The 540,686-nt window shown below is 38.2% G+C and overlaps 20 protein-coding genes across 39 annotated transcripts; 12 read left to right on the top strand and 8 right to left on the bottom strand.

The window, feature by feature from the left end:
- Positions 1-2,959: 2,959 nt before the first annotated feature.
- atf3 (activating transcription factor 3) lies at positions 2,960-5,604 on the top strand. Its single transcript, XM_053483714.1, has 4 exons — positions 2,960-3,089; positions 3,631-3,893; positions 3,978-4,085; positions 4,306-5,604. Exons 2-4 carry the CDS (start codon positions 3,639-3,641, stop codon positions 4,561-4,563), a joined length of 621 nt encoding a protein of 206 aa, XP_053339689.1. The 5' UTR covers positions 2,960-3,089; positions 3,631-3,638; the 3' UTR covers positions 4,564-5,604.
- An 11,361-nt stretch (positions 5,605-16,965) lies between these two features.
- On the bottom strand, positions 16,966-18,683 carry batf3 (basic leucine zipper transcription factor, ATF-like 3). Its single transcript, XM_053487439.1, has 3 exons — positions 18,425-18,683; positions 17,878-17,982; positions 16,966-17,721 (listed from the first exon to the last, which is right to left on the bottom strand). The coding sequence occupies exons 1-3, from the start codon at positions 18,470-18,472 to the stop codon at positions 17,545-17,547; spliced, it is 330 nt and encodes a 109-aa protein (XP_053343414.1). The 5' UTR covers positions 18,473-18,683; the 3' UTR covers positions 16,966-17,544.
- Positions 18,684-20,480: 1,797 nt separating this feature from the next.
- Positions 20,481-23,329, bottom strand: nsl1 (NSL1 component of MIS12 kinetochore complex). The gene is made up of 6 exons (XM_053487090.1): positions 23,113-23,329; positions 22,957-23,032; positions 22,501-22,631; positions 22,344-22,398; positions 22,159-22,226; positions 20,481-21,074 (listed from the first exon to the last, which is right to left on the bottom strand). The coding sequence occupies exons 1-6, from the start codon at positions 23,299-23,301 to the stop codon at positions 20,844-20,846; spliced, it is 750 nt and encodes a 249-aa protein (XP_053343065.1). The 5' UTR covers positions 23,302-23,329; the 3' UTR covers positions 20,481-20,843.
- An 18,350-nt stretch (positions 23,330-41,679) lies between these two features.
- Positions 41,680-50,687, top strand: flvcr1 (FLVCR heme transporter 1). The gene is made up of 10 exons (XM_053491210.1): positions 41,680-42,605; positions 42,819-42,963; positions 43,056-43,196; positions 43,425-43,492; positions 44,267-44,370; positions 45,618-45,728; positions 47,471-47,576; positions 47,752-47,863; positions 47,947-48,008; positions 48,775-50,687. Exons 1-10 carry the CDS (start codon positions 41,982-41,984, stop codon positions 48,847-48,849), a joined length of 1,548 nt encoding a protein of 515 aa, XP_053347185.1. The 5' UTR covers positions 41,680-41,981; the 3' UTR covers positions 48,850-50,687.
- Positions 50,688-52,754: 2,067 nt separating this feature from the next.
- Positions 52,755-74,114, top strand: galnt14 (UDP-N-acetyl-alpha-D-galactosamine:polypeptide N-acetylgalactosaminyltransferase 14 (GalNAc-T14)). Of its 2 annotated transcripts, XR_008365804.1 has the most exons (16): positions 52,755-52,910; positions 55,798-55,967; positions 59,992-60,090; positions 64,079-64,146; positions 64,241-64,306; positions 64,522-64,643; positions 65,879-65,966; positions 66,094-66,178; positions 67,900-68,003; positions 68,308-68,434; positions 68,677-68,769; positions 69,006-69,089; positions 69,179-69,314; positions 72,075-72,194; positions 72,301-72,570; positions 73,391-74,114. XR_008365804.1 is itself a non-coding variant. In XM_053514796.1 (15 exons), exons 1-15 carry the CDS (start codon positions 52,776-52,778, stop codon positions 72,457-72,459), a joined length of 1,656 nt encoding a protein of 551 aa, XP_053370771.1. In that variant the 3' UTR covers positions 72,460-73,035. The 2 variants fall into 2 exon arrangements, 1 of the variants encoding a protein (XP_053370771.1); XM_053514796.1 differs by lacking the exon at positions 73,391-74,114 and having other exon boundaries at positions 52,776-52,910; positions 72,301-73,035.
- Positions 74,115-76,772: 2,658 nt separating this feature from the next.
- angel2 (angel homolog 2 (Drosophila)) lies at positions 76,773-91,336 on the top strand. Of its 5 annotated transcripts, none has more exons than XM_053514840.1 (9): positions 76,776-76,971; positions 77,279-77,679; positions 77,770-77,978; positions 78,206-78,275; positions 78,700-79,121; positions 79,437-79,545; positions 79,818-79,848; positions 79,943-80,109; positions 91,081-91,336. In XM_053514840.1, the coding sequence occupies exons 2-9, from the start codon at positions 77,286-77,288 to the stop codon at positions 91,230-91,232; spliced, it is 1,554 nt and encodes a 517-aa protein (XP_053370815.1). In that variant the 5' UTR covers positions 76,776-76,971; positions 77,279-77,285; the 3' UTR covers positions 91,233-91,336. The 5 variants fall into 5 exon arrangements, with proteins under 5 accessions (XP_053370832.1, XP_053370815.1, XP_053370807.1 ...); XM_053514832.1 differs by having other exon boundaries at positions 77,276-77,679; XM_053514848.1 differs by having other exon boundaries at positions 76,776-77,679; positions 79,821-79,848.
- Positions 91,337-97,219: 5,883 nt separating this feature from the next.
- Positions 97,220-114,669, top strand: ehd3 (EH-domain containing 3). Its single transcript, XM_053514812.1, has 7 exons — positions 97,220-97,345; positions 97,544-97,816; positions 100,408-100,584; positions 103,441-103,538; positions 107,058-107,470; positions 109,282-109,446; positions 112,280-114,669. Exons 2-7 carry the CDS (start codon positions 97,590-97,592, stop codon positions 112,805-112,807), a joined length of 1,608 nt encoding a protein of 535 aa, XP_053370787.1. The 5' UTR covers positions 97,220-97,345; positions 97,544-97,589; the 3' UTR covers positions 112,808-114,669.
- Positions 114,670-124,501: 9,832 nt separating this feature from the next.
- On the bottom strand, positions 124,502-130,975 carry LOC128544646 (zinc finger protein 239-like). Of its 7 annotated transcripts, XM_053514895.1 has the most exons (7): positions 130,638-130,975; positions 130,207-130,451; positions 128,417-128,600; positions 127,860-128,151; positions 127,684-127,723; positions 126,751-126,788; positions 124,502-126,635 (listed from the first exon to the last, which is right to left on the bottom strand). In XM_053514895.1, the coding sequence occupies exon 7, from the start codon at positions 126,522-126,524 to the stop codon at positions 125,781-125,783; it is 744 nt and encodes a 247-aa protein (XP_053370870.1). In that variant the 5' UTR covers positions 126,525-126,635; positions 126,751-126,788; positions 127,684-127,723; positions 127,860-128,151; positions 128,417-128,600; positions 130,207-130,451; positions 130,638-130,975; the 3' UTR covers positions 124,502-125,780. The 7 variants fall into 7 exon arrangements, with proteins under 7 accessions (XP_053370870.1, XP_053370879.1, XP_053370888.1 ...); XM_053514904.1 differs by lacking the exon at positions 128,417-128,600 and having other exon boundaries at positions 127,860-128,148; XM_053514913.1 differs by lacking the exons at positions 127,684-127,723; positions 127,860-128,151; positions 128,417-128,600.
- An 825-nt stretch (positions 130,976-131,800) lies between these two features.
- On the top strand, positions 131,801-140,546 carry LOC128544629 (zinc finger protein 271-like). The gene is made up of 2 exons (XM_053514869.1): positions 131,801-131,903; positions 137,774-140,546. The coding sequence occupies exon 2, from the start codon at positions 137,875-137,877 to the stop codon at positions 139,411-139,413; it is 1,539 nt and encodes a 512-aa protein (XP_053370844.1). The 5' UTR covers positions 131,801-131,903; positions 137,774-137,874; the 3' UTR covers positions 139,414-140,546.
- Positions 140,547-147,051: 6,505 nt separating this feature from the next.
- On the bottom strand, positions 147,052-167,409 carry tshr (thyroid stimulating hormone receptor). The gene is made up of 10 exons (XM_053514783.1): positions 167,039-167,409; positions 164,190-164,261; positions 159,500-159,574; positions 158,662-158,736; positions 157,034-157,108; positions 156,836-156,913; positions 153,418-153,486; positions 152,968-153,045; positions 149,910-150,098; positions 147,052-148,866 (listed from the first exon to the last, which is right to left on the bottom strand). Exons 1-10 carry the CDS (start codon positions 167,203-167,205, stop codon positions 147,411-147,413), a joined length of 2,334 nt encoding a protein of 777 aa, XP_053370758.1. The 5' UTR covers positions 167,206-167,409; the 3' UTR covers positions 147,052-147,410.
- Positions 167,410-180,584: 13,175 nt separating this feature from the next.
- Positions 180,585-249,966, top strand: enpp1 (ectonucleotide pyrophosphatase/phosphodiesterase 1). Its single transcript, XM_053514770.1, has 24 exons — positions 180,585-180,853; positions 193,779-193,851; positions 203,428-203,553; positions 208,080-208,140; positions 211,578-211,675; positions 211,815-211,894; positions 211,993-212,112; positions 216,906-217,015; positions 218,872-218,937; positions 219,530-219,602; positions 231,732-231,840; positions 233,078-233,209; positions 233,354-233,385; positions 233,503-233,630; positions 234,647-234,716; positions 235,781-235,868; positions 236,720-236,904; positions 237,034-237,067; positions 237,152-237,306; positions 245,997-246,132; positions 246,245-246,319; positions 248,172-248,304; positions 248,870-249,014; positions 249,176-249,966. Exons 1-24 carry the CDS (start codon positions 180,704-180,706, stop codon positions 249,326-249,328), a joined length of 2,532 nt encoding a protein of 843 aa, XP_053370745.1. The 5' UTR covers positions 180,585-180,703; the 3' UTR covers positions 249,329-249,966.
- Positions 249,967-251,225: 1,259 nt separating this feature from the next.
- On the bottom strand, positions 251,226-255,939 carry rpl7l1 (ribosomal protein L7-like 1). The gene is made up of 6 exons (XM_053514882.1): positions 255,852-255,939; positions 255,498-255,606; positions 255,238-255,401; positions 254,985-255,122; positions 254,793-254,902; positions 251,226-251,678 (listed from the first exon to the last, which is right to left on the bottom strand). Exons 1-6 carry the CDS (start codon positions 255,863-255,865, stop codon positions 251,470-251,472), a joined length of 744 nt encoding a protein of 247 aa, XP_053370857.1. The 5' UTR covers positions 255,866-255,939; the 3' UTR covers positions 251,226-251,469.
- Positions 255,940-260,795: 4,856 nt separating this feature from the next.
- Positions 260,796-330,410, top strand: ncoa1 (nuclear receptor coactivator 1). 3 transcript variants are annotated; one of them, XM_053514749.1, is made up of 21 exons: positions 260,797-261,631; positions 268,253-268,421; positions 275,427-275,532; positions 281,862-282,028; positions 299,965-300,065; positions 300,285-300,462; positions 300,551-300,730; positions 300,847-300,945; positions 304,504-304,644; positions 308,626-308,773; positions 309,993-310,944; positions 311,453-311,579; positions 316,370-316,564; positions 316,677-316,797; positions 318,286-318,454; positions 318,531-318,818; positions 318,939-319,037; positions 319,160-319,541; positions 319,653-319,824; positions 324,241-324,418; positions 324,534-330,410. In XM_053514749.1, exons 3-21 carry the CDS (start codon positions 275,444-275,446, stop codon positions 324,699-324,701), a joined length of 3,954 nt encoding a protein of 1,317 aa, XP_053370724.1. In that variant the 5' UTR covers positions 260,797-261,631; positions 268,253-268,421; positions 275,427-275,443; the 3' UTR covers positions 324,702-330,410. The 3 variants fall into 3 exon arrangements, with proteins under 3 accessions (XP_053370733.1, XP_053370724.1, XP_053370716.1); XM_053514741.1 differs by having other exon boundaries at positions 260,798-261,631; positions 311,417-311,579; XM_053514758.1 differs by lacking the exons at positions 324,241-324,418; positions 324,534-330,410 and adding an exon at positions 321,093-321,211 and having other exon boundaries at positions 260,796-261,631; positions 311,417-311,579.
- A 2,888-nt stretch (positions 330,411-333,298) lies between these two features.
- Positions 333,299-337,694, bottom strand: ptrhd1 (peptidyl-tRNA hydrolase domain containing 1). The gene is made up of 2 exons (XM_053515333.1): positions 337,465-337,694; positions 333,299-334,295 (listed from the first exon to the last, which is right to left on the bottom strand). Exons 1-2 carry the CDS (start codon positions 337,675-337,677, stop codon positions 334,125-334,127), a joined length of 384 nt encoding a protein of 127 aa, XP_053371308.1. The 5' UTR covers positions 337,678-337,694; the 3' UTR covers positions 333,299-334,124.
- A 5,746-nt stretch (positions 337,695-343,440) lies between these two features.
- abracl (ABRA C-terminal like) lies at positions 343,441-346,944 on the top strand. Its single transcript, XM_053514135.1, has 3 exons — positions 343,441-343,549; positions 344,258-344,326; positions 346,331-346,944. The coding sequence occupies exons 1-3, from the start codon at positions 343,486-343,488 to the stop codon at positions 346,513-346,515; spliced, it is 318 nt and encodes a 105-aa protein (XP_053370110.1). The 5' UTR covers positions 343,441-343,485; the 3' UTR covers positions 346,516-346,944.
- Positions 346,945-350,405: 3,461 nt separating this feature from the next.
- heca (hdc homolog, cell cycle regulator) lies at positions 350,406-365,618 on the top strand. 2 transcript variants are annotated; one of them, XM_053477405.1, is made up of 4 exons: positions 350,406-350,972; positions 352,040-353,125; positions 353,751-353,905; positions 364,737-365,615. In XM_053477405.1, exons 1-4 carry the CDS (start codon positions 350,774-350,776, stop codon positions 364,899-364,901), a joined length of 1,605 nt encoding a protein of 534 aa, XP_053333380.1. In that variant the 5' UTR covers positions 350,406-350,773; the 3' UTR covers positions 364,902-365,615. The 2 variants fall into 2 exon arrangements, with proteins under 2 accessions (XP_053333380.1, XP_053333387.1); XM_053477412.1 differs by having other exon boundaries at positions 350,905-351,000; positions 364,737-365,618.
- A 63-nt stretch (positions 365,619-365,681) lies between these two features.
- On the bottom strand, positions 365,682-388,340 carry txlnba (taxilin beta a). 2 transcript variants are annotated; one of them, XM_053477394.1, is made up of 10 exons: positions 388,223-388,340; positions 385,936-386,215; positions 385,678-385,769; positions 384,774-384,944; positions 384,471-384,665; positions 369,231-369,350; positions 368,897-368,971; positions 368,167-368,259; positions 367,975-368,070; positions 365,682-367,887 (listed from the first exon to the last, which is right to left on the bottom strand). In XM_053477394.1, the coding sequence occupies exons 2-10, from the start codon at positions 386,210-386,212 to the stop codon at positions 366,553-366,555; spliced, it is 2,454 nt and encodes an 817-aa protein (XP_053333369.1). In that variant the 5' UTR covers positions 386,213-386,215; positions 388,223-388,340; the 3' UTR covers positions 365,682-366,552. The 2 variants fall into 2 exon arrangements, with proteins under 2 accessions (XP_053333369.1, XP_053333364.1); XM_053477389.1 differs by lacking the exon at positions 368,897-368,971 and adding an exon at positions 369,039-369,113 and having other exon boundaries at positions 365,683-367,887.
- Positions 388,341-390,909: 2,569 nt separating this feature from the next.
- On the bottom strand, positions 390,910-393,956 carry LOC128540954 (protein FAM76B-like). The gene is made up of 4 exons (XM_053510979.1): positions 393,847-393,956; positions 391,364-391,446; positions 391,133-391,244; positions 390,910-391,005 (listed from the first exon to the last, which is right to left on the bottom strand). The coding sequence occupies exons 1-4, from the start codon at positions 393,862-393,864 to the stop codon at positions 390,910-390,912; spliced, it is 309 nt and encodes a 102-aa protein (XP_053366954.1). The 5' UTR covers positions 393,865-393,956.
- A 2,007-nt stretch (positions 393,957-395,963) lies between these two features.
- vta1 (vesicle (multivesicular body) trafficking 1) lies at positions 395,964-425,293 on the top strand. The gene is made up of 8 exons (XM_053477679.1): positions 395,964-396,136; positions 399,590-399,684; positions 410,751-410,878; positions 411,454-411,529; positions 417,968-418,079; positions 419,003-419,197; positions 419,372-419,449; positions 424,825-425,293. The coding sequence occupies exons 1-8, from the start codon at positions 396,046-396,048 to the stop codon at positions 424,968-424,970; spliced, it is 921 nt and encodes a 306-aa protein (XP_053333654.1). The 5' UTR covers positions 395,964-396,045; the 3' UTR covers positions 424,971-425,293.
- A 2,592-nt stretch (positions 425,294-427,885) lies between these two features.
- Positions 427,886-506,647, top strand: adgrg6 (adhesion G protein-coupled receptor G6). Of its 5 annotated transcripts, XM_053481660.1 has the most exons (28): positions 427,886-428,157; positions 430,778-430,866; positions 437,120-437,467; positions 439,354-439,962; positions 441,153-441,218; positions 443,216-443,281; positions 444,373-444,432; positions 444,535-444,591; positions 448,330-448,368; positions 456,025-456,098; positions 456,234-456,286; positions 456,404-456,445; positions 456,547-456,680; positions 457,022-457,136; positions 457,823-457,911; positions 457,984-458,185; positions 465,181-465,346; positions 465,720-465,860; positions 472,751-472,870; positions 474,624-474,669; positions 475,040-475,146; positions 479,398-479,525; positions 479,852-480,120; positions 497,376-497,478; positions 497,611-497,894; positions 499,703-499,804; positions 503,081-503,236; positions 506,110-506,647. In XM_053481660.1, coding segments are annotated over exons 1-28 (3,852 nt in total). In that variant the 5' UTR covers positions 427,886-428,155; the 3' UTR covers positions 506,295-506,647. The 5 variants fall into 5 exon arrangements, with proteins under 5 accessions (XP_053337635.1, XP_053337605.1, XP_053337619.1 ...); XM_053481630.1 differs by lacking the exons at positions 444,535-444,591; positions 448,330-448,368; XM_053481644.1 differs by lacking the exons at positions 443,216-443,281; positions 444,535-444,591; positions 448,330-448,368.
- Positions 506,648-540,686: the final 34,039 nt, after the last annotated feature.

The raw sequence follows: 540,686 nt of genomic DNA, 5'->3' as shown, positions 1-540,686 counted from the left end.
CAAAGTGAAAGGTTTTATCAGCTGATTAATACACAATTATTTCAACATTTTATAAAATTATATGGTAATTTATTACTAGTGGTTTATTTTATTCTGCAATTTTTATTACATGTTTTTCATGTAACTTAAGGTAGTATCATAACTAGGCATGTCTGTCATGTGATATCATTGTGTAATATGCAGTACAAAGTGGCAGTGCAATCTTATTAAAACATCAAAGACAGACCTAAAACCTTTATATAGCATAAATGATACACATTCACTCACAAACATTTTTTGTTCATTATATTAAAATAAAAAGCTGTTAACAAATATGACAAGTTGATTTTAACTGGATTCATTTAGGTAGAACTTGTAGACTGATTGTAAAATCTGTCTAAATATGATCTAATAATCAATATTCTAGCACTCCAACATATAGGAAATATATAATTATATTTTTATGATGATATATTAGTTTAGATGTTTATTATATCAAAGTATATTACACCATATTATTTCATATTTCATTATATTAACATATTAAAACCTATTGCAATACAATGTAATGTAGTGAGATTATATTATAATATATATCCTATATCATATTATATTATATTATATTATATTATATTATATTATATTATATTATATTATATTATATTATATTATATTATATTACGTGTATTACACCAACTACACTGTAATTTTGAGCCCAGAACATATTTTCTGTGTATGCCCCCTTTGCATGTCTACATTTGTAAAGGTTTTCCAGACCTGAACTGAAAAGAAGTGGAAGAGCCTGAGGCAAGATCACCCTTCTCCAGATGAGTCATGTTCAGAAGCTTACTGGAATGCAGCATGTCATACAGAAAGTGCAAATGAAGGATTGGTCTCAGTATTAGTACCGGCAGCACTACTGCTTTTCTCTTAGTCGCGTGATCTGGAGGAAATCAGGATGATCTCTTCTCACACACACACACAAAGGGCTGAGTAGCCATTTCCCGGAAAGGATGATGTCATCTCTTTCCTGCGAGATCCGCCTGTGTTTCTTTTAAAGAAACAATACTGTGATAATGCAAAGTGTTCAGGTTACCTTGGAAACTCTCATATTATACTTATGTGTATATCAATATTTCAGTATATATATATATATATATATATATATATATATATATATATATATACAGTATAGTCAAATACATCTGCTTTAAAATTAAAAGTGGTCAAGTTCATAGTTGGAATAAGGAAACAATTTTATGCTTTTCTTAAGAACTGAAAACCATTTTAGACCTTACACTACCCTTTCATATTCATCCACAAAGGAGAACATGTGGAATATTTGAGGCTGGAATTACTGTATATCAAGCTAATTTAATCACTATGGATGTCTAATTAGTTGAAGTGGGCCAACATATCGAAGGATGATGTGCCTTTACCCTGGAACCTAAAAATCAGTTAGTGTTTTACCTGACGATCAGTAAAAATATCTCTTGGAAGAACGGTGTTCATGACTCTGGGAATAAGGTTATAGTTTCACAGCAGTAGGGGAAAACCACTAAGCACAATATTAAGCTTTATAGCTTTAGGCACAATAAAGCTGAGTGAGATAAGGTTTCTAATCCTGGCAGCCAACGAGATACGCAACACAACAATGTCATGTTTTGACTCCTACAGTACTGTTTCCTGGTAACACTCTCTCTCTCCCTCCCTTTCTCTCTCTCTCTGGAAGTTTCCAGAACCCAGAAGTAAAAGATTCACACTCAGTGAAGGAATGTATACTGTGTTGTACTTTGCTCCCCTGTTGTGCTTCTTTAATCACTTCATCCTTCACACATGAACTGAAACACAAACAGCCCTACCCTGGATCTCTTACCCTTGCCCTTTAAGAGAGACCTTTGGAGCAGGCGTGGAGGATTGGCACACACACACACACACACACACGCACATGCACTCATACATATACTATAGCTGAAGCCAGTCGAAGAAGAAGGACTACTTACTTTAGAGGCAGCTTCGATATATATATATATATATATATATATATATATATATATATATATATATATATAATTTTTTATGTAACATACACAACAGCTAAAAAGTATGCGCACCCCAACAATTATTGCATCCATATGTGATTTCTTCTCAAACTTGGATACAGAAAGACAAGGGGTGATAAGGTTGGACTCAAAGATAGGTTGAGCCCTGAACTCAATCCTACTGAACACTGCAACCTCCTCATCAATCTCCTTAATGCTCTTGTAGCTAAAATGAATAATTACAAATGTCCACATCTACACACCAATATCTAGTGGAAAGCCTCCCCTGAAGATAAGCATGGATCTTATTTCAATAGGGAAAGGGAGTCTAACTTTGTATTATTGCCCACGGTTTTGTAAAGTATGATGTCACCATCAGTTGTCCACAAACTTTTAGCCCGGTGGTTCTCAACTCTGGTCCTGGATGACCCCCTTACCTAAAATGTATTTATCCAGGGCTGGGACTGATGCTGAGAGGACAATTGGAGTGAGGATTTGAACCTGGACCACTACCTCTTTCTTTAATCTGAGGACTGGGGAGTTTTCCTAGTTTTTATGAACTGCAAACTGTTAAGTAAAACGAGCAACCTATCATCTTCTTGACTATTTGCGAACAAGAGCCAGCCAGTGTCATTATGTTGGTATGCCTTGATTTTGTCATTAGTGTGAAATGTTATGACCCTGACTTCCTGCGCAGGGGGGTCTGAGGTAGATACAGGAGCCTGGCCACTTATGGTATGTGTGTGTGTGTGTGTGAGAGAGAGAGAGAGAGAGAGAGCGAGTGTGTGTGTGTGCGTGTGTGCGCACGCGCACGGAGAGGGTTGCCTGATTGCATCATCGCGAACCACAGCCTCTGTCCGCCCGAGGCTATAAATAGGATTACGTCACTCAGGCTCCACCCATTTACTAGTAGAATACCACGCCGGTTCTACTATAAAACCGGACCGGGGTGATGCAACGCACCGGCCACAGCTGTAACCTCCCTCAGAGAGAAAGAGAGAAAGAGAGTAGAAAAACGATAAGGAGAAGAAGCAGCCTGGTTAGAGTTTCAGCTCATTCACACACAGGGTAAGTTAGTATTTAATGTTTTGCTGTCGGCTGGTTCGCCTCTGTTGAATCGCCATTGTTTACGTTGGTTAAACCGAAAATAAAAACCCAGAAATACGTCTTTTAAAGCCTTCCACGATGTCTCGGCAAGATGTAAAGACTTTATATTTTGTGTTTAGTCGGTTAATGGAACTCGGACACACTTAAGTTACTGCTGTTAGATTTATAACTGGGCAATGTCAAAGTGTAACGTAAGCGGTCGCGCGCACGGCTTTAACGAAACATCAGCATAAGTTAGTTTCGTTGTGTGTGTGTGTGTGGTTCTGTAAATATGTTAAAGTAAAAGTAAAAGTTAAAGTAAAGTTTTTGAAAAAAAAAAAAAAAGAGTTTTAGCTTGTAATGGCATGGTAATTACACTGATAGTAACCGCCCACTTTCCTGTCTTAATCTATGTTAGCTTTATCCATTAGTTGTTGTGTTTTTGTCCATTCAATGAAACTGATATTCGTGATTATAAATGAATGTTAAATAAGTGTCTTTAATGCTTCCTCAATGCTTTCAGGTTTCAGAATGATGCTTCAGCATCCTGGTCTGGGTCTGGGTCTGGGTCCTTCAGAGATCAGTGCCACGACCCTGATGCCTTGTCTGTCCCCACCCGGCTCTCTCACACTTGACGATTTCACTCATTTCAGCCCTCTCGTCAAGGAGGAGTTGCGCTATGCCATCCAGAACCGACGCCTGTCTGGAGGAATGAGTACGGCTGGGACGAGCTGCTCCGGGTCCGGCTCGGAGAGATACCCTGAGCCGCTGGGTGCGAAGAGTGAGGTACAGAAGGCCAATGTTTTCCTTTTGAGAACAGAAATCTCTTATAAAAGAGGCTCATGTGTTAATGATGTTTTCTCTTTACAGTTCACAGCGGAGGAGCTAAATCGCAGGAAAAGACGACGGGAAAGAAACAAAATTGCTGCTGCGAAGTGTAGGAACAAGAAGAAGGAGAAAACGGACGGTTTACAAAAGGTAGTGTCTTGGGCCTGTGTGCCCTTTATAGATAGATCCTTTAAGGTTTCACCCTGACATATAATCTGCTGTACATAAAAGGTCCTAAGATTATTCAATGTAAGCGATTAAGATAACCTGGCTCTTGGTTTGCTTTTTTTTATAGACATATTGTTTTACATTGTTTACGTTTCTTGTGAAAAAAGTTTAACTTTAATCTTCTCAACTCCTTTTCTGGCAGGAGTCAGAGAAGCTGGAGTCCTTAAATGCTGAGCTGAAGGCGCAGATTGAGGAGCTAAAAAACCAGAAGCAGCAGCTAGTCTACATGCTGAACCTGCACCGGCCAACCTGCATCGTCCGCGCACACAATGGACAAACTCCTGAAGATGAGAGGAATCTGTTCATCCAACAGATCAAAGAGACCACGCTGCAGTGTATGAACTTTACCACGACCACATCGACAAACCCATCCGTACTTACCACATGTGAACAGATTTAAAGCACAAAGACTTTTTTTTTTTAGAAGATGTTGCCAAGGAGTACTGAACGGACTCGCTCGATAAAGTAGTACACTGTAACGGACTGAGGACATGAGCAAGCAATATGTATGAGCACTAACCTCAGAGGTCATTTTGTTTTTGTTGTATTTAAATGTTGTTTGAAATGCTGTAACAATGTTGTTTTTGTACTGTATGTGCACCAAAGCTACGTGTGACTCAAGTCACTAATGGTATCTAGCACTAAAAATGAAAAAAGGTGGATCACTGTGGCATAAAAAATATGTATGAAGCTCGATGTATGTCCATAGCTTCTGCTTAGCGTCTCTATAATCTTCAAGCTGCTGCTACGCTCCTATCTCAGGTCACGAAGGACATAGTGTGGAAATGCAGATGGAGAAAAAGAACAAGGAAATGGAATGAAAGATTGTGGACATTACTGTTATCTATCAGTAGCTGCTTGAGGATTCAAACAAACAGAAATCGTGTCCTGTTAAACCCTCCATGATAAAGTTTGTTCCTTGTTCATCTCAGAATTGTGTTTTGATACAACATCTGTGTGTTAAAGTGTTCTACTGTGGGTATTTTTGTACAACCTTCATTTAATCTACATGCACAATCTGGTCACTTTAAAATAGCTTTTGTATAGTTGTGGTGCATTATAGCCGAGTGCTCCTGCGTCATGGTGAAACACTGAACTACCTTTGTTTATTTTACTTTCCCTTATAACTAGTGTTTTTTTTTTGTTGTTGTTGTTTTTAAGTTGGACAAAAGATGCAGGCGTCAAAAGATTGTCCTATTTTATTATTGTTGTCATTGTTATTATTAATATTAATATATTTTTTTAGATTTCCAAGTTTTGAAATTAAGCTATGTATGTTTCTCTGCCACGTAGGCCATGTCTGATCCCTTTCAAGCTGTTCACGTGCACTTCTCACATTAAACCTGGTTGTTGAATGGTATTTAAACGTCAACATCCCGTATTAATTAATGTGGGCTGTATTTATGTTTTGTCACATCATTAAAATACCTCTGTACACATATACTTATCATTTCATGTGTATCTTTGTGTTTGTTTGTTTGTTTTGTTTTCCTCATGTACATGGTACCTGTGCCAAGGTCTTGAGCCAGCCCTCATTTCTTTGTAATGGATAAAATTCAATGATTTCAATAAAATTAAAGAGATGGGGGGAGCTTTGCTGCGAAAGTCTGCAAACAGCCTAAAGATACAATTCAAAAGCTGGTTGCTCATGTAATAACCTCAGCAGCAACCTAATTTCCCCTTTCGTCAGTATCTAGCCACTCTGCTTTCCCATTCTCATCACCAGTAAATACTAATCACCAACCTGATCATCTTTCATCATCTACACCTGTTTCTTACTGATTCTTGTCTTTGAATGTTAGATGTTTTTATGCTTAAATGATTCATAGATCACTGTGTGGCTTAACAAATACAAAACATTCCTCTGAAACTACTCAGGTACAGGGACTGGTGTGAAAATAAGAGACAAAAACTTACCAAAAATAGGAGCCAAAAAAAGTCTTGGAAGCCTCGGGAACTATACATGTGTGTGCGCGTGTGTGTGCCCGCTCGCAGCATTCCGGCTTGAGTCCAAGTTCTGCTAATGTAATAATTCAATAAATGAAAAAGATATCACCAGGAATATTATTAGAACAGTGAGTCTTCTGAGGAATAAAAATAGTAAAAACTAGTAGCTCTTTCCATCATTGACAATAATACCTGTCATACTTCCATGTAAAAGCAAAACAAAACACCCAGTAACACCCAGGCTCCCAGTAACTTGCTAGAATTCCACAGAAAGCTCATAGGGAAACATTACAGTAGAACTACAGCACACATCAGCTCATTTCCAGACACATGTTTTAACACAAAATTACCTTCAATCTGGGTTTGAGGGTGTTACCAGTGTCTATCCCCCAAGTTATCAAAACTTAATTTGTGTATTATTTTACATTAAAGACTCACTCTAATTGTCTGATTCTAGATCAGCAGGTTTCTTCAGATGTCTTCTAATTAAATGCATGGAAAGTCTACCGATGAAATATCATTAGTCATCAGTGAATCAGGTAGTTATCATTAAAACTCTTTTTTATTTTCAAGTCCAACGCCAAAGTAAATTCATCATGACTAACCATATCATACATCAGTGATTATCAGCATAAAAAGACAGAACAGTTTTAGATTAGGGTTAAAGAACAAGGTTTAAGAGAGTCCTTGTGCAATACAGCGAAGTCATTGTGTCAGCAGTGCATCACGTTTCACCATTACAGAATCACAGAAGAAATGTATTTTGTAAGGTCAGTTTGTATGCGCAAAATGTTCCTGTTCCTGTTTTGGGCAATTATAAATGTGTGGTGTAAAGAACCCTCAGTAAACCAACAGAACAAATGTTCAATATAAAACAAATCTATAAGTAATAAACTGCTCTTGAAACAATTTGTTACAAGTTATAATTTGTTTTATTTGTTTGTGAATTATAGCACCCCATGGAATTCATTTCAGAAAACTGTCCAGAGGATCCTTTTGATTTACACCTATAATTAAGTACAGAGTTTGAATAGTCGTGGGGAACTTTATCAAGCTTCCTGTTTACTTCCTGTTGTCAGTAGGCACCCTAATCTGCATGAGGAACTCAAGAGAAAAGAAGTGTTTATGTGTAAAAGAAATAGTCTCACTTTCTGCTTGGTGACTTAATATTCAAGTTTGTGAATACCAAACCTTAACTAAACCTTGTTTTAACAGACACAAGTGCAAGGTGTAGTTTGTAAATGAGTAAAATGTGTTTTTAGCATTGGGAAAAAAGATGATAATTTTTTTTTTCAAAGTTCACTTGCATGCAATCTCCACAATCCTCCATTCCCTCCCCAGGCTTTAACAGAAATGCTGTATTTTGCATATACATTCCTCAAAACTGAGAAAACTGATTAGATTTAATGCTGATTATTTGTCTTGAAAAATCTGTGGACTATTTTCACTCTAACAAAATAAGGACACACTGAAATATAATATGGAACTGGAACTTATATTGAACTTCTAGCCACCTAACACGCAGTATGACTGCACTACAGCCCCAGTCCTTATCCTTATAACCCAAATGAGGATGGGTGCCCCGTTAAGTCCGGCTCTGAACATGTCCAAACCACCTCAATCTGGCCTCTCCAAAACTTCTAACATGGAGTGTCCCTCTGATGAACCTATTCTCGATCCTATCCATCCTTGTCACTCCCAAAGAGAACCTCAACATCTTCAGCTCTGCTACCTCTAGCTCTGCCTCCTGTCTTTTCTTTGGTGCCACTGTCTCCAAGCATCCCTGGTCTTACCACTGTCCTGTACACCTTTCCTTTCATTCTCGCTGATACTCTTTTATCGCACAACACACCTGACACTTTTCTCCACCCATTGCAAACTGCCTGTACCCGCCTCTTCACCTCCTTTTCACAATTTCCGTTGCTCTGGACAGTTGACCCTAAGTACTTAAAATCCTGCACCTTCTTTATCTCTGCTCCCTGTAGCCTCGCCGTCCCTCTTGAGTACCTCTTATTCACACACATGTATTCAGTCTTGCTGCGGCTAACCTTCATTCCTTTGCTTTCCAGAGCATACACCTCTCCAAATTTTCCTCCACCTGTTCCCTGCTCTCGCTACAAAGCACAATGTCATCTGCAAACATCATAGTCCATGGGGACTCCTGTCTTACCTCATCTGTCATCCTGTCCATCACCAGTGCAAACAAAAAGGGGCTTAGAGCCGATCCTTGATGCAGACCCACCTCCACCTTGAACCTTCTGTCACCCCTACAGCACATCTCACGGTCTTACAGCTCTCATACATGTCCTGCACCACTCTAGCATACTTCTCTGCCACTCCAGTCTTCCTCATACAACACCACAGCTCCTCTCTAGGCACCCTGTCGTACGCTTTCTCTAAATCTACAAAGACACAAACTCTTTATTACTTTCTCTGTACTTCTCCACCAGCACCCTCAAAGCAAATACTGCATCTAATGTACTCTTTCTAGGCATAAAACCATATTGCTGCTCACAAATGCTCACCTCTGACCTTCACCTAGCTTCCACTACTCTTTCCCACAGCTTCATTGTCTGGCTCATCAGCTTTATACCTCTATAATTGCCACAGCTCTGCACATCTTCCTTGTTCTTAAAAATCAGCACCAATACACTTCTCCTCCATTCCTTTGGAATACTTTTACTCTCCAAGATCTTGTTAAACAAACTAGTCAGAAACTCTACTGCCACCTCTCCTAAGCACTTCCATACCTCCACAGGTATGTCATCAGGACCAACAGCCTTTCCACTCTTCATCCTCTTCAACGCCCTTCTCACCTCACTTCTACTAATATTTGCTACTTCCTGTTTCACAACAGTCATCTCTTCTACTCTTCATTCTATTTTGATTTCCTCATTCATCAACTCCTTAAAGTACTCCTTCCATCTTTCCATCACCCTCCTGGCATCTGTCAGTACATTTCCATCTCTATCTTTAATCACTCTAACCTGCTGCACATCCTTCCCATCTGTATCTCTCTGCCTCGCCAACCCGTATAAATCCACCTCACCCTTATTACTGTCCAGCCCAGCATACAAGTCCTCATATGCTCTTTGTTTGGCCTTTGCCACCTCTACCTTCACCTTAGTCTGCATCTCCCTGTACTCCTGTCTACTCTCTTCAGTCCTCTCAGTGTCCCACTTCTTCTTAGCTAGCCTCTTTCCCAGTATACGCTCCTGGACTTCCTCATTCCACCACCAAGTCTCCTTGTCCACTTTCCCCTTACCTGATGATACACCAAGTACCCCTCTACCTTTCTCCCTGATCAAATTGGCTGTAGTTGTTCAGTCAACTGAAAGCCCCTCCTGACCACCCATAACCTGTCTCAACTCCTCCCTGAAGACTAAACAACATTCTTCCTTTCTCAGCTTCCACCACTTTGTCCTCTGCTCTGCCTTTGTCTTCATCACCTTCCTCACCACCAGGGTCATTTTACACACCACCATTCTGTGTTGTCTGGCTACACTCTCCCCTACCAACACTTTGCAGTCACTGATCTCTTTTAGATCACAACGTCGACACAAGATGTAGTCCACCTGAGTGCTTCTTCCTTAACTTTTATATGTCACCCTATGTTCCTGCCTTTTCTGAAAAAAAGTATGTACTACTGCCATTTCCATCCTATTTGCAAAGTCCACCACCATCTGTCCTTCTACATTCCTGTCCTGAAGACCAAACCTGCCCATCACATTTTCATCACCTCTGTTCCCTTCCCCAACATGTCCATTGAAGTCTACACCAATCACCACTCTCCCATCTCTGGGGATGCTCTGCATCACTTCATCTAACTCACTCCAGAATTTCTCCTTCTCTTCTAACTCACATCCTACCTGTGGGGCATACCAACTAACAACATCGAACATTATTCCTTCAATTTCCTGCTTCAGACTCATCACCCTATCTGATACTCTCTTCACCTCTAGAACACTAATTACAAACTCCTCTTTCAGAATAACTCCTACTCCATTTCTTTTCCTATACACACCATGGTAAAACAATTTGAACCCTGATCCTAAGCTTCTTGCCTTGCTACCTTTCCACTAGGGATGGGCGATATGGCCTAAAATCCATATTGCAATATACATTGCAGCCTCTTGCGATAACGATATATATTGCGATATATAAATTATAATAGAACCATTTTAGAACAGGTTACATAGACCCTTAGGAAAGCCAAACTGCTTTTTTTTTTCTTTTTTTAAGAAATAAAGAAACGTTGCATGTCGTTTTGAGAACATTTATTGTGCAAAAGCAAAACTGTAATTAAACAACACAATGTTGCAGATAAATAAACTAAATGTAGTGCCTTTTAGAAAGACTTTTGGATTTTGCGGTTGGCTGCATTGCCTGGCAATGCTGGTATTCGACGACATGTTTAGTTTTGAGGTGGTAGAACAGATTAGTCGTGTTACCTCTCTTAGCTGGAACTTTTGCCCCACACACTCTACAGAGTATATTTTGCTGCTGCTCGTCAGACAGCTTAAAGCCAAACCACGTCCAAATAACAGATGTTGCACCAGTCTTTTTCACAGGCTCCTCTGTTTCGCTGACGCTTTCAGCCATGTTTATTCAAGATGATGCGTTGCAGCCGGCTGCAGCTCATTGCTCTAAATTTTGCGGGTAGATTGCGTCATCAAACATGCATTATCGCGATAGTGCAATAAAATTAGGATCTCTATCGTAGGCCAATTTTTTATCGTTTATATTGCATGTCGTTTATATCGCCCATTACTACTTTCCACGTGGTCTCTTGGATGCACAGTATATCCACCTTCCTTCTCTGCATCATATCAACCAACTCTCTTGCCTTCCCTGTCATAGTCCCAACATTCAAAGTCCCTACTGTAACTCCTAAACTCTTGCCTTTCCTTTACACTCACTCATTTTCTATACCGCTTTATCCTGTATTCAGGGTCGTAGGGACCTGGAGCCTATCCCAGAGGCTTAGGCCACGAGGCAGGGTACACCCTGGACAGGGTGCCAATCCATTGCAGGGCACACACACATAGACACACTCATTTACACACTATGGGCAATTTGGGAACGCCAATTAGCCTAACCTGCATATCTATGGACTGTGGGAGGAGTATGCGGAGGTACCCACCAAGCATGGGGAGAACATGCAAACTCCATGCACACAGCGATGGGAGTTGAGCCTGACGGGAAATCAAACCCGGAGCCCATTTACCTACCATTTAGAGTTGCTAACCTACATTACTGTAGGTTGAGAAAAAAAAATATATTCTTCACAAAGGTAAAAACAGAACAGTGTAGTCATTCTTGACTATTATGTGCTTATAACTTGGAAGCTAAATAATAAAATGTAAACAAATGTAAGAGACATTAGAGACCTGGGACACTAATGCTCAGTTCTTTTTTTAGTCATATCCAAACCAAGACTTGACAGTCATTCCATAATTCCATTCTATAATTATTATTTTTAACTTGTTTATTATTATTATTATTATTATTATTATTATTATTTTACATGACTTTAGCAAGCATATCATGCTTCTAATAAAGTCCTAACAATGGAAAACCTGTCTAGACAAAGTTCTTCTCAGTTCAGTAGAACTGAAGAACTGAATGACTCCAGGAAGTGTTTCAGCTCAATTTAATAAAGGTAAAATGTTGTCCATTTAAAAGCCCCAAAACTGCTTCCAGGCATGTGAGGGTGAATATCAGGAAATATCACCAAGAACTTACCAAACAGGAAGTGGGAAACACTAAGATTCCCTCCTTTAAAAGAAAACATGCATTTGCATAATACACCTTTCAGGATGTGTATGATTGACTTTATGACAGGTAGCGGTTGGGAAATTCTCCAGTGGTGTTTATAGTGTTCGTTCTTCCTTATATTCAGTAAAAGTTTCTGGGAATGCAATCATGAATCGTTACCATGAGTGGTTAGGAGGCTGTTTCAACCTTGGAGTGACATCGCCATCTGGTGATTGATGCAGTGATTGTTGTAAATGTTCTTTATGGTGTAAAATGGTATGGAAGGAAAAGAGAGCAAACACGGACCCAGGATGGTAGAGAGAAAAAAAAAAATATATGAAAGTGCTGTTCAGTAGCGGTTTTAGGCATGGCCGAGTACAGTTCATCTCTCCCAAATGAAGCGGACAAGCAGGGGGGCTAAACTAGGGCAGTGACACCTGACTTTCTCATAAATAACTCACATTTCATTCAAAATATTATAAACACAGACCAATAATTAGCACTTTTTTTCATTTATTTAATTGTGTGAAATGGCTAATAAAAATAGGTAATTAAAAACGATTATATTGTGGAGGTGAATTGGTTTAGTCTTGACTTCTGGTCGTGAGTAAAAGTGTTGGGGGAAATCTGTTGATTGTCGAATCGTCAAATACAAAGTAAACACAGCGATGGAGAGGAAAAGGCCAAAGCTGTCAGGTGCCCAATTTAGGAAAAAAAAAGAAAAAAAGATGAGGAGAAACGGGCAAAAGATAAAGGTATGCAACTATGTTCTCTCTGTATGATTAAGGTATTCATGTCATTATCTTAAATAGTGATAGTGCGTTGCCTTCTTGCTTATGATGCTTGCTATGCTTACCATGCTAAAAAAAATAACACAATAAAAGCCTAATACACAAACCATTACAGAAATTCTAATGGTTTCTATTTAATTATGAACCTTTAACTTTTTCCAGTGAAACTATTACAAATTTTCTTATTCCACCCACCAATAGAATCCATCATATACCAGCAGACATTGTTATACTTACCATTAAAACCAATACAATTCCCATTATAACCATTAAATCCATTACATCTTCTATAATTTTTGCGCAGGGTTCTATTGTTTTTTCAGCAGTGTATACAACATGAGATCTAATTAAATTTAACCACAAAATTATGCTTTGCAACAAAACTGTTGCAAGTAGTTATTTATTTCCATTGTTTATGTTAATGTTAGCTATAGCCAATATATTTACAATATATTTACAGTATACTGTACATCGCCAGTGTAATTTACATATGTGTAGATTGTTTAAAAGACATTTTCCATTTGCTATAACTCTGTTACGTGACAAAGTATATAATTTGAGGCAGTAAATTAACCAAGGAGCTAATTGTTCCTCCCTTAGATTAGATTATATTAGATTAATAAAGTGTCGAATGACAGACATTTAGCATGGTAGGACATGTTTATTTAAATTTGCCATTTTTAAGAGTATTATTGTAGCCAACAGTCTTTTGATGTCAATTTCAACTGCGTCCTGTTTTACTACAGTGTAGTAGAAGTACAGTATTACTACAATGAAATGTGTGGTGTGTACAAAATGTGAAGTTTTGTCATGTTTTTTTTTAAGGTGGTGGCTTGGGGCGCCAGAAGGGAGTCTCGCCCGGGAAGCAATTCAGTGTAGAACCGCCACTGGTGCCATTAATGTAAATTCATATAATTTAATGAAAGGTGTATGTATGATGTGGAGCTTACCATTTGGAGATGTGGAGTTTACCATCTGGAACCATCTGCAAGAACATCAATCAATCAATCAATCAATCAATCAATCAATCAGAGTTAATAAATCATTCATCAACTCAATCAATCTCCCAACCAATTTAATCAATCAAACAACCAATCCCAGTTGCCCTAGAGCCTTCATCATACATCATACAGTACACAGCAAGATTTCCAGTAAACTCCTGGTTAAACTAGCCCTTTTACGACCACACCCACTTCCTCTCCTACAAGTGTATTTCTGTTCAGTGCAACACCCAAAATTAACTGAGAGTTCATTATGAGATTTGGTGCTGTCCCTTAATTCACTCATCACATTAACTGTAAATGCAAATGAAAAGTAAGTATTTATATAAATAGCCATGCTGAACTCTTGAGACATCTACTTACTCAAAGTTAGGTTGTACTGGAGCACCTTCATGAACTGTTTCAATTCAGGATGTAAGCATAAGACCTACGGTTAGGAATTTCAGCTCCTGGTCATGTGGTTTGCGACACCACACCACACCACCAGGAAAACCAAAGAGGTCTTTGTGGACCACGAACAAACCAAGATAAGCCGCACACACTCCACATTTCCAAGAACCTCATCTATGCCTTCAGTACCTCCACCCTCTGTTATAAAGCCACATCTTATATATTACTCTGATTCTATTTATTTACCAACCTATTTTCTTGATCCGAAAACCTTTAAACACAACACTTGTGCCCATTTATCAAGGACATCCAGACAAACATAAGAGATGCAGCCCTGCTTGCATCTAACATACAGAACAGAAATTATTTATATTCTCATAATCACGCATATGAGGATGGGTTCCCTTTTGAGTCTGGTTCCTCTTGTTTCTTCCTCATGTTGTCTAACAGAGCTTTTCCTCATCACTGTCAACTCTGACTTGCTCATTAGGTATAAATTTATACGTACATACATACATACATACATACATATATACTGCACATACATACATACATACATACATACATGTAAAATAAAAACTATATACACACAGTGCCATGAAAAAGTATTTACTCCTTACTGATTTTTTGTATATTTGCCACACTTCATTGATTCAGGTCATCAAACTAAGATAATCTAAACAAATCCTTAATGCAGTTTTTACATTATAATTAAATTTATTAACGGAAAGTGGGCCAGAACTCCTAGAACTTTTAATTAAAAACACTTTAAAAAGCAAAAAACTAAAGAAAAAGCAAAAACTTTTTAAAAATTGCCAGTTTTTGCTAACATTTAATTGCAGGTGTTGCAAAAAAGCAACTACGTTTTCACATGGAGCCAGGCAGGTTTGGACAGCTTTACCCCATATCATCATTTACTCAACTCAACTCAGCTTTATTTATATAGCAACATTAAAAACAACAATTGTTGACCAAGGCGCTGTACAGGCAGTCAAATAAAAACAACATATAAATATCAAAACATCATAAAATACAGCACAGACCAGTACTGTCAAATTCCAGTTAGCTACAGTTGTAAGCAGGTAAAAAGAGATGTTTTCTCTGTAAGCAAGAGAAAAGAGATTTAAACACTGCATTTTGTATGTACCTTAGTTATGTGTAATATTATACAGGAAGGGTGCAAATACTTTTTCAATGCAATATGTATATCATTGCATCATTACATAACATCAGTAATCAGATCAATAATTGTTTTGGGGAGAAATTTATTTTCTTCATGGTAAATATTTTACAGTCACCTGATTCTGTGTAATTTAATCATTAATTGAAATGGGGCGTGTTCAAAATAATAGCAGTGTGGAGTTCAATTAGAGAGGTAATTTATTCTGTGAAAAAACAAGTTCCCCTTATTTAAGGATAAATGCAGAAAAGGTTGTCCTGTGCGTTTCCCTCTGAAAATCAGGGTAAAACGGGTCGCTTCAGATATTGTTTAGAACAACAGTGTACTTTGATTCAAAAGTTGATTAGAGATGGAAAAAACATACAAAGAAGTGCAAAAAATGATAGGCTGCTCTGCTAAGATGATATCAAGTGCTTTAAAATAGAGACTAAAAACAGAAAGATGTGGAAGAAAATGGAAAACTACCATTCGAATGGATCGAAGAATAACAAAATTGTCAAAGAGCCAATAATCAGTTCCAGCATGATAAAAAAAGATCTAAAGTTACCTGTGACTACTGTTACTATTAGAAGACGGCTATCAGCGAGAAGTCCCATTGTTAATAAAAAGACATGTGCTGAAGAGGTTACAGTTTGCCAAAGACCACAGTGACTGGCCTAAAGAGAAATGGCGCAATATTTTGTGGACTGGTGAAAGCAAGATTGTCGTTTTTGGGTTTAGGGACCGCAGACAGTTTGTCAGGCGACCCATAAACACTGAATTCAAACCACAGTACACTGTGAAGACAGTAAAGCATGGAGGCACAAGAATCATGATATGGGGATGCTTCTCGTACTAAGGTGTTGGGCCTATTTATTACATTTCAGGGATCATGGATGAATTTGAGTACATCCGAATACTTAAAGACCTTATGCCTTATGCCGAAGAGGAAATGCCCTTGAAATTAGTGTTTTAACAATACAATGACCCCGAGAACACCAGTAAGCGAGCAGCATCTTGGTTCCAGACCATCAAGATAATGTTATGGAGTGGCCAGCCCAATCCCCAGACGTTAATCCAATAGAAAACGTGTGGCCTGACATTAAAAATGCTGTTTCTGAGGCTAAACCAAGAAATGCAGAGGAATTGTGGCGTGTAGTACAATTGTCACAGATGTGAAGCAGTTCTCAGAAACCTTGGTTATACAACTAAATATTAGTTCAGAGATGCACGAGAAAGATTAAACTTCAAGCATTTTTGTTTAAACTGTAAATTCATCACTTTGTAAAGATGAATGATGACGCTATTTTTTTTTAACTGACTATTTTGCACTGGTCTCTTGTTTTTTTTTCCCAGAGTTATATATATATATTAATCCTTCTTGCATTTCGCACCATTTGTACATATTCCTCTTTGGTGCATTTTTCCCTCATTATCTTTTTTATTTCTATGTAGATGTATTAATACCATTTAGCAAAGTAGAATTAGATGTCTATAGATGTTTGCGCATAATTACCTGACATTCTACATTGAGTGTGAAATGAGTTAGTTTACACTTTGTGATTTGTTGTTCTTGTAAACGAAAGTGCCCGAAGCGGGGTCCAGTTTATGAGCTTTTTTCAGATGAGAAGAGAAAACTGGAAGAGAAAGAAAGAAGTGTCTGCATTTCACACTCCTCGAATGTGTATGGCTGTTTGTGTTTAGAGAAGTGATACGGCATGAATGGGACTCCTCCCAAGTTTTACTGCTGATTTTTGTAAGAACATAGTTTTATTAGTAACTTAAAAAGTGACAAAATACTGTATATATATCTTATATAACACAACAGTCAGTTGATCACATCACATTAAAATACATTCATATACTGTACATTCTTTAGACTGCGTAAACCATAAACAACCTCCAAACACACACACACACACACACACATGCACACACATTAACACCTGTAGACATTCCTGTTCAAGAACTGATGCACATAAAAACTCAGCGTTGATAATCATTGCATCAACACCAGATCCTGAAACTGAGTGGGGTATTTTTGGTGAATTGGGGTGGCGTCTAAAAGCAGAAGTGTTCACTCTGGTGGCACTCCTCCAAACTGCAGAGTGGTGGACCAGACACATGCTTAGTGGTTAAAGTGGTCTACTAGAAGTTCATTTTTGTATGTTTAAATAAAAATAATTAATAATGCTGACACAACTTCCTGAAGCATCAGGAACGGCTGGAAAATGAGGTTTGACCGTCATACTAAATAAGTTTTTATACAAGGATTGAAAAAGAAAAAAATAATCCAAGCCCGAGAAGCTACCAATGGTCTTGGTTTGCTTATAAGTTCAGGGAGGAATTCCGTCTGTACTCCTTGGGGTCGACGTGAGGTTTACGTTGGCGTTTAGAACAGGACATAAGGGCTCGTGAAGATTAAGAGCTTCGGCCAGTCGCCTCTGTTCCTCGAGGAGCAGCTGAACCTCCTTCTTTAGTAAGCTGTTTTGCTGCTCCAGGTACTCATATGCCTTGATCAGAAAAAAAAAAACATTTTCAAAACATCCCTAAGAATCTTATTCCTGAGAATGAAATAATGTATCCATTAACCACGTGTCCATGATCACTATGGTGTACGTTAAAGCTAAACATCAAACACAACACATGATCATGCTCCCTAAACGCACCTCGTGCAGCTCGTCGGCTCTCTGCGTCTGGCGTTTGCGGCTCCTCTGTGCAGCCACACGGTTCTTCTCTCTCCTCTTCATCCTCCTCTCGTCCTCATGCCCGCCCTGTAGCACGTTTATTCAGAAGCATCATCATTATTGAATGATCTGTGTGTATATGCAAAGGATCATACTACAGTGTGTCCAAGATCTCAAATGAGTTTTTATTAGTGTATAGCGCAGATCCTGAGATCTTTCACATGCAGTTGTTTTTAAGGAGAAAGTTAAAGAAAATATAACAAGGTAATAATAATAATAATAATAATAATAATAATAATAATAATAAAGGACAAATCACAGGTCATACAACTTGTACAGATGATATTAACATTGCGTAAACTAGCGGAAAGTGTTGTTCTGAAAGTCTACAGGCTATATATGACATTTGTAATAAACCAAATGTGTGTGCCTGTATAAATCGTTACAGTACGAGGTATGGGGTGGATGAGTAAAGTTTGTATAGTTTCCGTCAATCCCCTGCAGGACTGAGTGTGTGAGCAGGTCTTACCAGAGATGTCTGATGGAGCTGCAGTCCAGGTGCCGTGTGCAGAGCCATCCCGGGACAGATAGTTCTCTCCCCCTCTCTCTCTCTCACACACACACACACACTCACACACGTGTACACGAGATTGACAGGTTAAAGCGCGATGCTTTCATCACTCAAACATAATGAGCGCTGTGTCAGTGTGAGCCGTGTCATTACCGTAAACCCCATCACTCAACTTCTGATAAGTCACGTGACACGATCTAGCGCCGCTCTAGCGTTCTGGACTTCCGCCTCCCTCTCTCACACACGCGTGTCTATGTGTGTGTGTGTGTGTGTGTGTATATATATATAGTGTGTATATATATCCAAAAACTAAATTTAAAAACACTAAGACATTGAAATGTCGACAAAAAAAGCCTTGCTAGATAAGACATTTAATTCAATACAAGATTCAAAGAACTTTATTAAACCCAGAGGGAAATTGCTTTGTCTTGGTCATACAGTTGCACTGATTATTTTTTCTGGAAAGAAAGGAGAAAAAAAAGCCTAAACAAGGAAAAAAAAAATTCACGAAACAAAAGTAAAAGAAAAACACAATAAATAACAGTAAGAATAGAATTAAATATAGCACACAGTTACATATTGCACTGAAAATAATTAGTATACTGATATTGCACTTGAAATGTAATATAAGTGAATAGAAAGAATATTGCATTCCTGGTAATCATCACTTCAATTTTGGGGAAAAGAGTTCTTTGCAAAACCTTCAAATTTAGCGCTAAAGCAAATGGTGGTTGTTTTCCAAAATGTAATCTTTAAAGTGGTCTTAGATCTTGCAAGGTGTTAAAACATCTTCATATAATTTCATTGTCAGGAAAATTTTGCGTATATCTGCTTCTTCCTTCCAAAAGGTGAGTGATCAGTCATTTTAAGTGTGAATTAGAACTTAAAAAAGGCCAAAAAAACTGCTTTTCTTATCATTGGTCTATACTTTTCTTGAGAAAAAAAAGTTATTTTCTATGAAATATAGCCAAGTAATTAAAGATTTCATTAGAAAGCGTACACTTTTGATGACTGGAACCACGGCTTGTGGAGGGATAAGTCTAAGTTTGAGATGTTTGGATTCAAACAAAGGACATAGGTTAGACGCAGAGCTCATGAAAAGATGTTAGATTCCTGCCTTAAACCGTAATTGAATCATGGAGGTGAAAACATGATGATCTGGCGATGCTGTGGCAATGAGAGAGTGGGCTGAAGTGTGTACAAGGCATCCTCGATCTGCATGGATACTGATTGGGGATAACTATATTTTGCAGCAAGACAATGACCCCAAGCATTCTTTTGTGGTTGTGTTAGAATTATACTGGAGAAGAAAGTAGCTGCTGGAATACTTTTGGTGATGGCTTGGCCAGCTCAATCACCAGATCTGAACCCCACTGAGCTTGTAACTCTCATTTTATAATTATTCTGACCGTTACATAGTGGTGCCCTCACGCGGGCACTGCTCGTTACAAGCTGTTTTGGAAGAAGCTGGATTAAAGAGCAGGAAACACTCTGCAGAAGGCTTGGGAGGAAATCACACCTGAATATCTGCAAAAACTGATCAATAGAATACCACAGATTTGTCAGGCAGTTATTTCTGCAAAAAGTGATTTTTTGATTAAGGTAAATTTAATATAAATTTATATATATATATAGATAGTCCATGGTCATTCCTGATTTTTATTTCTTTCTAAAATTTGCAATAATCTCCTTCAAACAGTTAATATTGAGATATACTGTATCTGCTACTTATGATCTGTGAAGCCTTCATAACAGCCCTAAAAAGAAGCTGACCTTGATAACAACTGACTGTTGCTGTTGTTACATAAATACCTAATTCCATATGTATTATTTTATAGTTTTAAAATCCCTAGTATTGTTGTGGAATGTAGAAAATTAATCATTAAATAAAAACAAAGTGATCACAAACCTTTGCACACTATTGTGTATATAAATAAATTAAATAGCACACATTTATTCAGCTACTCCTTTATCTAATAAATAAACTATTATAGCTTGACAAAACATGTTACAGTTGCAAAAAAGATTTTATTGGAATCTTTTTTTATTATCAACATCATATTTTTTATATGCAATAGATCAAGAAATTTAAACACGTTAAAAAAGGGAACGATCTTCTATACAAATAAAATGATTTTAGCACTATGATGATCTAGATTACACTAAACCCCCCACATAAACACTGACAACTACAAAGAATTAGCATTAGCAAGTAAAATTATGCTTCCTCTAGCTGTTATACAGCAATTTCATGGACAGGGGTGAACATACTTTGTGTTATATAATGTCTATCTGCAGTAAGTGTTAGGAAAGATGGCTAAAATAGGCATATGTTCTAAATGGGGAGTGGAAGAAAACTACCCTAACACACACACACTTATGGGTGCTCAGCTGGAGGGCTTTTAGGAGTATAGAATTCTTGCTCGGATACGGCTCTTCTGATGAAGTGTGTAGACGCCGGCTGGTTGCTTCTGTGCCGGATCTCAGACCGTATTTCCTCATGGCTGCTGCTGAAGACATCTCTGTAGGCCTCCAGGCTCTCGGCTGAAGGGTGCGTGTCCAGCACCTGCTCCAGACCTTCTGCCATCTGCTTCACTTCCCTTAGCGACTGAACAACAGAACAGAGACACACACACACATGAATATAGCTTTCAAATAACTAACTTTTAATATACATTTAAGATGTATGGTATATTCTCACAGGCTACATTATTAAGAACACTTTTTCAGTAATGTAGATCTCTTTATTGCATGAATGAACAAGCGTTTCTAATAAAGTGAACAAAACAAAGCTTAAAGGATCATGGACATGACAAGTTTAAATTTTCATAACAAATGTGAAATTTTCTTAACATATCCAACACTGTTATCTACTAACAGCGCCTCACATTTAAATACCTTTTCATGCTAAATAAAAAAGTGAATAAATAAATGCATAAATAAATAAACTTTTATTGAGAATATAAAGACTAAAATCAGTTAAAAGTTGTATATACATTTATAATAAATACTTTATAATACCTAAACAGAAAAAGTGATTTAAGTGAAATAACGGTTTTAAGTTCGCTATTCAGTTTTCTCTCAAAAGGAGGATATTCATTTTTATAAATGTACAACAGTATTTTTTTCTTGTTTTGTTTTGAGTTTGATTTTGTTCTTCGTCATGCAGCAGTCTCTGCACTTCTCGTTTCGGTGTTCACCTTGTCAGACACCCTCACGCGCTCCGTCTCGTCTGGACCTAACAGCAGGCTCGTGCACAGGGAGCGGTTGACCATATATGGTGATCCAGGGGTGGGGGCTATATTTCAATTAGCGATGCTATGCACTAGCAGCAGTTTATGTATACCCTCTGCGATTCAATCTACGTGTGTCAGCTGTGTGATCGGGTTTGTGATTGGTTTCTGTGCAGTGGATTAAAAACTCTGCTCGCTTTGATCAATCAGCTTTCTAAGTTACAGATAGTGTACAGTACAGATGCAAGCGTATCGAGCAAAGCGTCCGGACTGCTTAAGGTGTTCGAAGTGCACCTCCTACTGTCAGGACTGTGGAACTACAGAAGCTGACTGGACAGTGTTTACCTGGGTACTACAAAGCATCATCAAAGCCAGAACAAGGGAATGATATTTTTTTTATAAAGACCACAGAAGTGTTTAATTTAAAATTATGATATTCTACAAGTGTCTAAAGTCTACCTTCATCACTGTGGAAGCTTGTCTGAACATCCCAGGAGCCGCAGCAGAAACACTGCTCATTGTGGTATCTGCAGAGAGACATATTCTGTCTTCAGTTTTTATTATTTGTAAGGGAACATCAAAAAAAAAAAAAAACATCAACATGCCAGATCAATCTAAAGAAATGAAATAAAGCAAAGACTTACCCTGAACAGGATCTCGCTTCACTTCTTGTGGTTTCACTGCGGTTTCAAACAAACCCTAAAGCAAACATGAAACAACAATAATAAATGCATCACAACCACAGATGTTTAAGATCTCCAGCATTATTCCAGCTTTTTTTCTTTACAAAACGAAACCAACCATGAGTCTGCGCTCGGCTTTTAGGGATCGAATGAAATAAGGCAGGATTTTCTTCGGGTAAATACTGCGTTTCCAGCTGGTCTGTACTATCTTCTCATCCAGCAGGTCGTCCATCGTGCTGCACTCGCAATCTAGAGAAACATCAGAGCTCAACAAACACAACCCAGCTGCACAGTACAATTTATCCTCCATGATGATGGAGTAGGGTTTTTAACTTTGTACCTAAATAAATAAATAAGGAATTAAGGAAGGAAGGTGTTAAGGAAGGAAGAAAGTAAGGAAATTCATTAATTAAAAGTATTTTAATAATAGAAAAAATAAATAAAATTACCCAATGTGTTATTTGTTGTGTGCAGAGCAGCTGCTGTGTTTTAAGCAACTGAATGTGAAACCTTCATTAAAATTATATATAATAATCAAAACAATTAGGACACCCTCATTACAAATTAGTCTCACCTTCACTTTCCTCTGCTGCCTCGTCCCAGGATAAACCACCAACAATGACATTCTCTTGTACTGTAATCTCAAAATTCTTCAACAAATGAAAAAAAGCTGTTAGTTGAAAAGTGTATCCTTACAATTCAAACACTTATTATTATTATTCGTTCGCACCAACAACATTTCCTGTAACATCTTTTCCACATCGCTTTCGTTTAGTTCCGGTTGACGTTCGAGCAGCTTAACAAGCAAACTTTTATACTTTGCTAGCTGATAAGAGACGATTTTCTTAGATCTGACATTTACTCGGAAATCTTGGTGTTTCTCTGTTTCTAACGTAGATACCCCGTCTGCATCCGCCATCTTTTAGCGCCAACTTTTCAAAACAAACCCAACACGGAAGCGGAAATGGGGCGCGGATATGACCCGGTAATGTAATCCATGTTCGCTCTCCCTATTGGTTCCGCGCATGTATAAACGGCTTTAAAGGTTTTAATTGAATGTTTTTTAATGTTTGGAGCTAATAACATAAAAAAGAAAGAAAAAAGAAATGCCATTTATTTAACTTGTATGAAAACTTGTGGTGAACTGATTTCTTCTTCACAGTTTGCAACACAAAAATAACTGCTGTTTTTTTAAGTGCAGAATAACTGCAGGTAATCACCTTGAAATAGGTCTATTTTATCAATGAACTGTACAATAACTACAAGGTTCCAAAATCATATTCCAATGCCACCTGCACTGTATTGTAGTGTACTTCACAAAAACTGCAGAATAACTAATAACCAATTAAAAATGAGTACCAATCCCTTATTTCAAAACAAATGATAGTTATTTACTGCTGTAAATAAACAACAACCCAGTTTTATCTAAAACAGTCATACACACACATACAGTGGTGTGAAAAACTATTTGCCCCCTTCCTGATTTCTTATTCTTTTGCATGTTTGTCACACTTAAATGTTTCTGCTCATCAAACACATTTAACTATTAGTCAAAGATAACATAATTGAACACAAAATGCAGTTTTTAAATGAAGGTTTACATTATTAAGGGAGAAAAAAAACTCCAAACCTACATGGCCCTGTGTGAAAAAGTGATTGCCCCCCTTGTTAAAAAATAACTTAACTGTGGTTTATCACACCTGAGTTCAATTTCTGTAGTCACCCCCAGGCCTGATTACTGCCACACCTGTTTCAATCAAGAAATCACTTAAACAGGAGCTACCTGACACAGAGAAGTAGACCAAAAGCACCTCAAAAACTAGACATCATGACAAGATCCAAAGAAATTTAGGAACAAATGAGAACAAAAGATCTATCAGTCTGGTAAAGGTTATAAAGCCATTTCTAAAGCTTTGGGACTCCAGCGAACCACAGTGAGAGCCATTATCCACAAATGGCAAAAACATGGAACAGTAATGAACCTTCCCAGGAGTGGCCGGCCGACCAAAATTACCCCAAAAACGCAGAGACAACTCATCCGAGAGGCCACAAAAGACCCCAGGACAACATCTAAAGAACTGCAGGCCTCACTTGCCTCAATTAAGGTTAGTGTTCACGACTCCACCATAAGAAAGAGACTGGGCAAAAACAGCCTGCATGGCAGATTTCCAAGGCGCAAACCACTTTTAAGCAAAAGGAACATTAAGGCTTGTCTCAATTTTGCTAAAAAACATCTCAATGATTGCCAAGACTTTGGGGAAAATATCTTGTGGACCGACGAGACAAAAGTTGAACTTTTTGGAAGGTGCGTGTCCCGTTACATCTGGCGTAAAAGTAACACAACATTTCAGAAAAAGAACATCATACCAACAGTAAAATATGGTGGTGGTAGTGTGATAGTCTGGGGTTGTTTTGCTGCTTCAGGACCTGGAAGACTTGCTGTGATAGATGGAACCATGATTTCTACTGTCTACCAAAAAATCCTGAAGGAGAATGTCCGGCCATCTGTTTATCAACTCAAGCTGAAGCGATCTTGGGTGCTGCAGCAGGACAATGACCCAAAACACACCAGCAAATCCACCTCTGAATGGCTGAAGAAAAACAAAATGAAGACTTTGGAGTGGCCTAGTCAAAGTCCTGACCTGAATCCTATTGAGATGTTGTGGCATGACCTTAAAAAGGCGGTTCATGCTAGAAAACCCTCAAATAAAGCTGAATTACAACAATTCTGCAAAGATGAGTGGGCCAAAATTCCTCCAGAGCGATGTAAAAGACTCGTTGCAAGTTATCGCAAACACTTGATTGCAGTTATTGCTGCTAAGGGTGGCCCAACCAGTTATTAGGTTCAGGGGGCAATTACTTTTTCACACAGGGCCATGTAGGTTTGGATTTTTTTTCTCCCTAAATAATAAAAACCATCATTTAAAAACTACATTTTGTGTTTACTTGTGTTATCTTTGACTAATAGTTAAATGTGTTTGATGATCAGAAACATTTTGTGTGACAAACATGCAAAAGAATAAGAAATCAGGAAGGGGGCAAATAGTTTTTCACACCACTGTAACTCATACATAACTGAAAAATCGTGTAGTAATTATGGCAAAAGAAAAACTGTAAGATTACTTAAAAATAATCCTTTATACTGTTTATTTCTACTTGCTGCTATTGTAAGACAACATAGAGTGAAGCTGAAATAAACTCTTAAGACATCTTTGTATTCCATCTCCGCCATTTGTATTTGTACGTGCATGTTATTCACGAGCTCTGACGCATGTCCCTTTTGTTACACAGTGTCACTCACGACTCCAGACCTTTTGTTGATTCCTCTGTCTCTTGTTTTTATTTTCAACATCAAAGTACAACGGTAGTTACAGTTTCTTGCATAAATCCACTGTAGTCACGACAAGTCGTTTGCTGTGTTCTGTAGCTTCGATGGATTACAGTTACAACAACTCATTTTACTGTATCTTTTAGCTCACAGTCTCTCGGTCAAAAGCTTGTTCTCCACACCTTTCTGTATCCTTCCGTGTCTTAACAACAACTGAACAACTAACGTGCGTGATAGACATGCAGCTACATAACTGTGAGATGATGTCACAGAACAACTCATAAAATGATGTCACAATACAAATTATGAATATGATACTTAATGCTTAATGCTTAACTAATAGACTTAATACTTAATGCTTAACTAATGAAATAGAAATAAACACAACAACAAATTTATAAAAATAAAATATATTTTTTAATAACGATAGAGCCATGTAGTTTTACCATTCACATTAATCATCACTTTAAACCTTCTAAATGTATACCATGGAGAGAATGCCATTGTCTCCAGCCCCAGTACAGGCACTTGTTTCATGACTCACTGTAGCAGGAAAGGTATTAACTGTTTCAGTCTCATCAACTTTTACTATCTCCTGAGCTGTATCTTGTGCGGCAATGTGTAGCATGCGAGGTTGTTTCTTTGAGCACGACTGACATGACATTCTTCTTGTGCAGTCTTTCTCAAAAAGCATTCTTTCTCAAAAAGTCCAATTTGTCTTTATATTTCCTAGTGTTGAACTGGTAGCATTCATCTAAGGTATGACTTTTCTCACAGAATGCACAGGGTTTAGTGAAAGCACTGTTAACCAATGCACCATTATTTTTTGCTGTAGTCGAGTCTTTATGATTTTTACCAACCTGTTTTACGCCGGTTGCAATGCTGCTACCTCTTTTTCCTTCCATTTTTTGCTTGAGCCCTGGAGGAGATTTGTTGCAGTGTTTTTCATCACTAGTTAAAACGTTCAGGTTGCCGAAAAGTGGGTTGGACATTACCGTTGCTTTTTGCTCTACAAATTCCATCAGCTGCACAAACTTGGCTCTTTTCTGGGTGCGCCTTTCGTGCATGTATGCATGGTTCCTCCATCTTTCACGCAATTTGTAGGGCAGTTTTAAAACTATAATCCTCAGGTTGGTAGCATTGTCTAGCTCATCCATGTAATCGATGCTTGACATGGTATTGTAACAGTTTACCAGGAACAGGGAGAAAGTTGTCAGCGACTTTCCGTCCTCTGACTTTATTTTCGGCCAGTTGAGTGCCTTTTGCATCAGCGTTGTAGCGATTATTTGTTTATTTCCAAACTTATCATGTAACAATCTTATGGCTTCTGCATAACCGCGATGTTCTGGCATGAGCTGGCAGCTTATCACGAGGTAATTAGGCTGTCCTATGGTATACTGCTCAAGATAGTACAGCCTATCCGCATTGCTATCAGTTCTGGTTTTAATGACATGTTTAAAGGCTCTTATAAAGGACGTGAACTTAAGAGGGTCACCATCGAAAGAAGAAACGTTGCGCGGAGGTAAGGAAAATTGCCTTCGACTCTTCGCAAACATTTCTGTAATATCTGCCTGAAGTGGCATCATACCCTGAGACTCTATTGTATCAGTATTGTAAAGTGAGTGTTCGTTACCTTGGGTAGGCCGTTCCATTAAGGTGCTTGACATTATGGGTTTGGCACTCACGGGCATGCTTAAGGGGGTTGCTTGGAGGTGTGATGGCAGTTCGAGGTATTCCGTTGCCGAACTGTGTTCGTAGTGGTCATTGTGTTTTGGTTCGGGGGGCATGCACCACTCGTTTCGATGACCACGCTCCGTCTCGCAGGATGTTGTTTTTTACGGTCCTGGTACGAATTTAGTTCAGCATCGACCATTGCAAGCGCCGTTTCCACTTCCAGCCTTTACTTTTGTGCCTGTAATTGTGCTTTTTTAGCCTTAAGTTGTGCTTTTAATTGCTCTTCCTCAGCCTTTAATCGTGCATTCAATTGCTCTTCCTCAACCTTTAATCATGCTTTCAATTGCTCTTCCTCAGCCTTTAATTGTGCTTCCTCCAGTTCCAGCGCCTGCCGATCTCTCAAGGTTGCTGCTTAAGCCACAGAGCTGCTCTGTTGGCTTCTGCCTTTCTTAGTCAAGCTGAGGATACTGTAGATATTAAGGACCTCTTGGAATGCAGCTGACGTTACGCTTCCGTGCCTTTTAGGGGCGGGCGTCTTGAGCTCCAACATTGACACACTGTCGTTTGGGGAAACTCCATCGTCAACTGTTTGGGACAACTTAAAGCGATTACTAGTTTCCGCAATCCACGACTTCACTCTTACCATGAATTCTGTGCAGCGCGTCGATCTAGGGTGATATCAGTGGGGCTGATCGGTTTCACGCTCATCCTTTGAGCACGCTCGCACTTTTACATTGCTTTCAATAAAGTCATTTAGCAGCCCTTCGTATTCGCGGCGCTTGGCTTTAACGTCATGCAAATTACAAGCATTGTCCATAAGCGCCTCTAATTCGTTGTATACTGTAATACAGTCAACTGACTCCACTTGCCTTCTCTGGCGTTCTTCAGTTTGTGAAGCTTATCTGGAGAATCGTTTTCGTCAAGCACCATCACCCGCTCAGATACGACAATAGCGACGTTGTCCTCATCGTGTGACATGGTGAAATTTAAAGCAGGCAAGTCCTCTTGTCGCTTTCGGTTGCTCGCTGGCAGCGTTTTTGAAATCGCACGCGCGCTCTTCACTTCACGTTCACACTCTTAAATCACTTATCTTCATTTTGCAGTGGAAAAAGCTTTTGACTTTACATGTACGCGCATGTTATTCACAAGTTCTGAGGCGTGTCCCTTTTGTTACACAGTGTCACAGTACTGTACAGTAGTCACGTTCCAAGTTACGAACGTTCGAATGTCAGACTGGCACAAATATACAATGTAAAGCATAAAAAACTAGTTCGCAAATTTGATTTATTGAATTCGCATTATACTCTGGTGAGACTGCGCCTCCAAATCGCAAGGGGAATCTCAGTGACACAGTGGGGTCAGCTGACCTTATTTAAAGCTAACCCAGGAAGACATCAGTGGGAGGATAACGCTACATGGTGTTTACTGCGTGCTTGAACAGATGTCATATTGTCTCAGAGCTGTAGTGGACTGTAAACTCTGTTTTATTGAGGATTTCCAAAATTAGAATTATTCACCATCAGGACAGCTTTACAGGACAGCCATTTTTTATCATCGTGCTCCTGGACTGATTCATTAAAACTGGCGAGGCCGACTCATTTCTCCCACATCCACACACAATATACTAGACTATTTTTTGGGGGGGACATTTTCTACATTTACTTACACACTGTAAATATTGTATATAATTGTAAATATTGGTATCTAGTGTACTGCAGTATCTTTTTTTATACGATACACATGAGCCACTTCTGCGATTTTTTTGCATCTGTGGGGACTTACTATAATTTGGTAACTGGCTACATATCAATTAGCATGGGCACACACACACACACACACACATACACAAATAAAATTGTGCATGAAAACAAAAACATACTGACATGAAAAAACATACTGACTTAGCATGCAATTACTTCATTAGATAAATACTAGAAATTAAATAACCAATAAAATACATTACATTCTCATGAGAAGATAAAGTTCTAAGGGCAAACTAATAGCATCTGAATTCCAACTGGCTACGTTTTCTTCCATCAACTTAAGATACTATAAATTATTGCTTAAAACAGACAACCAAAACTCTAAGAATGTCATACTTACTTAATGACAAGAGTAGTAGATAACTTGCCTGTCATACTTAATGACTGCGTGCTCAGTGCTAAGCATTATTTATTATTTTAAAGTCACACTAAACACTACCAGATCAATGCACAATATTTTTTGGATTTACAATGAAGTCCTTTAGTGCCTTTAAACAGACTGCTATCCTGAGTGTGTTGTTCTGGTTAGTGAGTTATCGATAATCATGGTAAATCAAGTGCTGCCTCAGAAGATATGATGTATCCCTTTATTGTGGGAACTCACTCTAAGGGCTTTGCTCCAGCTTCCAGTAACATGATAAATCACCAGGCTTTCAAATACTATAAAACACAATAGACCATTAACAACGATGTGCAAGGATGTATATACAAAAAATGTATATTATTCACAAATAATGAATGCAATCATCTGACTCCCAACTCGATCAGTGTAAAAACCAAAATAGACTAGTTTCAAAGACACAACAGAGACTTTGTGGGAGCTTTTTGTCTTTCCCTGTTAATGCCAATTACACTTTAGGACTAAAACATAAGCTTTAACTTCAATTATAATAGTATTAAAAAAAGATCTAGGAGGAAGTTGATCAGGATAATGCAACCTCAGGGGGCACAATCCAGTGTCTTCTTGTGCCAGGCCCAAGTCTGAATAAATGCAGAGGGTTGTGGCAGGAAGGGCATTTGGTGTAAAACATTTGCCAAATCAGTCATGCAAATTATTAACATGACTTCTATACCGGACTGCTATGGAGTTAATTATGTTGTTTATAAGGTCTCTGGAGAATAGAGTAAATTGACCGATAGCGCCATCTGCTGTTTTGGAAGAGGAAGTTGCTCTATTGAATTTGTGAGAAAATAGGTTGGCGCATTTGTGGGAAAGTCTCTGCAAAGCAGATTGTGTTTGTTTGTTAAATTTTGGCACATAATTAACTCCACAGGTTGACATGAAGCGGAGAAGGACGAGACCAGGTGGAAAGGTACAGTGGGGCAAAAAAAGTATTTAGTCAGCCACCAATTGTGCAAGTTCTCCCACTTAAAAAGATGAGATAGGCCTGTAATTGTCATTATAGGTATTTAATATACTGTAGGTATCACTCCTCGCTCACTCCGTAGGCTCCCTAGGTAGGCAGCACCCTCTTCTGCAGGTATGCAAAGGGACGGGGCCACCTATTCAGGCCGGCTGGCGATAATTAAAGTTCATAGGATCTCGGGCTTGCTCTGCATTATAAAAGCAAGGCGCAGGGTTTAGTACAGGATATGCGGCGAAGTATAAAAAAGTGGCAAGCAAGTAGGGCGATAGATGCGCCTCAGGGACTTTAAAAAGGCCACTGGAATTCCGCTCTTTGCCGGAAAAGAACTGCGCAAGCTCCCGCGGCACCTTCACTCACGCGCCGAGCCCGCCTTAGCGTGCCCACCCCCGAAGAGGAAAAGGCCGCGAGGAGGATTGCGTTAAGGCCCCTGACCCCAGCCGGGAAAGCCGCTGGGGTCAGCGAGGACTCTCGCCTGAGGCTCCAGAGGGAGCTGGGAGGGGCCAGGCCGGCCATCGTAAGGAAGCGCGCAGGAGCGCTGCCCCCCGCATGCCCTGTTCTGCCACTTTGCCCACCGCCACCTTTCGCCAGCCATGTGCCCGCATGCCAGCTAGGCACTGCCCCCAGACCCGCACGTGCACAAGCCTTTCTTTCCGTCCTCCCTCTCTTTACCCCTTTCCTTCCCTATTTTGTCCTAAATAAATTACCTTTTTTCCCGTAAGACCTCGCCTCGTGTTCGTGCTTTATGATGCCGCCCGGGCAAAAAGGCCTGTGCACTTAACTATGAAAGACAAAATAATAATAAGAAAAAAAATCCAGAAAATCACATTGTAGGACATTCGACAAATACGTAATGAGGGTGAAGTATAAAGATGATAGTTGTTATAGCTGTGTTATTTTTGGTGAAGTCCAATGTGAAACATTCACATTGTAAAATAAATGTGTTTTTTTTTTGGTGAAGTTCATTAACATGTCAACGTGCCAGCAAAGTCTCAAAAATACACACACAAATCCAGGGATATTCACACACGTAATTCGATTTTTACAAGCACAGTCAATGATGCACTCATAAATTTTAAACAATCAAAATTTTTTTCACAGTTGTACATACAGTATGTGAATTATGTTTTGCATTTGTGAAATGTATATTATGAATATAAATATATTTTATTATGAATATATATATATATATATATATATATATATATATATATATATATATATATATATATACATTGTTCACGTGTACTTAATTTCCATCATAATTTGCAAATAAATTCTTTTAAAATCCTACAATGTGATTTTTTAGGGTTTTTTTTTCTTATTTTGTCTCTTTATAGTTGAGTTATACCTATGATAAAAATTACAGGCCTCTCTTATCTTTTTAGGTGGGAAAACTTGCACAATTTGTGGATGACTAAATACTTTTTTGCCCCACTGTATCTAGTAACCATACAAAAAATAAATCAACATAGTTTATTAATGTTTCCTTTTTAACAAATAAAAAAACATTAAGCACCAACTACAATTCATGCATGCAGCACAAACTGTTGTTTACTGTGTAATTCACAATCAGAAAAATGTAACATAATCATAACTGGAAAGACATAACACTTCACACTAGAAAAATGACTTTAAAAGCGTTGTTTTAATTCTTAAAGCCCTCACACCTTTGAGCATTTCAAATGACACATACTGTATATCCCGAAGATGGTAGGTTTTAGATCTGCATAATAGTCTGCATATTTAATTTATTCATCATGTTATTTGTTTTGCCTTTTAAAAAAATAAAAAAAATAAAATAATATATATATATATATATATATATATATATATATATATATATATAATGCACAATATATATATATTGTGCAGTGTAGAGTGACATATGATTTTTTCAGCAGAACATAGGCAATATGATGAATTGATTTTATTTCAACTATACAAACATGACTGAGCAAAAAAATAAATAAATGGGTCACATCGGCAAAGAAATAGCTCAGAAACACATAATCACGTGATTTTATAATTGTTTTTGGCTGTTTCTGTGACCAAAAAAACAAATAATAATACACTTATTTTTACATTTTTGCTACATCATTTCCTTATTCCGGTAATGGTACACATTATAAAAGTTATGCTAACTTTTGTTCTACCTGACATATTAAAAAAAAAAAAAATGTTTTTTTGGACAAAAAAAACCCCAAACACACCGACAAGGCTTCCATATACAGTAAGCGCATATATATTTAATGGCCGCCTCATGTCTGTGTGCATGGAGTTTGCATGTTCTCCACATGCTTTGTGGGTTTCCTTAGGGTTCTTGGGTTTCCTTCCACCATCCAAAGACATGCAGATTAGGTTTATTACCATTCTCAAATTGCCTGTACTGTGTGAATGTTGACTGGAGGTCCTATCACGGTCGTGAAAAATGGTCACCATTAGTTTCCACAGTCCGCGATTGTACTACAGAGGTTTCTAGATGAATGGAAATATATATTTGACAGTTTATTTTAAGGTGTGTTGAATTAAACAAATAACCTATGCAAAATAATCATATGTTTTTTTTTTTTTTATCTGTATTTTTGAAGACTATTAGGAAAATCGGTGTCCTCCTACTTTTGACTGTGAAAGTATTAGGAATGCCTGTAAAAATGCTATGTATATTATAATACGTGCTGTGCCCTTGACCTAAGATAATTATGTTTGTGCGCTTTATCATAGTTATATATATGTTATATATATATATATATATATATATATATATATATATCATGTATTCAGGAAAACATGCTCCCCCATCATACTTGGGTGTTAAGATGTTTGTGAGATGGATGAAAGTAATTCAAATATGTAACTACACATAAATAACTATGAGTGTGGTGTTCTGGAATTGTTATACCTGTATGTTTGATATGTACACCCAGATAGTTTAATATAACTGGATAATGTTTGAGTGAGTAACAGTATTTGAGTGGTTAGAAGTTATGAGCTATCACGAGTAGGCAGTCTATCCTTGAGTTACATGCTATAATCAATTACAATATATAATTTTTAATATAATTGGAATAAATCAATATCACATTATTCATCACACAGCTAATCCACGTGAAGTCTTACAAAATTAGTCACGTGTGTATTTGCATAGCATTTACTTGGCAGGTATTCCCCCGCCCCCCCAATATACAGGATAAAGTTGTATAGACAATGAGTGAGAGCGAGCGAGTGAGTTCTGAGCTGTAAAAAAGATGGAAATAAACCATTATTATTACAGCATAAATCTTTAAATTAGACAGTTCTGAGCTGTAAAAAACATGGTTATGATCCGTATTTGTTACAATGTAAACCCTGGAATTTGCGGGTATAGACTGTTTTTAAAACAACATAAACATGCTATTTAGACAGTTAGCGTAAAAAAAACTATTAAAAAATCAGTAAAATATACAGTATAATGAATGCAATCCCGTACAACCAAAACCATTGTTACAGTATTTTTTACGGTAAACGTCTGGCAACCACAGCTGCCTTTTTTTTTTACCGTAAATTATACAATTTATTTTTTACAGTGTAGGTAGTTGGTGACGTCATGATTGGAATCAGCTGTAGGCTAAGTACAACATATTTTATAAAAAGAATTTAATACATACTCAATAAATACTCACCAAAATAATAAAGTGTCCACGAAAACGGCCATCTTCACCCATTAAGTGCAGTTTGATAGCGTCAGTCCGACAGGGGTAGCGGGACAGGGGTGGTACAGTATAAATCACGTGATTGCATCTCAATGAAGGTAAAATGCAACGAGGGCCAACAGGGATGGCAGTTACATATGTGCAAGACATCAAGCAGGACATGAGCTTTTCGTCCCAGATTCAATCCAGAAAAATTTTCTGGATTAAGAAAAGAATTTAGAAGAAAGGCATGTTTTTTGGATCACAGACTTTTTTTGCCCACTTTGGGGTTCTTATTCTTGCTGGTTTTCAGGTCTGGGGGGAGATACAGTAGGAATCCCAGTAGGATGCAGAAACTGGCAGAGAACATTTCCATGCAGCACTGTCCACATAAAAGAAAACTTCTACATAATTTCCAGGATAATCCATTTTGATAAACGAGATGATAGACCAGCTTGACATCAGAGAGGCAATCTAGCTGCCATCAGGATGGTATGGGACAAGTGGGTGCACCGCCTCCCCCCATTTTACAACGCTCGGCCTATTATTCTAGGTTGCGACCAGCAACAAAAAAAAGTGCTGTGAAGTGTGTGGATGCAAGGTGAACAGAGAAAGACTATGTACATGCATCAAGAAGTACATACGCACCACATAAACAGTAAAACTCGTGTTGTATAGGCTGGTATAAAAAGGCAATGTGTTCAGTAGGGGTTGCTGTGTTGGCTAGACTGACATGGTTCAGCTTGTGTTACAGTATGTAAAATTACCTGAAAGGGTAATGCTAATTAATTTGTAAATCTGTTGATCAATGATTTTATTAAAAAAAGAAAAAAATAAGTAGCACTTTAATTTGTAAACGTCATCTAACAAAGGTAAAGGGCAAATATTAACCATATATCCTGTGTATATTGCTTGTAATCAGGATGAAGTAAACATCTGTTGAGTATTTTAACATTAAATTGATTGATTGGGTTGAATTAAAAACTACAAAATGCACTGGGTCCACCAGACCAGGAGGACCAGATGGAGGGTGGTTTAGCAATTGGGATGGTACACAAACTGCAGAGGGTCTAGTGGGAGTGGGAGCAGGGTTTATGTGCCCCATGATGAACACTTCATAATGGTGGGTGTGAGCGCAATGAGACAGTAGTTACTGAGGCAGGATCTTGACACTGGTGGCTTTGAAGCAAGTTAAAACATGTTTACTAGAATTTGTGCCAACATCATCACTTATAATTCATAACAATAATAACAAGGGCAGCATGGTGGGGTTAATTGACCCAAAGCAGACACGTGTTTCATATGTGTTTACTCTGAACACATATTGATTGAACACTAGGTGTGGCATCCTCACACACCCACACAGGCTCATTTACACCCACAGGCTGTTTAGAGTATGACGTATAGTGTTAGACAAGTTTGAGGAAACCAGATACCATGTACATATTATATGACATAGAAATAAATAAATTATACAGAAAAAAATAATAATTTTAAATAGTTTTCATTTAATAATTTACCTGTCCAAAAGTGCTGGTCAGACCCTCTAACCGGCTGAGTTCTCCCACTCCAAACATAACACACCATGTCTTTTTTAAACCGCACATACACTGCCCACAGGCCTTGGTCTCATCAAACCACATAATACATCTTTCACATTCTGGGGTGATGTAGATGTTTTTTTGGTGAAAACATCAGTTTGGCCTGCCTACCTCATCGCCCAGACACGTGAAGAATATTTGTGAGATTATTTTTGACAGACAGCTCCTTCAACATTGCTGTAGGCCTCCTCCATCTTGTTCAAATAAATGTCAAAGACATGTCCTATAAGAACATTTACCATGATAGTCTAGTGGTACCTGTACAATAGTATACAGTACCATGGTATTTTTGGCAGTACCATAAAATGTTTTTGCTGATATAGTGCATGTACTGTACCACACTATGGATATGTCACTGTGGCTTGCACTTGCCAGGTTGTGCAGATTATAAAGGTTCAATTCTCTTTTACAGAACAAGGTTTTGACTTTGGTCCCTAAACTGCTTCTTATAACTTTCAAAGTCTAATATATCTCCAGGTTATACCAAATGTTGCAGTTTTGGATGGAGTTAGTATTTATTCTGACACCACCACATGCAATTATTTAAACAAATGCATGTTCAGCAGACTATCTGATGCTTCTTTAGTAGATAAATGTGGAAATATGACAAAAGTGTAGTCTTGAAAAAACAACAACTGTTGGTTACAGTAAGGATAAGTTCCTCATTGTGCGTTACTATGATGAGATCTTCACCAGGTGGATAACCTTCTTCATGATCTTCATTCCTGAAGCCAAGCCAAGAAATGTCCCCTTTTGGACAGCTGCATACCAGGCTCTTTTAATAAAACATTCTGTGTGCTGTAGAGAAATAAAATTCCTGCTCTACTGTTAAGGACACCATAGCCACAAAGTATTCAGTCCCAACAAGGAGATGCCATGGCGTCTGGTTAGAACAAAAGCCTAAATCAGTGTTCAGGCTTTTATGTAGCTGAAAATGTGAAAGAATGGTGACAGTATGCGCTGGTACAAACATTTATGTGACCAGCTCATACTGTCTCTATTCTTTCATGTATAAATGTATTAAAATGAATAATGCCATTTATACTTGACTAAAATATATTACATGTGCATAGTGATATACTGTTCTTGTAAAAATATATTTTATTATCTATATTGTGAGCTTAAAATAATCATGCAATTATTTATTTATTAATTATTTTGCTGACCATATTGTATTTAACCATAATCCATTTTTTTTAATTAATAAATAATTTAAATGAAAACAATCATCATAATCCATATGCACTGGAGTCGAACACACATTTATTGACGTGTTGTGACATAGGAGCTTGACTGGTGTTCTCATGTTCAGATGAAATGAGAATTATCTGTAAGAAAGAAAAAACGAATAATATTTTGTTAGGTACAGCAGTCATCCTTTACGTACCTTAATGATCTGTTTTTGTGTGTAAATAAAGTCTAAATTAAATTAACACAATTTGTGTTCATGTGCCAGCTTACAGCTCTCATCAAAATGCCTTTTCTCGCGATAACTCGTCTGGCTTGTCATCCAGGAACCTCTGTCTTCTGGTTTTAGCTTCAGCATGCCACTGTAGTTGCAGGTGTTTCTGAGGTGACAGGCAAAATGTCTCCTCTCAGGACGGTCCCAGATTCTGCTGTTTACTTCCACACAACACCATGTTTCCCTGCGGAGGTTCAGTTCATGTAGCTGCTCCATCAGCGCCATCACACACTTAATCATGAACCAGGCCAGTAACTCACAGGGTTTCTTGCTGCCTTGACAACAGTAACCTGAGATTCGGCGTCCCTAGCAATGCTCTAACAAAACAAGTTCATTTGAATTGCAAAATTAACGGGTGCAGTAGCGCAGGTGAGCAGAGAACTGAGGAGTGGAAAGTTAAGGAGTGAAACTTATTTAGTTTAAGAACTTCTTAATTAAATCAAAAACTAAAACATGACATAATCCACTTTTTTAACATAATGCACTTTTTGTACGTCTGTCAAATACCTAAATGTAAATAATTAATGTTAAAAATCTTTGATGACATTTGTCAATAGGTTATAATTTTACCCTATCAAAAAGTCAAAGCAGGACTTTTGTTTGTGCAGAATGACAAATACAGTTATAAAAAAGGCTACCATTCTTTCTCTATTTAATGCCAGGCTACACTAATGCATTTTTTTCCAGTGCTTCATTAGTGCTAGGTAGAAAGATTTCTCAGTATGGCTGTATGCTTCATGTTTGAAATGCTGGCCTCCAGGAACACCTTTAATGACTTAAACATGCTTGGAGTGACGTCAGGACTGTACAACAGATGTGGCAATTACTTCCTGAGGTCCTAAAATGTGCAATTGGTGTTTGTGAATGATTGTGTATACAGTTCCCACAGGCAGATGTATCTCTTCTGCAAGTTGGAGAAAAGTTATTTTTCTGTTTTTAATGATCAGGTGTTACTCTCACCGAATGTTCACAGGAACGACTGCAGCAGATTCTAAACCACCTCAGCCAGGATCGTCATTCATAAAAATGATTTTTTTAGTAAATTATAATGTATCAGCATGTTTAAATTATAGCATAATTTTCACTTAAATAAAATCTGCAAGTTGAACAAAAGTAAACGACATTAACAATTGGTAAATTGACTTTTTTCAACACACTGCTATTATTTTGAACACTACTGTAAATTAAACTTAATAAATAGAATAAAGTACATTATAAACTTCAGTACTTCGACTCATACTAATTTATTACTATTACTATTAACTAAAAAAATTATTTTAGCATAAATATGTAAAATATGTAGAAGCTACACAAAACTTTTTGAATGTATATTATTTTCGTGTGTTTTTTCATATTTCAAAAATAATCTATTATAGTTGTCCATACTACTACTGGCTTTAATAGGCCTAACCTAATCACTAAAAAAATAATTTGTTACAGAAAAAACGGCCTGGCTTTTAGACTTGTGTCAAACTTAATAGGTGTGCTGTCAGAGATAACAAGTCTGATGTGTTGCTTGGGGCAAACTGAATGGCAACAGTGACCATGCTAGTTGTCAGCTGCAGTTGCTTTATATTTTCTAATTTTTATTATCTATAAACTGCTCAAGTTAAAAAGTATTTGGAAACCAAATTGTCAAAGATGTACAAATAAGATTTAGAATATTGTTTAATTAGAATTAGATGTGTAAAAGGTTAAATAGTGTATCTAGGTTTTATTGCATTATGTAATGAGAGGTCAAAAGGTTGCAGTGTTGGCACATCCAATAAAACATGTCACGTTCCCCCTGTTCATCACTTATAGTTAGTTAGGCAGAAAGGAAAAGTCATGACATTATGTTTAGAATAAAGGCATTACTTTAATTACGTACTGGATGACTTATATGTCCTATATTTTTTTTAGGTCTTATGAAATTACACCACTGTGAGACGAATAAAGGTATACTGTATTTTTTATCTTATATGTTGTGGCTCACTGGAATGATGTATTATAAAGTTAATAGTAAGTAAAATTGTACTTTGCCCTCTATTATTTGATTTTTTTAAATTATAATTACATTAAAAATATATTTTTTTACGTTTTTTTTAGAGTCATCTTCAGAAAATGTGTTTCACTTAATTTTGATTTGCCCTATTCATGTTGAACAAGATGTTCAAACCCTCACCCAGAAGTCGTCGTGCAAGTAACGAGTCCAAAAGTCAAGATAACTCACTAATAAAGTCACTGATAACATATACGCTTACAAGGTCCTTTTTAAGTCTTTAACTTTTATGATATTGGGCCCTAAACAAATTGTAATGTGCTCTTTAACAAATGTAAGTCTAGAGTGATTAATCTAGTACATTTAAACAAATCATGAAGATTTTTATTTTTAAATACACAACTTGGACTTCCTTTGTATGTCAATGAGTATTTGAGACAAATAATTATGATGCTATAACTGAATACTTAGCAGTATTATACTGAATTTGTATACTAAATTTGAAGTGTAAATGTGTATGAATCAAAATAATTAGAAAGTCCCTGATGAGCAACCTGAGGGTGCTAGTGACAAGAATAAACTCCCTGAGATTGCAATAGGACGAAACTTTAAGAAAAACCAGACTCAACAGGGAACCCCTTCCTCATCTGGGTGAAACGGTTAGCAGGGATTGATCTGCAGTCATTCTGTGTGTTAGGCACTTGGAAGTTCAATATACCAATTGATGTCTTTAAGTTAACATGGAGTCCAGTTCGTTATTGGAGGCTCCTACGCAGACTGTAGGAAATTCCAGTCCTGAAGTATCGAGTGACTGTAGTCACAAGTCTTTAGAGAACAGCTGTCAGCATCAGCAGATGCCAGGACCGTCTTTGTGGTACAGTGGAAACATCCCCAGTCACCACACGCATCCCAAACAGACCACATGGGGCATCCATGTGATGAGATCTCCAAACAGAAGCAGAGCACCAGGACGAGTCAGACAGGTCCAAGGAGGGTCTATATCACTGGCAGCTCAATATGTAGCTTGACTGGCAGACAGGAAGAGAGAAGAGAGCGAAAGAGAAGGAGAGATAACATAACCTACTTCATGTGCTTTCCAGCAGCTCCAGGGCATTAGGGAAGTAGCACAGACTCTGAGCCCTATACATAAGCAGAATTATAAGGACTTACCCCAGTCTGACACTTATGGCAGTAAAAGTATTAACCCACAGGACAGAGTAAACTACAATATTTGCATTGAGTTTAATCATGCACAAAACAACATGTCACTATAATAGGAGCTATCAAACGTGACTAAAAGGGAATACAAAAAAATGCATGCAGTATTATGTGAAATGCAAAAGTTATGCAGGAACCATGAAACAAGGAGAATGTGAGAATGTGTGTGCATAATTGTAAATCTTTTTGTTTGTTTTTCTCTTAGATTCTCTCTTAATCATGTAGTTTAGCCTCTACATGTTCTTATGAACATAAAAATTCTACATCATTAAACTCAATGCAAATATTTTATTTAAAAAAAAAATTGACAGGTATTTCCCTCTTTAGATGACAACAAACCACCAACCTCACGCACTTCTTTAATGTGCATAACTTTGCTGCAGTCTGTAAACACACTGGAATGTTGATCAGTTTTTGTTAAATTGTATAGCTGTTAAGCTGTATCTGTTCAGCACTATTATGACTGTTATCATGATTGCAGTGATCATGACCAATTATTATCATTTCTTTTGCCTATTATTGATGCCTTCATGTAGCAGTAAATTAATGTTAATTTACCGCGGATATGAGGATATAATTTCTATTTACTTGGAGAGAAAAAAAGTGGCGTTCTGTGCAAAAATCTTAGGCACTTGCAAAAAATGCCATAGAGCAAGGATAAAAAATAATTGGTATAACAATCTTAAAAATCAATCATGTTGATGGCTTTCACGTGACTAGAGGTCATTATAATCGTAATATCATATTTGATAATAATAAACCTATGAATGTATGTTCTAATATTATATTTGATAGCGATTATGTGTGTGTGCAATCCGTGGCAGGTGGGCATTTTAATGCATAACAGGAGCATGGTGTCTTAGTGGTTAACACTGTGGCCTTGCCCCTCCACGGTTTGATTCCTGCCTTAGGTCTGTATACATGGAGTTTTCATGTTTTCCTAGTGCTTGGAGGGTTTCCCCTGAGTACTTTGGTTTCCTCCTACAGTTCAAGACATGCAGATGTAGATGCAGCCTTGCTGCTATTGTAGATGTTTAATGTATTGCATCTACATTATGCATTATACTGTTTCCACAAAGAGTTTGATTTGACTGCTAATACTAGCCAGATTTTTAACGTTGTTGCTGTAATACATTTTATTACGTATTTATTACACAAATTATTATAATATAAAAAAAAAGAAGAAGTCTAAAAACGTTAAAGCGTACGATAACGGCCATTTGCCCGCCATTTTCCCAGTGCAGTTTCTAAATGACACAGAGACGTGTGTATGAGCCCGCCCCCTCAGTGACGACGCACTGGCGAGACCAGTGAAAGGCAATAAGCCGCGGCCTTGTGGGCGTGGTGCACGATAGGATGATGATGGGGAAGCGGAGCATGCATCCTCCAGTCATCACATGCACAGGAACCGGGGGTGTGAACGCCGGTTCCGGTTTTAGTCAGGGAAAGTATACAGCACTCATGGCTTTGTTAATGCTCAATTTGTACTCGGTAGCAGGCAGCGCTTTAAACTAGACTAGTGTAAAATAGAGAAAAGATGGTGGCCGGAGAGATGATTGAGGAGCCAGTGAGGAGGCATGGAGGTGTCACGCCTGTCCCGGATCAGTACACTGGTGTTGTAGAGTGTGATGTAAGGGAGGAGGAGAGAGAAAAAGAGCTCCCGCATGCTGAGAGCCTCGCCATGCTACCCGGACAGGACGAGCAGGAACACAAGCCTCTGCAGACCCGCGTGTACAGCAGGCGCTTCGCAGTACTCGCCATCTTCAGCCTGTACTCTCTGGTCAACGCTTTCCAGTGGATCCAGTACAGCATAATCACTAACGTCTTCACGGAGTTCTACAGCGTGGAGAACGCGATGATCGACTGGCTCTCGGTGGTCTACATGGTGGCGTACATCCCGCTCATCTTCCCCGCCACCTGGCTGCTGGACCGAAAGGGGCTTCGCGTTACCGCGCTGCTCGGCGCCGGCCTCAATTGCGCAGGCGCGTGGCTGAAGTGCGCGAGCGCGCAACCTGACCTGTTCTGGGTCACCATGACGGCGCAGGTGGTCTGCTCCGTGGCGCAGGTGTTCATACTCGGCCTGCCGTCCCGAATCGCTTCGGTGTGGTTCGGCCCGAGAGAGGTGTCCACTGCCTGCGCTACAGCCGTGCTGGGCAACCAGGTGAGCTCGCGGTCACGTGATATCTCCTGCTCACAGTAGTGAAACACATCTATTATGTTTTGTAGATTCCAATTAAGGTTGTGTTGGATAATGTTTAATTTACATTAATCAAGTATAGATTAAAGCTTTTTTTAGTTAGTATTGTGTAGAGATAATGTGTGCTGGAAAACTCATAATGGTGCAGTATTGATAAAGTTCAAATCTCTCCCTTAGCTAGGTGTTGCCATCGGGTTCCTTATCCCACCTGTCCTCGTCCCCAACACCCCAGAAGATAAAGAGCTGATGGGCCGCAACATTAGCATGATGTTCTATGGCACGGCAGCAATCTCGACCCTGCTGTTTATTTTAACAATCTTTGGTAAGAGGTTCATTCTTATCAGTCCAGTAATCTTTAAGGAATCTGATATGCTTGGCAAAAAAATATTCTGTTTCTCATATTTTCTCTCTCAGTCATTAAGGACAGACCTGCTTTACCACCGAGCCAGGCTCAGGCGATGTTGCCCACAGGCCCTGCGGAAGATTATTCCTATAAGCAGTCTATCATTAATCTGTTCAAGAGCAAGCCATTCATCCTGCTACTGCTGAGTTATGGTGAGATTCACTCACTTGCTGGTGTCAAGTGTTCTAAAGAATACACAGTTTATGTTTATGATGCCTTTCTGAGAGCAGGGTTCATTAGTGTCATTTAATATAACATCATAAAAATGTCCTTTATAACACTATAACACTTTAGTATAATGTTAAATGCTCGACTATGTTGTCTTTTTCCAAAATGTATTATTATTACCCTTATTTACATCATTAGTGAATGTTTTTCAGGCATCATGACTGGATCGTTCTATTCGGTGTCCACTCTGCTTAACCAGATGATCATCCATTATTATAAGGTGAGTATTTTCTTCTTCTTCTTCTTCTTCATCTTCTTCTTCTTCTTTTTCTATATGACTACATAATAGAGAAGTTGTGTTTTCCAGTCTTTGTATGACTCCAAGCATCTCTTCATCTCTTCTTAATAATATGGCAACAGGATTGTAACTGTAGCCAGTAGATGAACTGATTTAGAGTTCAGAGCCTATCATAAAGGCAAAATCATTTTAAGTCAGAGGAACCAGGTTGTAGAAATATAGGAAACTTATTACATTCATTAATTAGTCATTATCCAAGTCTTGATGATTATATCAACTACATAAAAAGAACATAATGAAATAATCAAGGCTACAAAAATAAAGACAGTAGACCTCCTACAGCGGGGACGCCCCTTTCCAACCCCCAATCCCATCCATGCCATCTTGTCTAATGTCATTTGTTGAGAGCCAAATTTCTCAGATTTACTTAAAAAAAAAAAAAAAATTATCAGTATTATTTAAATGTATATCCTAAGTTTTTGTATTTCGTTTTAATTGTGTAGGAATCTCGAGTTAAGGAGAGAGGAAATAATGTGACTTTGTGAAATTTGTTTCATGTGAAATAATTAAGATTTATGGAATAAGAATTATTCCAATGATTATTCCAAAATAGACCAATGATTATTTAATTAGGCCTTAAAAAATTCTTATTTGTAGATGTTTTACTTAGATTTTAGTAATTTTACTGTTATTATTATTATTATTATTATTGTAATGAAAACAGTGTGAAATAGGTGTTATGTGTGTGTGTTGCAGGGAGAGGAGCTGAATGCCGGCAGAATCGGCCTTACCCTGGTCGTGGCTGGAATGGTAGGCTCCATCCTATGTGGCCTGTGGCTGGACCATACCAAAACCTACAAGTAGGTAAACTCTTGGATAAAGGAGGGTCAGATTTCTTGCATGGCTTTACAGCTGGTGAAGAGGATTAGCCCTCTTTAGCTTAAATACCCTAGCTATAATCACTGTTTAATGGTTCACTAAGCATCATATTACAACTGAACTTGCCAAAATGTTAGAAAGGAGTCTTAACAATTTTTAGAGTTGTGATCAGGTGCGGAATGGTTACACTTTAATTTTGAATAGAAATATATAAATCCAAGAGTTGTTCCGGAGTACAATGATTCATTTAGTTATGATTTTCTGAGCGTCTGTTTGCCAGCACTCAGTGGATTGACCAAAAGACAATGTAAGTGGAGATCTGAGGATGGTAGAGTTAAACAAAAAGATACTAGGAGGTGGAGCCACTTTGCCAAGGTTTGGAAGCAAACAGGTTCAATTTTAGCCCAGGAACCATCAAGGTACAGGCCTGCCATGAACTGGACGCTGCTGTCACTGCCACCAGTCAAACAAGGTTTACATCACCATGTACTGAAAGAAAGAAGCTTCTGTTCCAAACTCCCCACCTTCAAGCCCAAGTACAGTTTGGAGCTGAGTCTAGCCTTCTTTTTCCTCCTAGAAAGAAAAGTTCTGACCAGAGGCATGTATGGCGGAGTAAAGGTGAAATGGAGCATTAACCCTATTGAAGATTTGTGCACCATGCTTAAAAGTGCGGTCTGTGTCTAGAAACACTACCATTTCTGCTGAAGAGAGCAGTCAGATATATATTCAGAATTCTGCCAGAGGCTTGTTGATGGCAGCCAAAGTTTCAACGCAATGTTATTTGTGCTATGTGTATAAATTTAACTTTGTGTTAATTTCATAAAAACTCAAATAAATTAAACCTTGTGCTCCAAACTCTCATTTTTCTTCTATTAAAGGAAGTGTGTGTACAATTACACTAGTTCACAGAAATCACTAAAAAAACCTGAAATAGCCATCATATTTATTTTCATGATGACTGTGTGTGTGTTTATGGGCGTATAAACAACTCAGGGTTACTGCGTGTAGCTTAGTTTCTGTTCTTATCTCACAATCAATGTAATCAGCATCCTAGATTGCACATGCACTTTTACCTAATGTTAGTGCAGTGTTAGCACAGCGTGGCCAGACTAAACCTTTACCACCTTTTACATTGTTTGCTCATCGTGAAGATGTCAGTACACCACCAGTTTATTATTTCAGCATGATGGTTGATAAATCAGTGACTGGTGTTTCTTCTCCCACACAGATTGACCACACTGATCGTGTACGTCCTGTCCTTCCTCGGCATGCTGGTGTTCACCTTCACACTGAACCAGGGCCACCTCCTTGTGGTCTTCTTCACAGCAGGAGTACTTGGGTATGTATCATCATTTCACTAGATCTGACTTTTTTCTTTGTCTTTCGATTGTTCCCTTTCAGGGGTCACCACAGTGAATCATCTGCATTCTCTTCTCTCACCCCTACTAACATCATGCCCCATCTTACTGCATCCATAAATCTCCTCTTTGGTCTTCATTTAGACCTCCTGCCTGACAGGTCCAGCCTCAGCATCCTTCTTCCAATATATTCACAATCTCTCCTCTGAACATGTCCAAACCATCTCAATCTGGCCTCTTTGACTTAATCTCCAAAACATCTAACATGGGTTGTCCCTCTGATGAATTCATTCTTGATCCTCTCTATCCTTGTCACTCCCAAAGAGAACTTCAACATCTTCATCTCTGCTACCTCCAACTCTGCCTTCTGTCTTTTCTTTAGTGCAACTGTCTCTAAGCCATAGAGCATTGCTGGTCCCACCACTGTCTTGAACACATTTCCTTTCATTCTCGCTGATACTCTTTTGTCACACAACACACCTGACACTTTTCTCCACCCATTTCAACCTGCCTGTACACGCCTCTTCACCTCCTTTCCACACTAACCGTTGCTCTGGACCGTTGACCCTAAGTACTTAAAGTCCTGCACCTTCTTTAGCTCCTTGTAGCCTTACCGTTTCACTTAGGTTCCTCTCCTTCACACACACATATTCCGTCTTGCTACGGCTAACCTTCATTCCTCTGCTTTCCAGAGCGTACCTCCACCTCTCTAGATTTTCTTACACCTGTTCCATGCTCTCGCTACAAAGCACAATGTCATCTGCAAACATCATTGTCCATGGAGACTCCTGTCCAACCTCATCTGTCATCTTGTTCATCAACATAGCAAATAGGGAGGGGCTCAGAGCCGAGCCTTGATGCAGACCCACCCACACCTTAAAATCTTCTGTCACACCTACAACACATCTCAGCACTGTCTTACAGCTCTCATACATGTCCTGCACCACTCTAGCATACTTCTCTGCCACTCCAGACTTCCTCATACAATACCACAGCTCCTTACTCGGCACCCTGTCATATGCTTTCTCTAAATCTACAAAGACACAAAGCAACTATTACCTATTACCTTCACTAAACTTCTCCATCAGCATTCTCAAAGCAAATACTGCATCTGTTGTACTCTTTTACTAGATCTAACCAACTGCAGAATGTTTTCGCCACCTTTTTAAAAGGTTACTGTTGCCATAGCAACAGCTAAACCCAATTACCAAAAGATAAACAGAACTGTTTACAATGCTAAGATGCTGTTTATTTAGCATGTATGAAAAGTCTCCAGTGTCAGAGATTTTTTACAATTATGTTTTCTTCTATGATGAATTTGTATTTTTAAACTAATCTCTTTATTGACCGCCTTTATGCTAATTTTATTGTTTTTTGTATGCGATTGAAATGCTCGTGCTTCTGACCTATGTGTCTGATGACTGTGATTGGATTGTTGCAAAAAACCTTTGGAATTTTTTTATTTAATTTTATTCATTAAAATTTTTTTTTGCCGATTTTCTCCCATTTAGTCATGTCCAATTCCTTCCCATCACTAGGGGGCTCCGACATTAAGGCTATTACTACCACTCAGTCGGGAGGGCCGAAGACTATCACATATTTCCTCCGAACCACGTCACGCCAGCCGAGCACTTTACCACTGCGCCACTCGGAGGCCTAGTTTTTATTTAATTTTAATTGGTGGAGGTTTGTTAAGCCAGATATTTTTCATTGTGTTTGAAAGGTTCTTCATGACTGGATACCTGCCCATCGGATTCGAGTTTGCTGTTGAGATCACCTACCCTGAGTCAGAAGGCACTTCATCCGGTCTCCTGAATGCCTTCGCTCAGGTAAAGTTATCTCTTACTGACTTTGCTGTAGCAGATCTACACACATAGATCAGTAGTGTCTGTGACTCAGCTGGAATTTGACTTCATTTGGTTAAAGCGCTAGTGAAGGGAACATGCTGGGCTCCTGTTCCTGCTCTCCCGGTTAATGGTTTGTGTGCGTGTGTGTGTGTGACAGTTGTTTGGAATCGTTTTCACACTGATACAAGGAAAGGTGACGACAGTCTACGGTCCGCTGTCCGGAAACATCTTCCTGTGTGCCTGGATATTCTTCGGCATCATTTTAACAGGTTTTTATTCAGTTTACTGGAGACAACTGATATATATGTGACTAGATATTGTTGAACTTAATTTGTCATTTTTTTTCTTTCAGCCTTGATAAAATCAGAGCTAAAAAGACACAATGTCAACATGGGTGCTAGCAAATGTAAGGCGGTACGTATCAGCTTATACTGGCTTAAAGTTTCTCCTTTTTTCTCCTTTCTTTCGTCCTTCCCTTCTTACTACTTACATTCCTTCATTTACCCATTCTACTTCCTTTCTTCCTTATTTCTTTTCTCTTTTTTTTCTTTCATATGTTCATACAGTGTTCTGTTATGAATTATTAGTGATAAGCATACAAAGTGCAGTCACATTAAACATACAGATGTAGCAGTGGCCATAACGGACCTGCAGCAGTGTGTTTTCTTAAATCCGAGGGATTTAGCTTTTAGCTTAGATGAGTATGCTATATTGGGTTTATATGAGAGGAGCGCATTTTATTCAGTTATGTTTTTTTACAATAAGCCCTCACATCTATCCAGATTTCTTGAGGAGTTGTGGTTGCTGTCCATCCTCTTATCAGCAGTGGTCCTGTTTGCCCAGGCAATTTACTGTGTATCTGTACCTCTTATCTGACTTGTGTAATGAGTGGAATGTTTCCTTATAAACTCTTTGTTTATTATGAGAGAAAGAGCAACAGATTAATTTAATACATGCTCCATGCATGGAGACAGTGGAGGAAAAGGGGGTGAGGCTTAAAGACCTTTCATTAGAGAGCTAAACTGTGGAGATGTTGACTTTCCTCTGCTGTTTTAATGAGCAGATACGGATTGGCATGTCAGATCATTAGAGCTTTAAATATTTATTTTGCATTCTTTTACATTTCCTTCGTGTAATTCCTTTTACAATTTTATTAGAAACCCTTTCTGCTCTTTTTAAGGTTCCAACAGAATGTCCTGTAGAGAAGGTGTCCAATGGTGTGACGGTGGATTTGTCCCGTGAGACCACGCTGTAAACCCACTGAGACTGAACCAGGTGTTCTGCTGCGTCTCTGCTTGACTTTGCTGTGCTGTAACACCTCTAATGGGGATGGTTTAAAATTGTACCTGTGTCTGTGTAGTAATCAGTCTATTCATTCTTTTCAGTGTTTGAACTGAAACCAGAAGAAGAAAGTTTAGACTACGTAGAGGAAAAAATATTAGTATCTTTTTTTAGCAAGCTCATATGATTGAACATCTCTAAGAGTGGATTGTAAACCAATTCTGGAGCAAGTAAATGCCTTATTCTTTACTAAAGTTATGTAAAGTTTAATATGGCTGTTGTTTGTCCTAGCGACATATAAACAGCCAGTAAGAATGAGGTTGGCATAAGATCTTGCCAAAAAACTAAAAAAAAATTTCCTCTACGTTTATTTTTTTCCCCTCCCATGTCTGTTTTGTAGAAAACATAGAAAAAGAAAAAAAAAGCTGCTGGGGGGAAAATATGCCATTTTTTATTTGTAAATTCTAATAACGTTTATTTATTTATTTATTTATTTTTATCTATGATTTTAGACCTGTGGAAACTTTCTGGAACATTTTTTAGTCTAAATAAGAAACTGGTAACGATGTTCTTTCTCTTTCGAAATGCAGTCTAATAATCCTTGATCAGGTTAAGTCACCAGTGTTGTCTGATACTGTATGCATACACAATCTGAAAAAACTAAACAAAATGATTTTAATAATTCATTAATTAATGAGTGATTAACATTATTGCCACTGGATCATGTAGTTATAGTAAGGGTTCTTCTTCACTATTACCAATAAGGAAGAGACAAAAATATGCCCTCCCCCCTCCAAGTCTTGCAGGACAAATTAAATAAGAGAAATATAAATGAACATGAATTAATTAGTTCCTTAATCAAGATCAAGAACATAAATGAAGACTTAATTAACCTAACTTTCCATCATCTCCCTGCTTTTTTTAACATGTTTTGTTTGGTCTCATCAGCAGTGGAAATGCCTTTGATGACAGATGAATTACAAAAAGCACAAGTCAGTGCAGCACACAGCGCTTTTCTCTAAACCAGAGCACATGACTGGCTGTCTCCTGTGTAAAAGTGTTAAGCTTAATGTTTGGTCACTATGAAGGGCTGTATTTACAGTTTAGGATGATTCCGGTGTAGTTGTGGTAGCTGGGGGAACACGACAGCACCTGTTCTTGCACATCGAGCCTTAAAGTCTAAATAATGTAATCAAGGGAAGAGCAGAAGGCTGGAGTGTGTTAATTAGTATAATAGGTTTGAGACTTATAGATTTATAGACATTAATGCCATGACACTTAGTTCCTCTTTTTAACACCGTGCCTTCTTTGCACAGGTCACTGACATGACTTTCAAGCTCATTTTGATGAATGAATTTCAAACAGCACAACTACTGTATATTGTTTGTTGTTTTCAGGTACACTTTTCTAAACCGTGTGTTTAATATTCTATTTTTCCCCAGCTCCAAATCTCCATCAACACACATATGTATATACATATATGCAGATGTCTTCTGCATTATTCTTACAGTCTGGTGTGTTTAGCTTGCTGTAATGCTAATAAAACTGTGACAAATGCTTCCATACCCATCAGTGTGCTGTTCAGATTGCAATTCCTTCTGGGTAAATTTGATAAATTAATTCTGTGTCAATCCCTGGCCTCCAAGAGGTCCTCTAACCAACCATACTTTGGGAAATAAAATAAACGTATGGTATATCTGATAAAAGACTTGTTCTTTAGGGTGTGTGTGTTTTCAAAAAAACACCACCAATGGGTCTCAATAATTTATAGGAATTATTATTTTAAACATAATGCTTTTTCAGTGGGACATGTCCAAGCATGGTTATTTGTTTTACACTTTGTAAATAAAAAAAACGTTCATTAATCTGCTTTTTGTCCTTTGTTTTAAAATTATAGCTTTTTATAATCTGTTGACTTGCTGATACGTTTATTTTCATCAGACTTTTAAAAATAAAAATACAGGTGTTTTTGCAAAAATTTATAAGTATTTATCACAAGTTTTAGTTTATATTAATCATGGTAATGCAGTAAAATAAAATGATTGGGAGAAAAAAATTCTAATAAATTTCATCATGTTTGGTTTTGTAATAAACTCTCAGGTCATGTGATATGGCTCAATTTAATTACATTTTATTTATTTACTATAGCACTTTTAACAATGGTAATTGTCACAAAGCAGCTTAACAGAATAATTATTTTTAAAACATGAAAATGAGTTTGAGAAGTGAGAGGAAATATTAATAAATCATAATTATCAGATAGTCCCCGATGAGCAAGCCGAGTGTTACAGGGGCAAGGAAAAACTGCCTGAGATGTAATAGGAAGAAATCTTGAGAGGAACCAGACTCAAGAGTGATATCGGATAACAGGAATAAATTTTGCAGTCATAATTCACACGATGTCATTTGACCCGAGTGATCAAACATGAATGTTTTACATTTACGTCCACACTGCGTAGGACGTTGGTTATTTAATATGTGCCTGCGACTGTTGTGTGTTTTAAAAAATTCAACAGTGGCATCTGTTGAATTTTTAGATAAATTAATGATTTTTCCAAGATTGATTTTTAATATATATGGCTGTTTTCCATTTAAATTTCAAAGTAGCATATCTTCTCTTCCCGTGGAGCGATTGCAATGAAACCAAGCCTATATCAGGTACCAACTTACCAAATTTCTATTCAGTCCAAGGCCCGGAAAAAATGACAGTCCAATTTCAAATAGAGAACTACAAAAAAAGTAAAACCCAAAATTTTCGAACAATACCCAAAAATGACATGGTAGTCCTTTTAGTGTGAAAGGTGGCATCTTCTTTGTGCCACCAGTTGTTTGAACTTGTGGCACAAAGAAGATGCTTCAGTGAATAAAGCAAATTCAACAACAAAGCTTCTTTAACGACCTTGGCGACCTGTTCGCTTTGGTCTCTCCTGGTGTGAACGTACAGTGAGATCCATGTTGGGGCACGGTTAGTGATCACACTACATGTGTACCGTGTCCAGCTGAACCATGACAGAATCCACCTGCGTACCATATCCCCGTACAGAACGGAGTGATCAGGGGTGTAGTGGTAAAATAAGAGGTGTTGAATTACGAATTCTGTGATCACATTTTGTGCATAAACTATACTATGATGTTCATTTAGATCAATTGAGAAGTGGGTAAATTGTAATTCTGAAATTTCAGAGGTGGGTAAACCGTGTTTACTTGTGTTTAGCCTCCACTACAGCCCTGGGAGTGATTACACAGGTCAAACTCTTACACTGCTACACTGGTCTGGCGGCCACTCACCAGGCAGGTTAACCGCCTCCATCCCACCATGCTACCGCTCACTAGTCAGAGGGCCTTCTGTAAGGCTGTTAACACGCCCCCCTCCCCTCCCCCCAGAAGCCAGGGGCCCCATGGTAGGGGCCCTTGTAGTCAGATGGCCCTCTAAAGGTACACTACACCCTCCACCCTAGGGCCTCCTAGTAGGGCCCTCATAATCAGAGGGCCCCCCAAAGCAACCATCCTCCCAGCAGTAGCCAGAAGCCAGGACCATAATAGGAGGGCCTAAGAGGGCCTTCTGAAAGTAGGCTCCCATGCACCCATTCCCCTTTAAAGTTCCTATAGCAAGGCCGGGGGGGCCCCTTGAAAGCAAATTTTTTACAAATATCTTTAATGTAGAGACACGCTACAGTATGTACAGTATATGTACTGTGTATGCAAGTGTCAATATGTACTTACTGTAACGACTTACTTACTGGGACAACAGCTATTTCTCTTCCACCATACAGAGTGGTTGTGTTGTGAACCCTTTGGTGTTCCACACATCAGAGAGGTGCGCGCGCGGAGCGTGCAGCCTCCTATAAGACAAGGAGGAGGAGGAGGAGGAGAGGATGCAGTTCGTGCAAAGCAGAAAAGATGAAGAAGCTCTCCCGAAAGCTCGCACTGGCTGCAGCTGCGCTATTTTGGTTAGCGGCTTTACTCTACTTCATCCTCCTGAACAGCAGGAAGATCCCCGAGCAGCATGCCGAGAGCCAGAGAGAGGAGGAGGAGGTGAGTAGAGCAGAACAGTCAGGGGATAATGAACACACACACACACACACACACACACACGCGCGCTGCAGGACAATCACTGTATCAGGAAGATGGAGCTGATAATGAGGATGATTATTATGTACAGTGAAAAATTGCAACAGTATTCATTCTGTTCCTGTTTAGTAGTCTGCATATATTTTATTTCATGTTTATTGTTTTATGTTGTATACATTATGTATAATCTTGCCAGTCTTGTTTAGATAGGCATGCCATGACACCTGATCCCAACTCGATTTTGCTCATGAGGATATTAAAGTCATGTTTACAGAGGTTGTTTTTTAGGACATATTTTTAGGAGAAATTGTCTGAGAGAAAGGAGCACTAAGCTGTCACTGCAGCGCTGCTGATGTGTCATTATGCATTCTTTACCAAATAAAGGGGGCTCAACACAAGCTCTTCTTGAACAACAATTCAGTTAGAATACGTTATTGCATTATAAAATTAAATAGAAAGATTTGTTATGTAGAAGTACCATCGTCCTGACTTTAAGCTTTGAGAACTCAGGAATAAGGCTGATGTTATCATCCTCCTGATGATCCTCCTCAACTATGGCTCTCATTTGTAATGTGTTCCGAGGGAGATGTTACGCTCTCAGGAGTTGTGTCCTTAAAGCCATGTCCACACACCACAGCATGAGCCTTACTACTCAGAAACATTAATGTTATCTGACTTGTCACAGTAGATTTAAGTTATATAATAAATGAGCTTCTTTAATATAAGTGTACTGTATTTTCAACCAGACCAAACGTATGAGTCAGTTACTGCACTTGTGTAGACAAAGAAAAGAACTTGACGTGCTTATGGTCATAAATTATCATTTTAGTGCACAGTTGCATATCAGGTGCAGTAAATAAACACATGAAGTCTTAACTCTTAACATTCTTGATATGCTGGGTTTCTTTCCTGGTGTGGTCATTCCCAGGTCTGCTTGTTCTTGTAGTGTTTTATCTTTAGTTGTATTTATAACGGTGAACAATTTTGCCTTAATTACGACCTGCTTTGCTTTGGACACACACATGACAATTAAACAATCGACAAGACAGGTTACGCAGCATTTATATTATATTAAAATGTATATTATACTTTAAGTTATTATTATACTACAAGGTATATTATACTTTTAGTAGTCTCTAATACAGTATTTTAAAACCTGTAAGAAATATGGCTGATTGAGACAAATCACACAATAAACATTAGTGCTATTGAGTGGAATTTAATCGAAAATTACAGTGCAGAAAAACTGGATTGAATCGAATTAACAGTCTAGCACTGATTCATAGCTCTACTAATGACCAACTTGCCTTAATGGCAGCCACAGCTCTTTGAAATACATATTGAGAGCTAACAGCAACAAGTTTCTAATGCAAATCCCGAAGCCACTACAGACCTTTAATCTGCTTACTTGTAGGTGAAATAATTTGGGGAATAACAGCACACTCACTTGGAATCATGGAACAGCTGAGCAGGCACAATTTTCCAATTACTTTCGGCTTTTTCATAAGGAAGGTGTATATATAGTATAAATTACTGAAACTTCTAAACCTGATTTGGATGCAAAAATCCTAAAAAAACATGTCTATAACATTATTTAACATGTTAACCAGTTATTATTACAACAGGCATTCAGCTGAATAACAGAAAACAGTTATGAGAGTAAAAATGCTCTTAAATATTTTATATAATCCCCTGCTATACTAATGCACTTATTCCAGCGTTTCACTAGCCATTATTGGACTGCCTGCTTCATGTCTGAAATGTTGGAGCCCAAACATGTAGAAATGGCTTGGAGCGAGGTCAGGACTGTACATGGGAACCTTCATTCACGAGTACCAGTTTGACTTGAATGCCCTATATATTGAACACTAAAGAACTACCTGATGCCTTTTAAAATTTAAACAAATAATTATTAATAATTGGAATTTACTGCCTCTTTTGAATTATTTGATGTCATCCAGATAATTGTATTCTCCTAAAATCTTAACCATATGATAATAATCACAGCATTAACAATTCATACCTTTTCACTTCAAGTCCCAACATTTTAATACTTTAAAATGCTTACTCTATATGGTATTTAGTTATCTGAATTGCATGAGTCTGTAATGGCATATTGTAATGAAGATGTCAGGTCTGTAGGCTGCACAGAGTTTTAGCAGATTTCTTACTGGATGAACAGAAAGCATCCTTTGTGGTCTATCTCGAGTAACGGACACCTATAATTACCCACCTTTCTTACCAGGTGTTAAGATGATGATGTTGCATTTTTTTTAAGTAGCGGGTTATGACATCCTTACCGGCCCTGAAAAAGTGCAAGCATTTGCAGAATTCACACTGCAGAACATCTACCGGGCATTAGGTCTCTCTCTATTTTTTTGTCTGGCATTATTCCATGCTACATACAGTATAATATGTGTAATTTTTTGCCTAATGTCCACAGATTGCCTAATTGCCTAAATTCCTTTGTCTTCTGAAAAGTACTTATATATACTTAATATTTATGGACTTGAATGTATATTAAACAGTAATACAACAATACAACAACAATAGAGTAAAAACACAAACTATGTATGATAAGTGGTCCTGGTGAGTATAAATAAATAAAGATCTGTGGAGTTGGGGTTCTGTTGTCATACCCTCAACCAGCCCTGTAGTTGCTCTCATCCAGCACATGTTTTGTGAGTATGTCAATATCAGAGTAAAAACTAACACAACTACTGTACTGTACATAGCAGTAATATACTGTGGGCTCGTTAAGTTTTGCTGTATACATACATGTCTTAAAGTATCCTGATTACCAGTAGTACCCGTAAAAGCAGACTAATCTACATTGGTGCACATGTTCCAGATATGGAATACAGAATGGGATGATCTCTTAGATGAGTTCGAAGAGAAGAACTACCTCAACACTCACAGGTGGAAGCCAGGCCAAGATCCGTACACTCAATATGCCTTCAATCAAAGAGAAAGCGAGAGGATCCCCAGCAACAGAGGGCTTAAGGACACCCGGCATTACAGGTTTGTGTGCAAAAGGTTCCACCAGGGGAGGGTTTTTTTTAACACCAAATATACTGTTTGTTCTATTTTGGACCTTTTTGGCATGTTTTAGATACATTGTAGAACTACAGGTCATATCCTAAACCAGTATTATGTTTCCAGGGTACATTCTTAGGTAGGTACATTCTTAAACTGCTTCAGTGACTTCTAGCACTTTATAAACAAGCTACAAATAATTCTTGACTTCTCTCTATTATTCAGTAATTAAACCTCAGTGTTCTTTCTACTCAAGAGACCCTGATTCCCCCTGCTGCTCTCATCAATGGCTTGGATGCTACTGTGGCACTTTTGTACATAGGTTTGATGACTTCTCATGGTTTGACTAATGAATATAGCACATGAGTCTGGGAAAGGGCCTGCTACACTGTAAGCCCATTTTGCAAGAGTTGATTGCTCATTTTAGCATAGCAAAATTTCTGGGAGGAGCTAGACCCCTCCAGTTGCCATGCTTTTGCAGGAATCAGGCATGTAACTTTCCCTTTGTATTGGAATTCCTTAACATGTTACATTTGACAGTTAGCTGGAGATCCTCTCAGCAAATAGTGGGAGAACTGCATGTCACCATATGGTTCAGGACTGACCGATCCAGTCTTCTATGAATATTAATTTGCAGAACATACACATATTGTGTTCAGTACAGACCATAAAGCAGCTATTCGTCCATCTGGCCAATTATTCAATTATTCTTCTGTCTCAGTGCAAAGACTCTGTGCAGTCTAAGCAGAGATTATCCCACTGGATGACAGGTTATTACCATGGTCTACTGACTGGCTTCAAGCCCAGTACAGTTGTGATATGCTTGGTAGGGTGATAATGAGAGGCATGGCACACTAGGAGGTCTGTGCTTCAGTAGTCTATGCCTTAATTACATTGAAATTAGCAAATGTATTGAAAATGGAAACCTAAGGCACAAATTCAGCCAATGCTATAGGTGAAGTTATGTTCCTGGGACTCCAATTATCTGGCAACCTACTGGCTCACAGCCGCACACAATTATATATTGGCAATTGGAAATGCAAATCGGCCAACAGCACGTTTTTAGACAATGCAGGAAAACTGGGGAGAACCCGGAGGAAACCCACCAAACACCGAGAGAAACATGCAAACTCCACACATACAAACTGGAAGTGAGATTTGAATCCCCAGTCCTGGTGGTCCAAGGTAAGCCATTAAGCCATCCTGCCACCAGACAATGCTTATATTCACAGAAGTGTTAACACTGCATCATGTTGTATTCACTGGGTCACCTGTCATTCAGAACCACTGAAACTTAGTAGTTCCTCAGTCATATTACAAACTAAAGATGTCCAGGTGTTAAAAAAATACTATTGAAAAGTATACTATAGCTTTCTGTTACACTCTGTTGGCTTAAAATGAGCTCCGTAATGATTGATCAGCATAAATGCAAATCAAACAAACAAAGATAAAGTTCATTGGATAATCAGTGATACTTCTATACTCGAGTTTTCTTCCAGCTTGGCTCTACATGGAAAGACAGTAAGGACACAGTACATTTATGTCTTATGAAAATATATAGTAGTGTTATCTTTATCTAAACCTTATGCTTTTGAGCTACATCCCAAGTGCAGTGGGTAAGACTGTGGCTGCAATGCAGTTGGTTGTCCTTCTAAAAAAAGACACAGAGAAAATAATGCTAAGGGAGACTGAATGAACCACACATAGAAAAGATAGAAATGCCTCATGAAAATGGGAGAAAAAGAATCAGACCAGGAGAAATACATACAAAATACAACTAAATCTCACCTGTGATGCGGAAGACCCAGGTTCAATTTCCACCCTATGCCCAAACCCTGGATGCCACTGGATGCAGTGCCGGTCCCAAGCCTGGATAAAATGGAAGGATTGCATCAGAAAGGGCATCCAGTGTAAAACCTAGGCCAAGTTTGTGTGCAGATTGGATGGACCCTTGCTGGCAGCAGCCAACAAAACAACAACATAGTATATATTATAGTATATATAAGGGGATCTAATTAATATGGACGGCTGCTTTTATTTCATAGTTTGATGTTTATTTCATACCAATGTCACTCAGGGCCCGTGCAGGGCAGGCTTGGAGGCCCCAAAAGCAGACACAACAAACTATGGCCATAGACAGAGGTAAGGAGATCAGTGATGTTGAGCCCGTGAAGTGTGGGGAGATCAAAGCTGGAGCGCGCATGCTGAATCCGGCCTGCAGGTTGAGGAAGAGAGCAGCAGTGTGAGGAGACCGGGGTTGTGAGTTGAAACGCTGGTGATTCAGAAACATGCATCTGTAATCAGAGATGCAGGAATCCTGGGGGTCAAGGCATAGTTGAAGTCAGAAATGGAAGCAAAAGCAGGGTCAAAGCCGGGTAATCAGTCAACGTGGGGGGGGGGGGGGGGGGGGGTCAAGAGCAAAAAGGGCAACAAAGTATTCTAGGCAAGAACTAAACACGAAGAAACACAGAGCTTAAAGCATGCAATAATTTGGCAATGAGTGGTTGTTTGTGCGAGACTTCGGAATCGGTGTGCTGGAGCCTGTGAATGAGGCAGCAAAACGGAAGCCGCGGAATGGAGTGTTGAAAGGAGTCGCAGTAATCATGGCTTGGCTCGAGCCGTGGGTCGTGACCTGGCGTACCAGTACAAACAAGTCTTGTACAAACAGGGCTGAAACTTTGCAAATCCTTGAGCTAGTGATTATTTTACCTGGTTTCTAGCACAGGAGTTCCTGAAAGCCCTAAAAAGTCATGATTTAGGAAGATCCTACAGGTATAATAGATTTATTTATTTATTGATTTGGATAGATAGATAGATAGATAGATAGATAGATAGGTAGATAGATAGATTACTTTATTAATCCCAAAGGAAAATTGTATTGTTACAGCAGCCAGTTCCCATCTTACAGTGAAACCTCGGATTGCGAGTAACACAGTTTGCGAGTGGTCCACAAGACAAGTACTCACCTGGTACTGTACACCTGGAGCCTATCCCAGGAGGCTTAGGGCACAAACCTGTACATCATTGGACTGTGGGAGGAAACCCAACAAGCACAGGGAGAACATGCAAAGTCCATGCACACAGATTCTCGGGAATCGAGCCTGACCAAGAATCGAACCCGGACTTTGGAGGTGCAAGGCGACACCACCATCCCCGCCACAAGACAAAGATTTTTAATAAATTTTGACTTGGAATACGAACAAGTCTTGGTTTACGAGTACCGAGTATCATATATCACGCATACGCTTCTTGCTTTGACACTGAGGGTCACGTAATCAAAACTGAGCCAACGGTTTTTCTCTCTCTTGTGCTGTGGAATTGTGGGTACTCCCCTGCTGGGTCTTAGTGAGAGTGTGAGTGCTCGTCTTGTGGACACTCGCAAACTCTTCACTTTTTTTTAAAGGTAAAGTGCAGGTTAATTTGTTTTATTTTTAGTTAATATTTTTAGTTAATTATTTTTATGTAATTATTTTTTTGGTTGTGGAATGAATAATTTGAGTATCCATTATTTCTTATGGGAAAAATTAATTTGGTTTACAAGTGTTTTGGAATACGAGCCTGCTCTCGAAACAAATTTTGCTCGTAATCTAAAAGGTTTTACTGTATACAACAAGTAAGCAACAAGCAAGATTGCAGTGAGGAAAATGTAAAGAAAACAAAGGTGGTAAAAATGATGTCACATTTAAGGTTCATTAATAAGGTAAACATGATTTGAATTTGAAATAATCACATTTCATATTGGTGGCACAATAAAGGTTTATCTTATCTTATACACTGGCAGTAAAATGTTTGGACACTCCCGTCCAAAGTAATCATAGACAGTTGTTTTGCTTTACTTAATTACATATTGTTGTACAAACATGTGCTGTACAAATTAGAAAAAAAATTATGGAAACAGAATTTAATTAGAAGAAGGTTCTTTCAAACCTTCTGATTGGTATTCATGCTATGGCTTTTTAATTTTTTAACGTATTACCTGGTAAAGCTGTGTGCTGATTTCTGTTTTCAGGTGTACAACACTGCACTATGACCCTGAGCTTCCATCCACGAGTATCGTGATCACACTGCACAATGAGGCACGCTCCACACTTCTGCGCACACTGAGGAGGTCAGGCGACTCTTAAAAACCTTTCTTAGATAAAGAAATCAGCACATGGCATGAGCACTGATGTTCTTTAGTATATTTGATGGAGATGGATTCTTCGCCAAAAACTCCATAAATGGTGCTTGGTCCTTAGGGCTCATGTACTTTATGGTCATATAAAATACACTTACCTAAAGGATTATTAGAAACACCTGTTCAATTTCTCATTGATGCAATTATCTAATCAACCAATCACATGGCAGTTGCTTCAATGCATTTAGGGGTGTGGTCCTGGTCAAGACAATCTCCTGAACTCCAAACTGAATGTCAGAATGGGAAAGAAAGGTGATTTAAGCAATTTTGAGCGTGGCATGGTTGTTGGTGCCAGACGGGCCGGTCTGAGTATTTCACAATCTGCTCAGTTACTGGGATTTTCACGCACAACCATTTCTAGGGTTTACAAAGAATGGTGTGAAAAGGGAAAAACTTCCAGAATGCGGCAGTCCTGTGGGCGAAAATGCCTTGTTGATGGTCAGAGTCTCGATTTCTGTTGAGACATTCAAATGGTAGACTCAGAATTTGGCGTAAACAGAATGAGAACATGGCTTCATCATGCCTTGTTACCACTGTGCAGGCTGGTGGTGGTGGTGTAATGGTGTGGGGGATGTTTTCTTGGCACACTTTAGGCCCCTTAGTGCTAATTGGGCACCGTTTTAATGCCACGGGCTACAGTACCTGAGCATTGTTTCTGACCATGTCCATCCCTTTATGACCACCATGTACCATCCTCTGATGGCTACTTCCAGCAGGACAATGCACCATGTCACAAAGCTCGAATCATTTCAAATTGATTTCTTGAACATGACAATGAGTTTACTGTACTAAAATGGCCCCCACAGTCACCAGATCTCAACCCAATAGAGCATCTTTGGGATGTGGTGGAACGGGAGCTTCGTGCCCTGGGTGTGCATCCCACAAATCTCCAGCAACTGCATGATGCTATCCTATCAATATGAGCTGCTTTCAGCACCTTGTTGAATCCATGCCACGTAGAATTAAGGCAGTTCTAAAAGGCGAAAGGGGGTCAAACACCGTATTAGTACAGGTATTTATGAGCACCACAACTATAAATTGTATATTAAAAGATTTCTTTAATTTGAAAACAACACCAATCAACACTAACAACAAACAGCTACAACAAATCACTGAAGCTTTACATATCCTGTGACCAGGATTTGAAATTCGGTCTTCTGCCTCCTCTTGGAGTTTGACTGATACACCTCCCTTCTTCCCAAGATTTACAGCTGCTCCATCAGCTCCCATAGCCACTGTCTTCTGCATCCAGTTGTGGCATGACTCCCCAAGACCAGCAAATGCTGACTTAGTGGCTGCATAGATTCCTAAAATGTTTCCCACTAGTTTAATACATGTTTAAATGGGTCTAACATCATTAACACTTTAACAAACAAATCCATTTATAATATAAAAACCCACAAACACATTCAGCAAGACACTCAATACAATTTTTAAAAGTTAAATTAATATAGTAGACTAATATAGGACCATATATATATATATATATATATATATATATATATATATATATATATATATATAAATGGTCAGACAGGTCGGTGTCTCCATCGATCATGAATGAGATGTACTGGGCTGATGATACTTTAACTGCAGTGTTCTTACGGAGGGTATCTGCAATACGCCGATTTCTTGTGTTTGGCACTCTCACCGTGTTTGACCAAGCTCTCGCGCTTAAAGTGCGTAGATTCAGTGGCGAACGCTGTGTTACCTGCAAACTCCGTCCCACAGGTTTTACAGTGAATGCAGTGCATAGAGCCATTTTCATAGCGGAGCCACTCGAAGTCTTTCAGCCATTCCCTCCGAAAACTGTACGCCTTCTTTTCGACTGGTGAATCAACATTTACTACATCACTATCACCATCGCCATTATTTGTAACATTATGTGGTTTGCAAAATAAATCAGTCAGTGTTCTTTTCATTTTTCCTCTTCTTCACCGCTGCTGTAGTTAGCGCCGTTACCTGACTGAGTGATTGACAGCTACTGTATTATTAACCAATCTAAAATCTCAACGGCAGAACGTCATCGTATCAGCATTCAGCGCACAGAACACATAAATGCTGTTAACGTATTAATCTGTTTAATTTGTAGAGAAATTAAAACAGGTCGCACGGCAACAATTACATGCACTCGCACCAATGCTCCCAAATATATTTTGAGGTCGCATAGATGAAATTTCGGGAGCATATGCGACCAAAATGGTCGCTATTTCAAGCCCTGTAGTATGGTGGTTCTAATAATCCTTTAGGTGAGTGCATATATGAGTGGGTGTACATTTGTATAAGACAAAAAAATGGCTCATATCTAATTAAATACAGTGGTGTGAAAAACTATTTGCCCCCTTCCTGATTTCTTATTCTTTTGCATGTTTGTCACACAAAATGTTTCTGATCATCAAACACATTTAACTATTAGTCAAAGATAACACAAGTAAACACAAAATGCAGTTTTTAAATGATGGTTTTTATTATTTAGGGAGAAAAAAAATCCAAACCTACATGGCCCTGTGTGAAAAAGTAATTGCCCCCTGAACCTAATAACTGGTTGGGCCACCCTCAGCAGCAATAACTGCAATCAAGCGTTTGCGATAGCTTGCAACGAGTCTTTTACAGCGCTCTGGAGGAATTTTGGCCCATTCATCTTTGCAGAATTGTTGTAATTCAGCTTTATTTGAGGGTTTTCTAGCATAAACCGCCTTTTTAAGGTCATGCCACAACATATCAATAGGATTCAGGTCAGGACTTTGACTAGGCCACTCCAAAGTCTTCATTTTGTTTTTCTTCATCCATTCAGAGGTGGATTTGCTGGTGTGTTTTGGGTCATTGTCCTGCTGCAGCACCCAAGATCGCTTCAGCTTGAGTTAACGAACAGATGGCCGGACATTCTCCTTCAGGATTTTTTGGTAGACAGTAGAATTCAAGGTTCCATCTATCACAGCAAGCCTTCCAGGTCCTGAAGCAGCAAAACAACCCCAGACCATCACACTACCACCACCATATTTTACTGTTGGTATGATGTTCTTTTTCTGAAATGCTGTGTTACTTTTACGCCAGATGTAACGGGACACGCACCTTCCAAAAAGTTCAACTTTTGTCTCGTCGGTCCACAAGGTATTTTCCCAAAAGTCTTGGCGATTATTGAGATGTTTTTTAGCAAAATTGAGACGAGCCTTGAGATGTTCTTTTTGCTTAAAAGTGGTTTGCGCCTTGGAAATCTGCCATGCAGGCCGTTTTTGCCCAGTCTCTTTCTTATGGTGGAGTAGTGAACACTGACCTTAATTGAGGCAAGTGAGGCCTGCAGTTCTTTAGATGTTGTCCTGGGGTCTTTTGTGGCCTCTCGGATGAGTTGTCTCTGCGCTCTTGGTCGGCCGGCCACTCCTGGAAAGATTCACTACTGTTCCATGTTTTTGCCATTTGTGGATAATGGCTCTCACTGTGGTTCGCTGGAGTCCCAAAGCTTTAGAAATGGCTTTATAACCTTTACCAGACTGATAGATCTCAATTACTTTTGTGCTCATTTGTTCCTGAATTTCTTTGGATCCTGGCAAGATGTCTAGCTTTTGAGGTGCTTTTGGTCTACTTCTCTGTGTCAGGTAGCTCCTATTTAAGTGATTTCTTGATTGAAACAGGTGTGGCAGTAATCAGGCCTGGGGGTGACTACAGAAATTGAACTCAGGTGTGATAAACCACAGTTAAGTTATTTTTTACCAAGGGGGGCAATCACTTTTTCACACAGGGCCATATAGATTTGGAGTTTTTTTTATTTATTATTTATAATAGTTAACGGTTTTTGATGAGCAGAAACATTTAAGTGTGACAAACATGCAAAAGAATTAGAAATCAGGAAGGGAGCAAATAGTTTTTTACACCACTGTACATCAGACTCATAATCAGTTGTCTTTTCTCAACTTTCTGGCAGCCTGTTGAATCGGACTCCTGTGCACCTGATTCATGAGATCATTCTGGTGGACGACTTTAGTGTGGATCGTAAGTTGTGAAACTGAATTTTCTGCTTTCACAAGGAAAAATCTATGAATGATGGGATTGTACTTATCAGTGCAGTACATCTTTTATCTTTCAGCAAACGACTGCCTTCTTCTGACCAAGTTACCTAAAGTCAAGTGTCTCCGTAACAAACAAAGAGAAGGTAGGGTTGCTTAAATATCTTCCTATGCATATTTTCTGTAATTCTGCTCATGGTGGATGCTGGTTATGATGCTATCGACCAGCGTGCGATCACTGTACATCTGGTTCTGCCTTGGCTGGCTGCCTATTTACTCATGTTTCACAAAGGGATTTAGCCAATTAATTCTGTTATTACAAAGTAATTTTCTGAACATGTAGAACCTCTTTGTTTCTCAGGGTTGATTCGGTCCAGGGTTCGAGGAGCAGATGCTGCAAAAGCAGAGGTCCTGACCTTTCTCGACAGCCACTGTGAGGTCAACAAGGACTGGCTGCCTCCACTGCTTCAAAGGGTCAAAGAGGTACCAAGTTTTCAGATGTTCTGTCCAGCAGAAACACACTAGGAAGCACTAAGGGACGGATTTTATCCATACATGCAATATGCAACCTTCTTCTTCTTTCTTCTTTGTCGCCTGGCTGTTCTCTTTCAGGGGTCTCCACAGCGAATCATCTGCCTCCATCTAACCCTATCCTCTGCATCCTCTTCTCTCACACCAACTGTCTTTATGTCCTCTCTCACTGCATCCATAAACCGCCTCTTTGGTTGTCCTCTAGACCTCCTGCCTGGCAGTTCCAACCTCAGCATCCTTCTACCGATATATTCATTCAGATATATCTCTCCTCTGAACATGTCCAAACCACCCCAATTTGGCCTCTCTGACTTTATCTCCAAAACATGTACCATGAGTTGTCCCTCTGATGAACTCATTCTTGATCCTATCCATCCTTGTCACTCCCAAGGAGAACCTCAACATCTTTAGCTCTGCTACCTCCAACTCTGCCTCCTGTCTTTTCTTCAGTGGCACTGTCTCTAAGCCGTAGAGCATCACTGGTCTCACCACTGTCCTGTACACCTTTCCTTTCATTCTCGATACTCTTTTATCGCACAACACACCTGACACTTTTCTCCACCCATTGCAAACTGCCTGTACCCTCCTCTTCACCTCCTTTCCACACTAACCGTTGCTCTGGACCGTTGACCCTAAGTACTTAAAGTCCTGCACCTTCTTTACCTCTGCTCACTGAAGCCTCACCATTCCTCTTGGGTTCCTCTCATTCACACACATGTATTCCGTCTTGCTGCTGCTAACCTTCATTCCTCTGCTTTCCAGAGCATACCTCTACCTCTCTAAATTTTCCTCCACCTGTTCCCTGCTCTCACTACAAAGCACAATGTCATCTGCAAACATCTGCAATATGCAACTGATATTACAAATTATTTTGCATAATTTGCCACAACAACATATTCACAACATGAATACATGAACAAATAGTAATATTTTAAATTAAATACCATGTGAGGTGTGTTTCAGCTTCATGCCCAGTGTTTCTAGATCCTGATCAGAATAAACATATGGAAATTACCATAGTTGTCTAAGAGCTAAGTTGTCCATCAGGTCATTGGTAAGTGTTAACACCAGGAACTGGTGAGCTAGCATAAAATTAAGGAAACACTTATTACAAGTTTTGTGTATGGAAGCTGTGTAAATGCATTTTGTTTATTAAAAGCAAGTAGAATAAACATGCTTTGTTTTAGGACCAGAGCTGTATTGCCAGCCCAGTGATTGACATCATTGACATGGACTCATTTGCCTACATTGCTGCTTCTTCAAACCTGCAGGGTGGTAAGAATCACCTTGGTCTTGCATGTTCTGAGTGCATTCTAAACATAAGAACTACTTCTTGGCATACCTACAGTATATTCTCATTTTGATGTTCTTCATGTATTCTATCACCCTCCTCAACACCCAGGCTTTGACTGGAGTCTACATTTCAAGTGGGAGCAGCTCTCTGCTGAGAAGAGAGCCAGGCGAGGGAACCCTACAGAACCCATTAAGTAGGTAGAAATTCAGAGGCAGCAACACCAGTTTCAGAAAGTCAAAGTTCTGTCACATATTTGTTCCAACCATCATTTAATTCAGCTGATTCTAATTATTACAAATCTTATACCAGGATAAAACTAATTAGTGACATAACCTGTTTTGTGCTGGTTTAGTAAATGAATGGCAGGACTTTTACTTTCTTTAGCTGGGGTTGCCACCCCTTGCGGTAATAAGCATGAAAAGGGGATGTTATCTGCGGGAACAACAGCCTGAGGGAGATGCCGCAACAGCTGAAGATAACTGTTAACAGCAATACTTGCAATCCGAGGTTTACTGTTAACAGTCACTAGGTTTGAGTTTACAAGCTGGTATGTTTTTAAGGGGAATTTAGATATTTACCATGGGTTTAGGTATGTTATCAATACTGTATACTGGGATCACATACATGAGGGAGATTACATGGTAGTAAAAGAACACGGACATATTGATATGAGATACTAAGATAAGACACCACAGAATATTATACAAGCTTTAGATAAGATTAAATTTAATTCTGTTTTATTGTTACTGTTCAAAGTATGTGTACAAAGCCAAAGAGTTAGCATCTAACTAAAAATGCATAATTGGCATATTTTCAGTTAAGAAGGTTACAGTGAAACCTCGGATTGCGAGAAACGCGGTTTGCAAATGTTCCGCAAGACAAGAAAAGATTTTTTTTAATACATTTTGACTTGAAAATGAAACACGAAAATGAGCAAGTCTTGTATCACGCATCCGCTTCTTGTTTTGATGCCGAGTGTCATGTGATCACAACTGAGCCAATGTTTTTTCTCTATCTTGTGCTGCAGAATTGGGGTAATCGTCCCCCCTGCTCTGTCTTAGTGCCCATCTCTTGCTGGTATAATCAACATCCGCGCATGCATGTACTGTTTACTATAACACTGTGACCATGTGTGTGCGCATACAACATATTTTATGTTGTGTTTGTATGCATGTGTACAGCGTGCATGTACTGTTTATTATAAAAGCAAAAGAAAGTCAAAAAAAGAGGTTAAAGATCCATTTTCTCTTTCTTTCATTGGACATCGTGCCTCTTCACACACACAAACACACCCACACAGCAGGGGTGTGTTACACGTGTGTTATAATAAACAACACATGCGTGCTGTACACACATGCATAGAAACACCAAAAGAATATGTTTCAAGCACACAAACGTGGTCACAGTGTTATAGTAAATGGTACAAGCATGCATGATGTTGATTATTACCAGTAAGACTGAGCAGGGGAGACAATTACCCACAATTCCCCAGCGCAAGAGAGAGAAAAAACATTGTCTCAGTTGTGATCACGTGGCGTTCGGCGTCAAAACATGTAGTGGATGCGTGATACATGATACTCGGTAATCGTAAACAAAGTATTGCTCGTTATAAGTCAAAATTTATTAATAATCTTTGCTCGTCTTGCAGAATGCACGCAAACTGCATTAGTTGCAATCCGAGGTTTCACTGTAGTCCTTTCAGTTAATTCCCTTAAAGATTTCCCATGGAAAAAAATAATTAGGGCAAGCCTATTGTTATATTCATATTATTGTATATTGTATATCAGACTAAAAATAACATAAACTGACCGCTAGCGTTTTAGTGAAAACACTTAGACACACTTAGAAAACACTTTTTCCAAATTTCATGAATGAAGTGCCATAACACATTGTGCAATTTCCTGAACTCCCCAGGACGCCCATTCTTCCCGGAGGGCTCCTTGTAGTCAATAAATCCTGGTTTAACCAGATGGGGAAATATGACACAGCCATGGATATCTGGGGCGGAGAGAACTTTGGTGAGTTAGTCTGTGGTCACATGTTGTCCTCTTCAAATATTTTTTTGGGGTCTTTTTCCAATTCTCAGGGTCCCACATTGCAACAATCAATTTACAAATTATCAACATTATGCTGGATGTCCTTCCTGCCTGAACCCCTGACCTCCAATCAAGTAGGCCAGAGTGTAAACTGCTTGAGCCACCACTGGGCCACTCCCTCTCCCTCTTCTGATATATGCCATTCATTTTCTCTCTGTTTTTGTGTTGGGGTGGGTTCTGTTTAATGCTGTAAGAAGGGAGCTCTCATTGAGAGGTCTAATTGCAGAGATCTCATTTCGAGTCTGGATGTGTGGAGGAAGTCTGGAGATCGTTCCTTGCAGCAGAGTTGGCCATGTTTTCCGCAAAAAACATCCATATAACTTTCCCGATGGAAATGCCAATACGTATATAAAGTAAGAGCCCCTAAGCAGCATTTACACTTTACACGATCATCATACACAATGTCATGTATCATTAGTTTGTTCTTGTGTTGCTCTTGACTTGGTTGTCAAATACATCTACTGTATTTCCACTTATCCACTTTTATGCAAGGTTTACAGCACATAAGCACAAGGAGAATCAATAGGTTCACCCAGACTAATACTGAACATACTTATGCTAAAATACCTTACGGCAGTATTGTTGTTCATCTCAGGAACACAAGACGTACCGCTGAGGTGTGGATGGATGAGTTTAAAATCTTCTATTACTTTGCGCGCCCTGCAGCCAGGGGAAAGTCGTATGGAGAGTGAGTTAAGTGCACCATATACATCTTTAAAAAAAAAAGAAAGAAAAGAAAAAGTCTAATTGTACACTACTCTGAGGCCCCCTAGAAAACAGTTGGTGTCTGTTGTGTGACTTTATTGCTGTTACAACTTTATAACAGACTTTGACAGACTTTTTGGATCTGAGGAGGGGATCTCTGTGACTTATGACAGGGGACAGTATGTACTTTAAAAGATTTCCCGTCTTTTTTCCTGACAGCGTTCGTGGTAGACAAGAGCTAAGAAAGAGTCTGAAATGCAAATCCTTCCAGTGGTATTTGGACAATGTCTATCCAGAGCTCAAGTGAGTGTGTGTTATTTTATTGGAGCTATTAAGTACCATACATGTTCTGATAATCAATTGAGAAAGTACATTACTATGTTCTGTTTCAGAGTTCCAGATAATTCACATTCCAAATCTGGGTTGATCCAGCAAAGGCAAAACTGTCTCGAAGCTCAGCAAACTGAGGGACAAGATGCTCTGGTGCTCATGCTTTCCTTATGTAGCAGCACCAGAACTGCCAATCAGGTATAACAGAGTCACCTGGGTTTAAAGGTACCACAGTACAGGCTATCCAGTACTACAACTAAAGTCTGGTACTACAGTTTAAATCTAGCTCAAAGGCCTCCGAGTGGCGCCGTGGTAAAGTGCTCGCCCTATCATCAGGAGATCGCTGGTTCGGTTCCCGGGTGATGCTGTTACCTCTCACAGCCGGAGGTCTAGAGAGAGCTGATTGGCCGAGCTCTCTCAGAGAGGAGGGATGAGAGGTACTTAGTGCTCCTACATTAATCAAGGCTCTACAGCCAATTAGGGGCGTATGTGAGCTCGCGCACGCGGAAGGAGCGGCTAGCGCTTTCCTCCGAGTGTTACTCCGCCCCCAACTGTGCGTGAGCAAGCAGTTCGAAAAGATGCGGTTGGCTGGCGTCACACGGTTTCGGAGGAAACGCATGATAGTCTTCAGCCTTCACGGCTGAATGGTAGTAGTAGCCTATGTAGTAGTAGCCCCCTAGTGACTGGGAGGAATTGGACACGACTACATTAGGGAGAAAATCGAGGAAAAAAAATGAAATAAAAATAAATAAATAAATAAATTTAGCTTAAATCTGTGGTGGGTTTTCCTATTATATTCTGCTTAAAACTTTGGAACACACTGGGACACTACATCCCAGCCAAAGTAATAGACCTTATTGTGGACGACTGCAGTGTCCCGAAAGAAACAGAAACAATGCCGGTAGAAATGATCACAGGCTGTACCATCTCAGATGAAAATTCTGGTGAATCCATCTGAACCAGAGCCACCGAAGGCCAACATTCACATCAGGGATTTGCCAACCACAAATCTGTACCTTATAGTTATATTACTGAGTTAAGTCAGTTAGGGGCCAGGGGCCAGGGGTAGCTCAGGGTAGCTCAGTGGTTAAGACATTGGACTACGGTTCGGAAGATCCCAGGTTCAAACCCCACGACCACCAAGTTGCCACTGTTGGGCCCTTGAGCAAGGCCCTTAACCCTCATCTGCTCAGATGTGTAATAAGATAAAAATGTAAGTCGCTCTGGATAAGAGGGTCTGCCAAAATGCCTAAATGTAAATGTAAATGTAAGTCCTGTGGTCATGGGGGCTTTAAGGTGCTGAAGAGACTGATCGGATGGGCCAGGATGTCTCAAAAGTCATTAGTGTTGGTGGCTTGGACAAGTTCTGTTTCTTAGTTTTAGCTATTAAAGAGACTGTGGAAAATCTTCAACACTGACTATAGAGATGTGCTGGAAGTCAAGAACACACGAAGACAACTGGGGTTATCATATAAATGTATCAGCATATGCTACTTCCAAGGATCCTCTAACTACTGCTCCTTGATGTGTTCACCAGCAGGGACCTAAATAGGTGGAAATGAGAAGATGACTTTGTGTGCCAACTAGCCTGAGCAGCATTGTCCTCGATGCTAACATCTACAATCTCATGCTCCCCTTTAAGTATAAAGAGAGGCAGTTCAATGTAAATGAAGAGCGCACAGGTACAGTAGCAGTATCAGAGGCTGCCCAGTTAGAGTTCTGATTAAATGTTGGACTGGGATCCTGTGCAGCTCTATGGTTTGACAAAGCCCTGGGAGCCATGATGAAACCTGCTTCACGTCATCGACATGGCTGACACACTAGCCTCCCAGGAACTCCTTTTAATTGTCCTATCCTTTAATGAAAAATATATAAATATACACACACACACCAATCAGCCATAACATTAAAACCACCAAGGGGTTTACAGTAGGTGCTCCTTGTGTCACCAGGGGTTCTCTGGCCCCTTGGGGCTTGGCTCTTCACGGTTTCTGAAACTGTGTTGTGGTATTATCAGTGGGTCGAAAGGTGGGTCCTGTGTGGATTGGATTTGTTCGGCACATCCCATGGGTGCTCGATCGTATTAAAATCTAGGGAATTTAAAGGAGGGGTTGACAACCTTAAACCCCGCTAAGCCCTGTGCAGGGCAAGCTGTGAAGCACTTGGTGATTTCTTCCTGTTATGGCCAGTGTTGATTTCTTTTTGCCAGTTTGTGCTGCATTTTCATTACTTTGAGATTAGGACAGGCCTTTTATATAAGGATGAACTTGAACTGGGTTGAGTAAGAGAGCCTAAATCTTGTTTTTAGTGTCACCGAAGATTTGGAAGGGATCTACTGTATGTGCTTTTAAACCATATAGCAGAGTATTTCATGAAATGTTATACTGTAAATGTTATTTCTTGAATTTCCATCTGACTCCACTAACCTGTCCTTGCTCTCACCTACAGCATGTTATCCTTAATAACATTAATGTTTACATTCTTCATTTAAACACTTTATATAAAAGTTGTGTTATAATCAGGAATAACAGACTCTATGTAAGAGCAAGTTATTTATTACTGTATGGTGTAACGCGTTAATTACCTTTATAGTTCTTAAAACTAGAATAATAGATTTGTTTTAGCATCTCATTAACACTAAATGAACCACATCTCATTGTAAGGCTTAATTCCTAAAAGGACTATATATTCTGTAGATTACAGGCGTTCTGATTTATCATGTGCATGAGCAGAATGAGGTTTAATTCAGGCACTAAATTCTGCTTATGGACATGAGAGTAGATAAACACAAGAGAGCAAGACGGTTCCGTCAAACAAACTAGTGTGTGTAAACTAGTGTGTGTAAACTAACTATAAAAAAGAGGTAAAAGAACCTACAATGTACAATATTTTAAGGCTACAACAGTCTGGTCCTATCTTTGTCTGGAGGTGTTAAATAAATAAATGTAATAATTTCAGGAGTGGATCTACACACATGGACAGCAGATTCGCCAGCAGGATGTCTGCATGTCCGTCTCTACCACGCTGCCTGCCTCACAGATCCTACTTGTGCCATGCAACATCAGCGACAGCAAACAGGTAACTTCAGGAAAAGCTGGTTAGGTTCAATTAGGTTTCTAAGTCTAGCATAGTGTTAATTAACTAAGACCGAACAATAACTTTATGTTTTTGTCCTGTCTCTAAGCGCTGGCAGAGAACTGGCACCCATTTGGAGCACCAGGTATCGCATTTCTGTCTGGACAGCGAGATGGCTCTAGATGGCGTGGACAACAGTGGAATTTTGGTCATCAGCCCATGTGAACTTTCAATGCAAACTCAGAGATGGGAAATGCCCTTTTCTTGACCCTGAGCACTTCTAGGCCAAAGAGTGAGAGAGGCTCCTGTGTGGAACTACAGGGAGGACATCGCTGATCTATTGCCATCGCAGGCACTTTCATTGTCTGTTGCTCAAGAGGTAATGTCTGCTCTAACACAGCAATGATGCATGTGATGATTCTTTAGTTAGAAGCAGACCCAGACCTAATCTTCTTGGGGATTTAAACAGAATTCTGTTTAAGGGTCCTCCTGCCGGTACTGTAAGTCCTCACTACAATCCTCACTGTTATAAATCAGCTTGCTCCATCTGTCAGTGAATAATTAGACCAATACAGAGCAGGATAACATACAAATAAACATTATTTGTTAAACTAGCAAAATGTATTAAGCAAACAATATTTTAACTAAAAATTTATATTAACTATATTCACTGACAATTTTATATTCTTATATATACCGCCTGGCTGAAATAAGACGTCCTGTAGCTCTAGCTTCTTGTAGCTGCCTGCATCAAATTACAAACATCGATGCTTGCTGGGCTCAGCTGGTCCCACATCTCTCAGAGATTGAGGAAGACATGCATCTAGACAGTTTTCTGTTCTGGCACCTAGGTGGTGGAATGAACTTCCTCAGGATGTCTGTACAGCTAAGTCTTAAAACTATGACTAAAGATCTACTGTATTTGTTTCTTTAATATTTGGGAAACCCTCCACCTAAAAAAAACCCACTTCCCAACAATGTTTGACTGATGGTACTTAGTAACCTAATAACCCAGTGTAGCAATATATATAAAATGACAGAAACCTTTGTAAGCACTTTTGTATTTTTTAAGTTGCTCTGGATAGGAGCATCTGCCAAATACCTAAATGTAAATGTACAAGTTGTTCCGTTAATATAGTTATTAATTTGGATATGTAAAGTAGGTTCTATTTGGTAATTATTTGATATTTTGTTTTTAGGATCCCTGGAGTATCTCAAAGAACAGAAATGAGGCTGAGTGCATGTGCAAACCCAACCAGACTGTCAAAATAGGGGAGAGCCAAGATGTGCAGAAAACATGCTCTCTCTCTCTCTCTCTCTCTCGCTCTCTCTCTCTCACACACACATAAACACACACACAAACACACACAACAGGGCTGAAAATTTTTTTTTCCCTCTTCCAAATTACTTTTTTATGCACGGTTGTGCCATGTTTTTGCCCCCTTTGTCACTTAATCATCCAACTAATAAATTTACTAAAGCAAACACAAAGCACAAGCAACACAAAGCAAATCACAAACCACTACTTATTAAAAGGAACATAAAAATATCCCAAATGTCTTAAATATCCCAAAACACATGTTATTGCCCCAAAATGTCTTTAGGGTTTAAGTTCTGTGGAGTCAAACCAACAGTTCATAATAAGAGCATGTGAAACATGGTGGTAGTTGTGTAACAGTGTGGGGATGCTTTGCTGCTTTAAGGTGATATGCTGTATTTTTTGGATAAGACCTAAAACTAAAGTATATTAAGGCTATACGACAAGAAAACAATTTGAAGCACAAAAGTCAAGTGCACCTCTCAGTGCCTAACATGCAATAAATGAGGGGTTTGGTTTGGCCTAGTCAAAGTGTTTGTGCTGTAAATAATATTTGCCTTGGCCATCCCAAAGCATTGTGCAATAACTCTGCTTGTACTGTACATCGTGGTTTAATAAAGAATCTATGTTTTGTAATGGCTGGTGTCTACTGGTGGAATATACACTACACGTATTTTTAGATTTAATACTGTTTTTGGTGATGGTGTTGACATTGGTAATAAAATGTAGCTTTTACAAGGATGTATGAAGTACAGCAGCATATTAGAGCCAATATGGGTTTTAAAAAAAAGTAAAAAAATAAAAAAAAGTTTAAAGAGGAGGGGCATGGAATTTCCATGTTTAAAACTTAGAAATTTTAAGTTTTGAGTTGCAATTTTATGGGAATTTTCAATTTTAAACTTTCCAAGAAAAAAAAGTCGAGATTTTTTTTTTTCATAAATTAGCCTTTTTTTTTTTTTTTTACAGTATTCTGTTTTAAACACTTTCTTGAAAATTTTAACTTGTGACTTGAAAATTCTGTTAATGAGTAAAAAAAAAAATTACTCGCCCCTCCTCTGCCAACTATTTTTTTTTACCTATATTGGCACTATTACTCTTTCATAATGAAGTGATGAAAATGCAGTGAGGTGTAGTTGTGACAACGGCAAGCCGACTCCAAACACCAGTAACAGGAAGAGCAGTATGTATACACACACTGCTAGTAGGTCGCTGGCATACAGAAGGCATTTGATAGATTTAGACATTAGATAGCATTAGATTTTTTGTGCCAAACTGCATATGTTTTAAAACCAGTGATTACAGTAGACCTGCACTGTTCCTGTCTTTTACACGTAACATACACACCTACTTTTTTTTAGGCCAGTATCCTTTAGATCCTTCCTTACTGGAGGAAACCTGGCATCGTTTTAGAGCAGTAAATGAAGCATGAAACAGGTTATAAAACAAGGGACACTTTAATGATGCTTGATCTGAGTGTGAGAGTGTGCTTAAACACCAACATACACCAAACATCAAAGAGGAGCATAAAGACAAAGAGCATGGAGAAGAGAAGCATGAAGAGGAGATTTCTGAATCAGAATCCTCATCTTAAAGTTTAATAAAGTAAGTAATGTATATCTTTCATCTCTCCTTCTCTCACATTCATTTCTACCCTTTCCCCCCTCTCCTTTCTTTTCTCTGTCTCATTCTCTGTCTCTTTTGGTGTCTCCTGCCTACTCCTTCTATTACTCTTCATATCTTCCTCCTGCCCAGCCTGCAGCAGTTTTTGTCTCTCTGATTGAACACAAAGTTAGCAGTATACACTGCTACTAGACAGATATTGTGTGTAGCATAGTCTGTATATTGTATTGTGGTTGTTTTCTTTCTAAAGATTTTATTCAGATTTTATTTAGATTTATTCTATTTTATTTAATATTGTTTTTGTGTGTCTGTGTCTGTGTTATGGCAGTCATCACATAAGCAATTTCCTGCGGGATCAATAAAGTTTTCTGATTCTGATTACTAACAATAAGTTAGGGATATTGTGAGATATTGAGACTTAGTGGATGTCATACACACAGTGTTTGTTTTATCTCAGAAATTTTGGGGATAGGGAGGCAATTGTTTTGGGGTGATAGACACACCTAATTTTGTGTTTTCCATGTAACATTCTAATTGTGTACAGGTGTGCCTTATATTGGGGCCAATCCCAAAAGACAACCTTTTTCAATGTGGCATCAATTTCAACATTTTGTGGGTATAAAAAGCTGGTATTGTTAGTAAGTCATTCCAAGTTCATTATTCAAACAGCCATGTACACACAACGTCACTTAACGGACGAGCAGCACCACCTGGCCATGGCGCGCCTTCGGGGTGCCTTGGCAGGCAGTCAGATCTTGCTCGTGAACTTGGTGTGTCTCAAAGTGTCATCAGCAGACTTGCATTAAGACACAGAACTACTGGCAGAGTTTATGACAGACCCAGGAGTGGAGCTCCACGAGTGACCGCAACGATGACCAGTACAAGACCATGTGACCTAGACAATGCAACAGTGGTCTACTGTCCTGTTCACTGATGAGTGTCGAGTCACCTTGCACAGAAATGACTGTCGCCAGCATTGCTGGAGAAGGCGAGGTGAGCGATACGCTGAGGTCAACATGGTCCCCAGGCTTTGCTTTGGTGGAGGAGGTGCAACAGTCTGGGCAGGCATCACCAGTCAGCGCAAAACAGATTTGGTTATTGTACATGTCTGTCACTGCACGTTCTTACCTCAGAGACATCATAGAACCCATCATCATCCGCCAATTCCGCCAGCACACCCCCAACTTTGCCTCATATAGTGGGGCCATTAATGTCCCCTGACCTGAACCCATAGAGCATGCCTGGGACCAGTTGAAGCAGAGACTGGATGATCGTACCCCACCCCCACGTGGCCTGGCAGAACTGCGTGTTGCACTTGTGAAAGAGTGGAACGCACTGCCTCAAAACAACATCATGCGTGAGGAGCATAAGACGTCGCTGTCAAGCTGTCATTGCAGCAAATGGTGAAAACACCTGCTACTGATATTGTCAATTTTTGTTATTTGGGGCTATCCCTGTTATTGTCTAAATTTTTGGTGTAATAAATATTAAACTAATGAAAATGGTGTTTCTTCTCATACCTTATTAGTAATGTCAAAGGGAACCTTTACACAGTGAATTACTCTGGGTAACTCAGAAATGAAGCTTTTACAGTATTTTCTAAATACACTAAGCCGATACGCACTGTTATGCTTTGTCTACTCGGGCCTCCGTCGTGACGTCATATTCAAGCGACGCGCTAATGTTTGGATTTTCGTGGCCGGTTACCGAATGTCTCAGTTATACATGACGCCTGGGTTAATTAAGTCCCAGTAGGAGATATCAGTAGCTTACACTGAGGAGGGTTTTTTGTATCTGCCGACGCCCGAGTGTTAAATATGCCTGTTCACCAACAACCGCAAAGTAAATAAAAAAGAAGTCACCTGCTAATGCTGGCTAGCTAAAAGCGCTTGTTGCTGGCTTCTCCGAGCTGCACATGCCTCTGTGTTACTCTGTGGTCACTTCTGCCTTCTTTTACCTTGTTTGCTACATCATGTTCTTGTAAAGCTTGTCGTTGTGCCTTAAGCTAAAATTGGGATTTCTCTAGCAAGCCAAGCGTTGCCAAGCGACATTTATGTGCTTAATTGTGGCGTGATGCACCTAAACGTTCCTTTAAAAAAGTAATTTCAGTAAATCGACAAGCTGAAGTCTATCTCTTATGTCTTAGCAGTAAGCCCATGTTTGTCCGACCCCTGAGTGCAGTGGCCTCTGCTCCAGCTGGTGCTGCTGCTGCTGTTTGGAGACACTGCTGTTGGTACTGGAGAAAGACATCTCCACTCATAATCACCAGAAACCCCATCAACTCTCCCAGACCTCCCTGTTCCTTCACCTGGAGTGCAGTGTCCAGCAGCGATCACCCGAGACACCTGCGCTCCTCACCTGGCCTGATGAAGAACCCTGATACAGAGCCTCCTCCTGTTAAGAGGAGAAAGAGCTCAGAGTGTGAGTATGCAAGTGATGGTGTGCAGCCCGGCCCTAAAAACTCAGTTTCAAAAGAGAGACGCGAACGCAGTCCTGTTCCACCTGGGACACTTTATCCACACCTGACTAGGACGAAAGAGATCAGGACAGGTGATGATGAATTAGAACATTTGTTGCTGTGGTGTACTGATTGTATTCATTATGATGTACAGTAATAACAATAATCGGCTTCTAATACAGAGTTAAAGAGGCAGTGGGAGGAGCTGACTGAGAGCTGCGAAACCACAAGCGTGGGAGCTTTCGACTTCTCAGTGATGTCCTACAACATCCTCTCTCAGGAACTACTTCTCAGCAACACCTACCTTTACAGGCACTGTAACCCTTACGTGCTGCAGTGGCATCATCGGTTCAGCAACCTCATCGCCGAACTGGAGCACCACTCCGCAGATGTGAGAGAGCTTTCTCATAAGCACAAGCTGTACAGATTTGAGTTGATGTTTTGCTAAGTGTTTACAGAATAATTAACTGCACTATGCCATTTACACTTGCATGAAAAAGTGGCAGTTTTGAAAGAGAATGTTAGACATGACAGGCTGTTTTATCATGACTTTAGACCTTCATTATACATTTTGTGTGGTTCAGTGTTTAACAATAAAATCATTTTCTCTCTCTGTAGATAATGTGTCTCCAGGAGGTGCAGGAGGATCATTATCAGAGGCAGATCAAACCCAGACTAGAACATCTAGGTACATCATGTTTAATAATGACTGGATTAAGTCTGTTTAGGTGTTTCATGGTGGTAGGTAAGATTTGTAAATATTTGTGGTGTAAAAGTTACAGAGCTCTGGCTCCCGTCTGTATGTTGGTCCATAGAAATTCTAGTAAATTAATAGAATATGAATAGCCAATCAAAACAAGCATTCCACACTGGAATTTACTTTACATTGTTGTTAGTTCTAAATTGGCCCTGTCCAAACTAATTTGGAGTTGCAGCCACCAGATTTAAAATATGTGCATATTTTCAACAGACAACAAATTTCACACAATAATTTATCAAATATTGTGGTGTTGTAGAGTTTGTAAAGACTTTACAGATGACTCCATTTTTTTGTATTGCCATTTTCCATTTCCATTTTACCATATTCTTTGCATTCTGTCCCTGCTTCTCAGGCTACCAGTGTGAGTACAAACGTCGGACTGGCCGCAAGCTCGATGGCTGCATGATAGCCTTTAAGAAGTCTCACTTCACACTCTCGTCCTTGCATCCTGTGGAGTTTTTTCGACAAGGCATCCAGATCCTAGATAGAGATAATGTGGGGCTGATTGTGGTGCTGAAGCCTGCACTGGAGTCAGGATTAGACCGCAGCATCTGCGTGGTCACTACTCACCTGTTGTACAACCCCCGACGTGGTGATATCAAGCTTGCACAGCTGGCACTCCTGCTGGCTGAGATCAGTCGTGTGGCACTGCAGGATGATGGTACGACCTGCCCTGTACTGCTTTGTGGAGACTTTAACTCGGTGCCTACAAGTCCCCTCTACACCTTCATTACAGACAGCAAGCTGGAGTATGCAGGCATACCTATCGGGAAGGTGAGAGAGCTTTCTCATGTGAGAACTTTCATAGCAGTAATGTTAAAGCAGGAGTTATGAACTTGATGATAACTATAACAAATCGATGTATGTGATACAGTTAGACTGGAGAACTCAGCGATAAGCATGTGAGAGCTGCATTGAGCTTAACTTAGTTTTCTCCTTATTTTCCTTCCTTCTTCATGGAGAAGCTGCACTTAATATGACAAGTTCTAATTGTTTAGAAAAACTGTCCTCACTTAGGAGCATGTCGAGGACACCTAGCTGAACTCTTCTCTCTTTCTTTCTCCCTCTTTCTCGCACTTTCTTCTGCAGGTATCAGGACAGGAAGAAAGCCCTCGAGGACAAAGAGTCCTCACTCCACCTCTGTGGCCCCCAAGCCTTGGGATCTCTCAACTGTGCCAGTATGAATGCAAGACTAATGGTATGCCTCATTACTTTACATTACTGTGGGGTAAAACTTTAAAAAGATGTGTGTTTGTGTGTGTGCAACATGATTATTACTGTCCACTGGTATTGAAATTGAAATTGGTATTGAAGTATTGAAGCTACAGTTAATTGTGATATGGTGTTTATGTTGAGATATACTGGTTAAGATGTGTTTCAGTGTGTTATTTATTAAGTATGCATGAGTGTAGTTGATTAACTCCGATACACATATGTTCTAAACCAGACTCATTGGTTTGGTCTCCTCAGCAGATCCCGATGTACAGAAATCCAGCAACGGGTACGTCGTGTGTAATTAAACCTTAACCTTCTGTGTTTAATAAAGAGTCTGGCACATTACACAGTGCTGATTTCCTCTCTTGCCCTTTGATCAGCTTGAACATGCGTCATATTGAGCACGGTCTGAAGCTGACTTCAGTGTACTCTCACTTCCTGAAAGGGAATGGTCATCGTGAGATTACCACCTGTCACTCGCGTACCGCCATCACTGTCGATTACATCTTCTACTCAGCAGCACAAAGCCACGAATCCAGCTATACAGGTCAGAAAGCTTTCTGTGTGTGTTTAATATGTTTATCTCTACCCCAAAAAAAGACAATTTATTTTATTTATATTTATTCCATAAATAGTTTTCTCTTAAATATTTTACTGCTCTATGCAATGATCAACACAAACACACCACATGATTTCTCCATCATGCATGTCATTCAACACCAAAGCATATGGTCATGTATTATAAGGTCTTATTGTAGATGTAATGCGGAAAAGGTTGTGGTGGCTCGAACAGCTGAGGCTCTAGGTTGTTGATATGGATATCTTTAATTTCATTCATTCAACTTTTATTTGTATAGCGCTTTTAACAATTGTCATTGTCGCAAAGCAGCTTTACACAATCTAAAGAATTATTTAGGTCTGTATGAAGTGTAAGTGTGCATGAATCAAAATGAGCAGATTGTCCCAGGTGAGCAAGCCGCGGGCGACAGTGGCAAAAAAAAAAAAAAAACTCCCTGAGATGGTAATAGGAAGAAACCTTGAGAGGAACCAGACTCATTTGGGTGAAACAGAAAGCAGGAATTGATCTGCATTTATACTGTGTGTTAGGTGGCAGCCAGTTCAGCTATAACAGTTGAAGTTAATTGATGTTAATATCTGAGGGTCCGGGTTATGCACAAACATAATGATGATGGAGTCTATCCAGACTAAGTAGATAATTTAAGTACCCCCATATTATGGTATTAAAAGCAATGTTTAAATTGCTATTCAGATGTTTTATTTCAGCATTTATTAAATTATTTATTTCATGATTTATTTCTTACATGATTAATTTTGATTAAATGTTTTATTTTTAAAATGAATTAAATAATTTCCATGCTGTTTATATAAATGTTTTTATATGCATCTTTTTTTTCTGAATTATTTAATTGTTTATTAAATTATTTATTTAATTATATACAGTGGTGTGAAAAACTATTTGCCCCCTTCCTGATTTCTTATTCTTTTGCATGTTTGTCACACTTAAATGTTTCTGATCATCAAACACATTTAACTATTAGTCAAAGATAACAGAAGTAAACACAAAATGCAGTCTTTAAATGATGGTTTTTATTATTTAGGGAGAAAAAAAATTAAAACCTACATGGCCCTGTGTGAAAAAGTGATTGCCCCCTGAACCTGATAACTGGTTGGGCCACCCTTAGCAGCAATAACTGCAATCAAGCGTTTGCGATAACTTTTACAGCGCTCTGGAGGAATTTTGGCCCACTCATCTTTGCAGAATTGTTGTAATTCAGCTTTATTTGAGGGTTTCCTAGCATGAACCGCCTTTTTAAGGTCATGCCACAACATCTCAATAGGATTCAGGTCAGGACTTTGACTAGGCCACTCCAAAGTCTTCATTTTGTTTTTCTTAAGCCATTCAGAGGTGGATTTGCTGGTGTGTTTTGGGTCATTGTCCTGCTGCAGCACCCAAGATCGCTTCAGCTTGAGTTGACAAACAGGACATTCTCCTTCAGGATTTTTTGGTAGACAGTAGAATTTATGGTTCCATCTATCACAGCAAGCCTTCCAGGTCCTGAAGCAGCAAAACAACCCCAGACAATCACACTACCACCACCATATTTTACTGTTGGTATGATGTTCTTTTTCTGAAATGCTGTGTTACTTTTACGCCAGATGTAACTGTTATATACTTCTGTTAAGATTTGTAGCATATAATTATGAATTATAGAGGAGTTGTGAGTAGTGGACAATCCAACCTTTTTTATTTTCCTTAACATTATAACAATTCATCCGGGTTTTTCTTTTTAACCCACAATGCCCCAAAGATCATTTAAAGGAACACAGAGAGGAATTAATTCTCGTTTCACGAATACATAACAAATCCCCCCTCCTCATATCTTTTTTTCTATTTTTTAGACAAAATATAATTTTTTTTTTTTTCAACAACTTTTATTACTTCAACAGTAACCTTTGCTTACCAATTTGTAACACATAACTTAACAAGGGGTAGAGGGTGGACTACCTCTGTTCCCGAACATAACCCTGGGAATTATTCTGTCCCTGTGTTGAGGGTTAGTCACTAGACTAAAATGTCAGTCTGTTCGGAGGTCGACGCTCTCTCTTAGGATATGACCGTCCCACAGGCACTTTTATGGGGGTCTGAGGTTGCAAAAGCACAGGTTGATCGGTGCTAGAGATCACCTCTTCCTCCTGACTTGTCGCAGTTTCCGTTACTTGAGTTTCAAGCAAAAAAGGTGTCAATGAAGACTCAGGCACAGGATCAATGTCCGGCACCTGGTAGTTCGGTGCAACCTCTGGGTGCAGATCTCTCAAAGGTTGTTTCTTTAAGTCGTCACAGCAATCTGCAGCTAACAACTGATCTACATGTCTTCTCCAACAGAGATGTTCATCAGCAAGCTTAACTGTGTAAGACACTGGACCAGTCTGGGCGATCACTGTGGCAGGTAACCACTTGTAGCCCTTCCCATAGTTACGTGCCAGAACTCTCTCTCCGGGCCTAAAACTACCGTGTTTTGCCTTTACCCGCCGTTCCACTTGCCTATGTTGTTGGGCTTGAACAGTCTGTTTAGTTTTCAAAGGTTTCAACAAATCCAGACGGGTGCGCAGCTGTCTCTTAAACATAGCCATGGCTGGAGACACTTTAGTGGTGGCATGAGGAGTGTTTCGGTAGGTGAGCAAAAAAGTGTTGAGACGTTGATTTAGAGATCCTCTATCCTGCATTGACTTTAAAGCTTGCTTCATTGTCTGTACAAATCGCTCAGCAAGACCATTGGTGGATGGATGGTATGGTGCTGATCGAATGTGTTGTATTCCGTTAGCCTTCATAAAAACCTCAAACTCCTCAGAGACTAGTTGAGGTCCATTGTCACTGACAAGTTGCTGGGGCAGACCAAAACGATCGGAAATTGACCGAAGAGCTTCTATTGTTTTCCCTGACGTGATGCTTTTCATTACAGTGGAACCTCGGATTACGAGTAACGTGGTTTACGAATGTTTTGCAAGATGAGCAACAATTTTTAATAATTTTTTACTTGAAAAACGAGCATTGTCTTAGTTAACGAGCACCGAGTATCATGTTTCACGCATGCGCTTCTTGTTTTAACAACGAGCGTTACGTCATCACAAGTGAGCCAACGGTTTTTCTCTCTCTTGCAGCAGAATTGTAGGTAATCGTCTCTCCTGCTGGGTGAATACACACACGCGCTGTGTGTGTGTGTGTGTGTGTGTGTGTGTGTGTGTGAGATGTGCACACACATTAACGGAGAGACCGTTTTTAAAACCGTTTAAAAATTAGCAAGGAACATCGCTAGTGACACTCGCGTGAGTGCATACTAACGGGATTACTACTGTAAAGTAAAACAACAACAACAACAACAAAAATTAAACAGCTCCTCACCTTTGAAAACAGTCGCGACAGAGAAGAGTTTGTGTGTTTATTTGGCAACCTGAGAGGAGGCGAGCTGTAAAGCCGAGACCTATCGTCTCCCCTGCTGGGTCTTAGTGCCTGCAGTGTTTTTAAGTGTGCGTGTTTGTGTCTGTGTAAGGCAGAGAGTTTGTGTGTTTGTTTGGCAACCTGAGAGAAGGGGGCCGTAAACGCGAGCGAGCCCCCCTTCATCCCCCCTCCTCTCAGGTTGCCAAATAAACACACAAACTTCTCTCTGTCGCGATTGTTTTCAAAGGTGAGGAGCTGTTTAATTTGTTTTTTTTGTTGTTGTTGTTTTACTTACAGCAGTGATCCTGTTAGTATGCGCTCACGTGAGTGTGACTAGGAATGTTCCTTGCTAATTTTTAAATGGTTTTAAAAACGGTCTATCCGTTAATGTGTGTGTGTGTGTGTGTGTGTGTGTGTGTGTGCGCGCGCGCACATTTTACACACATACACTCTGGATGCACAAACGAAAACCCTTATCTGTCGGGGTTTAATTTTACATTTTTTTAAGGTAAAGTACAGGTTAATTTGTTTTATTTTTACTTTATATTTTGTATTAATTATATTTATGTATTTATTTTTTTGGGCTGTAGAACGAATAATTTAAGTTTCCATTATTTCCTATGGGAAAATTAAATTTGGTTTACGAGTGTTTTGGAATACGAGCCCACTACTGGAACGAATTAAGCTTGTAATCCGAGGTTCCACTGTATTTCAACTTCAGGCCATTTGCTGTGAGCATCGAGAAGAACCAAAAACATGTGGTCTTCCAACGGTCCAGCGAAATCGATGTGCACTCTTACCCAAGGTTCCTCAGGCCATTGCCATGGGTGTAGGGGAGCTGGTTGAGGAGTGTTTCTCAATTTTTGACATGAGCAACATGATTTGGCTTTTTCCTCAATTTCAGAATCTACACCTGGCCACCAAAGGTAGCTACGAGCAATTTCCTTCATCCAAACCACACCACAATGTCCAGAATGAAGTTCCTCTAAGACTCGCTGTCTCAGTTGTGCTGGAATGATGACCCTTGTACCCCAAAGTAAACATCCAGATTCTACTGTTAGCTCATTTCTCCTGGTCATGTAAGGCTTTAGGGACGGTGACATTTCTCCTATTTGCACTTTGCACTATGTCTAAAACTTTTAACATCACAGGGTCAGTGCCATTTCAGGGACGGTGACATTTCTCCTATTTGCACTTTGCACTATGTCTAAAACTTTTGACATCACAGGGTCAGTGCGCGTGTGCAATTTCACTTGAGATGTTGTGATAGGAGGATTATCTACCTCCTTGAAGTAAAAAATTTCCACTGTGGCTGGCTCTGAATGGGTGATGGCCAACGGAAGTCGAGAGAGCCCATCAGCATTAGCATGGTGCTCTGACCTTCTGTACTTAATGTCATATTGATGTGCAGACAGAAGTAGGGCCCAACGCTGCATTCTCATAGCTGCCAGTGAAGGAATACCGGAGTGCGGGCCAAGAATGGAGGTGAGAGGTCTGTGGTCAGTTAACAGAGTGAACCGCCTTCCAAACAAGAATTGGTTAAATTTCTTTACCCCGAACACAATAGCCAGTGCCTCCCGCTCTATTTAAACATAATTACATTCTGCCTTGTTCAAAGTCCGCGATGCGAAAGCGATGGGTTTTTCTTCACCCGATGGCATGATATGTGACACCACTGCCCCCACCCCATACGGTGATGCATCACAGGCCAGCTGTATTGGGAGAGCTGGGTTGAAATGAGTGAGAGCTTCCGATTGGGCCAAGGCTATCTTTACCCCATTGAATGCCTCTTCACATTGCCTAGTCTACTTCCATGGGGTGGATTTATTTAGTAGTTCATGCAATGGTTTTAATCTATTGGCAAGGTTCGGCACAAATTTTGCATAATAAGTCAATAATCCCAGAAATGACCGAAGCTGACTCACATTTTGTGGAGACGGTGCTTCAACTATCGCCCTTACTTTAGAAGGAGCTTTGTGAAGTCCAGCACTATCAATCACATGACCTAAGTACTCTACCGAGGGCCGGAAAAACTCACACTTGTCCCTCCTGACCTTCAGTCCAAAACTCTTTAGCCTTTGCAAAGCAGCTTCCAGGTTTCTCAAATGACTTTGTTCGTCTTCCCCGGTAATTAATAAATCATCAAGATAACACTGTACCCCACTTAGTCCACTGAGAATTTGATCCATTGCTCTTTGGAACAATGCTGGGGCTGATGTAATCCCAAAGGGCAGTCTCTGATACTGGTACATTCCCTTATGGGTTACAATGGTCAAGAGTTTCTGAGAGCTCGGGTCTACATGCATCTGTAAATATGCCTGACAAAGGTCTATTTTACTGAACCTTTTTCCTCCAGCTAGACCTGAAAAAAGATCCTCAATGAGAGGTAACGGGTATTGTTCGGTAGTCAGGACTGGATTTATGGTTACCTTAAAATCTCCACAAATTCTGAGGGCCCCGTCCTTTTTTAAGACAGGCACTATTGGTGTGGCCCACTCACTTACACGTACTGGTCGCAGTACTCCAGACTTTACCAATCGCGCTAACTCAGCTTCGACCTTGGGTTTTATGGCGTATGCTACCGGTCTTGCTTTCAAACACTTGGGTGTACTTCCTGGTTTAACCGTCAGTTTAACCGTAATGTCCTTCATGCTTCCCAGTTCATCCCCAAACAGATCTGAGTACTTGTTTAAAATGCCTTGGAGTTCCAAGTTTTCACTGACCTGACGGATCTCTTGCCAATTGAGCTTTATCTTTTCTAGCCATGTCCTCCCTAACAAAGCTGGATGGTTTCCTTCAATGATGTATAGTGGAAGTCTCTTTTTCTGTCTATTTAATTCAACTGCTACCTCAATTACACCCTTAACAGGAACCGTCTCACCTGTATAAGTCTTCAGTAATATGTTAGATGGCTGAGGTATGAGATGCGGTAGTGTTTCTTTGTAGGTTGCCTCTGACACCAGTGATACTGCGGCTCCAGTGTCCACCTGCATTCGCAACAAACACATAGGGCACTGTCTTCCTCAGACTCAGAATCTTCCTGTGGGTGCTGAGTATTTTCCATTTGGTTCACATGTTTTTGATTAAATTTCTGGTAATTCTTCTTTTTAAATTCAATCTGTTTGTTTGTTTGTGTCTTTTTGTTTTTGCAAGCACGTTCAATGTGACCTTTCTTGCCACAATTTCTACAATCCATGTCCCTACAGTCCACTGGCTGATGACCCACTTTTCCACAGCGATAACATGGTTTATTTGAATTTGATTTAGTCTTTGCATCTGAATATACCTTATGTACTTGGGTTGAAGCACTTAGTTGTTGTGCTTCCTTCGCGGCCATCTCCATTGACGTACTGATTTCTATGGCCTTCCGTAATGTTAAGTTGCCTTCCGTTAGCAGCCGCTTTTGTATAGCTTCACTACGGAGGCCACAAACGAGTCTGTCACGTATGGTGTCGCTCAGTGACTGACCAAACTCACAATGTTCGGACAGCCGTTTCAACACAGCCACGAATTGAGAGATTGATTCACCATCTTGCTGATTTCTTTTATGGAACCGAAATCTCTCAGCGATTATCAGTGGTTTTGGGGAATAATGTTCCTTAAGTAAACACACTATTTCCTCATATGATTTATTGCCTGGTTTGTCTGGTTGTGTTAAACTCCGCAACAAATTAAATGTTTTTACTCCCATTACACTCAGGAATGTTGGCACAATTGCTTCAGCTTTAATCTCGTTTGCCAGTACAAAATAGTCAAAACGTTCAGTGTAAGCACTCCATTGCTCCACTGATTCATCATATGCTCCAATGCAGCCTACCAAAGCAGCCATTTCTTTTCACTCACTCCCTCTTTCGTTTCCGTTCGTCTGCTCATACGCGCTTCTTTCCGCGTCCTGACGTCGGCACGTTTTCACCCGTCACTCTCTTCCCAGGTAGAGGGGGGGGGTAAAAAAGACCGCTGTTTTCTGACCGTTTACAGAGCCACCGCGCATCCGCGTGAGGTCTCTTTCTCGGAGACAGCGTGGCAAAAAAAACAACAACAACAACGGAGGATTTGTGTAGCGAACTAAAGTTTAATACTGACTATTAAAACAAAACCTTAACGTGAGAACGAAGAATCCTCGTCGCCAATTTTGTTATATACTTCCGTTAAGATTTGTAGCATATAATTATGAATTATAGAGGAGTCGTGAGTAGTGGACAATCCAACCTTTTTTATTTTCCTTAACAGTATAACAATACATCCGGGTTTTTCTTTTTAACCCACAATGCCCCAAAGATCATTTAAAGGAACACAGAGAGGAATTAATTCTCGTTTCACGAATACATAACAGTAACGGGACACGCACCTTCCAAAAAGTTCAACTTTTGTCTCGTTTGTACACCACAAGGTATTTTCCCAAAAATCTTGCCAATCATTGAGATGTTTTTTAGCAAAATTGAGACGAGCCTTAATGTTTTTTTTTTGCTTAAAAGTGGTTTGTGCCTTGGAAATCTGCCATGCAGGCCGTTTTTTCCCAGTCTCTTTCTTATGGTGGAGTCGTGAACACTGACCTTAATTGAGGCAAGTGAGGCCTGCAGTTCTTTAGATGTTGTCCTGGGGTCTTTTGTGGCCTCTCGGATGAGTTGTCTCTGCGCTCTTGGGGTAATTTTGGTCAGCCGGCCACTCCTGGGAAGGTTCATCACTGTTCCATGTTTTTGCTATTTGTGGATAATGGCTCTCACTGTGGTTCGCTGGAGTCCCAAAGCTTTAGAAATGGCTTTATAACCTTTACCAGACTGATAGATCTCAATTACTTTTGTTCTCATTTGTTCCTGAATTTCTTTGGGTCTTGGCATGATGTCTAGCTTTTGAGATGCTTTTGGTCTACTTCTCTGTGTCAGGTAGCTCCTATTTAAGTGATTTCTTGATTGAAACAGGTGTGGCAGTAATCAGGCCTGGGGGTGACTACAGAAATTGAACTCAGGTGTGATAAACCACAGTTAGGTTATTTTTTAACAAGGGGGGGCAATTACTTTTTCACACAGGGCCATGTAGATTTGGAGTTTTTTTTCTCCCTTAATAACGTAAACCTTCATTTAAAAACTGCATTTTGTGTTCAATTATGTTATCTTTGATTAATAGTTAACGGTTTTTGATGAGCAGAAACATTTAAGCATGACAAAAATGCAAAAGAATAAGAAATCAGGAAGGGGGCAAATAGTTTTTCACACCACTGTACATCATGAATTATAAATATGCCCAAAAAAAAGTCGCACACACTCATTGGCCCTCCTTTTCATTATTATGACCATGGCATAGTTTTGATTAGCTTATGCAATATCAGCATTTATTTCCATCCAGAGTTGCATTAATTTCTCTCCAGAATCTTGTACTGATGGTAGGAGAATTAGACCTCTGTGTAAAGCCTTTTCCAGCTCATCCCAAAAATTCATAATGTGGTTTATGATTAGATTAGACCATAAGTCAATTCATGTATGAAAATTATGTCACATGCCCCCTGAACCACTGTTTTACCCCCAATAAATCATCACATCGTGATCGTGGAATGTGCCATCAGGTGGTAAAATCTATTAATGGAAAAACCTGGACATTCAGTATATTCGGGTATTCGGTTGACCTTATTTTTTTACATAACATTAATAAATCTATACCTGACCAACAGAAGCAACATAACAGAAGATCATAACACTACCGGCACAGGCACAGTGGACACAGTAACTAGGCCTGATTGATGCATTCTTCCATCTGTCTCCCTTCTTACCCCGATGTATCACTCTGGAACAGAGTAAATCTGGACACATGAGACTATTCTTTCTGCTCAATTTTATGCTTTTGCTTTCTTAAGTGTACACAGCTGTTTAGTCCCAATCCCTTAAGTTCTCTTCGCTTGAGTGTGTGGAAATGGTCTTACATTCTCTGTTAAGCATACCTGAGTTCTACTGGTTATTTTAATTTTTTTTAGAGAGGTTTGGCAATATTACAAGGTTGTTTTAGAAATAGGAAGCTACTCACTGCATCAGTTAAAGTTAAATAACTTGTTACCACCTGAACCATATTAATCAATTCAGTAATTATCCAATGGAAGGTTCTTACCTATTAGCATAGTTAAATCCAGGTGGTGTTTTTTTTTTTTTGGCTTGGTAAGTAAGAGTGTGTGTGATTGTGTGTGTGTGTGGTCTGGTCTTTTGTTCAAAAGTTAGCACACTCATCATCTTTCTTGCGTAAAAACATCATACTGTATAAGTTATCTGATCATATCAGGTCTTGGTATCTTAGTAAAATACAACCTCAGATGAACAACGTCCATTGTTTATTACAGAAATTAAGGGAAAAAAAACATGTGGGCAATACTAAATACCCCCATGGTTCAACAGCTTGTAGATCCACCTTTAGCAGCAATACATAACTTGAAATAATTATTTCCTGTATGACGTTTATCAGTCTCTCACATTGTTGCGGAGAAATTTCTTTACAACATTCCTTCAGTTCATTGCGGAGTTTGCATATGCACAGATCTCTTAAGGTGCTGCCACAGCATTTCTATTGATTTGCACATTCTAATGTGTTTTTTTTTTATCATTGTCTTGTTGCATGACCCAATTTCAACCACGCTCTGCTCATTCAGGTCATCAGCTGAGTTTATATTATTGTCACATAAGATTGCTGAGCCTAGACATGACTAATTGAAGCAACCCAAGATTATAACAATGCCTCCAGAGGCTTCTACAGTGGGCACTATGTATAATGGGTGCATTACTCTTCTTAACCTGATGCACCCATGACACTCATATGGTCAATCTGGACTAATCAGACCACATATCCTGACCTTTTTCCCATTGCTTCAAAGTCTTTTCTAAAAATCCTTATACAACTTCATGAGTTTTTTTTTCCGACCACAGGTTCAGCACAATCCTTGCAGGTTATAATAATGTGTCGGACAGCTTTAAAAAATGTTAAAAATCTCCCTTTTTTATTTTGGTACTTGATGCAGGCCAATAATTTAACCCTTTTAAAGTGGTGACTTTTATTGATCGTGTGTGCCAGGGGTAGCTCAGTGGTTAAGGCATTGGACTACGGTTCAGAAGATCCCAGGTTCAAACCCCACAACCACCAAGTTGCCACTGTTGGGCCCTTGAGCAAGGCCCTTAACCCTCAACTGCTCAGATGTGTAATGAGATAAAAATGTAAATCGCTCTGGATAAGAGCGTCTGCCAAATGACTAAATGTAAATTTAGAAAAAGAATGTGTGCGTGTGTGTGTTTGTCTACTTTGCTTCCTTCAGACTTTTATATGGAAGTCATTTGGATTATTCTGTACAAGAGTCACATGTTGTGTGACTGTGGTCACATGAGCTTTGGATGCATTTTTAAATTGTTATGCACTGCTGACCAAAGTATTTGCAATAGCTCTTAGACAATTCTCTAAACTAACACATTACACCAAAGCTGTTTTATTTAAAAAAATGTGTATAATTTGGTGCAAATGTGAGGAAATAAAAGATTATGCCCTATATGTCCATGAATGTTATTTTACCGCACAGCTGTGTTTGGTTCCCAGAATGTCGTGCTGCACAAGATCAAGGTCTGGAGCTGCTGTCCCGGCTGGCCCTGGTCAGTGAATCCCAGCTGAGACAAGTGAACCTCCTGCCCAATCATCGGCACTCATCTGACCACCTCCCACTCATCGCACGCTTTCGCCTGCACACCTGAAATTTTATTTTAACACAATAACCTAAAAGTGAAAGTTCATTTGTTTTATACTTGTTGTAATTATGCCATACATTTGATTTTAATTAAAGTTAATTTTAAATTTACTAAGGTGGTATCCTATATGCATGTGTACTGTAACACACTATTATAGACATTCGACTGTGTAAATACTCAAGACTTTAAACACAATGAATTTCTACTAGGAAAAGTACTTAAATAAGTGTAGACAGAAAAGTTGCACACAATGTATAGAATGTGTTGATCTATTTGGCAGAAAAAAAACAAGGATAAGATTCCAAATATTCTAATTGGGAAAGGAAAGAGGAAGTCTTGCTCTGCTCTATTTTTGTAAATATTATATACAGTTGAAACCAGATATTTATATACTGTACACTTCAGAAAAATACAAAAACTTTTTTTCTTTACTGTCAGATATTAAATCAGAGTAAACTTTCTGTTTTAGATCAATAAATATTTACATATTTTTTTGCATTTGTTAAATGTCAGAATCGAGTGAGGTAGAATTTTATGGAAATTTTTTTATTACTTTCATCAGTCAAAAATGTACATACACTTCCTTAGTATTTGGTAGAATTGCCCTGAAACTGTTTCACTTGGGCCAAACGTTTCATGTATCCTCCCACATGCTTTCTACAATAGTTGGCTGCAATTTTGGCCCACTCCTCTTTAAAGAACTGGTGTAACTGAGTCAGGTTTGTAGGCCTTCTTGCTCGCACTTGCCTTTTCAGTGCCACCCACAAATTTTATATGGGATTGAGATCGGGGCTTTGTGATGACCACTCCAATACCTTGATTTTTTTTTGTTCTTAAGCAACTTTGTAACTAATTTGGAGTTATGCTTAAGGTCATTGTCCATTTGGAAGACACATTTGCACCCAAGCTTTAACTTCCTGGCTGTTGTCTTTAGATGTTGCTTCAATATAGCCAAATAATTTTCTTTTTTCATGATGCCATCTATTTTGTGAAGTCCCTTCTTCAATTTTTGTTCCGTCAGACATCAGGACATGTCTCCGGAACTTTGTTCCCATGTGCAGTTGCTGTAGTCTGGCTTTTTTAATGTTTAATTTTAATTTTTTTTTTTTTGCCTTTCTCCTCCCAGAGTAATCTTTTAGCCCATGGTGGTATAGGACTCCTTTTACTGTGAATAATGACACTGTCTTACCAGTTTCAGCCAGCATATTCACAAGGTTTTATGCTGTTGTCCTGGGTTTTTTTTTTTTTTACAAAAAAACTTTCCTCTCTGGGACTCAGAATCTGTCTCCTTCCTTGTTGGTATGATACATTTTCATGTTTTTTATATTTGTGTATTGTCTAAACGGTTGAACGTGGGACCTTCAGGCATCTGGAAATCGCACTTAGGATGAGCTGCACTTGTGGAGGTCCACAGTTCTTTTTCTGATGTCTTGGTTGATTTTTCTTGATTTTCCTATGATGTCAAAGAAAGAGGCTCTGTGTTTGAGGTGTGCCAGCAGTTAACTCGGAAGGAATCAATTATAGCCTATCAGAAGCTTCCTAAGCTCAGAATGGAATAATCTGGGTCCGTATTCACAAAGCTTCTCAGATTTTATCAATTTACATGATTGCAGGACAGTTTATTTAAGTTGCATTTTGGATGGTATGTAGTCAACAATCCAAGAGAAATTAAAGTAAGTAAAACAACAACAAAAAACAAATTGGACAGAAGACCAGTGTTTACTTTTAGCTTTACGGTCACCGTGAAGAATATTTCTTCTTTTCCGCCATTTTATCCTCTGCTATAAAGTCCTCCTCTCTACTCTTAACAATTTTTATCTTAGGAGCTGTTTTGGGGGTCAAGATGTTTTGTGAATCATTTATCTAATCATTATCTTTACTAAGATTTAGTCTGAAATTTAAGGGGAAATTCTAAGAAAATGTCATAACTCTAAGAATTTTCTTAGAGTTTTGTCACTAGGAGCAACTTTTAGGCTTAAGAAGCTTTGTAAATATAGGGCCTGGAATTTTCTTTTTGTTTAAAGACACAATAAACTTAGTGTATGTATGCTTCTGACTTTGATGAAAGTGATAAAAGAAATACATAAAAATTCTTTCTCGATTCTGACATTTAAAAAATGAAAAAAAATTGGATAATATTTATTGATCCAAAACAGAAAAAGTTTACTCTGATTTAATGTTTGGCAGTAAAGAAAAACCTTTTTTCCCCCTGTAGTGTATGTAAAATTTGGTTTCAATTGTCCAATTGAGAACCTAGATTTGTTAGTGTAATCCTGATTATCAATAAAGATGGAAATAAATTGACAATATGGTGACAAATTCCAAATACAAATTTTATGAAAGATCTCAAAGAAAAAGGTACCATATAGTTGAATATTGTCACAAATTTACTTTAAGAATTAAATATACTGAGATTGTGCCCGTATGATCTTTATATATATGTTCATGATGGATATATGAAGTAACTTTATTCTGATTAACTCTTTCTCATCTTTTTCTACACACAACTGTAAAAATGTAAAACATACAGTATATTTCAAAAGGGAAACATGATTTCTATTAATTACGTTGATGTGCAATTACGTGCTATATTTAATTTGACCACAAGATGGCGGCACGTGGTTAAACATTTCTTACTTCAGAGGCATTCAGCTGATTAAGACCTATTTCACCTCGTTTAAATCACTGCGGTTATTTATCGTGTGGTTTAGAGTGCTGTATAAATATATGTTTACTTATGTGTGTGAATTTCTTTTATCTAACATCTGGATATTTTACATATATTGCACAGTATCTGTGTATTATTAATATATAGATGGCAGGTTGTATCACTGTGCTGTTGTATATACAATGAAACTGTAAACAGTTACAGAAACAATAACTGAAACATTATTTAATGTGCATTTTATATATGAGAAAGCTGAATTAAGTTTTAATTTGCTTTACCCAGGCCTGATTACTACCAGACCTGTTGAATCAAGAAAGTTTGGACCTCAAGCGGACTTGGCTTATGCAGCACGACAATGATCCAAAACACACCAGCAAGTCCACTTCTAAATGTCTGAACTAAATTTGATCTTAAACAGGCAGATTATGCTTGAAACCCCACCAATCTGGTTGTATTAAAACAATTTTGAAAGGAAGAATGGGCTAAAATTCCTTCACAGTGATGTAAAAGACTTATTGACAATTATTGCAATGATTGCGGTTGTAGGTTTAAGGGCAAATACTTTTTTTTTTTTTTTCGCACAGGGCCAGATAGGTTTGGACAGCCCTTTTCTCTTAATAAAGATCATCATTTAAGAACTGTATATTGTATTTTCTTGGGTTATCTTTGTGAAATATTACAATATGTTAAATAATCTAAATCATTTAAATGTGACAAATATGCAAAAATGTCTCTCTCTCTCTCTATCTACAGTACCTTGCAAAAGTGTTCATACCTCTTTAACTTTTCCACATTTTGTCCATGTTACAACCACAAACGTAATATATTTTATAGGGAATTTTATTTTAACAAAAAAGTAGCAAATAATTGTCGAGTGAAAGGTAAATGATAAATGATTTTCATAATCTTTTACAAATAAAAATCTGAAAAGTGTAGCATGAACAGTATTTTGTATTCAGCTCAATATCCTCTGATATCCCTAACTAAAATCCAGTGGAACCAACTGCCTTCATAAGTCACCTAATTAGAAAATAGAGACTACTTGTGTGTAATTTTATCTTAGTATAAATACAGCTGTTCTGTGAAGTACTCAGAGATTTGTTAGAGAACATTAGTGAAAAAACAGCATCATAAAATGACACACCAGACAGGTCAGGGTTAAGATTGTGGAGAGGTTTACAGCAGGTAATAGGTTATAAAAAACATCAAAAGCTTTGAACATCTCAGGAAGCACTGTTTAATCCATCAGCCGAACATGGAAAGAGTATGGCACAGCTGCAAACCAAGACATGGTCGTCCACCTAAAATGACCTGCCAGGCAAGTATTTAGCCAAGCCAAAAGCCCCATATGGTAACTCCGGTGAAGCTGCAGAGATCCACAGCTCAGGTAGAATATTCTGTCCACAGGACAACTGTTAGTTGTGCACTCCACAAATCTGGCTTTTGTAGAAGAGTGGCAAGAAGAAATCCATTATTCAAAGAAAGCCATAAGAGAGGTCCTGACGATCCATGTGGGAGGCACAGCAAACGTGGAAGAATGTTGCTGTGTCGGTTTAGTCTGGTCAGATGAAACTTTTTGCCTAAATGCACAATGCTATGTGTGGCACAAAAAAACTAACACTGTGATTGGTAGTGACAGCATCATGTTTGGGGATACTTTTCTTCAGCAGGGATATGAAAGCTGTTCAGACTTGATGGAAGGATGGATGCAGTCAAATACTGGGCAATTTTAAAGGAAAAACTGGGGCAGAGGTTTTACCTTCCAGCAGGACAACTATCCTAACCATACAGCCAGAGCTACAATGGAATGGTAGAATAGATCATTAGAATAGATCAAAGCATATTCATGCATCAACGACCCAGTCAAAGTCCAGACCTAAAGCCCACTGAGAATCTGTGGCAAGACAACTTGCTATTGACAGACACTCTCGATCCAATCTGACTGAGCTTCAAGGAAGAAACACTCCATAGATTCAGTACACTCATCAGCAAAATGAAAATCAAATGAAGCAACTTTAGATCATAACACTACCTCCAAAGGCTTGTATAGTGAGCAGGCATGATGCATGATGGGTACATCACTCTGTGCCCTTCCATCCTTACCCTGAGGCACCCATTACTCTGGCTAGTGTAAATCTGGCCCCATCAGACCTCATGATGTTTTTCCATTGATCCAAAGTGCACCATTTAAGCTCCACAGCAAGTTTTTTTTCTGCTTAGTATCACTAGAAATTAATTTTTTAATGGCCACACAGCTGTTTAGTTCCAATCCTGTGAGTCCACATCACATTGTGTATTGAAATCCCCTTACTTTTACTATTAAACATAGCTATAGTTTTGTTACTGTTGTAAGTTGGTTGTTGGTGAATGTAGACTACTTCACCCAGTTCCTCTTATTTAAAACTTTCTTAATTGTTTTCTTTGCAATAATTTGATCCTTCTGAAATCTTAACTGTTTGGGAGGCAGTGTATTGACGATACTTATCTTTCTGTTCAGTCCAGTAGTTAGCATTTATGTCTGTCTGCCTGCCTGTCCATCTATCTATTTGCCTCTCAGGGGTCAGTGAAAGCCCAGTGGTTAAGGCATTGGACTACTGAGCAGAAGGTTCCAGGTCAAACCCCAGCACCACCAAGCTGCCACTGGTGGGCCCTTGAGCTTGCTTAAGAGCCCACCAAATGCACTACCACTCAAAAGTTTGCAATCACTTGCAAATTTGTTTAGTGATTTATTTTCTACATTCTATGATCTCACGTCCGATTAGAGCCATTATGAAGGCTTTACAGATCATGAGTAGCAGATACATCTTAACATTAACTGTTCAAAACAGATTATTGCCTATTTTGGATGCCTTCAGCATCGTTTTACAGTGTAGAAAGAAATAAAAATAAAGGGAATTAATCATGGAGTTAGAAAGTGATCCCAAACTTTCGAGCGGTTGTGTATATAATAAGATAAAATGTAAGTCGCTCTGGATATGTATGTCTGCCAAATTCCATAAATGTGAATGTCTTTCTGTCCAATAGTCAATACATTTATTTATCTATGTATCTATCTATTGATCATCTATCTGTCTGTCCTCTCCAGCAGTCTCCAGTATGTCTATCTGTCCTTTCATCAAATCATCTATCTGTCTCTGTTTTTCTGTCCAGTAGTCAGTCTACCTATCTACAGTATTGTTGCACAGAGCTTCACTCCCCACAGAATATCTTAGTCCCGCCCCTGTGCTCTGGTTGGCTGTCGGTCAGGCTGTGAGCTGCACTCTGATTGGACAGTTCTCCCGCTGACGGCATGTCTGGGTTGTGCCTGCGCCGTTAGGCGTTTTCTCTCATGGTGATATTTTGCAACCCGGAGCTTTAATTCTGCAGCCCAGGGAGACCGAGGAACCGCTCGTTGTCCCCGCTCTGTCTCTTCATGGGTTTCTAAGCTCCTGGGTGTTCATCTTAAAGCGAGGTAAGCGGAGTCGCGAACAGTAGCAGAGCATGTCGGGAGTGTAATGTCACGATGGAGCCGTGTCACCTTATTTACATTTCAGCAATACATTCAGGAATCTGTGTGTCTCTGCATGGGTTTTGGGGTAACAGCGTGTGTGTGTGTGTGTGTGTGTGTGTTGTCATGCTTGAGCTAATATTGGCTTTGACTCTCAAATAGGTTTAATCAGCAGACAGAGAGAGAGAGAGAGAGAGAGAGAGCAGTCATGTTCAGCTGGCTGGGAACAGATGACAGAAGAAAAAGGGATCCTGAGGTCTTTCACACCGTCAGTGAGGGACTCAAGAAGCTGTACAAAACCAAACTGCTTCCTTTAGAGGAACACTACAAATTCCACGAGTTCCACTCCCCTGCCCTGGAGGATGCAGACTTCGACAACAAGCCCATGGTGCTGCTGGTGGGACAGTACTCCACCGGCAAGACCAGCTTCATACGGTACTGCAGCGCGCGCACACACACACACACACACACACACACCCCGGAGACTCAGGCCTCAGAATAGGGTGCAGGATGCATGGGGTTGGAAATGAGGAATTCATTATTATTATTATTATTATTATTATTATTGTGGAACAGATCAGAATCAGCTGAGATTTATGTTTCATTTATATGTGACAGATAAAATATGTAGCATTTCTTTAATTCTTTAATAATACCACCCCTATGATTTAATTTAAATGTGTGAAAAAAAATTGCAATAATTAAAATTTTTTTAAAAAAATGTAATACACCTTAACTGAGAATATAAATGTAATTTACTGTACTACTCCTACTGGTTACATTTGTCATGAACAACTGCCATATTTTTTATGGATTTAAGTCCCGTTATTTCTTCGAATGCACTTTCCCATTCCCAAATGAGAAACAGCGTCATAATTTGGAAGACGTAGCAAGGTTAGTGTTCTGTTGTATATACAGATGATATAAGAATAATGCAGCACTAGCAGAATTGTACTGTGTGTGAAGATGCTCATGAGTGTGATGTCATCATAAGCAAGTAACGAACATCACCTGTCCCAGGCATTTAACCAAAATCTCTTGTTTGTAATGGATGGACAATCCACCAAGGGGCAACATGACTTTAACTGAAATTATACAGCCTTTTTCCTGGCAAATCAACTAAACGATGACATTTTATGTATACCTGTGTGTGTGTGTGTGTGTGTGTGTGTGTGTCCACACACATTACCAGTCAAAAGAGAGTTTTATGGTGCTTGAGAGGTTTTGCATATGCACTTGACAATGCTATTTTTAAAAGAACTAGGTTGTTGTTGTTACTGTTACTTAATTACCTAATCCCATACGTGTTATTGCATAGTTTTAAAAAAAAATCCAATATTGTTCTAGAATCTAGAAAATAAATTCACCAAACTTTTGACTGGTATAAACACCCATTGCTACATTAATGTTGTTGTGCCTGCTTGTTGGTTCTCAACGTTCAGCTCAAAGAGCTGGCTGACAGAATGAGATATGTAGTGCGTGAGGAATGCGTACAGGAGAATAAGGGTGAATTCCTCATGTTACAGTGAAATGGATCGTCTCCTGACATGCCACAGATCATCCACAGACTTGTAGCTTAAAGGAAAAGCCAAATGTGAAATGTTAAATTGCTAGGCTACAAGAGAAGCTCCCCATGACTCTCACATTTCTATGGTTACACTAACCCAATAGCCTCTAGAATGTGTAGTAGTGAAACTAGCAACTAGTGACAGTTCACAAAGCCAACAGAGAACAGTTTCAGATCATATTCTCTCATCTGATTAAAACACCTGTATTAAGTAAGTAAGCCTTTTACCAAACATATTATCTTTTGTAGCTAAGTGCTACATTAAAAAAAAAAATCTAGGTTTTAATCCCGGTAATAAGACAGCTTTAAAAAATTGCATATTTTTTACTTGCATTAGCATTAGCATTACCAGGTAAATGGCATTCTGCTAAAATATACCCCGTTAGAGAGTCTAAAGAGTTCACCAGAACCAGGGATTTTGACTGTGACAAAATTGCTGGTCATTGCTAATTAAAAACTGTAAATTTATCACTGCTTAGTATATTGACTTGCAAAAGGATAATACTTGCACAAAATGTGAGCTTATCAATTACAGGCTAAAAAATTGGAAGCCTAAATAAATGTCTCAGATTTTTCCTGCAGACTGGAGAATAAATGTGGATCAATACTGCTTTACATTTTTAGGATCTAACCTTTTAACTTGTTCAACCTTGCAATGACACAATACAGGCTACTACATGTTATTACAAATCACTACATCCATTATTAACCTAAGTCTATAATAAAATCCAGGAAAAAAAGGTTCTGACATTTCAAACATTTTTTAGGTATGCATCTGTAAACACCCTCCCTGCCTCAGTGCTTGGCTGAATGCTGGTTGACACACAGCATTGTATTTACATATATACATATATTTTCTACAGCAATACTGGGGATTTCAAAACTATTAAATAATAAAATATAAGGAATCAGGTATCTATGTAACAACAACAACAACAGTCAGTTGTTATTTTAAGACACGGCGGTCAGCCTTTCTGGAATAGTTCTTGCAAGAACAGTATTGTCAAGTGCATTTGCAAAACCAGATGTCACCAATTAGCACCTCAGATTAAAGCTTTTATGGAGGCTTTACAGATTATGAATCTCAACATTAACTTTCAAAGGAGATTGCAAGGAATATGCAAAATATTGCATGTTTTGGCAATATATAGAAAGAAAGAAAGAAAGAAAGAAAGAGAAAGAAAGAAATAAAAATCAGAAATGGCCATGGAGTTAGAAAGTGAACTATTCAGCAGTAGTGTACAGTACATGACACACTATTAGCATATTGTAGGATGGTAGCCGAGTCTGTCAGAGGAACCAACAATATTGGCTAATGAATAGCACACGCAAAAGGTTGTGCTTTGAGTTATCCTTCGTACAATCCTTTTTGTACTTGTGCATTGTTCTTTTATTGATGTAGCACTCTGCTGACTAATAGGTTATACAGAAATCATATAAACATTATGTCTTATCATAGATACCTGCTGGAACAAGACTTCCCAGGCATGCGGATCGGTCCAGAACCCACCACTGACTCGTTTATTGCCGTGATGCATGGGGACATTGAAGGCCTGATACCAGGAAATGCTCTGGTTGTAGATCCAAAGAAGCCTTTTCGTAAGCTCAATGCTTTTGGCAATGCGTTTCTTAACAGGTGAGTATGAATCATAGAAACCAGGAATAATAAATCTGCATAATATCTTCTGGTTTTACACTATTTATATTTCATTTGCTAAATGTATACAGTACCAGTCAAAAGTCTGGGCTTTCTCCTTCTTTAGGTTTTGTCTATTTTTGTTATTTTTACATTGTACATTAATACCAAAGACATTCAAACAATAAAAGAACATGGGTTTATGCTAAGTATGAAGTTATGTAGTAAACATCCCAGAGTATGTTTTATATATTTTAGATTGTCCAAAGTAGCAACATTTTAGCTTTTATAACAACACACACTCATGTGTTCCTCTCATCGGTTGAGGTAGTCTGGAATGGTTTTCAATTCACATGTGTGCCTTGTCAAGAGTTTGTTTGTGCTATTTGTTGCCTTCTTAATGTGATTTAGAATCAACAATTGTCTTGTGCAAAGAAAGGGTAGGTACAGAGTCAATAGCCCTACTAGCGCTACTACAACTACTGTCCAAATCCATATTATGTCAAGAAACATTCAGTTAAGTAAAAAGAAAAGACATTCCATTATCACTTTAATCAAAAGTCAAGCAAACCTGACCATCCCAGGAAAGGAAGCCCAAGAGCTACCTCTACTGAAGAGGATAAGTTTATCAGAAAGACTAGCCTGAAAAAACGCTGATTTACTGTACAGCACCTTAGATTTCAAGTGGCAGACATATTTCACCATTGGTTGAAAGAAGGAGAATGATGTAGTGCTGCATCAGAAGACCTGGCCATGAGTGGGACAGAAACTAAGGGAGATGCAGCCAATAAGTACTCAACACCTCTGGAAACTCCTTCAAGATTGTTGGAAAACCATTCCAGCTGACTACATTATGAGGCTGACTGAGAGATTAGTTGACGATATTACTGCTTTGCAAACTGTGAACACTCTGACATGTGGGTGTTAGACTTACTGGAGTGAAGTGAGTAATAGCGTGATGGCAAACATCTTCACAAACAAAAATCTCCCAAGTGAGAAAACATTTCACTCTTAACTCAAGCAAAAATGTGGCTAGACTCAGAGGGAAAGACTTTGTGTTGGCGGGTCATGGCTAAGTGCGCTGTGAAGGAGCGTCAGGTCCAGTAAGTGAGAAATATCCACACCTGAAGAGAATATGGATAATTAATGACTGTTTGTTGCTGTGAGTCTGGTCTCTAGTTTTAGTTCTTCTAAATGAACCTTTTTAAGTGAAATACACAGATCATGCGTGCACACACAGACCTTGTTCTTGACTTTTGAGCTCTGTTTGCATGTTCTCTCTCTCTCTCTCTTTCTCTCTCTCTTTCTTACACACACACATGCAAACACACCTTGTTGTTGGCATTTGAGCTCTGCTTGCATGTTCTCTCTCTCTCTCTCTCTCTCTCTCTCACACGCGCGCACACACAGACACACACACACACACACACTGTTGTGCTCTCCCCTTTTTTCAGCACACAGCAACAGCAGCACACACATACACACTAATGTGCCATATTCTCCGCAGGTGTGTGTCCTTTTGACACTTGCCTCACACTCATACTGTTCACAATTCAGTTCCTTTGACCCCGTCCTTGCCACTTGACCACATCCCCTCACCATACACTTGATCTCAGTTTATTCTCACGTAAGTTAATCCTACCCAAACTACCATTGCCAGCCACCATCTTCAAGCTTTAATTACTAGTTATATTTTATTGCCGCTCCTAGGTTTTAAATTTTGATTCAATAAAAAAGTTCATTAAAAGACATTTTTTTTAATGAAGAGGTCATCTTTATGATCTTGACTGGTAGTTATCACATACACAAATACATCTCAAGCTAAATGTAAAAGCTGATAATTAAATAAGAGATACTGAGTAATTGTGCCATTTGTAATCCGATGAATCATTACAATAATCGCAAGATTAATTGAATATTAAAACAATCGTTAGTTGCAGCTCTAAGAAACAAGTTATTACCAGGTGAGCTAGACTTACAATTTAGGCACTATCTATAAAATCTGACATAAAATGCTATGCTTTATCAATTAAAAAAGATCTCATTCATACACGACACAAGAGACCTAAGAATGTGTACAGCATTTCACAGCAGTAATAATGGTGTTACATTTTTACATGACACAATAATGCTCTCTGTTTTTGAAGGCTCACAGTTCATCAAGCATCCCTGTCTGACTGCTGACTGTTTTTGCAGCTGCTATTACTCAGCAAGTTACCTCTTCTCTTTCACAGGGTTGTATATCTGGCATGGTATTATGTACACTCCGCAGTAAAAAAGACAAAACACATTCACAGCATGAAGGTGGCTCATAATGTGTTGTCAAAAACACGATGAAAGAAAAATTTGTATTCAAAGAACATGTAAAATTGGTTCACTGGAAAAAATAGGATTGCAAATTGTTTAATTGAACTAAGTAGAAATTCATATTGAGCTGCTGTTTATAATATGGAATGTTTGAGTAATTTATCCAGTCATGTTGGGTATAAAAAAATCTAAAGACACAGATGTTCCTGATACACTACTCTTAGTTTGTTGTCAAATATTATGTAGTCGTGGAGAAGTCTAGGGGAGGTTGTGGGGGTCATGGGGTGGTTAGGAAAGTAAGGTGGAGTCTTCAGGGAGCCATAAAGGAGGTATGGTGGAGTCATGGGGTTACAGACGGGAATGCGTTGAAGTCACGGAGAAGAACACTAGCTGTTCACCTCGCATCTTAAAGTTCCGTCACTCATCTACCACAAGTCAGGAGAAAGTGAAATATGGTTAAAACTTAGTTATTACTTCATGCATTATTGTGATGTGTGATTCTCTCTCTTCTCTCTTTCTCTTTATCTCTTCATGTTTTTGTGTGTGTAGGTTTGTGTGTGCCCAGCTCCCCAACCCTGTTCTGGAGAGCATCAGTGTGATCGACACCCCAGGAATCCTGTCTGGAGAGAAGCAAAGGATTAGCAGAGGTAAAACAGGCGCACGTTTTAAACATGAACTTTTGCATCTTTATTATCTTTTATTAACATGGTTACATAGTTCCAGTGGCTCAGCATGATTGTGTTGTAATGTTAGAAGTTGGGGCATCTTAAATTCCTAAGTGTTTGCAAGTTTGAAATCTGATGATTCTACAGCCAAACGCTTAGGCAGCAAACCCGGAATTGCAAACTTTCTTTGCACACTAGGAACACATCAATGAGATGAGTTGGGAATTGAAGGGTAAATCGGGGAAAAATGTAGTCATTGCCTCATTCCACAACCTTCCACAGCGATACAATGTGCAAAAATCCATATTAATACAGTATACATACTATATAAATAATACTGTATGGAATGTTTTTCTGTCCCTGAGCATGTGATTGTATCCTGTCAATAATGATATTTTGCTTCACACACACAGAGCAGCTCAAATCTTTCTAGACTTTTTTTTTCTATTCTTCCTCATTAGTCTTCCCCATGCATTGGGTCAAGGCCTACTCATTCACAGTTCACTGTAAGGGCTGTATTTAGCAGCACCTAATCAAACTCAGCTCTCTCGTTCATGCCACTACTCACTGTGAAATGCCTCCACATGCGAAGGAAAGGGAAAGTAATTCCCTTCAGTATGTGTCTCTACTGTAGTATAGTATAGTATAGTATAGTATAGTATAGTATAGTATAGTATAGTATAGTAGTCTGTGCCAAAAACATTATGGTTTCACATGGGATTTATTGCAATTGATTCTTCACATAGTTTCTTATAATAACTTTGTTAATCTATGTAATCTTATCAACACATGACAAAGACACAAACCATGTCCCTCTTTTTTCCTGCTTCGTTGCTTTATGTTTATGTTCGCACATGCTTGTTGAGCTCAATTCATCCTTCCTTTATTTTATTCTGCTTTGATTCATGAGTGGTTTCTTTGTTTCTCCCTCTGTCAACAGAGGCAAAAGAAGATGTGTATGGTTATAGCTGCCTGCGTAAATGCCTGTACGGAGGTATTGTAGATAGTGGCAAATTTTCATATGCGAGTGTTAACAGCCTCAGCTTGTTACTTCAAAAAAAACAAAAAAAAAAACAGTGTACTGCCTTGTCATTTCTGACAGGCAACACAATTACAAAGCCTGAAATTAACCCATAAATCTCTGTCTACCTCAATGCCCAGCTTCTTTTCCAGTTTCACTTGGTATTTTCTTGCCTTATCACCTGAATTTGTTTAGTTTTAGTAATAGGCTTGTAAAAAGAGAGAAAGAGCAAGAGGGAGAGAGAGAACTTGTCAGCAGCTATTGTAGAATAGAGACAGATGAGTAAATAAGTATTGACTAGATATAGTATCAGTATAATTAACTAGTTTAGACGTGAAATGCTTAAAATAAAGCAAATAATCCTGCAAATAAAGTGTGAACATCTATGAGAAAAGTTTACAGAAGTACATGACATGGCTTTGCTATAATAATAGTAATGCAGACAGTTATGAACTTCTTTCCTTGTGAAACTGCTAAATCAGAAGCTTTTCTTTTGATTCCAGCCAGCATGGGATTTTCCTGTGGAAAAAAAAAGTCTGTGCTTTCCAAACCTCATGCCCCTGAGTTAAAATATTAACACACTAATTATTCTACCATTAGGAAATACTGACTCTGTTTTCTTTCTTTTTTGCTCTTTTCTGGTGGAGAGAAAGAGAGAGAGAAAGTGTGTGTGTGTGTGTGTGTGTGTGTGTGTGTGTGTGTGTGTGTGTGTGTGTTTGAGAGAGAGGGAGAGAGAGAGAGAGAGAGAGAACAATATCCATCAATCTGTGACCAGGATTTACAGCAGACATTCTGATGCTGTGGCATGCAGTTAGACTTCAGCTTAATACATATAAAATATTAGCAGAATGGACGCTCAGATATTTAGGATTGTGCAAAAGTCTTACGCACCCCATGTTTAAAGTACAAACTTTGTTATAGATTTCTTAAAACTTTTATTAAGTCATTACAAAAAAAAAAAACAACAACTGATTTTTAAACATCAGTATTCCACCACAAAATTAAACACTACGGAAAATATTTGTATACCTGAAAAAAAGCAGCATATTATTTTAGCGACAAAAATCTAAATGGAAATGGTGCAACGGCCTCAGAGAACTGTGGATTTGCAGGATGCTTAGTAAAATTTTTCCTTATAAAATTGCACAAATTGTACCTGAGACTAAAAGTTCCTTAAATCGCTGTCACACCAAATCTTCTTTGTCTTTCGGCTGTTCCCTTTCAGGGGTCGCCACAGCGAATCATCTGCCTCCATCTAACCCTATCCTCTGCATCCTCTTCTCTCACACCAACTAACTTCATGTCCTCTCTCACTGCATCCATAAATCTCCTCTTTGGTCTTCCTCTAGACCTCCTGTCTGGCAGTTCCAACCTCAGCATCCTTCTACCGATATATTCACAATCTCTCCTCTGAACATGCCCAAACCACCTCAATCTCGACCCTCTGACTTTATCTCCAAAACATGTAACATGGGTTGTCCCTCTGATGAACTCATTCTTGATCCTATCCATCCTTGTCACTCCCAAGGAGAACCTCAACATCTTCAGCTCTGCTATCTCCAACTCTGCCTCCTGTCTTTTCTTCAGCGCCACTGTCTCTAAGCCATAGAGCATCGCTGGTCTCACCACTGTCCTGTACACCTTTCCTTTCATTCTTGCTGATACTCTTTTATCGCACAACACACCTGACACTTTTCTTCACCCATTCCAACCTGCCTGTACCCGCCTTTTCACCTCCTTTCCACACTAACCGTTGCTCTGGACCGTTGCCCTAAGTACATAAAGTCCTGCACCTTCTTTACCTCTGCTCTCTGAAGCGTCACCGTTCCTTTTGGGTTCCTCTGATTTACACACATGTATTCCGTCTTGCTGCTGCTAACCTTCATTCCTCTGCTTTCCAGAGCATACCTCCACCTCTCTAAATTTTCCTCAACCTGTTCCCTGCTCTTGCTACAAAGCACAATGTCATCTGCAAACATCATAGTCCATGGAGACTCCTGTCTAACCTCATCTGTCAACCTGTCCATCACCAAAGCAAACAAAAAAGGGGTCATAGCCGATTCTTGAAGCAGACCCATCTCCACCTTGAACTCTTTTGTCACACCTACAGCACATCTCACCACGGTCTTACAGCTCTCATACATGTCCTTGTCATGTCCTTGTCAAATCGTTGTCGCACCAAATATTGGCTTTGAATTACTGTTCACTGTTCGCCTAAGACTTTTGCACAGTATTGTACAGACTTTTACACAGACCATTTCATGCTTAAAGACTTTAGGACACTGTACTAGGTGCTTTATTCATGGTTGAAAAAAAAAGTTTTGTTATTATATAGCAGTATGGAGTGGGACTAACACTACGGCTGGAGGCCCAGAAGCTAGTGCACCCTGAAAGATACTATATAATATAATCCCACAGCCTGAATGCCTTTTAACTTAACTTAAGACCTTTGAATAACACTCTGCTTCTGCCTTTTCCAGGCTATGACTTTGCTGCTGTACTCGAGTGGTTTGCTGAGCGTGTGGACCGCATCATCCTTCTATTCGATGCCCATAAGCTTGACATCTCAGACGAGTTCTCTGAGGTGATAAAGGCCCTGAAGAACCATGAGGATAAGATCCGTGTAGTACTTAACAAGGCAGACCAGATAGAGACTCAACAGTTAATGCGCGTCTACGGTGCCCTCATGTGGTCACTGGGAAAGATTGTCAACACACCCGAGGTGATCCGTGTCTACATCGGCTCATTCTGGTCACACCCACTGCTCATCCCTGACAACCGGAAACTGTTTGAGGCTGAGGAGCAGGACCTGTTCAAGGACATTCAGTCACTACCACGCAATGCTGCTCTACGCAAACTCAATGATCTCATCAAGAGGGCTAGACTTGCTAAGGTAACACTCAGTAAAGGTACTAGAGCTTTGTTAGACAAGTTTGACTATTGTGAGCAATTCTGTTTCATGTAATATCCCCATGGTACACAGTGAAACTCCTCCGCTAGATGAGACTCTGAGCTATTTCTTTTGTGACCTAACATTATTTGTTTTAAGTCTTAGGTGACCATCACATCAGATTAATACTATATCAGTGGCATGGCATACAAAGGTGTCCGTCAGTCCATGTTAAGTAGTTCTCACAGGTCAATCAAGAAAGGTATCCTTTAAGGATCACCCCTGGTGACTTGCAGGCTGCAGACTTGTGCTTCAAACTTATCTCACAGACCCAGATACTTTGCTCCACAAATCACAGGCAGAACTTCCGGAAACTTCATCTACCCTCTACTTTCGCCTTGGTCTTAAACAATAGTGGGACTGTAGCTGAGCACTGGAACAACCAGGCTGCTTTAAAGAAAGACGATTTTTATCTCAGCCTTAGTTTCCATTATACTTTTTATTTTCTGTAACTAACTGAGATCTGGATATTTCAACAGAACTCATGGTGCAGGTCTACTGTTCTTGGACTCTTTCATTCTTCTTTTCCATCTTCCACACTGTTTGTGTAACCTTTTCAATCAACATTCTCATCATTATCTACCCTCCACCTGGTCCCAGAAATCAATACCCCCAAGTCTTATTGTCAGTACTTTTTCCTATTTATCACTCCTCTCACTGTTCTTGGAGACTTCTCGCCTCGCCTCGCCTCAGACAAGGTCCAGTCCTTTTACCTTCTCCCTCTGCTTAATTTCTTCTCAATAACAGCTGCCCTCCCACACACAAAAGAGGAAATTCACTCAACTTGGTCTTCGCTGCTCCACATCTCTGATATTCTGGTATTTTTTATCATCACCTCCTGATCCTGCCTAAATGAGAGATACTTCTCTCTCTTATGTGCAGAAACCCCACCCCTCTCTTTCCTCTGTCCTCCTGAACCCCATCATCCATCTTAACCCCTGACATGTTTTCCTTCCTACTATTAGAGATTGCCACTGACATTTTCCTTTCCTCACTTTCCTTTCATACCATCTATTTTGGAACAAAGTGGAAAAAATCACATCTTGACACAAATCTTATTTTGTATTCTGCTTCCCTGTATACATTCTCAAGTAACTTCTGCTAAGAAAGCTGGAAATAAGATCCTCACCATCTTTTCTTCACTACTTAACTGGCCTGTTCCTCCTTTTTGTATGTCCTGAAGACCTTCCTACCTTTTACTATAGGAGGATTACAGAAGTCCTTTATACCTACCTCACTTCCTACACTACACACCCAGAATTCCCTTCCTCTTTCACTGGGATAAATGAATTTCATAAATGATTGCTGTGCATGACTACCCTCGCTAGCTGAAGGCTTCTTGTCATCTGATCCCTCCTATACACACTGCATTATTAATGCGATGAAAGATGAACAAAGAACCACTGATTTGTCCTCCATAATACTGTGCAGCTGTACAATATCTCTATTATGTCTGTTGATGTTTTGCCATCATATGGATCTTGTGCTAAGGCAGGGCTTTTTAATTCTCTATTGCATTATTGTTATTTCTTTCTTTTCTGTCATCAAAATATGATGTCGTATGTCTTTTGGTCTCTGACTTGTAATCTGTGTAGGCTTTATTCAGCTTTCAGCCACAAGCTAGTTGGTGGCTTTCCTTGTAACCACATGTTGAATCTGTGGTAGTTAAACTATAATATTTAATGAAAAACCAATGATCAAGGAATACTGCTTATAATTCTAATTGCATGTTGATGGCTTCATGATTTGCACAGGTCCATGCATACATCATTAGTTCCCTGAAGAAAGAAATGCCCTCGGTCTTTGGGAAAGATAACAAAAAGAAGGAACTGATCAACAGTCTGGGAGAGATCTACAGTCGGATCGAGAGGGAGCATCAGATTTCTCCTGGAGACTTCCCCAATCTAAAAAAAATGCAGGTAAACTTTTAGGCAAGAAAAACATAACATAACATGTAGTTAATACGGAGCAAATAAACATTTATAAATAAACAAACAAAAATTAACAATTAAACCATAAAGTTTTTGTACTAAATGTAGCAGTAATCGAAGTTACAACATGTACAATAAATACAGGTCAATCAAGAAAGGTATCCTTTAAGGTGTGAAAAGTAAGTATATTGAGTATATTGACGTTTCTCTTTGAAGTGTCAATATACTCAATATATAGAATATATAGAAGGGTTACTGTGAGTTTATTAAGAGTGAGCTAAGTGTAGATGCTTTAACACCTGCTTAAAATTAGCACATGGGTGTTTGCAAAAAGAAAAACCTGACACTAAATGAAAATCAATAAACATCTCATTATTGTTCATTAAAAAAAATATTTGTGTCAGTGTCTGTCCCCACATACAGGGTTTTCCCAGGCCACCACACATGACTAGTGCAAAATGGTCCATGACCATGTTCTGTGCGTACCCAGAGGACACTTAAGAGTGCACTGAGTCCAAACACATGGTCATTTTGGCCTGCTGGGATTAATTAAGTACAGAAAAAAAGACAGAAAAAAGCTTTATTTGTCCACTGCTGCTCAAAAAACTAAATGTTCCCAAACAGGAGACCTGACCTGGCATTAGGCAATATAGGCGAAGCATGAACAAAACTAGGTTGTTTTTTAAATGATTTCATTAACTGTTTTGTTCTGAGCAAATGAAAAAATAAAAACATTCTGAGAAGTTATTGTGGTTATGAAAACCTAGTCTAAGGGCCATATTTCATTCTTGTGACTTGTTGTGTTTATTTCTATTTTATTAGTTAAGCATTAAGTTTATTAGCTAGGCATTTAGTGTGGTAATCATAAGTTGTATTGTGACGTCATTTAATACATTGTTCTGTGACATCATTTTATAGTTGCATAGTTGCATGTCTATCACGCACGTTAGTTGTTGTTAAGATACGGAGAACACAAGCTTTTGAGCATAATCTGCTATAGTACCGCAAGCTAAGAGTGTAATCTACAGGATACAGCAAATAGATGTTTGTTGTAAACTTAAGAAAACCGTAATAAGATGCAGAGAATAGGTAGTTGTAACCACAGTGGATTTACTCAAGACAATGTATGAAGTGTTGGATCTTTGATGCTTAAAAAGAGGAGATCATGGACTTCCGTGCCGTGAGTAACAATGCAACAAGAAAGATGCGCGTCAGAACTTGTAAATAACATGCCCGTACACCTAGTGACAGCTTTGATTTGACTGTAGAAACTTGAAAGGAATGTTTTTTTTTTCTGCCTTTTTTATTTTTATCAGTTAACCTTAGCTAGCAATGCAGCTAATACAGTCACTGTTGAAAGTTTCATGTGAATGTTTTCTTACATGTTACTTAATCAGAGGAGTTGGTGGTGTTAATCGCTCAACACAACTTACTTACAAAACTGATCATTAAGGTACACATATGTGTTCTGTTACACTTTTAACATATACAGTGAGGTCAATAAGTATTTGATCGCCCTGTGATTTTGCAAGTTCTCCTACTTAGAAATCATGGAGGTGTCTACAATTTTCAGCATCGGTGCATTTCCACTGTGAGAGACAGAATCTAAAAAGAAAAATCCAGAAATCACATTGTATTTTTTTTTCAACAATTTATTTGTGAATTACTGTGTCAAATAAGTATTTGATCACTTGCTTATCAGCCAGATTTCTGACCCTCAAAGACCTGTTATTTTGCTTTTAAATAGTCCATATGCTTCTTATGGAGCCACTCCTTGATTTTCCTGGCTGTGAGCTTTGGGTCATTGTCATGTTGGAAGACCCAGCCACGACCCATCTTTAATGCTCTGACTGAGGGAAGGAGGTTTTTCTCAATATGTCACAATACATGGCCCTGTTCATCCCCTCCTTAATACAGTGCAGGCGTCCTGTCCCCTGTGCAGAAAAACAACCCCCACAGCATGATGCTTCCAGCCCCATGCTTCACTGTAGGTATGGTATTATTGGAATGATACTCATCATTCTTCTTCCAACAAAAATAGCGAATGGAGTTAAGACCAAAAAGTTCTACTTTGCTCTCATCTGACCACAGGACTTTCTCCCATGACTCATTTCGATCATCCAGATGGTTCTTGGCAAACTGCAGACGGGCCTGGACATGGGCTGACTTAAGCAGGGGAACTTCCGTGCAATGCAAGATTTTAAACCATGACATCTTAGTGTATTACTGATAGTAGCCTTGGAAACAATGGTCCCAACTCTCTTTACAGCATTAACCAGCTCCTCCCGTGTGGCCTGATTCTTCAACATTCTTAGCATCATTGATACCCCATGTATCTACTTAGACTTTGGCTGATTGTGGGGTACACAGGTGTCTTTATGACAGCTAACAACCTCAAACAGGTGCTACTATTTAGAATCATGAGCAGAGTGTAAAAGTAGAGTTTTACAGAGTAGAGTTTAAAAGCAAAATAACAGGTCTTTGAGGGTCAGAAATCTGGCGGATAAGCAAGTGATCAAATACTTATTTGGCACAGTAATTCCTAAATAAATTGTTAAAATCATACAATGTGATTTCCGGATTTTTCTTTTTAGATTCTGTTTCTCACAGTGGAAATGCACCTATGCTGAAAATTGTAGACCCCTCCATGATTTCTAAGTAAGAGAACCTGCAAAATCACGGGATGATCAAATACTTATTGATCCCACTGTACATTGGTAAACAATATTGCTCCTCCATCTCTGTTACAGGTACAGTATTAATCTGTAAAACAATTCCAAGACAAAAGCTGTGTACAAACCTAAAGTTTCTCTGTGAACAGGAGCAGCTGCAAGCTCATGACCTGAATAAGTTTCAGCCACTAAAGCCAAAGCTGCTGGATACAGTGGATGACATGCTGGCACACGACATCGCCCAACTGATGGTGCTGGTGCGACAAGAGGAAACGCAGCATCCTGGCCAGGTGGTAAAGGGAGGTGCCTTCGACGGCACCATGAACGGGCCCTTTGGCCATGGGTATGGCGAAGGTGCCGGCGAGGGTATTGATGAGCTTGAGTGGGTAGTTGCACGTGACAAGCCTACATACGACGAGATATTTTACACACTCTCACCCGTCAATGGTAAGGTGACTGGGGCCAATGCCAAGAGAGAGATGGTCAAGTCAAAGCTGCCTAACACCGTCCTGGGCAAGATATGGAAGCTGGCCGACATTGACAAGGACGGCATGCTGGACGATGAAGAGTTTGCCCTGGCCAACCACCTCATCAAGGTCAAACTGGAAGGGCATGAGCTCCCCAGTGAGCTCCCATCCCATCTGGTACCTCCTTCCAAGAGAAAAGCACCCGAGTAACACACAGCAGGGTTTAGTTCATATTTAGGGAAAGTGGCTATTAGAACTTGGACACTGCATGAACAATTAACAATGAACACAATCACATAAATGAAATGCTAGTAACTGACTGCTCAGAATTTACTGAGTTTGTTAGAAAGCTCTTTTCAACTGTGTATTTTTATTTAAAAAAAATAAGACTTACACTCAGTCTCAGTGTAGCTATAGATATTTGCGTCAATCCATTAATTAAATAGAAATGTCTGTCTCAGAGCAATCCTGTCTTAACAAACAAGAGTAACATCATCCTTAATCTTAATTACCCTTGTCACTCTAGTTATTCCAAATCTAACAACTATTTAAAAAATCTCTATTTATAAGTATATGTATGTTTTGTGAAGGTGGCATCATAATAAATGCAAGCCCTTTCTAGCCTGACCAAGAGACTGTTAATGATATATCCGTGTTGTGTTTAAACATTGACTGTTTGACTCTAGTGTAGAATATGGATGGACCTGTAGTGATAGCAGCCTGGTCGTTAGTGTACTGTACATGTTAATCCCTGTTCATGTTTGTATTTAAAATACTGATTCCTATTTTACAAATGTGTGCAGCACTAACATTTTCATTTGACTTCATTTGTAACACTTCTAAGTGCTGGCACGTTGTGCATTAATATCAGTATTTATGTTTTTTTTTTATTACTCACTCCTTGAATGATCAACCAACATAGTGCAGCAGTTCACAAAAAACTTCTATGTATTCTTGAAAGTTATCAGTGTGTCATAGTTTATTGTGATCAGCACCAATTAGCCATAACATCAACTCCACTTTCCGATGAACTGAAAAACATTGATTACAAACTAAAATTTGTCTCACTCAAACTCAAACAGAGCTTAAACAGAATGTTAACAATAACAAAAGTAACTAAGAAATAGCACCTGTGCTTTTTGCATACTGAGCCAACTAAAGTACATCATTGTTGCATGGATTAGTTTATTCTGTATCATTATTATTTTATCTTAAACTACTTCTAGTATCTTCAAGCTGTTTTAAGAGTCTCTGTGTAACAGCTAGAATCAACACGTCAGGTTTAATTAACTAATTGTTGCCAGTATATCCCAATTAGAATTGATACCTGTCTAAGTAGTGTGTATACACAAATCGTCAAAGCCGGACACCACACCACAGCACACTCCCCGAACCCGTGTGGTGTGTTTTAATGTTTTTGGTTTTATTGTTATGGCTGATTGGCATGTAACTGTTGTACAGTAAGTGGATCACATGTTAATCACTGAGCTTCTTATGCTTAGACAAGTCAAACAAGTTTTTACATTAAGGTGAACATGATGCTTTATAGTGATCACTACCACAGACCTATAATTATAAGTATCATTATAATAATTATAGTAATAATTATAATTAATTAATTAAAAAATAACAAGGGTCTTAATGCTGAACATAAAATTCCCTATTTCAATCCTCTTGTTTGATATACTGGGTGTGTTAATAAACTGCTGTGTACATAAACATTTGTCGTGATCAAATTATGAAAGGAAAGCTAATAGAAACACAGACATGAAGGACTACTGGGCGGGTTTCTCATCTTTACTAGAAATATCCTCATGCTGCTTAGAGATAACCCCTTCTTTTGTAAAACATTAATTAATTGTTAAAGAGGTCTGTAGTCTTTGTTTAAGGGCATTCCAACAGCTTGGTGCTAAAACAGAGAAACGTGTCTTCCATATTTAGTTATGATGAGTCCAGTCGTGCTGGACTAGAGTCTTAAAGACAAAATGGTGCAGTACCAGTGTTTACCATCTTTAGTGTTTCAAATCTGCAATTACAAGAAGAGGGAAAGCAGCAATGGGTAATGGTAAATAGGAAGAATCTGGGGAGGCTAAAACAGATTTTGCTTCTGCATTTTATGTCAGTTGAAGGGGGTCGATAGTGCACAAAAGCACTAAAGTCCCAAACACATGAAGTCCATGGTGCAGAGCGCCCTCCAAAGGCTAACCCTGAAAAGGTTATTTTATTTTAAAGATAGCAGAAAGCATAAACAAGCATAAAAAGCATATTTAAGCATAAACAAGCATAACTTGTTTATACTTAAATTATCCTGGATACTTCTATATAAAGATATATAGAAAATAAAATAAGGGACACTGAATTTTTTTATGCAATACTGTGTTTTTAGTAGTATTTAGTTTCAGAGAAACTGATTATAACGGTTAAATCTATATATACTGTACAGTATAACTTGCAGCATTTAGAAATTCAGTTTCAGATACACATGACACTTTATACTCTGAAAATCTTAGAGAAGGTGATTTAAAGAACATAATAGACATATATCTAACACAATAAGAAACATATCTAGCATAATAGAAAATTATAAATATAGTTCTAATGCTATGGCACTCTTAAAATACCAAGGACCTCACATACTTCTATCAAAGTCAATGTTCAGGGCTCCAGTGTAAACTGACAAGAGACCAAAATGACATGAATGTACAAGATTTTTTTTCTTTTACATTTTAGATGACATAGATCATTTATTCATTATCCTTTTCAGAATCAGATGATGTCTATTGTTCATTGTGCACCCAGTTCAATTGCTCACTCACTTTGCGTAAAAATAAACATTTAAATGTATTATTGTAGTAATTAATATGATCTTAATGAAATAGTCTGTTATCTAATATTGTGAATCCATCTGAATTTTGTGCTACTTGCATTTTGTAAATAAATGACTCATATTTGTCATTATTATATAGTACACAGTGGGGCAAAAAAGTATTTAGTCAGTCACCAATTGTGCAAGTTCTCCCACTTAAAAAGATGAGAGAGGCCTTCATCATAGGTATACCTCAACTATGAGAGACAAAATAAAATAAAAAATCCATAGAATCACATTGTAGAATTTATTTGCAAACTATGGTGGAAAATAGGTATTTGGTCACCTACAAACAAGCAAGATTTCTGGCTCTCTCAGACCTGTAACTTCTTCTTTAAGAGACTCCTCTGTCCTCCACTCATTACCTGTATTAATGTCATCTGTTAACAGTATAAAAGGCAACTGTCCAGAACCGCAAACAGTCACACTCCAAACTCCATTATGGCCAAGACCAAAGCTGTCAAAGGACACCAGAAACAAAACTGTAGACCTGCACCAAGCTGGGAAGACTAAATCTGCAATAGGCAAGCAGCTTGGTGTGAAGAAATTAACTGTGGGGGCAATTATTAGAAAATGGAAGACATACAAGATCACTGAAAATTTCCCCCGATCTGGGGCTCCACGCAAGATTTCATCCCGTAGGGTAAAATTATCACAAGAACTGTGAGCAAAAATTCCAAAACCACACGGCGGGGCCTAGTGAATGACCTGCAGAGAGCTGGGAACAAAGTAACAAAGGCTACCATCAGTAACACACTGCACCGCCAGGGACTCAAATCCTGCAGTGCCAGACGTGTCCCTCTGCTTAAGCCAGTACATGTCCAGGCCTGTCTGAAGTTTGCTAAAAAGCATTTGGATGATCCAGAAAAGGATTGGGAGAACATCATGTGGTCAGATGAAACCAAAATAGAACTTTCTGTTAGGAGGAGAAAGAATGCTGAGTTGCATCCAAAGAACACCATGCCTACTATGAAGCATGGGGGTGGAAACATCATGCTTTGGTGATCATTTTGACCCCAAGGCGTCAACATGCTCTGGGACTGTTTTTCTGCAAAAGGACCAGGACGACTGATCTGTGTAATGGAAAGAATGAATGGGGCCATGTATCGTGAGATTTTGAGTGAAAACCTCCTTCCATCAGCAAGGGCATTGAAGATGAAACATGGCTGGGTCTTTCAGCATGACAATGATCCCAAACACACCGCCCGGGCAACAAAGGAGTGGCTTCGTAAGAAGCATCTTAAGGTCCTGGAGTGGCCTAGTCAGTCTCCAGATCTCAACCCCATAAAAAATCTTTGGAAGGAGTTGAAAATCCGAGTTGCCCAGCGACAGCTCCAAAACATCAACAGGAATGGGCCAAAATACCAGCAACAGTGTGTGAAAACCTTGTAAAGACTTACAGAAAATGTTTGACCTCTGTCATTGCCAACATTTAAATATTCTAAAATGTGATTTTCAGGATTTTTTTCTTCTTATTTTATCTCTCATAGTTAAAGGCCTCTCTCATCTTTTTAAGTGGGAGGACTTGCACAATTGGTGGCTGACCAAATACTTTTTTACCGCACTGTATAGAGTAAATAGTGTTTGACATTTGCCAAAAAGCACTTAAATACATATGTAATGTGTTGGATGAAGTGTTAAAGGATGCTTAAAATATATAGGTTGTCATCTTCATTTACTCATGGACTGTCTTTAGGACAAGTTACAGTATATGAGTCAAATCGGAGTCAAAACAAGTCTTTTTGCAGAGGATGGTTCAGAAAATGGAGATGCAAAGCAAGAGGCTTTTTGGATAAGAAAGTAATTGAGCGTTTAAAAAAAAACAATTAGCAATGTTCAATTAGCAAACATGTAATTAAAAATAATTGTTAATTAAACATTTACTGTTAATACAATATTAACTAATTATCTACCGAAAACATTATATACGGTTACTGGTAAAATAAACATTTATAAATATAGAAACAACTATATTAATAACTAAAACAACTAAAACTGCCAAATATAAGTTTTAAAGAAAATATATGTTAATGTCAAAGGCAAAAAAAGTAATTTGCAATATCTACTGACCTAGAGTCAGCGCCTCATGTGACAGCTCTGCACTCTACACAGTAAAGAGAGTCAGCACATTCAGCACCTCGGACAGCTCCTCTGCATCACAAGAAGGGCACAAGGGGCAGAGTGCCTTAACTCATCACTCATCTGCCTGGTGTGATCTGTGCTCTTTATATATTCTGTTTATACAGAATCTGAGAGTAATTTTGAATCCAAAAACTCACCAAAGTTTTGCATTGCCGATTTCAAGCCCAGATAAAATGGCAGGGTTGCGTCAGAAATGGTTTTCAGCCTAAAACCTGTTCAAGCTACTGTATGAGAGGATTGGATGCTCCACTGTGGCAACCCCTCGATGGGAGCACCCGAAAGACTAACAACATATAAAAGAAAGGGTAAAAAGACAGGGAATACAAATAATGGGATAAACGCACCAGAACTAGGGCTTTTGAAGTTATGACCAAAAAACCTGAATTGGAAGCTGAAACCACTATTGTTGAATACTGAACTGTGTAAAATCCTACATTTTTATTTACTAATTTATTGTATTAGATTTCTGTCCCTCTTTTGATTAGAAATAATTTAATAAAAAAAAGAATTGGTACAATATGAAAATGTACTGTAGTAAAAACAATAGAAAATGTATGGTAAGTGCAGGGAGGGAGGGATATGTATATAGTGATGCGCATGACCTTTCTGTGCCTCTTTTGTTTAAAATTATTATGCAGTTATTGCGTTAAAAAATAAATAAACATTATTAACAAACATTAACATTAAAACAACAACAATAACAAAAATGACTACTAAAAAACAAATGGTGTAGTAAGTGCAGGTGGAGGAAATGTATAGGGTGGGATGACTGACACTTCTTTGTCTCTTTTAGATAAGATGTAAGATAAGATTTTTTTAAAAATTAAATAAATGATTAAAAAATAGTAAAGGATATGGCAAAGGCAGCAGCAGGAACTGTGCATGGTTATATGAGTGCCATTTCTCTGACTTATGATTAAGAATCTATTGATTTTGTTTCTAAATAAAAAAATCAGAACAAATGTGAAAAAAAAATGTCTACTGAAAATAAAGGGGCATGTAAGTGCAGCAGGGAGCCTGTGTGTGGTGTTATGAATAGTAAAAAAGTGCTTTCACTGGATTACCAGTATTAAGTGAAATCTTTTCTTCCTCCCAAGAATCATCCTTATGCTCCACCAGTCTAACTTGAGCAAGCTCTGACACTAACACCATTGACTGCTGGCTCAGGACACGTGTCTATGTCTCTCCTTCTTCAGGTTTGTATTTTATGACTTGAATTTTAACTTGGGAGGTGGTTTCACCAGCTCTCTTTAGCTAATGCTGGTCTTTGTTGGCTGTTGGCTGAATGAGGAGCATACTAATGTGGCTGTGTGTGACTTAGCTAGCTGGCCGTTCAATATGAATCTCTATCACTCTGTCAAGGACTACTGCACATTTTTCACCCTTTGGAAAACTATGGGCTGTTCAAATCTTTAGTGTGTTTTTAACTACAGAAATGACTATGGGTTAATGTGTCAACTTGCCAGCCTTGTCATATACACAAAGATTCATGTCATAGATTTTAAACACTGATGAAAACCAGGCGAGCACACACCTACCTCAAAGCATTTATAACTTCCTTTAGATGTCTAAACATCTGAATCACCGGCAGTCTGGAAGTACTTGAGTAAACAGACTACAAAAAAAAGCCTTTTTTTAACCGTTTTTTAAAATACAGATTTTACTTTCAGTTAGTGAAACAGTGAATCAGTATTAAGATTTATTTATTGATAAAAACTTCAAAACATTTTTGTACATTTGTCTTGATAAGGGTGTCTGCCAAATGCCTTAAATGATTGTTCTGCATGACTAACCTTGCTCTCACAGCTAACTAAAGGCATTTTGTCATCTGATCCCTCCCTGCATTATTGATGCAGTACTCTACAGCTGCATCCTTGTCCTGTCTGTTAAGTTTAGCCATCATATGGACCTTGTTCTAAAGCAGAGTTATTTAATTCTTTATTTCTTTATTTCCATTGTAGAAGCGACCAAAAACCTGTTCATATAGTGTATATTTACATTAGGTCTAAAGCTTCATTTAATCCGTAGAATCATAATTTTTTTGTGCATCCAGGCAGCATAACTGGTGCAGATAAAGTGGTGCAGCAGCCAGAGGTGGATGTTGGATGTTAAGTGTTTACAGTATATGTCTATAACAAGATTCTCAGTGAACAATGTAAGCTAATACAAGAGAGTCTGACTAATATGTCATTTCAAAAAGAAGTTATGTGCTTTTTCCTTTAAGTGTAAATCCTTCGGTTAGCTCATTGGTGCGTAAAAATAGAAGGGTACTGGCATTATGCCTTTCACTGACAGATGTAAGTTCTGTTGAAAGGAAACCCGGAAGTTAACTTTCAGTTTTACATGCAACATAGAGCAAGCATCCTTCCTTGCTATCATCAAAATATGAGGCCTTATGTCTTTTGGTTCTGGCCAGTGTCTCTTCGGTGTAACCTGTTGAGGCTATACTCAGTATCCATCTCCAACTACAAACTGGTTGTAGTGGACACATTTGATTTTTCATATACAACACTGGAAAACCAATTATCAAGCAATAATGTAAAGCAAAAGAAAATCTATCTTAACTAAACTGATCCAATATGACTTTTCAGACTGCTTCATGATTTTCTCAGGTCCTACCATTATCAGTTCCTCAAAGTAAGAAATGCTCTCAAGGATCAACAGCATGAGTGAGATCTACAGTCAGATTAAGAGAGTCTTTTGTACACATTGATATAGCCCTTATTACAGAGAAAAATAAACTGTTTAATTAGAAGGTGCAGGCTATTAAATAGAAAGACATTTGTTACAACATGAAATGTATAAAAGGCTTGTTGTTTAGCACCTGTCATATATTCTAGCAAACAAGTCAATATACCTCTAAACACATGTCACAATAGGTGTTTATTTTAAGCAATGTGTCTGTGTTATAATTGCAACAATTTAGTGCAGCTTTCTTTAAATCCTTATTTGCTTTTCACTCAGAAAAAAAAACATAAATTTGAAAGCATGATGTATATCATAAAGTTAAATTTTCACCACATTCAGGGTTTTTCCAGGCCTCCACATGACTGGGGTAATACGGTCTCCTGTTCTCTGCACACCATAAGCACACTTGAGTACACTCATTCTAAGCACATGGTCATTTTGGGCCTGCTGGGGTTAGCTGAATAAAGATTGTGTCTGTTTTTCAGTTTAATTAAAAACTGTGGTGTTCTGAAAACTCCCTGTATTATTTTGGAACTGTATGCTTTGACGTTGTTGTAGAGTCCTCAAAATTGCAAACTATTTAACCAAAAAGAGCAGACTCATAAATAAGGAATAAAGGAAGGGGCCTGAAGCCTATCCAAGGAGACTTAGGGCATGAGGCGGGGTACACCATGGACAGGGTGCCAATCCATCACAGGGCACACATGTATGCATGCTCATTCACACACTATGGGCAATTTGGGAACACTAATTAGCCTAATCGAAGGAAACCAGTGGACCCGAAGGAAACCATTGAGCAAGAGGAAAACCTGCAAGCTCCACGCACACAAAGGCAGAGATCGAACCTGGCCAGGAATCAAACCCAGACCCTGGAGGTACTAGCTGGCAGTGCGAACCACTAAGCCACTTTGCTGACCTATGTACATCAATAATGACTTTTCCTGCCTGTCAAATAGGGAACAACATGAAAGAAAATTGAAAAACTGTTGTGAAGGACTAACAGGCCGGTTTTCTTATAATTATCAGAAACATTCACATGCTATTTAGAGACAAGCCTTATTGGAGGAGATAAAAATGTGATGGAAGTGTTAATTAATTGGGCAAGAGGTATATCTTTAGTCTTTGAAAACTGCCAATGGCCTTATTCCAACAACTTGGTGCTGGAACAGTGTAGAGTTTTGATGCATGTCCTCCATATTGTGGTGCAGTGGGTCTAGTTGAGCTGCACTAGAGTCTCAAAGACGAAGTCGTGCAGTCAGTGGTGTGTGTCTTAAGTACCAGTGTACAGCAACAGTGTTTTAAATTCACACTAACTGGAAGTCATTAGAGGGAAAAACAGCATGGCAGAGTGGAAGAACTTGGGGAGGTTGAACACAGGTATTGCTTCTGCATTTGCAGGGGTGCACACTGTTCGACAGTGCACAAAATCAGATGGAAAATCAGTTCAGTTTTGTAATCTTAAGAATGGAGGAAGCCAGAGCACCTCTGTGGACATTACTGTAATATCATGAAGCTCATGAACCTGAATGAGTTAGGCTAAAAGTTAGAATAGTATCAGAGGTTTTGTCCTGGAGATCAGGAGGTCTTGATGTATATTTAAGGATACGTAGCTCAGTCTTGTTAAGCTTGTGAGCTCTAAAATAGCTGATATTGTTGGTCTTTCGGCTGCTCCCAGCAAGGGGTCACAGCGGAATATCCAGTCCGCACAACAACTTGGCACAGGTTTTACGCCGAATGCCCTTCCTAACGCAACCCTCCCATTGGGACCCGCTTGGGACCGGCACTGCATCCCGTGGCTGGGGGGTTTGAGCACTGGCTGGAAATCAAACCCAGGCCTTCCGCATGGCAGACGAAACACCTACCACTGAGCCACTAGGCGATCTCATGCCTACTTTAATAAAAAGTTCAAAAGTATTTGTTAGTGCCTCCTACAAAGAAAAATACTGCAGGGTCAAAGTTTCTCTTACAAAGCCTCACAGTAATTGGATACCCTTCCAATTAGGGTTTGAGACTCAGAGACACAGTCTCAGATTTTTTAGGTCTAGGCTGCAAACTAGGTCACAATACCTGCTGTATTGTATAATATAGTCCAGTGTGTACCCTACAGTACCTTGTGCCCCAAGTCTCTCAATAATCATGGTTTTGGAATGGCCTAGTAAAAGTCTAGACCTCAAATCAATTAAAGAAGCTTTTGTAAAGAAGAGAGGACCAAAGTGATATAAGAGACTGGTACAATCATACAAGAAACAATTACTAAATCTATTTAAAATTTAAGCTATTAAATCATGTTTTTTTTTGTATTTTTAAGCCCAAAAAGCCTGCATTTTTGGGCTTAATTGTAGTTAAATAAATAAGTGAAAAAAGTTATATGTTGCTTTTAGGTTGTATTTGCCTAATACTAAAACCCACTATGATCACATGATTTATGTTATTTTTACAAATAACACAGAATTAAAAGAAGGGCATAGAATGTACATTTATGGTATTTGGAAGATGCCCTTATCCAGAATAAATGTAAAATCATTCTGTGTGTCGAGGAAGACAGGTGAGAATTTTTCTTGCTGTTGATGATACACACACTACAAGCATGTCTCCATTTACAGTCTCCAAAGCAACAACGGATCTGCTGAATGAATGACTTTTTCCTCTTCTATGGATTTGTTCTTAAAGTTAAGGCACTTAATAAAGCTATATGTTTGCCATTGCAGACAGGGCAGAAAGATCTGGTCTTTCACATCATGTTTTCCTTGTGGCTCTGGATTTCTTTGGTTGTCCCTTCTCTCTTTGAGATTTAATTGAGGCAACTGGATTGCAAAATATTCTGTCAAGAAGGCAATAAAAACTTCTGAAGTCACAATGTACATCTAACTATTCCACCACCATTCTTCTCCACCATCTCAACATATAGTCACCAGTTTGGGATTTTCTGTACAGTCATTAATTATAAGTGTAACAATAAGTGTTTTATGAGGGGAATGATTTCAATACAGGAAATCTGACAGCTCTCTTACTGCCAGAGAATCACGGTCATTTAATTGTACTACATTTTCTAGATTTAATTATTTATCTCTCCTTTAGAACTTTCCTGGCATCCTTGTAGGCCTCCCCTGAACTCCTGTCAAAGAACTTGTTTACCCGCACACGCGTGGTTATTTCTCTTGTGGGAAGAACTTCAAAAGGGTTTGGAAGGCTTGTGCATCTAGATTTATTTGGTGTTTAGTTTTGGGTTAGATATTGTAAGTCTTGGGATTGCTTTCGCTGATAAGACTAGGATCATGCTCAAAACTAAATATAATATAAAATCATGTTTGCTGCTGCTATCTTAGTTTCCTTATCAATTATTCCAAGCTCTGCCCCTGCACCTGCACGTTTACATGAATACGGTGTGTACTAGTATGATTGTGTCATATCGACTTATTTAACATAACATCATATAAGATGTTATCATATAACAAGTCATATTTAGCTTATATAACTAACTGTAGCTCAACTAGGAGTTCATCTTGGGTACGAAAAGATTTTATCTTATTACTTTAGTTTTTACCTTTTTTCCTTTACAACTTGCATCCAGGAATCATACACTCTAAAAGTTCCTTCCACAAAGTTTACTTTTCTATTCCTGCATCTGCAAGCCCTCTGAGTTAGTGTTCTCTCACAACAGTAACATTGGCTGCATGTGGTTATAACAGATTAAACATTTTAAATAGCAATTTATAAAGTAACCTCATTAATCAAATTACTACCTTACAATATAGTTACGTTTTAATGTAACCTCCAGAATGATATAAATAGAAAGATTCTGACCCTTTAATTCTTTAAAGCTGTAAAATATAAATTCGGTAATGAGTAATTATGATGTCTATCTTAAAACAATGTAGAAATTGGCTTAAGACACATTACAGCTATAGGATTATAAACAGCTACGGTAAGCTAACAGCCGTTAATAGGATACACATTTTGCTTCTTATCTCTCAGTTTTACTCCACAGCAGTTGTGTTGATAATCTCTGGTTTACCTGTGTCATGTGACTGCTGCATAGAGATAGACAGGTTTGGATTGATACCACAAGGACACCAAATGGCAGGACCCGCAATGCTTGAACGAAGCAAAATCTTTACTATACTCAGTTGGCTCTATGCCCTTTTAGTTGAGTTTCACAGTAGCAGCCCTTGGTAGTTAAGAAATCAGAGAGTCTCTATGGGTTATTTAGGCTTGCGTTCTTTATTAACTTACCCTGTAAGACCCCATGCCACTAAAAACTAACAAAGAAAAATTACAGGGCAAGAAGTAAGTTTCTTTTACGCAATGCATCAGGTACCAACACAAATTAATCAGACATACACACACATTTCAGTCATATCCAATGACACAACATCCTCAATAAGAATACTAACCTCATAACCAAATAAAACAGCACACAGCAGAGTTGATTTTTACATCTGAGAAACTCTCTAAATTGCTGAATTATTTTAGGCAAACCAAACATCACTCCCTGTACCAATCCTGTGAGACATTGCTGTAGCTCTTCTCCATAGCCAACGCCAATAACTATAATAAAAGAGGTTTGTTTGGCAATAAAACTAAGAGCATGAATCATGAAGAATGTAAATTCATCTAATGGACTTTTTTGGAACTTTTTGGATAATCCTAAGAGCACACAATGTGACTTACAGCAGCCATCAATCTGTGGTGATTAACTTACTGTAGCATAAATTCATAAATACACTCGGCCAAATCACAGTATCACTAATGTTATTTTTTTTATCTTATACATATAATACAGAAAATGAGTGTGCCAAAAAAGCTTCTTCTAAAGTTTATGCCACACGGAAATGACCAATCTTGTTTCCCTAAAATTATAAGTTGCTTAACTTTAGAGATTAATTTATATTTTGCTTTATACTGTCTCGCTTTAAACAATAATAATATTAAATAATAAATTATTTATACTTCTTTATGAGTATTGATACTAAAATTGGTGTAAGCCTCTAAAAGCATATAAACCTGTAAAATTGTTGCCCACATTGGTTTTTGGCAAAAGCTTAAAAAGCAAAAAATCAGTAGTGGAACAAATTCATGTTGTGTGAGAAGCATTACCTAATTAAGTATTAGGTATGGTGTTATATGATCCTATCTGAAAATTCACCTTTTCACCTGGGTGAGACACTTTTTAGCACCAATACCATGTTTTGGCCGACTTTGTGTATGTTAATTGAAATATATCTTTTTTCAGCAAACTGTGCTACAGTTAGCCCTTGCTAAAGTCTCTCAGATCTGCACATATGCCTATTTTTCCTGTTTCACTGCGGAGACACATCAACTTTGAGAACAGTTTACTGCCTAATATACCTCTTTCACAGGTGTCAATATAAGGAGATAATCAAAGTTATTTACCTCATGTTACTGTCTGTGCTTTTAATGTCATGGCTGATTGGTGTATACTACAGTAGATTGAACAACATAATTTTATGTGGTCAGCTACAGACACTAATATGGTTTATCTCCTGTGTGAATAGACTGATGTAGTTTAAGTTGATCTTCCCGGCTAAAACTTGTGGAACACTGTGAGCAGGAGTACGGTTTGTCCCCTGAGTGAATCCACTGGTGTCTTCGGAGGCTACCAGCAGTAGTAAAACTCCGCCCACATTGTGAGCAGAGGTATGGCTTTTGTCCTGTATGAATGTGCTGATGTATTTTACATTGATCTTCTCGAGTAAAAGTCTTCCCACACTGTAAACAATGGTATGGTTTTTCTCCTGTGTGAAAACGCTGATGTATTTTAAGGTGATCTCCTCGACTAAAACTCTTCCCACACTGTGAGCAGGTATATGGCTTCTCTCCTGTGTGGATGCGCCGGTGTATTCGGAGATCGCCAGCAGTAGTACAACCCTTCCCACACTGTGAGCAGGAGTACGGCTTTTCTCCTGTGTGGATGCGCTGGTGTCTTTGAAGATCACCAGCACTAGTAAAACTCTTCCCACACTGTGAGCAGGGGTACGGCTTCTCTCCTGTGTGAATGCGCTGGTGTCTGCGAAGACTATTGGCAGTAGTAAAACTCTTCCCACACTGTAAACAGTGATACGGCTTCTCTCCTGTGTGAACACGCTGGTGAATTTGCAGGTGACTTAGTTGACTAAATCTCTTCCCACAATCTGCGCATTGGTAATTTTGGTTCTTCATTTTTTTGTCACATGTCTTAGCACCAGATAATGATTGCTTAGTGCTGGTCATATTAACCTTAGGTCATTAAAGGACAATGTCTTGATGTGTTTGTGGGAAAAGTCTGAAGACAGTGGATGCAAAAAAGGAAGGAGAAGGCTTGCAAGATTGTGTTGTTTTTGCCTGGAGAAAAGGGGAAAAAAATGTTTCGACATCATTACTAAAGTTTGTCCCAATTAAAATAACAATAATTATATGTTTATTAAGCTTGGGCCAATATGCCATCATCCTATCATACCCCAATATTTCACCAATTGATGAGCATCGCCAGTGGCTCTGAGGGGGCAAAGGAACATATCAAGTACATGTTACATCATAATGGAGAAGAGAAATTTTAGTGGCTGTTTACAAGCAACAGCTTTCAATGCAATTCAATTTTATTTGTATAGCGCTTTTAACAATCGTCACCGTCAAAAGCAAAGCAGCTTTACACAATCAGAAGAATTATTTAAGTCTGTATGGAATGTAAGTGTGCATGAATCAAGATGAATAGCTGTAACTATCATCATCAGAGTTTAGTTAGTGTGTTTCTTTTAGACACATGGTTAAGGTCCTCACAATGGACTTCTAAGCTGTTTCAGGTGCTCCTTGTATGGTGTTTCACAGTTTCTGTTTTTTTAGTTTGTTTTTTCAGTTTTCTTTAGATTAGTATAGTTACTATAAGCTCTGTATGGAAAAATCTATGGATTTTTACATATCTATACTAGAGTCGTGAACTTGCTGTGTGGGAGCTTGGGAATGCTTGCTGTCCGTTGTCAGGGCTGTAACCCTAAGGCTTTACAATACTAGATTTTTAAACCTAATACTAACCAGAAGTATTAAGTTTAATATCCAGAAAAATACTCAATACCACTTTCAATTCCATGGGGTATTTAAATAGAAATGGACATGCATTCATATACACTTATGGCTAAAATTGTTGGCGTCGCTGAAATTTTTCCAGAAAATCAAGCATTTCTCGCAGAAAAGTATTGCATTAACAAACGTTTTGCTAAACATCTGTTTATTCCCTTTGTGTTTATTGGAACAAAACAAAAAGGGTAGGAAAAAAGCTAATTTGACATAATGTCACAAAAAACTCCAAAAATGGGCTGGACAAAATTATTGGCACTCTTTCAAAAGTGTGGATAAATAAGATAGTTTCAAGCATGTGATGCTCCTTTAAACTCACCTGGGGCAAGTAACAGGTGTGGGCTATATAAAAATTACACCTAGATAAAAAGGAGAGAAATTTACTTAGTCTTTGCATTGTGTGTCTGTGTGTGCGCCACACTTAGCATGGACAACAGAAAGAGGAAAAGAGAACTGTGTGAGGACTTGAGAACCAAAATTGTAAAAAAATATTACCAATATCTGGAGTCCATCTCCAGAGATCTAGACATGTCTTTGTCCACAGTGCACAACATTATCAAGAAGTTTGCCATCCATGGCACTGTAGCTAATCTTCCTGGGCGTGAGAAACATTGATGAAAGGTTGCAACGCAGGATAGTCCAGATGGTGGATAAGCAGCCCCAAACAAGTTCCAATAAAATTCAAGCTGTCCTGCAGGCTCAGGGAGCATCAGTGTCAACATGAACTATCCGTCGACATTTAAATGGAATAAAATGCTATGACAGGAGACTCAGGAGGACCCCACTGCTGACACAGAGACATAAAAAAACAAGACTACAGTTTGCCAAAATGTATTAAGTAAGCTGGTGAGGGGAAAATGTCTTGTGGACAGATGAGACCAAGATAGAGCTTTTAGGTAAAGCACATCATTCTAAGGTTTACCGAAAATGGAATGAGGCCTACAAAGAAAAGAACACAGTACTTACAGTCAAATAAGGTGAAGGTTCAAAGATGTTTTGGGGTTGTTTTGTGTGGTGCCTTTACTGTGTAAATCATGAAATCTGAGGATTACCAAAGAATTTTGTGTCGCACTGTAGGGCCCAGTGTCAGCTGGGTCTGCGTCCGAGATCTTGGGTCTTCCAGCAGGACAATGACCCCAAACATACTTTAAAAGCACCCAGAAATGGATGGCAACAAACTGCTGGAGAGTTCTAAAGTGGCCAGCAATGAGCCCAGATCTAAATCCCATTGAACACCTGTGGAGAGATCTTAAAATTGCTGTTGGGAAAAGACGCCCTTCCAATATGACACACCTGGAGCAGTTTGCCAAGGAAGAGTGCTCCAAACTTCCGGGTGTGAGGTGTAAGTATCTTATTGGTGGTCAGTTATTTTTTTCCAAATGGTGTACAACAAATATTAGTTTTGTGTGACATTATGTCAAATTTACTTTTTCCTTTTTCATTTTTTTGTTTGTTAATGCAATACTTTTTTCTTCGAGAAATACTTTTTCCTGGAAAAATTTCAGGGCTGCCAACAGTATTGGCCACGTGTTATATATATACATATATATATATAATATACACACACACACACACACACACACACACACAGCCGCTCAAAAGTTTGGGATCACTTTCTCCATCACAACTCCATGGTCATTCCTGATTTTTATTTCTTTGTTAAAAAAAAAAAAAAAGCAATGTGGAAGGCATCCAAAATATGCAATAATCTCCTTTGAACAGTTTATGTTGAGATGTATCTGCTACTTATGATCTGTAAAGCCTTCCAAATGTCTCTGCTCTGAAGTGCTGTTTGTTAATTGGTGATTTTTGAGCCTAGTAACTTTAAAGGAACATCTCCACTGCAGCAGAGGTAAGTTTTGGTCTTGCTTTTTTGGGATGATCTTCATGAGAGCCAGTTTCATCTTGGTGCTTAATGGGTTTTGCAAATAATCTTGACAATACTGTTCTTGCAAGAACTATTCCAGAAAGGCTGACCACTATGTCTTACAACGTAGTAATGCAGTGGTGGCTTAGAGGGATAAGGCACTGAGTTACTGATGGAAAGATTGGCAGTTCGATCCACAGCTCCACCAGGTTGCCACTGATGGGCCCTTGAACAAGGCCTTTAACCCGATCTGCTCCAGGGGCGCTGTATCATGGCTTAGCCTGAATTCTGACCCCAGTTACGCTGGGATATGCGAAGAATATATGACGAAGTATATGTGATGAAGTATATGTGACGAAGTACATATGACAAAGTATATGTGACAAATAAAGGCTTAACTTAACATTGTTGTTACATAATTACCTAATTCCATGTGTTATTTTATAAAAAATTACAAATATTGTTGTAGAATGTAGAAAATAAATTACTAAAAAAAAAAAAAAAAAATTTGCAAGTGATCCCAAACATTTGAGCGGTAGTGTATACACAGTGTGTGTGTGTATATATATATATCAAATGAAAGAATTCATGAGGTTCAAAGGCATGATAAGATCAGATTGAAGCTGTAAAGAGGCTGCCAAATGGAATACAGGCAACAGTTACATGTATACTGTAACAGTGAGTTATATTATAAAGGACACGGTCATCTGGAAAGAGAAGAAGTTGACACTAAAGTGCACCAAACAGCTAAACAAGAGTCATTGCTTCAGATGCCAGAGAAAATCTATTCCCATATATTTCTAATGAAGCAAACTGGTGTGTAGCCTTACTTAGAAGATACTGTGGTTATAATGTAATAATAGCTTCAATTCTTATATTTTATTCCTGTGAACATTCAGTGAAAGATAAAGATGTCTGACCTGTTCATATATGGTACCTTAAAGCAAATGCTTAGTTTCTCTTCATGTAATGTACCTAACAGAGGAGAAGTGATCATTTAATTGGCTTAGTGGTTGCCGTCAGGGTCTGTGTGTGTGGAGTTTGCATGTTCTTCCCATGTTTGGTGGGTTTCCTCCCACAGTCCAAAGACACGCAGATTAGGCTAACTGGCGTTTCCATATTGCATGTAGTGTGTGAAGGCGAGGTTTGGATTTTCTGTTGTTTCAGTGCTGCATCAGTAACTCTGCCCCAGTAGGTCACACCATCTTCAGGGAGAGAACCTGACAATAAAACGTGTTTTCTGCCTTTAACACGCATTCAAAATAACGTGATTGCATCAAATAATATCACAACTGATTGAACCCACTGCCCGAGACTCACTAAAGTACTGAGATTGTTGAATGTTTCTGAATGTGTTGTATTTACTGTGGTTTAATAACTGGGATAAGAACAGAGCGCCACCCTACCTGTGTGTGATTGAGCTCTCGGAGTTCTCCGGTTTGTGAATGAACAGATCTTACACACAGACACTGCTAATCTCTTCATCAGCTTCTAGAGACTGATTTTAACTTTTGAACTTACGCAAAGTGACTGCACTCAGTCCAAACCCGAGATCATGTACACAGTCCGTGTGTGCAATCCTGCTTCCTCATAATATGGAGCTGCCTTATTCATCTTTATTAGTTTTTCTGCATTGCAACTCAATTACTCCAGGTAGACTCCCTTTCATTCTCATTCTACTTCTCGGTCTCTTCTTCCCCGTCACACCTGAACGATTTAAACCACCGTAGACGGCACAGGTAAACAAAGCGCCCTGTCCCAACATGCAACACGATGTGACGTAACTTCACAACCGAGTTGGTCGCTTGCGCCCGTTGCTATGATACGTCAACGCGTCCGCCATATTGGTGCAGGCAAGACTGTCCTGTAAACAAACACGAGGAAGCGGCGGAGCTACGGGTTTTTTTGGATAAAAGAAGGCACTATAACGTTTACACTTTTAAATAAATAAAAATGGTTTTGTTTACAGACTCTTAAGAGAGTATGTGTGTATTAGCGTTAGTCTTACACAAACTGAATTAATGCCGTCGTGGAAAAAATATTCACTTTCATGAGGAATTGTAAACACTCATGTTTGTCTAGCATGGATGTTTTCTCGGGTTAATGCTCGTCCGTTTATAACCTCATGTAATTATAATACACTTGGAATGTGCAGAAAAGTCCTTAATGATGTGGAAATTTCTCTTTCTGTCCAGGAAAGTAATGTTGGCAGTAAATCGATTTTGTTATGGTACCTAATTCAACAATAGGGGTCGCTAATGAACCGTGTACTAAACGAGGCTTCGCGCAAATAAACTATTTAACAATAATTAGCGCCCCCTATTGGTGAATAATATACCACAAAAATACACTTGTACCATGCACTTTATGACTATATTTACATATATTTAACATTTAAAAAATATATATATATTCAAAAAAAAATTATGTTAATCATAAATCCTTGAAAATTATAATGTCTCAGCGAAATCAGTTGAGAAAATGTAAATGTTATAGGTTTTTTTATTCAGAAAAACCTCCACGGTTTACTTGTGTTTGTGTACAGGACGGTCGAGTCTAACCCAATATGGCGAACGCGTCGAAGTATCATAGCAACGGGCCAAAGCGACCAACGCGGTTGTGAAGTTGCGTCATTCTGCGTTGCATGTTGGGAAAGGACGTTATCTTAAGCGGTAAGCGTGCTGTTTATCTGTGCCTTCTGTTGAGGTGTAATGGTGAAGGGAAGATACGAGAAGGAGAAAGAAAGAGGGAGAACAAAAAGGGAGTCTATCTGGAGAAATGAGATTGTAAATCCAAGCAACTAATAAGGAGACATGATTCAGCTCCATACTGTGAGGCCGAGGCTGGATCACACACACACACACACACACACACACACAGTGTAAATAATTTCAGTCATCAGTGCAGTCACTTTGCGTAAGTTAAAAAGTAAAAAAAAAAACAGTCTCTAGAAGCTGATGAAGAGATTAGCAGTGTCTGTGTGTAAGATCTGTTCATTCACAAACCGGAGAACTCCGAGAGCTCAATCACACACAGGTAAAGTGGCGCTCTGGGCTCCGTCCTTTACACGTCGCTTGACACATCCGAGATGAACTGACTGCGTTCTGCGTCTAAGATGAGATCATCGTGTCAATTAAGATCTGGCTAAATTGGTTCTTCGATCACACCTGTTGTTGATGATCAGTATAGCTGGATTGAGTTGTCTAGGATTATTGCGCGTTCGTGCGTTGGTTTAAAAGGCGATATATATATAGGGGAGACCGGGGATGGTTGTAACACTTTTTGCTTTACCACCTATAACTCACAAAATTTTTGAGCTAGAGTTTTTAAACTTTTATACAAAATACCTACATTTGTTTGCTACAAACGGCACTAAATCAAATCTCTGCAAGAATATCACAGACCTTGTGAGTTCATGACAAATACAGGGTGTTCCTTTGTTACAACCTACCCCACCACCGGGGTAGGTTGTAACACATGCTGGGGTGAGTTGTAACAGTTAGACAAAAGAAGCAAAAACATTGACCACACCATGCTGTATGCTTCAAAAAGAGGTTTTATTGAAATAAAAGAACAAGACCACAGAACAATGTCTTTCTCTCTGTGACTGACCATAACTCAAATCCACTTTAAGTTTGACTCAGGTGCTGTGTACCTTGGTATGATTATTGATTCCAGCCTTTCATTTGAAGCTCATGTAGATAATATTACCAGGATAGCATTCTTTCACCTCAGAAATATTGCCAGGATGAGAAATTTATTGTCGCTAAATGATGCAGAAAAACTAGTTCATGCTTTTATCACCTCTAGGTTGGACTATTGTAATGCCTTACTGTCTGGTTGTTCAACTAGATGCATAAATAAGCTTCAGCTAGTCCAGAATGCAGCAGCGAGAGTCCTCACTAAAACCAGAAGATATGACTGAAGTGAAGATCCTCCCTGCCATCTGATTCTTATCCCATGATTGAGGATGTTTTATGTTATATACTACTGCCAGTTGATCTGCAAACTTTTTGACCTAACAGAATTTGGAATAGAAAACCTGAGTACATAGACACAAAAAATGTTTCCAATTGTCTGACACTTACGCTAGTATTCAGTTCTACTCTGGCCTCCAATGGCTAACCTGTCATATGCTTACCTCACGTGGAGTCAGTCCATAATACAGGTCTGCTGCCTGAGTCAAATAGCCAGCCAGCACCTTCTCCTGCACCTCAGAGAAAACTTTGTTGCTACTGGGGTAACCTACACTTGGAAGATCACTGGACCCCTGGTCTCTCAGCTTCTAAAGTGATTTGCAGTATCTGCTCAATGTTACATGGCAGATCCCATGTGCCTTCGCAACTGACCTGACTGACTTGCCCTTCTTTGTGACTTCATCAGATGCAGTTTTTAAAACACTGGCAGGCACACCTCTTTCAGTCGTTCTTTTCCATTGTCTAGGCATTCTTTAAAATTATTAAAATCTGGAAACTGTCCTTAGTTGTATGTAAGGGGATGGTTGTAACACTTTTTAAAGACATGTTACAACCCACCCCACTCCTCTTAGCCATTGTTTAGCTGGCTGTAGTAGGAGAGTGGTTTGAAATTAGCAAGGGATAAATGAATCACATTTTACCTAAGAAACTACAATTTAATCAAATATAAGTTATATGATTTTATCTGCAATAGTATAAATACTAAACAAAATATAGTCTTGGTCAAAAAAAGTACTTTCTTACCTCAAAATCTGTTTTTTAATAATAGAATCTGCATGTATTTGTTCCCAGCCTTGATATCCACCATGTGGGTTTAGGGAGGAAGTGGGTAAACACTGAAATGATGATATGACTCTTATCCTATCCCTAATTGGTGGAATTGGGGGTGTTAAAACTCTCCCCATGTTACAACCATACCCGGTCTCCCCTATATATTGCTCTTTTTGTCATCTTTAATGTCAGAGCCAGCAGTGGGCCTATGCGAACATGGGAACAAGTAAAAGTGAAGCACAAGAACATCTTACAAAATGGTAATCTTTAGCGTAGTTATCTTCATTTCCGTTTAGGGCACTGGCAAATGTTATGCGCTAAAATGCCCCCTGCCATGGATTGCTCCCCCAACATAATCGCTATCAAATATTGTATTAGAACATAAATTTATAGGTAATGGATTACAAATTACATGAGACATATGTTACAATAAAATAAGCAATATGAAAATAAATGTTGTATATGAAAAAATATAAATATAAATATTTTTTTACATACAACATGTACACTTTTATATTGTTTATTTTATAATAAAATTGGTTTCGTCTATTTTTTTATCATAAACAATATTTATTTTTATTATATATAAATGTTTATTTGCATATTCATGACAAAGCCCTAAAAAAATAAATGTGCCATAAAATAAACATACAAGAATTTGTATTAATGGTCTTGACCGCTGTCACGTGCCTAGGGTTTATTATAATAGTAATATCATATTTGATAATAATAAACTTATGTTCTTCTGCTTCCTAGCGGGTTTAATCTTACGGACATTTAGCTCTGACAGCAAGTGCGAGATGCGCATCGAAGAACGAAACAATCCAAGATCGGGACAAATCCACAACAATTAAATCCAGCTAACTAAGTTAGCGACGTACGAAGGATGGACCCCTGTTCTTATCCCAGTTATTAAACCACAGTAAATACAACACATTCAGAAACATTCAGTAATCTCAGTATTTTAGTGAGTCTCAGGCAGACAGTTTAATAAGTAGCAGTATTGTTGTTGTTGTTATTAATGATAATAATACTAATGCATTAAAGTGCTAAATTGTCCACTTTTCTCTCTGACTGATCATGTGACCTACTGGGCCAGTTACTGTAGTCCTAGCGAACTGGACTATACAATGTTGTTGTTGTTGGTCTTTCGGCTGCTCCTGACAAGGGGTCGCCCCAGCGGAATACCCAGTCCGCACTACTTGGCACAGGTTTTACGCCGGATGCCCTTCCTGACGCAACCCTCCCATTTTATTCGGGCTTGGGACCGGCACTGCATCCAGTGGCTGGGGTTTTTGCGCACTGGCTGGGAATCAAACCCCTGGCCTTTCGCATGGAAAGCGAAACACCCACCACTGAGCCACCAGTGCCCTTCGAACTGGACTACACAATGTGTTCAGCCATATTAAGTGCGACTCCAAACCTTTCATCCCCTCAATATTAGTTTATTGGATTAATATATACACACAAATGCCTACCAAAACAATATTAGTGAAATGTATATGAAAACGCACAATCTTAGATGGCATATAAACAGGATGACACAAAAATATCAACTCTATAAATCAAACTTATTCAAAACATACTACATAAGACATACTTCAGTAACCATGAAACTGAACTCATTTGTTTAAGACATTTTTGAGGCACTTTTTTAAATAATTATGCCTTTAAATAGTGTAAAAATCTTCACACTAGCTTTGATAAATGAAAAGACATGGTTGTCTCGCACTGTTATGTATGTGGGTTAGATTGTCAAAAGCCGAAAGCCAGATATCTGCAAGAACACAACTTTGTGTTAAACTTGATACATTTTTGCATGTCTTGCAAAACACTTGCAGACCAATTTTATTTAAAATTGCTCCATGAGGCCTGTAGGGTCTGAGATGTAGCTGTGAGATGTAGGCTTTTTTGTGTTTCTCTAAACATTACATGGTCTGTACTTGGGTTGAATGTGCTGGGAAGTCCACTCCAAGAATTTTGGCAACTGTCTTGAATGCTTTTCACTTGTAAATAATTTTTCTCACTCTAGTTAAACTCCAAATTGTTTGCAAATGGTTTTTATAACATTTTCCAGTTTGATGGATGGTGACAATTGCTTCTCTTAGGCCATTAAACAAATAATGGCACAGTTACTAAGACTATGTTGTTACACCAAAAACTGTGTGTGTGTGTGTGTGTGTGTGTAAATATACAGCTGAAACCAGGTATTCACATACATTTCAGAAAAATCAATTTGAGATGAATAATTATTAAGTATTTTTTGTTGCATTCATTAAAAGTCGAGAAAAAGAATCGAGCAAGGGAGAATTTTATGGATTTTTTTTTATTACCTTCATCAGTAAAAAATTTACATACACTTCCTTAGTATTTGGTAGAATTGCCTCGAAACTGTTTCACTTGGGCCAAACGTTTCAGTTATCCTTCCACAAGCTTTCTACAATAGTTGGCTGGAATTTTGGCCCACTCCTCTTGACATAACTGGTGTAACTGAGTCAGGTTTGTAGGCCTTCTTGACTGAGATCGGGGCTTTGTGATGGCCACTCCAATACCTTGACTTTGTTGTCCTTTTTAACTAATTTGGAGATGTGCTTGGAGCTTTAACTTCCTAGCTGATGTCTTCAGATGTTGCTTTAATATATCCACATAATTTTCTTTTCTCATGATGCCATCTATTTTGTGAAGTGCACCAGTCCCTTCTGCAGCAAGGCAGCCCCACAACATTACACTACACTACCCATTATACTAACACTCATACTTTACAGTTGGGATGGTGTCCTGAGGCTTCAAAGCTTCTCCTTTTTTCCTCCAAATATACATTTATCATTATGGCTGAACAGTTAAATTTTTGTTTTGCCAGATCACAGGCCATTAAGATTTTTGTGCTCATGTGCAATTGCTGTGCTGTGATGTGCAAAAAAAACTGTAGTCTGGATTTTTTGAGTGGCTTTAAAGTAATAGCTTTCTCCTTCCCTTTCAGCTTAGGTGGTACAGGACTCGTTTTACTGTGAATAATGACACTGTCATACCAGTTTCAGCCAGCATCTTCACAAGTCTTTTTGCTGTTGTCCTGGGGTTGATTTTGCACCAAAAAACGTTTCTCTCTGGGAGTCAGAATTCGTCTCCTTCCTGAACGGTATAATGGTTGTACATTCCGATGTTTTTGTACTTGCGTTTTACAACAGATGGATGTGGGAACTTTGTGGAAATTGCACCTAACGATGAGCCACACTTGTGGAGGTCCACTGTTCTTTTTCTGGTGTCTTGGTTGATTTCTCTTGATGTTCCCATGATGTCAAAGAAAGAGGCTCTATGTTTGAGGTGTGCCTTTATATGCATCTACAGGTGTGCCACGCAAATGGAATCAATTAACCTATCAGAAGCTTCCTAAGCTCAAAATGAAATCATCTGGAGTTTTCTTTTTGGTTAAATACACAATAAACTTAGTGTATGTATACTTCTGACTTTGATAAAAGTGATAAAAAATACATAAATTCTTTTTCGATTCTGACATTTAACAAATGCAAATAATATGTAAATATTTATTGATCTTAAACAGAAAAAGTTTGGTCTAATTTAATGTTTGACAGTAAAGGAGTTTTTTTTTTCCTGAAGTGTATATAAACATCTGGTTTTAACTCTGTGTGTATATGTGTGCATATATATATGGTTATATGCTATGGTTATATATATTATATGTTGTAATAGTGATTAGACTTTTAAAATAAAAACTTTAAACAAATGATTCTGATTTGAATGTTTTCATTATTTCTTTCTCTCTTTTTTTGCTTCAGGAATTCCCACCCCCCTCTTGCACGTCTTTTCCTGCCCGTTGGGCATCTAATTTACCTCCATATATGCACATTAAAAGATTACATTGTGAAGATCCTGCAGTATGACAAGTAAAAAGAAAACATCAACTGGGACTAAAACATCAGACAAAGAAATGAAGAATCAAAATGACTTATGCCCAGATGGTAGAGAGAGATTTAGTCACCAAAATCACCTGAAAAAATCTACCCACAAAGGAGAAAAGCTGTACTCCTGTTCACAGTGTGGGAAGAGCTTTACTACTACTTTTAACCTCCGAAGACACCAGAGCATTCACATAGTACAGAAGCAATACCTGTGCTCACAGTGTGGGAAGAGTTTTACAGTTACTGATGAACTCCAAAAACATCAGCGCATTCACACAGAAGAAAAGCCATATCCCTGCTCACAGTGTGGAAAGCGTTTCAGTCACCAGCCAAGTCTTAAAATCCACCAGCGCATTCACGCAGGAGAGAAGCTCTTCGCCTGCTCACAGTGTGGAAAGAGTTTTACTACTACTTTTAACCTCCAAAGACACCAGCGTGTTCACACAGGTGAGAAGCCGTACCCCTGCTTGCAGTGTGGGAGGAGGTTTACGACTGCTCGTAATGTCCTAAGACACCAGCTTATACACACAGGAGAAAAGCCGTACTCCTGCCCGCAGTGTGGGAAGAGTTTTGGCCAACAGTCGAATCTTAAAATTCACCAGCGCATTCACACAGGGGAGAAGCCATATCAGTGTTCACAGTGTGGGAAGAGTTTTACTGTTGCTGGTGATCTCCGAAAACACCAGCGCATCCACACAGGAGAGAAGCCGTACCTCTGCTCACAGTGTGGGAAGAGTTTTACTGTTGCTGGTGAACTCAGAAAACACCAGCGCATTCACACAGGAGAGAAGCCGTACACCTGCTCACAGTGTGGCAAGAGTTTTACTTTTGCTGGTGACCTCCGTAAACACCAGCGGATTCACACTGGACAAAAACCATATCCCTGCTTACAGTGTGAGAAGATTTTTAGTCAAGAACAGCTCCTTAAAATGCATCAACGCACCCACACAGGAGAAAAACCATATCACTGTTTACAGTGTGGAAAAAGTTTTAGTCGAAAAGGTCACCTTAAAATACATCAGCGCATTCACACAGGAGAAAAGCCGTACTCCTGCTCAGAGTGTGGAAAGAGTTTTACTGTTGCTGGTGATCTCCGAAAACACCAGCGCATTCACACAGGAGAGAAGCCGTACTCCTGCTCAGAGTGTGGAAAGAGTTTTACTGTTGCTGGTTCTCTCAGAAAACACCAGCGCATTCACACAGGAGAGAAGCCACATCACTGTTTGCTGTGTGGGAAGAGTTTTAGTCGCATTGGTTACCTTACAACACATCAGCGCATTCACACAGGAGAAAAACCGTATCACTGCTTACAATGTGGGAAGAGTTTTAGTCGCAAAGATCACCTTGATATACATCAGCACATTCACACAGGAGAAAAACCGTACCACTGTTTACAGTGTGGAAAGAGTTTTAGTCGAAATCATAAACTTAAGAGGCACCAGCGCATTCACACAGGACAGAAGCAGTCCTCCTGCTCACCATGTGGAATGAGTTTCAGTACTGCTGGTTATCCCTGAAAACACACCGTCACTCCCACCATAGTGTGACCCCACATTAGAGGGACAGAAACAAAAGCAATTCCACCCATCCTAGTTTACAGAAGTGACTGGCAAATCGTTATGAAAGTGCAAATTAATTAGAACACCATGGTGACTGAAATTACTTGGGCAACTGATCCTGTCCAATTGACCTCTGGGCTGCAGATTCTTTTAGGTCAATCGTCAAGCCTCTTGTCAGGGGCAGATTAGTGATTGAGGTAAGATTAGTGATCTAGCTGACTTACAAAACATGAGCAAAAGATATCATTGTCAGGTGCTCTCTTCTTTATCCATAAATTTTACCAATGCTGAAAGCTAGCTGTCATGTCCTTTGTCTAAACAGTTACGCAGTGTGTACGCTTCTCTGTCTAGCCATGTCTAAACCAGAAAGTCAAATAATTAATATAACTTTTAATTTATTTTTATAATTTTAAATGACTTGGCTTATAACATTTTATTTAAACACAGCAAATAATTTGAACATTTTCTTTATTATTAAGGTATATTCTGATAAAAAAAGAAAAACAGATTCCAATAAGAGGAGGTGCTGTTGTACTAAGTGTAATGCTCTGTATCCCTAATAGAGGAAAGCCTCTTGTCCAATCAGATTACAAGGACAGTGTTTGTAGGATGCAGTATCTCCATCCTACCTGACTTCAGATACTGTAGGCCAGTGGTCCCCAACCCCCGACCAAATGGCACCGGGCCATACAATAAATAATTAAATATTTTTATGTATTATCCAAGTATGAACGATATTTTATTTTGAAAACCTTGTATTTAAAAAAATGACTGGATTATTCTCTCTGTTACGTCTTGTGCGCCATTAGGAGTAGAGCTCGGGGACCAGTGCTGTAGGCCACCACAGGTCAACTGAAAATTCTTAGGAAAATTAAGCAAAGAACGGTCTAAACTATTCGTATTACTGTTTGCAGTTGAACTTTTACACTACTTTTATGCGCATGTGTTTTAACTACATACTTACCAGCCCTGGTAAGTTAAAGAAATGTGATGATGAATGAATGTAATGTCATGTGTGCACTCATTTAAAGTTGTTTTAAAATGTTTATATACAAAATATATTAGTCAAATAATAAACAAAGGATCCAGAATCTCTCTCTCCCTCTCTCCCTCTCTCAGACTCGTGCTAAAAACTAATTTCCTCACTGGTCAAAGGATTTCAAACAAGTCTCAGTTCAGATTGGGAGTTTCAGTATTGTCAGTCACAGATTGTGTCTCTGACTATCTGAGCTTTATGCCTCACTCACTCAATGTCTGGTCACTTAAAATGTAGCAAAAAACTTTATTTTGTGCCACTTTCGGGGCGAATTAAAAGTTTTCTAACTTTTCCCAACTTTTTATCCATCTGCATACCTCGACAAAAGCCACACCGGTGGAACGATAGAAATTACCAGCAGGAGCCAAAAAAATCAATCATGAGTCTCTAACCTACTTGCAAGAAACTACTTTGAATTTATAAAATTACCAATGTCTGTTATTGGCTACTATCAGTAGTCCCCAAATTCACAACGTCTGCCAAGTACTTCAAATTTTAATGTTTATACCTCATTTACAAACTTCTCTGTTCCAAAAGTCCCGAAATATTATTCAGATGAACAAGTTTGATTTGCCTTACTTCATTCCATAAGCTCCATTGTGTGTGTGTGTGTGTGTGTGTGTGATTGTGTGAGAAAGAATGTCTTTAATTATCTATAGTGTAAATACTTATTTACATTTGTCTTACTGTAGTTTCTAAATAAAAATGAATTTAAAATACAATAGTTAGTTTTCTTTTAAATATGAATAACTTTGAAGTAGTGATTTCTCTCTCTTATTAAAGTCAAAAGAGTTTGACCCAACCAAAGTCTTTACCAGTTTTCAATATTGATCAAGTCATCAGTTTCTACCATTTTACTTGGATTAAAAACACTTTAAAACTTGTCCAAAAACATTGTTTATGGATTTGTATTTTAAACATAAAATGATCTACCTCAAACCACAGAAATGTTTAAAACTTATGTTCACTAATGTGCAGTTAGTAGGCACCATATCTTTATTTTATCATCTATGTTAACTATGTTAGCTCGTTGGCGTAGTTGCATTTCTACAGTTGAGGATTTGAGTTTATGCTCGCTTCTGTTTGTCCAGTTTCCATGTTCTCCGTGTGCATTGTGGGTTTCAACCGCACTGTTGGAGGGGTGTGACTGGGATTTGGTAACAACTCCGTTATATGAATAAAAAGGATAGAAGCAGTAAAACAACACCTGGGTGGCTTTCACCCCAAGATCCAACCTATTATATTTCTTAAAAAGAGTCAAAGGGCTCACAGGTATTTATTGAATAAGGACAAAAATTATGCATTTCAGTTCACAATTGATACTTTCATTTTAATAAAAAAATATACTAATAAAAAGTATTATTTTAAATAAATTATAATTATTACAAATAAACAATTATCCTTCCTCTTGTGTTAGGGTCAGCACTGACCCGTTTTACTTTTTAAATGCATAAAACTACTACCTAATTTTATTTTATGCATCAAGGCTTTTTGACTTTGTCAGGAATCTGTATTTAATTAAAATAAAACAAAAAACAATTGTACTAAATTATAAAATGCTCTGGTGAAAATTATTACCTTTGTTTTGATAGGGTCAGTTTTGATCCAGTTATAAAAGAGCTTTGCTCTTTGCCTGTGTGTCTTCTTACCAGAGCAAACAAAACAAACAAACAAAGACAGACATGTTCAGACATGTAAAGTTTGCATAAGACAAATTTAGTTTAGCGTTGGTGACTTTCAGAGTCACATCTCCTGTTTGCAGCAGTCAAAAATGAGAAGAAGATTTACAGTAAGCCAAGCTCTGGATCATATCTTTTCTGCAAATGAGGCAGAGGACACAGAACAGCAGAGTGATCCAGATGAGCAGGTTTCCGAGGAGGAAGACATTGTAGAGTATCTACCAGAAGGCACAGGCACATTTGATGAGTCTGATGAGGAGCTCACCGATGCTGAAGCTGCACTCACTCCTGCAGAAACATTTGAATCCAAAAGTGGTAACATCTGTTGGAGCTCAGTACCTCCTGACATACATGGCAGGGCAGCTGCTGCAAATGTCATCAAAATGACCCCTGGAATCACAAAGGTTTGCTGTGATGAGAGTAAGTGACACCAAGACATGTTTTGATCTGTTTATGCCATTGTCACTAAAAAAAGTCATGTTTGCTATGACAGACCTTAAAGGATAAAAGGTTTATGGCGACATGTGGAATGACATTGATGAGGAATACCTGGATGCTGATATTGGTGTTCTTCTTCTTGCTGGTGTTTACGAATCCAGCAATGAGGCCACTGATAGTCTGGGATGCCTCGACAGGCAGAAATATTTTCCGGGCAACAATGTCACTTCAGTCATTTTGAATGATATCAAAAGTCCTTAGATTTGACAACAAAGAAACTAAAGAAAAATCTGACAAGCTTTCTCCCATCAGGAGAAAAATGAGGCTCCTTCCAATGAGGGAGTTTTTCCTTGCCACTGTCGCCCTCGGCTTGCTCACCAGGGACAAACTGACTATTCTGAATCATACACATTCACATTTCATACAAACTTAAATAATTCTTTTGATTGTGTAAAGCTGCTTTGCGGCAATGACAATTGCTAAAAGCGCTATACAAATAAAAATTTAATTGAATTGAATGTTCAACCCAGAGCCAGAGGTAACAGTAGATTAATGTTTTGTCCCTTTCCATGGAAAATGCCCTTTCCGGCAGTACATGCCTAGTAAGCCAGGGAAATACAGCCTAAAAATTTGGGCAGCCGGTGATGCAAAAAACAGCTATGCATGGAATCTGCAGATTTACACAAGCAAAATGCAAGTGGCTTTCCTGAGAAAAAAAAGGAAAATGTGTAGTCCTCGATATGACTACTGGACTGCGGGGTCACAATATCACATGTGACAATTACTTTACCAGCTATGACCTTGGACAAGAACTTCTCAGGTGAAAACTTACCATGGTGGGCACAGAAAAAAAAAAAGAAAACCCGAGCTGCCTGCCGAAATTTTGCAGGTGAAGGACAGAGCTCCACTTTCTTTAAAGTTTGCTCTTACAGACACCACTACGGTTGTTTCATATTGTCCAAAAAACACTGGAGTGTGATACCTATGTCAACTTTTCACAAAGATGCAGCTGTATCATCAGCAGGTGACAAAAAGCCCATAATTATCTTAGACTAAAATGAAAACAAAGATGGAGTGGACAACCTAAACAAGCTGACTGCCACCTACACTTGCCAGAGAATGACCAGGAGATGGCCAATGGTTGTGTTTTATAACATTCTACTGTAGATGTGTCTGCATACAATGCATTTGTGTTGTGGACCCACATTCACCTAGCAAAACCCCACCGAGGCCACCTGATACTAAAAGAAAGAGGTGTCAGGTCTGTCCTAGCAATAAAGACAGAAAGACAAACGTACTCTGCTTCTACTGCAAAAAATATATTGGCAAAGAACACATTAAATTGTCACTTTTTGCTACACATGCATCTAAATGCACATGCAAGTACTTGCACACAAAGGCGTTTTTTGGAACTGCCTCATTTCTGTTGATTTGATGTGCTTGATTGTTCGTTCTTTGTTTGACCTTGCTAATCCACATTTTAAAATTTACTTGTTTAGCTTTCCATTTATATTAAAGTTACTTTTAAAAAATACTTTTTGGAAAGAAATATATATGGGTCAAATTTGACCCATAACACCATAGATGTTATTATAGTAATTAATATTATAATAAAAAATATATATAATGTACTCTGCCTTAACTATTTTCCTGTGTTATTCATGTTTTATTATCTGTTAATTGTTTTTAGTCTCTTGGCTAGGTTTTCTGTTTTTTGTATTACTTTTATGTTCTTTTGTTTAACATTTTTGCCTTGAACAGTTTATTCTTGATGCAGTTGATTGGTACCCTGTCCAGGGTGGACCCATTTTGACCCTGATTACAGGATAAAGCGGTATAGACAGTGACTGAGTGAGTGTTTATTTTTGTTTTTACGTTGATTTTTCATTGCTTTGTGTTTTTTTATGTATGGAAAAATGTTTTCATGCTTTCAAAGTGATATTCCAATAAAGTTATTTGTAGCACCAATTACACTCATCATTTTATCTTTAGGATCTTTAAAAAAAATTTTTTTTAAATTATTAGACCATATACACACTGTGCGGAGTCTAGCTCCACCCCAAGGCTGGACTGTTGGTCAATTTGACGGTGGACTGTCCCACCCACAAATAGGTAGAAATCTTAAAATCTCTTATTCTGTAGTTTACATAATTAATATACCTGATTGACCTTGGCCTTTAGGAAAATGTCTTTTGCTGTTCAAAAACCTGTTAAGCATTTGATTAACACTTGATGGACAGCTTTATAAGGGGCAGAAAAATTTATATCAGGCCAGAAATATGTCTGTTTAATATTTAAAAGTGTCTATTCAATTCTTCAAAACTTCAATCATTTAAAAGGTTAAAAAGGAAACACAAAGGAGGTGAACATGACCTGCATGAGCATGTTATGATGAGGTCTGTGACTCCATCCTATATACTTTTTATTTTTTTTATTTTTTTACCAAAACTATTTAGTAAGTAACACACACTTGAAGGTTATTTCTGGTATCCATAACCTGTGTTCATGCAGAGATATAAACCAGACATCCCCAACACAGGCACTGTCAACTAATCCCATTTCTTTTACTTATTTCTTTGCCATGTTTCTCAGACCATTCCTTAACGATGTTTTAACAATGTTTTTATCACTGCCATCAGGGAATAACGTTTCCATGAAGGGCTGTACTTGGTCAACAGCATTGTTTACAGCAGGTAGGCTGTATGTGCCAAAGTAACATCAAAAAGAATGGTATGTACCAAAGTTTCCCAGCAGAAAATGCCCAAAGTGTCACTACTGAACATTGCCCACTGTAGGCATTTTGTGGTGGACATGGGTCAGAATGGGTACCTGACCATGAGAACATATCAGAACTAAAAGTAATGTTTTGTGCATATTTACACTGCTACATCTATGATCAAATGGGTTGTGTGACATAGAGCATTTATTCCTGAATACTGTAAGAAATATTTCCCCAGCTAATCATATTTAACTCCATTGTATTCCTTACTGCAAACAAAGAAAAAGGTGTATTATGAAAATAGCATATTTCTGCCTTACCTTAATGTATGTTTAGTTCTCCAAAAAATATCCTAAAACTATGTAGAATGCATTTATCCCAAAAATATACAGATTTCTGGATTATACAAAGAATTGTTAACCCTTGGTCTTTATGCCATTCAACTGCCAGATCATAGGACCTGGTGTGGGTACAAAACTTTAGCAGGGCATGTGCACGGGGCTTGAACTGAGCACAAGCATGAAGCTGGGTATGACGCTGGAATTGAGCATGAGCATAGAGCTCGAACTGGTCGTAAGTTGGGTAAAAAGTTCGAAGTTGGGTAAAAGGATGGAACTTTTGACAGAAACATTGTTTTAAGATACATCGAAACTCAGATTGTGATTCGACTGCAAGATCCCTAAAACCAGGCGGTTGCAGCAGCAATGTGTCCCTTAAGCTGGGCAGTGGTGGAAGCACACCGTTCTCAAAGCTAGCCAGTGGGACCAGCAGACTATCCTCTGTGGCAGAGGCTATTGCCAGGCTTGGCTGGGATGGTGCATGGTCTAGCTCTGATACTGCAGAGTACTGTATACCTCAGGCAGGACTGCACATGCTTCAGCCAGAGCGATATGATTCAGACATCGTATTGCATGGAGCAGGCAAAATGGCTTTCCTGAAGTCATGTGGTGGCATCAATTCTCCATCAGTAAAACTGTTCAGTGTGGGGGAAAAGATCTTCAAATCCAGGTGGAGCATCAAGCACAACTTCCTGGTTGCCAGCTGATACCAGAAGTAAAACATAAAGGCAGGACAGATCTCTTAGAAAACTGAACGGCATTTTCAGAGGTATCAGAGCTATCAGGAAACAGGGTACAGCTCTCTGGACACAGGGCAAGACTAACATACAGCTATCAGAGCTATCCGCCAATGGAGTCTTGAGTGACCTCCCTCTTGGGATGGAACAGCTTGGTGGAGCGTTACTTTAGAATTCATCAAAATCCATAATTGCTGCCCATGTGCTGTGTCATCTGCCCTTTTCTGACTTGATCTCTGGAGATTCTCTTTATTTTAGTAACCTCTTGGTTGCGTTTTTAAGGGTTGAGGTCTGATGGCTAACTGCAGCTCCTGTCCAGCTCCACTGCACTGCTTACTCATACTGCCTGAGCAAAACACCATGCAGCATCTTGTCTCACCTTCTCCTGCACACATTTCATTGCCAACAGCTCTGGGCCAAGTCCCAATGTGACTGCCCTCAAAAGCAAATCCCCTCACTCTTTTCATTTTTGACCCTTGACCCTTGACCCTTCTGCTATGTCCCAATGTCAGGCACAATTTTGTCATAACTAATGGACTAAAGGGACAGAAGTTTAGACTTTTAATTTGACCATAAAACACTCATGGCTTGATCATCAGGGACAATCTAATAATTATGATTTATAAATATTTTCTCACACTTTTCAAACTAATTTTTATTTCTTTTTTATTCTGTAAAGCTGCTTTGCAACTATGACCATTGTTAAAAGTGCTCTATAAATTAAACTGAATTGAATTGAATTTCATTCAGTTTTACACATATTCAGACTAGTTTACACAATCAGACAATTAAACAAACATACAATCAGATAATTCAATAAACAATGCAAGCCAGCGCCTGACTGGGATCATGAGCTTAACAAACCAGGGCAATAAAATTGGAAAACCTGTTCATCAACACAGGAAACACAAGAAAGTGTTTAAACTTTTTCACCCTAATGCAACTTTCACTACATTTGTAAACTACCTTTAACATTTTAACAGATTTATTGTATCTAACATCTAGTGCTTAACAAAATACACCACATGAGTTCATCGCTTTGATTTGCTTGAATTTATGGCCAGTAGGTTTACATTTCCTGCCTCTTGATGTGTTAGTGTCTTTTTTGATACCGGATTGGTTACAGGTAGCAGTGGCCTGAACATTCCATCGTTTTAGGATTTCTGTGTTTATTCCATGACTGTTAGTGTCTCTGCTGCTTGCTTTTGTGGAGATGGTTTGGCCTCGGTACAGTTGGGCCTTCTTCTCACACAGGCCAATCTTGCTAAGCAAGATAAATACATCACCCTGAAATGCCTTGGTAAATACAGCATAAAGAAAAGGGTTAGCGCATGAGTTCAGAGGGTAGAAGAGCACCAGCAGGATCTTGGAGTTTGAAATTGATATGAGTGGATGATCTAGTGCTGCTGATATGGCATAGAAGGAGATTGGTGCAATACAGAGAAAGTCAGTGAAAATTAGCACAGCCATTCGCTTAGCAATACTGCTGTCTTTGCTGGCTGAGGTGTAAGTGGGATTGTGTACTGCATAATAGATCTTAACATAGCATGCACAGATGACAACAAAGGCTACAATGTTGATGACTAACATAAATAAAATGTACACCTGGTCCAACAAATTCTCAGTGCTCATGGGCAAACATATGCTGACCTTTTGGTAACTGCTCACCCCCAACACAGGCATAAGGGCAAGCAAGAGGCTTAAGATCCAACCCACTAGCATGACAGCAGATGCATGGGACAGATGCAGCTTACGATCTAATTGCATTGCAAAATTGATGGCATGCCAGCGCTCCAGAGTGATAGTGGTCAAAGTGTAAACTGACAACTCACTTGCAAAGATTGAGATAACTCCAGCAACAGTACACCATGGTCCTGTCTGCCAGTCTATCGCATGATTATAGTATTCTGACTGTGTGTAAAGATCTACCGAGGCAATGAAAAGCAGATAGATGCCCAAGCACAAGTCAGCAAAGGCGAGGTGACACATAAGGAAGCGGGAAACTGAGAGTTTGTAATGACTGGTCAGCAGCACAAAGAGTACCACTGAATTTCCAAATACAGCCAACAAACTGACAAACCAAACAGATACCCTGAGGAAGCTGAAACCCATGATGTCCTCGCAAGGGTTGAAGTCATCAGGAGCTGGGGTGCATGTCACGGTTTCTCCATCCTCACATATAACATAATCATAATGACTATCAATGTCCTGGCTGGTGGATACCTGAGGATTCTTTAGTGCGTCCCCAAATCCCATATCATGGTAAGAATGCTCACCAAGAAGGTCAGGATAATGTAGGTTACTTAGGAAGTCATGGTGGTCATAGGTTTTTCTCAGTAGGGAGTCACTCATGTCAATGCCTTTGTCTATTCCATCCATGAGAGCTGGAACTGTAACAGTGGCTAATCTTTTAATGTCTCGGCCATGCTTCGCAGTCAAGTTACAAATGATGTAATCCAAGTACCTATTATAGATTTTAAAAAAGAAGAAGAAAGCTTGTGTTAGCAATAATTGATGAAAAGATTCTTTAAATTTTAATACTCATGAATAACACCTTATTAAAGTTATTTGGGATAGTTTTTCTTTGTTCCTCAAGTTGATGAAATTGAATTAAACTTTACCACCTCGTGCAAATAATGGCCCTTGTTCCTTAAACTTCCATACAACATTAAAATGATCTGTGATTTGATCTTAAATCATGCAGCAGCACTGGCTGATTGTCATCCTATCTGTGCCTTTTATCAATCAAAGCAGCTCTAAAAGTTTAGTCAGTTCATTAAATGGGCTCCTGGTGTGCAAACTTCTTACTCCAATTAGCTTTTGTTCAAGTAATTGATCTATGGGTTCACTCACTCATTGTCTATACCGCCTTATCCTGTATTTAGAGTCACAGGGAGGCTGGATCCCTTTAAAAATCCCTTTTTAGTACAATAAAAGTGTAATTGTTCTCTGGGGGTATGGCTCATAAGTAGTTCATTTATGTAAACGTTGAAATGGCCTGTTTCAGGGAGACTGTTTCGAAGTATTTTAGTATATTTCCATGACAGACTTTTAGGAGATTGTAAAGGCCAATATGACTTCATAGATCTCAGTGATTACTCACTCACTCATCTTCTATTCTGCTTTATCCTGTATTCAGGGTCGCGGGGACCTGGAGCCTATCCCAGGAGATTTAGGGCACGAGGCAGGGTACACCCTGGACAGGGTGCCAATTCATCGCAGGGCACACACACACACATACACACACTCACACACCAGAGGCAATTTGGTACACCAATTAGCCTAACCAACATATCTTTGGACGGTACTTTGGAGGGAACTGGAATATCTGGAGGAAACCCACCAAGTACGGGGAGAACATGCAAACTCCATGCACACAGAGGCGGGAATCGAGCCTGGCAGGGAAGTTGCAAGGCGACCGTGCTAACCACTACACCTCTCAGTGATTAGTTTAATTCAAAACCATGACCTGTTTCATTCAAAGTTTGTAATCTTTTTTCTACCAACCGTTTCTTTTTCTTAAGGTTCTTGAAGGCACAGCAGTGACTAGGATAAGTCATATCAGCACTAATCAGATGTCTGAAAGTTTCAACTGGTGGGAGCTTTTTAAGAGACCAAACATTTCGAGCACTGAGTTCCCGGAGTGTCTCCAGTCCCCTCGATGGAAGCGATGTAACTCTGGAGTCTGAAAGATCACTGCCGAAACAGAAGCGAGAGGGAGAGAGAAATATTTCACACAAAAATTTTGAACACATCAGCCAAAAGTTTGGACACAGGTTTGGATTTATTTTCTACTTTCTAGAACAATACTGGATTTTTTGAAACTGTGAAATAACACTTATGATATTAGGTAAATAGGTGACAACAACAGTCGGTTGTTATTTAAGTAGCGAAAGGCAGCTGATTTTGAACAGCTCTTGCATGAACAGTATTGTCAAGTGCATTTGCAAAACAAATCAAGCACCACGATGAGACAGACACTAATGAAGATCATCCCAAGAAAAGGAAAAAAAAACTTAGCTCTGCTTTAGAGGAGTTCATGTAGATTTACTAGCCTCAAAAAAATAACAGCACCTCAGATTAGAGCCTATATAAAGGCTTTACAGAGCATTATAGCAGACACATCTCAATATTAATAAACTGTTGAAAGGAGATTGTTGCATATTTAGCATAGAAAAAAATAAAACTAGGTAAAGACCATGAAATTAGTGTCCAAAAGTGTGTCCAAACTTTTGACTGTATTGTGAATATATACAGTAGTTGAGTAGACACAGGGTGAGTCAAAAATTATCATTATTATTATATTATAAAGATTCAATTTTATTATTTAAATATTATTGTGCTTTTAACAATCATCATTGTCGCAAAGCAGCTTTACACAATCAAAAGAAATTATGGAAGTTTGTATGAAATATGAATGTGTAATGAATCAAAATAATCAGATTCACTTCATCATTAGGAGTCATTATCTAAGGGAAAAGGAGATAAGTGGAAAGATTTGAGTCCCTGGGGTAGCACATTGTACGAGCATGAGAGATTGGAAATGCACTTCAGACCCAACTGCAAAGTACAGCCCAAGAAACAAATGCTTATGAAAAGCTGTTAAATTATATGGTACTGGGTGAAGAAATTGTGCATTACATCATTATAAGACAAAAAATTTGGTTATTTGTATGTAAAGCATTTTGATGGTGATCAAAGTTAATTCACTGTAAAAAAAAAAAAAATGATCAAGCAAGCATGAAGTAGGTTTAATTAAGGGAATCACAAATATTCACCCCAAAGTCAGATTTTACACCGTACACTGTAAAAAAAAATAATAACAGGCCACCTCAACGTAAAAATGTTTAATAACAATTTGCACAGCTTTTTTTAAAAGTTTTTTTAAGTTTTTAAGTTAAGAAATTTGCTGGCCAAACAAATTATTTCACATTGCTGTTAAGTTGACACATTGTGTACCCAGTTCAAAATCTTAAGTTGATTAGACTTGTATTTTAACATTTTTAAGTCAGCTCAAGTACAGTAGTATTGGTTGTGGGCTCAATTAATTATATTTCTTTAGGGTTGACTTAGGCCAATGATTCATCCACTCAAAAAGCTAAATTGTCTCGCAGTTTGTTAAAGTGATTTTTTTTTCTAGTCCTGTGAGACATTAGGCCAACAATACAATATTATTTTTTTAACATTTATCTAGTTAGATTTATTAACAGTGTAAACCTAAATAAACCTGGTAAACCTGAGGCCATTTGTTAAATAACTCCAACATTTAATTCTTTATTGTAAGCTGGTATTGTAATAGACAATAGCACATCTTTGTCAGTTAGTGCAACAAGACTTGCTTATAATAAAGCAGGCTTGCACTAACTGACAAAAATGTGATCAAAGCTGTATATATTCACAATACAGTCAAAGCTGATCAAAGCTCTACTTTATATGGTACAAAGATGAGTTAAACTTTACATCCAGGTAGAGTCGAAGCAAACTAAATGTTCCTATTTCAGGACATTTAACCATAACTATGCAATTCTCAAGACTCTAATTCTGTAATGCCTTTATAAACCTGGAGCTTACTTCTTAGCTAAACTAAATCCTGCAGCACCTAGATTATTTGTTTACATGCAGTAGCAGCAGTGGAGAAGGCAGTTGCAGCTTCAAGAGATGTGCAAAAGACAGCTGCACTAACTAAAAGAAAGAAAAGTGAAAGCATAACTTGTGCCTATAACTTTTATTTTGCACCATTCTCAGGAGGAGAGTGGTTTGCATGATTTCTTATTATTTTTATTAGTATTCAAAGTTGACACATGGTCTAGAACCAAAATAAGAACAAAATTAGAACAAAATGAAACTTTCCATTTGAAAATCCTGTTGGACAGACACCTAAATACAGGGATAGTGCCAAAACCCTAACAAATGGTAACCACAAGCATCTGTGAGGAAGAAATGTTCTGTTATATTGCAAAGCTGTCCTCTGCTTATTTCCAGATGTGTAACTAAGTAAAGGAGGCTTTTCAACAGCAGCGCAAACTCAACAACACGATCTGCAGCCAAAGTGACTGATCACCTTGAAGGACTCCAGGGGAAAGATTTTGAAGTGAGGAGGTGGCAAAACCCACTCCAGGTTCTTCTAGCAACACAATAACAACAGTTAAAATGACAGAGTGGCTAAGTGGAGTCACGCCAGTCACTGCTAGAGGGAACCAGACCCTAAGGATCAAGCATCTGTGTTGAAAGAGTGGACATTAGGAGAAATTTTCTTTCTTGCTTGTCATTGATTCCTGAGTTGTTTATTGAGCAACAGAATGATTTATAACAGAGATTTACAAAAACTTCAGCTTTCTCTGACAAATTTATGTGTTAACTTCTTTTTGGTCCCCTTAAGGGATGATGTTGTTGTTGTTATTATTATTATTATTGTTGTTGTTGTTAATTAATTAATTAATTTTTAATAATATAATACAAAATAAATGAACACCTCAAAGAAAAAGAGTGCACATAAATATCTGTGCACAAAATATTTTATACTGTAGCTACAGAATAAACAGTATACAAAAATAGACAAACCTACAGCAGCACAGGACCACTAATGGTTTCTGTAAACATGTCTTCACTCAGATAGGTAAGTCGTCCGTTTCGGTGAAGATATCTACAGGGAATAAGATTATAATTATTAAAATAAGGTTTAAAGACTTTTTTTTAACATCTGATGAAATCAGAATTAATACTCAATATTGAATTGACACACTCAATATGTAAGATATTTGAATGTAATATAAAGGTGAACATTCATTTGTGATCAATTATGCATAATAGGCATGTGCAACTTGAATTGTACCCACAAATCGTACCTTTAATTAGTGATAAGACAATTCTTTTAGTTATTGAAATAAATTATGTATAATAGCAATTTAATAATAGATTTAAATTTAACTTCAACTTGTACATGCAACTTGAAAAAGCTAAAACTTTAGTAAGTTATTTTCATATTTGCTCTCAAGATTTAAACAAGAAGCCTTACACAGCATCTAGGCTTGTCCCATTGAAGGCGTGGTGTTGGATTTTAGCAAAGCCATTACTGTATAGCATTCTGTTGAACAAAAAGCAACATGAGGCATAAAAGATTTATTTGTAATTGCAGTGGATATACTTGTAGCATAAGTAATTTAGTATAGATGTTTTATTATAGATGTTTAGTATAGATTATTTAGTAGAGAAATGTAGTACATTATTTAATATAGACAGTTCAGGAAATATTATTTTACATAAACAATTTAGTATAGATATATAGTATAGATGATTTGGTATACATACTATAAATGGATTGTGGTATAACTGTAAATATGCAGTATAAATGATATACTGTAGTATAGCTATAGTTGTATAGTAAAAAATACACAGTGTATATACAGTATATTTTATGTAGATGTGGGATGCACCCTCAAATTCCTGCTGAAGCCATAACGGCTCTTATCTGAGGCACTGTTTGTTAATTAATGATTTTTGAGGCTAGTAACTTGCTGAATGCAAGTTTTTGGTCTTTCTTTCTTGTGATGGTCTTAATGAGAGCCAGTTTTATCATGGTACTTGATGGGTTTTGCAAATGCACTTTGTGTCATAAAATAACAATTGACCGTTTGTCTTTGTTATTACTTAATCACCTAATTCATTATGTTATTTCATAATTTAGAAAAAAATCCTATTGTTCTTAAAATGGAGAAAATTCTGTCCAAAATTTTGACTGGTACTATACATAGTGTACAATGCCTACACTAAATCATCTTTTCTATATATCTTTACTAAATTGCTTATATTAAATAATATTGTTTGTGTGTGTGTGTGTGTGTGTGTGTGTGTGTGTGTGTGTGTGTGTGTGTGTGTGTGTGTGTGTGTGTGTGTGGTGAATTTAATCTAAGGCAAACAACAACATAATACTTTTTTCACAGTGCCAATATTTATTGAGATGACAGAGTGGCTAAGTGGAGTCACGCCAGTCACTGCTAGAGGGCACCAGACCCTAAGGATCTACAGTAGCATCAGTGTTGAAAGAGAGGACTGTCATTAGGAGAAAATTTCTTTCTTGCTTGTCATTGATTCCTGGTCTGTTTATTGATCAACAGAATGATTTACAATTTCACCCCATGTTCAGTCTGTGCTATTCTCAGAGAAACACAACAAGACCCAATAGCTACCTCTCAGACCTTACAAGTCATGTTAAAATCCATGACAGCACATTTACAGTAAAAGACAGAAAAAGTACAGTTTATTTGAAAAGGTTGCCAAGACAAAGTCTTTTCTGTCTAAAAAGAACATGTAGAAGCATGACTAAGGTTCATATTTGGTGAAACTCATACTGTCAAGTCAAGCATGGTGGTGGAGGTGATTTGGGCATGTTTTGCAGTCACAGAACCTGAGTCCCTTGCAGTAATTGACTAAACAATGAATACCATGTATACTAGAGTATTCTAGAGGCAAATGTGAGGCCATCTGTCAGACAGCTTGAAACTGGGTCATGCAACAGAACAGTTATCCAAATCACAAATCAGCACCATACACCAAAATGACAATAAAATAAAAGTATCAAGGTTTTGGAATGGCCTAATAAAAGTGCAGACCTCAACCCAATTAAAATGGTGTGGCAGGATCTAAAGAAAGCTATGCATAAGAGAGGCTCTAAAAACCTGACTAATATGGAGAGGTGAAAAGAGTAATACAATTTTGTACTTAAATACAAGTAATGTTACTTCAGTGAAATTTTACTGAAGTACAAGTAAAGTTACCATTATTATTGTTATAATAGTCTTTTACTTTTACTTTATGTTTTGTATTATAATTTCGTGACGCTGAAAGAGGCCGATAAAGGGGTAAAAGGATAGAGCGTTTCGGGGGTAAGCAGCACACCTGAGCTCCTACTCCATTCTCTTCTTCTCATGCACACACCTCTGCAGCGCACTGGGGGCAACTTTTAAAGTGGCAACATACATACATAATGTGCGATACAACATAGTAGTGGCAGTTACAGTGACCAGGGGTTGCTTCATAAGAATTTAATGGCATTTCGCTTTCAGCTTAGTCTGCATCACTAGCATCTGTTTTGTCCATCCCTATCGTTCTTGTGAATTTAGCGTGTTTGTTCTCCCCGCCCATCAATCAATCAGTGCAGTGGTTTCCAGGGTGCAATTTTTTTTCTTCCTGGATTATTATTATTTTTTTTTTTACTCAGTAGCGAATATGATTTCAAATGTAGCGAAGTACAATACTTTAAACAAAACATACTTAAGTAAAAGTAAAATTACAGAATGTTTTTTTCCCGATTTTCTCCCTAATTAAGTCATGTCCAATTCCTTCCCGTCACTAGGGGGCTCCCACATTATGGCTATTACTACCACTCAGTCGGGAGGGCCGAAGACTACCATGTGTTTCCCTCGAACCACGTGACGCCAGCCGACTGCATCTTTTTGAACTGCTCGCTTACAGCGAGCAAGTTGGGGGCGGCGCAACACACTCGGAGGACAGCGCTATTCGTATGGAATAAACTCACTGTCAAAAAGATTTGTGCGTAATTCTGTCTTTTGTCTGAGTTGGATTCCAAAATCTATGGCCACGACAGCTTACAGATACAAGATTTTGTGTGTTTGCTACAATTTTTTACAACGTTTTGTTGTATTGTAACAACAATTATGTGTGTAACGCACAAAATCTCGTATCTGTAAGCTGTCGTGGCTGTAGATTTTGGAATCCAACTCAGACAAAAGACAGAATTACGCACAAATCTTTTTTTGTTACGCACGAATATTTTTGAAGGTGATTTTATTCAATACTTTCGCTCCTTCCGCTCGTGTGAGCTCACAGATGCCCCTGATTGGCTGTAGAGCCGTGATTAATGTGGGAGCATGAAGTACCTCTCATCCCTCCCCTCTGAGAGAGATCAGCCAATCAGCTCTCTCTAGACCTGAGAGGTTACAGCATCAACCGGGAACTGAACAAGCAATCTCCGGATGATAGGGCGAAAAAGTAGAAGTACACAAAAAACCTACTCAACTACAGTAGTACATTACACAAGTAAAAGTACAGTAATGTGTTACTTTCCACATCTGCTAATATGCAGCAATGTATTAAAGAAAAAAGGGTCAAAATTCTTTAAGAACAATGTGAAAGACTAAAAAAAGTTATTGCTGCTACAGGTGGATCTACAAGCTATTGCATCATGCAGGGTATTTAGTATTGCCTCTAGTATTTTTTTTCTTTATTTATTTTACTTTGGCTTCATATTTGGTAATTAAATAATGGCACAGTGAAAAATCTACATTGTTGTTCATTTGAGATTGTATTTGGCTAATACTAAGACCCACTACAATAAGATGATTTTTATTTTTAATACAATAAAGTATATGACTAGATGCATAACTAGAAATGGCAAATGTATGTGTTTTACTTACACTGTTAGCATATCTTTAGTAATACCTTGGAACGCATTTGCAGGAATTTCAGAGATGTAAATGTTATCAGTAATTTCTCTTTATAACAGAAAAAAGACATTACAATTAAATATAATTATCTACAGAAGGACTGTTGTTATAATTAAACATTAAAAGCTTTTGTAAACATTCCTTTACTATTTGTGGAAGCTTGCTCACAGCATAAAAGATAACTCCTCAGAGTGGATCCTTGTCAGTGCAGGAAAAATGGTGAGACCTGTATTGAACAAACCTCTGCAACAAAGCCAAAACAAATGATCTAAATTAGAATCAGGTGGGTTACTAATTTATCCTTCTCTGAATCATTTAAGAACTGTTTCTTTAAGTGTAATTCAAACATTAGAACAGAGCAATATTGTACATAATTAACCCTGTTATTATACAGTGCATCCGGAAACTACAGTATTCACAGCGCTTCACTTTTTCCACATCTTGCTATGTTACAGCCTTATTTAAACATAGATTAAATTCATAATTTTTCTCTAAATTCTACAAACAATACCCAATAATGACAATTTGAAAAAAGGTTGTTTGAAATGTTTGCAAGTGTATTTGTAAAAACAAAATAATAATAATAAAAATCACACGTACATAGCGTGTGAATACTTTTTAGATGCACTGTAAACAAACTTCCAGATCATCTTAATATTTCAAGATGTCAAGATCTGTAACAGACTAACAAGTGTAACAATCACCAATATGCATAAGAAAATGTACGACCGTGGTAGGACTTTCGGTCAACATTAACACACTACAGGCAATTTGGGAACATCAATTAACCTAATCTACATCTTTGAGACAAAGCCGGATAACCCTCACCAAGGCAAGGGAACATGCAAACTCCATGCACACAGACCTGACGTGGGAATGGACCCCAGGGCCTTGCAGGTGCAAGGCGACAGTGCTGACTACTAAGCCACTGAGCCGCCACACATACAGCTATACCCTAAGAATATAGATAATTTCCATGCTTGCAAATAGAAAGCACACAAATCACAGTATACAGTACAGTTAAAAACAGTCCTTTAAATATACTAATCCACTGTTTATGAATTCACACATCTGGATACCTTATTGTGTGCATGTGCAGTGCAGTGCTTTATTTGATAGGAAATGCCATTGCCAAAGGCCTTCTCTGAAACATTTCCAGGATCCTTTTCTCAGAGGCCTGAAGGCTATGCTTCTTACACACAAAGAAAATGTACTAAAAAATATTTAGCTTTTAATTTAATATTTGGAATTTCTGTGAAGGATTGGAAAAACACATCACACCTGTCTAAAACTCAATGTTTTAAACCATGCCAAATCCAAAATTAAATTACTCACTCTTACTCACTTACTTATTTTCTATACCACTTTATCCTGTATTGAGGGTCAAGGAGCCAAAATGAAATCAATGATTCAAAATCATTAATTTGTGGATAACTTTTAACAAAAATAATATCTCAATTGAAATCCCCTAAAAATTGCATAGATTTTCAAGCATCATAAAGCAGGCTCTAATTGTAAAAATTGTGATTCATAAACACTAGTGTAAAGCTTTGTTAACTTTGTTGTTCTACTGTAGCATTCTTTAAGAAGTGACCAAGGTCTTAGATTTCAGCCAAATAGCACTTTGCAGAAAACTTTTACCTCTGGCTTGTTAACATTAGGATTTGTGTGAAGCTGCTTTGTGACAATACGCGTTCTTAAAAGTACTATACAAATAAAACTCAAATGACATGGAATACTCTAACCATGGGGTGATTGTACATTTAGTAATAACTATGAAATGATACTTATCTCACAAGTATTTTAACTTTGGTAGATCCTTAAAGGCTTCAGGATCAATGGTTGTTAGACTTCTGGTGTTTCTTATTTCACTGTGAGGGAACAAGCGAAAACAATGTATAATTTTCATTGGGATGTTAAAAATTTTAACTTATGCAAAAGCAAGAAACATATTTACATTTTTATAGCATTAGAAAAGCATTGATTACAAGAGTTCTGTGACATAACAAGAGAGTTCAGCCAATCAGCTCTCTCTAGACCTCCGGCTAAGAGAGGTTACAGTATCACCCGGAATCGAACCAGCAGTCTCTGAATGATAGGGCGAGCACTTTACCACTGCGCCAATGCATTTTTTTTTCAGTTTTTTTCATATACTACACCATACATTATACATTCATATATATGACAATTTTATGATAATAATATGATATTATTATTAATATTATGGTAATATAATATACATCATAGTATTTTTCTTTTTTCTGAAGTGTGTATGCTTTTTTTTGGCTGACTCTATATTGTAATTCTTAGATTTTGTAATAACATTAGTTCACCAGGTGGCTTAATATAATACCACATTTATTAAGTAATCAACATTTGGAAAAACATAATTGTTAGGGACAAGAAAAAAGACCAGGTCTAAGTAATGAAATATTTAAGAAATTCCTTATAAAAAGAAATTTTGATATTTTATACAATGTTTAAATCATGAATTAGGGAATTCTTGGGGAACTTTCTTGGGCTTCTGTCAGATCAGACAAGCTGGCAAGGTTTCTGTGCCCATGATCCTGTCACCAGTCTACTTTCACCTTTTACTACATCAGAAACTTTTTTTAAAAGCCATCTTAAACTTACATATGTGTAATCTTCTTTAGGGCGTAAAATGAATGCTTCTCTAAACGTCTTAATGTGACATCAACTGAGAGATAACTGAAACAACAAAAAGAGTCAATGGTCAAACTTTTAATTCAAGAAATTCTCATGAAATTCTCCTTTTAATAATATTCACACTTCTATTATTATCTTTGTTGTGACCTAGATGGTATGGTCAAATGTATATGGACAGGCATCTAACTATTATTATACAGGACTATTAACATTACAATTAGTGTAATTCATCCCAAAGAGAAATTTGAGAGATTGCACCCACACATCATCTGTATGTGCTATTATTATAAAAAAGGAAAAGTAAATTATTAACACAGAGAAGAAAAGGGTTATACTCTCTTAAGTTGCATACAACATCAAAATGTTCTCAGTCATTATAATCCATACAGTAGCATTATAGTATAGCATATAGTTCGCATTATACTAGCACGAAGGTAGCAGTTCAGATTTTATAGAATCTACTGTAAGTGATTACAAGGGAAACATTATTTCTGTAGGGGAAAGTCTGGGTGCCTTAGATGGCAATGCCCCATGTCTGGCTTTAAAGCCCCCACAGTGGGGTAAGTGGGTAAAAACTCAGCACACCTTCTCTGAAAGGATGTGCTTTTGTTATCTCTAGGTTAGTCTACTATAATGCCCTATTGTCTGGATGCTCTACAGTACTACAGTATGTGCATAAACAGCAGGTAGAGTACTTAATAGAGCCACATCATACCACTCTTATCTTATCCACACTGCACTGGCTCCCAGTAAATATTTGCATTGATTTTAAAATACCACACCATATTGACATAAATTATCTCATGCTAGTGTTTTTTGATCCTCCATGCCTACTTCGACTTGTTGGTACTCTGTATGTACGTATATTTCCACAAAGCTATAAAATAGACTTCAAATTAATGTTCAGGATTAGAATACAGCCTCAGTGTTTAACTTTAGGTAGAAAATGTATTTATTTATTATCAAGCCTTTTGTAAATAGATTTGCCTTAGGGAAAGGCAGATTTGGTCTCATGAATGTAGAGTATTAGATGAACAAGTATGTTTACAGTAAATGCAGTCTTCCCTCACTCTAATTGATTACTCAGGTTTGTTGATGGAGAAGTGATAGGTTGCTGCACTTTTCAGGGGGCCCTCATGTTCTGAATCTCCCTTTTATTTATGCTGTCATAGTTAATCCTTCTGGAGTCTCTGCTTGCATTAGGTACAAAATATACATTTACCTTATACATTATGCAACAGTTAGCATACAGTGGGAGAAATAAGTATTTTAGGTTTGCCCATTTACAAAGAAATGAAGGGTCTGTAATTTTTATCATAAGTTTATGGAAAACCTTTGAGACAGAATATCAACCAAAAAAAAAAAGCATGATACAAATGCTATGAATTACATTGCATTTCAATGAGGGAAATAAGTATTTGATCCCCAAGCAAAACATGACTTAATACTTGGTGGAGAAACCCTTGCTGAAAAGCACAGTGGGAAGACGTTTCTTGTAGTTGTTTACTAGATTTGCACACATCTTGGGATGCATTTTGATAAACTATTCTTTTCAGATTTTCTCTAAATGTTTACGGTTTCTTGCCTGTTGCTTGGCAACTCGAAGTTACAGCTCTCTCTGTGAATTGTCTATCGGATTAAGGTCTGAAGACTGGCTAGACCACTCCATGACCTTAATGTGCTCATTCTTGAGCCACTTCTTAGTTGCCTTGGCAGCTTGGGGTCATTGCTGGAAGACCCATCCACAACCCATCTTCAGGAGGTTCTCATAGAAAATTTTACAACACATGGCCTCATCCATTGACCCCTCAGTGCAGCAAAAAGCAAATGTTATCACCTCCATGCTTGACTGTAGGGACTGTGGTGTTCTTAGTGTCATAGTTAGCATTTTTCTTTCTCCGAAAAACAGCAAGTCGAGTTGATGACAAAAGCTTAATTTTGGTTTCATCTGACCACAGCAGCTTATCCCAATCTTTCTCTGTTCATTGGAAAACCTCAGACGGGTCTGTACATGTGTCTTCTTGAGAAGGGGAAGCCTTGCTGCACTGAAGGATGTCAATCCATGCAGGCATATTGTGTTACCAATGGTTTGTTTGGTGACTGTGCTCCCAACTGCCTTGAGATCATTCACAAGCTCCTGGGCTGGTCCCTCATTTTTCTCATGATTATTCTTACTCCATGAGGTGAAATCTTAGATATAGGCCCATTAATGGTTACTTTGTATCTCTTCCATTTGTAAATAATCGCTCCAGCAGTTGTCTCCTTCTCACCAAGCTTCTAGCTGATGGTCTTGTAGCCCATTCCAGCCTTGTGCAGGTCTAAAATCTTGTTTCTGACTTGCTTTGACAGCTCTTTGGTCATGCTGATGGTGGTGAGGTTTAAATGGAAGATAGAGATCTTGTGAACAGCTTTTATACACCTACCACATTGTTGTTAGGAGCATCTTCTTAAATTAATATGTGTACCATAAGAGCCCATAACCAGTCTGTGAGAGGCAGAAACCTATGATAAAAATTATATACCCTTTATTTCTTTGTAAGTGAACATCTTAGAAAATCTGTAGGGGATCAAATACTTATTTCCCCCACTGTACCTTGTTTCCACTCTCTCTCTTTCTCTCTCTCTCCAACTACAAGTGGCACTACTGGGTTACCAGTGATCATCAGTCACAAACCTGTAATTATAGTTGATACTTTTTCCTTACATTGTTCTAATTTATGAAATAAATTAAATTATGTAACACTGCTTTTGTGACAATGACCATTGTTTTACACAAATGAAACTAAATAATAACACAAGACAAACTTTCTTTTTTCTTATTTAAATTTCTAACTTTTTTTCTTAAAAATCCAAACTTTGGGTTCGCTACCACAGTTAATGGGGGGAAAAAAGGTGATTTGTTAGAGATCCTCTGCTATACTATATAACAGTCAGCAGATTAGCACCTCAAATGCTACACACCACTGTGGTTATATAATGCAACACAATGCAAAAATATAGTGAAGTACAAAGCACAAAGTACATACAGTGCATCCGGAAAGTATTCACAGCGCATCACTTTTTTCACATTTTGTTATGTCACAGCCTTATTCTAAAATAAATAAAATTCATTTTCTCACATCCTGTTTCCCCTGATCATTCTTGAGATGTTTCTGCAGCTTAATTGGAGCCTACTTGTGGTGAATTCAGTTGATTGGACATGATTTGGAAAGGCACACACCTGTCTATATAAGGTCCCACCGTTAGTTCATGTCAGAGCACAAACCAAGCATGAAGTCAAAGGAATTGTCTTTAGACAGGATTGTCTCGAGGCACAAATCTGGGGAAGGTTACAGAAAAATTTCTGCTGCTTTAAAGGTTCCAATGAGCACAATAGCCTCCATCATCTGTAAGTGGAAGAAATTCGAAACCACCAGGACTCTTCCTAGAGCTGGCCGGCCATCTAATCTGAGTGATCAGGGAAGAAGAGCCTTAGTCAGGGAGGTGACCAAGAACCCGATGGTCACTCTGTCAGAGCTCCAGAGGTTCTTTGTGGAAAGAAGAGAACGTTCCAGAAGGACAACCATCTCAGCAGCAATTCAACAATCAGGCCTATATGGTAGAGTGGCCAGAGAGTCTCATCAGACCTGAGAATTTTGTTTCTCATGGTCTGAGAGTCCTTCACCTGCCTTTTGGCAAACTCCAGACGGGCTGCCATGTGCCTTTTACTAAGGAGTGGCTTCTGTCTGGCCACTCTACCATATAGGCCTGAGAATACTTTTCAGGTGCACTGTATATGCTCTCCCATCTCCTGTTCTCTCTCCCCCTCTCTTCTTCCCTCTCTCTGTCAAGCTACACATGTCGTTCCTAAGCTGCCAGTGACCCAAACTCCCTCTGCCCTCCGAACCTGTCAGACCCATCCTGGTGCCCCACTTCTGGTTGGAGATCTCATCACATGGATCTCTTTGGGATGGTGTCTGGGTAACGGTTTCACTCTACCTAGAGGACGGTTTCGACTGATGTTAACAGCTGTTTCTCTGAGGACTTGACAGTTCGATAGTTCAGGACTGGAATTTCCTACAAAGTCTACCTGAGTCTCCAATAACTACCTGGACTCCATATTAACATCAATTAACATCAACTGTTATAGCTGGACTGCATGCTGAAATTCCTGCTTTCTGTTTCACCCAAATGAGGATGGGTTCTCGTTGAGTCCGGTCCCTCTCAAGGTTTCTTCCTATTACCATCTTTTTCCTTGCCACTGTCACCCTCGGCTTGCTCACCATGGACTATCTGACCATTTTGATATACATTCACATTCCATACAAACTTAAATAATTATCATCTTAAAATTATCATCTCATAAAAATATGTAAAGTACAGATCCATGTAATATGTACAGTATTTGCATACAGTAATAGTAAAAAAAAAAGTAAACATACTTACAGTAGTTACCTTCCACCTCTGGTTAAGTTTATCATATAAGCTAAATTGAACTTTGGCAAAGCTTTTAACAGCTCTCAAGTTTACTTACAAATCATTGTGATCTAAAAAAGAAAATCTAAAATTTGGCCTGACATGCATGATAAATCATGTAACAAATCATGCAGATTAATGTAGATGTGATTATACTGTATATGGCATTGTATTAGTCATATGACCGGATTACTTCACCCACATTAATGAGATGTTCACCATGTTGACAAATGCATCTTGAGGAACAGAGCTCAGCCTTGTTTCATAAAGATGTCTGTAAGGAAAAAATAAATGAATGATAATCAATTAGAAATAGAGTATAATTTTTTTTTAAAGCAACAAGTTTAATTTAACCTTGTTTAAGAATTGTGATTAAATTCTCAGATCCATCAGATATGAGAAAACAGTTCAAATAATTTTATAAATTCAATAATAATAATCTTGTATATTTAACCACATCCACCAATGTCCACCCATACCAGAGGGTTTAGGGCATTTCAAATTGGAATATTTTAGGAATCGGGAATTGATCAGTACTGTAACTGTTGTGGTAATGTAGCTGGTTGTTAGAGTTTTTCAGGGTTTTATAGAATTATGGCTTATGAAAAACAGTTATTGGAACTTATCCTTTACTGACATGTGCAAATCAATCTTACACATTATGTGTTACAGCTGATTAAGTAGATTAAGTTCTGTCATCTTGTTTATACCTGATTATCAGCTGGCGGCCATCTTCTTCATAAACATTAATAATCATTTACCGGACATCACACTTTTAAAGATGTGAAATACAAACAATAGTTTACATTATGAGAAAATTTCATAACAACAATATTAGAATCTTTATTAAACATGAGATATTGCTTGCTTATAGGTGGAGAAAACGTTAGCCAATCTGAGCTACAATATACAAATTTTACTGGGTCCCTTTTCCTAGCTGGTTTTCAATCCTTGGTTGAGGATTTTATTTTGCACTTGGCATTCTGGACATTACATCAAATGACTTTCAGGTTTAATTAAAGTGGTTTGACAAAAACGTGGCCAAAAGGAATTATTCATACACACAACCCCATTTTGGGGGAAGGACTAATAAATAGTGAAAATCCTTCTCAGTCAAGTGTGCCTGAAGTCTAGAACCCAGAAATGCTGAGTTTCCTCCCCTGAGGTGTTTTCCCAGGCATTTACCTCACCTGTCTTTAGCTGCTGTCTGTCTGTGGGTTCTTTTTCTTTTCAGTCTTGCCTTGAGTTAGAGCGGGTGTCTGACTTGGCCAGTGAAGAATCTTTCATTTCTTTGCCTTGAGTAGGTTTCACTGAATGTTTTGGGTGATTGTCCATCTGCAGTATGATGATTAAACTAATTCCAAGCAGATTATAGCCCTTTACATTTCAAAATACATCCTGCTTCTTTAGACAAGTCATCAATAAAAACGTGACCCACACATGGGTAAATGTGGCACACATTTGGCAAACCCCTTGAGTTTAAACTGAAGGTCGTGACTTTGCTCCTATTTTGACCATGTCATTTCAAATTAAATTTATCCAAATGCCAAAAAAAAAATTCCTTGTTCCAAAATTTATGGATTCGGCACTGTAACAATATCATAATGATATCAAACAAATGCAGTATATTTAAAAATATATAGTGTAGACAATTAAATCAATCAATTTAATGTAAAATGCAAATTTATCATATATTGTACAGATTCATTACAAATAATGTGAAATATTTCAAGCATTTTTTATTTATTTTTGGTAATTATGACTTCCATACAATGAAAATCCTAATTCCAGTATCACAAAACATTATAATATCAATTTCAAGTTTGAGTAAAATACACTTCCAATACCATGTATCTCTCAATCTTAAAATGGCTGGCTGTTTGTAGAGTAGAGTATTAAAGTACTGTATATGCATGCAAAATTATCTGGAAGGGAAAATTGTGGTAGGAAAAGGTGAAAAAGAAACAGGAATAACAGCAGCTGTAATAAATGTTAAACACAGTCAATGCATTTTACATGGAGTGGAGTGAGGTTGCACCAAGAGCCACCAAGCACTGATGTCGATTTCCTAGAACTTAACACCTGACCACAGTGACAAAAACTGGTTTGCTGACCATGATACTATTGACTTTTATTCAATTAAATATTATTCGTATAGCGCTTTTAACAATGATCGTTGTCACAAAAACTCAGCTTTACAAAATCCAAAGAAAATTATGGAAATCTGTATGAAATATAAAAAATGTGTATGAATCCAAATGATTAGATACAGTTGTCCTTGATATTGGCTATATTGGCCAACCAACACCTGAACACCAAAAAAAAATTACTCACAGCTAAAGTTCAACCAACTATTTAGTGCATAAATTAGCAGACATTCCAGAAGTTGAAAATTTATATATTACAAATCCTTTTTGGATTGATAGAAACGTTCAAATATTTTGAGATAATTTTTTTGTGATTCCTTTTACATGTAAGCCTTAATAATTTTTTTAAAAAGGCTTGAAATATTTTACTTTATGTGCAATAAATCTATAATTTATAAGTTTTACTTTTTTTAAAAACATATATGATAATGTATTTATTAACTTTTCCTGTTAGAAATAAAATATTATTGTTCGACTGAAGCCATATTGGACATTTTGGAGAAGATGAAAAAACAAAAGCCACTACACTAATAAATAGGCGGTTGCCCAGTGTACATTGTACATAAACATATAGTTTATGTTTTACTCTTTTCGCCACTTTCAATTTATCTCTGAATGTAGTTTTTATTGCTGCAGTAATAAAATAGTATTAAATCAGTATCTACCATATTTTGTATAAAAATATGGAAAATTATCAATATAAACATTTATTATAAGAATAGACATATAACTGACTATAATTTAAAAGTCAGCTTTTTTATTTTAAAGCAAAAACCAAATTTTTTTGTAGGAATTACAAATGTATATTGTATGATATATAAATACATGATTAAACAATTGTGTGATGTCCAGCATGTCCCTAGGTGAAATAAAAGAGTTCAATTTTGTTAAGCAGTGTACTCACAGTGTCTCTGTGTTTCCAGGAAACCTAGGCATGGTACCAATATCTGTACACGAAACATAATACCCCTTCCATTCTGTGCATTCACATCCTTTAGGGCAGCTATTAAAATCCTCAGAGCAGGTTTGATGTGAGAAGACGGTTATTAACACAAGTGCAAACAGCCGCATTTTAGTCTGTTGGCTTTCACAGTCAGTAAGTATGATCCTTGCCAGACTCCTATAAGAATTTCTTCGCTATCAGAGCTCACACAAGGAGCTGGAACCATGAAATGGTGCATTAAATGAAGAAAAAAAGTTGTTTAAGTCAGCTCCAGCAGTCTTGCTCACCCAGCTGTGCTTTCCCTCAGAGGTGGGAAGAGGGGTTGGAGGTTCGAGGATGGGGGGTAAGTCAAACAATGTCACAAGAAATAAACACTAGTCAGAACAGCAGGGGAATTAACAAAGCTGTGAAATTAAGGAAAAGGTCGGATGACGAGCTAATAGGAATTTGACTCCAAGGGAAGGGTGTAATCACTCTAACTGGGGAAAAAAACAGAAGATATTATTCAGTATTGGTCAGTATTGAGTCCTTCTAAAAATTTTCTATCCAATTTTTTTTTTTAATGTTTAATAAATTACTGCTGGAGGAAGACTGGGTCTGAAAGAATAACTTTAAGAACATTTCTTTTGCGTAGTGATGGGACTTTTAATTCAATTTTCTGAGTAGATTCTTTTGAGCTGAATCGAGTTAAAAACCAGAGCTGGAAAATTTGTCCCAGTGTCCCCTGCTCCTGGGCCTGTTACTTTTTGAATCTATTTAAAAGTCTCTAACGTTTACTTTCTCCTCTTTTTTTTTTTCTTTTTTTAAAGTTTCTCATATGTTTGTTTTTTCCCACACATTAATATCTGCAAGATTAAAGGTGTGTGAGGTTTTTGCATAAAAACTTCAGGGGGAATTTGCATTTACATACAGTATTTTGTTGATTTTCAGAGTGTGTTTGAAGCTTGAACGTCTTTGAGCTGTGTGTTCACAATTTTTTTGTACAAGATAAATAATTTCTTCCAGCAAGATAAATTAATAAATTCTTCCAAAAAATAAATATATAATCTGTTTGTACACAATAAATAACTTGTTATTATCTGCATTCTGTGAGCCTCCTGGCTGGTTCTCTGCACAGCATAAATCCAAAGATGATTTTGGCCACATGTACTTGATTGTATCCAATAAGTTTAAAATAAAGATACTATTAATAATATTTTTCTTCAACTTTTGTTTAAATTTTACTTTTGTGGAAATTCGACCCTTTCTTTTAAATATTTAGGCACTTTGCAGCCTGTCACAGTATAAGTGAAATGTTTATTTTTTCTTTAATTTAATCTGAATAATTAACTTTAATTTAATATGAAAAATAAGAGGTGGCTCAAGACTATTGTATAGTACTGTATACAAAAAAACTCCTAACATAAGATAACACTGTATATGAATGCTACAACGTTGCATATTAGTATAGAAAAAGTATTTTCGTGTGACAACACTGAAATCATTTTGAATTTTGTATTGTATTGTCATTATGACTAATGTTAAAGGCAAACCTAGGAAAACCACTCCTCTTAGACTGAAGAGCAGAGCAGGGTCATCCCACTCAGCCAAGCTTTCTCTCTTGAAGTTAAGTTGAAGCTCTTGTTATTGGAGCATGTGTTCTATGACCCATGAAATTCAATAAGATGCTTAAGCTTTTGCTTCATCATATGTTAACCACTTGACATAAAAAAAGTATTGAGAATAAATAAATAAATAAATAAATAATAGAAATGTTTTAAGAAACAGGAGAAACTTCATAAGGGGTCTGACTTTTCTGGATGTCTGAATTACAGTAGATTTCTCCTGATTTTAGATGTGTTGTTTTTTTAGGCTTGTATACCAAACACTAATTGAGTATTTTTTTTTTTTATAAACCTAAACCTTACAGTATTCACAGTGCTGTTGTGTTTAATTACTTAGTTCCTGCTTTGAATTTTGTACCACCTACAAGCCATTATCTCTGTGACTTTCACCCTGATGGCTTCATGATGGTATGTTTAGTTGTGGGAATTTTCAGTCACTATCTTTATCTTTAACAATTATTATATCCATCTTTCCTCTAAATGTGTTCTTTTAACTTCTGCCATATTTCTCAGTTTGATGGGTCATCCCAGGTGCATACAGTTTGTTTCAATACCTAGTGTTTGCTCACGCATATATTTACATTTGGGCGTTTGGCAGACGCTCTTATCCAGAGCAACTTACATTTTTATCCCATTACACATCTGAGCAGTTGAGGATTAAGGGCCTTGCTCAACAGTGGCAACTTGGTGGTTGTGGGGTTTGAACCTGGGATCTTCCGAACCGTAGTCCAATGCCTTAACCACTGAGCTACCCCTGGCCCAGTCTCTCTCTCTATATATATATCAGCACACTCTATATACTGTATTATACTGGTTATTGGCATTTGGCAATAGACAGAAGTTTTTGTCTGCTTCACATATTTCTAATGTGAAATTAAGTTGATCAGAATAGTTTCGCACTATGGCCATATACAGTGCAATAGGTGAAATGCATCAATTTTCAATTTTGGCAAAAATCTGTTGATAAATATCTTATCTCCCTTCAACAGAATTGATAAAGTTGTAATCCTAAACACTGGGCTTTAATGAACACTATTCAAACTGGTTACTCCAGTTGTGATAGATAAACATGGTACTATAATTCCACACTGCTCGTGAAGCCATTCTTAGTGGCAGCAGGGAAATCCTTTTGTCAAAATGCGGCTGAGGTTTCCCTCTTTCTTACTATGTCATAGAATCCTCATTTAAACATTTTATAAAATGGATTTTAATAGAGTTTTCTGAGGTAGTCCTCATGATACAGTAATAAACTTAGTAACTCAATGGAGCTTATTGAACTAGGAGAATATGTATAACTTAAAAACATAACTAAATGCCTGATTTTATGTAATGGGTCTTAGTCTGTCCCATGCTTGTATCACCTTGTTTAGTTGATTTCAGGGTTTCACTTATCCCCTGAGATTGATACCCCACATGACATTCAGATCCTAGTGATCCTTCTGCACATATTGATTATTCATTTCTCCTGAAAGTGTGGCATACAGTATCTACTGTACAGTATTCTGTTAGGGACTATACTCGTTTCTTCTCTGGCAACCACAGGTTTTATGCTATGGCTATGCTATGGGTGCATTATAGCTATGCTATAAAATGCAATAAAAAAAAGCTATAAAATGCTATAAAAAGCTGCTAGTTTCTGTTTTGGGTGAATGGGCACACTGAGGACACACCCCAGTTCCTGCTGGTCTGACTTCTGATGTTCTGCTGAATTATGTACTATAATGTACTACAACATTATACATTTACGTATAACAAGTACATTATACATGTACATGTATAACATTAAGTATGGCATTCCTTTATAATATATAATAATATTTATTTAAACATTTATGGGTAGCATATTCTGATAGACAAATATTCTTATAAAAAATGTTCCATTCAACAAAATGAATTTAACAGTTCCTGATGTTGTCTGTCTTTGCATGTGCAGAATCTTTCATAGGGGTTTTCTACATTCTACAGGGGTTTTCTTGGAGGATATTTTAAACCCTACTTTGATCTCTAATAAGAGTGTTTCGGTCTTTACTAACTGCTATATGGCTGTTTTTGTGGTTTTTAGCCTCTGTGGGTGTGCCTAAGCTTTGCTCTGCCCTATGAGCTGCTTAAGGCTGTTTTGTTCAATGTGGCTTTCTACAATCACTTAATTTACATGGACATTCACTTCCATCTTTTTTCTGCTTTTGTAAATTGTCAGAGCTGTTTTTTCTTTATTTTGCATTTAATTAAATAACAGTGCACTGGGTTCTTAAAATTCTTAAAATAACAGTGCACTGGGTTCTTAAAATTTTCTCCCTATGTTTAATTTATCATTTGTTTAATAACTTGTGATTCAGCAGTGGAGTGTGTTAATTGTGTAAATAATATTTTTTCTCATTTGTTTCAAAGTCAAGTATCTACAGTAGAGTGGCTGACTCTTTGTGTGGTGGTTTCCTTTATTCTGCACGTCAGTTGGGGGAACTGGGTGTTTGTCCTCTGGGGTATAGTATGTAGATGTGTACGCACATGTGATTCCTGTGTCTTTCGCCTTATCAGTCAGCCTGCCCCTCTGCTGTCATACCTACTGTCATAATTTTTTTTTCCTGTACAGGGAGGTAGAATACACCCTGGATAGGTGCCAATTAATCACAGAGCATATACATACACACCACAGACAATTCTGGAACACTATTTAACCCACCAAGCAATGGGAGAACATGCAAACTCTTTGCACACAGACCAAAGGCAGGAATAGAACCCTCGAGGACACATTGCTAAGCACCACACCGTCATGTGTTTCATGATTTCACCTATGATTTAAAATTGTATTAAATATTTTTTTTATTAAAAGAACTGTGTTTGGATGAAACATTGTCTCAAGTCTCATTGTATAATAAACCCAATTGTCCTTGGTGTGCTGGTTCAAAGTAATTATTCTTTAGGTAAAATTCCCAAAGGGGCATAGTCAAACAAAATAGACAGACTAAATTTCTATTGGTATACCTACATGCAGTTGCTATCTCCCTTGCTTAATCTTGAAGACATATAATTGCCACACTAGGTCCAAGCTGCACAAAAGTTGATTCCACAACTGTTATTAACAAAAGAAGAAAAGAGCCCATTGTTCCATCCAAGACTGGTTTCATTCCAGTGGAGTCTCAAGTCCACTTGATAACCCATTCATCCCTGGTGTCTTCAAGATGACAAAGAGCCTGTCAGGTTGTAGTGGAAAAAACCAGAGGTTTTTTTTTCTTTTTTGTTCATTTTTATGTTTTTGTTAAACCTTGAATGAATAAAAATTGCACTGCATGTTAACAGAGGAAAATATCTGTCAGATGCACTTCAAGGGGACACCGTTTTTCCTGCCTCACTCTTAAAGCTTTTTGTCATCAAGCCCATGAATGAGAGTAATTTATTTACGATTATGAAAGAGGATCATGTACCCACACTGGGATCTTAACTCCTCTTGGTGTCTTTTCTAAGCCACAGAGCTGGGTGATCTGGATATCTGTTGTCTTGGAATTTTTGACATTTTTAGATGACCATATCATAGTTGAATCTTTGGCCGACAGTGGCTGGATAAAATAAACTCTTAAATAAAAGCATATTTGATTTAATTTTTAAATTAACACATTATCAATAAAGTTGATCTAAAGGTAAACATGATTATATGCTGTATGGTATTTTTGTCTATTATTATGCAGTTGTTGTTGTAGTTGTTGTTTTGTCACCTAGCAAAGACTTTTTTGATTTATATTTAGCAATCATTTTCTTTGCCAATACTACACATACAGTAGTACACTGGCCGGCCGAAAAAGTCACCACTTGGATTTAACTAAGCAAATATTAAAGAGGCTTACATTGGCTAATTACTGCAGTGATTAATATGTTTTAGCTGACAAGTTATGGAGAGAAATTATTGGAAATCTGAATGGAAATAAATGTTGTGACATTGCATAAGATAATCGAAATGTTGCCATGGCCATAATAAAAAGCAAAATGGAGTCCAATAAAATATTTGAATGTATGACCAGGTAGTATTCTTGTGACATAAACATTCACACTCCAATTAAAGTTTGAGGACAATAACATATAAAATGTGATGGGAAAATATGGAATGAATAAGGTACACTGCCAAAAAATGTTTTTTTACTAAATGAATTGTAAAATTAATATACAGTGTCAGAGATATTTCACGGACTCGCTAAAAGCCAATATATTAAACCATCTCCCAACAAACTGTGCAAAGGGAAGCTGACTTTTTACCAAATAGGGTAATAACAAACTGCCTATTTAGCAGTCAGATAAATGTAGCTGGATTTATTTGTAGTGTGCGCTATGAGGCTGAAAGTTCAGTATAATAGGAAAGGTGTTAGAGTTAATATAAAGTCCACTTTTATTGTTGGAGGCTCAGGTACAAAACCTGTTTGTGGGAATTTTAGTCCTAAATGGAAGAATTGTGAAACCATTCAGCCTCTTTGACACTCAAGACAAGGTTTTCTTTTACCTGTCATCATCATCATCACCATCATCATCATATAATGATGGCCTTTAAAACTACATTTAATTACAACGTTAATACTTTCTCTCCAATGTCTATTTTAAATTCTTCTTTATGTTGGAAAAACTCTCTTTTATTTATTTTAGTCTTGGGCGAAAAAAAAAAACCCTCCCAAGTGATTTTTATTTTTCCCATTTTTGCCATCAAGTATAAATGATTCTGTGGCCTTGTAAATTTCACAGTAATAAAAAGGTTATGTAACCTTAATAAAATCTCTAAAATCACATACAAGATTGTTTGAGTTAGACAAATCAAAATAAATGGCTAAAAAGACATCTATTTATTTTGTCTTAAATTTACACTATAATTTATGTTTATTTCACAAATAGAAATTAGCATTTGACTAACTGAATTATATTTTAACATGCACTTAACAATTTTTAACAAGCTAAATATTTGGCAATGGAGTAATTATACTGATTAGTTTGAAGAATTATCACTCATTCCAACTCAATATTCTTTATGTTTAACAACAAAAACTTAAATAATTGAGTAAATTGCCCTGTGCAAGTGCGCATGGGAAGTCTGGTGTAACACCAGAGACAAGAAGGCGAGGAGAATGTGAGAATGAACATGAAGCACCCAGAACACTCCTTACAAATCCTGGTAAGTAAGCAGCTAACAAAAGTTACTGAAATGGTGACTCTAGACAGATTCACATTTCTGTGCCTTCCGCATACTCTGTCTCTACACAGTATTTTTGGCTGCATATTGCGTTGATTAGCTTAGAATAAGATTCTGTTGAGTGATTGGTATAGCCATGGGCACATCAGGGGAAAAAGTGCTAAATTTGAAAAAAAAAAAAAAAAAAAGTGCTAGATGATATGACAAAATTTGCCACATAACTCCTCATAACTTCAGTTCTAATCAATTTAAAGCCAGACAAATAGCAAAGTACTGCAAAAGTTTCATTAAGTTCTGTCCTGGACAGACATACAACAGACAGATAGACAGAAATTTTCTGTTCAAAGAGAAATCTTCTTTTTATCTTCTATTTTTTCGGCGATAGTCTTTTAAGCACAGTTTATCATAATATTTCACAATGTATTAAATTTAAGGAAAGAATTATGTATAATTAATCGTTAATATTAATTAATCATTTTAAAAAAATATTTACTAGTTTAACTGGTTACATTAGATACACAGTATTTCAAATGATTTTCCGATAAACGCGGTTTTCTGCTTATGATTAGGTGTGAGAAATTAGTCTCATCTACGAGTAATTAGACCTTTAATGCGAGTAAAATGTGAGCCAAACCTAGAACAAGACCAAAGAACTTAAGTCATTGTGCTTTTAAAGCAGTTTAGCATGGATAAGTTAACGTCCTACATTTTTTTTTTAAAAAAAGAAAAACTAAACTTTCAGGTTTTCCCATACCTGGGCAGCCTACTCCAGGGAACACACAGCTGGTGGTTTGGGAAGTGGTAGCCAGCACGGCGGTACCTTGAGATAGAATGAAACAGTAAATCTATTAAACATTTTAAAATAACATACATAGTGAAAGTGATACTGAAAAACTTGTTTATGAAAGAATATAGAAATATCAGGAGTGTTATTCATCAAGACCTATTTGCATCTTCTCTTGCCCCTTTTCTTGTTTACCGATAACATAATTTTTTTTTCACCGAAAATTATCACTTACATGTGTAAGTCCTAAGCTGCTTTCTTGTGCTTGCTTTTTAATTTTTATTTCAGCCCAGAAACGTCTTTGAAGCTAACACCACAGTAGTCTATCAGATCCAACCCAGAACACCGCAACAAATAGACAAAAAGAAAATAAAAATAAACTCTGTGTAGGACATTATCAGCTCTGATAGATTATGAAAAATTTCACTGTTCTTGTGCTCAGCATAAACACAAGTACTGCTGAGTCAGGGACCACTAAGCATCACTCTCATTTATTGTTGTTCCAGACTTTGGGCTGCCCTGTATATACACAGTACACACAGGGTTATATTTAAGTAGCAGTGAGATGTTGGATTGTACAATAATGATAAAAAACTGGATGGACTCTGTGCTTTTGAAAACACCAGATTAGCAGTCTGACAAAGATTACAGCATGTAATACTCGCACACTCACCACTGGATGAAAGCATTGCTGTTAAATATACACAGTTTGGGTAACAATCTGTAAAGAGTGTTAGTAGTACAGGTTAGTAGTGTTGCTGATCCACTGCAAGGGGGAATATTTTGTGCATAACACCTGTTTTTCTGCCGCTTAACTGGTAATCTAGCCAGTTAGTTACAAGCAGTGCTTTAAGGTTGACAAGTAGTTCCTTCCTCCTCCTGACCGAATGGTGGTAGTAGCCTTACAAAAACAGACCCCATTCAGACCCACTGTAAATAAGAACCTTCAGGATAATATACATGCTCAGTTCTCGACAACAGAGAAACTTTTTTGGTTTGAATATGAATCAGCAAAGCCCTCAAGCAACAGCAATAATGTCCCTATTGTTCATCCTATTACCACAGATAGAGAAATGCACCCAACTCCCTCGGCTGCTTATGGCCAGTCCTTTGTCTGCACAAATGGCACGCTTTTTCTGGTCTCCCTTCCTAAAGGAGCCATTGCAGACTTGCAATTTGATGCCACCCATGGAACCACTACAGTCTCCCATGAATTTATCTCATGTCCGTGTAAAACGTTATTTTTTACAGTTCTTGTGGACTTTTAACTGGGAACAGTATGTTTTCTAATAATGTCCTAGATCTTAGAGATAGATATCAATAATAATTATATTGTTTCTGCTGATCATAGAATGATGGCTTAATGGAAAGAAATAATCACCTTTTCGTCTTGTACAGATTTTAGAAGAATCTTGAGTGTCTTTAGTGGTGGTAGAAAGATATTATTAATATATATATATATATATATATATATATATATATATATATATATATATATATATATATATATATATTTTTTTTTTACAATCAACCTTTAGTATGTTTTTCATATTTTTGATTTTTATTTTCTTAGGAGATATAGTGTTTGTGTGTTTAAATTGAAGAACGATTTTGACAAACATGTAAAAATGCCATCTGACAAGGTATGGTGATAAGCATAGTGCTTTGGAGTGAATTTCTTTGCGTTGTCTCCTAAGAAGGATGTGACCATGTATAGAGTAGAGATGCACTGACCTAATCTTGTGATGGTTGTGGGGCATGGCAGCAGGCTCCTGAAAATAGTACACTCTCTGATGTGTTTGAGAATTTGGTTCTACAAAATGCATGTGTTTCTATGGAAATTTAAAGGGCTCATATTGTAAACTTTTTCCACTTTTATAATTTATTAATACATAGCTAGTTTTTAATGTGCATTTGGTATTGTTTGTTTAACATTTTTTTGCTAGTATAATTACCCAGTGGAGAATGAATAATTGTTTTCTCAGTTCATCCGTAGAAGGTCTTAAAAACTCAAAACTCACTAAGAGGTCTTTTACGTCCTCTTTATTGTTTAAATTCTTGCTGGTACAGTACTATGTAGCAAAAAGCCAAAACGAATTAACCCAGACATGATTCTAGGATAAGACCTTTTTGATAAACACTACTATTTGAATTATTAGTATATAACATGATTTCTGTAATACTTTTATTTTTAATTACGTATAATGCCCTGCATGTTTTTTCTAAAAAAAAAAATTTGTATATCCATCTATAGAAAAAAGACATCTAAAAGAGGCAGGGATTATTGCTATTGTTCTGTTCACTATCCATAAAACTGTAAAAATAGTTTTAGGATGCATTATTATTTTCATTGTCTTTAGAGATGCTAGAATTTAATTTATATAAAAAGAGGCTAAAATCACCTATGGAATAACAAAGCAGGTGTGTACAGTACATGTAGATTCTTGCTGAAAGTGCTTCGGTGACTTGTTTTAATGTGGGTTTTGGCAGGCAGCTGCTCTCTCATCATTCCAATACAGTAAGTCCGCTACGTACATACGAACAAGATCCATTCTGAGAGCTCGTTTTGAGTCCAATTTGCAAAGTCCAACAAACATTATCTAGGATACTAAACCAATTGACTATACACACAAATTACAGTGTCCTACAATTTTGCTGATGGTTAAAGAATTCATGTTAAAAGAACAAGCAATGTCTACCATCTGCCACTGCTTTTACACTTGCAAAGTTTGCAGGCTACACACACATGACAATTTACGCCGGACATGTGATCTACTGTAACTCCCGCGATTTCGCATTCGCAAAAGTTCTTAGCAGTTCTTTGCGAACAGTTCATAATTTGAATGTTTGTATGTAGAAAACTTACTGTACTGCGGAACAACACTAAATTTTTTTAGTGGTTTACAATGTCGGATGGACCGACTTACTTTCATCCATTGTCGTCTTCACTAAAATACAATACAATGCTATTTATTTAGTAAGCTGTCCTACATTAGTATGAGAACTTGACGACTGATTAGTTTTGGCGACATCTGGTGTACTAAGTTTTAGGACTTTAATGTGCCCAAATGGCACCTCCAACATATCTAATCCTAAAGATATCCTGCAGACCTGTGCACATTTAAAAAAAAATAAAAATAAATGATACTCTGGTTTTATATCCTCATGTATTTTACCGGATACCTTAAAGGCAATAAACAGGGATGGTGTCATGGAAACAGTGTACTATGCAGAAATTGAGGCAAACCCATCTAACATTATCTCATCTGTGTCTCAGGATATAAATGAGTCTTCTGGTCAATTCAAAACTGGACCTTTGATTGTGCAGAATAACAGAACACTCTTATTAGAGTAAAAGCTCCCTTTATTTCTCTCTCAAATTTTTTCTTTATATATGAGATTGTGCATTGTTTGGCAAGAGCAAAATGCCTTTGGTGATCAAAGCATTCCTTTTTTTGTAAAATGGGCTCTGTAAAATTAAATCAGTTTTACTGCTTAGTTTCAGAGAATACTATCACAAGTCACGCTTTGACTTAAACACCACTCGTAGATCAGTGTGATGATGTATATTAGTCTAAAAAAGTATGTATTTGATTAGAAGTACTATTTTACCAGTCTGGTAGACCTTACAGTAACAGTCACACTTGTACTTACTTGTATACTATAATTCCTTTTTTAGGTGCCGGCTTATGGGGTGGCAGTGTAAGCTCTGCACATTTGTCGCATCATCAAAAGGAATTTCGATCATTATTGAGTGAAGCATGGTACTGTTGGTCAATGATATTCAGTGTCCTGTCTTCATTTAGACTGTCATTGCTTCTTTAAGACCTGAGAAGGTCTGCACACACATTTGTATAGATCCCACAGTTTGCAGGAAACCGAAGTGTGAAGGTGTGCAAGCTTTTAGATGTAAAATGTGACTCATTATATTCTAATACAAAAGTCTACTTTCCACATATTAACTGTATAATACTTGTAGCAGAAGTATTGTTTGTAAGACTGTTTACTAATAAGATCAGTTCCGCTCATTGTTTATGATCTTGTTACATGTTATTTGCAAAGTAAACCAGGTTGAGTTTAGACTATATTTCTTGTCAGATTTGTCGATTAAATGTTTAATTAAAATGGTAATGTGTGTATTGTTTCTTTGTTTATAATTTGATTAGGTACATTGACCTAAATTAAAATACCCCTTGAGTAAAGGGTAAATATAGCTAAAGTGTAACATATTAATTCTGTCATAAAGCAGTATGATTAAAATTCAGTTAAAGTATTTAGTAAATGTAGCACATTTGTTTGTTAAATAATATTTCACTTGGGGTAACCATTGCATTACCTTCTGATTTTCATTACATTTACTCAATTTTGTACATCATTGTACTAAATATAGTTATTAATTTTTTTACTGACTTGTACTAAATTCATGAAGTATATTTTACCAGATTTTGCAACTTTTTTTGCAATTCAGTATTTTTAAAAGTGTAAAAATGATTCACCAAAAAAATGAATACAGCACAGTTTTTCTTTTTTATAGTGTAAATATACTAAAATAATATTTAGTTGTCACCTTTAGGTACAGTTACAGTAATTCAAGTATTTTCCAGTAGTTTCGGATAGATGCTGATTCCGGTTGGTGCCACATGGTGAGGCTAGCTACCTTACAGAGCTGGGTTGGCATAAAGCTGTAGGTATAAAGTCTGGAACCATGATCTGACTGCCTGCTCCACGTCTGAAGCTGTGTGAGTGTGTAGGAGTTTGCATGATCTTCCCAGGCTTGATTGTTTTCCTCTGGATACTCAGGCTTCCTCCTACACTGTGTGTGTGTGTGTGTGTGTGTGTGTCCGCCTTGTACCCTAAGTCTCCTGGGATAGGCTTCAGGCCCCCACAACCCTGTATATAGGATAAAACAGTAAACACAATTATTTAATTTATTTTTCTCTTCCTTTTTGTAGTCACCCATGGTCGCCAGAAAGAATGTCTTTGAAAAAAGGAGAAAAAAAGAGAAAAAAATTGGATAAAAATCCGAATAGCCAACCAAAATGTTTATGTACTATCACAAGTCCAATACAAACGCACAATGGTTCCAAGAGCAGAATTATAAAAAAAGCAGCTTTGTAAATATCTAAGAAATCAATGAGTTAACAAAATAATATTTATGCAACAATTTAAATGAGATTTGTCTTAGTTGGAATAAATTTATTTGACTTGGACACCCTACTTCTCATGAAACTACTGGCCTATCAGAACACGGGTGGCTCTCACTGAGTCGTAAGTACTGTCACCTTACACCTCCAGGATTGAGGGTTCGATTCCCGCCTCAGGTCTGTATGCATGGGGTTTGAATGTTGTCCCTGTGCTTGGTGGGTTTCCTTCGGGTATTCCGGTTTCCTCCCACAGTCTAAGGAAATGTAGGTTAGACTAATTAGTGTTGTAGTCTGTGAATGAGTGTGTGTGGCCTGTGATTGATTGGCACCCAGTCTAGGGTGTACCCCACCTAATGCTTTAAGTCTCCTGTGACAGACTCAGGAGTTTACAGGATAAAGCATTGACTGACTGACTGACTGACTGACTCTCCAAGTCGTAATTCCTGCTCGGAAACGTTTTGCTGAGTTGCCCTGTCGTGATGTCATTTCAAAATGGAGGCACTCGGATTGGAAAAGGGAAGAATTAAAAATACAGTATGATTTTTTTTTATTTTATAAATAGACATTTGAAAATGTTATATTGTGAATATAAATGATAAAAATACGGTGACACTTGTAATTCGAATTTATTTAGAAATTACTCAAACAACCAGGTTTATATACAATACGTACTGTATCTGACAGTCATTCATTTTGTTTACAACTACTGTCGGAAGGAAAATAGAGAGAAGTCCAAATTCCCAGTAGATGTCAGGCGTCATTATGTCTCTCACATGTAACGGGGACAGACATGACGTCACACCACAAACATGAATATAGCGACACATGCAGGAAGGCTCAGAGTGCAGCAGCAGCAGCGCGGCGCAGAGAGCAGAGCGGGAAAGTTTTAGTCCTGGAGAAGTGAGACAGCGCCTGTTTGAGGCTGAGTGAATGAGAATGGAGATAGCGGAGAAAGAAGAGTGGACGGCCAGGCAGGGACAGGCAGCCACACTGCTGGGGACAGGACGCGTCCCGGAGCATCCAGACCAGCAGCAGTCCACCACCAAGTGCAGAGCCGCTCGCAGGAAAATCATCACTGCGGTAAGTCTGATTACAGTCACTACTGCATACAAACACCTCCTGTTGGAAAGGAAACCTATACCGAAAAAAAAAACGTTATAGAAAATTCATTTCAAGTTAGTTTCAGATAACGCATTCTAGATTAAAAGAAAAGGTAACGTTAACATCTCCTTGCCAGATGTTTGCTGGTCGAGCTAAAAGAGATTCCTTGTGTGGGTGAGTTTGGTGTCTGTGTTTATCGCATATATATATATAAGTCTAGTAAAAGTGTGTTTTTCTGTCTCGCTGTGCTGTGAGGAATAACCTAACGACTGCGTGGCACACATGGTTGCCAGCTCCAGTATTTTTATTTATTTTGTTTTCCAGGAATAACACGAAACCTCAACAGCTGCCACTTTATTATATAAACGGGTGTTTGGGTGGAGGCTCCTGTGTAGTTAAACATACAGGGTGTTTCTTTCCATGCATAAACATAGACATTCAGAAAAAACGTTACCCACATGATTGTAAACTCGTACACACATTTTCTCTACTCATAATGCACTTATTAAGCATTCAATTGTGTCAATCAAATATTAATTATGTTAATTCTCATATGTATAGAGACTTTTGGGATGCATTCAATCCGAGTTTTTCTGGCCTTGTGCACTGTCTTTATGTTTTGCCCTGGAACTAATTTTAGTTTTAAATTGAAATGGCATTTTGTCACCAAACATATATTAATTAAATTTCAATTATATCACGCTTGTAAACATTTTGTAGTTTTTGAGTTGCTCGGTCTGTCCACTCTGTTTCTATAAGTCAAACACGTTGTCTGTCAGAAAGGTCTCTATTAATTAACAACAAAATACAGAGTATTTATATGTTTAGTACATTTGTTAATTGTTACTACAAAGGACATATACTATTTTAAGATGTCCTGGTGAAATCCTGCAGAACAAAGAGTTGAAGTTGTACAGATGTTCGTCCAGAGACTAATCAGGAGATGATAGCTTAAGGGAGGGGCAGAGGGAGAAAAAGAGAGAGAGAAAGATTGAGAAGAGCATGGGAAAGTTAGCACCTGAAGATCAGATCCAAGAGCAGTCAGGAAAATAGTTAGTTCAAAAAGTATGAAAAAATACTGTATGTATAAATACATACTGTATGTTTGTCCCTGATGAGTAGCCAAGGGTGTGGTGGCAAGGAAAAACTTCCTGAGATTTAGCTATGACAAAAGTATTTACAAAAGCCTTGTTCACAAAAGTTTTCAGTCTAGATTTAATGTTTTATTTTTTTTTGGGAGGTTATTCCATAACTTTAGGGCTTTATAAGAAGAAGTACTACTACTACTTCTTTAGTTTTTATAATATGAGGTACGCACAAGCAGCCTGTACCCTTTGTCCAAAGTAGACATGGTGGATGCAGTGTAAATACGATAGGAGTGATGTCATATCTTCTGGTCCTAGTGAGGAATGCTGCATTCTGGATGAACTAGTGTCGGTTTATGCACCTAGGAGAACAGCCTTCTACTTCTCAGATTTTAAAATTCTGATAATTATTAGTCAAATACTACTACTACTGTAACTCCTTTTCTAATTTGTTAGGGAGAATCGTATGATCAGTGGTCTTAAAAGCTGCACTAAGGTCAAGCAATACAAGCAAGATCAGAGCCTGTAGTAGATCATTTACCACTTTAACCAGTGCTGTATTTGAGGTATGTTGAGGCTTAAATCCTGACTGATAGACTTTGTAAATGTAATTCCTATGTAGAAATGAAAATAGCTGATGTGTTACAACCTTTTCTAGGATCTTTGAGATAATGATGAGGTTTGATATTAGCCCATAGTAAGACAGTTGGTCAGTTAAAGGTCAGGGCCTGTATTTAAAACGCGTCTCAGAGTAGGAAATCGCTCTTAAGTGGCCAAAAATCCTCAGAATTCAACCATTTTGGTCCTACTTTCAGGAGTAGGAGTAAGAGCTATTTATCAAGATTATTAAATAGGAAATCACTCTCATCTTCACCAAAATGTAGGAGAGCTCAGGAGGCATTCTAACTGGTTAGGAGTAGCAAGGAAATAGCGTTCAGGCAGAGATACTGTACATTTTTTTTTTAGCAACAGTGAAGATGCAGCTTTGACAATGACTCTGCAGACAGTGTTGGACATAATGAAATAAACTCTACACTTACAGCACCAGAGGTCATGCGCTGATTCAATAACATTTCCACTTTGCACAGCGTGAAATCAATGGAAAATAGGCAGAATTTATAGAGTCGCAACATCCATGGCACACACACACAAAAAATATATGTATATATACATTTTATGTACTTATTAATTAACTGTTTATTTAAGATTCCCAGTTATTAGTAGCACTTGATCACTTTATTAACACGCCTTATCCCGGTGTTTCACATTCGTTGAGGGTACGTGCTATTTGATGTTTTTACAAACTGCCCTCCTTCACTTTTTTATCTTTAGAGGTAAGAGCAGGGCAGACTTTTACGTTAATTATTTCTTTATATTTTACCCCCTTACTCTACGAGCAAATTGCTCTCATCCCCTCTCCAGTTTCACTTTCTTTTGAAAATCATTTTGATCAGACTATGACAGTCCTACACAGCTCTATTATAGCAGCTTGAAACAGGTATGATTGAAGCAGTCTGCAGCATCATCACAACTGCCACTGATTTCAACATTTTGCTTTTCCACCATAAAAAAAAAATCTGTAAAAACTACATTATAATGTGCAGCCTACTTTGCTGCTCTCAGTAAAAAGTGACAGTATACACTCCTATTGGCGCAGTCCTAATTCTCGCAAAAAAAAAAAAAGAAACCTTTATAAATATGTTAAGGTACTGTAAGAATTTCTTGAATTAAGGTAGACCTCAGATACTCAGTGCTCAGCCTGTATTCTGCTTGTCCCGCCTGGCCAGGGAACCCCTCAGTCAAACACACAAGTCAGTGCTCAGTGAGATGTTCAAAGTTTATTGTGGAAGACAGGAGTATATATATATATATATATATATATATATATATATATATATATACTCAGCAAAAAAAAAAAAACGTCCTCTGACTTTCAACTGTTTTTACTTTCAGTAAACTTAATGTGTAAATATTTGTACACTAAAAGAGTCAACACCATAAGACATAAACTAAAAATGTTTCACAATGTGTCCCTGAATGTTTCACCCTTTTTTTGGGTGTTTTTCACAGTCGGTAGACAAGTCTCTTTAGTGTCCTGCGTTTTTAGAACTGTGACTTTAAATGCCTACTTTCTGTTAGCTGTTAAGGTCTTAACGACCATTCCACAGGTGCATGTTAATTAATTGTTTATGGTTAATTGAACATGCATGGAAAACATGTTGAAAACATGTTTAAACCCTTTACAATGAAGATCTGTAAAGTTATTTGGATTTTTACAACATTATCGTTGAAATACACAGTCCTGAAAAAGGGATGTTTCTTTTTTTGCTGAGTATATATATATGCACACACATAAAAAGGAGGGTGCAGGAGCGGTTACATCTGGTCTGGAATGTTTATAAAAGATAACGTAGAGAAGAGCAGAAGCTTGGGAGTAGTTCTGCAATTATGAGCCTTCAGCAGTTCTACGACTCTGAACAGAGATTATACTAAGGAATGTGTTTGCTGATAGCGCAGCATGAAAACAGCAAACATTCTGTTCTCATGTACACAGAATATCATGAAACACACTAAAAATTAAAAATCACCTACAGGTACCGAGGTAGTATTATTTTTAGCCTTAAATGAACTTTGAGTCCGATTCCTACAAGTGATTCTGAGATGCTTAGTAAATACAGGCCCAGGTTTCTTAATTAAGGATTTAATAACTACTTGCTGTGGTAGCTTATTCTAGTTAATTTAGCTACAGTACTACAGATGGTACTCAAGTGGTATTCTGGTTTTACCGCCATGCCTCACGACGACAGAATTTGGGTTTGTGCATTTGCTGGCGTTTACCGCTGAGTGGCGCTATGTAACTAGACCGGCGGCTCAGGCCTTAGTTCATTCTCTCAAGGATTAATGAGCTGCAGGTCCTTTAGAGCTGCTCATAGTAGCGGATAAAATCAAGTGAAACATTGTAGGTAACCGAATTAATAATCACAGTACTAAAATTGCAGTACAAATTAAGAATTAAAATTAAATTAAATCTTATTAGGATCGAATTTAAGCAAAGTATACGTTAACACAGTGAGCCTTTAGATTTTGTCATGTGTAATTAGAAAAGCTTTGCGTGTAGAGTTTTTTGTCATCTTATATTTTGTGTTCTTTAAATTGAAGTAGATTTATGAACTGTAATAAACGAAACTAAATGACCATAAAAAATCAAACATTGACAGGACGTGCTACTGCGTCAGCAGATGTTGATGTGTTTTTGCGTTATTGTAAGAATTAAATGCAGTAGGCTGTTATGATCATCATAATGTTCTTTAATAATGAAAAACATTTTAACAAATTACATTTTTACATCCCAGCACCCCCTGTTGCGCTGTACCACTGCCGGCAAAACCTTATAAAATACAAGTGAAACATTAAACGAATTTACAATCACAGTACTAAAATTACAGTACATATTTAGAATTTAATTTAAATATATGCGTTTCTTAGTTGCATCGAATTTAAGCAATTTAAATGTTAACTTTGAGCCTTTATATTTTATCATCATGTGTAACACTCGCATAGCCAGACAACTCTGGGTGTGCATCAGAAAAAGTGGGTGTGGTGGTGTCAGATTAATGGGCAAAAACTATATCATTAAACTATATAAGATACATAGCCTTTATAAGACTCTACTTTTATTTAGGTGCGCTCACAATTATGAAAAAACGTTATGATGTTGTAAAATAATAAAAGAAAACATCAGAAAGTTCATCAGAAAATTAACCGAAACTCCGTGTATACTCACTTCACAGATGTGAAAAATATATACTTGTAGAAAGTGAAATGTCTGCTTTTATATAAACTAATGGAAAACTAATATCAGCTTATGCAATTCGTATGAAACGTGCATTACTGGCACATACACTGCTGCGGAGATGATGTATATTATGACTGAAATAATGCGGCTCACATCTGTGTGCGTTTTGCAAGGCGCGCAAAGACAGCGCTTATTTCTATTTCTGGGAAAGAGAAATCTCTTATAAATCTCTCATATCAATGCAAAGAGCACACATGCGCGCCATGGGTTCACGCGAACATTTTACGTTCACTAAAAGGTTTATTCACAGCCACATTTCAGCGATTCACTGATTATTATTATTATTATTATTATTATGTTATTTTGCTGTTTGTATTCAGCGTTGAATGATTATTTGAAACTAAAGCGCTTCGTGTGGATTCATTTCACGAGTCATTTTATCATACAAAGATTATTACGTTGTGCGCGGTCCACTGAGCTTCTGCGAATTCCAAAATTGTCATTTTTACCTTTTTTAATCACTGGAATGGAAGAGATGGAAAGTTTTCTTATCATAGCATGCCTTGTATTGTTTTTAATAACTCAATACACACACATTTTTAAATGTTATTTTACAAATGGAAAATACAAATGGAATTATTTTATTTGGTTTATTTATTTATTTATTTATTTTTAAATAAAATCTAAAATTAAAACAGTGTAGTGATTAAAAACAGTGTAGAGTGATTAATAATAATACAACATATGTTATGATAAGAAAAATCTCATTCCAGGAACTAAAAACGGTAACAATGTCAATTTTATAATGTAGAATCCAGAAGATTTTAAATTTACACAAATTTAAGAAGAGGCCTGAAGCAAGATCCAAGATCCTCCCCACTTTACATGGTTTTAGCATTTCATGGGTTTCATGGATGCATTTTAGTTTCTCCGAGTGTAAAGAAAACAGCTGATTCACACCTGGGGGAGTGGTGAATAATTTCCATTTAAATGTTGTCTGACATTGCAAAGCACACTAAACGACACTAAAACTCTTAACTAAAAGAACAACAACCTAAAATAAATAGGAATAAGAGGCCCTGATTATACTGTAAATATTATTTAGTACGCTCTCGAAAACTTTATGCGTGCGGCTGAGCGCTGATTAGACTATAGGAAATTAAATAGGAGAATTATGATGCCGGATCAAACTTGTGCCACCTGGCGGGCATTTCACAAATTACTTTAAATTGCGACTGATTTATTTTGGCTGTTGCTGTTTTGCCGCAGCAGTAATAGACCTTCCCCTCGAGTATCAACTGTAACTAAGAATCTAGGATTATTTTTGTTATCTTCTATAAGAGTGGAGAGATACGTTGATTTGGCAATGCTAATTGCCTATTTATATTTTAAGACGCTCTCCTTCCAAGCTGTTTGAAATACTACCAATTTATTTTGACACCATTTATGTTCTAGTTTTCAAGTGGGCTGTTGTAAGGTGCATGTGTGATCATTAAATTATTCAACTTTAACTTAAAATTAATCGTTTTTCTTTTAACTGGATTTACATTATGTAGTTAAGTACATTCATTTAATGTTAAGGTCCAGTTTGTGCAGATAGAGGCAGAATGAGGAAGGTTTCTGCAAGACATATTCATCGGATTAAGAGAGCAGCTGGTAGGCTCCTTTAGGGTCCCTGAAGGTGTGAAAATGACCTTTGCAAAGTATATTGACTGACCACTTTCTTCTATGGTACAAAAAGAAGAACCGTGTCTTCCATAGCAAAATCATGCATCACTCATGCTGCAAAGAATACCTCTGTGTCATTGGCTGCTATGGAAATAAAAGATGAGAAACTCATGGTGTGGCATTCCTTTGGAGCATCCTCAAGCAAAAGATCTATGAGGGTGGGAGGCGGTCCTATGTTAAGATGTAACATGCCCTGTTAGGAGTTTTTGATTGCAATAGCTTTTGATTTCAGTAAATATGACCTCCTAATGCTGCAAATTCAACACAAGCCCATTTTCAGTTCTTTACAACCTATAAAATGTTTTAACTCTGTTGTGCATAATAATTTGGAACAGTGCATTTTCAGTTTTTTTTTTTTAAATAAATATTATCATTAGGAGGTTTGTTCAATAAAAATCAAACTGTCATTTGCAACGCCTAATTATGAAAATCAAGGAAAAGTTATCCTTTGCGTAATAATTTGGAACATGATGTATATAAGTCTTTTAAGGCTTCCTTTTCTAAGCTGTTAGAAAATATGTAGCCAGCTATATGCTGCCATCATTCTCAACTGCGCCCTCCACTTCGCATACCTGACTCCAACAGTGTTTTAAACGCATGTCCTCCTTTTGCATGCGTGGAAAACTGTCCTCTCGCGTCACCTGCTGAGACAAAGAGAGAGAGGTATTAGAAAATCAAAGGAGCTTTCTCCCCATCTATGCTTTGTGATTCCAACTTATCACAATGCCGACGGATCTCATGACTCATAGGATCTTACGGCTTTGATTTCACGCCTCGTCTCTGCTAAACGATTTCAACTCATTGACAGGACGTCATAACTCTGAGCACACGCTTGGCCGAATGCCTCCTTTTTATAACTTATTTAGCATGGCTATACGTGTCACTCAACAGGGACAATCAGCGCAATAGTTTACCGCGTATAAACAGAGTATGTAAAGGACACAGAAATGACAGTAATGCACCTACAAGCTGCCAAAATTCTCAAGAAACAGAAATGAAAGTGCATGGCTTTCCTAAAAAATAGGAAAGTAGGCTGTAAAAACTGAACCTTAAAAGATGAATGGGCAGATCAATGTATGTTTATTCTTCCTGTTCCAAAAATTGGAGGGTTGTCAAGAAGGGCATCGAGTGTAAAATCTGTGCGAAGTTGTGTGTGGTGTGGATAGTCTGCCTTGACCACAAAGTGGACTTTTTTGGTTTGACAGTAAAAATTGCTGTGAAGTGCATATAATAGTATATGCTTTAATTTTATTAATTACTGTGTCAGGTATGTACAGTAGTACATAAACAGCCATATACTTTGAGTGTACTAAGTATACATAAAGTTGTTCCACTTTAGCACACATAAGTATACTTAATACACTTAAAATTGTTCTTTTGTATGATTTAAATTAGCAAATGATTTGGTTATACAACTCAATAACGTCTCATCTCTCTTCCTCGTTTAAAGCGTTCTGCTGTCACTCATATGACATGTAACAAGGAGGTGGAGGTAAACATGCTAACCAGTAATCAGGAGTTGGGATAGTACAGTGGAACCTTGGATTACGAGTATAATTCATTCCAGAAGCGGGCTCGTATTCCAAAACACTCAAATCAAAGCAAATTTTCTCATAAGAAATAATGGAAATTCAAATTAATAAATAAATACATAAAATAATCAACAAAAAAATATAAAGTAAAAATAAAACAAATTAACCTGCACTTTACCTTAAAAAAAGTAAAAATAAATCCCGACAGATAAGTGTTTCCGTTTATGCGCGCAGGCGCTGTGTGCACTCGCAAACCGCGCTACTCGCAATCCGCTGTTATTTTTAGGCCAAAAAATATTTCGCACCCTGATCTTATTTTTGTTCGCTTACTTACTCCATCAATGCTCAAACTGTATTTTCTGCTCAATATCATAACAAACGTTTAATTTCATAAAAAACGTTAAATTTTTCTGAATTTAACCTTCATGCTTAAACAGACCATTTTTACTTTAATTTCACTTTAACATTTGTTACATTTTCTTGTAATTTTCTTTAACACCTTTCTCTTCTTTAATCTGGCCTTTTCTACTTTTCTTTTTCTTTTCTGCTGTCCATGTACATTAAGGGCTAAGAGTGCTTTGGTGTAAATGTCCACTTTTACATGTTTAAACTAGTCTGAAATCATTTGGGCAATTAAAATGATTTTGGTGAGGGGGACTTTGTGTGAGACAGAGAGAGGAGAGATCACATTTGTGCACACACACACACACACACACACACACACACACACACACACACACACACACAGTCATAAGTAGAGGGTGTTTTTGGGAAGTGGGAGGAAACCGGAGGATGCAGAGAATCCCACACAGACCTTACTTATGCAACATGGGCAGAACAAGCCAAGAAACTCCACACACAGAATCACATACTCTTGACTGAACGACATACCCTAGAGCTGTGGAGCTGCAGATACAAGCAGCTGCAAGTTTTTTTTTTTCTTTTTGGTGTTAAAGCAATGATAGAGACAGTTCCATCCTCATAGCTATAAATATCTATTTACAGCCAAGACCAGTATAAGTATAAGTATATATGACATACTATTTATGGGCAAAACATGCACTGTAAGTATTATAGGGATGTAAAAAAATAATTTGAGTACATTTAAAGTAAATCATTAAAAAATTGAAATCTAAATACTTTAGAGTAAGTAATCTCTAGTAATGAGTAAAAAAAATTCTGTACAGCAGAAACCTCTACATAACTTAACCTTACGAAATTTTGTTCCTTTTTCTTAGAAGATGAGTGTCTTAATGAGCATGTCCACGTCATCAGACAAATGCACTTTGTGTTCAGTAACTGGAGAGTTATCTACAGATGAGAAATCCAAAAAGTAGATTAGAAAAAGATTAAGTTTTCTCTTAAAACAACTCCAGCATGTTAAAATTCACTTTTACTACTTCAGAACTGTAATTTCTGCTGTAAAAATAATAACAATATTTAATTTAGCTTTTCTAATTTATATCTATTTGTTCGGGTGCTGGTTTACATTGAACAAGTACCTTATTGGTAGCTTCTTTTAAAGTAAATTATTAAATCCCGCACATAACTATTCATATCATTGCTTTTATTCAGCATTTTGGTGTTACATATGGTGCAGGTCTAACTTCAGGCAGATATCTAACTACTTTAAAAGTTTCATTAAAAGTTCAAACCAGCATAAACAAGGCGTAAACATGAACTTTTCTATAGCTTCTCTTTCCCATTGATTATAATAAGATGAAATGACAGTAGAGTCACACACCATGAACTAGGTAAATTTTGTACAATTTTCTAATATTTAACCACCAATCAACCAACACCATATAATGCTGTCACACCAGTTTAAAAAACTAATTTCCTGTCAATGATGGATACTTAAACTAATATATAAACTGTGACTACCTTTATGTATAAACTTTCTATCATTATTTCAGAATGAATGTATAAATTATATACGTTCCTTTGAATTCAGTCATAAAATGTTACAACTCACTCAGATTTTGAATTCTGATATTGAATATTGTGAACTAATGTTTTCATATAATGTAACTGTTAACTAATGTAACTTTACGTGCAAAAGTAACTGTGAAGTTACTAATGTAAATTTATGTGGATGATTTCTTTTGAAACACATATGGAGTCATCTCTCCCACTCAGGGTGAACTCTGGTGCTATGCATGTAACAGCACTTGGAATGTGTTCCTGTGAATGAGCCATTTTAGAATCAGAATCGGGTTTTATTTGCCAACTATGTTGACACACACAAGGCCGTTTTATAGCTCTCAGGGTACAGACTAACATACATCACTGTACAAAAACACTACACACAGTAATTACACAGCATTCAGTAACCTTACAGATTAAATAAAGGCTGGGGCGGGGGATCCTGAGTACGTGGAGGCCTAAATAAAGTTTACATAAAGTGATTGCAAGGTAGGGAAAGTAGCCCTGTGTACGTCTCATATACGATAATAGGTAGTGCAAAAAAACAAGTAGTAGTAATGTGCATGTAGGAAGTTTGTTGGAGGCATGGTGATCCTTTTTTCTGCAGTTTCTACTGGATTTCTGTCTTACGAAAATATAATCTAAGAATGAACAATTTTGGACAAAATTTTGCTAAAAGGAATGTACCGTGACTGTTGTTTTCCCCGGTATATGGAGACTTTTGCAACACCAAAAAGGTTGCCTAATTTTAAATACCTTACTAAAATGAACCTGTTGAAACACATTATTATACACTCCTCTTTAAAGTGGCTTTCTTAGTCTCTTCTACTTGGTTTGCATTTAACGTGCAACAGTAGTGTGTTTGTGTGTGTGTGCGTGTGCGCGCGCGCATATATATGTGTGTGTGTGTGTGTGCTATGTTTAAAGCACTACAGACATGTATTTAATGTCATTATTTGATGTACTGTAAGAGGAGCTGTCTGTTATTCTGAGAACATGAGAGCAGTAACATAAATAACATAAAAAAACTCATGCTTCCCACTAGAATATTACAGTTAGATTAAATGTGCTGTTATTTCTTCCATGTGTCTGTTTAATGCTTTTAATTTACAAAACCAGGCAGTAAGCATTCTCAATAAAAGCTTGGTGTCTAGTGTAACAGAATATAGGTTTAACAAAGTTTGTTTAAATGAGTATATAAAGCATGTTAATTAGTATCCTACTAATATAGGATACTATAAAATACAGTTGCATTTAGGTTGTTATTTAATAAAAGCAAAATTTGAAGTGTATTAAGTATACATGAAGAGTGCATTGCAGAAGTCCAGCCTGAAGGAGACAAACACATGGACTTACTTTTCCGGTGCTGGACATAATTTAGCAGAAGGTGAAAGAAAGATGTCTTACATGAGACTCATACGTCAAATGAGAGTCCATTTTAACCCAGAGGTTTACAACAGATGTTGACAACGGGATATCCTGACCAGAAATGGTACAGTAATAGCGAAAAGGTAATAGGCATAGCGTCTATGGGAGGCACATGACTAAAGAACGAACGACTCGGAGTAGAAGAGTCATTGATAAAGAATCGTTCAATTCTGTTTCCTGTACATAACCTACGGGGGTTTCGCTATTATTTGCGCATCTTATCAAACAGTATGGTTACATTTGTAAATATTTGCATTAACTTACATTAACAAGCTAAATTGTAATGTATTGCTTAGATGAAAGTGAAGTAGTAGTCAGTACAAGTACCCAAGGTAGATTGTGCAACACCATAGATTTAAATCTTCTGCTATAAACTAATGCAGTTTGCATGTGTCCTGTAATTAATTTAACCAACAAACTTTTAGTTTATTATTATTAAGTAATAATAACATTGCAACTGTCTATATAGACAGTTGTGTAATACAGACTGTGTGTGTGTCTGCATGCGCATGTGCACAGTGCATATCAATGAATTAGAATATCATCAAAAAGTTAATTTATTTCAGTAATTCAATTCAAAAACTGGAACTCATTACACACAGACTAATATATTTCACTTGTGTATTTTTTTTTTATTCTGATAAATTAGGCTTACAGCTACTAAAAACCCAAAATTCAGTATCTCAGAAAAGTAGAATATTGTGAAAATCAACATTGGAGACTCATGGTGTCACACTCTAATCAGCTAATTAACTCAAAACATCTGCAAATGTTTTCTTTAATTGGTCTCAGTCTGATTTAGGCTACAAAATCATGAGGCAGACTGCTGCTCATTGCTGAAGAAGCTACATGTTCACGGGTTGCTGTATCCAAGCACATTAATAGAAAGTTAACCGGAAGGGAAAATGTGGTAAAAGATGCACAATCAGCATTGTTTGAGAGTCTCATGAAACCTTTGCAGGTGTTAGGAGTTAATAAGCAAATTACCGTTGGTAACCCTCAAGACAGAAAGGCCAGATTAGACTTTGCCAGATTCTTCGGAGTGATAAACATAAAATGAGCATGATGATGGAAAGAAAAAAGTATGGAGAAACAAAGGAACAGCTCATCTGCTCGTCTGTCCAACATGATGGCGGCAGTGTTATGGCATAATAGTGCACTTTTTTTGGTCTGTAACTCGTCCTAAACCAGAATTTGACCTACTACTGTACTTAAACTCAAGTCAAATTTAAATAGTAAAATAACTAAAATATTTTACCAGGAGTATTTTTGACCCAAGCGATTCTACATTCTGTACAATCAGGAGTGGACTCAAATCCCTCAGAGAACACTCGACATTATTTTTTAACTGAAAATTAAAATACATAACACAGAGCAGCATTTGTTATTGTATATTTTTTTCTCTACAGGTTATTCTTATCACATTACTGGCTGTAATCCTAGCAGTTATATTCATCTTGAAGCTACACAATAATCAAGAAGGTAATTTTTTTTCTTTTCTTTACACTTAATATAAATTTCAGTTCCCAGCATTTTTTGCAGTCACATACTGTATGTATTAGACTGGCAGCATGGTGGCGTAATGGTTAGCACTGTAGCCTCGCACCTCCAGGGTTGAGGGATCATGTGGGTGGGGTTGGTATGTTCTCCCCATGCTCTGTGGGTTTTTAAGAAAATTTAAGAAAACTAATGTTATAGTGTGCTATAAGGAGCGGGCTACATTTAATTACTTTTTTATAGGTTAAAACTTTACCAATCTGGGAAAAATGTAATATTGAATTAGTATTGATATGAATAAAATCGTGATACTTACAGAATTGAACAGAGGTATTCTGATGATATCATATTGGGAGGTGATTGTTGATTCCATTTTCTAATTACTCACATGTATTTTAAGCACATCCTCTTTGCTGTTTTGAGTAACTAAATATTGCAAGTAAAGATAAACCTAAAAGGCATTCATCTGCTACATCATTCAGAATTTTACCTATACATGTTGAGTTTTTTTTTCAACAATGCTGACTTAGTGCAGTAGTTAATGTTATGACCAGACCTGGAAGCATACTACAATTTTATATAGCTGTGTAAATACTAAGCACATGCAAGTATTAAAAAGAAAATGGAGCCACTTTCAGATTACAAGAGGAGTCATAAATTAAGGCTACGTATTTCATATTTTACTTCACTTACAATACATGTAATTTCTAAATGTTTTAATTGTTTCATATGCAAAAATATATTGATCGTGTTGGAAATTGGTAATATTGGTAATATATTTGGATGGCTGAAACGGATTACATTATTTCCTATGGGAAAATGCACTTACAGAATTTTGCCTTAAGAACTCTGCTTTAGAACAGATTACATCCGTATGCCGAGGTACCTCGGTATTCCTGCAGTGATTGCTATCATGGCTTTACACTCTTGAGTACTGCCTTCTTAACCACACCGCTGGTCAGCGATTCAAATTTTTTTGTACTTATTGATATTACATAAATATCACTTCTGCCTTCTTGACCATAGCTCTGTTTAGTGTTTCAGATTTTCTCCACTGATGGCTAACACCGACCGAACTCTCACTTCTGCTTTTAAAGCCACAACTCAAACTTAGATCCTGATGTTACACACTTCTCATCTGCTGATCCCCTAATTTTGGGTCTATTTTCTCATGGACTACAGAACTGATCTGACACTAACACTCAGAACCACCTTAACGCCTTATATCGCTTGATTAGTTATGAACAAACAAAGGAACAGGTCAGACAAATGTATGTGTGTGTGTGTATGTACTGTACATATACAGTGGGGCAGAAAAAAAATCCAGAAAATCACATTGTAGGATTTTTAAAGAATTTTTTTTGCAAATTATGGTGGAAAATAATTATTTGGTCAAAATTTCAACAAAATTTCATCTCAGTACTTTGCCTCAGTATATACCCTTTCTTGGCAATGACAGAGGGCAAACATTTTCTGTAAGTCTTTACAAGGTTTTCACACACTGTTGCTGCTATTTTGGCCCATTCCTGTTGATGTTTTGGGGCTGCTGCTGGGCAACATGGACTTTCAACTTCCTCCAAAGATTTTCTATGGGGTTGAGATCTGAAGACTGACTAGGCCACTCCAGGACCTTAAAATGCTTCTTACGAAGCCACTTCTTTGTTGCCCGGGCGGTGTGTTTGGGATCATTGTCATGCTGAAAGACCCAGCCATGTTTCATCTTTAATGCCCTTGGTGATGGAAGGAGGTTTTTACATAAAAACTCATGATACATGGCCCTATTTATTCTTTCCTTTACACGGATCAGTCGTCCTGGTCCTTTTGTAAAAAGACAGCCCCAAAGCATGATGTTTCCACCCCCATGCTTCACAGTAGGCATGGTGTTCTTTGGATGCAACTCAGCATCCTTTCTCCTCCAAACACAAGTTCTATTTTGGTTTCATCTGACCATATAACATTTTCCCAATCCTTTTCTGGATCATCCAAATGCTCTCTAGCAAACTTCAGACGGGCCTGGACATGTACTGGCTTAAGCAGGGGAACATGTCTGGCACTGCAGGATTTGAGTCCCTGGCGGCGCAGTGTGTTACTGATGACCACTTTGGTCCCAGCTCTCTGCAGGTCATTCACTAGGTCCCCCCATTTGGTCCTGGGATTTTTGCTCACAGTTCTTGTGATCTTTTTGACCCCACAGTGTAAGATCTTGCGTGGAGCCCCAGATCGAGGGGGATCATCAGTGGTCTTGTACGTCTTCCATTTTCTAATAATTGCCCCCATAGTTGATTTTTTCACACCAAGCTGCTTACCTATTGCAGATTCAGTCTTCCAAGGCTGGTGCAGGTCTACAATTTTGTTTCTGGTGTCCTTTGACAGCTCTTTGGTCTTGGCCATAATTACAGGCTTCTCTCATGTTTTTGAGTGAGATAACGTGCACAATTGGTGGCTGACTAAATATGTTTTTGCCCCACTGTGTGTGTGTGTGTGTAAATTTTTAGAGCACTTGCACTTTAGAACACTTTTTTTTTTTTTTGGTTTAGTGATTTATTTTCTACATTCTACAACAATACTGGGGATTTCAAAACTATAAAATAACACATATGGAATTAGGTAATTACGTAACAACAAAAACAACAGTTAGTTGTTATTTTAAGACACAGGGGTCAGCCTTTCTGTAATAGTTCTTGCAAGAACAGCATTGTCAAGTGCATTTGCAAAATCCGTCAAGCACCATAATGAAACTGGCTCTCATGAAGGCCATCCCAGGAGAACGAGACCAAAACCTACCTCTGCCGCAGACGAGAAGTTCATCAGCCTGTTATCAGCCTGAAAAATGACCAATTACCAGCACCTCAGATTAGAGGCGTTATGAAGTCTTTACAGAGCATAAGTAGCTGATACCTCTCACCATTAACTGTTCAAAGGAGATTAATCAATTTTTTGGACGCCTTCAGCATTCCTTTACAATGTAGAAAGAAATAAAAATCAGGAACAATCATGGAGTTACTGAGTAAGTGTTCTAAAACTTTTGAACTGTAGTTTATATATATATATATATATATATATATATATATATATATATATATATATACACACAGTATATACAGGGGTTAGACAATAAAACTGAATGGTTTTAGACTACAATAATTCATTAGTATGGTGTAGGGCCTCCTTTTGCGGCCAATACAGCATCAATTCGTCTTAGGAATGACAGATACGAGTCCTGCACATTGTTCTTGCACAATAGTGGCCAGGTCACTATGTAATGCTGGTGGAGGAAAATGTTTTCAGAGTCGCTTCTCCAAAACACCCCAAAGTGGCTCAATAATATTTAGATCTGGTGACTGTGCAGGCTATGGGAGATGTTCAACTTCACTTTCATGTTTATTAAACCACTCTGTCATAATTCTTGCTGTGTGTATTGGTGCATTGTCGTCCTGATACATGGCACCGCCTTCTGGATACAATGTTCGGTAGTCCTTGGCAGTGACGCGTATTGGACCTAGGGAATGCCATGATATTGCAGCCCAAATCATCACTGATCCACCCCCATGCTTCACTCTGGGCATGCAACAGTCTGGGTGGTACGCTTCTTTGGGGCTTCTCCACACCGTAATTTTCCCGGATGTGGGAAATACAGTGAAGGTGAACTCATCAGATAACAATACATGTTTCACATTGTCTACAAGATTTTTGCTGCTGGCACCATTTAAACCAGTGTTTGGCAAAGATGTAATCAGGAACCCCACCCCTACTGCCTCTCATCATCAAAGGGAATATGGTGGAGGGGGTTGACAGTGACAGGTTTCTGGGCCTTAACCTGACAGAAAGCCTGAGCTAGACCAAAACCACCATCGCTACAGAAAACGGAAGGCTGTCCAAATAGTTATAAAGGGTGCAATGATTGGATCCGACCTCCTGTCCATGGACACTAAAAACATTGTTGCAGGAAAAAAAAGCACACAGTTTCCTTAGGGACACACACCATCCAATTGACTCTCTACTCCCAGACAAACGCACAACCTCAGATATCACAGATTGGACAGTATAATCACATAGCATGTTTCTTTAACAGCTTCTTTTCAGCCACGGTCAGATGGCAAAAGATCCTGAGAGGAGAGAGGAGAGGATGGATCTAGATCCTGAATGGTGTGCCAATCCATTGCAGGGCACACACACTCATTTACACACTATGGGGACAATTTGGGAACGCCAGTCATGGTCTGTGGGAGAAAACTGGAATACCTGGAGGAAATCCAGAAAGCACAGGGAGGAGAAGAAACACAGTTTTAAATATACAATATTATTGTGGTATTATAAGCATGAAACAGTGTGAAGATTAAGTGGATTTTTATAAAATCCCACTGTGCAAGAATGGAAAAGAAAGATGTTTTTTTCTGATTCCTAATGCACTGGGGATTCATCAGTAGTGTATCCACATGAGAAAGGAACATAATTAGTTTTAAACTTTAAAAATAGGGTGAAAAGGGTTAAAAAAACGAGAATATGTTATATATTTTAGATTTGATATTTTGAGCCCAAAGTACATTTAGTTTAAATGATAGCTTGGCAAATTCAAATTACACGTACACAACCATACACAGTAGGATATGGAGCGAAATGCTTCGTGACCTAAAAAGGAAAGATAAGATAGGATAAGGAAAGATTCTACTGCAATAATAGAAAAATTGCACTAAATACTAAAATACTATACAAACTTACAGATTAATAAATTACAATAAAATTAAAATATAAATGTATAAAATTTATAAATCATATGGAATGCGCAATATGAACGGGCATAGGAAAATAAAGATATGGCATGTAAGCAATGAGAAAAACATGAAGTATGATATTAAATGATGTGTGTCTCATAACATTCTCTCATCAGATTCACAAGGTAGTTAAATGGAATGTTTTCCAGTCACAAGTGTGAACTTTTTAGTGCCCCTTAAACTATTGTACAAATCTATATTATGGCAGGAAACACTCGGCTATGTAAAGAGAAAAGACTTTAAGAGTTTTAAGTTTTTTTCCACCAGTACAATGACCCCAAACAAGCCTCTAGGTAAGAAAGAGAATGATGGTGTGCTGCAGCAGGTGACCAGGCCTCCACAATCACTCAATCTAAATCCAACTCAAATGGTTAAGGGGGGTTGGACTGGAGAACGAAGTGAAATGCAGCCAACAACACCTCAGGGAAAGCTGTCATCAAAGCCATAGCTGGCTACTTTAAAGACTTGTAAATAGAAAACATTCTGGGTTATTTAACTCGCTTTGACATTGATTTTATTCCCTATGTGTTCTGCCTCCAGAGGCTTTCACATTTTGTACTATCACAATGGGTGTATCGCGTCACAATCTTTATGCTCTCTAGCAAATTCAAGCCTTATTTGTGGTTTTTATATGGTCTATTTAGTCCCAATCCTTTAAGATCTCATTACACTGTGTGCATATGGAAATGCTCTAACTTTTCTAAACATAGCTGTGGCTTTTACTGTTCATTTTTTAACATGCAATCTCACCAAGTGTTTAAGTGATCTTTAGGATTTTTTTTCTGACCACATTTCTTCACTATCTTGCCAGATTTTGATAATGTGTTTAAGAGTTCTTAATAGAGGTTCCAGTAACTTCACATGTCCTTAGTCTTTTTTACTTTGCTTAATGCCACCCAATAGTTTGGAAGTGGTGACTTTTTTTTGTGTGTGTGTGTGTGTGTGTTGTCAGGCATTTATAACATGAATTTATTATAAGAATTTATAACAGTATTTTTTTCTTCTTCTAGACATTTAGTAATCCCTCTTTTAGAAGCAGTGGCTTCTAAAACAACTAAAACGAGGTGTCTGGGTTTCTTCCTTTTCTTTCCTGTTCCTTAACATATACAGCCGACTACCTGATAGCTGTCCTCTAAAGCAAAATCCCAAGCACATCTCCGCTAAAATTGCTTCCATTGTTGAAAATGAATAAGATGTTGCACAAACTCATGATGCTTTAACTCAAATGTCATGAGCAAAGATGTAGCGATGTGCGTGTGTGTGCTATTTAAGAGGACAGCTACTTTCACATTAGAGTCAGATAAAAGTCACTTACAGTATATGATTGTCAAACATGCAAATCTGATTTGACCAAAAGTCAGAATTGAGCATTGTGGTCATACTGTCTGTGTCTCAACCTTTTTCTCAATTGACCAACCTTTCTTAGACTGAAGAAGCTATCTTTGTGAGTAGTGAAACATTTGAAACCAACAAGAAGGAGTCCTTTTTTAGGCTCTGGATGATTCAACCGTGGCTATGGGGATTTGTGTTCATTAACACATTCTAAAAGATAATAATTGAGCTCAGGCGCTGATTTTGGGATGTCTTTACCTGTTTCTATTCCCAAATCTTACTTTAATGCATTGGATTTAATTATATCATCCTAGCTTTGGAAGTGTTAACATTCTCGATTGAACAAGTCACTACTTCAAAGATCTAAAAGAGACGGTGGCATTTCTCTTTCCAACTTTTGTTTTCACTACTGGGCAGACATTCCATGTGTCATCTTTTGGGCATATTTTCATAACCAACCTAATTGGCCTGTCTGGGTGAAAATGGAGATAAACTGTCAAAAACCTCTCTGTCTCTGCACTTCTTGGATCTGCACTCCCTATCCCCAAAATTAAATCAATCAACAATTCTGTTATTAGGCATACCTTGAGAGTATGGGTTTGGTTCAGAAAGCACAGTGGTCTTCTGAGCTTTTCTCTATGCAGTCTTATTGTCTGTAACAATCTTTTCCAACCTTTACATAATTCAGTGTTTCAGTAATGTTACAGTAAGGGCATTAAGCTTTGCAACGATCTGTTTGTTGATCATAGGTTTGGAATTGATTAAACAGCTTTTTGGATTGTTTAACCTATCCAAATCTTACTTTCAGACATTTACAAATAAGACATTATCAGGAGCTTTTTAATATTTCTGATGCAAATATTATAGATAATTTCCTCTGTTTGTCCCCACTGCTATTTCGTAATATCCACTATTTATGGTGGATTTATTTGGTTCGAGTCACACCTCTTTGAGTAAAATTAAAACTGCTTGGGGCGAAGACATAAATTTGACACTGTCAGATCACACATGAAATTCAATTCTCGTCACTCTTTATTACAGTTTAAGGTTGTACACAGGGTTCATTTCTCCAAACTCAAGCTTTCTTGTTTCTACCCAGATAATCCTTAGTTAATCCTTGCTGTGATAAACGTAAAAGCACTCTTATTCATATGTATTGGAGATGTCCAAATTTGGAAAAATTCTGAAGGGATGTCTTTCGAACCTTGTTATTCATATTGAAATGCAGTCCTAAACCAGACCCTCTAATTGCTCTTTCCGGCGTCACTGGAGATAACGATAAGTGTCTAACTCCCGCTAAATGGAGTTTATTTTCTTTTGCGACACTCCTGGCCAGGCGTTCTCTTTCATTCAAGTGGAAAAGTTCCACGTCACCCACTCATGCCCAGTGGCCCAGAGATATTATGTCCAGTTTATCCCTGGAGAAGATGCACTAATCAATCCGTGATTCAGACTTGTGGGAGCCTTTCCTTCGCTTTTTTCATATACATTTATAGTTTAATCTTCTTCGTGTTAGATATTTTTTTCTCTTCCCCTCCTCTATTTTCCTTTTTTTGTGCACACAAAACCCAGACTTCCAGCTTCATTATTTTGTTTTTTTCCTTTTCTTCTTTAAATATGCCTGGTATCTAGCCTTTCTTAGACATGTAAAGCTGGCTTGGAGTCAGGGATGGGTGGGGTGGGAGGTATAGTGGTTTATAAGGGGTTTAATAAGGGTGCATTGAAACACTACATGTTTACTTTGTTATATCCCTGTTTAAAATAAATTAAAAAAATTGTTAAAAGAAGCAACTTGGGCCTATCAGGAAAAAATGCAAGCGAGTTTCCCAGATTTAAGTCTAAGGCTATGATCAGCAAAATTGTGACTGGAAAATTGTGAAAAACTGGGGTGGAGAATTGGCGTGGCTTTCCTCTTGTCCGAGTCAGCTGAGTGTTGAGCACTGCTCCCTCCCTCAGGTGCTGATTCATCTATTCCACTGCTGACTGAGTCTCAGCAAGGCTCGGCAACTAGGCAGATATCCAGCTGAATAGCAATCTCCTTCACTCTGTGCTGTAATGTTGTAAGGCCTTAACTGGTAATTTAGTTTGGGGGTTAGTAGAGGGGTGGGGGGTGCTGTTTTTGTTCTTGAGTCTGTTTCATTTCTGTTTATGTTAGTTAAGGAGTTAGGGTATTTCGATGTACTTTTGTTTTTTTTTTTCCTTTTGGCAGGTTAGCGATTCTGGACACCAGTAATAGGGGTTTTGTTTGTTGTTTTGGCCTGAGCCCCCTCTTGAAGTTTTTAAAACCCTGTTTATAGCCTCCTAACAATAAACATGTTAAGTTTTTCGCTTATATTTGTTGCAATGTGAGTTTAATTTGATCTTTAACCTAGGAAGATTGTTGATGGTCAGCGGTGCTACCACACAAACAGAGCTTCCGCTTTATTTTGTTGCGGGCCGTAATAATAATTGGGCTCGTAACAGATGGTAAAAATGAGAAGTGACTGAGGAGATAAGTCTGAGGATTGATTGAAGAGAAGTTTTCATGAGTTCAGTGAGAACACATTTTCTACTTGGCATGCATTCTGGCAAAATTGAGTAGAACAAGGAAACTACAGCACTGGCGAGAACTAGCTCGGTAATGATGTTCTCTTGTGCCCCGCTTATTACAGACCTCTCGTCAAGTACTCCTCACTTCTCCTCGTTCCCATACGAGCGTTTTTTTCTCGTTCAAAATCAGCAGATATTTCTTATTATTTCTTATTTCTTATTCTGACCATGCACTCACTATACACTCGCAGAGAACTCCTTGTTCTCAAGCTCTTCTGGACAACCACAACATAACACCCGTACAACCACAATATAACACCTTTTCTAGGCCACAGAATGACCATTTTCTAACAAAGATTTTCTTTTACGAAACCTCTTTGGACTGCTGTATGTATAAGCGGAGCTAGTACTCTTAGCGGGGAGGAGTTGGGGCGTTTGTAACTGAATTTTGAGGTGAATGTCTATTCAAAGTGGTAAAGTGTACTGTAGGATTTTGTTGTGCAGTGTGCACATGTCACAGCATGCCACCCCCTGGTCTACAGGTACTTTCTGGTGAGCATGAATATAAGTAGAGTCAGGTTTCTAAAGGGTTTTTTTTTATTATCAGAATACTAGACAACAATAAGATGTAGAGAAATGCAGTATTATACCTTTTGTCCTAAATGAAAATAAACTGGAGTAAAACTGGATGTGGGAAAGCACCACTGGCGCACCATATTATTCAGACCTGAGTGGTTTTTAAATAAGCTAATGAAACTTAGGATAGCTTAATTTTTTGAGCAGAGCAGAACCCTTGACTCCACCAAACCAAATAATTTTTGCCAACTCATGTTTATACAAATACTCAATTTGTTAGTGCGTTGGTTTGTTAATAATATTTATAATGATTAAAACCGTTTTACTGTGATTTGTCATGTTTCCTTGCCAGGAAAACAGTGGACATGCTCCAAGTTCCGTTGTGGTGAGGAGAGATTACCTAGCAGCCTTTGCTCTTGTGCTGCAGATTGTGAAAGAAAAGGCGACTGTTGTACAAATTACTACACCATGTGTAAAGGTAAAGAAATCATTCAATCACACCCAAGTTCTACTTGGATGTATACAGGTATGCATGCAGTTATCATTTACATACACCAGCCAAAGGTCTGCTTTTTGTAGTCTTCATGAAATGAACGAAGCACAAACATCTGTAATTCGAATATTTAAATCAGCTTATTATTAAGTAGTATTGGTTGTGGGCTCAATTGGTCATGCTTCTCTAGGGTTGACTTAGCCCAACTTTTCATCTATTCCAAAAGCTAAGTTCTCATCCATTGTAGGTCTTGTAAAATCACATGATTGCATCCCAGTGAAGGTAAGTGGCTGGTTGAACTTCCAACAGTACAATATCAATTCATTCAAAATTTATCTAGTTGGAGTTTTTACAGTGTAGGCCTGACCAACTGAAGCAACCCCTATATCATAACACTGCTTGTCAGAACACTTCTTCCCTCTGGAAAATGGCTCAGTCTGAACTCATCAGACCACATGACGATTGCACCAAATTTCAATCTTAATGTTTCTTAGCAAATTTAAGCCTTTTATCTGTTTTTTCTTAGTCTCATTAACAAGTGGTTCTCTTTCACAGCTGTTATTAACACACATGTGTTAAGACACATGTGTTATTAAGCCCTATTACTTAATAAATGTAATCATTTTATGTTGATAGCATTTTTAAAACAAATATTAGTTGATCTGTTAACAATCCAAACTTACTTGCATAACAAGCTTGAAATATAGTACAGTGGAACCTCGGATTACGAGCATAATTTTTTCCGGAAGCGGGCTCGTATTCCAAAACACTCGTAAACCAAATTTAATTTTCCCATAGGAAATAATGGAAACTTAAATTATTTGTTCTACAGCCCCAAAAAAATAAATACATAAAAATAATTAATACAAAATATAAAGTAAAAATGAAACAAATTAACCTGTACTTTACCTTAAAAAAATTAAAAAATAAATCCCGACAGATACGTTTTTCCGTTTGTGCACGCAGGGTGTGTGTGTGTGTGTAAAATGTGCGTGCACACACACACACACATTAACGGATGGACCGTTTTTAAAACCGTTTAAAAATTAGCAAGGAACATCCCTAGTCACACTCGCGTGAGCGCATGCTAACAGGATCACTGCTGTAAAGTAAAACAACAACAACAAAAAACTAATTAAACAGCTCCTCACCTTTGAAAACAATCGCGACAGAGAAGAGTTTGTGTGTTTGTTTGGCAACCTGAGAGAAGGGGGGCTGAAGGGGGGCTTGCTCGTGTTACAGCTCCCCTCCTCTTAGGTTGCCAAACAAACACACAAACTCGCAACTGTTTTCAAAGGTGTGGAGCTGTTTAATTATTATTATTTTTTTGTTCTTGTTTTACTTTACAGTAGTGATCTCGTTAGTATGCGCTCACGCGAGTGTGACTAGCGATGTTCCTTGCTAATTTGTAAACGGTTTTTAAAACGGTCTCTCCATTAATGTGTGTGTGTGTGTGTGTGTATTTGTGTGTGTGTGTGTGTGTGTGTGTGTGTGCGCACGCACATTACACACACACACACACGCGCACATTAATGTGTGTGTGTGTGTATATTTACCCAGCAGAAGAGACGATTACCTACAATTCCGCTGCAAGAGAGAGAAAAACCGTTGGCTTACTTGTGATGTTGTGACGCTCGGTGTCAAAACAAGAAGCGCATGCGTGATGCATGATACTCGGTGCTCGCAAACTAAGACAATGCTCGTTTTTCAAAAAATTATAAAAAATTGTTGCTCGTCTTTCGGAACACTCGTAAACCACGTTACTCGTAATCTGAGGTTCCACTGTACTGTATATAATTTATTTTATATCCCCACCCCCTCCAGGTCTGTTAAGAAGGACCACCATCCAGAAGCAATCAGAGGCCACTGTTTTGAGAATAAACTGCTAACCTTTTTTGTTCTAAAGAAAATCCCATTTATGGAAAGCAGTGTTGTAGGCTAATTGATTTAGTTTACTTAAATAAACCAGGTGAGGTAATACGTATTTCACCTGGAGTGAGTGGTTGTGTATTTTACTGCATATGGCCTTTGGTGAAAAAAGTTTTGTGTTCAACGTGTTGAGCGTTCAGTTAATGTTGCCTTTCTATTAGCTCAAACCAGTCTGGCCATTCTCCTCTGACCTCTGCCATCAACTATTCCATGTTCAAAGTCATTTGAATCATTTTTCTTTCCCATTCTAATAGTTGATTTGAACTTAACCATGTTTAATACATTGAGTTGCTGGGATGTGATTGGCTGATTAGATATTTGCATTAACACGCAGTTGAACAGGGGACCAATGAGTAAATATATTTCCTTATTTGAGATTTAATGTGTCTAGTTTCAGCTAGTCTTTTATAAATATAACTTCTAGGGAACTTGCCATATTGCTAGTCTGTCAAGCAGTCCAAGCTTATTTGTGCACTTGTCTGTGCTTTCAGACTGAGATTATGTAACATATTAGATGTAAAGGGAATTAGGACAGGCTACTGTTTACACTGTACTTATTGCAAACTCATAAGGAAAAGTTGAGGACCTTTAATGTAAAACCTGGATCATACAGGACAGTTAGACTGGTCAGACTGATTTTAGTTACTCAATAACTAGAGTTAGCTGCTGGCTAAAGAGTATATGTAGGCTTGGGTGCTTTCACATTCCTAGAACGTGTTTTTTTTTATTTGTTTATTTAATAAGAGGTGGCATATAAAGGTTTTTCTGTTCCATTGGGCTGTCTGTTTTTTATAGTCCTATCAGACTCCTATGTCCTTTTTATAGTCCTATCAGAGTCCTATAGTATATTGTTTATTATTAAGTATTCAGGTTTTGTTCAAATGTGTTGTAATTTGTACACTATATAACTATGGCATCTTATTAGAAACTTTATTAGTATTGCATGTTCAGTTGTGTAACTGTCTAATCATCCAATCATGTGGCAGCAGCACAATGCATACACTCATTCAGATATAGGTCAAGACTTTTTATTAATGTTTACATTCCAAATGGAGAAAAAGTCTGTTCTTTGTGACATGGTCATTGACACCAGATGAGCCAGTTTAGTGTTTCAGATACTGCTGATCTCATGCTGGAAATTTCACACACATGTCTCTAGAGGTTACACAGAATGGTGTGAAAAACAAATAACTGAGTGAGTGACAGTTCTGTGGCTAGAAATGCCTTGCTGATAAGAGACGCTGAAGGAAACTGGTTAGAGCTGCAATAAAGGACATGGTAACTCAATCCTAGTAACTCAATAATCACTCCTTATACCACCTAGGTAGATAAAGGCTATCACAAATTCACAGAGAAGCAGATTAACCCATACTACATAATTTAAGACTGAAGAAAAGCTTTACTTTTCCAGGTGTTGTGCCTGATGTAGTCATCTGTTGTTGTAGCACCTCAGAGTTTGATGTTGTGCATTCTGAGGTATTTTTCTGCTCAACATAGCTATAAAAAGTGTACATTGTTCTCTAATCTCCATCATCAACAGGGTTTTTCATCCTGCAGGCTCTAATAATATTTTTCATTATTCTGATATTTGATTTGATCATTATTAGTGATGAAGTGCTTTGAGCGGCTGGTCAGAGATCTCATCATCTCTTCACTACCAGACACACTTGAACCACTACAGTTTGCATACTGCCTGAACCGTTCCACAGACGATGCAATCTCTCATTTCCTCCCCACATTACTCACTCACCTGGACACTCGGAAAGGGAATTATGTTAAAATTCATCGACTACAGCTCAGCATTTAATACCATAATTCCCCCCACACTCACCACCAAGCTGGAGCACCTGGGACTCAGCTCATCTATGTGTCAGTGGATCTCCAACTTCATAACTGGCAGACCACAGGCAGTAAGGATGGTAACTCTTAGCACTGGAGCCCGCCAGGGTTTTGATCTGAGCCCCCTGCTGTACTCATTGTACACCTATGATTGCATAGCCACTACAAACTCCACCACCACCGTGAAGGACCTCAGCCACCCCAGCAATGGACTGTTTTCTCTGTTGCAGTCAGGAAAGCGCTTTGCACACACAATGCTCATTTGCACACTTCTGGACATTTTTAATTTATTTCACTTTTTATTTGCATCTAAATTTATTTTGTCTTGTACAGATAGGTTTTATATTTCTTCTATATTATTGAAACAAATTATATTTTGTTGTACTTTCTTATAGTTAAGCTATCATGTATTTCTTGCTTTTTTTCAATTTCTCTTTCTTATTTCTTGTTAATTGTTTTTAAATTTTTTAAGGTCATAGGCGGTCGTATCACTGCATATCGTACTGTATGACCGGGTATGTGACGAGTAAAATTTTAATTTATGTAAAGTTGTCAACCTGTATACGTATGTTGTTATGTTCTGTGCTGCTCCCACAAGATTCAGTTACTGAATAAACTCATAACTAATCACATGGAGTAAATGTGAATATTGAATGTATTTCATATCTTTTTGCTCCTTTAAGGGATCTTAAAAAAAAACTTTGACTAAACATACCTTACTGTATATTTATTATTTTGTGCAGGAGTAAAGGGGTGGCTAGAAGATGAATGTGAGGATATTAAGACACCCCAGTGCCCTGAAAGGTATGAAATACAGTATGAAATAAGAAAATGTTATGTGCATGCTTAAATGTTCATGTGCTTGTCCAAATTTTGTGCACTTTGAAGCTATGACCTAAGTGTTACTGTAACAGGTAAAGTATGTGTAAAGAGCATTTCCATCCAGTCCAACTAGGAGCCCAATGGGGACCATTGTATTTATTTTCTATTTTTTACCTCTGTGGTGGGACCTCTGGTCAACATTCATATTGGACTGTTGGAGGAAACCGGAGAACCTGGAGGAAAACCACCAAGCACAGGGAGAACATGCAAACTCTATGCACAGAGTCACAGCTCATGGAACCCGAACCCGGAACCTGGAGGTGCTAGGCAATAGTGCTAACCACTAAGCCACTGTGCTGCCAAAGAGCATTTAAGGGACTTTAATCATAGGTACAGATGCTTGGTAAACATGGCAGTTTTTGCAGTTGCAGCATAACAGTGCTGAGATTTGAATTTACAACTGCTGGGAATCATAATTCCTTTTGGATATGACCAGATTATTGGACAACAAACGAATCAGGAGACTCAGAGCTAGGGTTCAACAAAATAGATTAATTGTGTGCACATCAATCATCCTGGGTAGTTCAATTGGAAACAACTGTTTTATACTAATGTGTTAACATAACACATAGCAGAAGTGTGAGTAAGTAACAATATGAGAGTTAATAAATAAGGACATTTTAAAAAAGCACAATAACATGATTTAAATCTTAATGATTGTGCCAAGTCCCCCGACAACACCCCACTGCTCCCTCCTTTGGCTTCCCACATCAGTTTCAAAACACTGATACTCACCTACAAAGCCATAAATGGCCCAGCATCTAATTACTTTATTCACTTTCTCTCTGGGATCGAGGAAGACATGCCTCTACACTGTTTTTTGTTTTGTAACCTAGGTGGTGGAATGAACTTCCCCTGAAGGTCTGCACAACTGAGTCACTTGCAATATTCAAACAACATCTAAAGGGAAGACCTATCAGTTTATTAGGTACATGGGTTATTCCCGCATTCTAGTGACTCTAGAGAAAGGTATTTGAGAAATTGTTGTTCATGTGAATGTAAATACTGGTTGATTCACAAATTTTTGTTTGATAATCATGGCCATAAACTTTGGGTTTGATAATCCAACCACTACAGTAGTTTATGGCTAAGACATGCAGACTTTGCTCTGAGCAGCCAAACTACTAGCAAGAATATCAGTGGGCAGAATTCTCTAGTTCGTTTAACAGGACTCCAAGAATTAAAATAGAATTTAAAAGGTGTTGGAAGTCTGACACTGATTGAGATGAATGTTGATGAATGTTGTGCGTTTAATTATGTTATATATCACATAAAGAAATATATATTTCAGGATTAAAAAGAAAAATCTTGCTCCAGAATATATCCTGTGATGCTTGTGCATCAAAGGCATGTGGTGAGGGCTACTGCTCCAAACCAACTCAGAAGCAGCTTTTAAAGTACATCAATCTGGCAAGGGTTATATGATCATCTCCAAACATTTTGTAATCTACCATTCTATAATGAGTAGGAAAAGCTAGTGAATAGCCTTCAAGGCTGTTGTTAATTGTCCCAGGAGTGACCATCCAAGCAAATTCACCTTAATGGCAGATGTTTTAAGCTCAGGGATATACATAAAACCCAAAAGATACATCATGTGACACTTGCAAGCACATTTTAAGCATTTAGATACTGTACATGACAATACAATCAGAAACAGAATGAACAAGTGAGACTTTTATGGAAAGGTGGCTAGGACAAAAGTTGTGTCTCTTGGAGCTTTTTTTGACAGTACTGTCAGATTAGATGGAGAATGAGGGTGCAGTTTTCATGTTATTTTAGATTATTTGATTTATGATCTTTGGCTTGCCATTCTAAAATACAAACCTCCTTTTTCAAAGCCATGGGCATAACCGTCAGTTCCTCCATGTCATGTGATTTTACAACACTCTCATCTGTTTCTCATTATACAGTACATTAAATAACATCATTATTTCTTGCTACTTACTACATCCATGCCCAATTCCTGACAGCTGGACAATAAATATTTTCTCATACAATATTCTCTCATACAGTTTTGGAACAGTATTTTGACTTATTCTTAAAATATGAATTTAATAAATGAGTCTTAAGATGTTTAAGAAGAGTCCCAAAACCACCTAAATTACTATTATGGATCCTAACATTTCTTGTTAAATCCTTACTGGAAGCATACGTTAACATGTTTATTTTGAACATCACCACAAGCAAAGGAAAACTTATGCAGACTAATATACTGGCTGTACTGAAAGATTAAAGGAAACCTTAGCTAAAACAATTAGATTTGTTATTCACTCTTTTTTTTATTATTTATTTATTTATTTTTGTTAATAAAAGAGCACTTGCTCACCATATCTCTGCATCCCGCTGCCTGCGTTCTGGCTTGCCCTGCTACCACTTGGAATTAGAGCTGAGAAGCAGTAGTACCGCAGCAGTAACTCTCTGGGCTGTGCAGGACGATTGTAAGCACGGTGCTGCTTGGCTTGGGTGTGTTCCAGGTTTTGAAGCCACTGGGAGAATGCATTAAGTTTTTTTTCTTCATTTTTAGCACATTGATTCACATTAATCTGAATGGGCATGGCTGCTCTTCCATTGCTTCTTTTTCCATGTCAAGTAGACTATGTGGCCATCTTCCACACAGGAGTTCAAAGAGGGTAAACCCAAAGAAGACCTGAGGCGTTTCACAGAATATATGTCAGTAACTGGTCCCACGTCCATCCTTCTTGATCTACCACTCACTTCAGCAGCCCTTTCAACGTCTACTTAAACCTTTCCACCAGGCTCTCAGTTTCCAGATGATACACGAATGTGTGAATCTGCTTGACCTGCAACAGCGAACACACATCTAACAGTAATTTTAACATGAACAGCGGACCTTTGTGTGTGAGCAGCTCTTTCATTAAGCCGACATGGCGAACAGGAGAACCAGTTCCCTTGAAATGTTTTTAGAGGTGGCTTTTTGAAGAGGCCCTGCTTCTGGGTAGCAGGTGGTGCAATTTGATTTTGGAAGCAGGCCAATGAGACCTATCCTGATCCACTCGAAAGGCACCACATTGATAGACCGCAGCATGAGTGGAGCGATTGCAGGTTTTCAAGGTGCCATATGCATATATGCATATGTTCAGTCAATTTTCTTCCTTAGTAATTTCCCGAGGCATGCTGAGCTTCTCTTGAAAACCTTTTTTTTTTGTTTTTTTGGCTTATTTTTGAGTCTTGTGTCTAAGTTCGGAGTAACTAAAAGAAACAAGAATGTCTCAGTTTGTGGCAGTGATGAGTCCTGTCTCATCTGTCTTAAGTGACTGATTTAAAAAGACTAAATCATGAAGCAATGTAACATCTTTACTTTGGAATATTGTTATTCATTGTAGATATTTTTTTGACAGTTTTTCCAAACCCCCATTAATTCTAATATCGATGGATGGCTTCAGAGCAGAGTATTTAAAGCGTTATGGAGACCAACTTTCAACCATCAAAAAGCTAAGTATGTTATTGATTCATTTATCTTAGGAGTGATTTTGTGCAAATGAATACAAAAGACAGAAGAGGACAAAAAAAGACTGTTTTCTGTTTTTAAGATTTAGGAAGTTATTATGAAAAACAGTTTACATTGACTTTTACAGGAACATGTGGAATTTCTGCAAAATATATGCGTTCTGCATATCCTACCAAGACTTTTCCCAACCATTACACCATCGTTACTGTAAGTTTAAAACACTTAGTAAAAGGTAGCAGAATGTATATATATTTTTTAAACACTTATTCAGGTTGGAAATTAAATGTGTTCATAATTTTTTACAGGGGTTGTATCCAGAGTCACATGGTATCGTGGACAATAAGATGTATGATGTAACTCATAATGTCTTCTTCAGTTTGAAGGAAAAGGAGAAGTTTAACCCCTTTTGGTATCATGGTGAACCAGTAAGTACATGCCAACCACAGTAATAATTTGTGTTTGAACATACTTCATAGTCATATATAAATACAAAATATATTTTTTGGACATTTTCTTGTTGAAAGAAACTACAGCCAACTAACCTTGAGATGGGATCAAATTCAGGGGAAATTTATCATGCAGTTTTTTAAGGCTCTTAAGCTTTTTAAGCTTGGAGTAAGATTTAGAAAATAAGGGCATTGGTTCTGTGATTATACGCGTAAGTATAATCACAGTACTGTGTACTGTAAGTACATTGCGGATACCCCGCCATTTTGTCTAACACTAACCATACACCCTACCCTGCATGGCTCAGGTTCTGTATATTTAAGCGTTGCAGTGTTGAAGTGAAAACAGATGCATAAGCAGTCTCACTGCCCCCCACCTATGTGATATAGAGAGAGAAAATTATTATTTGCTCGATATTTGCTTTGAGTTATTATACACAAAACAATATAGTACATCACTATTTACAGTGGGTACAGAAAGTACAGACCCCCTTTATTTTATCCCCTATTTTTCACTCTAAGTTATATTGCAACCATTTGCTACAATCATTTACGTTAATGATGTCATTAAAGACATTTTTGCAGATTTCATAAAAAAGAAAACTGAAATATCACATGGTCCTAAGTATTCAGACCCTTTGCTGTGACACTCATATGTATATGCATATATATATATATATATATATATATATATATATATCTTCTGATCATTCGTGAGTCCAGGTGTGTTTTATTATACTGATTGGACTTGATTAGGAAAGCCACACACCTGTCTATATACTGTAAGACCTTAAGGTGTCCTTCATAAGGACATTTCATAAGGACATTAAGAAAAAAATACAACAGAATACACAGAACATGTGCAATCTAACAGTCATTCAAGATCCGTGGAATAAAGAAAAAGTATCAGGTCAGTAAGGAAACTTGGGCCATGAAGAAACAGATGAAAAAGAGGAAAATCAAGATATTATAAATTGTGGGATAGAAAAGTGGCCCAAGGTGGATTAGCCACCGGTCCTCTGGGTGAAAGCCCCCAGATTACTGTGAATGAAAGAGAGAGGGAGGGGGTTAAGGGGGGATTTAGATGTTTATACACAAACCATTTTGGGTGGCTCATAAATAAACTAACAAATGGCTGACAGCACATGACCAAGTGTAACTCATTACTCCATCACGCATCAAGCTGATAAAATGCCTTTAGGTGGTTCTAAATGTTACAGTACATTTGTATTTGGGAACTGTTCATTCTCAAAATTCAAGGATTCAAGGATGCTTTATTGTCATACCAGCACACTTCCATGTTCTGGTACGAAATTAGCCACAGAGATAGCATAGTAGTATAAATATGAGGATGTATATATGTATATACATGAATATAAATAAGAGCAGTCAGAGATATATTATGCAGGAATTTAGACATAAACTATAAATACTGTATTGCACGTTTTCAGAGACTGTATTGCACACATTGTACAAATTGTACATTCAACTTATAGGGTTATATATGTATTGCACTATAGAGTTATATATTACACTAAAAATATAAAGATATGTTGTAATAAAATACTATCCAAAGTTAGCAGTTTGTCATTGTGTTTAATGGGAGAGGACCTACAGAGCACGGCTAGAGTTCAGCAGTCTAATTGCCCGAGGGTAAAAGCTGTTTTTGAGCCTGGTGGTCTTGCATTGAAGGCTCCTTAGCCTTCTGCCTGAAGGAAGAGGTTGAAATAGAGCATGTGCAGGGTGAGTGGAGTCCTTAATAATGCGGAGGGTTCTTTCTCTGCATCTTGCAGTGTACAGTGAAGTGATAGAGGGGAGCCTGCTCCCCACTGTCCTCTGGTCAGCCTTAACTACTCTCTGCAGGGCTTTCCTCTCAGCTCTCAGGAAGAGCCCTGCTATTGCCATGCCACACAGTAATGTAGGAGCTGATGATGCTTTCTACCGCTCACTTCTACAGTCACTTCATGACTACCGGGGTTAGAGCTATAGGTCGGTAGTCATTCAGACAAGTCACTGTTTGAGATGTCTATGCAAGTGGAGGAGGTACAGTGGCTGAAAAGTGCAAAACAAAATAAAACCAAAATAACAAAAACAAAATATATTTAAAAACAAAATTACAAAACCAAAAATAAAACTGAAAACAAAATAAAAAAATTACAAAACCAAAAACAAATTAATTTGTTTTACAAAACCGAAAAATAAAAATTAATTCAAAAACAAAAGAACAAAACTAAAAACACAATAACAAATAAAAAAATTACAAAACCAAGAACAAAACTAAAAACAAAATAAATTCAAAACAAAATAACAAAACTGATAACAAAATAACAAAAATTAAAACAAAACAGACCAATTCAATTCAATTTTATTTGTATAGCGCTTTTAACAATTGGCATTGTCCCAAAGCAGCTTTACACAATCAAAAGAATTATTTAAGTTTGTATGGAATTTGAATGTGTATGAATCAAAATGGTCAGATAGTCCCTGGTGAGCAAGCCGAGGGCAACAGTGGCAAGGAAAAACTCCTTGAGTTCGACAGAGAGAGGGAAGGAGAGAGAGGGGGGGAAAGAAAAGAGAAAGAACAGGAGAGAGAGCAGAAGACAAGAGATAACAGTTAGGTCTGGTCACAGTCATATAATGTACAATGTAAATGTAGATTTAGTGTAGAGTGCAAGCAGAGACTCCGGCAGGACTAACTATGACAGCATAACTAAAAGTGAGAGCCAGAGGGAAACACAGACATGAGGGCTCCCTGAGATGTAAAGCAAACAATCACCTCACCGTCAACAAACCTGAGTGATCAATGAGAGTGGGGCCACCACTTTCAATCAAGGCTAAAGGCATCAAAAGCAGAATTAGAGTGTGATTTATGTGAATTTAGAGTGTGGTTTATAGGCAAGTAGATGATTACATAAGCTTTGTTTGTCCATACACCTAATTCTTTATAAACTACCATTACCACTACCAGTTCTCATCACATTATGAGTATGGAAATGCTCTTACTTTGACCCTTAAACAAGCTCTGATTACTACTGTTCATTCTTTACAATGCAACAAATGCAAACATTTATGTGTTCATTTATACAACCCAATGTACAATTCATACATAAATTGAGTAACAAATGTAATTATAAATAGTTTGAGTTTAACCACTGCTACCTAGTTGTACTGAACACACTATTGTTTTTTTAACATCTCAGGATTCCTTTTCAGAAATCCAACAGATTTAGCATGTTTGTACATGTCTGCTCTGATTTTGAGCATGTGCAGTGGCACTGTACTTCAGAAACAAGAACACAAAAGCAAATTATCTGCTGGCTGATTTTAACCATCTTTTTCATTAGCCACACAACACATATACAAAAACAAAGGTCTGCTCACTAATTGAGAGCAAGAGTGAGGAAGAGAAAGAGAGATTTTTATTCTCTTCAGTATATGACATATTTCCATTTTAAGTTTTAATGGTAAATTCATCTTACCTGCGAATGCCTTGATGCACAATCTTAAATTATATTTCAGGTATAGCTCTCAACATGCACAATTCTTGCATGAACAACAGATCTGATTAGTCTATAGCAAATTCAATCAAAACCATGAACAAATGGGTCAGAACTGTACAGTGGAAGTCAATAGAGCCTTGTTGCCCGTTCTCACTCACTCACTTCTATACAACTCTGTACAACAGTCTGTACAGGGCAGAGGTGGGTAGAATAGCCAGAAATTGTACTCAAGTAAGAGTAGCTGTACTTTAAAAATAATATTACTCAAGTAGAAGTTAAAAGTAGTCATCCAAAATATTACTCAAGCAAAGAGTAAAAACTATTTGGTGAAAGGACTACTCAAGTACTGAGGAACTGTTTCATCATAATTTCTTTTTTTTTTTTTAGACCAAATGATAAAATAATGTAAAAATTCTGACATTTTCAAATAATGAAATTAATAAAATAAATCAAAATAAATATCTTTACAAAATAGCAAATTAAGGAACAAGAAACACAAATTTCCTAATCTCACTTTTTTACAACATAAAACTTTTGAAACAGATACCTACTGTTGGTAACTATATATATATATATATGTGTGTGTGTGTGTGTGTGTGTGTGTGTAACTATTTCCAGTGTAAGATATACTGTATATTCATTTGCCCTCCAAATGGCTCAGTAGTAAATGTAACAGAGTAAATGTAACTCGTTACTACCCACCTCTGGTACAGGGTCCGCAAAGGAGCCTGTCACAGAAGTTTTTGGCCACAAGGGTGGGTACAACATGGACAGGGTGCCAATCCATTGCAGGACACACATACACACACTACAGGAAATTAGGAAAAACTGTACCAGTTAACTAAATCTGGATACCTTTTGGATACTCAGAGGAAAAACACCAATCATGGGGAGAATATGAAAACTCCATGCACACAGACCCGCAGTGGGAATCTAACACTCAACCCTGGAGGTGCAAGGCCACAGTGCTAACTACTATACCGCTGTGCCTCCATAGTGTATACTAATCAGTTCAATGGGTTATGTGACTGCTTCTTTTAATAAATGTGAAATTTGCGAAATAACAAAAACCACACAATAATGCTTGATCTTATTAGCAGTAAGCGATCGTGCTTTGTTTTAAACTAGCAGACAGGAAGCAGTGATATAACCGGTTAGACTTTAAATATGTTACTGATAAAGTGTTTCCCTTTAATAAAATAGCCAAACCAGTTTCATTCCTTGCAGACCACTAGGACATTTTATGCATCATCTTATTAAACTTTTGTTTAGGTATGGATCACTGCCATGAACAACAATCTTAAATCCGGGACCTTTTTTTGGCCAGGATCAGATGTGCCTATTAAAGGAAAATATCCAAATAAGTATGAAATCTATAATGGGTGAGTAAGTATTAATAAATAATTTATTATTTTATAGTCATTGAACATCATGTGTTTGTGTTTTATTGAATATAAGCTAAAGTTTCGGTACACCTTGCTTATTACATCCTGGTATGTTTTTTTTGTAGTTTGCAGTAAATTAACATTATAGAGTTATTGATAACATTATGTAAACATGTCTATAAAGTAGATATATTTATACAATATATCCATAAGAAATTTATGGGTGTAACCTAAATTTTTTTCCCCACACATTACCTTTTTGTATGACATGCAGTTGTTTGTGAAAGTTTCGGCACCCCTAACCAATAACATATTCTGTTGGTTTAAAAATCTATATTACATAATGTGCAAAGGTTTAGACAACCTATTATTGGGAACATAAAGTTTAAGAATCAACTATAGAAAAGCTTTTAAAGTCTGTGGTGGATGTTGATGTTTTCGATCCCTTTTGTTTTGTTGTTGAAACTTCCACTACCACTCAAAAGTTTGCCATCACTTGCAAATATCTTTGTTTTTGTTTAGTGATTAATTTTCTACATTCTACAGCAATACTGGGGATTTGGAATGTTATGAAATAACACATGTAGAATGTGGTAGAATTAGGTAATTATGTAACAACAACAGTCAGTTGTTATTTTAAGACACAGATTAGATCCTTTCTGAAATAGTTTTTGCCAGAACAGTATTGCAAAACCCATGAAGCACCATGATGAAACTGGCTCTAATAAAGACCATCCCAGGAGGGCTGCAGAGAAAAAATAATAATTTAGAGTTACCAGCCTCAAAAATCACCAATTAACAGCACCCCAGATTAGAGCCGTTATGAAGACTTTATAGATTATGAGTACTGTTTTTTTGGGGGTTTTTGAATAACTCAACATTAACTGTTCAAAGGAGATCATGGCATATTTTGGACGCCTTTAGCATCAGTTTACAATGTAATAACAAAAAAATAATAAAAATCTGGTTAAGTGTGCCATCAATTCTAATTAAGTCACCAACAACATCAGGGGATTTATGTGGGCGGTACTAAGTACCCCCATGATTCGATAGCTTGGAGAACTTTAGCAGCAATATTGTGGAGTAATTTTATGACTTTACATTAATCTCTCATATTGTTTTGGTCCATTAGTCCATTGTTTCTTTGCAACATTGGTTCAGTTAATTGAGGTTTTTAGGCATTTGCTTATGCATAGCTCTGTCTCACCACAGCATTTGAATTAGGTTGAAGTATGGACTTTGATTAGGCTAAGCCAAAACATTAATTCTTTTATTTTTCAGCCATTCTAATGTAGATTTACTGGTGTGCTTTTGGATCATTGCCTTGTTGTCCAATTTCAACCCATTTTTATCTGTCAAACAGATCGACTTGTATTTGCCTCTAGAATGCTCTGGTATACAGAGGAGGTTATCAAGTTATTGACCTTAAGGTGCCCAGGTACTGCGGCTGCAAAAACAAGCCCAAATCATCAACCCTCCACTGCTGTGCTTGACAGTGGTTATGAGGTGTTTCTGCTGAAATGCTGTTTGACTTTTGCTAAATATGGTACTGGGCATTAAGGCCAGACAACTCCACTTTCATCTCGTCTGTCTATAGGAGAAGTTTTGTGAATCACATTCTTCCACATTCTTTTTAGACAGAAGAGTTTTCTCCTGGCCTCCCTTGCAAACAAACTGTGCTTGTTTTCTTATCATTGTGATGTTATGGACTATAACATGCTCAGTGAGCTTTGCCTTTGGGGAAATAGTGTTGAAAAAAGAACTTTACTGAGACTTATGATAAGCAAGATGTGTTCAAGCTTTAAAAAATATATGCATTGCAAAGACATCACTTCCTTTATTTGTTACAACAGAACTGTTCCATTTGAGATGAGAGTGATGACAATTTTGAAATGGTTGAGTTTGCCACAAACACAAAGGTATTTATATTTTTTTCTTTTTTTCCCATGCAATTCTATTGAACTGATTATGTTGTTAAACTTGTGAATATATATAAATATTACATGCTTAGTATACTGTATATACTGTATGCATACATTTTTAAATATTGTTTGTGTGTGTGTGTGTGGGGGGGGGGGGGGCAGAATAGAAATATGCTTATATTTAAGCATATTGTCAGAATATAGAAATTCTGACATTCTCATAAATAAAGTTAAGAATACTAAAGACTTTACTAAACAGCATCTTTACCCTAAGAAAGTTATTTAATACCCGAACATAAAAAAAAAAGAAATCTGCATTTTTTCTTTACCAAGCATGCTATGAGCAGACTTACAGGATCAGGTCTTGCTTTACAGCAACATCTGAGGGCTTTTCCCAGACTGCCACACACAGGCACCTTTTTAACTAGAATGTGTGAAAGAGAATTGACACAACCCATATTGTTTTTAAATGTTTATTTTAATGCTTTAATGGATTTTTTTTTTTTGTATTCTATGGAGTTAGATATGATTACAAATGACCTGAATGGGAATGAAATTTATTAAGCATTTTATTATTCTACTTCTTTAGGCCAGACTTTTACACTTTATATCTGCACGAGCCTGATAGAGCTGGACATTATTATGGACCAATGAGCACAGAGGTATGCTTATTATTATTGATAGTAGTAGTAGTAGTATAATTTTTTATTAAGTATATAATGAGACCACTGGGAATTTGTAGCATGTTTTAGATATAATGAGAGAGAAAAGTTGGCCTCCTTGCATTTTGTGTCTGGTTACAGTTTACAAATCTTGCTGTTGCTAAATAGTCCAGTCCCTGTTCAATACAATGTATTGTCACAAACAACTTTGTTACATTTTTTGCATATAAGAGCATGTTGCTCTCATACATTGTTGTTTCAGCTTTCAGATGGCTACATACTTTCTTTTATAATTCTCTTTCTCTCACTGATCCTCATTTTGTAAAAGACTGCCGTCACCAGCTTCGGTCAGCAGCAACAGCTTTCCAAGATTTTTAGTTAATGTGATCTTCTGTTAGATCTCTCTCTCCCTTTTTTAGACATCTACACCTTATTTGTACCTTAGTTGTGGTTTCTCCCAGTGATCTGAAGCTGATCACAAGCAGTCAACAGAGCATGTCCTGTCCTGCATGTGTCATCCTACATTTGGCTAACAGCTTGTTTTAGGAAAGCCTTGGTCGGCACATGATTTTACCTTATGAGGCCCAGAATCCTTTTAAGGCTGCACTGATGGAAGTGTTCAGTCTCTGCTCTTGGTGAGAGTATAGTGTCCATGTTCCAAGCATGTTGTTCTAAGTACACATGCTTGATAGACGTTCATCTTTTTGTTGATTGTATGTAAGCGATTTTCCCATACCTTCTTTGCAAGTTGGGTCATTTCTGTAATCAGAATAAGTGTTTAGTTCAATTCAATTCAATTTTATTTATATAGCGCTTTTAACAATGGTCATTGTCTCAAAGCAGCTTCAGAAAAAAGAAAGAAATTCATAAAAAAAAGAATAAAAAAAAATAAATAAATTGTGTATGTGTGAGAAAAATGTGTCTAGATAATAATGAGATCAATGACTGTCTCTGATGAGCAAGCCAAGGGTGATGGCGACAGTGGCAAAGAAAAACTCCCTGAGATGGCAATAGGAAGAAACCTTGAGCGGAACCAGACTCAACAGGGAACCCATCTTCATTTGGGTGATGACAGATAGAGATGATATAACATCATGTGTGTTATGCAGCTGAAAGTAAAATATAACAAAAATTCTTTAAATTAACATGAAGTCCAGTTCAGCATAGGGAGTCAGTAGGTGCAGAGGGCAGATGGGGTCTGGAGCACAGGAGCAGGATGTGTAGCTCCAACCATCATAAAACAGAATCCAGCTGGAGCTGGTCCTTCTCTGGATGCCTCAGGATCCTCGCAGGGTTGGTTTTTGTCTCCTGAAGCTGGTACAATCTCCAGATGCCTCGGGATGGGTAGAAAAGTACAGAACAGATGGAGAGAATTAGTGTAGTTGCCATTCAGGATAGATGTACTGGAGTATGAAGTTATGGGATGAGTTACGCGTATGCCAGATTAAATAGATGCGTCTTGAGTCTACTTTTAAACTGGGAAACTGTGTCTGAGCTCCAAACACTGTCTGGAAGGCTATTCCAAAGTTTTGGAGCCAAATATGAAAATGCCCTGCCCCCTTTTGTAAATTTTAAAATTCAGGGAATTACAAGAAGTCCAGAGTTTTGTGATCTTAAGGAGCGTGGTGGATTGTAGCGTATCAGAAGACTGGTTAGGTATGTGGGAACTAAACCATTTAAAGCCTTGTATGTAAGCAATACTATTTTATAATTAATTCTAAACTGAACAGGTAGCCAGTGCAGTAATGACAATATAGGTGTTATATGATCATATTTTCTGGATAGTGAGAACCCTGGCGGCTGCATTTTGGACTTATTTAGGATGTAGGACAACCACCTAGTAATGCATTACAATAGTGCCTGTGGACAGGTTGTTAACTATTATAGACATTACGTATGTGAAAGATTCCACTACTTCCAGCATATGCAGGGATTAAAGTTCTCCGTCGTTACGACGGATTTCCGTTAATTGTAGCGAGTCATCGACGGATTTCCGTCAATTACACTGTTCCGCCTGTGCTTAATGTTTTAAATTCACTTTTCATAATTTTAATGCTGTATATATAGGCTTACATTTCTCAAATAGTGTAATAAATGTCTTAATTTTAGTTTAAATAGGTCTTTAATTAAGGAAAGACAAAGTGTATTCAGCCTGCTGAGGAGGGTGTGATCAAAGCCTGGAGTGGAGCGAATGCACGTTCCTCTCTCCACTCTAAGCGTTTTGTTATCACTCCGGTATGGATCCACTCCGGGTTTTGGTTTAGTTTTAAAGAAGTACATGTCAGGCTACGGCTGAGGTATAACTATACTCAGCAAAAAAAGAAAACCCTAAACTGTAACACCATAAGACATAAACTAAAAATGTTTCACAATGTGTCCCTGAATGAAGGGAGGCTCAAAATCAAAAGTACCAGTCAGTATCTGGTGTGGCCACCAGCTGCTTGAAGTACTGCAGTGCATCTCCTCCTCATGGACTGCCTATTGCAGACAGTCTGAGCACTGATGGAGGGATTGTGTGTTCCTGGTGTGACTCGGGCAGTTGTTGTGGCCATCCTGTACATGTCACGCAGGTGTGATATTCGGATGTACCGATCCTGTGCAGGTGTTGTTACACGTGGTCTTCCACTGCGAGGATGATCAGCTGTCCTTCCTGTCTCCCTGTAGCGCTGTCTTAGGCGTCTCACAGTGCGGACATGGCAATTTATTGCCCTAGCCACATCAGCAGTCCTCATGCCTCCCTGCAGCATGCCAAATGCAGGTTCACGCAGATGAGCAGGGACCCTGGGCATCTTTCTTTGGGTGTTTTTCACAGTCGGTAGACAAGTCTCTTTAGTGTCCTGCGTTTTTAGAACTGTGACCTTAAATGCCTACTTTCTTTAAGCTGTTAATTTGTTAACGACCATTCCACAGGTGCATGTTAATTAATTGATCATGGTTAATTGAACATGCATGGAAAACATTGTTTAAACCCTTTACAGTGAAGATCTGTAAAGTTATTTGGATTTTTACAACATTATTGTTGAAATACACAGTCCTGAAAAAAAAAACTTTCTTTTTTTGCTAAGAATATATTTAAGATAGCATGGACACACTTATAATGCAGGAAAGCTCCGATGTTTCGGAGATTAATAAAAGTGTAAAAAATAAATGGAGATGAACTTGGCTTAGCAAAATTGGGGAGAATGGCAAGCCTTTTAGTTCATCAACAACCAGGTACGTCTATTTGCACAGTATGCCACAGGAAACTTTAATATGGCAATAATGGCAAAAAAGTGCTAGCTCGCCATCAATCAGAAGCTAGTCACAATGCTTCTGTCGTGCTCTACAGTACACATGCTCCCTGCCTGGTGCGACAAGTACCATAACGGAGATTCATGCACCTATGGCCGACCGTGTGTGCGATGTAAAAGTGCGCATATGTTCTTTCATAGCGGAGCATGACCTGTCATTCACAGTCTCACAACCGCTAGTTAATTTATTGCAATTAGTTGTCAAAAGCAAAGAGTGCACTTTCAAGATTGTCTATGTCTAATGAACATGCCGCTACAGCCTCCACCCCTGCAGTTAAAGGCGCTACTGCTACAGTCTCCACCTGGTCCACCTCTCCTGGAGCCACTCCTGCACATGTAACTAGTCAAACACTAAAACGAGTGTTAGGTATAGCCAAGCTTCAGGAACATGGTTTCACAGCCAAAAAGCAGAAAAAGTGAAAAGCACTCTAGAGACATTTGCACAAGAAAATCACTTTTTGGAATTTAATGGTGGTGCTGTTACTTTTTTTCCTGTTAATTATTAATAGTTTCACAAAACATTGTTTGGTGTTATAACATACATAAAACATGCACTGTCAAGGTATATTTTGAGGCAGGCAGTAGCAGACCAGTGGAAATGCGATGGCTTCTCCCACCACAGAAGGCAACCTGTGGCATTAGCGATTACACTAGTGACTTTTGACTTACAACCCATGATTGTTGCTTCCTGTGTTGTTACTGTCACTGCGAAAGTGGCACTGAAGTGACCTCTCCAGGGTGTAAAATCTATGGAAATTCTGCAGTGCCAATCAACAGAATTCCCCACACGGCAGTACTGTGGCAGTCTTAGGGGTGCATGAATATACATTTGGCATCAGCTGCACTTCAGGTTTGTCAGAAGGATGTCAGCTTTTGCTGCCTTAGAGGCTCATTTCCAAATCTTTCTGGGTTTACTTCCATAAACTTTCCCATTTTGGGTGACAGTTCATTTTAAAATGTTAATATAATAATTTTTATTATTTGTATTATTTTTGTTAAACCACAAATAAATAGTAGGCCCTTAAATAATATATTTTTGGATATCTCATTTTGTTTTTATGTTATAAATTACATAAATTTATTTAGGGTGTTGGTAGTGCAAATCAAATAATGATTTGGAAAAATCTTATCAATTAAACATAATCTTTTAAATAATCATTTTAACTAATAATAATAAAAAACACTGCCTTTTTTGTCCATTAATTAGGGCTTGAGACAGACTACATTTAAATAAAAATTGTGATGGCTTAGTAGCTGATGTTGTCTCTGAGTCACTGAAGACAGTGTACTGTGGTTGCTGTCACCTCCTGCTCTCTCCTCCATCACCACCAGATGCATATGACCAGCAGGAAGGTCAGGGCTGGTCTTCTATCACTAGCAGGTATATATATTCAGTAGCATGATCAGGGCTGATCCTCTCTCATTGTCAAGTATTCAGGTACATCTCAATAAATTAGAATATCATCAAAAAGTAATATAATTTAAAAAGTGAAACTCATATGTTATAAAGATCCATTACACACAGACTGATATATGACAAGTTTTTGTTTCTTTTAATTTTGATGGTCATGGCTTACAGATAATAAAAACCCCAAATGCAGCTTTTCTGCATTGTTGGGTCTGATGTCTTGCTTCTTCCTCTTCATAAAACTCCAGAGATTCTCTATGGGCTTTAGGTCAGATGAGTTTGCTGGCCAATCAAGCAAGGGATATCATGGTCCTTAAACTAGGTGTTAGTACTTTTGGAAGTGTGGGTGGGTGTCAAGTTTTGCGGGAAAATGAATCGGCATCTCCATAAACATTTAAGAAACATAAAGGAAAACACGAAGTGCTCTAAACTACCACTGAATGTAAACTTTACACTGGACCTCAAGCAACTTGGATCCTGTGCCGTTCCTTTTTCCCTCAAAACTCTGGGACCTTGATTTCCAAATGAAATGCCTCTGATGTTGTCTCTGGTTCAAAAGTGGCTTGACACAAGGACTCCGACAGTTGTAGCTCATGTTCTAGATACGTCTGTGCGTGGTGGTTCTTGAAGCACCGACTCCAGATTCAGTTGACTCCTTTTGAATCTTCCCAGATTTCTTGAATAGGATTCGTTTCACAATCCTCTCGAGATTGCGGTTATCCTTGTTGCTTGCACACCTTATTCTACCACATTTTTCCTTTCATTCAACTTTCCATTAATGTGCTTGGATACAGAACTCTGTGAACAGCCAGTTTTTTAGCAATGATCTTTTGTGTCTTGCCCTCCATGTGCAGGATGTTGTCTTCTGGACAACTGTCAAATGAGTAGTTTTCCCCATGATTGTGTAGCCTACTGAACCAGACTGAGAGACCATTTAAAGGCTCAGAAAAACTTGGCAGGAGTTAATTAGCCTAATAGAGTGTGACACCATGAGTCTCCAATATTGAACTTTTTCAGAATTTTCTGAGATAATGAATTTTCATTAGCTAAAAGAAATAAACACTTGAAATATATCTGCCTGTGTAATGAATCTACTATATATAATATACGAGTTTAACTTAGTAACTGAATTACTGAAATAAATTATTTTTTTGATGATATTCTAATTTATTGAGATGCACCTCTATATACCCGGCAGCAGGGTCAGGGCTGATTCTCTGTCAGTATTGAGTGTACATTCTCAGCAGCATAGTCAGGGCTGATCCTCCTTCACTAAAAGGTGTATATACTCAGCAACCTGGTCAGCGCTGGTTCTCTATCACTACCAGGTGTATATACTGTGCTGGGAGCTTGATATTATGAGTAAATGTTAAAAACTTTTAAGTCTAAACTTCTGCTTTAGCCAGAGACATCTTTGGCCAATGCTTCCATGGAATAGAGTGGTAAGTTTTTGCTAGTTCCACTGATATCTTCTATGAGATTCTTTTTGCTTCGCCATTGTAACTTTTACGCAATTTTCACTGATTAGAATTTCTGCACTTTTTCTTATAACCTGTATCAGCTTCTATATTTTCTCTTTCCTTTTTCACTTGCCTTTAAAAGACAACATTGTTGCTTAAAGAGAGCAAATGGAGACTATACTCATCGGATCTGCTTGAAATCCTCACCAGGCAGTTACACCAAATGTAAGTAACATACTTACAGTATTTCAGCATGGCCGACTTTGACCTAATTTAGTGTGTTGAGTGATGATAGCAAAAGATGTTGGATTATTCTTCTCCTCTCCATTGTATCACTCTGTTTTTCTCAGATGTGGACTAATAGGTAATGTGACCCAAAGGAGATTTTCAAAGCTGATATACTCAGAAAAAAAAGAAACGCCCCTTTTTCAGGACTGTGTATTTCAACAATAATGTTGTAAAAATCCAAATTACTTTACAGATCTTCATTGTAAAGGGTTTAAACAATGTTTTTCATGCATATTCAATTAACCATAATCAATTAATTAACATGCACCTGTGGAATGGTCGTTAAGACCTTAACAGCTTAAAGAAAGTAGGCATTTAAGGTCACAGTTCTAAAAACGCAGGACACTAAAGAGACTTGTCTACCGACTGTGAAAAACACCCAAAGAAAGATGCCCAGGGTCCCTGCTTATCTGCGTGAACCTGCATTAGGCATTCTGCAGGGAGGCAGGAGGACTGCTGATGTGGCTAGGGCAATAAATTGCCATGCCCGCACTGTGAGACGCCTAAGACAGCGCTACAGGGAGACAGGAAGGACAGCTGATCATCCTCGCAGTGGAAGACCACATGTAACAACACCTGCACAGGATCAGTACATCCGAATATCACACCTGCGTGACAGGTACAGGATGGCCACAACAACTGCCCGAGTCACACTCGGGAAAACACTGCAGGGAACACACAATCCCTCCATCAGTGTTCAGACTGTCCGCAATAGGCAGTCCATGAGGAGGAGATGCACTGCAGTACTTCAAGTAGCTGGTGGCCACACCAGATACTGACTGGTACTTTTGATTTTGAGCCTCCCTTCATTCAGGGACACATTGTGAAACATTTTTAGTTTATGTCTTATGGTGTTGACTCTTTTAGTGTTCATACAAATATTTACACATTAAGTTTACTGAAAGTAAAAACAGTTGAAAGTCAGAGGACGTTTCTTTTTTTGCTGAGTATATATGGCAGCAATAGTCTTCTGCTGCAAGTCACATAATGTCATTCTATTCTTCAAACTTAACACAAAATAAATGTAGAAAATCTCCCAAAGTTGGTTCTCATGCAGTTACTGTACCATAAGCAAATCTGTTTCTATTTACAGTGGAACCTCGGATTACGAGCATAATTCGTTCAGGAAGCGGGCTCTCATTCCAAAACACTCATAAACCAAACTTAATTTTTCCATAAGAAATAATTGAAAAAACTCAAATGATTTGTTCTACAGCACTTTTTTGGATAAATACATAAAAATAATTAATACAGAATATAAAGTAAAAATAAAACAAATTAACCTTTACTTTACCTTTAAAAAAAGTAAAAATAAAGGCAACACACACACACTCGCCTTTACAGCCCCCCTTCCACCCACGCCCCTTCCTGGCTTCACACACATATATAGATGGACCCTTTCTGCCTTACTCAGAAACTCTGCTCTGTCGCAATTCTTTTCAAAGGTAATGTGCAGGTTAATTTTTCTTACTTTACAGCAGTGATTCTGTTAGTAAGCACACACGCATGTTGTACAAACACGCTTACAAACACAGAATAAAATATGTTTCACACACATGTGGTCACTGTGTTATAGTAAACAGTACACGAGCGCACGGATGTTGATTATACCAGTAAGAAATGAGCAATAAAAGGAGAGACGATTATCCACAATTCCGCAGCGCAAGAGAGAAACAAACCGTTGACTCAGTTGTGATCATATGATGCTTGGCGTCAAAATAAGAAGCGCATGCCGGATACATGATACTCGGTCTGTAAACCAGGACAATGCTCGTTTTTCAAGTCAAAATTTCTTAAAATTTTTCCTTGTCATGCGGAACACTCGTAAACTGCATTACTCGGAATCCAAGGTTGCACTGTAATGTGTTGATTATTATGATTTTGCAACAATTTTTCTTCCCTTTTCTTTTGACATCTGTGCATTTCAGTTTCTTTGCTTCACTTCACATGAATTTAAAAAGAGGAATTATAATAATAATTGAATGGCAGTTAAGTATAAATCTTAATTCCATCATAAAAAGAAATAATAACAATTAAAAACTGTCCACAGCCCAGCATTTGGTAAGAAGCTATAAATCCACAGTGCACTGTCCAATACACATCACACCTAGGTTATTGTACATTTTTCTAGATCTCCAGAACAGTTGCTTCCCATTCCTTTTCCCACTGAGGACTTCTCACATTGGGACATTATCTCCCACTGCAAAATGTTTCAGCAAGGATTGTCTAGATTGTAGAGCTGTTGCTGCTTCTCCGGAGCCATGTGTGGAGCTTTGCATTGTGTTTGTCTTTGTGTGAGTATGTCTGCTCTGGGTTGTACTGTGTGGCTGTAGGACTGCCACAGTTTGTTTTTATGTGGCACCAGCGTAGGAAGAGGTCTGGAACTGGATAGGAAGACTCACCTTGTCTCTGGGTTTACGCATGTGGACAAGTGATCCTCTGCCACTTAGATGTGTTCTGATTTTATCGACTGGTAAATAAACTGCTCCAATGACAAAGAAAGAGTCTGAAAGAAACTAATGAATACAAGCCAATAAATATGCATCAGGTAGATTGCGCATCAACCTTACAACTGCACACTCCTGTTAACCCTACCTGCTACCTGCTTCTAAGAAATTAGTGATTACTGCCATTAAAAATGTTAGATTTTTTATGTCAATGATTCTTTATTATGCCTCATTGCAACACAATTAACCAATTTGCAGTATGGCACTGTTTAAGTGCAAATTGTTTAATTATTTCAACATGCTTTATTATTTTAGAATGCTTAATGTAATAAAAACTGATATTTCAGATATAGACTAACACCCTCAGTGTGGTAGCATAGTAAGAGTGCCACCTATTGGTAACAGACTTGTCACTGTTGTGCGCTTGACCATGACTGTGACTGATCCTTTCCGTTTGTGCTCCCTGAGTGAATGGCAATGCAGAATTGTTGAGTTACGTGTGCAGTTGATACTGATCAGTTCTCTATGAACTAAAAAGCATTTACATGTGTTTATGTTTGTGTATGTGTAATCTGTTGTGACTCTGTTTCTTGTTATGCAGTTCTTGCCAGTTGGCCAGTTGCAAAAAAGGAGTGCAATGGCACACCACTTACCCTGTGCAAAACGCAGAAAAAGGCTTATTTCTAGCACATAAGTTTACTTTGGTTGCTATTACTTGCATGCTTTTAAGTTGTAAGATGTACGATTCACTGCAATTAAAATGCCAAGACTTTTGAGGTACTGTATATCTCTACCAGGTTTGCACCTCTAGAGAGTGAAATTTTTGACCATTCTTCTTTGTCAAGCTTAGTCAGATTGGATGAAGAGTGTCTGTGAACAGAAATTTTTAAGTGTTGCCACAGATTCTCAATTAGATTTAGGTCTGGACTTGGCCATTCTAACACATGAAAATTTTTTAATTTAAATTATTCAGTTGTAGCTCTGGCTGTATGGTGAATCTCTGCCCCAGTCTCAAGTCTTTTGCAGACTCTTTATTCTAAAATTTCCCTGTATTTGCATCCATCTTCCCAACAACTCTGAACATCTTCCATATCCCTGCTGAAGAAAGATATCCCCACAACATAATGCTATCACTACAATTCACAGTGTTAGTTTTCTGCCAGACATAACATTTTGCATTTAGTTCAAAATGTTCAATTTTGGTTTCATCTGACCAGAGCAAATGTCTCCCACAGGGCTTGTCAAAAACTGGAAACAGGACTTCTAATGGCTTTCTTTCAACAATAGCTTTCTTTATGACACTTTTTCAAAAAGGCCAGATTCGTGAAGTGCACAACTAATAGTTGTCCTGTAGACAAATTCTCCCACCTGAGCTGTGGATCTCTGCAGCTCCTCCAGAGTTACCATGGACCTCTTGGCTGCTTCCCTGAATAATGCACTCCTTGCCTGGCATGTCAGTTTAGGTGGATGGCAATGCCTTGTAGGTTTGCAGTTATGCAATACTCTTTCTATTGTTAGATGATGGATTAAACAGTGCTCCATGAGATGGTCAAAGCTTGGGATATTTTTTATAACCTAACCCCTTCTTTAGGTTAACTTTATCCCTGACCTCTCTGGTGTGTTTCTTAGTCCCAGAGATACCAACAAGACACTGTCACGTAGGTTGGTTGTAAAACCCTTCCACAGTCCACTCTCATTCTACTAATACACACCTGTCTCCAGTTCCCTGGTCAAAACTAATTTTAAGGTAGGTCATCGACCTACATTTCCAGCTAGATCATTTCGTGCCTCTATGTCAAGCTTTACAAGGTATTTCGAGACCCAGAAATGTAGCCTTTGTGCCTTGTATTGACAGAAATTAAGTTTAATTTTGAACTAAGTGCATCTAGATTAATTGATCAATGCTTCGGTTTGCAACAAGTTTCATTCGGCACATCAGACACATGCATGTGCTCTGGATTTTTTAACATTTGATCTCTGCTACCTCTTTTGTTTCTTGGACTCAACATTGCTCATGCTTTTCTTTCCAACATTCAGTGTTTTTACCATTTAAGCAAATAAACTTTTATTTTTGTGTGGTGCATTTGATTTTGTGTCCTCCCAGCCTGTCCGACTCGGTTGGGGTCTCACATTTACGATGCCGTTTGTTCACTAATGTTCTCTAACAAACCTCTCAGGGCTTCACAGAACAGCTGTCTTTATACAGAGATTAAATTACACACAGGTGGACTCTACTTGGTTATAGTTAGAGGTCTGAGAGTAAAGGGGACTGAATACAAATGCACACCACATTTTCATATTTTTCTTTGTAAAAATGTTTAACTATTTATTATTTTCTTTTCACTACACAATTATGTGCCACTTTGTGTTGGCCTATAACATTAAATCCCAATAAAGTATATTTGTGGTTGCAATGTGATGAAATGTCGAAAAGTTCAAGGTGTATGAATATTTTTTCAAGGCACTGTACACTAATAATTATAAATCACATTTCTACTATTTTGCATTTTGTATATTTTTTTATTTTCTTGCTTATACTCTTTTAAACACATGCCTAATCTACTAGCTTGAGTTATGTACACTCAGTATGCAGAGTAAACTGGATCCAATATGCTATAAAGTCTCATAAGGATGTTGTTTCTGACAGGAAGCAATGACGACAGTGTTACATTCATTTTATTAATTAAGTGTGGAGCGATAGGGCAGTGTGTAATTTCACAGTGCGTAAACTCTTGGGCTTGATCCTCAGCTTTGGTGGCTCCAGAGTGTTTGGTTTTATTACAGGGTTTTAAAACACACACAATTCATTTACATTGACTTATGAACGAAAAGTGTGTTCATGCAATTTAGTTAATTTAATGAAACTAATGAATTAATTAGATTCAGTTACTCTTTTCTTTTAGTGTGGTTTCTAAAGCATTACAGAAATTTGTTTGAAAATATATGCATGAAGCAAACTCTCACGCATTTCAGTCTTACTTGTATACTTTATAAAGTAGTCAAACACAGAAAATATTCAGCCATTTCAGCCATCTTGTATTTGTGTATATCATATAACAATTTTGTAGTACTGTACTGTATGTCTTATTAACACAATGCATTTTATTCAGTTAGCATTCAGAATTAGATGTCCAGATGTAACCATATTAGTGTGGACTATATTTTTCTTTCTGATATTGCTCAATGTCATTTGTGTTTTTTAAAGAAATTTGGTTTGATATAATTTTGTGTTTCAGGTGTCTAAGGCTTTGCTGCAGGTTGACCAGATCATGCAAATGTTAATGGATGGGCTCAAGCAGAGAGATCTCCATAAATGTGTGAATCTCGTTCTTCTGTCTGATCATGGTGACTATGCTGTGTTGATTAAAAATTGTATTTCCTTTTTTTTCCTTTTTGTACTTTCATGTTTATTGATCATCCTGTCAGTATACTGGCACTGGGATACCGGAACTACATCTGGCATATCTAGAACTGTTTGACTGTGATACCTGGCATCAGCAATTACCTTATGACCAGTGACAAGTAAATTGAACAATTATTAATAATATACTAGAAAACTAGTGACATGATCATGAGCACCCAATGCTCACTCCCCCATCCACATGAGATCCAAAGGCCAGCTTGTCTGGTTTGATCCCACAGAAAAGACAATCCAGACCTGCGTGGGACCTGCAGGTGAAGAGCCCAAAGCCGCTGACCCATCCTCCAAACATTTCAGATCTCAATCCGATCAGCTACATATGGCAATAACTGGATAAACAAGTGTACTTAATTGAGGCTCTACCCCATAATCAACAGCATGCAAAGGATTCACTGCCAACATCCTGGTGGCAGACACCACAGCACTCCACCAAGAGCACGAAAGCGCCATGGGCCGCTCAATACATGTTCATTCTAAACTACAAAATTCCAGAACATGTTGTGCCACTGTTTAGTAGTTTTTACATAAATAGTACATCACTCTACATTGATGAAATAAATATTTTTTATTGCATAGAAAAAAAAAAAAATCCTCTTCTTTTACTGACAGTTTCTGACTGGGTTTAAAAAAGGTCTTTGCATTGTGAATCTTGACTTGAATTATGTTAACAGTTTTCTCTATTAGAAACAATGCTATTTAACTGACAGTGATCATCAGGGATTAGCCACCACATTTTCACTTGACACTGGAGCAGCATACCTTAAGGTATAATATTTTGTCTGTTCAAGATACAAGCAATACAATGCAATGAAAACTTCCACAGGCATGGGCTTTAGGCTGATCCGATCTGCAAGTTTGCATGTGCTCCCCATTCTTGGTGGGTTTTCTCCCTCAGGCCAAAGATATGTAGAATTTTTCAAAATTGCCAATAGTGTGTAGGTGTGTGTGTGTACTTATGCCCTTTGCTGGACTTGCACCCCATGCAGAGTTTACCATGTCTCATGCCCGAGTCCCTGAGACAGGCCCCAGCCTCACATGACTCTGTACAGGATAAGCAGAATAGAGAATTAAGTGAGTGATGAGTATGCAGAGTGATCCCAAATATAACAAATTAGTATATTTCAAAGCTTGTTATGTTGTTACTTATGTTGTGACAACTAGGAATGGAGGAGGCATCATGCACGAAAGCTGCTTATGTGTCATCGTACCAGGAGAACACTGATGCTTTCACAGTCATCCAGGGCCCCGCTGCTCGAATCCGACCCAAGCGCCTTCCTGAAGACTTTTTCACTTGTAAGTTTTTAGTTGCAGTCTTTAGTCTGTCCCGACACATAAAATAAACTGCAATTATGCAGTGTTGCATGTTTTTGCTTTTAGCCTCGATGAGTATACATTTTCTTCCTCTTATTGTCCTTCCTCTCTTCTGTCCTGTAACAGTCGGGTATGATGAGCTAGTAAGGAATCTTTCGGTATGAATCTTCTCATTACTGACAATTAACACCAAATTTTTATTAGATTTATTTGTTTTGCTTTTCCAAGTATTTTTCAAGTTCTATTCTATAATGTCCTTATATATTTGTCTGAAGTGCAGAGCTCCTGATCAGCCAATGAAGCCTTACCTAAAAGAGCACCTTCCTAAACGACTCCATTTTGCGAGCAGTGTCCGTATAGAAAGAGCGCATCTCTACATGAAACCTCAGTGGCAAGCAGCCCTGTAAGTATTTATATGTTTTGGTCATCAACAAGTTGTTGGAGTGATTTCTATTTGCCAGCACTTAATTAGCGTAATCATTGCAATTGCACCTGAGGGAAAATAAAAATGTGCATTTAAGAAAGTCCAGGGTGTAATGTACTGTATGTGCTGTTAGTATGATCTTTACTATCTCCTTCACCATCTTGATAATACTAAAACACATTCTGTGGACAGACCATGTTCGCAAGCTTCCTTTGGTATAGTAGCCCAATGATTAGTGAACGTGGTTATGCTAAGGATTTGTAAAATACCATACTGTGACATTTATTCAGTGGTAATCTATTCACTTAAAGCTACCAACTGGTACAGCCACTTTCTATTAGTGGTTATAGTCATCATGTGAGTTGAGTGAAGCCTGCAGAGCCTTCTTTTGTGACTTGAATCACTAGTAAGTGTGCTCTTGGAGAAATTTTGGTTGGCTGTATGCTAGGGAAGTTAATAACTGTTCCAGGTTTCTCATGTGGTTGTCTGGAGTCCTTTGTAACAGTTTCCAGTGTAATACAATTCAAATCGCCTCCTCAATTCTAACTGCCTCCAGAATTTCATCAAACATTTTCACAGTGTGCTAAATAATTAGTAACCTTTATTAGTAATTAGTAGCTAAATAAGTTAATAATTTTCTTTATATTGCTGGAAAACAGGGCTGGCAGTAATAAGGCTATGATATAATTTAATTAATTGTTTATATTTGTTATTATTTAGCTTATTAAGTAACTACTTAGTAGTCACTTAACTACTACAATGACTTTTTTACACAGAACTAGTTGGGATTGTATATCAGTAAAGATGTGCTAGTCTGGTTATTAGCATGCCCTAATGGCAAGAATAAAAAAGTAAGACGAATGTCCCTTCCAAAGTCCTTAAGCCCCTTTATAAATATGACTCTTGTTTATATTCAAGAGCTATCAAATGACATTTTTGACATTTTTGTGAAATTCCTTTAACTTTATGGTCTTTCTGTTTCTGTTTTTATCCAGTAAACCAAGTGAGGTCAAGTACTGCAGTGGTGGGTTCCATGGTTCAGATAACGTCTTTACAAACATGCAGGTCGGTGTAGTATTCAGTAAATAACAAGCAATAACACTTTACACAATCATCTGTTCTGTTTTGCATGCATCACTTGGATATTTATTCATGTGTTAATCTAGTAACTTGAAGGAAATTCATGGACTTGTCACAGTAAGAGACGGATGCCAAGTACTTGCAGCTGCAATATATTAAGATTGTTTCCTTGGAAAAACAGCATGAGCTGGGAGATGGGAGTTCTGTTTAAAAATACATAAAAAAATGAATTATTCGTTCTGTGACTTCCCTAAATATGTCAAGAAATGCTCAAGAACAGTGTGCTGCATGTGACTTAAGTGTGAGGATCATAGATGATCGATGTTATATACAGTGCATCCGGGAAGTATTCACAGCGCATCACTTTTCCCACATTTTGTGGTAGAGTGGCCAGACGGAAGCCACTTCTTAGTAAAAGGCACATGGCAGCCCGCCTGGAGTTTGCCAAAAGGCACCTGAAGGACTCTCAGACCATGAGAAACAAAATCCTCAGGTCTGGCCTCTCTACCATATGGGCCTGATTGGTGGATTGCTGCAGAGATGGTTGTCCTTCTGGAAGGTTCTCCTCTCTGCACAAAGAACCTCTGGAGCTCCGTAAGAGTGACCATTGGAGGTCTATAGACAATTCCTTTGACTTCATGCTTGGTTTCTGCTCTGACATGAACTGTCAACTGTGGGACCTTATATAGACAGGTGTCAACTAAATTTAACACAGGTTTAAGCTGCAGAAATATCTCAAGGATGATCAGGGGAAACTGGATGCATCTGGGCTCAATTTTGTGCTTCATGGCAAAGGCTATAAATACTTATGTACATGTGCTTTCTCATTTTTTTTTATTTTTAATAAGTTTGCAAAAATCTCAGGTAAACTTTTTTAATGTTGTCATTATGGGGTGTTTCTGTGGAAAAAAATGAAGTTAATCTATTTTAGAATAAGGCTGTGACATAACAAAATGTGGAAAAAGTAATGCGCTGTGAATTCTTAAAATAAATTAATATAACACAAATTATACTTGTCTCTTTAATGTTAATACTGAGATTTTTTACAGACAATCTTCATAGGATATGGACCAGCAATGAAATTTAACACAACTGTAGAACCCTTTGAGAACATAGAAGTCTATAATCTTATGTGTGGTAAGTGATTGTGAACAGTGTACAGTAGAACCTTGGAATGCGAGTAACTTGGTTTTGATATACGAGTAGTATGCATGCGCTTTGTCTGCCGAGTGTCACATGATCACAACTAAGTTCTTCTCTCTTGCGCACTATGGGATTATGGGTAATCGTCTCCCATGCTCAGTCTCAGTGTGTGTGCGTCACTCGTATAGTCAACATCCATGTGGTTCCATGACACTCGCGCATGTGCACACACACTAACGGAATCAGTGCTGTAAAGTAAAAATAAAACAAATTAACCTGCACTTTACAGTATCTTTGAAAAGAATTACGACTAAGCAGTGCTTTCATTAAAGTGACACACACTTTAATAGAAGCACTGCTCTGTCGTGGTTCATTTCAAAGGTAAAGTGGAAAAATTAGAGTAGTGTTTCCTTTAGTGTGAATTTCCATTATTTCTGTAAAATTAGCTTTGATATACGAGTGTTTTGATATACAAGCACACTTCTGGAACAAACTATGCTCGCAATCCAAGGTTTGATAACGGGGCTACCGTATTTTTTAAGGTAAATTTCTGGCAACCATGGCTGCCGTTTTTTTACTGTATAATTTACAAATCATTTTTTACAGTTTATATTAGAAAGGCTCCTTTCAGCATTGGCTTAATTAGCTGTCCTTATTTGCCCAGTCCTTTCGAAATCCATGCCTCCCTTGGACTTTGTTTCTGTAGATAAGGTCTGATTTAATGGCTTCTGGTGGAACAAATTCTGCTAATTCAACCCATCAAATCTTTATTTATTATTCATTATTATGAGGGCAATTGTGTATTATCTAAAATGAAGGCTAATTACCTATGCAACTTGGTTTAGATTTGTTGGCAGTTGCTCCTGCTCCTAACAACGGAACTCATGGGAGTCTTAACCATCTCCTGAGGAATCCAACTTATCATCCAGTCCACCCTGCTGAGATGTCTTCAGTGTCCATCTGTTCTTCTGTTGTCCTGTCTCCGAAAGATGACCTGGGCTGCACCTGCAAGTTGCATAACAAATCCGAGGTTGGCTTGACAAAAGAATTAATTGCACCTCGAATAAAACTTTTAAAACATCAGGATGCATGATCTTGATACAAGACATATGAAAAGGACAGGTCTAAACTATTTTATCAAATCATTTTCCTGTTGCAGGTGGAATATCTCAACCAGCGTCTCATTACATCAGGTATTTAAATCTTTTGTTCAGATTTTACATTAGCTTTACATTTTCAGCACTGCTAGTTAATGATGAACTCATCTACCCTGACAGTTCCGACAGCCAGACACCTTCATCTTCCATATGGAGCTCCAAGGGTTCTACAAGAGAATGCAGAATACTGCATGCTTCAGCATTCATCTTACATTAGTGCATACAGCAAGGACATCCGCATGCCCCTTTGGGTTGCATACAGTCTAAAAGCATTGGTGAGATCATTTTAACTTCTCTGAAAATGGGGGAAAAGAATGTTCTATCACAACAATATGAATGAATACAGTTGATGAAAGCTATGTTTACATATGTAGCAGGCAAAAGTGGTCCTCAAATTTATTTTTCCAACAGTAGGAACAACACTGATCATATTGAACCTGTTTTTTTTTTTTATTAAATCCATATGTGTTACTTAATCACAGTGGTTCCCATACCTAAAGTATTCTTGTGTGGGCCGCCGAAATACACTACTCACAATAAGTTAGGGATATTGTCTTAGTAGAGACTAAGTGGATGTCATACATACGGTGTTTGTTTCACTTCAGACATTTTTGGGATAGGGAGGCAATTGTATTGGGGTGATAGACACACCTTATTTTGTGTTTTCCATGTAACGGTCTAATTGTGTACGGGTGTGCCTTATATTGGGGCCAATCCCAAAAGACAACCTTTTTCAGTGTGGCATTGCTTTCAACATTCTGTGGGTATAAAAAGCTGGTACTGTCAGTAAGTCATTCCAAGTTCATCATTTAAACAGCCATGAACATACAACGTCACTTAACGGACGAACAGCGCCACCTGGCCATGGCGCGCCTTCGGGTCGGTGGCAGGCAGTCAGATGTTGCTGGTGAACTTGGTGTGTCTCAAAGTGTCATCAGCAGACTTGCATTAAGACACAGAACTACTGGCAGAGTTCATGACAGACCCAGGAGTGGAGCTTCACGAGTGACCGCAACGATGACCAGTACCTAAGGACCTATGCACTCAGACATCGTTATGCAACTGCCACACAGCTGCAGGCCCGTTTACAAGATGCGAGGGGTACTAGGGTTTCCAGACAAACTATTCTTAACCGACTCCACCGCTTTGACTTAAATGCCAGACGACCGTTTCAGGTGACTCAACTGACACCAAGACACCGCTGTGAAGGTTTGCAGTGGGCACAAGACCATGTGACCTGGACAATGCAGCAGTGGTCTACTGACCTGTGCACAGAAATGATTGGCATCAGTGTTGCTGGAGAAGGTGAGGTGAGCAATATGCTGAGGTCAACATGGTCCCCAGGCTTTGGAGGTGAAATTCCTTTGTCCCCAGGTGGAGGAGGTGCAACAGTCTGGGCAGGCATCACCAGTCAGCGCAAAACATATTTGGTTATTGTACATGGCTCAGTCATTGCTCGTTCTTACCTCAGAGACATCTTAGAACCCATCATCATCCCCCAATTCCACCAGCACACCCCCAACTTTCTGTTCATGGATGATAATGCTGTACGACTTCAGGAAGTTGGAGTGCCTCATATGGCCACCAATGTCCCCTGACCTGAAACCCCATAGAGCATGCCTGTGACCAGTTGAAGCAGAGACTGGATGATCGTACCCCACCCCCACGTGACCTGGCAGAACGGCGTGTCGCACTTGTGGAAGAGTGGAACGCATTGCCTCAGAACAACATACTGCGATTCAGTAGCAGGCAGAGCTCTCACGCGCTAGTAGAATAAGCAAATACAGGAGTGGGTGCACGAGTGTGCTGTACTGAGAGGCAGTAATGCAGCAGTAATGTTAGCTGCCGTAAAAAGGCTGTAGTGGTCAAAAATGCTCTTTAGAGAAACAGAATTTTGTTCACTGAACGGGCTCGTCTAAACAAAAATAAATGAATATTTTCTATTTCTTAGCCTATATGACCAATTTTTGTTTAACATTTCTTTAATTAAGGCATGTTTTTATAGTTGGTTAAAATTAAATAAAATTCAGTTCATCATATTAAAATAAAAATAATCCCAGATTTTCATTTAATACTTTAGCAAAACTAACTAGAAAAAAATCCCGGCGCCGGTGAGGTCGGCTGCCGTCACGACTGCTCCGACCCCCTTTTCTTTGTTTTTGTTTTTTAAGTTAGTTTTCGGTATTTTAAAATCGGCAAATTCACCACCATTGAGTACATTAGGTATGATAAAGACACTCTTGTTTCTATTGGTATACAATTTACTCACAATTCAACGTTTTTAACTCCGGATCCGAGCTGGACGAGTGAGATCCTGAGGGAGAACATAGAACGCGATGCGAAGCGGTGGCCCGAGGGAAACGAGCTGGCATCAGGAAAAGGCTGAGAGCCCGTGCACACCAGACACCTCTGCCTAGCATCCTGCTCGCCAACGTCCAGTCACTGGAAAACAAGCTCGATGACCTCAGGGCCAGGATAAAGTTCCAGAGAGACATTTGGGACTGCAACCTTCTCTGCTTTACCGAGACATGGCTGAATCCAGTTCTTCTCGGTTCACCGCATGGACAGGACACGGGACTCGGGAAAGTTAAGGGGAGGCGGTATGTGCTTAATGGGGAACAGCAGCTGGTGGAACAATCTTCTCCTGAACGTCAGCAAGACAAAGGAGCTGATAGTGGACTTTAGTACAAAGCAGGAGGGGAACTACCAGACCCCCATCATCAACATGAGCCCAGTGGAGAGAGTGGACAGCTTCCGATACCTCGGTATTCACATCATGCAGGACCTGTCATCGTCCTGTCACATCAACACCGTGGTGAAAAAGGCCCGACAGGTCTACCACCTCAGACGCTTGAGAGACTTCAGACTAAGGTGCTCAGGACTTTCTACTTCTGTACCATAGAGAGCATCCTGACGGGAAACATCACGACCTGGTTTGGAAACAGCACCATGCAGGACAGACGAGCTCTACAGAGGGTGGTGCGATCTGCTGAGCGCACCATCCGTACCTAGCTTCCTGACCTGCACTCGATCTACAGCAAGCGGTGCTGGACCAAAGCCAGGAAGATCGTGAAGGACCTCAGCCATCCCAACAATGGACTGTTTTCTCTGTTGCAGTCTGGAAAGCGATTCCTCTTCTTGAAGGCCAACACAGAGAGACTGAGGAGGAGCTTCTTCCCAGCAGATCGCACCACCCTCTGTAGAGCTCGTCTGTCCTGCATGGTGCTGTTTCCAAACCAGGTCGTGATGTTTCCCGTCAGGATGTCACTGGCGGTCGTATAAGCATTTCACTGCATATCGTACTGTATTCGCCTCTGATCAGGGTTGTGTCGCTTTATATTACTTAGCAGCTTTTAACACCATTGATCGTAGTACAGTGGAACCTTGGATTATGAGCATAATTTGTTCCAGAAGTGGGCTTGTATTCCAAAACACTAAAGCAAAAAAAAGCAAGTAAATCAAAGCATTTTCCCATAAGAAATAATGGAAACTCAAATTATTCATTCCACAGCCCCAAAAAAAATACATAAAAATAATTAATACAAAATATAAAGTAAAAATAAAACAAATTAACCTGCACTTTACCTTAAAAAAAAGAAGTAAAAATAAATCCCGACAGATAAGTGTTTCTGTTTAAGTGCGCAGGCACTGTGTGTGTGTGTGTGTGTGTGTGTGTGTGTGTGTGTGTGTGTGTGTGTGTGTGTGTTTGTGTATGTGTAAATCTAAAGTAAAAGGACAGGAGGAATCAGCCCCTCCCGTCTCCCCTTCTCATCTTAAACAGTAAACCTTCTATAGCCATTTATATAGCTATAAATCTCTAAAGCCATTTATGTGAGTGCATACTAACTTCTGGTCCGAATCATGCACTGCATAGCGTCTATGGGAGTCACGTGACAAAAGAATGAACGACTTGAACAAGAAGACTTATGAGGTGAACTGCTCATTTTTGTTTCTTGTACATAACCTACCATAACCTACAGAGATTTTGTAATGCTTCGCTCATGCGCACCCAATAGAAAATGAACAAATCACTCTCTGAGACCACTTGTTTTTCTGAGTCACATTAAAAACTCATTTAAAAAGACTGAATTATTCATGAACGACCCATCACCAGACCACATGCAGCTGGAAGCAAGCTTTTTTGATTACACTGTAACTTTAAATGGCCTTTCTGTTCCATCAAGTGCAACTTAGGTGTCTTTTACAGTCTTCCAGTCATCAACTGATGTAGATAATATTACCAGAATAGCATTCTTTCACCTCAGAAATGTTGATATAATGAACAAGATAATGTATATATTGTCACTAAATGGTGCAGGAAATTAGTTCATGTTTTTATCACCTCTAGGTTGGACTATTGTAACTGTCTGGTTGTTCAATCAGGTGCATAAACATGCTTTAAGTTAGTCTAGAATGCAGGAATGAGATTCCTCGAGCATATCACCCTTATCTTATCCACACTTCATTAGCTCCTTAAGAAATTTTGTGTCAATTTTAATTCAAATACTACTTTTGACGTATAAAGCATTAAAAGGTCCTGCACTGCAGTATCTGAGTGAACTGTTAGTGTCTTACGATGCGCCACGCCTACTTCGATCAAAAGATACAGGCTGCTTGTCAGTACCATGTATTATGAAAACTACAGCAGGGGGCAGAGCTTTCTCTTACAAAGCCCCAAAGTTATGGAATAGTCTTCCAATTAATTTTCAGGACTCACAGTCTCAGTGTTTAAGTCCAGGCTAAAATCCATGCTTTACATTTCATGGAGCCCTCATGTCTGTGTTTTCTTCTGGCTCTCCCTTTTAGTTAAGCTGTCATAGTTAGTCCTGCCAGAGTCCCTGTTTGCACTCTGCACGAAATATACATTCACATTATACAATATGTGACTGTGACCATACCTAATCTCTTCTTCTTTTCTTCTTACTCATATTCTTCTCTCTCTCTCTATCTCTCTCTTTCCTTTTCTCTGTCTCTCTGTCGAGACACACACGCTGCCAGTGATCCAGACCCCCTCTGCCCTCTGGACCCGTCTGACTCGTCCTGGTGCCCCCTTTTGGTTGAATATGTCGTTGCATGGATGACCCGTGTGGTCCTTTTGGGATGCGTGTGATTACTGGGGACGGTTCCACTTTAACGCAAAAACAGTTCTGGCCTACGCTGCTGCAGACAGCTGTTCTCTGAGGACTTGTGACTGCAATCACTTAATAGTTCTGGACTGGAATTTCCTACGGTCTACCTGAGCCTCCAATAATGAACTGGACTTATCAACTTAAAGACAACTTAAAGTAACTTCTAGTCTCACACAGTATGACTGCAGATCAATCCCTCCTTACAATTATCATCCAAATGAGCTTGGGTTCCCTGTTGAGTCTGGTTCTCTCCAAGGTTTTTTATCCTAGTGCCATCTCAGGGAGTTTTTCCTTGCCACTGTCGCCCTTGGCTTGCTCATCAGGGACTTTCTAATCATTTTGATTCATACACATTTCATACTAACGTCAATAATCTCTTTTGATTGTGTAAAGCTGCTTTGCGACAATGGCAACTGTGCTATACAAATAAAATACAATTGTATTTAATTGAATATTGCCCAGCTTGTACTAAAAAAGGGTATATCCCTCTTTACTGCAGAATCCTATAGTTACCAGCCTCAAAAAATCACCAATTAACAGCACCTTGGATTAGAGCCGTTATATCTCAGGCTAGCCAAGAGATATAGGCCTAATTACTCCAATCCTTCGGCTTGCTGTGTCTAGTACACTTCTAACAGAAGTTGATTGGGGAACACCTTTACCAGGATTAAGAACCACTGCAGCAGGTCTATACCGAGTTCCTTCCAGATTTTCTAAATTCTCTTGCCTGCAATATAAACTTAGCATAACTTAATTTCAGTTCCCCAGCTGTCATAATTTACAAGTTTGGTACAGAAATCCATATATAACAGAAAATATTCAGAACAGTTTTTACCCCACTTCTGAGTACAAAGCTTAGTATCCCTGCTGTATGTGCTGCCATAACAGTGCTCCAGCTGTAGTGACATGCCAGGTAAGTCTCTATCAGTGCGGCTTATCTTTGAAAAGCCGACTTGTGAAGATTCTATCTAAAGCTTATAAAACAAGCTTTTGGGGGTTAAAGGATAAGGCTCTGGGGAAAAGGGCCAGTCTGGCCACTCTTTAATTATGATTTCTTTTGTTTAAAAAGAAAACGCAATGGTTCTAGAGTGTTCAAAGGGGCATTGAAGCCTTTTTTTTTATGTGGTTAGTGTAAAGGTGGGTATCCATCCTACAAAGTTGCTGAGATACCTGTCAGAAGTCCGAGACCTGGACATTTGTCTGTTTGGGAATTGTACAGGGCTAAGCGTAGACAAAATTTCAATTTTATTCTGTTTTATTTATAAAACACTTTTGACAATGTTGATTCTCGAAAAGGGTTTTAAGGATTATGGAAATGAGTTAAAGTTGTTTACGGAAACATGTATAAATAATAATTAACAGTTTGTCCCTGATGAGCAAGCTGAGGGTGGAAGTGGCAAGGAAAAACTCCCTGAGATGGCAATAGAAAGAAACCTTGAAATGCCCTGACTCAAGAGGAAACCCATCCTCATTTGGGTGATAATGGATAGCATGGATCGGTATGCAGTCATAATGTATGCTATGAGACTGGAGGTTCAGTATAATAATATGAATATAGTATAAAGTTAATATGAAGTCAGCTTTAGTTATTTTTGTTGAAATTCTGATCGACTGCAGTAAGAAGTCATCAGAGTACAATTGTCTGCATCATCCGAGTCCAAGACCATCTTCATGGTCAACTGGAAGAGGTTAATAGCAACCAGTCACTTCATCAACAAAGCTAAGTGAGAGTGGGGAAGACAGCATCCAAACATACCAGTTCATCATAATACTCTGTGCTAGACCATTAAGTAGTGTTTTAAAATCAATGCAAAATTTCACTGGGATCCAATACAATGTGGATAAGATGGGGTGATGTGCTAATATCATCTGGTTCTAGTTGAACATTCAGCAAATTCAAGCATTGCAATAATTTAACCTAGAGGTGGCAAAATGATGAACTAGTTTTTTTTTTGCATCGTGTACTGACAATATGTGCCTAGTCAGAATGTGGGGGGCGTCAAAAAGTTTCAAGGCTTAAAATGTGTTCTCTAACACGCCGGCAGATCAAAGGGAGCATTGACCTTTATAAATGCCAAAAAACCCTCTAATAAATTCCACTGCCAGGTTTTAAGTCGTCTTAGGGGGAACATACGGTGAAAAACCGAGCTTGTTAACAGAGCAAATCTCACATACGTAAATCTACATAAGATTCAAAAGAAAGACTGGAATCTATAATCACACCTAGGTATTTTATTGGAGCATATAATTAAATAGAAAGGCCATCCAGAGTTACTGTGTGATCAAAACGCTTACTTGTAGCTGCATAGGGTCCTTGTACAAGTACAGTATATGTGTTTACTCATAATAAAGCAATTTACTAGCATCCAGTGTCTAATGTCCTTTAAACATTTAAATTTTAAACATATTAAGATGTTGTTTCTCATCTGGTTTTGCTGAGAAATATAACTGTGTATTGTATTGTACTGTTTTTATCACTCTATACACAACCCATGATTTTTATATGCTATTTTACAAATGGAATCAAATACCAAACAAAATGATTGTGTATAAAGTTATTAAAAAACAATGCAACACATGTTATAATAAGGAAAATCTCCATCGCTTTCATTCCAGGAATTAAGAACAATAACAATGTCAATTTTATAATCTTGAATCCAGAAGATTTTAAATGTACACAAATCTAAGAAGAGGCCTAAAGCACTGCAGGTCTTCAGAAAGGCCTCAGACCCCAAAGGTTTTAAAAGTAATCTCATCACAGGAGCTGACTTAAGTTAGTTTAAAGTTGGGAAGGATGCATTTTTGTTTTTCTCTCTGGCCTCACTGTTTCTGTGTGAGAAATCTTAATGTCTGGGTGTGAACAGCTTGCATTTGAATGTTGTTTGACATTGTAAAGCATGCAGAGTAACAATAGCAACTGAGAATGAATAGTGAATTATAATAATACTGCATAAATATTATTTGGTACAAAAAAATGCTGAAAAAAACTCCAATGTGACAATAATTTTTTTTAGTTATTCTAATGTTCTATTCTGAAAGAATATTTCCTAGTAATTTCTATATTTAAAGTTTGATGTCTTTAAATGTAACATTTTTTAAAATAATAACAACAAACAGATACAAACAGAGAGAGGCTATATAACAGTTAATTCTTTGTACAAATAAAATACTTAATTTCATATTCACAAGTGAACTCAATCGGCTGTCTAAACAACATTTAAACGTTTTTATTTACTCATTATTGTACAGTAAATGTCTATAGCTCTGGGTCAGATTTTTTATGTTTGTTGTGTAAGTACTCAGATGTGGAAATCACCATCACTGTAGTATTTTTTCGATACAACATATTGTTATGATTTTTTTTTGTGACTTAAGCTCTAATAACAATTAAAAACCGCGGCAACTGAAGCTGTTTTGCAAAATGTCTGACTTTGAAATGTGACTGATTTATTTTGGCCGCTGTCATTTTGCTGTGCCGATGAGTGCAGCGGTAATAGGCAACTTCTGGTTGACAATCTACTGTAGACTAGTGTGTGGCTGTACTGTTTAGAAATGTTAATCTTTTAGATAATTATCCTCTGAGTCCCTTGAGTATAGTCGTACCAGTCTTGTAGAGGCATGCACAAAATCCTTTAACAAGTTTGCTAAGGTACAGTATTTTTTTCATATCAAGCAAATCATTATAAATATACATAGCCAGAGATAAAAAGGGTAATTTTTACATATGAACAAATTACAGGGGAAAAATGTCACTGCATTTCACAAGACAGATGCTCACATTATGTGCACCTTTCTCTCTCTGGCTCTCTTTTTATCTTGCTCTCACACTCACTCAGTCTGAAGTGCAACCCTTAAGTTCCTCACAGGAAGAGTGTGTTCGTGCAGATGTGCGTATTCCAGCCGAAGCGAGTCAGTACTGCTCCTTCTACCAGGACAACCAAACACTAACATATGGATTTCTCCATCCTCCAAGTAGGTTCACACACTTCCTGAAATTATACAGACCTAACATCTCACATGTATATATATATGTATTTTTAGATTGTATTTTTACATTATTTAACCAGCCCAACTTCCTCTACAGATTTGGCTTCATATGGAACTGAGTCTGACTCACTCATCACAAGTAACATGGCACCAATGTTTACAGTATTCAAAGGTAATTCTATATTTAGGAAAGGGTAAACATGGGGCAGCAGGGCAAAACAATCCAAAAGAGAGATCCACTCATGGATATTAACACAATCAGATTGATAACAAGGAAATATAGCGTTTATGTAAACAGGGTAAAACGGGGTTTGCAGGTAGGTGTTCATGTCTTTTACAGTCGTAACTGTTGGTGCCCCCTCTTTTAATTCTATTTTTTTGTATAACATGTAATATAATGTTTTTGTATTAGGCAAATACAACATCAGACAATTATTTACATTATTTACAGTTGTTTTCAAAATAATAGCAGTCCAACATGAGTAATGAGATAATTTATTGTTTTTGGGAGAAATTATATTTCTTCATGGTAAATATTTTACTTGTTGGCGTAGTTGAGTAATAGAAAACCAACAGTCATGACCTGCATGCACCTGATTCTGTGTAATTGAATCATTAATTGAAAAGGATGTGTTCAAAATAATAGCAGTGTAGAGTTCAATAAGAGAGAGAAATTATTCTGTGAAAAACAGTTCAAACAAGTTCCCCTTATTTAAGGACAAATGCAGAAAAGGTTGTCCTGTGCGTTTCCCTCTGAAAATCAGAGTTCCAGACATTGTTTAGAACAACAGTGTACTTTGATTCAAAAGTTGTTTAGAGATACAAAACATACAAAGAAGTGCAGAAAATGATAGGCTGCTTTGATAAAATGATATCAAATGCTTTAAAATGGAGACCAAAAACAGAAAGATGTGGAAGAAAACGGAAAACTACCATTCGAATGGATTGAAGAATAACAAAATTGGCAAAGACTCAGTCAATGATCAGTTTCAGCATAATCAAAGAACACCTAAAGTTACCTGTGAGTACTGTTACTATTAGAAGACGGCTATGTGAAGCCAAGCTATCAGTAAGAAGCTCAGCACGTGCTGAAGAGGTTAGAGTCCTTCAAAGAACACAGTGACTGGCCTAAATAGAAATGGTGCAATATTTTGTGGACTGATGAAAGCAAGAATGTCCTTTTTGTATCTAGAGGCCACAGACAGTTTGTCAGGAGACCCATAAACACTGAATTTATGCCACAGTACACTGTGAAGACAGTAAAGCATGGGGGCACAAGCATCATGATATGGGGATGCTTCTCGTACTAAGGTGTTGGGCCTATTTATTACATTTCAGGAATCATGGATCAATTTGAGTACATCCGAATACTTAAAGACCTTATGCCTTATGCCGAAGAGGAAATGCCCTTGAAATGGGTGCCATACACTATGTCCAACAACTAAAACTTGATTGAGTCAAAATTGAGTCATGAGACAGGACAATGATCCAAAACACACTGGTAAATCATCACAATACATCAGAATAGCTGGAAAAAAATAATCAGGGTTGTGGAATGGTCTATTAAAATGCTGTGGCAGGACCTTAACAGAGCCGTATGCCCAGAACATAAGCAAATGCCCAGAAACTTAAATGAGCTGGAGCAATGTTGTTAGTAATGGACCAAAACAAAGTGATAGACTAAGTCATACAGAAAATAATTACTTTAAGGTATTGATCCTAAAGGTTGATCTACAAGTTGTTGAACAAGAGGGAATATTTAGTATTCCCCCCTTTTTTTCTTTTTGGCTTCATTTTTGTTGATTTTGTTATTTATGGGTGGGTAAATTTGCCTAATTCTAAGATCCAATATGATCAGATGAGTTATATTGTTTTTACAGAAAAAAAGATAAATAACTAAAAACAGAATTAAAAGAGAGGGACCTAGCTTTACACATTACTTTTACCAATACTGAGCTAATATTTGAGTCATTTTTCAAAGTGCATTAAATTTATGTTTCAGGTTTACTTTGTTTTTCTTCCAGGGATTTGGGATTATTTCCATAATGTTCTTGTGGTAAAATATTCAAAAAATATGAATGGCATAAATGTCATGAGTGGACCAGTTTTCGATAAGGACTTTGATGGAAAATATGATGACATGAAAACGAAGATAAAGTGAGTTATTTGGCCATAGTTATTTTGTATTTTTTTTTATATTTTAAAATGTACTGATATTAGAAGTCACCTATTATTTAAAACAAACTTTTTATAATTATTGGACATTGACATGGATTAAGGTTCGTCAACTTCTTTATTCTTGTCTAGAAATGTGCTTTAAGATTTAATGTTCAGATTTTCAACCTGGTATGATTTCATTCAAGGCAAAAGTGGGAATGGTATTTTGTACAATTTAGCATACCCTCTCTCTAGCTCAGCTCAGTTTTAAGAGAAGTTCCTTTTTTCAGAGTTCTGATTGGTTATTAAAATGCACTCAGACATAGTGGCATGGCTGGGCAGTAACCCATTAGTGACCCAAGTCCGTTTAAACACAAGTGAAACTGAAACAAGTTCAGCAATACCAGAATGCAGGATTTGAGTTGTGCTGCAGCGGCCACAATAACTCACATTTTGGAGATCTCTAGGTATTAGTTTAACTTGTTTAAATGTGTATACTGTAATATTGCACATCTAGTGAAAGTGTGGCAAACTGCTAAATAATGTGCTTTTTTGTCTGTAACAGGAATTACATACCTTTACCCACTCACTTCTTCGTGATCTTGATGAGTTGTAGGAACGTACATCAACCCCCACATCAATGCGAGAGTCCAATTGAGGCTGTTTCCTTTATTCTGCCTCACCGTTCAGATACCATTGAGACCTGTCATGTAAGCATAGTTCTGTTGTAATACTGCAGTCCCTGTTTTTGTTGGAATAATTTTTAAAACATTGACAGATTTTAAAATGCTTATGAAGTGGGTTTGAATATTAAGTGTTAAGCTTGAGAGTTGATGCTAATAACCGAAATTTATATATCTTGCTTGTACAGAACAGCAGCGATTATTCTTGGGTTCAGAACTGGATTCAGTTTCATGTGGCACGGATACGAGACATCGAGCTTCTCACAGGGCTGAGCTTCTATCCCGAGCTTTTACCTGTCGAAGACGCCTTACAGCTAAAGACTTTTCTAAAAACCTTTTAGTTTTTAATGCAAAGCATTTTTCAAGGACCTCATAGACCTTGTGACTGTGAGTCTGGATATCTTTTGTCTGTCAACTGAGTACCAAAGACTGTATCTGTATCACAATTAACTTTTTTTTATTATTGGGAAAAAATGCTTTAACTTTTTAAAATATTAATGATGTTTTCTAGGGCTGCATGATTTTATCACAAAAACATTGTGATTGTTTTGACACATATGGCAATTGCAATTTAAACTGCGAAATTTAACCATTAAATGCACCATTTTAATTCACATGTATTTAAAAAAAAAAGAAATAAGAAAAGAAATACTTAAATTACTGACAAACTCCATATAAAATCCTGACTATGCATACATTACCTAAAAAATTGCAACCTTTTGCAAGTAAATAATTGCACAGGTCCATATTGCAATTTCGAATTTTATGCAATTAATTGTTCAGCATTAATGTATTCTTACTTTGATAATGTCTATTATTGTTTAATTATAAAGACAAAACCTGCTAAAATCATATTTACAAAGACGAAGTATCTTTATTATGTATTCATGCGTACTTTTGTTTATTAATTTATAAAGTTCTGTGATGATAATCTCAAAAACTGTATAATCAAAGAAATTAAAGCTATAGTTCCTCCTGATTGTTTTCCTTTTAAAAATGTTTATGGTACTAAAGCCAGAGAATTTCTCTACCTTTTTCTAATCATGTTAAATCGCATACATGTACAATTTAATTTGACAGTTCTCAGGTTTCAAAGGTCATGTCTTCACTTTTTTATGACTCCTGTCTGCAAGTGCGTGTAGTCAGGTACACACAACACTGCTCCGGTTTGCCATTTAGGATGTTTTAGCAACCTGTGCTTCTTGTTTATCTCCTGCAAAGGCAGAAATCATTTGTGGACCAGTGTCTGTCACTACAGGATCTCTACACATCTAGAACTAGGAGTTAAAGTAAGTGCTGACTAGAGGAGGTGTTCTCTGTATGTTTAGGGTGACGTAAAAGTTATGAGGTGGCGTTGCTTCTTGGGACTTTTTGCCATGTCGTCAAAATTGAATCGTTAATAGTCAGATCTCAGATGACACAGAGGTCAGGATAAAACAGAGTCTGATCATATATGCAAATTAGTTGTTCCATATAAATGATTAGGTACTGTGCAAAAGTTAAACAAATGCTGTCAAGTCAATCAGAAAATAGAATTATTGGCGAAGGAATGAAAAAATAGTAAATTCTAGAGTAACTTTTGTGGGGGGGAAGTAGGTAAACTCTGACTCCGTGGGGTGGAGCGTCTGCCACACATCAGAATATTCTATATCTTGACATAGAGAAGTGGTTACTCTAGTATGTTTTGAGAGTGGGGACGTACCAGGTGGAAGTTTATTCAGAGAAGGATTGAAATGGCAGTTGAAATCTTCTCCCGCAAAGGAGTTCTCAGAAGCCAATTCAGTAAATTCTGCAAATGCCTTAGCTAGGAAATCAAGGTAACAGCCAGGGGGAATAGATATTCATAAACGTTACAACATTGCCCGAAAGACCACCCTTTACAATCACATAACAACCCTGGTTATTTTTTTTTCACAGTTCAGGGGCTTAAAAATAGGCTTTTTACTAACCAGGATGGTCACACCCCTGCTAAATGAAGAGTATGATGTAGCAAAAACATGCCCTACCTCTTCCCTCTGCAAATGAGCTCTTTCCAATTTAATACGCCCAGATTTTAACGGAATTATGGGTAATCAAATCTGAATAGTAAAGTGGGCCAAAATTCCTCCACAGCGATGAGAAATACTCATTGTTACAGCAAACGCTTAATTGCAGTTGTTGCCTTCAAGCAGTTATTTGGTTTAGAGGCAATTACTTTTTTACATAAGAAACACACAAGAAAAAAAAAATAATTATGGATTATATTTAACCATATTCATTTTAATACAAACTGCTGCACATAACTATAGAACACTCAAGCATATGAGACAGAACACTACAACTCGAAGACAGATCCTGGTCTGAGTTGTCATTATGAATGTGATCCATTAAAGCCATGTCCAATCTTGGTCTGATCCCTGACATTGGATCTTAAGGTAAAGAAAGGTAGAGACAAGAAACTCTCCACAAAACATTAGTCCATCCAAGGTCCACAAAGAGCAGCTCAGTTAAACTTCCTGATGACTCTGTTGATGTCATCAGCGCGAGGTCCCGGCTCTCCCATTTCTTTTAGAAGGCCGACTTTATCTCTGGCTGAGTGCCGTGGAACAGACAAATGAAACGGCCAGAGAAACCTGTTCACCACCTTGAAGTTCTTTCCAGTCGAGTAGATCTCATGGATGAGGTCCTCCAGACAAATGATGCCGTGCTGGCCTGCAGGAAAACACCACAGAGTTACACCCGAAAGTGGCAGGCACGCTAATCCAGTGAAGACAACTTATTCTCATAGGGTCACTTTTTATTGTATGTTTGGAAATCCAGTTTTTTTTTTCCAATGTTCAGTTTGTCTAATCAGTTTATTCAGACATCAAAACAAACAATTAGCTTATTTTGTTTTTTTATGCATAAAAAAACCCCCAATAAAAATGTTTCTTTTGTAGGTAAAATTTCTTTTAAAACAACTATAAACTTTGTAATGTTAAAAGCTAAGCTGCTTAGGTTCACAAGCAACATTTTACAGGCAAACAGTACTAACGTAGGCATATTTTGAATGTTTAAATTCATGTAGCTTTAAAAGTTAGAGGTGTTTTGATTTAAACATCTGATCACAATCAAACAGTACAAATATGTTTTTCATTAGCCTTGGATGTATTTTGTCTCAGACTACCTTAAACATGAATAGTTCAATCTGGACCTTTGAATATCTAGTTTGAGAGCCTGTTACATAAAATATAGAAAATAAATCCAAGCTTGTTTCCAAATTTTGCCTGTTGCTGTAACCCTTGAAATTTTTCACATTTTGTCACGTTACAACCACAAATAGGCAAGGAAAGCATTAATCGGAAAGCAGTTAAGTGGCCCATGGGAACTCCAGAGATCCACAGCTCATATAGGAAAATCTGTTCACAGGACAACTACAAGTCATTTTTACTCAAATAAAAAGCTTTACTGTTGGCATGACACTGATTTGATTGATGGTAGCGCTCACATTCATACATTTTAGGAAGAACAGCAAAGAAGCTAATTCCCTCCAGAAAAGAATATCATGCACAGACTGATATTCAGCCACATGTACAGGGAGTGGACGGCTGAGGACTTGGGTAAAGTAATTTTCTCTTAAAAATCCCCTTTCCGATTGTTTAGGGCATCTGGAAAAAAGCTTGTCCGGAGAAGAAACGATGAACGTTACAATCAGTCCTGTGTCATGCCGAGAGTAAATGTCCTTAGACCATTTATGTGTGGGGGTGCTTTTCGCTCACAATTTTGCATAAAAACACAGTCATAAATAAAGAATGGTTCAAAAACATCCTCCGAAAGCAACTTCTCCATCATTCCTTAAACAGTTTGGTGAAAAACAAACAATGCCTTTTTTAGCATGATGGAGCACTTTGCCAAAGGCAAAAGTCTAAGTGGCTTGGGAAACAAAACATTTTGGAAATTTTGGGTCCATGTCCCTCTCCGGACCTTAATACCATTGAGAACTTGTGGTCAATCCTCAAGAGGTGACAGTGGACAAACAAAAACCCACAAATTCTGACTCCAAGCACTGATTATGCAAGTATGAAGGTAAAACAGTAGCAAAACCCGAGTGAATGTGAGATCTCGTAAAATTAATATTTGTATTTGTAAGTTGAAATTTATAGTCACAGCTCTGATGTGAAAAGCTGCATCTATAGATTTGAATGAAGTCATTTTATTGGTCGATGCCTCACCAATGAACAACGCCAGCCACAATGCAAACATTTGTATGCATATGTATCAGCTATTTTGTTTTTAAACGCTTGGAAAATATTTTAATGGATTTTATATACCAGTAAAGGCGCAGCAATGTCGTTTAATTGGTTGGCATAGACGACCACCAACACCGAAACGGCGTGAGCTGCTCTGTGTAGTCTGTGATGTCATCGCGCACAAAACGTCCCACTTCATTGGCTGGCTCCAACCAATTAAATGTTCATTGGTGAGGCATCGACCAATAAAATGACTTTATTCCCACCCCAGCCCCGCCCCCGCGTTTACAAGTGCATAAGTGAGTTTTGCTACAGGAGTATCGCAAAATGAGTAGCAAAGTCAGAGCGCCGGGATTTGAGGTTGTACTGCCAGATCTGAGAGGTTGTGAGTGCTGACTTGTGGTTGTACAGCGAAACTGAAGTAAAGCGCAAAGATAAATGTGTAGTACACAATTGTGCCTGTCATTTTGTTTATGTGAATGACACGTTACACATTTGTCACTATTAATCTGCAACTTCGAATTCAAAACACAGGTGTGCAAATCGATAGATGCAGCTTTTCACATCAGAGCTGTGAGTATAAATTTCAACTTACAAATACAAATATTAATTTTACAAGTTCTCACATTCGAATTTGCAAGCTCTCGGGTTTTGCTACTGTTTTACCTTCATATGCAAAAATGGGCTGCCATGAGACAGGATGTGGCCCAAAAGTTGACTGACAGCATGCCAGAGCGAATTGCAGAGGTCTAGCAAAAGAATAAGGTCAACACTGCAAATATTGACTCTTTGCATAAACTTTATGTACTTGTCAATAAAATTATTCTTATAAAAACGCACTCTATATTGCTTGGGCCCTAACCAATGCATATGATAATAAAGTACACTTGCGGCAAAACACAGTGACAGCACTGGTCAACAGCTATGCAGAAACATGTCATCAGAATATACCCCCCAGCTTCTGACTGGCTGGTATTGTCCCTTATCTAGCCTCTAATTGGCTGAAAATAAGCACATGATTGTAACTTTAAGCACATACAAGGGGGAGAATGGAAATACAGCCTGAGTGAAAACAGAATGAGCTTGTACGAGCAGTATTTGTGCAAATATAATGAAATACTACTCCAACTGTACCAAGTAATCTAAAAAATCTAGTGTTTAAGTCTTCCTTGTTATACGTCACGATTGACACTGGCCCATAAATAAGGTTGTGAAATGAGAAAAGTGATCGAGTTAAATGACAATCATTCACTAATCTGTGACCTGACTGGTGAACTGATAGTATTTTGTGTTACACTATGAGAATGTGATTAGTGAGTGTGACTGATATAGCATCTAGGATTGTTGTCAAGTAACTAAGTGAACACAAATGCAGTGGGATCTGAATGTAACAATATACATTCATGTGAATTACCATTATTCAGAAATGAGTTTTCAGCCCTATAGAAAACACTTTGCTTTGTTTAACGCCCAGTGGAATCAATACATACCACACAAGATTACCTTTATTTATGTCACGTTATTTAGTATGAAATTAAGAAACGATTAACTTCTAACCTTCAATATCTATCAGAACTTTTATCATAGCACAGCATACCTAAATACTGCTCGATGATGGCGTTGTCTGTCAGAGGAATCCGTCTCTTATCCACCCTTCCCTGGCCTCGTTTCAAGATGAGCTCACGAACAGACTTCAAATTAGGAAACCTGTCCAAAGAAATATAATAATATTAATTTACCTAGCACAATATTTAGGTAATAAATTCAAAAGCTGAGAACTAAAACACACCCCCAAGCAACGTAGGGCTCGACCACTCGCAGCATGTTCATTGACGTCTTGCTGACTTTAATAAAGATCCCACTGAAGATCTTGCGCAGCCTCAACATCTGGATGGTCTTCCTCACTCTCGGACTTATGCCTTTGATCCTGTAAAAACAGATAAACACCCTGACTGAGAAGGTGATAGCGTTCTGCATGAAACAGAGCAGCACCAGTCGCTATGAGTGTGAGAAGGTTGTGAAGGAGTGGTACAAGAGCTTACTCTCGAACGCGTACAGCAAAAACCAGGCTGTTCTTGGATGGAGGGAGAGCAGGAGGAGGTCTGCGCTGAGCTCGCATCAAACGCACTTCATCGCGCTTCTTCCTCCAGCTGCACCTCTGAAACTCCTCCAGACGCTTGAACTTCAGCCCACGTCCCTTCTTTGTCTGTAGGGGGAATAAAGATGTTCATGAAGAACAACGTGATGAAGGCTGCATCGTGGTTGTGCGTGTTCGTCTATCCACACGAGCGTGTAGCCCTACCTTTCTTTTCTCGAGCAAAGCTTGCTTGGCCTGGGTCGCTTTAATGGCTTGGTACGCTTTTCTTTTCTTAAGGAGGTTCTCAGGGACCAACTTAATGACTTTGTTCGTCCTAAAGGAAACAATCAGATGTAAACAGAGCTGTTATATTTCTGTAAACCTGTACAAAACTCAAGTTAACATCATACCCATGTGCGGCGAAAAAACTCCTAATTTAACACACTCGGTTTTGCAAAATACCTCCACCAGCCGCACACACACACCCCAGCCCGTGTGCTCACATATCGACAAGGCTGTGGATTAACCGATGTTAAGGATTAATCCAGATAGAAAATGTAAACAAAACAGGATACGTACTCGGACTCCGCCATGTCGTCTTCGGTGAGGAACTCTCGTCGCACGGCGATGACGTCACACCGCCCTCTGCGCACAACTGTTTTTTTTTTTTAATTATTATTATTACAGAACAAAAAGAATACACTGTCTATATAAATAAAGAAAAACGCACAAAAGAAGATAGTGTAAAAATAAGAGTAAATAGATAAATAAACTTTAAGTGGAAGGCTTCGGAACAATGGAGCAATGAGTCTTATAAACAAAAAGGGAGATATACCCTGACAATTTTTTTTTTATTGTAGTAGTTTTTTCTTAGTGAAGAGTATTAGATAGTGATGTAATTCATAAACAAGTTAAAATGAAGGTTTACTATTTCTCCATTTACAACAATGCATTTTATATTTACTAAGGATAATTATATGAATCTTATCAGAAACAGGGCAGTTTATATTAGCCATATAAAAGAAGATATGAAATGTATCAAATGATGGAATGCTGTTTATCTTAAACCAAAAATGTAAGACACAGGGCAAGAAAAACATGTAATCTGAATGTTGTCTGATGCATTACAGAAGGAAAAAAAGTCACCTTCAAATCTAAAACTTTTAAAAGAAATTCTGCAACTGGGTAAACGTTAGGATTTATTTCAAATGACCTTTGGAGAAATTGACAATTGAATCATTTCTAAATGTATTTTATCCATGCTAGACAAGACTTCCATTTTTTTCCATTTTTCCATCTATTTGTTTGAAAAAGACTAGCTTGTTTAAAAAGTTGACTTTTTTAATATTATTGGGAGAGGGAAATAGGGCGCATGACATGGATAAATGAATTTGAAGATACTTCCCATTTTAGATAAAATAACTTACCTTTTTTTCAGCTGTTCCCGTACAGTACAATCGTAGGATCTCTGGTGGCTAATGATCAAAAGATTTCATGTCCAATAATCAGATTAAAATGTTAATGCCCTCCCTTCTAATAACATTCTTGTTACCATTTTTCCCAGATATTTAATTTCAGATTTAACACTCATCTGCAAATTTTAAATTCCTTCTCAAAACCTTTTAATGTGGAATTGTTATTGATAAGCATAGTTAATAATTGGACGGCCAAGATAAATAACTTTGTAGAGAATGGCTGTGTCTCAGGTAGCAACCTAAATCTAGGAGTCATTCCAGGGTGCAAGGAAACAGCTACTGTATACTGTATATACTGTTGGAGTAAAACATTGCAAATAACATTACAAAAAGTGTCTCCAAAATGTACCATACTTGCTGGTATTACTAAACATAAACCTAAACAATCAGGACTGCACTATTCATAACTGCTGTACATGTTGTATATTGCATAAAATGACCTACCTCATTCCACTCTCAATAACAAGTTGCACACTATAATCATTGCACTCATCGTACATAGTAGTTATATTATTTACATAAGCTATATATCTTAAGCTCTATATCGTGTTACATTGCATTCAGTGTACATAACCCTTTCTGTGTACAGTTGACATATGTGTACAGTTTAGATTTATCCTAGTATACAATGTCTTTATTATTGCACCAACTATACTCATTTGCACTCATTGTATTTACCTCCCTTACTGTATATTGTTTATATATGCAAATTATTCTGCATTTCGAAAAGGCACTTCTGGTTAGATGATAACTATATTTCGTTGCCTTGTACCTACATGTGCAGTGGCAAAAATGTTGAATTTAATCTAATAATAATAATCTAATAATAATAATAATAATAACTATCACTATTGATTAAATCAATATAACTAAGCATATTAAATGTCAACCTGATATGGTTATGTATATCCCTACCCTACAGTATTATAAAATTACTATAAACATTAATTCAAACAGTTTGCATGCTGTTTGAATTGCTCTATCCAAACTATTCAATTTAAAGCTTTTTCTCCATTAGTTGTATGAACTTATGATGCCATTTTTTGTTCAAAAACAATCTTCCATGGAAAATTTGAAAATACAAATTTCTATTATTTTAACTTTTCCTCTGTGCATCATGGCCACTTTCTGGTGCAGAGTTGGTACTGCACTGCATGCTTATTCACACCCTGTCACTGCATACATGACATTTGCTCATTAAAAGCTTTACTTATAAAACATTTTACAAAGTAAAATTATACAATATGGGAGTATTTATTTATTTATTTAGTTAGTTATCAATAAATGTTTTACAGAAGCTTTGAAAGACTCAACTTTAGACAAACAGTGCGATCAGTGCATAATTATTTGTACTGTTACAAAATAATTTTGGATGTCTTCTACAAGACGTTGCAGTTGTTGAATTGTATATTAAATTTAACTTATTATTATTATTATTATTATTATTATTATTATTAATAATAATAATAATAATAATAATCAGGTATTGTACCAGTTCCAGCTTCAAATAAAGTTAAAGGAATTCTGAAAGTCATGAGTTTCTTCACTAGAACTAAGAGGCCCAAACTTGTTCCAGGATAACAGGTGGAATGGCTGCTGGATAAAGTCGAAACATAGAAGAAGGTCCCATTCTGTGCTGATACAAGTGAGTGGGGGAAAAAAATTCTGGCACATGTACAACAGTCCAGCTAACTTTCCTGGCTCAATTATAGAAAGTCAGGAATGGTGAAGCAAAGTGACTCAGTCACATTAATGGCAAATGGTCAGAAGTCTTGTCACATTAAGCAATGTGAATAAAATGTGCATTAAGTTGAATGCTATGCTGAGCAACAGAACAGTTCATACTTAACTCACACACAGCATGGGACTAGATTATTGCTCGAACTAGAGACGCTGGACCCTCCCAAATCCCTTTATCTTTAAAACTGATTTATTTCTTCTCTAGAGCTCCTGTTCTCCATTTAAATATCAACATAAATGTCTGTTAAAAGCTATAATATTACATCTATGTGTAATATTCCTGTGGCAGATTAAGTTACTTATGTACTGTAGGTAACCTAGTAAATAAAGATAAAAAAAATAAGATGCACCCTAAATTTTGATCCTTCAATAATAAAAACCCAAAAGAAACTCAATTATTGGTTACAGAGCAAGAATTTTATTCTCTAAAGCGAAAAGGACTATCGACACTTACTTGCGCAATTTCCTTGGAGGTGGTCAAAGGTACCTTAATGAAAGCTAATATCATGTTAAATAATTTTGCTTGAAAAAAATTAAACTCACTTAATTAGAAAGACAGTACTGATAAATCCATAAAAAATGGGGGACGGGATTTTCTAGATTTTACTACCTTAACCAAGTCCTTTAAAATCAATTTGTTAGTAAATTTTTTCATTATATCATTGCCAATACCATTTTCTCTAAAGTAGGTGGCCTGAATTTTCTCCTACTCTGTAATTATAGTGTTACAAAGATCCCTATCAAACTTTCTAATTTCTATAACTGGAAACTCTTGATTTGGTCCCTAATATACACACAGAGTTTTACTCCGAACAGATATATTTTTTATGGAACAATAAGGATATTCGCTACAATAATAATTTATTGATAACTAGTGCAAAAAAAATATTTTAGTTGGACAGCTGTTTAACACACATGGCAGACCTTTTAATTATTTCGGTTTATTTTAGTGACTCTGAAAAACCCAACAAAATCATCAAGAAGGCTAGCTCAATACTGGGCACTTCCCTGGAATGTTTGGAGCTTTTAGTGGCGAGAAGGATGCTTTAGTTCCATTGTGACATAAAACGCTACAGGAAGTCTTTTCTGCCAATTGCAGTTAGACTTTACAATAACTGTGCGTTGTGTCAAGAGATGGATCTCCTTCTCTGACATCACAAAAATATTTTAAATAAAATATGGCCACATCCTTCATTCATTGCATCCACTTTTTATTAGCATTTGCTGGTTATATACTTGCTAGTTCATTCTTTCCATTACTACTTGATGGTGCACCCGATGTACAATTTCATTCCTACATGTATATACAATCATTATGCACATGTACACAGAAGCAGTATTTTTATATTTATATATTTATCTATTTTTAACAGTGTTCATTAATGCACTTTAATTGTAACCTTTTCCCCCCTCCTCCCTCATTGCAATTCTTGGAATTCTTTCTTGTTGCTTACTATGTGAAATGGCTGCTGTAATACTAAAAATCCTCTTTGGGATTAATAAAGTCTTATCTATCTATCTATCTATCTATCTATCTATCTATCTATCTATCACTTTCTCAGTCAACATTGTATATTTATTATAAATAGCATTGTGTATTTTCTGTCTAAAAATTATATCATTGTTGATAATTAAAACAAATAAAAGTGAGTTGAAATTCCTTCTTGATTCCTTCACTTTTTGCAATCTCTCAAAAGTGATAGGTCACCACAAGAAATCATGAGGTAATGACAGAGTTCATAGGTAATGAGCGGTAATAACAAGTTGATAGATATTGACACGATTACAATTAATCACGACCATGCTATTAGGTAATCAGTGTGTGTGATATACAATTGTGAGTGATCACAATTGTTCTTGCCTGCATTCACAAGAAATTTCTCAAGTTTTTACCCAGTTTGACTTGAATGCTCCTCGTATATTATATTCTTATTCTATAGTATATGTATATGAGCTGTTTGGGCTTGGATGTGTTATTATAATTAAAATTTTAAATATTGCTATTATGTACATATTGCTACTCATTTGGATTACCTAAAGTTTTGTAGTAAAATAACACAGTGTATCTACCAGTCATTGCAGATTTATTTGCCTGATTGTACAGCTTTAATTTCTGTGTTTTGAGTTTTGCTGTAGTGTTGATATCCTTTTTAATCATAAAGAAATAAACAATTTGACAGAATAATATTTATATGATAATTTAAATAAGACTTCTCTCGTCTGTCAATCATACAGTACTTGGCTTTTACGGCCACTTCCGGTTTGCATATGTGCCATCACATCCGTTTTATCATGTAGTAATAACACAGAATTGCTGGTATTATTAGAGCAGAAAATTAAACCCCAATGCGGTAAGTAATAAAGTGCAATAAAGTCTGCCCCAGGATACGACCACTGCAGCCATGTTTACTTACATACAACACGGGGGTTTTATATACATATATATTGGTTTTGGGTCGTGAACGCGCTTCATGGAAGATCCAGTCCGGTGGATCTCGTGCACACGCACCGCCTGGAATCTTTCGAGTCGCCGTGACGTGAAAGACCTGCGCGGATGATCAGATCCATAAAGCCAGGGGAGCAGTTGACTATGGCGCACCATGATATGGAGATCAGTGTGGGGGTGAACGCATCATGTAGGTGACGTGAGCGGGTTCGCTATTTGTTTGTGTAGCTTAATGGTGAAAATGGCGGTGCATAGAGAGAGAGAGAGCGATCTTAGCGAGGATTAAACACGCGAATAACGCGTTGCTCGGACTGACAGCATTCACGCGAGTCACGGCAGAGGATGCAGCGACGTTTCTAAGCGCAGGATTTATCCCCACTTCCGGTTTTTACTGTAACCGAAGACGAGTTGCTTGCTGGATATTTCAAAATAGCTCTCGGCTAACTTCGTTAGCTTGGTTAGTCTTCAACCAGCACACACAACCGTTCAGGCAGAAAGCGTGCTTGTAGCCTGCGACTCGTGCAAAACAAACAAACAATCACAGTTTGACGGATTTACAGCATTCACGCGCGCGGTGTCGGATTAATTAGCAGCGCGTGGATGATAAAAAAAAACTCAAAACATTACAAGTGGAGTGCGCGCACGGACCCAAAACATTTGCATCGGACTGAATGCAGGACTGATCTCCATCTGAGCAGGTAGGAGTGAGTGAGAGTGTGTGTGTGAGAGAGAGAGAGCGAGCAAAAAGGGGTCGGGGTCATGTGATGGATTTGCTTTTAGTAAACACACGCACACCTCAGGCTAGCAAACCCTTTTCTTAGCACACACTCCTGCTGTCACTCCATGCACACAGTGTGTAGTGTTACATAACACCCACCTCTGGACTAAACTGTATGTTAGAGCTGCTGACATGGAGCACACGCCTGTCAAACTGTGAGAGTGTGTGTGTGGTGGTGGAGGGGGGGTTAAAAAGAATGTGGTTTCAAAACAAGTAACCAGCAGTTCCAGTTAAACCAGTAGTATAATGTCACTGCTGTATTGTGATCGAGTGACCCGGAAACAGCCGCTCACGCGCACATGAACAAACCTATTATAGTGTGTCTTGATTTTGGAGATGTGGGGGGGCATAGAGATGTGTAGGAGATATCACAGAGCCGTTTGGGACGTGTGGCGACCGCAGACCCGTTTGGGACGTGTGGCGACCGCAGACCCGTTTGGGACCTGTGGCGACCGCAGACCCGTTTGGGACCTGTGGCGACCGCAGACCCGTGTGGCGACCGCAGACCCGTTTGGGACGTGTGGCGACCGCAGACCCGTTTGGGACGTGTGGCGACCGCAGACCCGTTTGGGACCTGTGGCGACCGCAGACCCGTTTGGGACCTGTGGCGACCGCAGACCCGTGTGGTGACCGCAGACCCGTTTGGGACGTGTGGCGACCGCAGACCCGTTTGGGACGTGTGGCGACCGCAGACCCGTTTGGGACGTGTGGCGACCGCAGACCCGTTTGGGAGCTGTGGCGACCGCAGACCCGTTTGGGAGCTGTGGCGACCGCAGACCCGTTTGGGAGGTGTGGCGACCGCAGACCCGTTTGGGAGCTGTGGCGACCGCAGACCCGTTTGGGAGCTGTGGCGACCGCAGACCCGCTTGGGACGTGTGGCGACCGCAGACCCGCTTGGGACGTGTGGCGACCGCAGACCCGTTTGGGAGCTGTGGCGACCGCAGACCCGCTTGGGACGTGTGGCGACCGCAGACCCGCTTGGGACGTGTGGCGACCGCAGACCCGTTTGGGACCTGTGGCGACCGCAGACCCGTGTGGCGACCGCAGACCCCTGTGGCGACCGCAGACCCCTGTGGCGACCGCAGACCCCTGTGGCGACCGCAGACCCGCTTGGGACGTGTGGCGAACGCAGACCCGCTTGGGACGTGTGGCGAACGCAGACCCGCTTGGGACGTGTGGCGAACGCAGACCCGCTTGGGACGTGTGGCGACCGCAGACCCGCTTGGGACCTGTGGCGACCGCAGACCCGCTTGGGACCTGTGGCGACCGCAGACCCGCTTGGGACCTGTGGCGACCGCAGACCCGTGTGGCGACCCCAGACCCGTTTGGGACGTGTGGCGACCGCAGACCCGCTTGGGACCTGTGGCGACCGCAGACCCGCTTGGGACCTGTGGCGACCGCAGACCCGCTTGGGACCTGTGGCGACCGCAGACCCGCTTGGGACCTGTGGCGACCGCAGACCCGCTTGGGACCTGTGGCGACCGCAGACCCGCTTGGGACCTGTGGCGACCGCGGACCCGTGTGGCGACCGCAGACCCGCTTGGGACCTGTGGCGACCGCAGACCCGCTTGGGACCTGTGGCGACCGCAGACCCGCTTGGGACCTGTGGCGACCGCAGACCCGCTTGGGACCTGTGGCGACCGCAGACCCGCTTGGGACCTGTGGCGACCGCAGACCCGCTTGGGACCTGTGGCGACCGCAGACCCGTGTGGCGACCGCAGACCCACTTGGGACCTGTGGCGACCGCAGACCCGCTTGGGACGTGTGGCGACCGCAGACCCGCTTGGGACCTGTGGCGACCGCAGACCCGCTTGGGACGTGTGGCAACTGTGTTTCCCCAGTAATATTACATGCATGGTGGACCGCTTTGCCAGCGAGACACCCTGTCCTGCCTACACTACAGGAATATTTTATTTCTTCTTTTTATTTTAACCCAATATCATCCAATGTATGCACATAGTGAAATAATAATTTACTCTCTGTAAAAAAGAGTCTCTGTAAGATGACTCTTTCCGTCTCTCGTTCCTGCTCCAATCTGTATCACTTCTGACAGCTCTGGTAAGAAAAAAAGAACAAACTCAGGAACAGTGTTCTGCATGAATGCGCTCATTTTTTTGGTGAATGGAGAACTGAAAGGTTCACTTTACAACTAAAGAATGTGAGCGTTTGGTAATATTTGGGGTGACGAAGGTGACCCCAAAGGCAAAGCCTTCTTTTATTCCATTTCTTATATCGCTATCCCACACATTGATAGCAGTATCCCGATGCCCCCAAATCATCTAAAATATTGCAGAAATCAATGTTTTGAGAGCGAGAGAGAGCGCATGCTGGTTTGTCTTGTGAACCCATCACTGTTTTTGGTGGGTAGGGGTTTACATTTAACCCCTCTGTCTCTCTCCATCAGTTAAGTCTTGCAGCGTTTTGTTTAAAAAAAGCTAAGTTAACAAAACACACTTCACTTCAGTGATTTTATATAATTTCAGTAAAATGTACTCCTGCCTATAATAGTAGTATAAATTCTGGCATTTTTATTTTATTTTTCTGCATTATGCTGTTGACCTTGGTGGGTTTAATGGCTGTAAAGGACATATTAAGGGGAATTTAAAAGTTTTTTTTTTTTTATTTAAAGCTAACATTATTTAAACTAGCTGGCTAGCTGCTACTCGGTACTGAGTGTGATGAGATCAGACTTCATGTTTACTTGGGTAAAGTGTTAATGGAGTATAAAACCAACCACATGATGCAAATCAAATATTCCACATTATAATATATTATACTATGCATGTTATTTAAGTTACTTCTTTTGCACAGTGTGTATATAATTATTTCTTTTTTAAAAGTACTTTGTTTTAACTTCTTCGATTGCAAAGTCATTTTGACAGTTGTTTGCACTGTTAATACTTTTTATTAATTATCTCCTTGTTTGACTTGGAGCCATATAAGTCACTGAAGTGCAGGAGGCATAGCTGTCACAAAAACATGCAGGAGATGTAGCTGTCGTAGAGGCAAAGACAGTAACTTTGAAAAGATTTCTGATTATTTTTCAGTTGTATGGCTTCAGGTCCAGGGTTTTTTGCTTGTTGCTGTAAAATAAACTTTACAGATTCCCTCAGCCAAGTGTTTAAAATAAACAATACGCTTTTTAAATGCATGCTGTAATTTTATTTATTTTACTAATACTGCTTATTATTTTTGAAGTTTTTTTTCAACAGGACGGGTCCAAGTCAATATTATTGTTTTTGAGTTGGTTCACATTATTTTTTTCTGGGTGCAGGAATATAACAAGGTTCAACTGTGTTGGAGAAGTTCTAGTGTAGAGGAACATGTGTGTACATGCTCGCTGTGCCTCTGGTGAGCTATCTGATGGCCTTTGCACTCCTAAACTACAGCTACTGTTTATGTTGCTTTCAAACTCAAACTAGTCTTTACACACGTGTGTTTGTCCTAAAAATGGTTCTGCTGAGGACTGTTACAGCCTTTACAAAAAGAATATTTTAGAAGTTGTCTAAAAAAATTCTATCAAATGCTGCCTTCCAGACATAAAACTGTTTTTTTTTTTCAGGTATTCAGACTTTTTATTTTTGGCAATAATTAGTGTTTTAGTTTTAATTGTGTGATTGATTGGTGTAGAGTTGATGATTCAGTTATTAATCTCGATTCTTTTGTGTGGCGAAACAGAAATGCATTTTTATGCCATTATCGAAAATCACCTGCGTTAAAAGCCTCCAATCTGCCTTTTTCTTCAAACTCAAACTCACTCATTACACAGGCTTAGACAGGTTGCAGAACTGTAAGTAGAAATGAGTTGAAAATTGTGTGCATCAGAAGCTGATTAACTTGCACGCTCGCTGTTAAGTTGAGATTTGAGGCAGAAAGAGTTTCTGTGAGTTTTATTGTAATCCTACAAGTTTTGAACTCCTGTATTTAAAGTAAGTTTGTGTTGTTTAAATGCTGCACTTGTTTTTTAAATGAGAAAAGTGTAAGGATGTGGCTTCATTTAATTAATCATTAAAAATTTAAATTTATAACAAAATCAGAGAAAAAAAATTCTAGTAAGTCCCTGACTTACAAACAAGTTCCTTTGCTCTAGGAGTTTGTTTGTAAGTCGGATTTGTTTGTAAATATGATGAAGTGAGCCTTGTATACCTTTGACACAAATATACAATGTAAAGCATAAAAAAACCTAATGCACAGGTTTAGTGTTTTGGTTCCACATTACACTCTCGCACAACTGCGGTGAGGTCAGCTGACCTTGTTTAAAGGCAGCACGGAAAAACATCAGGGGAGGGACAACGCTACATGGTGTTTACTGCGCACTTGAACGGACTTCATTATGTCTAAGAGCTGTATTGGACCATGAACTCTATGATTTTTCTCTATCTGGCTTTACAGGACAGACATTTTCTATCACCGTGCTCCCGGACCAATTCATGAAAAACAAGTGAGGCCGACTTATCTCTCCCCCCCCCACATGTATAATATACCGACTTTATACATTTAGACATTTTATACATTCACTCACACACTGAAAATATTGTATATAAAATGTATTATAAATATCGGTTTCTGGTGCACTGCAGTGTCTTTTTTTTTTTTTTTTTTTTTTTTTGTACATCTACTTCCGCGATTTGTTTCCATCTACGAATGTTTGTAGATCTATGGTCCATTCTTATCTGCGAAAATTCGTGACTCGAATATTTGTATATCCCCCTTACTTTATACATCTGGGGAATTTATGCGTTTGTAATACTTGCAGAATCACATTTTTAATTGAATCAGCATGCAAGTGTTTCACCAGAGTTGGCACATTTTTAGCCACTCTTTGCATTACTATGTTTTAATAAATGTATAGGGTTCAGCACTGTGCAGTATCGAGTGACAGAACATGTGTGTATATATGTATGTGTGTGTCATGTTAACCAACTATACATTACATAACTGAGCAAAAAATAAGTCATTATATATAAAACTAGTTATTTTGTTATCTTTTGTTAGGATGGAAAGGAGAGATGATCTAACAGCAATATGAACATTTCTGTAGTGAAGTTTACACTTTCCTTCGGTTTAGTTAATTTTTGAGCGGCTTTGTTTTAAAGCTCCCTTCTTGTACTCCTTTTTAAACAAACTAAGACTTGCAGGTCCTTAAAAGTGTATGTTAAAGTTTCTATTCTAGCTGAATTACATTTACTGCATTTCTATTTCACACTTTTTTCCAAATGTTTCCTTAACACCCCTTTGTGGAAATGCATTTTTGAAGAACACAGGACCTTTTTTTTTTTTTTTAACCCACTTAAGTTTGTTACATTATGTAAGGCATTCCTTACCCATTTTCAAGGCTTTTCCAATCTGACAAGGAGATAAAAAAAAAAAAAGTAGTTAGCTGAAACTGACAGACCTGATAAGATGGGCCCATGCCCATTATATATAAATTTAATTATATGATGAGTCCATATCGGTCATATTTTAAAAAGGTAGTACATCATTATGAAATAACACTCTTAGATCCACACATTTTTGATCTGTTGCTACTAAAAGTCAGTGGAATTGCCTTTCAATATTTCAGTCTGAATTATCAGCCTTTTTACTGATTTCCTGCTGCCATGGGTAGTGGGTAATGTATGATTACACCTGTAATACCTGTGTCATGGTATAGTGTATCAGAGACTGGTGAGATCAGTCTGAAAAAAAAATGTATAGTAAACCAGAATCAAGTAATATACCGTATGTATGTAGGGGAGGTTAATCCTTTAAGGTAAAAATGTTCTTCCTTTAGCATTCCTTTACAGTAGTTACCAGGGATTCAGCTGAAAAGAAATCGCCCAAAATAATCAAAAACAGCTCTTTCAGTTTAAAAAAAAAATCAGCACAAACATGGTACAATGGCTGAGAGTGTACTGTATGTGGAGAGAGACATGTAGACATGTAGAGCAAAGATTATAAATAATCAATACAAAGTTAAGGTTATTTCTTTTTTACACTGCTGCTCACACACCGTTAGAGGGCGGCGTAACACCCTCGGAGACACTGCTATCGGCTTGCTGATGTCCATGATTGCAATATAATTGATGTGAGAGTGCAGATACAGTAAGTCACCACTCGCTGCAAAAGCAATCTGCTCGCTTGTTTTGGGAAATAACTTGGAATGAATTGACTTCTGACTAAGATGCATGAAAAAATGTGACCTGTATATTTAAAAAATAATAATGTTTTTTTTTTTTTCATTTGGAATACAACATCCATTTAGGTTTCATATTAAAACAACATCCATGAAATGCATGTTTTCTTTTCATTAAGATACAGAAGCCCAGTTGTGGTATAAACACACATACATGCTTGTGCAAGTCTGTGTTTGTGTATTTAGCTTTAATATACACAGTGTAATCAAGATTTGTAATTATTTATAGTCTAATTAGCGATGCAGTGTTAAGGACTATTTTGTTTAAAATGGATTCATGAAGGATCCAATCCTTCTTTATCTTTTCTGCCATTTTGTTCAGCACGATGTCATATAGTATAAACCCTTTCTTTGTTTCTTTGGCAGGTTGTGTTGAGTGTGCCATTGTTCCCCACCAGCCCCAGTGGGATGGCGCTGCATGACAGCAAGGGCATGGCACTGTAGCCCTCTCCTATTCACCTCCCTGTTCGCCTGTTACCATCACACCAGGCCAGCGCCGTGGACCACAGACAACGCTCTTTCCCTCCATGAGCATGTGAGTTACCAATGCTGTCAGGCAGTGACACAACTTCTGAGCGCTGAAGTTAGTTCTTTAGATGTTTTAATATCCACCAATCTTTATGAGCTGTAAATTTGTCAAGGTAATGATATCCAGTTTAAGGGTTGGAGCATGTATGTTGTTAAGGTTAAAACTGCAGATACTGGTGAGGCAGCAGTGAGATGTGTATCCTTTGTGCCAAGAGATAAAATGATGAATGATACAAGATGCACATTTTTTTCCTCAGGCTAAATTTAATTCAAACAGTTGAAGACAAACTAATTGAACAAATAATAATAATAGTAGCAATAATAAAATAAAAACAATAGCATTAAAAAAACACTGCTTGAATTGCAAGTGCATTCTCTTGTGGTGTACTGGTTAATAGATACGTGAGCTATGGAGAAATAATATGCAAAACAACACAAATACAATACAATAGCAAAACTTAATAACAAAAATTCTTAATATAATTAGTTTAAAATTTCTATTTATTGTTAAATTGTTAAATATAACTGGGAATGGAGTTATTTTATGATGAGTGGAAAGTTGAGTTTAAAAATATAAAAAATAAGCATATTTATTTAAATAGAAAAAGTACTATAAAGAGAGTGCATCATAAAGAGGGAGTTGGATCAATGCTTGGCTGGAGTTGCAGGAATGAGTTGTACAGTATAACTGAGTGTTTTGGCACACGTTCTATGGTCATGGTTCTAGGTTAGGTCATAAGTGATTAATATAATAATAGTGAGCCGTAATCTAATTATTAATAAATTACCATCTAGATAGCATCTAAGGGATTTTAGACCAGCCCGAGTCGGTCACTTATAGCTAATAAACTTATTTTAACATAATTCATCAGATGTCTTTAATAGCTAAAAAAATAATAACTAAAATTCTTGAATAATTTAAATGATTTTATAGGCATCTTCATAGAAAATAAATATAACAAAGTATAATAAGAACCCAGAAAATATATTTTTTTACTTTTTGCCTTATTTTGGGTTATTTACACAAACTTACATTGTACACTATCAATTCAAATCAAAGAGGAATGTTATGATATTAAGAAGGAATGTTGCTTCTTACCCTAAAATAAGGAAGCTTATTTTTAAATGAAGAAGTGCAGTCTGGCATCTAGAAACGATCCAGTTATGGGGAAGCTAATATATAAATTAAATATAAATATTCTAATAGCAATATTCTATTATCGCTTAGGCAAATAAATAACAGATTTATAAGATCACGTGTTTTTATGGAGTAAAACATACAAACATGGTATGATAAGCTCATATAATGATAGCTTTGGTTCTACATAATGTATCAGAAAACCAAATGCACAGTGTGAGGTCTAAAGCTTCCTCCGCTCACACACCAACAGGACTTCCGTATACGCGCACGGATTCGCACTGCTTTAGTTTTAAGGGTTAATCCAGTCTGTTCCCTGTGTTTTTGGCTGCAGGGCACATCCGACAGTTAGTATGCTCTTCTAAGTCTTTTGACGGCAGCTGGCACCCGCTGCATTTACTGCCTCTCACTACATCGCACTTGTGTTGCCGTTCTTACCTGTTTATTCTGGTTTATTAATCAAAGGCAGATGAACAGATTTTTAAAAAGGGGTGTGCGAACTTACTTGGGCGGCCTGCCCAAGCATACACTGTGAGGGGAAACACTGCCCTGCATCACATCTCCTGCGAAGGTGACAATTGTGCGTGCGCACATCGCACTGTTAATGCTGTAACGATGTATCGTGCAGCCCTGGTCAACATTCTATTTATGCTCAACAGCATTTATGTTCAGTTATTTTAATGTTTCTAAAATGGGGGGGGGGAAGCAACCTTCACAAGTGAGTTGAAAGTCCTATGTAGACAGTCTTTTTTTTTTTTTTTTTTTTTAATACTTGAGTGCAATAAATATTTTTGGTTAAGGAAATCTTTCCCTTTGCCACTTGTTTGACTGAATATTTACATATTGTAAATAAGGCTAAATAAAATATTTTTAAAATGACCCATAAAAGTTTTAAGGTTGTGGTGGCTGGGTGTTTTGCTCTTTTTAAGATTTGAATACTGCATTCAACCACTACAGAATTTGAACTTCCAACATGGAGCATGCGTGTGGGAATTATAGAATTGTTGTTTGACTTGAGGTTTACTGTACTCTTAGGTACCTCACTGTCTATACTGAATTAATATGGGTGTTAGGTATGGCTGGAATTTACATGGAAGATCACATGATGTTACAGTAAGGTGAAACATTTTAGGTCCAGTAGGGCGAAGTAAAAAAAAAAAAAAGAGCTCTCTTTGGTGTACAAGCAGGGCTCTGTTTTTCTGAGCATGTAGCCCTTAAAAACCAGAGGATTTTTAGCCATTTCTTTTGGATTACTATGTTTTAATAAATCTATATGGGTCAGGTATATGGGTGAGGGTTGTGCAATATTGAGTGACATCTTTTTTTTCAGCACAACATAGGCAATATGATGAACTGAATTTTATTTAATTTTAAGCAACTAAACAAACATGGCTGAGAAAAAAAAAAGGAATCAAAGTTGATGGCTCAAAGAAGTAGCACAGATTCATAAGTCCTTTGTGTTTATGGTTGTTTTTGATTGATTCTGTGACCAATAATAATAATAATAGTAATATTTTATGCTTCTTATGCTATATGTTGTATGCTGGGAATATACAATATACTTTATGTGTGGGGAATCATTGCATAGTTACAGCAGGTTTGGAATCTCACCCTTTTATGTTTTTGTGCACTTTATTATGTTAGAGATTTAATTTTAAATGGGTTTCTACAAACCATTAATAAAAATGTAAAAACAACTCGTCCGCTCGTTTTTGAGTTTTGTGATTTGAGAGGTCTTTATAATCCTACAAGTAAACTATTTACACTTTATCCCGTGTGGTAGAAGTAAATTATTTGCTAAGTTTAAATTATTACCAATTATAGCGGATAACAGAGATACATGCTGCTCAGTTAAATGTTAAACTTTTGTAGTTAAAGTAAGTTGAAGTGCTGCGCTTTTCAACTTACTTCACAAGTGAAAAAAATAGTTATAAGGAAGGTGTACATTTATTTAATTGTTAAACTTTTTTAAAAGTCCTTAAATTGTAATAAAATTGGGTGTAAGTCGAATCAGGATATTTATAATATTGTGATACTTATAGAATTACAGTTGTAATCGAATCAGCACCCAAGAAGCGTGATATCATATCGGGAGGTGATTGGTGATTTCCATCGCCACACAAGGTATATCCATATATAAGTAAGATATAAGATGTATACATATGTAAATAAAAGTGAGACTGATTATCAGATGGAGGCAAAAAGAAGAAAACTCGCCAAACATATTTGCACAAAAAAAAAAAAAACATGATGTGAGCACATCAACCTGGGAAGGGTTATACAACAATTTTCAAATAAATTTGGAGTTTATTTTTCTACATTGAGAGATTATTCAAAAGTGGAAAGCGTTCAGGAGAGTTGCCAATCAAAACTGCATCTGAACAAAGCACAAGGCTTCTGGAACTAGCTCCTGTGCACAGATGTTTGGCCTTAATGCCCAGAGTCATAGTTGGGAATTATCACATAATTACAGATACATTGATGCCCGTGTATTAGTAATACACAGGTGTAATAAATATACTTTTCATGCAACTTTAGCTAATTATGAAAAGTAAGATTATAAACATGTGCAGTGCTAGCTCGATTTTGAATATCGATGATGAACATAAGCTCCTGCACGGATCAACCATAGTTGCTAACTAAGCACACTAACAGAACCATTAACCTCCCTGTAAAATATTTTTTTAACTTAGTTTTTAAAATGAACTGAATTATTTCATTTTAACCAACTATTGTTTAAAAATTGGTCACATAAGCAAAGAAATAGTATAGTTTTATAACATCACATGTTTTTATGGTTGTTTTTGATTGTTCCAGTTAATGATGATAACAATAATAATAATAATAATAATAATGATAATAATAGGCACATTTTGTGTACTTTACGTTATTTCAATGTCATTTCCATAATCCAGTAGCAGTAAAATGTACACATTTTAAAAGTACTGATAACTTTACATGACACATCAGAAAACGCAAATGCGATGTCTGATGCCTCCTCCATCTACATTAACCAGCAGGACTTCCGTATAAGCAATTTTTATACAAAAAATAATTTCCAATTTATTTTTTTTAATTGGTCATATTGAGCATTGCTTTGTTGCCTCTCAGATCCGAGATGCTTGAGTTTTTTAGGGGTTATTAATTTTCCTGAGTTTTATAAAGAAGAGTAGTTCGCTATGCAAAACTGTATGTCCCTGCAGAGCAATGTGCGACAGTTAGTACGTCCTTCTTATTTATACCACAGCTGGCATCTGCTGTATTTATTGCCTGTTGCTCTTGCGGTACCTCATGCACCTGTTTATTCCGCTAGTACGAGAGCAGTGTAGTATCTGCTACTAGTTAATCAATTGGAGAAAGCATTGCTTTCCCAGACAGCTTTTTTAAAAGGGTCGGGCCAATGTATCTCCTGAGTAGACTATGTGTGGGAAACGCTGCACTAGCCACTGACCTTTTATCCTTTACTGTAAAACCTCTTGAAATGTTCCACATAATCCTAAGCTCTCATCTTATCTGGAAGAGCAGCGTGCATTTTCTCTCTCCCTGCACAGATTGTGGCGCACAGTTCCAACAGGGAAATGCAAATTCACTCACACTCTGTCTCCCTCACCCTACCTATCCTCCTCTTCTACATCTACTTTTCCACCCCAGAAATGGTAACTCCGTATTTTCCGATCTCCTTGACAGTATAACTTGGAATTTCTTCTCAAAAACTCTGGAATCTCTTCAACCCAGAGTTGAGCAAGTACTATTGCATTGGCAGGGCTACACAGTTAACACTCTCTCAGTACACATTCTCTCTGTGCTGGTTAGGAGAGATTACCTGAGAGCCCCACAGGATAGAGATCCCAGGTTTCTCAACCCACACTGCCAAAGTGATTTATTAACCAGTGCTCACCTTTCCTGAGGTCAGTGCGGTCAGCTTTCTAACACAAGTGAGTGCTTGTGAGAACAGCCCCCTTTCAGATTTTATTTCTCTTGTGTTGTCGTGGCTCATTTAACTGTAGATTGTGTGCTGTCCTAATGTATAATTTGGGTTTGAAGAGCTCCTGTGGTTGCTGTTAGTTGGTTGGGAAGCATGCAGGGGCATGGCACGTGTTCTACAGAGTTAGTTCAAAGACTTGTAGAAATCTCTTCACGACTAGATGTGTTTCAATCCTGGTGTTTAAATGCTATCATAATGGAACCTGCTGTAGAAGGGGGGTTGGATTTGAATGCACTTTGCACAGCTAGATTAAAGTGTTAAAGCAATTGATCAGAATGGCTTTATAATCATTGCTGTGGTTTTTGTAATTTGCTTTTTTTTATTGCACTGCAAGTATATTTTATACTAAGATTAATTAAATAAAATTGACTAAGTAATTAAATGTAGTTTATTCCTTATATTAGTTTTCTCACTTAAAAACCAAGGGCACATTTAAATAAAACAAAAAGACTACAAGTATAAGTTTAACTTAAAATTGAACAAAAAATACTGATGCTGGCACTGCCGATGGCAGCCCTGGCACAACACTCTCTAATCACTTTATGTAAACTTTACTACACATACTTAGGATCCCTGCCTTTCATCTGTAAAGTTAAACTGAATGTTGTGTAATTAGTCTGTACAGTAATTTTGTACAGTGTTTTTATGTTAGTCTGTACAGAGAGCATCAAACAGCCAAACCAAATTCCATGTGTGTGTCAACATACTTGGCAAATAAAACCCGATTCTGTTCCAAAAAGCTACATTTTTACTGAGCAGCACATATACGCCTTAATTATTATTTCTAAACAAATTTAGCAATAAAAATCACTCTCAACACAAGGGATGCCAGTGTGTGGGAATAGTTTGGAGCACCACCTGTAGTAAGGAAACATTGACAAAGTCTTGAGTGCATGTTGATCAACTGTGAGCACAGCGCAGACACTTTTCATTAATGCACGTGTTTTGAGACTGGTGTATGTGTGTGCAATGAACAGAAACAGGTAGTCGCAGTGTCCCCAACTCGAGTGTCCTATTGGCCGTCGTTGCTCCTCCTCCAGTCCTAGATCGGCTAGTGGGGGTTGTTTCTCCAGTCTCTGCTCCAGGCTTTAGCACCACTTCCTGTAGAGTGAGTGGTCAGGGAGCTTGGTACTGATGATGACAAGGTTTTTTCCTATTACCAAATCAGGTAGTTTTTCCTAGTCACTGTTGCCGTCGTCCCCGGCTTGCTCATCAGGGACAGTCTTATCATTTTGATTCATACACATTTACATCTCAAACAAACTTAATGGAGTCTCTTTCAGACCGAGCCAAACTCTTCTCCGAACTCTCCATCCACTTATTTTCTTTGTATCTAAATATGTTCATGTTTTTGACTGAGAACATAATGTGATTTTGGCATGTTGAGATGCTTTATAAGTTTGATCAAAATCCTTTCTGCTAATTTGTAGTCTGACATGAATTATGGACTTTTAATAGAATGTCCCATCTTCACCTGTACCAAAGAGTGATGTCGAGTATGAGTGGCGAAGTGCTTCATGGATGGTGTTTCTTCTTCTCTTCTTTATCATTGCACACACTAGCATGATGAGAACAGGTTTCACATACATTGTTTGGAGGCTGGAAAGCACTGGTGAATCCTCAGGCTGTATGTAGTGTCTAATTTTAATTCTCTGCTTGCTTGTGTCCCCAATAAGCAAGTCCCCCAAAAACACAACCATGTAATAATTGATCTTCTTTTAGGTATTTTTTTTTATATAAATAATTTGGACTTTACTCATGATCATTTCATTAGCTTCAATTTTAGGAATGTTCATAGGGTGTAATCATTAAAACCCTCCTCTTTAGCTGATGTTGATTTGTCAGTATAGGATTACATGCTAAACCTTTTTTTTTTTTCTCTCCTACAGCTTTGCATGAGCTCAAAATGAGTGCCTCAGGAGAGAGTGCCCTCGATCCCCTCACCCCAGAGTCACGCAAAAGGAAAGGCTCTCCTTGTGACACCTCTGGTCCGAGGTAGGTCTAAATGGCTCAATGTGTAAGTCTGCCAGTAAGAGTTGAGTGTCAACAAGGATTTGTTTATGGTATCAGATTTGGCAGTATAAGATACATTTTTGTGGAATTACTGGAATAATTTTTTAGATAATGTGTAAGGTATGAGGATATCTCGGTGAGTCTGTGTTTTCACAAGGTCTTGGTGAGATTGATGAAACCTCCTGTTTCTACAGCAACACCTGATCAACACACTGCGCCTGCGTGCAACCTTGGCAATGCACTGACCTACTTTCTTAGCTCCTGCTCTTTCTACAGGGATACACATACATACATACATACATACATACATATATACACACATACACATGCACGCGCACACACACGGGCTGGTCCGAATACCATTTTTTGAGCTTTGAGTATTCGGTAGTGATCAACATCGAATATTCGAAGCTTCGGTGGGAGGGGGCTAAATATATTCTTATCTCTAATAAAGGCAGGAATCTCTGTGTGTGTGTCTGTCTGTTGCATTTTTATGTCGAGAACTGTTCAACCAACTGCTGCGGACGCAAGGGTCTGCATTTTTTTCTTCGCATTTTTGTGTAATATGGATACAGGCAAGTTGTCATGAACTAACCTGAGTAGACCAGAATATGTAGCTTTAGCGGTTAGCCCTTTGTAGTAATTGTGTTAAGAACCAATAGGGAGCAAGGGATAAACACAATTTAACCTGTGTCCTATTAACACACACCCTGCGAAAGCGTCAAAAGCAACATGGGCAAACTCAATGGCAGAACGATGTGCCTTTTATGCTTCCTGGTTCGCGACCGTATTATTTCTGGGTCCTAGTGCCAGTCGCGGACCGAGTTTGCATGACACAAGTTTGCCGCAAGGGCTAGTGATTTAAGCGCAAATGAGAACTGTTTTGCAGGGATCGGTGTCGCAGGGTAATTTTGTTTTTCTTCTTTTTCCGAATATTCGAATCCCAAAATGAAAAATCGAATGCCATCCCTCCAAACGAATATTTGAATATTCGAATATTCTGTTCCAGCCCTAATACACACACGCACACAGAGTGAGTTATCTATATTCAAATACATATACTCAGTTACCTTAGATAAGCTTTCTTCTGGTCCCCTGGTAAAATTTTATCAAGTTATACACATATAGAAAACATGTGCCGTATACACACGCACTTCTATGCTGCCTGGGAAAAATTGTTGCCATTTTAGAAGGGTCAAATCATCGGGCTGCATTAAATAACAAAACAACTAAGGAGATTTAAAATTACTGGGACTGGGTTAAGAACTCCACAACACATTATCAAAACCTAACAGAATATTGCTGAACACTCAACTTTGTAAACACCAGGTAAAGTTGGACATAGTTTAATAGTGAAAATAAGAGCATTTCCATAAGGACACAATGTGATGAAAACTCACAGGATTAGGATTAAACATCTGTGTGGCCATATGAAAACTGTCACAAAAAGGCTTGAATTTGCTATGGAACATGAAAAAGGACATATATATATATATATATATATATATATATATATATATATGTATATATATAAGCATAATTAATTCCAGAAGCAATCCAAAACACTTGTATATCAAAGCGAATTTTTCCCATAAGAAATAATGGAAATGCCAATGATTTGTTCCAAACCCAGAAATTTTCATATAAAAATAATTAATATAAGACATTCCTTGGGCAACAGTGGACATTTCAGCAACGGTCCAAAACACACAGCAAAAGTGGTGAAGAAATGGTTAGCAGACAAAAACATCAACGTTTTGCAGTGGCCCAGCCAGAGTCCTGCCTTAAATCCAATTAAGAATCTGTGGGAGCTAAAGATCAGGGCGATGGCAAGGAGACCTTCCAAACTCAAAGAGTTGGAGCTCGTTGCTAAAGATGAATGGGCAAAAATACCGGTAGAGGCATGCAGAAAGCTGGTCAGCAATTATTGGAAGCGGTTGATTGCTGTAATAGCCAATAAAGGCATTTCTTTTTATTATTAAGAAGGGTATGAATAATTTTGGACATGACACTTTTTGTCCAAATGTAAATAAATGTAAGCTAAGAAATATTTTTTTTCACAATGATGCCTCTTGTACATTGTCTTAATATCTTTTGGGAGACGCCTGTCTCATTTCCAGTCAAAAAAAACTTGATGGTTGAACAAAAAGTAACTTTAAGTCACAATTTGCCAGGGGTATGAATAATTTTAGGCTTGACTGTGTGTGTATGTGTATTTCAGAAGCGTGCTTGTATGTCATAATACTTTTATATCAAAGCGAAATTGCATTCAGATCAGGCTGCATTCACAAGTTCACTTATTTCCTTGACTTGCTGTATCAGTCAAGATCACTGGTTGCGCTCCAACAGTGTAACACAAATCACTATTAAATTACCAATCAGGCCAAAGATTAGCAAATGATTGAGTTATACAAGTCAATCACTTCTCATCTCTCTTCCGCATTTACAGCGTTCCGCTGTCACTAACATGACGTGTAACAAGGAGGTGGAGCTAAACATGCTAACCAGTAATCAGCAGTTGAAATAGTGTTGTTATTTTCATGCAAAAAAGGTTTTGCACCCTGATTTTATTTTTGTTCTCTTTAACGCTCACTTACTCCATCAAACTCACACCTGTGTTGTTCTCAAATTTTATTTCCTGCGCTCTGCTTGCTAAATTCCAGCCAATTATAAGGGTTTTTTTTTTTTTACATCCTGAAAACCTGTTTCTGATTGACTTCTTTTGATGCTTTATGTGTCCGCTCAATGCGTGTGTGTCAAAGTTACATCCATATCTTTGACTCGCAGTGAGACGCTATGTTAGGCTACAGTGGTGTGAAAAACTATTTGCCCCCTTCCTGATTTCTTATTCTTTTGCATGTTTGTCACACTTAAATGTTTCTGCTCATCAAAAACCGTTAACTATTAGTCAAAGATAACATAATTGAACACAAAATGCAGTTTTTAAATTATGGTTTTTATTATTTAGGGAGAAAACCTACATGGCCCTGTGTGAAAAAGTGATTTATCTATTTATTTTCTGTGTGAAAACTGTGGTTTATCACACCTGAGTTCAATTTCTGTAGTCACCCCCAGGCCTAATTACTGCCACACCTGTTTCAATCAAGAAATCACTTAAATAGGAGCTACCTGACACAGAGAAGTAGACCAAAAGCACCTCAAAAGCTAGACATCATGCCAAGATCCAAAGAAATTCAGGAACAAATGAGAACAAAAGTAATTGAGATCTATCAGTCTTGTAAAGGTTATAAATCCATTTCTAAAGCTTTGGGACTCCAGCGAACCACAGTGAGAGCCATTATCCACAAATGGCAAAAACATGGAACAGTGGTGAACCTTTCCAGGAGTGGCCGGCCGACCAAAATTACCCCAAGAGCGCAGAGACAACTTATCCGAGGGGCCAAAAAAGACCCCAGGACAACATCTAAAGAACTGCAGGCCTCATTTGCCTCAATTAAGGTCTGAAAGAAAGAGACTGGGCAAAAACGGCCTGCATAACAGATTTCCAAGGCGCAAACCACTTTTAAGTAAAAAGAACATTAAGGCTCGTCTCAATTTTGCTAAAAAACATCTCAATGATTGCCAAGACTTTTGGGAAAATACCTTGTGGACCGACGAGACAAAAGTTTAACTTTTTGGAAGGTGCGTGTCCCGTTACATCTGGCGTAAAAGTAACACAGCATTTCAGAAAAAGAACATCATACCAACAGTAAAATATGGTGGTGGTAGTGTGATGGTCTGGGGTTGTTTTGCTGCTTCAGGACCTGGAAGGCTTGCTGTGATAGATGGAACCATAAATTCTACTGTCTACCAAAAAATCCTGAAGGAGAATGTCCGGCCATCTGTTTTATCAACTCAAGCTGAAGCGATCTTGGGTGCTGCAGCAGGACAATGACCCAAAACACACCAGCAAATCCACCTCTGAATGGCTGAAGAAAAACAAAATGAAGACTTTGGAGTGGCCTAGTCAAAGTCCTGACCTGAATCCTATTGAGATGTTGTGGCATGACCTTAAAAAGGCGGTTCATGCTAGAAAACCCTCAAATAAAGCTGAATTACAACAGTTCTGCAAAGATGAGTGGGACAAAATTCCTCCAGAGCGCTGTAAAAGACTCTTTGCAAGTTATCACAAACGCTTGATTGCAGTTATTGCTGCTAAGGGTGGCCCAACCAGTTATTAGGTTCAGGGGGCAATTACTTTTTCACACAGGGCCATGTAGGTTTGGATTTTTTTTCTCCCTAAATAATAAAAACCATCATTTAAAAACTGCATTTTGTGTTTACTTGGGTTATCTTTGACTAATAGGTAAATGTGTTTGATGATCAAAAACATTTTGTGTGACAAACATGCAAAAGAATAAGAAATCAGGAAGGGGGCAAATAGTTTTTCACACCACTATATGTGACCGCTCAACATTCCGCGAGGTTCCACAGGGCCCGAGAGCTTCCACGAGAACCACCAAAAAATTTAACGTTTAACATATGTTAAATGTCTCTCACACACATGCGAAGTACTAAAATGTATACTATTGTCTGATCAGAGACCCTAATTGGGCTATAACTTAAAGTATTAATTAATTAGACCTGCCGTGTTGAACCGAGCTATTGCACAGTGACTAATTAATAAAATAATAATAATAGGAATAATAATATAAGCTAACACACTGATAAAGTTCTGTAGTTGTCCGAGTGACCAAAAGGAATAAGTGCTACTTAAGATATTTTTATGTATTTATTGTTAATATTCCATTTATGTTTAACATTTTGTTTTCTTTTCATTTATGTTTTTTGTTGGAAGAAAAAACAGAGAGAGTTGTGTGAGAAAATAGTGATCTCAATTCCCATGGAGAAAAATCGTGATTTACATTTTGTCAAGAATCATGCAGCCCTAATATATATACTGTACTGTATAGCTATAGGTTTTTCTGGCCTGACAAAGACGAGTTATTGATAAGTATTTCTTTATTCTGTCCTGGCTGCAACTTAAGCTTCTCGCATGTACAGCTATAATTTATTGCCTATTTCTCTTAACAAACATGTAGTTAATTGGAAGTGCAGCCACACGCTTTCCATCTTGAGTTCTACTTGCTCATGCTTTTTTTTTTTTTTTTTAAGAAGCCGAACTCCTAAGTATAGAAGTATGTCAGTTTAATGTAAACAAGTGAAAATGTGCAAAGTGTAACTACACACAGCTGAATAGACAGCTGTTTTTAAACTTAAAATAACGAGCATGATATAACAGAAACATTGGTTTCTTCCTAATATTTTCTGGCATGTGCCAGTCTACATTCATAAAGTGTGCTGTTGTACCCAAGCACTTGATAGTAGAGCTGTGCAATTTAATTAAGGCATAATTTGTAGTTTGATTATGTTAATTCAATCTTTCGGTCAGTTTTTGTTTTAAAATGTATTAAATATTTAGGTAAACTTACAAACATTAAATGCTTTTTGTGTCTTTTTGTTTTATGTACTTTGGAGCAGTTAATGCAGTACAACCACATAATGGACTGGAGTCTGAAGCAGGAATGAAAGATGACATTTGAGATGTTAAAATCAACAGTGTTTATTGACATCAGTGTTTATTAAATACTTTCAGTAATTTGTAATACTTTAAATCCTGTAATGTAGCGGCTTGGACAAATCAGACAGTAAACATTAGAAATGTTAAATGTTAATCACAATGGGCAAAAATCATCAGCCATTGAATCAACAGCTCTAGTCAGTAGTGGGTCTGTACTTCCTCAGCACATATGAGTGAACACACTCTAAATGCGAGGGTCAGATCTCTAGTTAACTTTAATTAACTTTACATCTCTTATATGGAACAGCAGAATACTCTGCAAGAAAGTGGGAAGAGGCAGAGCAAATAATCAGTTTAATTGCAGAGAAAAAAAACTGAGGTGAAGTGTCAGAAAAACAATAAGGAAGAACTGGTAATTAAAAATTAAGGCATCTCAGGTTCAGACAAGATGTCTCTAATTTAGCATCATAACATAGAGCTACTCTACGGGAATATTTTGGAATCAGCCTAACTAAAACTGATGGTTGATGTTTATATATTATATATACCGCTAGTGTGTAGCACTGGGCTAAGTTTACTGAACACAATTCTCCACCATTCTGCCTTATTTGGGATCTCTGGTTTCCTTAGACATTCCCAAAACCTACTTGCTACACTGCTATATTTGCTGCTTCAAAATACTGTTAGGTGTGTGTGTTTGTCATCCTAGGTGTATTGCCATCTCTCATGGTGTTCTCACAAATAAATGAACAAATTAAGGAGCTGATTTGTCTTGTGTTATGGTCTGCAGCGGGGAGAAGTGGCGCAGGGAACTGGAGAGGCGCTACATCGATGAGGTGGCCGAGCTGCTGTCGGCTAACATGGGTGATCTTGCGAGCCTCAGTGTGAAGCCAGACAAATGCCACATCCTCAAGAGCATGGTTGACCAGATCCAGCAGATTAAGCGGCAAGAGCAGGGTAAGCTCACCTCAATTTCCACTTTTAAAATCGTAATTGCACGGAGTGCAGCATTATGGAGTTAATTATATGCCAAAATTTAACAAACAAACACAATCTGCTTTGCAAAGAAAAAAACGACTTTCTCACAAATGCAGCGTTTTGCAAACAAACACAATCCGATTTGCAAAGAAAAAAATGTGACTTTCTCACAAATGCGCCGAACGTATTTTCTCACAAATGCACCCACCGTATTTTCTCACAAATGCAATGGAGCAACTTCCTCTTCCAAAACAGCAGATGGCGCTATCGGTCAATTTACTCTATTCCCCCGAGACCTCAAACAACGTGTTTATATGGTTTACCCTTATGTCCCAAAGGAATATGAGTAGGGAACAGTTTTGAGGTGTCCATTATATATCCAGACAGCCAGGCATATTAATAATCCACTATCTTTAGGATAGAGCCCTGTAGGGGGATACAGTTATATCAAACCACAGTTGCATTTTAATTGACTATTGAATTATTAACTATAATTAGTGATCATATTTACATTTATATAATCTGTGTCTGTAGTATAATAATACATTGTAGACAGCTGTTCCAGCGCGAGGTGTAGATACAGTAAGATGCAAGAATCATTGTATTAGACTGCATGAAATTTATGAAACTTTTTACAAGCAGGTTTGTAATAGAATTTTGTCTGTAATTCAGTATGTTTACTGTTCATTTATAGTTTTTTCCCCCTTATAACTTTGTTAAAGATTATTTAAATGTAGATATGATCACTAATTATAAAAGATTTTGATGCATCATGTCGCATACGTCCGTTATGGATATAAAAAGCTAAATATGATGGCAGTTCTTTCAGCCTTCAATAGTTAATTAAAATGCAGCTGTGGTTTGATATAACTGTATTCCCCTACAGGGCCCCATTCTAAAGATAGTGGATTATTAATATGCCTGGCTGTCTGGATATATAATGGACACCTCAAAACTGTTCCCCACTCAAATTTCTCTGGGACATGAGGGTAAACCATATAAACACGTTGTTTGAGGTCTCGGGAGAATAGAGTAAATTGGCCGATAGCCATCTGCTGTTTTGGAAGAGGAAGTTGCTCCATTGCATTTGTGAGAAAATAGGTTGGGTGCATTTGTGAGAAAATACGGTGGGTGCATTTGTGAGAAAGTAGAAATTTTTTTTTTTTGCAAATCGGATTGTGTTTGTTTGCAAAACGCTGCATTTGTGAGAAAGTGTTTTTTTTTTTTTGCAAAGCAGATTGTGTTTGTTTGTTAAATTTTGGCACATAATTAACTCCATACAGCATCCTCCACCATGGCATTAGCGCTTCACATGTGGGATTTGTCCACTAGGGTCAGTCGGATAATTTAACGTCGCGGAGGTGGTGTATATTGGGTTTACTCTCTAATAATTCCCAGAGTGTTTCTGTAATTACGCATTCGTGGTGTTCATGCCTACGCTTGGTTTTGGTGAAATTAATAATTTAGTCTGAATAAATATTCCTGTCTACATTGCTCTCAGAGGCAGACATAACTGCATGAATAAGGCATTTAAATAAAGAATAACTTGCACAACACATACACACCCATGTCTGATTGTAAATTGTTGTTAGTTTAAATTACTAACGTTTTTGTTTCATAAATTTTTATTTTCTTGCAGAATATCAATTATATTTATTCAGACAGAAATCACCAGCTTTGCAGCCGCACATAAGGCGTTTTGTGATTGGGCAACTCCTATATGGATCTCATCTGATGTTTCCCTTATTAATTTAAACATTCAGATTTCAGTCTAGGAAAATTAATTTAGTTAAATTTTCCGCGACATGAATATCTTGAAATTGCTTTGGTGTTTAAAAACCCAAAAGCCCTTCCATTATAGAAAGTCACTGTGTTGTAGACTTACTTTTTTATGTCATTTTTAGAGCTTCACTGCATAATATAAAATTCACATTGAGACTTTTTTGACATTGTGATAAATTTTTTTTATAGATCATATATTTATATACTTAGACTAAAACCAAATAATGGCACTAGATGTAGTTGCGTAAAGACAATTTATATTTACATGTTCAGTGTTAGTTAGTTTCTAAAATCTCTTTTACAACATGGCCACCACAACCTTTAAAGTAATATGCTGCAGCATCTGTGATTTTCTTGTCCCTTTGAGATTTTCTCATTTCATATGATGTCTGCAAGTGCTTCATAATTCTTATTTAAATTAATATTTTAAAAGGTCCAAATTAGTCATTCTTGGTCACCAGATCCACGCATACCACTAGTTCAAATAAACAATGCATTGGTGAATGAGGCTTTTGATTGGGAAGTTTTAGCATAGGTCTCTAAGTACATACAGTAGGTAGTCAAGATGGATGTCTATTACCCCTGTGCTTCCGCCGCAGCAAAATGACAGCAGCCAAAATAAATCAGTGGCATTTCGTGTCATTGCGCCAGGTGGCGCAAAGTGACATTTTCATTCAACGCAGTTTTCAAATATAATTAGAGCTTAAGTCATAAAAAAGTGATTTCCACATCTGAGTACTTTAAAAAACAAACATGAAAAATCTGAACCAGGTCTATTGACATTTATTGTACAATAATGAGTTTTAAAAAATGGGTTAAATGTTGTTTAGACAGAAGATCAAGTTCACTAGCTAACCATTTTATTTGTACAAAGAATGAACTGTTATATAGCCTCTTTTTGTATTGGTTTATTGTTATTATTTAAAAAAAATATTACATTTAAAGACATCAAACTTTAAATATAGAAACAACTGGAAAAATAGACTTTCAGAATATAACATTAGAATAACCCCAAAAATACACTCTAAAAATGGGTTTATTCTTTATTCCTAAAATGGCCTGCAAAATGTTTGAAATATTACTGTTATTGTGTCACAAAGAGTTGTTTAGGCGAGAATGCAAGTATGAACAACTCAAAACCTTAATCGGTTATTAAAGATTGCGTCTATTTAAAAAATTTCCCCAACAATTTCAGAGATTTAAGCTCCAGGCAGTGCCAATGTCTCATGTATGCCTCCCAACGCAGCCTTACCTCGGAAAGAATTTCTGAAAACTGTCACTGGCTGTGGTGTCTCTGTAATTGTTAAAAGAGTGGAGGTATATTATTTTAGGTATTTCTAACTGGTATCTTTGGTATAATACTGTTGCAGTATAATATATCGCAGCATCCTGTACTCTGCATTCCAGACTCTTTGGTGGAGGCTGTTGATGTTTATTTTAAAGTTAATGTTAACTACAAAAAGCAGTGTCTTCCCACCTGGGAGTTTCTCCAGTATACTGTATATCAGATTGATGGACATGAGTCCTCATCTGTTAAATTTTTGAGGACAACAGTTTTTTTAGCCCACATTTAATCAATAATATAAAAAAAAAAGTTTTATTGTTCTTGTTCTTCAATTTATGTTGAAGTAAATGGAATAATAATAGTTAAAATTGTAAAATAAATAGTTTAATGGTTTAAATAGTCAAAAAATTTTTACAATATTAAAATGGGGAATATTTGATGTCATGTAGATAACGCATAACGTTTTCAAGAGCGCGGAGGAACTTTGTTGTACTAAATATTTATACAGTATAATCAGGGCCTCTGCCAATGCAAATAATTCACCCCTCCCCAGGTGTGAATCAGCTGTTCCCACATATATAAAAGCATCCGGAAAGGACTCACAGCGCATCACTTTATCCACGTTTTGTTATGTCAAAGCCTTATTCTAAAATGGATTAAATTATTTTTTTTTCTCAGAATGCTACACACAACACTCCATAATGACAACATGAAAAAAGTTTACTTGAGATTTTTGCAAATGTATTAAAAATAAAAAAATTAATAAAGATGACACTCTCTGGCCATAAAGGCCTGATTGGTGGAATGTTGCAGAGATGGTTGTCCTTTTGGAAGGTTCTTCTCTCTCCACAGAGGACATCGAGTTCTTTGTCCCCTCCCTGACTAAGGCCCTTTTCCCCTGATCACTCAGTTTAGATGGCCGGCTAGCTCTAGGAAGAGTCCTGGTGGTTTTGAACTTCTTCCACTTATGGATGATTAAGCCCTCTGTGCTCATTGGGATTTTCAAAGCAGCAGAAATTTTTCTGTAACCTTCCCCAGATTTGTGCCCCGAGACAATCCTGTCTCGGAGATCTACAGACTCTCTTTGACTTCATGCTTGGTTTCTGCTCTGACATGAACTGTAAACTGTGGGGCTTATATAGACAGGTGTGTGTCTTTCCAAATCATGTTCAATCAACTGAATTTACCACAGGTTGACTCCAATTAAGCTGCAGAAACATCTCAAGGATGATCAGGGGAAACAGGAGGCGCCTGAGCTCAATTTTGCAAAGGCTGTGAATACTTATGTACATGTGCTTTCTCAATTTATTTATTTTTTTATATATTTGCAAAAATCTTAAACTTTTTTCATGTTGTCATTATGGGGTGTTGTGTGTAGAATTCTAAGGGAAAAAAAATATTTAATTTATTTTTAGAATAAGGCTGTGACATAAAATGTGGAAAAAGTGATGCGCTGTACATTCAGAGTAACCCCTACCCATGTTAAAGACCCTCTTATATCTGAGGCCTTACTAATGATCTGCAGTGCTTCAGGCCTCTTCTTAAATTCGTGTAAATTTCAAATCATCTGGATTCTAGATTCTAAAATTGACATTGTTACCGTTTTTAATCCCTGGAATGGAAGAAATTGGGATTTTTCTCATCATAACATGCATTTTATATTTTTTTTAAATCACCCTACACCAGTGTTGTGGGTTGTTACTTTTTAAAGTAACTAATTACATTACAAAATTACTGTCTTTAAAAAGTAACCAGTTACATTAGAGCGTTACTTTCTGATAAAAGTAACTAGTTTGAGTACTTTTCCATTGCAGAAAATAAAAAAAAAATCCTTTGTGATTCCTCATGCATGTTGTTTAAGTCAATACCTTTATAATTATTCCATTATCATCACTCAGCGAAGTTTGGCCCATAATCTCTTAACTACTAATAAATACCCCTATCACACCTACGTGGTTTTGTGCGTTGGTCGTAAGTATCGTTTATCATGATTCACTGCGTGTTTTGGCCCTGTGATTAGGTTTCCATCTTTCTGCGCATCGGTCCAGGCAAACCGCATAGGTGAGATAGGAGTAAAACAGCAGGAATAACAGAGGGGGGCGGGTTATCAGGAGCAGGGCTTGTAGGACTACTTTTACACAAACGCACAATAACGGATTGGGAATAACTGCTGCCTGGCTCACGGATTACACAAATTGTCTGAATAACGGATTACATTTTTGGAAAAATAACTGAGTACTTAAATGGCGGACCTAACGTGTTAGATTACTCGGTATGTTAAAAAAGTAATCCAATTACTCCGTTCAACACTGCTCTATACGCAATAATTTTCTTTGCTATTTTTATAAAATGTTTTAAGTTTAGATTTTATAAAAATAAAATAAATAAATAAACCAAATAAAAGTATTCCACTTGTATTTTACATTTGTAAAATAGCATAAAAAATCTTGGGTTGTGTATTGAGTGATTAAAAACAATAAAAGGCATGTTATGATAAGGAAATTTTCCATCTCTTCCATTCCAGTGATAAAAAAAAACAGTAACAATGTCAATTTTGGAATCCGCAGAAGCTAAGTGGACCGCGCACAACGTAATGATCTTTGTATGATAAAATGACTCGTGGAATGAATCCACACGAATCGCTTTAGTTTCAAATAATCATTCAATGTTGAGTACAAACAGCAAAAATGCATGATAATAATAATTAAAATAATAAAAATCATCATGCTTTTTTGCTTTGTGTCCAGCATTGAAAGATTATTATTACATAATCTGAAATTTATTTTTTATTAGTTTATATAAAAGCAGACATTTCACTTTCTATAAGTATATATTTTTCACGTCTGTGAGGCGTGTACAGAGTTTCGGTTTCTAACCCTGGCTATGCTGCTGCACATTACACATGATGATAAAATATAAAGGGTCACTGTGTTAACATTTTCTTTGCTTAAATCTGATGCAAAAAAGAAACGCCTATATTTAATTTAAATTCTAAAAGTACTGTAATTTTAGTACTGTGATTGTACACCCTGTATTTTAGATGGTTTTGCCGTCACTGGTATCTATTGGGATGTAAAAATGTAATGTGAAAAGATCGACATCTGCTGACACAGTAGAACGTCCTGGCAATGTTTGAATTTTATGGTCATTTAGTTTCATTTATTTCGGTTAATAAATCTCCTACAAATTTAATGATACAAAGATGAAACAAAATCCTACATGCGTAGCTTTTCTAATTACACATGGTAAAATCTAAAGGCTCAATGTGTTAATGCATACTTTGCTTAAATTTGATCCTAATGAGATTTAATTAAATTTAAATTCTAAATTTGTACTGTAATTTTAGTACTGTGATTATTAATTTGTTTAACTACAATGTTTTACTTGCTTTTATCCGCTACTACGTGCAGCTCTATAATCCTTGAGAGAATGAACTGAGGGCCTGAAGGCCTGAGGCGCCCGTCTATAGTTATATAGTGCCACTCAGCGGTAAACGTCAGCAAACCCAAATGTTGTCGCCGTGAGGCACAGCAGTAAAACCATTACACCGCATGAGTACCATCTGTATGTCATGTTCAGGATACTTCTGGCAAAACAAGTCATTTTAGTCAGTCTGGTTATAATCATTAAAATAAGAAAATGTTTTTAGTATTACTGTTAATTAGTAGATATAGATGTGATGTAATTAGTAAAGATGACATAAGTTTATATGTTTAGTAGTTAACATAATTGTATGGTAAATATTTTTTTGGATTGGTAATTTTTTTATACAGACAGTGATTTTAGCTGGGACTGTCCAGAAGTTTAGAGAAAGCTGTACGTCATGTAACGCCTAACTGCAGGTAATGGTCTGAGTGATGAGGAAGGTTTAGGAAGAAGAATGAGGAGAAAGAGAGGACGTATGAGGTATTTTGGTGTTAATCATAAAATATTATATATCTTAGTATGCAACATCTCACTGATGTATCCTTCATGTCTCTGGACCTTTTTTTTCCCCAAGCTTTCACACCATGGTGGTGAGAGGGGCCACAGGGGTGTGCAAGAGAGTGACCAATGGTGGTGCAGCTGCCCCTTGACCTGGCAGTTTAAAAGAGGGGCCTCTCACTCCCTTTGCCTCTCTCATGGTGTTAGCATTGTTAGACAAGGACATGTGTTGGTCCCTGCATATTTTCCCTCCTGTACCTCATGTACTTGACTGCATTAACAGCTACTAATTCAGTCTCTGTGTACGCTAACCTTGCTCAGTTAAATTGTGACTCTGTCTAGGTAACTTTATGCTGAACTCCAGCAGCTCCTGCTGGAAGCAATTCACCCATATAAACATGTTTATCATCTTTAAGTCGGTGCTAAACAATAAAAATGCAACAATGGGCCATTTGAATTGACCAAAAAAAAAAAAAAACTTGTCATAAGTAATGTTATCAATGGTAGTGATGTGTAGTGAGGAGGATGAAATAGAAGGTGGTGTCTCAAGAATGCTAAAAACATAATAGTTAAAGAGTGCATTTGTCATTATTTCCACTCCTTTTTTCAAATCTTCTGAGAGATTCATTTCCTATGGCGCGGTTACGGTTTTTGGCCATGTGATGGCAGTGTGGGAAAATAAAATAAAAATTTTGTCAAGTGGGTTGGTATGCTTTCATGTCAAAGGTGTCTAAGACTCACTTTGTCAGACTTAATAAATTTGACTTAAGAGCGTGCTTCTGGAACACTACCCGTTTAAAAGTCGATGACTACCTGTATACATTTGTTAATCACTTTACTTTTTTAATTTTCCTGTTAATCCGTGTGTTAATCAGTTTATCACTAATCCGCATGTTAAATTATTTGTCATTTCATCATTACAAATGGGAATCACTAGGGACACCTCATGATGACATCATGGTACCTACGCACTGAATCGATTAGTACAGTTCCCCATGTTCAGTTCTTCTTTACTAAACCCTATGTCATTTGTTCATATTTGCCCCACCCCTGCAAGTTCTTTAAGAGACTTGCTATGCTCAGTACATGTACATGTATCTGGTATAAAAAAACTTGAGTTTTCATTCTTCACCTTATTATTAGGGTTGGGTACCAAAAACCGGTGCCAATACAGCACCTCTATAACCGGTATGTATCGGACCGAAACAAAACGCGAATTTTGGTGCCTCATTTCGGTTCCACTTAAATGCCTGAACTGTCGATTTAAATATTTTTTCTCTTAGCCTATAATAACACAGTCGTAATAAGCATCAGATTTATCAACACACATGATTGCTAGTAAAATTTAAATACTGCATTCATGGGGTGTCAGAAATGATCAGAAAAATAATTTATTTTCTTAATTAGAAAAATCTTGAGAACTTCGGAAAGCTTTGATAATACAAATCCAAAACATTGTTGCAGTAATGTTACTGTCCATTTTTTTGTTGTTGATTAAAAGTTCATTAGATTAGATAAAAAAAATAAAAGCCCAAATAATCAGGAAATGAGACTATCTGAGATGGGGGTGAATGCAGCAACTAACGTTATACTTGCTTTGACGGCAGCAGGTCTACCGCTATCTTAGCTTGATAAGTTAAACAACTTTCGTTAAAATATCTAAAACTAAACAGTCGAAAGTGTGGCTATATTTTACAAGAAAGGATTCCGACACCACGACATGCAGCAAATGTTTTATAGTAGTTGTGTGTAAAGGGACAAACACGTCAAATCTAATGAGGGCACACGGAATAAACTTAAAAGCAGAGGGATGCACCGTGTTTGACATCTTGCGGACAACAGCTGGCACTATCGGTGTGTGACCCCAGCCCCAGTCATACCAACCGTAGCAAAAAGGAGTCCACCAATTATGATGACGACAGCAGCCTTTCCGCAGGTTAGTAGTAGGCTAATGTAATGTTAATTGCAAAAAGCAAATCTTGCATTCATGCTAACAAATGGTCAAATGATTTGTAAAATACTAACATAACAGGGATCATGTTTATAATTATGGCTTTCCAGCTAGTACTAGTGGTACTACAACAGTGATTCCATTGCAAAGAAGGCTAATTTGACTAAGGAGAATAAAATAAATAAAAAAATTTCTATAAAAATGTATTATTGAGTCATCCACCATCATTTTGTGGCTTTTGTAAAGTATCGGTTCAGGCACCATTTTGGCACTGGTACCGTTTTAAAAGTATCGATTTGGCACCGGTATCGATAAAAAACAAAAAAACAATACCCAACCCTACTTATTATTACTGTTGAACAAATAGAAATATAAAAAACTATTATATTTTGTGTTAACTATTTTTATGTATTTATTTTTTTGGGGAAATTTTTTTGTGGAATGAAAAATTTGAGTTTCTATTATTTCTTATGGTAAATTTTGATTTGGTTTACAAGTGTTTTGGAATACAAGCCTGCTCCTGGAACAAATTATGCTCATAATCCAAGGTTCCACTGTACTTTAATATGGAGCGAGTCCACCTTTTGCAGCTATAACAGCTTCCTCTATTTTTGGAAGGCTGTCCACGAGATTGTTTCTGTGGGAATCCATTCCCATTTATTTTGTAAAGTATTTATAAGGTCAGGCACTGATGTTGGATGAGAAGGCCTGGCTCACAATCTCCGTTCCAGGTTTAGTTCAGTGCTCTGTGCGGGCAAGTCGAGGTCTTCCACAGCGAACTCATCAAACTCTGTCTTTATAGTCCTTACTTTCTGCACTGGGGCATAGTCATGTTGTAATAGAAAACGGCCTTTCCCAAACTGTTGGAAGCATAGCATTGTCCAAGATGTCTTGGTATGCTGAAGCATTAAGATTGTTCTTCACTGAGGGGCCTGATTGAAACATCTGGGGGAAAAAAAACAGGTTTTGCCAAATCCTTTTGTCCATATAGTGTAGCATGGCCCTAAGTGTCATACAAGAGTTCCACAAACGGCATTTATTATAAACAGTATATGATTTATTCATTTAATAAACCACTTACACATATCCTTACCTAACTGGCGGAACTAACTGCGAAAGTTAGTGTTATCAACAGGGGTGAAAGTAGTTGTAATTTATTATCAGTACTATGTAGCCACAAGGTGAGGAGACTCAAACATCAAAGTGGTGGACAGTCCTGTAAATCTCCTATTTTATAGTCCTGTAAAATAAAGTTTCTTTTTATTTTTCTACTTATTCCGCTTTAATGAGCTTCCCATAAGTTATGGGTTTCCAGGTTTAATTCCCAAATAACATTAAATGGAAATTTTGCGATTTTGCAAAAATCAATTGTATTGATCAATTGAAATCAATTGTCACACACCAAATAATGCTCTTGATTAGGGGTTGAAGAGCAATTTGTAGTTTAGCCTTGTGTGAGGAGTTGGTTAGCTTTGTAGCATTAAATAAAAGGCCATGGTTAGTCTTGCTTGATTTAGAACTTCCAAGCAACTATTAAGCAGCTACAGTGGATTTTTTTTAAGATGATAACTTCATCAAATGTGTTTTCTTGCTGAAAGTCCTTCTGTGACTGGTTTTCAATGTGGTTTTTGGCAGGTGTTTGCTCTCTCCTCAGTATGCCGGACTGTACTGACCTTCTTTTACCTATGTGGTGTAATATCCCTTATCACAACTCAAGGAATGCGAGTTGTCCAATCAGGATTGGTTGGAATTAACTGTTGTATGAATATTCTAATATGTGTGTCATTACACATTAAATTAGTTTTAGATTAGATAAGTTTTCTGTTCTAAGCCCAGCTGTTGTGTGATATTCCTGTACGAAATAGATCTATTAACGATATGGCTGTTTTAAGAAACAAGCCTGAAATGAGATGTGTTCAGTTTCCATGACATTCTGTTACAGCTGGCTTCTGAAACAAAGTCAAAGTCCACCACAAACATGTGCACTAGAATCAGAGGACATGAGCTTTATTTGTGTACAGTAATTTGGTTTTAGTGCTGTAGGCTCAACTTCTTTGGTCGTTCTACTTTCATATCACTTTAGAACACTGTGAATAATTAATAGTAGCACCTTTACTTCCTACTTTCTTGGTTAATAGATTTAGTGTTTTCAATGTGTTGACTGTGCAGGCTGTAAAGGGCCAGAAAATTAAATTTTATTTGTATAGCGCTTTTAACAATTGTCATTGTTGCAAAGCAGCTTTACCCAATCAAAAGAATTAAGTTTGTACAGAATGCAAATGTGTATGAATCAAAATGGCCAGATAGTCCCTATAAGCAAGCCGAGGGTGACAGTGGCAAGGAAAATCTCCCTAAAATGGCAGTAGGGAGAAACCTTGAGAGAAACAGCAGATAGCAGAAATTAATCTGCATTTATACTGTGTTGGGTGGCAGGCAGTTCAGCTATAACAGTTGATGTTAATTGGCTGTAAACTGCAGCCAAGTCAAGTCCTCAGAGAAACAGCTGTCAACATCAGTCGAGGCCAGAACCATCTTCATGGTAGAGTGAAACCGCCCCCATACACCAGACGCATCCCAAAGAGACACACAGGGCATCCATGTGTTGAGATCTCCAACCAGAAGCGGGGCACCACGATGAATCAGACAGGTCCAGAGGGCAAAGGGGGTTCTGGACTCTGCAGCTCAGGAACGACATTTGTAGCTCAACAGAGAGAGGGAAAGAGGGGGAGAGAGAACAGGAAAAGGAAGAGCAGAAGAAGAGAGAACAGTTGGGTATGATCACAGTCACATAATGTATAATGTGAATATATATTTAGTGTAGACTGCAAGCAGGGACTCCGGCAGGACTAACTATGACAGCATAACTAAAAGGAAGAGCCAGAAGGAAACACAAACATGAGGGCTCCCTGAGATGTAAAGCAAACAATCACCTCACCGTCAACAAACCTGAGTGATCAATAAGAGTGGGGAAGACAGCATCTAAACATACCAGTTCACCATAATACGTCCATGAGTCCCCCAGATCTGCTCCTATCTCTAATAGGTTTTTAGCCTAGACTTAAACACTGAGACTGTGTCTGAGTCCTGAACACTATTTGGAAGGCTATTCCATAACTTTAGGCCTTTATAAGAAAAAGCTCTGCACCCAGCTGTAATTTTAATAATACAAGGTACTAACAAGCAGCCTGATCGAAGTAGGCAGGGCAGATAATAAGGCACTAGCAGTTTACTTAGATACTGCGCGGCGAGACCATTTTATGCTTTTTATGTCCAAAGTAGTACTTTAAAATCAATGCGAAATTTCACAGGGAAGTGAAGATAAGATAGGGGTGATGTGCTTGTATCTTCTGGTTCTTGTAAGGACTTTTGCTGCTGCATTCTGGACTAACTGAAGCTTGTTTATGCACCTAGTTGAACAACCAGACAGTAAGGCATTACAGTAGTCCAACTAGAGGTAATAAAAGCAAGAACTAGTTTAGCGACAATATATTCCTTAACTTGGCAGTATTTCTAAGGTGAAAGAATGCTATCCTGGTAATATTATCCACATGAACTTTAAATGAAAGACTAGAATCTATAATTACACCGAGGTCTGTTACTAGGTAGAACAGTGTTAAAAGCTGCACTGAGGTCGAGTAATACATAGTTTTACAAACCCTGATGCTGTCTCTATGCTGTGATGAGGCCTAAATCCTGAAGGATACACTTCATGTATGCTATTTCTATGTAGATATGAGCATAGCTGCTCCGCTACTATCTTTTCCAGAATTTTGGAGATAAAGGGGAGGTTTGATATTGGCCTGTAATTGGACAGCTGACACCTGTCGAGGTCAGTTTTCTTAATTATCGGTTTAATAACTGCTAATTTAAAAGATTTTGGAACATACCCAATGCTGAATAAAGAATTAATTATTCTCAACAGGGGTTCTGTTATTTTTGGCACTATCTGTTTGAAAAAATGTGTTGGTATAGGATCTTGTATACAGGTTGACGAATTTGCGGAAGAGATGAGTGAAATTAATTCATTCTCTTCAAGGGGAGTAAAGTATTCTAGGTTCTGATCTGACATGGGTAGTTTAACATCTGCATCAATTACATTGTTCGGTTTCAAAGCCTCAATTTTATGCCTAATATTTACAGTTTTATTATTTAAAAAGTTCATAAAGTCCTCACTATTGCACAATGTTGTTTTGGAGATTTCTGCAGTGGTCTTATTTCTGGTTAATTTGGCAACGGTATTAAATAAAAATCTAGGATTGTTTTTGTTATTTTCGATAATACTGGAGAGATACGTTGATCTCTACACTAAGAGCTTTTCTATAGTTCAGGATGCTTTCCTTCCATGCTATTTGAAGTACTAACAATTTAGTTTGGCACCCTTTGCGTTCTAATTTGCGAGCAGCCTGTTTTAACTGGAGCTGCATTATCTAACGTATAACAGAACTTTGATTCTAAATATTTAGTCGCCTGATCAAGTTCTGTGGGGTCAAACGGTGATCCAATAAAAGTTGGTAACTCTGGGAGATTACTGATAAAGCTCTGTGTGGTAGTTGATGTGAATATACGTTTAATACGGTAGCGCGGCGCTGTGCGTACATTCTTACTATGACACTTTAATTGGGACAAGATAGTGATCTGAGATAATTTCAGACAGTGAAATTGTGCATAAATTTCTTATACTTGATCAGAAGAACATTATTAAATCTAAAGTGTGACCTGCTTTATGAGTGGGTCCTACTACACACTAATTTACTCCTCCTGAGTCCAGTATGGACATAAATGCAATTAATGAGGAAATCTGCAAATGGAGAGGCCCTGGAGGTCTGTAAATGATGATTAGTGGGATCAACTGAGCTGACTTAATATTTGTAGCTACACTTTTTATGTTACTATAGAAAACTTCAAATGCATTAAATTTGTGTTCGTGTTTTTGTTCGATAAACAGATCATCATGGTAAATAGCTGCGACGCCTCCTCCTCTACCAGTTAGCTCGAGGGAACAGACACAGTCTCAATATAGTGAACCCTGAGTGACGAGTCTATGCAGCTCTATGCAGCCCTGGCCTGGGCTCTGAATTGTCACCGATTAACTAGGCCTCTTCTTAGACCATACTACGGGTAATGAGAGCAGCACCATCCCAAATGGGATGGACACCGTTCCGTCCTAACAGGCCAGCTTTGCCCTTAAAGATCTTTCAATTGTCTATAAAGCTCATTCTATTTTCGGAGCACCACCTGGACATCTAGCGGTTCAGCAAGCATAACCTGCTGTAAGCTATGTTGCCACGTCTCATTGGGAGGGGACCAGAGCATACTACTTCATTGGACATCGCCTTCGCTAATTTAAACACCTCTGTAAAGTTACCCTTGCTAACCTCTGACTGATGAAGGCGTATATCATTAGCTCCAGCATGTACCACTTAGAGAACCTATGCTGTCCTAGAGCCCTAGAAACATAACCCTCTCTTTGTCCGGTGCTCTGGACATTTTAATTTTACGTGCCTCAGTAAAGTCTCCTATAACCAAAGCTCTTTTAGGTTTCTCAGAGTGTGCATCACTGAGGAGAGCCCCGCTGTGAGAGCTCTAATGCCGGAGTCGGGGGCTGGTTATCTCCACCTGCGACACCCAGACTTTCCGATATGGGAATAACGCTGCTCTCTAACACTCTCTAAAGTCTGGATGCGCTTCTCTAACGCTGATATCTTCTTCATCAGAAATCTCACTAACACACACCTATCACAAGTAAAATTATCACTAACAATGGAGGAAAAATGTCTAAACATCCTGCACTTCACACACTGAATGAGCTGAATAGTAGACATTATAACGTACCTCGGTGTCGGAGTTTAGTTGATTGAAGCTGAATTCCGAAACTCGCGCATTCTCCAAAAAGCGCAAAAAAAGAAAAAGAAAAAAGGCAAAGCCCAATGGTATGAAAACTTAAAAACTAGTTGCTATTAATAAAATTATTGTATAAACAAAAATGCTATATAATTTAAATGCTGATACAAATGCGAAACTTTCGCGGCAGTGATACAAAAACAGGATAAAATGCGCAGAATAGCAACAAGGGTAACAGCAGGATCAGCAGCCCAGTCCAGTGTGATGCTTAGCCCATACTAAACAGCTAGCCAAAGTAATTTAACATAAGTCAGTTGCTGCATTCTGTTCCTCAGTGTACTTTAAACAATTCAGCCTATGTCCTGCAGCCTCTTGAGAAAGTAGGTGAACATCCCGCTACAAAATTCCTCGATTTAGAACAGTGCACAGACCTTACTCCCTCCATGCATCTCTATCAAGAACTATATAATTTTACTTACTCACTTACCCACTGTTTTTACAGTGTAATCCTGTATTCATGGTCGCGTGGGGACTGGAGCCTATCCCAGGAGACTTTGTGCACAGGGCAGGGTACACTCTGGACAAGGTGCCAATCCATTGCAGGGCACACACTCACTACGGGCAATTTTGTGAACGCCATTGACCTAATCTGCATGTCTTTTGACTGTGAGAGGAAACCGGAGTACCCGGAGAAAACCCAACAAGCACGCTATGACAATTAAAGTTTCTGTGACTCTTAAAGTTCAGTATAATGGAAAGAGTGTTAAAGTTACAAGGGAGTCCACTTTCTTTGTTGGGGACTCAGGTACACATTGTTTGTGGGAATTTCAGTCCTAAACTTTTTAGTGACTATAGTCACAAGCCATCAGAGAAATACTGTTGAGTCCAAAGTCATCTTCAGCTGAGTCCAAGACCATGTTCTTGGTCAAGTGGAACCATCCCCAGTCATCAAAGCAGACCACATCAGGTCAAGAGTCACGAGGCCATTTTCAACCAGAGAGCTCTTCGGACGTGAACTTCAACCAGAAGCGGCACCAAGATTTTGTCAGACAGTTCCAGGTGGCAATAGGGGTCGGAATTTGCTGTCAACTCAGCAGTGCAATGTGTAGTATACTTTTTGTAATATATTAGATTTTGTTACAATGTTGCTGCTGCAGGAAGCAGTTAATACTACCCTCCCTTCATGGCTTGTACTTTACAAGAACCAGGAAACGGGCAGGAAAAATATCTATAGACCCCTCAGAACCAGGAAACAACCTTCTAGACCTCCTCACTTCTTGCAGGTGCTACAGAACTCTGCACACCAAAACTGCCTGGCACAGTTTCTTTTTCTGTGGGCAATCACCTGCCTAAATAGTTGAACTGCACTATATGCAATCTGCTGTAAAATTACTGTTATTTGTACAAATTGAACTTTGATCTGGTACTGTACTGTATATTGTGTAAAAGCACCTCCATCCCTTCAACAAACTTCCTACATTCTACTGCACATTATTACTTGCTATTTTGCACTACTTATAAAATGAGTGTGCAAGATACCCCCCTTCCCCCAACCCGTCTTTATTTAATTTGTAAAGTTGCTCAAAGTTGTGTAATTACTGTGTTTACTGTTTTGTCTACAACAATTGTACAGATTTCTATGGTGGTCTGTACCTGAGAGCCACAAACAGTCGTAATTAAATTCCTTGTGTGTGTGAACATGCTTGGTTAATAAAACGCAATTCTAATTCTAGAATTAATATAATCAGAAAAACTTTTTGAATGAGCATGAGGGGAGATTACTTAAATGCTTTAGTAAATCAAATTGTAAAAAAACAAAAATAAATAAAAAAACAGTAGAACTTATAGCTAATAACAGATGCAGTGATGCACCCATCATGCCTAGTGCCCACCATACAAGCCTGTGGTGGCAGTGTTGCGATCTAGGGTGGCTTATGTTGGTCAGGTGTAGGTTCAAAAACGTTGCCCAAAAAATAAGATCAGTTGACTACCTGAATATACTGAATGTCCAGGTTTTATGATCAATGTTTTTTTTCTTCCTAGATAGTACATGCATATTTTAAGATGACAATGCCAGGATGCATTCATCTCAAATTGTTAGAGTAGTTCAAGGAGCATGAAACATCATTTTCATGTAGGATTGGCCACCACACAGTATAGACCTCAACCCTATTGTGAACTCTGATGGAGAAGGCTTTTCGAGTCTCTCAGACTCTACCATCATCAATACAAGATCTTGGAGTAAACTTATGCGACTCTGGATGGAAATACTTGTTGTGACATTGCATAAGCTTATCAAAACTATGCCACTGCTTTAATTGAAGCAAAAGTTGGTTTGTGATTAAATATTAGTGTGACTTTTTTTTTATTCTCTGGGCCCACAGTATTCATTGAACTCTTTTGTTATCCGAGCCGCAGTGTTCTCTGAGCGGTTCTCTTTCTTTTCTCTCAGCAGAACATCTGACAGTATTGAAAGAGTAGTCCTGGTGTCACTCCTTCACTGCAGCCAGATGTGGTTAAACTTATCGGTATGTGTTTTTCACTCCTCATTTGTCACTTGTGCCAGTACTGCATCTCCAATTGCATGTCCTCTTTCTGTCTCGTCTTTGACCCCATTTAAACTGTTCCTGTTACCAAAGTAACAGATTGAAACTTCTACTCGATGCAGTTGTTGGAGAACATTCTCATGTGGTGGTCTGACGGCTTTGATCTGAAAGATGAATGGCAAGGTCAAGCACCTTGGGTGGAGAATAATCACCAATAGATCATATATATATATATATCAATTTGGGTTTGGTGGGGACAGAAACACCAGCGTTGTGGATATTGCTTTGCTTCGTAGTCTTTTTTTATGAGTTCTTGTTGTGGTTGGCTTCAACCCAGGACTACTTGTGCACTAGAGAGGCATTAGGGATTTGTCTTGTGTATGGCTTTAATCTAGTCCCCTTTCAGGAGATGAATGGAAACGTGTGGTGTATTTGTTCTTGATAAAAAGTATGATACAGAATGATTGATTATATGGCCCAAATACAAATACTAAGTAACTGCAATCAGACAGTATACGACAGTCAGAGATTTGTATTGGGCGCTAGCCATTCTTGTAATATACTAAAATTCCTTATGTGTCCACAGAGAAAGTAGCTTCCCCTGATGATGAGGTGCAAAAGAGCGATGTGTCCTCCAGCAGTCAAGGCATGGTAGAGAAGGAGGCTCTCGGTCCTCTCCTTCTTGAGGTAAGTCGCATTAATTAGTTTTTTGGGTTTGATTGCAGTTAAGCTACTTAATGAGGTGTACCTTTTGGTAGTGTTTGTCTGAGAGGTAACAGATTATAGGAAAATTTAATATAAGCTTCCAGAAAAGCTTGTCAAAGATCTCCTTGTCCCTAAAACTTGACTATAAGGGTGAAGAGCACAATCCTAAATCTTCCATTCCTTTCTCTTTATTTCCTCCAGGCCCTGAACGGCTTCTTTTTTGTGGTGAACCGTGAGGGTCGCATCGTGTTTGTATCGGAGAATGTCACAAACTACCTAGGTTACACCCAGGAGGAGCTAATGACTTCCAGTGTCTATAGCATCCTTCATGTGGGTGATCACAACGAGTTTGTACGCAATCTGCTTCCCAAGAGCCTTGGTGAGTTACTTATCATGTGTTAATCTGAGGCCACGCAACTAAAATAGTATCAGGTTGGATTATACCGTGTGTGTGTGTGTGTGTGTAGTCAGTGGGGTGCCGTGGCCACAGGAGCATGGTCAACGAAACAGTCACGTATTTAACTGCCGGCTGCTGAAGAGGCCTCCAGATGAGGCGGATGCAGAAAACCAGGAGGCGCGGCAGCAGTATGAGCTCATGCAGTGTTTCACTGTATCGCAGCCCCGGGCAGTGCAGGAGGAAGGCGATGGTACACTCAAAAAAAACTCAAACACTTGGCTTAAATTTATAAAATATGATAAACATTATTAATAATGGGTGCAAATGAGTGTGTGTGTGTGTGTGTGTGTGTGTGTGTGCGCACAGACCTACAGAGTTGCCTGATATGCATAGCGTGCCGTGCACCCAGAGTGCCACCGATTCCAGTCAGTATGGAGTCCTTCATCACCAAGCAGGACCCCACGGGTACGCTATTCACTCCACTCACCCTGTCCTCATCCTCTAACATTCACTGGCATATCGCCTGTTTAATTCTATAAATAGATAAGAAAGAGAAGGTAGATTGTGGAGCAGCTACGGCTCTCTGGCTTTTTGCAGGAAGAGCAATTAATTTGTTCAATTCAATTTTATTTGTATAGCGCTTTTAACAATTGACATTGTCGCAAAGCAGCTTTACACAATCAAAATAATTATTTAAGTCTGTATGAAATGTGAATGTGTATAAATCACAATAATAAGATTGTCCATGATAAGCAAGCCGAGGACGACGACTGAAAGTTCAGTTTAACAGGAGATGTGTTAAATTGGAGTCCAGTTTGTTCCTGGAGGCTCAGGTAGACTGTAGGAAATTCCGGTCGTGACTATTTAGCGACTGAAGTCACAGGTCCTCAGAGGACGGCTGTCTGCATCAGTCGAGGAAAGGACCATCTTTGTGGAAAAGTGGAACCATCCCCAATCACCACACGCATCCCAGGCAGACCACACGGGGGCATCCATGCAATGAGATCTCCAACCAGAAGCAGGACTCCAGGACGAGTTAGACAGGTCCAGCGGGCAGAGGGGGTCTGGATCACTGACAGCTCAGGAGCGACATGTATAGCTCGACAGAGAGATAGGTAGGGGTAAAAAGGAGAGAGAGGAAGCGAGAGCAGAAGAGGAGAAAGCAAAAGAGATGGAGAGATGGCAGTTTAGGTATGGTCACAGCCGAACAATGTATAATGTGAATGTATATTTAGTGTAGAGTGCAAGCAGGGACTCCGGCAGGACTAACTATGACAGCATAACTAAAAGGGAGAGCCAGAAGGAAACACAGACATGAGGGCTCCCTGAGATGTAAAGCAACCAATCACCTCAACGTCAACAAACCTGAGTGATCAATGAGAGTGGGGAAGACAGCATCTAAACATACCAGTTCACTGTAATACTCTACGTCCATAAGTCCCCATAATCTGCACCTTTACCTAAGGCAAATCTATTTATAAAAATGCTTGGCTAAATAAATAGGTTTTTAGCCTAGACTTAAACACTGAGACTGTGTCTGAGTCCCGAACACTATTTGGAAGGCTATTACATCACTTTGTGGCTTTGTAAGAAAAAGCTCTGCCCCCTGCTGTAGTTTTATTAATGCGTGGCATTGACAAGCAGACTGCATTCTTTGATCAAAGTAGGCGTGGCGGATTGTAAGACACTAGCAGTTTACTCAGATACTGCGGCGCGAGACCATTTAATGCTTTATGCATCAATAGTAGTAATCAATGCGAAATTTCACAGGAAGTCAACGCAAGGGTGGATAAGATAGGGGTGATGTGGTCATATCTTCTTGTTTGAGTGAGGACTCTTGCTGCTGCGTTCTGGACTAACTGAAGCTTCTTTATGCACCTTGTTGAACAACCAGACAGTAAGGCGTTACAATAATGCAACCTATAGGGGATAAAAGCATGAACTAGTTTTTCTGATCCTTAGATGACAATATATTTTTTATTTTGGCAATATTTCTGAGGTAAAAGAATGCTATCCTGGTAATATTATCTACATGTACTTCAAATGAAAAGCTGGAATCTAAAATCACACCAAGGTTTTTTACTGTTTCATTTGATGGAACAGAAAGGCCATTTAAAATCACAGTGTGATCTGTGAGCTTACTCTTCTAGCTGCTTGTGGTCCTATGACTAAAACTTCTGTCTTATCAGGATTAAGCAGAAGGAAATTAATTAACATCCAATCTCTTATGTCCTGCACACATTGCTCAACTTTAGTAAACTGTTTTTAACAATGAAAACTCATACCATGTTTACAAATTATGTTGCCCAGAAGAAGAATGTAAAGGGAAAAAAGCAGTGGACCTAAAACTGAACCCTCTAAATCATCTAAATCTACAAACTGATAATAATCAGTCAAATAGGATCTGAGCCACAAGAGGGCTGTTTCCTTAATTCCTACTACATTTTCTAATCTGTGAAGGAGAATACTATGATCAATAGTGTCAAAACCTGTACTGAGGTCGTGTAACACAAGTGTAGTGACGCAACCCTGATCAGAGGCCACTAGGAGGTCATTTATTACTTTAACAAGTGCTGTCTCTGTGCTGTGATGAGGCCGAAATCCTGACTGATACAGATCGTTTATGCTTTTCTATTTAGATATGAACATAGCTGCTGTGATACTACCTTTTTCAGAATTTTAGGGGGGGTTTGATATCGGCCTGTAATTGGAAAGCTGACAGGGATCAAGGTTTCTTGATTAGTGGTTTAATAACTGCTAAATTAAGGGATTTAGGAACATACCCATTGCTGAGTAAACAGTTAATTACTTTCAACAGGGTTTCTGTTATTGCTGAAACTATCTGCTTAAGAAAATGTGTCGGTATAGGATCTAATTCACAGGTTGACAATTTTGAAGAGGAGATGAGTGAAATTAGTTCTCTCGCTTCAAGTGGAGTAATGTATTCTAGGTTCTGAGGTGGTGTGATTAGTTTATCATCTGTATCACATAAATTGTCTGGTTTCAAAGGCTGAATTTTTTGCCTAATATTTATGATTTTGTTATTGAAAAAGTTCATGATATCCTCACTACTGTATGTTGTTGTTGTGGAGATTTCTGCAGTGGTCTTGTTTTTAGTTAATTTAGCTATGGTATTAAATAAAAATCTAGGATTATTTTTGTTATTTTCTGTAAGAGTGGAGAGATACGTTGATCTACGGAGGATGCTCTCCTTACAGCTATTTGGAATACTAACAATTTAGTTTGACGCCATTTGCGTTCTACTTTTTGAGCGGTTTGTTTTAGAGTGCGTGTGTGGTTGTTATACCAGGGATATCTTATCTCTAATCATTTTCCTTTTAACTGGAGCTACATTATCTAAGCTATAACAAAGTGTTGACTTGAGCGAGTCGCCTGATCGAGTTCTGTGGAGTCAGATGACGATAAAAAAATCAAAGTTGGTAACTCAGGAAATTATTGATAAAGCTCTGTGTGGTATTTGATGTGAACATACGTTTAAAGCGGTAGCACAGTGCTGTGCGTACGTTATTACTAAAACACACTTTAATCGAGACAAGACAGTGATATGAGATAACTTCAGACTGTGGAATTGTAATTATGTTTCTTATACTTAATCCGAAGGATAATATTAAATCCAAAGTGTGACCTGCTTTATGAGTGGGTCCTACTACACACTGATTTACTCCTACTCCTACTCCTAAGTCCAGTATGGACATAAATGCTATTCTCAGAGGGTCTTCTGGATTCTCAAAATGAATATTAAAGTCTTCAGCAATTAACGCTTTGTCTACAGAAACGACAAGGTTTGAGAGGAAATCTGCGAATTCACAGAGAAACTCAGAGTACAGCCCTGGGGATCTGTAAATTAAGATTAGCAGAATCGACTGAGCTGACTTTATCATAGAGAGCTTCAAATGCATTAAATTTGTGTTTTTGCACGAGAGCCAGATTATTGTTTTAAATAACTGCAACTGTTTAATGAAGAGTGCTTTTTTTTAAAGAACTGCTGTGTGTGTCCCCCAGGGAAAATTATCTCCATCGAGACGAGTGCTCTGAGAGCCACAGGCCGGCCAGGCTGGGAGGACCTGGTCAGGAAGTGCATCTATGCATTCTTCCAGCCACAGGGCAAAGAACCCTCCTATGCCAAAAAGCTGCTACAAGAGGGTATGCATTCTTAAGCCCTTACCTTATAGAGATCTTTTAATGGATATTAAACTGTTCTTAAACTGTCACAGCTAAAAAAACGAAGGAGTGGCTTCACAACAACAATTCACAACAACAAGCTGTGTGTACGTACATTAATGAGGAAAAATATTTGCTAATTTTAGCAAATGCAATATAACAGAGTAAAAAATTTAAGGGGGTCTGAATACTTTCTGTACCCACTGTATACCGAGATTAAATTACACACAAGTAGCTACATTTACTAATAAGGTGACTTCTGAAGGCAATTGGTTACACTGGATGTTAGATGGCGGTATCAAGTAAAGAGAGATTTAGCCTCATGTCAAATAGTCACATTTTCCTCTTCACAACACCCCATAGATTTTCTGTAGGATTTAGGTCAGGTGAGCTTGCAGGCCAGTCAAGCACAGGAATACCATGGTCCTTCAGATAAAATAAAATAAGATTAAAAAAAAAAAAATACACCTTTATTCGCCCTACAGTGGAAATTTCTTTGTTACAGAAGTGAAAAAAATAAATAATTGTGCAAATAAAAAATATAGACATTACAGTGTATAAATACAATAATTGCACTTTCAGACAAATAAATTGCACTTGTTTCAATAAATTGTACAAGGGTAATTCTGCAGTTTAAAAAGTCGTTATTGCCCAGGTAAGTTGCCTATGACGATCATAATTCAGTTCAATTCAGTTCAATTTTATTTGTATAGCGCTTTTAGCAATTGTCATTGCCGCAAAGCAGCTTTACAATGAATCGAAAGAATTATTTAAGTTTGTATAAAATGTGAATGTGTATGAATCAAAATGGTCAGTTTGTCCCTGGTGAGCAAGCCGAGGGCGACAGTGGCAAGGAAAAACTCCCTGAGATGGTAATAGGAAGAAACCTTGAGAGGAACCAGACTCAACAGGGAACCCATCCTCATCTGGGTAAAAACAGAAAGCAGTAAATGATCTGCATTTATACAGTGTGTAGGGTGGGAGGCAGTTCAGCTATAATAGCTGATGTTAATTGATGTTAATATGGAGTCCAGGTAGTTATTGAAGACCCAGGTAGACTTGTAGGAAGTTCCAGTCCTGAACTATCGAACTGTCAAGTCCCCAGAGAAACAGTTGCCAACGCCAGTCAAGGCCAGAACCATTTTCTAGGTAGAGAAGATCCCCATCCCCATCCCCAGACACCAGACGCATCCCAGAGAGACACACGGGGCATCCATGTTCAACCAGAAGTGGGGCACCAGGATGGGTCAGACAGGTCCGGAGGGCAGAGGGAGTCTGGATCACTGGCAGCTCAGAAACAACATGTGTAGCTCGACAGAGAGAGAGAAAGAGGGAAAGGGGGAGACGGGGAGAGAGGAAAGAGAAAGAGGGGGAGAAAGAGAAGAAGAGGAGAGATGGCAGTTAGGTATGGTCACAGTTACACAATGTATAATGTAAATGTATATTACTGTAGAGTGCAAGCAGAGACTCCGGCAGGACTAACTATGACAGCATAACTAAAAGGGAGAGCCAGAAGGAAACACAGACATGAGGGCTTCCTGAGATGTAAAGCAAACAATCACCTCACCGTCAGCAAACCTAAGTGATCAATGAGAGTGAGGAAGACAGCATCTAAACATACCAGTTCACCATAATACTCTACGTCCATGAGTCCCCCAGATCTGCTCCTTTACCTAAGGCAAATCTATTTATAAAAATGCTTGGCTAAATAAATAGGTTTTTAGCCTGGACTTAAACACTGAGAATGTGTTTGAGTCCCGAACATTATTTGGTAGACTATTTCATAATTTTGGGGCTTGGTAAGAAAAAGCTCTGCCCCAGCTGTATTTTTCATAACACACGGTACTGACAGGCAGCCTGCATCCTTTGATCGAAGTAGGCCTGGCAGTTCGTAAGACACTAGCGGTTCGCTCAGGTACTGCGGCGCGAGACCATTTAATAATTTATAAGTCAAGGGTAATATTTTAAAATCAATGCGGAATTTCACAGGGAGCCAATGAAGTAAGGAGAAGATAGGGGTGATGTGCTCATATCTTCTGGTTCTAGTGAGGACTCTCGCTGCTGCATTCTGGACTAGCTAAAATGTAATGTCATCCCGACTTAACTCAAGGACTGCAACAGTTGTAGCCCATGTCGTAGATACGTCTCCTTGGTGGCTCTTGAAGTACTGCCTTCAGCTGCAGTCCATTCCATGAGGAACTCCCCCAAATTCTTTAAATGGCTCAGTTTTACAGTCCTCTTAAGGCTGCAGTTATCCCTTTTGCTTGTGCACCTTTTTCTACCACAATTCGACAAAACACATAGTCTGTGCAATGAATTTATGTAATACGAGTTTCACTTTTTGAGTTGAATTACTAAAGTAAAAAATCAATATTCTAATTTATTGAGATGTACCTGTATATACAGTGCATCCGGAAAGTATTCACAGCGCATCACTGTTTCCACATTTTATGTCACAGCCTTATTCTAAAATGAATTAATTTCTTTCCTTAGAATTCTACACACAACACCCCATAATAACAACATGAAAAAGTTTACTTGAAATTTTTGCAAATTTATATATATATATATATAAAAAAAGATAAATAAATAAAAATTGAAAAAGCACACATAAGAATTCACAGCCTTAGCCATGAAGCTTAAAGTTAAGCTTAGGTGCATCCTGTTTCCCCTGATCATCCTTGAGATGTTTCTGCAGCTTAATTAGAGTCCACCTGTGGTAAATTCAGTTAATTGGACATGATTTGGAAAAGCACACACCTGTCCATATAAGGTCCCACAGTTGACAGTTCATGTTAGAGCACAAACCAAGCATGAAGTCAAAGGAATTGTCTGTCGATCTCCGAGACAGGTTTGTCCCGAGGCACAAATCTGGGAAAGGTTACAAAAAAAATTCTGCTGTTTTGAAGGTCTCAATGAGCACGGAGGCCTCCATTATCTATAAGTGGAAGAAGTTCAAAACTACCAGGACTCTTTCTAGAGCTGGCCGGCCATCTAAACTGAGCGATCAGGGAAGAAGGGCCTTAGTCAGACACATGGCAGCCTGCCTGGAGTTTGCCAAAAGGCACCTGAAGGACTCTCAGACCATCAGAAACAAAATTCTCTGGTCTGATAAGATAAAGATTAAACTTTTTGGTGTGAATGCCAGGCATCACGTTTGGAGGAAACTAGACACCGCTCATCACCAGGCCAATACTATCCCTACAGTGAAGCATGGTGGTGGCAGCATTATGCTGTGGGGATGTTTTTTAGCGGCAGGAACTGGGAGACTAGTCAGGATAAAGGGAAAGATGACTGCAACAATGTACAGAGATACATCCTGGATACAAACCTGCTCCAGAGCGCTCTTGACCTCAGATTGGGGCAACGGTTTATCTTTCAGCAGGACAACGACCCTAAGCACACAGCCAAGATATCAAAGCAGTGACTTCAGGACAACTCTGTGAATTTCCTTGAGTGGCCCAGCCAGGGCCCAGATTTGAATTCGATTGAACATATCTGGAGAGATCTTAAAATGGCTGTGCACTGACGCTTTCCATCCAACCTGATGCAGCTTGAGAGGTGCTGCAGAGGTGCATCGACAAAGTATTGTGCAAAGGCTGTGAATACTTGTGTACATGTGATCTCTCAGGGTTTTTAATTTTTTTTTTTTTTAATAAATTTGCAAAAACCTCAAGTAATTTTTTTTTTCATTTTGTCATTATGGGGTGTTGTGTGTAGAATTCTAAGTTAAAAAACGAATTTAATCCATTTTGGAATAAGGCTGTAACATTCCAAAATGTGGAAAAGGTGATGCCTTGTGAATACATACCGGATGCTTTTTATGAGAGAAAGAGATCTGACATTACTTCTGCAGTTTGCTGTACTTTGCTGTAGCTATCAGTTGGTTTCATATTACTGCCTTGTTTACACGTGATATAAAAATGAGGGTGTGGGTTTCTTTGTTTATTTTTTCTTGAACAGTGATGACCCATGGTACGGCCATCAGCCCTCTGTACCGTTTCACGCTCAGTGACGGGACACCCCTTAGTGCACAGACTCGCTGCAAGTTCTGCTGCCCTCCCAACCCTGACGTACAGCCCTTCATCATGGGCATCCACACTATTGACAGGTATTCTATGCTCTCTTGCCCAACATACACACACAGACTGCTTTTTGCTCATTGCTTATTGATAAACCTTTAGAGTAATGGATCTGTAAATAATTACTTTTAATTATTTAATAAAATTAAATAAATTTATTTATTTATTACCGATAATTACTTTTTTTATTAAATGTTGACAGATCGGTTGTCTTTCAACTGGCCAATCACATTAACTAATACTATTATGATAACACAAACTACACAAATTGACAGTCACATGCCATGACCAGTCTGGGTATAAAACCCGCTAATTTGCAATATGCAATGTTTTTTCTAAAGCAAAATGGGGGATGTCTGCCAAAAGTTTTAACACGACAAACCTTATTCGAGGCAGTAGCGTGAATGATTTAAATATGAAAAGTTATCCGCAAAGGCAGCAGCTAAGTCTTGTAAGTCGACCCTTACTCAACAAGAAGCCTTTAAAAAGCTCCATCCTTACAGAGTGTTTGAAAACACTCGCTAAAACAATTATCACAAAAATACTCATGCAGAGAGAAATAAAGAGCGGTTCCCAGCTTTGGTTGAGGCAGACTGGGTTTACATTACTGCTTTATGCATGGGGGTCAACAGTGAGTAACTGATATTTATAAAGAAATGCCTGACAACGCTGCTTGCTAATGAGTAGCCATAATTGGCTTGCCGAATACAAAGTGACTGTGTTTATTTAAAAATGTTTGGTACAGAGTTTCAATTTGTTATTCATTGATGCAGCCTTATTCCATATGCAGCATGTTATTACAAGTGAGCATAGCAGGACAGTTTTATTTTAGATAAGCATTTCTACATTTGTGAAAGCCCTTAGATGCTAGTTAAAGAATTTAGCAAGGTTTTGCTCTTTATTCGAGCATAGACTATTCTCATAGATAGAAGACTATTGGTTTCAGTTGCTTTATAATCTAGATGAAATACTTTCTCAGATCAATTATACTTGTGCACTTCTGTTTAAAATCGTTTTTTGCAGCTTGAAATAGTAAATAAATAAACAATATTACACATTAAATAAATCACTTTAAATGGCAGATCCCAATAACCCCCACACATCTGTGATCAGCGATTGGTATCGGGTGATTTAGATTTTTGTGGCCAGTGTTCAGTAATTGTCTGCAAAAACCTTGATCGGAGCATTCATAATTTTATATAAATTTATTTAATGTACATTATAATCTATATGTTTTGTGTATCACAGGGAAAACAACACTGCTAGCTCTCAGGAAAACACTACCCATAGCCTCCTGTCCATGGCAGCTGCCCCGGCTTGCTCTCCTGCCATGCAGCCCTCTGGAGATGTCAGTCTGCACCACAACAATTCCAATGGAGGCATATCCAGCCCTGGCACCACCATGCCCAGCCGGATCGCACATCCCCAGCAGGGCAGCAGCCTGTCGCCACTGGGCAGCCCACTCACAGCCACCCCTACCTCATTCATGTCTCCCCGGCCTCCCCGAGCCAGCCCAGGCCTGGCAAACAGTCCACGCATCTCAGGTGTCCCTTTCTCACCCCCGACACCTGGCATTCACTCTCCTGCTGGAGCACTGTCACGGCAGCAATCTGGTGGAGATGGCATCCCTTTCTCTCTCCCTTCACCACTGGCAAGACAGACTCCCACACCCAGCAACTCACCTGTACGTCCCCCGCCGGCTAAGCCTCCCGAGCCAGGCCACAATGACGACCCTTTGAGTACTAACCTTAAACTTAGCCAACTTGTGGATGGCACCACAGATCAGGAGGTCTCACCAGCCTCTCACAGTCGCTTGGGCCAATGCCCAGCATCCCACAGCACACTCACAGAGCGCCACAAGATCTTGCACCGCTTGCTCCAGGACAGCAGTCCTACAGATGGCACCAGCGAGCCTGAGATCAAGAAGGAGCCATCAGCAAGCAGCCCATTACCCAGCCTGGTGCTGCCACCTGTCAAAGGAAACTCCAAGCAGCAGCCGGACCACCAGCTACTGCGGTTCCTACTTGACACAGATGAGAAGGATCTGGTGGACCTACCTCCACCTGCAGTGCTCAGCCTGGACACAGTGCGTGTCAAAGCTGAGAAGAAACCAGGAGATGAAAGTGGGCAGTGTAGTGCTGTTAGTCCTCCTCCTCAGGCAGTGACGTGCCCATCCAAACCCAGCGATAAACCCAGTCCGGTATGAACTGCCTAATTTTGTTATTGCATGTTTTTTATGTACTACCAGTTGGATTGTTCTAAAGGGTGATCTAATCCAAACCAAGGCCACTAAAATACACCTTCACTGTTATTTATAGTGTTAATTACTATAAATTACTTCAATCTCTCTTCGATTTGAATCTTTTCTACATTTTGCCATTCCTGGAACTAGTGAAGGTTTGTTAGGAATACATTTTGTAATAAATTATATAAATGCCATATAAATAAATTATTCCATATAAAGCTGTATAGTGAATGGATTATAACAACATCTCTATCTGCAGCCATGTCTTTCTGCAGTCACTGTATGCACTTGAACTAGAACCCCAGTCACGCTAACAGACCCTGCAGTTGACTAACCTTCACTCTCTAACACACTTGACTAACCTACCCTTTGTGTTTGTGTATGTCTGTGCTTGTCTGCATGTGTGTCTGTGTGTCTGTCTGTGTAGCAGTTTCCAAGTGCTGATCTGCATACATTGAATCAGGTCCTGCCCACCCTCAGGCCTGTGGGGGAAAAGTCAGTGGATGGGCCAGGGCTGCTCCAGCAAGGTGGTGACAGCGTTCCTATAGGATTGAGTGTGAAACATGAACCTCCTGGAACACCCAACCGTGGTGAGGATGCCTTGTACGACTGAACAGCAACACACAATGAAAAAAGCATCACTATGTTTTTTTTCATCAAAAGATACATACAAAAAAAAAGTGTCTGTAAATTTCTTTGTATGTATGCGACGGTGAGGACTTTCTCTTGCCCAGCTACTGCTGTTTAGTGCAGTGTTGTTCTTTTCTCCGCTTTTAATTTAAACGGTGCAAGAAAGATGGCCATTCATTCATTTATCTATAGCACTCATTCCGTACAGGGTCACAGGGACTTGGAGCCAAGGGGTTACGAGGCAGGGTACATCCTGGACAGGGTGCCAATTCATCGCAGAGCACAAACATGCACACACATATTATGGGCAATTTAGGGCCCATGGGTGACCAATAAAATAGAAATATACACAACACTGTAAATTAGAAAGGAGAAAAAAAACCTATACAGGTATTCAGTCAGTTACACTGACTCCAAAATCAGTTAAAAATATATGCATCTTTTACTTTTAGAATAGAGATGAACCAGTCAGAATCGTCTGGTTTTCAGTTTAATACTCCGTAACCATTAATAGCGCGATCAGCTTCATGTATAAATGTTTCTGTACCAAGCACAGAAGCTTCCAAGTGGCGCAACAGAAACACATTTTTATAGTGTTACACTATCAAAAAATTGCGGCTTCTAGAAGGCTACGATCTGCCTTTTTCTCCCAACTCTGTCACTTAGTTCTAGAGGTGGGTAGAGTAGCCAAAAATTGTACTCAAGTAAGAATAGCTATACTTTTACAGAAAAAGTAGTATTAAATAAAAAAAATGGTTATCCAATTTTTTTTCTAACTTATGTAAGCAGCCAAACAAAATGATAATGTACAAATTCTCATACACTCAGTCATCTTCTATACCCTGTATTCAGGGTCGCGGGGACCTGGAGCCTATCCCAGGAGGCTTAGGGCACGAAAGCCAATTAGCCTAACCTGCATATCTTTGGACTGTGGGCGGAAACCGGAGTACCCGGAGGAAACCCACCAAGCACGGGAAGAACATGCAAACTCCATGCATACAGACGGGAATCGAGTCTGGCCGGGAATCGAACCTGAACCCTGGAGGTGCAAGGCGGCAGTGCTAACCACTACACTACTGTGCCGCCTTGTACAAGTTCTGACATTTCCAATAATACAATAAATAAAATAAAATGGATGAATAAAACTAAATATCTTTACAAAATAGCAAATTAAGGAACAAGAAACAAATTTCCTAATCTCACTTTTTTTTTTTTTTACAACATAAAGCTTTTAAAACAAATACCTACTGTAGGTAACATACGTATGTTTGAACAGTGTAAACTATTTTCAGTGTAAGATATACTGTATATTTAGTTGCCCTCCAAATGGCTCAGCATTTTTTATGGAAAATAACATTAGAACATGTGTACAAGAGGTCTTACTTTACCATAAACCAGCAGAACAAATGTAAGAAACTTATATTTTTTAGCCTCTAGCTTATTTGATAATTATATATGTTAACATAGCTTGTTAATATGGTGTCCAGGTAGTTATTGGAGGCTCAGGTAGACTTGTAGGAAATTCCAGTCCTGAACTATTGAGCAACTGCAGCCAAGTCAAGTCCTCAGAGAAACAGCTGTCACATCAGTCGAGGCCAGAAATGTCTTGCTGGTGGAGTGAAACCGTCCCCAGACACCAGACGCATCCCAAAGAGACAGACGGGGCATCCATATGACGAGATGTCCAACCAGAAGCAGAGCACCAGGACGAGTCAGACAGGTCCACATGGGAAGAGGGAGTCTGGATCACTGACAGCTCAGGAACGACATGTGTAGCTTGACAGATGGAGGGAAAAGAGAGGGGGGAGGGGGAGAGAGGAAATGAGAGGGGAGAGCAGAAGAGAAGGATAGATAACAGTTAGGCATGGTCACAGTCACATAATGTATAAGGTGAATGTATATTTAGTAGGGATGCACCGATACCACTTTTTTGGAAAACGAGTACTTGCATTTCAGTACTCGCCGATACCAAGTACTTAATAAAAACATGATTTAAATTTACAGATAACAGCTTTAGTCATATAATTTAACAAAAAAAACGAGGGACTAGTTTGTCTCTGGACATTTTCTCTCGTCTTGCAAGAGTTTGCTGCAGCGTGGGTTGTGTTGGTTTAGAAGCATGGGTAAACTCTTTGTACTTGTTGTCGTGTTGGGATTTTAGGTGCTTGATTAAATTACTTGTGTTAAATGCGCTACCTTTTGAGCCTCCTCTGGACAATTTCGCTGAGCACAATTTGCAGTCCGCCTTTGTTTTGTCGTCTTCATTCACTTTGAAATAGGTCCACATGGCTGACACACCGCTTAAACATAAAAGGGATAATCTAAAAGGGAGAGCCAGAAGGAAACACAGACATGAGGGCTCCCTGAGATGTAAAGCAACCAATCACCTGAACATCAACAAACCTGAGTGATCAATGAGATTGGGAAAGACAGGATCTAAACATACCAGTTCACTGTAATACTCTACTTCCATGAGTCCCCCAGATCTGCTCCTTTACCCAAGACAAATATATTTACAATATGCTTGGCTAAATAAATAGGTTTTTAGGCTAGACTTACTGTAAACACTGAGACTGTGTCTCAGTCTCGAACATTAATTGGAAGACTATTCCATAACTTTGTGGCTTTGTAAGAAAAAGCTCTGCCCCCTGCTGTAGTTTTAATAATACATGGTACTGACAAGCAGTCTGCATCCTTTGATCGAAGTAGGCATGGCGGATCATAAGACACTAGCAGTTCACTCATACTGCGGCGCGAGACCATTTAATGCTTTATATGTCAAAAGTAGTATTTTAAAATCAATGTGGAATTTTACAGGGAGCCAATGCAATGTGGATAAGATAGGAGTGATGTGCTTGTATCTTCTCGTTTTAGTGAGGACTCTCGCTGCTGCATTCTGGACTAACTGAAGCTTGTTTATGCACCTAGTTGATCGTCCAGACAGTAGGGTATTACAATAATCCAACATAGAGGTGATAAAAGCAAGAACTAGTTTTTCTGCATCATTTATTGACGACATATTCCTTACCTTGGCAATATTTCTGAGGTGAAAGAATGCTATCCTAGTGATATTGTCTATATGATCTTCAAATGAAAGACTAGATAATATATAATCACACCAAGGCCTTTCACTGTTGCACTTGATGTAACGAAAAGGTCATCTAAAGTTATAGTGTAAAAATCTTGCTCCTAGCTGCATGCAGTCATATGACTAGAACTTCTGTTTTTTTTTTTAGGATTGAGCAAAAGGAAGTTAATTAGGATCCAGTCTCTTATATCCTTTATGCATTGCTCAACTTTAGCAAGCTGGTTTTTCTCATCTGGTTTTGCTAAGACATATAACTGTGTCGTCAGCATAACAATGAAAACTAATACCATGCTTACGGATTATGTTGCCCAAAGGAAGCATGTAAAGGGAGAAAAGCAGGGGCCCTAAATCCTAAAACAAAGGCAAAGCAGAGGTGATTGGGGAGACGGGTAGGTTAGTGTGTCATCAGGAAAGGAAAAAGTGGAGAAAAGGAGAATTGCTTGTGGAATGATGAATTCCAGGTGTGTAGAAAGAGAAAAAGGTTAGCTAAGAAGAAGTGGAAAAAATTAGTAAGAGTGAGGTGAGGAGAGCACTGAAGAGAATAAAGAGTGAAAAGGCTGTTGGTCCTAATGACATACCTGTGTATGTATGGAAGTGCTTATGAGAGGTGGCAGTAGAGTCTCTGGCTAGTCTGTTTAACAAGATCTTGGAGAGTGAGAGGATACCAGAGGAATGGAGAAGAATTTTTAAGAACAAGGCAGATTAATTACATAGGTAATAAAGCTGATGAGCCATACAATGAAGCAATGAATACTTACAATGAAGTATTTGTCAGCAGGAATATGGTTTTATGTCTAGAAAGAGTACAACAGATGCAGTATTTGCTTTGAGAATGCTGATTGAGATGTACAGTGAAGGTAATAGGTAGTTGCATTGTAAATTTAGAGAAAGCATATGACAGGGTGCCGAGAGAGAAGCTGTGGTATTGTATGAGGAAGTCTGGAGTGGCAGAGAAGTATGTTAGAGTGGTGCAGGACATGTATAAGAGATCTAAGACAGTAGTGAGACAGATGAGGATAGACAGGAGTCTCCATGGGCTATAATGTTTGCAGATGACATTGTGCTTTATAGCGAGAGCAGGCAGCAGGTGGGGGAAAATCTAGAGAGGTGAAGGTATGCTCTGGTTAGCCGCAGCAATACAGAATATATAGACGCTACAGGAAGCAGAGATAAAGAAGGTACAGGACTTTAAGTAGCCAACGGTTCAGAGCAACAGAGAATGTGAAAAGAGGTGTAAAGGCATGTACAGGCAGGTTGGAACGGGTGGAGAAAAGTCAGAGAGGCCAGATTGAGGTAGTTTGGACATGTTCAGAGGAGAGATTGTAAAAATTTTGCAGGAGGTCTAGAGGAAGACCAAAAGATTTATGGATGCAGTGAGAGAGGACATGAATTATATTTATATTTATAATTAAAGGGCTTAATCAATCATTAAACCTTTTTAAAGGTTTACAATTCTAACACAATCAGGGAAAAATATAACTTCGAATCTGGACATTTATAAAATGGTAATTATACAATCACAATTTTTATATTTAAATATTTATCTGCTTCAGAAAATCACTAAGGAAAAACATTAGATTTAGTCTTAAGTCTGTTTGTATTTCAGTATAAATGCACTGTATTTGTCACCAGTTTTGACTGAATGTTCTTTCATATGTGCAGTGTTTCCTGATGGATCTAGTCTTCAGAGTCAGTCTCCGTTTGACTTTTGTGGTCCCACCACATCCACCCAGGCTCAGAGTCAAGCTCCAGGTTCAGGTCAGGTACTGGGGCAGGCTGACCCCTTTCAGCTACCCAAGGAGAGCACCAGCCCCTTTAGTGACCCCACCAGCATCACTATATTCAACACCAACACAGGTGTGGATTTCTGCCAATTAGCATTTGTTCATTATTTTTTCATTAAAAAAAAAAACAACTGTCTGTTGTTTGTTGGGTTAATAAATTCAGCTGGTTTTGTACATCAATGTAGGCGTGGTTAAGCTGGACATCCCGGAGTCACAGCAGTTCCAGCCCATGTCCTTGCCTGAATCAATGACATTCAATGGCACTCTGGGGAGCCATGCACATGCCCCTCTGTCCTCACCTCAAGAGTAAGTGTCTGGTCAATAAAGTAATGCTTTGATTATGGATACTGCACCTGAAGGAGTAGAAAAGCATCCTTGTACACACACCAGACACACATTGATAACACTTTCAAATCATGACAAGCTGCATATGTCTTGTCTTTAAAACAAAATGTGAATATTTTGTGACCTGGGTAAATTAGGGGCCATATTCATTAAGCTTCTAATATCCTCTCAGAGAGCTCCTAACTTGGCTTAAAAACTTTTATCTAGGTGCCTTAGCTTAAGACTGATTTAAGACAAAAGAAAAAATCTGAGTGATGAGGTGGGGCTGACGCTATTGCTAGACTGTGATTAGTTGTCCAAAAACGGGAGAGATTTTTTTTTTAAGTAATAATGCTAGTTCAGGACTGAGACTTCTTGTGCTAATCAAGTACATAATATATATATATATATATATATATATATTTTTTTTTTTTTTTTTTTTTTTTTTTTGCCGGTCGGTGGGTGGGTGCTTAATTTCCGCATATTATATTTCTTATCAGGTTAGGTGCAGGTATAAAAAATGCATACATCACTAGAAACTAACACTCTTAATTATGATATACACTGCCCAGCCAAAAAAGCCACCACTTGTGAAAAAAAGCCACCACACACAGAAATGTCAAATTATTGGACTGCATCAAGTACCAAAAACAGTTAAGGAGATAAGAAGAAATGTGCTCAAAAAAACTGACAGTAGAAATTACAGCTATGTTTAATGGTTAAAGTAACATCATTACTACAGGCACAATGTGATGAGAACTCACAGGATTGGGATTAAACAGCTGTATCGTCATAAGAAAACTACTTGTTAGTGAATCGGGGGAAAAAATCCACTTTTGAGCAATAGAAAAAGGTCATGTGTTCTGATGAGTCTAGATTGACCCTATACCAGAGGCATGGGTAAACCACTGTAAGAAGAGAAGCACCTAAACTGATGCACTATTCAATCATAGTACTCACTGTCTAATGATCTAGGGTTGCTTCAGTTGGTTAAGTCTAGGCTCAGCAACGTTATGTTAAAATGAAGTCACCAGAACAGGCATAATTCAAGTATGCAAAAGTACGTAGTTCTGGAATCATTTTGATATACTCCACACTGTGCACTGTAATCTAAGCTAAAGGGGGGATCAATGAAATCTTAAAGTGTGCAACTATTCCCTGGCCAGGCAGTGTATTATATGGCTTTACTTTGATCTAACAACCCTATTTAGCATATTTTACTCTAATCACAACAGTTTTTCACCTTAGAAGCTCTTTTAATTGTTAGGATGCTTCATGAATAACTTTTATCTTTACAAGGATTTTGAGAAAAATTAGTGGGAAAAGCCCACAATTTTAATAATTATCTTAGAATTTCATTGCAACTCTTTGCACTAAGAATTTGTATGCCCCTGGAGTCTTTAAATTATCAGTATAAACTGTGTTACTCTCTCTTGCACTCTTTATCTTCTTTTTCTCGTCCTATTTCAGGCAGTGCGGTCCATGCCCCTTGGATGAGATGCTAATCCCACCTTCCACTTCAGAAGCTCAGAATGATGAGAAGGCCCTGCTTGAGCAGCTCTTGTCTTTCCTCAGCGGCACAGATGAAAGTGAGCTTGCAGAGCTGGACCGAGCACTCGGCATCGACAAGATTGTCCAGGTAAGCTGTTTTCCCCAGGTCTTTCAATCCAAGTTAGCTGAGATACCCATCCTCACTGATAAAATATCTTCTCTAGAGTGGGTGCCTGGATCAAATCACTCAGCGTTTTAACCAGCCTCAGCCATCCACCCCTGTGCCTAGCTACCTGTCCCAGTTCCCTACATCTCCTTCACAGTTTCCGGCTGAGATGAACACAATTCAAGGGATAAGCTTTGCTGCATCACATGGACCCTTCCCAGGCAGTGTGGGTATGACCCCAATGCGCCCTGGTCTAAACCGAGCCCCAGGGGTTCCTGTTCAGATGCGTCTGCCACCGAACCAGCTGAGGCTGCAACTTCAGCAGCGTGTACAGGGCCCACAACAGGTGTGTTAAACCCCAGTATCACACATTTTCTAGTGTTTACCCTATTGTTTGTGTGCTGTAAAACAAGGTCTTTTATCTAGTGATCAGTTGCTGTGGTCCATCAAGCCCTCTCTCTTTTAGTTACAGAACAGGTTGGCAGCCATGGGACAGTTTCCAAAGGGGGTACCTGTGGCAATGGCGGTAAGGCAGGGCATGCAGCAGCCCCAAATTCCATCACAGGTTAGTGCATGGCAAGTGTGTACTAACACTGAGGCTGCAGTAATAGTTTTTTGTGTGTGTTTTAGTTATTATTTAAAGTAATAATGTCTTGGTTTATTTATCTTTATTTATACCTTTTTTAGCCCCCACTCAATGCCCAGATGCTTGCCCAGAGGCAGAGAGAGCTCTACAGCTTCCAACACCACCAGAGACAGCTACTGCAGCAGAAAGTCATAATGATGAGACAGGGAATAAACCCTGGGCCCATGGGAGTACAGCGCATCCCCAAAGGCCCTCAGCAGCCGCAGCAGCAGTTTGGCTACAATCCAGGCTTCAGCACTGTCCCTGGAAGCACCCCTACCTCTCCCAGCCACTTTAACCCCATGGGGACACCGCTGGACCCCAAGCTGTCTGCAAGGCTGCCCTTGGCAAACCAAGGCATGATTGGAGGCATGCAGGGGCAGTTTGGGGGACCTGTGAATTCTCCTGTTCAGCAGGGACTTTTCCAGCAGTTTGGGGCTGCAGGTAGGATCAGGTTGACCAAATATATACTTAAATTTTTTAAAACACACATGTAAATGTGATAAATCTACTATAAGAACATAGAGAGCTATAATAAGTGAAATATTTTTAAAGGTATGGTCCAGCAAGGAGATCCATCATTTCCCCCTGAACTCAGCAGTCCCACCAGTCCCTTGCTGCAATCGCAGAACCCCACCTCCCAAAGTCCTCTGCTTCAGCAGGCCCAGCCACCACCTGGTTATCAGTCACCTGACATGAAGAACTGGCAAGGTGGTGTGAATAACAGGTAAGCCTATCACCAACAACAGAGAGAGAGAGGTTATGGGAGAAATCAGGGAAACCTAAAAAAGTGTGTGGAGACGGGAATGATGTGCTCAGGATCGAACCAAGATCCTGTGGTTAAAAAAACAAAACAAAAAAAAAACATCTTTTACAATGGTAAAAAGAATACAAATGGTTTAATTAGAAATGCTTAAACAAGGGGTGATCTGCAGGGTTGGAGCAGTGTTACCTAGTTACCTAGAATAATTATAGAACTGAACTGTATGTGAAATCCACATTTACGGAAGTCAGTGTAGATGATTTAGGTAAGGACTAAGGGTAAGGAATCTTAACTTACTGCAGATGGAAGGACATCCTGTTATCCAAGTTTCATGCTTGTACAACTTATGGTTTGGTCCACATAATTCAAGATTTTAACAAACCCTGAAAATTACACAGGTCTACAAATTTTTGAAACTGATTGACCGAAATAAAACCTGGTAATTCTTACAGATTTTGTTTAGATGAATTAGAAAACCGGTGAGAAAGGAGCTGGTTGGCTAAAGTTTTTAAAATATTTCATGATAAAAATTTATATATAGGCGAGTATATTTGCCTACAAATATACTATACTATATAGCGAGTATATTTGTCTGATGATCCTGATGCCTCATAACTTATCGAGAATGTCGAGGCATGCAGTTCACATGAAACAAACATACGAAAACATGAAACAACTGCTGCGGTATATACAGTATAAGGAACATTAGTGGCAGCTCTGTGGTGATGTGAAAATTGTTGCCCTATTGCTTGGCCTGCAAGTACTGCTGTTTTCTCTATGAATGGAACAGTCAAGTCAGAGATTCTCATTATGTCAAGAAAGAGTGGCCATCACGATAGTCCTGGAAGCCTGAATAGAAAAATATTTACAATCCAGTGCTTTTTGACTCTCAGAAAAGTTTGTTACTAGTGTAACATATAAAACTGGACCTAATGAACTTTGTAAAGGCTATGGACAAAACAAAGCCAGGTTTTCAATATCTCTATGAAACGTTTCCAAGACTTAACAAAGGTGTATTAGTCGTCCACAAATTCGGGAACTTCTTAAAGATGTTCGATCAACTGTTGTACGACAAGTAAAAAAAGCCATTAGAAGCCCTAAATGGGTGGCGAAGTAGTTTATCAGAAACTGCAAGGCAGATGACTATGAAAAACACATGGAAAATTTCCTTAGGTCCTATAAAGCACTTGCTGCAAATATGTCTCAGATTCTCTTCTTACACTTGCATTTAGACTATTTCCACCAACTGTGGGGCAGTAAGTGATAAGCATGGGGAGAGATTGCCAAGATATTGCAGACAGCAGAAAAGATACCATGCAAAATGTGGTCTGTCCATGCTTGATGATTACTGCTAGAATATCTACAGGGACGATCCTACTGCAGATCATAAGAGAAAAGCCAAAAAGTGCTGTTTAGGTACTCAATAAAGGTGAAACCTTGTCATTTAATTTTATTGTGTATATATAAATATCTGATATTATTCACCATATATTGTATACAGTGGGGCAAAAAAGTATTTTTATTTTTTTTAGTCAGCCACCAATTGTGCAAGTTCTCCTACTTAAAAAGATGAGAGAGGCCTGTAATTCGCTTACCGTCCAAATAGTTCGCTTACCGACCAAATCGTTCCACAGACGATGACATCTTTCATCTCCTCCACACATCACTTACTCACTTGGACACTAGAAGGGGAAATTATGTTAAAATGCTCTTCATCGACTAGAGCTCTGCATTTAATACCATAATTCCCTCCATACTCACCACCAACCTGGAGCACCTGGGACTCAGCTCATCTATGTGTCAGTGGATCTCCAACTTTCTAACTGGCAGACCACAGGCAGTAAGGATGGGCGGACACGTCTCAGCCTCCATCACTCTCAGCACTGGAGCCCCCCAGGGTTGTGTTCTGAGCCCCCTGCTGTACTCTTTGTACACATATGACTGTGTGGCCACTACCAGCTCCACCACCATCATTAAGTTTGCTGACGACACCGTCGTGGTGGGCCTGATCTCTGATAACAACGAGACGGCCTACCTGAAGGAGATTAGGAATCTGGAGAACAGGTGCAAGAGGTACAACCTCCTTCTAAACCTTAGTAAGACAAAGGCGTTGATAGTGGACTTCAGCACCAAGCAGGAGAGGAACTACCAGACCCCCGTCATCAACGAGAGCCCAGTGGAGAGAGTGGTCAGCTTCAAATACCTTGGTGTTCACATCACGCAGGACCTGTCATGGTCCTGTCACATCAACACCGTGGTGAAAAAGGCCCGACAGCATCTCTACCACCTCAGACGCTTGAGAGACTTCCGACTGCCCTCCAAGGTGCTCAGGAACTTTTACTCCTGCACCATAGAGAGCATCCTGACGGGAAACATCTCAACCTGGTTCGGGAAGAGCACCATGTAGGACAGAGGAGCTCTACAGAGGGTTGTGCGATCAGCGGAGTGCACCATCCGCACAGAGCTCCCTGACCTGCATTCAATCTACAGCAGGCGGTGCTGGACCAAGGCCAGGAAGATCGTGAAGGACCTCAGCCATCCCAACAATGGACTTTTCTCTCTGTTGAGGTCAGGAAAGCGATTCCGCTCCCTGCAGGCCAACACAGAGAGACTGAGGAGGAGCTTCTTCCCGCAGGCAATACGGTCTCTCAATCACACCACCACACAGTACTGACCCACACATATGGTTTTTACACACACACTTGACATTCTAGACATTCGTTTACACTAGTGGCCACTGCACAACTACACTTCGTGGTCATCAAATCACTTCACCACAAGTCACTTCAAATTAATCACTTTAATATTTGCACTGCATAAGTCACTTTTAATATGTGGATTGCACACCATGGACATTACCATTCTTTTATTACCATTTATTCGGCTGCTCTTATTGTTTTACATTTTTTCATATATTTTCCATATATTTTCTATTGAATATTTTTGTGTACAGTTATTTTATTTTTAACTTTTATTTGTATATTTTTATTTTATTCTTCCCTAGTTAAACTTACCCTTTATTTTAATTTCCTTATTTATTTCCTATTCTTATTCATATTCTTTTATTCTTACGTCACGAGCAGTTGTCTAAGCATTTCACTGCATATCGTACTGTGTATGACTGTGTATGTGACAAATAAAATTTGAATTTAATTTTCATCATAGGTATACCTCAACCTCAACTATAAGAGACAAAATAAGAAAAGAAAATCCAGAAAATCACATTGTAGGATTTTAAATGAATTAATTGGTGAATTCCTCTGTAAAATAAGTATTTGGTCACCTACAAACAAGCAAGATTTCTGGCTCCCACAGACCTGTAACCTCTTCTTTAAGAGACTCCTGTCCTCCACTCGTTAACTATATTAATGGCATCTGTTATCTGTATAAAAGACACCTGTCCACAACCTCAAACAGTCACACTCCACTATGGGCAAGACTAAAGAGCTGTTAAATGAGACCAAAAACAAAATTGTAGACCTGCAGCAGGCTGAGAAGACTGAATCTGTAATAGGTAAGCAGCTTGATTTGAAGAAATCAACTGTGGGAGCAAATATTAGAAAATGGAAGACGTACAAGACCACTGATAATCTCCATTGATCTGGGTTCCACTGGGCTCCACGCAAGATCTCACACTGTGGGGTCAAAATGATCACAAGAACTGTGAGCAAAAATTTCCAGGACCACACAGGGGGACCTAGTAAATGACCTGCAATGTGATTTTCTGGATTCTTTTTCTTATTTTCAGCACATAGTTGAGGTATACCTAAGATGAAAATTACAGACCTCTTTTATCTTCTTAAGTGGGAAAACTTGCACAATTGGTAGCTGACTAAATACTTTTTTGCCCCACTGTATAGTAAGCTTTTTTGTATTTGTTGTATCTTAATATTGTAGTCTGGGAAGCTACACAGCAATTGTACAAACCCACCCACAACTCAGTCAGTTTTTCATGAAAAAAAGCATGAAAATGTTACATAAAAGCACAATAAAGGAACGGAAAGTTAGGTTATCAATTACATTTATAAATATAAATGTATATTGATTGGTGTGGCAATACTCATACTGGTATCACATTTTGCAGTTATGTTATGGAGCACAATCGCACAAACCCTCATAATTTTCTATTATTTGGATGCATTTTTGACCAAGCTGTAGCTTAGAAACTGGAGCCAGTTAACACTCAGGACTTAATTTTCCTTTATTAGCAACCCAATTCTGGTAAAATGTAGCTACTTTTGTTTTCGAGGCTTTCTCCTTGTAGACCAGTGTTATCTGTGGTAATATTGTGAAGTATTGTAAGGTTGTGTGATTTTGTTGTGCAAGAATGCCCAAAGATGTTTTCAAGTTTTGTGTTTTTTGTTTTGCTATTCGGTATAGCCAAACTGGCCAGACTAGCTTGCAGAATTTTGGCCAGCAAGGTGTGTACAACAACATGAGCATCACTGTCTCCATGGCCGGGAGCTCAGGTGCTGCGGGTACACTACCTCCGATTGGACCACCAGTTGGCATTAGCAACAACAACCTCGGCAACGTCAGCTCTATGTGTAATGATCAGGTGAGTAGTTCTAAGAACAACATGGACAGGAAAAATGTATTCAGATCCATTGCACTTCTTTGGAAGGTTTAAACTTCTAGCCCCATTAGTTCATGTCTTTTCTCTTTTGTACCAGGTACAGCAGGTTCAAGTGTTCGCTGACGTCCAGTGCACAGTAAACCTAGTGGGGAGTGACTCGTACCTTAACCAGCCAGGTCAAGTAGGGCCTCAGAAGCCCCAGAGCAGCACCAGCACTTCCCAGTCACAGCAGAAGAGCCTTTTACAGCAGCTCCTGACAGAGTGACCCTAAAACACACAGAAACTCAGACACAAACAGCTGTGTAGACATCCCTGACAACGTTTCTATTCGTCGCTTTTGGGGTTCTGTATGGGTAATGTCTGCTGGGCTCAGGATATGTTGGCCAGTGCTGGTGGCATTTCGCAGCCAATTAAACAGCTAAAGCAGTGCTCATTGCTGGTCACCTACATTTCACAGTTCCTTAATAATGGGTCAAAACCAGTGAACACCAAAGTCACATCAAGTTCTTTAACTTCTGGATCTGCTGCTGCTCTCTCACCAGCTGAGATCCCTGACTGGGCCATTGGAACAGTGCTTCTTGGAGATCGGGGCAACAGGCGTGCACCTGGGTTTTGCTGCTGTAGCGATCCACGTGAGCTTCGGTCAGACAGACAACGCTTGGGAGTGTTAAGGTTCTCTCTGCACTGGACAGCTCAGTTTCAGCTGGATCTGTGACTGATAAGCTCTCCTTAGATGATTGGGGAGAGCTTCCTAACGTTTTCTTTCTTCTATTTCTTTCTCTTTCTTTCTTGATTAGTTTTATAATTTTCCTTTAATGCCTGTTTTTGTCAGAACAAGCATTGCCAGGTTGGGAGAAACATCTCACGTCGGCTAAAAAAAAAAGTATAAAAGAATTTAAAACACCCCTCCACCTCTCAGCAGCTGTGAATACGAGCCACTTAGGGTCCCATCAGCCTATCAGTGTTGTTTGCCATGTGTATTGTGCGAGTTGGTGTTATTGTACAGCACAACAGCGGACAAGGTTCAGGCCAAGTGCAGACTTTCAGATTTGGTTTTGACAAATGTATTTTGTCAAATCACTCCACCACCAACACCGACTGTGTCAATGTCACAGGGTTCAAACCGGCTCTCTTCTTCTAAAGCTTTTAATTTTTTTTTGTTTATGTTCTAAAAGAATAATGTTTGAAATCTAAAAAAAAAAGTGTATGCACTTAATTAAGACGGGTGAATATGACCTGGGAAGGTGTCTTAGCTCTCAAGATTATCATGAAGGAAAGGTAAAGGAGAGCTCATGCAAATATAACACAGTATAATTTTTTTCTGATTGATATTGGTATGCTTTGTGTTTTCTGGCAACCTGGTATAGTATATGTTACAATCCCTAAATTTTGTTGTTCAGTACATGAAGCTTAAATGATCTACACTGATTCTGATCATTCAGTGGGGTTTACTATTTCTGCTTTGTATAGAAATCCCAAGTTGCTTGTTTCTGTCTCTGTAAAGGATGAGACATAGTTGGTCTCTCTCTCTCTCTCTCTCTCTCTCTCTCCTTTACACACACACACACACACACACACACACACACACACACACACACACACACACACACACACGCGCGCCCCTTCAGCTCTTTGACTGCTCATGTGACTACTGTTTGCCCAGTCAGACACTGTTCTTCATCGGCATTGTCCTCACCTCATCACACCTCACTTCACCTCACTCACTCGCTTTCTCCTCTGGTCCTGGGTTTTATTTATTTTCTTATTTTTTATTTTTTTATTCTTGTTACAGTGAAACACATACAGTAAGACAGCATTCTGCTTTGTGACCGTGTGCAATAATGTGAGACAAGAATCCATTAAAAGGCTTTATCAGGTATAGATATTGGTCTAGATATACCTATGGTCCAAATTGGTGTTGTGTAAATGTTATGTGAGTGACCATTCAGAACTTGGAGCTCCTGACTCCCGGATGCAACAGCATTCTAGGATTTGTGTCTGCTTGTGTTTTTTATTATTATTACTATTTTACACTATTTTAGCTCGATCCAACATTGCTCGTTTCCTACAGCTTGCATTTGTTTTTCCTTCCCCTAAGCCACTTTTCAACACAAACTTTACAAACAGGTTTACAGGACATTACTTGCATCATCCAAAAGAAACAACATAAAAAGGTGGCTATTTTAAATGTTCAGAATGTGACAAGGTGATGAGGAATGACCTAGTGTAGTTAAGGTGTACAAAGTTTCATGTGCCAATGAATCAGGTACTTTTATTTACTTTTTTATTTTATTTTTTTTACCCAAATCAAGTTTATTCATCCCAATCATTTGCCAAATTGAACACGGTGCCTGTGAATGACGGCTTACCCTTTAATCATTTTGCTTGCTTGATCAGTTTCTCTCCAAGGTACAAATGCTTTTATCGTGTAAATAGCAGACAAATGTGAATATCAATTTGTTCAACAATATTCTAGTGCTCCAACTTTGTGGTAATAACTACTTTCTTCCTTTTCCCCTTATTATTATTATTATTATTATTATTATCATTATTATTATTAATTGTCTTGGGATGTGTATGACTGTCTGAAAGTATTTGTGTGTGGTCAATACTGTATATCAGATGTTTAATTACGAAAACGTACAGTTTTTTTTCCCTTTCCTCTGTATTTTATTTTACTCACACACACACACGCACACCTCTTTTCGTCGGGTTTTCAGATCTTTATATGTAAGAACGGTTTTTAGCGACTGCTGAATGTGATTTTACTGAGGGAAAAAGAACCATGGTCTGGCTTTTGTACGGGTTCATTACAAAAAAAAAAACTAAACAAAAAAAAACTAAACAAAGAGAATGAAAAAAGGCGATGATTTAAAATTTTGTTTGGCAAAAAAGCTTTGAGGAAGTGGAACCTTGGTTTGAGTTGAACGGTGCCTAGGTAACTTCAGATGCCATATATTAATCAGCATGCAGCAAATATTAACTTCATGAGCCTTTGCATACAAGTCTGTAATATATATATATATATGACAGACTTGTATGCAAAGGCTCATGCAGTTGGATAAAATGAACGTAGCATCATTTATCTTCACTTAATGTCGACTCTGGTCTGGTCGAATGGTCGCTCTGTTCTATGTAACTGTGTAACATCCCCCCCATCATCCTGAATCTCATTCCGATTTCAAATGGTGTAGTTTTGTTTGTTTAGGTGAATTGTTTTTGGCTTAGAGAATAAAAACCTGATTTATGGTTTAAACATAAAAAGAAAAATCCACACTGATGCAAGTATTCTTAGATCATTGATTTATTATTTTTAGCTAAATTACAAACACATATATAAAAACAATCGAGGTGCCTCACATATAGTATGTATATATTTTCAGTGTTACAGGGACCGTGTCCTCTTGTTTGTGGATTTTTCTTATATATACCTTTGTATGAAGACCTTTGTCGTATTTTACATTATTTTTTTTATCTTAAGAAAAAAAAATCCCAGACATTTTGCAAGGAATACAATCTAGTTTTGCACTTTAAATATGAATTCCAAGGAAACGCCATTGGTTAGAGAAAAAAAACAAGCATGAAACACGAAGACGAGTAACCACAGATGTCCCCTGAATGTATCGGAAAACAACGTCCTTTTTTTTTTTGATGTCACTTGGAACTTTCTCAGGTTTGTCAGCAACAACTTGGCCCCGTAGCCCTTCATCCTCGAGCGAGCAGGGTATCCCCATGTTTCACTATGTTTACGTCTCGTGATTGCTGAAAAGTTCTTTCTAACTATGCCAATGTTCTTCAGGTGCTTTAACTCCTCCCTTTTCCCCTCTCACCTGCTTCTTTCACTTCATAAAGACATTCCTCGACTTTTATCTCTCGACTCATGCCTGATCCAGGGCCATGCACACTGTGCCAAGCTGTAGTAACCTGTCGCTGTCACTGTTTTAGTTGTTGTAGGCATGCTTTTTGTCCAGCACTGTCCTTTCATTCACATTTTACTGCTCTATTCTATCACTACTGACCGAAATCTTTTCTCTGCCTTATTAATGGGGTTCTTAGTTGCAGTGTCAGAAACTCTGGTGATACAGCACACTCACTCAAAGTAAGGTTCCACTTTTCAACTGTAAACTTTATATAAATAACTATAACCAAAGTCATGTGCAAAGCTTGGTACCCCCTCATGTAATTCTGAGCTTTTTTGTAAAAACATAACTCATCTGATTGTAGCAGGTTTTTGCAATAGACCAATACAACCTTAGACAATCATATAACACTTTTTTGTGATTGTCATCATTTATTTAACAAAAATGAAGCCAAAAGGGAAGAAAACATGGAAAAAAAACAAGTACCCCACGATTCAATAGCTTGTACATCCACCTTTGCCAGCAATAACTTGAAGTAATCGTTTAATTTACGGCTTTATCTCTCACATCGAGTTCACTAAGGTTTTTAAGATTCATTGAGGTATTTGCTTATGCACAGCTCTCTTAAGGTCCAACCACAGTCAATTGGACTGGGGTTTGGGCCTTCATTGTGCGATTGCATAATGGTTCATGGTTGACTTAATGACTATAATGACCTGTGGATGCAAAATAAGCCCAACTCACCACCACCATGCTTGACCGTGGATATGACGTGTTTCTGCTGAAATGCTGTTTGTTTTTTTTTGCCAAACATAGAGCTGGACATTAAGACCGAACAACTGTTCTTTGGTCTCATCTCTCTATAGGACATTGTGCCAGAAGTGTTGTGGTATGTTCAGATGCAGTTTTACAAATCTCAAGTCGTGCTTCCATGTTCTTTATGGACAGATGTTGTTTTTTTTTCCTGGCAACACTTCAAAACCAACTGTCCTTTTTCAGTCATCTTCTAATTGTGCTGTCATGGACTTTAACAATTTACATGCTCACTGAGACCTGTAGGGTCTGAGATGTAACTCTTGTTTAGTTTTTTTTTCCTAAGCAATGTATGCTCTGACTTGGGGTAAATGTGCTGGGATGTTCACTCCTGGGAAGACCGCCAACGGTCATGAATGCTTTTCACTTTTGAATAATCTTTTTCACTGTAGAACGTTGAACTCTAGATTGTTTAAAATAACACTTTTTAGGTTGGTTAGAGAAGCATTGTTTACGTCTTTCCCTCTTGGCTTTGTCAACACACCTGAATGCTCCAGACCACCAAACATTTACTTACTTAGAGGGTACATAGTATTGCCCACATTCATTTTTTTTGGCTTCATTTATGTTAAATGCATAAAGGCATGGTAAAAAAGCCTTATATTGTTATTCATCTGAGGTTGTATTTACCCAAGACGCACTAAGATCTGATGATTTTTACAGTTTTTAGACACCACATAGAATTTTGAAGAAGATGGGGTACTAACTTTTGCACATGACTACGTGTGTGTGTGTGTATGTGTGTATGTGTGTATATATATATATATACATATACACACACACACTGTGTTCAGTTTGTATTATAATACTTGTGAATTTATTTCACCCCTTGAGAGGCAGGTTTCCTTGCAGCTGCTTGACATGAATGAAAGATTTAAAACGTGTCTGGGAGAATTCTGCATGTTAGCATGATATTTTTTTTACCCCAAAATTCTACCTTTCTTTGGACGTTGTAGACAATCAGTCACATGCTGGGTCCAGCAGCTGCAGGTCTGTCCTGTGGGCTGCAAATTTGTGGCGACATTGTTGTTCTTTTTGTTTTCACTTCAGATCTACTTCAGTCTTATATCTCTTTGTTCATTTCATGGAACATATGTGGCTGCTCAAACTGAAATAGTTCAAGTTTACACATGTACAGTATGCATACACACCCAAACACACACACCTCTTGCCCCTTACGTTGCTTTTTTTAAGCTGATGATGCAGACCTTGAAGGAAGTGATGCTTTGACTAACAAATCTCTATAACATCCATGAATGTCAGAATGCAACACATTGCAATAAAAGCACCATGTAAAAGTATCTGACTCGCACCCTGTCCTTGTTTATTACATGAGTAGGAAATTCCACATTTTGAATCTCTCTATAAAGTAACACGGAAAAAAAACAAACATGTATTGTTCTTTTATTGTGACTTGACATAACTTTAATGATACATACAGTAAGTTTGACTCTAAACTAATGCTAAGATTTATTCATTAATAAATATCAGTTGTATGATGTTAGCCAAACTGCGCTAAAAACACAGAGTGAGCCCTGTCTTATTTTTATAGGTACAGTTGTGTTCAAAATAATGGCAGTCCAACATCAGTAATCAGATCAATAATTGTTTTTGGGAGAAATTAAATTTCTTCATGGTAAATATTTTACTCGTAGAAGTAGTGGAGTAATAGAAAACAAACTGACCCAACAGTCATGACTTGCATGCACCTGATTCTGTGTATTGCAATTATTCAATTAATCATTAATTGAAATGGGGCGTGTTCAAAATAATAGCAGTGTGGAGTTCAATTAGGTCTGGGGATTGGGCTGGCCACTCCATAACGTTAATCTTGTTGATCTGGAACAAGGATGCTGCTCGCTTACTGGTGTGTTTGGGGTCGTTGTCTTGTTGAAACACCGTTTCAACATTTCAAGGGCATTTCCTCTTCGGCATAAGGTCTTTAAGTATTCGGATGTACTCAAATTGATCCATGATCCCTGAAACGTAATAAATAGGCCCAACACCTTATTATGAGAAGCATCCCCATATCATGATTCTTGTGCCTCCATGCTTTACTGTCTTCACAGTGTACTGTGGTTTGAATTCAGTGTTTATGGGTCGCCTGACAAACTGTCTGCGGTCCCTAGACCCAAAAATGACAATTTTGCTTTCACCAGTCCACAAAATATTGCACCATTTCTCTTTAGGCCAGTCACTGTGATCATGCTGGAACTGATTATTGGCTCTTTGACAATTTTGTTATTCTTCGATCCATTCAAATGGTAGTTTTCCGTTTTCTTTCACATCTTTTTTGTTTTCAGTCTCCATTTTAATGCATTTGATATCATTTTCTGCACTTCTTTGTGGGTGTTTTTTTCCATCTCTAATTAACTTTTGAATCAAAGTACACTGTTGTTCTAAACAATATCTAAAACGACCCGTTTTACTCTGATTTTCAGAGGGAAACGCACAAGACAACCTTTTCTGCATTTATCCTTAAATAAGGGGAATTTATTTTTTCACAGAATAATTTACCTCTCTAATTGGCTAATTATTTTGAACACGCCCCATTTTCAATCATTCAATCATGACCGTTGGGTCAGTTTGTTTTCTATTACTCCACTACGCCTACAAGTAAAATATTTACCATGAAGAAATAGAATTTCTCCAAAAACAATTATTGATCTGATTACTGATGTTGGACTGCTATTATTTTGAACACAACTGTAAGTTAAAAGTTATTATATGGATCTGGAGCTTTACTCACTTTTTTCAACACACTGCTATTATTTTGAACACAACCGTATATTTTAGTTAAATTTTATCGAATAAACAGCAAGTTGCTATGTTGATTCATAAAAACTTTTTTATAATTTTTTTTTTATCTTAGAGCAGATTTATTTTAATTACCGGTCACATCTTGGGGAAACCCTTAACTGTTTTGAATGTGTATGCCCCAAATAAGGGCAGTCCTGACTTTATATTAAAGATGGTCCTATTGTTTAATCATCATTGAAACTGGGGATTTTAATTGTGTTATGGATAAAGTTGGACAAGTTGTCATCAAACTCTTCAAAATATGTCATGCTTTAGGTTTGGTGGATATATGGAGAGAACTACATCCAGGTATCAAAGACTATACCTACTCTACCCTCCTCCCCATAACTCTTATTCCAGATCAGACTATCTATTCTTGCCTTCCAGATAAATTAACTGTGTAAGATCCTGTGAAATTGGTCCAATGGTTATGGTTATGATTGGTTATGATTCTGATCATAACCCATTCGTTCTGTTATTTAGGTTTAACAGAATTCCCCACCCCAAAATCACCTTAATGGAATTGTAATAGTACTCTCTCCTATGACAATTTTTTGGCCAGTTCATTAAAGAAAAAATATCCCAATATTGAGGATAATGAATTTTGTCCAGTAAATAGTGCCACTAAATGGGATGCAGCCAAGGCCAACGCAAGAGGCCACATTATTTCTTTCACTACTTGGCATAAAAAACAAAAGGCTGAGAAAAGGAAAAAAATTGAAGATTTAAAAAGATTGGAATTGCTTCATAAAACTTCACCCACACAAAACAAATCTGAACTATTTTATGGGCCCCTTTGTGGAATTTATTTGAACAATCATGAATCATGCTCACCTATCTTTTCTCTAGTTCCTTTATGTTTTTCTTTACTGGACTGTTTTGCCATTGTCATGCAAGATCACATTGCTTTGGCCAGCAGTTCTCTGTGCTTAAACTGAAGATTAGACTTCAGCTTTTCAATCCACGTTTTTATTGTAAGAGCGCTTTTGACTATTGAACCTTTTTACAAATAATATTCCAATACTGGCCTTTAAGCATCCCAGAAAATTGTAAGCATAAAATTTCCAGGTCATAGTTGACTTTTGAACTTTTTCTTGTTCGGTGATTGAGGATGTTTTTGTTCCATACTTTGCCGTTTACCCTTAGGCTTGTAGTGATGAATCTATGTCTCATCACCAGTAATGATTTTCTTTAAGAAACTTTTATCTTCCTTAGAATATCGAATTTGAAATTAGACAGAAATGGCATTAAAAAAAAAAGACAATTTATTGCCTTTACCATCTTTGTAACCAAAAATAATTTGACAATTGTAAAATACTGTACATCAATAAAATTATGTTTTTCAGAGGAATTAGACCAGGATGTTATGTAAAATGAAAGTTCAGTCAGATACACATTACATTTATTGGAATAGTGGCAGCATCATATGTTTTACACACGGTTTTCTTTTATTATAGACATAGATATACATTTTTGGTTGTACATGTATGCTAACATTAGTGTTACACAATTTCCAGAAACACAACCGTATCCACAAATGTTAAATTTAAGATAGTATTTGCCTTGATATTGTCATAATCTGCATTTTGTCCATTTTTCTTTTAATCTTTGCAAAAATGCTATAATTCTATGTATATGTATACAGTATTATAATAGCCACAGTTATACAAGAAGACAAATTTTAATTCCATAAGTTATTAGACATTTTTATTAAACAAATCTGAGTTGTCATAAAGACATTGATTTCTTAAAATCACATTGCCTTAAACAATACAGAACGTAACGGCTAATTCCACATGAAAATATGACAATACTTTATTTTCTTCTGGTGATTTAATTTGATACTCTCATATGAATTTTTCTAGTCAAGAGTTTAACAGTATGTCACTAGACTATATGTGGGTCAAACAGCTTTGGTGACAGGCCGCCCTTTTTAACCATATATTAATGTCTAATCAATCATTTGTCAATCATCTACTTTACAGTCCAGTAGATGGGGGTGTCACCCCAACTAAACATACATGTTTTAATTAATACACAGATTGTGTATGCACTGGATGAGGAAAACACCAATAAACAAGAATAAAAAAACCAATTATCTAAACTGTTTGTTGCTTTTGAATCCATAATTTAGTTTATGTCCAGGTTTATCAGCGAGAATAAGGTAAACCTTTTACACTTTCAGTTTCAACAGAGTGCATCATGCCCCTTGCTGCTCATTTGAATAGTTTGAAATTTTTAAGGAGATGCTGCACAGTTTGCTTGGGGTAAGGCTTAAGGGCCAGGCACGTGGGAATATTCTCGGGCTGCTCTGTCCATAGCTTGTGCATGATGCCACTTTCACTCAGGGTGCTGGATAAATCAGTCAGACACGCTTCATCTGCTGCCTAAGGAACAACACAAGTCTTGTGAATGAAACCTTACAGGATGATCTTAACTCTACATCTAAGTGGGCAAATGGATGTTTTCACATGTTAGCAACATGCTAGGCATTAAATAACTAATATACATTTTCTTTTAAACAGTTAACTGTATAGTCTATGTTCTAGATTTAATACCAAAATCTGTCTATGTTGATTAATCTACAGTAAAGCTAATCCTCAACTTGAGAAGTTTTACAAAGAAGAGTGGGCAAATATTGCAAAGTCTAGATGTGCAAAGTTATTAGAGGCATATCCTAATAGACTAAAGACTGTAATGAAAGCAAAAGATGGTTCAACAAAATACTGACAAGGGGTGATCCTTTTCCAATTTTTTTTGTTGTTGTTGGTGTTACATCTTTCACTTTTATGTTAAACGTTCCACTGAGTTAATACAGCTGGATAAAACAAAAACTGTTTGAAGAAACAAAATGTAATTATTTTAAAAGGGGGGGAGGTGTTTCTTTTCTATACCCACTGTAATTCATATCCTGAATTACACGCCAACAAATGACAGTGCAATACTGCACACAGTCACAGGAAGCACCAAACTTTATAAGTTAGTGTGCTGAAAGACATCGCCATGTGTACATCAGGAGCTGTGCAAATGGTGCCATTCTGACCATGTGCATTACCACGTCTGCGATTTTATCATGGACAGCAAGTTAAGACAAAAGGCAAACAGGAAATTATGCATAAAACTGAGCAAATCTGCCACAGAGACATTTGACATGAGTCGGCAAGTTACAGCAATGAGAACTGGCCCAGACCACAAGCAGCAAATTATCTCTGTCAGGCATCATCAAGCTTTGACAGATTATACACACTCATGCAAATACAAACACACACAAGGGTTGCCAACTCTCTGAAATAAAAAAAAATTCGGGCACTTTTTTGTGTGGGGGTACAACTGGTTTTACGCCCTCATTCAAAATAAATTTCTTCATAAGTCCTGGTTTGATTTGAATGCCCCTCGTATATTATATTCTCTTTCTATAGTACATGAACTGTTTGTATTTGTAAAAGGTGTGTTAAGCTGTATGTATTGTTATGAATAAAACATAGTAAGTATTTTTTGCTATTTAATGGTTTACATTAAGGTGTGGTAAAAATAACCACAGTGTTTCTATCAGTTATTGCAGACTCATTTGCCTGATTCCACAGAGTCCATGGCCAGGAAACTCCCCAGACCATAATTGAGATAATTCTCCATTGAGAACTTGTGGTCAATCCTCAAGAGGCGGGTGACAAACTCCAAGAAGTGATTATGCAAGTATTTGCTGCCATCAGTCAGGATGTGGCCCAGAAATTGATTGACAGCATACCAGCATAGGTCTTAAAAAGGAAGGGTCAACACTGCAAATATTGACTCTTTGCATAAACTTAATTCAATGTAATAGTCAATAAAAGCCTTTGACACTTATGAAATCCTTTTAGTTATTACCTTAGCATAAAATATCCAAAAACACTGAAGCAGAAGACTTTGTGGAAATTTATATTTGTGTCATTCTTCAAACTGCTATAGATAATACTGAATTGATTTTTTTATAATGCAGAACAAAGAGTGTCATTTGTTGGTTAAATACAAAACAGATCTTTAGTTTCCAACTGCATCTTACGGGACAGTTGGAAACCCTGACACTCACACACCTTCAAATATAAACACACAGTCACTGGGGCTTTTAAGGCCTTGTTTACACGGGCGTTAAAATCGAGCGTTTTTCTGGCGTTCGTAGTGTCCAGTGAGCGCAGATCAAGCGCCGAGGGTTTTTTACACCTAGGAGTTAACGAGAGTTCACACGGGCTTTGGTGACCTGCGTCCGTGTGTGTCCGGCTGCTACTGCGTTTTCTTCGCGTTCATTTTACGCTTCAGAGGACCAGATATATCCCATGATCCTACATGCTAAACATATGGAAAAGTGGGGGGGGAAAGGCTAAGTAAAATGTTTAAAAAATAAAACTTGCACAGAAATTTTCGCATTTCTTTATAAACCACAAAAAAAAAAACTTCCTTTAATCCGATGTTGTGCCGTCAGTGGATGAACCCAGTAGCGGCAGCGATTTTTTCTCTCCATATCTCACCGTATAGCGAGAATTTCTAAAACAAGGCAATTAATGTCTAATACAGCAAAATGGTCCATATTAAAAGGAGGCACCTCAAATAAAACGACAAGGGCTTTCATATTCAGTTCCCGACACTGCCTCCACAGGTTAACACAAAAACTACAATTCGGGCTGCGGGCACGCGTTAGACAGGGCCAAACGAATGCCAGTGTAGAAGGCAATCGAGCGCCACTACAAAACGCACCTTAAACGTCTAGGACATTCACAGCCTAAAGAGTGTTTTTGTAAAATCTGACACTTAAGAGTAATTTCTTCCAGCAGCCCTTAGTGTATGTTATATAAAAAGCAGTTATGAGGGATTCCTGATGTAAACAAACAACTCCATAGTGATCAGTTCTAGCATTTATGAGAGTCATATGACAAAAGAATGAACGATTCGGACTAGAAGATATGAGAGGTGAGCTGCTTGTTCTGTTATTATAACATAACATGTCCTTAGCTGCATCGTAAAATTTTTATATACGTCACAGAGTGTTCGGCCACGTTGTTAAGTCTGATTCCAAACCGCAGGGAGGAAAATGTTCAGGGAACTGCGGACAATTCAGAGAGCAACTGAACGATGGGTCTTCGCTTTACCAGAAAAAGGAATTAAAAATTTCCCAGTCACTGCGTCTACGCAATAAAAACATAGTATTATACAGACTAGTAAAAAAAAAATCTCCGTACATTTTAAAACTATTATTATTATTATTATTATTATTATCATTCATTAATAATTTATTTACAAGTTATACACGTTTTAATAGCAAATGGTTTATACCGGTATCAGTGTTTTTTAATAGATATTTAATATTCATATAGTGAAATTTCCACAGCAGCAGCGACAGTTATATTACCATGGTAACGCACGGAGGAAGTGACGTCTACGCTGGTGACTTTGCTAAGTTTTCCGAATAGTGGAGTTTTGTCAAGGGACGTTTCCTTGCAAACGGAGCAGGAAGTAGGGAGCACCCTGTAAAGCACACTTAAAAATGTAACGCAGTGTGTGCATCACTCTGGGTGAGACACTGACCTGCAGCACCACTTTGTGCATGGTGTCCAGCTCCGCCAGGTATTCCTGTGTGTCCGGGTCGCTGTAGTGCAGGTGAATGGCGGCGGTAGCGGCGTGACAAGCCTGCGTGATCACCGCACCTAAAGGCCACGACAGCGTGTTAATCAGATCCGAGCGAACAACAACATACTGCACCAGGCGCTTACTGCACGCGCCGCTTCCCCGGGCCGCCATCTTAATACGTTCCCGGAAGTAACGCGCCACCAACACTGTGTTTCCTACCGGGTTACGCTTTTTTTTTTATTGCAATGACTTGAAACTATACAAACCGGGAAATATAAATAGGGGAAATTTGATCCCATAGAAAATCAGTTGTGCCTTTTAAATCAAAATAATTAAATACATGTTTGAGAGGTTTATTTTCATAAGAAAAAATTATGACTTTAATACTGAAGAAGTGAAATATATTGAGATGGTCAAAGAGATTACTTTTTAGCAGAATTAAAAATATTTTTGTTTTCTCACATTTAAGAAACACATGTATCAAAGTTTTATCTAGTGTATCACAGATGGAGTATTTATTATCTGTCTTTGAATATCTTGAATATAAGATCGATAGAATTTCCCTCTAGGATTAATTAAGTATTAAATAAGTTTTTGGTAAATATGTATATCATATAATTTTCTATCTGTTATATGTATACCATCTAAAAGTCATGTAGATTGTATAATATAATTTGAGCCAAAAGATAGGTGACTCTTAATGAGAACAATTAAACTGGGTTTACTGAATGGCTCTCTTTAATAGATCAGAAACTGCACGTATGTCAAAAGAGAGATTTATTTAATTTTTTCGTTGTCCCAAATGAGCATTTTTTTTGAGGCGAAACGTTGTGGGAGAAATGTAGTTTCCAGAAAAGAAGACACTGCTGGTGAAATTTGCATAAAGTAATTGGTAATTAAGAAGGGAAATAATTACATATAAAGACCTATCATGTTAAACATATTTCTTTAAATGAAAAAAACATAAGAAATTATATGGAAGTAAATTAGTGCCAAAATTCTTCAAAGCAAAATAGCAGGTTGAATTACATGAACTAAAAAAATATGTTGCAATAAAAATCTTTGAATTTTTCTGCATTGCAATTTAATCTGAATTGAAAAAAATCCATGGAGCACTTACAATGTTTAAAATTTTTGCCACTGCAATTTATTGTGGTTGTATATTTCAAATGAAAATGCAATTCAAGCATTTAAAATTCAATGCAAAAATATTCAAGCTACTAAATTGCAGTTTAAAAATATTGTGGCGTGGGCGGGGTTTCGGTTGGGAACCATCATGCTTTGCGGGAGGGGTTGTTATGTTGTCACCCTGTTGGGGAAAGGTGTTTGGGTTGGTGGTTTCGGCCAGGTTGTGCGTGTGGGTTAAAGGTGTGTCTTGTTGAATGTGCCGTTTATGTACCAAGCTGATTAAAATACTCCCAGCCATTCCATTGGGCAGCCAGGAAGCTCACTTGTCTCTCCAAGTTCCTGCGTAGCGGAGAAAAACGCTACAATATTTTCAAGTGTTAAAAACACAATCTTCATTATTTTTTAATTTTACAAATTCATGTAGGCCTAGACAAAATTCAGGTAATAAAATTCAAGTCTTCAGGGATATCACAGGAAGAGCAGTGGCGTGCCGATTCCTGCTGTCCGGGCCGCAGTGTGCTTTCTGCTCCCTGTGCAGTCTACTTCTCAGAAACTACTTACTGATCGGAACGCAGCACTATTAACTAACAGGCTGGGTTGCCAGTTGCACAATAAAGGGTGTAATGTGTTAATATTATCCCTCTGCCGTAAACGCTATATTCAAAGCAAAGCCAGCGCTGTTTCATTCACACGCGAGAGTGATGGGTTTCCCGCCCCTGCGCTCGGTAATGTACAGTCACATTCAGTAACCAGATGGGATTAATTTCCCCAGCAGCAGCAACAGCATACATGCTGTTTACACTTTGTTAAATTTATATTGCTTATAAATAAAGGTAACCATAAAACTTAGTAATTAAGAAAAACGTAAAGTGTCAATAGTACGGTTTAATGTCAGTCTGATTAAAAAAAAAAAACATTTTTTGGTCACAAATTATTTTATGCAACGCAATTACAACATTTCAGTTTAATATTTAGTATGAAGTCATAAGTCTTTATGTAGTTGTTTGAGCAGTTAGTAGTATATATACTCTGTGTAGGCCTGTGTATTTCAACAATAATGTTGTAAAAATCCAAATAACTTTACAGATCTTCATTGTAAAGGGTTTAAACAATGTTTTCCATGCATGTTCAATTAACCATAATCAATTAATTAACATGCACCTGTGGAATGGTCGTTAAGACCTTAACAGCTTACAGAAAGTAGGCATTTAAGGTCACAGTTCTAAAAACGCAGGACACTAAAGAGACTTGTCTACCGACTGTGAAAAACACCCAAAGAAAGATGCCCAGGATCCCTGCTCATCTGCATGAACGTGCATTAGGCATGCTGCAGGGAGGCATGAGGACTGCTGATGTGGCTAGGGCAATAAACTGCCATGTCCGCACCTAAGACAGCGCTACAGGGAGACAGGAAGGACAGCTGATCATCCTCGCAGTGGAAGACCACGTGTAACAACACCTGCACAGGATCGGTACATCCGAATATCACACCTGCGTGACAGGTACAGGATGGCCACAACAACTGCCCGAGTCGCACCAGGAACACACAATCCCTCCATCAGTGCTCAGACTGTCCGCAATAGGCAGTCCATGAGGAGGAGATGCACTGCAGTACTTCAAGCAGCTGGTGGCCACACCAGATACTGACTGGTACTTTTGATTTTGAGCCTCCCTTCATTCAGGGACACATTGTGAAACATTTTTAGTTTATGTCTTATGGTGTTGACTCTTTTAGTGTTCATACAAATATTTACACATTAGGTTTACTGAAAGTAAAAACAGTTGAAATTCAGAGGACGTTTTTTTTTTTTGCTGAGTATATGTATGTGTGACTGTTCATATATGTGTACACAAGCGTTATTTATGTGTGTGCATGAGTGAACTTTTATTTAATATTTTTTGTATACTGTACGTGTAACAAACTCGCTACTTTTAATATCAAAACAACTGCCTGTTACAACGACACCTCATAAATACCTGTCGCACTGTGACTTTGTCACATATAAAATTGTACATTTATGGCTGCACTGCAATTAACCCCATTTCTCTTTTTTATTGTAATTTATATTTTTTTATTTCTATCCTTTTTATATAGCTTGTAGTTTTTGTCCATCATTGCACACTCTAAAAAGAAATGTTTAGACTTAACAAAAATTATTTTGCATTATGCATTATTTTTGTGCAATTAGCTTTTATTTTCAACTGCAGTTGAGTATGTAATCAAATTATATTTAAATCTTGCACAAAATGCAAATAAAAAACTCTCAAAATTCAACTGGTCCTCCTTAAGAATAACTAATCATAATAAGTTATTCTATCACAACAAAGTTAGGCAATATAACAGTCAAAAGTCAAGTAGCATGTGATTGAACATTCCAAGAGACTAAGCTCTGAATGACATTAGTCATTTCCAAAAAAAAAAAAAAAAAACATTCTTTTTGGGCTATAATATAAATTATTCTTTGTTTTGTCAACTTTCAAGACAAGATTTGTTCAACATAAAGCATAACAAAACGAACCTGAGCAAAAAAACATTCAGTAGAAAAAAGTGCCAGTGTTCAGAAACAGGTGGAATCTTTAGAAAATATTGTTTTTGAGACTCATTACTTTTGCACTGGCTTTCAGTCCATCAAGGTCAAGGAACAACTTCTGAAAAACTTCAAAAGTGTATTTAAGTTTATTGCAATATCTCAGGTTGAGCGCATATATTATGTCCATCAGCAAAGCACAGCACCTTGCGATATCCTTTATCCAGGACCAGGACTTTTGTTCTCTCCACCACAATAGTTGCCATCCAGTGGTCAAATGCAGGGGTAGACCTGTCACCAATGATAGCAATTTTCAGCATTTGTCTTTCAAGGCTGGCTTCTAACTCGTCTTTGTCCTTGTAAAGCAAAAAACAAAACATTATACAGTAACGTAGGTTATATGTAACAGATAATGGATTAGATGATTACTGGTTACTTTTTAGACTGCAATCGCTTCTGAATTCAATTAATCAATCGGAATTCAATTTGATTAATTAATCAAATAATTAATTAATTATTTTAGTTTTACGCCTTATACATATGCACATACACACAAGCATGAAAAACAAAATTACAAAAATATGATGGTAAGACAGCAAGATGCACACGTTTCTTTTTAATCATAAAAGTTTTAAATTGCTTACCATAAGGTTCATTTTGTAAAACAGATTCCTGTTTGCATTCAAAGCAATTTAAAGATCTGATACTAAGTATTGTCTACAACAAATAAAGGAAAAACTATAACGAAAACATCTAAATAAAATAAAAAATTGGAATAATTGTTAGCTTTTACATACCAGGATTTTGAGTACACTCACTTTAAATTTTCCCTCAAAAATATTTTGGAAATGGAAAATATTTAAAAATGGGCCAAGGTTCTAAGAGTAACAACGAACAACAACTGTTACAATTAATTTATTAAGGAATTACACAGGTGGAAAGTCAGCATCTGCAGGATTGGCCCTGACATCAGTCCTGAAATCTGCTTTAACTATGTTCTGAGTAATAGATAAAGTGTTAGAATAATTTTAACCAACTAGCTCAGAGAATACCTCTGAAATTTTAAAGGACCTGATGTCCAGCCATGGACAGTTTTGAAGGACTAAATGTCTGGCCTGGATAATATTCAGTTCAATTCAATTCAATTTTATTTGTATAGCGCTTTTAACAATTGACATTGTCGTAAAGCAGCTTTACACAATCAAAGGAATTATTTAAGTTTGTATGAAATGTGAATGTGTATAAATCAAAAGGATAAGACAAGCCGAGGACGATAGCGACAGTGGCAAGGAAAAACTCCCTGAGATGGTAATAGGAAAACACCTTGAAAGCCACCAGACTCAACAGGGAACCCATCCTCATTTGGGTAAAAATGGATAGCAGGGATTGATCTGCATAAAACTATGTGAGACTGGAAGTTCAGTATAACAGGAGATGTGTTAAATTAAATGGAGTCCAGTTTGTTCCTGGAGGCTAAGGTAGACTGCAGGAACAAACAGCTTGAAAAGTATTAGTAACTTAGAAAAGTATTAGTAACTTTATTATTTATCAACCCATTAATGTTTAGCTCTCAGCTGCTCAAATATGTCATATGACAAATGTAGGTTGCTTTGGATAATTTTTTGTTTACTGAGTTTATGTTTAGTGGTAGATATAGGTTTAGCAGGTTCATCTGCCCTGTTATGGAGAATAGTAAATATTGTGGTCTCCTGGTTCTGGTGGTCTGTACTAGTGATGAACAGAGACACAATTCGTTCTTTTAGCCCACATAATCTTGAAAAACTGAATAGTAAAACAGCTCATAGTACACTACTGCTCAACATTTTCACACTATTCACCTAGTGCACATAGGTGGCCTAGTGTCCAGCAGACTTTTACCCATCTGAAATGTTGGCACTGGAAACCACTGAGTACAGTATACAAATAAATTAAATGAAGGGGAGTTTAGGGGCAATCAGAGAGAGAGAGAGAGAGAGAGAGAGAGTGTCAATAAGTAACTTACTTGACAGGATATTTAAACCTTTTATTTATTTCCCTTTATCTACTTCATGTCTTAATATTGTTCACTATGGTGTTAGATAGCTAACAGAGGAAACGGGTTGTGAACGGTTAGTAAAAGGTGTGTGTGTGAGAGAGAGAGAGAGAGAGAGACCAACAAAACAGTCACACTTATTTTCAGTTATAAGAGTGAGAGAATTTAGATTAAATGAATTGTTTAATATATAAATAATTTTCCCAAATAACTACAACTACTACTAATGGGTGTGTGTGTGTGTGTGTGTGTGACGTCACCACCAGCTCCAGAATCTATGGAGCTCCTTTTATGGTGTTTTTTTTTCTTCTTCTGTTCAGAGTATCAGCAGCAGCCGTCCGTGATCTCCCTCTCGGTAAGCCAGAGAGGGCTAACTGTAAACCTCTTCATTAATCTCAGTTTCAGAGTGATTACAAAAATATGTATAGAGTATTTTGTTAAGCTATTAATACATTTTTCATTCTGTATACAGCATGTAGGTGTGTTTAAGTAAGGCTGGTATTTATCTGGTTAGAGCTGCAGATAAACACCCTGTCTGAATGTCGGAAATTAAAGTTGTATGAAAGATGATGTTGTTTTTTGTATTATTTCATAATAAAAAAAGGACCACCACTGTCTTTCATACCACTTGAATGTGATTTAATGAAGTTTCGACATTAATTTTCTTAGTTGTTTTCTGTTTTTTAACCGGAGTAACTTCCGGGTTCGGGCTGGAGTAGCCGGTTGATCATGTGCACGCGCGCGGCTTACAGCTTTAATGCGTTTACAACAAAGTGGAAAAATCTAATGAAGTCTTAATTGGATAGATAGACAGATAGATAGATAGATAGATAGATATCTGTGAACACACCACGCATTTTAACTCAGTTCGCATGTAGGCTGCTGGTTTGCACTCCTTTTACACACCTCTGTGTAGATCACAATAACGCCTTTAGTTCACACAGAAATCCAGTGCATCATTAACAATTTATCAATTAGACATAATTAATACAGCAGTCATTGATTTCAGCAAGCTGAAATGCTTGTATTTGTAGCACTAATCTGTTTGTTTGTTTTGAGTCAGATATAAAAATGAATGTGGATCATGAAGTCACGCTTCTTGTGAATGAGATTCACCGACTTGGCGAAAGAAGTAAGTCCTTCCTGCTTCCAAATATTACTAATCCTTGCCTTACACTTGTACACCTCTGATGGTACCCTTACAGTATGGTCTCATTCCTAAATCACGAGCATTGACGCAGACTTGTTCTTACAGCTATCTTCACTCCACTCTCCTTAACTTGATGTTGGAATTTGGCTGTGGGAAATGTGTTCATTCACATATTCTACAAGAGCATAATGAGCTCAGGTGCTGATGTTAATGAGGCTCCAGTTCATCCTAAAGATGGAGGGGAGGGTGGGGGGGGGGGGTTATATATGGTTCAGGGATGCACCTACTTTTGGTTATATAGAGTACTGTATGTAAATGCATATTTTATGGTTTCAACATTAGCTGCTACATCTTCAGGTTAGTTAATTAATTACCAGGTTAGTTAATTCAGTAACCTTATTATACTGGTCTTTACATCTAAATTGACAATGTTTCGGAAATGTTCTGAAAAATACAATTATATTTACACCGTAAAACATGGCTTATTGGCGGCACAGTGGCTTAGTGATTTGCACTTTTGCATCTTGGAGGTGGGTCTGGGTTCGATTCCCACCTCGAGTCTGTGTGCATGAAGTTTTCATGTTCTCCCTGTGCTTTTCTCCTCCCACAGTCCAACGACATGCAGATTAGGCAATTTTTTCATTACCAAATTGCCTATTGTGTGTGTGTGCCCAGCAATGGATTGACACCCTATCCAGGGTGTACCCAACCTCATGACCAAAGTCTCCTTGGATCGGGTCTAGGCCCCTGTGACCGTGTGTACAAGATAAAGTGATATAGACAATGAGTGAGCGAGGACATTTTTAATAACTTTTACATTTTTTCCACTGCACAAGGCTACAGGACTTTCTTGAGGTGACTAATCTGAGCTTTTTTGAACAAATAAAATCCAACTGAAAATGAAACTTCAACAGGGAGGGAGAAGGCTATCACATAGATTCTCCGATTGGCTAGTGTTGCTATGCTTGATTTGAGTGCACTCCTTCTCCCTGAGAGTTCTACTTGTGAATTCCTAATCTCCGGATGACAGGTGAATCTGTTTTTGTTGTACCATGTAGGAGAGTATGAGTGATCATCAAAAATCTATTATATTTGAAGCTGATCCCAGTTGTACCCAGTCAAGTTGAAATTCGGATTGTGTGCCGATCGAATGGTGCAGCTCCAACACCTTAAGCACTAATTCAAATACATGAGCCCACAAAACATGACATACTAATAATAGTTTGTAAAATAAATGAATGAACGAAAGATGGTAAGGTTATCTTGTGACCCTCTTCATAAAACAAGTGACCATCAAAGTAGAAGATTTTCTCAGTGTACTAGAGCTATGATCAGATTGCCTGCTTCACATCTGAAATACTGGACTCCTAGAACATGTGGAAATGGGCTAGAGCAAGGTTGGGACTGTGCAGAGGATATGGCAATTCCCCCAGTTTAACTCAAACACCGCTTGTATTACAGAAATGCCTACTCCTTACCACTGTAACTTTTTATTTTATTTCTTTTTTTATTAGCAATCCTGCTAAATCAGTTAGAACTAAAGATGAGTTTGTTCCATCCACTGTACATTATTTGAGGCATCAAGCTTGAAACGTTCTATCAGAACTAAACTAGGTCACAAATCCATCTTTCTAATATGACCTTTGGATTTATTTCTATATTATTTTAGTAAATAGTAATAAATCTTAAATATATGCTTAAATATGCTTAAATATAACAGTAATTGAAGCTAAGTTAAGTCAGTAAACTTTTTTGTCGAGGGCTAATTATACACTATGACGCTTATGGATTCTAATTTTAATAAAGTTTTTTTTTTGGATAAACAGACTATGGGAATTATGTAGCAAGTAAGATTTTACTTTTAGCAATGCTTTCATACTATATCCCTAGCTCCAAAAAACTTCAGATGAGTGCTTCTTTTTATTATTATAATTTTTAATATTGCAACGCTTTTTAAAATTTTAATTTCATTTTATTTTTTAACAGATGCGGATGGTAAACTCAGTGTCAAATTTGGTGTCCTGTTCAACGATGACAAGTGTGCCAATCTCTTTGAGGCGTTGGTCGGGACACTAAAAGCGGCCAAGCGGAAGAAGGTCATCTCATTTCAGGGTGAGCTCTTGCTGCAAGGAGTTCATGACAACGTTGATGTGATACTACTACAGGAATGAACTGACAAGCAGTAGCCAAGACCTTGCAATCAGAAAGAAAACACACTCATGAATGTGTCTTCTTTGTATACTTTTATAAATGTGGTTTTTCTGACTGCTTTTTGACCATTGTTTTTTTTTTTTTTACCAATGCCACCACCACATCACCCACAAATGTTGCTGTGGAATAATCCACATCTGTAACAAGGACTATTGTAACTTTACTGTAACCCAAGTACTTCTGAATCTGACCATCAGGTAGTCTTGAGCCAAATGATTAGTAATGTAAATGGTTTTGACAATTTTTTTTAACAACACAGAAAATTTTCAATAAGATTATGGCCGCCTTTTTTTTAATATTTGACACTGTACTGATAAAATCTCAGGTGTATCTCAGGTGGTAAATATTTTTTGGCTGCTGGCTTATTCATAATAAATGGTTCCACTTTGTCTAGTAGCTTGTGTTTTGTCTTTAAAGTAAAAGGATTTACATCTTAATTTGTGCATAAAGCAAGTACCAGGTATCACACGTCTAACCCTAACTGCATTTTGATGGACTTTTGATGGCATTTTAATGAAATCATTCTGATTAGAGAATTCAACTTAACTGTTGGATTGGATAGACACTGATCTCATAAGGTCAATGCATTGTTCAAAGTTTAGTGGTTCTGCTTGCTGTGAAGCAGAAATCTGTCAATATGGCAGAAATTTAATCATTCAAATTCTGTCAATATGCCAGAAATATAACAAATAGTATTAGGTTTTTTTGTTGTTGTTTTTTTGCTACATTATGATTAGTTAGAAAAATTAAATCTCATCTATATTATGATTGTTGAATACTTGTACACATGTACATAAGTATTTACAGCCTTTGCCATGACATTTAAAATTGAGCTCAGGTACTGTACATCCTGTTTTCACTGATCATTCTTAATGTTATTACAACTCCTGTCTTGGAGTCTACCTGTGGTAAATTCAGTTGATTGTACATGATTTTGAAAGACACACACCTGTCTATATAAAAGGTCCCACAGTTAACAGTGCATGTCAGAACACAAACCAAGCCATGAAGTCTAAGGAAGGGGCTGTAGGCCTCCAAGACAGGATTGTATCGAGGCACAGCTCTATGGAAGAGTACAGAAAGATTTCTGCAGCATTAAAAGATCCTATTGAGCACAGTGGCCTCCGTCTGTAAATTTAGTTTAGAACCACTAGGATTTTTTTTTAAAGTAGGCCGTCTGGCCAAACTGAGCAATCGGGGAGGAAGGGCCTTAGTCAGGGAGGTGACCAAGAACCCAATAAGAGAGAAGAACCTTCCAGAAGAACAACTATCTCTGCAGCTCTCCACCAATCAGGCCTGTATGGTAGAGTGGCCAGACAGAAGCCACTCCCCAGTAAAAGGCACATGCCTGCTTCCTGGAGTTTGCCAAAAGGTACCTGAAGGACTCTTAGACCATGAGAAACAAGTTTTTTTTTTTTTTTTGAAGCCCCTTCGGCACCAAGTCTTTTTGAGTATGATGGTACAAGATAGTTGCTCTTCTTGAAGGTTCTTCTCTCTCAAAAGAGAAACACTGGATCTCTGTCAAACTTTGACAGAGGTCCAGTGTTTCTCTTTTGAGACCATCAGGTTTTGAGACCATCAGGTTTTTGGTCATCTCCCTCCCTGACTAAGGCCCTTCTCCCACGATTGCTCAGTTTGGCCAGGCGGCCAAGAAAGGTTCCAAACTTGTTCCATTTATGAATTATGGAGGCAACTGTGCTCATCTGGACCTTCAATACTGCAGACATTCTTCTGTACACTTCCCAAGATCTTTGCCTTGATGCAGTCCTGTCTCGTCAGTCTACCTTGGACTTCATGGTTTGGTTTGTGCTCTGACATGTACTGTACTGGTAACTGGGTACTGGTACTGTACTGGTCCTTGAGCAAGTCCCTTAACCTTATCAGTTTATATGTGTAATGAGATAAACATGCAAGATGCTTTGGACAAGAGCATCTGCCAAAATTCCTCAAGTTTTAATAATAATCAGGTGTAGAACAGTCCAGAGAGGACTGTAGTAGCTGAGAGAGAAAGGGGCAGAATGGTTCTTGTATTTAAGAATACTACAAAAGTTTTGGGTATTCCATGTGGATCAGGATCAGTCTGGATCAGTCAAAAAATATAAAAATATATAAATAATATTAAGTTAATGATAAGTTTAACACAATAACACTGATTGAAATGAAGTTGGTTGAAGCATGGTTTCTTTCATACACCTTTCAGTTTGAAATGTATTGCAGTACAAAATGTACAGTTCCTTAAAAGAACCTGTGATGGAAGCAAACAACTTTTCACCCTGTTAGAAATTGACAATTCCATCTTCAGCTGCTCTGATGAAAGTCAATGTATCCAGTAAATGTTTACTTTTTCAAGTTACACCTTAAACTTGATTCACTACCCACTGTGCATGCTGTGTGTAGTTCTATTTTAAATGATAATAATAAGAAGAAAAAGGAAAAGTGGATACACACCCTCACAGAAGTCTGTTGTTGCCTATCCATGTTGTAGGAACAACAAGTAATAACTTGACTTCTAGTTGATCATTTGGAATCAAAAGTGGCTTATATGAAAGGCAATATCCTCTAGATTACACTTAATTTACCAAAATAAAAGCTTATTATGCTGTGATTTTTAATAATTTAATTAGGACAAAATGGTCACACTTTGCTTAGACAAAAGTCTTGTCACTTAACAGAAATTATGTACAGTACTGAACACAGTCATGGTGCAGTGAAAAAAGAATTAATATACTGTAGTGTATGACTCCCATGAGCTTTGAGGACTGCATCCATATGTCCCGGCAATGCCTCAAATAACTTATTAATAAAGTCATCTGTAATGGCAATGAAAGCATTCTTGCAGGACTCCCAGAGTTCATCAAGATTCTTTGGTTTCATTTTCAGTGCATCCTCCTACCTTTTTCCTCCACCGAACATGACTGTTTTCTGTGTAAATCTTGGGTCCATGCGGATTCCAAGTACTTGCGACGGTTGGGATGCAGTTCAATAGATGATTCATTGAAAAAATCAACCTTCTGCAAGCTGTGGGCCTCTGCAAATGTAACACGATTTTTTTTGTTGTTTTCTGTCTGTTTGCTCGGCTTGTTTCTCGAGGCTCAATTTTGCTGCACAAATTGTGTCTTTGTGTTACTTTTAAATGATGAGCAAAATGGTGAAAAGAATGTATGCATTACTTCAAAGTTTTGATAATTTTTCTATAACAACATATCCTGAAGTGTTCTATTTGTATATTACAGCATTCTTCTTTTATTCATTGTCTATAGGGCACACCTATTGCAGGCACAAGCACACACACCTGATCAAACACTGATAACTATAAATGTAATCAATGTCTGAAACAGGAAGAAGTTTGGCAAAATAATAATACCCAACAGTCGTATGAGGATGGTGCAAGGGATATAAACAAAGTATAATATAGTAACTTATAAACAAAGAATTTGGGTGAAAATGTCTTATCATATGATGACACACATGAGAGGATAGGAATATCATCAAGAGAATATGTATTTTCTTTACCTGCAGGATCACTTACTGTTTATTTGCGTCCTTTTAAAATTTGTTTCAACTATTTTTGAGGCCAAGTCCTAGATGAGTGTAATGAGTCCTAGTCACGTGACCAAGTACGGCTTCCGAAACGTTTGTAAAAAATGTTCATACAGTACTAAAAAACTACTATTTTTTTTTTTTTACTTTAAAGCATGTTGTTTTGAGTGCATTTGTCATGTTATAGAAAAAAAGCTTTATAAATATTTGTATCATAATTTAAATGTTGATTTAACATTTATTTATTTAGTGAATGGGATAAAATGTGAGTATTATTATTATTATTATTATTATTTAAAAGGATATTTGTACAAATTAGCCTGATTAGGGATCCCCCGACTAAATCCTCACTTCTCTTCCTGCGATGTAGACGGAGGCGGGACCTGATGACGTCACGAGAGGAAACGCGCACTGTTTTCAGAGCAGGAATCAAAACAAGACACGGACACGCCCTCCTCTTCTGCTTCGTGGTGCACCTCGGCTGTCAAAATGGCCAAGACGACGCGGCTGATGATCAGCATTTCCTGATATCTGGATATCTGTTTGCGTTGGCGCGCGTGCGACTACACAATGCCATCTGGGAGAGCGGCGTGTGCGGACGGTTAAACGCGTGCGGCGTGCTTCCTGTCTCAAACGCGCAGCAGCAGCAGCATCGATATCATTCTCATCATCATCATTATGCCGAGCCAGAAGACCAACAAAGGGAAGCGAAGTAAGCGCACTAACAGCAGCGGAGATGAACAGGAAAATGGAGGAGCAGCCGCAGGAGGAGGAGCAGCAGGAGCAGCAGGAGGAGCAGGAGGATCAGGAGGAGGAGGAGGAGGAGGAAGCACGGCATTAGTAGGAGCTACAGCCGCTCAGCCAAGCGGACAACGAGGTGCTTAAATCCATAAAAATCATGCAGGGTAATGCTATGAAAAAGGAGGAGAAGCTAAACCTCCAATCCCACTCCACTGCTGCACCAATTTGTCATGTCTTGTCTTGTAAACTCCTACCTTGCTAAGCTCTTAGGCCTGGCCCTGTAGGATAATGAGGTGTAGGCCTGAACCAGGTGCTCCTTTATAAAAATGTTTTTTTTTACAATCCCTTCAGCTAATGTGATCACAATGTTCTGTCTCACCAACCGAGATGTAGCCTTATCAGTTAAAGTGTTAGATGTATCGGCCTAGGTGTGTTGCATAATATTTTCTTTTGAGCATCTGGGCTGTGTGGGTATATCACCCTTGGAGTATGCAACAGCACTGATTCAATCACAGCTGTTCTTTCGTTTATTGATAGCTGCAATTTAATGAAGGTCAGACACAAGAGTCGCCAGACTTGGTCTGATTTTTATAAACCCACATACCACACTCCATTTTGCATCATGTATGAGTTCCCATGCTTTTAATGAATCTGACAAATGTAAAGGAACATTTTTGATGATTTTAAACTTCATCATCATGCGTAATAATACAAGCGTACTGATTATCTTCTACAGAGAGTACCAAAAGTCTCCATACATGGGGGAAGTTAACATTCCCATGGTTGGAACAGGTAGATTTCTTGCGATGTGTTACACAAGTTCACCATAAAAGAGAGTGGGATAACTGTTTGTGTGTGTCGAGTGTTTGAGAAGTTGAAATCATATAAAGCACATGTCCCTAACTGTGATCCTGGAAAAATCCTATCTTGCAAGTTAGTGTTTTCCCAGCTTAACAGCAAAACTAATTTAACTTAATAGACGCTACTGAATAGAAGTGGATGTGATGGCACAAGGGGGAGAACACTAAACTGAGCAGGATAGGGGGTCCTCCAGGACCAGGGTTGGTACCCTGCGATGTTAGCGGATTTTTATATTTATATTTTATTTTTATATTTTATATTCAATATCCTTAAAAATATACTTCCTATATAATGTGAAATAAAGGTCTCAGTTACAGAGAAATGTATTGATGTGTCTTGCAGAGGCCCTGTGTGCCACACCCCTCGTATGCAGCTTGGGCCGTGCCGTGGACCTTGAGAAGGATGATTACCAGCGGGTGCTGTGCAACAGCGAGCACTGTCCTTATGGCAACTGGATGCACCTTCAGTGCTTCTATGAGTGGGAAAGCAGCATCCTAGTACAGTTCAACTGCATCGGCCGTGCACGTAGCTGGAATGAGAAGCAGTGCCGGCAGAACATGTGGACCAAGAAAGGTTATGACCTGGCTTTTCGGTTCTGCTCGTGTCGCTGTGGTCAGGGCCACTTAAAGAAAGACACTGACTGGTACCAGGTCAAGCGCATGCAGGATGAGCGCAAGAAAAAGGTGGTGACTGAGAAAAGTAGTGGGAAGGCCAGCGGAGGTGTTTCAGTAGGAGGTGGAGGGGAGGCCTCAGATGAACTAAAAAAAGGCAAGTCAGCCAATAAACTAGCTCACCGTGGCTCCAATCAGGATCTTTCACGCCGCCAATCTGTGGATCGACAGAACTCTCAAGAGAGGGGCCATGCAGTTATGGGCATTGGGGTAAACCTGGGTGCACGTTCACCCACTGACTCACCTGGCCAGTCTCCACCATTAGGCTTCTCATTTTTCACGCCTCAGTCTGTTGGGGGACCACGCAGTTCACGGCAACTGGGCGAGTTCCTTAAAAATGCGGTCCACATGGAGGGCAACAGGAAGCACTTGTTGGTGGCTAACATGGCTGGCCGGGGAAGTCTTCAAGCAGATCATGGGGCAGGTGGTTTGTGTTTGCCCCGCCTTACTCAGGGTGACGGCCCAGTGCAGTTCTTGAGGAGGCTGGACCTCTCTGAGCTCCTGGCGCACATACCTCGGCATAAGCTCAACACCTACCATGTGCGCATGGAGGACGATGCCCAGGCTGGCCAGGGCGAGGACTTAAGAAAGTTTATACTCTCTGCCCTTAGCGCTAGCCACCGCAACGTAGTCCACTGCGCCCTGTGCCACCGCATGCTCCCCATCTTTGAGCAGTTTCCACTGGTGGACGGAACGCTCTTTCTTAGCCCATCACGACACGATGAAATCGAATATGATGTACCATGCCACTTACAAGGTTAGTATTGCTTGTGCATTTTTATCACAGTATGTTTAACTGGCAGCAAACAACTAAAAAAAGATAAAGCTGTGAAATATACAGTACTGTGCAAAAGTTTTAGGCACCATATTATATGCTGTACCAATGTTGTTATATATATTTATCATGTCTGCATAATTATGTACAAAATAATTCAGCATTTCCATATATAATTTAAACATAAATAAATAAATAAATAAATAACCTTAAAGAAGAATATATGCATGGCTGTAAAGAAAAGAAATATAGTACAAGACAGAGCAGTTTTTAGATGGAAACAAAAAACCTAATGTATGCTCCTGGGATTTGCATAAAAATAGAAAGGAGAGAGTGTGACAAAGCTCAGTAAGAGCATGCTGGAGGCTCAGTAAGACCATGCTTAAAGGTAGATATTCATCTACCTTCAAAGGTACAGTACTGTGCAAAAGTCTTAGGCACAGTACTGTACTGTATCTTTGAAGGTAGATGAAATTGTGCAGCTCAAAAATTATGCAGAAACATATAGTGCGTTACATAAACTATCCAAATTAAAGGCAAACTTTTAAACTGCAAGGAAAACAGAGCTAAGAAGTCAGAGTCTATTTCTCTTGTTTCCTTTCTAAAGGGAGGCTGATGCACCTGTACGCCATCTGTGTGGACTGTCTGGAGGGTGTGCACAAGATTGTGTGTATAAAGTGCAAATCCCGATGGGACGGAAGCTGGCACCAGTTGGGTACTATGTATACTTACGACATTCTGGCTGCTTCGCCTTGTTGTCAGGTATGCAACTTGTCAACTTGTAAGTGGGTCGAGAGTAGAGAATGTATATGATTTTTTCTGTGGAAAGCAAGGAAGCATTATCTAGCTTGGGGGTGTCATTGAATGACAATCATTTTAGGTCCAGGTTCATGAGGCCTGTTCATACAGGAAACACTTGAAATGGTATGTACAAGTCATCCATATGCTTTGGCTTAAACATAATATGACTGGACAGTTTGGCCTATTACAATATCCAAGTATTAAAATGTTTTGGAAAATAAAATTTAATGGAATGCAGTAAAAAGAAAAATCCAGCTCTTTACTTAGCCCCAGAAGCACACAGAAGGAGAAGAATACAAAAAATACAGAAGAGACATAAGAGAAAAAAAACAATACATTGAAGAAATAAATTGCTAAGATAGTTAAGTTACAAATATAAATGTGCATGATGATTAAAATAACAGAAACAAAAATGGTTGCAAAACTGTTAGCAAGTGTGTGAGGATAAGAAACCCCACCTTCAGTATTATGACTGGTTAGAAGAATTCAGTTTAGTCTATGATTGGCTAAACCCAAAGCACTAAAGCTGGACTTCAAACATTGTGTTTTTACTGCAGGTTAGCTAACTGTACGATGAACGGTTATTAGGGCTCAAGCACTAGACTGAATTCTTCTTACCAGTCATAATATAAAGACGGGGTTTCTTATCCTTACACATGAAGGACAAAGGTCACTCATTTGAGGACGATGATGTAAAATTTGTATTTTGCTTGAACAATGCCGCAATTTGGCGCGCTGTGTGCCGTGACTTGCCGCAAGCAATATTCAGGAATGTAAATAAATGTTTTGTGCTTCACTGAATATCCGCCAGATGGTGCATGGGAGGCCAGACCAAGTACAGCGAAGAATTGTGTATAATTAGTTAGCCTAAAACAATATTGTTTCCAATGCTGAAGCAAACATGAATTTTATTTTGTTTTACAATAGATCTTTCATAATTAATGTGTGTATAGGAGCTTCATATTATTTTCATAATGATAAAACGAGATGCCCAAATTCGTGCTTTGAAATTCATAGTAAGTTCCTTATATAGTTTTTGTTATGTCTCAACAGGGAAAAAACTATGAAAGACATGGCAATGCCTTGGTTTAAATGATCTTGAAATTAATTTAATTTCCTGATAGTAGTCTATCTGATAGTGGTAACTATGCGAATGTCCTGATTCGTGAATATCCCAACATATCTTATTTAAAACGTAAAAATGTGATGTGTCGCCATCATCAGAAGACATGAATGAGCTATATATATATATATATATATATATATATATATATATATATATATAAAATCATTTTATCATATTAAGTAAATATTCTTTTATGAACACGAAGTGCTTCGGGCTTTTTATAATAATAATCTTGTTTTTTGCTGTTTGTGTCCAGTATTAAAAAATTATTTTATCCATTATTTAACCACGGCTGGAAATAATAGCTGGAATGTGATCGTGAATTTATGACTGAAAGTTCGTCGCCATGCGGAAACCCACGGCTCGTACTTTCACTTTACAAAAGGCAGCGTTTTGATCAAAAGGCTGATAAACGCGTGTTGTACCGTATATACAACGCGACAGCGCGCTCAGTTACTGTAATTCCACATCTCACCTTTCTTGTAGGTCTGCTTGGTCTTGTTAATTAATTTTAAACCCCTCAATTCTGCAAATTCCCCCTTCAGCAAAACCGGTTAATAACCTCACACCTATCGTGAATGAAAGGTTAGAGGGACTGGGGTTCTGTGGGTGTTCACCTTGGAGCGCTTCAGCATTGGAAACAATATTGTATTAGGCTAACTTTATTAAAGATTATACACTTTTGTATTCTTTGTACTTCGTCTATAACAGAAAATAATAGTGGGCTGGTAGGCACGTTATTTTTCATATAACTTAAACAGCTGAATGAAGTTAAATATACACAATACATTAATAATTGCGTTTGCTTTACATTTAAGCACTCATTGAGCTTTTTCATTTTATATACTACCATATCATATATTTGTGTCTAATACTGTTTTATTCATATTTTACGACATTACATGCAGTTTGTAATTTGCTTGCAATTGTACTTTTAACATGTAACCGATGTTTATAGTAACTGGGTTCTGTGGGTGTCACCTCGGAGTGCGCTATCGCGTTCTATTCAGTGAATAGACTTAAACTAAATCATGTTTGCTTCAGCATTGGAAACAATATTAGGCTAACTTTACTAAAGATTATACACTTTTGTATTCTTTGTTGTACTTCGTCTTTTTGCACACACGCGCGGTCATCTTTAAATTTAAACAGAAAATAACAGTGGGCTGGTAGTCACAGTAATTTTCATATAACTTAAACGACTGAATGAAGTTAAATATAAACAATACATTAATAATAATAAGAGAAACTTGGTCGGTCTGGCTTCTAGATTCCTTACTTAATATTACTTTATTATTTAATGAATTATCTTCTTATAAGTATGATTCTTATTCTCTATATTCTTGTCGAGCATAGTCCTTTAGAGCAAGCATTGTGTCAGAAAATTCTGCGGAATCTCTTCTCGCCTTTCATTCACGATAGGTGTGAATTTATCAAACTGTGTGCTCTGTTGGCAAATACTGTAGAGGGGTTTTAGATGAATTAACAAGACAGAGCAGATGTCTCTGCCTAAATTGTTTTTGCCCAGCAAAACATAAAATAGATTAAAAAATATTAATGAATAATGATAGCAATTAAATCATACTTAATATTTGGATTTGATGCTTTTCTTTTTTTTACTGTATGGACAGTCGTATTATGCTTTTTCTAGAGAATAAACAAATATATATATAAATATATAAACTCATGCTAGGGGGTACTTTTACTACGCTGAAGTACCATTTAAAGCTATAAATTTATTTATCTTTTTATTTGCTTACTTACTTACTAACTAGCGAATGTTTTATTAAAGAGCTCTAAAACAACGCCAATATGAATGGCGATGGAATATTACAGAACGTACTAGTTGACGCCATTAAAATGTTGGATTTGAATTAAAATGCCACTTATAGACATATTCGTGTTTAAATAAATTTTCATAAATCATTGTGTTCACCCATGGGTTTACTGCATAAACAAAAGGGAGGAAACGGAGAGATTTCTTTTTCCGTTTTTTTGCATTGAGTTTAATCATGCTGCACTTTTAGTATTCATATTAAAAGCAACCCAACAGTGTGATTAAAATACACAAAATAACACAGAATTTTGACCCAGGATAAACAACCCAATGATGTGTTTACAGAAACCCAGCATTTTTTAGTGTACTACTACTAATGAATGGAGAAGACGCAGTCAAAGGCCGGGGATTCTGCGTGCTGTCACGTTGTATTCAGCGAGTAGCATATATTTTTGTGTTTGTTGCATTTAATGTCTGTAGTTTTTATCGATAAATATGCTCATATCTGCACACGTGTTTATCAGCCTTTTGATCAAAAAGTTGCACACGCAACACACTTTCACTTTGCAAAAGGCAGTGTTTATTGTTAAGTGTATATTTAAAGTACATAAATACAATAAAACAATATTGTTTTTGGCTAACACATCATACATTTTTGTATTTTTTGTTGCACACGCGCAGATGCGTTACAATAATAATAAGTATAATAACAATAATAATAAATTCTGAGAACTACTACTACTACTACTACTACTAATAATAATAATAATAATACTGAATGGAGAAAGTCAAATGAAGAATTAAACTGTATCAGTATTTACAGTTTGAGCTCGATGCGTTTATGAGCTCCGTCGCTTGCTATCGATAGGCTCCTAAGAGAGATAACACATTTTTGGCTTCAGTAGACACACAATACTTTAGATTGAAACACGACTGCCCCCTACAGGTAATGAAGGTCATTTTCAGAACTTGCCGCGCGATCCCTTTTTTTCGAAATGTGCGTTCTTACTGGCCAGATCTGTACTCCCTCTGTCCAAGATTTGTGGATTGCCCTCAAATGTGTAACCTTTGACCTTCAGGTGAAGGTACATATCCAGTGGGTAGAAGGTACCTGCAAATGGAAAATCTTTTTCTTAATGGGGATGGAAGTCTTAGGCACAACTGGTCTCCTAATTGTAATTTTTGGGGAAGTACTCTCTTTGGTTGATTTAGCTTAACAACTGTCCTCCACTCCCTAATGATTGTCCTTCCTACTCTCACTTGCCTAATTGTTCACCTAATGAGGCTTTTCAGACAGGAAAGGGTCCTTGACCCTGCAGGATACAAAAATGTAGAACTAAACTACTTTTATTAGAAAGAACCTACTTGGATGTGAAATAAAAAGTGTAATTGACATGACCCAGACTACTCCCAGATAGCTTCACCTGGATGACTAAATCTTTATGGTCATTGTCAGGTCTTTTTTTATGCAATTTGCATTGACTGACTTTGCAGCATCTCAAATATAACACAAGGTTATGTTTAACAGATAAAACCCAAAGTATATCGAAGTTCAAAATAAACATGTATTAAATCAAAGCATGCCGTGTGTGTGAGAGAGAAAGAGACTGTCCTGAAGATGAACAATTATGCACCATTTAGTAATCTGTGTGCATAGTTTATTAAACCGACAGTTAAGTTATAAGATATTAAGTTATAGTGCTCTTGAGTTTACATTTACATGTGTAAATCGTTAGACCTATTTTATTTAACCAAAGAAGCCAGAAATGCAATGCAACCTGGTAGACAATTACAGTTATTGTGGTCTGTGTTGCTCTGACATTTGGCCTGGAAATATTTTTATTATTCTTTTATTAAAATTATGTGAATAAACATGCTACATTTTGTAATTTAAAGGTCAATCCAACACTTGGTCTACCCCTCAGATGTCTAATTTATTACAGGTTGATTGGCAGATTTTTAAAAATGCTTAAAATATTGAAATTTGCCTTTGTTTTAGCCAGTGTTGAAGGAAGGAGATCCATCATTTGTAATAACTACAGATCAATATCTAAATTTTGTTTTGGATAAAAAACTTTGAGGAGTTCTTGGCTACAATTAGCTATTTTTCTTAGCACCACTCATATTTTAGAAAACAATATAGGTCAATATGTGCAGCTATTAAAGTGATGAATGATATGTTATTTAAGCATTGGATTGCAAACAAAATATTGTGCTGCCCTGTTTATTGATCTAGTAGGGAAAATAATAGTTTGATTTTGTAAGATTGCCCTCTTTGACCCAAGAGGGGTCTATAATTTTTATCATAGGTTTTTTAAAGGATAGAGAAAGAGTATCAATTAAAAATCTAGAAAAAAAAAATTATATAAATGTTATAATTGAATTGCATTTCAGTGAGTACAGTGGCCATAAGTACTTAGAGAAGATCTGTAAAGAATAGTGGACCGAAACCCCTCCTGAGATGTGTGCAAACCTGATAACCAACTACAAGAAACTTCTATGCCTCTGTGCTTGCCAACAAGGGTTTCTGCACTAAGTATTAAGTCATGTTTTGCTTGTGGATCAAATCTGTGCTTTTTCTTTTTTTATGTGGTTGATATTTTGTCTTTACAATAAACTTACAAAAAATTGTCTATACTTTTTTATTATAAGTGGGCAACTTACCAAATCTGAAGGCAATTAAATAATAATTTTCCACACTTTATACACACACACACACACACATAGATACATTTACACACATACATACATACACACATACACACACAAACAGGCGTAGTGGTAAGCACTGTGGCCTTGCACCTCCAGGGTCCGGGTTCCAAGTCTGTGTGCATGGACTTTCTCCTTGTGGTTGGTGGGTTTCCTCCCACAGTCCCACAGGGATTTAGGCTACTTGGCATTTCCAGATTGCCTGCAGTAAATGTGCATGTGAATGTCATTCCTCAATTGAAGTAACGCCAGGTCATAGCACTTCCCCCACAGGCTTGTATGGCAGGCACTACACATGATGGGGGCAACAATTAATCTGCCTCTCTTCTTAACCTTACTAATAAATGGTTTTCTTCCAGCTCTTACTTTCACTATAATACATAGCTTGTTTGGCATTTGAATAGCTGCTTTCTTAAATGAAAGGCCGATGTAGAAGTGATTATCGGTAAACTGCAGAGAGTTAGTTACAGAGTCTAAAAACTGATAGTCCTCTTGTGACAACTCAACTTTGTCATCACAATTCCTTTCGGGAAAATCATGGTTGTACTGTTGTATCAGCATTTGTTCTACACTGTCGATGGAAACTCTGTTGACTGTGACGCTTGCTTGCTCATTGTCACACGTGCCTTCCTAGACCGACTCTCGAAGAGGTCCATTTATGGTCCATCCAAGAGCAGTCTTTACTGCATATTGCCCATTGTGCCTGCTGTTAATTTTTTGCCATGGTTCTGGGAGCTTATGCTCGTTATTACCTATGAGAATTTTGACTCTAGCATTAATCTGAGGCAATTTTACTTCAGATTGTGTGTATGACCACTTATAAATGTCGTGCTGTTGTGGAATGTTTTCCGCTGAGACTGGGATGCTCTTTTGTGTGAACACTTAAGGGAGTTCAACAAAGGTGTTTTCTTCCAGACCACTAACCTCTAAGTCAGTAAGCACATAACTTTCTACTTGTTTCCTCGCGTTCATGGTGCTTAACTTAATGTAATTTTTTTTACCTTGTAGGTTTAACCGCCTTGCTTCTGCTTCTGCTTCTTGACCCTATACAAAAAGTAGCAGAACTACCTGGGTCCATAAAGACATACACTTCTACTGTATTATTACTTTTCTTGGACTTTATTTTAACAGGTACAATGGAGAGAATATAATCATCTCCAGCCCCAGTGCAAGCGCTTGTTTCATGACTTACTGTAACAGGCAAGGTATTACCTGTTTCAGTCTCATCAACTTTTACCATCGCCTGAGCTGTATCTTGTGCGTCTATGTGTAGCATGCGAGGATGTGTCTTTAAGCACGACTGACATGTGATTCTTCTTGTGCAGTCTTTGCTTAGGTGTCCTTTTACTAAACAACCAAAGCAGAATCCATTCTTTCTCAAAAAGTCTAATTTGTCCTTATATGTCTTATCGTTAAACTGGTGGCATTCGTCTAAGGTATGACCTTTAGCACAGAATGCACACGGTTTAGTAAAAAAACTGATAACTAATGCAAAGTCTAATCAGTCCTTGGTTATATTTGTTAGAGTGTTTTTATAGCTAGTTGAAACGTTCAGGTCACCGAAAAGTGGGTTGGACATTACCGTTGCTTCTTGCTCTACGAATTCCATCAACTGCACAAACTTGGCTCTTTTCTGGTTGCGCCTTTCGTGCTTGTATGCATGGTTCCTCCATCTTTCACGCAATTTGTAGGGCAGTTTTGAGACAATAGTCCTCAAGTTGGTAGCATTATCTAGCTCATCCATGTAATCAATGCTTGACATAGTATTGTAACAGTTTACCAGGAACAGGGAAAAAGTGGTCAGCGACTTTCTGTCCTCTGACTTTATTTCCGGCCAGTTGAGTGCCTTTTGCATCAGCGTTGTAGCGATTATTTGTTTATTTCCAAACTTATCATGTAACAGTCTCATGGCTTCTGCATAACCACGACGATCTGGCATGAGCTGGCAGCATTTCACAAGGTTTCTAGGCTGTCCTCTAGTATACTGCTCGAGAAAGTACAGCCTATCTGCATCGCTATCAGTTCTGGTTTTTTTAATGACGTGTTTAAAGGCTCTTACAAAGGACGTGAACCCAAGAGGGTCACCATCAAACGGAGAAACATCGCGCGGAGGTAAGGAAGCTTGCCTTTGGCTCTTCGCAAACGTTTCTGTAATATCTGCTTAAAGTGGCATCATACCCTGAGACTCTACTGTAACAGTATTGTAAAATGAGTGTCCGTTACCTTGGTTAGACCATTCCTTTTGAGGTACTTGTCATTATGGGTTTGACACTTACGGGCATGCTTAAATGGGTTGCTTGAAGACATAATGGCAGTCTGAAATATTCCGTTGAAGTGCTGTGCTTGTGGATCTCGTCGTGTTCAGGTTTGAAAACATGTACACCACTCAATTCTTTGACCGCTGTCTGTCTTGCAGCTCGTTCTTTACAGTCCTGGTATGCCTTTAGTTTAGCATTGGACATTGCAAGCGCCGTTTTAACTGTGCTTCGTTTATTTCTAGCGCCCCTGCCGTTCTTCTATGGTTGCTAATTTAGCAAACAAAGCTGCTCTGTTAGCTTGTTCCTTACGACGAGTTGAGGATGTTGTAGATGTTGAGGATCTTTTGCCGATGCTACGCTTCCATGTTTACTTGAGGCAGGTTTCTTAGCCGCCGCCAGTTGTGACATGCTGTCATCTGACGAAACTCTATAGTTGTACGTGTGAGACGTCGTGAGGAAGCTCTTAGTTTCAGCGATCCACGACTCGGGGCACAGTGATTTGGACTTGTACCAGTTGTGCAGGTTCCTGTTCGCGTTCGTCATCGTTTAAGCGCAATCGCACGTCTCTATTGCTTTGAATACAGTCCTTTAGCAGCCTTTTATAGTCCGTATGGTACTTAGTTTCAACATTGTAGAAGTTACAGACATTGTACATAAGCAACTCTATTTCGTTGGATAATGCAGTCAGTTGACTCCACCTTACCTCTCTAATTTTCATTATTTCTTAAAGCTTCTCTTTCGAATCTTTGTCCACAAGCGCCATCTCGTGCTCGGTAGTGGCGGCGTTGTCCTCATTGTCTGACATGGTGAAATTTAAGGCAAGCATGTTTCTTTCGGTTTCGATTTCAACGGTAACTTATCTTCGCTTGACGACGGAGAAAGCTTTTGACTTTACTTGTACGTGCATGTTATTCGCAAGTTCTGACGCATATCTTTCCTATTACACATGGTTACTCACGACTCCAGACGTCCGTTGATTTCTTTGTCTCTTTTTTTTTTTTAACATCAAAGTACAACGGTTGTTACAGTCTCTTGCATAAATCCACTGTAGTCACGACAAGTCGTTTGCTGTGTTCTGTAGCTCACGGTAGATGAACAAATCACAAGAATGAAATATGGCCCTTACACCCTATAATACAGCTGTGTAGAACTGTCATAGTCTGTTCTAAACCGGAGAGAGGATGAGAGCATTTTGCTTGCGAAGAAGGTAGTAAAAAGTAAAGTAATAATTAAAGCAAATTTCTGACCTACTCTTTCCTCTAAGGATAAACAGAGCGTGGACAATTTGTGAAAGCGTCAATGCCACCTGTTTGCCGCAACTCCTGAGGTGTCTGAAGAACAGGGCTACACAGTGATAATGAAGTGATGAAGTGCTGCTTATAACTGAGACTCTAAAAAGACGTTGTTTACACTAAAATAATTTAATAGAAATATCTAAAATGTATATATAAATATGATTATTGTAATGTGTGTGACATCAGCTCCATGAATGCAGCATGCAAATGTATAAATCTCTGCATAATCTGTGGTGCTGTAAGAGCAGAGTGTGATTTTATTAATTTCGACAGTGTAACTGTTTCAAAGCTGCATCTTTGAAAGCTGCATCACTGTTACTAAAAAAAACATACAGTATCAGTCACCTGTGGAGACACCTGCAGTTACATACCACATGCGATGATGATTAAAAAACTAAATGTATATAAACTTTTTGTCCAAATGCATCTTTTATGAGCTCTGTGTCACTTAGTGAGACTGCAGTGATCATGTGTAAAGTGGTTTGAGAGTAATGTAATGACTGGGGTTTGAGTTTAGAAAAAAAGGCAGTTTTTAATGTACGCAATTAGTGATAATATAATGCCACTCGGTACAAAATCGTTTATATTTTAAATTAAAACCAGCCAATTCTGGTCGTTGGTTTATCGAACGGTTCATCTGGAAATCAGCCAATTGCCAAACTTAAGAATCATGATTCATAACTAAATCAAATTTGTTTCCCTATTTCTAGAATTGAGTAGTATTTTTTTTTATTATTATTTGTAATTTCCATTTCTGCGCATGTACACTGATTTCCTCCACCTAAGCCAGCAGTGGTTCAGCTAGAGTTAGATTTAGCAAAGCCTGTCATGGCTTCACTTTAAAGCTGTTTTGCAAAGAAACTATCAAGTTAGTTATTTATTAAGTATCATATATAAATTATCAAGTAAGCAAATCAAGCCTTTCAAACATGTCAAAACTTTTTGTCCTCATTATGTGTGCAGCTTCTGTTGTCTTTTTATTACAGTTTTAGTTTTTCTTTCCTGTTAACAGCTTTTAAATACTTTTTTTTTTTATTATTTGCATAATTGTACATTAGATCATACTGTTGTCAGTCAACACCAGTGTGCGGAGTCATAGTTTGTCAGACATAGCATAGTAATAATGTATATGTAAAGCATTACACTGAAGTTTAAGAGATGTTCTGTATGGTACTGATGCGTTCCATACCGCCTGCTCCTATGACTAGATTTGACAACAGATTGAAAAAATGTTATTATGAAGAAAAAAAATATATATTTTTACTAAAATCTGTCATATTGATGTAAAGGTTTTCTGTATGATTGTGTCATTGTGACACTGGGGCTCCCTTAAATGCTCAGTGGGGAATAATTTGACCTTTGTAGCATCTGGAAATCAAACTGCTTTAGTTGAATTTTTTTTCTGGCTTAGGACTGGTGCATATTACTTCATTGCATATAATAATAATTTATCTTGGAAAAGACAGCAATCTGGATGTTATGTTCATGTGCATCACAATTATACTGCACATTTATAAATATGACATGCAATTTTGTAAAAAGAAGCTAAAATAAAGAAATATATATTCAGAATATATTCAGGAAATTCTTTTGAAATGGTTACATGTTTCTTTCTCTGTTCTCACAGGCCAGACTGAACTGTAAGCACTGTGGGAAGCCTGTGATCGACGTCCGTGTGGGCATGCAGTACTTCTCAGAGTACAGTAATGTGCAACAGTGTCCTCACTGTGGCAATCTGGACTATCACTTTGTCAAACCTTTCTCCTCCTTCAAAGTCCTTGAAGCCTATTGACAAAAGTTATATTTGCATGCTAGTGTCCTTCACCTTTTTTTTTTTGCATTCCTAGGGAATTTTATTCGTCAGAATTCGTTTTTTTTTTTTTTTAAACTATAATAAGTAGAGCGCAAGAGCTGATGGCAGTTAATCACAGAGGAAGGAGTCAGAAAGTGCTTCACTGTCTGTTCATCTGGTATTTACAACCACAAAAGTGTGAGAATAATACTGTGACAAGTGAATGTATCTGCATATGCCAAATTCACATTTTTGTACAAAGAACAAAAAAACATAAAATAAAATGCAAAAAATCTTCATATTCCTGCTTTTATTTAATAATTATAAATGTTTTTAAATAATAAAAACATCCACATCTCTTAGCACACTATCACTCATCTTTTTTCCTTATTTCCTCCAAATATTATGACATTATTCTCTACAGTATTATGACTTTTTTTCTTGCAGAGATGATAATATATATTATATAATATTATTTTAACTTTGAGAGTTTGTTCATGAAATGTTAAGTGAATTTCTGAGTGTATTACAAATTTATTCTCCAAAATTTTACAAAAGTTCTATATACCACAATGACATTTATCCTTTAAAATTTTGCAATTTTATTAGTAGTGATTTGTTGTATACATTTTCTGAACCTGTTTCTTCAAATATAACAACTTTACTTGGAAAAAGTTGTTTGTTCCAAAAATATTACACATTTATTTATTTTACAATTTTGTTTTGAAATTTATTTATTCTCGAAATATAAGTTTATTGTTGCCTTTTTTTAAATTTAGTCTCAAAATATTACAACTCTATTTTGTAATCATTACAGCTTTTATTTCTTAAAATGTTTCCATTTTATTCTTATATATTATTAGACATATTTACTTTAATTGTCAAAAATCTATTTCAAGATTTAGTTTATTAAAGGTTATCTGTAAGTATTATAAATTTATTGTAAAAAGACTAAAACTACTGTTTTCCTCAGACTGAGCTCTAATCTCTGTTCCGTTAAAATGTAAGGGTTGTACAGGGGGCAGTACGCATGATCGCTATGCTTCTAGCATTGAAGCTTACTTTCACCATTAAACATAGCTATGGTTTTTACTAATGTAAAGTGATCTACATTCATGATTTTTTTCCAACCACATTTCTTACACAAAGTTGATGAGTTAGCACCATCCTTCCAGGTTTCTATATTTTGATGTGTTGAAAGGTTCTTAATGGTTCTTCTGGTTGTTTTTGATTATTTCTTATTATCTGATTATTTTAATGCTAAAGGCATTTAAAATATGCAGTAATCTTATTTGAGATTATTGCATATTTTATTAATTTATTTTTTAATAGTTAATATTAAGATGTGTCTGCTACTTACACTCTGTAAAGCCTTCAAAAAGGCTATAATTTGTTCTGTTAATTGGTAATTTTTGAGACTGGTAACTCTATTTTTGAGCAGAGTAAAATAAATGAAAAGGTACATCACACCCAATAATATTAAAACACTTATCAAGACTTATAAATAAACTTACTTATGTGAGTAAAAAGAATATAAATATAGGGTCTCACACAAACACACAAACACACACACACACACACACACACACACACACACACACACACAATAAAGAGGTAATGACATGGAATCCCACACATTACATTCATTGCCTCAGGTTTTCTTGGTCCCTTTAGCTGCGCCTTTCTTTTTTGAGTACCCCTGTTTCTTAGAGTGGGGTTTATTAGCATCAGGCTTGGCCTCTTGGGATTTGGCATTTTGTGGTTTTGCTGCCCCTGCTGTGGATGTCTTGGGTGCAGGTGGTTCGGCAATAATAGGTTCTACTTTAGAAGGTTCCACTTCTATACCTGGAGCTTCTTCTGCAGGCTCACCTTTGGGGTCTTCTTGTGTATGAAGTTCATTTTTTGTATAATTTATTTCAGGCACTTCAGCTTGAATCGTTACTCTCTTTACTTCTTTGAGTTTCGTTTCTTTTTGTTGAACAGAATTTGGCTTGTTGGATTTTTTTCTTTGTGCATCTTGCTTGATCGGCTCTACTTTGGCAATATTTTTGGTTGGCAGTTTGGTTTGCTTTTCTTTGGGTGGTTCATCTTTAAATGGTTTTGTTTTAGGCGGCTCTTCTTTGGGTGGTTGTTCTTTGATTGGTTCTGCTTTTGGTATTTCTATCGTGGTTGGTTCTAGTTTGTGTAGTTCTTCTTTTGGTGGTTCTAGTTTGTGTAGTTCTTCTTTTGGTGGTTCTGCTTTGCACGGTTCTGTTTTGGGTGGTTCTTCTTGGAGTGTAGATGTATTAGGTGGTTCTTCTTTGAGTGATTCTGTTTTGAGTGGTTCTACTTTGGTTGCTTCTTCTTTGGGTGGTTCTGGTTTGGCTGGTTCTGCTTTTGGTGCCTCTACTTTGGGTGGTTCTACCTTGCGTAGTTCTTTTATTGGTGATTCTGCTTTGGCTGGTTCTTTTTTGGGTTGTTCTGTTTTGGATGGTTGAGCCTTTTGTGGTGCTTTTTTGAGTGGCTCATCTTTGGGTGGTTCTACTGTAGCTTGTTCTGTTTTGGTTTCTAATTTATGTACCTTTTCAACACCTTGATCCAGAATGTGCTCCTCTGTTGGTGGTTTGTTTGCCACAGGAACATGAGGAACAAGTTGTGCAGACTCAGATGATTCCTCCTCATTGTCAGAACCCTCAATGTCATCTGCAGTCGAGGCCATCAGGGATGCTGCAAACTCCTGCAGACGGGCTTGCTCTTTCCACAGCTTCTCCATCTCTGCTGTTAGTGCCGGGTTATGCACCGGCTCAGAGACTGACAGCTCCGGGAGTTCTGGGATCTCTTCCTTAACAATGTCCATGGTGTGTGCTGAGGATGAAATGGATTGCAAGCGGATATCCTTTATTTTGTCATATAGTACTTTTCTTTCCTCCTGTAGAGCTCGGCACAATGTTTCCAGCTTGGCAATCTTCAGAGTAAAGAGTTCAAGCTCTTTGCCCTTCTCAGATCTCTAATGGAAAATAATGTTATAAAATCAGCACAGGGCAGCGTCCCAGAACTGGTGAACAATTGTATTTGCAGTAATATAACAGGTTACCTCCTCAATCATGTCAGCAAGGGCTTTGTTGCAACTTTCAAAGCGTATTTTCCAAACATTGGACTCCTTTTCCAGCTTTTTCATCTTCTTGGTCATCTGAGTAGATAATAAATCATGTATAATCTTGTTCTTAACTCCTTTTTCTGTTATTGTTATGGAATATAAAATGTGAGATAATGTAAAGTAGCATACCTTCTCCATTTCTTGTTTGAAAGCAACATAAACTTCATTGCTTTTGGCCAGAGTAGCTTGAAACTCATCAAACTTCTGAGAGTATAAAACAAGCTGTAAGACACAAAAAAGGCAGATGTTTGGGATTGTTTGAGCTTCTCAAATAGCGAGTGCATAAATTATAGAACCAGGCCATAATGCATTGGGCTTTCTGAACTGGTCTATACTTTTTTTTAATAAAGCAAAGGTGCCTTACAATATTATACTCTGGGTCATTAGATTAGATTGTATATGTGCCATCATTCTGAGTAAGTGTTAACTAAAATTTATTGACAGTGCTATTCTTAAATAATACAGGCTAACTTGCATAAATACAAGTCAGCTAGAGTTATCAAATTACTGCTTCATTTTTTAGATACTTTTACACCTGCTTAATAAAACAGTTTAGTGCAGTAAAACTGGGGCAACAGTACCCAATTTTCACACGTATCAATCCTCACACACACATGCACGCACGTACAGTATGTATGTTTTTGTATATGTGTGAATGTCTGTGTATGTGTACGTGTGTGCTTGTGTGTGTACAAGTGTGTGTATTAGTGTGTACCTATGGTTCATACAACTCTGTTCCCTGTCTCTAACTTTTTAGACATTAAGACACCCCTCAGCTCATGTCTTCTTCATCTGGTCTAGAAGATGAAGAGTGGGTCGTTTAAAATGCAGATGATTAAGCACTAGATGTGATATTCACCTGTGCCTGCATCACTGTGTTCTGCTCTTTCAGCTCTTTAACCTGTAGCTTCCACTCCGCAGCATGAGTCAGTAACTGCGCTTACACACAAAAAGACGGAAGAGAGAGAGAGGAAGAGAAATGAAAAAGCACTCTCTTTTACCTGCTTCTTCAACTGCAACTCCTGCTTCTTCATTTCGAAGCATTTCTTTGTTTTGTCAATTGCTTCTTTAAGCAACTAGCAACAAAGACAGCAAAGAAATTAGCATGGTTCCATCAGCCCCCCGACCATACCCCACACTCATCCAGTACCAGCACTATAAACCCATTTGTAATCCTGCATGCAGTGACTCACGTATTCTTTCTCTCGCTTGTGTTTCTCCTCTGCTTCCTTCAAAAGCATGTTAGCTTCTTGCAGTTTGGTATCGGACAGCTGCTGCTGCAAGTTTTTCTGTTTGAATATCTTCTCAAAGCTCTGTTTAATAAGTAGAGGGAAAAAAAAGATATATACTGTACAGATGCATCTTAATTAATTAACATGGAAAAGTTTATTTATTTTAGTAATTTATATATTATATAGATTCATTATAAACAGACTGTGATATGTTTTTCTTTTATGGCTTACAGCTAATGAAAACCCAAAATTCAGTATCTCATACAATTAGAATATTACTTAAAAACAATGAAAAGAAAGATTTTTAACTGAGAAATGTTGGACTACTGAAAAGTATGAAAATGGACAGCACTCAGTACTTGGTCGGGGCTCCCTTTTGCAATTACTGCAGCAATGCGCCGTGGGATGGAGGTGATCAGTCTGTGGCAATGCTAAAGTGTTGTGGAAATCCAAGTTGCTCTGACTGCAGCCTTCAGCTCTTCTGCATTTTTGGGTCTGGAGTCTTGCTTCTTCCTCTTCGCAATACCCCATAGATTCTCTACAGGGTTTAGGTCTGGCAAATCACGTTTACCACAGGAATACAATGGTCCTTAAACCAGCTATTAGTACTTTTGCCAGTATGGGCAGGTGTGAGTCCTGGTGCCAAAAAAAAGCAGCATCTCCATAAAGCTGGTCAGCAAAAGGGAAGCATGAAGTGCCCTAAAACATCCAGTAGACAGTTGTACTAACCATGGACCTGATCAAACACACAACTGTCGCAAAACAAATATTGCGACAGTTGTAGCCCATGTCCTTAATATGTCTTTGCTCCTGACACTGCACTGACTCAAACTGCGATCTACTCCTTGTGAATCTCTCCCAAATTCTTGAATGGGCTTCATTTCATAATCCTCTCAAGGCTGTGGTTATCCCTGTTGCTTGTGCACCTTTTCCTGTGCAGGGTGTCAATGATTGCTGTCCAGACGGTAGTCCAGAAGACCGAGAGACCATTGAAAGGCTCAAGAAACCTTTGCAGGTTTTTTGAGTTAATTAGCGGAGTACAGTGTGACACCATGATTCTTCAATATTACTTTTTCACAATATTACAATTTTCTGAGATACTGAGATACTGAATTGGGTTTTCATTAGCTGTAAGCCATAATCACCAAAATTAAAAGACAAAAACACTTGAAATGTATCAGTTTGTGTAGAATAAATCTTTATAATATATAACTTTATGGATTAAATTGCCTACATATTATTATTTTTAATTAGTTATTATATAGTACTGTTATATATACACTCACCTAAAGGATTATTAGGAACACCATACTAATACGGTGTTTGACCCCCTTTCGCCTCAGAACTGCCTTAATTCTACGTGGCATTGATTCAACAAGGTGCTGAAAGCATTCTTTAGAAATGTTGGCCCATATTGATAGGATAGCATCTTGCAGTTGCTGGAGATTTGTGGGATGCACATCCAGGGCACGAAGCTCCCGTTCCACCACATCCCAAAGCTGCTCTATTGGGTTGAGTTCTGGTGACTGTAGGGGCCATTTTAGTACAGTGAACTCATTGTCATGTTCAAGAAACCAATTTGAAATGATTCGAGCTTTGTAACATGGTGCATTATCCTGCTGGAAGTAGCCATTAGAGGATGCGTACATGGTGGTCATAAAGGGATGGACGTGGTCAGAAACAATGCTCAGGTAGCCCATGGCATTTAAACGATGCCCGATTGGCACTAAGGGGCCTAAAGTGCGCCAAGAAAACATTCCCACCCCAATACACCACCACCATCAGCCTGCACAGTGGTAACAAGGCATGATGAAGCCATGTTCTCATTCTGTTTACGCCAAATTCTGACTCTACCATTTAAAATTCTCAACAGAAATCGAAACTCAGACCAGGCAACATTTTTCCAGTCTTCAACTGTCCAATTTTGGTGAGCTCGTGCAAATTGTAGCCTCTTTTTCCTATTTGTAGTGGAGATGAGTGTTACCCGGTGGGGTCTTCTGCTTTTGTAGCTTATCCACCTTAAGGTTGTGTGTGTTGTGGCTTCACAAATGCTTTGCTGCATACCTCAGTTGTAACGAGTAGTTATTTCAGTCAAAGTTGCTCTTCTATCAGCTTGAATCAGTCGGCCCATTCTCCTCTGACCTCTAGCATCAACAAGGCATTTTCGCCCACAGGACTGCCGCATACTGGATGTTTTCCCCTTTTCACACCATTCTTTGTAAACCCTAGAAATGGTTGTGCGTGAAAATCCCAGTAACTGAGCAGATTGTGAAATACTCAGACCAGCCCGTCTGGCACCAACAACCATGCCACGCTCAAAATTGCTTAAATCACCTTTCTTTCCCATTCTGACATTCAGTTTGGAGTTCAGGAGATTGCCTTGAACAGGACCATACCCCTAAATGCATTGAAGCAACTTCCATGTGATTGGTTGATTAGATAATTGCATTAATGAGAAATTAAACAGATGTTTCTAATAATCCTTTAGGTGAGTGTGTGTGTATATATATATATATATATATATATATATATAAATTATTAACTTAAATGTGTTTGTAATAAATCAGTGAACCAATAGCAATTTAAATAGCTCAACACAACTAATATAACAAGTGTTTTTTCCTAAATCAGTACAAAATGATATTTTAATGAATATTACAGTATCAAACTTATTTAACCCCTTGATGAGAAACATCCACAGTACTTACCGGTAGTAGAGCCCCCTTTAGCTATTATATCATGCTGCAAATGTGATGTATAGCCAGAAATTAGCTTCTGGCAGTGTTTCTGGGGATCTTATTCTATTCAGTGATCTATAGCCTTTAATTCAATAAGATTCTTGGGTTTGTGTGTTGCAACTGCTTTTTATTTTTCTATTGGATTCAAGTCACGCGACTGTGATGGCGACTCTAGAACCCTCCAGGACTAAATCTGAAACCAAACCTTGGATGCTTGGGGTCATTGTCCTGTTGGAAGGTAAATAGGTTTCAGCTTCTTCACAAATAGCATGACGTTTTCTTCAAGGTTATGTGATTGAATCCATCTTGCCCTCTACAGGCTGCAGGTTTCCAGTGCCAGAGGAAGTAAAGCAGAGCATTACCGAGCCACCACCATGAAGAATTTCCAAACTTCTGTCTTTTTTTATGTTTTTTTTTTTTCACGCTTTTTGGAGCCAACTTTTCTTGTATTTTAGTGGGGTATGGCACAACATTTAGTATGTGCCCTATAGTGCTGAGTGAAACTTCAGTGCCTGCTGCCACCAAATCTTTCTGTACACCTTTTGCAGTCAATCAAGGGTTGTTCAACACATCCCTTCCTTAAGAATCTGGTAGTCTTTCTGCCATGTCCTTTAACTTTGAGTTTTCTGTTAAATTTTTCTTTAACTTTGAATTTTTAAAATAGTCCTCCTACTTTATATCCAAGAACATTTAGTACCTTTGTTATTTTTTATATTCTTGTACTTGTTTGTGCAAAGCAATGATCTCTTAACTCTATGGACAACTCCCTGACTTATTTATTCCTGACATTTGATTTTATTCTGGGGTTTAAATTTGCGTCCAATTTAAAGAAATCTCCTGTAATATTAGTTGTGTTAAGTTGTTTAAATTGCTCCTGTTCCACTGATTTATTACAAACAGCTGCAAGTTAGTAATTTTAGACAAAAAACAAAATTTCAAAAGGGTTAAATAATTTCCAGTGCAACTGTATATATCCACTGTTAAATGCAAAATGGTAGCATGTGTTTGGTGAAGATGCACAACTAGGTGTGATGGTTAGGGGGCAGGGATGCACATACTTTTAGTCATATAGCATACATGTAGTGTGACTTGTATATTACATAATTTATATTCAATAGTTTAAATAAAGAAACCTTACACTATACCGCTCTGTATGTCTTTGCAGTTATTTTCCAGAAACACATGGGGGCAGAAAAGAATGCATTACTCAATGCTGTGCTAAATGCCATGTGCTGTCTTTTTCTACCCAATATTGCACTGGGCTACCATGGAACAACATTAAGGCCATAATCACCAAGTTCAGATCTTTGGATGAGCAAAAGGTCAAGAAGAAGCTGCAGAATGATCTATAGCAACATTAAAGAAGCTGCAGGAACATCTGCCAAGTACTAGTCACTTCTGTATTGTATTCTTCCCCAGTCTGAGCAGTGAGGTAGGATTTCTAGGTAGAAGACTTTTCTCAAAGCTCAAAGCCCACCTAAATCATCCTAAGCCATGGTGGAAGATATGTTATAGTCTAATGAGATCACGGTAAAACTTTGTATTTACAATAATAAGACACAAGGAACACCATAAGCTATGATAAAGCGTGGTGGTGATAGTGGAGGCTACACACTATGGTTGTGCTTCTTTTCAGCTTAAACTGGTCAACATAGAGGGAATCATGGGTAGAAAATCTGTCTAATCTGCTTTTAGCACAGACCGTCAGTCTTAAGGTGAAAAAAGAAACTTTCACCTTCAAAAATGATAATAGCCCAAAGTGGCCAGACCTAAACCTTCTTAAAAACTTGTGGAATGACATGTACTCTATATTTGTTAGATCTGGAGCATAAAATACATTGGTGTGAAAAACTATTTGCCCCCTTCCTGATTTCTTATTCTTTTGCATGTTTGTCACACAAAATGTTTCTGATCATCAAACACATTGAACTATTAGTCAAAGATAACCCAAGTAAACACAAAATGCAGTTTTTAAATGATGGTTTTTATTATTTAGGGAGAAAAAAAATCCAAACCTACATGGCCCTGTGTGAAAAAGTAATTGCCCCCTGAACCTAATAAAGGGTTGGGCCACCCTCAGCAGCAATAACTGCAATCAAGCGTTTGCGATAGCTTGCAACGAGTCTTTTACAGCGCTCTGGAGAAGTTTTGGCCCACTCATCTTTGCAGAATTGTTGTAATTCAGCTTTATTTGAGGGTTTTCTAGCTTGAACCGCTATTTAAGGTCATGCCACAACATCTCAATAGGATTCAGGTCAGGACTTTGACTAGGCCACTCCTAAGTCTTCATTTTGTTTTTTTTCAGCCATTCAGAGGTGGATTTGCTGGTGTGTTTTGGGTCATTGTCCTGCTGCAGCACCCAAGATCGCTTCAGCTTGAGTTGACGAACAGATGGCCGGACATTCTCCTTCAGGATTTTTTTGGTAGACAGTAGAATTGATGGTTCCATCTATCACAGCAAGCCTTCCAGGCCCTGAAGCAGCAAAACAACCCCAGACCATCACACTACCACCACCATATTTTACTGTTGGTATGATGTTCTTTTTCTGAAATGCTGTGTTACTTTTACGCCAGATGTAACGGGACACGCACCTTCCAAAAAGTTCAACTTTTGTCTCGTCGGTCCACAAGGTATTTTCCCAAAAATCTTGGCAATCATTGAGATGTTTTTTAGCAAAATTAAGACGAGCCTTAATGTTCTTTTTGCTTAAAAGTGGTTTGCGCCTTGGAAATCTGCCATGCAGGCGTTTTTGCCCAGTCCCTTTCTTATGGTGGAGTCGTGAACACTGACCATAATTGAGGCAAGTGAGACCTGCAGTTCTTTAGATGTTGTCCTGGGGTCTTTTTTGGCCCCTCGGATAAGTTGTCTCTGCGCTCTTGGGGTAATTTTGGTCGGCCGGCCACTCCTGGGAAGGTTCACCACTGTTCCATGTTTTTGCCATTTGTGGATAATGGCTCTCACTGTGGTTCGCTGGAGTCCCAAAGCTTTAGAAATGGCTTTATAACCTTTACCAAACTGATAGATCTCAATTACTTTTGTTCTCATTTGTTCCTGAATTTCTTTGGATCTTGGCATGATGTCTAGCTTTTGAGGTGCTTTTGGTCTACTTCTCTGTGTCAGGTAGCTCCTATTTAAGTGATTTCTTGATTGAAACAGGTGTGGCAGTAATCAGGCCTGGCGGTGACTACAGAAATTGAACTCAGGTGTGATAAACCACAGTTAAGTTATTTTTTAACAAGGGGGGCAATCACTTTTTCACACAGGGCCATGTAGGTTTGGATTTTTTTTCTCCTTAAATAATAAAAACCATCATTTAAAAACTGCATTTGTGTTCAATTCTGTTATCTTTGACTAATAATTAAATGTGTTTGATGATCAGAAACATTTTGTGTGACAAACATGCAAAAGAATAAGAAATCAGGAAGGTGGCAAATAGTTTTTCACACCACTGTAGCTACATCCATGATGTGCTAGTCTGAAAACACTGCTTTGTACAAGCAAAAGGTAGTGTAAGGCCAATGTTTCATTTTTATAAATTTGTTGTTGTGTTTATTTCTATTTTATTAGTTAAGCATTACGCATTAAGTTTATTAGTTAAGCATTTAGTATGATAATCGTAAGTTGCACTGTGACATTATTACATAAGCTGTTTTGTGACATCTTTCCATAGTTGTGTAGCTGCATGTCTATCACGCACTGTAGTAGTTGTTAGGATATGGAAGTTATGAATAACACAAGCTTTTCACCGTAATACTGTAATCAAAAGGATACAGCAAATAGGTTGTTGTAACGATAATTTAAGACCATAAGCTACAGGATTCAGCAAACGAGTTGTCGTAACCACAATGGATTTATGCAAGAAAACTATAAGAACTGTTGAACTTTGATGTTGAAAATAAAACAAGAGACAAAGAATTCAACGGACTATTAAGTGTGAGTAACCAAGTGTAACAAGAAATATACGCGTTAGAACTTGTGAATAACATGCCCGTACAGGTAGTCTAACACAGTATTGGTTGGGGGTACATACTGTAGTTGCGCACCATGTTTTTTTTCCCTATAAAACCAAAAAGACTTAAATGTTGTGGCCTACTATGTGACATGAAGGATAAAATAAGATCCTATACATCATAAAAGCCTGCAACCTCTACAATCTCTGAACTTTGATGTTGAAAATAAAACAAGAGACAAAGAATTCAACGGACTTTTGAGTCGTGAGTAACCAAGTGTAACAAGAAAGATACGCGTCAGAACTTGTGAATAACATGCCCGTACAGGTAAAGTCAAAAGCTTTCTCCGTTGTTCAAGCGAAGACAAGCGACTTAAAAGCGCACCTTACCTGCATGTGAATGTGGACAGAAGAACGCGTGTGCAATTTCGGAAGAACACGCAGGGAGTGTTGATAAGTAATTGAAACCAAAAGTAAGGATTTGCCTGCTTTAAAACTCACTATGGCAGAAGGCGAAGACAACGCTGCTGTCACCAAATCTGAGCGTGTGAGGGCGCTTGTCGACAAAGGTCTCGAAGATAAGCTTCACGAAATGATAAACCCCAGAAATGGCATGTGTAGTCAAATGACTGCAAAATCCAATGAAATAGAGTTTTGTATCATAAGAACTAAAAAAGGCTGTAAGAAGACTTTATTGAAAGCAATGTGAATGTGCTAAACTACTTAAATGGAGAAGAACACGAACCTGATCAGGACCTCTGGTACTGTATCAGCCTAAAGTGCTGTGCTGCACAGAATTCATGGCAAAAGTTGAGTGGTGGATTGCCGACACTAAGAACCGCTTTAAGATGTCTCACACACTCAACGATGAAGTTTCACCAATGGACAGCGTGTCAATGGTGGAGTCTAAGACACTCGCTTCTAATAAGCCTGGAAGTGTAGCTACGGCAGCATCCAAAAGGTCCTCAACATCTATAGTATCCTCAGCTCGGCTAAAAAGGGCAGAGGCTAACAGAGCAATCTTGTTGCCTGAAGCAGCAACCTTAGACCAACGGCAAGCGTTAGAAATGGAGGAAGCACAACTAAAGACTAAAGAAGCACATCTGAAGGCTAAAATGGTAAGGCTGAGAATCGAAATGAAGCTTGCAAAGGCTAATGCTGAAATAAAAGCGTATCAGGGTCGTGAAGAATGACAAAGTCCCACAAGACAGAGTGTGGTCATCGAACCTAGTGGTGCACGTCAACAAAACGGAATATGATGAATATCACAAGCACAGTGCGTCAACGGAATATCTCAGACTGCCATCACGTCGCGAGGCAGCCCGTTCAAGTGTGCCCGTAAGTGTCAGACCTAAAAGTAGTTTAAAGGAATGGCCTACTTAAGGTAACCAACATTCACTCCATAATATTGAAACAGTAGAGTTTCAGAGTGTGATGCAACGTCAGACAGATATTACAGAAATGCTTGCAAAGAGTCAAAGGCAATTGTCTTTACCTTAGCGCGATGTTACTTTGTCCTATGGAGACCCTCTTGAGTTCACGGCCTTCATGAGGGCGTTTAAACACGTCGTTGAAACCAGAGAAATCTCATAAAAAGCTGCCAGCATATGCCAGATCATCTTGGTTATGCAGAAGTAACAAGACTGTTACAGGATAAGTTTGGAAATAAACAAAAAATCACAACAACGCTGATGCAAAAGGCATTCAAATGGCCGGAAATAAAGTCAGAGGATGGAAAGTCGTTAAGCACCTTCTCCCTGTTTCTGGTAACTTGTCACAATACTATGGCAAACATTGAATACATGGATGACTTAGATAATCCTACCAACATGAAGATCATTACTTCAAAACTGCCCTACGAATTGCGTAAAAAAATGGAGGAGCCATGCATACGAGTACGAGGAGCAGAGTCAGAAAATAGCCAAGTTTGTGCAGCTGGTGGAATTCGTAGATCAACAAGCAAAGGTGATGTCCAACCCACTTTTTGGAGACCTGTACGTTTTGACTAGTGACAAAAAAAACTGTAACAAATCTCCTCAAGGACTCAAGCTAAAAAGGGAAGGAAAAAGAGGTACCAGAAAAAAATATTACTTGCAACTGGTGTAAAACAGGTTGGTGAAAGGCATAAGGACTTGACTACAGCAAAGAGTAATGGCGCATCAGTCATCAGCGCTTTCACTAAACCTTGTGCATTCTGTGTTAAAAGTCACACCTTAGATGAATGCTACCAGTTCAACGATAAGACACATAAAGACAAATTGGACTTTTTAGATTTGCTAATCGATTTTGCTATGGGTGTTTAGTAAAGCAAAGACTGCACAAAGAAAATTACATGTCAATTGTGCTTAAAGAAACATCCTCGCATGCTACACATTGCAGCACAAGACACAGCTCAGGTAATCATAAAAGCTGACGACAATGAAACACTATAAAATAAAACACTGCCTGTTACAGTGAGTCATGAAACAAGCGCCTGCACTGGGGGGGCCAGACAATTGTATTCTCTCCATAGTACCTGTTAAAATAAAGTCCAAGAAAAGTGTCAAAACAGTGGACGTGTATGCATAACGAGCGTTTCGGTCAACAGAACTTCCATTGAAAAGGTGGAACATTGCTGATACAACAGTACAACCATGATTTTCCTGAACGAAATTGTGACGATAAAGCCGAGTTGTCACAAGAGGATTATCAGTTTTTAGACTCTGTGACTAACTCTCTGCAGTTTACCGATAATCACTTCTACATCGGTCTTCCACTTAAGAAAGCAGCTATTCAAATGCCAAACAATCGAAGTGCAGCCATGCAGCATGCACTAAACCTCAAAAGAAAATTAAAAAATAACCGCTCCTTTCACAAGGAGTATTCAAACCTCCTAGACGTTTGAAAAAGGTCATGCAGTCAAGGTCCCTACACCTCATCTAAGTCGACAAGATGGTCAAGTGTGGTATATACCACATCATGGTGTATATCATCCTCAAAAGAAAAAGCTAAGGGTGGTTTTCGACTGTGCTGCCAGCTATCAGGGAGTATCATTAAATAGCGAGCTCCTACAAGGACTGGACCTGACGAATTCACTCATTGGAGTGCTTACACGCTTCAGACAAGAGGAAGTTGCCATGAAAGCAGATGTGGAAGCCATGTACTATCAGGTGAGAGTTTCGGAAAAGGACACAGACTTGCTGTGCTTCATATGGTGGCCGAATGGAGATGTAAATCAAGACCCGGTCAACTACAAGATGGTTGTTCATCTGTTTGATGCAAAATCGTCTCCAAATGTTGCCAACTTTGCCCTTAGGAAAACAGCAGAAGAAAACCGCAGCAATGCATCTGCTGAGGCAGTCAACACAGTACTTAGAAACTTTTACGTAGATGTCTGTTTCGAGTTATGATCAAGCAGTTGCGTTATATAACAATCTCAAGTTGGCTTTATTGTCACTTTAACCATATACAGTTAGTACACAGTGAAACGAAACAACGTTCTTTCAGGACCAAGGTGCTACATGCAACCTAAACCAACCTTTGCAACTCTCACCAACCTTAACTGTACATGCAACTCTCACCAACCTTTGTGCAAGTGAAGGGTTCCACCTCACCAAGTGGGCAAGTAATAGTCGTGCCTTACTGACTTCTATTCCTGAGAGTGAAAGAGTCAAAGACATGAGACACGTGGATTTGAGTAAAGATGCACTTCCTGTCAAAAGAGCTCTAGGGGTGTTGTGGTGCATCAATTCAGACATGTTCAAGATTAAGATTAGTTTAAAAGAGCAACTTGTGACCAGAAAAGGGATCTTGTCAATTACTAGCTCAATCTACAATCCCCTAGGTTTTCTCGCACCCGTTACACTGCCAGCCAAGGTCTTAATGCAACAGTTGTGCAAAGAAAAACTCACATGGGATGACGACATTCCCGAACAGTTTGCAAAAAGATGGAAAGCCTGGCTACAAGAGCTGCATCAATTGTCCGAGTTCAGTGTGGCAAGATGCATAAAACCAATCGACTCTGTCACAACTACAGCACAACTTCATCACTTTATCACAGACGCAAGTGAGATGGGATATTGGGTGGCTTATTCCTCAGGTTGGTAAATGCTGATGGACTCACACATTATGCATTTAGTATGGGGAATTCTCACGTAGCACCCCTGAAACAAACCACTATTCCGTGAATGGAATTGACAGCGGTAGTAGTTGCTGTGAACAATGACAAAATGTTGAAAGGTCAACTGGAAATAGAACTGCTAGACTCTATGTTTTGGACCGACAGTACAACTGTCTTGAGATATATTGACATCGAAAGGCTTCGCTTTAAAACCTTTGTTGCCAACAGAATTGCCATTATAAGAGAGTCAACCAAGCCACAGCTGTGGAGGTATGTCAATACTTCAAAAAAATCCAGGGTAGTTTCTTGTGAAAAATTCATGAAAAACACCAATTGAATCCATGGTCCCCCCTTCTCAAAGAACCAGAGTGTAGATGGCCTGAGAATATTCATGACCTGTCTATAAAGAAGGACAATAACAAGATCAAACATTTAGCTTCAGTGAATCTCGTGAGTACTACAGAGAGCACAGATGCTATGAGCAAACTGATGAATTATCACTCGGACTGGTACAAGTTGAAAAGATCCGTTGCCTGGATTCTTTATATCAAGGACATGCTTAGACAGAGAATAAAAAAGGTAAAAAAAAAAAACGTGTAGACGGCTCAATAACAGAAAACCACAAGTCTCTGACAATTCAGGACTTAACAAGAGCAGAAAAGAAAGTCATTAAGTTTATTCAAAACTAAAAATTTAAAGAAGAAGTTTCCATGTTGCAAAAGAGTAATGCATCTGTAAAAAGAAACTCACCAAACTAGACCCAGTACTGCAGGATGGAGTGCTGAGAGTTGGAGGACGTCTCGGTAAGTCTGCAATGCCCGAGCACGTAAATGACCCAGTCATTATACCTAAAGATTCACATATCACAACTTTTTTTTAAGAGATATTAATGAACAGGTTGGACATTGTGAAAGGAATTATATGCTCTCAAAATTGCGGTAGAAATGCTGGATTACGACTGCTAACTCCCTTGTGAGAAAGTTTCTTTCCAGTTATGTGACATGTAAAAAGATCAGAGCAAAGCCTGGTGAACAAAAAATGTCAGAACTGCCACGTGACAAAATAACACCAGATCACCCACCGTTCACTAACGTAGGAGTAGACTATTTCGGACCCTTTGAGGTAGAAGTAATGTTAAAAGATATGGCGTATTGTTTACTTGTCTGACAACAAGAGCTGTGCACATTGAAGTTGCGCAGTCACTGGACACAGACTCCTGTCTGAATGCCATTCGACACTTTGTGTGCAGGAGAGGCCAGGTGTCAATCATAAGAACTGACAATGGAACAAACTTTATAGGTGCTAAGATTGAATTGCGTAAAGCTATCCAACAGTGGAATCAGTCAAAAATTGAAGGCGTCCTCATGCAAAAGGGGATACAATGGATATTCAATTCACCTTCTGGGTCTTATTTCGGTGGAATATGGGAAAGGCAGATAAGATCAGTCAGAAAGATACTGAGGTCTTTACTAAAGGAACAAACACTAAACGATGAGAGCTTGCATACATTTCTGTGTGAAGTGGAAGCAATAATGAATGACCGACCCCTTACCACTGCTACGGATGATCCCACATACCTTACTGACTTATTTTGGACACACTCACTGGACCCACTGCAATTTGCGTACCGTCCTAACCGCTCAACGGACGACGCCATCTCCACTACACTCCATCTTGCCCTCACACACCTTGACAAGAAGGACACATATGTTCGAATGCTGTACATAGATTTCAGCTCAGCATTCAACACTATCATCCCCCAACAACTGATTGGGAAGCTGAACCTGTTGGGCCTGAACACCTCCCTCTGCAACTGGATCCTGGACTTTCTGACCGGTAGGCCTCAGTCAGTACGGATCGGGAACTGCACCTCCAGCACCACCACACTGAGCACTGGGGCCCCACAAGGCTGTGTGCTCAGTCCCCTGCTGTTCACACTGCTGACTCACGACTGTGTAGCAACACACAGTTCGAACCACATCATTAAGTTCGCTGATGACACGACCGTGGTGGGTCTCATTAGCAAGAACGACAAGTCAGCGTACAGAGAGGAAGTGCAGAGGCTAACAGACTGGTGTAAAGACAACAACCTGTCTCTAAATGTTGACAAGACAAAGGAGATGGTTGTTGACTTTAGGAGGACACGAGGCGACCATTCTCCGCTGAGCATCAACGGCTCCTCTGTGGGAATCGTCGAAAGCACCAAATTCCTGGGTGTCCACCTAGAGAAGGACCTCAGCTGGTCCCTCAACACCAGCTCCCTACAGAAGAAAGCCCAACAGCGTCTCTTCTTTCTGAGAAGACTGAGGAAGGCCCAGCTTCCACCACCGATCCTGACCACCTTCTATAGAGGAACTATCGAGAGCATCCTGAGCGGCTGCATCACTGTCTGGTTTGGGAATTGTGCCATATCGGATCGCAAAACCCTACAACGGATAGTGAGGACAGCGGAGAAGATCATCGGGGTCTCTCTCCCCTCTATTGAAGACATCTACACCACACGCTGCATCCGCAAAGCCACCAGCATTGTGGCTGATCGGACACACCCCTCTCACACACACTTTACACTCCTGCCATCTGGAAAAAGGTACCGAAGCATTCGGGCACACACATCCAGACTGTGCAACAGCTTTTTTCCACAAGCCATCCGTCTCCTCAACAAAAAGGGACTGGACTGATAAACACAAACACACTCACACACACACAAACACAAACATTATCACACAGCTTAACTCAACTACCTCAAAATATTGAGACTGGACTGACTAATCAACACAAGTGCAGACACACTGACCTACACCACCAAATTATCGTGCACACCAACCTGTAAATGCTTCACTGTTTTTAACAATCTTTTTGCACAATGATCATTACTGGACTACATTTTTGCACTAATTCCTCAAATCTTGCTGCTGTTTTAAGGAATGTTTATGTTTACCCACTACCTCAACACCATATTTTATGTTCTGTTATGTCGTGGTTGCGCACTGTCACTTTGTTGTTGCTCTTGTTTGCACATTTGCACGTGCACTTTATGTTGTCTATAAAAATGTTACTTAGCTAGTTAGTTATTGTTAATTTATGTTGTAATTTATGTTAGGTCTCTCTGTCCTGTCTCTGCTAGCCAGTTAACTAGGCCTCTTGGTTAGCTAGTTTAGTGTCTCTGTTAATTTATGTTGTAAATTTATGTTGCATGTAGCACCTTGGTCCTGGAGGAACGTTGTTTCGTTTCACTGTGTACTAACTGTATATGGTTGTAATGACAATAAAGCCTACTTGAACTTGAACTTGAACTTGAACTTGGAAGCGTGGGTGCGTGAATATTTGCCCTTGCTTCAGGAGCGTCAAAAATGGTTTCAAGTGAGAAAAAACCTTTTCGAATGGAGATGTGGTTCTAAAAATTGATAAGTCTTCTCCAAGAAATTCATGGGTCATCGGACGAATCACAAAAGTGATTCGATAAAAAAGGACTTGTGAGATGTGTGCTGGTTAAAACTAAGAGCAATACACTGGAAAGACCCATTGACAAGTTGTGCCTCATATGTGAAATGGACTGTTAATTATGTCATAACTAGTTATGATTTTTTCTTTGGTATGCCTTAAGTTAAATAGCAAACAAAAGCTTAAAAGGTTAAGAAGGTTTAATTTTGTGGCTCTATTGTTAAAAAAAAAAAAGTGTGTTATTGTCAGTCTTCCTGCCTGTCAATTAGTGGCTGGAAATGTAAGGGCCATGTTTCATTTTTATAAATTTGTTGTTGTGTGTATTTCTATTTTATTAGTTAAGCATTACGCATTAAGTTTATTAGTTAAGCATTTAGTATGATAATCGTAAGTTGCACTGTGACATCATTTCATAAGTTGTTCTGTGACATCATTCCATAGTTGTGCAGCTGCATATCTATCACGCACGGTAGTGGTTGTTAGGATACGGAAGTTGTGGGGAACACAAGCTTTTGACCGTAATACTGTAATCAAAAGGACACAGCAAATAGGTTGTTGTAACGATAATTTAAAACCGTAAGCTACAGGATACAGCAAACGAGTTGTCGTAACCACAATGGATTTATGCAAGAAAACTATAAGAACTGTTGAACTTTGATTTTGAAAATAAAACAAGAGACAAAGAATTCAACTGACTTTTGAGTCGTGAGTAACCAAGTGTAACAAGAAATATACGCGTCAGAACTTGTGAATAACATGCCCGTACAGGTAGTCTAACACAGTATTGGTTGGGGGTACATACTGTAGTCGCGCACCAAGGTTTTTGTCCCTATAAAACCAAAAAGACTTAAATGTTGTGGGCTACTATGTGACATGAAGGGTAAAATAAGATCCTATACATCATAAAAAGCCTGCAACCTCTACAGGTGTGTAGACAACAAGAACAAGGACAACAGTTTAGTCCCTAACACACCTCATCCCTCTTCTCACACTGTTGGATGATCGAGGTGAGCTTGTTGGCTAGCTCAGTGTTGTCCTGGCACAGTTTGTTGTTGCGACTGCTGTGGTGCTCAATCTGGGCCTGGATGTCTACCACCGTGTTCTGGAAGTGGCAGGAGATCTCTGCTCGCTTTTTCTCATCCTCCTGACACTTCTGCTGCATGTCTTCCTGTGGTACAACACAGATGTACTTTATGTACCTATTCCCTCATTAACACACTAAAGCCACTATCACGGTTTTGACATTTGCCTCTTAAAGGACATTTCAGCAGCTCACCTTCAGGGTCGTGTTGTGCTTATGGAGCTCACGACAGAGGTTTTCCAACTTGCTCCGTGCCAGGATCCCCTTGCTGTGATCTAACTGGAGCCGGTCCCTCTGTTTAACCAGGAAGCCTTGTTTCTTCTGAAGTAGCTTTAGGTGTACCTCCTCTGCTTTTTGCTCCTTTAGCTACACAAAAGGAGCACACACAGAATAGTTCAAACTGTTATCATTTAACTAACACATTTTACTTAATATTGTTTTTTTTGGGTTCGAGTTATAGTTTATATTCAGCATAACTTCATGATTACACAATTAAAACTAGAAATTAGTATGTACAGTATGGGTTTAATGCACCATTAGTGAAAGTAAGAAAACCAATGACAGGCTTATCGAGATTTCTTGGGTGTGTGATGTTCTTTAGATATTTACTGTAGAAAAAAAGTTATCTTTTTTTCTGGACGACATGCAGTTCCAGTGTCTAGTTTAATGGATTATAGTTAGCTTTGTCTTAAACATGCTACATTTTGTGCTCCATATTCAGCAAACAGTTGAACCTTGTATATTTAAGATTTTAAATTGTATGTATTATATGAGCCTTGTTTGCACATTGATTCTGTAAAGTTCCAATTTTTATGGGAATCCTGCCTCTTTCTCCCATTGTCAGTTCAATTTTAACTTGGTAAACTATAGTACATGCAATAGTGCTATAAAGGTACTTGAGACATTACCATGGTTGGCAGCAACAACTTGGAGTAATCATATCCTGTACTGTATGCCTTTACCAGAAAAGCATGGCTTTTTAAAGAACATGGTAGCACAATATACATCATGGTATCTATACTGTGGTAAAACTGGGGTTATTAAGGCTGTGGTGACTAAGTAGAGGGTGTGTGCTTTGCTTATTAAATCTGACTCTCACCAGCTCTGCATATTTCCTCATCACCATGTCCAGTTTCTCTTCAGGTGTAATGAGAGTTTTTAGGCTTTCCAACAGGAGCAAAGCGTCATTACCTGTACAAATGAGAGTCATAAAAGAATGATAGGTGTAATTCTGGGCAAACATTTTAATTGTAATAACTATGTATAATGATCATGCACATACAGTAAACGCATTAATTAATCTCCAAGTAGATTCCTAAATCTCAATTTTAGGAATCAAGGCAGCATTGTTCCTTACCAAGTCCTTCAAGGAGCTGACTGGCTGTTTGCTCTGTCTCTGGGCTGCTGCATGTCCCTGTGTTAGCATCCATATCCTTGGCCATTGTCTCTTCATATAGCTTCTCTTCATCCTCTTCCTGCAAGATGGAGATCTTCTCCTCCATCAGGCTACATGCAGACCCATATGTGTTGATGATGTCTTCCAGCTGCCTGCTGAAAACTTCCATTGGGTCCACAGGTTTTTCCTCGACACAGTTGGCCTGGTCACTGGCAGACAGTTGAGGGGCGCTCTCCATTATCTGATAAACACATGACCAATGAGTTCAAGGCAATAGAAAATTTAAATGAAATAGCCTGTGAAAAAATCATGATCAGTTTCTAGTTTGATGACCAAACTGGAGCAGTGGAATTAACCAGAGCACTACAGGGTGTCATAGAAGTTTCCAACCATGGGGAAAATACAGAGGTGGAACGTAACGGATAACATTTACTTGCGTTACTTTAATTAAGTAGATTTTTTTTGTGTACTTCTACTTTTTAAAGTAGTTTTTAAAATGTGTAATTTTACTTTTACTTTAGTATGTTTTGTGTGAAGTATTGTACTTTGCTACATTTTGCCAGGCCACAGTTGTAAATAACAAACATGTTTTTTAAACTGTCTTGCCTGGTTAAATAAAGGGAAATAAAAAAAAAAAAAAAAATTAAAATCATATTTGCTATTTGTAAAAAATAAATGAATGAAAATGGAAAAAAAATAATACAACGGGGAGAACAAACGCTCTAAACTCACAAAAACGATGGAGATGGACAAAACAGATGCCAGTAATGCAGACACAGCTGACAGCGAAAACCCTGGTCATATTTAAGCGATCACTTTGATTTCAAGCACAAGAAAGGCAACAGCTTTATTATGCAAAAGTTAGAGTTTGAGATTTATATCGCTTGTTATTTTTGGTCTACACTAAAATCCCCTATCCGACCCCCTCTGCTAAAAAAAAAAGTAACTCGGTAACTTTTACTCTGAGTAAATTTTTTATTTTTACTTTCCTTTGTGAAAAAAAATGTGCTAAGTATACTTGCAGCCATACTAATTGTCAGTATACCTTAAGTGTATTAATGATTGGTTAATTTGAAGTGTGCTATTTCCGACATACCAATTTTGTGCTAAATATATTTTAATTGTAATTAAGTTGTGGTGAAGCATAACTTTAAGTGTATTTAGTGTACTTTTATGTGCTAAATTGAGACCACTTTAAGTATACTTAGTACACTTAAAGTATATGGCTGTATGTGTACTAACTTACTGTACATACCTGACAGTAATTAATACAATTTAAGTATATATTTGATAAGTTAATTACAGCTATTTTTACTGTGTTACAAAATACATTATTAATATACTATGAGTATATTCTTATTGCAGCAGTAGCATGCTGTTATACTTCTGGTCAATTACAAATACTAAAAAAGTACACTTTGTGGTTAATACAAATATACTTTATTGTATCATACAGTACACACAGTTTGTTTTTGTTTTTTTTACAAGGAGTAGATTTTTATAATGGTAACTTTACTTGTACTTTAGTAAAAAATTACTAAGGTTAAAGTACTTTTACTTGAGTACATAATTTTCTTACTCTTTCCACCTCTGGGAAAATATTATAATTACACAATTACATGCACAAGACAAGATAAATATGAGTGAGACACATGACTGTGTGTGTGTGTGTTTAAAAAAAAAAGAAAAAACTTAGAGGAGGTTGTATTAACAAAGTTAGATTTCATGTAGGACCTTTATGTATAATCTGAGATATAGTTCCATTTCAGTCACAGAAAAGAAAAACTTGTGTTAATCTTAACAGTTTAAAACAAACCAGACATCACAGCATGAACTGATCCTTGAATTTTTAGAAACTGAAACATTGTTTATATGGTGGCTTTATTGCTTCAGAAGTGATCCTGCTTATTATATTACACTTCACCTATCGCCACATGGTGCAAACACTCAGCTCTATTTATGGAGTTTCTAAATATGGAATATAAATCCTAACTTGCACTTCTTAATGAGATGTTTAAAGAAAAATTGTATTTAAACAAGATATTAGACAATGTTAGCTCCTGAATCATGTTTGTGTTGAGTTAGAACTTCTTGTCTATACCATGTAATTTAAATATACAGAGAAGAAACACAGTGTTGTGCCTCAACAAGTGCAAAAACAACAAGAACAACAACAACACAGCAATGGCTACATGAAGATGTTTAAATAGTACAATTTACACATTGTAAAGTTTTAAGTAATACTCACAGAATCTGTTACTCTTCTGTCCAGAGAGGAAGAGAGGTGAATGGAGGGAGCAATGTGGGTTCACTCTTGCAGTGAACAGAAAAAGGTGAGGAAATTCCACGAGCACTGTGGTGACTGAGACAACAGCTGTGACAGACGAAAGTCTTAAAATAACCTCTGACTGGAACCCGACTCCGGCTGCTGGGCAGACCCAGCTTCCATGGGAGAACTGTCCTGCTCAGGCTTTCCACAAGGTCACAGAAGGTGGTCAGTGTGGTTTCAAGTTTTACAATGGCAGCTTGGACAACTAGATGAAGTCTTTGAGCACATTTATTTGAATATATATAGCTTTAAATGTAAATATATAGATATTTGATGGCACATTGGCTTGCACCTCCAGAGTTAAAAATTCAATACCTGCCTTGGGGTCTGTGTGCACATGTTCTCCCCAGGCTTGGTGGGTTTCCTCCGGGGTTAATTCCACAGTTCAAAGACATGCAGATTAGGCTAATCGCTGTTTGAAAATTTCTGGTAGTGTGAATGCACAGTGCTAACCACTTCGCCTCCGTGCTGCCTGTATATAAATATTTTCTATACCAAATTAATGTATGTAAATAGGTGTACACTTTAATTACTTACTGCATTATATTAACTATTATCTCTTTAAATTTGCCGAGTGTTTAAAAAATCCAAAAGCAGAGAAATGCTGTTTACTAAAGTTTTTGTGTGCTACTGTGGGCGCGTGTTTTTTTTAATACAGTCCACGTACAGTAAGTCCACGACGTAAGAACAAGTTCTGTTCGGGGGCACGTTCGTAGGTCCGACAAAGTCAGTCTTATATTCTTTTGACACAAGTATATGCATCCCTGCAGTATACTCTGCAGCTCCAAATCCTGAGGGGAATCCTGGTGACACAGCAGCGTCAGCTGACAACACTACATGGTGTTTATTGCGCGTTAAACAGACGCTATTTTGTCTAAGAGTCTGCATTGGACTGTAAACTCTGTCTCGTTGAAGATTTTCTGAAATTAGGATTATTCACCATCGAGAGAGTTTTACAGACCAGTCATTTTCTTTCATTGTGCATCGTGATTTACTGAAACCAGTGAGCTTTTGGCCGCGAGAGCCGGTTTCTTCAGCTACCTGCACTCACAGCAGTCGCACTTTTTTTTTTTTTTTAACCATAGTCTCACTCTTTTTATTCATTATTTTACCGCAGCCCCACTCTTTTTATTTATGTTCTCAGAACCCTAAGAGCAGAATGCAGCCTGCAGGTTAATGATGACGTAATTATCATTCGACTCCCCCGATAGGTTAATCAGTTGTTAAGAGATACGCGAGAGATGAAAAATGGATAATAAAAAGCGCAAAGGTGGCGCTGAAAAGGCCAGAATTAAAAAAAGAAAGCTCTAGAAACTGACGCGGCCAAATGTACTAAGCTGAGTATATTTTTCGTTTGCAGCCGCAGGAAGAGTAAAACAACACATGAATACGATGAAACGGCGAGAGGGTGCTCGCTGCAGAGCCAAAATGGGAGGAGCTGGAGCTCCAGCTCCCCCTCGCCAAATCTAGTGGGCGGGGCTTGAGACGCTATCAAGCGCTACCAAGTGGATGTTAATGTCAGTGCAAGTTCAGCCATAATGGAAGTAAATGCTTATCTTTCTCTAATATTTGTCATGATTATGATTTATTATTTTCAGCATGGCCAGTCCCATTTTTGTGACTAACGGCATTACCTAAATACATTACTTTTAATAATGCTTTATTGCCCACAAATATTGTAGTTTTACGCAAATACTTGATAAGAACATTACTCACACTATATATGTGTGTGTTTCTAATACCTTTTTAAACGTTGTATTTATGTAAGCTTGTCTTATTTACTACCTATAAGGATGAATAGTTTCCTCACTTTTTAAGTCGTTTTGGATAAAACCATTTGCTAACTATCTGTGCACTCCTCTTTAACTTATCAACTATTCTAAAGCATCTGATTAATAATGTAATAAATAATAATAATAAATAATGAAGTTTATTTAAATTGAATTTGGGTATAATTTTAGACAGACTCCACCTTCATGTGATAGGCTACACATTATGCTATTTTTTCTATGTTTTATTATTATTATTTTAAGTGGAAATAAGTGACCAGTCCAGTAGCCTAAAACCATGCAACTTCATTTAATGGTCACATACTCCACTGTCCTACAAGCTTTTTGCTGGATTTATTTGTTTCTGTTAACCTAAAACAGGAAAATGTGCATCTTAACACAAAATAAATCTTAAATTTAGATAAAATGTCATAATAAGAAGTCATAAAATTATAAATATATTTCAAGAACACAACACTTCTTTTCACACAAGATTTTAATGGTATAACAATATATTAAAATAAATAAATATATTTTAAGAACACAACACTAATTTTTCACACAAAATATTAAAGAAATTTTACAAAACAAAAATCTATATTTACATTACAGTACCCCACTAGTACATTCACAAGTGAGGGTTGTGTAAACAAGAAACACGGATGTCTCTTTTGTCTCGTATTTCCTGCTAGAAAATGTCCATGTCCTCTACTCTCTGAAAAGTAAAAAGAAAGGGAGCCCAAACTTCTTCTTCATCCCTTTCACCTTCATAAAACATGGTGTTTGGGAACAAGTCTCGCATTGTGATAGCCAGCAATGCATCTTACTCCTTCATCTTCAGGATCTTTGGCAGTTCAATCTTCCCAGCAAATTGGTGTTGTTCTCCTCCACCCACTTACAGGCCAGCAAAATGTTTTTCATCGCCGCTGAGTCCTGTGTGCAATATAAGGATTCCAATAATAATGTAATTAGTGAAGTTCTGCTTATAAACACCTAAATAAAACAGAAAAGGTAAATGCATAAATGATTAAAGCAATACATAAACATTGTGTCTACATACATATATTCCTGTGGTTGGGGTGATCTCCATGCTATCTGACTTAGCTGGAGTGACTTCCATCATGTCATCTGGATTTGGTAGTTGTTCCTGGGTGACTAGTTGTTGGACTTGACTGTGGCAAGTGACAAACATTAGGCATGGTTTTAGGCATGCATTGTTTATATATTGTCTGCACACTGGAAATCCACAGTATGAATGTTTAAATCAAAAGTATGATTATCAGTACCATACCTTGTCAGATGGAGCTGGGGATGGAGGTGCTGATGCTGGGGATGGTGCTGCTGATGCTGGAGATGGTGGTGGTGCTGCTGATGCTAGGAATGGTGGTTGTCCAGATGCAAAATTTTTACACATTTCAAAAGTACAATTGTTTCATTTACATGTTTAATACAATGCACTGCCTATGCTGAGGTTTTGTGGTGAAACACCTTGCTCCAGAGCACAAAAACATTAAGATCCTTTTTAATATATTTTTTACCACACTGCCACCAAACACCAAGGCCAGTGTAGGTGAAGGTTTTGTTCTGTCCAAGCAGAACACATGAAATTCTACCAAATAAAGCCCTGATTTAAAAACTATTGGCTGAACATGCAACTACTCAGCTGGAATAAATGCCTGACAGACTCTACACCAGCCCTTGCAGGCTGATACATAAAGAGTATTTATATACAGTGGTGTGAAAAACTATTTGTTCGTTCATTTGTTCATTTAATATGTTCTTCTGTTGTGAAACTTTTGGGAATTTTGAATTTCACATACTTACGTTTTTTAATTTTTTTTAAATAGATTTTCTGTATTACATAACTTAATTTCAATCATTATAAATATTAATAACATGTACAGTGGTGTGAAAAACTATTTGCCCCCTTCCTGATTTCTTATTCTTTTGCATGTTTGTCACACAAAATGTCTCTGATCATCAAACACATTTAACTATTAGTCAAAGATAATATAATTGAACAAAAAATGCAGTTTTTAAATGATGGTTTTTATTATTTAGGGAGAAAAAAAATCCAAACCTACATGGCCCTGTGTAAAAAAGTGATTGCCCCCCTTGTTAAAAAATAACTTAACTGTGGTTTATCACACCTGAGTTCAATTTCTGTAGTCACCCCCAGGCCTGATTACTGCCACACCTGTTTCAATCAAGAAATCACTTAAATAGGAGCTACCTGACACAGAGAAGTTGACCAAAAGCACCTCAAAAGCTAGACATCATGCCAAGATCCAAAGAAATTCAGGAACAAATGAGAACAAAAGTAATTGAGATCTATCAGTCTGGTAAAGGTTATAAAGCCATTTCTAAAGCTTTGGGACTCCAGCGAACCACAGTGAGAGCCATTATCCACAAATGGCAAAAACATGGAACAGTGGTGAACCTTCCCAGGAGTGGCCGGCCGACCAAAATTACCCCAAGAGCGCAGAGACAACTCATCCGAGAGGCCACAAAAGACCCAGGACAACATCTAAAGAACTGCAGGCCTCACTTGCCTCAATTAAGGTCAGTGTTCATGACTCCACCATAAGAAAGAGACTGGGCAAAAACGGCCTGCATGGCAGATTTCCAAGGCGCAAACCACTTAAGCAAAAAGAACATTAAGGCTCGTCTCAATTTTGCTAAAAAACATCTCAATGATTGCCAAGACTTTTGGGAAAATACCTTGTGGACCGACGAGACAAAAGTTGAACTTTTTGGAAGGTGCGTGTCCCGTTACATCTGGCGTAAAAGTAACACAGCATTTCAGAAAAAGAACATCATACCAACAGTAAAATATGGTGGTGGTAGTGTGATGGTCTGGGGTTGTTTTGCTGCTTCAGGACCTGGAAGGCTTGCTGTGATAGATGGAACCATGAATTCTACTGTCTACCAAAAAATCCTGAAGGAGAATGTCCGGCCATCTGTTCGTCAACTCAAGCTGAAGCGATCTTGGGTGCTGCAGCAGGACAATGACCCAAAACACACCAGCAAATCCACCTCTGAATGGCTGAAGAAAAACAAAATGAAGACTTTGGAGTGGCCTAGTCAAAGTCCTGACCTGAATCCTATTGAGATGTTGTGGCATGACCTTAAAAAGGGGATTCATGCTAGAAAACCCTAAAATAAAGCTGAATTACAACAATTCTGCAAAGATGAGTGGGCCAAAATTCCTCCAGAGCGCTGTAAAAGACTTGTTGCAAGTAATCGCAAAGGCTTGATTGCATTTATCTATCTAAGGGTGGCCTAACCAGTTATTAGGTTCAGGGGGCAATTACTTTTTCACACAGGGCCATGTAGGTTTGGATTTTTTTTCTCCCTAAATAATAAAAACCATCATTTAAAAACTGCATTTTGTGTTTACTTGTGTTATCTTTGACTAATAGTTAAATGTGTTTGATGATCAGAAACATTTTGTGTGACAAACATGCAAAAGAATAAGAAATCAGGAAGGGGGCAAATAGTTTTTCACACCACTGTACATGTTATTAATATTTATAATGATTAAAATTAAGTAATGTAATACAGAAAATCTATTAAAAAAAAATTAAAAAACGTAAGTATGTGAAATTCAAAATTCCCAAAAGTTTCACAACAGAAGAACATATTAAATGAACAATATATTTAAGATGAAAATGCTAGGAAGAAATGACAATGCAAAAACTTAAAGGTTCAACAAGCATGATGTGTTTTTTACACGCACAGTACTACAATTAAAATTATTCACAACACACATACCTTCTTCTTGAACTGCATTTCGCATGTGATTAGCTACATGACTCCAGAGCTCATGCAAATGGTTATACAGTAGGTACAGTGGTATTTTTGGCAGCACACTGTGCATCTCTGGATAGGAAGCAGGGGATCCTGTCCTCGCAAAAGTATTGTCTGATGCATCTGTACAGGTTAATCTGAAATAAAAAAACAAACTATGATTATATATAAACACTACACATGCTAAAATGTAGCATGGGAGATGGGAGAATGCTAGCAAAAGTTACGCAAAAAAAAACTGATTACGTTTCTGTTCAAGGGTGTGAAAACATAGCAACCATAGTCATGTCAAGACAGCGATAAATGTAAGATATACATTTTAGATACATTTCAATGTAAAGTTTATCTTTAAAGTACAGTGTTCTTACCGTGTGATACAGGTACATCTAGTTCGAACGGACTCTAACTGTGCGACGATCTACCTGGCCCAATGATGTCTCAAGCCCCACCCACTAGATCTAGCGAGGGGGAGCTAGAGTTCCAGCTCCTCCCATTTGGCTCTGCAGCGAGCACCACTTGGAAACGGCTGGTAAGTTAACGTTAAGCTAGTTAGGAGCAGTGCAAACCACTGTTCATTTTTATGTATCAAACTTTTTCTTGTACTGTAGCTCTTCAGTAGCAGCCTCTAGTCCAGTTTGCTGCTAACAGTGAAGAGCCAGGCCCCGTAACGTTACCAAGCACCAGTCATGAGCCCAACACACTAGAATGGGCAGGTAGGATTGTCATTGAGTGAATATAAGAATTAGAATAATTAATATTAATATTAATAGCCTAAATATTATACCTGCTCAATGAAAAATGCCCTGAGATAATTAATGACATCAGATGATTCACTACAATAATCCATCTTAATCAGAAAGCTAAAAAGGGGAAATTTGTGGTGAGAAATATGACCATTTTTAAAATTCCATTTAGTGTCAGACGCAGAGCCAGGAACCAGTCGTATCATGCAAGAGACTGATGCTCTCAATGTGCAAAACACAGGTAAGCTGTTGTACCACAGTCTGTGTATAAGCAAACATGATGACATTAGTTAAAATATAACAACACTCTATGCTTAGTGACCTATTATGTTTTTATTAAAAGATAATAAATATAAAAAGCCTACAACTGAAAGGGGAATAAAAGTCATATGAAAGCCTGCATGCTTTATTTTAATTAAATTTAAAGATTCTTTTCACATGTGTTAAAGCTTACAAAATGCTTTTTATTGTAATTAAATACAGGTGCTCTCGAGTTTAGGGATACAGAAGGAAATGTGAAAGGAAGAGTAGAGTCTACTCAGGGACAGATAACAGAGGCAGCAACTCAGCAGCAAAACCCAGAACCACAGCCTAGGAACAAGGCAGATGAAGATGATTCTGTTGATAGTTTTGATTACTTTGCTTGACCTCAGTCACAGGATATAGATTATAGATAAAAAAATTTCTTATCATCCTCAACAAACCCCAAATGTTCATATACCAAAGGTTTTAAATTTTATACATATAGCTTAATAAATATTTGTATTTTTTTTTGATAGTTTGGATATTTATGCACATTAATTATTACAGAAAATATATTCTGATACTGTTAAACATTACATTTTGTTAGTTGTGAACTAAATTGGGCCGGTCTAAGGCTTGAAACTCCAGGGCTGAAAAGGAGTGCCACTCTGGCCCTGCACACTCCTAAACCTTGTGGAAATTCTTCCCAGAGCAGTTGAAGCTGTTATAGCTGCAAAAGGTGGGCCAACATCATATTAAGATGTAATTAATATTGAGAATTTGAAAGTTACTCAAGTTCATAGTGAAGGCAGGCAAGCAAATAACATTACATTTACATTTAGGCATTTGGCAGACGCTCTTAATCAGAGCGACTTACAAAAAGTTCTTTAAAGTTTACATCAGTGTATACATACTTACACTCGGTTAACTAGGTTAAAAACTTTACATTGCCAAAAGTATTCCCTCGCTTGCCTTCACATGCATACGAACTGTTTGGGAAGCTCTGTGCTTAATCAGATGATTCTATGCTGTACTGTGTATTCTCCGCGCCTACAGGGGGCGATGACGTCATAATTCCACACAGCGCACACTTCCTGAATCGTCAAAGGCGGAAGTTACTCCTTCTGTTTGTTGTTGCCTTGCCCTGTTGGATCATTACTAGACAATTTTTAGTAGTATGGCTGTTCCACCACAGTTAAAAGCCATTCAGCATCATTACAGAACCGCGATAGAGCATGATCAACGAGACCCGGTAATAGCGTATTACTGTAAGTGCAATGTTTACATCTTTTTATCTCTCATATACGAAATAGAACGCACGGAATCGCTTTAGGACTTGGTTCACTACCCGATTCTCCATACATACATGATTTATTAACCTGACACAGAGGCTCGGTACATAATGACTCGGTTCACTACCCGATTAAGTTCCTTATTTAATCAACATAATATACTACCCGATTTTAACTGTAAAGTTATTTAATAATTAGATTTCGGCTATTCTCAGCTAGCTTGGGTAAGAGTCTTGTTGGATTGACTTGTAAACATTTTGCCCAACGAAACCACTCGGTTCTTTTGATAGAGTGTATGTTCTGACATTGTGTGAGTATGTGTGTGTGTCCTGTCTGCCATTGTGTGTTCACTCGGCCTGTGCGCGGGTGTGTGTCATTAAATGTCATTGTGTGTCCTGTCTGTCATTGTGTGTCCTGTCTGTCATTGTGTGTCTGTGCTCGGGTGTGCGTCCTGTTTGTTTGTGTGTGTGTGTGTGTGTGCTCGGGTGTGTGTTCTGCCACACGAGGTCAGCACTGTTTATTGAGTGCCATCCTGTTAAAACTGCTGGAGTTTTCCTTCTGCCTTTAGACTGATCCATGGTCTGCACGATTCGAGTTGGATGTGAATATATAAGAAATACACACAACTAAGACAGTTCAAGAAATACAACTGGACTAATTAACATCACCAGTTCTCTTCAAGAGACTTGATATTACTGCCATGTCCTGAAGCAGTAGCGCACATTGTTTCCCTCCTGCTTCCCCGGACCTGGGCCAGCGCTGGAGCCGAGCCCAAGTCACATAATGAGCTTGTTGTAGTGAGACGAGTGGAGAGTAGGCTGGCATTCCTCACTGCAGATGTCAGTGAGAATACTTACAGTAATCGAGGCAACATGTCTGTCCCACATCAACCTTATGAGTATGACCGGAAAATCTTGTTGCATTGTTTTATCTCTAAAACCTTGTGCAACTCAAGTGAGTCATCTCTGATCATCATCCCAACATTGTCTGTCTTAAATAAATACATTTTTCAGTCTTTAAGGAGTAAAATGTTCAAATTTAGTGGTTCTGTTACAGGAAATAAATCAACTATCACATTTAACACCATGCCCTGTGGTGTTTTCTTACATTTCAATCATTCATTAATAAACACTGGACCTCTAGTGGTTCTTTCATGAACCTGCCTCTCATTCCTGTCCATCCACACAAATCAAAGAACCTAGAGAAGTTATTTAGTGGGGATCAATTTTTTTTTCAGTTTTTATAGATTTTAAAATGTTTGCATTTCTCTATAATCTTTTGAATTCAGTTTAATTTTATTTATATAGCGCTTTTAACAATGGTCATTGTCCCAAACAGCTTCACAAAATAAAAAGAAAATTTATGGAAGTGTCTATGAGTAATACAAAATGTCTTTATATAATAATGAGATTGTGTGATTGACGGTGGCAAGGAAAAACTCCCTGAAATGGCAATAGGAAGAAACATTGGGAGGAGCCAGACTCAACAGGGAACCCATCCTCATTTGGGTGATAACGGATGACAGAAATTATATAACCACATCATGTGTATTAGGCTGCTGGAAGTTCAGTATACCAAAAGTTGTCCAAGTTATCATAGAGTCCAGTTCAGCACAGGGATGAGTCAGCAGGTGCAGAGGACAGAGGGAGATCTGGATCACTGAAAGCTTAGGAGCAGCATGTGTAGATCCAAACCATCATGATCTTCGCAGGGTTGGCCTCTGCCTACTGGAGCTGGCACAATCTCCAGTTGCGTAGGATGTGTAGAGAAAGGAAGAACAGGTGTGAAAATATTACCGTAGATGCCGTTCAGGATATTAGTATCACTAGATAGGAGTGTGCATTTAGATATACTGGAGTATGAGGTTCTGTGATGAATTATGTGTATGCCAGATAATCTTACTGGTTTCTAACTGGGATTTCTAAAATTATGATGCTTCCAGAAACAAATCAGCACCAGGTGTTGTAATATCTTATTAGGTCTGCCTAAGTGATTCCCGTACCTATTAATTGCACATTTACCCTGACTTGTAATTCTTGGCCATTCTGCAGCTTGAAACCATGCGGAATGTTTTTTCTGCATGTTTTGCTTGCAGTAAAACTATCTATCCATACTGAATGTTTGCTTTTATTGAATTCCATTCTGTGCTGACAGGGACGGGGTGGACTGAAGGGGTGTTGGGGCATAGCTAAAAATAAAAAATAAAAAGACACCAGCTCATTTCCTCAGATGGAGGTGTGGGAGTAAACATGGTATTATTTGTACACTAACTGACTGATTTATTGATTGATTGATTGATTGATTGATTGATTGCCCCATATACACAGTCCTTCTAAATAAAACTTGTACACGACTGTCTCCTTGCATTAAGCAGGAAATAAGTGCATCATTTAAATATCAACATAAAGTGCAAAACGTATAAACTGCTTGGAAGCACTCAGATATTACAAGCTGTCTGGTTCAAGTAGTGTTTTATTTTTACAGGTGTGTAGAAAGAGTGTGTATTTTGGTGTATGCTTTACTCTAAACATTCTGGACTACTATACTGAGTTTATCTTGGGCCGCTCAAGTTGTGAAACAACCATAACTTTTAATGTCCTCTGGGAATGAATCCCTGGTGTGTGTTTTAATGGATGTTTGTGCACAAGCTAAAGAGTTTGTCTTCATTTTTTAAAATTTGTTCGTTTTCAAAAATTATCTTTATTCAATGAGCACTCGTTTTCAAAAATGTTTTCAGTGGTAGCTTAACAGCTTTTATCCAATGAGTCACTAATTTACCTTCGTTTGAGTCGATACAAAAAAATGGGGGAATTTTTTCATAAATTTTCACGTGCTAGCCGCGTGACGCCAGCCGACCGCATCTTTTCAAACTGCTTGCTCACGCACCAGAGGAAAAAGCGCTAGCCGCTCCTTCCGCATGAGCAAGCTCACAGACGCCCCTGATCGGCTGTAGAGCTGTCATTATTGTGGGAGCACTGAGTACATCTCATCCCTCCCCTCTGAGAAAGCTCGGGCAATCAGCTCTCTCTCTAGGCCTCCGGCTGTGAGAGGTAACAGCATCACCCGGGGATCGAACCAGCAATCTCCTGATGATAGGGCGAGCACTTTACCACTGCGCCACTCGGGGGCCCTGAGTTGATACTTTTATAAGAAGATGGGTATGCTTTATAAAACAATCTCTCTTTTTCTCTTAAAAATTTTGTGATGTCATTATGATTGTCATGAGTTGTGTGCAAACGCATGTTCAAAATTCTTTATTAATCTAGAAATTCCAGAAGGGCTGGTGCACAAAACGTTTTTAGTATGTTTGAAGACCACAGAGATTTTTACAATCATACATTAAGTTAATGTTTCTAATATTAATTATTATTCAGTGATTTCTTTAAGCAATGCTTAAGAAGATCATTTGGGACTCATTTTGTGTTTTAGGTCGTCTTTATGCCATGCAGACTGGGATGAAACTGGACAGTAAAACCCCAGAGTGCCGTAAGTTTCTTGTGAAGCTCATGGATCAGCTGGAAAAGGTAAGGGTCACGTGTGAGTGGATTGCATTAGTATATACAGTGGTGTAAAAAAGTGTTTGCCCCTTACTGATTTTTTTTCATGTATGTCACACAGTAGTTTGGTAACAAAAAATGATCGAGGCAAAATCTTCTGCCTCGAAGCTTATTTTAATTAATTTTAAAAGCTTGTGTTATGATTTTGCGCAATTATCTGTTTGAGGCAAACACTTTTTACAGAAGGCTGTGTAGTTTTGGATTTTGTTTCAAACCTTCATTAAAAACTGCATGATGTGTTTACCTGTGTTATCTTTGACTAATATTTATTATATATACACCGCGTTCCAAATTATTATGCAAATTAGATGTAAGTGTCATAAACATTAAATGTTTGGTTTTTAAATTAACCTCATGGATGGTGTTGTGTCTCAGAGCTCTTTGGATCACTGAAATGAATCTCTGACACCTGTGATAATTACTTTGGCAGATAAGCCCAATTAAAGGAAAAGTACTAAAAAGGTTGTCTCACATTACTAAGCAGGCCACAGAATTCAAGCAATATGGAAAAGAAAAAGGATCTCTCTGCTGCCGAAAAGGGTCAAATAGTGCAATGCCTTGGACACGGTATAAAAAAATTAGATATTTCACGAAAACTTAAGCGTCATCATCATACTGTGAAGACATTTGTGGCTGATTCAGAGCGCAGACGGGTTCGTGTAAATAAAGGCAGAATGAGGAAGGTTTCTGCCAGACAAATTCATAGGATTAAAAGAGCAGCTGCAGAAAAGACCATTACAAAGCAGCAAACAGGTATTTGAAGCTGCTGGTGCCTCTGGAGTCCCGCGAACCTTAAGGAGTGGGATCCCTCAGAGAATTCATGCAGTTGTGAATTAACCCACTATTCGGCCACCCTTAACCAATGCTCACAAGCAGAAACGGTTGCAGTAGGCCTAGACATACATGAAGACTAGTCTTGTTTCTGATGAGTGTCATGCAACCCTGGATGGTCCAGGTGGATGGAGTTGTGGATGGTTGGTGGTTGGCCACCATGTCCCAACATGGCTGCGATGTCAACAAAGAGGTGGTGGGGTCTTGTTTTGGGCCGGAATCATGGGGAGAGCTGGTAGGCCCTTTTAGGGTCCCTAAAGGTGTGAAAATGACCAATGTAAATGTGCCTTTTGTAGCATAAAATCTTCATGCATGACAATGTATCCATTGCTGCCATCTCATGCTGCAAAGAATACCTCTGTGTCATTGGCTGCAAAGAAGATGAGAAACTCATGGTGTGGCCACCATCCTCCCCTGACCTCAACCCCATTGAGAACCTTTGGAGCATCAAAACAGCAGCTCTGGGAGGCTATTCTAACATCCTGCAAAAAAATTCAAGCAGAAACTGTCCAAAAACTTCCAAGTTTAATGAATGCAAGAATTGTGAAGGTGATATAAAATAAGCGGTCCTATGTTAAGATGTAACATGCCCTGTTAGGATGTTTTTGATTTAAATAGCTTTTGATTTCAGTAAATATGAGCTCGTAATGCTGCAAATTCAACAAAAGCCTATTTTCAGTTCTTTACAACCTATCAAATGTTTTAACTCTTGTGCATAATAATTTGGAACAGTGCATTTTTATTTTTATTATTATTATTTTTTTGAATAAATATTATCATTAGGAGGTTTAATATAAATTATACCCTAATGGTTGATGACTTAAAAATTTTACTGATTGTCATTTGCAATGACTAATTATGAAAATCAGAGAAAAATATCATTTGCGTAATAATTTGGAACATGGTGTAGTAAATATATTTATTTAAATTATATTTATTTATATTAAAGTGTGACAAACATGCAAAAAAATAAGAAATAAGAGAGCAAACACCACTGTACAGTAGCTGCCTCAGACAAAGCGGAATTGAGCCTGCCCATGATTCACAGCTCTAATAATAATCCTAAAGGATTAATCAACCGATCACATGGAAGTTGCTTCAATGCATTTAGGGGTGTGGTCCTGGTCAACACAATCTCCTGAACTCCAAACTGAATGTCAGAATGGAAAAGAAAGGTGATTTAAGCAATTTTGAGCGTGGCATGGTTGTTGGTACCAGACGGGCCGGTCTGAGTATTTCACAATCTGCTCGGTTACTGGGATTTTCACACACAACCATTTCTAGGGTTTACAAAGAATGGTGTGAAAATGGAAAAACATCCAGTATGCGGCAGTCCTGTGGGCGAAAATGCCTTGTTGAATGGCCGACTGATTCAAGCTGATAAAAGAGCAACTTTGACTGAAATAACCACTCGTTACAACTGAGGTATGCAGCAAAGCATTTGTGAAGCACAACCTTGAGGCGGATGGGCTTCAACAGCAGAAGACCCCACCGGGTACCACTCATCTCCACTACAGATAGGAAAAAGAGGCTACAATTTGCACAAGCTCACCAAAATTGGACAGTTGAAGACTGTAAAAATGTTGCCTGGTCTGAGTCTCGATTTCTGTTGAGACATTCAAATGGTAGAGTCAGAATTTGGCGTAAACAGAATGAGAACATGGATACATCATGTCTTGTTACCACTGTGCAGACTGGTGGTGGTGGTGTATTGGTGTGGGAATGTTTTCTTTAGGCACACTTTAGGCCCCTTAGTGCCAATGATTCAAACATTGCTTCTGACCACGTCCATCCCTTTATGACCACCATGTACGCATCCTCTAATCGCTACTTCCAGCAGGATAATGCACCATGTCACAAAGCTCGAATCATTTCAAATTGGTTTCTTGAACATGACAATGAGTTCACTGTACTAAAATGGCCCCCACAGTCACCAGATCTCAACCCAATAGAGCAGCTTTGGGATGTGGTGGAACGAGAGCTTCGTGCCCTGGATGTGCATCCCACAAATCTCCATCAACTGCAAGATGCTATCCTATCAATACGGGCCAACATTTCTAAAATATGCTTTTAGTACCTTGTTGAATCAATGCCACATAGAATTAAGGCAGTTCTGAAGGCGAAAGGGGGTCAAACACCGTATTAGTATAGTGTTCCTAATGATCCTTTAGGTGAGTGTATATTTTTTAGAGAGAGTTTATGTAGCTATTTAGCAAAACATGACGTTTGCAGGTATAGAGAATAACAGAGGCGTATATCTGAACAAGTGGGGTTTGGAAATAAGCTGTAAATATGTTGGCCTGGAATTATGGCCTGGAGTAACACAGACAATAGATTAGGGTGGCAAACAAATGGCTGGACAGTGGAATTAAGACACTGATGAAATGCTGATAATATGTGATGCTTGATGCTGTCAGTCAGACACTCATGATGAAATATTTAATTATATCTGCTGTAGAGTTGCTGTCAAACCTGACCCTTTGCACATGAATTCAAATCCTTGTTTATTGACTCTGTCTGAACACAACACACCACACAATCTCTACACTGAACATGCAGTGAACATTTAGGATGCATGAAATTAGGATTTGGACAGAATGGATTTTTTTTAGAGCCTTGTGTTATCTGTATTACAAAATTTCACAGCTGGTTCATGCAAAGAAAATTCATGTGTGCAAATCTGTAAGAGAAGTATGTTCATGTTTGTTGACTCATTCCTAAAGTAGTTGTAGAAATGTGTGGAATTAAACAATTTCTGATTTTTTTAAAATGATTATTTATGGTCTGAAAGCTAAAACTTCTGACACAGTGTGTCCACATGCTTCGTTCATGGTCTAGTGAAGCTCATCTGCTTGGGTCTTGTTGTTCTTAAAAAATACAGGGCTTCTTTAGTAACAAATTAGAAATGGCTTCAGTGGTCCTCTGTATTCGAGGGAGTTGTAATCGGCCCCAGGGAGAGTCCCTGCATAATGACAAGGTCTGGCCTGGGAACTTTTCCTTTGGACCCAGTCGCTAATGACACACATTCACCCACCCCACTATTTAACAGCCGATCTACTGTCCCGAAAGCTGTCCTGATGGTGAGTAATCTTAATTTCGGAAAATCCTCAATAAGAGAGAGTTCAGAGTCCAATACAGCTACAGCTGTATTGGACTCTAAACTCTTTTTGATGACGTCCATTTCCAGCACGCAGTAAAAGTATGGTTTACATTGTATATTTGTGTCAAATTTCTGTGTATAGAAGGCTCACCTTTTTGAACTTATGAGTGTGCTCCCGAAACGGAACTCATTCGAAAGTCTTAGACCTAGTGTGTTAGAAAAATCTAACCTTTAACTTAAATGAATAAAAAAAAATACAAACAATCCATGACTAAAAAAAACTATTGTTTCTAACAATTCCAATAAAAATAAATGTAACTGAAGTATTTTTGTTATTTTTACTGTAGTTAAAAGATGATCAAGAGTATCTAGAAACTATAAATTAATCATTCAATTCAATTTTATTTGTATAGCGCTTTTAAACAGGTGACATTGTCTCAGCTGCTTCACACAATCAAAAGAATTATTTAAGTTTGTATGAAATGTAAATGTGTATGAATCAAAATGATAAGACTGTCCCTGACAAGCCGAGGACTTCGGCGACATTGGCAAGGAAAAACTCCCTGAGATAGCAATAGGAAGAAACCTTGAGAAGAAACTTTAATTTATGACTTCCTGTTTCCCTCTGGTATACAGTAAATATGACAAGACACAGAGGCCTGTTTCCCTTATAAATTCTTCAACATTCAAGTAAGATGTGTGTCGACCTTCATAAGACAGGCAATGGCTACAAGACATAGCCACTTGCCTAAACTTGCCCATATATATGGTCAGAGGAGTCATTAAGAATTTTAAAACCACTGGAACTAGGCTGGACGAGGACCAAAGTTTAATTTGCCACCCCGCACAGTAAGTAGGATGGTAAGAGAAGTAAAAAAAGCGTTCAAAGCTTACTGTTGGAGAACTGCATCAAATAGTGGCATCTTGGGATCAGAAAGCTTCCATGAATTTTCTTTGCATGAACAATCATCAGACACTATTTACATGTCAACAAGGCATCAACATAAATCTCTGGAGTTTGCTAAGCAGTACTGGGACTTCAACTCGGACTGTGTGCTGTGGTCAAATGAGACTAAGAACTAAGAAAAGCTTTATGGCAACAAACACACTGTCTGGCATAAAACAAAAGATGAGTTGTCATTGGGTCTTTCTGCAGGGGAAAAAAAAATGGCGAAATATACACAAAAATAGTTTAGCAAAAACAAATTTAAGCTTCTCCCATAGCCATCTCTGTCCCCAGACCTCAACCCAAATGAAAACCAATTGGGTAAGCTGAAAAAAAAAAAGTGTGCATAAGAGAGGACACAGGAATCTGGATGATTTAAAAAGATTGTGCAAAGAGGAATGGTCAAAGATCCCTCCATCTTTATTTTCCAATCTCATTAAGTATTATAGGAGGAGATTAAGTGATTTCGCAAAAGGGGGTTATAAAAAGTATTAACATCAGGAGTGTCAATAATGGTGGCGGTGGCACACAAGATTTTATGTAAAAAATAATAATTATATATATATATATATATATATATATATATATATATATATATATATATACAGTTGTGTTCAAAATTATTCAACCCCCACTGAAATTGAGTGTTTTGGCCAGTTTGACATTGATTTTGATCATTTCAGTCATCTTGTTTACAATTAAATCAAAAAGGCACTTGTGAGTCAAACAAATATAACATAACATTTATTAATGAAATAACCACAAATGTCTTTTCTGTGCTCACATAAGTGACATTCATTCTTGTACTTAGTACAACATCCTTTTCCAGTTATAACAGCTTTTAAACGTGAAGCATAGCTTGACACAAATGTCTTGCAGCGATCTATGGGTATCTTAGTCCATTCTTCATGGGCAAAAGCCTCCAGGTTAGTTGCACGCTGCAACTGCTTTCTTTAAGTCCCACCAGAGGTTCTCAATCGGATTTAAGTCTGGTGACTGCGATGGTTACTCCAAAATTTTCCAGCCTTTAATCTGCAACCATGCTCTAGTGAACTTGGAGGTATGCTTGGGATCATTGTCCTGTTGAAAGGTCCAACCTCTCCCAAGCCTCAGGTTTGTGACGGACTGCATAATATTTTTTTCCAATATCTCCTGGTACTGAAGAGAATTCATGGTACCTTGCACACGCTGAAACTTCCCTGTACCTGCAGAAGCAAAAAGGCCCCAAAGCATGATTGACCCCCCGCCATGCTTCACAGTAGGCAAGGTGTTCTTTTCTTCATAGGCCTTGTTCTTCCTCCTCCAAACATAGCGTTGATCCATGGGCCCAATTTTGTTACATCAGTCCACAGAACACTATCCCAAAACTTTTGTGGTTTGTCCACATGACTTTTGGCATACTGCAGTCGACTCTTCTTATTCTTTGGAGACAGCAAGGGGGTGTGCCTGGGAGTTCTGGCATGGAGGCCTTCATTACGCAGTGTGCGCCTTATTGTCTGAGCTGAAACTTCAGTACCCGCATCTGACAAATCTTTTTTCAGTTCCTCAGCAGTCACACGGGGACTTTTCTCCACTTTGCGCTTCAGGTAGCGCACAGCAGTCGAAGTCAGCATCTTCTTTCTGCCACGACCAGGTAGCGTTTCAACAGTGCCCTTTGCCTTGAATTTGCGAATGATGCTTCCTATGGTGTCTCTTGGAATGTTTAACATCTTTGCAATCTTCTTATAGCCATTGCCCTTCCTGTGAAGAGAAATCACCTCTTCTCTTGTCTTCCTGGACCATTCTCTTGACTTCACCATATTTGTAAACACACCAGTAAATGTCTAGAAGGAGCTGAGTATCACAGTCATTTTAAATCTGCCTAATTGGTGCTTATTATGCTTGATTGCTGCTCGTTGACATCCACAGGTGTTTTCAATACCTGATCGAAAACACTTGAATGAACCTCTGTTCTTAAGAGTAGTTGGTCTTTAAGAGGTTGAATAATTGTGTCAATGAAGAAATCACAAAAAAAAAACATTTAATACTGTATTACAAAAACAATTGATGTCATGCTATTTGCACCACACGCTGCATCTGCAAAGCCAACAGCATTGTGGCTGATCGGACACACCCCTCTCACACACACTTCACACTCCTGCCATCTGGAAAAAGGTACCGAAGCATTCGGGCACACACATCCAGACTGTGCAACAGCTTTTTTCCACAAGCCATCCATCTCCTCAACAAAAAGGGACTGAACTGATAAACACACACACACACACACACACACACACACACACACACACACACACACACACACAAACATTATCACTCAGCTTAACTCAACTACATCAATACATCAAAACATTGAGACTGGACTGACTAATCAACACAAGCGCAGACACACTGACCTACACCACCAAACTATCGTACACACATCTGTAAATGCCTCACTGTTTATCTCTTTTGCACAATATGCATTACTTTTTGCACAAATCTCAATTCTTGCTGCTATGTTTTACTACCTCAACACCATATTTTATGTTCTGATATGTCGTTGTTGTCGCACTGTGACTTTGTTGTTGCTCGTTTGCACATTTGCACGTGCACTTTATGTTGTCTGTTGTCTGTAAAACCTGTAGATAGTCTTTTAGTTAGTTAGTCTTTAGTTAGTTTTTGTTAATTTATGTTGTAATTTATGTTAGGACTATCTGTCTTGTCTCTGCTAGCCAGCTAACTAGGCCTCTTAGTAAGCTAGTTTAGCTTCTCTGTTAATTTATGTTGTAAGTTTATGTTGCATGTAGCACTTTGGTCCTGGAGGAACGTTGTTTCGTTTCACTGTGTACTAACTGTATATGGTTGAAGTGACAATAAAGCCAACTTGAACTTGATTTGGTTCTTTAAAAAGTCCTTGCAAGACTTCATTCTGAACACAATTACAAATGTACACTGAGTTCCCTAAAACCTTTTACAGCATTGGGGGTTGAATAATTTTGAACACAACTATATTTGCTTCCCACTGAATAATTGTATTTCAATTAAATATTGCCAATAATTGTGGAGGGCATTGTTGGCTGTGTACTGTGTTTATTACAAAAGTAATAATTAATAAGAATTATATGAATGTTTACCAATGAAAGTCAGACAGTGCTTTGCAACCATGCTTTAACAGAATTATTTAAAAAAATAAATTTATGGATTAGGCCTAGACAAAAATGATGGCACACCTAGAAAAGACTAAAAATAATGTGACCAAAGGGACATGTTAATTCAAGGTGTGTCCACTAATTATTGTATCTTATCTTGTAATCAGTCAGTGGGACTATATATAGGGCTCCAGGTAGTCACTGTGTTGTTTGGTGACATGGTGTGTACCACACTTAACATGGACCAGAGAAAGGGAAGGAAAGAGTTGTCTCAGGAGATTCGAAGGAAAAAATAGACAAGCATGTTAAGGGTAAAGGCTATAAGACCATCTCTCAACAGCTAGATGTTCCTGTGACTAAAGTTGCACATATTATTTAGAAATTTATTTAAGATCCATGGGGCTGTAGCCAACGTCCATGGACGTGGCTGTAGAAGGAAAATTGATGACAAATCAGAGATGGATTATCCGAATGGTAACAGAAGAGCCCAAAAAGACTTCTAAAGATGAACATCAGCGTCAGATTGCACCATCCGTTGTTGTTTGAACCAAAGTGACTACATGGGAGACGACCAAGGAGGACACTATTGTTGAAAACAAATCATAAAAAAGCCAGACTGGAATATGTCAACTACATGTTGATAAGCCACAAAGCTTCGGGGAGAATGTCCTATTGACAGATGAGACAGAAATGGAACTTTTTGCCAAGGCACATCAGCTCTATATTCACAGATGGGAAAAATGAGGCATATCAAGAAAAGAACTAAAGTAGTGTCCCTACTGTAAACATGGAGGAGGCTCTGTTATGTTCTGGGGCTACTTTGCTGCATCTGGCACAGGGTGTCTTGAATCTGTGCGCAGGGTACAACATAATCTTAAGACTATCAAGGGATTCTAGAGAGAAATATGCTGGCCAGTGTCAGAAAGCTTGGTCTGGTGCTTGGTCTCAGGTCATGCATCTTGCAACAGGTCAGTGACCCAAAACACACAGCTAAAAATACCCAAGAATGGCTAAGAGAGAAACATTTGACTATTCTAAAGTAGCCTTTTATGAGTCTTGACTTTAATCCTATTGAGCATCTTTGGAAGGAGCTGAAACATTCCGTCTGGAAAAGGCACCCTTCAAAGCGAAAACAACTGGACAAGTTTGCTCATAAGGAGTGGGCCAAAATACCTGCGGAGAGGTGCAGAAGTCTCATTGACAGTTACAGAAATCATTTCATTGCAGTGATTGCCTCAAAAGGTTGTGCAACAAACTATTAATTTAGGGGTGCTACATTTTTGTCTAGGCCTGTTCCATGAGTTTATTTTTAAATAATTCAGTTGAAGCATGATTGAAAAGCAATGTCTGACTTTCATTGGTTAACATTCATAAAATTATTTATTATTACTTTTGTAAGTTATTAAAACATTAAAGTTATAAAGAGCAATAAAGATATATATTGGATGTCAATATTTGGAGTGAAACTCTTTGCTTAAAATCAGGAGTTTTAGACCCAGATTTGTGTAGTTTTATAAGAAAACAACTGTTGGGTTTTACTGAGCTTGCTGGAGCTTATGAGTTCTTCTGGTAACTTTGTCACAAATCCCAGGAGCGTATATAAGGTTTTTTATTTCCATATGAAAACTGGTCTGTCTTGGGCAATCTTTTTTTTTTTTATTTACAGCCGTGCATATATTCTTCTGTAATGTTATTTATTTATAAATTTGGAAGTTATATATCGAAATACGGAATGATTTTGTACATAATTATGCAGACATAATAAATATATATATAACAAAATTGGTACAGCAAATAATATGGTGCCTAAGACTTTTTTCACAGATAAATTTGACCAGTCTGGTGGCCAGTCTTTATTGATTGCACATTCCACCAGTAAGAGCAGAGTGTAAAGGTTTAATTAGCAGAGTAGCAGTTTTGCTTAAAATATTGCAATGCACACATTATGGGTGACATATTAAAGTTCAAAGGAAAACAAATTGTTGGTGCAAGACAGCAAGTATTTGTGATCTATCAAGAGCCACGGTATCCAGGGTAATGTCAGCATACCACCAAAAAGGACGAACCACATCCAACAGGAGTAACTGTGGACACAAGAGGTAGCTGTCTGAAAGGGATGCCCAGGTACTAACCTGGATTGTATCCAAAAAACATAAAACCACAGCTGCCCAACTTACTGCAGAATTAAATGTGCACCTCAACTCTCCTGTTTCCAAAACTGTTCGTCGGGAGCTCCACAGGGTCAATGTACATGTCCGGGCTGCTATAGCCAAATCTTTGGTCACTCATGCCAATGGCAAACGTCGGTTTACGACTAGCAGCGAAAATCTTGGGCTGTGGACAATGTGAAACATGTATTGTTCTCTTATGAGCAATATCATGGCATTCACTAGGCCCAATACTTGTGATAGATTCTTTACTATAGATAGAAGAAAAATCCCTCTGGCCACTGCGCAGGACTTGTATTTGTCATTCCCAAAATAAATTGATGCTAAATTGGCTGCGAAAGGAGGCCCTATATCATACTAAGGAATTATTGTGGTCTAAAACGAGGTGTTTCAGTTTCATTGTTCAACCCCTGTGTGTGTGTGTGTGTGTATATATATATATATATATATATATATATATATATATATATATATACACACACCTCGTGGGTAACTCTATATAATTAGCCAAATGAAACAGTGAAACATGACTTCTCACATACACACACAAACTCACAGGTATACAGTAACTTGTCTTTAGTATGCTAATCATGATGTGAGTTTTCAGAAAACTAATTACATTGGGATTTTGGAGAGGAATTGGGAGGTGTCCATGCCTCACATATATCAATGAGTCCCACAGAGCCCGGGCAGCTCATGAAATTGTCCAGCAGCATGGATATATTTTCCACACACTTCAGTATGTACTGCCCCCAACACATTCCAGAGAAATCCTACGTTCTTTTTTGCCTCGTAACCCAATGGCAATGTTTTGACAAATACTTTAACCAGCTGTTTTGTGCTTTTTGTGTTTGTTGCAGATGAAGCAAGAGCTCAGCACCAATGAGTCCATCTCCCAGGAGATTGTAGGCAACGCCCATATTGAGAACTACGCCTTAAAAATGTTCCTTTATGCAGACAATGAAGATCGCTCAGGTCGCTTCCATAAGTAAGCTGGGAAACTAAATATTTAGTAATTTTATTCAGGACTTAAGTTCCCAGAAAGTCTTCCCAGGATATATTTTCTGCACTCTTCCCTTTTAAGTTCTGGGGAAACCTGTGAGCGCTTAATATATTCAAGATTCAAGATTCAAAAAACTTTATTAATCCCAGAGGGAAACTGCTTCGTTAATAGCGTTAGAACATTAATCGACAGGCTATTGTCCAGCAAGGCAGTGGCAAAACAGTAACTCACTTACATGGACACTAAAATGGCATGTACAAAAGAATAACGTAAAATAAAGTGAGTTTGATCTGATAGGTGTGTCGGCTCTGGCATAAACATCCATTCTGTGGGGCTCTGAGACCTGTGTTAACTTGTTAATGAAATATATATGAAAATATGGGCCCTTAATAGTTCCCTGCTCAGGTTCCTTTACTCATAATTTTCTGTAGTATACTATAGCAACAGTGCTCATGGCAATGTAACTTTTGTGTATGCCTTTTTCAGTATATTTGTTGCATATACAGTAAGAAAGACTTGTCTATATATACATAGAGCTTCCTCTTTTCTTTTTTTATCAGGAATATGATCAAGTCTTTCTACACTTCAAGCCTACTGTTTGACGTACTTTCTGTGTTTGGTGAGCTGTCAGAAGAGGTAAGGAAACTAAGATAAAGCTTTAGCTTAAAGTTTTATTTGAAGTCAGATGATGTTCTGGCAACGCTGCTTCAGCACTCCAAAAATCTACGCACTTTTTTTTTTTTTTTTTTTTTTGAGAATCTGGCTGGATTGTTCTGACTGAACCACGAGTATTCAGGCTTCTTTTACTGTCATACTTATAATATTTACAATACACAGTGCACATGTGTGCATTGCACTCTGTGTGTGTTATCTCAATGAATTAGAATAAGTTTTTTTTTTTCAATAATTTAATTCATAAAATTTAACACGCATGTATAGATTGATTAAACACCGACTGATAAATTTCAAGTGTTTATTTCTTTTAATTTTCAAAACACATATTTTTAACACAGAAATGTCGGACCACAAATAAGCCTGAACATGTACAGCACTCAATATTTGGACAGGGCTTTCTTTGCATGAATTACCTGGTCTAAGGGCAAAAAGGAGTGGAATGTTGCTCAGTGGGCCAGATTCCTCTTTTCAGATGAAAGTCAATTTTGCATTTCATTTGGAAATCTAGGTCCCAAAATCTGGAGGAGGAGAGAAGAAGCACAGAATGCAAGTTGCTCGAAGTACAGTATAAAGTTTGCAGTCAGTGGTGGTTTGGGGAGCCATGTCATCTGCTGATGTTGGTCCACTGTGTTTGATCAGGTTCATGGTTAGCACAACTGTCTACCAGGAAGTTTTAGAGCACTTCATGCTTCCCTCTGCTGACCAGCTTTATGGAGATGCTGATTTTATATTCCAGCAGGACTTGCCAAAAGTACAAATAACTGGTTAAAGGACCATCCCTGTGCCTGATTGCCCATCAAACTCACCCGACCTAAACCTCATAGAGAATCTATGGGCTGTTGTAAAGAAGAAGAAGCGAGACACCAGACCCAACAACACAGAAGAGCTGAAGGCCTAAGTTCCATCATACCTCAGCAGTGAAATTTGTATACAATGTAAAAAGGGTATGAATCAAAATGATAAGATTGTCCCTGATGAGCAAGCCGAGGACAACGGCGACAGTGGTAAGGAAAAAATCCCTCAGATGGCAATAGGAAGAAACGTTGAGAGGAACCAGACTCCCAGAAACCCATCCTCATTTGGGTGATAATGGAAAGCAGAGATTGATCTACAGACATGCTTTGTGTTAGAAGGCTGGAAGTTCAGTAGAAATGAGAATGGAAATTGGATATACAGTGGAACCTCGGATTACGAGTAACGCGGTTTACGAGTGTTCCGCAAGACGAGCAACGATTATTATTCATTTTTGACTTGAAAAACGAGCATTGTCTTAGTTTACGAGCATGGAGTATCATGTTTCACGCATGCGCTTCTTGTTTTGACACCGAGCGTCACATCATCACAAGTGAGCCAACGGTTTTTCTCTCTTTTGCAGCGGAATTGTAGGTAATCGTCTCTCCTGCTGGGTGAATACACACGCTGTGTGTGTGTGTGTGTGTGTGTGTGTGTGTGTGTGTGTGTGTGTGTGTGTGTGTGTGTGTAATGTGCGTGCGCACAGACACATTAATGGAGAGACCGTTTTTTAAAACCGTTTAAAAATTAGCAAGGAACATCGCTAGGCACACTCGCGTGAGTGCATACTAACGGGATCACTACTGTAAAGTAAAACAATAACAACAAAAAATTAAAAATTAAACAACAGAGAAGAGTTTGTGTGTTTGTTTGGTAACCTGAGAGAAGGGGGCTGTAAATGCGAGCGAGCTCCCCTCCAGCCCCCCTTCTTTCAGGTTGCCAGGGGTAGCTCAGTGATTAAGGCATTGGTCTACGGTTCGGAAGATCCCAGGTTCAAACCCCACAACCACCAAGTTGCCACTGTTGGGCCCTTGAGCAAGGCCCTTAACCCTCAACTGCTCAGATTTGTAATGAGATAAAAATGTAAGTCGCTCTGGATAAGAGCATCTGCCAACTGCCTAAATGTAAATGTAAAGGTTGCCAAACAAACACGGGAGGCTAATCTCAGAGCGTCGCGGATGATTTTATCCGCGGCTTCTGGTTGGGAAATGTTCTAATAGTCTTTTTTTCCACGGTATTATCCGGTAGTTTCCCAATGAATCCCACAACTGCTTCCGTAAACACGCTGACGTCATCATCGGAGCTGTTTCTGAACATGTCCCAGTCTGCGTCATCGAGTGCGTCCTGTAACGCGTCAATTTGAACATGTCAAAACTGTGTCCAGAGTGTCATTATTTTGTTTGAGCAATATTATCTAACACAGCCACAGGCCACTGACAAACACATGAACATAATGAATAGGACATGTGACTTTGCATGGTTAAAGATGACCGCTATTATTGCTTAAGGTGTACTCACTTTTGTTGGCAGCTATTTTGACAATAATGACAGTATGTTGAGTATGTTATACAAGCTGCACATTGAGTACTCTAAGATATATCCAAGTTTCATTTCTATGGTATTGTCCTTTAAAGAAAATTTAATAAAATGTTTGCTGAAATAGGAGGTGTGTCTCTGTGTATACTTGTAACACATTAAGTTTACTGAAAGTAAAAACAGTTGAAAGTCAGAGGACGTTTCTTTTTTTGCTGAGTGTATATATATATATATATATATATATATATATTTTTTTTTTTTTGCAAGTTCACTTACTTAAAAATCATGTAGGGGTTTACAATTTTTAGTATAGGTGCATTTCCATTGTAAAAGACAAAATTAAAAATGAAAAATCCGGAAATCACATTGTATGATTTTTGATTTATTTATTTTAACAATTTATTTGTGAATTACTGTGTCAAATAAGTATTTGATCCCTTGCTTATCAGCCAGATTTCTGTCCCTTAAAGACCTGTTACTTACTGTGTATTTGTGTGTGTGTCTGTGTGTGCGTGTGTAGTCTTATGCAAAAGTGGAAATGGAAAAAATGCACAATATTTTTAGCAAACATTGAAGCATAGTTACTTTTTGTGTCATAAATTGAACAAAACATTATTGTGGCACTGTGAGAGAGAGACTGTTAACATCTTTCAGTTAAGAAAAAATCTGTTAAAAAACAAAATCTGTTATTTATCAAGGGGTGCTTAAACTTTTGCACAAGACTATATATATAAACGACACAAAAGATAATAAGACAATGTACAAGAGGCATCATTGTTAGGAAAAAATTATTATTCATCTTTTGTTTACATTTGAACAAAAAGTGCCATGTCCAAAATTATTCATACCCTTCTTGATTATAAATAAAAAAGCATTTATTGGCTATTACAGCAAACAAATGCTTCCTATAATTGCTGACCAGCTTTTTGCATGTCTCCACTGGTATTTTTGCTCATTTATCTTTAGCCACGAGCTCCAACTCTTTGAGTTTGGAGGGTCTCCTTGCCATCTTCAGCTCCCTCCACAGATTTTCAATTGGATTTAAGTCAGGACTCTGGCTGGGCCACTGCAAAACATTATATATATATATATATATATATATATATATATATATATATATATATATACTCAGCAAAAAAAGAAACTGTGTATTTCAACAATAATTTGTAAAAATCCAAATAACTTTTTACAGATCTTCATTGTAAAAGGTTTAAACAATATTTTCCATGCATGTTCAATTAACCATAATCAATTAATTAACCTGTGGAATGGTCGTTAACACTTTAACAGCTTACAGAAAGTAGGCATTTAAGGTCACAGTTCTAAAAACGCAGGACACTAAAGAGACTTGTCTACCGACTGTGAAAAACACCCAAAGAAAGATGCCCAGGGTCCCTGCTCATCTGCGTGAACGTGCATTAGGCATGCTGCAGGGAGGCATGAGAACTGCTGATGTGGCTAGGGCAATAAATTGCCATGTCCGCACTGTGAGACGCCTAAGACAGCGCTACAGGGAGACAGGAAGGACAGCTGATCATCCTCGCAGTGGAAGACCACGTGTAACAACACCTGCACAGGATCGGTACATCCGAATATCACACCTGCGTGACAGGTACAGGATGGCCACAACAACTGCCCGAGTCACACCAGGAACACACAATCCCTCCATCAGTGCTCAGACTGTCTGCAATAGGCAGTCCATGAGGAGGAGATGCACTGCAGTACTTCAAGCAGCTGGTGGCCACACCAGATACTGACTGGTACTTTTGATTTTGAGCCTCCCTTCATTCAGGGACACATTGTGAAACATTTTTAGTTTTTGTCTTATAGTGTTGATTTTTTTAGTGTTCATACAAATATTTACACATTAAGTTTACTGAAAGTAAAAACAGTTGAAAGTCAGAGGACGTTTTTTTTTTTTTGCTGAGTGTATATATATATATATATATATATATATATATATTGCAAGTTCACTTACTTAAAAATCATGAAGTATAAAAAAATTAAAAATTTTTAGTATAGGTGCATTTCCATTGTAAAAGACAAAATTAAAAAAGAAAAATCCAGAAATCACATTGTATGATTTTTGAACAATTTATTTGTGAATTACTGCGTCAAATAAGTATTTGATCCCTTGCTTATCAGCCAGATTTCTGTCCCTTAAAGACCTGTTATTTGGCTTTTACAGTAAATAGTCCAGCTACACTCTGCTCATGATTCTAAATTAGTGGCACCTGTTTAAGGTCGTTAGCTGTCATAAAGACGCCTGTGCACCCCACAATCAGTCTAAGTAGCAACATGGGCAAAACCAAAGTGCTGTCAAAAGACACGAGACAAAATTGTAGACATTCACAAAGCTGGAAAGTGCTACTGGGCAATTGCCAAGCAGCTTGGAAAATGGCAGAGCCTAATGATGTCATTGCCCCTTAAACTGGGGCCCCATGAAAAATCTCTCCTTGTGGGGTATCAATGATGCTAAAAATGGTCAAGAATCAGCCCAGAACTACACGGGAGGAGCTGGTCAATGCCGTGAAGAGACCTGGGACCATTGTTTTCAAGGCTACCATCAGTAATACATTAAGACGTCATGGTTTAAAATCTTGCATTGCACGGAAGGTTCCCCTGCTTAAGTCAGGCCGGTCTGAAGTTTGCCAGGGACCATCTGGATGATCCAAATGAAACATGGGAGAAAGTCCTGTGGTCAGATGAGTAAAAGTAGAACTTTCCCAATAATACCATACCTACAGTGAAGCATGGGGCTAGAAGCATTGTTAATAATTGTTAACAAGGGCTTCTGTACCAAAAATATATTTTTTTTGACTCAAGTAATTAACTACTTATTTGTCACAGTAATTCACAAGTAAATTGTTAAAAAAAATCATACAATTAGATTTCCTGAGCTTTCTTGCAAAATCACAGGGTGATCAAATACTTATTCACCTGACTGTATATACAGTACAGTGTGTGTGTGTGTGTGTGTGTGTGTGTGTGTGTGTGTGTGTGTGTGTGTGTGTACATATATATATATATATATATATATATATATATATATATATATATATATATACATATATACACACACACACACACACAACACACACACATTGTGTCTGTCTGTGTTTGTGTGCAGAAAAATAAAAAAAGAAGAAATATTTGAATGTATGACTTTGTGTATAAATATACAAAAAAAACATCATATATTAAAATTGTTATTGGACTGTCTTTTGGTCTAATTATGGCAGGCATTCGCTATGGCATCATTTTGATTATTTCCATCTAGAAGCATCAAAGGTTCTCAATGCAGTTGAGGTCTGGAATTAAGGCCTGTGGTCCAGTTTAGGTGTAAAAATGATGCATTATGCAACCTAAATCATTCTTTCACAATTTGAGCCCAATGAATTTTGGCGTTCTCATCTTGGAATATGCCCATCCCATCAGCGAAGAAAAAAAATCGTCTAATGACAAAGCCTGGTCCTCTAGTATATTCAGGTAGTCAGCTGACCTCATTTTTGGGCACATAACGTTGCTGAACTTAGACCTACTGACCAACGGAAGCGACCCCAGATTTTAATACTGTCCCCACAGACTTATACATGCATGATGCAAGACTTAATCCACCTCTTTTCTTACCCTAATGTGCCCATCAATCTGAAACAGAAAAAAATCTGGAATTATCAAACCATATATCCTTTTTTAACTGCATTTCATTGACTCTGTACATGTACTCTGCACAATGAGTTAAATCTTATCTAATCTGTTCCACAGTCCATTCTTTCTGCTCCCTAGCAAATTAAAACCTTTTTTCTCATAAGCCTACACAGCAGTTTGTTCCCAATTGAGTTCTCTTGCATAGTGCGTGTAGAAATACTTTTGCATTTACTATTCAACTTAGCCAGCCTCTCGATCTTCAAACCTTTATGGGTTATCTCCTATAGCTCCTGTTATGGTTCCATGGCATTGCTTATTGTAATCATTTATCAGTGACACATTCACTTTCTCTGCACCCCCCTCTAACCCCCCCCCCCTCTAACCCCCCCCCCCCCCCCCCCCCCCCGGACACCTCTTCCCCAGAACGTTCAACACAGAAAGTATGCTAGATGGAAGGCGACCTACATTCACAACTGCCTAAAGAGTGGTGAGACGCCTCAGGCAGGCCCTATCGGCATGGAAGGGGAAGCATATGGTAAGTTTTGATCAGCACCTCCTTGCACAAACAACCATGACTATGACTCCTGTTAGGAAAATATACACAGGCCTGAGTCTTTTCTTCATGTACAGAGTGTTAGGTAAAAAAACTGTTAGCTTATTGTACACATTATCAGATTCTAACTAAAGTAGTTATTAAGGGTATAATGACTATATACAATCTATATATTGAACACACATGGAAAAGTGCAAACAGAAATAAATAAACTTTTTGTGCACTGCTTATAAAGTATGAATGCCAATAATTTTTTTAGTTTAAAAGAGAGAGCACTTCATGTTAGTCACTTATGTCATTAATGTTGTAGGGTTTAGTCTAAGGATCCTGTAGGATTTGTGCAAAGGCACTGAGTTTCTTGTATGAATCAGATAAAGCTAAACCACCATGTAAGTCCATATTTTTCCGCTTTCCGCAACATCTGCTGGGCGGATTGTGTTTAAACTAAATTCTGCAGGTCAGAGATGAAGTCATGGTCTTATGGATCCTCAGGGACACACACACCGAACCACATCTAATGTGCAGAGACCCCGCGTGTGGGTTTATCTCATAGCACTTTTGTTGATAAATTATTATATATTAATATTATTATAATTAATAATATGGCTCCATAGCGTTCCTGTGTACAATTAATCTCTCTTGCTCTAGAAAAATTCTTCCTAAGTCTTTTAATAGGGAGCTGATTGGTTGTTTAGTGAAACAAGCAATGAAAGTGATGTCGTAAATGTGAGATATTGTTGTGTCTCTGGATCTCACGGCAAACAAACATTCAGAACATTTATGACCTTATGATCATACCATGAGGCCAGTTGTCTTTGTTAACAGACCTGGGTCACTAAACATATTCCTAGACTTGAAATTTTGCCACACTAGCCAGTGTTGATGTGTACCTGCTCTCCACACAGACGATGAGTTCGGTGCTGAAGCTGGTGCTCCATCTCACCCTACTCTCAGTACACCTCAGTCGCATTCCTCCTCCAGTGCAGATTTGGCAGACCAAGGATCGTTGTCTATACCTCCACCAAACTATAGCACCATCCAGGTTCCTCCTGGCTCTCACGCACCAGCAAACACACCTGCAGATCTTCCAAATACAGCAGGTAAAGCCTGAACTTCATCTTGTCATTCCTCTGTCTGTCTCCCGGTCTTACTTCTTCACTGGTGTGGTATGTTAAGCAGATTTCTTAGCTTGTATTTTCCTTAGACTTTGCTGTGTCAGTTTTCAGGTGCTGTTGTAGCTCCAATATGATGATTAATGAATGTTTCCTGTTTAGCTGAGCAAACGAAACCAGTTCCTGTTCCTCGGATTGTGCCGGTGGCTGAGCCCATGCCTGTCAACATCACCCAACAAGGTACGATACAAAGCTGATCACTTATAGTGACAGAGACAGACCTTTCTCTCTGTGCACATGGCTTCAGGGTGTCTGGTGGAAACAGTGATCTTGAGAGACAAAAATCATTTAATTAAAGAAAATGATGACTGAACATTACATCATTTTGGTTAGTTAATTTATAAAAACAAATTTTATTGTGTGTTGTCTTTCATTCTTTAACCTCCTACGAGTTGTCTAGGTACATGTACTGTATTATATTTTAAAAACTGCAGTGGAACCTCAGATTGTGAGTAACCTGATTTGCGAGAGTTCTGCAAGACGAGCAAAATTTTAAAATTCATTTTGGCTTGTCAAACAAGCGAGTCTTGATTTATGAGTACCAAGTATCATCGAGTATCATGCTCTTCTTGTTTTGACACCGAGCATCATGTGATCACAACTGAGCCAATGGTTTTTCTCTCTCTCGTGCTGCAGAATTGTGGGTAATCGTCTTACATGCACGGTCTTAGTGCGTGTGTGCCACTTATATAGTTAACATCTGTGCACGCGTGTACTGTTTACTATAACACTATGAGCTTAAGTGCACACCTATAGCATCTTTTATTTTGTGCGTGTGTGAAAAAGTTGTCTTTCACACATAACCTTTAATGCGCGTGTGTACTGTTTTATATCATAACGTGTGTGTGTGTGTGTGTGTGTGTGTGTGTGTAAAGCAAGTGTCATTGGAGAGGTTCCTGGTTAAAGGTCATGTTTTTCTCTCTCTGTCAGACTGCACTGATTCCATTAGTGTACACACACACTCTAACGGAAACACTGCTCTGTTGCGAATCTTTTCAAAGGTAATGTGCAGTTTTCCGATAAAGCAGTGTTTTTCGGTAAAGCAGAGGAGGGAGAGGGCTACTGTATAAGACGGGAGGAGAGAGGGAGGGAGGGAGTCATTTCTTCTCTTGTCTTACTTTAGCCTTACACACACGCACACACACAAACAGCGTGCACAAACACACTAATGGAAACACTTATCTTTTCTGGATTTATTTTTACTTTTTTCGAAGGTAAAGTGCAGGTTAAGTTGTTTTATTTTTACTTTATATTTGGTATTAATTATTTTTATATATTTATTTTTTAGGGTAGTGGAATGAATAATATGAGTTTTCATTATTTCTTATGGGGTAAATCTGCTTTGATATACAAGTGTTTTGATATACTGTACAAACACACTTCTGGAACGAATTATGCTTGCAACCCAAGGTTCCACTGTTTATTATTATTATTATTAATTATTATTATTATTATTATTATTATTATTATATTGCCTGATGAAGCATCACACCTCAGGTCTTACTAAGGTATTCAATATGGCAATAGAATCTTCTAGAAAACCTGCCAATTTTGACTTTTGATCAGTGAATTAAATAAGTCCCAGTTTGACTTGAACCCCTTTATTTTTGAAATTATATTAAAAGATGGTAATACAGCTTATATATGTATATATTTTAAAGAGACCTTTATCTTAGACTGTTTCTCCTTTTCCTGAACTGTGACCCTAATTGCTTTGACCCTGGTGTTTTATAAATTCATTCATTCGTCCGTTTATTCATTCATTCACTCATTTGACAAACATTAGGCCATTACACACCCACAATTACAGGTCAAAACTAAACCATTTTTATTTGGGTGCATCAAGCCTAATAATATACGATCTTTAATGATTTTACACAAAACAGGAGAATGAAACATATAGTACACTTATAAAGTTTTTTTCCCTCTGCTCCTGCCGTGCCTTCCCTCACAGTCTACCCGAGGTGATGTCTTCTTTTTCTAAACCTCATTTTTTAAATGAAAGACTTTCCAGTCTCCTGGCTCGCGCACAAACTAAAATCAGGGTACCAGTGAGGTTAATTGGCCCACATTGTGTCTTTTAGTTTGGAATCATAGGACGATTCCATATTTTATGGGACAATTGGCAACCCTAATTGGCAGTGACCAATTTGGCATTGACCAAATGTTTATCAACAACAGTAACCTAGAGCTCAGGGGAAAAGGTGGGACACAAACTTAATAGGGTTGCAGCCCATTCCATGGCACAAGTGCACTCCAACACAACAAAGTGTTTTATTGATTGTCCAAAGTAGCTACATTTAGCTTTGATGACACTTGGCAAACTTGGAATGCTTTTAATTCACAAATGTGCATTGTAAAAAAATATTTTGTGACATCTCATGGCTTCTTAATGTGCTTTAGACCATCAGTCATCTTGTGCAGAGGAAGTGTGGTTACTGAGTCAGTAGAACTCTTAATGCTACTACAACTTCTTCTTTGTCTTTCGGCTGTTCCCTTTCAGGGGTCGCCACAGCGAATCATTTGCCTCCATCTAACCCTATCCTCTGCATCCTCTTCTCTCACACCAACTAACTTCATGTCCTCTCTCACTGCATCCATAAATCTCCTCTTTGGTCCTTCTCTAGACCTCCTGCCTGGCAGTTTCAACCTCAGCATCCTTCTACCGATATACTCACACTCTCTCCCCTGAACATGTCCAAACCACCTCAATCTGGCCTCTCTGACTTTATCTCCAAAACATCCAACGTGGGTTGTCGCTCTGATAAACTCATTCTTGATCCTATTCATCCTTGTCACTCCCAAAGAGAACCTCAACATCTTCAGCTCTGCTACCCCCAACTCTGCCTCCTGTCTTTTCTTCAGCGCCACTGTCTCTAAGCCGTAGAGCATTGCTGGTCTCACCACTGTCCTGTACACCTTTCCTTTCATTCTCGCTGATACTCTTTTATCGCACAACACACCTGACACTTTTCTCCACCCATTCCAACCTGCCTGTACCCGCCTCTTCACCTCCTTTGAACACTCTCCGTTGCTCTGGACCGTTGACCCTAAGTACTTAAAATCCTGCACCTTCTTTACCTCTGCTCCCTGTAGCCTCACCGATCCTCCTGGGTCCCTCTCATTTACACAGATGTATTCCGTCTTGCTGCGGCTAACCTTCATTCCTCTGCTTTCCAAAGCATACCTCCACCTCTCCAAATTTCCTCCATCTGTTCCCTGCTCTCGCTACAAAGCACAATGTCATCTGCAAACATCATAGTCCATGGGGACTCCTGTCTTACCTCATCCTGTCCATCACCAGAGCAAACAAAAAGGGGCTTAGAGCCGATCCTTGATGCAGACCCACCTCCACCTTGAACTCTTCTGTCACACCTACAGCACATCTTACCACTGTCTTACAGCTCTCATACATGTCCTGCACCACTCTAACATACTTCTCTGCCACTCCAGACCTTCTCATACAATACCACAGCTCCTCTCTTGGCACCCTGTCATACGCTTTCTCTAAATCTAAAAAGACACAATGCAACTCCCTGTTACCTTCTCTGTACTTCTCCGCCAGCATCCTCAAAGCAAATCCTGCATTTGATGTACTCTTTCTAGGCATAAAACCATATTGCTGCTCACAAATGCTCACCTCTGCCCTTAACCTAGCTTCCACTACTCTTTCCCACAGCTTCATTGTCTGGCTCATTAGCTTTATACCTCTATAATTGCCACAGCTTTGCACATCTCCCTTGCTCTTAAAAATTGGCACCAATACACTTCTCCTCCATTCCTCTGGAATCCTCTCACTCTCCAAGATCTTGTTAAACAAACTTGTCAGAAACTCTACTGCCACCTCTCCTAAGCACTTCCATACCTCCACAGGTATGTCATCAGGACCAACAGCCTTTCCACACTTCATCCTCTTCAACGCCCTTCTCACCTTACTTTTACTAATATTTGCTACTTCCTGTTCCACAAGTCACCTCTTCTACTCTTTGTTCTCTTTCGTTTTCCTCATTCATCAACTCCTTAAAGTACTCCTTCCATCTTCCCATCACCCTCCTGGCATCTGTCAGTACATTTCCATCTCTATCTTTAATTACTCTAACCTTCTGCACCTCCTTCCCATCTCTATCTCTCTGCCTTGCCAACCTGTACAGATCCACCTCTCCCTCCTTACTGTCTAGCCTAGCATACAAGTCCTCATATGCTCTTTGTTTGGCCTTTGCCACCTCTACCTTCACCTTACTCTGCATCTCCCTGTACTCCTGTCTACTCTCTTCAGTCCTCTCAGTGTCCCACTTCTTCTTAGCTAGCTTCTTTCCCTGTATACACTCCTGGACTTCCTCATTCCACCACCAAGTCTCCTTGTCCACTTTCCCCTTACCTGATGATCCACCAAGTACCCTCCTACCTGTCTCCCTGATCACATTGGCTGTAGTTGTCAACTGACAGCCCCTCCTGACCACCCATAGCCTGTCTCAACTCCTCCCTAAAGACTTCACAACATTCTTCCTTTCTCAGCTTCCACCACTTTGTCCTCTGCTCTGCCTTTGTCCTCTTCGCCTTCCTCACCACCAGGGTTATTTTACACACCACCATTCTGTGTTGTCTGGCTACACTCTCCCCTACCAACACTTTGCAGTCACTGATCTCTTTTAGGTTACAACGTCGACACAAGATGTAGTCGACCTGAGTGCTTCTGCCTCCACTCTTATATGTCACCCTATGTTCCTGCCTCTTCTGGAAGAAAGTATTTACTACTGCCATTTCCATCCTCTTTGCAAAGTCCACCACCATCTGTCCTTCTACATCCCTGTCCTGAAGACCAAACCTGCCCATCACATTTTCCTGGAGTGCTACTACAACTAAATGCATATTATTATTATAAGTGCAGTAAACAAAACCATTAAACACTGTGATGAAACTGGCCCTCCTGAGGATCGTCCCAGGAAAAGAAGTCAAAGAGCTACCTTTGCTGCAGAAGATAAGTTTAATAGAAAGACTTGCCTCAGAAACCGCCGATTTACACACCTCAGATTAGTGACAAAAATATCATCATCAACTGTTCAGTGAAGACTGCGGGAGTCATGCCTTCATGGTTAAATTTTGGCAAAGATACCATTTCTTTGAAAGTACAACAGGCAGAATAGAGTTGCTTGGAAATACTAATTTGATCTGAGTCCAAATTTGAGACCGTCATGGCTTTGCTAAACATAGAAAGGGTGAACAGACAGTTTCTTCTGAATGTGTGGTACCCACTGTGAAGCATTCATTTTTTTATGTCACATACACAACAACACAACAATATAGTAGTGAACACTTGGGGCCCAGACTCACGGGCGGCCTAATGGCAGCAGATTCCAACCTGTGTACAAATTTTCAGTTTTTAAGCATGTTAAGAACCCCTCTTACTAACTGACTTTTAGTACAAAATCAGAAAATGACATTTTTTTCAGATTTTGGCTTTAGAAATTAATATTTAATATATAATTTATTCATTTTTATATATGTAAAAAAATAATCTTATTTATTTCGCTGATTTACTCTGATCTTCCTCACAGGTAATGTGCGTCTCACACCGGAGGACTACACCCAGGCTCAGAAGTACTGTAAGTATGCAGGCAGTGCGCTGCAGTACGAAGACGTCTCCACTGCCATTCAGAACCTACAGAAAGCTCTCAAGCTTCTAACAACGGGCAAAGAATAAGAGCTTTGTGTGCTTATCACAGATCAGGCCCGTCCAGCTCTGCTCAAGACTACTTAATGAAACATCTGTTCACATTAGCGTTTCAACTGACTGCTCAGAAATACAGAACAACAGATGGGGATTAGTGTGATTATCTTGCGTTCATGTGAACGAAATTACATAAATGACTTGTGGTGGGTTTAAATGACTAGGTTGTTTTTTTTTAACAGCACTACTGTCTAGAAGTGCTAGGCTGTGTGTTCTCATGCTGTGCTCTGGATCCTCTACAACTTTCACAGGACATAAGGCGACAAATGAATAATAAAGACCCTACTATTTACCTGTACTGCTCCATCCTGTGGGTCAATTTTCAACTTTTGGTATACCTTATGCATGTGTGGGTTTTTATATTGCTCTCATTTAAGAAGTTTAGTTTTTTTTTTTTATTTACAGTAAAATAATTTTCACTGAAAATAATTTTTACTAAAGGTCAGATTTCCTTTGCGTCTAATCTCTTTTGTTGAAGCCTGATCAAATAATGCTCCGATAGCTCTGATGTAACAAAATAAATAAAAATAAAATAATTGTCAGGTTTTATGCAAATTTCAGGAGTCCGTACTAACTCGAGTGCACACGGTCATTAAAATTAATAAAGACTAAGACTCATGTAAATTAAGTTTTTACTTTCAACTTTTCACTCAATCAATTTCTCTGTAAATATACCTGTGGTGATTTCAGGATATGAAAGTCTAATGACTTGTGACTATGACACGATAACGAGTGCCCCAGTGCATGTGCTAGCACTTTGTTTCTACAGTACCTTAGTTTTGTGTCACTGGCTTTACACCTTCTAATGCCTGCTTGTTGCTCAGACATCCTATTTTTTAGCTTAAAGTCAGTCAGAAAAGGGTAAGAGGCTTATCTGCAAGCAATATATCCTCTGTGAGCATCCCTGCGCATTTGCCTGTATTCCTTCCTTCCTTGTTATTAATGGTGTGCAGAAAGGAAATTAAATGATAATTGCTGGGTTTTGCATAAATCCCAGCATGCAATGGGTCAGGCAGCATGAGGAACAGATAATGTTAAAGGAATCTCTTTACTAATGGAACTTGTGTACCTAAGTACGTGTAGCTCTGAACCATCCATAGAACAATTTTCACTATTGGTATTATATTGCAGTAATATTGTTGTGTGATGATGGAGGTGTTAAAGCCAGTCCTTTACATAGTGTCTGCAGAAGCAGAACCCCAACCTCATAAAAAAGAAAAAACACAAAATTTTAACAATGTAAAAATAAGTACTAAATGTTAAATTATTTTTTCCTTCCTTTCCTTTATTTTTTTCCTCCAAATATTTTATATATTTGTTAATATATTATGCAATTTTTGCTAAAGCTACACCTGACCAACAGAAGCGACTGCAGATCATGACATTGCAGTACGGTAGGCACCAAACATGATCAGTACATAACATCACCTGCCCCTATTCCTACCCTTATGCACTCTGGAACAAGGCAAATCTGTGCTCCACTTTTTTATGCCCCTTAGCAAACAATTTCTTTTTTTTCAGATGAGCCTCAGTGAAGGTTACACTGCTGTTAAGTCCCAATCCCTTGTGTTCTCTTTGTTTTATTTATTTTACTATTAAACTAAGGGTTTAAGTGATCTTCAATTACACATTAAGGATGTTTTTTGCGACTATTCTCATAGATAATGGTTCACCACTATTATTCCACATTTTAATAAGGCGTTTTACAGATGTGAAGTTGTACAGTATTTTCAACAATGTACAACAATGCCATTCCCTCAACAGATTCAAGTGGTAGTCACCTGGAAAAAAAAAAAATCAGTTCACAGGTATACCTTGTCAAAAGTTTTTTTGTGGGATTTCTTGCCTTCTTAATGTGCTGTCTTGTGCTAAGGAAGTGTGGGTACAAAGTTAATAGCCCTACTAGTCCACATCTAGTCAAGAAACGTATTATGTCAAGAAACACTAATTTAAGTGAAGAGAAAAGACAGTCCATCATTACTTAAAGAAATCTCAAGAATAGGATGTATCCCCAAAGTTCAATCACCAAAACAATCAAACTGGCTCTCATTAAAACCATCTTAAGAAAGGCCAGTCTCAGAAATTGCCGATTTACAGCACCTCAGATTAGAGCCCACATAAATGCTTCTTTAAATTCAAGTAGCAGACCTATTTTAATATACACTGTTCAGACTAAGTGAGTCAAGCCGTCATGGTCTAATTATTTAAAAAAACATAACTTTGGAAGAACAACATGCAGAAGAGATTTTCTTGGGCCAAGAGAAACAATAAATGTACATTAGCTCATTGGAAACCTGTTCTTTGGTCTGATAAGGACAAATTTGAAATGTTCGGTTCTAGCTGGTAACCATGCTGGTCTAGCTGACCAGCATGGTTACCACAGCATTTTGAAGGAATATACCATCCCATTTTAATTGCACTTAGTGGGACCACCATTTGTTTTACAGCAGGACAATGACCCCAAACAGACCTCTAGATTACATACGATTTATCCAAAAAGAGGAGTGAAGTGCAATGTTCAGTGTAGTGCAGTGTTTATGTGACAAATTCAAATTTTATTTGTCACATGAACAATGCCGTACTCCGTATGATAGCAGTGAATTGCTTTTATGATTGTCATGACCTAAAAATAGAGAAAAAATGCATTACAAATATGATACATTACTAATATAATTTAAATGTATTTATTATATATAAAGAAAGATATGTAGATAAAGTATCTGTATGCATTTATTACAGATAATTATAAACTATATATTTTTTAAATGCCTAACAAGCTCCTTCATTATGCTCTCTCTCTCTCTCTCTCTCTCTCTCTCCTTCTCTGTGTTAACGAAACCTCCCCCTGTAAATTTGATCTGACTGAGGGATGAAACAGTGAAGAGAGGAGCTGCGAACACTTCTTACTCCACCGGACCACAAACTCTGTCCTGCGTAAACTTACACGATCATCTTCTTCGTTTTATTCTTCGCCACACGCTATTTATACTTCGACGGCAACGATAGTCTTTAGCCTACCATTTCGAGTAAAAAATAAATAAATAAATAAATAAATGTCGCTCATGGATTTAAACAACACACGGATGCGGGAACACACTTCAGTCCTGAAGTGCTGAAAGAGCTTCGTCTGGAAGAATGAGACGTGCTTCAGTGAGATAATGTGAGTCCAGATCATAATGCTAGGGGAACTCCTTATCAGTAGTTTGCCCTGATTGTCTAGTTAGTGCTCAGTTTGATAATAAACACACACACGTTAAGCTGGAGTTGGTGATAAACTGAAAAGCGTCCCTTTTGCTGATTTCTAAAGAAGATTTGAAAATATTGTTTTTCAAAAAGTCCTTAAAACTCGAACAATACACTTAAAACTGCTGTATTCAGTAAGATAGATCGATCTGTCTGTCTGTCTGTCTTTGAAGAAACCTGTAATTATGTGTTAGTAGAAGCTTCTGATGGAGTTTGGGTTGCATCGTTTTAGGTACAGTATTTTAGCCTAATAAAGTGATTAGACCTTGTATAACCTTTATAACATGGCAAAGACGATATTGTTGTGAATTGTAATGATCTTTGCAAACCCATACACTTTCAGATGTGCAGATACTAAAATAATAATAATAAGTCCCTTCCCTTCCTTGATGGCGCTTAGTTAGTAACCTATTAATCAGTGTAAGGATTTATCCGATAACGGAAACTTGAAAGTACTTTTTGTAAGTCGCTCTGGATAAGAACAACTGCAAAATGCCTAAATGTAAATGTATTTTACTGAAAAATGTAAGGGCATAAAGTCAGAACTTAGAATGCTGCTTGTGAATTGTAAAGCATTGCTCATTGTAACTTTGTGCCCAATTCCTAACTCCTAAATCCTAAACCTGATACGGTATTACTGCGTCTCTAGAAGTCCAACATCATGTATTTCTTGTATTGCATCATTCAGAGATCATAACTTCTGGCATTTGGTTTGGAATAAAAGGAAAAGAAAACAAACAAACAAACAAAAGCCCTGTGAAACGCACATGGAAAATCCTGCTGTTTTTTGTGGGCCATATTTTCCGACATTTCAGATCTGTGAATGTCAGTGCTCAGGCTTTCCAAGCCGCTCTTACCAGCTGATGAATAGAGTTCTTTATTCGGTTTGCACTGAGCCTTGAGAACTGACCCCCGTCCATGTACATTTGCATTTAATAGAGTAAGAGCGCTTCTCGGAACAATATGCATGCGCTGTATAACATCGTATGAATCTTTAAGGCAACCGAACAGTTAAAACCTGTTTTTTTTTGTTGTTGTTGTTGTTGTTGTTAGAAAAATAAGTGGAGAGAATGGGTCTCAGAGGTGTAGTGGCTTTCTGATATAAAAGGTAAAAAAAAAAAAAAAGAGTTAAAATGACATTTTGTTCATTTAACATGTATCATCATATATAAACACAAAGTAAGCAGACTCTATTTATTTCTCTTTTTACCATTAGTCATGCTTAAAGGCACTGCCTTTATAGTTAATCTTACTGTTTTAACCATTTTCTTTAGAGGTCCCTTCTGTAAAAAGTTAACCCAGGTCTCGGCACACTCCAACCCCCTCAAAAGTGCATGCATGAGGTGTATTCTTGCTTCGTCTGGATAGCTGGGTAGAGCAGAGCCCTGTTTTAAAATCTTGACTGTATGTAGTATGGGTCTGTGTTTTGTGAAACTGATCATCACCTCTGCATGTAAGGCATCTCTTTACAGTTCTGTCTTTGAGTCTTACTTGAAAGACTTCTTTTGCATTCTCTCTTGCATTCCATTTTGTCTTAAGTTCGTGATGTCTGTTCCTCAGTTAAAAACTTACTCCCCATGTTTTATATGAACACCTGGGTTGTATTAAGCAGGGCAGTGTGGACTGTTGCCCAGTATATGTTCACTAATGACTGGAGTTAAAGTGGCATAATCTGAGCTCTTTGGGGTGGAGTTCTCCCCGAGGAGCTTTAATTCTGTTCAACAAAGGTAGTCAAAGTTCTCAAACTCGTTATTGGTGTGGTTTTAATGACCTCCCTCATACCAAAGGTGAGTAGTTCTTGGATTAGATACAGTAGGTCAGGGGAATCCAAGGGCTGGAATTGGACAAACTTTCAACGTTGTATTGTATAACAAATCAGCTTAAAGCACATTCGCTAATCACACTGAAAAGCTTACAATCTTAAACTTAGTGAGTTTCATGTTGTATGTATTAATGTGTTTTATTTCTGCAGATCATTACAGCTAGCATAGAGGAATGGGTTAGAATTATGTAACAAGGCCGCAGTTGCAGTTTATTCTGTCGAAAAAAGAAGTTTCCAAGCCACAAAAATACGTAATTCCAAACACATATTATGGAGCAGAGGTAGAATGAATGAAGGTATTGTACTGCTTTGAGTAACTGTGTGTGTGTGTGTGTGTGTGTGTGTGTGTATGTGTGTGTTTGAGAGAGACAGAGAGAGAGGAAATAGTTTCCTACCATGCTTGAATGGTTTTCAGCTAACGTTCTCTGCTCTCAGCTCAGAACGTTAGCTGGACTCACCTCTAGAAATCCACTTATTATTAGATTAAACCACATTCAGATAGATAGATAGATCAATAAATGAAAAAATAGACAGACAGACAGATTATTATTAATGCAAAAAGGAAATTACAGCAACTAGTTCACATACTATACAACAGGCAATAAATAAAAAAAAAAACACTTAAGAGACCCAATTTTTGTACATTATGTTTATGCTGAAATGTGTCTGTACTGTATTATAATCAGAATCATCTCTTATGTGATGTATCTGACAGGGTTTCATATATCAGTGGACAGTGGTGGAGATGGAAGTTCTGGAATGTTCTCCAAGTCACAATGTATCTGATATGCACTGCGAGAACAGGTAAAGGTTGCTGAATCACTTTCATCGAAGATTTGTATCTTTTCTTTGGAAAATTTTATAAATGTGTTAAGGATGTTTGCAGTTCTGATTTGTTTCTGCGTATGTCATTGCTAATTTTTTTATTATTACGTTTTATTCCTGATACTTTCCTCATCCATCTATCAAAAATGGTAAAGTGGTAACTGGGGCTTGAGCTAGTGAAAATAAATTAATAGCTCAGAATGTTTAACTTGATTTAGTGACAAATATAAAATGATGTATAAAACTAGATGTGCTCCTCCTTATAAATGTATATGATGATGGTAATCTTTAAAACTATTATTTATTTTTGTTGTTTATAATTGTTCATTGCTTATTTATATACACTGCTGAATGAATTGTATGCACTTGCACTGTAGCTGTAATTCTGTGGCATGTTGCAGAGCATTGTCAGAGCTGGAATGTGTGAGAGGGAGGTAGTCGTGGCATGGCACCCGATGAAGGTCAGGGAGAGAATGTCTGATTACAGAAAAATAGTCAGATCAAAAAAGGTCCTTTCATAAGAAATGGAATTAAATGATGTTACCCCCTAAAAAGCCCCATCAAATGTCTAAATGTCCTGGAATAAAAATAGCACTTTTTCATTAACAACACATATGAGAATGCTTTCATCTTAGACACCTCTCAACACTACTCCTCTCTCTCACCCCTCATCCCCCACCCCCACTCCCAACACACACACACACACACAAACACCTCATCTGCCTGCATCACATAACCACTTGTCCACAGTGCTTTTCAGACCAAGCATTCAGGAAGCACCTGGCTTTTCTTCAGCTCTCTCAAACAAACACACACCATCAATCACACACACATAGCAGTCCCCATTTGGTTTTGGAATTGATGTCAAATATTTAATATGAAGGGCTCTGACAGATCTGCATTTCAGGAATACACACAAACACGTACACGTACACAGTCTACCCCTTTGACAGCAATACTATTGACAAATATAATGGGCCTAAAATAATTTTTTTTTTAAATCTGATCATTCATGTCATTATTGAGAACAATAATAAAAAAAAATCATAGTGCTAGTGGAAAAAGTATGTAAATCCTTGAGTTGATGAACTAAAAAAAAATCTTCGGGTGAAAAAAAATTGGAGTCGGGTGTTAGCATAACAGGAGTCTAGGTAAGGAAATTATTTTGGAAGTGTGGACTAGAGGTACTTTGACTAATTAAAACCCACTCAAACTTTTTGAGTTTGTTCTGCACAAGAAGATAATACTTGTAAGCCTCGCCAAAAGGAAGCTTTCTGAGGATCTATGATCAAAAATTGTTGATTTACATAAAACTGGAAAGGGTTACAAAGTGATTTTAAAATGAGGTAAAGAAACAACCACAAATGACAGCCAAAGATTTGAAGGCACCATTGGAACTAACTAACATCTGTGTTTATAAGCCTACAATACATAAAACATTGAACAAGTAGGGTGTCCATGGCAGAAAACCACAAAGGGAGCTGCTGCATACTAAAAAGAAAATTTCTGCACCCCTGAAGTTTGCAAAAGAGCAAATTAACACTCCACAGCATTATTAGCTAAATGTTTTCTGCACTGATAAAACTAAGGCCCCCATTTTACTGAGCCAACCTCTACCAACCTCTCCTGATTTAAAATCGGCCCTGAAGTTCTTGGTAGTCTATACCTGTTCGGTTAATTTTTCAAGTGTAGCAACATAAAAAAAGCATGATAATTATTATTTTAATCATAAAAAAAAGCCTGAAGTCTTGTGTGGGGGCAGGGGGGCTTTCCAACAGGTGAGAACCATTTATGGTACATATTTTTTCCGGGTTGCTACAATATCATTTCATTTACAAAATTATTTTTTATCTACAAAAATCCCTGTAAAGAGAAAAAAGGCATGGTAAGGTGTCTGGCCTTTGAGCTTGAGGTGTACGGAGTGTGCTGGCTGGGCTTGTTGCGTCCTTACGCGAGCAAAACAATGCCCTTACTTTCCAGACCTTACTCCAAATAAATCCCACAGATATTTTAGGAATAATATTTATATAGTAAATTTGGGCAACACGGTAGTGTAGTGGTTAGCACTGTCACCTTGCATCTTTGTTCGATTCCCGGCCAAGCTTGATTCCCATCTCTGTGTGCATGGAGTTTGCATGTTCTCCCCGTGCTTGATGGGTTTCCTCCGGGTACTTCAGTTTCCTTCCACAGTCCAAATTGGTGTTCCCAAATTGCCTGTAGTATGTGAGTATGTGTGTGCCCTGTGATGTATTGCCACCCTGTCCAGGGTTTACCCTGCCTCGTGCCCTAAGCCTCCTGGTATAGGCTCCATGTCTCCGCGAATGAGTGGTAAATTAGGCATCAGACCATATTATAAAATTAACAGGAATTATCAAACCACAGACATTTTATATGAAAACATTTTGTTTTTAATCATGACTGTTTTTCTTAAAATATCACTTTGTGAATTTTGTCATAACTTTTATGTACACTTAATAGAGGATTTTTGTATGAGTCAGTAGCGTCATTTTAATTTCCCTTTATGACAGTATAGTGTCATATAGTGCCATTAGTAGAACTTGACAGAGTGACTGTCTGAAGGACTGACATTAAAACCATATTTTTGCAGATTTTAACTTTTAAAGGCTATGGTCTTAACCTTTTGATCAGCTGCTGACAAGCCTGTTTGAGTTTAAATGCAGTTTTTTTTAATAAATTGCCTACTCTCTATTTCTTGTCTCTTGCTCTTGTTTCTTCTTTTGGCATTTTTGTTTTAATTTTAATATATATTTATATACAGTGTATATATATATATATATATATATATATATATATATATATATATATATATATATATATATGCGCAGCGTGTTTTGGCAGAACCCCACACCTTATCACTGGTGGATTTGCATCAGGAACTTCCTGGACTAGGGAACTTAAATGCACACTTGTACTCTGAACATACAGTGGGTCATTACACAATCAAGTTTGGGCTATCAGATTTGTACTTTAAATGTATTTTATAGTTCACACAGCTTCATACTACTTCTGGGTTTCAGTATTTTAGTCTGTATTTTGTATCTTTCCTGAATTCCAAATCAGCTGCTCTTTAGGTTGAGCGAAAATGTTTTAGAATCCAAACATTATGTTTTGGAACTTAAAAAGTTGACACCTTTGTCATAACAATGTAACTTCCTTAAAATTTAAAATGTCCTAATTCTTCAAAGCACAATCAGTGGTAGACAAATCACCATTATTAAGGTACAGTATTATACAGGGACTTGTTTGTATAGATATTAGGCAAGAATGCAAAAACCTTGTAAGATTTATTATTATGGCAGTGGTAAATACTTTCTTCCAGAAGAGGCAGGAACATAGGGTGACATATAAGAGTGGAGGCAGAAGCACTCAGGTCGACTACATCTTGTGTCGACGTTGTAACCTGAAAGAGATCAGTGACTGCAAAGTGTTGGTAGGGGAGAGTGTAGCCAGACAACACAGAATGGTGGTGTGCAAAATAACCCTGGTGGTGAGGAAGGCGAAGAGGACAAAGGCAGAGCAGAGGACAAAGTGGTGGAAGCTGAGAAAGGAAGAATGTTGTGAAGTCTTTAGGGAGGAGTTGAGACAGGCTATGGGTGGTCAGGAGGTGCTTTCAGTTGACTGGACAACTACAGCCAATGTGATCAGGGAGACAGGTAGGAGGGTACTTGGTGTATCATCAGGTAAGGGGAAAGTGGACAAGGAGACTTGGTGGTGGAATGAGGAAGTCCAGGAGTGTATACAGGGAAAGAGGCTAGCTAAGAAGAAGTGGGACACTGAGAGGACTGAAGAGAGTAGACAGGAGTACAAGGAGATGCAGAGTAAGGTGAAGGTAGAGGTGGCAAAGGCCAAACAAAGAGCATATGAGGACTTGTATGCTAGGCTAGACAGTAAGGAGGGAGAGGGGGATCTGTACAGGTTGGCAAGGCAAAGAGATAGAGATGTGAAGGATGTGCAGCAGGTTAGAGTGATTAAAGATAGAGATGGAAATGTACTGACAGATGCCAGGAGGGTGATGGGAAGATGGAAGGAGTACTTTAAGGAGTTGATGAATGAGGAAAACGAAAGAGAACAAAGAGTAGAAGAGGTGACTGTTGTGGAACAGGAAGTAGCAAATATTGGTAGAAGTGAGGTGAGAAGGGCGTTGAAGAGGATGAAGAGTGGAAAGGCTGTTGGTCCTGATGACATACCTGTGGAGGTATGGAAGTGCTTAGGAGAGGTGGCAGTAGAGTTTTTGACAAGTTTGTTTAACAAGATCTTGGAGAGTGAGAGGATTCCAGAGGAATGGAGGAGAAGTGTATTGGTGCCAATTTTTAAGAACAAGGGAGATGTGCAAAGCTGTGGCAATTATAGAGGTATAAAGCTAATGAGCCAGACAATGAAGCTGTGGGAAAGAGTAGTGGAAGCTAGGTTAAGGGCAGAGGTAAGCATTTGTGAGCAGCAATATGGTTTTATGCCTAGAAAGAGTACATCAGATGCAGTATTTGCTTTGAGGATGCTGGTGGAGAAGTACAGAGAAGGTAACAGGGAGTTGCATTGTGTCTTTTTAGATTTAGAGAAAGCGTATGACAGGGTGCCAAGAGAGGAGCTGTGGTATTGTATGAGGAAGTCTGGAGTGGCAGAGAAGTATGTTAGAGTGGTGCAGGACATGTATGAGAGCTGTAAGACAGTGGTAAGATGTGCTGTAGGTGTGACAGAAGAGTTTAAGGTGGAGGTGGGTCTGCATCAAGGATCAGCTCTAAGCCCCTTTTTGTTTGCTCTGGTGATGGACAGGATGACAGATGAGGTAAGACAGGAGTCCCCATGGACTATGATGTTTGCAGATGACATTGTGCTTTGTAGCGAGAGCAGGGAACAGGTGGAGGAAAATTTGGAGAGGTGGAGGTATGCTCTGGAAAGCAGAGGAATGAAGGTTAGCCGCAGCAAGACGGAATACATGTGTGTAAATGAGAGTGACCCTGGAGGATCGGTGAGGCTACAGGGAGCAGAGGTAAAGAAGGTGCAGGATTTTAAGTACTTGGGTTCAACGGTCCAGAGCAACGGGGAGTGTGGAAAGGAGGTGAAGAGGCGTGTACAGGCAGGTTGGAATGGGTGGAGAAAAGTGTCAGGTGTGTTGTGCGATAAAAGAGTATCAGCGAGAATGAAAGGAAAGGTGTACAGGACAGTGGTGAGACCAGCGATGCTCTACGGCTTAGAGACAGTGGCGCTGAAGAAAAGACAGGAGGCAGAGTTGGAGGTAGCAGAGCTAAAGATGTTGAGGTTCTCTTTGGGAGTGACAAGGATGGATAGGATTAAGAATGAGTTTATCAGAGGGACAACCCACGTTAGATGTTTTGGAGATAAAGTCAGAGAGGCCAGATTGAGGTGGTTTGGACATGTTCAGAGGAGAGATTGTGAATATATCGGTAGAAGGATGCTGAGGTTGGAACTGCCAGGCAGGAGGTCTAGAGGAAGACCAAAGAGGAGATTTATGGATGCAGTGAGAGAGGACATGAAGTTAGTTGGTGTGAGAGAAGAGGATGCAGAGGATAGGGTTAGATGGAGGCAGATGATTCGCTGTGGCGACCCCTGAAAGGGAACAGCCGAAAGACAAAGAAGAAGATTTATTATTAATAAGAGAAGTTTTAATAAAACTATTAATAAGACTATTAATAAGAGCAGGAACAACAGTTACACAAATAACCATAAGTAATAAAAGGATACACATCAAAAATCTTTTAGAAAAAACATACTCGGATGAAAGGAAAATAGAATTCTTTGGCATTCATTTAGCTCATCATGTTTAGAGAAGGTGTCTGCATATGATCTGAAGAACATCAAGAACACCAGGAACACTATACCCAAAGATCGTCCCATAAGATGGTAGGACCATTATGAGCTAAGGCTGTTTCTCTGCAAATGGTACTTTGGCTGGATCAAAGAAAACTTGAATAGAGAGATGTAGCAGACCTGTAATGTACGAGTCTTTGTACTAAGAAAAGGATTTAGTTTTATTTACTTAGCGCAAACTTTATCTTGGAGAAAAGCAAGATCATTTGATTTTATTTATAATAAAATCAAATGATCAGCTATCCCTCTTGTCTGCTCTCTTCTTTTAACAGTGCTATAGATAATTTCTTCCTCTGTCAACTTGAATTTCTCTTTCCTATGTTTGCTCTTTGTGCCTCATCTCATAATAACTCTGTCTAAATTATATGCCATTATTTTGGTCCAGGGGTGATGAGCTGCCAGGGGGATTGTATTTCAACACTCACGGCATCAAGTGGGATCTTCACATCGCCATGCTACCCGAGTGACTATCCAGCTAGCCAGACATGCATGTGGACATTGCAGGCTCCGGCCGGCTTTGTCTTGCAGCTCACCTTTCTTGACTTTGAGCTGGAGGAGGCACAAGGCTGTGTCTATGACAGCATTACTGTCAACACTGGCACAAGCAGCATGAAGTTTTGTGGCCTTACGGCCAACGGACTCACGCTCAACTCCAGCACTAATGCCATGGTGGTGTCGTTTCACTCTGACTTTAGTGTCCAGAAGAAAGGCTTCAGTATCAGTTACAGACAAGGTATGCTGGGAGAAGCCAAGGTCTGACTTTTGTTTAAATTTAAAATAGGGCTGCATCAAAAGGGTATGTTTTTTATAATTAAATAATTATCTGTTAAATATACTTTGTATGTCTGACTGTTTGATTGAATGAGTGAGCAAGTGATGAGTGTGTGAATGAATAAAAGAATGGTCTAATTAAATAAAAGGCATTGATTGACTGATTGATGGATTGATTGAGAGAGTAAAATGGATGATCGAGTAATTGAATAAATCAGTGAGTGAGTAAATAGATGAATTAATGATTGATTGATTGGCTGAATAAACAAATAATTGAATAAATTAATCGTTGGTTGATTGAATGAATCAGTAAGACAGTAAATAAATAAAGGAAAGAAATTATTGATTGAGTGATTGATTAATTTAAAGATTAAAAATGAATGATAATAATAATAATAATAAAAATAATAAAAAATTTGCCATATTTTACATTTTACATTTGCTGTATCAAGACTTCCTGGGCCTATCAAAAACAGTGTTAGGAAACGCAACTGGTGTCCCTGCGTTTCAATCAACACTTATAGCTTATAGTAATAGTGTTATTTTTTCTTTTGCCATTATTGAAGAACTGTTTAAAAACATGTTTTTGCCATGCTTATCTTTTTTTTCTGTAGTACAGTGGAGCCTCGGATTGCAAGTAGATTGCAAGGGATTGTAAGCATTCCGCAAGACAAGCTAATTTTTTTAATTTCAATTTTGACTTGAAAAACGGGCAAGTCCTGGTTTATGAGTACCAAGTACTGTATCAAGTGGCACGCATGCGCTTCTTGTTTTAACGCCAAGCATCACATGATCACAACTGAGCCAATGTTTTTTTTCTCTCTTGCGCTGTGGAATTGTTGGTAATCATCTCTCCTGCTCGGTCTTGGTGTGCGTCTCTCACTGATATAATCAACATCCATATAATGTTTACTATAACACTGTGACTTTGTGTGTGCATGTTAAAGCATCTTTTATTTTGTGTTTGTATGCGTGTCTGTTTATTATAACACACTTATGTGCATGTGTAAAACAAAAGAAAGTCTCATTAGAGAGGTTAAAGATCCATTCTCTCTCTCTCTCTCTCTCTCTCTCTCTCTCTCTCTCTCTCAGCCTGCACTGATTCTGTTAATGTGTGTGCGCGCATCATTGGACAGCATGCCCCATCCCTCCTCCTCTCGCCTTTACACATACCCCTCCTTTTCTTGCCTTGACACACGCGCACACACACACACACACACACTAACGGAAACACTGCTCTGGCGCAATTCTTTTTAAAGTGCAGGTTAATTTGTTTTATTTTTACATGCACGCACACACACATACACAGCGTGTGCATGCATACACATATACAGCGCATTTATTTTTACTTTTTTCAAAGGTAAAGTGCAGGTTAATTTGTTTTAATTTTTACTTTATGTTTTGTATCAATTATTTTTATGTATTAAGTTTTAGGGTTGTAAAATGAATAATAAGTTTTCATTATTTCTTATGAGGAAATTTGATTTGCGAATGTTTTGATATACAAACATGCTCACAATCCAAGGTTCCACTGTATATTCTTAGTAAAGGTGATTATCTTTAGTTCTTAGGATATACATGTGTGTCAAGTATTTTATCAGCACCTTAAAGCATGGGTGCATTGTTTTACTTAAGTTAAAAAAAACAGAAATATACATCTGGTCTATTAATAGTTCATCCTTTTTTCACAGTATGTACAACCTGTTTTTTACTTAACTTGTAAATGTTTACAGTAAAATAATATTAAGCTAGAATAAAATTTAAATGCTATAGTGTTTTTAAAGAATTACTGTTTTATCTTATTAGGTTTTAAAAAAATAATAATGAAACTCTCTTTCACTTGTTTAGTTGCAGTGGCATTAAGAAACCAGAAAGTGACCTTGCCTCAGAATTTTAAAGATGTGGTGCGTGTGTCCAGCTCTGTGTCCTTCCCAGCACTGAGTCAGTTCACAGCCTGCTTTGAGATTGCTAGTCAGTCGCAGCCATCATCAGGGATCATCTTCTCTTACAAAAACAGACCCCATTCAGCCCCTTACTTAACCTTTGGCAGCATCGGGAACAGCATGGACCTAATCATAGGCAATGTCACATGTTCTGTCAGCGATCTGTTCAGATTAGATGACTTTACCTCAAACATGCAGATGTTCTGCATCATCTGGTCAAACACAAATGGATCTGTGGCTGTGTACTTCAAAGGCAAATACCGGGAAAAATTCTGTTCCAACTCTGTTGGCATGAAAACAGAAACCGGAGGTTTCTTTGAGCTTGGCAGGGGAGAAGAGCAGGCCCAAAACTTTAATGGCCTCATCTACAACTTCCGTCTGTGGAGTTCAGCCATGACCTTCTCTGAGCTTTCTACACTTACCTGCCATTCTGTGGGAAATGTGGTAGACTGGGACAACAGCTTCTGGGACATCCCGGGTTCATACGCTCAAACTGACCCCAGTCTCAGCTGCAGTAAGTAAAGCTGTGTGTTCATGTGAAACCTGACCATATGTTCTTTACTTATGAAAGTATAACAGTGCCAAAATACCTCAAAACAAAATAGTATGTTGTGTTTTATGGACTGAACAAAAACATGTTGCAATTAAAATGTTTTAATTGCTATTGATTGTAGTTGTATATTTGAAATTAAAATGTAATTCAGCATTTTAAATTAAAATATTTGAAAATAAATATTAAAATATATTCAATGGTTTATAATACAATAGATATAAATTTTTAAGCCCACAAATAGAGGCTGCTAAAATTATTACTATTAATATTTTGGGGGGGATTTTTCCCCCATTTTCTCCCTAGTTTAGTCGTGTCCAATGCCTCCCCATCACTAGGGGCATTTTCTCATTAAGGCTACTTCTACCACTCAGTGCTTAACCAGTGCTCTATCAATCTCAAAGCACTGCTTGTAACTAACTGGCTAGATTACCAGTTAAGCGGCAAAAAAAACAGGTGTTATGCACTAAATATTTCCCCTTGCAGTGGATCAGCAACACTACAAACAGTGTATATTTAACAGCAATGCTTTCATCCAGTGGTGAGTGTGCGAGTATTACATGCTGTAATCTTTGTCAGACTGCTAATCTGACAAAAGCACAGAGTCCATCCAGTTTTTTATCATTATTGTACAATCCAACATCTCACTGCTACTTAAATATAACCCTGTGTGTACTGTGTATATACAGGGCAGCCCAAAGTCTGGTACAACTATAAATGAGAGTGATGCTTAGTGGTCCCTGACTCAGCAGTACTTGTGTTTATGCTGAGCACAAGAACAGTGAAATTTTTCATAATCTATTAGAGCTGATAATGTCCTACACAGAGTTTATTTTTTTGCGGTGTTTTGGGTTGGATCTGATAGACTACTGTGGTGTTAGCTTCAAAGCTGCTTCCGGGCTAAAATAAAAATAAAAAAGCAAGCACAAGAAAGCAGCTTAGGACTTACAAATATGGAAATATAAGTGATAAGTATATCAAATGTTATGTTATCGGTAAACACGAAAAGGGGCGAGAAAAAAAGCAAATAAGTCTTGATGAATAACACCCCTGATATTTCTATATTCTTTCATAAACAAGTTTTTCAGTATCACTTTCACTATGTATGTTATTTTAAAATGTTTAATAGATTTACTGTTTCATTCTATCTCAAGGTACTGCCGTGCTGGCTACCACTTCCCAAACCACCAGCTGTGTATTCCCTGGAGTAGGCTGCCCAGGTATGGGAAAACCTGAAAGTTTAGTTTTTCTTTTTTTTAAAAAAAAATGTAGGACGTTAACTAATCCATGCTAAACTGCTTTAAAAGCACAATTACTTAAGTTCTTCGGTCTTGTTCTAGGTTTGGCTCACATTTTACTCGCATTAAAGGTCTAATTACTCGTAGATGAGACTAATTTCTCACACCTAATCATAAGCAGAAAACCACGTTTATCGGAAAATTATTTGAAATACTGTGTATCTAATGTAACTACAGTAGTTAAACTAGTAAATATGATTAATTAATGATTAATTAATGATTAATTCATATTAATGATTATTTATACATAATCCTTTCCTTAGATTTAATACATTGTAAAATATTATGATAAACTGTGCTTAAAAGACTATCACCGAAAAAATAGAAGATAAAAAGGAGATTTCTCTTTGAACAGAAAATTTCTGTCTATCTGTCTGTTGTATGTCTGTCCAGGACAGAACTTAATGAAACTTTTGCAGTACTTTGCTATTTGTCTGGCATTACATTGATTAGACAATTAGACAAAAGGCAAATTTGGTCATATCATCTAGCACTTTTTTTCCCCCCAAATTTAGCGCTTTTTTCCATGATGTGCCCATGGCTATACCAATCACTCAACAGAATCTAATTCTAAGCTAATCAACGCAATATGCAACAAAAAATACTGTGTGGAGACAGAGTATGCGGAAGGCACAGAAATGACCAAAATAACAACAAAATCCCCAAGAAACATAAAGGCGCTACACAACATGGCTTACTCCAAAAAAAAAAAAAAATTGACTATAAAAAATTAACTTTAAATGATCAATACACAGATCAATGTATGTTTATTCTACCTGTGGTAAGTTTTAAACCAGTTTGTCTTATATGTTAAACGGGGTGCTAATAAAAAGCAGTAATGTGAAGCGTTGCTATAATTTTAGCACACAAAACTGGCTGGACAGAATTAAACTTTTGCAGTACTTAGAAATCTGCCTGAAATTACACCTGCACCATAACTGAAATTAAAATGTTGAGTAAAGGCGATGAACAGTTATGTGGTGGATTTATTAGTCTACTTTAAAATAAGTTACTAATAAACTATTTGTTCAATGTAAACAACCTTCTGCACTAATAGATATTAATTAGAAAAGCTAAACTTAATATTTTCACTGATGAAATAACAGCATTGAAGTGGTTTAAGTCAATTTTAAGGCTCTGGATTCATTTTAAGACAAAACTAAATATTTATCCAATAAACATTTTATATTTCTCATCTGTGATCCACGCTCTGATTACCAAATAGAGAGTATATTTTGCTGATGATAAAAGAAGTACAACTTAGCGTAAATAAGACCTGCTACAAGGCATACTCAACCTTATGAAATTTCTTACATTTCTTTGGTAGGCAAAAAGACAGACAAACATTTACGTGGGCTTATATAATTTACAAATAAATAAGAAAAAATAATGAGTACTTGTCTGGCTTTTTTCTATGTATTTTTTTTCTTCATTTATGTCTACCAACAAAGTGTAGCACACTACTTGATTGGAAATATTTATTCATGAGGCTGTGATAATACTTGTCTTTTTTTTTTAACTACTAAACCACATTTTTAATTAAAACACAATATGATTGATTAAATTAAATCTCAGCATTCCTCCTGCAGAAGTGTTGCATTTTAGATTAAGCCAGTAAACTCTCATTATTAAACAAGCATTACTAAGCTGGTCTCCTGTTAACAGTACAGGTTATAAAATATTACAGTGTGGTCTCATCCATTCATAACTATCCGTTTATCGACTGGTATTTGTGTTTTGTTCTCATTTCCGCAGTATTGTGTCTCATAATTGCATTTTTATGCACGTTTCCCCAAGTTGCTCCCAGTTTGCCTCCTACTTGTAAGACTTAATGTTTTGAAGACTGTTTAGTTGCTCAGTTACTCCAAAGAGGACATTTTCTTCTGTTAAATGAAATTTCTCTCTGTTCCTGCCACCAGCATCTCTAACTACTACCTTATCCACTGTCAACACTAACACCATTCCTACTAATGCAAGACCTAATGGTAAGCAATTGCCTGTATGTTAATTCATAAGGCTTACCTGAGAGAGAGAGAGAGTGTGTGTGTTTGTGTGCAAGGACGGGAAAGTGAAGGCTATGAGGGTAAAACTAATAATAATAGTAATAATAATAATAATAATAATAATACACTGCATTTTCGTTTAAAGTTTTTTACTATGTGAATGTTTACTTAATGCAGAAATTTATTTATTTACCTTTTTAGTCTAAAGCATAGACATTATATACACGTGTGGCAAATGCCATGGTTTAGCACAGTGACATTTTCATTATGCTAAACAATATGATTTTTTTTTCTTCTGTTCACCCAGTGTTATAATAAGTCTATTAAATATTTATAATGAGTATGTAATTAGGTTTTTGTTTGTTATATGATTATGTTTAATGTCTGTTAAATTTTACAAGATAGGTTGTGGAATGTTGTCATGTTTATGTGCTCAGATACATACATATATATATATTTTTTGTACTATTTGTTTGTCTGTGTGCATGTACTATTTTCATAATTCCTATATAACTCCTCAATTTTACCAGCTCATCTCAGGAATACTGGTCTTTTTTTTGGCACTATTATCCCTAAACTTTAAAGGTTCTGTACTCAAAAGCTCAATGACAATATTTATTTGGTTAATCTCAGCACACTAGCATAAACTACTTTAATGCTAATGTCCACTGCTTGTAGAGTAAAATGCTAAGTTTTATGGTAGAAGACTATTCTTCATGATAAATCCTATAAATAATGTATGACTTTTTGGAATGTAGGCTACAATGGGCACCTTTTATCAAATTGGTTTTGTAAAGACAGCTATTGTTGTTAAATAAGTATGGGTGCAGTGCATATAAAGTGCAAATAAAGAGTAAATTTCTTATGACTTAGTTTTTAGGTAATGGACTCGCATAGTTTTATTGTATATGTGTAAGGGTCTAGATAGCTAACATACAACATACAGTAGGGCTTTTGTTTAACATCACATAATCATAAAGTTTTAAAGTTAAAGGAGCTCCAGTGTAGATGCATGTGCAAGATAGTACTGATATGTATGCATGGCCTCATTCGTTGTTCATTCTCTTTATCAGATCTTTCTCTAACCCTTTCCTCCACCACCACTCCTAGCATTTCTTTAACTTCAACCACTGGTAAGCATGAGTATTTTTAAGTTTAAAATCCTGCATTTTTCTACAAAACACACTCTCACACATGCAAAGTGTTCTAACCACTTAATGCTTCTGTACTACTAGTTAAAGCTACTACATCTGCTCCAACTTATTCACCAACCACCATCAGCACTCCTACTGGTAAGGCTTAGTAGTGTCAGATTTACTGAAGCTTCGGTTGGTTTCTAAAATTTTATTATACCTCTATTATGCCATTTGTAAACAAATTTTGCTTTTGTAATCTGAAAATATAAATTGAGTTGAGCATGAAAACACGTGTAGTTGGTATTATAAGTGGCTAATTACACACCATTTAAATATTTATTGTGTAAGGTTTGTTTGTCCTATCTTTATGATTAAAACAACTTAATACCCCCGCAACCAGTCTGCTTTTAAATGGAGACCAGCTAAACGTACACAGTGATATAAAAGTTACCATCAGTTCAGTTTGAAGGAACTATGTAGACTATGTAACTCTCAAAGACAATACTACTGGGAAATATAACAAACACATGCATTTGGGCTGCATAACATAAGCATTTACACACTTCTGTTAAGAACCAAGGTACGTCATGTTAGATCTTTACTGTGAAGTTACAACCAACAACTTTCAATTGGCTAATAGTGTATGATGGATGAAATAAAATTATCCTTTTTTTTTTTTTTTTTTTTAACAATTATCTGTATGCATAAGTTTGCACAGCCCTAAACTAACACTTAGATCACTTTTTTCTTGTAATACATCATTCATTATTTCAGGATAGACGGCTTCCATCACAGCACAATCACACTTTGGTAATTTTATTCCAGTCTTCTTTGCAAAGATGCTTTAGATCTATGGCAAGCTGATCTCCTGACAGTCATTCCACCGACTCTGTTGTTCTTTTTTTATGAAGCTGTTGCTTTGTTGACTTGGATTTGTGCTTTGGGTTTTCCATTCTCATCTCTGTAACAGCTGAAATAAAGCCATGGGGTACTTAGGCTGGTAAGCTGTTTTGTTTTTGGACAAAACATACTATATCTTTTGGAATTATGAACTCGACTTTGGCGGCATGGTGGGTCAGTGGTGTGCACTGACATCCACAGCCTTTCATGGTTAGGGGTTCAAATGTGTGCTGTGGTCATTTGCATGTTCTACCTGTAATTTCTGGGTAACCTCCATGTACTCCCCCCCATAGTCCAAAGGCAGGCAAAGTAAGGTCATGTCCATATGTAGCCAGGTATTTTTTAAAACAGAGATTTTTCTACGTTGTTATTTTTTAATATGTCTGTTCAGGCAACCTATGTTTTAAAAATATTTTTGTCCACATGAAAACGCAAAATGCCATGTTAAGTGTGGTCAGGAGAATCCCTAATCAACAGGAGACCAATCAGAAGCCCAGACAAAATGTTGCTACCGGTTTCGCCATGTAGAAGTCCGATTGGCTCCTGTCCAAAACCGTCGTCGCTGTCTGTGGAGTCTGTGTCTTCGGAGTTCTGTATTTACATTTACATTTGGGCATTTGGCAGACGCTCTTATCCAGAGCGACTTACAAAAAAAGTTCTTTAAAGTTGACATCATTGGATACATGCTTACACTGGGTTAACTAGGTTAATAACTAAGTGCCATTAGTCCAACACAACTGGGAAGAGGTTAGTTCAAGTACTGGAGAAACAGATGCGTCTTGAGTCGTCGTTTAAAGATAGTCAAAGTCTCAGCTGTACGGACATCTAGAGGAAGTTCATTCCACCACCTAGGTGCCAGAACAGAAAAGAGCCTGGATGAATGCCGCCCTCGATCCCTGAGAGATGGTGGAATGAGGCGAGCAGTGCTGGAGGATCGGAGGGAAGTGCATGCGTGGTGCAGTGCGTGGTGTGGTGTGATTAGAGCAGAGAGGTAAGTGGGTGCTGGGCCATTTTTAGCTTTGTAGGCAAGCATCAGCATTTTGAATTTAATGCGGGCAGCTACAGGAAGCCAGTGCAGGGAGCGGAGGAGTGGTGTGGTGTGGGAGAACTTGGGAAGGTTAAAAACGTGACGTGCTGCTGCATTTTGGATCAATTGCAGAGGACGAATCGTGGACAGAGGCAGGCCTGCCAGGAGTGAGTTGCAGTAGTCCAGTCTTGAAATAACAAGGGACTGAACAAACTGTATGTTGCAGCAGTGAGCTTCATAGTACTTTCAGACACCTCTGTTTGTTTGCGTGTATGTACACACATGTAAAAAGTCCAGTAAGCAACATTAACACAGTCACTAGTGGATAAAAGGTAAAAACTTAGTTTTTAAAAATACCCAGTCACGTGTGGACATGGCCTAATGATACTGGTATTTTTAAATTGGTCTAGACCATGACCATGTTCACACGTAGCTGGGTATTTTTAAAAACTCTAATTTTTCCATGTGTTTTGGCGTTTTATTCATACGCAAACACAGTTTTGGCCGTTGAAAACAGAGCTTTTGAAAAATTCCCTGCGCCATTCTCCTTAATTTGATGTCAGCTTTGTTTATGAGGATATGCTGGACTTAGGCACAGTAAATTAGTGATTGTGTTAACGTTGCTTACTGACCTTTTAATTCAATTAAATTTAATTTGATTTTACTAATATAGCGCTTGTAACAATGGTCATTGTTTCAAAGCAGCTTCAGAAAAAAAAATATATATATGGAAATGTGCAAGTAAAAATGTGCCTAGATCATAATGATCATATTGTCCCTGATGAGCAAGCCAAGGGGGATGGTGGCAAAGAAAAACTCCCTGAGATTGCAATAAAAAAAAAACCTTGAGAGGAACCAGACTTAACAGGTAACCCATCCTCATTTAGGTCATAACGTATAGCAGGAATTTTATGCTGAATTAGCGTAATTGTCGTTTATTATATTAGCAGCATTAGCAGCGTTTAAATGTACTGGAGTATGAGGTTATGGGATGAACTATGTGTATGCCAGGCTAAAGAGATGTCTTAAGTCTGCTTTTAAACTGGCTGTGATTGTGTCTGAACACAGAACATAATCAGGGAGGCTATTACAAAGCTTAGGAACTAAATATGAAAAAAAGCTCTACCCCCTTTTATGGACTTCTGAGAACTACCAGGTATCTAGAGTTTTGTGGTCTTAAGGAGCACTGCAGATGTATACTTGTTTTTACGTGCGTGTATACTGTATACACACGCAGTTCCTCGCACATTATGTTAACAAACAGAGGTGCCTGATTGTTCTTCGAAGCTCACTGCTGCTACATTCAAAACTCTGAAGACACAGTCCCCGCAGACAGCGAAGGCGGTTTTGGATGAGACCCGGTCGGGCTTCTACATGGTGGAACCGGTAACGACATTTTGTCTGGGCTTCTAATTGGTCTCCTGCTGATTAGGGATTCTCCTGACACCACGTAACAGGGCATTTTGCGTTTTCATGTGGACAAAAATATTTTTAACACAGGTTGTGTGGACTGTATATAAAAAAAGAAGTAGAAAAAAATGTTTTTTAAAATACCCAGCTACTGTACGTGTGGACATGGACTCTAACTGTGTGTTTGTTCCTTGTTTGACAACCCACTAGCTGGTCTTTATTTGCAGTAAATCACCTTAATGATCTTCATTACTTTCGGACATGTGTTGGAATATGATGGGCGATTTTTTTAACACAGTTGCCTTTATGCCTATTACAAAAGGCTGTTCACAAATGCAGGTATTTGTGCAGGTATTTCTCTTTTTTATTTCTGTTCTACAATTTGTTTTTCACTTTTGTTCTTGGTTGCTTTTTTACATTAATGCTGAAAAAAGATCGGACATGATTTATCTAGGTTTAAATGACAATAACCTGCACTCCATTACTCTAATCGCCCCTAGCATTTTTGTTATGTAATGTCCTTGTCTGCATTCACTCAAAGCATCCTTTATCCACAGTGGCTGTTACTAACCCATTTTCCAACCACACAAAAAATGGTAAGCCACATCTACTTTCTCATGAAAGTCTTGATTGATATGCATTTTAGAGTGGCATGTGTGCAAAACTTTATATAAGGTTTTTAAGGTTATAAGCCGAGGTCCAGTTTTATCATAGTTTCTTTTAACATTCAGCATTAGTGACACTTGTTACACAAATACTGTATGTTTAATTACCAGGTATTATGCAGTAAAATATAAGCAAACTTACTGACTTTTCTCTAAGCCCTTTTTTTTTGGACAGTGCCACTTTTTGTTTTATGTTAGATTATGAACTTCTATATATTGTGTCTACATTCGGATGAATTGAGCTGCTGCTGTTTGCGCTTACTTAGTAAAATAAAAAAAAAAGTGTTAGCAAATGATTTTAATGGGTTATATACACTAGTTGCTGGAAAACAAACCAGATTTTATCTGATTTTTGAAAGGAATCCATCTTCTAAATTAATTTATAGTTCTAACCCAGCACAAGCCCCACAACATTGGATGAGAACTGTAACATGACTGTAACTATGTTGTGACGGCGTACAAAATTGGGCTATGATATTTTCAAAGATAGATTGACTTTGACTAAATGATAATGCTGAATGAACAACCAAACACAACATTGAAAATACAATCACTGTGAACATTCATGAGCACTGTAATAGAAGTTTCTAACTGGGTTTAGAATTCTGGTTACAGATTGTGATAGTCACAACAGCTTTCCACACAGAGCATGCATCTCATGTCACAAATCTCTTAGTGTTGTAATATTACCTCTCTGTATTGTATTTCCTACTTCTAACAGCATGCCCACAAGTGGTCCAGTGGTAAAGACAGTGCTCTCTCCAGAGTGACTAGAATTTAAGTCATGCTCAGGTCATCAGTTTAGTATTCATGTTTTAAAGTTTTGAAGTAACATTGTGTTACAGGCATTTGTTCCTGTATATCCAACATATATCCTACATATATCCCATATCCCATATATCCCATTATCATATAGTCAAATGGTCTTCAGTAAGCAACCTTAACCCAGTCACTGTTTTGTCGTTTTATCTAACTTTTAAAATAACTGATTACCAGTGTTGTTCCAACGTCCACAACGTGCACTTTACATAAAACAAAATAATGAAAATCAAAACTGTGTATGGTCATTCTAACATACATGTACGTTTATATAATAATATTAATAAATTTAAATTGTAAATTAAAGTTGGGAACTATAAAATTATACAAACATTGTCACTGTCCTAACATTAACATTGTTTAGTATTTGCTATATTCTTTATTGTTTTTATATTTATCTTTGGTCTTTTTATTAATCATGCCTTTGTTATTAAGTAATAATTATTAAACCGTCAGTCGGTTAAATACTTATTGAAGATAGTTTTACTTATGAGCTCTAGATTCATCAATAAAGGTGTAAATTAAAATCTTTTAATTAAAATCTTTAAAAGACTGATTGTTCCTGTCAGTAGTTTCTATACTCTCTATGTAACAATTGTCATTAGTTCTTCGAAATATTTCTTATTCTCCTTATTGCCCTTTCATAAATAACCCTTTTGATTAACGTGCCTTTTCTTATTTCTGCTTTAATTCATAATTTTATTCTTCAAGAAAGTAAGAATCCTGGCACCCTTGATACATTTATGTATGTATCTACAAATCCTACTAGAAATAAAAAATTATACTAACTTGTTCATGTTTTGTGTTGTATATGGTCATAATAACAGCCTGCTTTTTCCATTTCCAATGACCTGTCCATTGGCTGGCACAGAGAAAGGGACAGCTGAATTTCTTTGGTCATTGCTGCGGCTACCTCCACACTCAGCAGCTGTACCCTCTGCTCCTCCCTCTTCTCAACCTCCGGTTGTTCCTGCTGGTCGGAGTTCCAAAACCTCTCTTGGCTTTATCTCTACCCCTCTCATTTGGCCTGTAAGAAAGAAACCAGAGACCAAAGTAACACAGGCTCCAAAATACTCTACTATACATTTGACTAAAGTGCCTCCCTTACTGACCAAAAGTATGATGAACTTGTCCCCTGAGGCAAGAATTCCCAGAGCAATTACTGATTCCAAGAAAACAAACTCTACAACCAGAAGGCCAACATATTCCCACGTACTGTGGCCACATAATCAGACTGAAAAGGTGGTATCAGTCAGTAATCGCAAGAGTAAGCCATTGACTCCACAGTGGGATTTGAGTGAGAGCAAAGAGAACAGCTCTGAAGAACTTGATTTCGAATCTGGATTTGGCTCAGAGTCATTTCTCTATGATATTGTTTTAGATGAGCATATTTTCAGTTTGTTTGATTTTGACCCTACTTACTCTCTAGATGAGAGCCTGACGACTACCAGCCTAAACATGTCGCTTTTAGAAATGGCAAGTGTCCCTACTACGACAGACAATGCCCCCTTTGAGCGGGATGAAACACAGCACGGTGTGATGCTTATCAAAGCTCCAGGATGGTCAGATGTGCAACTGAACCAATCGGGACAGAGCAGACATACTATACAAACAACAGTGCCTCCCTCCCTTTCAGGACCAGAAATATCTTCAACCTACTTTGGCTTAATGAGCACTGTCCGTTGGGATCCCCCAGAGGTCACAGGTACTCAGTGCCTCTTTACAGATGTAAGCAGGTGTTCCAAATTGTCTCATCTGATACAACCCACAGTCATTGCACATGAACAAAAGAAAACTTCTGGCAGGATAGTGATGTCAGATACACAGTATACATTTACAGAAACCACTCCCAACATAGCTGATCCCCAGAAGTATTTCTCTGATTATATACACTATCAAACAGGGACCTTGTCAGAAAGTCAGTACCTTTCCCAGAGTAACTCTCCTCTCGATGCAGAGGTACACCCTACTTTATATTTCAGCCAAATGCTTGCCATAGAGGTTTCACATAAATATACTATTAGGCCTAGTCCATTGTCACTTACTTCTTTTTCATTAGCTCCAACATTTGCCACTCCACAAATCTTTATTACCTCTGGTGCAAAAGACAGTGGTGACTTGGCTTTGCCCCAATCAGAGAATCTATTCCTCTCAGACCAAAGCCCACATAATAATAACCTAAATTCTTTGGATATCCCTAGCCTTGTTGCTTCCTACCTGGTTACTGAGGGTACATTGACTGCATCACTGTTGGACAGCCAATCAGAATTAGACCCACTCAACAGGCTGGAGTCATCACATGTAAATAGACCTTTCGAGCCTCTTCACAGGACATTAAACAGACAAAAAGACATTATCTCATCTGTGTCTCAGAATATAAAGGGGTCTTCAAGTCAAATTGGTGATTCTAAAGGTTATTCAGTTACGATGCAGATTTCGAACATATTTTCAGAAGAATCTGTATTGCCATCCTTTGAATCCAAGGATTTTGATGACTTCACCACCATTAATGAAACAAACCCGTTCCCTAACAACTACATGTATTCAGGGACCAACAATGACAACTCCGTTAGCCCAAGCCAACTACACGTACATATTCATACAACCAAAAGCATGACTGCCAGCGCTGACAATGGTTTCCGTTCAATTCATCCAACAAGAACTTACTGGCATGATAGAACAATCAACCCTATTCATTTCTATAGCAGTATGATCTCAGGTACAGCCAATACACTCACTGTATTACGAGCTAAGCCAATTGACAACAGCTTACTGCTCTCCCCAATCTTGACTGTCAGTGCGCTACATTTACCATACACAGAATTTGATCATATCTCAGGTGTTTCTCAAGTAACCACTGGATTTCATCACACTTCCAACTTTCCCAGTAGACTTTCATGGCCTTCAACATTAGAAGCAAGTGTACATAGCCTTGGTCTAGACATTCATTCACTGGATACTAGCACTGTAAATGAGGACCTTCAGGATAATATACATGCTCAATTCTCAACAACAGAGAAGCTTTTTTGGTTTGAATATGAATCAGCAAAGCCCTCAAGCAACAGCAATAATGTCCCTATTGTTCATCCTATTACCACAGATAGAGAAATGCACCCAACTCCCTCGGCTGCTTATGGCCAGTCCTTTGTCTCCACAAATGGCACGCTTCCTCTGGTCTCCCCTCCTAAAGGAGCCATTGCAGACTTGCAATTTGCCCACACTGATGCCACCCATGGAACCACTACAGTCTCCCATAAATTTATCTCATGTCCGTGTAAAACGTTTTTTTACAGTTCTTGTCATTGTGGACTTTCAACTGGGAACAGTATGTTTTCTAATAATGTCCTAGATCTTAGAGATAGATATCAATAATAATTATATTGTTTCTGCTGATCATAGAATGATGGCTTAATGGGAAGAAATAATCACCTTTTTGTCTTACCCAGATTTTAGAAGGATCTTGATTGTCTTTAGTGGTGGTAAAAAGATATTAACAATATATATATATTTTTACAAAGAACCTTTAGTATGTTTTTCATGCTGCACTAGTTTGTGATTTGGATTTAAATTTTCTTAGGAGATATAGTGTTTGTGTGTTTAAATTAAAGAATGATTGCTTTGACAAGCATGTAAAAATGCCACCCGGCAAGGTATGGTAATAAGCATAGTGCTCTGTAGTGAATTTCTTTGCGTTGTCTCCTAAGAAGGTTGTGACCATGTATAGAGTAGAGATGCACTGAGCTCTAGTCCTATACTTACAATTAGAAAACATAACCCCCATCTTGTGATGGTTGTGGGGCATGGCAGCAGGCTCCTAAAAATAGTACACTCTCTGACGTGTTTGAGAATTTGGTTCTACAAAATTAAGTTTCTATGGAAATTTAAAGGGCTCATATTGTAAACTTTTTCCACTTTTGTAATTTATTAATACATAGCTAGTTTCTAATGTGCATTTGGAATTGTTTGTTTAACAATTTTATGCTAGTGTAATTACTCAGTGGAGAATGAAGAATTGTTTCCTCAGTTCATCTGTAGAAGGTCTTAAAAACTCAAAACTTATTAAGAGGTCTTTTACGTTCTCTACATTGTCTAAGTTCTTGCTGGTACTATGTAGCAAAAAACTTAAGAGAATTAACCCAGAAGTGATTCTAGGGTCAGACGTTTAGGAGGCTCAGCTGCTAGTTAGAATGTTACATGTACAGTGTCTTGCTATTAATGATGTGAATATTATTTTATCATTAAAATAAATGTATTGTTTCAATATATTTGATATAACATGATTTTTGTAATATATTTTTTTAATGTAAATCATAATACCCTGCATGTTTTTTCTAAAAAAAAAAAAAATCCATCTATAGAAAAAAGACATCTAAAAAGAGGCAGGGAGTATTGTTATTGTTTATTTCACTATCCATAAAACTGTAATAAATAGTGTTAGAAGTCAAAGTATTGTTTAAGTATGGTATTTTATTGTTAAAAAAACAGCGTTACCAGATGTGTTTTCTTGCTGAAAGTGCTTCAGTGACTTGTTTGTATTGTGGGTTTTGGCAGGCAGCTGCTTTCTCATCATTCCAATATAGTAAGTCCACTACATACAAACAAGATCTATTCTGAGAGCTAGTTTTGAGTCTAATTTGTTTCGCGAACAGTTCTTAACTCAAATGTTTGTATATAGGGGACTTACTGTACTGCGGACCAACACTTAATTTTTTTTTTTGTGGTTTACAATGTCGGATGGACTGAGTTATTTTCACCCATGGTCGTCTTTACTGTCCTACATTAGTATGAGAACTTGACGACTGATTAGTTTTGACAACATCTGGTGTGCTAAAATTTTACTTATTATTTTTTTGAAGCAAAAAATTAAGAGATAAATCTGCACATTAGGAGATCTGCAGATTTTATTGAGGGATAAAAAATGTCTGCAAAACTAATGCTGCACATAATTATAGGTCGCATACTGTTGGTTATCGAATTTTCTGGTCAGCTTAGTTCACAAATGTATAATACTGTATATGGTAAAGGAAAACAGTTTGTTACGATATGAGCCTTTTAAATCATTAAAGACAACATGAAGGACAACAATGAAACAAGTGAATAGGAGTATGTATCAAAACTTATACAGTGAAACCTCGGATTGCAAGTAACGCAGTTTGCGAGTGTTCCGCAGGACGAGCAAAGATTTTAAATATTTGTTTAAATTTTGACTTGGTTTGCGAGTACACATGCGCTTCTTGTTTTGACACCGACTGAGCCAATAGTTTGTCTCTCTATTTTGCTGCAGAATTGTGGGTAATCGTCTCCCCTGCTGGGTCTTAATAATTAACATCCGTGCGTGCGTGTACTGTTTACTATAACTCTGTGACCACGTGTGTACGTAAAACATATTTTATTTTGTGTCTGTATGCGTGTGTGTACAGCACGCATGTAAAGCAAAAGCAAGTCTCATTATAGAGGTTAAAGATCTGTTTTTTCTCTCTGTATCAGCCTATGCGTCATTGGACACCGTGACACACACAGACCCCTCCTACTTTTGGCTTCACAGACACACATAGACACACACACTCTTTCTCTCTGCTCTACACAAAAACACTGCTCTGTCGCGATTCTTTTCTGTTATAAGGGGGTGCTTCAATATGGCACCCCTCGGTATACTATCACATATGAAAGCCCCAACGCAGGACTCGGAGTAGTCGTTGGGCCGTGGATTGTTTATTTTGGTGAGGAATGATCAGCTCGCGTGAACACCACGCAGCGTTATGAAGGGAAGGAGGGCGTGCTTATGTTGGCGCATGCCACCGTGCGTCTCGTCACCAAAAACAGGTATACTGTATTATTTAGTGCTGTTATGATTTACGTTTCTTTTTACTTTTCTCTTTTCTTTTCACTTTTTTTCCCTATTTTCACTTTTCTTTTCTCTTTTCCCTATACCAAAGCCAAGTTCTCGTACCTGGTGCTATCTAATGTTCGCACAGCGTACGCTGGTTTCTGGGAACTTAAATATCTTACCGGCCAGGTGTAGCTCGTTTTCTTTGATTGTCAGTGATGCGGGGTTGCCTAGCAACCCCCTGTCGCATGTGTGGCCGTGTTACATTTTCAAAGGCAAAGTGCAGGTTAACTTGGTTTATTTTTACTTTACAGCAATGATTTCGTTATGTTACTCAATCAAGTGTCATATGAGAGATTAAATCTAATTTTTTTTTTATTAGGAATTCTAATTGGTTATTTTTCCGATAAAACGCGTGCGTGTGTGTAAAAAGAGTGAAGGAAGGGTAACTGTATAAGACAAGAAGGGTGAGGGGCTCCGTACTTTAGCTTCACACACACACACACACACACACACACACACACACACACACACACACACACACAGTGCCAAACCGAAACACTTGTCGGGATTTATTTTTACTTTGATAAAAGTAAAGTGCAGGTCAATTTGTTTTATTTTTACTATATATTGTGTGTTAATTATTTTTATGTTTTTTTTTTTTTGGGGGGGGGGGCTGTGGAACGAATAATTTGAGTTTTCATTATTGCTTTTAGGAAAATTCTATTTAGTTTAAAATATGAGCCCGCTTCAAGAACGAATTATGCTCGTAATCCAAGGTTCCACTGTATACTGAAAAAAGGTGTGTTGTCTCTTTATTTCATTTCCCTACTGCTGTGCCACACAGATTACTGCACTTCTAAAAAACCTATTCCACTACTAACTAAGGTCATCTTAATTCTTATAGTTAAATTGATCTTTATTCCTGCTTTAATTTCCAGATTTTACCTACTACAGGATTTCTCTGACTGTATCAAATGACCCCAACATCACAGATAAATCTATAGCACAATGGGTATGATTATATATCTCTTATTACTTTGTCCATATGAGACACACCTGCATTTAAAATTCCTACATTTCCTTATTTCTTTTTAATGAAATTACACAGTACAGCCTATATTGTGCTTGTTTGTTTTTTGTTTGTTAGTTAAACCAAACCTTCCAGAACTGGAACCACACTATTTATGTAACTAATGTCAGGTAAGAAAGATTTGCCAATTGGTGATGTCACTGGATATCAATTTATATTCAAATTGTTGTTGTTGCTGCTGTTTTTGTTATTAATGTTCTTATATAAATTTTCCTCTTTTTCCCCAGCATTCCACCTAGCGCTGACTCCTCCAGTGCTACAAGCAATAGGTAAAACGTTATACCTCAGTTTATTGTTACATGTATTCTATACATTTAATATTCTACTTACAGTATGTAGTACATGTATTACTCTATGTTTTTTTCCCCAGATTTTCCTGTAAGGCACTACTGGTGTACACAAACACTACAGGCAAATTTCTTGCAGACGCTGACATCATGAACAGGCTGAAGAGTGACTCTAAGGCCAGCTTTATGTTGGATAACATCACTATAAACACAATTGGTATGACCCTTAATTAAATTCTTCTAATTATATTCACTTCTCTCAAATTGAAACCTAAAAGTGCTTCACAAACGTCTTAAGCCAGTCCTGGTTTCTTGATATTTATTTAAACTAAATTATGTGCATTTTAACAAAAGGGCAGCAAAATTTTACTATGACCGGCTTTAAACTACATTTAAACTAAATTTTAAAATAGGAGGGGTGAAGGGTTAAGATATGATTTTGAGAACAAATCTTCAGCTATTATTTTTTAGTAAAAAAAAAAAGTGTGAGAAGATCCATGATGTTTCTTGTACAATACTCTTGTGTAGCCACATAACTAATGTGTCTTGCTTCTCCAGAGAACTGTGAGGCTGAAGAAACACCACTGCACTATAAATGGCCAGAGAGCAGACCATCAGTGACTCATTTCATTCCCTGCTTCCCGTACAAGGAGCAAAATGCATCTAGGACATGGTATGTAGACAGTGGAATTTACTATGTAATTGAACAGTAATGCACTGATTATGGATGTACACTCAACAAAAATATAATCGCAACACGATCTTGGAGGTGAACCTGCTGCATGTGGAGGTCCTGGGCTGGTGTGGTTACACGTGGTCTGCGCTTGTGAGGCAGGTTGGATGTACTGCCATATTCTCTGAAACGCCTTTGGAGACGGCTTATGGTGAAGAAATGAACATTCATTGCACGAGCAACAGATCTGGTTGACAATCCTGCTGTCAGCATGCCAATTGCACGCTCCTTCAATGCTTATGGCATCTGTGGCATTTTGCTGTGAGACAAAACTGCACATTTCAGGGTGGCCTTTTATTGTGGGCAGTATAAGGTACACCTGTGCACTACTCATGATGTCAGATCAGCATCTTGATGTGGCACACCTGTGAGGTGGGATGGATTATCTCAGCAAAGCAGAAGTGCTCACTATCACACATTTAGACTGATTTGTGAACAATGTTTGAGAGAAATGGTAATATTGTGTATCTGGAATGAATTTTAGATCTTTAAGTCCATCTTATGAAAAATCGGAGCAGAAACAAAGGTGTTGTGTTTATGTATTTTTTGAGTGTAATATCTACATTCAAAAATGAAGGTTCTCAAGCTCTCTCTCTCTCTCTCTCTCTCTCTCCCCTCTTTCTCAGCATGATCAGCATGGAAAATTATTTATCTATTTGGGACCAGCCAGATCTCATAAACTGCACAGATATCGAAGACATTGAAGTTTCACAAGGTGACATTCTTGAAATGAGACATTTGTTGTTTGTTGTTTATCAGAGTAATCAAACTTACTTGTTTGAAACAGAAAACGCTGTGGAGGTAGCTGTTCAACTTGCTGACATCACAAACAATGAGCTTTCGACTGAGGAACTGTTTAAGGTTGTTACTCTGGTAACCAAGCTGGTGAATGTGGCCCGAATTAACATCACCTTGGCTTCCACGGTGGTCACCATCATTTCCAACATGATGATCAGCTCCGAGGCTGTGCAGCTGGCTACGTCAGAAATGTAGGGTTTTTTTTTTCCTTTATTTTCTGGCAGATAAGGTTTGGCAATGGCTTTTAAGCCTAAAAAGAACAACTGACTTCAGTATAGTCAGTTGTTTAATATATATACACATACAGTGGAACCTCAGATTACGAGTAACTACGAGTGTTCCGCAAGACAAGCAAAGATTTTTAATAAATTTTGACTTCAAAACGAGCATTGTCTTGGTTTACGAGTACCAAGTATCATGTATCACGCATGTGCTTCTTGTTTTGACGCCGAGCGTCACGTGATCACAACTGAGCCAAAACGTTTTCTCTCTCTTGCGCTGCGAAATTGTACTCGCGTGTACTGTTTACTACAACATTGTGACCATGTGTGTGTGAAACACTTTTTATTTTGTGTTTATAAGCGTACAGCGTGCGTGTGTGTGTGCGCGTATAAAGCAAGAGCAAGTCTTATTAGAGAGTAAAGATCTACCCCCTCCCCCCCCTTTCTGTATCAGTCGTGTTTCATTTTACCTTTAAAAAGAATCGCGACAGAGCAGAGTTTCTGTGTAAGGCAGAGAGTTTGTGTGTTTGTCTGTTTGAGAAGCCCAGAGGAGGAGGGGGGTGGTAGGGGGGCTGTAAAGGCAAGAGTGTGTGTTTGTGTGCGTGTATGTGTGGGTGTGTGTGTGTGCGCGTGTGTGTGTATGCGCGCGTGTGTAATTTGACACCGTGCTCACACACACACACACACACTCTCTCGCCTCTACAGCCCCCCTACCACTCCCTCCTCCAGATAGCAGGGATTGATGTACATAATATTATGCGAGACTGGAAGTTCAGTATAAGAGGAGATGTGTAAGATTAAGGAGATGTGTAAGATTACCTTTTTTTTTTTTTTTTTTTTTACAGCAGTGATTCCGTAGCGATGTTACTTGCTAATTTTCCCTATAAAACAGTCTCTCCGTTAATGTATGTGTGTGTGTGTGTGTGTGTGTGTGTTAGGGCTGGACGATAATTCGATAATAATAATATAATAATAATTAGAACTTTATTAATCTCAGAGGAAAATTGCTTCTTCGTATATCCCAGCGTAACTGGGGTCAGAGCGCAGGGTCAGCCATGATACGGCGCCCCTGGAGCAGTTAGGGTTAAGGACCTTGCTTAAGGGCCCAACAGTGGCAACCTGGTGGAGCTGGGGATCGAACCGCCGATCTTCTGATCAGTAACTCAGTGCCTTAACCCTTTGAGCTACCACTGCCCCATATCAATATATATCGCGATAGAATTTTTTTCAAGAATGGTGATACAGTTTTTAAACACATTTCCGATATTTCGATATACATTTGAATATATGAGCCAACGGTTTTTCTCTCTCTTGCGCTGCAGAATTGTAGGTAATCGTCTCCCCTGCTGGGTCTTAGTGCTCATCTCTTACTGGTATAATCAAACATGTTTTGTTTAATATAACACTGTGACAATAGAGGGTAAAAATCCATTTTTCCTCTTGTCTCGTGTTTTGCGACAGAGTGGAGTTTGTTTGTAAGGCAGAGAGTGTATGTGTCTATGTGTGTGCGAAGCCTAAAAGAGTTGGGGGTGGGTGGGGGCTGTGTGTGTGTGTGTGTGTAGGTGTGTGTCTGGTTCGTGCTTTCCAAATTCAGTTTGCAGACATTCATTGTGTGTGTCCTTGGCAGTTTTTTCCTGAGGCTTTTTAATATTGTCCATATCGATATCGAAATTATATCGTATCAACCAAAATTAAGAAATATGATCAAATATAAGAATAAATGATATAAAGTTTTGCCATATCGTCCAGCCCTAGTGTGTGTGCAACATTGTGAATTATGCTCATAATCCGAGTTTCCACTATATATATATATACAGATGTGGTCATTAAGACTGCCCGTGTTTTCCCGCGGGATGCCTCAATTTAGCGCGCGGCACGCCGCGACTTGCCGTAAGCAACATTCGGGAATTTAAATAAATGTGTTGTGCTTCACTGAATATCCGCCAGATGGCGCATGGAAGGACTTTATTTAAACGCCGGACCAAGTACTGTACAACGAAGAATTGTGTATAATTACTTAGTCTAAAACAATATTGTTCCCAATGCTGAAGCAAACATGAATTTTATTTTGCTTTACAACAGATCTTTCATGATAAATGTGTGTATATGTGCTTCATATTATTTTCATAATGATGAAATGAGATGCCCAAATTCGTGCTTTAAAATTCTTAATAAGTTTCTTATATATATTTTTTAATGTTTTAACAGGGACAAAACATGGCAATGTCTCGGTTTACATGGTGTTAAAATGAATTTAATTTCCTGATAGTAGGCTATCTGATAGTCTTAACTATGCGAATGTCCTGATTCGTGAATATGCCAACATATCTTATTTAAAACGTAAAAAATGTGTCGACATCATCAGAAGACATGAATAAACTATATATATTATAATATTAAGTAAATATTATTTTATGACCACAAACTTCTTCGGGCTTTTTATAATAATCATCATATTTGCTGTTTGTGTCCAGCATTTAATAATTATTTCATACATTATTTAACCACGGCTGGAAATAATAGCTGATATGTGATGTGATTGTGAATTCATGACTAAAATAAAGCAGTTTGTCTTTTGTAAAGTACTTTCACTTTACAAAAGGCAGCGTTTTTATCAAAAGGTTGATAAACTCGTGTTGTACAGTATATACACCGCGACAGCACGCGCAGTTACTCACTTCTCACCTTTCATGTAGGTCTGCTCGGACTAATTCGTTTTAAACCCCTTAAAAATGTGTGTGTATACAGCCCAAAACCTCCATCAGTTATTAAAGATAGCGTCTATTTAAAAAAAATGCCCCAGTGATTTCGGAGCTTCAGGAAATCTCCCGGCGCTCTGCGCATAACACCGGGCCAACTCATGTCGGAAAGAATTTATAAATGGTTTCTAAACGTGGGCTATTGTTTTTTTTTACTTATAGTATTTGTGAATTTAATTTAAATGAGGTTTGGGCTTAGGACTTCGATTCGGCATCGTGATTCTCCTCCTTGATTATGAACGCGTCGGGAAAACAGCAAGCACACTGACTCTGACCATTGATAAAAACGTTTGCGTTCATTTTCTGACGCGCTCAAGTTCACCAAAAACAATACAGAACAGCGCAGCTTATTTGCTTTCAAACATTTATAAAATCACGTTTTTTCGTTATTGTGAGTGCGCTTAAATAAAAGTTGAGTCTTATAAAGGCATGTAGTCTTATATAGTTTTATTATATAGTTTTTGCACATTAATCAGAGTCCTCATCTGTTACATTTTTGAGGACAATAGTTTTTTTTTCAGCCTGTCACGGCGTGCGCCCAAATCAATATCGCTCCTCGCTCACTAGTTAGGCGGCCTCTCCTTCAGATATGCGAAGAAGCGGGGCTGCGGAATTAAGCACGAATAGTGAAGAAGAGCTCTCCTTGCTAATATTCCCGGGCTTCCAATCCACGCTATAAAATACTCGGGGTTTGTTGGTTTACAGTGGATTTTACTACGCGGTGTGAGTGAGACGCGCGCACACAGCGCGGAAGTGCGGCATGCAAACGGGGCAAATGGAACGCGCCCCAGAGACTTCAAAGAAGAGCAAGCGCGAGCGGGCGGAGGCAGGAGCTGCTGTCTGCGGATGGCCGTCGTACTCGTATTTTATAGCGCAGGGTGCAAACCCGGGATCATTGGCATGGATAAGCTATGTCCAGCTCTGTACCAGCATGTCATGGGGGCATTATAAGACTAAAAAGTGGCAGCTGGCACGCCTAAAAATAGACGCAGGTTAATTTTTTTATAGTCTAAATTAAAATCCTCCTCTTTAGTGCCTTCTATTCCTATTAATCCTATTGTTCTTTTAGTGTCACTGGTGTGCTTACAATGCCAGACAACATTCAAATGCAAATTATTCACTCTCCCCAAGTGTGAATCAGCTGTTCTCACCTATACATATTAACCTATACGTTCTCACCTAAAGTGTTTAGGTGAAATTCCACCTATACAAGTGTGACAAAAAATAGGAAGGGGCAAATACTTTTTCATTGCACTTCACATGTAGTCAGATTGTTCCACTGGGCTGAAACTGTGGCAGGTGGAGTCATAGCACTTTTCAAATCACACTTACTATACACTGATATGAATAACTTTGAATGATGAATGCTACGTTAATATGATCTCGGGCTTGCTCCACATTATAAAAGCAAAGCGCGGAGTTTAGTCCGAGATCAGGGAAGTACGTGATGTGGTGGAAAATAGGCAGTGGCGGTTCTACACTGAATTGCTCCCCGGGCAAGACTCCCTCCCGCCCTCCGTCAGCTCCACTTCTAACCAACCAAACCCCCTGTCTGAAGTCTGCTCGGTCTTGTTAATTTGTTTTAAAAACCCCAATTCTGTGAATTCCCCCAGCAGCGAAACCGGTTTGATGACTTCACACCTGTTGTAAAGGTGAGATGGGGGATTACAGTAACTGTGGGTGCGCTTCACCTTGGAGCGCGCTGTCGCGTTGTATTCAATGAATAGACTAAAACTAAATCATGTTTGCTTCAGCATTGAAAACAATATTGTATTAGATTAACTTTATTAAAGATTATACACTTTTGTATTCTTTGTCCACACACGTGGGCAATTTTTAGATATTGATCCTTTCTCGATGCAGCGAATTTTCTGAGCAAATTAATAATAATTTCCATGAATGAAAAGGAGGAAGAAGAAAAGGTTACGCGAAAATAAGAAAAAGCTTTAGAGGTAAATGCTGTGAAATGCTTCAAATGAACAGATTCTGCCTATAACAGGTCAGGGACAGTGAGGCTGGATCCAGCAGCGCACCACATCCCACATCATAATACATGCTGATGATGACCAACACGTCTCCCCTCATCTACCAGAGCCAAGTAAAAAGAATGGCAATCAAACAGAATAAAATTAGTAGCAGCATTAACTTGTGCTAGTTATTATGATGGTGGTCAATATTAATTGAAATAATGTTTCTCAGCATTATTTCGTGTTAATATTGACCACCATAATAATTAAAATAAGTAACTAATTTACTAGCGTGAGCTACTGCTGCTACTGATTTTATTTCAGCTTACCTGTTCAGTTTTATTGCCATTCCTTTTAAAATATTGTCTTTATAGATTTATATGTTGTTTGTCCTGATGTTCTTTTTTTTTTCGTTTCTTTGACCCAATATATGTTCAGTGATACTTCAAATAACATGTTTAAATAGCATTGATTTCTGTATTGTGTTATATTTTTATACTAGTAACTGGTGTTAAAAATGTATCTCTACATTAATGAGCCAATGTATTATGGTGTGGGCTGCTGTGGGCCAGGAAGTCCAGGGACACTTTTTGGTCTCAGTCCGCCCCTGTAATAACGAATGGAGAAAGCGCTGTCTTAAGCCCGGGGATTCTGCGTTCCACGGGGGGCCAGTCGTGAATAGCTGACACTTAGTGACAGCCAATGAAATTGAAGCATTTTTGCCGCTTTCCACGTGGTGTGGCGTTGCTTAAATAATATCCGTATAATATCCGTATATCCTATAAAATCGTCCAGACCCTGGTTCGAATCCCGCTCTGGGTAAAAATTTAATAAATGTGAATCCTTTGTTTTACACTTTTTGCTTATGATAATCATTAAATTATAGCAACTGTGAGGTAAGTGCTAATGTGTTTCATAGCTTAAGCAAAAAAAAATTCTCAATTGCAAACATGCATTTAGTACTGAAGCATAAGTTGATAATGTAATGGCTTTATCTATGGCATTTTAGAGAATAGCACCAGCATATTGAGCACTGGCTGGGAATCGAACCTGGGTCTCCCGCATGGCGGGCGAATCACCTATGAGTGCGTTACAATAGTAAGAATAATAAATTCGGAGAACTACTACTACTAATAATAATAATTCTGAATGAAAATGATGAATAAATACATAACAGTTTGAGCTTGACACATTTATAAGCTCTGTCGCTTGCTGTCAATGGGCGCCTAAGAGACATAACATTTTTCGGCTTCAGTAGACACACAATACTTTAGACTGAAACACGACTGCCCCCTACAGGTATTAAAGGGCATTTTCACAGCTTGCCGCGCGTGGCCAAGTCGTGGGATCCCTTTTCCGAAAACGTGCGTTTTTAAAGGCCAGATCTGTATATGTATATATATATATATATATATATATATATATATATATATATAATATGCTCGGGTACCATACACATAGAAAGTTTTCTTAGTATGCCAAAACTATAATCAAATGGACTGCTACATGTCTGAAACACTGGCACACTGGCCTCCCAGGAACTCATTTAAAGGCCCAAACATGGAAATGGTCAGGACTTTGCGATGGCAATAATTCCCAGCCAAGTTCCTGTAATGTGCAAGTTGTGTTGGTGAATTATTGTTTGTACAATTCCCACAGATAGATGTGTCTCTTTTGCAGCTCATGTGTTTGACTGCAGTCCCATCACTATACTGTGCTTAAAGTCTTCTGTAATTGTCAATAACTTTGACATATTTATTCACCAAAAATTTTATCTTGAATGCCCTCATATAAATACAGTATAACACTTATAACTGCTTTTAATATGGTATCTCAGTCAGTTCTTTTTAAACACCTTTCTGACATTGGTGTACAAGGCACAGCCCATCAATGGTTTACTGTACCTGTTATCATACTGGCAGGACTCAATTTGTTCACATATGTGGTTATCAGCCTTAGATCTCTGCTACCACTAGGGGAGTGCCTCAGGGTTCTGTACTGGGACCACTTCTGTTTATTACTTATCTTTTACCCTTAGGAAATATTTTCTAATATTATGGTATCCATTACTCCAATGTCAGTCTGATATCATGCAAAAAAATGGGCTTGAATTCACACTTAGAATATTGCATAACTGAAACATGCCACTGTTTTTGGCAAAACTTTACTCCCATGCACGCAAGTCTCTGAACAGCACTTTTGTGGGCAATGCTTTAATAGTACTCTTTCTTCCTTTCAGGGCACTGAAAACCATGGACAAGCTTGTACAGAAGATTGAGTTTGATGGTCCTTCCTTGACCATAACGTCCAAGAACCTGGCAGTGGGAATCTCGGCCATCAACACCAGCAGTTTTAGCGGAGCCAACTTCAGCGCCTTTATGGCTGTGAATTCCTCTGACCATCAGGTCTGAAAATTAAGCTTCAGGCAGCATTAAGGGTTTTGTTGTAAAAGTCATACAGATTCTTTTCACTGAAACTAAAAGCGACTTATAGTTTTACCAGCATTGCAAAGTGCACAAAGACAGATCCATAAAGACATGGTATGTTAAGGTTGGAGTGGAAGACCTTAAGTGTCTTGCACAGAGCCCTGACTTAACTCAACTATGCTGACCCCTTTGGAATACACCGAAAATGGTGGCCCTTTAACACCCCAACATTAGTGCCTGGGCTAACACTCTTGTGGCTCAATAAACACAAATCCCCAAAGCCATCTAGTGGAAAGCCTTCCGAGAAATTTCTGTAACATGCTTATTTGCAATCTCACTCTTTTTTCTCCAGATTGATTTTGAGTCAGAGCTCGATAACTCCTTAGCCAGTGTCTTGCTTCCTGCAACTCTGCTTCATAACCTGAGTGAGGCTGATGTTGAAATGATCTCCAGAATTACCTTTATGTTCTTCAGGAAAACAGGGCTCTTCCAGGTTAGTCCTAACTCAAACATTTTTAGACTTGAAATTTAATTAGTACTGTGATTAAAATTATATTCAGATGACTTAGATGACAGATATTTCAGGACCAGCTGAATGAGGTATGATGTGTTTAGTCAAAAGACATCTTTTCAGCCAAAGACTTCTAGATTATGTGTGATTTGTTTGTTGATGTCAGGAGGTCCCAGATGTTTTCTGATCTAACAAATTGTACCCCATGCAGCTGTTCAGGAGATGTGATTTACTAGGTGGTGTGTTGCTCGCATTGAAGCTATTCTTTACAATATTAAATACAATATGCAATTTTTACAACTTCTCATGTGTATTTGTATCTGCAATATTTCAGATCATTAATGGTAAGGGAATAGATTTCTATGAGGTGCTGTAAATCAAACTTCACTCATGCACACACACATGAATCACTTGCATACACATATACCTATGAAACAGTCACACATACATACATACATACATACATACTACTAACTGCTTAAACAACTACATATGAAACACGCACACATACAAACTCTTTGTGCACATACACACACAAACTCTCTGCACACACACACACACACACACACACACACCTATGATATGCGCGCACATACACCTATAAAATGCACGCATATACACACACAAACTCTCCGTGCTTACACACCTATGAGATGCGCGCACATACACACGCAAACTCTGCGTACACACACACCTATGAGATGCGCGGACCAACACACATAGTACAGTCATTTTAGTGTAAATTGAAGTTATTTCAGTGTAAAAGGAAGTCATTTTAGAGTAGACGGACTTGACAGAGTAGACGCTTCATTCTCCCAGAATAGTAGTAGCGGTTTGTAAACAGCCTGCTGTTGGACAGTTTAGAAGACAGAGTAGTGTATGCAGCAGAGATTAGTAGGCTGATGGACGAGGCTCTTCCTGAATATGTTGACAGAGCGTAGAGGGAAGAAAAATTTCGTCGTTTCCTTGCTGGTTTGGATCCTTGCTCAAAGCTAAATGTCACAAACAAGGAGCAATGGATTTGGAGAAGGCTATGATAATTGCAGGTTAGTGTGAGGACGCTAGAGATGCAATAAAGACTAATTACATGACTGGTAATGCTGCAGGGAGTACTAATGATGTAGGAGCTGTGGCTGCTGTATCTGTGACTGATAATGGAGGACTACACAGAGCAGTGGATTGATTGACTAAGGAAATGAGGGATATGAGAATGGAATTGAGACGCTTGGGTGATAAAAATCAGAAACTGAATGCCAGAGTGAGTTTCAGAGCAAGGTCTCTCTCAGTTCAATGGAAGGTGCGTCTGCGGAGGTCGAGGATGTCAGTCACGCGTCTTTGATGGCGCTTGGAGAGGCCGCTCACCTGAGAGGAAATTCCAGCTCAGTGATGAGCACGCATCAGGTATGGATGTGTGTAGTTATAAAGAATCACACTCTCCTTTGTGACAGGAGTTGTGGACTGTAGCTGATTTTGCGGCCCAAACGCCAGCTATGTTTCCTATGGGAAAATACTGACAGTGCCGATGGCTGTAATTCTGTGTTAAAAGACAATGAGTTCAGTTCTAAACCTGACCAGGAGCTGTTAGTGTCGTATGTGAAAGGAGTGATTGAAGGTGTGGAGGTTCGGATGTTAGTCTATTCTGGTTCCAGTGTGTCCCTTATGAGGGCAGATTTTTGTATGTCAATCCCTACACTTCGTAATCGCCCACTGATAAAAGACTATTTTTCCGCACATGCAGTGAATGGACAAATGCTGGATACACTGGGTACCATCACTGTAACATTCCAGCTAGAAACTGAGTCATGGCAGCATGTTTTTTATGTGCTGAGAGAAACCGCACAGACTGTGCTGCTGGGCTGAGATTTTCTGTTGAAGAATCATGCATTACTGGACCTCGGCCATGCTAAACTTTCACGGTTACCTTGATTACCTGTACTGACTTTGTTCCAACATGTTGCAATGTGTCATTGGCAACCACAATACATTCACCACCTCTCAGTAAGACAGTGGTGCCGGTTAAATTATGTCTACCCAATGCTGCTCTTGTGGCTAGTGACTTTGTTGGATACCTAGAACCTAATGCTGCAGAGTCTTCTAGTCTAATAGTAGCTCACACGCTGACGGCATTTTAAATGCTACTGGATATGACATTTCATTAAAACAAGGAATGCATCTGGGTGAGTTATACTCCGTTGTTGAATCAAATGTTCAACTGTTTCATGCCGCGGTAGATGTAGCTGCAGTGACCTCTGCCATGGCCGTGCCTCCAATATCACTGGACAAGTCCCCTATTTCTGACTCAAAGAGAGCTGCACTGTATGCCATGCTGTGTGAATTTCATGACATTTTCAGCTCCGCCATACAGAATTCTGGGAAATGTAATGTAAGCTGGTGAAACATCACATAAGGACAGATGAACAGGGTCCCATCAAACTGCATGCACATCGTACATCTCCTAAAAAAACAGGCTGAAATAGAAAGACAGGTGGCTGATTTGCTTGTAGTGGTGTGATTGAGGAAAGCTGTAGTCCCTGGGCATCGCCAGTTGTTTTAGTAAGAAAGAAGTGTGGCACATGATGTTTTTGTGTGAACTACAGACGTTTGAACAGTGTGACTATTAAAGACTTTCATCCACTGCCCCGAGTCGATTGGACGCACTGGCAGGCGGTGCCTGGTTTAGCACACTAAATTTTCCTAACAGATACAGTACTTGAAAAGATGGATTTTACAACGGGACAAGGCCTATATTAGTGGAGATCTATGCTAACAGGGCCTTTTCAACGCCCTGGCTACTTTTCAACATTTGATGGAGCTGGTCCTCAGAGGGCTCCCATGGCACATCTGCATAGTATACCTCAGTGATATTTTGATTTACAATAAAACCTTTGAGGAACACATGTCAAGCCTTAAAGAGGTGTTTTTGAGGATCCAGTCCGCAGGTTTAAAACTGAACTCATGAAAGTGCCACCTTCCCAGAGATCATGTAGTTTTTCTGGACAATGTAGTTTCTCGTAAGGGTCTTCAGTCCGACCCCAAGAACATTGAGAAAACTGGCCGATTCCTCGTTCTCCTTCGTAAGTAAGGGGCCTTTGTGGGACTGTGTTCTTATTATAGACGTTTCATCAATAAATTTTTAAAGCTTGCTGTGCCACTGAACCAATTCATTGGTAAAAATGTGCCCTTCGTATGGGATGATACATGTAATCAACCATTTTATCACCTGAAATATGTGTTGTCATCTGAGCCTGTCGTGATATTTCCTGACTTCAGTGTGCCATTTAAAACCTATACTGATACCTCCAACTTAGTTGTTGGTGCAGTTCTCGCGCAGAACAGAGATAGACGTGAACATGTAGTGGCATATGCGAATTGGACACTAAATTCTACACAGAAACGCTGGTCCACTTTGACTGTGAGTTGTGGGCGATCGTGTAGGCAGTAAGGGTATTCAAGCACTACATTGGACTTGCCTCATTTACCATTATCACAGATCATCGTCCACTCTTAGCTCTTCGGCAGATGTCAGTTGTTGATGACCCAACGGGGAGAAGAGCGAGATGGATACTGGAGCTGGCAAGGCATGCCAGCCATGGTGCAGTCCTGTTCACTTCAGCACTCGTTTCACACCTTTTCTCCTGACCCGTGTTTTGAAGCATGTGTTCCCACTGATGTACTGTTGCCCACTCGTGTCTTGATCATCAGATGTCAGTATCGCATGCTGAATTTGTTTCCTCATTGCTGACAAAATTGGATTCTGCCTTCAGTGGTGCACGGATGCACAGTGAGGCAGCACACAACCGTCAGAAACTGTACCATGATGTTGGCTTGCGTCATTAGCCTTATAGGGTAATGCTATGGTATGGCTCCACAACCCAGTGGAGCGCCACATAAAGCTGGCACCTCATTGGAAGGGACCTTATGAGATTGCCTGAGTCATGGACTCATGTGGTGAAGTGGGACTGACCTATCGGATTTTAAACACTTTTGACATTAGGAGAGAAGGCACAGTTAGTGCAATATAATAGGTTGCGGCCATACACATTACCTGTTTCCTTCATGTTACAAATCCGGACACTGTCTCATGTTCTGGACTTGCAGCACGAGTTGATTCCCCTGGGATCTGAAGTTTCTGGTGGAGCCCAGTCTGTCTCTTCAGACATAAAGACACAACTTCTTTGTTCTTTGTCTTCTTTGTTTGTCTCAATGTTCAGTAAAAGAGTCTGAGCCTAGTGTTAGTAGGACTGGGAGAATTCATAATTAATTTTGTTATTTACAGGTTAAGTCATTATTTGTTATATTGCTGAGCTAGTTGTTTCTGTAAAAAAAAAAAAGAAGAAAAAAAAAGGTTGAAATATGTTCTGTACTTTTAGTGTCATATTGTTCACTGATGCTATTATTTTTGACTGTATTTGGGTACATAAACGAGGACGTTTATTTTGTGAGGGGGGGACGTATGTAACAGACCTAATTAGATTTTGTTATATTGTGCTAATGTTAGATGCACGGGCGCTCTTTATGTGTGTGTGTGTGGTTAGGTCCTAAGTGGTTAGGCGAACCCGGCACGAACGCTCTGTCACATTAACATGAACAATAAATAAGTTATCGGAATCCCACGTGACTCCCTCCGCTTGATCAAACCCAAATACAGAATCGGAAAAAAAAAATTTGTTTTGTCCATACAGTACCATCCACTTTTGTGGTCATAATAAATAAATCACTCGCTGTCATCCAAACTGTCCAATAACAGTCTAGTGATTTTAATGTAAGTAGACTTGTCGATTCTGTAGTGGCGACAAGTCCACTTACATTGAAATCACTACACCCTACTCCCTACTCCATGTGCAGGGAATGTCTGTTAAAGGAACTTTGCTCTTCAAAATTCCACCATTCGGAACACCTTGCAACGTCATTTCCTCCATGTGTTACCATGGTAACATAAGCACCCTGGACACCTGTCGCTGCTGCTGTGGAAATTAAATATAGAATATTTATTAAAACAAAAACTGTTACCATTATAAAATATATAACGTATTGAAATGTTTATAACTTATATTAATAAATAAATGATTCGATTAATTTACAAGATGTACGGAGGTGTATTTATTTATGTATTTTTTACAGATTACTACCCTATATAATAATTAGGATTTAAATTATTGTGTTATATTTATATGATGCCTTCCTTGATAATAATTATAATAAATATATAAATCATTTTTAGAGTTAAAATTTTTCACGCTCCAGCGATCCGTAATGACTGATTCCCTTTTCCGCTAAAGTGAAGATCCATTGTTCACTCGTTTCCTACACCGCTACAGTTCCCTTTGTTTGTGCGCGGCTCATAGGTGACTTTGTGTGCGCGCATGCATTTTATAGGAGTGTGTGCACGGAGAGTTTGTGTGTATGTGCGGGCATCTTATAGGTGTGTGTGCATGGAGAGTTTGTGTGTATGTGCGCGTATCTCATGGGTGTGTGTGCACGGAGAGTTTGTGTGTATGTGCGCGCATCTCATAGGTTTGTGTGCAGGGAAAGTTGGTGTGTATGTGTGCGCATTTCATTTGTAGTTTTTTGAGCAGTTAGTAGTATATATGCGACTGTTTCATTTATGTGTATGCAAGTGTTTCATGTGTGTGTGCATGAGTAAAGTTTGATTTAAGCCTTATACGGCACCTTATAGATTTCTGGTACTTATGTCCACTGACATTTATTCTAACACACCCTTGAGTGGTAGGCATCCCTTTTTTTTGCCATTAACCAAACCTCCTGGTTGCAGAAGTACTGTATAGCGGAAGTCAATTTAGAACTTGTCGGGTGTTTGTTTTTATTTCATACTTTTAAATCATATGACTGTCCGAGCTAAAAGACGAGTGCTGTTTTTACAAAAATGAGGAGGGATAATTAATTCAAGGAACTAAAAATTAAGGCACAGAAAACAGTACTGTATGTCTGACAGTTAACAGTTAATCTAATTGTGCTATAAAAAGTATGCTTATCTTTTTTGCAGTGTGATTACTAAATAAAATAGTGAATTTAATGTTTGAGTAGTAATGCAACTGGGTTGTACAAAACTACTAACACTACAAAGTACATTTTTTTTTGTAAGATAATTTACAAAATATCACTGCATTAACTATTGGTAAAACGCATAGACCAACACCAGATAATATGGCAGCGTAAGATTAGAAAAAAAGGTCATTAGTAGTGGTCCAGTTTGTTTACTCCTTACCCCAGGTGAGATGTTTCTGAGATGTTTTTGATATTATTTCTGCTTGAGTGGCTAGAAGTTAGAAATGCAAATCTGATGTACCCTTCTTGTGGAGTGTGTTGATCAGTCAGCTTTCAGTAGTCTTTCAAGTCAGCTTTCAAGTCAGTAGTCTTCCACATGCATGTACTGAACTAGACCGGCAGATACATGTTATTGCTCTTTATAGTAGTAGTATTCAAAAACCTCAAATGAAATATTCTCATATATTGAGATACTGGATTTTTTTATTTTCATAAGCTGTAGCTATCATCATCAAACAAAAATACAAAAAAAAATTGAAAATTTTTACTTGATATTTAATGAATCTACAGTAGAATACATAAGTTTCACTTTTTAAATTAGGGTATATTACAATTTTTTTGCGAGATTACATTTATATGTACATATAAATTTAATATTCTAATGATATTTTGTAATACATGTAATAAAAGTGTGCCTCTCACATTTCTTTGACTGCATTTTCCACATAAAATCACTTCTTTGCCAAGTGCGACTTTTAAATCATTTAAACCAGGGATCTCTTTGTAAGTAATTGAATGTCCTGATGTCACTAAACTGGGAGCAAATCTGAACATTACAGAGTATATTGTTGAATTGCATCCTGCAGGATCAGCAGAATAGCGGCCTGTCCTTGAACAGTTACGTGGTGGCTAGCAGTGTGGGAAACTTCTCTATTAGTAATCTTAAAGATCCGGTGCAGATAGAGATCGCCCACCTGGAGGATCAGGTACCATACCTCCATCAATCCTCCTGTGTCTAGAGTAAGAGAGGAGAGATGAGCATTTCTTCTTATTGTCAAGTCAAGCTAACTGTTTTAGTAATTAACTATGAACAAATGTAACTCTGAATGTCATTTACTCCATTGTTTTGCATTGAAACAATCCGTACTGTAATGTTTGTAAAATCAGTCTATTTATCTATCTATCTATCTATCTATCTATCTATATATATATATATATATATACTACTCACAATAAGTTAGGGATATTGTGACAGACTTAGTGGATGTCATACATACAGTGTTTGTTTCACTTCAGACATTTTTGAGATAGGAAGGCAATTTTATTGGGGTGATAGACACACCTCATTTTGTGTTTTCCATGTAATCGTCTCATTGTGTACAGGTGTGCCCTATATTGGGGCCAATCCCAAAAGACAACCTTTTTTAATGTGGCATCAATTTTAACATTCTTTTGGTATAAAAATCTGGTATTGTCAGTAAGTCATTCCAAGTTCATCATTCAAACAGCCATGAACACACAACATCACTTAACGGATGGGCAGCGCCACCTGGCCATGGCGCACCTTCAGGTCAGTGGCAGGCAGTCAGATGTCAAAAGTGTCAACAGCAAACTTACATCAAGACACTGAACTACTGGCAGAGTTCATGACAGACCCAGGAGTCGAGCCCCACGAGTGACAGACCACAACGATGACCAGTACCTAAGGACCTACAGTATGCACTCAGACATCGTTATGCAACTGCCACACAGCTGCAGGCCCGTTTACAAGATGTGAGGGGTACTAGGGTTTTCAGACAAACTATTCTCAACCGACTCCACCGCTTTGGCTTTAATGCCAGATGACCGTTTCAGGTGACTCAACTGACACCAAGACACCGCCATGAAGGTTTGCAGTGGGCACAAGACCATGTGACCTGGACAATACAGCAGTGGTCTACCGTCCTGTGCACAGAAATGATTGGCATCAGTGTTGCTGGAGAAGGCGAGGTGAGCAAAATGCTGAGGTCAACATGGTCCCCAGGCTTTGTTTTGGTGGAGGAGGTGCAACAGTCTGGGCAGGCATCACCAGTCAGCGCAAAACAGATTTGGTTATTGTACTGTACATGGCTCAGTCACTGCACATTCTTACCTTAGAGGCATCATAGAACCCCAATTCCGCCAGCACACCCCCAACTTTCTGTTCATGAATGATAATGCTGTACGACTTCAGGAAGTTGGAGTGCCTCATATGGTATGGCCATCAATGTCCCCTGACCTGAACCCCATAGAGCACGCCTGGGACCAGTTGAAGCAGAGACTGGATGATCGTACTCCACCCCCACGTGACCTGGCAGAACTGCGTGTAGCACTTGTGGAAGAGTGGAAAGCATAGCCTCAGAACAATCATGAGGCTAGTGAGGAGCATGAGACGTCGCTGTCAAGCTGTCATTGCAGCAAATGGTGGAAACACCTGCAAGTGACATTATTTTTTGTTATTTGGGGCTATCCCTGTTATTGTCAAAATTTTGGGGGTAAAAAATATTAAACTAATGAAAATGGTGTTTCTTTTAATACATTATTAGTAATATCAAAGGAAACTTTTACTTATTTCATTGAAATTCAGAGCAAATAGGAAAAGCACTCATGTAAATAACAATATCCCTAACTTATTGTGAGTAGTGTGTGTGTGTGTGTGTGTGTGTGTGTGTGTGTGTGTGTATGTATATAAATTATTGTTATTATTATTATTTTTTTTAGTGGCATCAAAATCGATTTTGTGTGTTCTGGGATTTCAGCAAGGACAGTAAGTTTGCTGTGTTTTTTTTTTTTTTAACATTTAGATAGCATAATTAAATTAAATTTAGTTTAATTAAATTTTATTTGTATAGCGCTTTTAACAATGGTCATTGTCACAAGGCAGTTTTACAGAATTAATCTACAGTATGAAAATATGTATAAAGTGTGAAAAATATGTATCAAGAAAAATATGTATCAAGAAACCTTGAGAGGAACCAGACTGAACATGGAACCTATTCTCATTTGGGTGATAACGAATAGCAGAGATTGTTGTGCAGTCATACTGTGTTTTTGGGCCTTTAAAAAGTTAATATAGAGTCCAGTTTATTATTGGAAACCAGGAATTATTAACTAATTGATGTATTGTTCTTGTGTAGATGGTACTGGAGGCTGGAACAGTGAGGGATGTCAAGTCAGCCCTAAGTCCAACAGCAACAAAACAATCTGTCTGTGCGACCACTTAACACATTTTGGTGTCCTTATGGTGAGATGCGACACCTCTTTTCTGTGTTTTGACTAAAATTAATAATTATTATGAGACAGACAGAACCAAGAACATTTCACAGTTTGGATCGATGTGGCAGGATGCTTATAAACAAGTTTTTATTCATTCATGCATTCATTCATTCATTTATTACAGTGGAACCTTGGATTGCAAGCATAATTGGTTAAGGAAAACAAATTGAGATAATAAGAAATAATAGAAACTCTGACGATTCGTTCCACAACCCAAAGATATTCATATAAAAATAGTTAATAAAAAATCTAAAGTAAAAAAAAAAAGATAAATTAACCTGCACTCGACCTTTGAAAAGAATCGTGGCTATGGTGATTGAGACCAGAGAGAGGAAGGGGGGAAGGGGGCTGCTGTGTAGGATGACTTTCACGCACACACCCACGTGCGCAAACACATGCACACACCAGTTTACCAGTTCTCCCAGGCGTCACTTTTTAGTCCTTCCTGAAATGCATGAATTACTCACCTAATTCTGTTTCATGTCAACCAACATAGTTATTGTTGGAGATTTGAATTTGAATATCCATGTAGACCAATGGTTCTCAAATATTTTTTGTCATTCCCCACTTAAGGGGGTGGGCGAATTTTTAAGCCCCACTTGTCAACAAAATGATAATGAAATCAGCCAAATATCAATTTCTAAAGCAAAAAGATCAAATAACACCAAGTTCAAAACAGATTAAATACACGTGCAATTGTTATAACAGGCTTACTTTGTCACTTATCTAGAGCTTTCTTTCAAAGAAGTCGAGTGGGCTTAATAACTGGGGTGTGTTGTCTCTAAGTGTCTTCCTACTTTGTTGGGTCTCATGCTGTCTGCTGCCAGCGGTTTAAGACACAAAACACACACGGGTCTCTCCTCTGCCCCCACCATCCTCACCATGAATCCAAGCGCAACATAGGCTTCATCATGTTTTTCTTTCGGCTGGCTTTTTGGTTGATTAGGCTGATAGTGCTGAATCACCTGCTTTTTTCTATGTAACAAATTTATTCATTGACGTTATTATGCCCACTACATACAGTACGCTACTGACCCGGTTTGTGACGGCGGTAAAGTTAGTTTTATATTCGCATATTCACATCTTTGAATTCAATAACTGCGTAAATAAACCTGCAAAATAAAATACCCACATAAATTTCCTCTATACATTGTCTTTAAGCTACATCCGCCTTAAATTATACATGTTTAAGCATAAACACCATTATTCTCTACGGCGCATTATTGCTGCTCTATGGTTCCCTTGTTTTCTCTGATATTATTTTGATTTACTTGAATTAATAATCTATTTCTTTGCATGCGATTGTTTAGTTTCTAGTGTCCGATCTTATTGTCAATAAAGAAAAGCATAAATTAGAATAGGTACTTTCCTATTATTTTCCCCTAATTCCCTCCCGTTCATTGCGCCCCACCTATTATGTCTGTATTCCCCACTAGTGGGGCGCGCCCCACACTTTGAGAAACACGGATTTAGACGATCCTTCTTGTCAGCTTTTAACAGAATTTTTGAGTCTGCTCAACTGTTTTGGCCCCCAGCAGCATGTGATTGTCCCCACACACACTAGGGGGCACACTTTAGACCTTGTCATCACTGACTCAAACCCCATCAAAGGCTTAGAGGTTTATGCCCTGAGTGTGTCGGACCATATGGTGATATCTTTGGCCTTCACTTTCTCAATGACTATTACTAGATCCAAGCGCCAAATGTCTTTTTTGAAACTGGAAGCACATTAATCTAACCTCCATGGCTGCAGACTTCATACAAATCACCTGTCCAGTTGGCATGTCAGCGGATGAATTGGTAGAACACTATAACAAATTCCTGAGCAGTACTTTTAACCTCAGTGCTCCTATCAGGACGTGTGAAGTAAGTTTTGACTGCTCTGCTTCCTGGTACACAGGAATTACGGCGTATGAAAATGGCTGGTCGCGCTTTGGAGCGCCAGTTAAAAAAAGTCTGGACTCACTGTCTATAAGCTTGCTGTCCGTGACCATTAAAGAGCATATTTCAAGGCCTTGAAGAATATGCAGCTTTAATTTTACTCTAATCAAATTAATAAAATCCTGGCAACTCTAAGCAGCTTTTCGCCACTATAAACCATTATTTGGAGCTTCTTTTATTGAAGCCACAGAAGAGCATTGCAACAGCTTTATTGACTTTTTTTTATCTAAAGTTTACAGTATCCGCTCTGGGCCTCTCCCTGAATCTCCTTTTGTCTGTGACTCCTCATCTGGGAGTTTGCTATCTCTCCCATACTTTACTGAGGTTTCAAACAGCCACATTGAAGAAATTTTGCGAGGAATGAGACCATCATTCTGTGCATTGGACCTCATTCCAACAGTTCTGCTCAATTTCTATTATCAGTCCATTAATAACAGTTTGTTAATTTTTTCATTACAAACTGGCTACGTTCCACCTTCTCTGAAAGCTGGAAACTACAGGCCCATTTCAAATTTCACGTTTCTATCAAAGGTCCTAGAGAAGACAGTTGCCTTTCAGCTCTTGAACCACCTTAAGTGCAACAACTTATTTGAGAAGTTCCAGTCAGGCTTTCGTTTAGCCCACAGCATGGAGACAGCACTGCTCAGGGTGACAAATGATCTACTCATGACAGGTGATGCAGGATCGCCTTCTCTTCTTATCCTTTTTGATTTGTCAGCAGCTTTTGATACAGGGTATCATACTATTCTTCAGGATCATCTCCATCACAATATTAGTCTCTCGCAAACTACATTACAGTGGTTCCAGTCCTACCTGTCTGACAGGTCTGAATGTGTCTTGCTGGGAGTGGTGTTCCACAGGGGTCGGTTCTTGGCCCCATTCTTTTTACTATTTGTATGGTACCTCTTGGGTGTATCATCAGCAGACATGGGTTGTCTTTTCATTGCTATGCTGACGACATGCAGCTTTATATTAAAACTGCTCCAAGCCCCTCTGAAGCCCTTTAGAACCTTACTGCATGCCTTGAGGAGATAAAGGCATGGATGAACAATAACTTTCTACAATGGAACAGCAATAAAACTGAGGCACTTCTTGTTGGTACTCCTCATCTCAATGACTTTTCTTCTTCCATATCTCAGTTTACTTATGATGGTCAGGTTATCATTTGTCCACAGTCACTAACCTGGGGGTTCGGTTTAATCCACAGCTGACTTTCAGCGAACATATAAAACACCTGCGTAAAAAAATCTATTTACCGTCCACGAAATATCTCCAAACTCTGCCCCCTTTTAACACTCCCAGATGCAGAGAAACTTGATCATGCCTTTATTTCATCAAGGCTGGATTACTGTAATGGACTCTTTGTTGGGATCCATGTCAAGGACATTCAAAAATTACAATACATCCAAAATAGTGCCGTTAGAATCCTAACGGAAACTAGGGAATTTGACATCACTCACATCACTCCCATTCTCCAATCACTGCACTGGCTTTCTGTCTCATCTCGCGTTGAATATAAAATCTTGTTGTTTTCCCATAAATGCTTCACTGGTCAGGCACCATCTTATCTGCAAGAGCTAATCACTGTACAACGTTCTAACCGTACCCTTAGGTCATCTGGAAGTGTGCTCCTTAAAGTCCCATTTACCAGACTCCGTACCATGGGGGACTAAGCCTTCTGTACAGTTGCACCACAGCTCTGGAATCACCTTCCTGTCCATATGAGTGCCACACAGAGCCTTGACTCTTTTAAAGCTAACTTGACTTTTTTTTTTCAAGAAAGTTTACAATTGTTGATGTGGTTTTATTTTATTGTTTTATACTTTTAATTTATCTTTTCTCTTTTCTATCCAAATATAGCTCTTTGAGATTTAATGAATGGAAAGTGTGTTACAAATAAATTGGATTATTATTATTATTACCACTCTCACTCAACCAAGCGCTGCACAAACACACACCCACCAGCTTGCAGACAAGGGGTGGGGAAGGCAGCTGCTGTGTAGGACGACTTTTAAACACTCACACACACACACACCAACACCACTTTACCGAATAGAGACCCTCACAAAACGGCACGGATGAATCACTATTGTGTAAACTGGTGTGTGTTCTACACACACACAAACACAAAATAATAAATTTTCTCGTCTTACAGATCGCTCGCAAACCAAGTTACTTGCAATTCAAGGTTACACTGTATATTTAAACATTTCCATCAATTGGGTTAAAGATTGCTTGGCATTACATATTTGATTTTGGTCTGATTTGGGTTGTGTAGGACCTGAGTGGAGCTGCAGCACATATAAATGCAAGGAACACAAAGATCCTCACCTTTATCACATACATCGGCTGCGGCATCTCAGCAATCTTTTCAGCTGTAACGATGCTAACTTACATTGCCTTTGAGTAAGTTCCTTTTTCAAAATTTTAAACTTTTTAAAAACTCTTATTTACATGCATGTTTTAAACATTCTTGCTCACATGAGACATGGCTGAATCACAAATTACCTTTGAGGTTAAAAACAACATTTCCTATTGGTTTGCTATTACTTTGCTTTGCTCATGTATGAGTTTACTTTAGTTCTTTAGATCATGAACCATTCCTGTGAAGTAAATCAGATATGTTTTTAAAGAGAAAAGCTCATGAATGTCTTCGCTCATCTTTCATGAATAAGCAAACAGTGTATGTGTTCATCACACTGACACTCAACACATTAATGCTCAAACTGTAGGAAACTACGACGAGATTACCCATCCAAGATCCTAATGAACCTGAGTACCTCTCTACTCTTCCTTAACATGACGTTCCTCCTGGATGGATGGCTCGCTTCATATGACATGCAGGGTCTTTGCATGACCGTAGCTGCCTTCCTGCACTTCTTTCTGCTTACATCATTCACCTGGATGGGTCTTGAGTCTATCCACATGTATATCGCCCTAGTTAAGGTCTTTAACACCTACATCCGGAGGTACATTCTCAAGTTCTGCATAGTTGGATGGGGTAAGTCACAGAGTTGTTTGTTGCTGGAGTAAATAATGTTTTCTGCATTAGGGAAAGCAACTTACCTGGTTATTTTTTCTGTTTGCTGTTTTATATATATGGCGGTACAGTGGTTAGGCCTGTGGCCTCGCACCTTCAGGGTTGAGGATGTGATTCCCACTTGTGATTTTCTCCCATAGACCAAAGACATGCAGATTAGTCTAACTGGCATTTCCAAATTGTCTATAGTGTATTCAAAAGTTAGATTTTTTTTGCACAAAAAAAAACCCATCTGATCATAGTTGGTCCTCATATTCATATTAGATAAATACTGTGGAACATCAAGCAAACAACAATATATCATTTTTTTTCACTGTCATTATTTATTTAGCAAAAATAAAGCTAAAAAGAAAAAAACATGAGGCCAATACTAAGTATTAATCAGGAAAGCTGTAGCCAGCTGTTAATATCAGCCCTTAGTTTATTGATCATCAGCAAGTGTGCAGACCTCTAAAAAGACGTTGCTTTCAGGGGGCCCCCCAGCCTTGCTATAGGAACTTTAAAGGGAAATGGGTGCATGGGAGCCTACTTTTAGAAGGCCCTCTTAGGCCCTCCTATTATGGTCCTGGCTTCTGGCTACCAGAGGGTCCTAGGGAGGATGGGGGCTTTGGGGGCTTTTAGAAGGCCCTCTAATTATGAGGGCCCTACTAGGAGGCCCTAGGGTGGAGGGTGTAGTGTACCTTTAGAGGAGGGCCATCTGTTTACAATGGCTTCCGGGGGTGGGGGTGGGGGGGTGGGGTCATGTTAACAGCCTTACAGAAGGCCCTCTGACTAGGGAGCGGTAGCATGGTGGTATGGAGGCGGTTAACCTGCCTGGTGAGTGGCCGCCAGACCAGTGTAGCAGTGTAAGAGTTTGACCAGTGTAGTCACTCCCAGGGCTGTAGTGGAGGCTTAACGCAAGTAAACACGGTTTACCCTCATCTGAAATTTCAGAATTAGAGTTTACCCACTTCTCAATTGATCTAAATGAACATCATAGTATAGTTTATGCACAAAATGTGGTCACAGAATTCGTAGTTCACCCTCCTCTTATTTTACCACTACACCCCTGATCACTCTGTTCTGTACACAGGTGGATTCTGTCATGGTTCAGCTGGACACGGTACATATGTAGTGTGATCACTAACCGTGCCCCAACATGGATCTCACTGTACGTTCACACCAGGAGAAACCAAAGCAAACAGGTCGCCAAGGTCGTTGAAGAGGCTTCGTTGTTGAATTTGCTTTATTCACTTTGTTCGCTCATTGGAATGTTTGATTTAGCCTGTTATCGTGGGGCGTTGGTAAATCTATATATTAGAATTGGTTTTCACCGAACCGCGTCATGACTCATTACATAAGGTTAACTGACTTTTAACTTCTCTTTTTTGCTCTGGTCGCCCAATTCGCTTCGCTGCCAGTAAATTTGCTTTGTTCGGCCAATTCGGCTCTCCACATCAATAATGACACTCCAAATAATAAATATTTAAATTAATTTGAGAAAGTTGGTGTTAATAACAGTTTTTTTTTCACATTGGAGAACTTGCAATGCGTAAATCATGGGGAGAAACCTATCTTTTCCCATGGTAATAACCAGGCTGCTGAATGGAAATGGGATGATTAGCATAAGTGCTTTGATTTAGAGCATGAATTGTATGACATTCAAACTGCATGATCAGTTTGCATTGTTGATTAAAACTGGACAAGTAATATTTTCTGACTTCTGTCTGATGGTTATTTCACTCGATGCTAGAACAGCAGACAGCATGCTGTAGTACCCCTCCCCCACTCTCTTATACTCTGAGTGTTGCAAAATTGTTACATTTCCTCCAGTCAGCCAATCAGGTGTTGTGAGCACTTTTCAAAATCCAACTGAAAATTCACTGCAGATATTAAACCCCTTGCCAGTATCAAAACTCCTCATCAGTGTTGCCAACTTAGTGACTTTGTCGCTATATTTAGCGACTTTTCAAATCCCTCTAGCGACAATAAAAAAATAAAAAAACGACTAGCGACAAATCTGGTGACTTTTTCTTGTGTTACTGGAGACTCTGATGTGTCTGTACTGACTCTTCTCAACTTGCCACAGCAGCTGCCGCCGCCGGCCCCTCCCCCGTCCCAAAGCACTCACAGACAGGCCTGTCCTCTCGCAGGAGTGTCCCCCCCCCCAGCTGCAGTTACAGCAGGAGATGCTCACTCCTACGAGTCTCGACTGCAAATGAATTGCCCATGCGCGAATCCGCCGTTAAGTGATCCCGCCCTGGCTTGTAAGCGGGAAATAAAAAATATCCTGTTCCGATGCATATTAAAAAATGTTCTTTGTCTAAAATAAATTGCTGCACAAGAATAAATCGCTGCATTTAGTGTTGCCAACTGAGCAACTTTGTTGCTAGATTTAGCGACTTGTCAGATTCCCTTGTCAGATTCCCTTTTTAAAAAAGCGCCTAGAGACAAATCTAGCATCTTTTGGACAAACCTTAGCAAGTTTCCAAACGTCGCCAATACTGTCCTGTAAGCACGAGGTCTTGCTTTCCCGATACAGTTACTCATCTCCCTGTGTCTGCTCTGATCAGTGAGCGCTAGCTCCGGCTGAAAGGAGCAGCATATTCCCGTGACTGCACAGCAGCTAACATAGATGTAAATGAGCTGCACATGTGCAAACGGTGTTGCAACGGACCTATCACTTACCTGCTTCTTCTTTGCTTGAAATAAAACTATTTATTTTGACCATTTTCTTCTTTTTTTTCTTCTTTATTTTTTTTTTTCTTCCGATGCACTTATATTACTCACTGTTACAAAGCTTAAGTTCATAATTATACTGTATTGGACACATGAGGAAGGATTAGGGAAAACACGCAAAATGCAAATACGACATAATTACGTCATCAATATGCAAATATACGCATGACGTCATTTAGCATAATAAAATAAATAAATTGATTTAGCGACATTTGGCGACTTTTCGAGCAGACTTTAGCTACTTTCCGTTGAAAATAGTTGGCAACACTGCTCCTCATTCAGACGGTTCAGCTTGAGAACTTTCTTTGTACTCTCTATACAGTCTTCTATACTTCTTTGTTATCACAAGATTAACAACCAAAAGCCTTTTTAAAGGCTCATTACCTTTTATATTGCATCTCTCTCCCTCTATCTCCTTGACTTTCTCTCACTCTCTCTTTCTATCTCTCTCTCTCTAAACCTCTCTCTCTATAAACCTCTCTCTCTCTCTAAACCTCTCTCTTTTTCTATATAATTTTATAATATATAATTTGTAATTATATTATTCTATATTATATATTGCATATTATATTCTGTACTATTCATTACCAGAAGTATATGATTTTTAGTCTTTTAACAGGCTGAAAGTCTTAGCATATTATTTTATACTGTATTATATTTCATAGTTGTAATAACAGTACACCAAAGATCCAGGCCTTTTTAAAGGCTAGTCTAAGTATCAGTTGCTACCTAGCAACTCAAAGCCTTTTTAAAAGGTTGTTGTTCTTTTATATTTTAGCTATAGTATTGCAAGAGGAATTCTAGATCACCTTATAAAGACACAATTTCCATAAATACCATGAATCCCAAACAAAAAAGTGGTGCTTCCAAAAGAAAATCCAAAAAAAAAAAAAAAAAATGAATGAGGCAAAGCAGACAGTTTTCCTAAAAGACGTTCCTTTAATATCAAACTTTTTTGATAAGCCGCTGGATAAAAGTGAGATGAGTATTGCTAATGTTAGCAGTCACCAGAGTTCTAGCAATGAAGATGATCTTACCACTGGATTATTGTTATCTGACAGTGTCTATGAATCCTTGCAGACCCAGTCAGGTACAGGACACGGATGCCAGCCCTGCCAGTCTACCACAGACCACCAGCAACAGAAAGATAATCAAATGAAAGTTGCAGGTGTGTCAGAGCCACAATTAGACCAGTCAGCTGCATTGCCTGAGGTACAGTTTTCAAATGAGGAGGGCACAGACCCCAACTCCTGGTGTGAAACTGTCAATGACCCTGCTTTATGGCCCAGTACCATTACCGACCCAGCCAAGTCAATTCTTCTTAGTAGAGGGGTAGCTGCATTTCAAAACAGAAGTGCTAAGTATCCTGCCTCAGTCAGGGATAGAAACATTGAGGGTATCAGTAGAAGCTTTACAAATGCTTTACTCAGTTGTTGTCTACCAAATGGGTAAACAGTGACTAGGCAGTGGCTACTTTACTCCCCTTCAACTGACTGTGTGTACTGTTTTGCTTGCAAACTGTTTTCCATTAAGGACAATACTTTTGTTCATGGATTTTATGACTGAAAACATTCAGAGCGGATTGGTTAGCATGAGAGGAGTGCAGAGCATAGAACTTGCATGCTAGCATTACACAATCGCTCCAAAGGCACAGTAACAATTGATTTTGATATCATCAAACAAATTGATGCAAAGAGACAATACTGGCGGGATGTTTTAAAACAAGTTGTTGCCGTCATCCAGTTTTTGGGGGAGAGGGGACTCGCTTTCAGGGTAGACAATGAGCTACTGGGATCAGCTCACAATGGTAGTTTTTTGGGCATCATAGAACTGTTGGCCAAGTTTGATTAATTCCTAGCTGAACACTTCCAAAGGTTTGGTGGCAAGGGAAAAGGCTCTGTGTCCTATTTGTCATCGACCGTCTGTGAAGAATTTATTGATCTAATGGGAGAAAGAACAAAGCAAGCAATTGTTAATGAAATAAAAGATTCAAAATATTTCTCTGTTATAGTTGACTCCACTCCAGACCTTGCTCATATGGACCAACTCACTTTTATTTTCAGATTTGTTAATCAGGGCGGACATGTAGTCCCCTGTGCAGCACATTCATCGAATTTAGTTGGTGTCAATGCTGTAGACAGCACCTCAGAGGCTGGACATTTCTTTGACCTGCTACAGACAATGTACACTTTTTGTGCATCATCTACGCACAGGTGGGGGAAGGTCTTCCATAACACTAAGAGTGTCAAACTCACACTGAAATCGCTGTCAGGTACTTGATGAAGTGCACGGTGCTCTGTGGAGGTTTTATGCACAACTGAGAGAGGCATTGAATAATATTTCCAAAGATAAGGAGGAGAAGCGTGAAAGTCGCAGTGAAGCCTCTGCACTTTGCTGTAAATTGAATACACTGGAGATGGCTTTCATGGCACACTTCTGGAATAAAATATTACAGAGGTTCCAAGCCACCAGCCTGCAGTTGCAGAAGCCAAACATTAACATATGCACAGCTAAATGTCTACTGTCATCTTTACGAGACTTTGTGGCAGCACAAAGAGACAATTTTGAGTTATTTGAAGCGGCCGCTTTAAATATCACCACTACTGTCTCCCAGGACTATAGGCATGACCTCCAGCGCACAAAGAAGCGCCCACAAATGTTTGATGAAAGCGCAGAGCCAGGTGTTACACTTAATGGTAGGGACCACTTTCGGATTAAAACATTCAACGTTGTTATCGACAAACTTGTGTTTTGTCTTAACCATTGTTTGAGGGCATACACACACGTAACTGAGCTATTTGGTGCTCTTTACCTATCTGAAAATATGTTCAACAGTGAGCTCACTTTAAAGGCTAACTCACTCTTTGCAGCATATCCTTCAGATATAAACATGAGCCTGGCAGATGAACTGATGCAGTACAAATCATTCATCTCAGAAAAAGAGACATGCCCAAGGAAAATGCTCAGAACAATGATGGATTTAGATCTGCAATCACCCTTTCCAAATGTGTACATAGCACTTCAACTTTTTTCGACCCTGCCTATTACAAACTGTGAAGGGGGGCGCTCATTTTCCAAACTCACTCGCATTAAAAATGGACTCAGGATTAGGAGGTGCCAAAACCGCCTGAATTCACTGTCAGTTCTGGCCATCGAATCAGAGTTGGTTAGACAGCTTAACTTTGATGAATTAGTGGATGACGTTGCAAGAAGGAAGAGTAGAACGAAAGTTATGTAAGGTAGGCTATTGACAGATGGGTTAGGGTTAGTGTTTGACAGGTGGTTTAACATTTTCATTTTTTTTTTTTTACTTTTTTACAAAATATCTATAATTAGACCTAAATGTTATCCATATTATACAAAATGGTGACTTGGAATAGGAACAGTAAAATTAAATTTTATTTCTCTCTTTAGCTGCATAAAAAGTCCCCAAAGTTTCACAACTGGTTCATGGTGAATTATTTTCCAAAATCTCCCTCCCTCCCTCTTAAGAACGTGACACATGCTGGCTGCCAGTGTAGAGCCTAGCCCACCGGCTGCTGCCAATACACAGTCTATGGCTGCTTCGCACAGGTTATGGAATGTTGCTAATATTCGGATCAAAGTTATTCTACTCTAGGAAGTTCTGCATACAATACATAGTTTTAATGCTATTTTAATCCACGTTATTGTACCAAATACATTGTCGATTTTATCAGCAAAATAAGCTAGATCATATTGCTTAGTTAATTTTGTTTACCCATGCCAACGGTTGCTAAGGGAAGAAAAGCCATGCTTTTAAACAAGGGTATCGTTAATTTCAGCCCAATTGGTCAGTAATAGCAAATGCACACAGATTTGACAGAAAATTAAGCAATTTAAATGAAAAAAAGAAAATAATTATTTGGGCGTGCGATAGACGTTTCTAGTGGGCAGTTCCAAGTTGAAATCATGGATATTTTTTTCTTGTTGTGGCGCAACGTATTTTTTATTAATTTTTTTTCAATCCATTTGCCTTGCAATGTGACGCCACACCAGAAGAGGCTGCTCCTACTATAGTTGATTGACACTGGTGTTTTAGCAAAGTGTTTTAGCAAAGTCAGTCGCCTCGAGTAAGAAGAAGCTGTCGGCCATTGTTTTTCGCCGCTGGAGCAAAATGTCGCCTAAGCGAGTATGGTGTACAGTTGTTGGGTGTAATAGCGAACACAGCAGTCATCATTTACTACCGACATCTGAGCCGCTGAGGACGCAGTGGCTGAATTTTGTTTTTGAAGCTAACGTCCCTACCGATCTAAAACGTGGGTCAATATAAAGCTGGTTTTGCTACGAAGCTGCTCCTGAAAAATGGATCTGTACTAACTTCGTGTCCCTGCTTTATCTTCACCAGGCTCGTGAGTGTAATTTCTTTTTCTATGAATCTTTGCAGATCGCCTTTTCTAATAATCACGATGAATGCGGAGTGTAAGTTAACTTCTATTCTCATAGAACATGGTTATGGCTTCTTCTCTATGTACATCCGTCTCTATATAATTCCTGATTGCACGTTTATAATAAACAATGCATTAAGGTGATTGTCTAGTTGCAAACGGTGTATGTAGTCGGAAAACTATATTATGCTTACCTTTGTAACGTTAGATGGTTTATAACGATGTCTGTCAAAGATTAAGAAGTCATGTAAACACATCAGTAAACACATCGCGTTCGTATCTCTCTCAGTAAGCTTCTCTGCTGTTGTTGTTGTTGCTCGCGGCAGTGTAACAGCCCGTTAATTCATGCCGTGCAGTGATGCGAAAGACAAATCGAGTTGATGCATGTCCATTTTTTGAATTTCTGCGTTGTAAGGCGATATTACAAACTTCCGCAAAGGTTCCGTACTTAAATCAAACCAAAAACTACTTAAGAAACCAGGCTCAGGCTCAATATTCCAGCGCACTGCGTTGTGGGCAATGCTTTGTGGGTAATGCAGTCCAAAGCATTGCCCGCACTGGACTACACTCCTGTGGCTATACCCCATATGTGTTGTAAAGACACGCCCCACAGAACTGGGGGCGGGCTCAGCAGAGATCATAAGCATTTAAAGGAGCATGTATTGAAACAGGTTGCTGAGAACAGAGCTAGTTTTTACCAGTTAAAAGTAGTGCTTTTTTTTACACAACCATTGAGAATTTTTAATTAAATTTATTACAAACTTTTCATTAGAACCCTAAAGATCATATTAACATTTAATGAAAAATGTGTCTGGATGACCCCTTTAAGGTAGGACAATAGGTTTCATTTATCATTTGCCCGCCGTGGCTCTAGTTGGCAAGAAATTCACAGCACATATTATTTTGACCGCATCATATTTCTTGTTGGGTCTATTTGTTGCACCTTATACCATCGTCAGATTTATACATGTCAACTTGCATCTGGCAAGCTAACGCCCGGCCACCTCTCATCTACATGAGCGCACTTCTTCACAACATTTAACCCACGTGTAAACCTGCTGTTTATCTAAGTTATTATCTATTAGTTATTAGTAGTATTTGTGATTTCGCTTACTTTACCATTTCATTCTGTTGGTGTCCTTGAATTTATTTGTTCCTGGTCCTGCGCATGATATGACTGCCCCCTAGCTACGAGGATGTAATTGTCTTCTTTGGGAAAGCTGCAAAGCAACAATTGCAGATTATAACAGGTACATGGCATTTTGGTTCACTTTTATAAACATTCTTCAATTTTCAATAATTTCGAACTAGCACATTCTGGATAATTCAAACAAATAATGTTTGTTATGGTACGATCTGGTTGTGCTATGTTGCTACCTGTCTCTATAAACAGAGATGAGTAACCTGGTGCTAACATTAACGTGAGGTAATGGCATTAGGCTGTACTGATTATAATTTGAGATCCAACTTACTGTATCAACTTAAGCCACCTTCTTTTCACTTTTTCCGAGGTAAAAGGCGGCAAAAGATAGTTTTGTCAACATCATTCTGCTTTTACAATATGGTACGCGTCTAGTTTGGACTCACAAGTGGCATGAACGTAGGAACTAGCCATCCCAGACAATGCTGGCATTTTCTTTTTTTTTTTTTTTTTTTTTGGGGGGGGTGGGATAACATTTTGCCCAGGGGCCCACACAACCCATAATCCGTCCCTGGGTGTACCTGGTGCCAAAGCAACTCACAGAAGAGCTTAAACAGGGTCATTTGGAAATCTGTAAACAAAATTTGGAAGGTGAAAGTTTCTTAAAGAGAATTATTACTTATGACGAGACATGTATTCATCACTACGAGTCTAAGAGTAAACAGCAGAGAAAACAGCATCCCCCATAGTCCTGATCTTGGTCCACTGGACATTTGCCTGTTTGTTCCCTTCAAAGTAGCCCTACAAGGACAAAGATTCACTTTTAATAAAGAAGTAAAGAAGGATTCATGGCTCACAGCCCAGCTTTTTTTATAGTGTTAACTTTTTTTTTCTCTTTCTCTTCTTTTCACTTATCTTCCGTCTTTGCCTCTTTTCTTTAACTTCTCATACCTGGTGCTACTTAATGTCTGTGTGCCAGCTGCATTTGTCTTGTCTCGGGGGCCTATATAGCTGTGCGTCCAGATGTTGCACATTCCCCCTGATTGCCATTATGGTGCCATGGCCTAGTGACTATACGCAAAGTTTATTAAAATAAATTCTACAGTTAGAGTTTGGATAATATTTTACTCACCCTTGTATCTGTTTACATCTGTATATTGTTAAAACTTTGATTGAGAGCATAATTTATTCTGGGAGTGTGCTTGTATATGAAAGCACCCATTAATTAAAGCGAATTTTTGTATATATTATAAAATATTATTTTATTATATTATTTTTCATTAAGAAATAATAAAAAAAATTGCTTGTCTTGCAAAACACTCACATACCAAGTTACTCGCAATCCAAGGTTCCACGACAACCCAAGATCATGCAGTATTTGCAGAGCTTTAATACCTCAAATAAAACAAACTGCGAATAATTTGTAAACAAATTGTGTTTATGCTAACCTTTGGTGGAATAGCCCCGATTTACAATTACAGCTTTCATGCATTTTGGCATGCTCTCCACCACTTATTCACATTGCTGTTGGGTAACTTTATACCACTCTTTTTGCCAAAAAAAAAAGGCAACAACTTAGCTTTGCTTGATCGGTTTGTGACCATCCATCTTCCTCTTGATGACATTTCAAACATTTTCTGGAGTAAATTGCAGTGGTCGCTTATTTTTTTTTCTAGAGTATATACTATTTTAATTTTTTGTATATATGTATATAAATTTTACCAATGAATACATTGGAATTATAACAGAACAAACATGGAATTATGTATTCAACAATAACCTGCTAAATAAAGCAGAATATGATTTATATTTTAAATTTTTCAGTGTAGCCTTTTGTTATAAAAACAGCTTTGCATATTCTTGGCATTCTCCCAATCAGCCGTATAAGGTAGTCACCTGGAATGGAATGGTTCCTAACAATCCTAAAGGAGTTGGCTATCCTCTGGTCTAACGCTTCCCAAATTATATCTAGATTTAGATCGGATGCTTGTGTAGGCCAAGTCATTTGAGGCAGCATTCCATCACACTTATTCTTGGACAAATGGCTCCTATATAACCTAAAGTTGTGTTAGGGCTCTTTTTCCTGTTGTTAAACAAATGATGGTCCCAGTAAGTGCAAACCAGATGGGATGGAATGTCACTGTTAAATGCTGTGGTAGCCATGCTGGTCAAGTGTGCCCTCAAATTTAACCAGCCACCATTTAACCGGCTGGTCACTAACAGTGTCACCAGCAAAGCACCTCCACACCATCAAGCATCCCTTCCATTCTTTAGAGTGGAAACCACATATTCAGGAGCAGTCCATTTATTCTCTCTACAGTATGTTCCACAGCGGTTAGAACCAAAAATCTAAACTTGGACTAATCAGACCAAAGCACAAAGAAAGCATTACTTCAAACAAACAACAAGCAAAAGAGCCTTCCTTGGACCAAGAAACAAAAGGAATGGACATTGATTAGTGAAAAACTGTCCTTTGGTCTGATGAGTCCAAATGTGAGACGGTTCTAACCAGCAGTCTTGAAGAGAGGATGAATGGATTGTTTCCAAATTTGTGGTTCCCACTGTGAAGCCCGGAAAAAGAGGTGTGATGGTTGATTTTCTGTTGACACTGATGGTGATGTAGTCAAAAGCGAGGGCACACTTAACCAGCATGACTATCACAACATTTTGCAGAGACGTGCCATCCCACCTGGTTTAAAATAATGGGTCCATCAGGTGTTTTCCTACAGGAAAATGACCCCAAGCAAAACTCTAGGTTATGTAAGAGCTATTTGTCTAGTTGTAGTAGGGCTATTGACTCTGTACCCACCATTCCAGTGACCAAGGCAACTTATGCGCAAAAGCACAAAACTGTCACAAATTACTTCTGACAAATTAAAACTAGTTCACATAGGCTTTTATGTCATTTAAACCATATACAGTTCAATACACAGTGAAACAAAACAATGTTTCTCCATGACCAAGGTGCTACATACTACATGAATTAGCAAAAACTAACTAGCTAACTAAGAACCCTAATTAGCTGACTAGCTAAGACAAGACTTAACATTTTAAATTAACAGAGAACTAGTTAAGAATTTTATACAAAAGAGACAACATAAAGTGCACATGCAAATGTGCAAACAAGAGCGACAAAGTGACAATGCGACAACATGTTATCTCAATACTTTGTGGTAATGAGTTAATGAGTTGAGGTAGTGGGAGAAACAGTAAGCAGTAAACGTTCCTTATAAATAGCAGCAGAGATAAAAATAGTTTTCGCAAATTAACCAGTAGTGAATAAATATTGTGCAAAAAAGCATTTACAGGTTGGTGTGTACAATTGTTTGATGAATGTTGATTATTTTGTTTGCGTGTGTTGATTTATCAGTCCAGTCTTTTAAGGTAGTTAAGTTAATCTTAGAGATTGTGTGTGTGTGTGTGTGTGTGTGTGTGTGTGTCAGTCCAGTCCCTTTTTGTTGAGGAGACGGGTGGCTTGTGGAAAAAATATCATGAATATTATGAGAGAAACTCATGAGTATGCAAAAACCAAACCTAAAGGTAGAACTTTGTACTATATAATAATATGTAATGTAAACATATTCTGTGATGTTAAACACTTACTACGTAATTCCATATGTGTTCTTTCATAGTTCGGATGTCTTCAGTATTAATTTACAAGTTAAAACCAAAATAAAGTGTGTCCATTCTTTGGAGTAGGAGAGAGAGAGCATCATGTGGCAGCAGCACAATGCATGAAATCATACAGGTGCAGGTACAGATCAGGACATCAACTTAATGTTCACATAAAACAACAAAATAAGCAACATGTCTAATCTGATTGTTTGCGCTGCCAGCTGCCAGCAACTTCTATAATCAGTCTTTAAGTGGTGAGAAGAAAAGCAACTCAGCATGCTCAAAACGCCAAAATTCATTTGAATGAGCTATAATGGCAGAAGAACACAAGAGGTTCCCCTGTCTCTATATATGGTAACTTCAGAGTTTTTATCAATGAATGTAAGCACTGAGTTGAGCTCCTGACCTTTATCTGCATTATTACATGCATTGTGCCGCTGCTCCATGATTGGATAACTGCATAAATAAGCAATTATAAAGATGTTCCTATTAAAGTGGATGGTGAGTGTTTGTCCACCAACCTACTTGTTAAGAACAAGTCCTTCAGAAGCTGCCCAAAAGCAGTGTTTACTTATGTGTGATTAGAAGGGTAAACTGTTCTGTACAGATGTGGCCATTAAGACTGCGCGTGTTTTCCCGCGAGACGCCGCAATTTAGCGCGCGGCGTGACGCGACTTAAATAAATGTGTTGTGCTTCACTAAATATCCGCCAGATGGCGCATGGAAGGACATTATCTAAAAGCCGGACCAAGTACTGTACAACGAAGAATTGTATATAATAACTTAGCCTAAAACAATATTGTTTCCAATGCTGAAGCAAACATGAATTTTATTTTGCTTTACAACAGATCTTTCATGATGAATGTGTGTATATGTGCTTCATATTATTTTCACAATGATGAAATGAGATGCCCAAATTTGTGCTTTAAAAGTTTCTTATATCGTTTTTTTAATGTCTTAACAGGGACAAAACAGTAAGAAAAAAACATGGCAATGCCTCGGTTTAAATGGTGTTAAAATTAATTTAATTTCCTGATAGTAGGCAATCTGATAGACTTAACTATGCGAATGTCCTGATTCGTGAATATGCCAACATATCTTATTTAAAACGTAAAAATGTGTCGACATCATCAGAAGACATGAATGAACAATATATATATTATCTTAGTAAGTAAATATTATTTTATGAACACAAAGTTATTCATGCTTTTTATAATAATCATCATATTTGTTGTTTGTGTCCAGCATTGAATAATTATTTCATCCATTATTTAACCATGGCGGTAAATATTAGCTGGAAAGTGATGTGATTGTGAATTCATGACTGAAATAAAGCTGTTTGTCTTTTGTAAAGTACTTTCACTTTACAAAAGTACTTTCACTTTACAAAAGGCAGCGTTTTTATCAAAAGGTTGATAAACGCGTGTTGTACAGTATATACAGTACAATGCGACAGCGCGCTCAGTTACTCACTTCTCACCTTTCATGTAGGTCTGCTTGGACTTATTAATTAGTTTTAAACCCCTCAAAAATGCGTGTGTATACAGCTCAAAACCTCCATCAATTATTAAAGATAGCATCTATTTAGAAAAAATGCCCCAGTGATTTCGGAGCTTCAGGAAATCTCTTGGCGCTCTGCGCATAACACCGGGCCAACTCATGTCGGAAAGAAGTTATAAACGTTTTTTAAACGTGGGCTATTGTTTTTTTACTTATAATATTTGTTAATTTAATTTAAATGAGATTTGGGCTCAGGACTTTGATTCGGCATCGTGATTCTCCTCTTTAATTTACTCCATAGTTTTAATCAGCGCTCAGCCGCATGCATAAAGTTTTCCAGAGCGCACCGGCAGAAGTAGACTAATGATTATGAACGCGTCGGGAAAACAGCAAGCAGACTGACTCTGACCAGTTAAAAAATGTTTGCATTCATTTTCTGACGCGCTCAAGTTCACCAAAAACAATACAGAACAGCGCACCTTATTTGCTTTCAAACATTTACAAAATCACAATGTTTTTTCATTGTTGTGAGTGCGCTTAAATAAAAGTTTTATAAAGGCTATGTAGTCTTATATAGTTTTGCACATTAATCTAAGTCCTCATCTGTTACATTTTTGAAGACGATAGATTTTTCAGCCTGTCACGGCGTGCACTCAAATCAATATCGCTCCTCGCTCACTAGTTAGGCGGCCTCCCCTTCAGATATGTGAAGCAGCGGGGCCGCGGAATTAGGCACGGATGGTAATAGTTAAAATATTAACAAGGGGAATGTCTGATGTCATGTCAACTAAAAAGTGACAGCTGGCACGCCTAAAAATAGTTTAATTTTTTTTATAGTCTAAATAAAAATCCTCCTCTTTAGTGCCTCCTATTCCTATTAATCCTAAATTGTTGTTCTCTTAGTGTCACTGCGCTTTACAATGCCAGACAACATTCAAATGCAAATTATTCACTCTCCCCAAGTGTGAATCAGCTGTTCTCACCTATACATTCAGACAAACTGTAATGCACCTCTCCACACTTTAAAAACCTCTTGAATCTGAGGCTCTTCTGAAGACTTTCAGTGATTGAGGCCTCTTTTTAAATTTGTGTAAATTTTATCTTATGGATTCTAGATTCTAAAGTTGACATCGTTACCGTTTTTAATCCTTGGAATGGAAGAAAGTGATATTTTCCCTATGAAAGCATAAATTGCATTGTTTTTAATCAAAAAGGCCAATTGTCTTTTCCTCATAAAGTGTTTAGGTGAAATTCCCCCTATACAAGTGTGACAAATATGCAAAGAAAAAAATTGGGAAACCGGTTTGATGACTTCACACCTGTTGTAAAGGTGAGATGGGGGATTACAGTAACTGTGGGTGCGCTTCACCTCGGAGCGCGCTGTCGCGTTGTATTCAATGAATAGACTAAAACAAAATCATGTTTGCTTCAGCATTGGAAACAATATTGTGTTAGGCTAACTTTATTAAAGATTATACACTTTTGTATTTTTTGTTCACACACGTGGGCATCTTAAAATTTTTAAATATTGATCCTTTCTTGATGCAGCGAATTTTTTGAGCAAATTAATAATAATTTCCATGAATAAAAAGGAGGAAGAAGAAAAGGTTACGCGAAAATAAGAAAAAGTTTAAAGGTAAATGCTGTAAAATGCTTCAAATGAACAGATTCTGCCTATAACAGGTCAGGGACAGTGAGGCTGGATCCAGCAGCTCACCACATCCCACATCATAATACACTGGCTCATTAAAGTGGAGATTCATTTTGAAAACTACTTACTATAAAAATATAACACAATACAAAAACGTAAAACAAAGTTTCACTGAACATATATTGGGTCATATTTGTAAAACAAAGGAAAGAATAATAAGACAAACAACATATAAAACTACAATATTTTCAGTGTCCAGTAGCACCAGTCTCACAGAGACCTAGAAGGCTTATAAACAGTTTGACAGCAAAATGAGACATTTTGTCAGTATTGTGATTTTTTAATTTATGTATTTCAAAAGATGCAAGACAATACGGCCAAAATGTATAATTTACATGCTGTTGGAAAATATTCTTTGCATTGTCTCTTATTGAGTCACAAGAGCGGTAAAAAGCTATTTATATCATTCAAAGTTATTCATATCAGTGTAGTTAGTATGATTTTGAAAGTGCTATAACTCCACATGGCACAGTTTAATCCCAGTGGAACAATCTGACTACATGTGCAGTGCCATAAAAAAAAGGATTTGCCCCTTTCTAATTTTTTTCTTTGCATATTTGTCACCCTTTTATGGGTGGAATTTCACCCAAACACTTCATGAGGAAAAGATTGGCCTTTTTTGTGAGTTATCATGAACATTTTGCAATTCGGGGATATCATCTTGATGCATTGTAAGACATACCACTCATCAGTGATGATGAACCAGTGCCTGCTGATGATGACCTACACGTCTCCCCTGATCTACTGTACCAGAGCCAAGTAAAAAGAATGGCAATCAAACTGAATAAAATTAGTAGCAGCATTAACTCGTGCTAGTAATTATTATGGTAGTTAATTTTAATTCAAAATAATATTTTCAGCATTATTTTGTATTAATATTGACTACCATAATAATTAAAATAATTAACTACTTTACTAGCGTAAGCTAATGCTGCTACTGATTTTATTTCAGCTTACCTGTTCAGTTTTATTGTCATTTCTTTTAAAATATTGTCTTTATAGATGTATATGTTGTTTGTCTTGATGTTCTTTTCTTTGTTTCTTTGTTTTACTAATATGACACAATATATGTTTAGTGATACTTCAAATAATAAGTTTAAATAGCATTGATTTCTGCATTGATTTTGCATTGTTATATTTTTATACTAGTAACTGGTGTTAAAAAATTATCTCCACATTAATGAGCCAATGTATTATGGTGTGGGCTGCTGTGGGCCAGGAAGTCCAGGGACACTTTTTGGTCCCAGTCCGCCCCTGGCAATAACGAATGGAGAAAGCGCAGTCAAAGCCCGGGGATTCTGCGTTCCTCGGGAGGCCAGTCGTGAATAGCTGACACTCAGTGACAGCCAATGAAATTAAAGCATTTTTGCGGCTTTCAACGTGGTGTGGCGTTGCTTAAATAATAGTATAAAATCGCCCAGACCCTGATTCGAATCCCGCTCTGGGTAAAAATGTAATAAATGTGGATCCTTGTTTTACACTTTTTGCTTATGATAATCATTAAATTATAGCAACTGTGAGGTGAGTGCTAATGTGTTTCATAGCTTAAGAAAAAAAATCTCAATTGCAAACATGCTTTTAGTACTGTAGCATAACTTGATAATGTAATGGCTATATCGTGGCATTTTAGCACATACCACTGGCATTTTGGGCCCTGGCTGGGAATTGAACCCCGGTCTTCCGCATGGCAAGCGAATCACCTACCACTGAGCCACCAGTACCCATCTATGTTGATAGCGCATAAAAACAATAAAACAATACTGTTATAAGCTAACATATTATACATCTTTGTAGTCCTTTTGCACACACGCGCGGGTGCGTTACAATAATATTAATAATATTAATAACAATAATAAATTCGGAGAACTACTACTAATAATAATTCTGAATGAAAATGAAGAATAAATACATATCAATTTGAGCTTGACACGTTTATGAGCTCTGTCGCTTGCTGTTAATGGGCGCCTAAGAGACAACATTTTTCAGCTTCAGTAGACACACAATACTTTAGAATGAAACACGACTGCCCCCTACAGGTAATGAAGGGCGTGGGATCCCTTTTCCGAAAACGTGCGTTTTTAAAGGCCAGATCTGTAAAGCTCATACGGTATGTGCTTTTTTGCAGGTTTTCCAGCTGTAATTGTAGCCCTTGTGCTGGCTGCTGACAAAACATCCTACGGAAAGGAGTTTTATGGCCAAGGAGGAAATGGCCAAGGATTTTCTGAATTGTATGTTTGACCCACATTTTACATTAGCTACACACTGCTTTATATGTTAACATCTGCATAAATTGATTAAAAGTTTGTAAACCAGTTAATTGTGCCCCAGTGACATGATCCTCATCTCCCGTGTCTAAGCAGCTGCTGGATTCAAAGTGAGGTTGTGTTCTACGCAACATGTGTGGCCTACTTTTGCATAATCTTCCTCTTAAACATGGCCATGTTCATCGTGGTGATGATGCAGATCTGTGGAAGGAACGGAAAGCGCAACAACCGTACGCTTCAGGAGGAGGTCTTGAGGAACCTGCGCAGTGGCATCAGTCTGACCTTCTTGCTTGGCATGACCTGGGGCTTTGCCTTCTTTGCCTGGGGCCCTGTCAGTCTGGTCTTCATGTACCTCTTCTCCATTTTCAACTCCCTGCAAGGTGAAATATACATATATAATATACAGTGGTGTGAAAAACTATTTGCTCCTTTCTGATTTCTTACTCTCTTGCATGTTTGTCACACTTAAATGTTTCTGCTCATCAAAAACTGTTGACTATTAGTCAAAGATACCATAATTGAACACAAATTGCAGTTTTAAAATGAAGGTTTACGTTATTAAGGGAGAAAAAAAACTCCAAATCTACATGGCCTGTGTGAAAAAGTGATTGCCCCCCCTGTTAAAAAATAACTTAACTGTGGTTTATCACACCTGAGTTCAATTTCTGTAGTCACCCCCAGGCCTGATTACTGCCACACCTGTTTCAATCAAGAAATCACTTAAATAGGAGCTACCTGACATAGAGAAGTAGACCAAAAGCACCTCAAAAGCTAGACATCATGCCAAGATCCAAATAAATTCAGGAACAAATGAGAACAAAAGTAATTGAGATCTATGAGTCAAATCTATGAGTAATTGAGATCTATGAGTCTGGTAAAGAGTCCCAAAGCCATTTCTAAAGCTTTGGGACTCTAGCGAACCACAGTGAGAGCCATTATCCACAAATGGCAAAAACATGGAACAATGAGGAGTGGCCAGCCGACCAAAATTACCCCTAGAGCGCAGAGACAACTCATCCGAGAGGCCACAAAAGACCCCAGGACAATATCTAAAGAACTGCAGGCCTCACTTGCCTCAATTAAGGTCAGTGTTCACGACTCCACCATAAGAAAGAGACTGGGCAAAAACGGCCTGCATGGCAGATTTCCAAGGCGCAAACCACTTTTAAGGCTTGTCTCAATTTTGCTAAAAAACATCTCAATGATTGCCAAGACTTTTGGGAAAATACCTTGTAGACCGACGAGACAAAAGCTGAACTTTTTGGAAGGTGCGTGTCCCGTTACATCTGGCGTAAAAGTAACACAGCATTTTAGAAAAAGAACATCATACCAACAGTAAAATATGGTGGTGGTAGTGTGATGGTCTGGGGTTGTTTTGCTGCTTCAGGACCTGAAAGGCTTGCTGTGATAGATGGAACCATAAATTCTACTGTCTACCAAAAAATCCTGAAGGAGAATGTCCCGCCATCTGTTCGTCAACTCAAGCTGAAGCGATCTTGGGTGCTGCAGCAGGACAATGACCCAAAACACACCAGCAAATCCACCTCTGAATGGCTGAAGAAAAACAAAATGAAGACTTTGGAGTGGCCTAGTCAAAGTCCTGACCTGAATCCTATTGAGATGTTGAGGCGGTTCATGCTAGAAAACCCTCAAAAAAAGCTGAATTACAACAATTCTGCAAATATGAGTGGGCCAAAATCCCTCCAGAGCGCTGTAAAAGACTCGTTGCAAGTTATCGCAAACGCTTGATTGCAGTTATTGCTGCTAAGGGTGGCCCAACCAGTTATTAGGTTCAGGGGGCAATTACTTTTTCACACAGGGCCATGTAGGTTTGGATTTTTTTTCTCCCTAAATAATAAAAACCATCATTTAAAAACTGCATTTTGTGTTTACTTGGGTTATCTTTGACTAATAGTTCAATGTGTTTGATGATCAGAAACATTTTGTGTGACAAACATGCAAAAGAATAAGAAATCAGGAAGGGGGCAAATAGTTTTTCACACCATAAGTTTTGGAATCTGGAATTTTTGGAATCTTCATATATTCTGTCTGTGTCACAAAAGTTTTTGTTGATATTTCAGTTTTATAAACACAGAAGCTTTAACTAGCCATATTTGCAATATTTTGGTCAGGTTTTAAAATAATTAAATCAAACCCTATTCTTGGTCAAATCCTATGTATCCAACAGGGTTGTTCATCTTTCTATTCCATTGTGCTCTGAAAGAAAATGTACAGAAGCAATGGAGAAGATATTTATGCTGTGGAAAGCTACGCTTGGCAGACAATTCAGGTACACACCGGAACTTTTTTTATATTATATACAGTAAAACCTCAGATTGCGAGTCACGTGGTTTGCGAGTGATCCACAAGACGTGAAAACATTTTTAATACATTTTGACTCGAAAAACGAGCAAGTCTTGGTTTACAAGCACCAAGTATCATGTATCACGCTTGTGCTTTTTGTTTTGACGCAGAGTGTCACGTGATCAAAATTGAGCCAACATTTTTTCTCTCTCTTGCGCTGCAAAATTTTGGGTAATCATCTCCCCTGCTGGGTCTTAGTGCGCGTCTCTTACTGGTATAATCAAAATCCGTGCACGCATGTACTGTTTACTCTAACCATGTGTATGTGACCACGTGTATGTGCGTAAAACATATTTTATTTTGTGTTTGTAAGCGCGTGTGTACAGCGTGTACTCTTATAGCATGTGTGCGTGCATGTAAAGCAAAAGAAAGTGCACACTCTCTCTTTCTCGCCTTTGGTGTGTGTGTCTAAAGGCGAGAGAGAGAGTGATTGTGAACCGGCACAGTGTCAAATTACACATGCACACACTCTGCTCTACACAGAAACTCTGCTCTGTCGTGATTCTTTTCAAAGGTAAAGTTGCAGGTTTATTTGTTTGTTTGTTTTACTTTACAGCAATGATTTGTAAGTATGCGCTGACACGAGTGTCATTAGCAGTGTTCATTGCTAACTTTTCTGACAAAACAGTCTTTCCGTGAATGTGTTTGTGGGAAATTCAAATAAAAGAGGAGAAAGGTTAACTGTGTAAGATTTGAAGGGGGAGACAGGAAAGGCTGAAAGCAAGAGTCTCCTCTTATGTTAGCTTGACACACACACACACAGCGCCTGCATGCATAAACAGAAACACTTATCTGTTGGGATTTATTTTTACTTTTTTTAAAAGGTAAAGTGCAGGTTAATTTGTTTTATTTTTACCTTATATTTCGTACTGGTTATTTTTATAAATTTTTTGGGTGCTGTGAATTGAATTATTTGAGTTTCCATTATTTCTTATGGAAAAAGTAGGGCCAGGGGTAGCTCAGTGGTTAAGGCATTGGACTACGGTTCGGAAGATCCCAGGTTCAAACCCCACAACCAAGTTGCCACTGTTGGGCCCTTGAGCAAGGCCCTTAAACCTCAACTACTCAGATGTGTAATGAGATAAAAATGTAAGTCGCTCTGGATAAGAGTGTCTGCTAAATGCCTAAATGTAAAAAGTAAATTTTGGAATATGAGCCCGTTTCCGGAACGAATTATGCTCGTGATACAAGGTTCTACTGTAAATAAATTATTAAATTATAACAATTTTGCTTTTTAATAGACATTAAACCCAAGACATATATATGACAAGACACTATGAAAACCTTGAGGTTACATAATGACATTAAGCAACCTAAACACACCTGTGAAGGAATTTTAAAGCATGAGACAGTGAGGCAAGATGCCAAAATACGTCCCAAAGAAGCACAGATTACTTTACAGGCTTATAACACCCCCCAGAGGTTCTCCCTGACATCATTGTTGGCCTAATTATATGTTGTTGATGAAGATCACTTTTTTTTTTGCAGTAGCCCTGTTTTCTTCTCCCAGTTTTTTCAAATATTTAAGGAAATATAATTACAGGTTCACACAAGCTTCCTCTATGGCTATGTGTGAATTATAATTTTTTTTATATATATATATATATATATTTTCTCAAAGCGACAAACTCTTTAACAGGATTTAGAAAAACTGATTAGTGTTTTAGTTTAGATTAGTTATTATTAGCGTAAATACTCGTCATTGACAGGCAAAGGGTTTTTAGAATGAGTTGAAGCTAAAAATAAGCTGATCAGCTTTAATAAAGTCAGTGATATTATTATGTCAGGTTAAAGCCCATGTACAAGTCAGTCTGTCTTTCTGTAAGGCAGAACTCTATGCATAACTTAGTAATGTAAATAAATAAAATTGTGAGGAGTGTCAGTTTGGGTATTTTATATGCCTTCACCTTAGACTGCTGTCGATATGTTTGCTGACCTGTGTTTTATCTCAGAGCGGTGTTCCACATTACCGCTTTGTCTTAGCACCATGGTTTCATAACATATGAGACAAACTACTTAAAAACTTACCGCAAGAATAATAGTCATACAATTAACTGTGCATATATCTTTGAAGATTCAGTTTTTTTTTTTACTTTTTTGGAGTAAGCCATGCTACAGTATGTCATGCATTCATTTGTGTTTCATTCGAGTCTTCCATATACCCGTTAGGGTAAACTATCATGTTGATTGACTCTTGTTGAGTGTTGCATATAGTCACGCCCACTTTGAAGGCAAAAGCAATATATTCGTCCAAATAAGCAATGTCTGCTATGAGGTAATCTGGTACAAAATTGCTTGTAACGTTCTGTCCATTTTGAATCAGTTTATATCACAGAATTAACTTCAGCTAAATACCGAAGGATTGGAAAAATTTCATTAAATCCTGTTGAGACAGTTTAGCGTGATGCTGTAACAAAATCGGCTAAACAGACATACGGACATACAGAAAGAAATTGTAGACTGAGACTGGTTTTAGGTCCTTGAATGTATGAAATGTAAAGATCTAAAATTATTGAAAGAGCGAGTTCTGATCAATGTACATACGTAAATACTTTTATTTATATAGATTAATGTATATTAATCTATATTAGTGTACTTAATGTAAAACTAGGGTTAGGTGATGATGTATTATTTTTAATTATTGTATATAATTATTGTATTATTAAATTATTAGCAGGCGGCACAGTGGTGTAGTGGTTAGCACTATCGCCTTGCACCTCCAGGGTTCGATGCCCGGCCAGGCTCGATTTCCGTCTCTGTGCATGGAGTTTGCATGTTCTCCCTGTTGTGGGTTTCCTCTGGGTACTCTGGTTTCCTTCTACAGTCCGAAGATATTCAGGTTAGGCTAAATTGCCCATAGTGTGTGAGAGTGTGTATATGTGTGTACCCTGCGATGGATTGGCACCCTGTCCAGGGTGTACCCTGCCTCGTGACCTAAGCCTCCTGGGATAGGCTCCAGGTCCCTGCGACCCTGAATACAGGATAAAGCGGTATAGGACATGAGTGAGAGTGAGTAAATTATTAACAGATTCCTGTGTTGATGGTTTTAAGTCACAAAATAAGAGTAATGCAACTGTTTGTGCACTTTACGGTTAAGAATCTAAAATAGTTTGAAGACAGTTGTGTACATTAATGAACAAAACTGTTTAAATAAAGTGAATATATTGTTATTTAATTGCTAATGGTTTGCTAATACTTGCAGACTGGAGCAAGACTGCCACAAACAACACCAAGAAGGTGAGCTCTGATAACATCGGAAAGTCACTGTCTTCCAGCTCATACAGATCCAATACAGCCAACTGGGTGGCCAAAGCTAGGGTCACTCTAAACCCTTTTGCAAAGCGACACAGCAGTTCAGGTGAGCTTTGGACAGTTGGACAGTTTTAAAAAAATCACATGACTGTAAAATTTCTAATAGTATCTACTTTTTTTTCTTTGCATGGTTCCTTCATACTGTATTCATTTGCTAATTTGGTGTTTGCATGAATTACTCAGCTGTTTCTGACACGAAGCACATGAAGCTATTTTAAACAATTCTGAACTACATAAATGCCATTTTATGTTTGTAAACCAACAAGAACTACATCATACACAGTAAACAAATGTTTTTTTAAGAATATAAAAAATAGACATAATTTCTAGTACACAACCAATGATGTACCTTTTTTACTTTTTGGTTTGTTAGTTGCATACCCAAAAGTAACTGTGGTTTCTACTTTTTAATTATTAAAGTTAAAACTATTAGCATAAATAATTTTCTCCACTGTCATCCTTCATACACATACAAACACACAAAAAAAGATGCTTTACTTGCGCAAACACTGGGTACCAATGTTTCCAAAACAAGAAGCACATGCGTGCCACATGATACTCGATCATGCTTGGTTCTCGTATACTGTATACACTCGCTCATTTTTTCAGGTTAAGATTTCTTTTAAAGTTTTGCTCATCTTGTGGAACACTCGCAAACCGGATTACTCGCAGTCCTAAGTTCCACTGTATAGACCTAGACTGAATAAATTACTCTGACTTAAAAAAATAAACTGCCATAAATTATATTAGCCATGGTTTTTGTCTAAGGCCTGAGTCATGTGTTGGGTTCTTAACTAAAGCATGATGTTTAGGTGCGTTCACATAAGAGATTTTATGTACCTTATAATTCAGTTAACAATTTACATCAAGGTATTCTTTCAACTTCTTTAATATTAACATGAACATAAAATGTGCATTAGTCTGCCATAAGTAGTTTAAGAATAACTTAAGTATTTACTTACAACTAATTTCTGGATTTCAAGGTTGAATCCGAAATAACATTAAATGGAAAGCTAGTATGCTATATAGGATATAAAGTCCCTTGCTTCACAAAACAAGTAGTGCCCTTTATCAGGGGTTATAGGGAAATTTGAGATTCAGCCTTGTGTAAGAAGCTTTGTAGCTATTGTTAGCTATGATCAGAGCAGCATGGATGGTGTTTCCCCTGAAAGCAAAGGAAAGGCAGGCCTCCTCATTTTCAGACTGTACTCATAGTTTTAATAACAAAAAACACTTTTTACAGTTTAACAGTTTGGTTTCAGTAGTAATATCCTCTATGCTGTTGCTGTTGCTAGCAGGCGTTTTTTTTTTCACAGACTATTTTACAGTAAGTGAAACAAACTGTGATGCCCTTCTATGTTATCTTTAGCACATATTGGAAAGTGCAGTTCTGAAAAGTATAGATTTAGAATTTTTAGTAATAAAAAAAACATACAAAGCTTTAAAACTAAATTAGCTGCATAATAAAAAAAAAAAAAATAAAAAATGGGAAAAATAGGAAAAAGGAGTGATTCAGACTTTGGTGAGGGAAAATTACAGTATGAAAAATTATGTCCACACTAAGTCCACACAAAAGCTGGTACTGCTAAACCTGAGCTGTTGTTCTGATGCCCATCACTTTTATATTGTTTATTGTGCTCTGCTTGCCTGGAATTAGCTGTGTATGTTAATTTACTGTATGGTCATTTTATTCCGACTGTTTACACAAAGAAAATAAGAATTATGAAAATAATTAGTTAGTCAAGTTTATATAACAGGGATTAAAAGTCATGTGTTAAATACATATAGCCTACTAAATATTTTGATAAACATGGAAATTAAGCATTTCCTGATTTAGTTTGTAATGAAGGTTTTCAGCACAATAAGCATGTAATTATGCATTTGGGAGGGGTTTGTGCACACAGATGTGTAGCAGCGAGTTTTGGATAACAGATATTTGCATAATGTAGTTTTAAGTAAAATCATTCCAGGGCACTCTAGTAGTTCATCTGGTTACATTTCATCATTAAAGCAATGACACATATTGTACAACATACTGTACTGTACATATATACACTCACACACACATGCAACATAGCATGTTGTGTGTGTGTGTGTGTGTGTGTGTGTGTGTGTGTGTGTGTGTGTGTGCGCGCCCTGTAATAAAAATTACAGCCTGTCAGGGTATATACCCTGCCTTACAAAGCTTATTCCAGGGAACTCCCTGGAATAAGCTTTGTACTAATAAGTGGTGAATGGTACTAATAAGAATGGATGATTAAGAGAGTTCATTAAATTCTCTCAACAAGAACTGTGAATTTAAGCTCTTGAGAGCTTGACTTCACATTTTATCACAATTATTCTCACTGTACCCTACAATCAGGAATGTAATCACTGTCTTCAGAACAGAAAAGACAGAAAGACAATTGCCAAAAGAATTTTAACTAAAGCCTGATTTTAACTAAAGACTATCAAGTTTACTTGGAGTTTATGGTGTAGTGAGCTATTATACTTGTTTGCCAGTGTGCCTGTGTCATTCTGCAATTATACAACCAAACCGCATTTTGGTGGTGGCCATTGTGCTAAGTCACTTAGACCACTGTCTGAAGGGAAATTTACTGAAATTACTAAAAGGCAGAATCAAGGGAAGAATGGAGATGTATGATGTTCACCTCAACTCAAAAATGGAAGCGTAGAAGCAAAAGCCAGAAATGTGTTTTCTGTGCATGTTAGGCTACACATAACATAGAGTTTGGAGACTTGAAGCAGCGGTGTAAATCAGTCTTAAGGGTGTCCATATGAGTAACGTACAATGTAGATGGAAAAGAAATTGCATGTCCTTATATGAGGATATTCGAGTCTGTGAAGGATAATATTTTAATTATTTTTGCAAGTGATTAAGATTTATACTTCAGACACTCCTTTTGTTTTGGATTTCAGGTAAAACATATTCAAGCCAGGCTAACCAGAAGTGCAGCACTTCCAATTCGGATGCCTCAACCTCTTCCATTTTGCCCGTTCACCAAGTTCTGGACAAGGTGAAAGGCTACTGTTCTGTGCGCTCGGACAACTTCTACAAAAACATCATCTTGTCTGACAACTTTAGCCACAGCACCAAGTTTTAGAAGAAGATAGATGCAGGCAATGCCTTATGTCTGATGTGTATAGTGTATCATAGCGTGCTAACTATCGACACATAGAGAATTGCAGAATAAATGACATAGAGAATTGCATAATCCTTTAAACAGGAAGGAAGTATATTTTACATACTGTGATGTTCAAACTGACTTATTTTCTGTTTTTGTAAATATTCATGGTATTTTTCACTTTGTTGGTTTTTTTATTCTAATTTTTTTTTTTTCTTTGAACATCATTTTAATATTGCATTCGAGTCTGCTTTTGTATATACACAGCTGTTTACATTTATTTATATTGCTATACTGCTTTGTTGGAAATAAACATTTGCAGGTCAATTTTTTTTCATGTACTGATTTGTTTGTGTTTGTTGTAGTTTCTGATGCATCTGTTTCCATACTTGTTTGAGTTTTATCATACACAAAACATTGCATCACTATTTATATTCACGTCAACATTCAGGGGATAACACACTTGATTAACAGAGAATCCAAAACACACGCAATGTATGTAATGTATGACAGCTTCTGCATACACTTGTTTTGCCAAAACGCAGAATCAAGTCACAAAATAACAGAAATAAACAGCTAAAAATATATACATGCATTTAACTGTGCAGTCAAACATATAAGGGATAAAACCTACTGAAGAAGAAAAGCAAAAAGCAAATGTAATAATAATAATAAATGGAGAAAGTACAATCAAAGAATATTCATTATTAATACGAAAGAAGGGTCTCTTCTTAAGTATTAATAATGATTTTTCTTTGTCTTTGAAAAGAAAGGAAAAATAAAGATATTGAATAGAAAGTGGGATTGTATGATTATAAATCTCTGTGCAATTTTCTCTTAATCAAGTTTGTTCTTATGAGTATAAAAGGTATTCTCATAAGCTCAATGCAAATATTTTTATGTCAATTTAAATACTGACATAAAATGAATATTTTAAAATATCACTGTAAATACTGACATGTATTCCCGTCTTTAGATAACACTGTCACTGCACTTACTATTTAATGCTGCAGCTGGTGCATTTGCATGCAGTTTTACTTGGAGCAATCAAAGAGTCTTAAGCTCTGTGTACATGAGAGACTGCAGGCAGGACATTATGTCCCTTTCCTCCAATGTCTATAGGTTGGCGTCTATCGGTTAAGGGGTCATTATCATTGTTAACACCTCGGTAATAATTTGTAGTCAGTAGCATCATTTTAATTTTGCTTTATGTCAGTGGCAGTGGTATGGGTTCATTATTAATTCTTCAGGCCTTAGTATAACATTATTAAATTCCATAATGGCTGCTATTAAAACATTATAAAGTAAAGTCATAATACATTGTTATTGCCTTGTGTAGAAATTCGCTGTACAGTATTTATGTTAACAAATTGGTACCAACCACAACAAATTTAGAGTGGTGTAATCTTAGGTTGGACCTAAATTTAGGTCAGTAGCAAATTGGGTGATATGGGCTATTTAGTTGCTTTAACTTGTCTCTAATTCAAATATTTTATGGTTTTGGGAATATGGTTTTGGGAAATATTTAATATATATTTATTTGACTATTAAAAAAAATATTATTTGACTCTAAGTTCAAATTAGTCAAACAAGTCAGAAGAATTAGTTAACTTAGCCCACTGATGTAGTTGGTTTAAGTGATTGTTTTTTTCCTATAAAAACAAGACCAACTTGTTTTTTATAGAAAGAACAATTATTACACACCTGCAATATTTAAAACAAACTTTGTTCTTCCAAAATTAGCAACAGTTACATTTACGTTTAGGCATTTGGCAGATGCTCTTATCCAGAGCAACTTAAGTGCTTTGAAGTTTCCATCATGATAGAACTAAATTTTAGCCGTCATTTACAGGGATTTACATTTACAACAGTGACTCAAGAGGAAGTTCATTCCACCAAGAATGTCAGGAGCCAGGACAGACAAGATGTCTTCTTCATTCCCTGAGAGATGGTGGGACCACTTGAGCAGTGCAGGAGGATTGGAAGGATTTTGATACAGTGTGGGATGTAATTAGAGCTGAGAGGTAAGTGGGTGCTGGGCCCCTTTTAGGTTTGTAGGCAAAGATAAGTGTTTTACATTTTTTTGCGGGCAACCACAGGAAGCCAGTGGAGTGAGCAGAGAAGTAGACACAAATTCAAATTAAACAATTCTCCACAGCAGACCTAATAAAAAATTAATGAAGTTAAAGATGAATAGATTTCACATAATATCTAGTTATGATTAAAAAAATTAAAAGATATCAGTAAGCCTATAAATACCACCAGGGTGTGTATAGCCTTACACCTCCAGGCTGTTTCTAGAATTCTAATTATGGGCTAAATTATATTGTTGTCACATTCTTAGCTCACACACGTCGACATCCTTTTCCACGCTGTCATGTTGCTCACCACGTGGTCAAGTTTTTCCAAGCTGTCATGTCTCATTCCACACCCCCAGACAGATTGTTTTTTCCCTTCTTGCCTCACAATTCAGATTTGTCGCCTTGCTGATGGATTTCTCTGCTAGAACCCTACACTTACGCTTTTACGTTTATGGCTTAGCTTCATGTTTTGCCACTGGTACTACAGTAATGGATTTCACAGCACTGATCCAATGCTCTTGCTCTCACGACTATGTCTCAGTTTCACGTTTCGGCACTGGTACTACACTGACGAATTTGGCACCGTTACCACGCTGCCAGATTTCATAGCTCTGATACAACACTCTGAGTCTCATGACTACGGCTCAGCTTCACATTTTGGCACTGGTACTACGTTGACAGATTTCACGGCTCTGATACAATGCTTGCACTCTCATGACTACAGCACTGCTTCACACTTCGGCTCTGTCACCACACTGATGGATTTCATGAATCTGATAAAACACTCCTCTCGCTTTCACCTTAACAGTTCTGCCTGAGCGCTTCTCACTCGACAGGCGATCAGGAGAACTGATGGCCTGCACCTGCACCTGGATCCATCTCTTCAGTTCCGAGCCCTGCCATTTCTAACAGAATAATATGGCCACTGCTATGTATCCAGCCAGTTATAATGAGACAGGCGCTGGAGAGCCAAGGCGCCCTCCTCGGTAAGCACCAGGAAGAAAAAGTCACCACTAGGCAGACACTCACCAACGTCATTACCCAACTGTAACACCTTTGGTCGCCTGCAGCTCAGGTCACAAGCCCTGGATCCCCGTGAGAGTTGCACTTGCCAGCCCCTCCCACTTACTGAGGAGAGCCGGAAACATGTAGGTCTTGTCTTAGCCAATGCTCCCTGATTTTTAAACAACAAGCTTCAACCATCTCCTCGAGCAGTTCTGGTTGGTCTATGTGATTACTCTTCTTACTGGTAGAGAGATTACTCCGGGATTGGAGCACAGCTCTCTGGGATGTTTACAATCCATGCTGCGAAAGCTTTAAGCCTTTTTCTGGAGAGATGAAAAGGGTTTTTTTGCTCTCACATTGGCAGGGAGGCCGGGACTAGACTACTGAGACTCCACCAAGGATCATGCTCTGCCTACAATTATGCCATCAGAATTTGAACCCTAGCCACCTCAACTGGGTGGTACGACAGAGCCCTAGTAGACGTAATGCAAATGTATACGTGCAAATGTAAATGTAGACGTCTTCCTTGAGGGTTTATCTGCAGTCAGAGGGTTTAATCCAAATGAATTAGAAGCAGTTATCAAAATATTCGGAAATAACCCATTAATACTTGGGTGGAATAAAATCGTCTTGACAACATTCCGCTTAGAAATTTACCATTGTAAGAAAATCCTGTCGTGCCCCCAGGCATTATTGATGGAACCCTCAAAGCATAGGTACATAAAGGGGTAAAGACATTGAAAAAATTATATGTCAATGATTCTTTAATAAGTTTTGAATTATTATCCCAGACATATGGTATGGAATACTTCATATGTTAAATGTTAACGTATCTTCAAAGTGTCAAAGGTGTATAGTATATGAAGGAAATTTATTGCACATGCTCTGGAATTGTCATGTTTTGAAAGCTCTTTGGGATTGTAAAATTGATGTCTCTTCGATGGTGATAGGTACCCCAATTCCTTGTGACCTTAGAATATGGATATTGGGAGATATGGAATCTCTAAACATTTCTAATCATAAAAAATATTTCATCCTTCTGGCTGGAACTGCAGGTAAGAAATGTATATTAAAGAACTGGAAATCGACTCACCCCCCCATCAAGGAAACAATGGATCGATGAACTCACATCATACTGCACCCCTGAGAAAATACTTTTCAATGTTAGAAAATCACCAAAAACCTTTGAAAAAATCTGGGGCTCATTCTCGGTGCATTTACCATCTATTAAAGTAAATTAGATGCAGGGGGGTTGGGTGGCGGAGAGAGAGTCGGGAATTTTTGGTATGTACAGTGGAACCTCGAATTACGAGTAACACGGTTTACGAGTGTTCTGCAAGACGAGCAAAGATTTTTAATAAATTTTGAACAAGCATTGTCTTGGTTTACGAGCACCGAGTATCTTGTTTCACGCATGCGCTTCTTGTTTTGACGCCGAGCGTCACGTGATCACAACTGAGCCAACGGTTTTTCTCTCTCTTGCTCTGCGGAATCGTCTCCCCTGCTGGGTCTTAGTGCTCGTCTCTTACTGGTATAATCAACATCCGTGCACACGTGTATTGTTTACAATAACACTGTGACCCCGCATGTGTGTAAAACATATTTTATTTTGTGTTTTTTAACACACGTGTGTGCGCGTGAGTAAAGCAAAAGAAATTCTCAATGCAGAGGTTAAAAATCTATTTTCTTCTTCATCGCGGTGTGTAATTTGACACTGTGCCGACTGTGTGTGTGTGTGTGTGTGTGTGTGTGTGTGTGTGTGTGTGTGAAACCCCCATTCACAAAGAAAGGCGAGAGACACACACTCTGCTCTCTGAAGAAATACTGCTCTGTCGCAAACCTTTTCAGAGGTAAGGTGCTGGGTCATTTGTTTGTTTTACTTTACAGCAGTACTTTACTTTACTTTAATTCTGTTAGTCTGCGCTCACACGAGTGTCATTAGCGATGTTTATTGCTAGTTACAGATAAAACCATATATATCTATAAGATAAAACAGTGTAGCGGGAGAGAGACGTTGACTTATAACCGCTGTTTACGGAAGTGTAGTCCAGTGCGAGAGATGCATTGTGGTGTCCGTTGTGTGTGAACGTGAAGGTGAGATCTAAGTTAGGATATAGAGCCTGAGTTTTGTTCTTCAGTAGTTTTTTAGTTGGATTTAAGTGCAGGATCCACCCGAAAGTTTGTACTATAACCTGACGCTGTAGAAAACGACATAAAAAAAAAGCGGAGAAGCTTTAATAATTTACAAGAGAGCAACAGTCTTTCCGTTAATGTGTGTGTGTGTTTAAACGAGAGGAGAAAGTTATAATGTGTAAGATGAGGAGGGGGAGACAGGAGGGGCTGAAAGCAAGAGTCTTCACTTACTCTAGCCTCACACGCACACACATACACAGCATCTGCGTGCACAAAAGGGAAACACTTATCTGCTGGGATTTATTTTTTACTTTTTTGAAAGGTAAAGTGCGGGTTATTTTATTTTATTTTTACTATTCTTTTTGGGCTGTAGAACAAATAATTTAAGTTTCCATTATTTCTTATGGAAAAATTAAATTTGTTTTAGGAGTGTTTTGGAATACGAGCCCACTTTCAAAACAAATGATGATGATTTCTAATTTCTAAGACAAACATTTAACCTAACAGTTGTAACACTCGGCTATAATATTAAACCTAGTTACACTGCGACGGGGTCGAAAATCTAAATAAAATTTACTTCCTGTCTATGAGCTTCGCGAAAACAAGTGAAGACGCGGCACAATTATTTAAAACAAGACCCAAAGTGTATTAAGTGACAACAAACCACAAACAAACAAACCAGGTGCACCACTAATTAATATTTACAAAAATATTTTGTAAATAATATTTTATCTCTTTTAACAACAGTGCTGTATATCTTCATTTCTCCACCTTGAGTCCTTAGCCGGTTCCGCTTTTATGCCGGCACACCTGACCCGACATGTCATCTGGGCTCCCTCGCGCCTAAACTGCGCATGCTCGCGAGAGCTTAACCCCGGAACCAAACACAGTCTTTTGGGAACAATCTAAACTGTATAGTGGTCGCTGATAAGGCCCGGTGATTTGATTTCTATTTACCATCTTAATGTGGCCTCTATGAACAGCCCCACTATGTGCACGGACGAGCACTAAGACCCAGCAGGGGAGACAATAACCCACAATTTTGCAGCACAAGAGAGAGGAAAACCGTTGGCTCAGTTGTGATCTTGTGACGCTCGGCGTCAAAACAAGAAGCGCATGCATGATACATGATACTCAGAACTCGTAAACCAAGACAATGCTCGTTTTTCAAGTCAAAATTTATTGAGAATCTTTGCTCGTCTTGCGGAACACTCAAATCGTGTTACTCATAATCCGAGGTTTTACTGTATATATATATTGTAGCGTTTTACCACTGGAAGGATCTTGGAGAGACGAGTTGGCTTGATTGCTTCCCAATGCAAATGGCTGGGAGTACTTTATTACTTCACAGTACAGTACATACAGCATGGGAAACACATTCACTCGAGAATCAGACCCAATTCAGCCTTAGCATGAACCAGAGCACATTCAACAGGTCACACAAACCCCACTCAATACACGACATGGCCGAAGCCACTAACCAAAATAAACTTCCCCAACAGGGTGAACACATAGAAACCCCCCGCAAGGCATGACGGTCGTCAGCTGCCTATATATATATTACCACAAATGCTATCAATTTACCAGTGACTTTTGGTGTTACTGAACACAGTTAGACTGGCCTTAAACATTAGCCCAATTAATTTGAAGGTGACTCATTTCAGAATTATCACTGTGATAATGTGTCTAGATTTATCCTGGATATTTTAAGTGAAATAAAGCTGGTATGTCACCTCATAGACTAATACTTTCCTCATTGCTAAAGTTCTTTTTAAAACACAGAAGTATAAAAGGTTTGTTGGCACTTTGCAGATTGCCCATTTTTGCCAGACTACATTTATGACCTTTTTTAGCTGCTGTTTCTATTACCTTTCCAGGAATTAAAAAGTAGGGAAGATCATGCTAAAAAATCGCCACATAACTAAAAAAATTACTTAATTTTAGGCATTTTGTCCAAAGGTGGACACCACTGCTTTAGAAAGTAAAAGTCCTCATCATGGCCTACTGGGGGCATCATTTAACCAAGATTTGTTCCACAATATTGGAAGCAAGCAAGGCCAGTGAATCCTGCTTTGCATTGGGTTTCATAGATAATCAGGGTCTTGTAAAATTGTAATATTGTCATATTGTCATTGAGCCTAAATCCTATTTCATACTGTGCTTTTTGCATTAGTTTCACAAATAGATGCAACATAATCAGAAATACATTCAAAAATCCAACCTATAACTAGTTTAGAAATCTTGCTCACATTTAGAGCACATAAGGTACAGTCTAAGACTTTCTAAGACTTTTTACCAAGGATTGTAAGTCTTAGAAATTAAATACATAGTCTTATATATGGTATCTTTCTTTCCCTTAATAAAACAGTTTTACTTCAGTTCAGTTTTAAAATATAATTTTAATGCCCATCCAACCACAACTCCATGGACAACCGATCAGGTAACCAGTGCAGTAGTGATTATAACAATCACTACTGCACTGGTTACCTGATCAGTTGTAAAGAGTGCAATCATACAAATCTGAAGGGATATTCTTCTCAGCTGCTGTATCTCTGTTTTACATTGGCTTTAGATTGTTCTCTGAATTTTAAGAGATGGCCACAGGGTTGTGTTTTCAATTCTGCAGAATACAAAAGATGTACATGTGAGTATATTAACATTAAAATGTATCCTAAATATTACAGCACATTTTTGCCTAAGAACATGTACTGGGGATACCTGTGGGAGCAGAACTTCACACACTCTATATCTTTCTTGTTTGCGCAAAAGCATCGTTCCACATGTCTTCTTGGGCGAATTTGGTGAATGCCGACACCATATGGTATCACCTGGCTGAAAAAAAAGAATAGGTAAATATGTAAATGTACAGCCAGGTCCAAAAGTTTTAAGAATGACACAAATATTACACTTAAATTCTTAAGTCTTCTGCTTCAGTGTTTATAGATATTTTTGTCAGATGTCACTATGGTATACTAAAGTATAATTACAAGCATTTTATAAGTGTCAAAGGCTTTTTTGACAACTGGGTGTCAAAGTGTCAATATTTGCAGTGTTAATCCTTCTCTTTTAAGGCCTGAGCAATTCAACCTGGCCTGCTTTCAATCAACTTCTGGGAGACAGAGCTTCTTGATGATGGCAGCCCATTTTTGCAAAATCAATGCTTAGAGTATGTCAGAATTTGTGAATCTTTTGGTTGTCTGTTGAAGTTTTAATGGCAAAGGGCCCAAAATTTTGATGTGTTTTCCCGAATCACTTACAGTATTATCACTTTTGCTTTATGTCATCATGCTGGAAAATGCATTGTTCATCACTGATCCAGATGGAGAAGTTGCTCTCAGAGGATATTCTTTTATTATTCTTTATTCATGGCTGTGTTCTTAGGCAAAATTGTGAGTGAGCCCACTCCCTTGGCTGAGAAGCAACCTCACACATGCTAGGATGGGGTTTATGGTTTCAGGATGCATGACACAGGACTTATGGTAGCACTCACTTTCATAAATTAAGGGCAGAAAAGAAGCCAATTCTCTCCAGGAAAAACATCAGGGACAGACTGATATTTTGCAAAAGGTACAGGGTTGGACGGCTAAGAACTTGGGTTAAGTCATTTTCTTTGATGAATCCCCTTTTCAATTGTTTGAAAGTCCTAAAAAATATTGATTCTGTGTATGAAAACAGCTGTAATTCCTAAATGGATAATGTCACACTTTTGTCAAACCTCAAGGAATTAAAGCTGAAAATCTTGACTTAAAATCCATTGTGACTGTTTTATTTAAGCAATATCATGAAAGAGGGAATACAAGCAATTAAGGTTGTTGTGGTCTAATTAAATTAGCATGAATGGTGAAGCTGGCGACTAACGGTTAGTGTAATTAACAGTGGTAAGAGTAGTTTTAAATTCTTACCAGTACTAGGTAGCCTAAGATAAGGAGAATAACCATGGAGGTGTTGGACCATCCTGAGAACCTGACAAGATTTATTTCCATTTATTCTGCTTCAGGAAATCTTTCAGGTTTCAGGTTAAAATCACAAATAGTGTTAAATGAAAGAATTGTGTGCTAGGGTGTACAATCCCTTGTTTCACACACCATGTAGTCAAGTAAACTTGATCAGGGTTTATAGAGGTATTTGGGATTAAGCCTTGTGTTAGAGCTAGATAGCTTTGTATCTTGCATTAGCTGTGAACAGAAGAACACAAACGGTTCAGGGACTATTTGGAACAATTTAGAAGCTAAGTAGACAAAATGTTGTTTAATAAGTCATAAAGTTATCAGAAGATTATATTTATTACTATATTCATAACAATATTTTTATGCTTCTGTGACTGATTTTGAATTTGGTTTCGGCAGGCAGCTGCTTTCCCCTCTTTCCACTGTTGCAGACCATACCAACCTACTTTCACCCATGCTGGTGAAAGTATAATCATTATTATACTTTATAATAATAATAATAATAATAATAATAATAATTAATATTATTATTATTATGTACTGTAATTAATGATTGTTAGAACAGGGAGTGTTAGTTACAAATCCCAGTGTTGTTATACTCTACATCACTTCTCACTTAATGTGCCTTGTCCAAACAGAACTAACGGTTATATAATAAAAACATTTATATATTTAATTTATTTAATTTATTTTTTTTACTTTTTAAAAATTATTTGGTCTTGAATTAGAGTAAATAAACATCATTTAATCTTGAAAACATTAGCCAAATCACTATGCAGATGATTAGGATGATCTTTATGCTTGGTTATATTAACAATAGGAAATTCGTTGTCTTGGCAGACCTAAAATGGGTTTGTAGAAATATGGCAAATTATTCATAAATAAATGCATTTCAAAAAGGCATTTTTAGTGCTTAATATAAAAATATTAGCAGATTGAAACTGTGATTCATAAATCCTAAGTTTCCTACATGGCTAATACTAATTACCTAACAAATATCTAAATGTTACTTGTTTGGTATATCAGTTATTACATCGTAACTGGGTTTATTCAGTATTAGTCATACCTGGGTGTGTTGATCCAAACAATCCCAATGTGGCAGAAGTACACACATTCCCTGTCTTTCAGGTTTTCACAGGAGCAGCGTTTCTCTCTATGCTGAGCCTTGATGCTGAACTGCAGGGCTAAGCCTTTCAGTGCATGAGGCAAAACGACTTGCAGCGGTGCGGTGAAGACTGGGAAATAGGAAGACCCTTGGGTTAACAAAAAGCAGCTTAGAAGCTTAGAAGAACAATTATGACATGTGCTCTTCTCCTGATGAGGTTTGTTTGGCAGAGAGTTCATATTACCAGTGCTGAAGTGCTGTGATCTATTTAAATTAGTCACTTTATTGAGCTGATAAATCCAGTGCCCATGTGACACAACAACAACATCATAGGACAGCAACAGCATTGACAGTATTTATTGGAAGGATTTTATGATTGTATACTTTAAGTTAGGAAAATTAATTGTTTTTTATTGTATTGAAATTGTGATTAATAGTAATATTAGTTAATTCCTTTTTTAATATAAAATTTCTTTTAAGTATTTGTTTGAACATATGGCCAGAAGCTAGGCCAATTTTCCCTTTCACCAGAAACTGTCAGCAGAATGCCTTAACAGAGTTAGTTAAAGTCCAAGCGGCTTTGTCTCTGAATATGTTAATGAAAATTTATTTACTGAATCCTAATGTTACGTGTACAGGGCGTGGGCTTGACAAGAGGCATAGTGGCAGAGGTAAATGCTGAGGGAAGTCTTTCAATGAAAAAATCAGAACATAAACAGACACCAAACAAAACTCGAACATAAACTATCCCGACCTAAGACTCAAAAGCTTAACCAGGGGTCCGTTCTTCGTATGTCGCTAACTCAGTTAGCTGGATTTGTCTTGATCTTGGATTGTTTCGTTCTTCAATGCGCTTCTCGCGTTTGCTGTCATAGCAACATATAAGCAAGCTTAAACCTGCTCGGAAACATGTTTATTTCATGTAAACAGGATTTACCAGGCTGTGCTCCTGGCGGGTTCTGATTGGGTAAAGAGCACGACTGACATGGACTGACTCTGACGTGGGAAAAGAAAAGTATCTTGCATATTATATAAATAATCGCTATCAAATATGATATTAAAACATAAATTCATAGGTTTATTATCAAATATGATATTACTATTATAATGAAGACTAGGCACAAGACAGCCATCAAGACCATTAATACAAATTCTTGCATTTGCCCTATCATCCGGAGATCGCTGGTTCGAACCCCGGGTGATGCTGTTTTCCTCTCACAGCCGGAGGCACACTCTACAGCCAATCAGGGGCGTCTGTAATCCATGGCAGAGGGGCATTTTAGCGCATAACGCGTGTTGCAAAAAGAAATTTAGCCACTCTTTTGCCATTTCGTCAACCAATCAAAAAAGTTATATGATCAGTGTTTCTACTGTCGATGCATATCGCCTTTTAAACCAACACATGAACGGGCAATAATCCTAGACAACTTAATCCAGCCATACTAATCATCAACAACAGTGTGCTCGAAGAAGGAACTTAGCCAGATCTTAATTTGTACGATGATCTCATCTTAGATGTGTCAGTTCATCTCGGATGTGTCAAGCGACGTACGAAGAACGGATCCCAGGAGAAACTAAAGGCAAGATTATTTATAACAAACTCAATTAGCTACCTCGGATCAGGTGAGCGCTCCAATCACCTAACCGAGGTGCACTCTGGAAGGCAGAGTTCAACTTAACAGAAAATAAAGGAACACAAAATGGCATCTCTGCGCATTGGCGCCCTCTGCTGGTGTTCCGTGACACCCAAGAGCGTGTCCCAGCATCTATTTTCTGTGCACGCTCGACTCTGCCTGTGTACGCTCACTCAACTTTTTCCAGCTTTACAAAACTGCCACAAAACTAATCAATCGCAGACTTCCACAGACTACTTCCACACACTAGAGAAGCTGTTTCTTCTCTTTTCAGCTGGCACTATCGACCGCATAACGAAATTAAATTTAATTTAAATTTATTTGTATATTCCTTTTAAAAATAATCATTATCTCAAAGCAGCTATACAGAACCAAAAGAAAACTTGGAAAATTTTTAGAAAAAAAATTAGAAGAAATAAAATTGTCATTATATATTGTGGCGTGTCTTCACCCTGTTGGGAAAGGTTGTTTGGGCTGGGGGCTTCGGACATATTTGTGTGGAGTATGTGTGATCTGTTGACTATCCCCCGGTTTATGCTACAGCTAAATTGGATGAGGTTCTCGTGTGAATGTGCAGCTCCTGCTGTACAGTGCTGTGTGAATAGAATACTCCCAGCTATTGAATTCTGCAGCTTATTCGTGTCTTTAACATCCTTACCGGTGGTAAACACTACATTCTAAATGCATAGAAATTAAATAAGAGAAATATTGCAAATAAAGTTTTATTTAATTATGTTATAAACAAATATTATAGAATATATTTTTTAAATAATGAAGTATTAGTATATGCGAGTTTCGTTTGTTCGTTGTGTTTTTATTTACTTATCTAATATAGGGATATATATATATATATATATATATATATATATATATATATAGAGAGAGAGAGAGAGAGAGAGAGAGATTCACTTATTCATATAGCTCATCGTTAAACTACTGTACGTCGACTAAAATTCAGACCGGACAACTCGGTCGCTTTACTTAAAAACCTTTATTTACAGCGCTTCCGTTATGCAGTCGATAGTGCCAGCTGATAGAAAAGAAACAGTCAATCAGAAGTAGTGACGCCGTACACTACACATAGAGCATAAAAATGTACTCGGTCTCAAGCACATTGCAACTCAAGCTTCGTGTTACTTTATTTTTTAAATAACATTGAGCAAGATTGCTGTTTATGAGTTGTGAAAAAGGTTTTTTCTCTAATTTCTCTACTGTACTGAATTTCCTCTAACCCTCGACTCAGGGTAGTTCTGAAAGTCCTCATAAAGCCTACACTATAAAAGCACTGGGACATGTCACTTTGCACATCACTCCACTTCAAATTGCATTTCACATACAGTACATTACCAAATGTTCATTACACTAACACTGAACTACTTAGTCTTTAGATAGTTTTACCATTACAGCGTTTTACCATACCAACACTCTATTCTGCTGTGGTTTATTTGGTGTGCATTTTAATGTTATAGCAAAACTAAACTAAACATTTAAAAATGTCTTACTTCATATTAACTTCCTTTTTATAGAACTGTTGTATAAAATTCACACTCATGGTGTTACTGATTATTAGTGGGACTGTATTGATCTGTCATTACCTGTGTTTATCTGTGATTGTGTGTCATTATCAATAATTTCCTGTGATTATCTGCCATTCTGTCTCTGTTCATCAATAATTTTCTGTGATTATTTGCCATTCTGTCTCTGTTCAGGTTATACTTTTTTTGCTTGTGATTATCTGTGATTGCTTATCACCTTCAATTGCCTGTATTTATATTAATTATTTGTGATTACTTATGCTAACTTGTTATTGTCCTTCACTGGCTGTCATTTTCTAAACACAGCCATGCCAATATTCAGCATAACAGCACTTTTGCTTGTGTAATAACAAATCTTTTATACAATTTTTAAGCCTAATTAAACAGTGACTCTTTCCTGATGGCACTGTGTAGGGACAGTGTTATTGTCGGTGGTCAATGTTGCAGAGGTGGTGCACAACAATTTTATTTTACCAAGCAACAGACAAACATGAAGCATGTTCTTATCAAAAAACTGATGATATGATCTTTAAACCACATGCATATGTGTCAGCAGATATGTTTTTAATATTTACCATAAGAATCAGTTGACAAAGTTCTACAAACAAGTGATTCACGAATTAAATATTTTATCATGCATATAACATAAAAATATTTAAAGCTTTTGAATTATCCTAAGATACGCATAGCATAAAATATTTGTCCTTTTAATATTTAAACTATATTAAATTATACTAAAGTACATTTTATTGTTTCAAGCCAGCAATAAGTATGCACTAACATGATATACTAAATTAATTAAACTTTAACAATATTTATGCCAAAGCTTAAAATCATGCAACCTCTTTAGTAAGTTGTTTACCTCTTTGTTCCATTATCAGAATGGCACTAAGGAAGAAGATGGCAGAAGAAAAATCCATAGAGGTTGTTTTTAAACAAACAGAAAGCTGAAACATTAAAAGATCCAAACCTCTACCCAGATGATTCAGAGAACACACTCCTAGTGTATCCTTTTCCATTCCATCTGTACTCAAAACACTAAACACTTCCAGATCACCATGCCCACCTTCACATCTCTTTTTACAGCGTATCCCATGATTTTCCTCATTACAGGAGTTTGTTAGGGTTGTCTGGTGTGCACTACCATATATATTGTGTTTATAAAAAATTGTTTATATTTATACAAATACTAATCTATGTAGTAAAAGTATCCTAGTACTAATATTACAGTAGGATTTTTTAACAAAATAGTTTGCTAAAGTATTTTGTCAGGAAAACTATTTAAAGGATGCTGTCTGGTATCATTTTCCAAACCAAAGGAAGACCATTGTGGTAAACCTCACTTTTAATTAAAAACATTAAAAAAGCCAATCGAAACACTTCAATTAAAGCATCTGTATGCCAGACATTCTTAATTGCTAGGGGTTATTCAGATTAGTTTAACTTTTGCTGCGAATAAAATGGAATGTGGCCAAAAAGGGCAATTTCTCCCAGATGACCATTTTCAGTGAGCCATTTTCAGTTCCACATTGTAATTCAGCTTTAAAGTGCACTGGGAAAGGTATTAAGAATTGCACAGAAATTCTCAAGAGTGGTTCTCAATAAGGCTTATTATAAATGTTATATATATATATATAGATTGTGATGCCCCTCATAGATATAGTTTTCCCTCATCAGATATATGTAGACTTTTTATGACTTTTCATTAGTCCCTATATGGCAACAATTTACCTTCAGTGAAGATAATTAAAGAGCTGGCTACATATAAAACAACATATTTGGTCACAAAGCCTTTAGCTATGGCAGTTAGGTTTGTGAGGTAAGGATAAAGACTCTAAGAGGAAGGGAAAAAAACTTCTGAGGGACTCCAGCCACACCTCCTGTGTCTGTTTTTGTCTGCGGGGAAAGTTTAATGAGCAGTTTGTCAGTGGCTGTCAGTAAAACTGCCCACTCATTTTCCATCTCCTAAGCTGTAAGTAGAAACCACAGGAACACTAAAAAAAATCAACAACAACAAAAAATGCCCTTCACACATAAAAACGCTGCAAAACATTGTATTCTTTCTAGATTTTGTATTTATTTATTTTTTGTAATAAAAGTATTTTGTAATACTAATTTAAAAAAATGTTTAGACTTTTGTAGCGACTTTACCTAGTTGTTTGTTGTGTTTATGTTTGTTTGTTTTGTGTTTTTCCTTTATGGATTTTTTTCTTCACCAGTGAAGTGCAAACCTCACCAGTGAAGTGGCATTAAAACAGGTTTCATGATTGGTCCAGTCACCTGGCATTCACCTGCAGACACTGACTGGTTCATAACTCTGCAGGATTCCTGAGTGGCAAAAGTGTTCGAGCTATAAGGTGCCACCTAGTTGATGTCACTTTAATCAAGCCCAGAACAATATATACATCATACATGGAAGTGGATAAAGTGCAGATACATGACAGTATGAGATGAGGTTTGAAAAAAGTTAAATGAATGAAAATGAGAATCTCATAATTGTGTTGAGTTTTTTCTGTCTCAGGAAAGAAACTGGCAAACGCAGCAGCTGTTGTAAAAGATAAAGTAATTGTAAAATAGTGAGCCCTGGTGTTACCAGCTGTTCTTAAAACTAACTGTAAAGTTTTCTGGTCTAAGATAAATAAATAAATTGTTTTGGATGTCTTAATAATCAGCCTTATTTATTTATTTTTTTACTGAACATCCAAGCTGTGTCCTTACATATAAGACAGATGATATAGGCTCAGATATGTAACGGTACGCTCAAGCCAAGCCTTGATCTCCAGCGACTCCATTCCGTTGCTTCCGTTTTGCAGCCTTGGTCATTCATGCCCGAGCACACCTGCGCCTCATCTCATTCATCACTTTCACTCTATACAGTATAACTCTTCCTCACACAGCGAACTCTTGCCGAATTATTGCGTGCTCATAGCCCAGTTTTTTCGTGCCCCACGTTAAGTCTGTTCTTGTCTTCACGTTGCCGAATTCTTGTGTGCTTCAAGCCAAGTGTTTATAGTGTAAATAATAACAATAATTCTTTTTGGCTCTCACGTTGCTGACTCTTTTTTCCTTCGAGTTACAGTACGTCTTACGTCTTCTGCTTCACGAATCGGAACTGTTTGCTACATTGACTGATAACTCGGCTTTGAACCTTAGCTTCCACTTTCCACGCCGACTCTGTCTATATCTGTTGGATCACTACTACTTTGATCTCACCCTGCTGCTGCTCTCTCTACCCGCGCGTCGGATTCGGCACGCGCGCTGCAGCTCTCTTCTCTCCACACAGCTGCGCTCACTCTGCTGCCACTCTTGCTCAACCTGCACTTTCTCAGCTGCGTTCGCTCTGTGTCACTCGTCCTTAACTTCTGTCTACAGCCATTGCCAAGCCACGCCACTACCCACTCCAAGTAATGTTCTTGATTATATTCTCCCAGGGGCGTAGCAAGCTTTTCAAAAGTGTAGGGGATGAATGTGGTTTGTTTGTTAACAATAAAAATGATGAATACAATGACAGAAGGGTACAAAAGGTATTAACATATATAAAAAGCTTTCAATTTAAATGAGTGATAGTGGTACTAGAGTGATACTTAAAACACACTCAGAACACACTTGCTAGACTTGCTAAAGATTTAGAATCAGAAATGCTTTAATCTCAGGGAAAAATTTTGTAACTCCAAATATACAGACAACATTTCATACAAACAACATGCTGTATATTTAGAACAAAAATATAAACTATGTACATATATAAATGCAACCAACAACTGACCAAATATATGACCAACTATATCTCTCATTTAAAAGAACCAAAAGTGCTCTTTCTGCTCTCCTTACAAGAGACAAACTGCTCAGCAACCTTTTTTCTGTTTACCCTGTCCAGCTTGTCTTTATGTGCATGGCACACAGCAACACTGTTGAGGCGGGTTTGGGTCAGTGAATATTAAAGTAATACAATGAAATAAATGCAAACAGCATCTAATGGTAATAGGCTACTGTTGTTTAATGTCAACATTTTTCAACTTTCATCTCTCAACTTCACTTACAAGATGTCTCTTGAAAAAGGTGTAAATCTTCTCCTGCCTCTTTCTTTTCTGCATCTTAATGATACTGCGTGACAAAAGGACAGTGGTAAGCTTGATAGTGGCATGGGTCTGACAGGACTGTGACTGCTACATTTTGCTTACTTGCAGATAAGCAGCAATGAAGATATAAAACAAAAAAAGTCCTCACAAAAAGCTTTTTCTAAATAATATAAACAAAAATATAATATAAATAATAGTATGAATAATTTAACAATTTACTGTTTTTAAACAATAAATAATATACACATTAAAATAATAATCTTCCATAGTCAACAGGTATGCAAACTGACATTTCTCACTTTTTTCTCCTTACAGATACAATCAAACACAACAGGCAGGTCAGCTAAGAACAAACAATGCTCAAAATATCAAAATTAATTGCACAGGCAATAAACCCATAAATACATTGCTTAACATTGTCAATTTGTCCCTCTCACAATTTCCTGCCTTCATCACAGTTACTTTATGCATTGCATGCCACACACATAACCGAATTTAGCTAAGTTAGCTACTGAACACTATCCCAATTAGCAATTGCCATTAGTCTAAAAAACGAAATATAATACAGAAAACATTCGACATGTCAACAAAACATAATCAGAACATCTTCCCAAACATATATCAAGCTTATTTAAAAACCTCAAAAGCATAAACATTTAAAGTACCTGGAAAACGGAGATGTAAATAATCATAACAACCATAAGTTCCCGCCTCCTCTGCACGAGCTGACCGATAAATCTAACACACCAAGAGAGGCAAGACTTAAGGCAGAACAGCCAATCATCAGCCGGTGTCATATTTGAGAGGGAGGGGAGAGGAAAGCTGAAGCGAGTGTAGACACAGCGGCCAGAGAAAAGGAGAAGCGAATGCGTTTGTTCAAACCTGCGGGAAAACTGTAGAAAAGTGTGGGTGTTGAACCTTCTCACCGGGAAAAGTGTGGGTGTTAAAACACCCACATCCCCCACGGGTGCGACGCCCCTGGTCTCACACTCTCTTTCTCTCTCTCACGCGCGCATTTAGAGTGTGTGTGTGTGTGTGAGAGAGAGAGAAGCAGCGAAGGTGTGATTATATACTATATATATTATATAGATTTATACTATTATTTATATTATTATACTTTTGTTTATATTATTATTTAGAAAAAGCTTTTTGTAAGGACTTTTTTTGTTTTATATCTTCATTATCATTATTCATATCTGCAAATAAGCAAAATGTAGCAGTCACAGTCCTGTTAGACCCATGCCACTATCAAGCTTACCACTGTCCTTTTGTCACGCAGTACAGTATCATTAAGATGCAGAAAAGAAAGAGGCAGGAGAAGATTGACACCTTTTTCAAGAGAAATCCTGTAAGTGAAGTTGAGAGATGAAAGTTGAAAAATGTTGACATTAAACAACAGTAGCCTATTACCATTAGATGCTGTTTGCATTTATTTCATTGTCTTACTTTTTAATATTCACTGAACCAAACTCGCCTCAACAGTGTTGCTGTGTGCCATGTACATAAAGACAAGCTGGACAGGGTAAAGAGCACTTTTGGTTCTTTTAAATGAGAGATATAGTTGATCATATATTATTTGGTCAGTTGTTGTTGTTGGTTGCATTTTTATCTTCTTAAATTCAATTCAATTTTATTTGTATAGTGCTTTTAACAATTTTCATTCACACAATCAAAAGAATAATTTAAGTTTGTATGAAATGTGAATGTGTATGAATCAAAATGGTCAGTTTGTCCCTGGTGAGCAAGCCAAGGGTGACAGTGGCAAGGAAAAACTCCCTGAGATGGTAATAGGAAGAAACCTTGAGAGGAACCAGACTCAACAGGGAACCCATCCTCATTTGGGGTGAAACAGAAAGCAGTAAATGATCTACATTTATACAGTGTGTTAGGTGGCAGGCAGTTCAGCTATAATAGCTGATGTTAATTGATGTTAATATGGAGTCCAGGTAGTTATTGAAGACTCAGGTAGACTTGTAGGAAGTTCCAGTCCTGAACTATCGAACAGTGACGTCCCCAGAGAACAGTTGCCAACACCAGTCGAGGCCAAAACCATCTTCTGGGTAGAGAGAATCATCCCCAGACACCAGACGCATCCCAAAGAGACACACGGGGCATCCATGTGACGACCAGAAGCGGCACCAGGATGGGTCAGACAGGTCCGGAGGGCAGAGAAAGTCTGGATCACTGGCAGCTCAGGAACGACATGTGTAGCTCGACAGAGAGAGAGAAAGAGTGAAAGGGGAGACAGGGGGAGAGAGGAAAGAGAAAGATGGTTAGAAAGAGAAGAAGAGGAGAGATGGCAGTTAGGTATGCTCACTGTCACACAATGTATAATGTAAATGTATATTAACTGTACAGTGCAAGCAGAGACTCCGGCAGGACTAACTATGACAGCATAACTAAAAGGGAGAGCCAGAAGGAAACACAAACATGAGGGCTTCCTGAGATGTAAAGCAAACAATCACCTCACCGTCAGCAAACCTAAGTGATCAATGAGAGTGAGGAAGACAGCATCTAAACATACCAGTTCACCATAATACTCTACGTCCATCTGCTCCTTTACCTAAGGCAAATCTATTTATAAAAATGCTTAAATAAATAAATAGGTTTTTAGCCTAGACTTAAACACTGAGACTGTGTTTGAGTCCCGAACACTATTTGGAAGACTATTCCATAATTTTGGGGCTTTGTAAGAAAAAGCTCTGCCCCCAGCTGTATTTTTCCTAATATGCGGTACTGACAAGCAGCCTGCATCCTTTGATCGAAGTAGGCATGGTGGTTCGTAAGACACTAGCGGTTCGCTCAGGTACTGCGGCGCGAGACCATTTAATGCTTTATATGTCAAGAGTAGTATTTTAAAATCAATGCGGAATTTCACAGGGAGCCAATGCAGTGAAGATTAAATAGGGGTGATGTGCTCATATCTTCTGGTTCTAGTGAGGACTCTCGCTGCTGCATTCTGGACTAACTGAAGCTTATATATGCACCTAGCTGATCAAACAGACAGTAAGGCATTACAATAGTCCAACCTAGAGGTGATAAAAGCATGAACTAGTTTTTCTGCATCGTTTAGCAACAATATATTTATTATCTTGGCAATATTTCTGAGGTGAAAGAAAGCTATCCTAGGAATATTATCTACATGAGCTTCAAATGAAAGGCTGGAATCTATAATCACACCAAGGTATTTTACTGTTGCACTTGATGAAACAGAAAGGCCATCTAAAGTTACGGTGTGATCTAAAATTTTACTCCTAGCTGTATGCGGTCCTATGCCCAATTTCTCATGTCCTGCACACATTGCTCAACTTTAGTAAGCTGTTTTTTCTCATCAGGTTTTGCTGAGACATATAACTGGGTGTCGTCAGCATAACAATGAAAACTAATACCATGCTTACGGATTATGTTGCCCAGAGAAAGCATGAAAAGGGAAAAAAGCAGTGGACCTAAAACTGAACCCTGCGGAATGCCAAACTCCACTAGAGAACATGCAGCATAATCAGCATTTAATTCTACATACTGATAACGATCGGTCAGATAGGATCTGAGCCAGGAGAGGGTTGTACCCTTAATTCCTACTACATTTTCTAATCTGTGAAGAAGAAAAGCGTGTTTAATGGTGTCAAAAGCTGCACTGAGGTCTAGTAATACAAGCATAGTTACACAACCCTGATCAGAGGCCAATAGGAGGTCATTTACTACTTTAACGAGTGCTGTCTCTGTGCTGTGATGGGGCCTAAATCCTGACTGATACAGTTCATGTATGCCATTTCTATGGAGATATAAGCATAGCTGCTCCGCTACTATCTTTTCCAGAATCTTAGATATAAAGGGGAGGTTTCATATTGGCCTGTAATTGCACAGCTGACAGAGGTCGAGGTCAGGTTTCTTAATTATTGGTTTGATAACTTCTCATTTAAAAGATTTTGGAACATAACCAATGCTGAGTGAAGAATTGATTATTCTCAACAGGGGTTCTGTTATTACTGGTACTATCTGTTTAAAAAAATGTGTCGGTACAGGATCTAATATACAGGTTGATGAAGCATTATGAATCATGCTTACTTGACTACAAAGGTTTAAATATCAACGTCGTAACAAATAGAAATACAGTGGAAACTCGGATTACAAGAATAATTTGTTCCGGAAAGCGGCCTCATATTCTAAAACACTTAAAAATCAAAGCACAATTTTCCCATAAGAAATAATGGAAATTAAAATTATTCGTTCCACAGCCCCAAAAAATAAATACATAAAATATAGAGTAAAAATAAAACAAATTTACCTGCATGTTATATAAAAAAAAAAGTAAAAATAAATCCCGACCAATAAGTGCTTTCATTTATGCACACAGGCGCTGTGTGTGTGTTTTTCTCTTTCCTGCGCTGCTGAGTGTGTGTTATGTGTGTGCGCGAGCGTAATTTGACACCGTGCTGGTTGTATGTGAGTGAAGCACCCCCTCTCTGTTTCTCACACACAAGCACACACACAAACACATTAAAGGCAAGAGAGAGAGAGAGAGAGAGAGAGAGTGTGTAAACCGGCATGGTGTCAAATTACGCACGCACACACACAACACACACACTTAAAAACTGACACACACTAACGACGAGAGAGATTGTGTGTGCGAACCTGCGCAGTGTCAAATTACACGCGAGCACACATATTACACACACTGCAGCGCAAGAAAAAGAAAAACACACAGACATAACACACACACGAGGCGAGAGAGAAAGAGAGCGCAAGAAAAAGACACACACACGGATTGATTATACCAGTAAGAGACGAGCACTAAGACCCAGCAGTGGACATGATTACCCGCAGCGCCAGAGAGAGAAACACTGTTGGCTCAGTTGTGATGACTCGACACTCGGTGTAAAAACAAGAAGTGCATGCGTTATACATGATACTCGGTGCTTGTAAACCACGACAACGCTCGTTTTTTTATGTAAAAAAAAAATCTTACCACTCGTAAACCGCGTTACTCGTAATCCGAGGTTCCACTGTACACTGTCCACTGTGTGTCCTTACTGTAAATACTGTGTAGCTATTGGCATCTTTCCGCCTCGTATGTGTACAGTTTATTTTTTACACAGAATCGTATTAATTGTGAATACACATACAGTTGAAAAACCTACCTTCAAAGCTATACTGTAGTACTGTTACGTTTTGGCCTGTTGTAAAAAAAAAATAATGTAAAATCAGGATGCTGTCAAAAATAATGTCATAAATAGATTTTCCTTATCAATTAACTTTTATTAACTAAATTAAATTTTAATTTAATGGAATGGCTGTGTGAAAGATGCTGAAGCTGATGTGCCACTGGTCTTTTTATATCAATGTTGTTCGGAAGCCTGTGCAATGATGTAGAAAGTTTCAACATCTATCGACTGAACAGCGTTTTTCGACTTGTTTTCTTGTTATTGGTGTTCAGCAATGGCATGGACGTGATGTTTTGGCAAAAGAAGGGTGGGATGGTGGTTGGTGCTCGAGGTGGTGACTGAAAGCGGTGACTGAGTAGATTGGACGTCATAGCAGCTCGTGAAAAGGCACAGCTACTTTATGCAGGCTGTGTGCATTTTACTGTGGATTGACTGTTTTGAAACTTACAGTTTATGGTAGTTTCATAGCCCCTAAACCTCAGTTAGCATAGAAAAGGCATGAAATTTCAGTTTTAACTATGGGACCTTAAACAAGGACGTCATCATTTTTTTTTTTTTTTTAAATAAATTTAGTCCTGTACACTTCTTTTTTTGCCGATTTTCTCCTCAATCTAGTCGTGGCCAATTCCTCCCCGTCACTAGGAGGCTCCCACACACATCAAGGCTACTACAACCACTCAGTCGGGAGGACGAAAGCTATCCCGTGTTTCCTCCGAACCACGTGACGCGAGCCAACCGCATCTTTTCGAACTGCTCGCTCACGCACCGTTAGGGGCGGAGTAACACACTCGGAGGAAAGCGCTAGCCGCTCCTTCTGTGTGCGCGAGCTCACAGATGCCCCTGATTGGCTGTAAAGCCGTGATTAATATGGGAGCACAAGTACCTCTCATCCCTCCCCCCTGAGAGAGCTCGGCCAATCAGCTCTCCCTGTGCCTCCGGCTGTGAGAGGAAAACAGCATCACCCGGGGTTCGAACCAGCGATCTCCGGATGATAGGGCGAGCGCTTTACCACTGCGCCACTCGGAGGCGACGTCATCATTTTTAATGATTGTTTGTTTTGGGGAGGAATTATAGACCACAATGTCAGCATGATCTTGTGTTGTTTCCTTATCACTTCTTGTGTGCGTTTGGCAGTAGCTTGCACACCAGACAGAGTTGTTGACGATTCTTCCTACTGTAAAGTCATGCAGTGTGTAACCTCCTGTCGCCAATTCATTGTGCAGTGTGAACACAGCAGCAACTAAATGCTACCACAGATAGTGCAGTGTGAACTATGACTCCAATGACTTGGAGAGGAGAAGGTAAAAATCAATACAAAACAAATAATGTATAGTTTATGTTGTCATTCCTTTGCTCTCAAAATAAATGCAATGTAATAGTAGGCCTTATTTAATAATAACATTAACAGTGCAGCATGCATCTAACCCTGGGTAAAAAGCTTATAATAAAAGCACCAAAATAAGTCTTCATATTAAGAATAAATACGCAAACAGTACGGTATCTAAGCGTACGGATTGGAAATTTGTGGGTACGGTTTGTTAATCCGTGGCCACGATTTGTTAAACTGAGGGAACAGTGTGAGTGCGGTTTAAAAACTAAGGGGACAAATTGCAGAACTGTCGCCACGGATTGATTTTTTATTTTTTTTGTCCTACAGGTTTTTTTTTTTTTTGCACATAATATAACAGACTACATTGTTACATTAAGTATATTTGTTTTTATAGCATTGAATATGTACATTGTAGGACAACATTTGCAGATTTTGAAATAACATGTATATAAAAAAATGTATGCATTGTATCTATGGAAGATTGTAGGAAATTTCAAAACATATGTTGTATATCTGTACATTTGTAAAAGTCACATTTTCAAAAATTTAGGACCCACCTTCTGTCATTCATAAACAACTACCACTCCAAGTTTTTTAGAGCATTGTGCAGTTCTAACTTTTGGTTTGTTTTTCATTCTTTAGATGCCCTACAACAACAGCTGAAAGCTGAAAAAAAGGAGGCCTCAGAGTTTGTCTTTGTTTCAACAGTTCAGAAATGGCTTCGTTATGCCCCAGAACGGCTGGGGGAATTGCTCGTGGTGGAAAACCATAAGTTTAGACTTACTGTATGTCTTATCTGTTTTGCTAAGTAAATACATTTCTACTGTACTAATAATGTTTCAGTCATCTGTTGTGTTTCTGTCTTGGTTGTTTCTATTTGCATTTGACTGAACTTTGCTGAGGCAGGTTGCAATTTTTATATGCTGTTACGGCTTTCCGGTCTCTTCTCTTGGTAGTTAGATTCTGTTTTATGAATTCAGAATAAACAATTTCTTCTAATAGCTAAAGTCATTTTTTCATCCAGTTTATAATAATTTGTATAAAAGTTGTAGTGTGTTTTATTATATAGTTGTTTTATTCTAATTGTGATGTTACTTCCTGTTTAAATGGGTATGGAGCATAAATAAATAAATACATTTACATGTAAACTGAAGGATGTTGAGTTACTGACTTTTTGTTTAAAAAAAAGCTTTTCAGCCCTACATGGTCTCTGATTTAAAGAAATAAATCAAAACGGATATGATTTACTGTCATAGAATCTTGCTGTACATAAAGCAAGACTAAACTATAATTGCTTCAATGTTGATTCAATGTAAAATAAGTGATTTCATTTAAGTTGAACAAACATTGATTTTATGCCATACTTGATCTATTTTTCATCATTAAAATAACATTATTTCAAGGTGCAAACCTGATAAAAAATCAATGCTAAATTTCAACAGTGATTCAATGACAAGTTGGTTGATGCTTTAATGTTGATTCAATGATGATTCAATGTTGTTCTGCTATCTGGGATGCTTACAGTGCATCCGTGTTCTATTTTACTGGAGCACTTAGATTTTGCAGTACTTCTTCTCTTATGTTTTTACTGCATACTTCTCAATCCAGTCAGCACTGAAGCCTGTTAAGCCTAGAAAGGTCATCAACTGTTTGACTGTTTGTGGCAACAGTGCTTTACTTATGCCTTCTAATTGGGTAGGTGCTATGGCTGTTGTACCCCTAAATATTCAACTTGAGGCTTACAGTATTGCTTACTGTTTAGCTTTAGACACTTTATGACCTCCCTGTGCTAACTTACTGAGTATCTTGAATGAAATTCCTATGGCATGCTTCTAATGATGACTAATGTATTAACCAATCATCCATAAACTGGAGAAGGTTACCTTCTATCATTAAATCAGCTTTTAAAACCTTATTAAATATATGCAGTAAGTGTTTGAACCTTCGTGGCATTTTTAGTACAAATAATGTTTATCAGCATATGAAAAATGCAAAGAAATATCTACTCTCTTCTGCCACTGCAACATTGAAGAAGGCTGAATAAAGATCAATTTCAGTGAAATATTCAGCTTCAGGTGGGACATTGGTTAGCAGTGTGTGTGGATCTGGAACATCTGCTGGATAATCTTTTATTATAATATTAATAGCTTACAAATTATGCACAAGACGCCATTTATTTTTACCTGGTTTGATAACCCAGAAAATTGGAGTATTACAGCAAATGGTTGTTTCTTCTAATACCGATGCTTTTACAATAGTGTTTTTTTATGCCAGCTTCTGCCTCAGGGCGCAAAGGATATTGTCTTATTCTGGGCAGTTTTACATTTGGTTTAAGTTGTACTTGAATCGGGCTGGCTGATTTAATTAGGTGTACATCTGTATCATGGCGAGACCATAATTTAGGTGGGACCTGACTCTCCATTTCCCTAATTAATTCATCTTCAACAGTCTCAACTACCTCAGATTGTAACGGGTGCTACGTGTGGGTTTTGAGGAAGACATGTATGCAGAGGTGATCGTTGGTGAATACTCTTTTAAAAGTGAACACTGAACATAGACATTTACACACGGAAGCTCACGGAACAGGAATACGGAGTATAAGGGACAACAGAGGCTAACCAGGCTGAACAGGAACTAAACACTACAGGCTTGACAGGGACTACACATAACAGACTAAACAGGAACTACACAAAAACAGACTAGACTCAGACTACGCATAACAGGCTGGGTAAAGCACAGGCTAGGCAAAACACAGGCTAGGAGATAACATAACAAACTAGGAACAAAACATGACAGTACATAAACATACTAAACCAAGAACAACACAAACCAGGAGCTAGGGAAATGGCATGACACCAAGAACATGGAAAACAGAACAGAAGTTAACACAACAGATGCCAGACGCAAAGCAACTGAACAAAGGGCTATTTATCACAAAACTAATCAGTCTCCTCTAATTAGCTTCCTCGGTTCAGGTGAGCGTTCCCGGCACCAGACCGAGGTGTACTCTGGGAGATGAAGTTCTAACACAAGAAAACACAACTAAACTCAAAATGGAGTCTCTGCGTCTGGCTCCCTCTAGGGGCTAACCGTGACATTACAGCTAAGCGAGGAGCACTGGAGCTGAGTCGTCGCCAAATCCGGGCGGCGGAGCAAGGAACATGACGTCGTCAAAGAAACAGGGCAACAGAGCAAAGAGCACTGGCGCAGGGTCGTCGCCAAAGCCGGGCGGCGAAGCAAGGCACACGATGTCGTCGAAGAAACAGGGCGGCGGAGCGAGAAGCACTGGAGCTGGGTCGTCGCCGAAGCCGGTCGGCGGAGCAAGGAGCACTGGCGCTGGGTCATCGCCGAAACCGGGCGGTGGAGGCAGTAGCACGTTGTCCTCGAGGTCAAGCGGCGGCGGCGGCAGCATGACGTCCTTGACGAAGCAGGGTAGAGGCGGTAGTTTGACGTTGTCGACGAGGAATGGGAGAGTCGGTAGCTCAACGTAGTAGAGGCCGACGAAGCAGAGTAGAACCGGCAGCACGAGGTCGTCGAGGCCTGGCAGAGGCAGATCTGGTTTATGCCTTTTGGGGTTCTTAGAGCCCTCCACTGGGCTCTCTTGGAGATCAGAGCTCTCCACTGGGCTCTCTTGGAGATCAAAACCCTCCACTGGGCTCTCTAACCAACTACAAGACATCTTCACCTGCCTGTGACAGTGAAGGGTCCCTTTTAAATGCGCTAAATAGCTTCTACTCTCAGTTCGACATGTAGAACGGTGTGACGGCGAGGAAAAACCTAGTTTTATTCAGTGAAAATGTAACATTTTAGCAATAAGATTGTTATTAATTATACCAACAGTCAATCTAGTCTAGCCAAAACCTATTTTTTAACCCTGTTTTTTACAAAATAATTTTTATTTATAACATACAACATATGATGTTAATAAAACATTTTAAAATGTATTTATTCGACTTCCGGTTAGGCGTTATATGGAGTGGTGCGTGTTTACGGAGGGTCCTGCAGAATTTCACTAAAAATCGATATTAAAGCACAGTTTTTTTATATTACCGAGTATCTGTAATAAAGTTTAGTTGGCCCGGTTTACTTTTCCTTACTTTGGATAAGTTAAAATGAAAACTAGAGCCAATAAACTCGGTAACGAACAGACAACGCAACAGCGGCCTGCTACTGTTAGTTCATCCATGGCGGAGAGTGACACAGCTAGCGCCGAGGAGCGGACCGGACTCGAGATGACTTCAGACGACACTCAGCGTCTAAAAGTTGAAATACTGTCATTACTACGTAACGAACTTGGAGAAATATTTCGTTCGGAGCTACGGTCCATGCTCGGTGACGATTTATCGACTATTAAAAGTGAACTTCAGGCTGTGAAAGCGGAGTTTTCGACATGCTTGCACTGAAAAGTACAGTGAAGGATATGGAACAGTCACTCTCTACCTGTTCTGATGACATCACCGTGCTGGAGGACAAGGTGGACTCTCTCATGGCCACTGTGGCAAAATTGGAAGATAAGTGTGAAGACCTGGAAGCCAGATCTCGACGCAATAACATAAGGATTATAGGAATTCCAGAAGACAATCCCTGTACCACCCTTGCTATCTCGGAATTGCTCAAGAAAGTCCTTAATACTGACAGGGACATTATGGTTGACAGGTCACATCGCACGCTGCAGCCCAAGCCCAAGCCGGGGGAGCGTCCACGAGCTGTTGTGGCAAGGTTGCATTACCACTCAGACTGTACTGCGGTTCTGCAGCGTGCGCGGGAGGTGAGGCAGTTTAAAGTTGGCGATATGAAAATTATCATTTTTCCAGATCTCACTGTAAAAACTGTTCGTGCTCGATCTGCCTTTAATGATGTCTGTCAGCAGCTGCGGCAGATTCCGGGGGTGAAATTTGGATTTCTTCATCCAGCCAAGCTGCGTGTTACTTACGATGGAGTGGAGAAATAGTTTAACTCACCAGACTTGGCTAAAGAATATGTCAGTACTTTACTATCTTAACGTACATAACCAAATGTTTCATGAGTATCCGAGCGTGTGAGTAGGGTAAAGTAGTTTCTTGATACTATACTTTATAAGTATTGTGTTGCATAATAAGTTATTAGTCTTTGTCACGGTTACTTGATTAAAATAAATGTATATATAATGTTGGTGGCTAAGCTGGATTAAAATGGGCTCAATGTTGCAATGATTGAGATACTGTGCATTTTTGTTATTAGTAATGATTGGGACAATCTGCAAGGTTCCATCTTTTCTTTGGTTACTAATCGTGAGAGTGAGGAGAATGGGTTGGCTCCAATTGGAGTCTGCACATAGTTTTACATCAACTAGGGATGTGAATATTGGTTGTGCTTACGGGTGGGATTGTTTGCAGGGGGATGGTGTTTTGGTTTCTTGGTTGTTTTTTGTTTGCTTGTTTTTTGTGTGTTTTGTTTTTGCTTTGTTTTACAGGAGGTATGAATACATCTTAGAATTTTCCCCAGTGGATTAGTGGAGTGAATGGCTAATTTTTCTGGTTCTTTGCCTAATCCAGTCTACTCCACAATTAGATTTTTAACATGGAATGTTAAAGGCATGGGAAATCCCATTAAAAGATCAAAAATCTTTTTGCATTTAAGGAGGCTAAATGCTGATATTGTTTTTTTGCAGGAGACACACTTAAGAAGTCAGGATCAGATTAAATTGAAATGCCCCTGGGTCAGTGAAGTCTTTCACTCAAATTTCAATTCCAGAGCTAGAGGGGTTGCAATACTAGTTAACAAGAGGGTTCAGTTTATTTGTAATAAGGTAATAGCTGACAAAAATGGAAGATACTTGATCGTTGTTGGCTCACTGTTTGCGGAAACCTGTGCTTCTTGTTAATGTCTATGCACCGAACTTTGATGATCCTGGCTTTATGAATAGGTTATTTGGGATTCTACCCACAACTAAATAGCCACTCATTGATATTCGCTGGAGATCTGAATTGTGTAATGGATCGGTTAGAGACCGCTCTGGCTCTCAAGTAAGGACTTTGTCATCGATGTCGAGGTCAATTGCAGAGTTTATGTCCAGCAATGGATGTGTTGACCCTTGGAGATTCTATAATCCTCAAGCTAAGGCATTCTCCTTTTTTCCCCAAGTTTATCAGTCATATTCCCGCATTGATTATTTTTTTATAGATGGCTTATTACTTTTTAAAGTAACATCAGTTTCATACCATGCTATTGTTATTTCGGATCATGCTCCTCTCAGCATTGATATGCAGTTATCTGTACAACCTCCATATTCTTCATCGTGGAGGTTTAATTCTCTACTTTTATCTGATGAAAAATTTATAGATTTCATTGCAACATCAATTGATGATTTTATGGCTACAAACCAGGATGGCACAGTTTCTTATTCCTTACTGTGGGAGACACTTAAGGCATACCTCCGAGGGCAGATTATTTCTTACTCTGCAAATTTAAATAGACATCGCACTGCAAGAGTAAGTGAGCTTACTTCTGCTATTTTCCATCTTGACCAACAGTTGGCTAGCTTCCCTTTACAAGTCCAGTTTAAACAGCGTCTGGATCTGCAGGCTGAACTTGATATCATTTTAACAACTGATGCTGAACGGCTTCTGTTGCATACTCGTAGTTCTTATTATGAATATGGTGATAAAGCTAGTCGGCTCTTGGCACATCAGTTAAGACGTCAGGCAGGTAGTCGCTTGATTCCACAAATTCAGGACTCATCAGGTAATTTGATATCTGATCCAGAAGGTATTAATGCTGTATTTAAATCTTACTATTCCATCTTATATTCATCTGAATCCCCATCGGACTTTCATGATTTGACTTTGTTTTTAAAGGATTTAAATATCACCACAATAGATACAGCTGCTGCTGCAGATCTTGACGCCCCTTTGGATATGGAAGAAATTAAACAAGCAATTAAAATGATGCAGTGCAATAAAACACCTGGGCCTGATGGCTTTCCAGTTGAGTTTTTAAAGAAATTTCAAAGTAAATTGGTCCCATTACTTTTGGATGTTTATGTGGAATCCTTAGAGAAAGGTTTGCTACCAGAAACACTACCACAAGCATCCATAATTCTGCTTTTAAAAAAGGATAAGGATCCCAAGTCATCTAGCTCCTACAGTACAGACCTCTGTCTTTACAGAATGTAGATGCCAAGATTTTGGCCAAAGTATTGGCTCTTCGCATGGAAAACATACTTCCAAAGATCATATCTGAGGAACAAACGGGTTTCATTAGGGGCAGACAGTTATATTTTAATGTTCGCACTCTTCTAAATGTAATTCACTCTAAACATTCTGCTGTAACACCTGAGGTTGTGATTACATTTGATGCTGAGAAAGCATTTGACAGAGTGGAGTGGGAATATCTTTTTGCAGTGCTTTCAAAAATTTGGGTATAGGAATGGTTTTATCTCTTGGATACGCCTTTTATATGCTTCTCCCCAGGCTAGTATACACACCAATAATGTAAGATCCAGCTATTTTAATCTGAGACGGGGAACAAGGCAGGGGTGTCCACTTTCCCCGTTGCTGTTTGCATTGGCCATTAAACCATTGTCGATTGCTTTGAGGTCGTCATCTCTGTTCCGGGGTGTGGTCCGCGCGGGTATTGAAATTAAATTGTCACTTTATGCTGATGATTTGCTATTATATATCTCTAATCCAATATTGTGTCTGCCAAATATTTTATCCATTATAGGAAAATTTGGATCATTTTCTGGGTATAACGTGAATCTTCAGAAGAGTGAATGCTTCCCTGTTAATGCATTGGCTATGGGTCTCTTACAGACAGACATTCTGACAGACAAATGTTCATAAAATAATATTTTGGCTCAATCCATCCAGTGCACTGTGGTGCAGATTGGAGGCAAGTTCATGTATATCTACCTCATTATTGGCATTGCTTACTTCACCCCTAACTTGTAACGTTACTTCCTTAACACATAGCCCGGTAGTCATATCCACCCTTCGGATCTGGGGTCAATTCAGGCGACACTTCAAACTATCTCTGCCTCAACATTAATGCCGTTACAGGACAATCACATGTTTCCACCATCTATTAATGACCCTGTTTTTAAGCAATGGTATGGAAAAGGTATTAGATGCTTTCAAGACCTTTATAAAGAAGGTACCTTTTGCAATTATCTGCAGTTGTCTTCAGAACTGGGGCTGCCTGATTCCCATCTGTTTCGGTTCTTTCAGGTTAGACATTGTGCTGCCACTCTGTTTCCTAACTACCCCTCTTTACCCCCTATGCAATTATGGGAAGAATTTTTGAAGTTTAACCCTCATCATAAGTCACAAATTTCAAGAATTTATGGTCGATTATTACAGTATCTTTAGATGGCAGTGTTATTGATAAAATTAAAAGAGCTTGGGAGGGGGAGCTTGGAGAGGATTTTGAAGAGGAATGGTGGGCCGCTGCATTGGACAGAATACGTTCTAGTACAATATGTGCTTATCTGAGCCTTATACAATTTAAAGTACTACACAGAATTAATTTCTCTAAGGCCCGCCTATCTACAATATATTCGACTGTAGAGGACAGATGTGACAGATGTCAAGCATCTCAGTGCAATTTAAGTCACATGTTTTTCACTTGTTCTAAGCTGCAAGCTTACTGGATTAACTATTTTACAGTAATGTCCAAGGTGCTCCGGGTTGGTATTGATATTTGCCCTGCTATTGCAATTTTTGGGGTTCCACGCGTCTGGTCTCAGTTTAGTTCCAAACAACTCGATATTTTGGCATTTACCTCTTTAATGGCTAGGCACCGTATTCTGATCCACTGGAAATCTGCTAAGCCTCCTACTGCGTCTCAATGGCTCGTAGATACCATGTTCTTTCTTAAATTAGAAAAGATTACATGCTCTGGGAGTAGTTGCTTTTTTAAAAAATGGCAATCATTTATTTCATATTTTAAATCTCTCAATATTCTGCCTTCTGTTTAGTGTAATTATGTTTTATTAGTGGTGCTTGCAAAGCATCACTACTATTCTCTTGCAAACTTATTATTCTTTATCTTATTCTTCTTCTTCCGTATGAAAGTTCGGCGCGTAACTAGTCCCGCACCGTTTGTCGTAGACCCATGAATGAGGTGTCAAATCGTGCGGCCTATACGGGAATGGGGTGCTATGACTTTTCTAAGGGGTGGGTGGTTAATTGCCCCCGCAGGGGGCAATTAACCGCCCCGAAAAGTCCCATAGACTTAACATTGAGGCCAACTTTGACGGATTGTAGCGCAGAGAGTGAATTTTGTAGAGACGTCAGATTTAACACATTTGAAGAGGTTTGCAGCCTGTGTCAGAAGATACCCGGCACAGGGGGATAAGTTCGACCCCCGGGGCAAGAGAGGTCCCCAAAGTTGCCCCATAGAATTTGAATGGGGAATTTGGTGACTTTGCCCATTGACTTATAATGGGAATTTAAAAAAATTACTAGTGCCGCACCGTTCGTCGTAGACCCATGAATGAGGTGTCAACCCGTGCGGCTTATTCGGGAGTAGGGTGCTTTGACTGTTTGAAGGGGTGGGTGGTTAATTGCCCCCGCAGGGGGCAATTAACCACCCACAGACTTAACACTGACCACAACTTTGACTGAGTCCCGCACCGTTCATCGTAGACTCATGAATGAGGTGTCAAACCGTGCGGCTTATTCGGGAGTAGGGTGCTCTGACTGTTTGAAGGGGTGGGTGGTTAATTGCCCCCGCAGGGGGCAATTAACCACCCACAGACTTAACACTGAGACCAACTTTGACCGAGTACCATGAGTGAGGTGTCAAACTGTGCGGCCCTTTTTTTCGGGAACAGGGTGCTGTGACTTTTCTGAGGGGTGGGTGGTTAATTGCCCCCGCAGGGGGCAATTAACCACCCACAGACTTAACACTGACAACAACTTTGACTGAGTCCTGCACCGTTCGTCATAGACCCATGAATGAGGTGTCAAACCGTGCGGCTTATTCGGGAGTAGGGTGCTCTGACTGTTTGAAGGGGTGGGTGGTTAATTGCCCCCTGCGGGGGCAATTAACCACCCACAGACTTAACATTGAGACCAAATTTGACTGAGTCCCATGAGTGAGGTGTCAACCCGTGCGGCCCATCTTCGGGAACGGGGTGCTGTGACCTTTTTAAGGGGTGGGTGGTGAATTGCCCCCGCAGGGGGCAATTTACCACCCACAGACTTAACATTGATTTAACTGTGGAACCGACTGTCGTAGAGACACTCTTTTGCATGTATCATCATGCTCATAAGCCACGCCCCTTAGCACCCTCATTAGCATGCTGTTAGCATGATGCTAACGCGATTAGCATTTTGCTAGCATGATGCTAACAAAATTAGCATCTCGCTAGCGTTAT

Source organism: Clarias gariepinus, chromosome 2, assembly GCF_024256425.1.
Source record: "Clarias gariepinus isolate MV-2021 ecotype Netherlands chromosome 2, CGAR_prim_01v2, whole genome shotgun sequence".
Taxonomy (NCBI): Eukaryota; Metazoa; Chordata; class Actinopteri; order Siluriformes; family Clariidae; genus Clarias; species Clarias gariepinus.
The sequence above is the reverse complement of the archived record's forward strand: the minus strand, read 5'-3'. Positions and strand labels throughout refer to the sequence as shown.

Excerpts from the sequence above, each read along its gene's own strand:
- atf3 (XM_053483714.1), top strand. The coding sequence starts at position 3,639 with ATGATGCTTCAGCATCCTGGTCTGGGTCTGGGTCTGGGTCCTTCAGAG. Across the intron at positions 3,894-3,977 it reads CGCTGGGTGCGAAGAGTGAG|TTCACAGCGGAGGAGCTAAA; the intron begins GTACAGAAGGCC and ends TTCTCTTTACAG. Across the intron at positions 4,086-4,305 it reads AAACGGACGGTTTACAAAAG|GAGTCAGAGAAGCTGGAGTC; the intron begins GTAGTGTCTTGG and ends CTTTTCTGGCAG.
- batf3 (XM_053487439.1), bottom strand. The coding sequence starts at position 18,472 with ATGGCTCTGCACACGGCACCTGGACTGCAGCTCCATCAGACATCTCTG. Across the intron at positions 17,983-18,424 it reads AGCTCCATCAGACATCTCTG|GGCGGGCATGAGGACGAGAG; the intron begins GTAAGACCTGCT and ends AACGTGCTACAG. Across the intron at positions 17,722-17,877 it reads GAGCCGACGAGCTGCACGAG|GCATATGAGTACCTGGAGCA; the intron begins GTGCGTTTAGGG and ends TTTCTGATCAAG.
- nsl1 (XM_053487090.1), bottom strand. The coding sequence starts at position 23,301 with ATGGCGGATGCAGACGGGGTATCTACGTTAGAAACAGAGAAACACCAA. Across the intron at positions 22,632-22,956 it reads GGCAGCAGAGGAAAGTGAAG|ATTGCGAGTGCAGCACGATG; the intron begins GTGAGACTAATT and ends ATGTTTCTCTAG. Across the intron at positions 21,075-22,158 it reads AAGCTTCCACAGTGATGAAG|TCGCTAAGGGAAGTGAAGCA; the intron begins GTAGACTTTAGA and ends TCTGTTGTTCAG.
- flvcr1 (XM_053491210.1), top strand. The coding sequence starts at position 41,982 with ATGGTGGCCGGAGAGATGATTGAGGAGCCAGTGAGGAGGCATGGAGGT. Across the intron at positions 47,577-47,751 it reads TCCTGAATGCCTTCGCTCAG|TTGTTTGGAATCGTTTTCAC; the intron begins GTAAAGTTATCT and ends TGTGTGTGACAG. Across the intron at positions 47,864-47,946 it reads CTTCGGCATCATTTTAACAG|CCTTGATAAAATCAGAGCTA; the intron begins GTTTTTATTCAG and ends TTTTTCTTTCAG.
- galnt14 (XM_053514796.1), top strand. The coding sequence starts at position 52,776 with ATGAAGAAGCTCTCCCGAAAGCTCGCACTGGCTGCAGCTGCGCTATTT. Across the intron at positions 52,911-55,797 it reads GCCAGAGAGAGGAGGAGGAG|ATATGGAATACAGAATGGGA; the intron begins GTGAGTAGAGCA and ends CACATGTTCCAG. Across the intron at positions 69,315-72,074 it reads GCACCAGAACTGCCAATCAG|GAGTGGATCTACACACATGG; the intron begins GTATAACAGAGT and ends TAATAATTTCAG.
- angel2 (XM_053514840.1), top strand. The coding sequence starts at position 77,286 with ATGTTTGTCCGACCCCTGAGTGCAGTGGCCTCTGCTCCAGCTGGTGCT. Across the intron at positions 79,122-79,436 it reads CAGGCATACCTATCGGGAAG|GTATCAGGACAGGAAGAAAG; the intron begins GTGAGAGAGCTT and ends TTTCTTCTGCAG. Across the intron at positions 80,110-91,080 it reads CCACGAATCCAGCTATACAG|AATGTCGTGCTGCACAAGAT; the intron begins GTCAGAAAGCTT and ends TTTGGTTCCCAG.
- ehd3 (XM_053514812.1), top strand. The coding sequence starts at position 97,590 with ATGTTCAGCTGGCTGGGAACAGATGACAGAAGAAAAAGGGATCCTGAG. Across the intron at positions 100,585-103,440 it reads GGCAATGCGTTTCTTAACAG|GTTTGTGTGTGCCCAGCTCC; the intron begins GTGAGTATGAAT and ends TTGTGTGTGTAG. Across the intron at positions 103,539-107,057 it reads GAAGCAAAGGATTAGCAGAG|GCTATGACTTTGCTGCTGTA; the intron begins GTAAAACAGGCG and ends TGCCTTTTCCAG.
- LOC128544646 (XM_053514895.1), bottom strand. The coding sequence starts at position 126,524 with ATGACCAGCACTAAGCAATCATTATCTGGTGCTAAGACATGTGACAAA.
- LOC128544629 (XM_053514869.1), top strand. The coding sequence starts at position 137,875 with ATGACAAGTAAAAAGAAAACATCAACTGGGACTAAAACATCAGACAAA.
- tshr (XM_053514783.1), bottom strand. The coding sequence starts at position 167,205 with ATGCGGCTGTTTGCACTTGTGTTAATAACCGTCTTCTCACATCAAACC. Across the intron at positions 159,575-164,189 it reads ATGGTGAACATCTCATTAAT|TTATCTCTCAGTTGATGTCA; the intron begins GTGGGTGAAGTA and ends TTGTTGTTTCAG. Across the intron at positions 153,046-153,417 it reads GGGACAAGCCTAGATGCTGT|ATATCTTCACCGAAACGGAC; the intron begins GTAAGGCTTCTT and ends TATTCCCTGTAG.
- enpp1 (XM_053514770.1), top strand. The coding sequence starts at position 180,704 with ATGAGAATGGAGATAGCGGAGAAAGAAGAGTGGACGGCCAGGCAGGGA. Across the intron at positions 231,841-233,077 it reads CGTTCTTCTGTCTGATCATG|GAATGGAGGAGGCATCATGC; the intron begins GTGACTATGCTG and ends TGTGACAACTAG. Across the intron at positions 233,631-234,646 it reads CCTCAGTGGCAAGCAGCCCT|TAAACCAAGTGAGGTCAAGT; the intron begins GTAAGTATTTAT and ends GTTTTTATCCAG.
- rpl7l1 (XM_053514882.1), bottom strand. Across the intron at positions 255,402-255,497 it reads CTTTGCTCGAGAAAAGAAAG|ACAAAGAAGGGACGTGGGCT; the intron begins GTAGGGCTACAC and ends TTCCCCCTACAG. Across the intron at positions 254,903-254,984 it reads GAGCCCTACGTTGCTTGGGG|GTTTCCTAATTTGAAGTCTG; the intron begins GTGTGTTTTAGT and ends TTCTTTGGACAG.
- ncoa1 (XM_053514741.1), top strand. The coding sequence starts at position 275,444 with ATGAGTGCCTCAGGAGAGAGTGCCCTCGATCCCCTCACCCCAGAGTCA. Across the intron at positions 300,731-300,846 it reads AGTGCAGGAGGAAGGCGATG|ACCTACAGAGTTGCCTGATA; the intron begins GTACACTCAAAA and ends GTGTGCGCACAG. Across the intron at positions 318,819-318,938 it reads GTGTACAGGGCCCACAACAG|TTACAGAACAGGTTGGCAGC; the intron begins GTGTGTTAAACC and ends TCTCTCTTTTAG.
- ptrhd1 (XM_053515333.1), bottom strand. The coding sequence starts at position 337,677 with ATGGCGGCCCGGGGAAGCGGCGCGTGCAGTAAGCGCCTGGTGCAGTAT. Across the intron at positions 334,296-337,464 it reads TGCACAAAGTGGTGCTGCAG|GCAGCAGATGAAGCGTGTCT; the intron begins GTCAGTGTCTCA and ends GTTGTTCCTTAG.
- abracl (XM_053514135.1), top strand. The coding sequence starts at position 343,486 with ATGGTGTTTTTTTTTCTTCTTCTGTTCAGAGTATCAGCAGCAGCCGTC. Across the intron at positions 343,550-344,257 it reads CGTCCGTGATCTCCCTCTCG|ATATAAAAATGAATGTGGAT; the intron begins GTAAGCCAGAGA and ends GTTTTGAGTCAG. Across the intron at positions 344,327-346,330 it reads TCACCGACTTGGCGAAAGAA|ATGCGGATGGTAAACTCAGT; the intron begins GTAAGTCCTTCC and ends ATTTTTTAACAG.
- heca (XM_053477405.1), top strand. The coding sequence starts at position 350,774 with ATGCCGAGCCAGAAGACCAACAAAGGGAAGCGAAGTAAGCGCACTAAC. Across the intron at positions 350,973-352,039 it reads TCAGCCAAGCGGACAACGAG|AGGCCCTGTGTGCCACACCC; the intron begins GTGCTTAAATCC and ends TGTGTCTTGCAG. Across the intron at positions 353,126-353,750 it reads TGTACCATGCCACTTACAAG|GGAGGCTGATGCACCTGTAC; the intron begins GTTAGTATTGCT and ends TCCTTTCTAAAG.
- txlnba (XM_053477394.1), bottom strand. The coding sequence starts at position 386,212 with ATGGAGAGCGCCCCTCAACTGTCTGCCAGTGACCAGGCCAACTGTGTC. Across the intron at positions 385,770-385,935 it reads TCAGCTCCTTGAAGGACTTG|GTAATGACGCTTTGCTCCTG; the intron begins GTAAGGAACAAT and ends TCATTTGTACAG. Across the intron at positions 384,945-385,677 it reads TGAGGAAATATGCAGAGCTG|CTAAAGGAGCAAAAAGCAGA; the intron begins GTGAGAGTCAGA and ends CCTTTTGTGTAG.
- LOC128540954 (XM_053510979.1), bottom strand. Across the intron at positions 391,245-391,363 it reads CCCCAGCTCCATCTGACAAG|TCAAGTCCAACAACTAGTCA; the intron begins GTATGGTACTGA and ends CACTTGCCACAG. Across the intron at positions 391,006-391,132 it reads CCCCAACCACAGGAATATAT|GACTCAGCGGCGATGAAAAA; the intron begins GTATGTAGACAC and ends TATTGCACACAG.
- vta1 (XM_053477679.1), top strand. The coding sequence starts at position 396,046 with ATGGCTGTTCCACCACAGTTAAAAGCCATTCAGCATCATTACAGAACC. Across the intron at positions 396,137-399,589 it reads CCCGGTAATAGCGTATTACT|GTCGTCTTTATGCCATGCAG; the intron begins GTAAGTGCAATG and ends TTTGTGTTTTAG. Across the intron at positions 418,080-419,002 it reads CATGGAAGGGGAAGCATATG|ACGATGAGTTCGGTGCTGAA; the intron begins GTAAGTTTTGAT and ends CTCTCCACACAG.
- adgrg6 (XM_053481660.1), top strand. Across the intron at positions 441,219-443,215 it reads CCCTGGAGTAGGCTGCCCAG|CATCTCTAACTACTACCTTA; the intron begins GTATGGGAAAAC and ends TCCTGCCACCAG. Across the intron at positions 444,592-448,329 it reads CACCATCAGCACTCCTACTG|TGGCTGTTACTAACCCATTT; the intron begins GTAAGGCTTAGT and ends CTTTATCCACAG.